This window comes from Heterodontus francisci, chromosome 4, assembly GCF_036365525.1.
Source record: "Heterodontus francisci isolate sHetFra1 chromosome 4, sHetFra1.hap1, whole genome shotgun sequence".
NCBI classification, from domain to species: domain Eukaryota; kingdom Metazoa; phylum Chordata; class Chondrichthyes; order Heterodontiformes; family Heterodontidae; genus Heterodontus; species Heterodontus francisci.
The window spans coordinates 120,389,321-120,966,036 of NC_090374.1; the positions used below are offsets into that span (position 1 = coordinate 120,389,321).

The 576,716-nt window shown below is 45.5% G+C and overlaps 1 protein-coding gene across 1 annotated transcript; it reads right to left on the bottom strand.

Moving 5' to 3' along the window:
* Positions 1 to 202,019: 202,019 nt before the first annotated feature.
* On the bottom strand, positions 202,020 to 205,192 carry LOC137368708 (growth arrest-specific protein 1-like). Its single transcript, XM_068028878.1, has one exon. It carries the CDS (start codon positions 204,848 to 204,850, stop codon positions 204,026 to 204,028), a length of 825 nt encoding a protein of 274 aa, XP_067884979.1. The 5' UTR covers positions 204,851 to 205,192; the 3' UTR covers positions 202,020 to 204,025.
* Between the last annotated feature and the right edge of the window lie 371,524 nt (positions 205,193 to 576,716).

Below are 576,716 nucleotides of genomic sequence, written 5' to 3' on the forward strand. Positions count from 1 at the left end.
TCCATTGGGAGTGAACACAGCACAGAAACTGTTGTTCTTTTCACATCAATTAGTTGTTTTTAGTCAGTAAATTCATTAAAAAAAATAATGATTCCTCCTCCATATTCCTCTACTGCTTCCTATGTTCTCCCTCTGCTGCTGTGAGACAGATGCTACCAAGCACGCATTTTGCACACTATCAATGTGGCTAAAAGATTCTGTTTGCATAAATACCACTTAACTGCACTTCATGTATATCTGTGCTGTATGATTCTATATTGCATTAACTAGGCACTTGACTTATCATAGTCAGGTCTATCCCTTAAAAATTGATTTATTGGTGTTTTATTTTTTGTGCAGCAGTTTTTTGAACCTGCCATTGCCTAACTGAGGAAAATGCAGGCCCTACAGCAATTGATGTCAAAACTTGGATTAAACTAGAATAACTATTCCAGTACACATGATAAATTGGTAGTAATACAATTAAAAATTGTGTTTTTTCATCAACTATTTGTCCATTTCCCTCCCCTCCCCTCAAAACAAAGGTAGACCATGCATTTACACGAAGATTTAATCAAAAGAACCTTTCAAAGCACAATTTTAAATGGCCTTCACCAAATGAATAGAGTTCAATGAACCTTCAGTTCTGTCAAACACTGCCTGCAAATCACACGTTAGAGCACAGATGTTAGCCCACAATACTTGGGTGCTGGAATACTGTATATGTGACTTATTGACATCATTGGCAGTACTTCTGAAGCTTTCAGACCTCAAGCATTCAGCCCACATACTTCCTGAAGTTAAACTAGCACACTGAGAAGTCTTACATGAGTAACCAGTTGTTGTTTGCATTCATGATAGTCCGATACAAATCCTAGATCAGCAGTGAGGTCACACAGAGCAATTCTAAAAAAAAACTACCAGTCAGTGGACAGAGTCAAAAGCAAGGAGGGCAAAATGTCTATAAATGTCATTCTGAGAAAGCAAATATTCCAATGGTGAAAGAAGCACACTGTGCAATTCTGCCCTTCACCAACCCCAATCCATTGGAATCTTTCTGGAATAGCTCTTACTGCATATATTAACATTGGGCTTTAGAGGGTTTCAAGTAGAGACCCATATTTATCTTAAATATGATTGTAGAGCATATGTAGCTGAGCATTTGACTCTATAATAAATACAAATGTGATATGTCACCATTCAGTTTATGAAGTAAGTTAATAAGGACAAAGTTGATGACTGGAAAAACAAAGAAAGAGAGCCTAACAAAAGATATTAATGCAATAGGGCTGTAGGGCAGATGTTGTACTATATTGTAATAATTTATTTTGCCTTTTAGTGTTCAGTTTTTTTAATCCCATTAGGCACCTTAACCTTAGGTATATGAGTGGGAGTTTGCCTCCCACATTTAGACACATATTTTAGCTGTGTGTAACACAGTATTACATAGTGAATATATATAGCAACTTGCATTTCCCAATAACCCAAGTCAGCAGTTTCCAATGGTAACCAGATTTAAGTGGACCTCATTATTTCTGATGCTACCAGTATCCAAATTCTACCCTTTACATATTGCAGGCCTTTCTGTTATTTGGATGCTTCAGTTTTAGAAAAATAGATTATTTCCTGATTGTTACCTTATAATCTATCTTATAAAATAAGACTGGCAAAGAGAGAGCATACGAACATACGAATTAGAATATAAGAATAGAATGATAGTAACATGAAAGGGAACTCAAAAATCTTCTACCTGCATGTAAATAGTAAGCGGGTAGTAAGAGGTGGAGTGGGGCCTATTAGGGACAAAGAGGGTAATATATGCTTAGAGGCACAGGACATGGCTAGAATAATTAATGAGTACTTTGTATCGGTACTAAGGAAGTGGAATCTGACAAAATATTGCTAGAAGCAGAGAGAGTCGAGGCAAATTGAGAGAGAGGAGGTACTGGAAAGGTTGGCTATGCTGAGGATAGATACATCACCTGGTCTGGATGGCTTGCATCCAAGGTTGCTAAAGGAATTGGGGGTGGAGATAATGGAAGGGCTTGCCATGATCTTCTAAACTTCCCTAGCTATGGGAGAGGTGCCAGAGGATTAGAGAGTGGCAAATGTGACACCCTTATTCAAGAAAGGGTGTAAAGGACAGTCCGAGCAACTACGGGCCTATTAGTTTATTATCAGTGGCGGGTAAGGTTTTAGAAACAATAATCAGGGTGCTTGGAGAGGTTTAAGATAATCAAGGATAGTCAGCAAGGATTTGTAAAAGGCAGATCATGTTTCATAGTATCATAGAAAGTTTAAGGCACAGAAAGAAGCCACTTGGCTCATCGTGTCTGTGCCGGCCGAGAAATGATCCACCTATTCTAATCCCACCTTCCAGCATTTGGTCCATAGCCCTGCAGCTTACAGCACTTGAGGTGAATATCCAGACTCCTTTTGAATGAGTTGAGGGTCTCTGCCTCAACTACCCTTTCAGGCAGTGAGTTCCAGACCATCACCACCCTCTGGGTGATAAAGTTTTTCCTCACCTCCCCTCTAATTTTTCTACCAATCACTTTAAACCTATGCCCCCTAGTCACTGACCTCTCTGCTAAGGTGAATAGACCCTTCACCTCCACTCTATCCAGGCCCCTCAAAATTTTGTATATTTCAATCAGATCTCCCCTTAGCCTTCTCTGTTCCGAGGAGAACAACTCCAGCCTATCCAATCTTTCCTCATTGCTGCATTTTTCCAATCCTGGCAACATCCTCGTAAATCTCCTCTGTACCCTCTCTATTGTGCAATTACATCCTTTTTGTAATGAGGTGACCAGAACTGCACACAGTACTCAAGTTGTGGCCGACCCAATGAGTTATACAGTTCCAGCATAACCTCCCTGCTCTTGTAATCTATACCTCGGCTAAAAAAAGAAAGGATTCCATATAATAAAAGCAAAATACTGCGGATGCTGAAAATCTGAACTAAAAACAGAAAGTGCTGGAAAAACTCAGCAGGTCTGGCAGCATCTGTGGAGAGAGAAGCAGAGTTAACATTTCAGGGCAACGTTCGGAAAAAGGGTCATTGACCTGAAACTTAGATCTCGGAATACAGAGTAAAATTTCAAAATTTGTTGAAGATACCAAACTTGGAAGTGCGGCAAACGGTGAGGATAACATGAACTGCCTGCAACAGGACATAGACAGACTAGCAGAATGGGCAGACAAGTGGCAGATGGAATTTAATACAGACAAGTGATGCTTTTTGGCAAAAGGGATAGGGTGAGGCAATATGGACTTAATGGCAGAGTTTTAAAGATTGTGAAGGAACAGAGCGACCTGGGAGTTATCATGTCCAGTACAGGCATGTCCTATTCCTAACTTTAAACATGGACTATCTTCAGCATAGCATCTTCTGGAACTGAATTTTCCTTTTGTTTTAAATGAACCAATGGACATTAAAAGTGGACATGGGTTGCAAAGATGGCCACTGAAGGTCAGATGACCTTGCCTTGTGTATTCAAGAACTGACTCACTATGTGCGAGGACAGAAGAGTACCTTCCAGACTATCAACGCCCATCTTGAAATCATAGCGAGACATTCTGAATTGAATGGTTTTCTCCTCAACAAGGAAAGTGATTGTCTTAACCTACTTCAGGATGAATGCCTTAGAACAATAAACAGGATGAGGCTAATCAATCTAGACCCCCACCATGTTTGGAAAAGGAGCTGTGAGAAGTCATATGGTGGGGCAGCCATGTTGGTCTCCTTTTAAAAATCTTTAAAATACAGACTGCAGAAAAAGCAGAAGGCAGACAACGCAGCACCATCGTGCCTTAAAAGAACTGGAGACTAACATCTTAGAGTCTCCAAACCTGTTCCTTTTCAAGTCCACCAGTACAGGAAACCAGCCTTCTACTCATAAGTCTACACGCAACTAACTTCGTGACCTGCTGAAAACCTACCTCTTTGAGAGAATCCTGCAACGTATTCCATGTACAACTCTGGCTATTGAATCCATCTAACTACATTTCAGGAGAGAAAACACCTTCTTTACCGGGCCACAATGCATGCCTTTTCCCCAAGACGAGCCTTTTACTTGTAATTTGTTAAAGAGCACTATTCTATTTAACAGCTTTCTTTCTCAAGTGTGTGTGTGTGAGTGGTGAGTGAGTGACATAGCATTAGATTTTCAAGGTGAATGTGTGAATAAATATAATCCTCTTTATTTTAACAATGCTGCTGGTTATTCAAATTGGCCATACACTCAGGGGTTAAGAAACATACACATCTTCCTTTTCATACCACAGTGATTATGGACAGAAAAGGGAAAAAGAATTGGGTTTCTGTTCTCTTTCAATTCTGGCCATAACTGAATTGGGGGCTGCATCTGGGATCTGAACAAATTGGACTATAACTTGTTGAATCAGACCTTAAAAGAATTAATTGGAAGAAAGAGGGAAAAGTCTGTGAATTTTTTCTTAACAAAAAGGACTACAGCAGCAAGCTTCAAGTATATTAACAGTAGAAAATAGAATGGCTGATTTAATGTGAAATCATTTGTAGAACAGGATGATTTAACTTGGCATAAGTTAGCTACCTTAAACATTAAACAGCTCAGAGCAGTAGCTGACCAGGTGAAACTTAATGTGAGGAATAGGGCAAAAGGACCCCAGGTTCAAAAAGGCTTCCTCACCCCAGAATTGGAACAGGCAAAAGATATAGAACCTGAAACAGACCAGGTTACCTTAGCCAAGATACAGCTGGAACAGCGGAAACAAGAGCTAGAATTCCAAGATAAAGAAAGGGAAAGGGAGAGACAGGAATGGAAGGAGGAGAGAAATTCCAGGAACGGGAGGGATAGGAATGGAAAGAAGAGAGAGAAAGAATTTCAGGAAAGAGAGAAAGAAAGAGCTTTCCAGAAGGAGAGGCAGGAAAAAGAGTTAAGGTAGCTCGAACTGAATAGGGGAAGACCCAGTGAAGGCACTGCTAGTGAGGGAACTACCCCTCGCTCAGGTCTGAGTGTTGAGCTCTTAAAGTTTTTTTTATTCATTCATGGGATGTGGGCGTCACTGGCTATGCCAGCATTTATTGCCCATCCCTAGTTGCCCTTGAGAAAGTGGTGGTGAGCTGCCTTCTTGAACCGCTGCAGTCCATTTAGGGTAGGTAGACCCACAGTGCTGTTAGGAAGGGAGTTCCAGGATTTTGACCCAGCAACAGTGAAGGAACGGCGATATAGTTCCAAGTCAGGATGGTGTGTGACTTGGAGGGGAACTTGCAGGTGGTGGTGTTCCCATGTATTTGCTGCCCTTGTCCTTCTAGTTGGTAGAGGTTGCGGGTTTGGAAGGTGCTGTCTAAGGAGCCTTGGTGCATTGCTGCAGTGCATCTGTTCTCCCAATTGATATGAAAGTTCGATGAAGGGGATGATTTTTCATTTTATTTGAAAAGCTTACAAAACAGTTGAAGTGGCCAGCTGAGGGCTGGACCCTGCTACTGCAAATCAAATTAACAGGAAAAGCCCATGAGGTTTATTTCCTATTTTCTGATGAGAGGTTGTCAAAGTACGAGATGGCCAAAATGCTAATCTGAGAACATACGAGCTAGTACCAGAAGCATACCGCTGGAAATTTAGGAAGACTTGCACAATACTCCAGTTGAGGCCGAAACAGTGTTCTGTACAAGTTTAACATAACTTCCTTGCCTTTGTACTCTATGCCCGTATTAACGAAGCCTAGGATACTGTATGCTGTATTAACCGCTCTCTCAACCTGTCCTGCCACCTTCAATGATTTATGCACATTTACACCCAGGACCCTCAGTTCCTGCAGCCGCTTTAGAATTGCACCCTTTATTTCATCTTGTCTCTCCACGTTCTTCCTACCAAAATGAAGCACTTCATACTTCGCTGCATTATATTTCATCTGCCACTTGTCCGCCCATTCCACCGCTCTGTCTATGTCTTGTTGAAGTTCTACATTATCCTCACAGTTCACAATGTTTCCAAGTTTTGTATCACCTGCAAATTTTGAAATTATGCCCTGTACACCAAGGTCATTAATATATATCAAGAACAGCAAGGGACCTAACACCGACCCTTGGGGAACTCCACTACAAATCTTCCTCCAGTCCGAAAAACATTGATAAAGCTCTGGTTAGGCTCCAACTATTGCATTCAGTTCTAGTCACCACACTTCAGGAAGGATGTGAGGATCCTTGAGAGGGCGCAGAGAAGATTTACCAGAATGGTTTCAAGGATGTGGGATTTTAGTTACAAGGTTAGGTTGGAAAAGCTGCAATTGTTCTTTCTGGTGCAAAGGAGATTGAGGGGAGATTTGATAGAGGTTTACAAGACTATGACAGGCTTAGGTAAGTTAGACATAGAAAAATGGTTCCCATGTATTAATCTTCCTCAGAAACTAGAAACCCCGATATGCAGCAAGTCTATTTGTGTGTTAAGGATGAATCAGGTTAGAGCACATACCTGAGAAGTTTTATGGTGTGTTTCAGCTGTTCAAGAACAACAGTAATAATAATAATATATTTAAAAAGTGTGTGTTGTAATTTGGGCCTGCAAGTTCCTGCAATATTAAATTCTTATACATTCGCACATGACAGAATCGATGCTAAATGTCATTGTCAACACTCATACATATAAAACGCTAAACTATTTAGTCAAAATAATGCAGTATATTGGAAGAATTTGCGCTACACTTTTTCTGTGCTGTGGCCTCACCAAACCTTGAGCACTTGAGTTCTGATGAAACGTTAACTCTGCTTCTCTCTCCACAGATGCTGCCAGTCCTGCTGAGTATTTCCAGCGTTTTCTGTTTTATTTCAGATTTCAGCATCCACAGTATTTTGCTTTTATTTTACTTGAGAACTGGACCCTGTTTTGGTTACTAAGACAAGGGAGATTTTGAATCCCAGGATTTACTGCATGAGACTGATCCCTGGGGGCATAGTACTGAATCTGGAGAAAAGTTGGCAGAAACCTTGGCTTTTCATTGGAAATGGAAGACTAACATATAAGGGTTAAGTAAGTGAAGGGGTGGGAATGGTCAAAGTAGACTAAGTCAAAGTGGCAAAGGGCAAATTAACTTTAATGTCAGGAATTTCATCACACAAAACACAAAGAGTGATCAACGCTTAGAATGGACTTCCAGGTCAAGCAGTTGGCGCAAAATTTTCTGGAATTGTTTAAGAAGCGTTTGGAGGCTGCGATGAGTGACCTGTAGGATTGTTTTATGGATGGATGAGCTAAGATGGATCATTGGCCTTTGTTTATCTTGCAGGAGACTTCATGACCCAAAAGCAGCCATCTTTTGATCTGCTCCTGTTCTCACAATTAGAAACCCAGTGCTGGGCTGCTCTGGAGGAGGCTGGTCTGCTGGATGCAAAAATTAACAGTCACTTGGACAAATGTGGATTCATTAAGAAAAGCCAGCATGGATTTGTTCAGCGTAAGTTGTCTTTAAGCAACTTGATTGAGCATTTTTGATGAGTTAAGAGAGGGTTGATGAGGGTAATGTGTTAGATGTGGTGTACGTGGACTTTCAAATGACGTTTGATAAAGTTCCACATAACAGGCTTGTCAGTCAAGTTAAAGGTCATGGAATAAAAGGGACAGTGGCAGCATGGATAAAAAGTTGGCTGAGTGACAGGAAACAGAGAGTGGTGAACGGTTATTTTTTAGACTGGAGGAGGGGGTTGTATAGCAGGGTTCCCCAGGAGGTCAGTGTTGGGAGCTCTGCTTTTCTTCATTTATATTAACGACTTAGCCTTGGAAGTGCAGGGCACAGAGTCATAGATATAGCACTGAAACAGGCCCTTCGGCCCACCGAGTCTGTGTCGACCAACAACCACCCATTTACACTAATCTTACATTTAATCCCATATTCCCTACCACATCCCCACCTTCCCTCAATTCTCCTACCACCTACCTACACTAGAGGCAATTTACAATGCATTCAAGCGTTCAAGTCTTCAGAAGAAAGAATTTTCTCCACACAAGATCAGGTGGCAGGTTGTTCAACCTTGCCCGTCTAAGAGCGAAGACCAAATTAGGGAAAGTCCTCATCAGGGAACTCCTCTTTGCTGATGATGCTGCATTAACATCTCACACTGAAGAGTGTCTGCAGAGACTCATTGACAGGATTGCGGCTGCCTGCAACGAATTTGGCCTAACCATCAGCCTCAAGAAAACGAACATCATGGGACAGGACGTCAGAAATGCTCCATCCATCAATATTGGCGACCACACTCTGGAAGTGGTTCAAGAGTTCACCTACCTAGGCTCAACTATCACCAGTAACCTGTCTCTCGATGCAGAAATCAACAAGCTCATGGGAAAGGCTTCCACTGCTATGTCCAGACTGGCCAAGAGAGTGTGGGAAAATGGCGCACTGTCACGGAACACAAAAGTCCGAGTGTATCAAGCCTGTGTCCTCAGTACCTTGCTCTACGACAGCGAGGCCTGGACAACGTATGTCAGCCAAGAGCGACATCTCAATTCATTCCATCTTCGCTGCCTCCGGAGATTCCTTGGCATCAGGTGGCAGGACCGTATCTCCAACACATATCCTCGAGGCGACAGCATCCCCAGCATATACACCCTACTGAGCCAGCGGCGCTTGAGATGGCTTGGCCATGTGAGCCGCATGGAAAATGGCAGGATCCCCAAGGACACGTTGTACAGCGAGCTCGTCACTGGCATCAGACCCACCGGCCGTCCATGTCTCCGCTTTAAAGACATCTGCAAAAGCAACATGAAATCCTGTGACATTGATCACAAGTCGTGGGAGTCAGTTGCCAGCGTTCGCCAGAGCTGGCGGGCAGCCATAAAGACGGGGCTAAAATGTGGCGAGTCGAAGAGACTTAGCAGTTGGCAGGACAAAGACAGAAGCGCAAGGGGAGACCCAACTGTGTAACAGCCCCGACAACCAATTTTATCTGCAGCACCTGTGGAAGAGCCTGTCACTCTAGAATTGGCCTTTATAGCTACTCCAGGCACTGCTTCACAAACTACTGACCACCTCCAGGCACTTATCCATTGTCTCTCGAGACAAGGAGGCCAAAGAAGAAGAAGAAGAAGACATTTAATCCCATATTCCCTACCACATCCCCACCTTCCCTCAATTCTCCTACCACCTACCTATACTAGGGGCAATTTACAATGGCCAATTTACCTATCAACCTGCAAGTCTTTGGCTGTGCGAGGAAACCGGAGCACCTGGCGGAAACCCACGCAGTCACAGGGAGAACTTGCAAACTCCGCACAGGCAGTACCCAGAACTAAACCCGGCTTTCTGGAGCTGTGAGGCTGCGATGCTAACCATTGCGCCACTGTGCTGCCCTAATTTCAAAATCTGTGGATGACATAAAACTTGGAAGTACTGTGAACTGTGAGGACGATAATGATAGACTTCAGGAGGACATGGACTGCTGGAATGACGGACAAGTGGCAGAAGAAATTTAATGCAGAGAAGTGCGATGCCATACACTTTGGTGGGAAGAACAAGGAAAGGCAATATAAAATAAAGGATACAATTCTAAAGAAGGTGTGGGACAGAGGAACCTGGAAGTATATATGCACAAATTGTTGAAGGTGGCAGGGCAGGTTGAGAAAGTGGTTAATAAAGCTTATGAGATCCTGGGCTTTATAAATAAAGGTATAGAATACAAAAGCAAGGAAGTTATGGCAAACCTTTATAAAAATACTGGTCTGGCCTCAACTGAAGTATTGTGTCCAATTCTGGGCACCACACTTCAGGAAGAAAGTGAAGGCATTAGAGAGGGTGCAGAAAAGATTTACAAGAATGGTTCCAGGGATGAGGGACTTCAGTTACGTGGAGAGATGGGAGAAGCTGAGGTTGTTCTCCTTACAGAAAAGAAGGTTGAGAGAAATTTCATAGAGGTGTTCAAAATCATGAGGGGTCCGAACAGAGTAGATAGGAAGAAACTGTTCCCATTGGCGGAAGCGTCGAGAACCAGAAGACACCAACCTAAGGTGAATGGCAAAAGAACCAAAGGCTACATGAGGAAAAACTTTTTTCCGCAGTGAGTGGTTAGGATCTGAATGCGCTGCCTAAGAGTGTGGTGGAGGCAGATTCAATCGTGGCTTTCAAAATGGTATTGGATAATTATCGGAAGAGAAAAAATTTGCAGGTCTACTGGGTAAAGGCGAGGAAGTGGGACCTGGTGCGTTGCTCTTACATACAGCTGGGACAGACATGATAGGACAAATGGCCTCCTTCTGTGCTGTAACTATTCTATGATTTCTCTGTGATTAACTGATCGTACAAAGACTAGGACACACAGATTAAAGGTTTTGGGCAAGAGATGCAGGGAGAATGTCAGGTGAGAGTGACTGCCCTTGACATCAAGGCAGCATTTGACCGAGTATGGCATCAAGGAGTCTTGGCAAAACTGGAGTCAACGGGAATTAGGGGGAAAACTCTCATCTGAATGGAGTCATACCTAGCGCAAAGGAAGATAGTTGTGGTTGTTGGAGGTCAATCATCTCATCTCCAGGGCATCACTACAGGAGTTCCTCAGGGTAGTTTCTTAGGCCCAACCATCTTCAGCTGCTTCATCAATGAACTTCCTTTAGTTATAAGGTCAGAAGTGGGGATGTTCGCTGATGATTGCACAATGTTCAGCACCATTCACGACTCCTCAGATACTGAAGCAGTCCGTGTAGAAATGCAGCGAGACCTGGACAATATCCAGGCTTGGGCTGATAAGTGGCAAGTAACATACGTGCCACACAAGTGCTAGGCAATAACCATATCCAACAAGAGAGAATCTAACCATCTCCCCATGATGTTCAGTGGCATTACGGTTGCTGAATCCCCCACTATCAACATCCTGGGGGTTACCATTGATCAGAAACTGAACTGGAGTAGCCATATAAATACCGTGACTACAAGAGCAGGTCAGAGGCTAGGAATCCTGTGGCGAGTAACTCACCTCCTGACTCCCCAAATCATGTCCACCATCTACAATGCACAAGTCAGGGGTGTGATGGAATACTCTCCACTTGCCTGGATGGGTGCAGCTCCAACAATACTCAAGAAGCTCGACACCATCCAGGACAAAACAACCTGCTTGATTGGCACCTCGTCCACAAACATTCACTCCCTTCACCACCGACGCACAGTGGCAGCAGTGTGTACCATCTACAAGATGCACTGCAGCAATGCACCAAGGCTCCTTAGACAGCACTTTCCAAACCCGCGACCTCTACCACCTAGAAGGACAAGGGCAGCAGATGCATGGCAAAACCACCACCTGCAAGTTCCCCTCCAAGCCACACACTATCCTGAATTGGAGCTATATCGCCGTTCCTTCACTGTTGCTGGGTCAAAATCCTGGAACTCCCTTCCTAACAGCACTGTGGATGTACCTACCTCCCACATGGACTGCAGTGGTTCAGGAAGGCAGCTCACCACCACTTACTCAAGGGCAATTAGGGATGGGCAATAAATGCTGGCATAGCCAGCTATGCCCACATCCCATGAATCAATGAAAAAAGGAAAAACGTTTTAATGCAGTGAGTGGTAATGACCTAGAACTCACTGTCCACGAGAGACAATCAATAATTTCAAAAGGAAATTGGATGAGAACTTGAAGGAAATAAACTTACAGGGCTACAGGGATTGAGTGGGGGAGTGGGACGACTGGATTGCTCCACGGAGAGCTGGCATGAACTTGATGGGCCGAATGACCTCCTTCTATGCCGTAAATGTCTCTCTACAATTACAGCCATCCAGTTTATACATACCCAATTCATACCCAATCTCATCTGGAGGACATCGACCATCCCTTAAGCCACAAATATACTGGTGCTGTTTTAGTTCTTGGTGGGTTTGGCACTTTTGCACTCCTCGTACAGAGCAAAGAGCATGGGGAACATGTAATGTAATGCCAAAGGAGGAGGACAGCAGTCCCATTACGCAGTTCGTCTGATTTTCTGTCCATTAAGCTTAATGAGCATACATGCCTCATAATACAGAAGCAATATACTGCGGATGCTGGAAATCTGAAAGAAAAACAGAAAATGCTAGAAATATTCAGCAGGTCAGACAGCATCTGTTCGAGAGAAAACCAAGTTAATGTTTCAGGTCTGTGTGACCTTTCACCAGAATGCCTCATAATAAATGTGCTGGAAACAGAAAATGCTGGAAGTACACAGTAGGCCAGTTGACATTTGCAAAGGGAAAATGCAGCATGCGACATGTCAGGTGTGTATCCTTTATCAAGCAGATGAAGGGTGAGACACTGGAAACATCATCACCTGTCTTTTCTTTGGTCTAATGCTGACTGACCTGCTGTATATTTCCAACATGTTCTGCTTTTATTTCAGATCGCTAGTGTTTGCCTCTTTTTCTTATGATTTGTGCTTCTGGTACATGCTACCCTACTCTGTTGCTGCGAGTGCAAAGGTGAAAAATTAATTCTTATTTTACTAAATCCAGCTCCCTTGTCCTGACAGCAGACTCATAAACCCATTTTTTTAAACTCAAAGGTGAACTTAAACAATGCCAGTATAAAAGTTAATTAATATTCAACAACTTTTCTTTTATCTTGTGTAAATTAAAGCTGCCTTCTCTCAGTTATAAAATTCAATATCAAACTTTTATAAAGTAACTTAATTCTAATTACAGCATTATATATCACTGCTGCTGAACATAGTGATTCACTTTGCAAGAAGGGTGTAGTGAATGTGGGGCTCTTTCTTTTTGAAGCTGTCAATTTAAAAGTAATTCTCCCAATCAGATGAATTAATAAAATTATCTGTTAATGGAATAGGGTAGGTTCAAAGCCTTTTAACATAGGCAGCAACATTTACATTGGATTTGTCACAATTATTGCTTTGTAAGAGAGCAGAAGCACAAAGGATGGAAAACCTCAGAAGAATTATCTGCATTTCTTCATTACAAATTAGAACCAGCAATTTTGCAATTGTCAGGAAATGAAAATAGGCCATTGAATGAAATAAAACTTGCAAGGCTGGCATGTTGATGAAGCCCATTCTTAAACCTTTTAAACTGTAATTCATTTTTTTTCCTCCACAACGTTTCCACTTCTCAAGTCCCCTATGGTGATGACATGCAGTGAGGTTCAGTCCCTCAAGTATCTTGACTAAGCAACCAATCTTCAGTACGTGCATTTACTAAGAAATGAACATCGTCAGGCTGAATTTGTTATTGCAGGAGAATATTACAGCTACTCCAATTCAAATGTCATGTGACGTCCACACATCTGCCATTACAAATCTGCAAAATAGTCATGAGTGAGGGGAAATAAATTGAATAGCTCCTGATAACAGGCACGGAGATTATAATGTATGGCCAACCCCTGCCCATTGATTGCAATGCAGGCAGTACGCAACTTTGTGCTGCCTGCTTGTTTCAATGATCTCTGCATCCAGCCTGTGCTAACTGTGCTGCTCACTGGCATGTCGCATCAGTAATATCATGGGTGGCTAGCATTACTTAAAGCTAGCCTGCACTGCTTAAAGCTATCCAGCCCCTTGTGGCAGGAGCAGGTGCTGGGAGTCAGGGTAGCGGAGAATCTGACCTGGGAAAGATTGAGGAATGGCACAACAGGCCCTGCACCGGAGGTCTTGGTGGAGGAGGTGGAAAGGAAGAGAGATGTCCTGCATCCGCAGGGAGGAAGGAGGCCTTCCATATACACTGTCAAAAGGCAGGGGAGTAGAAAGCCATGGTGGTCAAGGACAGGAGTCAGGCCCTGAGGACCTGAATGCAGTGCAGCAAGAAGTTCAATGACTTGATATGAGTGGTCAAGGTCAGTGAATGCATCTTCAAATGCCAAATCCTACTAACTGCACTCATAGCCTCAGCCACTACTCAATGCACCACACTGCCATCACTCAGCAACCAACAATCTCTTATCAATCAGGCCTTATACCTAACATTCATCTGCTTCACCTCACCTATATCTCACAACTGGCACATACTGCCAGTGACAACAGCAAAACAGATAGCTCAACACTCACTGATACACTTGCCTTTCTCTTTCAGGACAAGGTGGAGTGCAACTGGAGGCAGCAGGAGCTAACTATCCTAATCTCCATGGAGGAGATGGTGCTGATCATTATTGGACAGCCATTGCTGAAGCTGTAACTTGCGGCAGTGTTCAAACCATCGAAGATGATGGTGTCCTCATACCGAATCTTCTTTCTTCTTTCCCACTTCCTCCTCATCCAATGCTCTCTTTTGATTTACAAGCTGTAGATGGTGTAAGCATGCATCTCTTATCTTTTCCCCACACTCCTCCCCCCCGCACCACCCACCCCCATCAACTCAACCCACCATGACCTTACACTTGTGCCCATTTCTTTTCAGATCCTCAAAAGGTGGTGCAACCTGGCCAGGCAGTGGAAGAACACCAAGAAGAGAGTAATGATAAAGATACAGAACTGTCACTTGATTTCACACTCACAGCCACCAGCTCAGATACTGACACCGCACGTATCTTAGAGGATAAATTAGAAGTCGAATCTGCACGTGGTCAGAGAGTGGGCATGAAAGGGTTGCAGCCAGGACAGGGGGCAAGGATAGGGTAGGTGCCAGTTTGCTGAAAGGTGAGGTCACAAACAAGTTTTACTGCAGAGGACTGAGATGAGGACTTCAATTAGGCAGCTAACAGAAGAATGCTGATGGGTATGCACAATGAAATGCTTGGTACTTTGGGAAGCCTGTCGGAAAGTCTGCAGTCAATTTCAGGAAGCATGGAGGAGTTCAGCAACAACTTAGCTCAGGCCTTTGCACAGAGCTAGGAGCCCATCCTTTCTAGCATAGAAGTTGTGGCCAATTCCATTCACACACTGGTGGACCCATCCACGATGCAGTGTCTGATGACCCAATGTTGCAGCTTCTGTTGCAGCATGAGCAACAGGCACCCAGGGCAGAATCTTCCCAGCCCCGCAGAGGTGGGTTTGGAGCTGAGAGCAGGAGCAAATTCCAAGAGTCGCACGTCGAGTCAGCTCCCCGACTTGTTCCTACCTCCGAGAGATCTTGCCAGAGGCGGTTGCACAGCTGCAGCAGCTACCCACCTGGTAGTGGCAGAAGTCAATTAGGGCAACTTGAGCAATTAATTGGGGGAAAGATGTTGCCACTGCCAGGATCATCCTGACATCGGACGGGCCCCCTTGCTGAGGCCATAGCCCGGCAAGTACCTGGAGGCAGCCTCCTGGCACTAGGCTGGAGTGGCATCAACAGGCTCCTTCTAATCCCCCTCATCCTGGAGCCATGGGGATTAGAGGGCTACAGCCGCAGCCACAGCAATCCTGTGAAGGAGTTTCCATTCCACAATGATGGTCTCCATCTTGAGGTGCCCTCGCTGTCTCCTACATTCTTCAGTAGCGCCCATATCTCCCGGTGGGGCTGCCAGCCATCTGCATCTTCGGGCCCTCTGATTGGGCCTCCTGTCTCAGGAACCCACCCGCTGTCCTTAACTGGACAGCAACATGGAGGTGGCCTCTTAATTGGCCACCTCTGGGAAGATCGTGCAGGTGGGCAGAATGAAGACACCATTGGGTAGGGACCTGGAAATTGTCCTGATGCCTTATAATCTTCTAAAAGCAGAATATTCTGCTCCCAATGTCTACTCCCAATATCAGATTGAGGTCAGCTTGCTGCCATGCAAGCTCAGACGGCTGCTATCATGGCTGTGGGTTACAGTGTTTAGCAGATTACTAGGATTGCTGAGACTCTGCCCCAGACAAGTTGCTTCAAGGATCCAGCTGTCCTCTGTCAGGATCACAGCATTCATCTTCCCGCCCCTACCACTCCACTAGTGCCCTTACTGTTGCCTGTCAACCAGCCAGCCCAGACTGCTGACACCTATCTCTAGATGGTGCAGTACACAGCTGGGCCTTATAAGCCCAAAGTTGCTCAAGATCATCCTCCAAGATGTACTTGTGTACAGTTTTGGTTTCCTCATCTAAGGAAGGATCTACCTGCCTTAGAGGGAGTGCAATGGAGGTTCACCAGACTAATCCCTGGAATTGTAGGATTGTCTATCAGGAGAGATTGAAGAAACTGGGCCTGTATTCTCTAGAGTTTTGAAGAATGAGAGGTGATCACATTGCGCATGTGTTCATGATTTATGCACTGGAGTCATCAGCCATATTGTCAGCGAATAGTCATCCTCTGGTTTGCTGTGGTGGCTAAAATGTAGCTGGGACAGCAGACCGCTACAAAATGAAGGCATCATGACTGCTGTCAGGATACTGACCATTGACCTGCATGATTCGCTGCTGTGGTTACACACCAGCTGGATATTGAGGGAGTGAAATCGCTGTCAGTTTCAGTATAGGGCAAAGCTGACATGTAGTGCCCGCAAAGCGATGTACATGCAGTTAATGGCACCCTGCATAATGGGGAAGCATGCAATCCTGGCAAGAGGGAATGAAATGTAATTAGTTCTCTTTGAATAGAGAGCCTCAGTGACCTCCCTTATGTAACAGTGGAATGCAAACTGCGTGATATTGCAAATATCTCAAGCTCCAGCCTGGAAAGAGCCAGACCTAGAAAAGTTCATCGCCACAGTCACCTTCACAGTCACTGGCAATGGGATTCTTGCCCTGCTCTGAGGTTGCAGTTGTGGCTGCAGCAAGGGACAGATTTCAATGAGGATGTCCTTAATGAAGCGCAAAGGTCTCAAACATTGTTCCTCACTGAGTTTCAGGCAGGAGAATTGTTCCCGGAACACCCTGAGCAGATATAGCCTCTTGCTGAGAGTCCTTCTCCCTTTCCTCCTCCTCCCTCTTCCAGTAACTTGTCCTGCTCTGCATCTCCTCTGTTCATTCTGCGGTTATGATGTAGTCCAAGTCTAATATTGCACCCATAACTGGGAGCAACAGGTTTGTGTAGAAGTCAGCAAAAACTCCATCAGCACCTGCCACACCATTCACTGTACACTATGCAATATGAAACAACTATAGAAAGCAACAAACACTGGTGGAATCATAGGGGCAGCCAAAAGAGATCAACCAGCAACTAATCTGTAAGTAGTTGGTGATCTCTTTAAATTGGGCTGGTGAGGAGTCTTTCCTACTGCATGTTCAGTTGTTCAATGTTAAGAGAGTTCATTGGCTGGAGCAGCGACCTCCAAAATGGCACCACAATGGACAGCCCAGGAATTATGAGGTTAATTGTAGTGACTCACTACTACTGATGCTTGGGCTTTCCTGGTTTGTACATCCGAGCTCCATGTCACCCAGTGTGCTTATTCACTGAGCTATTAAAGAAGTCCTGTCTTTGAAGGTTTCAAATAAAACACCTACAAACCCATATTTTCCTCTAAGTAAAGTATATTTTTAGGCTTATCTTAGGTATAGTTATAAAAATGTGGTTCCAACTTAAGTTTAGGGGTGCATTTTAACCAACTCCTTGGGCAGGAAACCCACGGATTGTTTGGAATGCTGGTTTTACACCCCATCCAGTTTAGTTCAATGCAGCGATAGAGATCAGATGCTGTGTAAAACCACATTCAATTCATGTCAGTTTACTGGTGGGTGGGTTGAGATGAAATTATGTGATCTAAACAAGCAAAGCAGAAGCTAACCCATCACTTTTCATCTGCATTGGTCCTTAAGCAACTAACATGAAAGGCAGTGTGCTCGTAGGAAACACACTGACAGATACTAGGCTGGGGTTTTGCTCCAATGTTCCACCCAAAATGGAGCAGGATAGAATCAGAAAAGGCTGTTAATTGGACTGGTGAGGCCTATCACTGCTTCCCTGTCCTGACCTCAATTTTCCTCCCCCATCCCCCAGCTCTGACACTTGCTGCCTTTTCCCTACTGTCACATAAATCTTGACAGGGAATACAGCCCTCTCATTGAGTTTTCCTGGCATTCACCTCTGTTGCTGCCACTCCCCAGGGCTTCCTGGCGAAATATGGTGATTGGCCAGGGGTAGCTGAGCAAATATGCATAAATGGAGGAAGAAGGCTTCAACTCCCTTCCATCTCGCCTCCAGGAGTTATCCTTATAAGCTTTGGTTTCTGCTGAAGTTTACAAAGTTGCAGTGCTTGTCTCTTGAAGGTCCCCTGCCACGTCTTGAGTTCTGCTATGTTGGTGAAGGAAAATCCATCCAACATCTCTACAGTCTGCATCATGTAGAGTACCGTGTCTCAAAGCTCAATAACAGAATGCTGGAGAAAAAGATGAAAGGGGAAACTGTGGTTAGTGAGACAAAATAGAGTCCCACTCAAAGAGAAAGGTTTTAACAGGTTTTTGAAAGGAGGGAGAAGAGGATGAGGCAGATTGATTTTGCTAAGGAGTATCAGAGATGGGGTGTACTTGACCCTGAACTGAGTTTCCGACCCCATACCGTCTCCATCACCAACACCGCCTTACTCCGCCTCCGTAATATCTGCCTCTGCCTCAGCGCATCTGTTGCTAAAACCCTTATCTATAGCTTTGGTACCTCTAGACTTGGCTATTCCAATTTTGCCCTGGCCGGCCTCTCATCTTGCAACTTCCGTAAACTTTAGCTCATCCAGCTGCCTGTATCCTAACTTGCACCAAATCCCATTCATCCATCAGCCCTGTGCGTGCAGCCCTATGCTGGTTCCCAGTGCAAGAACATCTCTATTTCAAAATTTTCCATGGCGCTGCCCTTTATAATCTCCCCAGTCCTACAACCCTCCAGTTTCTCTGCGCTCCTCCAATTCTGGCTTCTTGTGCATCCATGGTTTTCATTGCTCCACTGTTGGCCGCTGTGCCTTCAGCTGCCTAGTTCCTAAGCTCTGGAATTCTCTCCCTAAACATCTCTGCTTCTCTACCTTTCTCTCTTCTTTAAGACCTCTTTGACCAAGTTATTGGTTACCTGTCCTAATATTTCCTTATGTGTCTTGGTGTCAAATTTTGTTTGTTAACACTCCTGAGAAGCTCCTTGGAATGTTTTACTACATTGAAGGTGCTATATAAATATAAGTTGTTGTTGTTATATAGTGGTCAAAAGGACAGCTGCCAAATATGGAGGAGTGAGAGCAGGAAATGAGAAGTAGACTGGTATCTGATCAGAAATGGGTGTGTGCGGCAACATGAGATTGAAGTGATAATACATTTCAGTTAATTGCCTTGCGTAGTCTTCATCCCATTCTTGCTAACAGTCCTCATTTCTCACCACCTAGGTGTCTTCAGTTTCCTCAGTGCTAGAAGCTTTCAGCTGAGTCCTGCTAGAAGGTTTGAATGCAGTCCCACTGCCATTACACGGATGAATCCCTGCTGTGCCTGCCAGCCGCCTACTCAATTTGCCAAATCAGCTCTGATGACAGGGCACAAAATGAGGTTACAGCTGACAAGTCAGCTCATTCCTTTCTGTGTGTGGCATTTATAAATTCTTGTCATATATTTCTGTAACTAATATTTATAAACCAAACCTCCAGCTATTCATCTTAGGTATGACTGACCTGTCCATGAACTGACAACTGAGGAGTCAGTTATTCTTAGATGGACTGAATGACTGTAAATGGGGAATGAATGTTAGCTTTAGCAATATGTGGATGTCAGATACCTACAAATGACTCGCATAGAAAGGAATTAAATTACAGTTGACCTGAGATTTCATTAATTACATCCAGCCCATTGAGAGGAATTGTGATAAAAGCAAAATACTGCGGATGCTGGAAATCTGAAACAGAAACAAGAAATGCTGGAATCACTCAGCAGGTCTGGCAGCATCTGTGGAAAGAGAAGCAGAGTTAACGTTTCGGGTCAGTGACCCTTCTTCGGAGAGGAATTGTGACTTTGTGTGGGAGTGTGAAACTGGTGACAGTGAAACAGCAGCCAGTTTTCATCAATGGAAATAAAAATCAGGAGAGATGTTAAATGGCTGCCAATTTGCCATCATCTGCTTTATACTGACACAAAAAGTCATAATCTATCCTGTTGTGGCTAAACAACAACAATTTGTATTTATATACAGCCTTTAAACATAGTAAACCATCCCAAGGCACTTAAAATGGGTGGCACAATGGCGCAGTGGTTAGCACCGCAGCCTCATAGCTCCAGTGACCCGGGTTTGGTTCTGGGTACTGCCTGTGTGGAGTTTGCAAGTTCTCCCTGTGACCACGTGGGATCCGCTGGGTGCTCTGGTTTCCTCCCACAGCCAAAGACTTGCACGTTGGTAGGTAAATTGGCCATTGTAAATTGCCCCTAGTGTAGTTAGGTGGTAGGAGAATGGTGGGGACGTGGTAGGGAATATGGGATTAATGTAGGGTTAGTATAAAATGGGTGGTTAATGGTCGGCACAGACTTGGTGGGCCGAAGGGCCTGTTGCAGTGCTGTATCTCTATATATTAAAAAATGTTAAGAAGTGATGCTAGATCTGCCTAAGCACTGATATTTTAATAGTACTTGCATGGCCTGAGTCACTTGCATCCACAGATCCAGTTGCTAAGTCAGCTGAAGATTGGTCCAGCATGGTATCTAGACAAGCCTTCACACATACCCATACCATTTCAACCTATCTTGGTAGTTAGAGGCTGTACCTGCTTTAAACATCTGCCAAAGTGAGTCAGGCCATGTTCTGCAGATGTGGGTATGTGGATCATGACAGGTGGTTACAGAACACATCTTGTGTATCATAAACCAGCTGCCATTCTTTTGGAATATTCCTCTTCTTTACAGGTCCTCTTATCTGTGCCCATTTTATCTTACTATGGTGCCTTCAGAATTGGTGCTGATGAGGCATTGAAATAAGGAAAATCAGCCCCAATTGCATCCTAAGTAAAGCAGCACAACTTGCTCAGAATTTCTCTTGAACAAGACCATGTAAAACATTATAGCTTAGAAATTGGTTTGGATGTTGCCTTTTTTTTGGGCTCTGGTTGAACTACTAAGGCTCCAATATGGTGAGCAGGAAGCATGCACAAATTTCCTTTCGAAAGTGTGGCGCCAGCCAAACTGAGTAAGGAAAAACAAGAAACATCCATTACCTTGACCCCCACAATATCCAACACTGACGACTGTGATCCTTGACCTGACCCCAACACAGGCCTGGACCCCTACACAGGCCTGAAGCCCAACTCCCAATCCAGGCTCCGACCCGCAACCCCCAACCTAGGCTCCGATGCCCAACCTTTGACCCAGGCCCCGGCACCCAAACCAGGTCCCAATTCCTGACCCCCAACTCTGCAACCCAGAACTCAATCGCCAACACCCAACTCCAGTTCAGATCTCGACCCCAACCCTGACCAATGCACCCATTCCAATCCCTTACCCAGGCCCCCTGATAGCACTTACTTGAGGGCTGCTGTGATGCTAGTGGCAGCCCAAACCAGGACGCCGCTTCGCAGGTGGGCTTGTCAAGCTTTGCCAACAACATTGAAATGAAACCTAAACTAAAGATTCTCCCCTCCATCGTGCATCCAAAACTGGCCCTAACCCAATTTCTAGGCCTATTTTTATTTGCTTTCTTTCTATTATTTGCATTGAAGGAATCCAAAGAATAAAGCTGGCAACACGTCTTCTACTCGATTGTCACAAAAGGTTTTTCTTCCATAGCTTTGAAATGTATCAATTCCTCCAATCAGATTTCCTCCCCTGCCACAGTACCGAAACGGCTCTCATCAAAGTCACAAATTAAATCCTATGTGACTGTATCAAAGGTAAACTATCTCTCCTTGTCCTTCTCGACCTGTCTGCAACCTTTGATACAGTTGACCTCACCATTCTCCTCCAATGCCTCTCCACTGTTGTCCAGCTGTGTGGGATACACCACCTGGTTCCATTCTTATCTATCTAACCGTAGCCAGAGAATCACATGCAATGGCTTCTCTGCCCACTCCCTCATTACCTCTGGTGTCCCCCAAGGATCTATCCCTGACTCTGCTACCCTTCAGCAACATCACTGAAAAACACAGGATTCGTTTTCACATGCTTGTCCGACATTCAGTTCTGGATCAGCAGAAATTTCTTCCAATTAAATATTGGGAAGACTGAAGCCATTGTCTTTGGTCTTCGCTACAAACTCCATTCCTCAGCCCCCGGCTCTATCCCTCTCCCTGGCAACTCTGAGGCTGAACCTGACTCTTCGCAACTTTGGTGCAGTGAGGGAGGAGGTGTTGTTCTGGTCTTTTACAGAACTAGTAATGATACGAGAGAGGGAGCCGAAGACAGTGAGACCTGAGATCTGAAGCCCAGAGGCATTAATTAGGGTGCGCAGGTAGGTGATTGGTTGGTGAATTTTGAGGTTTTCTTTCCTTTCTAAACTGGGGTAGTAGATTAAACAGATATGGGGGACAAATAAGAATTGTAGTAAATTTGTAGCTTAAGGAGTTAAGCTACTTAATGTAAATTCAAATTATCATTCAGTGATATTTCTAAACTTGAAACCTCTTCTTTGGCATCCTTGTCTCGAGAGACAATGGGTAAGCGCCTGGAGGTGGTCAGTGGTGTGTGGAGCAGCGCCTGGAGTGGCTATAAAGGCCAATTCTAGAGTGACAGACTCTTCCACAGGTGCTGCAGAAAAATTTGTTTGTCGGGGCTGTTTCACAGTTGGCTCTCTCCTTGCGCCTCTGTCTTTTTTCCTGCCAACTGCTAAGTCTCTTCGACTTGAAACCTAATTAGTTAAATAAAACACAATAAAGATGGTAGGGCAGGTGATGTGTTGCAGCTGTAGCCTGTGGGAGCTGGTGGACACCAGTGTGATCCACAGCAACCACATCGGCAGTAAGTGTCTGCAGCTTGAGGAACTTCGGTTCAGAGTTGATGAGCTGGAGTCTGAGATTCAGACACTGCGATTCATCATGGAGGGGGAAAGTTACCTGGACACTTTGTTCCATGAAGCAGTCATACACCTTAGGCTAGGTACTTCAGATTTGGTCCATTCTCAGGGACTACGAGTGAGGCAGGTATGGGGATCAGAAAGTAGCAATGGAAGAGACTCAGCCCTTGCACTTGTCCAACAGGTTCAAGGTTCTTGCAGCTTGTGTGGATGAGAGCAGGGACTGCAGGGAGAATGAGCAAACTGACCACAGCACAGGGTGCAGGGGGCCATTCAAGTGGGCGGAGTAAAAAGGAATGTTGTAGTAGTAGTCAGATATAAGTATAATAAGGGGGATAGATACTGTTCTTTGCAGCCATGAGTCCCGAACACTGTGTTGCCTGCCTGGTGCCAGGATTAAGGACCTCTCCTTGGGGCTGGAGAGGAACTTGAAGTGGAAAAGGAAGGATCCAGTTGTTGTGGCCATGTGGGTACTAACGACACAGGTAGGACTAAGAAAGAGGTTCTGCTGAGGGAGTATGAGCAGCTAGGGACTGAATTAAAAATCAGAACCACGAAGGTGGTTTACTACCTGAGTCACGAGCACATTGACATGAGGCAAATAAGATCAGAGAGTTGAATGCATGGCTCAAAGATTGGTGTGGGAGAAATGGGTTTTGATTCATGTGGCACTGGCACCAGTACTGGGGAAGGAGGGAGCTATACCGTTGAACCATGCTGGGGCCAGTGTCTGGATAAATTGTATAACTAGGGCTGTAAACAGGGCTTTAAACTAAATAGTTGGGGAAGGGTTCAGGTGAGGGGAAATTTAGAAAGTTAACGAGAAAAAGCAAGGCAATAGTGCAGGGTAGCGATATTGCTAATGATAACCAGAGTGTGATAGGAAGGGACAGAGCTTACAAACATAAGAGTGCATCAGCAAATAAGGTCAGAGTAGGGAAAAATGGTAAAAAGACAGAATTAAAGGCTCTTTATCTGAATGCACACAGCATTCATAACAAGATGGATGACTTGATGGCACAATAGAAATAAATGAGTATGAAATGATAGCCATTAAAAAGACATAGGCTGGAATTTTACAATGGGCAGCAGGCCCCACCCATTAACCAATAGATCAGGGTGAGCCTGCCTCCGCTGGGCCTGGGGAGCCACACCAGGATTTTACCCCAGGCCCTTAACTGGAGTTGAGTGGGACTTTCACCTCTCTGTGGCAGGAAGTCCTGCCTCGAAGAGCTGCCGGTCAATTAGCGGACTGGCAACTCTCAGTCCCAGTAGCGCCACCAGGAACAGTGACCACTGCTGGGACTGCACCCAGCCAACAGCTGGATCGTGGACATTGGCCTTGGAAGAGGGGTAGGTTTTGGGGCGTCGCTGGGGACAATCGGCCGGGACCCGGCGAGGCAAGGGGGGCTGGTTGGGAGGGGGGACGACTTTATTTCAGTGGGGACGGTTGAGGGTTCGGGGAGGATCTCTCCGTGGGGCACAGGGTGCCAGAACAGGAGGGCACCCCTAACCCACAAGGAGGCCGCCAGGTTTATTTTTATTCATTCATGGGATGTAGGCATCACTGGTCAGGCCAGCATTTATTGCCCATCCCTAATTGCCCTTGAGAGGGTTGTGGGGAGCCGTCTTCTTGAACCGCTGAAGTCCATGTGGGGTAGGAGCACCCACAGTGCTGTTAGGAAGGGAGTTCCAACATTTTGACCCAGCGACAGTGAAGGAACGGCAATATAGTTACAAGTCAGGATGGTATGTGGCTTGGAGGAGAACTTGCAGGTGGTGGTTCTGCTGCATCTGCTGCCCTTGTCCTTCTAGGTGGTAGAAGTTGTGGGTTTGGCAGGTGCTGTCTAAGGAGCCTTGGTGCATTGCTGCAATGCATCTTGTAGATGGTACACACTGCTGCCACTGTGCGTCGGTGGTGGAGGGAGTGAATGTTTTGTATGGGATGCCAATCAAGCGGGCTGTTTTGTCCTGGATGGTGTTGAGCTTCTTGAGTGTTTTACTTGGTGGCCTCCTGGGGGACCTCAGCCGCCCACCTACTGCTGGTATTTTACCAGCAGCGGCGGTAAGAGGCTCTTAAATGTAAGTTAATTGGCCACTTAAGGGCCTTGATTTCTCACTGCCACCACCGCTGATAAAATTGCAGTGGAGGCGGGAAGGCATCGGGAATGGCACCCCCCCCCCCCACCTCCTGCTCAATTTTACAACACCCCACTACCACCAACCCGCTCCTGTGGGCTTGTGGGGGGGGAGGTGTAAAAATCTGACCATGGTTACAATTACTTGGTCTCTAAAGCATAGTTGCATTCTCTGTTTAAAAACTTGGAACTCAGATAGGATATCAATGGCCTTCCAGTTCATGCAGGGAAATTTGGTATCCATCTTCCTGCTGTTCTCTTGCTTAAATCTTGCTTTAAGACTTATTCTATGCGTCTGTACTGTTTCCCCTTCAAAGAAACTCTCTTGTCTGTTTTGATTGACAGGAGCAGGTGTTTAGCAGTGCTTGTCTGTTTATCTAGCTTCCAGCACTCTAGTCTGTCTGTTTACACAGTTGTTCAATAGGCAGTTCTTCACAGTTGAGGGATGTTATGTTTTTTTTTAATTTTGGCTGAGTGAATCAAAGATCTTCATGCTCAAGTGGCTTGATGTTTTTTTTCAAGCTTTGGCTGTGAGCTGTGTGAATCGAGGGTTCTCGAGCTTGTTGCTGTCAGACGCCTCCTGTAATGGCACTGATGCGACCAGCCTAGGAGAGGGATCGAGTCTCCCTGTATTTTTTTTATTGAGTCTTTAAAAAAGGATCAACTTTGCAAGCACCTTGAAGCATTTTTTAAACAGGGATTCCTGGACCGTTGGGACAATGACTCACCCGATTGCAGTGATTGCTTTGCAGCCTGTTGTACAGCGTTCTGTCTTCGCCTTGACAAGTCCCCGGGACCTGATATTCTACATCCCAGAGTGTTGAAAGAGGTAGCTATGGAGATAGTGGATACATTGGTGATCATCTACCAAAATTCTATCGATTCTGGAGTGGTTCCTGCAGATTGGAAGGTAGCAAGTGTCACCCCACTATTTAATAAGGGAGTGATAGAGAAAACAGGGAACTACAGACCTGTTAGCCTTACATCAGTAGTAGGGATAATGCTAGAATCTATTCAAAAGGATGTGATAAATGGACAACTGGATAATAATGATCTGATTGGGCATAGTCAACATGAATTTATAAATGGGAAATCATGTTTGACGAACCTGTTGGAGTTTTTTGAGGATGTTACTTACAGAATTGATAAAGGGGAGTCGGTGGACATGGTATACTTGGATTTTCAGAAGGCTTTTGATAAAGTCTCCCACAGGAGGTTGGTTAGCAAAATTAAAGCACATGGAATAGGAGCTAATATACTGGCATGGATTAAGGATTGGTTAACAAGTAGAAAATAGAGGGCAAGAATAAACGGGTCATTCTTGCGTTGGCAGGCTGTGACTAGTGGGGTACTGCATGGATTAGTACTTGGGCCCCAGCTGTTCACAATATATCAATGATTTGGATGTGGGGACCAAATGTAATATTTCCAAGTTCGCAGATGACACAAAACTAGGTGGGAATGTGTTGTGTGTTGTGAGGAAGATGCAAAGCAGCTTCAAGGGGATTTGGACAGACTTAGTGAGTGGGCAACAACATGGCAGATGGAATATAATGTGAAAAAATGTGAGGTTAACCACTTTGGTAGGAGGAATGGATGTGCAGAGTATTTCTTAAATGGTAGGAGATTAGAAAGTGTAGATGTACAAAGGGACCTGGGTGTTCTCATCAATAAGTCACTGAAAGCTAACATGCAGGTGCAGCAAGCAATTAGGAAGGCTAATGGTGTGTTAGCCTTTGTCACAAGAGGATTTGAGTACAGGAGTAGCAAAGACTTGCTTCAATTGTATAGAACCTTGGTTAGACCACACCTGGAGTACTGTGTGCAGTTTTGCTCCCCTTACCCTAGGAAGGATCAGATCATTTCTCGCTGTATATCACGCAAACTTATGAATAGGCCTAAGGCCATCTTTTTTGGCCCTGAAAAGTGCCCAGTCTATCTCAAATTACCCTGGAAGGGTAGTATTACCCAAAAATTTGAGCAACAGGTAAAGCTAGCTGTTTCACGCTGCTACTATGCAGTAGCAACACATGTGGTGTTCGCCACTAACAGGATGCTGCCGTGAAGCCAAAAAGACATCCTGCCCATCACACAAATGAGTAGTGTGATATATGAATTTCAGTGCCAGTGTGATGTCAGGTATATAGGCCGTACGTCCCAAAGACTGGCATACTGTATCAAATAACATGCCCATTCTACTGTTCACAACGGGCAAGGCACGGGCTGTACCCAACCAGCCCATGTTTGCAAAACTCAAAACAGTGTCCAACATTAGATGTGATTCTGCAATTGGAAAACATTTACTAAATAATCCATAGGGTGCTAAGAATTACGCTGACAACCACTTTAAGATTGTCAGTAGAGCTCGCAATGAATTTGCACATACTGGAAACTACATATATTAATACACAGGGCCCTGTTCTTTGCAGACGGAAAGAATATGTACAAACATTGCACCTGTTTCAACTGAACAAAATAAGTGACAGCCATTTGCTGGTTCATTCCTCAGGGCAATGCTTTGACCAATCAGAGTCAAGCTGCTTGGTTTAAATTTCAAACAAAGCTTGGCATTTAACTGTCAGTCACCGTAAACTGGTGCATTCTTCATGGCAATGCCTCAACCAATCAGAGTTCACTTGCCAACCAATCAGCGCTCTCTTCTCATGCAATATAAGTTGTTGTTTTTCCTTACATTGGTTATTCTTGCAGATTGTCCTGATGAGTGCAAGACAAAAAGCTTCGACAACATGTCTTTATTTTCAGCAAGACTCAAATATATAAAAAGGAAGAGAGTGGCTAAAGAAAGAGTTGGCCCCTTAGAGGATGAGACTAGGAAATTAATAATGGGAAACAAGGAAATGGCAGAGATTTTGAACAAGTATTTTGTATGTCTTCACAGTAGAAGACACAAAAAGCATCCCAAGAATAATAGAAAATCAAGAGGCAAAAGGGAGGGAGGAACTTAAAACAATCACTGTCGCTAGAGAAAAAGTACCAGGGAAACTAATGGGACTAAAGGCTGACAAATACCCTGGACCTGATGGCCAGTATCCTAGAGTCTTAAAAGAGGCGATCTTATTGAAACATATAAGATTATGAGGGGGTTTGACAGGGTAGATGCTGAGAGTATGTTTCCCCTCATAGGGGAATCTAGAATTAGGGGGCACAGTTTCAAAATAAGGAGTCTCCCATTTAAGATGGAGATGACAAGGAATTTCTTCTCTTAGAGGGTCATTAATCTTTGGAACTATCTTCCCCAGAGAACAGTGGAGGCTAGGTCATTGAATATTGAAGGCTGAGGTTGAGAGATTTTTGATCTACAAGGGAGTCAAGGGTTATGGGGGACAGGAAGGAAAGTGGAGTTAAGGCCACAATCATATCAGGCATAATCTTATTGAATGGAGAAAGCAGGCTTGAGGGGCTGAATGGTGTACTCCTGCTCCAATTTTTTATGATCTTATTATGATCTTATTTGACCCCATGATAAGCTTCCGACCATATATCTGCGACATCACTAAGCCCACCTACTTCCACCTCTGTAACATTGTCTGAGTCAGCACCTGCCTCAGCTCATCTGCTGCTGGAACGCTTATGCCTTTGTTACCTCTCGACTTGACTATTCCAATGCACTCTGGCTGGCCTCCCTCATTTTACCCTCCGTAAACATGAGGTTATCCAAAACTCTGCTGCTCTCTGCTCACTGACCTGCATGGGCCCCCAGTTAAGTAACAACTCAATTTCAAAATTATCATTCTTGTTTTCAAATCTCTCCTTCACCTCACCCTCCCCTATTTCTGTAATTTCCTCCTGCCCCACAACCCTCCAAGATATCTGCGCTAATCTAATTCTGTTCTCTTGACCATCCCCAATTTCAGTTGCTGTACCATTGGTGGTCGTGCCTTCAGCTGCCTGGGCCCTTAACACTGGGATTCCCTCCCTAAGCCTCTCTGCCTCTCTACCTCTCTTTCCTCCTTTAACACGCTCCTTAAAACCTACGTCTTTGACCAAGCTTCTGGTCATCTGATCTAATATCATCTAATGCGGCTCAGTCTCAAAATTTGCTTTATAACGCTGTGTGATGCTCCTTGGGACATTAAAGTTGCTATATCAATACAAGTTGTTGTTGTAGAAACATTTTCATTAGTCTTAATGACAGAGCTTGATATCAAAGTGTCTTTGAACAAGAGGATTTCTGTTTTAAAACCTTGCTTGAATATTATCATTGTAATTGTAATTTAAAACTTCTGCTTCAGATTGAGTGTTGGGGAGGGGGGATTCAAGAACTTGCCATTGGTGAGCTGAATAAACAGATTTGTGTGTCACCAGCTGTACGCATTGTCACCAAACTATAGGGGTAGGTATTAGTACCTCTGCCACAGAAATCTCAGAAATTCCACAGCATACCACATATGTACAACACTGAGAAAGAGTCCCCTCCCTCACACTTAGTGCACATTCTCTTTCACAGGCAATCTCGCTTGATTTATGGCATTGCAGAGTCACCTTTCATTGCCTGGTCCTGTAACAATGGACAGCCTTTTGTTTTGGAAGTCACCCAATTGTTTAAAATGTCACGCTAACAGGAATACAGGTACAGAAATACAGGTTATTAATCAGGAATAATGGCAGGAAAGAATTCAACAAAGTAGTTCTCACATTCTCATGTAACACATTAAATCCCCTGTGAGAATCTTTGGTTTAATTGGTAGGCAAAAATACTCCACGTAACTTTTTAAAAATTGATACCTCATAATGCAGTATATGAACTGGGTTGGGGACAGCTCAGTGACATTCATCTCTCTTTGGCTCACTGTCTATTTGACTGCTTTACTCTCCTTTCCCTCCAGAATGAGAATCCATTTTTCAATGTAACAAGCTTCCACCTCTCCCTTTGTATTTTTCTCCCCTTTTTGTATTTCCTTTCTATGTGCTATTTTTTTCCCTTGTATAGGGAAACATCTTCAATGTAAAAAGTGGAAAATTTTATTTCTCTATTACTGCTCTAATTTATATATCCACTTCTTTTATCATTACCTTTCATTCTTTAATTTTTCATTATTTTATTTGCTTTTTTGTTTCACTTTGTTTTACTGCTTCGCTTTGACTCACTGCTTTCTTTTCCTATTTTTAGAAAATCTTTATTTCCTTTCCTCATAATGTTGCATTATTTCCTATGGGAAGCTATGGCTTATAGGTTAACTGGTCCGCACAGACTAATACATTAGCCCCCATTTTAACTCGGGTGCAAGTGGGACATGCAGGGGACAAGGTGGGCAACAAACTGCCCAACCCCCTGCAGTGTGAGGCCTGAGAGATTTTAACTCCTGGGCATCATTTAAATGATTTGAAGAGACTACCACCCAGACACAGGTGGAATCTTCTGCTGGCCCACAAGGAAACTTCTAAGTTAAAAAGTGAAATTTACCTGGGCATCTTCTGACCATGGTGTTGCCTGCTGCCAGGTTTTATTGACGGTTCAGGCTCTGAGCATTACTGTCATAATCAGCAGTTAAGATTGTGTTGGGATTTGAATGATATAATCAGACCCCAAAATGTAAATCCTTATGAGGTCCCACATGCGTGAGGCAGACAGCCCTGATGCTGCTGGAAACCTGGCTGTTAAAATGGTGGTAGGAATGAATGAGCCAGGAATGCAATGGAAAGCACCCAATCGCCATTTTAACCACTTGATTAACACTGAAGGAAGAGGTTTGGGAATCGTAGGAACATAGGAAATAGGAGCAGGAGTAGGCCATTCGGCCCATCAAGCCTGCTCCACCATTCAAACAGATCATGGCTGATCATTTACCTCTGTGCCATTTTTCCTCACTATCCCCATATCCCTTGATGTCATTAGTATCTAGAAATCTATCAATTTCTGTCTTGAACATGTTCAATGATTGAGCTTCCACCACCCTCTGGGTAGAGAATTCCACAGATTCACCACCCTCTGAGTAGAGAAATTCTTCCTCATCTGAGTCTTAAATGGCCCGCCCCTTATTCTGAGATTGTGACCCCTTGTTCTAGACTCACCAACCAGAGGAAACATCCTATCTACATCCACCCTGTCACACCCTGTAAGAATTTTGTAAGTTTCAATAAGATCACCTCTCATTCTTTGAAACTCTAGCGAATACAAGCCCAGTTTCTGCAATCTCTCCTCATAAAACAATCCCGTCATTCCAGGGATTAGTCTGGTGAACCTCTGTTGCACTCCCTCTATGGCAAGTATATAAGGAGACCAAAACTATACACAATACTCCAGGTGCAGTCTTGCCAAGGCTTTATATAATTGAAGCAATACATCTTTACTCTTATACTCAAATCCCCTTGCAATGAAGGCCAACATACCATTTGTCTTCTTAATTGCTTGCTGCACCTGCATACCAGCTTTCAGTGACTCATGAACAAAGACACCCAGGTCAACACTTCCCAACCTCTCACCATTTAAGAGATGCTCTGCCTTTCTGTTTTTTCTACCAAAGTGGCTCACTTCACACTTATTCACATTATGTTCCATCTGCCATGTTCTTGCCCATTCACTTAGCCTGTCCAAATCCCCTTGAAACCTCCTTGCCTCCTCCTCACAACTTACATTCTCTCCTAGTTTTGTGTCATCTGCAAATTTGGAATTATTACAAGAACTTTCCTTTGTGTTTTGTCTTTTGTAATAAATTAGTGGGACAGAGATCTGGAGGAAAGATTAAAATGATTTCAAAAATGGGCTGAGGGTACCTTTTTAAAAAATTGTAGGAAGTATTTACATTGATTGTGAGACCTCTGAAAGGATAACCCACCCTGTGGCTGACCTACCACTCATTAAAGACAGGAGTCTCTTTTTAAGACTACAGCATTTGCTAATACTTGAAATTAAATGTTGTTGGTTAATCAATAAAGCATGTGAATTTATTATTAAATTCCACATTAATTTCAGTCAGAAATGCAATATGGCCAATTGGGAAATAGAGACGTAAAACATTGGCTTCTCTCTTTAATTGCTGCGTAAACAACAAAAGTATGAAGGACCCTGAAAAGCATGGAGAATCCTAGGGATCAGAGCTCTCTTTTGAGGTTGGTAAGCTATGTTAAGAGTTTTTATTATGTGTTCATTTAATATTATAGCCTAGAAATGTGTTTACATGACCAAGACATTTGTATGAAATTTCTTTGTCCACTCTTTTAACAGAGATGTTAACCCATTTCAGATTAATGCCTCCGTTAAAACAGCAAAGTCTTTTTGTACAAATGCATTAACCACATGTACATATTTCCCACCTGTAATATAAATCGAACACATCATTAAAAAACTTTTAAACTCGCCAACTATCCTCTAAAACTAACTCTGACTTTAGGTATATCATTAATGTGGGTAAGGCAAGAAAGCTCAGTTGGTTGAGCAGCAGGTTTGGGGCCAGAAGGTCTTGGGTTTGAATTCTTGCACAATTCACCCAACATGTCGTCAAAATGAAGACCATGTCATAGGGTGTGGGGTCAGAGACAGGGCACTGCAGCAGCAAAGTTGTGCCTGCCATATTGTTGCAGTATCTCCTGGCAATAAATCAGTGAAACATTTAGTAGACACTTCACACCTAATGGAGATTGACCTCCCTAGGTAATCTTTCTCTTCATCAGTTTTGTACGTTAAATATATCATTTACATCTATTATTTCCCACAGAAATACAAGACTAAGTTCAAAATTACAGGGCTTTTGTGTTTAACTGCCGATATTATTAAAGGCTACGCAGTTAAAAGCATCTGGTACTAATAAAAGCTGACTCTTCAGGTGACCAGCAGTACAAAGATTATAGCCTACTCTAATTAATCATGATTTATAGCCAATTATGAGCCAATACATTAATAGTTTGTTCTTTGCCCTTTTTTATGGGCATTTGCTTCCTCAGTTCCCAAAAGAAACATGCTGGGTATTGTGTAAAAATCACAAAAATTAAATGTTGTCCCTTAATTTGACTTGAGTTGTGGCGGAAAGGAACAAAAGGTCTCAGTGAAAGTTCAGGTAATGATTTTGACACATGACCACTGTCTCCTGGTAATTTTCAGACTTCAAAGGCTGAGACGGGCAGTTGTTCAAGATTCCAAAAAGTGGTCTTCATTAGACAAAGCAGGGAAAATGTGAAACAGATGATTGATTATTACAGTGCTGCCCTTGAAATGTCTACTACACTGAATGTAAGGAATTCCATATGTTCAGGAGCTTTACAACCAGCAGAGCAGGGGTGCAATCCTCTCTCCTCCCGGCATAAAGTGCACTGCCAACAGATTCATAAAAGCAAAGTTCAAATTATTCATTGCTGTTACACTCAATGTGGAGTGGGTCACCATTTCCTCTTTCTCTTCTCTGTTCAGTTAACCCTTGCAATGGCAAGATCCCAAGAAAACTTTGTTGAAGATTAGCTCTGCACATTCGCAAGCTCTCCAGTGTGAAGGCAATGGGCTAAGAACGCTTCAGAAGGATGGTGCTTTTTCAATAAGCTCACTGCAAACAATAGGCTGAATTTTCTCCTGAGGGTGGGATCATGGCAGCGGCACCAGAAGCAGCTGCCATTTTCGTATGGGCGTTAGACAGCTGGCTGCAAGTGATTTCGCAGCCGCGGCTAGCCAATTAAGGAACGCGAGGCACAGGAGGTGTCCAATGAAGGAATGTGAAGTGCGGGGGCCATCCAATAATGAAGTTCGAGCCGGGTGGGGGCCGTTCAATCCTGGGCCCAAGGTCAGCATCAGTTGATGCCGAGGCAGGCACTGGCGCCATCTTTAAAGGGCTGCCAGCCCTGCATTTGTTGCTGCCTGAATAAAAGACTTCTTCCTGTTCCCACTGCCTTGAGTGGTCCTGTTTCGGCAGCCTTGAGACATCCTGCTATTGCTGCCTTGAATCATCCTGCTGCTGCTGCTCCCCTTACTGAAGACTTAAAAGTATCATGGAGATCAGTGGAAGGTAACACCAACAATGGCAGAAGGAAGACCCTGGGTGGCCCCATGGTTTAGCAATGCCTCCCTGCAGGTTCACCTCCAGGCTACAAGGGAAGGTGGGAGGTCCTCTTCTCCGGGGATGGGAGGGAGGAAAGGGCCCTACCTGACCAAGAAAGCCTGGACAGAGATGGCAGAGGAGGTCAGCAACCATGAGGTCACCCCACCGAACGTGGATCCAGAAACGCAAGTGCATCAATGACCTCTTTCAGTCTGCCAAGGTGAGTACTCCATAGCTATTTTCCCTTTGGGGCTTGTAAGTTGTACTGTGATAGGGTTTTGGTTGGTGCTGAAGGAGTGACCTCCCAGTAGGTAGCAAGGGGGGACAGGCAGCAGCATATTCTGTCACAGGCATGCTGGTGAGAGGTGCCTATCTGTCATTGCTAACTCCTACAACGCCCCTCGAGAGTGAACGTATGCAGGTAGCATTCGCGTGCTCCCATCATAGATCACTATGCCCCCACCAACATAGGCATTGTGCTTGTCTTTATGGGGAAACTAACAGTCTTCCTGTTTGTGCTTGAATGAAAAGATGCGACAACAGAGGAGGGTCCTGCAACTGTACAGCAGCCCATCAACATGTCGGGTCCCTCCAGGCCTCAGGGAGCCAGAGGACAGCTGCCAAAGTCATCCCAAGCCACTGGATAGCTAAATCAGCAGCCTGCTTCCACCTCAGCTGCAGGTGCAGGGGTAGCATCTCAGAGGTGCACTCGTAAGGGAGTTAAGAAGAGCACTTGGGGTTCACAGGTGATTACAATATTGAGATGTTAAATTTCCTTTCTGTTGTGCATCTCAATAAATCTGTCTTCCTGCTTTTCATTCTAATTTTTGCTGCCCTGTGAGATTGCATCTACACCCTTGCTCCGTCAATGTGCAAAATGAAGGCAGGACTGATTAAAGGTAAGGCTTTATTGGAATGTTTCTGAAAGGGCTCAAGGGTCACAGGAAATGACTATGTAACAGAGCTTCCTGATCCTTCCTTGTGCGTATCCCATTGCTCCTTACCTGTGGTCCAAGGGGGCTCCTCAACTTGCATTGCCTGATCAGCTGGCTCTTCCACATCCTCATCATCAGAGGTGCCATTGTGATCACCAATGTCCTCATCATTCAATGCCTCCCCCCTCTGCAGCACTATGTTCTGCAAGGCACAGCAGACCACCATTATACATGAGCCCTTTACTGGGGACACTGAAGGTGTATGCACCTGAATTGTGTCCTTAGAAACCCAATGGCCTGCTCAATGGTCCCTCGAGATGACCCAAGGCAGGTGTTGTACCTCTCCTCTGCATCCGTATGTGAGTTCCTTACAGGCGTGAGCAGCCATGTCTTTAGTGGGTAACCTTTGTCTTCAAGTATTCATCCCTGAAGGCGAGCAAGGGGCCGGAAGAGCTGTGGGACCTGGGACTGCTGAAGTATGTATGCGTCGTGGCTGTTTCCCGGGAACCTTGCACACACCTGAAGGATGCGTTTTTGGTGGTCACAGAGCAGTTGGACATTGATGGAATGGAAGTCCTTCCTGTTGATGAAGGCTGCTGGCTGCTCCATGGAAGCCTTGTTGGCCACATGTGTGCAGTCTATGACTCCCTGCACCTGGGGGAATCCAGCGATGGCCCTGAACCCAATGAACCTCTCCACCTGACCTTCTGGATAGGTGTGTTGTACACATAGTCACCAGTCCTCTTAAATATTGCATTGGCCATCTCTCTGATTCACTGATGGGCTGCAGACTGGGAGATACACAGATGTCACCAGTGGATCCCTGGAAGGTGCCGGAGGCATAGAAGTTGTGAGCCACACTGATGTTCAGGGCCACTGACATTGGTTGTTCACCAAATCCCTTCGGTCTCAGCTTGACCTGCAGCATGGCGCAGAGATCAGTGACGGCCTCCCTGGAGAGCCTCAGTCTTCACTGACAGTGCCGCTCAGACATTTGGAGATAGTTCAGCCTCGGGCAGTAGACTCTCTCCTGGGAATAGGGTCTTATGCGCACAAGTGGCTGTTGGCGTGCCTCTCCGCACCCTTCTGTGCTGTGCCCACCCCAAGTCTGGCCTCTTGCTGGTCATGATGTGCCTGGTGCCTGGACCTCCCTCCCTCTGAGCTGCCTCTCCTCCTCCACAGGGGCTATGAGGCCTGGGTAAATGAGGCCCATGGCAGGTGGCTTCTCTCTGCATCCTAGGCTTTTTACCAGGATGCCCCTCCCCCACCCTGCTCAAAACCAGTCCCTGAGTCCTCTCCTTGAGGAAAGTGCCACCGCCCAGTTGTGACCCTGGCCACATGCCTCCACACTCCTGGCATCTTCTTCCACCTTCTGCCAATGTCTGGCAGTTTCCTTTGCACACCACCCTTCCAGCCACTGCTACTGGCTCTCCCAACGGCTTCATTAGAGAGCCAGCACTTACCCCCACGTCCTTGCCATTCCTTCACTTCCTTCCCATCTCGTCGCACAATGATAAAATACAAATCACCCGTAAAATTTGAGTTAATTAGCCTTTTAAATGCCTCAATTGGTGTCCCGTCACCTCGATGTCAGAAGTCTGCCCTCCATGATTCCTGTTGGCAGTAAAATGCAGAAGTGACGTCAAGACGTCAAACTTCCAGCCAAACGTGGTCTGCTCCCATTTTACAGCGCCCACCCCCCCTCCCCCCACCCCCGCACCACCACCTCCAAAATCTCTCTTAATGGCCTGTTAAAATTCTGGCCAATAACTTGTTGTGAAAGAGTGTATTTATCATGAGCAACAATGCAGAAGATTTGCTGTGTTATATCTTTAAGGCTGTGTTTATTTTTTGACAGTGCACAGAATATACTAGATAAGATGTTTGTAGCTCCTCAGGATAAACAGGAGCAAACACGAACATTCTGGAATCCGTCATGGCTCCTAGTCAATTTGTGAAAGCCAGTATGGCTAGACTGATTTTTGTGTTTGTGAGTAAAGTAAAAAAAATTAAGTAGATGGTAATGAGAAAGATTTTGCTGCCTAAGGATGGCTGAGAATGTGGCATGAGGCAGACATTTCATTCAGCGATTCTGATTGAGATGGCATGGTGAATTAGGGTTGGAAAATCTTCTGTCTTTCGAGGTCACTCCTGTTGCATATCTGGTGGAAATCCGATGGAAGGGCTAAGACCCATGTAGACTAGGTCCTGGCTTTGCATGGGATTTCCCCATGCAAACACCTCTGAAGAAGACTATTGACACAGAAAGGGATGGTGCTGGAAGTGAGGATTTCCAATGTTGGGCACTCTCAGCTCTCAGAGGGACGCATGTCTGGTGAGATCGGGTGTGCCAGGAAGCCATAGAACAGAAGTATGCCATATACAGGGTTAAAGATGTAAATATTTTCAAAACGTATTTATTTAGCTGTGACCCCAAACCAAGGAAGCCCCCGAGGAGTTGCCACAGAAGATGTTTCAGCATCCCCGCACCCGGAACCGGCAAGTTGTGTTGGACATTCTGGCCTGTGGGGCAAAGTGATATGCTCCTGGTGACATGGTTTCCCACGGGGTCCATTCAAATGAGGTGACTTTTCACTGACACCACAAACACGGACAGGATTAGTGCCAGAGGTCACTAATGTGCCCAGTCTCAGCGGAATTGCCAGGACCGTTGGTCCACATAGTTTCTGGGCCACAATATGTTATGTCATAGTGTAATAGAATTTGATTATGCCTGAATTTCTTTAAATGGTAATCTCCAGATCCCAGCTGTGCTGTATGTAAAAAGATCAAGTTGAAGGCAAGCAAATTCCACAGGGGAGGAAGGAAAAATCAAAAGGCAGTCACTGCTGGCTGCTTTCGTGTGCCACCAGTTATAGATTGGCACTGGCAAAGGCGTGAAAGCAGGTTAGCTGGCTGTTCTCTCGACTGGGTAAGTATGTAGAATAGGCAGAACACAGTACTGGAAATGGAGGAAAAAAGAAGCAATACTTTCCCAAGTAAAACAAGATATCCCTGCTTCAATCCATTTCTCAGGCACACCCACACAACAGCATGCTTCCAGTTGTCCTCTCAGCGCAAATTCTTCAGTTGAATTGTGTTAGCAGTGGTTATTTTCGTAACACGCAATCAAGTATTTGAATCCTCTAGTGTGATTATTTTGATGGCAGTTCTTTACTTGTTATTGACAGGTGAGGAGCCGAGAATATTATTCAGTGCTTGCCAACAATAAGTAACCATTCAGTTTGCAGCCAAATGTGTTCAGACTTTGGCTAGGTTTTCATTTTATTTGGCAAACTGGATTGAGCAAAAAAACTTCCCAGAATACTGTGCTGCTTACAGTGAAACCATCACATGTTCCTGTGTGGTGTCATATTATAGCACACTTACCCATTGTCTCTCGAGACAAGGAGGCCAAAGAAGAGAGAGATTAACACTGATTGGAATCTATACACATGGCAATAGTCCAACATTCACAATAATTGCCTCTATTTTTCTGCATTTTACACTAAATATTGAACACACCTCAATAGGAACAGCAAATGTTGAATACCTATTAGAACACCAATTAAAACCAATTATTGGGTGGAGGAAAATCTCATTTGAATGAGCTGGACTGAGATTGTCTGATCTTTCTAAGAGCATTAAAAGATATGCCAGTTAAATCGAATTGGGAGCATTTATTAGTTTCCATTTTGCTCAGAGATTATAATAATCTGGAGCCAGAAAAGAGTCGGGGGGAGGGGTGTTGGTGGTATGGCAATGCATGGGATAAATGGGACATCGCGGGGTTAGATGGGCTATCGTGGAGGGTAAATGGGACTTTGCAGGGGGTGAATGGGTCATCGCAGGAGTTGAATAGGACATCGCGGCATGTGAAACTAATTCAGATTGTTGAATGGAACATCGCGGGGATAAATGGGACATTGCGGGGGTGAACGGGACATCGGGAGGGGGTAAACAGGACATTGAAGGATGTGAATGGGACATGGGGGGGTAAACGGGACTTCGGAAGGGGGTGAAAGGGACTTTGGGAGTGGTGAACCGGATGTTGTGGGGTGTGAATGGGACATTGGGAGGGGGTAAATGGGACTTCGGGAAGAGGTGAAAGGGACTTCGGGAGGGGTGAACGGGATGTATTGGTGTGTGAATGGGACATCACGGGCTGGGTGAATGGATATCGCAGGAGGTGAATGGGACATCATGGGGGGGGCGGTGAATGAGACATCGTGGGGGGTGAATGGGACATCATGGGGGGGGGGGTGGGGGGGTGAATGGGACATTGTAGGGGGTTGTCAAACAAACCGAAGTAGGCAGGTTTAGGGTCGAGTTTCCTCTTTTTTATTTTTAAGCCACCGAGTTTAGGGAGTTAGGTAGTAAGTTAAAAAACAGGACCTCTAGGGTTGTAATCTCTGGATTACTCCCTGTGCCCATGCCAGTGAGGCTAGAAATAGGAAGATAGTGCAGCTAAACACGTGGCTGAGCAACTGCTGTAGAAGGGAGGGTTTCAGATATCTGGACCATTGGGCTCTCTTCAGGGACAGATGGGACCTGTACAAGAAGGATGGGTTGCATCTAAACTGGAAGGGCACTAATATCCTGGCTGCAAGGTTTGCTAGCGTCACTCGGGAGGGTTTAAACTAGTGTGGCAGGGGGCTGGGAACCAGAGCAGTAGGACAGCTAGTGAAGTAAATGAGGAGGACATAGTAAATAAGGCCAGTAGGACTAAGAGGAAGAGCAGGCAGGGAGATGTTGCTGAGCACAGTGGGACTGGTGGTCTGAAGTGCATTTGTTTCAATGCGAGAAGTATAACAGGTAAGGCAGATGAACTTAAAGCTTGGATTAGTACTTGGAAATATGATGTTGTTGCTATTACAGAGACTTGGTTGAGGGAAGTGCAGGATTGGATTCTTAGAGGATACAGCAGGATATAGATCGGTTGGAGACTTGGGCGGAGAAATGGCGAATGGAGTTTAATCCGGACAAATGTGAGGTAATGCATTTTGGAAGGTCTAATGCAGGTGGGAGGTATACAGTAAATGGCAGAACCCTTAGGGGTATTGACAGGCAGAGAGATCTGGGCGTACAGGTCCACAGGTCACTGAAAGTGGCAACGCAGGTGGATAAGGTAGTCAAGAAGGCATTCGGCATGCTTGCCTTCATCGGTCGGGGCATAGAGTATAAAAATTGGCAAGTCATGTTGCAGCTGTACAGAACCTTAGTTAGGCCACACTTAGAATATTGCGTGCAATTCTGGTCGCCACACTACCAGAAGGACGTGGAGGCTTTGGAGAGGGTACAGAGGAGGTTTACCAGGATGTTGCCTGGTCTGGAGGGCATTAGCTATGAGGAGAGGTTGGAAAAACTCGGATTGTTTTCACTGGAACGACGGAGGTGGAGGGGCGACATGATAGAGGTTTACAAAGTTATGAGCGGCATGGACAGAGTGGGTAGTCAGAAGCTTTTTCCCAGGGTGGAAGATTCAGTTACTAGGGGACATAGGTTTAAGGTGCGAGGGGCAAAGTTTAGAGGGGATGTGCGAGGCAAGCTTTTTACACAGAGAGTGGTGAGTGCCTGGAACTTGCTGTCAGGGGAGGTGGTGGAAGCAGATACGATAGCGATGTTTAAGAGACATCTTGACAAATATATGAATAGGAAGGGAATAGAGGGATATGGGCCCCGGAAGTGCAGAAGGTGTTAGTTTCGGCAGGCATCAAGATCGGCACAGGCTTGGAGGGCCGAATGGCCTGTTCCTGTGCTGTACTGTTCTTTGTTCTTTGTTCTTAGTTCTTGACCCACTTCCTTCCCCACCCATCCTGAGGGAGGGTTAAAATGATGCCCGCTTGCCCTTTGTGCTTTTCATAAAATTGAATCAATTAGTCGCACAATAATACAATTTTCTTTCACTTTGATATACTTTAGGTACTTCAACCAAAATGTGATCGTTGAAAAACGACAAATCTGATTATAGTAAATGGTACAATTAGTCATTAATAATCATAATTTAAAAGCCAAGAGGTAGAAGTTGGACCCCCAATTATAAGCACAATGAGGCCCAATTTTAGAGCCCCTTGTCCTATCCCCAAAAGATAACTGAAAAACCCAAAATTTGATCAGACTATTCTTCAGGCATCCCTGGTGGCTGCCTAAAAGAGACGTTCGACCCCTTACATGTGAAAGACTGAGCAGCCTTTCTTAAAAGGCAAGGGCAGTCACACTCACCATGTTTGAGCTGATGCCATGAGACTTCATGGTGTCTGGAGTTGATGTTGGTTGGAGTTGTACCATCACAAAGGAAGGTGGTTGTGGTTGTTGAGGGCAATCACCTCAGCTCCAAGACATCACTCCAGGAGTTCCTCAGGGTAGTGTCCTAGGCCCAACCATCTTCAGCTGCTTCATCAATGACCTTCCTTCAATCATTAGGTCAGAAGTGGGGATATTCACTGATGATTACACAATGTTCAGCACCATTCGCCACTCCTCCGATATTGAAGCAGTCCATGTAAAAATGCTGCAAGACCTGGACAATATCCAGGCTTGGGCTGATAAGTGGCAAGTAACATTCATGCCACACGAGTGCCAGGCAAAGACCAATTCCAATAAGAGAGAATCTAATCATCTTCCCTTGACATTCAATGACATTACGATCGCTGAATCCCCCGCTATCAACATCCAGGGGGTTACCATTGACCAGAAACTGAACTGAAGTAGCCATATAAATACTGTGGCTACAAGAACAGGTCAGAGGCTAGGAATCCTGCAGCGAGTAACTCACCTCCTGACTCCCCAAAGCCTGTCCACCATCTATAAGGCACAAGTCAGTAGTGTGATGGAATACTGTCCACATGCCTGGATGGGTGCAGCTCCAACAACACACAAGAAGCTCGACACTAGTTAGGCCACAACTGGAGTACTGTGTACAGTTCTGGTCACCACACTATAGGAAGTATGTGATTGCACTGGAGAGGGTGCAGAGGAGATTTACCAGGATGTTGCCTGGGCTGGAGCATTTCAGCTATCAAGAGAGACTGGATAGGCTAGGGTTGTTTTCCTTACAGCAGAGAAGGCTGAGGGGTGACCTGATTGAGGTATACAAAATTATGAGGGGCATTGATAGGATAGATAGGAAGAAACTTTTTCCCTTAGCGGAGGAGTCAATAAACAGGGGGCATAGATTTAAGGTAAGGGGCAGGAGGTTTAGAGGGGATTTGAGGTAAAAAAATTTCACCCAGAGGGTGGTTGGAATCTGGAACACGCTGCCTGAATGGGTGGTAGAGGCAGCAACCCTCACAACATTTAAGAAGTATTTAGATGAGCACTTGAAATGCCATAGCATACAAGGCTACGGGCCAAGTGCTGGAAAATGGGATTGGAATAAATAGATGCTTGATGGCTGGCACAGACACGATGGGCCAAAGGGCCTGTTTCTGTGCTGTATAACTCTATGACTCCATCCAGGACCAAAGCAGCCCGGTTGATTAGCACCCCATCCACAAACATTCACTCCCTCCACCACTGACACACAGTGGCAGCAGTGTGTACCATCTACAATATGCGCTGCAGCAACGCACCAAGGCTACTCACGCAGCAACTTCCAAACCCACAACCTCTACTACCTAGAAGGACAAGGGAAGCAGATGCATGGGAACACCACCACCTGCAAGTTCCCCTCCAAGCCACACACCTTGGAACTATATCGCCGTTCCTTCACTGTCACTGGATCAAAATCCTGGAACTCCCTTCCAAACACCACTGTAGGTGTACCTACCCCACACGGACTGCAGCGGTTCAAGAAGGCAGCTCACCACCACCTTCTCAAGGGCAATTAGGAATGAGCAATAAATGCTGGCCTGGCCAGCGACGCCCACATCCCAGGAACAAATAAAAAAAACATGAAATGGTATCTGGATGTCTGCATCAACGAGAAAAGGCCCAGACATCCAGGTATGAGAAACATTTGAATTAAATAAATTTTTAAAAATTAAAATAATGGTTACTGTAACCATTTTTGACTCTTCCCCACTATAAATTATTAAATAGTTAAAGGAAAATGTAAAAAGTAAGAGTTCAGTGTTAAAGGGTTGGGCACGCCTAATGTTGTTGGAGCCAAATCTTGAAGCTCTGGAGCAAAGTAATTTTATTTTCACATTTTGTAAGCATATTCATGCAATGCAACTCATCCGTGACCATAAGTAATTTAAAAAAGCAATCCCTGTCCACGTGTGTATTTGTGGTGCCAAGTATCATTTTGGTTCAGCTGATAGTGCTCTTGCCCCTGACATTGTGGGTTCAAACCCTACTCCAGGACTTGAGCACATAATATAGTTTGACACTTCAGTGCAGTAATGAGGGAGTGCTGCATATGGGGTGCACCTTCAACCAAGTAAAGCAATTGTTCAGACTGTAACATCTACCCCCATTTTGTTTCCTTTTTCTTTGCAGGTTTTGGTTTTACTCTCTCGTTTTTCTCTTTTTTTTTGCTTTCAGACAGCAGCTGCTATTCACACCTCCTCTGGACACATCTTCTGATCCTTTGCTTGTCCAATTACCACACCCTTTGGCCTTGCACTACCAACCCTTTGGTCACTTAATCTGTCCTGCCATCCACCCTATTAGAGACCTTTCTTTTTGTTCTTTTACCCACTCTCCCCCCTTTCACTTGCTTACAACCTATTACATTTCCAGCTTTTCCCAATTCTGATGAAAGGTCATCGACCTAAAATGTTGGGTAGAATTTTATGGGCTGCGCAAGAGTGGATTTTGTAGCGAGTGGAGTGGTTTAATTAGGTGGGAGGTGTTTTCTCGGATTCCCGAAAGCGGGATATTTTAGAGACATTAAGTTGGCGGCATGTTTCCGGCGTTCCAGGGCTCCCCCCACACGACGGCGGATTGCAGCTTTGCATTCATTTACATGCCATGAATACTCATTACCCTACACTTAGTTACAATTCAATCCTAAGTGCCAAGTTAATGGTAAGTTCTATTCCCATGCCACCCAGTTCACGATGGTTTCACTGTGGCATGCAACAGCTGGATTTGTGCAGTTGAGTCTAAGGTCTGTGTTGTTCTATCTTTAACTCATCGGCAAAACAAACACCAGCATTGGAATGAATGTTTAGCTGCAGGCTCTGCACCAGCAAGGGTGAATCATCTTAGGGGATGGTGGCGAAGGCATGGGGAGTCTACATGGAGAAGCAGGGGAGGGTACTTGGGGAGGACAGGGTGGGGTACTCAGGTGCATGGAAGAGCAGGGGAGGGAGGAGCGGAGTATCCAGGGTGTGTAATGGTTGTTATTGCTGCTGAAGCTAGATGTGAGTGGCTGCGGGATGGTGGCTTGATTAGAGCATTACAGTCAGAATATAGTTGGCAATGGCAATGGCAATGGGAGGGATGAGTGCTGTCAACATTGGGGATCTGTGGAGCAAATTGAGGGCACTGGCTAGCAGAGGGAACACAGTCAATAGGGGGAATATCAAGACTAATGGGTGGGTATTCTACAACATCATATGGAGGGAACAGGACTCAGCAACAATGGTCAGGTCAATTTGAGGAGGATCAAGGGTCAGAGTTGGCATGTCAATAGCAACGGGAGTAGGAACGGGGGAAGGGATGGCATGAATACGTTGATGATTACACTGTGCATGGTAATGGGGGGGAGGTTCAATAGTAACGGAGGGAAGGGTAACAGTAACATTGGGTGGATCAAGGGTGATGGGTTCAGGCTGGAAGTTTGCAGGAGGAGGTTGGAAGGTGGGGAGACTTGCCCTGAATTCCACGCGCACCATCTTCTCCAACAATAATGTAAACCACATGACTACTCAAGGATTGCAAGGAGAGTGGGAGGAGACAAATGACAGTGGGTTTGTCTTCTACCTGGTTACAATTTTAAAGCAGATATAAGGGAACCGCTCATTGCCTCAATGTTTTAGCTCACTGGCAAAAGAGGGCTGAATCGCCATGCTCTATTTATTGTTCAGAAAAGCCACAGCGACATGGGTCTCACACACCCAATTTGTCGAGTACCACGGGACAATGAACAAAGAGAGAGACTAAGGAGGGCTTTTTTCACTCAACTCACGATGCCTGAACGTCAGCAACAGGCGGAACAAGAAGGTGAGGATGCTCCGAATGATAACATCCAGGAACGGCATTATTGAAGACTGGCTCGTCATCACATCCTCAGGACAAGGGCAAATTACCTTCAAATATCAGAGAGGCAATGCCAGAGACACCTAAGGATGTCACATAAAATAGTCACAGAAATTTATAGGATCCTGCAGCATGACCTGCAGCCGCTTGGGTTTTGTGGGAATCCCTTCCCAGTTGCCCTCAAGGTGACTGCTGCGCTCAATTATTTTGCTAGCAGGTCCTTCCAGGGATCCATGGGTGACATATGTGGCATCTCGCAGTCTGCAACCCACAGGTGCATCACAGAGGTGACCAATACCCTTTCTCGATATGCCAATGATTTCATCTACTTACCTACAGCTAGGCAGCACGGTCTGTGGTCTTTGGCACCATTACTGGGTTCCCTAGAGTGCAAAGGGTGATCAACTGTACTCATGTGGCCATTAGAGCTCCCTGGGACCAGCCTGCTGTATTTGTGAATCACAAAGGCTTCCTCAGCTTAGTAAAGTTGGCCTTGCCCCCATTGAGAACTCTAACGCCTGTTCTATCCTTGTGTTTTTCCATAATTATGTTAAAACTGACCGAATTATGATCACTACCACCAAAATGCTCTCCCACTGCCACTCCTTCTACCTGCCCAGCTTCATTTCCTAAAACTAAGTCTGAAAATGCGTCCTCTCTTGTTGAGGCAGCAAGCACAGATTGCTTTACAGCCGTGGGCATCATGGTTCTTGGCCCAGTGATGGTGGGTTCCACCAATGAAGGGCCATGCCCACCATATAATCCCATGTATCCCCCATGCCTGTCGCCGCACGTTTAATTTGCATATTAAATCATGTGGGAAATGGGAAAAATGGCAGAAGTGGAAGTCACGCCAACTTCCAGATCTGCTATTGGGAATGCCGTGGGCTTCATAAAATCCCAGCCATTGACTCTGTTTCCTCTCCATTGATGCTACCTGACCTACTGAGTAGTTTCAGCATTTTCTGTTTTTATTTCAGATTTACAGCGTCTGCAGTATTTTGCTTTTGTACATAAACTGGTCATTTATCTCACTGCTGAAAAATTACTGTGTGTCAGTTGGCTGTTTTGTTTGCTGTGACGACATTTCAAAAGCACTTTATTACTATGAAGCACTTTGGGATATTCTGATGACGTGAAAGATTTTTTTAAAAATTTGTTTCATGGGATGTGGGAGTCACTGGCTAGGCCAGCATTTATTGCCCATCCCTAATTACCCTTGAGAAGGTGGTGATGAGCTGCCTTCTTGAACCACTGCAGTCCATGTGGGGTAGTTACACCCACAGTGCTATTAGGAAGGGAGTTCCAGGATTTTGAGCCAGCGACAGTGACAATGGCAATATAATTCCAAGTCAGGGTGGTGTGTGGCTTGGAGGGGAACTTTCAGATGGTGGTGTTCCCACACATCTGTTGCCCTTGACCTTCTAGGAGGTACTCCAAGCTTTTGATAAATATTTTAATCTCCGTACCAATAAAATCTTGGAAAGAGACAAATTTAATAGCAGATGCAGATGATTGGTGTATCTGTAGACTCCTATATTAATGACCTGTACAGATTGGCAGGTTGCAAATACAGCAAATTAAAGGCAGAGCTAATCAGGGACAGGGTAGTCATCGGCATAGCGGATGAATCCTTGTCAGGCCTGTTGCAATCCAAGGAAGACCTTACACTGGAAAAGGTCATTCAAATTGTAAGACAGGTTGAAGTTCGCAAACAGAATATGGACATCCTATGAGCTGAAGCCAAGCTGTGGATGAGAAGGAGTCCAATGCCCGTTCAACTGGTTAAGCCAAAGTCAGGGAAACAGTTTGAGGAACAGATAAAACATACAGGTGAGAAGGCGCATGATGTAGGAAAACCTTGCCAACATTGTGGAGCCAAGAAGACCCACAGACGAGAGCAGTTCCCAGCAAGTAAAATAAAAAGCAAAAGGGTCACTGACCTGAAACGTTAACTCTGCTTCTCTCTCCACAGATGCTGCCAGACCTGCTGAGTATTTCCAGCATTTCTTGTTTTTATCCCAGCAAGTATAGCTGAGTGTTTTAAGTGTGGAACAGCTGGATGCTATGGGAAGATGTGCCACAACACAATTTCTTCACTTAAAGGTACAAAGTAGAAGATTTTACGCAAAGAGCAGTGAATCAAGTACAGCAGTACCCACAAGAGAAAGGATCAGGAGAGTTCTTGGGAGAAATCAGTAATCCAGCCCAAGATTTCTGGACAGCAGACATCGACTTGAATGGACACCGCATGAATTTTAAGCTTGACACAGGGGCTAGAGTCACGGTATTATCTGACCAAGAGCCTTGGATGAAGACACATTACCTGGAGCCAACAGATATACAGTTGCATGGTACAGGCAGGACACAACTGCAAGTAAAAGGCAAATTCCAAGCAACTTTTCAACATAGACACCTTTTACATCTCACACAATCAAGCATTTTCTTTACTGAGCAGGAATGCACGCTCACAACTGCAGCTGATTAAAAAGGTAGCTGAGTTAAGCAAACAAAGGTAAACAATTCCTTTTAAACAGGATTCCTGAAGCTGTTCACAGGGCTCGGAAAACTAAAGACCGAGTACAGGATCACTCTGAAGGAAGGGGCCAGACCAGTGAGTATCTTCACACCAGGAAAAATATCTTATCCCCTATTAGCCAAAGTCCAAGAACAATTGGAGGAGATGACAAGAATGTGCATTATTTCTCTGGTAACACAACCAACGGACTGGTGTTCAGCTACAGTTCCTATCCTGAAGCCAAATGCAACTCTGCGCATATGCGTGGACTTAACGCAGCTCAACAAAGCAGTAGTGTGTGAGATTCACCCAATGTCTACAGTGGATGACAGTTTATCAAAACTCTCTCAGAGCACCATGTTTACAAAGCTCGATGCCACTAGTGGGTTTTGGCAGGTACCCCTGGATGAAACCTCAAGGTTATTGACTGCATTCATAACACCATTTGGGTGGTTTTGTTTTAATAGGTTACCATTTGAAATAACCTCCGCACCAGAGATTTTTCAAGGATCAATGTCCAATATCCTAGAAGGGCTCACAGGAGTGATATGCCACATGGATGATATTCTGATACATGGAAAGTCAGTGGAGAAACCCGACCACAAAGTCAGAGAGGTTCTAGAGACTTCAAGAAGTGGTACTGACTTTAAACAAGAAGAGTGAATTTTCCAAAACTTCAATTTGTTTCTTGGGTCACATTGTGAGCAGAGAAGAAATAATGGCAGATCCTCAGAAAACAAGGGCCACTAAGGAATTTCCTATCCCTACAAAGGTTCAGCAACTCCAGAGATTTATCGGAATGGTAAATCAACTAGCAAAGTTTTTACCTCACTCAGCCTAAATAACTGATCTGCTGAGACAACTTCTAAGAAAACAGTAAGCATGGTGTTGGAATGCCCATCAGGAACAAACGTTACAGAAAATGAAAGAGATGCTAATTTTTCCGGATGTGTTGGTACAGTACAATCCTACATGGCCTACGATGATAGCAGCAGGCACATCTTCAGATGGCTGGGGAACTGTTCTTTTTCAGGAGCACCCTCATGGTTCCCGTAGACCCGTATTCTATGCATCAGGAGCACTGTCAGATTCAAAGACACGCTAGACAGTTATCAGAAAAGGAGCTGTAGTTGTCACACGGGTGTGTGAAGAATTTTCAGATTACATAATTGGAATACGTGTGGTTATCGAGACAGACCACAAGCCATTGATTTCCTTATTAGACGAAAAATAGCAAAAATGCCTCTGCGTATGCAAAGGTTTCAGATTAATGAAGTACACATACGAAACTGTATATGTCCAAGGGAAGTTCCAATTGTTAGCTGAAGCACTGTCAAGGTCAACTGTAGATCATCCATCATAGGAAGATGTGAATTTTGTATGTGACATAGAATCATACTCGCAACACACAGCACAAAGTTGACCAGCAAGTACACAGATGTTGCAAGAAATACAACAAGCACAGAAGAATGAAGACCAGTACATTCACATTAAACAATATTGTACATATGGGTGGCCACAAGAAAGTCCAGGAGGGAGAACAATGAAGACATTCCATGAGTATAGGAAATACTTTATCATAATTCATCAAGTGGGGATGTTCACTGATGATGGCACAATGTTCAGCACCATTTGTGACTCCTCAGATACTGAAGCAGTCCGTGTAGAAATGCAACAAGACTTGGACAATATCCAGGCTTGGGCTGAGAAGTGGCAAGTAACATTCGCACCACACAAGTGCCAGGCAATGACCATCTCCAACAAGAGAGAATTGAACCATCTCCCCTTGACATTCAACGGCATTACCATCGCTGAATCCCCCACTATCAACACCCTAGGGGCTATCATTGACCAGAAACTGACCTGGAGTAGCCATACAAATACCGTGGCTACAAGAACAGGTCAGAGGCTAGGAATCCTGAGGCGAGTAACTCACCTCCTGACTCCCCAAAGCCTGTCCACCATCTACAAGGCACAAGTCAGGAGTGTGATGGGATACTCTCTACTTGCCTGGATGGGTGCAGCTCCAACAACACTCAAGAAGCTTGACACCATCCAAGATAAAGCAGCCCACTTGATTGGCACCCCATCTACTCCCTCCACCACCGAGGCACAGTGGCAGCAGTGTGTACCATCTACAAGATGCACTGCAGAAATGCACCAAGGCTCCTTAGACAGCACCTTCCAAACCCGCGACCTCTACCAACAAGAAGGACAAGGGCAGCAAATACATGGGAACACCACCACCTGCAAGTTCCCCTCAAAGTCACACACCATTCTGATTTGGAACTATATCGCCGTTCCTTCACTGTCTCTGGGTCAAAATCCTGGAATACCCTTCCTAACAGCACTGTGGGTATACCTACCCCAAATGGGCTGCAGCGGTTCAAGAAGGCAGCTCACTACCACCTTCTCAAGGGCAATTACGGATGGGCAATAAATGCTGGCCTGGCCAGTGACGCCCACATCCCATGAATGAATAAAAATAAAATTGATGACTTATTAGTTTATAAAGATAAAATTGTTATTCCTACTTCAATGAGATCCAATATCTCAGATCAATTACACCAAGGCCATTTGGGTATAAGCAAGTGCAGAGCGAGGGCACAATCTTCTGTATGGTGGCCTGGGATATCTAAGGATGTCGGGACCATGGTCAACAACTGTCAGACATGCATGTTACTGAGGCCAGAACAGCGCAAACCGCTGTTGACTACCCAATTTCCAACTAGACATTGGCAAAGGCTAGGCTTGGATTCATTCATGTTTGGTGGGAAGTCATGTATCATCGTTTTCGACTACTTTTCCAGGTGGATAGAAGTCATACGATTACATTCTACGACCGCCGAGGTTGTTATGAGAATCCTTTAGGACATCTTCGTGACACATGGGATTCCGGATGAAATATTATCAGAAACGGACCACAGTTTGCGAACTAATGTTTTACCCAGTTTGCCATGAAGATGGGCTTTCAGCATCTTATGAGCTCACTGAGGTATCCCCAGTCTAATGGCGAGGCCAAGCGAGGTGTGAGAACCATAAAATCTTTACTCAAGAAAAATGAAGATCTTCCTATCTCACTCCTAGTTTATCATTCAATGCCACTGCTGTGTGGACTATCACCAGCAGAATTACTAATGGGAAGGAAGTTAAGAACACAGCTTCCTGGATTGAAGGCGTAAAACTACGAGAAAGCTCGAGAAAGAGAAAACTCCTACAGAAGGAAACAAACCCAGAATTACAATAGGGGATTTTGAGCAAGAAGCTTACCCAAATTAAACAATGATCCAAAGTTTGGATACGTGACCTGGAACGAGAAGGCACAGTAATCTATAAACATGAGGACTATCAGCGATCGTATGTTATACGAACGACTGAAGGGAACATATGAAGGAATCAGAGGAATATCATTCCTATTCCGAAAAAGCAATGGCCAGTAATCCATCTGCAAGATCCAGATGAAGAGGAACAAACAAAAACCAAATGGAATATTACAACCCATAGAAACGAAAAACCAAGTCAGCAATCCAGATTTCCGACGAAGACTACTGATTGTCCCAAACAGATTACAACCAGATCGTGGAGAGTTATCAAACCTTTGAAGTCTCTGAATCTCTACAGTCAGAGAATTGGGGGGAAAGAGAGTAGTAGAGAAGTCATAAATGCATACATGTATGGAAAAATGTTGGATAAAGACTTGGGGGGAGATGTAGTATAAGGATGTAAAGGGTTAATACCGAAGACAGTGAGAGAGACCCTCCCACTGTACAAGCGATGATGTAACAGTCACATGAGATAGACTTGAGAAGAAGAAGGAATAGCAACATGGAGGATGCTAGCTTAGGTGGTTTGCAGAGCGTGTATATAGTAACTGTAAATAATAAGAGTTGTTTGTTAGCTTTTAACCAAGTCTAAGACTTTCTCTAGAATGCCCTGCAATGCTACTAATACAAATACAACTGAACCCAACACATATCTCCTCCCTCATTTTTCTTAGAACTCTGAGATTAATAACATCCATCTTGCACATTTTTATGTTTTGATCCCTCTTAACCAGTCTAGGACTTTCTTTTCATTTACATTGATATTGTTAGTTTTACTTGGTTATTCCTATTTAGGGAGGGCTTGTTGCTTATGTCTCCCCTCGTGAACACTCAGAGAAAGTAATTTAATATATTAACTATCACATGCTTATCATTAGTTTCACTTCATTGACATCTTTGAGTGTGTTCACATGCTACCTGACTGCCCTTTTATTGTTTCAGTCCTGAAAGAATGTTTTACTGTTATTTAACTACAGTTGTGATTTTTTTCCAGGTTCCTCTTTGCTTCTCTGATTATACTTGTCAATTTTGGTATCTGGCATCTAAGAAACCCAAGGTTGCCACTGCACAGCCGATCCACAAGTTTCTCAGTAAAGGGGGAGGGGAGGAGATCCTGGGTGGGGCCATGGGGAGACTGCCAGTGGGTGGGAATATTTATGGCCCGATGAAAAAAAATCAAGTAAAGACTTCTTTGAACCAGCCTGTGGCAACCCCTGTAAAAACCACACGTTCTGAGCATTCTGCATTCAATTTCACTCGTCAATACGTTTGCACCGGATTTAAATCAGATCACAGAAGTAAAAGAGACATGTGTTAACTCATTTTTTCACCCAGTGCTGATTTCATACCAATGCTCGTACATGAGCCAGAAGACGTGAGGATCTTCAAATTTCAACAGCAAGACTGGAATGCACAACAACTACAATTCTCTCCCTCTAGAGAAATAGCTTGTCTTCCTCCTCTCTTTTTAAACTGACACTTGTTCAATACTGTTTCAGGAAGCCTCCTGCAGTATGTTAGATGCAAATATTGATTTATTCATTATTTCTAGGTGCATCAGGAGATGGAGATTGTCCATTGGATCATCCACGTAGATCCTTTCATGTTTCTGCATCAATTCAACAGAATAAGAACGTCGCATAATCCATTCCATCTGGTTTTACACTAACTGAAGGAGCTCAGTAAATAAACACTCTTTGAAATGGGTAATGTGTTAAAGCCTGCTGCTTTAAAGGATTGATTACAAAGAATATGACTTTCAATTTACTGTGGCCAGTAACTCTGTGCACACACATGTAATCTCTCTTAATTACCATGAAAAGAATACCTGACCTAAATCAGATTCTGGCAAAACACCAACAATTCCTCAGGAGAGAGGTTCAATTTTCATCTGTTGTTAAGTACAGACGATGTACATTTTCCATCTGTTCACCAGGTTTGGAATTTTTTTATTTTTCTTATCTGGCCCTGATACTTGTAACTTTTCTTTTTTTGAACATGTAGGGGGGAGAAATTTGTGTAGCATCGGAAATCAGCGCAAAATTGGCATTCCATACCTGGCACAGGCACTTGAAGCTCACTGGAAATTCGGCCTCAGGCCTCAGCTGCATAAAACCGGCAAGCTGCAGACACCATCTGAGTGTCTCGATGCCACTCACTGATTGGGGTCTTAGAAAATTCGGCTATCTCCGACACTGATAGATCCCAGGTAGAGTGGGGGGGTGACAAACAGGAGGGGTGCAAGCCCAGGCTGACAGCACCTACAGTATTTTGTGAAGCCAGGAGAAAAGTATAAAAAACTTCACTTTCTTTTCATGGGCAGCCTGCAGTGGTTCCTGTAAGGTCAGTTGGTTAAATTACTGAAGACATGGAGTAACTGAGTGGAGCATGCAGTTGATGCCAAATTTGGAGTGGGATCCTAAAACAGGTGTTGGGACCATGATTTGCAATTCAAGTTGCCTAAGCCCTGTTTCAGGCGGGCATCCTGCACACTTAGAAGTTGCCAGATTTCAATATGGCAACTGGCGCACTTCTGGAGGAGATAGAGTGCAAGATATCGCGATCTGAGATCGATCCCCACATTGCTAATTTATCATCCAAACATGGATGCGACAAGAATAAATTTCTTCCCCGTAAAATCCAATGTATATGTCACACCTGTGTGTAAGTTGCTCTCTTATTTTATGATCATCTTTTTAGTGAAATCTCTACAAGATGTATGCATTTCTCGATCCATTTAAAATCATGCTTGAAATTGTGAGTTATATATAAAAGTTGGAGCATAGTAGATTAAAAAAGTACATTGTTACCAGTATTGTAGCATCTGCATATGATTCATGCTGCTTCGAAAATGCAGATATCACTGTTATTATACATGGACACTGAACATGTTCAAACACATAGATTAATGTTGAAAAGAAAAACTGAAATCTCCACAACTTTACTGGTGAAATATTGACAAACAGTTGCAGAAAGATATTATGCAACTTGCCAACACTCTTGTTGTCTCCAACTTTAACATCGAAGATGTAAGGAGAAAGTACTCACAGCTACTTTTATACTAAAATGAACGGACACAGGTGTATCAACCTAATGTGTATACATGAAGGCTGAATTTTATTTGGGCGCTGCGCTGGGCGGTGGCGCCTTTTCAGCTCAGCGGGGTGCCCGCATTTAGCGGCCACCGCACAGCCCCCGCGATATTATGCGCGGGGGCTCATTAGAATCACGGCGCCAAGCCCCCCTCCCCATATTACGTGGAGAGAGGCGGGACATTCAGCGCAGCGAGATAGTTTTTGCCAGTTGTGCAGCAAGTGCTGGGGCCCTATTTTAAGCGCCCCAGCATGTGCTTCCTGACAGCTGTCAAAGAAATACTTAGCTGAAGAGTGGGGCTGCTCTCAATCTGGCAGCAAAGCAGAAAGTCTTGCAGAAATCCAGCAGGTCAGGCAGCATCTGTGGAGAGAGAAGCAGAGTTAACTTGTCCAAATTCACAGACCTGAAAGTTAACTCTGCTTCTCTCTCCACAGATGCTGCCAGACCTGCTGAGTGACCCCAGCACTTTCCGCTTTGCTGCCACATACTTACCCTGCTGTGTCCCAGTGTCCTGTGAAGTTGTGATCCTCTTCTCCCACTCAAGTGTAACATTCTTTCTTGTAGGCATGCTGCACCTGGGTGAATAATCTTAAATTTGCACATTCCAGGATGTGAAACTTAAATAGACCATAAAAGGAATTACAGAAGTTTACAGAGAACACACTGACACAATTGGGAACGCATGGGTGTCACGCTAATGTAAATACTTCTTTCACTAAATGTTTCTCACCAACATGTGTGTCCTTTTCTCTGTGTGAATGATGTGTGCCCAGATGTAGTGCCAATGTCACATCCCTTTGTACCGTTGGCCCTTCAGAAGAGCCAATGTAGGCAATAACATCGTTGCCATGCCACCATTACTCATGAGCGTCTCCACGGATGCAGTGACATGGACATTGTCTCAGTCAGCTGCTGCCTCTAATGGTTTACACAGGGATGCTGCAGAAGTGGACTGGTGCACAGCAGGTGAGAGAGGGTGATGTGTGTCTTGCAGAGCTCATGTCAATTCCTATGGAGCAGACTGCCTTTGTCTGTACAGCCCTAGCTCACTGTTAGCCCTGCATGCAGAGCCTGGGTGCCATCTCCCCTCCCATGCGTCTTTCATGTTGAAGGTCCTCAGCGTCCTCATAGTCCGTGGAGGAATCCTGTTGACGTCTCTCCTCATCATGCCAGGCCTGGCCCCTGTTGGGTGCGTAGTTGTGCAGAGCAGCAAAGAAAGGACCTGGCCTTTTCGGCCCATAGTACAGGGCATCACCCTATCCATACAGGCATTAGAAGGGCTCTTTCAGCATGCTGATCTCCTGCTCAATGGTGGTACATGCAGCTCAGTGGCTAGCGTTGTATCTCTCCTCGGCAGCAGTGGTGGAGTGTCTCACTGGTGTTGGGAGCCATGTCTGCAAAGGATAGCCCTTATCTCCAAGAAGCCACCCCTCCATCTGAGCCAGTTCAGCGAACAGCGGTGGGAGCCGGGACTGGTGCAAGACCCAGGTGTCATGGCAGCTGCCTGAGAAGCGGCCACGCATTCGCTGCAAGCATCTGCGGTGTTCACATACCAGCTTCACCTAGATTGAGAGGGCTCCTTTAATGGTGACATCTGCAGGTGGTAACCTGGCAGTAGGCCTGATGGCCACATGAGTACAGTCTATGAACATTACAACCTATGGTCCTCCGGCAATGGTGCCAGAACCAATGGCCCTCTGGGCCTGACTGTGAGAGTCCGTCCTGAAGCGAACAATGATCCTCCGGTGCAGGGCATTGGTGACCTCCCTAATGCAGCGGTGCACTGCTGACTGTGTGACCCCACAAAGGTCTCTGATGGGCCCCTAAAATGGTGCAGAGGCGTCAGGCTTGAGAACCGCTGCCACTAAGAGGAACAAAGGCATGGTATGTCCACTGGAACCCATGGGCTGCAGGCCATCCTTGAGCAGGGCACAGAGACGTGTCACCACCCTCTCTATATGCGCAATCTCCTCTGACAGTGGTGCTCTGACATCCGATGGCATGTCATGTGGGGCTTGTTGATGCACGGCAAACGTAATGGCGAGCTCCCCTTGGGGGCTGCTGCTCACGACCGGAGGCCTCTAAGTGGATTGCACCTGCCTGTTGGTATTGCCTCTGGTGCATACGGATCCTTACATGCAGAGATCACACAATGTAGGATAAGTCATACCTATTTCCACGTGATGAATAAAGTTGAACCCTGCATGTATTCGAAGGTTCCTAACAGGACATGGATTGGTTTTAACGGGTACATCAGCTGCTATGTTGCGTGCCATGGCATTACCCATCTTGGCCAACACTAAGAGTGGCACAACATGACCACATCAAGATCCTACCAGCTGAATCGATTGCCCCCACCATCCATAAAACCTTAATGCTCCTGCCCTTTCTGGAACCCTCCCCACACACAGGGTGCCTACTGTGCCCTTGTCCTCTCACAAACACAGAGCGTACACTGTTAACGGAGGGATGGTACATGATATCTCCCTTCATGCCAGCACAGTTTTCCATCCAGTAATCCCAGATCCCCTCCATTTCAGAATGCAGAGTGAGACCCCTGTGTATCCCACACCTCCTCCCTTTCAGAATGCAGAGTGAGACCCCTGTGTATCCCCCCACCCTCCTCTCTTTAGGAATACAGAGTTAGACCCCTGAATATCCCTTTTCCCTTCCATAATGCAGAGTGAGACCCCTGAATAACAGAACTTACTTTCGCTGGCGACAACTTTGGACTCTTGAGGACCCGCCGGCTTTTCAAATCGTGAATGGGATGGCACGTGACAGCCGCCCGTTCAGCAAAAAATCCGGAAGTGTCAGTGGAGAGGTGGTGGGCTGCATAATCAGCAAAGGTAAGTACTCTTTACCATATGCTAATTGTGGTGCCACCGTCGTGCGGCGGGGGGAGGCCTCACCGAGGTCCCGCCGCCACCGGTAATATGTGGCGCGTCCTTCTCGACGTCGCGGGTCGAGGTGGGCCTCTCCCCGCAGCATTTTACCGGCCCCCGCGCCGCAACCCGCGGTGTTGAGGGGCCGGTAAAATTCAGCCCGAAGAATGATTGTTTAAATGAGGTTCTGGAGGTCTGTTGCCACCTGTGAAACTGCACTCGACATGAGTCAGAACCTTTCAAAGAGAAAATGATGAAAAATTGGTAAGAACATTTTTAAACAGTTATGTAGATTTACTATTGTGTGTATACATGAGTAATAATCATCAGTTTTTCACATTAATCAATTTTAGGTTGGCAGACACAACCAGTTAGTAAAACCAAGAGGAAGCTGTCGGGCCGCAGTGATGCAGGAGCTGCTGGTTAGGGCTGAAGCAGAGACAGAGTAAGAAAGGAAATGTGGTGGAAAGAGGTAGCTTTTGCTTTGGTTCTGCTGGTTCCCAATTTTTTTCAAAATTTAAGGAATCCACCACAGTAAACTACAGAAAATGAAGTTTATACTGAAATTTGCTGAGCCGAAAACAAAAAAACTCTCTTTTTATTCATGTGTTGCTTACACTTCAGCTGATCAATCAAATCCTTGTACCAAACATTCAGAAAATCCAAACCATCCAATTCTTATTTTTAAATTGAGCACAATTGAGTAATTGATGATAAATTGAGTAATCATACACATTTGATTTAATCTCTGTAGTTATGAATCTTGTAAGTGAATGTGGGAAAAGTCAGAGAAAAAAATAAAACAAAGAATTTCTGAAGGTGGGTGGAACTTCTGCCACGATAAAGATACACTGAGATCCAGGCAAGGAAGAAAATCCTGGCCCTCTTCCTGTAGGCTGCAGGTTCTTTAGAACAAACAAGGCTCTGGGACACATGCAATTATATGGGGAGCACAAAATATTCCTGCATATTACAGGTAAATTCATTTACCACATAGATCAAATTCCATTAAGCCAAATTCCATTCTCATTGAGCGGGTTTATTTTTCCATTGCTTGTACTGATTAGTTTGTGATGGAAAAAGGAAGTATTCTTCATTAGGCAGAAGAAAGAACAATGCTCAGAAGTGTATCAGGATAATTATCAACACTATTGGTGTGGAGAGCAGGCAATCCCACGACATTGGAATTTAACTTTTAGGAATTCTTCTAACATTTCTACAGAGAACTTTAATTCAATGAAGGTGGGGCCTGAATTTCCATGGGTCTTCAGTGCACACCTGCCATAATCCAGGTAGGAGTGCAGCAGAAGTCCCAATAATTATATTGGGTTCCAACCTTTGCTGCCAATTTCCAAAGGTTATTGTTTGGGATAGAGCTCCATCTTTCTCAAACAAGATCACACACATCGGAAGACCAATAGCTGAGGAAGAGGGGACTCCCAGAACAGAAGCTTTGCCATCTTCTGGCTGGAATCTTCTGGACAGCCAATATACCCAGTGAGATAAGGCGTACTGGCTACCTGGCTGGTAGATGTGGGCCCATCAAAAGTCCAGGCCTGGGTATTGGCCTAGATCCTCAAAGAGAAAATGAAGATGGCCTTGACTAGAAGTTGTTGGTTCTGGCATTTCCTAATGGTGGGCATCCATTGCTTTTCCTTTTCCACTGCTATGGTAAGTACCCAAGATGCACTGATGGTGGTGCTGGTGCTCCCACCATAATCCAGGTGGGAATGTAATGGAATGCCCAGGAATTAGACTGGGACCTAATAACACTGGGCCTATTTCCGAGGGACCTTGTTTGGTGTGAAACATGCAAAATATATAAAACAGCAAATATTTGCTTGACCCTGCAGCAGTGGACAATCCTGGTGTGCATAGTCCAGTCTTTACACCTGGTTGTTAAGCCCCATGACCCCGTTTCATTGGAAAGCATTTTGCGTGTTGTACCTGCAGTTTCAGGAGTGCAGCAAATGGCTGCTTACCAATCAGTTGCTGAAGGCATGGATGCACTCCTCAAATTTCCAGTCAAAATCCTCAGCTGCCCCCTCTGGATGTAATGATAAGTTCTGTTACAGTGATTATTTGGGGACCTTTAGGCAATAACAGTCCCTACAGCGTTAAAACATTTCACTGTCAAAAATCGAACGTAACTAATAGACACTGACTCAACCTCCAAATATCTCTGCTACATGCTGCAGGCAGCATCACTGCAGCACACTGCCTTCTCTATGAAAGGCTAGCACTAAATTGGCTCCATGGGCAATAGTTCACATACTATAGCTTCACATCTGCAGTAATATTTTCCTGCCACATGCCATTTATTAAACCAAAATACATGTCACAAGTGAAATGAGTTGTGTGTGTCTGGATCCAGTTTGTTTAAATGGATTTGAGCCCTGTCTTTAATCTGGCACCCTGCTTCTAACTGTGTGTCCAGGCAGTCAGGAAGTCTTCGAGCTGTTATGAAGAGAGTAAATTGAATTTATATTTTCAGTTGACTTTTTAAAAAATATTCCTAGCATCTAGCTACATACAACAAATTTCATGGAAAAGAGTAAAATCTAATTATGTTGTATTGTAGATTTGTTATATTACATTTTTATAATGATGCACAGCGATTCCACTTTCACATCACACAAACAGTGCATTGTAGCTTGGTTGTGAATTTGCCCAAATTGTATCAAATAAAATGGAGTAATGGTCTCACACTAATTTGCCTTTATATCAGCCAGTACCCCAGCGATTTAACATCCGCAGCACTTAAAGCAGCCAGAAGTACTGCACAAAGAACAGCTAGGCGTTGCGCAAACGACTACTGGCAACACCTATGCAGTCATATTCAGCTGGCCTCAGACACCGGAAACATCAGAGGAATGTATGATGGCATGAAGAGAGCTCTTGGGCCAACCATCAAGAAGATCACCCCCCTCAAATCTAAATCGGGGGACATAATCACTGACCAACGCAAACAGATGGACCGCTGGGTTGAGCACTACCTAGAACTGTACTCCAGGGAGAATGCTGTCACTGAGACTGCCCTCAATGCAGCCCAGCCTCTACCAGTCATGGATGAGCTGGACATACAGCCAACCAAATCGGAACTCAGTGATGCCATTGATTCTCTCGCCAGCGGCAAAGCCCCTGGGATGGACGGCATTACCCCTGAAATAATCAAGAGTGCCAAGCCTGCTATACTTTCAGCACTACATGAACTGCTATGCCTGTGCTGGGACGAGGGAGCAGTACCCCAGGACATGCGCGATGCCAATATCATCACCCTCTATAAAAACAAAGGTGACTGCGGTGACTGCAACAACTACCGTGGAATCTCCCTGCTCAGCATAGTGGGGAAAGTCTTTGCTCGAGTCGCTCTGAACAGGCTCCAGAGGCTGGCCGAGCGCATCTACCCTGAGGCACAGTGTGGCTTTCGTGCAGAGAGATCGACCATTGACATGCTGTTCTCCCTTCGTCAGATACAGGAGAAATGCCGTGAACAACAGATGCCCCTCTACATTGCTTTCATTGATCTCACCAAAGCCTTTGACCTCGTCAGCAGACGTGGTCTCTTCAGACTACTAGAAAAGATTGGATGTCCACCAAAGCTACTAAGTATCATCACCTCATTCCATGACAATATGAAAGGCACAATTCAACATGGTGGCTCCTCATCAGAGCCCTTTCCTATCTTGAGTGGTGTGAAACAGGGCTGTGTTCTCGCACCCACACTTTTTGGGATTTTCTTCTCCCTGCTACTTTCACATGCGTTCAAATCCTCTGAAGAAGGAATTTTCCTCCACACAAGATCAGGGGGCAGGTTGTTCAACCTTGCCCGTCTAAGAGCGAAGTCCAAAGTACGGAAAGTCCTCATCAGAGAACTCCTCTTTGCTGACGATGCTGCTTTAACATCTCACACTGAAGAGTGCCTGCAGAGTCTCATCGACAGGTTTGCGGCTGCCTGCAATGAATTTGGCCTAACCATCAGCCTCAAGAAAACGAAGATCATGGGGCAGGACATCAGAAATGCTCCATCCATCAATATCGGCGACCACGCTCTGGAAGTGGTTCAAGAGTTCACCTACCTAGGCTCAACTATCACCAGTAACCTGTCTCTAGATGCAGAAACCAACAAGCGCATGGGTAAGGCTTCCACTGCTATGTCCAGACTGGCCAAGAGAGTGTGGGAAAATGGCGCACTGACACGGAACACAAAAGTCCGAGTGTATCAGGCCTGTGTCCTCAGTACCTTGCTCTATGGCAGCGAGGCCTGGACAACGTATGCCAGCCAAGAGCGACGTCTCAATTCATTCCAAGTTCGCTGCCTCCGGAGAATACTTGGCATCAGGTGGCAGGACTATATCTCCAACACAGAAGTCCTTGAAGCGGCCAACACCCCCAGCTTATACACCCTACTGAGTCAGCGGCGCTTGAGATGGCTTGGCCATGTGAGCCGCATGGAAGATGGCAGGATCCCCAAAGACACATTGTACAGCGAGCTCGCCACTGGTATCAGACCCACCGGCCGTCCATGTTTCCGCTTTGAAGACGTCTGCAAACGCGACATGAAATCCTGTGACATTGATCACAAGTCGTGGGAGTCAGTTGCCAGCGTTCGCCAGAGCTGGCGGGCAGCCATAAAGACAGGGCTAAATTGTGGCGAGTCGAAGAGACTTAGTAGTTGGCAGGAAAAAAGACAGAGGCGCAAGGGGAGAGCCAACTGTGCAACAGCCCCGACAAACAAATTTCACTGCAGCACCTGTGGAAGAGTCTGTCACTCCAGAATTGGCCTTTATAGCCACTCCAGGCGCTGCTTCACAAACCACTGACCACCTCCAGGCGCGTATCCATTGTCTCTCGAGATAAGGAGGCCCAAAAGTAAAAAAGAAATAGTTGCAACCATTATAATGCAAAGCTTATAATAATAATGCCCTTTTAATTAATCACAAATGTGTGAATAGACTGTGGACTTTTTCAAGAATTTTGTCAAATTTCTACATGTAAAGATTTCAAGAAATGAAAATCAAGTCCTTATACCAGATCAGCTGGCGTGCACTCTGGGCAGGATTATTGGAGCAGGCAGGGCTCCTGGCATTGGACCAAAAAGACAGTGGAACCCCACGGCCATTCAGAGCAACCCCCCCCTTCCCCCACCCCGCCCCCCCCCCATCACTTCCAACACAGCCCTGGGTCTATTTAACAGCACTTAGGCACTTAAGTGCCTGGTTCCAGGATCCCCGTCCCTTTAAAGATGGGGATATTGCCTCCGAGCTGCTGGCCAATCAGAGGGCTGGCAGCTCAGTAGTATCGGCTGTACCACCAGGAGCGATAGGCACTGCCGATACTACAGGAGGCCGTGGACCCAGGCCCATTGCTGAAGACATGGACCCAAGGTAAGTGAGGTGGGTTTGCTGGGGCCAGTCTGGCAGGCCCTGGTGATAAGGAGAGTTTGGGTGGGTGTTGAGTGCAGGGGGGACGAGGTGTTCAGGAAGGTGGGTGGTTTTTTGCCGGGGGCCCTCTGTGGGCCACAGATTGCCCACAGAGGAGGACTCTCCAATCCCGCAGGGAGGTCACCTCGTTTTACTGGGCAACCTCCCCGCATGACGGAGGACCCCCCCCATTGCTGTTGGTGTAATTCCAGTGACGGCAAAAAGAGCCCTTAAGTGGCTGATAATAGGCCTCTTAAGGGCTCAATTGGTCTCTGGGCAGGAAGGCCATCTTTGGCTTATCCTGCCCCCCCAACTAAATTCCAGTGCAACGGAAAGGTAATGGTCCCTCCACAACCACCCCCACCGCCCCTCCCCTGCCCCCACCTCCTCCGATTGCAATTCTAAGGCCCCCCCCCACCCCCCCACCTCCAATTCTGTTTCCAGGGGCTCCATTAAATCCAGCCCGGTAAATTATATACCAGAAAGTAGGAGATGTAATGTGTTTAGTCTCCAGACTCAGAGAACTTCCCAATTTTCTTTTATTCATTTGCAGGATGTGGGCATGTCTGGCTAGGCCAGCATTTATTGCCCATCCCTAATTGCCCTTGAACTGAGTGGCTTGCTAGGCCATTTCAGAGGGCATTGAAGAGTCAACCACATTGCTGTGGTTCTGGAGCCACATGTAGGCCAGACCAGGTAAGGACAGCAGATTTCTTTCCCTAAAGGACATTAGTGAACCAGCTGGGTTTTTAGAACAATCGTAGCGCATATTACAAATTCGAGCTCATACTCCAATGATTCTTTTGTTTATTATTGCCAAGAGTCCAAACCCATAAAATTACCCCTTTTCTTCACAGGGCCAGTGATCCTGGAACAAATGGTACCGGAATTGGTGTATTCATTCACGTAATTAGAAAGGAGAACTGAATTTGGTAGATTCAACTTGATCAATTGATTATAATAATGTGAACCTGCTTCCTGCACATTTTTCATGAATGCAAAGATCACATTGAATGGAAGAGGTAGGGAATGCTGACAGCAACTGCTCTCAAAGAGCAGCAGCTGCTCCATTTGAACATTTTGGTTTGCTGTGACTGCATTGAAACTTTGAAAAGTAACTGTGACCCCAGATAACCACTATGGTCAGCTGGGTGTGCAGAAACCCAAACTAAAGTAAACAGTATCCAAACCAAGATACTGTGACCACTACACACAGCTTCAAGGGTTTCCAATATGGAGTACATAGTTCCCATAGTGACACATCCCACTTACCTACGTTACTTACCGAGAGAACTTAGATGCAGGTTAAGAACATAAGAAATAGGAGCAGGAGTAGGCCATACGACTCCTCGATCCTGCTCCACTATTCAATAAGATCATGGCTGATCTAATTTTGGCCTTAACTCCACTTTCCTGCCTGTTGCCCATAACCCTTGATTCTCTTTAGTTCAAGAATTTGTCCATCTCAGCCTTGAAAAAATTATGACAGCCTCATAAGCTCTCTGGGACAGAGAATTCCAAAGATTGACGACCCTTTGAGAGCAGAAATTCCTCCTCATTTCTGTCTTAAATGGGAAAACCCTTATTCTGAAACTATGGGCTAAATTTTATTCAACCCTTGGAGGTGGGCATGGAGGCAGGGGGGAAAGGAATGGCAGGGGGCATCGTTTCTGATGTTGCCCGGGCCCCCTGCCATTTTGTCTGGGGCAGACCCCAGGCCAGTTGAGGCCCTTACGTGACCAATTAATGGCGACTTAAGGACCTCCCCTCATCTCCACCTCAATTTTGTAGAAGGCGGAGGAGTCTGCCATCGCAGGGAGAAGTCACCGGGTAAAGCCTGGTGGCCTCCCAGTGGGTGGGGGGGGGGGTCCCTCATTTGCAGCAATCCAGGGCCTCCGGAGGGCCCCATGCGGCGATTGCCACCCTGCCGGGAAGACACCCCCACCCTCACCAACCCCATCCCCACCCCGTCACCAAAGCCTGGCTGAATGGCCCCAGGGTCCCAGTCCCAGTCACTTGTCTCTCCTCGATGCTGCAGGGCCTCCTGCAGTACTGGCAGTCGTCACTGATCCCAGTGGCGATGCCATTACTGCAGAGCTGCTGGCCATCTGATTTGCCGGCAGCTCTGGAGGCAGGTGCTCGTCCCTTAAAGGGATGGCATCCCCGACAGCAGGAAGCTAATAGCCTGCCCACTGTCAAATGTCTTCTGGGGTCTGATGGAGGACTGAGGCAGGGTCTCCCCTATCTTCCACCCCACTGCTGGGACCCCATCACCAGAATAAAATGTAGCCCTAAGTCTCCTATTTCTAGGTTCCCCCATGAGGGAAAACAATCTCTCAGCATCTACCCTTTCAAGTCACCTCAGAATCTTATATGTTTCAATAAGATCACCACTCATTTTTCTAAATTCTATTGATATAGGTCCAACCTGCTCAACCTTTCCTAATAAGACAATTCCTTCATCCCAGGTAAAAATTACTGAGTCTTCTCTGAACTGCCTCCAAAGAAAGTATATCCCTCCTTAAGTAAGGAGAGCAAAACATTATGCAGTATCGAGGGGCTGCATTTTACCAGCTTGCCGCCGATCGGTGGCGAGCTTCAAAGATGGCGGGGCGCACGTGTGGGATTTACTCCACGGAGCCGCTGCGATATTAAATGCAGTGGCTCATTTACATGGCCGGGGTGGACTGCCAGCACCCCCCCCCCCCCACCCCACCCCCTCGATGGCGTGCAGGGGGCAGGCGATCCGTCCCCGGCAACGGCGTCCACGCCACTGCGCAGGCGCTGGTGCCATTTTTAAACAGTTTAGAGCCCTAAATGACTATTTAAATTTTTAAAGGCACAGTTAATTTAAAAATATTAGAAATGATGAAATAAATCTTTCCAGCATCTCTCCCACCCCACCTTAGCCTTACATTTCATTCCTTGCCCTCTACCCCACAAGATACTTACCTTCTGTACCTGACCTTCCCCCCACCTCAAGTCCAGAAACCTTTAACATTACCCCTTCCCATCACCCCCTCGACCAATCAGGTAAGTTTGACCCCACTCCCCAACCCCCACACTGAAATACTTACCTCCTCTCCTCTCCCCACTAGTGTCCCGCATCGGATCTCTGGATGGAAATCCAACGGTGTGGCCACCGATCATAATTTCAGAGCGGGATGGCCGGCGCGACGAGGTTATAATCATTTGTTCATTTACATTTATTAACATATTGGAATTTTGGCCCCGTCGCCGAACATGGGGGAGCCTGTAAAATTCAGCCCTGAGGTGTGGTCCCACCAATATCCTGTACAGTTGTAGCAAGACTTCCCAACTTTTATACTCCATCCCCCTTACAATAAAGGCCAACATTTGCTTTCCTAATTATTTGCTGTACCTGCAGGGTAACTTTTTGTGCTTCGTGTATGAGGAAACCCATGCTGCAGCATTCTGCAGTCTCTCTCCATTTAAATAATATTTTTCTTTTCTATTCTTCCTGCCAAAGTGGATAACCTTACATTTTCCCACATTATACTCCACCTGTCAAATTCTTGCCCACTCACTTAACCTATATATATCCCTTTGCAGACTCTCTGTGTCCTCCTCACAACTACTTTCCCACTTATCTTTGTATCACCAGCAAATTTGGCTACAATACAGCCAGTCCTTTCATCCAAGTTATTAATATAGATTGTAAATAGTTGAAGCCCCAGCGCTGATCCCTGTGGCACTCCACTAGTTACAGTGTGCCAACCTGAAAATGACCCAATTATCCTGGCTCTCTGTTTCCTGTTAGGTAACTAATCGTATATCCATACTCAGTAGACTCAATGTGGACATTGCAGCACTTCAGGAGACACGCCTCCCTGCGAGCGGATCTCTAAGAGAGAAAGACTACACCTTCTACTGGCAGGGTAGGGATCCTGAAGGACCAAGACAACATGGAGTGAGCTTCGCCATCAGAAACTCTTTGCTCAGCATGATAGAGCCACCTTCAAATGGCTTGGAATGCATACTGTCCATCCGACTGTTCACCGCCTCTGGTCCAGTACACCTCCTCAGCATCTATGCTCCAACACTTGCTCCCCACCTGAAGTTAAAGACCAGTTCTACGAGGAACTCCATAATATCATTAGTAGCATTCCTAATACCGAACATTTGTTCCTGCTGGGGGACTTTAACACCAGGGTTGGGGCCGACCATGACTCATGGCCCTCCTGCATTGGGCACTATGGCATTGGAAGGATGAATGAGAATGAACAGAGACTGCTGGAGTTGTGTACCTATCACAACCTCTGCATCACCAACTCGTTCGTTCATACTAAACCCTGTCACCAGGTTTCATGGAGGCACCCAAGATCACGTCGTTGGCGCCAGTTGGACCTCATCGTCACAAGGCGAGCCTCTATAAACAGTGTCCAAATCACACGCAGCTTCCACAGTGCGGACTGTAACACTGACCACTCCCTGGTGTGCAGCAAAGTTAGACTCAAACCAAAGAAGCTACATCACTCCAAGCAGAAGGGCCGCCCGCGCATCAACACTAACAGAATTTCTTATCCACAGCTGTTACATAACTTTCTAAGCCCTTCAAAACACTCCTATAGGGGATGCAGAGACCAAGTGGGCCCACATCAGTGATGCCATCTATGACTCAGCAATGACCACCTATGGCAAACCTGAGAAGCAGAATGCAGACTGGTTTCAATCTCACTTTGAAGAGCTGGAACCTGTCATAGCCGCTAAGCGCACTACACTGTTGAAATACAAGAAAGCCCCCAGCAAGCTAACATCTGTAGCACGTAAAGTAGCCAGAAGCACCGCACCAAGAACAGACAGGCGCTGTGCAAATGACTACTGGCAACACCTGTGCAGTCGTATTCAGCTGGCCTCCGACACCGGAAACATCAGAGGAATGAATGATGGCAATAAGGGAGATTTTGGGCCAACCAACAAGAAGATCGCCCCCCCCCTCTCAAGTCTAAATCAGGGGAAACGATCACTGACCAACGCAAGCAAATGGGCCGCAGCAGTACCTAGAACTGTCCTCCAGGGAAAATGTTGTCACTGATACCGCCCTCAATGCAGCCCAGTCTCTGCCAGTCATGGATGAGCTGGACGAACAGCCAACAAAATCGGAACTCAGTGATGCCATTGATTCTCTAGCCAGTGGAAAACCCCCTGGAAAGAATGGCATTGCCCCTGAAATAATCAAGAGTGCCAAGCCTGCTATAGTCTCAGCACTCAATGAACTGCTTTGCCTGTACTGGGATGAGGGAGCAGTACCACAGGACATGCGCAATGTCAATATCATCACCCTCTAAAAGAACAAGGGTGACCGCAGTGACTGCAACAACTACCGTGGAATCCCCCTGCTCAGCATAGTGGGGAAAGTCTTTGCTCGAGTCATTTTAAAGAGACTCCAGAAGCTGGCTGAGCGTGTCTACCCTGAGGCACAGTGCGGCTTTCGAGCAGAGAGATCCACCATTGACATGCTGTTCTCCCTTCGCCAGCTACAGGAGAAATTCAGCGAACAACAGATGCCCCTCTGCATTGCTTTCATAGATCTCACCAAGCCTTTGACCTCATCAGCAGACGTGGTCTCTTCAGACTACTAGAAAAGATCTGATGTCCACCAAAGCTACTAAGTATCATCACCTCATTCCATGACAATATGAAATGCACAATTCAGCATAGCGGTGCCTAATCAGACCCCTTTCCTATCCTGAGTGGCGTGAAACAGGGCTGTGTTCTCGCACCTGCACTGTTTGGGATCTTCTTCTCACTGCTGCTCTCACATGCGTTCAAGTCTTCAGAAGAAGGAATTTTCCTCCACACAAGATCAGATGGCAGGTTGTTCAACCTTGCCCGTCTTAGAGCGAAGACCAAAGTACGGAAAGTCCTCATCAGGGAACTCCTCTTTGCTGACGATGTTGCATTAACATCCCACACACGAGAGTGTCTGCAGAGACTCATCGACAGGATTGCGGCTGCCTGCAATGAATTTGGCCTAACCATCAGCCTCAAGGAAACGATCATGGGACAGGATGTCAGAAATGCTCCATCCATCAATATCGGCGATCATTGCTCTGGAAGTAGTTCAAGAGTTCACCTGCCTAGGCTCAACTATCACCAGTAACCTCTCTCTCGATGTAGAAATCAACAAGCGCATGGGAAAGGCGTCCGCTGCTAAGTCCAAACTGGCCAAGAAGGTATGGGAAAATGGCGCACTGGCATGGAACACAAAAGATGGCAGGATCCCCAAGGGCACATTGTACAGCGAGCTCGTCACTGGTATCAGACCCACCAGCCGTCCATGTCTCCACTTTAAAGACGTCTGCAAATGCGACATGAAGTCCTGTGACATTGACCACAAGTCATGGGAGTCAGTTGCCAGTGATCGCCAGAGCTGGCAGACAGCCATAAAGGCGGGGCTAAAGAGTGGCGAGTCGAAGAGACTTAGCAGTTGGCAGGAAAAAAGACAGAAGTGCAAGGAGAGAGTCAACTGTGTAACAGCCCCGACAACCAATTTTATCTGCAGCACCTGTTGAAGAGTCTGTCAATCTAGAATTGGCCTTTACAGCCACGCCAGGCACTGCTCCACAAACCATTGACCACCTCTAGGCGCTTACCCATTGTCTCTCGAGACAAGGAGGCCAAAGAAGATACTAATATATGTCCCCCAATAGCATAAGCTCTTATCTTGTGTAGTAACCTTCTATGTGGCACCTTAGGGCGGCACAGTGGCGCAGTGGTTAGCACCGCAGCCTCACAGCTCCAGGGACCCGGGTTCGATTCCAGGTACTGCCTGTGTGGAGTTTGCAAGTTCTCCCTGTGTCTGCGTGGGTTTTCTCCGGGTCCTCCGGTTTCCTCCCACAAGCCAAAAGACTTGCAGGTTGATAGGTAAATTGGCCATTATAAATTGTCACTAGTGTAGGTAGGTGGTAGGGAAATATAGGGACAGGTGGGGATGTTTGGTAGGAATATGGGATTAGTGTAGGATTAGTATAAATGGGTGGTTGATGTTCGGCACAGACTCGGTGGGCCGAAGGGCCTGTTTCAGTGCTGTATCTCTAATCAATCTAATCTTATCAAATGCCTTTTGGAAATCCCGATCACGACATCTACTGATTCCCCTTTATCCACCCTGCTCATTACATCACCAAAGAACTCTAATAAGTTTGTCAAACACGTTTTTCCTTTCATAAAACCATGTTGACTCTGCTCAATTGTATTATGATTTTCTGGATGTCCTGCTACTACTTCCTTAATAATGGATTCTAATATTTTCCCAATGACAGATGTTAGGCTAACAGGCCTTTAGTTTCCTGCTTTCTGTCTCCATCCTTTCTGGAATAGAGATGTTATATTTGCGGTTTTCCAATCCGCTGGGACCATTCCAGAGTCTAGGGAATTTTGAAAGATGACAACCAATGCATCCATGATCTCTGCAACCACTTCTTTTAAGACTATAGGATGCAGGCCATTAGGTCCAGGGGACTTGTCACTCTTTGGGCTGGATTTTAAGGAGCCCTTGACATCAGGATCTATGGTGGGGGGTGGAGGGGGGCCTGAAGATGGCCCCGGATGAGGCCTACCATGGACTTCAACGCCGGCGGGGCCCAACCCAATCCTCCTGGCGGTGGCGAGGTACCGTGGCGGCCTCCCTGCCACTGGGCTACGGAACCATAATTTGAATATTTAAATCAATTAAAATAATTAATTTAAATACACTTACCTCGCCTCCTGATGTCCCGGTGCGATCGTCGGCCTGGCGGATAGCACTCCCACACCTTCTGATCCCCGTCCGGGGAAATGAGGCGCAGCACTATGGAGAAGGATGATGTAGGTATAGAGATCAGGGAGGGGGATTGTGATATACTTGAACAAATTAGCATTGAAAGGGAAGAGGGATTAGTGGTTTTAGTGGGCTTAAAAGTGGATAAATCCCCAGGCCCAGATGATATATATCCCAGGTTGCTATGTACGGCAAGGGAGGAGATTGCAGGGGCTCTGACACAAATTTTCAATTTCTCTCTGGCCACAGGAGAAGTGCCAGAGGACTGGAGGACAGCAAATGTGGTACCATTATTCAAGAAGGTTAGCAGCGATAAACCAGGTAATTACAGACCAGTGAATCTAACATCAGTGGTAGGGAAACTATTGGAAAAAATTCTGAGGGACAGGATTAATCTCCAATTGGAGAGGCAGGGATTAATCAAGAATGGTCAGCATGGCTTTGTCAGGGGGAGATTGTGTCTAACAAATTTGAATTTTTTGAGGAGGTGACTAGGTGTGTAGATGAGGGTAACGTAATTGATGTAGTCTACATGGATTTCAGTAAGGCTTTTGATAAGGTCCCGCATGGGAGATTGGTGAAGAAAGTAAGAGCCCATGGGATCCAGGGCAATTTGGCAAAGTGGACCCAAAATTGGCTTAGTGACAGGAGGCAGATGGTGATTGTCGAGTGTTGTTTTTCGATTGGAAACCTGTGACTAGTGGTGTACCACAGGGATTGGTGCTGGGAGCCTTGCTGTTTGTAGTGTGCATTAGTGATTTAGACACGAATATAGGAGGTATGATCAGTACGCTCTCAGATGACATGAAAATTGGTGGTGTCGTAAATAGTGAGGAGGAAAGCCTTAGATTACAGGACGATATAGATGGGCTGCTAAGATGGGCAGAGCAGTGGCAAATGAAACTTAATCCTGAGAAGTGCGAGGTGATGCATTTTGGAAGGACTAAGAAATCGAGGGAATATACAATGGATGGTAGGACAATAGGAAGTACAGAGTGTCCGAGGGACCTTGGTGTACTTGTCCATAGATCACTGAAGGCAGCAGCACAGGCAGATAAGGTGGTTAGGAAGGCTAATGGGATACTTGCCTTTATTAGCCGAGGCATAGAATATAAGAGCAGGGAGGTTATCATGGAGCTGTACAAAACACTAGTTAGGCCACAGCTGGAGTACTGTGTACATTTCTGGTTGCCACACTATAGGAAGGATGTGATTGCACTGGAGAGGGTGCAAAAGAGATTCACCAGGATGTTGCCTGGGCTGGAGAATTTCAGCTATGAAGAGTGACTGGATAGGCTAGGGTTAATTTCCTTAGAGCAGAGAAGGCTGAAGGGGGACCTGATTGAGGTATACAAAATTATGAAGGACATAAATAGGGTAGATAGGAAAAAACCTTTTCCCTTCGTGGAGGTGTCAATAACCAGTGGGCATAGATTAAAGGCAAGGGGCAGGAGGTTTAGAGGGGATTTGAGGATAATTGTTTTCATCCAGAGGGTGGTTGGAATCTGGAACACACTGCCTGAAGGGGTGGTAGAGGCAGGAACCATCACAACATTTAAGAAGTATTTAGATGAGCACTTGAAATGCCATAGCATACAAGGCTACGGGCCAAGTACTGGAAAATTGGATTAGAACAGATAGGCTTGATGGCTGGCACAGCTACAATGGGCCGAAGGGCCTGTTTCTGTGCTGTGTAACTCTATGACTCTATGACTAACGTCATGGGTGTAGGGTGTAGGGGATGGTGGGCTATAGTTTAAAGTTTGTGCAGCTGGGGGGACTGGTCAGATGGTAAAGCTAAGTGTTTGGCGGGGGAAGGGGAAATAATTAATTTATTTGTTATGGGGGGTTGGGTGGGAGAGGAGCAAAGGAGATGTATTCATTTAATTTCTGCCGGTCGGGCTAACAGCCCTTTAAAAATGGCGTCAGCATCTGCGCACAGGCAGCTGATGCCATTTCCAGGAACGAACAGCCCACCCCCCTCCACGTGATCAGTGGGGGTGGCCTGCCCTAGTATTCAAATGAGTCATCACGCTTGGACAGCTCTTTGGCGTGCGGCCTGCTTAGGCGGACCACCTGAAATCGGCGGCAGGCTTATAAAATTTAGCCCTTTAGTTTCAACAGTTTGCCTTGTCATGCTCGAAAGGAGCCGGGATGAAATAAACAATGAATTGAAGGAATTATGAGAATAAAAGACAACAGTTAACTGAGCAAGGACACTTGTACCACAGACAAAATGGAGTAGTGGTCATGTGACCTTTTCTGTACTGGAAATACACACCTTTGTCTGTTGAGGATGAAACTCATTAACCTCATCTGAAGTAGCTCTGGGGAGAACCCATTGAAATTGAAAGGAGCACCATTGCATATCAATAACTCCTATCTACATGCATGAACTAATAAAAGATTCTGTAGACAGACTGATTTGCAACCCCAAACCAAAATGAATAGGCATCAAGTAGTGCCATCATAACAGAATGGTCCCCATTCAGACATCAATAGGTAGCCATTGTTTCCATAACATGGTCCATTGTGTGATCACATCAGGGGAGAGGGCCCTGTGCCACCTAGCAGAAACTCAAATGTGATGGATTTCTACCTCAAGAAGTTAACCTTCTGGAGAGAGCGAGATCAAGCCAAGACCACAGAAAGCCAGTTTCCAGTCAGAGGCTAAGAAGATGATCCAACTAAACAGAAGAACCCTGCTGAACAAGAACTGAACAACCACTACAGCAGAGAAATTGCAAAGTGATGCATAATGAAGCTAAACCAAATTCACACCACCAACGTTGGGTGAGTTTAACCACTGGAACTCTGCAACACCTCAGCAAGTTCAACACTGCAAACAACCAGGCCTGCACCTTTAAAAAATGACTTTCCTCCTGAGAAGACTCAACAGTATTGTGTAAACCATGAACTGTTACATCACCTTGGACTTTAATTGAATCATACCCTTTTCTCTCGATCTATCTATTCTTGTGAATGCATATGTGTATGAATGTGAGTGGGTGAAGGTTGCAACCATTTTGGAAATTGTTTAAAAATAGTTATCTTCCTCTTTTTTAATGTATGAGAAACCTGTCATTTGTCTGTTTGGCACAAAAAACATAATTTTTAACAAAAGAAACGATGGTGGTCAGCAGGGAGGTGAAATGTGGAAGCCACTCACACTACTATCGCCTGTCCGTAACAACCTAGTACTTTCCCTCATGTGATAATGATTGTTTTAAGCTCCTTCCTCCCTCTTGTCCCCTGATTTTCTACTATTATTGGGATGCTTTCAGTGTCTTCTACCATGAAGATAAAATATTTGTTCAAAGTCTCTGCCATCTCCTTGTTTCCCATTAATAATTCCCAATCTCATCCTCTAAGGGGTCAATGTATACATTCACTACTTTCTTCCTTTTTATATACTTGTAGAAGCTTTTACTGTCTGTTTTTATATTTATTGTTAGTTTACTCTCATAATCTATTCCTCCTTTTTTTGTCATCTTTTGCTGTTTTCTAAAATTTTTCCAATCGTCTGGCCTACTACTAATTTCGTAACATTGTATACCTATTCTTTCAATTTGATACCATCCTTAACTTCCTTAGTTAGCCATGGATGGTGCATCCTTTTGCAGAATTGTTCTTTCTCAATGGAATATATCTTTGTTGAGAATTATGAGATATCTCCTTCAATGTCATCTGCTGCTTATCTACTGTCTTACAATTTAATCTATTTTGCAGTCCACTTTAGCTAACTCTGTCTTCATACCTTTGTAATTGCAATTATTTAAGTTTAAGACACTAGTTTCAGATCCAAGTTTCTCACCCTCAAATTGAGTGTGAAATTTTATCATGTTATGATCACTCTTCCCAAGAGGATCCTTTACTATGAAATTATTAATTAATCCTGTCTCATTACACATTACCAGATCTAAAATAGCTTGGTCATTGGTTGGTCCCACACTGTTCGAGGAAACTATCCCAAATACACTCTATGAACCTCTACTCTCAATTTGATTTGTCCAATCAATATGAAGATTAAATTCACCCATTATTAGTGTAGTAGTTTTCTTCCAAACCCCTATTATTTCTTGATTTATACTCTGTTCTACAATGTAGCTACTGTTAGGGGGCCTATAGACTACTCCCACCAATGACTTCTTTCCCTTGCTATTTCTTATTTCCAGTCATAGAGTCAGTCACAGCACTGAAACAGGCCCTTCAGCCCACCGAGTCTGTGCCGACCAACAACCACCCACTTATACTAATCCTACATTAATCCCATGTTACCTACCACATCCCCACCTTCCCTCATTTCTCCTACCACCTACCTACACTAGGGCCAATTTACCTATCAACCTGCAAGTCTTTGGCTGTGGGAGGAAACCGGAGCACCCAGCAGAAACCCACGTGGTTACAGGGAGAACTTGCAAACTCCGCACAGGCAGTACCCAGAACTGAACCCGAATCGCTGGAGCTGTGAGGCTGTGGTTCTAGCCACTGTGCCGCCCCCAACAAAACAGTTCTGAGCAAAATCATTTCTCATGACTGTACTGAGCACATCCTTTATTAAGAGTGTTACCCCACCTCCTTTTCCTTTCTGCATATCCTTCCAAAATGTCAAGTACTCCTGAATATTCAGTTCCAGTCTTGGACTGAAGCACAATTCTGTAATGGCTATCAGATCATCAGATCATACCCATTTATTTCTATTTGTGCCATCGGTTCATCTAATGTCTTATAAATGCTGCAGTCAGAAAAAGTGCCCTTAATTTTTGTCTTTTTACCATTTTCCCTACTCTGACAATATTTGCTGGTGCACTCTTATGTTTGCACGCTCATTCCCTTCCTGTCACACTGTGGTTACCATTACCCATATCAGTACCCTGCACTATTGCCTGGCCCTTTCTTATTAATTTTCTAAATTTCCCCTCATTTGAACCCTCCCGCACAGCAGTTTAATTTAAAGCCCTTTCTACAGCCTTAGTTATTCAATTTGTCAGGCCACTGGTCCCAGCATGGTTCAGGTGAAGGCTGGCCCAACGGTCAGCTCCCTCTTTCCCCAGTATGGTGCTAGTGCCCCATTAATTGAAACCCATTACTCCCATACCAATCTTTGAGACATACATTCAACTCTGTGATCTATTTACATCATGCTAATTTGCTTGTGGCTCAGGTAGTAATCCAGAGACTATTACCTTTGTGGTTCTGCTTTTTAATTTAGCCCCTAGCTGCTCAACCTCCCTCAGCAGAACCTCTTTCTTAGTCCTACCTATGTCATTAGTACCCACATGGACCACGACAACTGGATCCTTCCTCTTCCACTCCATGTTCCTCTCCAGCGGCAAGGAGATATACTTAACCTTGGCACCAGACAGGCAACACAGCCTTCGGAACTCACATTCTTGGTTGCAGAGAACAGTATCTATCCCCCTAACCATACTGTCCCCTACCACTACTACATTCCTTTTTACTCCACCAATTTTAACAGTGTTACGACTGACTGCTCCAGTCAAAGTCCCCAATCAAAATATATGATTCTGATTGTGGTGGGAGAAATGCACTGTTAATTCAATCCCATGACAACGGCTACCCTGATCAGATCATTTCTCACTGTATATCACACAAACATATGAACGGGCCTAAGGCCATCATTTTCGGCCCTGAAATTGCCCAGTCTACCTCAAATTACCCTGGAAGGGTAATGTGTTCCAAAAATTTGAGCAACAGGAAAAGCTAGCTGTTTCATGCTGCTACTATGCAGTAGCAACACATGTGGTGTTTGCCACTAACAGGATCCTGCCGTCAAGCCAAAAAGACGTTCTGCCTATCATACAAATGAGCAATATGAAATATGAATTTCAATGCCAGTGTGATGCTAGGTTATATAGGCCATGCGTCCCAAAGACTGGCAGATTGTATCAAATAACATGGCCCTTCCGCTGTTCACAACGGGCAAGGTACAGGCCGTATCCAACCAGTCAGTGCTTGCAAAACTCAAAACACCGTGTCCAACATTAGATGTGATTCTGCAGTTGGACAACATTTGATAAATAATCCGCAGTGTGCTAAGAATTATGCTGACAACCAATTTAAGATTGTCAGTAGGGGTCACAGTGTGGTACATTTGCACCTACTGGAAGCTACATATATTAATACACAGGGCCCTGTTCTTTGCAGAGAGAAAGAATATATACACACATTGTGCCTGTTTCAGCTGAACAAAATAAGTGACAGCCATCTGTTGGTTCATTCCTCAGGGCAATGCCTTGACCAATCAGAGTCAAGCTGCCTGGTTTAAATTTCAAATTTGGCAATTAACTGTCAGTCACCGTAAACTAGTGCATTCTCCAAGGCAACGCCTCTACCAATCAGAGTTCACTTGCCAACCAATCAGCAGTCTCTTCTCATGCAGTATAAGTTGCTGTTTTCCCTTACATTGGTTATTCTTGCGTACTGTCCTGATGAGTGCAAGACGAAAAGCTTCGGCAACATGTCTCTATTTTCAGCAATTCCTTACCTATTTGTTTATTTTTTATATATATCAAGCAGCGCCTCTTACCCCACCTCACCAAACTCCCACACCCACAAATTCTCTTGTACTCTGGTGAAATCTGCACTCAGGTGAAGTTGCTCTGTGCTAATTCTCCTTATTAATTCACTTACTGTTTTGCTTATCCCGATTGAATCTTTTAATTTCCTGGCTCTTAGTTTAAACCAATGCCCTAGTTTAGAGAGAAAAAAAGAGGAAAAAAGGGAAATACTCACCAACCAATCCCTTACCTGCTTTCCTATGAAGTCAGACTTTGATTTTCTTTTCCCCTGTTTTTCAAATTCTTGATTCGAAAGTGGTCCGTCAGCTCCAGCTGCTGCCCCAAATGACTCCCAACGGACTGAAAGGGCCAAAGCTAAATGTCCACAAGAGTATAGCTGGAATGTAACCAGCTAAAACCACACAGTTTACTGAAGCTGCTTCCTGTTGCTTGTCCAGCAAGGACCACCCTACCCACTGGGACTTTGGCTTTCAGGGTGTTCTGGAATCAAGTGGAATGAATCCCAGGCCCCAGTGACCCCAGTCTACTCCTCCAGCTTCCATTAGTGAGACAGACCAGTTGAATAATCATTAAGATAAAAAGGGTCTGTCCTGTATTTATAGCATTTACTGTTTTGTATGGCCTATCTTTAGCAGCACCATGAAGTATTCCAGACTAACCTAGTGTACTGCAATGGGTTAACTTGGTTTCAAGCTTCTGAGCCATTTGTTAAGTCTTTTTGTTGGGTAAGGGTATCAAGGGATGTGGAGCAAAGATGGATAAATAAAGTTGAAGTACAGATCAGCCAAAATCTATTTGAATAGGCTAGAGGAACTGAATAGTACACTCCTATTTCTATATTCCTAAGTACCAGATCTGTAATCTTGGAGCCACTTTGACCCCAGAACAATATGGTTTAATTTGAATGAGTAGGCAGCTTATCAAATCTTGGGAGCTGAGACAGTTGAGGGTGTGGAGAAGGGAGGGTACTACAAGATTTGAGTCTGCCTTAGATATCTTCTCGGTTAAATGGGGTAGGTCCTTCCTGTAGCAGTATCAGCATTATACATATAAGGGCATGCCTAGAATGCCCAATATCTAACTATACCTATATAGCCTGGGCTATGTATAACAATAGGAGCCATTTGTGTTCCAAACTGAATATTGTAGTGGAGCTATCTAACCTATGTTTGCCTGTTTTTTGGGTGCAAAACTGATGTTGAGTCTGCAGATTAAGGACAGGTAATAAAGTGCTCCTCACTAGGCTTAACAAAGTCAGCCTTTCTCCATGGAGGCAGCACAGTAAGAAGAAAGAGCTGTTGCCTTTGCCAGAATAGCAGGCTTCTCACAGGCACATCATTGATTCTATCCACAGAGCTCCAAATGAAGACCATGGACTGTTCCGAAACAGGATGGGCTTCCACTCACTCAATGTGCAGTTGGTGTGTGATAATAGGCATAGCATCATGAAGGTCTGTGCCCAGTTTCTTGACAGTTGTCATCATGCCTTTATCCTGTACCAGTGTATAAAATGGGAAGTGTGAAAATCAGGCAGCGTGTAAAACTGGTAGTGTGTAAAACAGGCAGTGTGCAATATTCACCTCCATGACCATGAAGCCCTCTTTCTGCACTGGTGCTCCATTTCCATCCTCTCCATTTGCAACAGTGACAGTCAACAATAGCCTCCTTTGATTCAGTGCAGCTTCCCTTTAACAGGGACAATTTGCCTCTAAGAGCCAGAGACTAGCTGGAATGCTATTAGGCCCCTGATAGTGCATGCAGCCAACCAGAAGTGTGGGTTTCACTGAGCTGCATGGAAATGAGGAGGCAGCACAAAGTTTGCTTGCTGCCTGCATCAACAGAAATGAGCTCGGGCAGATCGCAAATTGTGACCCCTGCACCCGAAAAGGAGCCTTAACAAATTTTTGCCCTGATATCTTTCAGATTAAAAGTTTAACAAAGGCTTCCTCTGCCTGTTCAAGTTCATAGTACAGATCGAGCTACACGAAAACAAAAAGAGAAGTTTAAATCCAATTCAGAGCTGTTAATCACACCTTCAGGAACCAATCTTAAAAAGGCCAGAAAAGGAAAACCCAGCAGTACTAAAAGAGCAAACAAAGAAAAAAGATTGTGATATAGACACAGGCCCAATTTATACAGAAATAGAAACAGAAAATGCTGGAAATACTGAGCAGGTCTGGCAGCATCTGTGGAAAGAGAAGTATAGTTAACATATCAGGTCTGTGACCTTTCATCAGAACTGGCAAGGGTTAGAAATGTGATAGGTTTTAAGCAAGTGAAGTGGGGGTGGGGAAGAGAACAAAAGGGAAGGTGTGTGATAGGGCAGGAGAGATTATATGACAACAATGTCATGGGACAAAGGCAAAGGGAGTGCTAATGGTGTGGTGAAAGACAAAACATTAGTCCAGAGAGAGTGTTAATGGCAAAATAATAGCCCTGTCCAAAAGCACAAACATGAAAAACCAAGTTTAAGGCAGGCATATGGTTAAAAAATAAAATAAAATAATAATAAAAAAGGCCAGTCATGCTCTGAAATTATTGAACTCAATGTTAAGTCCAGAAGGTCATGATTTGTGATGAGGTGATGCATTTTGGGAGGACTAACAAAGCAAGGGAATATACAATGGATGGTAGGACCCTAGAAAGTTACAGAAGGTCAGAGGGATCTTGGTGTACTTGTCCATAGATCACTGAAGGTAGCAGCACAGGTAGATAAGGTGGTTAGAAAGGCATATGGGATACTAGCCTTTATCAGCCGAGGCATAGAATATAAGAGCAGGGAGGTTATAAAATGATGGAGCTGTATAAAATGCTAGTTAGGCCACAGCTGGAGTATGTGCACTTCACAATAGGATGGATGTGATTGCACTGGAGAGGGTGCAGAGGAGTTTCACCAGGATGTTACCTGGGCTGGAGCATTTCAGCTATGAAGAGAGACTGGAAAGGCTAGGGTTGTTTTTCTTAGAACAGAGAAGGTTGAGGGGGAACATGATTGAGGTATACAAAATTATGAGGGGCATAGATAGGTTAGATAGGAAGAAACTTTTTTCCTTCGTGGTGGGGTCAATAACCAGGGGGCATAGATTTATTGTAAGGGCAGGAGGTTTAGACGGGATTTGAGGAAAAATGTTTTTACCCAGAGAGTGGTTGGAAACTGGAACACACTGCCTGAAGAGGTGATAGAGGCAGGAACCCTCACAACATTTAAGAAGTATTTAGATGAGCACTTGAAATGCCACAGCATACAAGGCTACGGGCCAAGTGCTGGAAAATGGGATTAGAATAGTTAGGTGCTTGATGGCCGGCATGGACACAATGGGCCGAAGGGCCTGTTTCTGTGCTGTATAACTCTATAACTCTAAGGCTGTAGAGTGCCTACGGAACATGAAGTGCTGTTCCTTGAGTTTGCGTTGATGTTCACTGGAACACTGCAGCAGACCAAGGACAGAAATGTGTGTGTGAGAGCAGGGTGCTGAATTTAAATGGCAAGTAACCATTGGGAACAGCACCTCATTTTCCTATTAGGCACTCTACAGCCTTCTGGACTCAACATTGAGTTCGATAATTGCAGAGCATGATTGGCCTTTTTTTAAATTATTTTGTTTTATTTTATTTTATTTTTTAACCATGTGCCTGCCTTAAACTTTGTTTTTCATGTTTGTGCTTCTGGACAGAGCTGTCTCTAATTCTGTCATTAACACTCTCTCTTTCACCACACCATTTGCCCTTGTCCCATGACATCTTTGTCATTTAATCTCTCTTGCCCTCTTCCCTGTCACACACCTTCCCTTTTGTTTTCTTCCCCCCCACCCCCACCTCACTTGTTTAAAACCTATCACATTTCTAACCTTTGCCAGTTCTGATGAAAGGTCACAGACCTGAAACATTAACTCTGTTTCTCTCTTCACAGATGCTGCCAGACCTGCTGAGTATTTCCAGTATTTTCTGTTTTTATTTTAGGTTTCCAGCATCTGCAGTATTTCACTTTTATTTACCCAATTTATACAGATTGCCTTTAATGACGAGGATCCCGCCTTCAACAGCTGCCGGCCAACCAAAGAGCCGGCAGCTCAGTAGCATCGGCAGTGCCAATGGGAGCAGTAGCCACTGCCGGTACTGCAGAAGACCATGGAACCAGGCCCAGCACTACAGACTGGGACTCCAGGTAAGTGAGGCCGGGTTGCCAGGACCAGTCCCACAGGCCCTGGCGATGGAGGGAGGGAGGTTGGGTGATCAGTACGGGGGTGTTGTTAAGGGAGGTGACTTGTTTGCTTCCGATTACCCTCCGTGGGCCACAGATTGCCCACAGAGGAGGGCCACCCCCAAGCCCACAGGAAGGTCGCCTCATTTCCGACCTCCCCCTGTGGTGGAGATCGCCCCGACGCTGGCTTAATTCCAGCAGCAGCGGGAAGAGGCCTTCAGTAGCTAATAATAGGCCACTTAAGGGTGTCAATTGGCTTCTGGGTGGGAAGGCTATCTTCGGCCTTTCCTGCCCCAACTTCATCGCGTTGCAATGGAAAGGTGCCCACCCGCCTCCCATCGCATTTCTATTGCCCCCACCGCCCCCCCCCCCCCCCCCCCACCTCCCAGCCCATCTCTAGGGGGCCCACTAAATCCATCCTCTTGTGTGCAATTCTGGGCATCACCCTTTAGGAAGGATGTGAAGGCTTTAGAAAGGGTGCAGAAAAGATTTACAAGAATGGTTCCAGGATGAGGGACTACAGATACCTTTCTTGATTGGAGAAGCTGGGGTTGTTGTCCTGAGAGAAGGTTGAGAGAAGATTGATCGAGGTGTTCAAAATCATGAGGGGTATAACCAGAGCAGACAAAGAAAAATTGTTCCCATTGGCTGAAGATCGAAAACTAAAGGACACAGATTTAGGGTGGTTGACAAAAGAACCAAAATCGGCGTGAGGAGAAGTTTTGTTACGCAGGGAGTGGTTAAGATCTGGAATGCATGGCCTGAGAGGGTAGTGGAGGCAGATTCAATCATGGCTTTCAAAAGGGAAGGATAAGCACCTGAAGAAAATAATTGCAGGGCTACGGGGAAAGGGAAGGAGAGTGGGACTAGCTAAATTGCTCTTGGAGAGAACTGGCATGGACTCGATGGACCGAATGGCCTCCTTCTGTTCTATAACCATTCTATGATTCTATATTAGAATATTGTCTTCAAGAGACATAGCTTACATTACAAATATCTGTGTGTATGTTTGCAAGGGAGTGAGTGAGAAGGGACGCAAGACAGAACAAGAGGAGGTGCTAAGGCTAAGCTTCAGACTGGTTTCTGGTTTCAGTTTCTTCCACTCTCTCAATCTTTCCATAAGTAAGGATGTTTAGGGTGGACTTTGTCAAAAGATTGTAATTTCTCAGTCATCTCCAGTTAGGATATGGTCCCTTTATATGAGATCTCGTCAAGCAAGAAATTTTTTTATTTATTTCCAAAATATACTTTATTCATAAAAATCTGTAGAAATTACATTACCAGTTTCAAACAGCACCAAGTCAAAAAATACAAACAGTGCAAGGGAGGTCCGTTTGCTTCATTACAATCATGAGTTGCCTCACAACCCTTCCATTTCACATTTGTCATGCCAATTACATTTTTACATTTTACAGCAAATGAAAATTTTCCCGATGCAGTTCGAGGGGTTTCCCATGGATCCAGCCCCTCAGTTCAGCTTGGTGGGGGGACCTTACACTGTGGTCTTTCCCCATTGAGCCTTTGCTGCAGCTGCCCCAAGCTTTAGTGCGTCCCTCAGCACGTAGTCCTGGACCTTGGAATGTGCCAGTCTGCAACATTTGGTGGTGGACAACTCTTTGCGCTGGAAGACCAGCAAGTTTCGGGCAGACCAAAGGGCGTCTTTCACCAAGCAAGAAATTATGTAGCTTTGAGCTGCAAGCTGAAGAACCACATACGTTAATAGGTGTGTACCTGCACCCTATCTTGCTTCTCAATAGCTGCATTATGCAGCTAGGTGTTAAATAATTTGCTGTGTGTAGCGCTTTAAAAAATGTCAGTATGCCAAATGTTTCATTTATAAGTTGCAGAAGTGGCGAGAGTAATTCACTGAAGTCAAACTGTTCTTTTCAATGAAGGGGAAATAGAGAATGAACTACTAGGGACTGAATGGTCTTTCGCATCCATAATTATCTTGTGACCTCACATTATGGGAGTTTATTTACATAAATCATGTCGCTGCTCATTTCAATGGATTATCACAATGATTGGTTGGTTGCGGAGCAGTAACTTCAGAGAAGAACCAAGCCACTCAGTAAAACTATAAACATGCTGTGACTTTTTTTCTAGGTAAGTGTCCATTTGGCAGATTTTGAATTTAGCGGACATTATTATTTAAATTATGCTTGGCTCTGGTTTCTGTTTATGAAGGGATTTATCAGCTTGCCTCTTCAAACCAATTAGTCTATCTGAAGCTTTTAAAGATACAAACAGCTGCCTATGATCTTCAAATCTACCTGAAATTTCTGAAAAGTTCCAGTTACCCAGCCAGATACCACTTGGTAGGAAGATAAAAGAATAGCCATGTGTAAAGAAAATAAAATTTAGCTTAGCATAGAAGCTGTAAACCATTTCTTATTTTCTATTACACTCCATTGCCAGTCTCTTTTCCCTTTCCAAGTCCTTGAATGCATTGTCAAATCCCAGATCCATACCCACCTTTACTATACTCCCTTTTGAAGTCCTGAAAACAGGATTCCACCCAATCCAATATTAAAATAGCCTGAACCAAAATCATAAAGGAACTATTCTGTGATTTATGCCCATGTTTCATTATCCCTCCTTGATCTCTCTGCAACCTTTAATACATCTGACCACACCATTCTCCTCCAATGCCTTTCCTCAGTTATCCAATTCTGTTATGACCCAGTGAGAAAAAGGTCTAGGGTTCCCTTTCAGCCTTCACCTGGTCTTACCCTTAACAGGGTTTAATTTTTAACACACCATGTTTGTAACTCCCACCTGGTGAATCCTTGTTCACTGCTTTCCAGTTATAAGGCAAAGAAATGAGCACAAACAGGCTTTCTTAGGTTTAAAGAAGAAAAATTTAAATTTATTAAACTTAAACTTAAACTCTAATTCGGTTGACGCCAATGGATACATGACGCACCCATGCTAGCATCCATATGCGATATGCACATGCAAATAGAGACGGAAAAGAGCAGAAGAAAAATAAAGTGGAAACGTTTGAGGCAATATCTGAAGAGTTTTTGTTATGGATCTTTGAGCTCACTGTAGAGTCCTTGATTGTCGGTAGATCTTGCTTTTCATGGGGGCACAGTATTCTTCTTAAACCTTGTTCGCTGCAGGAGACTTTTCTCTCTTGGGGTTCATGTGTCTTCAGTGGATTCAGAGGCTTGTGAGAAAGAGACAGGAGAGATTTTCTCAGTCCAGGAGCAAACAGACACTCTCAGTTCAAACTGTAAATACAAATTGTTAATACAATTCAGAAAAGCCCAGATTGCCAAGCAGGTTAGTCATGTGACTAACTGGTGTGACCACGTCTTGGATTGTATCACCTTAGCAGTCTCTGGAATGATCCTCTTACACACAATGCCTGGTGATCAAGGTCCATTGTGGGTTGAATGTGTCAGGGAATGGTCCTTTGTCCTTCCAATCACTGTCTGTTAATATGCAAATGTCTTTTCAGCCACTGCTGATCTGTTTAACAAGTCATTTCTTCACTCTAGTAACAGTTTAAAATCAATGTTCATGACAAAATTAATGTGTCTCATTCTTGGCAGGTGGGGGCCCAGCATGAAATATTTGGTAGGACGATATTCACCTTGTTACATTCTTAATTATCTGCTCATGGCCACTGTCTCAAGTTATAGCTAATTTGCTCACCCTCAAACTGCCACCTTGGGATCTTCCTCGTATAAATGATGCCCTTAGCAACATCATCCATAGACATGGGATTAGATTCCACACACATGCTGGTGACACCCAGCTCTACCTCTTCACCACCTCTCTATACCAGTTCACTGCCTCTGAGCTGTCAGATTATTTGTCTGATAAACCATAATTTCCTCTGACTAAACATTGGGAACACAAAAGTCATCGACTTTGACCGTAAGCACAAACTCTGTATCCTATTCATTAACTTCATCCACCTCGTCAGCGATTGCCTCAGACTGAACGAATCACATTGCAATCACATTGTTCTATTGGGCCCTGAGCTGAGCTTCTGAATCCATATTCTCTCCATCACACCTCCTCCTCTGTACCAGTGCCCATCTCTACCTCAGCCCAACTGGTGCTGAAATTCCCACCCATGCCTTTGTCACTTCCAAACTTAATTATTTCAATGCTCATCCAGCTGACAGAAAAGTTAAGTGTAATAGAATGGAGAAATAACACACTGGCAAGGTTAATTATGGCACTGGACTAGCAAACCAAAGGCTATCAGTCTATTCCCATCAGTTGTGAAATTGAATTCAATAAATCTGGTAATTTGTGGAATAGCACCAGACAAAACGATGATAAAAGCTCCCAGATTATTGTAAAAACCTAACTTGCTTACTAATGTCCTTCAGGGAAGGTTCCTTCCACTCCTACCCAGTGTGGCCTACATAGCTGACTCTTAATGCCCTCAGGGCAACTAAGGATAAATACTGGCTTGCCAGAGTCACCCACATCCCACAAAGAGCAAACAAACAATAAAGCTAGGAAGTGAAGACGATGACCATGGAAATATTGTTTGATTTTTAAAGCCATCCTTAGATCATTAAGAAGCCATTAGCCATAATAATAAAAAATGTCAAATGCAACAGCTGTATGTAAAAATGATCTTTTACTTGTTATTGCTAATGGATTCAACATGTGGCTGAACAAATTACTGATCCTGGGAAACTGTGGTTTGAGCCTGGTTAGTGATAGCCTATATGTATATAACCCTTTGAAGCCGGCAATGAGCGTGAACAAAGTCCTTCAGAACTATTCAAAGTTTAAAATGTTCCTTTTTTCAAAAAAAGTATTATTTGCAATAGATTCAACCAAATGCAGAGTGCAGCAATATTGCCTTTCCAATCCAGCATTGTCACCAGTGAATTCCCTGATATTTACCTGCAAGGCAAATTAAAGTGGCACTGCTGCCTCTGGAGGCACTAAGTCATACATTGTTTTCCTTATTCCCCTGGAGACAACAGAACATAACACAAATTTAAATGCTTTGTCCCCAGCGACACTCGCCATCATTTTATTTTTAATGGCACCTGTCCATTTTGACTAGTGATGTGCTTCATTTAAAATAATTGAGTTACTAAATATGTTAAGATAGCACACAGGGGTACTACCAGGAGAAATTAAACGCACTTGCACTCCTGTTGCTCTTGTTATTTTCAAGTCATTAGAAAAGGACAAGAAATGCATGAAAGTTTGTTTCATTTCCCACAGATTAAATAAGTTTTCAGTCCACAGTGGGTCAATCAAGCCAGTTGCTTGGAGCATTTGCCATTTGTGCCAGCTGTGCTATAACACGTGTGTATGGAACAATTGACTACAGTATGTGTCACCCTCTGTACCTCCTAAGCCGAAACAGCTGCATTTCAAAGCAGTCAGAAAAAAAATTTGTGCCACTATTCCCCTCCAACACCCCACCCTCCCCAATCAACCCCTCCCCCCTCCATGTCAACCCAAACTCATTCTTGTTTTTCATTTTTGTACTAATAACAGGACATTATTATTGAAGAACAATATTGTAAATGTCTCACAAACCAGGAAGGTTTCCTTTACCATCCCTGATTAACGTAACTTGGAAGAGCACCCACCTGTATCGGTGTGACTACATTTCTCACACCAGTCATCCTTATGGCTTCTCTGGGTGTCATATTTAGTACCAGTCAGAGCCAAATTGTAGGCACATTTGGGCCATGAATTCACACCTTCATTGCACCGGGTATAACTATAAACTAATTTCCTGTCGGAACTTTTATGCACAACGGAAAGGAAACCTTCAACACATCAGTCTGGTCTGGAGTCGGATCCAAGTTCCAGAGATGAAAAGACAATGTTTTAATTGTATTACAAGTTGTCTGCTTCAGTTAAGTTCTAGTTTTTACAAATTGTTTAAATTGATGTTTCACCCTCTATGAGCTGTTGGAAATACATTTTGCCCCAAGATTTAGAGAAAGAAATGGTGGTTTATTTTTTTTTTCAAGACAAATTACGTCTCATTTCAGAAAACTATGGCAGAACTAAGCTAAGACAACTGATGAGAAGTGGTTGAGTGTGAAATAAACCACTGCATGCCAGCAGGAAGCATAGCCAACTCATTCTCAGGTTGGCAGGCTGTGACTAGTGGGGTACTGTAAGGATCAGTGCTTGGGCCCCAGCTGTTCACAATCTCTATCAATGATTTGGATGTGGGACCAAATGTAATATTTCCAAGTTTGCTGATAACACAAAACTAGGTGGGACTGAGAGTTCGGAGGAGGATGCAAAGAGACTTCAAGTGGATTTCAACAGGCTAATTCAGTGGGCAAGAACATTGCAGATGGAAAAATGTGAAGTTATCCAATTTGGTAGAAAAAACAGAAATGCAGAGTATTTCTTAAATGGTGAAAGATTAGGAAGTGTTGAAGTACAAAGGGACCTGGGTGTCCTTGTTCATAAGTCACTGAAAGCTAACATGCAGGTGCAGCAAGCAATTAGGAAGACAAATGATATGTTGGTCTTTATTGCAAGAGGATTTGAGTACAGGAGTAAAGAAGTCTTACTGCAATTGTATGCAACCTTGGTGAGACCGCACCAGGAGTATTGTGACTCCTTACCTAAGGAAGGAAATACTTGCCAAAGAGGGAGTCCAGGATTGTTTTATGAGGAGAGATTGAGAAGACTGGGCCTGTAGTCTCCAGAATTTAGGACAATGAGAGGTGATATCATTGAAGCAAACAAAATTCCTGCAGGGCTCGACAGCGTAAATGTAGGAAGGATGTTTCCCCTGGCTGGGGGGCGGGGAGTGGGGGGGATGTGGTGGATCAGAATAAGAGGTAGGCTGTTTAGGACTGACATGAGGAGGAATTTCTTCACTCAGAGGCTGGTGAATCTTTGGAATTCTCTACCCCAGAGGGCTGTGGAGGCTCAGTCATTGAACATATTCATGACAAAGATCGATAGATTTCTAGATATTAAAGATATCAAGGGATATGGGGATAATGTGGAAAAATGGCATTGAGGTAGAAGATCAGCCATGATCTAATTGAATGGCAGAGCAGGCTCCAGAGTCCGAATGGCCTACTCCTGCTCCTATTTCCCATGTTCCTATGATCAACTCTGGGATTGTGTTCATAGGGGTTTATTTTGCAGTAAATTGTAATTTGACTCAATGCAGGGCTACAACTCCCTGCATCTAAAAGTAGCACATTCGAAGATTTTAATTTGCTTCATGGCTCAGTAGTATTATCCAATGAGTGGGTGAGTAGCACAGGCCAGAATAGTTCTCAGCCTATATTGAATTGGCTAGTGTCAGCTTGGGAAGTGATAGGTGCACCAACAACTTGTATTTATATACTGCTTTTATCATGGTAAGACATCCCAATGTGCTTCACTTGAGCGTGATCAAACGAAGTTTAACACTGAAAACACATAAAAAGACATTAAGACAGATGACCAAAAGCTTGGTCAAGGAGGTAGGTTTTAAAGAGCATCTTAAAGGATAAGAGACAGATAGAGAGCAAAGAGTTTTCAGGAAATAATTCCAGAGCTTAGGTCTTTGGCAGCTGAAGGCACAGCCACCAATGGTGGAGCAATTAAAATTGGGATGTTCAAAAGGCCAGAATTGGAGGAGCGCAGAGATTTTGGGGGGTTGTAGGGCTAGAGGACATTACAGAAATAGGGAGGAGTGAGGCCATGAAGGAATTTGAAACAAGGAAGAGAATTTTAAAATCGAGCGCTGCCGGACTGGAAATCAACCTACGTCCGTGAGCACAGGAGCGATGGGTGAATGGAACTTGGTGCAAGTTAGGATACAGGCAGTAGAGTTTTAGATGAGTTCAAGTTTATGGAGGGTGCAACATGGGAGGAAGGCCAGGAGAGCTTTGGAATAATTGGATCTAGAGGTTACAAACGCAAGGGTTTCAGCAGCAGTTGAGCTGAGGCAGGTGCAGAGTTGGGTGATGTTATGGATATAGAAATAGGCGACCTTGGTGATGGAGAGGATATGGGGTCATTAGCTCAATTCAGGGTCAGATAGAACGCCAAGTTTGCAAATGGTCTGGTTCAGCCTCAGACTGTGGCCAGGGAGAAGGATGGAGTCAGTGGCTAGGGAATGGAGTTTGTGACGGTGGACAAGACAATGGCTTCGCTATTCCCAATATTTAATTGAAGGAAGTTTCTGGTCAACCAATACTGGTTAGGTTTACTACAGCATTCTTGGGTGAGGGGAGCGAAAATCAGCCAGAGTTCCCACTCCTGATCACTATCTATTGACCTCTGCTGGATATGTAAGTCAGGGTGGATGGGTCCTGTGATTACAGAGGACCCCTGACTAAAGGGCATCCAAATACATAAAGTTCTGATTTATTTTGCTAGATTGGTTCAAGTTGGATTGACATATGTTCACTCAAACAGGTCTCTCCTGATTCCCAGTCCCAGAACAAGACTCCACGTGAATCAATCTACTGCTATTTGCATGGGAGATGCTGTATGTTGACAGGATGTCATTACCATAGTGGAGGCCTATCTGCTTTTTCCGAAAATCATGATTGATGTTTTTTTATACTAATCAGCTGTTCAGTGACTCATAGAGTTGAGGAGTGTCTTATGCAGCATACATGTCCTGATCACCTGTTCAGGGTAATGGAGTTGGAAGGCATCGCAAGAGCAAAAGGTCACAGTTGGGATATCTCATTGCAGTTGGCAGCCTAGATCGTGTGCTCAAATCTCTGGAGTTGGACCTATTGGGAGAGTGGACATGTCTGGCAAAACTCAGTCCATTTATCTGGGAGTGGTGGTGTAGTGGTATTGTCACTAGACTAATAATTCAGAGGCCTAGGTTAATACAAAAGTCCGAGTGTATCAGGCCTGTGTCCTCAGTACCTTGCTCTCTGGCAGCGAGGCCTGGACAACGTATGTCAGCCAAGAGCGACGTCTCAATTCATTCCATCTTTGCTGCCTCCGGAGAATACTTGGCATCAGGTGGAAGGACCGTATCTCCAACACAGAAGTCCTCGAGGCGGCCAACATCCCCAGCTTGTACACACTACTGAGTCAGCGGTGCTTGAGATGGCTTGGCTATGTGAGCCGCGTGGAAGATGGCAGGATCCCCAAAGACACATTGTACAGCGAGCTCGCCACTGGTATCAGACCCACCGGCCGTCCATGTCTCCGCTTTAAAGACGTCTGCAAACGCGACATGAAATCCTGTGACATTGATCACAAGTCGTGGGAGTCAGTTGCCAGCGTTCGCCAGAGCTGGCGGGCAGCCATAAAGACGGGGCTAAAATGTGGCGAGTCGAAGAGACTTAGTAGTTGGCAGGAAAAAAGACAGAGGCGCAAGGGGAGAGCCAACTGTGCAACAGCCCCGACAAACACATTTCTCTGCAGCACCTGTGGAAGAGCCTGTCACTCTAGAATTGGCCTTTATAGCCACTCCAGGCGCTGCTTCACAAACCACTGACCACCTCCAGGCGCGTATCCATTGTCTCTCGAGATAAGGAGGCCAAAGAAGAAGAAGAAGACAAAAGAAGGTTAATATTCTGGGGATATGGGTTCAAATCCCACCATGGCAGCTAGTAAAGTTTGAATCCAATTAATAAAAAAAAATCTGGAATTAAAAAAATGCTAGTCTAACAGTGTCCATGAAACCATTGTTGGTTGTTGTTAAAAAACCATCTGGTTCCCTAATGTCCTTTAGGGAAGGAAATCTGCTGTCCTTACCTGGTCTGGCTTACATGTGACACCTAGCCCACAGCAATGTGGTTGACTCTGAAATAGCCTAGTTAGTCACTCAGTTAATGGCAGTAGGGATGGGCAATGAATGCTGGCCCAGCCAGCAATGCCCACATCTCATGAGCAAATAAAAGAAAATGTCACACCATGTAGCAAATTATAGGTGATGTGAAAACTTTAGAAAGAATTTTGAATTCGTTCTCATATTTTATCAGATCCTCAGAATCCTATTATAGTGATGCAGACATGCGCAGTAACATGCTCCTGAAAAGCTATCATTCATCATATATCACATCACCTGGTAAGGTAACAGCTGCTGCCACTATCTTTGTTAATAACAGGTGCCTGATAATCTGGCTGCAAGATGAAGACCCCCTCCCCCCACCCAACCTAACATATGTAATTCCAGGGTAGTTGTGTTTGAAAGTTTGAGTGTGTGACCAGTTGAACAGTGGAGATGCGTTTGGGCTGAGGGATTGATAGTCAGTATGGAAGATCGAGGAGATTTGGGCATATTGTACTCTCACACATAACTCATGTCCACCTAAAATTCTGAAATTCTTTGGGCTGCATAATTGATTTGCGCCCCAGTTAAACTTCTCCAATTTTGCCCTCATGCGTATTCGCGATTCCTTTGCTCTACCATTGATGGCTATGCCTTCAGCTGCCTAGGTGCTAAGCTCTGGAATTCCTTCCCTAAGCCTCTCTACTTCTCTCTCCTTCTTTAAAATGCTTTGTAAAGTCTGTCCCTTTGGTCAACTGTCCTAATGTCTCCTTCTGTGTCTCGGTGTTGAATTTTGTATGATAATGCTCCTTTGAAGCACCTTGGGATGTTTTACTGCATTAAAGGCACTATATAAGTGCATGTTGTTCAGAGCACAAGAAATAGGAGCAGGAGTAGGCCATTTGGCCCTTTGAGTCTGCACAGCCATTCAATATTATCGTGGCTGATCTTCTACCTCAATTCCACCTTCCCACACTATCCCAATATTCCTTAATTCCCATAATATCCAAAAATCTGTCAATCTCTGTCTTGAATTAACTCAACAACTAAGAATCCACAGCCCTCTGGGATAGAGAATTCTAAAAGTCCACAAACCTTTGAGTAAAGAAATTGCACCTCATCTCAGTCCTAAATCGTTGACCCCTTACTCTGAAATTGTGACGCTTAGTACTAGACTCCCCAGCCAGGGGAAGCATACTTCCAGAATCCACCCTATCAAATCTTTTAGGAATTTTATATGTTTCAATGAGATCACCTCGCATTCTTCGAAATTCCAGAGAATATAGTCCCAGTCTACTCAATCTCTCCTCATGGGACGATCCATTCGTCCAGGAATCAGTCTGTTGAACCTTTGTTGCACTCCCTCCAAGCCTAGTATATCCTTCCTTAAGGCAAGGAGACCAAAACAGTACACAGTACTCCAGGTGTGGTCTCACCAAGGCCCTGTACAATTACAATAAGACTTCTTCATCCTGCTTCTCTATTTTTCCTGCCAAAGTGGATAATGTCACACTTCCCCACATTATATTGCATCTGTCATGTTGTTGCCCACTCACTCAATCTGTCTATATTCCTTTGCAACCTCTTTGCATCCTCCTCATAACTTACTTTCCCACCTAACTTTGTACCATCAGCAAACTTGGATACATTACACTCGGTCCCCTCATCTAAGTCGTTAATAAAGATTGCAAATAGCTGAGGCTCAAGCACTGTTCCTTGATGTACCTTGCTAGTTACAATCTATCAAGCCGAGAATGATTTGTTTATTCCTACTCTGTTTTCTGTCCTTTAGCCAGTCCTCAATTCATGCTAATATATTACCCCCAATCTCATGAGTCCTAATTTTGTGTAATAACCTCGTGTGTGGTACCTTGTCGAATGCTTTGTGAAAATCCAAATACACCACATCCACTGGTTCCCATTTATCTACTTTTCTATTTATAACCTCATAAAACTTTTAACAGATTTGTCAAACATGATTTCTCTTTCATAAAACCATGTTGACTTTGCCTAATCATATTATGATCTTCTAATTGTTTTGTTACCACATCTCTAATAATAGATTCCAGCATTTTCCCTACTATTGATGTCAGTCTAAATGGCCTATAGTTCCCTCCTTTCTTGAATAGCAGCATTCTGTTTGCTACCGTCCAATCTGTGGGGACTGTTCTAAAATCTAGGGAATTCTGGAAAATCAAAACCAATGCATCCATAAATGTGTAAAACCTGTGTAAAACTTTTAAAACCCCAAGATGCAGGCCATCAGGTCCAAGGGATTTATCAACTTTAAGTCCCATTAATTTCAACAAGACTATTTCATTACTAATAATAATAAGTTCCTCATTTCCACTAGACCCTTGATTCCCCACTGTTTCTGGAATGTTTTTTGTGTCTTCTACTGTGAGGACAGATACAAAGAGTGGAATTTTCTGGACGTAGTCCCTGCCTGAATGGCAGGACCATTTGTGGGTCTGAAACCCGTTTTACTAATTGCTGGGCTTTGCTGAGGCTCTTTCCCTGGGCCACGGCATTATTAGCCCATCGCCAGGTTCCCTGACCAATCAGGGAGGGTGGGAGGGATGATACTTTCATTCTGTCAAAGGACAGGTTTCTAATTAAAGGGACCACAACATGGGTTACAAGGGCTCACCAACACTTAAATTTTTGAGGCTGCAGTGACCACAAGAATGGAGAAGACACCTGGGAAAGCTACTCCCTGGGTCCCTCACTCTTACCTGAAGGTCCTGCTGTTAGATCTAAGGGGCAACAGTGAGCTGATCTCACCCAAGGACGGGAGGAAGAGGACAGCCTCTCCAACTAAGCAGGCGTGGATGGAAGTGACTGAGGAAGTGAGCAGCAGAAGCATGGTCCCTCCAACCTGGAGGCAGTGCACCAAGAGGATCCAGGTGAGTGGCGTAACACTTTCAAGTGCCATGACCACACTCTGACTTTCCAGGCATTCTCCTACACAGCACTCCTCAGGACAATGCACCTTTCACTCCACTCATTCCCCTCCTTGCAGGCACCTCACATCCCCATTCCAGCAGCTAACATTCAGACTCACTCTCAACCTATTGCCCTCTTACACTCATGCCTCGTAGTCACCTTCCACAAATGCTGTCCTTCCGTTTTCTCCACACAAGTCATTATGAACACGCACGGCTCTCTGCTTTCTCTCCTTTCTGGAGAAGAGAACTTGATGGGAGGCAGAGACCCAGGAGAGGTGAGAGGGTGCAGGGAGTGTAGCCCTCCAGTGACAGGCATCTTATCTGCCACTGGCAATGTATGCCCACCTGCTTCAGGAGCTGCAGATGTCCACAGCAACCTGCCATGAGAGTCTCCTGATGCTCAAACATATCGGGAGAGCTGATCCTCTGTTTGTAGACACTGCATCAGATTCCAGCTGGATCTCAGTGTCCATTCCCTTTGCCATGTAGAGGAGCATGGGACTGAGGAGAAGGCAGCTGGTGCTGCTGCTGGTATTGCTCCTGCTGCTGCTGGTACCGTTAGTAGTGGTGTTGCTTCTCCTCTTGCCCCTCAGAAGAAGTGGAAGGCGGAGCTGCATAAGCTGCTCCCATACCGTGGTGAAGGCCAGCAGCAGGGAAGTGCAGCTGAAGGTGAGCAAAGTGCTAGACAGGTGAAGTGTCTTCCAAAAAGATGATAATCACCTGTCAAGTAGTGAAAGCACTCTCTGAGAGAAGAAGTGTTTCAAACAGCAGTCACTCACCTGGCCATGGCTGAAGCTCTTCAGTTTCACTGATCAAAGCCTTTCCAACTTGTCCTGTCACTGAAGGAGCTCTTCCCTTGGCAAGTTGCTGACAGGCCAGGAAACTGGTGCCTTAGCTGGGAAATCCAGAATTGAGAGTTAAAACAGTTATTAATTGGCTTTCTAAGTACCTTAATCACTTACACAATGGATCGAAGGGGTTGCCTGCTCACCTTCAATCCCACCCCAGTTAAACTTGGAAAAGGGCAGGATGATGTCGGGATCCCAACCCGATATCACTTTTAGAGGATTTAACTCCCCACTGCATGCAAAACCACCTCCCTTACCTGGGAAAATTCCCCCCAATGTATTAATTTAATGTCTCTGCTGTTTTCTTATTCCCCATTATAATTTCTCCTGTCTGTGCCTGTAAGGGACTCACATTTATTTTGGTTAATCTCTTCCTTCTTATAGACCTATAGAAACTTTTACAATCTAGTATGTCTCTTGCTAGTTTACTTTATTTTCTCTTTCTTTATCAACAGATTTTTGAATTTTAAAATCCTCCTAATCGTCAGGCTTACTACTCTTTTTGGCAACATTATAAGCCTCTTCCTTTAATCTTATACGATTTTAAACTTTTTCTATTAGCCATTGTTGGAATTTATATGTGTTGCAAATTAGGTATTAATTCTTGAAATGTTTGTCATTGATTATCTCTCATAATATCTTTTAATCTATTCCCAATCTATTTTAGCCAACTTTCCCCCTCATTTGCTTTAATTCAGAATTAAGACCCTGGTTTTAGGTTTGACTAATTAACTCTCAAATTCAATGTAAAATCCTATCATATTATTATCACTCTTCATTTTACTATAAGGTTATTCATTTATCTTTTCTCAATGAATAATACGAGATCTATAATAGACTGTTCCCTCGTTGTTTCCTCAACATACTAATCTAGAAAACTATCTTGTTTACACTCCATAAACTCATCCTCCACACCATGACTGCAAATTTGGTTTGTCCAGTCTAAATGAAAATTAAAGTTCCCTAATTTACTGTATTACCCTTGTTAGATTATTGCCCTTGTTGTTATTGCTGGTGTTGCAGTAATCAAGAAAGAGATAGGAGCAATTGGATAGAACAACCAACAAATTACCTCAGAGGTGAAGAGGCAGATTATCAAAAACTAAGGAAGAGAGGAACATTGACACACACAGAAAGAGGGAATTAGAGACCAATAACAGAGGAGATAAAGCACAGAAAGTTGGGAGAAAGTATCAGAGACATGGGACATCTGACATTTTTGTCATTGTTGAATTAAAAACCGCTTCATTAACACATTTTAATTTTTTTCTTAACTAATGTTAGTCAAAACAGAAACTTAATCTCAGAGAATACGAAAAAGAGAAACAGAATGAGAAACAGAGAAAAAAGGAAAGAATAACAGACAGAGAGAATAACAGAGAAAGGGAGATACAGAGGGCTCAAAATTTGTGTGCCCCGGTTTTTGGGTGCAGGGATTGCGATTCGTTACCTGCCCACACCAATTTCAATTGAGGAAGGCAGCATGCAAATTTGGTGCACTCATCTCATCTGCATGGTTGTAGTATGTGGCAAAATGAGCTCCGCGCTGCTTCCTTCATCTTCATGCTGCCAGCTGCCTCTCCATTCAGCAGGGGGCCAAACACATGATATCATGTGGTGCTGCCAGCTTGCTCTTCTTAAAGGCAAGCTGTCCCTCTTCCAGTAACTGCACGGAAGAATATTGGTCGAATTAATATGATGGAAAATTGAATACAAGAGCAACGTGAGGGTGCCGGGTGATGGATATGGCATTGGAAGCATTAGTGGTGGAACTAGTCAGGAGGAAAGATACTGTGGTTATGAAGGGGGGGGGGGAGGCTAGGAGGCCCTGAAGAACCACCCTCAGAAAGGAGTGGGAGCAGATTGCCCAAGTGGTCAATTCCCAGCATCAGGACTTGAGGACCTGACAGCACTGCCACAAGAAGTCTAATGGCCTCATGCAGGTGGTCTAGATCAGTGAATGCATCTTCACATGACATTGCCCACCCAATGCACCACCAATCTTGCATGCTCCTCAATGCACCACACCCCCATCGCTCAACCAACAGCATTCACTGGCACTCAGGACTCATGCCTATCATCCAGATACTCCACCTCACATGCCTACCAAAGCTGCCAGCCTCACACCCACCTCTCACTCTCTGTATATACCTCCAGCTATTCAGTTATGGAAGGAACATTAACCAAATACAGTGCAACACAACCACCAACATTCTGCCCACTCTCTTGCAGGACAGGGTGACACACTATGGGTGGAATTTAATGGGCCCCAGGAGATGGGCCAGGATGTGGGGAGAGCCTATAGAATTGCAACAGAAGGTGGGGACAGAGGGCCCGTCGCCTTCCTGTCACACTACAATTTAGTTGGTGGCAGGGAAGGCGGAAGATGGCAGGGAAGGCGGAAGATGGCCTTCCCACCCAGAGGCCAATTGAGGCCCTTAAGTGGCCAATCAATAGCAACTTAAAGGCCATTTCCTGCCGCCGGTGGAATTAAACCAGCGGCGGGGGGCCGCCGCCACATGGGAGCTCGTCCAGTAAAACAAGGCAGCCTCCCTGTGGGCTTGCGGGGGGGCAGGGCCTCTTCCGTGGTCAATCTGTGATTCACAGAGAGGGCCTGGAGGCAAAGGCCACCCCTCCACTAACGCCCCTCCTGCCCTCAAAGGCCACCTTCCCTTTTTCGCCAGGGCCTGCTGAACTGGCTCTAGCGATCCCTCCAGGGCTCCACTCCTACTCCTGGTGTAATACCAGCAGTGACCACCGTTCCCAGTGGCGCTACCGATACTACTGAGCTCCCTGATTGGCCAGCAGCTCTTGGAGGGAGGATCCTGTCGCCAGGCAGTTAATTGCCCGAATGCCGTTAAATTGCGCTGGGGGGTCCAAAGGGCCGAGGCGGGGCTCACTTCATCTTTTTGGCTCGGCATCAGGACCCCTGCTGACTCCTCTAAATTCAGCCCAGTAGAAGGGACCAGTGCAGAACTGACGGGGACAAGGATGCCTGCATTTTCTGAGCCTTACGGAGTAGATGGCTCTTAGCACCTTGGGGCCGGCAGCATCAGAGATTCAGGGCAAGGTATGAATGTGTGGAAGCGATAGACAGTGTAAGAACTTCAAACCTATGTAGCTGATTTGCAAATTTACAATTGTAAACATTGCATAAATTTCTGTGTCGATCAACATATGAGAAACACTGGACTCATGGGTTCACACATAGGTTCCAAATAGCAGCTGTGCCTTTTAATGGTTTTACCCTTGAAAATTGATGATCCTATGCACAGATACACCAGCATCACAATAACAGGCATTTGAGAGTCAGGCTGACTATTTGCAGTACAGCAAATTTACATGTGTGAAAAAGTTATATTTAAAAATAGTTTATTTTAAATATGCCTGAGAAAGAGCCAGATTTCATCATTTTACATGGAAAATAATTTCCATGGATCCACGTCCCTCTAGAATAACAGCCCAGCCATTCAGTGCTTTATTTTCCTGGGCCAGGAGGATAGGCCAAAGAGCAGTTGCTTGAGAGGCCTCCAATCCTCTTATGATGGCCCTGAGATTCAGGCTCGGGCTCTCACAGCTTTCTGGCACTCTCTGTCATGACTCACAAAATTCATAATAGTCCTGAGTAAAATATTGGCGGACAACCAGCGACGAAGACAGCATACAGCAGCAAGCATCAAACAGAGAAAGTTTGAAGTTCTAGTGACAGGTCACATGTATATTTAGGCTTTCCATATTCCAGATCTAATTACTTTAATGCAAGCACAGGAGGCAAAAGAAATGTGAACTGTGACCATAATCAATGGGTTCTCCTCTCTGAGCTGGTGTCATAGACTCTTATTCAGGGATGTCTAGCACAGTGGCGCAGTGGTTAGCACCGCAGCCTCACAGCTCCAGGGACCCGGGTTCGATTCCGGGTACTGCCTGTGTGGAGTTTGCAAGTTCTCCCTGTGTCTGCGTGGGTTTTCTCCGGGTGCTCCGGTTTCCTCCCACAAGCCAAAAAGACTTGCAGGTTGATAGGTAAATTGGCCATTATAAATTGTCACTAGTATAGGTAGGTGGTAGGGAAATATAGGGACGGTGGGGATGTTTGGTAGGAATATGGGATTAGTGTAGGATTAGTATAAATGGGTGGTTGATGTTCGGCACAGACTCGGTGGGCCGAAGGGCCTGTTTCAGTGCTGTATCTCTAATCTAATCTAATCTAATTGCCCATATGTGGCTGTGACTGTTATATTAACATAGTGTTCAGACAACTGCATTTGAATGATGCTTTTAACCCCATGTACCTTAACAATAAAATCATAAACACGAGTAGTAAATTCAATGTGCAAGTTCTGTGAGGGATTATCTAAATCTTTAGGGTTGAGAGACACTTATTAAGCAGTTTGAAACTGCAGAAAGACCTTGAACAAGTTCATGATGTATTCCACAAAAGTCACCCCATTTATTTCATATCTTTCCAAAATTCTCCCTTTTCTCTAATATCTCTCTTACAGTACACATTCATCCTGTGCATATGCCCACAGGTGATGCTCCGCCCTCTGCCTCAAAGTGAGATTCCCCCTCAACTGGGTTATTTGACCAAGCTGCCAATGGGAAAGCTAAGGAGGAATTACTTTAACTGCTTCCTAGTGATCTACCCAATCAGTACTGATAGGACCCTCTCACCCTTCTAACAGAGGAGACTATGGTGCAAGGGAGTGATAAGGAGAAAATAAGGAAAACAAAACTATTACAAGTAAAACCTTTTAAAATATTATTAATATAATGCAAGAAATTAAAAAGCAAAGAACTTGCATTCATATAAAACATCCTAAACACATCCCAAAGCACTTTCTATCAAATAAATTGGTTTTAAGTATAGTCAATTTTGTTAGGCAAACACAAATAATAATTATGCACAGTAAGTTCCCACAGCAGCAAATGAGATGAATGAGAAGTTAATCTATTCTTTTTGATTGAAGGATGAATGTTGGCCAATATACTTGGAGAATACTTTTCCTCAGGTAGTGCCATGGGATCTATTACATCTACTTCAATAGCCAGACAGGACCTCGGTTTATGGTTACCTGCAACAATGCAGCACTCCCTCAGTACTACATGAAAGTATCATCCTTGATTTCATGAGGTCAGATCTTATACTTACAACAGGATTGTTCCCACTGATGCTGTCCATGCTGGCCCCACCAAATACCTTAGGGTAAGTTGATGCCCATGCCACTGCAGGCTGGATTTTGTTCCTAGCCCGACGCCAGGTTCCATGGCGGGGTGGGGGTGTGGTGTAGCCGAGGAATCGGAATGGCAGCGGCTGCCACAGAATCCAACACCAGGATTGCCTAGCCCGATCTTCCCGGCGGTGGGGAAGCTCCGTGGCAGCCCCTTTGCCACTCTGCAACGAGACCCTGCTTTCCATATGCTAATTAGATCTTTGCATTAATTTAAATGTAACCCGCAGCAATTCTATCTTCAGTTCCCAATTTACAGCACAACGTGCGGCACTCACACCCTTTCACTTTCCTGTCCAGGGAAAGCTGGCGCCACCAAGGTGGGGAAGGTTTCACCTCTGTACTATGTACTGTATGTGGGGGAGGGGAAGGCGTAAACTTTGCACGATGTACTGTATGTGGGGGAGGGGAAGGTGTAAACTTTGCACGATGTACTGTATGTGGGGGAGGGGAAGGTGTAAACTTTGCACTATGTACTGTATGTGGGGGAGGGGAAGGGGTAAAGTCTGCATTATGTAGTGTATGGGGGGGAGGAGAAGGGGTAAACTCTGCACTATGTACTGTATGTGGGGGGAAGGGGAAATGGTAAACTCTGCACTATGTACTGTGCCGGGGGGAGGGGAAGGGGTAAAGTCTACACTATGTACTGTATGTGGGGGAGGGGAAGGGGTTAAACTCTGCACTATGTACTGTATATGGGGGAAAGGGGTAAAGTCTGCACTATGTACTGTATGGGGGTGAGGGAGGGGTGAGGGGAAGGGGTAAACTCTGCACTATGTACTGTATGTGGGGGAGGGGAAGGGGTAAACTCTGCACTATGTACTGTATGTGGGGGAGGGGAAGGGGTAAATTCAGCACTATGTACTGTATGTGGGAGAGGTGAAGGGGTAAACTCTGCACTATGTACTGTGTGGGGGAAGGGGTAGACTCTGCACTATGTACTGTATGTGGGAAAGGGGAAGGGGTAAACTCTGCACTATGTACTGTATGTGGGGGAGGGGAAGGGGTAAACTCTGCACTATGTACTGTATGTGGGAAAGGGGAAGGGGTAAACTCTGCACTATGTACTGTATGTGGGGGAGGGGAAGGGGTAAACTCTGCACTATGTACTGTGTGGGGGGAGGGGAAGGGGTAGACTCTGCATTATGTACTGTGTGGGGGGAGGGAAAGGGGTAAACTCTGCACTATGTACTGTATGTGGAGGGATGGGGAAGGGGTAAACTCTGCACTATGTACTGTATGTGGGGGGATGGGGAAGGGGTAAACTCTGCATTATGTACTATACAGGGTGGAAGGGGTGAACTCAGTCTTATGTTGTATTGTTTACGGGGCTGGCAGTCTTTTGGAAATGGCGCCAGCACCTCCTTCTTGTGAATGGCGTCACCAAGGCCTCCCGCCATGTGATTGGGGGAGGGGTGCGGCCGCTGTGCATATGCAAAGTGCTTGCCAGGTGCAAAATCATGGTGGCGCGGTGGTGTGGGGCCTGTGCACGGCAGCTGCCATTTTCTGAAGCCACTGCCACTCCCAGAAGCGGGAGAACAAGATCCAGCCGTACAGGTGTATCTTAGGCACCTACCTGTTCCAGGTGGCTGCAAAGTATGGCCTTGCTGGCCAGGTCATTTGGAGATATGGAGGGCTTCGGCCATCCCCAGCCCCAGCTTGGAAATATCAAACTGCCTGAAAGGTTGAGACCCCGCCGAATTTTCCACCCTAGCCAACCCAAGTGCTATCATTAAAATGGCATCAAGACAGGAAAAACAAGACAAACATGAATTCTGATGAAAGGTCACAGACCTGAAACATCAACTCTGTTTCTCTCTCCACAGATGCTGCCAGACCTACTGTGTATTTCCAGCACTTTCTGTTTTTATTTCAGATATCCAGCATCTGCAGTATTTTGCTTTTATCATTTTAAAAAGTGTGTTTTCAATGTAGTCATTTTTGTTTAACAGTAAAATAAAATTGATGCTATCCTTAATTATCCTGTCAGACTTCTGCCATGTACACTTACAGGACCCTGCCATTGCAAAGCTCTAGCGCTTTAGATGTAAAGAAGACCCAGCAGCAGCCTTACTCCACAATATTTACTCAGTAAGAATCGCTAGTTGAAAATAAAATGGGTGGTGGAAGTTTCTGTGGTGTTTGTAAAACAGAACACACAAAGTGGAACTTCTCTATTGAAAATCAAATCTTCAGAATGAATAGATGGGATACACTGTATAAATATAGCACGGTATCCATGTCCAGTACTAATGCAGTACTGATAGATTGTCAATGTATCACAACAGTTAACAGCAAAGTTTCCACTGATTTTTTTTGTGAGTCACAGTTTTTGAGACAACTTCAAACTTCAACTGCACTGCAAATACGAACCTCACTCTGGTTTTGTAAGTTGAAATCCTGCATTGTAAATTTTTATGCCCATGCTTTGGAAAGGTATCTATAATATCTAATAAGTATCAAATTTCCCAGTACTCAGTTGCAAATTATTTTTGCGAGTTTCCAATAATGCTATCTTGATGGTTATTTCTTAAATGTGAATGCTGTAATGCGTTGATGACACAGAAAGCACAATAGCAGCTGCGGTGGGGGGAAAATGGACCCAAATTGACTCAAATCACCCCCAACAAATGAACAGCATAGATTTCAGAAACTAGCTATCTTCCAGAGTTAACATCCAGGCAAGTCACAAGATGGTTGCAAACCACTTGAGGTAAATATTTGTGGGTTATGAAGTGTCTGAAACTCATAAGTACTGTCTTGTATTCACTCTGCAGTTATCTATCATCATACAACACAGTTAAAGCTTAGTGAGGGAAATCACTCCAATAGCAGATAAAGAATTATTTCAGCACTGAATATCCTTCAGTGGGGTGAGAAGAAGATCAAGTTTGATTTTGGTCAGAATATTTATTTTTGGAATTTAGCAGCTCTGTTAAAAAATAATCCATATGGATACAATACTTTGGTATCTACACTTAACTCTGGCTGCTATATAGTTTGAGTGAAAATGAATATGACACTTAAGAGCACCTGAAATGCTTGGGAAAAGCAGAATCACAGAATAATACAGTGCAGAAGAGGCCCTTCGGCCCATCGAGTCTGCACTGATGCATTAAAGACACCTGACCTGTCTACCTAATCCCATTTGCCAGCACTTGGCCCATAGCCTTGAATGTTATGATATCAAAACAGGAACCAAAGCAAGCATCTGATAGCAATTATCAATGGATCATTATTATCAACCTGACCACCTGGGTAGGCTGTAAACTGGCAGCCCACTACCAATATAAAACTCTTACATTATCAACTGACATCAATGGAATTGAACAAGAATTAGTTGCAACTTCACGCCAGCTGACATCCTCCTGCAGAACAGTTTTTCCAGACAGTACCTTTTTTAAGATCAAGCTTGAAGAATGAGTTGAAGGAAGGGCTTGGATGCAAACATAAACTTTCTGTGGCACAGTGGCTAGCATCACAGCCTCACAGCTCCAGTGACCTGGGTTTGGTTCTGGGTACTGCCTGTGTGGAGTTTGCAAGTTCTCCCTGTGACCGTGTGGGTTTCTGCCGGGTGCTCCGGTTTCCTCCCACAGCCAACAACTTGCAGGTTGATAGGTAAATTGGCCATTGTAAATTGCCCCGTGTGTAGGTAGGTGGTAGGGGATTGGTGGGGATGTGGTAGGGAATATGGGATTAATGTAGGATTAGTATAAATGGGAGGTTGTTGGTTGGCACAGACTTGGTGGGTTGAAGGGCCTGTTTCAGTGCTGTATCTCTCTATAACAGGACAAAGGCAGCCTGAGAGCTTCAAGCTTGCAGACAATTTTGTTCAGTAAGAACCAATGGAGAGTTTTTTTTTATTTTGAAAGTCCCAGAAATTCTACAACTCTCTGTTGTATTTTCTGGTTTCCAGAGAAATGATATTGCCAGTGTCTAACATCATACTTGGCAAGACAATGAAAGTTGCAGCTTTAAAGTGAAGTTGGCAAAAGTACAAGGTCAAGAGCTTATGTGGAGAGGAAGGACAAAGATTGTGGAATTTTCTTAACTGCTGTAATTGTTTTCAGATTAAATGGGTTACTCCCTCTGTGAAAGTACAGAGATTAACCTCTTCAACAAGTAAAGAGCAAAATACTGTACTTGCCGCAAATTTGAAACAAAAGTGCTGAAATAAGCAATAAGCAATAAGCAATAGTCAGCAGCTGTGGAGCAAACACACAGGATGATAGGATAATGTTTTGGCTGTGGAAAAGGGATGATAGGATAATGTTTTGGCTGTGGAAAAGGGATGATAGGATGATGCTTTGGCTGTAGAAAAGGGTCCATATCTGAATCATTAACTTGTCTGTTCTCTCCACACATGCTGACTGACTCTTTGCGTGTTTCCAGCATTTTCTATTTTATCACCTCTTTAACACTTTCGAGCAACCAGCTGCACAGTTTGGAGAACTTGTGTTGCAGTCACAGCAAACATGTTTTACTGCATGAATTAGAACTAAAGGTACAATTGGACCATCATTTGCCATTTGGCCTAGGGTTGCCAGCTCTGTTTAGATGTATTCCTGGAGGCTTCATCACATCAGGCGGTAGTGTAGTGGTAATGTCACTGGACTGGTAGCCCAGAGGCCCAGTCTAATGCTCTGGGGACGTGGGTTTGAATCCCACCACGGCAGATGATGAAATTTGAATTCAATTAATAAAAATCTGGAATTAAAAAGCTAGTCTAGTGTGACCATGAAGCCATTGTCGATTGTTGTAAAAACCCATCTGGTTCACTCGTGTCCTTTAGGGAAGGAAATCTGCCATCCTTACCTGGTCTGGCCTACATGTGATTCCAGATCCACAGCAATGTGGTTGACTCTTAAAATGCCCTCTGAAATGGCTACTCAGTTCAAGGGCAATTAGGGATGGGCAATAAATGCTGGCCTAGCCAGTGACGCCCACATCCCATGAACGAATAAAAAAAAAATCACCCCCTGTCTTCATCTACTCCACCTGGTCAAACAGCCATTTTTCCCCATCTGCAATATTTTTATCACTAATAAATGAATTGTTCAAAGAAAATAAGAAAAACACACATTTTTAATGCCCCTGTAATATTTTATCATGGGTGCTCACAGTGGTGTCCAGGAGATCAATCTTTAATTCCAGGAGACTTTGGGACAATTCTGAAGGGTGGCAACCCTTTCTTGGCCTCCCATTTCACAAATGAAGTCAGGACAGAGTTTGTTTTGTAATTGTTATTTCATTTCACTCATATGATAGCTGATGATTTGAGTTGTGGTGGTGGCTGATTCATTCTGCCCTAGATTTTCTTCCAGTAACCTTTAGAGCATGTAAATATCTACCCTACGATATTCTGGAAATATTAGACATCTTTTGCAGCCACTGCTGACAAACAGATTGGAATTTATGCTGAAGTTATAAGTGACAAATGTTTTATGGTTTCTTGGAGTGAAATGTCTTTTTTATATCTCCTCAGTATCAACAACCCGGACTTGTATAATGGTGTTAAAATAATAAAACATTCCAAGGCACTTCAAAAGCTCAAAATAACTTGATACTAAGCAGTGGTGGGAGAAGGATTAGCGGTAGTGACTGAAAAGGTTTTGAGAAGATTTTGAAGGAAGGTAGTGTGAAGTATGGTTTATCAAAACTGTTCCAGGCTGTGTGGCAGAGATGGTTGAAGGCTCAGTAAGTGAAGGTAAATGGAGATAGGGTAAGTGGGGGGGGGGGTTGCAAAAGAGGTCAGATTTGGGAGAACGGAGGAACATAGAATTAAAGAAGTTTGCAGAGGTAGGGAGGGATTGAAGTTGTGAAAATACTTATAGTTGAGCACAAAGATTTTGAAAGTAATGCAATAGGGGAGCAGAGACAAAGAAGTTTGGTGACGGCCAGGTTGACAGGATTGGAACATGGTCCAGAGTATTGGACAAGTTGCAGTTTATGAAGGGCAGAACCCATGAGGTTAGCAGGGAGAGCATTGATGTAATAGAGTCTTGAGGTAACAACCAGATGGATAGGTCTTTCAGTGGCAATGCGGGCAAGTGGAGACAAAGGTTATATGTATGTACATATATATGTATATATAGTATGGAAATAGGTGGTACTGATGGTGGCTAGGACGTAAGGTTTGATGCTTAGCTCAAGATCAAACAGAATGCCAAATGATACACTGATGGGTTCAGTTTTGGTGAACTGTCAAAGAGAGGGGTGGAATGGAGGAATAAGGTGTAGTGTTTTAGGTGGGAACCAAACAGGATGGCTTTGGTCTTGCTTGTTTTGAGTTGAAGAAAGGTCTTGCACATGCACAAGCTAAACAGTTAGATGATGATAGTTGAGGAGTCAAGGTAGGTAGCTCTACAAGAAAGGTAGAGCTGGGTATCATCAGCATACATGTGAAAGCTAAATACAAATAACGTTATGAGGACAACATGCAGACAAGAAAAAGAAGGGGGTTAAAGATGGAGCTTTGCAAACTATCCATTATAATGTGTATTGTTACGACCAAGACGGGAGGAGTGCACTGTCTTTTCTAGTTCCACTTCTCCACAGGTCACAACATATATATTTTTTAATGTTTACCCAGCTACCGATGCGGTCAATCATATACTGTTTTCTTTATCCCAGAATAAAATACATCAACCAGGTTTCTTTAATAAACAACAAAATTATCAGTTTATTATAAAACTAGATTTAACCAGTAATGAAACAAAGCATTAACACACAGATTGAAATACAAAAGTTCCCCCTTTTAAATTCCCTACACAGAAACTCACACACACACTGAAAAAATACAGAAATTCTCCCTGCAGAAGTCTATTTAAAAAAAAAGACAAAGAAAAAACTTTGGCCAAACACTTGATAACTCTTGAAGAAAAAAGAGAAGATATGGAAAGATGCCAGTTGTCCGTTTTTGGTCTTGGGTCCTAAATATGCATAGACGGCCGTCACTGTGATCTTTCTAGAGCAGTTCTTTGTAGACGACGTTGAGGATCAGGTGGGCAAGCTTTCTAGGAGAAATGCGGCATCAGGGGTTTCTGGCAGGCTTTTCAGGAGATATGCAGCATCAGTTTCTCTATTTCTTACACTTGATTCTCAGGAAGTTCTCAAAGAGATGAAAGAGGGTGAGCTGATGGTGGCTGCTCTCTTGGCTGCTTTTCTCTAACTCTTAAAAACAGTTCATACCCCAGCACACTGTCCAAAGTTAAACCAAAAACAATATCTCAAGAGCTAAGCCTTCTGACCCCTATAAATCTTGACCTGTCACTTCTCTGTAAACACCTTTCCTAGGTCACTAAGGTTTCTGTTGTTTATTGCTTAAAGCACATGACTTCCAGCTAGGTTGTTTTTAAACATCTCAGTGTCCTTTCAATGAACTGTCAATAACAAAGTAAAGTCCAGCTTCTATAAAATCTTTAGCTTTCCAATGAATCCAGCTCCACAATTTAAATATGAGTCCTCAAAAACATATACTTAAAAAATATAGAAGCACTTTTGTAACAGTATGAGTAGGGGAAGATGCCATTACAGGAGTTGAACAAGTACAAGTAGAAAAATCTAGGCTGCTGCCACAGAGCTGAATCATAAAGGAGACACAGAAGAGCAGATTACAATGGTCAAATGTATGGAATGTTGTGGAGAGCTCAAGAAGGATGAGGATTTGTACAAGTGACTGCAAGCAGAAAAGCTATCTTTGATGACTTTGACCAGGTCATTCTGAGTGTTGTAGCAGGACAAAAACTATATTGAAAGGATTTAAAGAGAAAGCAATGAGAGGATTGTCATGGAGTTGTATTTTTGTTAAGTATATGTTTTGGAGGACTTATATTTAACTTGTTGAGATGGATTCATTGGAAGGCTGAAGATTTCATAGAAGCTGGACTTTGCTTTGTTGTTGACAGTTCATTGAAACGACACTGAGATGTTGTTTAAAAACAACCTTACTGGAAGTCATGTGCTTTAGCATTGCTGTAGTGAGAACAGTGAACATACTCTATAGATGTCTTTAATAAAACATTTGTTAAATCTTTGTTGAAGATAAAGCTGTGATTTCAAGTGTGATTCATTTCAGCCTGAGATGTGGCATTGGCAATGAGGTTATCAAGACAAACAGTACAGAGGTAAATTCGGAGATATTTAGGATTGTGCCATAGCATTTGCTGGAGCTGATATGTCTGCAGTCCGGGGAATTGAGCCATTTGATCCGACGGGTGATGTCAGTTCCATCAGTGTGAACTGGAAAGCATGGCTGGAGGAGTTTGAAGTGTATGCTGACAGTTGCAGTTTGTTTTTGGATGTTCAATGGTGAGGGAGAAGTTCAAGACGTTGCTTGACATGGAAGACAAGGCGGATTTTGAATGTGCAGTGAAAGCTTTGAAGGACCATTATGTGGTCACACCAAATGTCACATTCCAAAGGCATTTTTCCATCAAATGAGACAGAAAGAGGGGGAAACAGTCACCCAATTTGTGACCTGTTTGAGGCAGGCATCAGATGGATGCAATTATGTTGCGACGAATTTGGCCTAACCATCAGCCTCAAGAAAACAAACATGTTGGGACAGGACATCAGAAATGCTCCATCCATCAATATTGGCGACCACGCTCTGGAAGTGGTTCAAGAGTTCACCTACCTAGGCTCAACTATCACCAGTAGCCTGACTCTCGATGCAGAAATCAACAAGCGCATGGGAAAGGCTTCCACTGCTATGTCCAGACTGGCCAGGAGAGTGTGGGAAAATGGCGCACTGACACGGAACACAAAAGTCCGAGTGTATCAAGCCTGTGTCCTCAGTACCTTGCTCTACAGCAGCGAGGCCTGGACAATGTATGTCAGCCAAGAGCGAAGTCTCAATTCATTCCATCTTCGCTGCCTCCGGAGAATCCTTGGCATCAGGTAGCAGGACCGTATCTCCAACACAGAAGTCCTCGAGGCGGCCAACATCCCCAGCTTATACACACTACTGACTCAGCGGCGTTTGAGATGGCTTGGCCATGTGAGCCGCATGGAAGATGGCAGGATCCCCAAGGACGCATTGTACAGCGAGCTCGTCACTGGTATCAGACCCACCGGCCGTCCATGTCTCCGCTTTAAAGACGTCTGCAAACGCGACATGAAGTCCTGTGACATTGATCACAAGTCGTGGGAGTCAGTTGCCAGCAATCGCCAGAGCTGGCGGGCAGCCATAAAGGCGGGGCTAAAGTGTGGCGAGTCGAAGAGACTTAGCAGTTGGCAGGAAAAAAGACAGGAGCGCAAGGGGAGAGCCAACTGTGTAACAGCCCCGACAGCCAATTTTATCTGCAGCACCTATGGAAGAGTCTGTCACTCTAGAATTGGCTTTTATAGCCACTCTAGGCACTGCTTCACAAACCACTGACCACCTGCAGGCACTTACCCATTGTCTCCCGAGACGAGGAGGCCAAAGAAGATCTGAATAACCATATAATGGATCAGGTGGTCCAACATTTCAGGTCGGATAAGCTGAGATGCAGACTGCTGGAAAGAAGAGGTGACTTAACGTTAGACGACACTTTGAAGATAGCGGCTGCATTGGAAGCTGTGGATTGGCACGGTCACAGCATGAAACTTGGCCCCACTTCCGCCATCATCATGACAGATCTGAGGTTAATTGAGTGACACAACGGAATCTAGGTACGCGTAAATGTAAACAGCAGAAGTCTGAGAGAGAGTGTTTCAGATATGGCAACTTGGGGCACTAGAGAAGAGATGACTGCTGCCCTGCCAAGGGAAAGATATGCAGAAAACGTGGGAGCAGAGATCATTTTGCCAAGAAGTGCAGGAGCAAAGTTGAACAGAGTGGGAAGCCTGGCAAACCATGTAAAGGAAAGAGAGATGAAAGTAGTACAACTGTGAGACAAGTTAAAGAAGATGCAGTGAGTGAGGACACGAATAGAAATTGTGGATACATGGTTTCTGTCAATGGAAGCAACAATGAGAAAGTTCCAGTGATTGTTGCGGGGGCATGGTGGTGGGGGGGGGTTGAAGTGAGCATGATTGTAGATTCAGGAAGTGACAGTAATGTCATCAGTAGAGCACTGTGGGAGGAACTGAAGACAAAGAGAATCACGTGCACATCTCAAAAATGTATCAAAGAACTTTATCCTTACACATCTGAAACCCGACCAAACTGTTGGATGCATCACAATGAGTGTAAGAGCTGGAGATCAGAATGTGGAGGTAGAATTCATAGTGATTGAGGAGGATGGTGACCTAAAGGCCTACTCGGGTCTGCAAAAAAAAAACCCGACACGAGCCCAACCCGGCCCGAGTCCTTCCACTCGTTCCCACGCCCGACCCAACCCGACCCGACCCGACCCAACCATCAGTTAACTTACCTTCTGTTTTTCACTTTGTTGCTGATCTGCACAATCTTAAAATAATAAAAAAACAGCTTTATAGTCCAAAAATTAAATTAACATTGGACCTATTTACCTGTGATAGAGCGTGTCCGACCCAGCCCGACCCAAGCCCGAGTGCTGGACCCGGAAGTGCAACCCAACCCGACCCGAACCCGACACATGTCGTCGGGTCCCATCAGGTTCGGGTCGAGTAGCAGGCCTTTATGTGAGCCTCTTCTGAGTAGAAAAACTGACCGAGCCTTGGGGGTGCTTCACATTGGATTGAAAGTGAATTCTGTGAAATCCCACGAGGAGCTTCGAGAGGAGTTTGGATCAGTGTTTCAAGGAATTGGGAAGTTGCACAACCACCAAGTGAGATTAACAATTGATGAGAATGTGCAGCCTGTAGCTCAGCCTGTATATAGAACACCTTTTGGTCTGACAGGGAAAGTTGAAGCAAAGATCAAGGAACTGGTTGATCAACACATCATAGAACCAGTTGAAGGACCAACACACAGATCTTCACTAGAAAAGGAAGCTGAATCATTCGTGTGGTTCGTGGCAGTTCATGCTGAGAGCAATTACAACTAGAGAGATTGGAAGAGAGTCAGACAAAGATTCAGAATTGAATGACATCAGACAGAGAATCCAAGCTGGAAATTGGGAGACTTGCCCATTCAAGACATACATTGTTATCTGAGATGAACTGTGCACGATTGGAAATTGTATTATCAGAGGTAAGAGACTTATAGTGCCACAAAAGCTTAGGCCTAGACTAGTGATGCTAGCTCATGAGGGTCACTTGGGAGTGGTTGATACTAAGCACACCTTACGAACCAAAATATGGTGGCCAGGGATGGAGAAAGATGTGGAACAGTTTGTCAAAACAGTTTTTCAAAGTATGTCGAACATTCCTTGTTCCAGTCCTACTCAGGTCCCCTCCCCCAACTCTTTTTCCCATACATTGATGGCTGTATCGGTGCCGTTTCCTGCTCCCACCCCGAACTGGAAAACTTTCTCAACCTTGCTTCCAATTTCCACGCTTCTCTCACCTTTACATGGTCCATCTCCGACACTTCCCTTCCCTTCCTCGACTTCTCTGTCTCCATCTCTGAGGATAGGCTGTCTACTAATATTCATTATAAGCCCACCAACTCCCACAGCTACCTCGACTACACTTCCTCACAACCTGCCTCCTGTAAGGACTCCATTCCATTCTCCCAGCTTCTCCGTCTCCGATGCATCTGCTCTGATGATGCAACCTTCCACAACAACGCCTCTGACAGGTCTTCCTTTTTCCTCAACTGAGGATTCCCCCCCACTGTGCTTGACAGGGCCCTCAACCGTGTCTGGCCCATTTCCCGCACTTCTGCCCTCATGCCTTCCCCTCCCTCTCAGAAGCATGACAGGGTTCCCCTTGTCCTCACTTTCCACCCCACCAACCTCCACATCCTCCGCCATTTCTTCCACCTCCAGCGTGATGCCACCGCCAAACGCATCTTCCACTCCCCTCCACTGTCATCATTCCGAAGTGATCGTTCCCTCCTCGACACCCTGGTCAACTCCTCCATTACTCCCGACACCTCGTCCCCTTCCCACAGCACCTTCCCATGCAATTGCAGGAGGTGTAATACCTGCCCATTTACCTCCTCTCTCCTCACTATCCAAGGCCCCAAACACTTCTTTAAGGTGAAGCAGCAACTTACTTGTACTTTCAATTTAGTATACTGTATTCGCTGCTCAGTAAACTAAATATAGTATATATTTATTATACTATAATATATATATTTATTATATTATAATATAATGCGGTCTCCTCTACACTGGGGAGATCAAACGCAGATTGGGTGATCACTTTGTTGACACCTCCGCTCAGTCCGAAAGTGTGACCCCGAGCTTCCGGTTGCTTACCATTTCAAAACTCCCCCCTGCTATCTTGCCAACATTTCTGTCTTTGGCCTGCTCCAGTGTTCCAGTGAACATCAACGCAAGCTCGAGGAGCAGCGCCTGATCTTTTGATTAGGCAATCTGCAGCCTTGTGGACTGAACATTGAGTTCAATAACTTCAGAGCATGACTGGCCTTTATAATATTTTATTTTTTAACCATGTGCCTGCTTTTCATGCAGTCAGGGCAGCTCATTATTCCGCTAATAACAGTCTCTCTAGACTAATGCTTTGTCTTTCCCCACAAGCATTAACACACACTTTGCCTTTGTCCCAGGACATCTTTGTTATCTAATCTCCCTCTGCCCTATCAAACACCTTCCCCTTTGTTCTCTCCCCACCCCCTCCCCTTCACTTGCTTAAAACCTAATTCTTTTCTAACAGTCAGGCAAGCCCGCCACCTGCCAAGACTGAGGGACACATTATTTCGCTACATGAACAGTAAAACATAAAATTGCAAGCCTCTGACTGAAAAGACATTTGCATGGTAACAGGCAGTGTTGGAACAAGGGACAAAGGACCATGCCCTGACACATTCAACCAACAATGGACTTTTGATTACCAGACGTTGAAGCATTCCAGGTTAACTACTAAGATGGTCGAATACACAGAAGAAGTGGTCAGACCAGTTTTGGTCACATGATTGACTGTTGCAGTTTTTGAATTTGAACTTCCAACAGAAGATTTGAACTCAGAAAGCCGTGTGCTCCTGGTTGGAACAGAACCTCCTCTCCAGTCTTACCTGCATCTCTTTCCCACAGAACTGAATCTTGTGTAAACACGTGAACCTCAAAGAGAGAAAGAGAGAAAGAACTCCTATGTGAACAAGGTTTAAGAAGAACACTGGGCCCTGACGAACAACAAGACTACCTACAATCAAGTGAGCTCAAAGCACAGTAAACAAGAAACACTTCTGATATTGCCTCAAACCTTTCTCCACTGTATTTTCTTCTCCTCTTTTCTGTCCCTACTTGCATGTGTGTATCGCGTGTGCATGCTAGCGTGGGCGCGTCATTTAGCCGTAGGCATTAACCGTATTAGAGATTAAGTTTAAGGTTTAATAAATTTCACTTACCTTTTTTAAACCTGAGAAAGCCTGTTTATGCTAATTTCTTTGCCTTATAATTGGAAAGCTATGAACAAGGATTCGCAAAGGGGGAGCTCAAAACAAGGTGTATTTAAAAATAAACCCTGTTACAATATGACCAGGTCAGGATAGTAACACCTTTCGTACCTGGTCGTAACAGAAATTTGGGTGCTAGCATCCGGAATTTTATGCACAGATGAACAAGTGAAATTGGAAGTGTGAAGCCAAATTGTTCCCAATCAAAAAGAACAAAGATTAATACAGGTTTTCTTGCGGTTGTGTGTGATTGAATGCTAACATATCTGCAACTGAAGTGAGTAGCTCTCCAAACCGGGTGAAGTAACGTGGGATAAGTTAAAAGCAACCCCACGATCACCCCCACAAATTGGAAAAGGACAAAAGATGGGAAGGTGACAGAAGCCCAGCAAGTCCTGGAAGAGAAAGGAAAACAGGAAACACAGGGGGTCATCCTCCAGCCAAAAAGGAAGGTGCTGTGAGCAAGAGTGAGACCCGGAGACCTGTGTGCTTCCATTGTAATAAGGTAGGGCATTTAAAAGCTGACTGCTGGAAACTAAAGGAGAAACCAATAGGTTAATCAAGGGAAGTGAAGATGAGGGTCTGATGGAAAACGCAGAATAAGCTGTGGATTAACTGCAGTAAGAATGCAACACAGGAAGCATACTAAGGCCAGTGCAGGAAAAGTTAATAGGATTCCTGAAGGTTATCAGGGTTTTGTATTTGAAGGGTAAGTAACCCCATACCCCTCGAGTGGGGCAAGCAACCCATAGTGATTCTCAGGAACACAGTGGCCCCCAGATTCCTTTTACTGGGAAAAGGCCGGACCTTTACCCCAGAGAGTGCAGTGAACACCAGGATGGTAGTGAATGGTATTGGAGGGCAGTGTATGCCCGTACCTGTACAGTGGGTGCACCTGGATAGCAACCTAGTTTCAGGACCGTTGACTGTAGGGATTGTCCCTAGTTTGCCTGTGGATGAGGTGGAACTGCTCCTAGGTAATGATCTGGCAGGGGTGAAGGTGGTAGTCCACCCAGTAGTGAAAGAAAGACCACAGGAGGTCAGAGAGACAGGGCAGTGGCAGGAGACGGTCTCCTGCAGAGTCCCTGAATGTGTAGTGGACCAGGCCATGATCAAACCAGCACACACAGAGGAGATTGAAATGGCACTGCAGGCAGATGACCATGAGGTTTGCCTGTCCGAGACTTTCTTTGAAAAGTTAGGAGACCCAGGGAATGAATTAAATGGATTTTCCCTAGGTGAGTCTCAGCGAGCCGACCCAGTAGTCCAAGAATTAGCACAGGCTGCCCAGTCTGAAAGTGAAGCAGAGGGAGTCCCTGATTGCCACTATATAAAGAATGAAGTACTGATGAGGAAATGGAGTTCTCCTCACAGACCTCAGGCCGAGGAATGGACAGTAGTTCACCAGTTAGTGGTGCCACAGAGGTACCGGGGAGAAATATTAAGAAGGGCCCACAAGACTACAGTAGCTGCACATGCCGGTATATGAAAGACCAAAGCCCGCATAAGACAGCAGTTTGACTGGTCAAAACTCCACAAAGATATAGTGGATTATTGAAGGAGTTGCCACATGTGCCAGGTTGAGGGGAAACCCCAACCTACACCACTAAATCCTGTACCGGTGTGAGGAGGACTGTAAGGGACCCCCACCCCCTGGAACAAAAGGGGACAGGCAGGCACATGGCTGGCAAAAGTTTAGAAGAGAAGGGGAAAAAGTGACCAAGAGGACCGGTTAAAGGAAGTCCGGGAAGATTCGTAGATGAAATCCCCTACTGTCCGGTCAACCAACCCTGAAAAAGGTGAAAAGTTAGACCCCACATCCTCCTATGTGAATGCAGGCTCTAGAAGTATCCCACCAGAGCCTCTAACAGCATTTACAGGAACCTGCAGAGATAAAGAGAGACCTCTAGGGGGCACAGAAACCGTAAGGATGATGCCTCACTGAGTCGAAGTGCCAGAGGAGAGTTTAGCCAAGTCTGCACATATACCGACAGGTAGGAGTACCCCAGAGAACAAAGGGGAGAGTAACAAAGACTCCTCCCCCATAGTGAGAAGAAAAGGGAACCGCCCATCCCCTGAAGTCAAAAGTCTTTGCATGACTCAGAGTTCTGGATAGACCCGCCCATTACTACTCTCCTGAGAAAAAAAGGGAAATTAAAGCAGACCTGGCACTCAGAACAGACTATTTTTAATAAGCTTTAAGATTTGTGAATGAATGGAAATGAACGAGAGAAATGCATGGTTTTTCTTTCTGTATTTTATATTTCTCTCAAACTCTGTAATGAAATGTGCCATTTTTCTTCAAATCGCATTTCATTCCCCTGGGTGTGGAGGTGGCGGGCAAGCTATGAACAAGGATTCACAAGGGGGGAGCTCAAAATGCAGTGTGTTTAAAAATAAACCCTGTTACAATAAGACCAGATGAGGATAGTAACAGACTCCTAGACACCTTTTGCACCTGGTCATAGCACTAACCTTTGCCAGTTCTGATGAAAGGTCACAGACCTGAAACGTTAACTTTGCTTCTCTCTCCAGAGATGCTGCCTGACCTGCTGAGTATTTCCAACATTTTTTGTTTTTGTCAAAACATGGCATGGCTGTCAACTTGTCGGTAGACCCAATCCACCTAAACAAATACACAGTACACTGTTACCGACTGGACCATGGGTAGATGTAGCAGTTGACTTCTTAGGTCCATTTCCATCAGGAGGGTCTATACTAGTGGTGATTGACTAATACAGCTGTTATTATGAATATGTCGTAATGACGTCTACAATTGGAGAGAAAACAGTGTTTGCATTGACTGAAAGATTTGCAAGGCATGGTCTACCAGTCACATTGTATTCAGACAATGGACCACAATTCATTTCACAGACCATTGAAGATTACATGCAAGTCACAGGTATTCGCCATCACAGAGTAACACTTAAATGGCCACAGGCAAATGGGGAAGTGGAAAGACAAAACCAATCCTTAGAGAAATGGATGAGGATTGCTCAAGCTGAGGGTAAAGACTGGAAGGAGATGTTGTTGTCCTATGTGGCCATATATAGAGCAACTACACACACTATGATGGGAAAGAGCCCAGCTGAGTTGTTATTTGGACACAAAATACACACCAAGATATCAGAGCTGAGGGACATTAGAGCTGATCAGGAGGTTCGAGATCATGATGCTGAGAAAAAGGGTGCTGCGAAGTTTTATGCAGACCACAGAAGGAGAGCTAGACAGTTTGATGTGATGCCAGGTAATGAAGTATTGCTGAGACGGGAGAGTCCGAGTAAGATGGATACATCATATTATCCCAAACTGTACACTGTTACTGCCAAGAAGGGAAACAGTGTGACTGTGCAGTCACCAGAAGGAGGACTGTATGACAGAAATTCTTCATACATTAAAAAGTGTCATGGTGACAAAGACACAACAGTGGATGAACCAGATGTAGGAGCTGAGGTGAAGCTGACATTCTGCAATTCAGATGTCCAAACCAGTGATGCTGTTGGCAGGCAGACAGCTTGTTATCCAGAGGGAGAAACGTTGGTTCCAGAGGAACCAATGACATTTCCTAATCCTGACATGGTGACCAGAGTTCCTGAGACAGCAGGAAGACCATGGCATGAGAGGAGACCACCAAAATGATATGAAAATTTGTGTTGTGATTATGTTCAAAAATCATGGACATGTTTTAGTCTGATAAGGGAGGAATGTCATGATTGTATATTGGGCTTGAGTATTAGAGAATATATGGTACTTGAAAAGAAAACTGAAAGTAGCTTTGTGCTTTGGGGAAAACACCTGACCTGGGGGTTGTCGTAAGGTCGGATAAGCTTAGGCTGCTGTAGTGAGAACAGTGAACAGAACTCTACAGAAGTCTTTGATAAAACACTTGTTAAATCTTTGTTAAAGTTAAAGCTGTTATTTCAAGTGTGATTCATGTCGGCCTGAGATGTGACAGGCCTGGGAGCAGATGGGAGAGCAATTGTAGAATAGCATGGGCTCAGGGAAAGATATTGGGTTGGTTGAGTCTGCAACAGGGGATGAAACGGTTGGGACAGCTGAGTGGTTGATCTCAAACTTTTCGAAAAACAAGATCCATGAGCTTCTCACATTTGCTTTGGAGGATCTTCACTGTTCACAGAACTCCATACTGAGGCTAGCAATGGAGCAGCCTCAGCCAGTAAGCATTTCAAGCTAAATGTAGTCCAATCTCCACAGGCAATCTCTTTCTTTAAAAACCCTCCAAAGATGCTGTGCCATCAGGCTTTCTAACTTGCAAGTAAATCCTCTTCAAAGTTGTGTATCTGTTTAACAAACACAGTCTGATGTCCATTGCATTCAAAATGACAGTTTTCACCTTCCCATTGCACATACGCACACACACACACACCCCCACACACACGCGCACACACCAATCCTGGACGTTCTCCTTGTCAGAAAGGAAGAGTTGTTCTAGCGAAGCCTGATGGACACTCAGAACAATGTAACGCATAGCATGAAGAAAAACAAAGTTGTTCAGCCTTTCTCACACATGGATGAAATATTGTTTCTGCACCATACAGTGTCTGCAAAAACGTTACTGCATGCGGTAATGTCTCACTTCTTCAAAAAATCCCTTTTTCCAGTCTCTCAACAGGACATTACAACTTTTATAATAACTGTCAGTATTATGACAGTAAGCTGATCATACTTAAATCAAAGGCAAGATTACTGACAATCCTTTGGCATAAACTGGCACATAGTTGGCTGAAAAGAGAGAAAATCCCTTTTTTTTCCAAGAATAACTGTTCAATAAAATTGGGATAGTGCAGTATTTGCAATGCAACATGGATGAACCAGCATTTTTAAACACCTTCAGCCTATCTCATTATCAAGTTCTTGTATTATCTGGTTGTCATGGGCAAGACATTTTGCAAAGCGCTCTGTATATGTGTCAAAATAATGATAGCTTTACTATGGCACTTCGCCTAGTTTGATTGGAATGAGATTGCATTGAAGCAGCAGCTCTGGTTTATTTGGAAATTAGAATAAAGATGAGAAAGCCTATATGAAAAAAGGAAGCTTGTAGATATATAAACTAGTATTCATTCACAGCATCAACTGGAAGCAAAAACACTTGCCAGCTTATGTGCTGTTTGTCATTTCACACACTGCCTTCCAACGTGCCCTCTCAACATGGGTATCAGCACGAGGATGCAGGAGATATGCAGTGCAGTAGGTGATAGTACTAACAGTGGCTCGGAACAGACAGATAAATTGCTTATGCTGTAAGGTAATAAATACTGGTATCAAATTTCACAGCAATCAACTGTAGGTTATCTGGTGCATAATTACCAACTGTTAAAATCATCTCATGTTAAGGACACAGAGCACATAGATAGTTATGTTTACGTGCATGACTGGTGATAGCACACGATTTAATTTTTAATAAAATTCTGAAAGAGAAACGATTACAATTAGCCTCAGGCTCCTGGATTAGGGAGGAGAAAACCTCAACCAAAGTTCATACTCATAATCACTTTCCAGTGAACGCTCCTGGAACAGTGTGCAAGTATGAATGTCAGGTCAAGAGAGGATTAAGCTCCAGTGGTTGTACTGGCTGCTGAAACATACCATCTAGGCTCACCTATGAAGGCTAGCTGCCAGTGTCAGCTTGGCTTACTTGGTATCAATCCTGGCTCTAAACTAGGAGATTTTGAGTTCAAACCATACTCCAGGATTTGAGTGTTACCTGACATAGTGTGCTCACTGGTAGAGATGCAGCCTTTCAGATTGAGAAGTTACAGTGAGGTCCTATCTGCCTGTTCAGGCAGATATTAGAGATCCCATGGTAATATCTGAAGAGCAGAAAGTTCCCTCAACCTAAAACTGTGTAATTTGTTCTCCATCTCACTGATATTTATGGAATTTTCTAAGCACAAAAAGACTTCCATGCTTTCTTATTAAACAATCCACTGTATTTTGAAAAAAGTAATTAAATGTGAAATAGTTTGAGATGTTACACAGAAATATAATAAGGTGATATATATATATGTATTTCATTTCTTTACCTGGGCAAAGTTAGCCTAAAATTAAGTTGATTGTACTACAAAACTGTATAATCCTTTCTTTCCATAATCCTTTATCATCCTGAGCTGAAAACTCCCCGGTGGCCCAATGGATAAATGTACCATTACCTGATCTCAGTGGAAGCTGTGGTACATGTGATACAATTGGTATCAGTATTCCTGGGCTAGTGAGGGATTGCAAAAACCAGCCATTTCTGATTGCTATCAATTGACCTCCATCCTCCCATTTGGAAAGTGCACGTGTGTACATAGGTAAAGACAGGATCAGGCTTGGCTGTGACTCTCCCAACCCACATGGAAGATTAGCCAGCTGAAATTTACTGCCTAGACATAGAGATGAAAAGGTCCATTTGTAAGATATGGGAGCCCTTTCTGTACTCATTGTAACTGCATTCGAGCAAGAGTCAGCACCTTCAGAGGAGGAAGAAAAGTTGAAAAACCCAAGCAAATGCAAATATAAGTGCTAAAAGTTTGTAGGAGTGAAATGATAAGCTGGTAGTAATAAAGTATTAAAAATTCTGCACGGGTTAGCTACAGTATGCCATGGAGAAATAGGGTGTGTGTGTGATATGATTGGGTGTCGAGTGTCAGAGGGACATACAAAATGGGAGTGAGGTGCTTTTACAGTGACAGGGAGACCAGTTCTAATCAATCCTCATCTATCTCCTCCAACTTCTAGTATTTGATTCAAGCATAACATCATCAAAGGCCTGGGGGCCCTGTGTGTCATGATACATCAAGGAATTTAAAAGAACAGTTGAAAATTGGCATGCAAAATGGAGGGCAACCAGAAAGAAGTGTACAGATAAAATAAGGATGTGCAGCAAACAATAAATCAGCCACTGCAAGTACGTTGACCTTAGTTTTAACTTATATCCACTCTGGCCAATATTCAAATGGATGGTAAAATTAATACAAGAAAATTTAAGTTAGCTTTTATAAATGAAGGAATGGCGTGGGTGCAGTTTTCTCAAATATGATATCATACATCATCTGTGGCAGTCAGATGTCTGATTATGCACTACTATCATTTTAACATCATTTTCCGGCAAGATTCTGGCTTTCGTTTTAGGGAATTAACTCTGGGTTTGAACAAACTCAGCTGCCAAACCAGTCTTTGACGTGCCTAACTCATTGCAAATGTGCACTGTATCTCTAAGCTACTTTTCAGCATTTATGATATAGCACATATTCTGCAGCAGCAGTACATCCTTTCTCATTTATGAGTCTTCCCTTCAATAAATTTTCTTGTCATTGTAAGACTACTTCAAAACAGTCAGTGGGAGGACTATCTTCCTCTCAAGTGTAAAATTGATTTTCCACAAGTTTTGTACTTAGCTGAGGTATTGATTGAGGTTCAGGCAATATACAGTAAAATATAGTTTGAAAACAGACTTGGTTCAAAAAATTCTTTTATGTTTGCAATAGTCAGACGATTTAGGACTCAATTATATTAACTCTGGCTAGAGTCAGATACTAAATTATTAAAAACATTTTGCACATTTATTTTATTTCCTCATGTTTGGTTCCTTTCAATATTCATGAATTAGAGGAGGGACGGGTAACTTACTCACAGGACAGAGCAGAGACCAAACCTGGAAAACTAGGTTGCATGGCTTAGTATTACAATTAACCTTTTCATATTATTTTCTTGACTTTTTGTTCGGTGAATCCTTTGCTGATCAAGATTTGGGATGTTGGTGGCCAACTTCAAAAAGAGCAGCTCCTACTGCACCAGTGCAACATTTTTTCCAGCAGCCATCCTGTGGTCTTTCTGAGTGAGATCAATAACCTGGTAGCAATTAAGCCCCAATTATGGACAGTTCTGATCAGTGGGCCCATGCCCATTGGAAACTTGATTGAAACTGTCTACATTTATCTCACATAGGACCCTTACAGGCAACAGACCACAGTGACTTTTGACCAATAGTCAGGGCCAGATTTGAACCCGCAGTCCCATACTTATCTCCTAATTTTCAAAGTATGCTAAGAATTGAGGCATCTGATGCAGTCAGTGTATGACTATCTGCCAAAGTTCTGTTCATTAACATTTAAAGAAAAAAAGACATGCATTCATATAGCATCTTTCATGTCCCAAAGTACTTTACAGCCAATTAATTACTTTTTAAAGTATAGTCACTGTTGTAATGTAGGAAACGCGGCATCCAATTTGCACACAGCAAGGTCCCACAAACAGCAATGGGGTAATAACTGGATAATCTGCTATAGTGATGTTTATTGAGGGATAAATATTGGTCAGGACACCAGGAGAATTCCCTGGCAATTCATTGAATAGTGCCATGGGATCATTGCTGTTTGAGGGGAGGTGATGGCATAGTGGTAATGTCACTGTTTTAGTAATCCAGAGCCCAGGCTAATGCTCTGGGGACATGGGTTCAAATCCCATCATGACAGATGGTGAAATTTGAATTCAATTAATAAATCTGGAATTAAATCTAGTCTAATGATGACCATGAAACCATCGTTGATTGTTGTTTAGAACCCATCTGGTTCACTAATGTTCTTTAGGGAAGGAAATCTGTTGTCCTCACCTGGCCTACATGTGACTCCAGACCCACAGCAATGTGGTTGACTCTTCAAATGCCCTCTGAAATGGCCTAGCAAGCCACTCAGTTCAAGGGTAATTACGGATGGGCAATAAATGCTAGCCCACATCCCACAAAAGAATAATAAAAACAAATATCCCACTAGGGCAGACAGGGCCTTGGCTCAACTTCTCATTAGAAAGATGGCACTTCCAAGAGTGCAGCGCCCCTTCAGTTGAGGTAAATAACACATATTTGTTCTCTTACCATTCAGTTTTTAAACTTGCAGAAATTTGTTTTCAGTAGAATCTACTCCAGTAAACTGAAGTGCATTAAAAACAGAAAATTGCTGGAAATACTCAGCAGGTCAGGCAGCATCTGTGGAGACAGAAACAAGAGTTAATGTTTCAAGTTGATGACCTTTCATCAAAATTAAAGTGTATTGTTTGCTTTTTAACTGAAAATTCCTATATTCTTTTTGTTAAATCTAAAGTAACAATGTCCTTGTTAAGTTTTTCAGTCCACATTCCTTTGCTTCCTCCAATGTTATACTACCATTGAAAATCCGCTAATTATTCACCTATCTAATATCTGTAAACAATTTGATTAAGCTTAAAGAGTCATGATTTCAAATATGAAGTATTTTTCCAACAAACATATAATTTTATATGATCACATGTACCATTTCACTACACTGAAAATTCTGCAAAAAAAAAGTCATGTGCTTAATGAATGTGATGAATCCTGAAACTTGGTACATGTAAAATTAGTAGCTACAATGCCCTGAGTTTTTCATTGTGATGTATGGTGCAAATATCTACAACACTATGCTGTCTTTGGGCTAGTTTATCCTATCAGTTTGGAATGATGTACAAGCAGATGAAGCAAGTATGCTTTCTTTCAGTTCAAGCCAACAAAATTCAAAGGCCATCTTTCTGGAAAATGATTCCACTCTCTCATGGAAATAAAATATCGGCATTTAATAATGGACATGGATACATTAATCTAATGTCTGCCACATGCGTGCATAGTTGTACTCTTCAAATGTTCCACTTATGTTCATAGCAGACTTTGAAGTTTATCAGAGTTACATAAAGCTTTTGGCAAGTGACCAGTCAGCATTAGCTTCCAGACCATGTAATGTGTTGCAGATCTTCTCTAGCCTCTAGATTTCTGGTCAACCGGGAATATATTCTTACCAGGAGTCTGACTCAGTTCCTTTTTCCAAATGATTATTTAAAAAGGAGGCTTCTTCAAAAAGCATGAACTAAAAAAGAACAGTGAATCCCAGCTATGCAGATTGAAGTATATTCTGATAGACACAGTACAGTCCGAATCTGATCACCAGAGAGCAAGAATATTACATTCTTAGATGTCTCAATTCTGGAAATAAATCTATTTTTGAGAGTTCCCAGTAAGTTCACTTTGAGTCTGAAAGGATCATATCATTGCTATTTACTTCAGAATGCGTATCGTTATCAAATAACATCTTACAGAAAAAAAAACATCACTTGCATGTCGCTCAGGCCAGCTGCATGTTTGAATACCATAAATTAAAACAATCACTGCTTGTTCTTTCTTTCATAGCAGTTCCCAGTCGATATAAGTCAGTGGTAAAACATGATTAGTTCATCTCTGTACATTCAAATAATTACCTGTTTAATATCCTAACCACAAATGGTAATGCTTTATATGAAGAGACATCCAACATATAAAATGAAGAGCATTTTTTTCAGCAATGTTTCATGGTGAACAAAGTCTTGTGGAGCACGGCATTAATCATGTAACAAAATATGCAAGAAACAATGGCAACAATGATTTATTGAAAAGAATAATCATCAATGTGGAGTAACCAACTATTATTATTACAGGATTATTATTGATGATAAATTTTAACACACCCCCACTGCACATTTGCAGCTGACATCAGTTTCTATGAATATCCAGCCAGGCCTCTGGTTTTGTGCACTGCTACTAATAACATTCTATTCACATGGTATTGATAAAGAATAGACAGGTCATCCCGGAGTACCTAACATACCCCCAATTAACCATCCAACTCATCAGGGTTGCATTCCGTAAAATGAGAATTTTTTCAAGATTCCAAATTCAGGCCATGATTTCACATACAAACACACACACACAAGCACATAGGCCCACAAACACATACACAAACACATACAGAAACATGTACACATACAAACACACACACAGAAAGATACACCAACACACATACACACACACATGCAAATACAATCACATGTACAAACACACACACACAAACACATACATACAAACACACACATACACAAATGCATACACACACGCACAAATACACACGCAAACACATGCATACACAAACACACACACAAACACACAAATGATAAATAAGACAACCCTTGGTGTCTTTTTGTTTTTACTGTTGAATGCACCTTCTCTTTCTGTCATAAAGCTCGGTGTTGTGAAAGCCATATCAAGGCAACAGTGGATGCCAGTTAACCAGTCAATCCAGACCACTTCTTCCCCAAATTTGCCCTGTTCCTTTTGTCTTTAGGAACAAATTATCCTCTTAAGGGAGCAATGAAACATATGTGCAACATTTTACTTTTCATTTGACTATCTTCAAACCAGACAAAAGTTTCTAAATAAATGAGAATGCGAGTGAAAATTTAGCCAACCCAAAGAAATCAGAGAATTTCATGTGATGACAGGTTCCATGTGAAGCTCTGGGCTAAATTGACTTTCTGCATTTCATTCCCCTCACACCCGCATGACATACAATAGCAGTCTGAAGTAATTTTAATTCAAATCAGATAGTTTTTTTACAATAATGTTCCCCACATACAGATTGCGGTTGAATTCCTTATTGGGGGGGAGCGATGGTGATGATAGGCAGGGGTCTACTCTGCCCACCTGATGAAGATGGTGGGATGCCCAAGCCATTTTCATTAACATGCAGGTAGTGAGCTGTCAGCACTAATCTCTTGGCAACTCACTGATTAGGTGAACAGGAAATCCTATGAGGTGGCTGAGACTTAAAGGCGGTCTGCATTCTTTTCAAGGGGAAGGGGACGTGCACTTTTAAACAGTGGCTAGTGGAAAGGACTTTTCTGAAGCAGCAGGCAGCATGACTTTGCCTAGGGTGCCCCAGGTTCTCAGATAGGTAGGAAAGTAAGTTGTGAAGAGGAAATAACAAAGCTACAAAAGGATATGGATAGGTTAGCTGAGTGAGCAAAGATCTAGAAAATGAAGTATAATGTGGGAAAATGTGAAATTGTCTATTTTGGCAAGAAGAATAAAAAAGTATATTATCTAAATGGTGATAGATTGCAGAGCTCTGAGATGCAGAGGGATCTGGGTGCCCTAATGCATGAATCGCAAAAGGTTAGTATGCAGGTACAGCAAGTAATTAGGAAGGCTAATTAAATGTTATCGCTTATTGTGCGGGGAATTTAATACAAAAGTAGGGAGGTTATGCTTCAGTTATACAGGGCATTGGTGACACCATATCTGGAGTACTGTGTACAGTACTGGTCTCCTTATTTAAGGAAGGAGGTGAATGCATTGGACGCAGTTCAGAGAAGGTTTACTAGACTGATACCTGGAATGGGTGGGTTGTCTTATGAAGAAAGGTTGGACAGGCTAGGCTTGTATCTGCTGGAGTTCAGACGAGTAAGAGGCGACTTGCTTGAAACATATATGATCCTGAGGGGTCTCGACAGGGTGGATGTGGAAAGGATGTTTTCTCTTGTGGGAGAATCTAGAACTAGGGGTCATTGTTTAAAAATAAGGGGTTGCCCATTTAAGACAGAGATGAGGAGAAATTTTTTCTCTCAGAGGGTTGTGAGTTTTTGGAACTCTCTTCCTCAAAAGGCAGTGGAAGCAGAGTCTTTGAATATTTTTAAAGCAGAGATAAATAGATTCTTGATAAGCAAGGGGGTGAAAGGTTATTGGGGGTAGATAGGAATGTAGAGTTAAGGGCACAATCAGATGAACCATGATCTTGTTGAATGGTAGTGTAGGCTCGAGCGGCCAAGTGGCCTACTTCTGCTCCTAATTTGTATGTTCATATAAAGCTACTGCCCTCATCGCTGCTGTCCTCACAGCTCCTGCCCTCACAGTTACTGGCTTCATAACTACTGCCCTCAGAGGGGAGCCTGTGAGGCTCAAGTCAGGAATGTGATGGAATACTTCCCACTTGCCTGGATGAGTGAATTAGAATTAGAATTAGAACATTACAGCGCAGTACAGGCCCTTCGGCCCTCGATGTTGCGCCGACCTGTGAAACCATCTGACCCACACTATTCCATTTTCATCCATGTGTCTATCCAATGTCCACTTAAATGCCCTTAAAGTTGGCGAATCTACTACTGCTGCAGGCAGGGCGTTCCACGCCCTTACTACTCTCTGAGTAAAGAAACTACCTCTCACATCTGTCCTATATCTATCACCCCTCAACTTGAAGCTATGTCCCCTCGTGTTTGCCATCACCATCCGAGGAAAAAGACGCTCACTATCCACCCTATCTAACCCTCTGATTATCTTATATGTCTCTATTAAGTCACCTCTCCTCCTCCTTCTCTCCAACGAAAACAACCTCAAGTCCCTCAGCCTTTCCTCGTAAGACCTTCCCTCCATACCAGGCAACATCCTAGTAAATCTCCTCTGCACCCTTTCCATAGCTTCCACATCCTTCCTATAATGCGGTGACCAGAACTGCACGCAATACTCCAGGTGCGGTCTCACCAGATTTTTGTACAGCTGCAGCATGACCTCGTGGCTCCGAAACTCGACCCCCCTACTAATAAAAGCTAACACACCATATGCCTTCTTAACAGCCCTATTAACCTGGTTAGCAACCTTCAGGGATTTATGCACCTGGACACCAAGATCTCTCTGTTCATCTACACTACCAAGAATCTTCCCATTAGCCCAGTACTCTGCATTCCTGTTACTCCTTCCAAAGTGAATCACCTCACACTTTTCCGCATTAAACTCCATTTTCCATCTCTCAGCCCAGCTCTGCAGCCTATCTATGTCTCTCTGTACCCTACAACATCCTTCGGCACTATCCACAACTCCACCGACCTTAGTGTCATCTGCAAATTTACTAACCCACCCTTCTACACCCTCTTCCAGGTCATTTATAAAAATGACAAACAGCAGTGGCCCCAAAACAGATCCTTGCGGTACACCACTAGTAACTAAACTCCAGGATGAACATTTGCCATCAACCACCACCCTCTGTCTTCTTTCAGCTAGCCAATTTCTGATCCAAAGCTCTAAATCACCTTCAACCCCATACTTCCGTATTTTCTGCAATAGCCTACCGTGGGGAACCTTATCAAACGCCTTACTGAAATCCATATACACCACATCCACTGCTTTACCCTCATCCACCTGTTTGGTCACCTTCTCGAAAAACTCAATAAGGTTTGTGAGGCACGACCTACCCGTCACAAAACCGTGCTGACTATCTCTAATGTACTTATTCTTTTCAAGATGATTATAAATCCTGTCTCTTATAACCTTTTCCAACATTCTACCCACAACCGAAGTAAGGCTCACAGGTCTATAATTACCAGGGCTGTCTCTACTCCCCTTCTTGAACAAGGGGACAACATTTGCAATCCTCCAGTCTTCCGGCACTATTCCTGTCGACAATGACGACATAAAGATCAAGGACAAAGGCTCTGCAATCTCCTCCCTAGCTTCCCAGAGAATCCTAGGATAAATCCATCTGGCCCAGGGGACTTATCTATTTTCACACTTTCCAAAATTGCTAACACCTCCTCCTTGTGAACCTCAATCCCATCTAGCCTCGTAGCCTGAATCTCAGTATTCTCAACAACATTTTCTTTCTCTACTGTAAATACTGACGCAAAATATTCATTTAACACTTCCCCTATCTCCTCTGATTCCACACACAACTTCCCACTACTATCCTTGATTGTCCCTAATCTAACTCTAGTCATTCTTTTATTCCTGATATACCTATAGAAAGCCTTAGGGTTTTCCCTGATCCGATCCACCAATGACTTCTCGTGTCCTCTCCTTGCTCTTCTTAGCTCTCCCTTTAGATCCTTCCTGGCTAGCTTGTAGCTCTCAAGCGCCCTAACTGAGCCTTCACGTCTCATCCTAACATAAGCCTTCTTCTTCCTCTTGACAAGCGCTTCAACTTCTTTAGTAAACCACAGCTCCCTCGCACGACAACTTCCTCCCTGCCTCACAGGTACATACTTATCAAGGACACGCAGTAGCTGCTCCTTGAATAAGCTCCACATTTCGATTGTGCCCATCCCCTGCAGTTTCCTTCCCCATCCTACGCATCCTAAATCTTGCCTAATCGCATCATAATTTCCTTTCCCCCAGTTATAATTCTTGCCCTGCGGTATATACCTGTCCCTGCCCATCGCTAAGGTAAACCTAACCGAATTGTGATCACTATCACCAAAGTGCTCACCTACATCTAAATCTAACACCTGGCCGGGTTCATTTCCCAGTACCAAATCCAATGTGGCATCGCCCCTGGTTGGCCTGTCTACATACTGTGTCAGAAAACCCTCCTGCACACACTGGACAAAAACTGACCCATCTAAAGTACTCGAACTATAGTATTTCCAGTCGATATTTGGAAAGTTAAAGTCCCCCATAACAACTACCCTGTTACTCTCACACCTGTCGAGAATCATCTTCGCTATCCTTTCCTCTACATCTCTGGAACTATTTGGAGGTCTATAAAAGACTCCCAACAGGGTAACCTCACCTCTCCTGTTTCTAACCTCAGCCCATACTACCTCAGTAGACGAGTCCTCAAACGTCCTTTCTGTCGCAGTAATACTCTCCTTGATTAACAATGCCACACCCCCCCCTCTTTTACCATCTTCTCTGTTCACACAACACTCAGTTCCGACAACACTCAAGAAGCTCGACATCTTGGATAAAGCAGTTGATTGGCACCCCATTCACCACTTTAAACATTCACTCCCTCCACCACCATGCACAGTGGCAGCAGTGTGTACCATCTACAAGTAACTTGCCAAGGCTCCTTCGACAGCACCTTCCAAACCTGTGACCTCTACCACCTAGAAGGTCAAGGGCAGCAGTTGCAGGGAACAACACAACCTGCAAGTTCCCCTCCAAGCCACACACCATCCTGACTTGGAAGTATATCGCCGTTCCTTCACTGTCGCTGAGTCAAATTCCTCGAACTCTGACCCTAAAGTACTGTGGATGTACCTAAACCACACAACTGCAACGGTTCAAGAAGGCAGCTAACCACCACCTTCTCATGGGCTATTAGGTATAGGCAATAAATGCTGGCCTAGCTAGTGACATTGACATCCATGAACAAATTGTAAAAAAGCTACTGCCATTACAGTTACTGCCTAGTCTAGGCAAGAAATACTGATTCTTCTTTCCCTGAAGCACACAATGCTAAGCTGCCTCAGACATATTCAGCAAAGCACAATCTAAAACACCTCCACTCACCTTGCAGGAGGAGGAAGAACACAAGATGGAGTATACAGGAACAGGAGGTGGTTGTTTCTGTATACACATATGACAGCAATGGAAAAGGCATGCAGCATTGGAGATGGGAAAGCCGGAGACAACGCACAGTAAATTATCATTCCTTCATTTTCTCTTTATATTTTGCTGTCACATTCATGTACTCAACATGACAACCTGGTGGTGCAATGCACAGCTGCTGCTTACCCTTGCTACTATGGGCTAAGCTGTGCCCGTCTTCCCTTTTTCTAGGACCATCAGATGTTTCATGCTTTGTAGGGGCACAGATTCACTTATTGGTGCAGGGGGTGGCACAATCTGTGACAACCTCCCTAGAGAAGTGCAGCCTCCTTGTGTTCTACTCCTCAGGGAACTGCAGCTATGTTGTCCTAGACCTATAAACGCTGCTGGGAGGGAAAAGATTCCTTATTAGCTCGACCCCTTCTATTTCGGCCCCTGCAGCTGCAGCTTCATTTTCCTGGGTCACTGGCATTTTGCAGCAGCGAAGCAGCCCCCTGCCGCATGGGGAGGCCGCCAGTTGCATGAGGGTTCCCTTCCAACGGCTCCCCGGGGGGCAGGGAGGCAGAGGCTCTATTTCCCGAAGATGGGGCCATGGCAAGGAAAGGCCACCCCGCGTCCCAAAGGTGCATCCGGAGGATCTCCCCTCCATTCGACAGGGCCTACTGCCCTCGGTTACCTAATTTTTAAAAATCAAATTACCTTCTCAAGAATGCCTCCATGTTGAGATTTTCTCCTGTTCTTCAGCCTGCCTCAACACTGGCCACCCCTCCTGGTGGCGCTGCTGAGGCTCTAGAGTTGCCAACCCTCTGATTGGGCCAGCAGCATCAGCAGTCCACCTGCCATCCTTAATTGAAAGGTGGGCCTGGCGGCAACCAATTAAAAGACCGCCTCAGGAAAATTACTGATGCGGTCCTGATGCTTGCCCATGCAGGCTCGGGACCTGCATATGGTCCTGACTTCGGGACTTACCCCTTCCGATTAAATTTCACACAATGCTTTGGTAAGTAAGCGTTGGAAAATTTTAAAGTAAGCAACTTGGGGGACAGTTTTTTTCTTTTCACAGATGCAGAAGGAAGTCAGGTTGGAAGTGGGTAGGGGGATCTGGTCAGAGATGGCTTTGTTGGCAATTGAGCTCACAAGAATAGGGAGCAGAGAGTTCACCAAAAGAGTCTTTCTTTAGACAACATCTGGTCGACATCTCCTGCACTGCTCATCACTAAATCTCTGTTATTTCCCTCCAGTGCTATATTGCCAGCTTCAAATGGGAGAAATTAGCATCAATTAACACTAAACCCACAACTTATTCCCTCTCAATGCACCGGAACATGTGCATTAACTGTAATGCAAAGAGCAAATTGAACCTCTTCCTCGGGAATCCCACTCACAGAAGATAGAAAGACAATTAATGGAGGAAAATGAAATGGCTATCTGCATAGATGGTGCACATGGTGGGGGTGGGGTGGGGGCGGTGGTAGGGTGGTGGTGTTGATCAAGACAGGTTATTACAGCAGACGAGTAACCGCATGATTGTATATCGGTCTGTGATATACCTGAATTGGAACTTTCTGTTCGCACGGGAGCTGTGATTTCAACTGTGAGTGAATTTCCATTCAATGCTGCCCTCCATCCTGTAGTCAGCATCATTCCTGCTGCTCTCCCTTCTTAGACATTGAGAACTCACCATACAGAGATTTGTAGTAGGGATTCTTCACCTCATCTCTTGTACTGCTTTACCCATAACACCTATGCAGTCATATTCAGCTGGCCTCAGCCACTGGAAACATCAGAGGAATGTATGATGGCATTAAGAGAGCTTTTGGGCCAACCATCAAGAAGATCGCCCCCCTCAAATCTAAATCAGGGGACACAATCACTGACCGACGCAAGCAAATGGACCGCTGGGTTGAGCACTACCTAGAACTGTACTCCAGGGAGAATGTTGTCACTGAGACCGCCCTCAATGCAGCCCAGCCTCTGTCAGTCATGGATGAGCTGGACGTACAGCCAACAAAATCAGAACTCAGTGATGCCATTGACTCTCTAGCCAGCGGAAAAGCCCCTGGGAAGGACGGCAATACCCCTGAAATAATTAAGAGTACTAAGCCTGCTATACTCTCAGCACTCAATGAACTGCTTTGCCTGTGCTGGGACGAGGGAGCAGTACCACAGGACATGCGCGATGCCAATATCATCACCCTCTATAAAAACAAAGGTGACCGCGGTGACTGCAACAGCTACCATGGAATCTCCCTGCTCAGCATAGTGGGGAAAGTCTTCGCTCGAGTTGCTTTAAACAGGCTCCAGAAGCTGGCCGAGTGTGTCTAGCCTGAGGCACAGTGTGGCTTTCGAGCAGAGAGATCAACCATTGACATGCTGTTCTCCCTTCATCAGCTACAGGAGAAATGCCACGAACAACAGATGCCCCTCTACGTTGCTTTCATTGATCTCACCAAAGCCTTTGACCTTGTCAGCAGACGTGGTCTCTTCAGACTACTAGAAAAGATCGGATGTCCACCAAAGCTACTAAGTATCATCACCTCATTCCATGACAATATGAAAGGCACAATTCAGCATAGCGGCGCCTCATCAGACCCCTTTCCTATCCTGAGTGGCGTGAAACAGGGCTGTGTTCTTGCACCCACACTTTTTGGGATTTTCTTCTCCCTGCTGCTCTCACATGCATTCAAGTCTTCAGAAGAAGGAATTTTCCTCCACACAAGATCAGGTGGCAGGTTGTTCAACCTTGCCCATCTAAGAGCGAAGACCAAAGTACGGAAAGTCCTCATCAGGGAACTTCTCTTTGCTGCTAATGCTGCATTAACATCTCACACTGAAGAGTGTCTGCAGAATCTCATCGACAGGTTTGCGGCTGCCTGCAACGAATTTGGCCGAACCATCAGCCTCAAGAAAACAAACATCATGGGACAGGACGTCAGAAATGCTCCATCCATCAATATCGGTGACCATACTCTCGAAGTGGTTCAAGAGTTCACCTACCTAGGCTCAACTATCACCAGTAACCTGTCTCTCGATGCAGAAATCAACAAGCGCACGGGAAAGGCTTCCACTGCTATGTCCAGACTGGCCAAGAGTGTGTGGGAAAATGGCGCACTGACACGGAACACAAAAGTCCGCGTGTATCAAGCCTGTGTCCTCAGTACCTTGCTCTACGGCAGCGAGGCCTGGACAATGTATGTCAGCCAAAAGCGACGTCTCAATTCATTCCATCTTCGCTGCCTCTGGAGAATCCTTGGCATCAGGTGGCAGGACCGTATCTCCAACACAGAAGTCCTTGAGGCAGCCAACATCCCTAGCTTATACACCCTACTGAGTCAGCGGCGCTTGAGATGGCTTGGCCATGTGAGCCGCATGGAAGATGGCAGGATCCCCAAGGACACATTGTACAGCGAGCTCGTCACTGGTATCAGACCCACCGGCCGTCCATGTCTCCGCTTTAAAGACGTCTGCAAACGCGACATGAAATCCTGTGACATTGATCACAAGTCGTGGGAGTCAGTTGCCAGCGTTCACCAGAGCTGGCGGGCAGCCATAAAGGTGGGGCTAAAGTGTGGCGAGTCGAAGAGACTTAGCAGTTGGCTGGAAAAAAGACAGAAGCGCAAGGGGAGAGCCAACTGCGAAACAGCCCTGACAACCAATTTTATCTGCAGCACCTGTGGAAGAGTCTGTCACTCTAGTATTGACCTTTATAGCCACGCCCGGTGCTGCTCCACAAACCACTGACCACCTGCAGGCGCTTACCCATTGTATCCCGAGACAAGGAGGCCAAAGAAGAAGAAGACAGTGCATTTCTTAACTCTGCATGATGCTTAGAATGAATCCCAGTTCTACTTAGAACTGGAGAGTAGAAATTCTCCACACTTTATAAAGTGATATTTTGTGCCTCAAAACCCTTTGGATATTGTTGTTTGTACAGAGTATAGAACAAAGGGTTTCACAGAGGCACTGTATTCCTGCAACCTGACATTCTTTTCCAGTAACGCGATGCTTTGAAATCCAAAGCACAGAGTACCTTGGGCAATGGGCAACAAGACAAATGAATTCCTCTTGTCTTCTGATTGGGAGGCTTCCGGACCTCTAACTTTATCTGTGGCTTCAAGCAAAACAGCAAAACTTTTCTCTTTTCCCCAAGTAATGTTCACATAGGTTTTACTTTCCGTGAACCGAATAGAGCCTGGCACCTGTCCCTGAAGCAGTGGGATCGCATTTCTCTGTGTGTCAATTGATCTGACCATCAGGACGCCAAAGGGGCAGAGCAAATGGTTCCTGAACAGTGATATCAGCAATGAAGATTAAGGCTGCAAATGGGAAAAAAATGACTGAGAACAGCAAGAGGACACACTTGCAGCAAAGATCAGAGCCTATTCTGACAGCTGACCCTCTTGACCTTCAAACTGCCTTGCCACCTTTTTCTAATTTTGTTTCTGTGGGGAAACAATCAGCTGTGAACAGAACAACTGAATTGCCAACGATGTTTTTCAACAATTTGGAAACATTTTTGCAAAGGTTTGCACATTTTGCATGACTCCAGTCAGCAAGAATACTGGTTACCATGTTTCGATTAAGCATGCCAAAGGTTGACAGTGTTAATACAGATTAAAGAATAATTCTTTATTCACAGGAATTTTATGACAGAAAGTCCTTTGAAATTAAATAAAACATGAATTAATAGATAAGAAAAATACTGCACAGGAGCTAATCTGGTTCCTTGTTGTTTATTCATAAACAATGTAGAAAGGAGATATATCTAATCGATTTGCAGATGTAACCAAGCCAGTTGTCTAGTGCAAAGCAGATTGATAGCATTCAAAGGAACCTGGGCAAATCAGGTGACTGTGCTAAGAAATAGATTTTAACATTGATAGATGTAAAGTTATGCACATGAAACAGGAAACGTATGAAACATGTTCACATTCAATGGGTGTTTAGTGGTAAAGGTGGAAAAGGAAATGGATTTGAGTTTGATTATTAAGCATTCACTGCAAAGTATTCAGTTGTGAAGCGGTCAGCAACAAAGGTAATCTAGTAGTGAAGGTATCTCAAGGGCATTTGATGATAAGTAAAAACAGCTTATTTTAACCTTCTGTAATGCTCCTCTTTAGCTGTAACCAGATAGCAAAAATATGTGTATTGTTACCAGGCTCTGAAGCATGTAACCAGCCATTTGCAGTAATTTGTCTGCCACCAACTTAAAATGTTACTGGGCATGGAACAGAATATTTTCTTAAATTATCTTGTGCAGCTGTTTGCAAAGTAAACCTTGCTGAAACAGACCTAATTATGTATATTGTCAAATCTGATTCCATGACATGTTGTCCTGTATTGTTTTATGTAATAGTGTCCAGACTTCATCCTTATCTGTTCCTTCACTCCTTTCTAGTCCCCTTATTCCTATCCTTTTTCCCATGTTGCTGCCAAAAAGGCCCCAATAATCTGCTTGATGTGTCTGTGGATTGACATTTGACTGATGTGACAAATGTCACAGTGGTGACTTGAATGTGGCGTAAAAGTTCAATGCTGTGTGGCTTTTACAGCAATAGGCAGGGCTGTCACTATGGTAGATCTTGGGTAAATTTAACCAAACTTGCCTGTTCATAGACTGATGCGATCAAATCGGCTGTCTAGTTTATATGCTGCCCTATTATATTTCCTACTGACTTCAGTCGGGAATAAAGTCAGGCAGGGTGTAAAACAGTTCCGATGAAGGGTCACTGACCCGAAATGTTAACTCTGCTTCTCTTTTCACAGATGCTGCCAGACCTGCTGAGTGGTTCCAGCATTTCTTGTTTTTATTTCAGATTTCCAGCATCCGCAGTATTTTGCTTTTATTATATTATTGTAAAACATGTGGTTGATCTAACGCCATCAGTGTCCTGCCAGGCAGGTTAGGTTAAAATTACCTTCCTTGTCTGCATGTCAGGATTCAGTAGAACACAGTGACATGATGGTGCAACATGATGAGCTGCCCAAATAGCTGTGCCTAGGTTAGAGAGGTTAAGTTCTAGGCTGACTGTAGGTAGGCACCAATTACCTGGGGTCAAAGTACACCTGGTTTTCCTTACTTTGCTGGAATGCCTCTCCCAGCCTTAAATCCAGAACAGTTCCTGGCAGGCCCAACGGAATGACCATGCTGAGCAGTGTAGTTATTGATGAGATTGATGGCTAGCTTAACCCAGGAAGAGTCCTGTATCGCAGAAAGCCACCAGCAAAAAGTGCAGGCAAAAATTCAGAGCCGCCACTGTAGAAAGAGCAGCATGGCAAGTTAAAACAAGCTGGAAATGAAACGCATCCAGGATTCGTCTGTTCCAGCTTGAAGAAACGCCATATTCTCATATTCATCATGTCCAATTCTTATTTCAAATAGGCACATGATGAATGCTGCAACAAACCAAGGACCAAACCTATTAAATTACCTTAAATTTATAAGATATAATGAGGCCGAGAGGCACTCTCAGCACAGTTTCAATATTTCCTCAAACTTCATGGCCCTGAAAATTCATAACTATTCTCATGTACTCCAACTGCCTTTCTGGCAGGAGTCTGGTGGAACAGCTGGGAACTAGGCCAGGATGTGGGTTCCTGGCCTTGTACAGAAGTATTCACGATGGACTACTAAAGGCAAAGGTTATCCCTGTCCCAAAAATGATCACCTTTGCAAGAGGGGTCAGGGCCTCAAGCGGGACTCCTTACCTTGAAAGTTGTTGGCGGAGGTACAACCAGATGTACAACCCTGACAACTGGCACTTGTGGAGGCCACCTTGTGGCCTGGGCCCTCAAAAAATTGGAAGGCTATATTTTTGGCGGGGGGGGGGAGAATTTTTATAGTGAACCCCCTTAACCAGAGGGTCACAGGGAGAAGACATAACTTACTTCTTGGAGGAGCCTAACACCTGGAATTTCAAAGCTGGTTTTCCTAATCCTGGGACAATCCAGTCATCATGATCAGTTAATGTCTGCATTATAATTGCACTTCTCAGCTGATCATGAGGCTCATTGCTTCTTCTATTTCATTAAGTGGCATACATGTTTTAGTGCACTCGCTGAAAGCAAGAAAAGTCATGTGTGAAGTAGATTTTTTGTCATCTTCAAAAATTCAAAATAACTCTCAGTTAATCCCTCAATATAGCACCAACAACTATTTCTAAACTTTTTGTCTATTAAAATGAACTATTTTGAAATTATCGGCTGTTCAATAAGAAGACTTGCATTGTCAATTGTGTTCCTATGCTAATCTTGGCACAGTGAAATCTTAAGGTCATAGAGTTATTTGAGGGATAAAACACTGGGGTAAGAAATCCTCTGGTTAGTATGTATTTCAACCTTACAACAGTGGCAACACTTTGATAAAAGTGTTCATTGGCTTTAAAGCACTATTGGATGTGTTGACATCGTCAAAGGCGCTATGTAAATGCAAATCTTTTTCAGAGAAATCCTAAATGTCTTCTAACACAATGGGAGTCATTTTCACCTTTGCTGCCACAGGGGCAGTAATATGGTGGAGAGGATCACCCACCCACTGTAGAACCTGTGCAATGTTCATCCCATTGAAATAAATGGGCTGAAAACCAGGCATGTTCTTCGACAGGCAGATGATTCGCTCGAACAGATTATTGTCTCTAAGGCGACAAAAGTGAAAATGACCTCCATTGTGTTAGGATATATTTATGATTTCCCCAGAAAAAGGCTTACATTTATACTGCACTTTCACAGCCTCAGCGCTACCTCATCTTTATGATGTCATTAGACATACCCAACAGAGGAAATCATAGCAAACACAATTTGTCATCACACCAGAGGAAGTCCTGTCCCACTGTTATTACATCATCATGTTCTATGAATAATGGAGTTGAATTTTTCTTTTCTATTATCAGGATAACTAGATTAAACCCCACTTCAACAATTTTACCAAAAGGAATTGGCTCCAGCAGTGTAGTATTCTCCCAGCATGCATTTCAGTAGACGTATGAGCTGAAAGTAAAGTCTACATAAAGTCCTTCTTTGGCCTCCTTGTCTCAAGAGACAATGGGTAAGCGCCTGGAGGTGGTCAGTGGTTTGTGAAGCAGCGCCTGGAGTGGCTATAAAGGCCAATTCTAGAGTGACAGGCTCTTCCACAGGTGCTGCAGAGAAATTTGTTTGTCGGGGCTGTTACACAGTTGGCTCTCCCCTTGCGCCTCTGTCTTTTTTCCTGCCAACTACTAAGTCTCTTCGACTCGCCACACCTTAGCCCCGTCTTTATGGCTGCCCGCCAGCTCTGGTGAACGCTGGCAACTGACTCCCACGACTTGTGATCAATGTCACAGGATTTCATGTCGCGTTTGCAGACGTCTTTAAAGCGGAGACATGGACGGCCGGTGGGTCTGATACCAGTGGCGAGCTCGCTGTACAATGTGTCTTTGGGGATCCTGCCATCTTCCATGCGGCTCACATGGCCAAGCCATCTCAAACGCCGCTGAGTCAGTAGTGTGTATAAGCTGGGGATGTTGGCCGCCTCGAGGACTTCTGTGTTGGAGATATGGTCCTGCCACCTGATGCCAAGTATTCTCCGGAGGCAGCGAAGATGGAATGAATTGAGACGTCGCTCTTGGCTGACATACGTTGTCCAGGCCTCGCTGCCATAGAGCAAGGTACTGAGGACACAGGCCTGATACACTCGGACTTTTGTGTTCCGTGTCAGTGCGCCATTTTCCCACACTCTCCTGGCCAGTCTGGACATAGCAGTGGAAGCCTTTCCCATGCGCTTGTTGATTTCTGCATCTAGAGACAGGTTACTGGTGATAGTTGAGCCTAGGTAGGTGAACTCTTGAACCACTTCCAGAGTGTGGTCGCCAATATTGATGGATGGAGCATTTCTGACGTCTTGCCCCATGATCTTCGTTTTCTTGAGGCTGATGTTTAGGCCAAATTCATTGCAGGCAGCCGCAAACCTGTCGATGAGACTCTGCAGGCACTCTTCAGTGTGAGATGTTAAAGCAGCATCGTCAGCAAAGAGGAGTTCCCTGATGAGGACTTTCCGTACTTTGGACTTCGCTCTTAGACGGGCAAGGTTGAACAACCTGCCCCCTGATCTTGTGTGGAGGAAAATTCCTTCTTCAGAGGACTTGAACGCATGTGAAAGCAGCAGGGAGAAGAAAATCCCAAAAAGTGTGGGTGCGAGAACACAGCCCTGCTTCACACCACTCAGGATAGGAAAGGGGTCTGATGAGGAGCCACCATGTTGAATTGTGCCTTTCATATTGTCATGGAATGAGGTGATGATACTTAGTAGCTTTGGTGGGCATCCAATCTTTTCCAGTAGTCTGAAGAGACCATGTCTGCTGACGAGGTCAAAGGCTTTGGTGAGATCAATGAAAGCAATGTAGAGGGGCATCTGTTGTTCACGGCATTTCTCCTGTATCTGATGAAGGGAGAACAGCATGTCAACGGTCGATCTCTCTGCACGAAAGCCACACTGTGCCTCAGGGTAGACGCGCTCGGCCAGCTTCTGGAGCCTGTTTAGAGCGACTCGAGCAAAGACTTTCCCCACTATGCTGAGCAGGGAGATTCCACGGTAGTAAACCATAAAGTATTGTTCACTGAAAAAGGTAGTTTGATTAGAGCACTGTGGGGTAGATTTTAACTTTGTGCAATAGTATAAAATGGGTAAGAATGAAAATGCAGCCCCTTTTACATCTCTTACATTGAAGTCAATGAAAATAAAAGAGATTTAAAACAAGCTGCCAATTTACAGTTGTGAGTTTCACATTATTAGATAGTTACAATGATTCCCTATGTCTGCTGAAATGATATATACTAAACATTAACAAAATATACAAAAGTCATCCATTACCCAAAGGCTGTATTTGTACCAAACCAGTAAGTCTGTTTTCAAAAGCAAAATACTACAAATGTTGAAAATAGAAATAAAAACAGAAAATGCCGCAAATACTCAGTCGGTCTGACAGCATTTGTAGAGAGAGAAACAAGTTAATGTTTCAGGTCTGTGACCTTTCATCAGACCTGGGAAAAGTTAGAAATGCAACAGGTTTTGAGCAAGTGAAAGGGGGGAGGGTGGGAAGAACAACAAAATGGAAAGTCTGTGATAGGGTGGAGGGCAGGAAAGATTAAATGACAAAAAGTTTCATGGTGCAAGGCCAAAGGGAGTGGTAATAGATCAAGTAAAGAAACAAAAGATTCATGGAGAGGAAGTGTGAATGGCAGAATAGCTGACGTCCAAACGCAAAATAAAGGAAATAAGAGAGAAATGAGAGAAAAAAGTAAAACCAGCAAAGAAAAATGAAACAAATGGGGGCAGAGATTAAGAATTAAAACTGTTGAACTCAATGTTGAGTCCAGAAGACTGTAAAGTGCCCAGCCACAAGATGAGGTGCTGTTCCTCAAGCTTGCATTAAGCTCCATTAGAACACTGTAGCAGGCCAAGGACAGACAGGTCATAGTGGGAGCAAGTTGGAAAATTAAAATGACAGGCAACTGGAAGCTTGCGGACTGAATGGAGGTGTTCTGCAAAGAGGTCACTCAGTCTGCATTTGTTCTCCCCAGTTTAAAGGAGACCGCATTGTGAGCAGCAAACTGGGCACTTAAAACCATAGATCCATAGGAAGATTATGGCACAGAAGGAGGGCATTCAGCCCATCGTGTCTGCGCCGGCCGAAAAAACTAGCCCCCCAATCTAATCCCACCTTCCAGCACCTGATTCGTAGCTTTGCAGGTTACAGCAGTTCAGGTACATGTCCAGGTAACTTTTAATAGAGTTGAGGGTTTCTGCCTCCACCACCATCCCTGGCAGTGAATTCCAGACACCCACCACCCTCTGGGTGAAAAAGGTTTTCCCGTGTCCCCTCTAAGTCTTCCACCAATCATCTTAAATCTGTGTCCTCTGGTAATTAATCTCTCGGCTAGGGGAAACAGGTTCTTCCTGTCTACTCTATCAGGGCCCCTCATAATTTTGTACACTTCAATTAAGTCACCCCTCAGCCTCCTCTGTTCTAGGGGAAACAACCAGAGCCGATCCAATCTTTCCTCATAGCTACAACATTCAAGCCCTGGCAGCATTCTTGTAAATCTCCACTGTACTCTCTCCAGAGCAATTATGTCCTTCCTGTAATGTGGTGACCAGAACTGTACGCAATACTCCAGCTGTGGCCTAACCAGCATTTTATACAGTTCCAGCATTACATCCCTGCTTTTGTATTCTATATCTCAGCCAACAATGGAAAGCATTCCATATGCCTTCTTCACCACTCTATCTACCTGTCCTGCCACCTTCAGGAACCTGTGGACATACACTCCAAGGTCTCTCACTTCTTCTACCCCTCTCAATATCCTCCCATTTATTGTGCATTCCCTTGCTTTGTTTCAAGGAAGGGCATGATTGGCAACTAAATATCCCAGGATATCGATGTTTCAGGCGGGATAGAGAGGGAAGTAAAAGGGGTGGAGGAGTTGCATTACTGGTCAAAGAGGATATCACAGCTGTGCTGAAGGAGGGCACTATGGAGGACTCGAGCAGTGAGGCAATATGGGCAGAACTCAGAAATAGGAAGGGTGCGGTAACAATGTTGGGGCTGTACTACAGGCCTCCCAACAGCGAGCGTGAGATAGAGGTACAAATATGTAAACAGATTATGGAAAGATGTAGGAGCAACAGGGTGGTGGTGATAGGAGATTTAAATTTTCCCAACATTGACTGGGATTCACTTAGTGTTAGAGGTCCAGATGGAGCAGAATTTGTAAGGAGCATCCAGGAGGGTTTTCTAGAGCAGTATGTAAATAGTCCAACTCGGGAAGGGGCCATACTGGACCTGGTGTTGGGGAATGAGCCCGGCCAGGTGGTTGAAGTTTCAGTAGGGGACTACTTTGGGAATAGTGATCACAATTCCGTAAGTTTTAGAATACTCATGGACAAAGACGAGAGTGGTCCTAAAGGAAGAGTGCTAAACAAGGGGAAGGCCAACTATACCAAAATTTGGCAGGAGCTGGGGAATGTAGATTGGGAGCAGCTGTTTGAAGATAAATCCACATTTGATATGTGGGAGGCTTTTAAAGAGAGGCGTGCAGGAGAGACATGTTCCTGTGAAAATGAGGGATAGAAATGGCAAGATTAGGGAACCATGGATGACAGGCGAAATTGTGAGACTAGCTAAGAGGAAAAAGGAAGCATACATAAGGTCTAGGCGGCTGAAGAAAGACGAAGCTTTGGAAGAATATCGGGAATGTAGGACCAATCTGAAACGAGGAATTAAGAGGGCTAAAAGGGGTCATGAAATATCTCTGGCAAACAGGGTTAAGGAAAATCCCAAAGCCTTTTATTCATATATAAGGAGCAAGAGGGTAACTAGAGAAAGGATTGGCCCACTCAAGGACAAAGGAGGAAAATTATGCCTGGAGTCAGAGAAAATGGGTGAGATTCTAAACGAGTACTTTGCATCGGTATTCACCGAGGAGAGGGACATGACGGATGTTGAGGTTAGGGATAGATGTTTGATTACTCTAGGTCAAGTCGGCATAAGGAGGGAGGAAGTGTTGGGTATTCTAAAAGGCATTAAGGTGGACAAGTCCCCAGGTCCGGATGGGATCTATCCCAGGTTACTGAGGGAAGCGAGAGAGGAAATAGCTGGGGCCTTAACAGATATCTTTGCAGCATCCTTAAACACGGGTAAGGTCCCAGAGGACTGGAGAATTGCTAATGTTGTCCCCTTGTTTAAGAAGGGTAGCAGGGATAATCCAGGTAATTATAGACGTCAGTGGTAGGGAAGCTGCTGGAGAAGATACTGAGGGATAGGATCTATTCCCATTTGGAAGAAAATGGGCTTATCAGTGATAGGCAACATGGTTTTGTGCAGGGAAGGTCATGTCTTACCAACTTAATAGAATTCTTTGAGGAAGTGACAAAGTTGATTGATGAGGGAAGGGCTGTAGATGTCATATACATGGACTTCAGTAAGGCGTTTGATAAGGTTCCCCAACGTAGGCTGATGGAGAAGGTGAAGTCGCATGGGGTCCAGGGTGTACTAGCTAGATGTATAAAGAACTGGCTGGGCAACAGGAGACAGAGAGTAGCAGTGGAAGGGAGTTTCTCAAAATGGAGACGTGTGACCAGTGGTGTTCCACAGGGATCCGTACTGGGACCACTGTTGTTTGTGATATACATAAATGATTTGGAGGAAAGTATAGGTGGTCTGATTAGCAAGTTTTCAGACGACACTAAGATTGGTGGAGTAGCAGATAGTGAAGGGGACTGTCAGAGAATACAGCAGAATATAGATAGATTGGAGAGTTGGGCAGAGAAATGGCAGATGGAGTTCAATCCGGGCAAATGCGAGGTGATGCATTTTGGAAGATCCAATTCAAGAGTGAACTATACAATAAATGGAAAAGTCCTGGGGAAAATTGATGTACAGAGAGATTTGGGTGTTCAGGTCCATTGTTCCCTGAAGGTGGCAACGCAGGTCAATACAGTGGTCAAGAAGGCATACGGCATGCTTTCCTTCATCGGACGGGGTATTGAGTACAAGAGTTGGCAGGTCATGTTACAGTTGTATAAGACTTGGGTTCGGCCACATTTGGAATACTGCGTGCAGTTCTGGTCGCCACATTACCAAAAGGATGTGGATGCTTTGGAGAGGGTGCAGAGCAGGTTCACCAGGATGTTGCCTGGTATGGAGGGCGCTAGCTATGAAGAGAGGTTGAGTAGATTAGGATTATTTTCATTAAAAAGATGGAGGTTGAGGGGGGACCTGATTGAGGTGTACAAAATCATGAGAGGTATAGACAGGGTGGATAGCAAGAAGCTTTTTCCCAGAGTGGGGTATTCAATTACTAGGGGTCACAAGTTCAAAGTGAGAGGGGAAAAGTTTAGGGGGGATATGCATGGAAAGTTCTTTACGCAGAGGGTGGTGGGTGCCTGGAACACGTTGCCAGCGGAGGTGGTAGACGCGGGCACGATAGCGTCTTTTAAGATGTATCTAGACAGATACATGAATGGGCAGGAAGCAAAGAGATACAGACCCTTAGAAAATAGGCGACAGGTTTAGATAGAGGATCTGGATCGGCGCAGGCTTGGAGGGCCGAAGGGCCTGTTCCTGTGCTGTAATTTTCTTTGTTCTTTGTTTGCCCTTCCCAAATGCATTACCTCACAATTCTCCGGATTGAATTCCGTTGGCCATTTTTCCGCCCACTCAGCCAAACCATTGAGATCATTCTGGAGTCCACAGCTATCCTCTTCACTATCAAATACACAGCCAATTTTTGTGTCATCAGCAAATTTCCCAATCTTGCTTCCCACATTTAAGTCCAAATCATTAATATATACCACAAACAGCAAGGGACCCAACACTCAGCCCTGTGGAATGCCACTGGAAACCGCTTTCCAGTCACAAAAACATCCGTCGGATACGACCATTTGTTTCCTGTCACTGAGCCAGTTTTGGATCCAACCTGCCACATTCTCCTGTATCCCATGGGCTTTCATTTTTCTAACCAGTCTGCCATGTGGGATCTTGCCACCCAAATTAGTGAAACATGATCTTCCCTTAACAAATCCATGCTGACTATCCATGATTAATCCGTGCCGTTGTAAGTGGCAGTTTATCCTGTCTCTCAGAATTGATTCTAATAATTTACTCACCACCGAAATCAGACCGACCGGCCTATAACTATTTGGACTATCCCTCGCACCCTTTTTAAACAATGATACAACGTTCGCAGACCTCCAATCCTTTGGCACCTCGCCCATATCCAGTAAGGATTTGGAGATGATCCTCAGTGCATCCACTAGTTCCGATGAAGGGTCACTGACCCGAAACGTTAACTCTGCTTCTATTTCCACAGATGCTGCCAGACCTGCTGAGTGATTCCAGCATTTCTTGTTTTTATTCCACTATTTCCTCCCTGGCTTCCTGTAACAACCTGGGATGCAATCCATCTGGCCCTGGTGATTTATCCACTTTCAAGGATGTCAGACCCTCGAGTACTTCCTCTCTCATTATGCTTATCGTATCTAATATTTCACGCTTTACAGCCTTCTGGACTCAACAATGAGTTCAACAATTTTAGATCATAAACTTGCCCCCATTTTGTTTTGTGTTTCTTTGCTTTTGTTTCTCTCATTTCTCTCTTATTTCCTTAACTTTGCTTTGAATGGCAGCTATTCAGGATCCTGCCATTCACACCTCCTCTAGACACATATTTTGTTTCTTTACTTGTCCCATTCCCACTCCCTTTGACCTGGCCCCCTAAAACCTTTCATCATTTAATCTCTCCTGCCCTCCACCAATCACAGACCTTTGTTCTTCTTCTCACCCTCCCCTTTCACTTGCTCAAAACCTATTACATTTGTAACTTTTCCCAGTTCTGCTGAAAGGTCACAGACCTGAAACATTAACTCTATTTCTCTCCGCAAATGTTGCCAGACCTGCTGAGTATTTCCACATTTTTTATTTTTATTAAGTCTCCTTTTTTGTTTAAGTTTAAATAAGATCCACTTTACTGAAAAAGCACAACATGCCAGCAACTGTTTCTGATCTTTCTATGCTGTTAGCAAGAAAATGTACCATTATTTCATTTATTTCAAAATTCATATATCAAGGAAACATTTGCTAATTCAGACACTGAATCATTCTCTGAGTCATTTTGAACCTATCTCTTAGACTGTTTAACCTCACACTTGCAACAGAGAGTCTGCATTATGGCCAAAAAACCAAACTATGAGACAAAAACAACTCAGCAGCTCTCAAGAGGAAAACAAAGTTATTCAGATGTTAAGCAGGTTCTGTCAGTGCAAGCATAGTAATTGCCTGCCAGCAGAACAAACTAGTGAACTTGAAACCAGTGAATATGAGGATGCCAATTCCAATTGCTAGGTTTGAATTACTTTCACAATTCAAGGAAAACATCGAAAAAAAACTTGGTGCAGCAGGTTCTTTCCAACTTTCACTTACACTGTATACCTTTGGGTCTGATTTTTAAAAAATCAAGTTGTAATTCTATCTTAATAGCAACAAGCAAACATTGTTCCCAAGTGGTTCAATTGGTAGATACACTGCCTGGTCTGGAACTCAGCAATACTGATCAAGAAGATCCCAGTTTAATCTTCGCTCTGTCCAGAGATGGCTGCAGAGCAATGGCAGCAGCCTACAACTGGCCTCAGTGCCTCTGGGCTGGGAAGAGTTAAAAACCAGCCAGTGTGCCAGCTCTCAGTAACTGCACCTGGAATCATACTGGAAAATGCATGTGTGAGTGTCAATCACTGTTGTGGTGCACCACACGTCAAATAGCTCAGTCCTCATTATTTAGGATCACAAAAGTAGAATACCCACTTGGGACAGGAAATAAGGATCCAATTTTGTTTATGCGCTGTTTTGTTATTATAAAATCATAGCTGTGAGGTTTCTTATAGACATTCAAATGGCTTTGTTTTGAAATATTTCAGCTTTGAGAACAATGGCAGCATTGAGAAGTGCCATCACTTTTGCCAATTATTTTTCCCAGGACTGAAAAATATTTGGAAGAAAAATTTTCACTGTAGAGACACCACGTGGAAGGCGTCAAAGAAGGCTCACTTTATTTTTGTGTTTAGTGTCACCATTTGTGAGAGGTTAATAAAAAAAGACTTGTATTTATATAGCACCTTTCACGACCTCAGAACATCCTAAAGTGCTTTACAGCAAATGAAGCAATTTTGAAGTGCAGTCACTGTAGTAATGTAAAAAACACAGCAGCCAGTTTGCACCCTGCAAGCTCCAACACACAGCAATGTGGTAATGAGCAGATCATTTGCTTTTTTGGCTATGTTGGTTGAGGGATAAACATTGGCCATGACATTGAGGAGAACTCGCTTGCTCTTTGAATAGTGTCATGGGTTCCTTTACCTGCAACTGAGAGGGCAGACAATGGTCTCGGTGTAACATCTCATAGAGAGATACAGCACTGAAACAGGCCCTTCAGCCCACCAAGTCTGTGCCAACCATCAAACACCCATTTATACTAATCCTACATTAATCCCATATTTCCTACCACATCCTCACCTTCCCTCAATTCTCCTACTACCTACCTACCTACACTAAGGGCAATTTACAATGGCCAATTTACCTATTAACCTGCAAGTCTTTGGCTGTGGGAGGAAACCGGAGCACCCGGCAGAAACCCACACAGTCACAGGGAGAACTTGCAAACTCCGCACAGGCAGCACCCAGAACTGAACCCGGGTCGCTGGAGCTGTGAGGCTGCACTGCTAACCACTGCGCCACTGATGGAAAGAATGGCCTTTCCAACAATGCAGAACTCCCTCAGTACTGCACTGTACTGTCAGCCTAGATTTTGCATCGCAGTGAAATGTCACTTTTCATTTCCTCATGGCATATTTTGCTCTTTTTGAGATTTTGTATTCATCAAGATCAGTGCCAAGGAAAAAACATTTTGTTTTTTCTGCACTCAGTGTCGGCAGCAAACAATGTCAAATCAGTTATGGCATTGGGAGTGTATAAAGTAAAGCAACTCCTTTTTTTTCACAAGAATGAACCTTAATTTCAAACCTCAGAAGAGCTCTCCTACTGGACACCAATCTGAGTGCCAAAACTAGGGGCAGTTTTGTGCTGTGACTTCACATCCAGTAGGAAATAAATAGAGACTGCCTAAATACATTTTAGCAGGCATTGTAAGACTGCAAAGAGAAGAGATATTCATTCTTAGTCTGGTGATGATACTGCAATACCTAGTTACACCTCCTCTAGCCATATATTTTCTTTCTTTACTTGTCCCATTACTAATCTCCTTTTGCCTTGCGCAGTCATCCTTTTGTCATTTAATCTCCTCTGCCTTCCACCTTATCATATATCTGATGTTTTGTTCTTTCCTCCCCTCTCTCTTTCCCTATCTCTGTACTTGGTTAAAAGGTGTTTTTTTTCCAGCTCCAATGATAGGTCATCGTCCTGAAACTTTAACTCTGTTTCTCTCTCTCTACAGATGCTGCCAGACCTGCTGAATATTTCCAGCACTTTCAGTTTAGATTTCCAGCATCTGCAGTATTTTGCTAATGCATTCTTAGTCTAGACTGGATTCAAATCCAGGTCCAAGAGAATGTTACAGCACAAAAGCAGGCCATTTTGTCCACTGCAGCTGTGCTGGATCTCTATTAGGGCTATCCTCTTAGCCTTGTTCTCCTGCCCTGTCAATTGAAAGTCTCCTCCAAAAAACTGCACCTCAGGAAATGCAGCACTCCCTCAGTATTGGACTAAAGTGTCAGCCTAGATGATTTCCTCAGGTCTCGAAGAGTAAGCACACCTGCCGTTTTTTCCCTTCTCTATTTCAGGAGTTCTGAATGCAATTGTATTGCCTAATTGGCAACAGCCCCCACCCCCTCCCCCAATTTCAGCCACTCCCCCCTCCTCCCCCACCACTGAGATTGGTGAACTCAGCATAATCCAAAAGACAAGCCTGGGACCTTCTGGTGTGTCTGGAGCTCAAATATAGCACTTAACCCAACTCCAGAATATCACACTCTATCAGGCCAAACTAAATGTTTTCAAATTCATCTTTTAGGTCTACCAAGGTGAGACTGTTCATTTTATGCCAATTGGGTGTCAAATTATGTGTGGTTTGATGATATGAATTTGTATTTAATTTACACCAAATAATCACTAGATTCAGACTGACCAAACTCATTTACACTGATCTGAGAAGAAGGAGCACATCAATCTGTTATGTGTTCAAATCCAGGCCCCAGAGGCAAGATGCTACTGACACAACAAAAGATGATGGTGTAAATTTTCATTTCACCACCTGGCTGCTAATCTGATGGATTAGATTGCTTTTCTGTCATAGAATCTATCTTATTTCCAATCCATTCAGAATGAAAATTGGGCAGGTTTTACAACAGGGGTGTGACTCCTCCACCTGATTACCAACCAATTGGTGAAGGCAAAAATTTTTTTTTTTTTAGAGATACAGCACTGAAACAGGCCCTTCGGCCCACCGAGTCTGTGCCAACCATTAATCACCCATTTATACTAATCCTGCACTAATCCCTTATTCCTACCACATCCCCACCTGTCCCTATATTTCCCTACCACCTACCTATACTAGGGGCAATTTATAATGGCCAATTTACCTATCAACCTGCAAGTCTTTGGCATGTGGGAGGAAACCAGAGCACCCGGAGGAAACCCACGCAGACACAGGGAGAACTTGCAAACTCCACACAGGCAGTACCCAGAATTGAACCTGGGTCGCTGGAGCTGTGAGGCTACGGTGCTATCCACTGTGCCACTGTGCTGCCCTTGCCTCAATATAATACATGGGAACATTGGAACAGGAGTAGGCCATTCAGACCCTCAAGCCTATTCTGCCAATCAACGAGATAACACCATTCACCTACCTTGGCTCCATATCTTTATAGACCCTTGGCTAGTAAAAATCTATAGATCTCAGATTTAAAATGATTAATTGAGTTAGCATCTACTGTTTTGTGTGTGAGAGTTTTACACTTCTCCCACCCTTTACATGAAGAAGTGTTTCCCAACTTTTCTGCTGGATGGCCTGGTTCTGATTTTAATGTTATGTTCCCTTGTTCTAGACTCTCTTGTCAGCAGAAAACATTTATCTCTGTCTGCTGTACCAATACCTTTCAAAATCCTGAACAATGCAATCAAGTCACCCCTTAACCTTCTTTATTCCAGGATTACAAGCCTAGATTATGTAATGTGTCCTCATAATCTAACACTTGGAGCCCTAGTAACAAGCTGGTGCATCTGCACCGCACTTTCTCCAAGGCTAATATATTCTTTCTAAGTTGTCATGCCCTGTACAATGCATTGGCCTTCTAAAACACTATTTCATGGAGAAATAGAACATGGTTTCAGAACTTTGATTTTCTTCATCTCATGTCAACCATAGCATCTGACTAATCAGATCATGATAACTGTGTGTGAGGAAGTAGATAGCAGAAGCTATTGTTCTGGTAGACTGGAATTCAGCTTGCGGAAATTAGTGGTTCTCTTGTCAATGATGGACACGAGCCTTAACATCCTTTCTAAGATGTGATGCCCAAGGAGCTAGAGGCCTTTGCTATTTCAGAACCTGCATTTGACTGCCAGTGGGATATGCGGGTTATCCCATATAGGCAATGCCACTAATAGCCCTCTAGGGAAATAAAGTATTGCCTTACCTTCTTTCCATAATCACAAAGCACACCAGACAAGAAGTGTGCCCAAATCATGAGAATGGAGGACATTGAGATAGAGACATAAGCAAGCTGGGAGGGAGTTGGCAGTATATCTACTCCTTTTCTATCCAATGTTTGTTTTGGGTCCTTTGCTAAAGGAGCTACTAACAGGTTTTCCCAGAATGGCAGATAGGCCCCAGAGTTTCCAGTAGTGTGAGGCTGATAGATGCCTGAGATGCGCCTGTAGTGGAACTGGCACCTGCTGATCCTTTGTAAAGCAGGTACCATCCCATAGATGCCACATACTCTGCGGGTCTGCTGGAGAGTACTGGTGGACATCATCCTGGTATAACTGGGATCATGGGATCTTAGCCATGGATTTTCAGTCCCTTAACTGCTAAATGTGTAGTTATGCCATGGTGTACCAGTGCACTCTACATTGCTATCATCACAATGTTTAGAAATATAGAGAATAACAAACACTGCTTACACAAGGTGCTGCATGTTCACGCACCCACAAAAAACAGTAGATGCTAAATCAATTAATAATCTTAAGTCTGAAATCCATAGATTTTTGCCAGCTAAGGACATATAAAGATATGGAGCCAAGGTCGGTGAATAGGCATGTGGGTCACGTGTAACTTCTCAATTATTCCTCACTCTAGCATTCTGTTCTTTACCTACCTACTTGCAGGAGAAGACAAATGGCTCCAGTCCATTTTGGAGTGGGGTAATCTAAACCTCCATATGCATAAGAGGAGGGGGTCTGGAGAGTTTGGGTGTGAAAACAATAAAGCATTTGAGGAGGGGGAGGTCTGAAGCCTCGCTAAAGCTCATGGCTAGTATCAACATTTTCTTTCCATTCCTTCACTCAGTTACTTCCTCACACACAGGCAAATACAGGAGCATTGCAATGTAGCACATTACAGTGTCTCACCATTTAAAAGTTTGTCTCAAGCACTATCTTACTGGTAATATTTTGAAATATATTCTTATTTGCTCCTCTAAGTGTCCAAGAGGAGGAGGTGACTAAGACCAATAGCTGGTTTCAACCAACACCTTATTTTACTCACTCACTCCTACAGTGCAAGTGCCAGACTAACAATCTCTATTCCTGGGAATGGGTCAGTTAATCAGGGCGGCACAGTGGCGCAGTGGTTAGCACCGTAGCCTCACAGCTCCAGCGACCCGGGTTCAATTCTGGGTACTGCCTGTGTGGAGTTTGCAAGTTCTCCCTGTGTCTGCGTGGGTTTCCTCCGGGTGCTCCGGTTTCCTCCCACAGCCAAAAGACTTGCAGGTTGATAGGTAAATTGGCCATTATAAATTGCCCCTAGTATAGGTAGGTGGTAGGGGAATATAGGGACAGGTGAGGATGTGGTAGGAATATGGGATTAGTGTAGGATTAGTATAAAATGGGTGGTTAATGGTCGGCACAGACTCGGTGGGCCGAAGAGCCTGTTTCAGTGCTGTATCTCTAAATCTAAATCTAATCAGCTGAAGAAGAGATCACTTAGTGAAGCATGGAACCCAAGTGAGGGGTGGGTACTGCTGGAAGAATTAGAGGAGCCACAACATTTGGCCACAGAACTGGTTTGAGGACTCCTTCAGTTATTGAGCTCATATATTTGGACTTCACAGGGCCTGCCACAAATGCAATTTGATAGGATCAATTTGATAGCATAGGATCAGCAACTGATACAGATATTTGAGAACCTACCAAGCAGTCTGTACAGCTTGGGCTGTCTATTGAAGAGTCAACAGCCAACATCTGCATGACCATTTGACAGAGCTGCAGCCTATTAAGGACAGGCTGATCACTCCATGACACACTGTAGCAGAGCTCCCTTGGCTAAGGACCTAAGCTTAGGGATTGAGTTCAACACAAATGTTTTTGACTGTAGCGCTCAAGACCTTGGGCATCAATATACAACACAGGGGAATCAGATAACACAAAGATTCAACGACATCATTGCTGTCCATTGTTTTCTGGTTGTATCAAAGAAATGTCCAGCAGCCGGATAACAGCAGGGGCTGGCATGGACTATGGATATGACTCTCAGAGCAAACTCATATCTTTAATATTCATTTGTACTCAAACAACTACAGCTATGTCATATAGCATAAATACCTGAACTTTTACTGTATGGTTGAGTTCTCCAAAGTGCTGGTTCCTATTCCCAATGCCACCCTCTTTATGAACACAATGGGATTCCATTCCAGCAACGTGAAACTGATTTGTGATTATCAGTACAGAATAAGACATGTGAATGACTGATACTCTGGTAATTGTCATGTTTCATTCAGCTTGCACTAATTGCTTCAGGATACCAATGGTAGCAGCAAGCAGTTCATTATATCAATTATATAGTTCATTAGGGCATTAGGTCAAACATGGGCAAAGAAACCTCCTGCTGATTACCACCTACCGCCACCATCCCCGACACCCTTCAGCTGATCAGTCAGTACTCCTCCATGTTGAACACCACTTGGAGGAAGCACTGAGGGTGGCAAGGACGCAGAATGTACTCTGGGTGGGGGACTTCAATGTCCATCACCAAGAGTGGCTCAGTAGCACCACGACTGACCGAGCGGGCCGAGTCTTAAAGGACATAGCTGCTAGACTGGGTCTGCGGCAAGTGGTGAGGGAACCAACAAGAGGGAAAAATATACTGACCTCATCCTCACCAATCTGCCTGTTGCAAATGTATCTGTCCAAGACAGTATTGGTAGGAGTGACCATCACACAGTCCTGTGGAGATGAAGTCCTGTCTTCACAGTGAGGATACCCTCCATTATGTTGTCTGGCGGTACCACCGTGGTAAATGGGATAGATTTCGAACAGATTCAGCAATTCAAAACTGGGCATCCATGAGGCGCTGTGATCCATCAGCAGCAGCAGAACTGTACTCAACCACGACCTGTAACTTCATGGCCCGGCATATCCCCCACTCTACCATTACCATCAAGCAGGGGGACCAACCCTGTTTCAATGAAGAGTGCAGGAGGGCATGCCAGGAGCAGCACCAGGCATACCTCAAAATGAGGTGTCAACCTGATGAAGCTACAACACAAGACTATCTGCATGCCAAACTGCATAAGCAGCATGCGATAGACAGAGCTAAGCGATCCCATAACCAACGGATCCGAGCTAAGCTTTGCAGTCCTGCTACATCCAGTCGTGAATATTGGTGGACAATTAAACAACTAACTGGAAGAGGTGGCTCCACAAATATCCCCATCCTCAATGATGGGGGAGCTCAGCACATCAGTGCAAAAGATAAGTCTGAAACATTTGCAAGAATCTTCAGCCAGAAGTGAGCGTTGATGATCCATCTCAGCCTCCTCCTGACATCCCCAGCATCACAGATGCCAGTCTTCAGCCAATTCGATTCACTCCACGTGATATCAAGAAACGACTGAAAGCACTGGATACTGCAAAGGTTTTGGGCCCTGACAACATTCTGGCAATAGTACTGAAGACCTGTGCTCCAGAACTTACCGTGCCCCTAGCCAAGCTGTTCCAGTGCAGCTATAACACTGGCATCTACCCGGCAATGTGGAAAATTGCCCAGGTATGTCCTGTACACAAAAAGCAGGACAAGTCCAACCCGGTCAATTACTGCCCTATCAGTCTACTCTCAATCATCAGCAAAGTGATGGAAGGTGTCGGTCAACAATGCTATCAAGCGGCACTCGCTCAGTGACACTCAGTTTGGGTTCCGCCAAGGCCACACAGCTCCAGACCTCATTACAGCCTTGGTTCAAACATGGACAAAAGAGCTGAACTCAAGAGGTGAGGTGAGAGTGACTGCCCTTGACTTCAAGGCAGCATTTGACTGAGTATGGCATCAAAGAGCCCGAGCAAAACTGGAGTCAATGGGAATCTGGGGGAAAACTCTCTGCTGGTTGGAGTCGTACCTAGTGCAAAGGAAGATGGTTGTGGTTGTTGGAGGTCAATCATCTGAGCTCCAGGACATCACTGCAGGAGTTCCTCAGGGTTGTGTCCTAGGCCCAACCATCTTCAGCTGCTTCATCAATGACCTTCCTTCAATCATAAAGTCAGAAGTGGGGATGTTCGCTGATGATTGCACAATGTTCAGCACCAGCGAGAGGATTTGAGTACAGGAGCAGGGATGTCTTGCTGCAATTATACAGGGCCTTAGATATAGGACAGATGTCAGAGGTAGTTTCTTTACTCAGAGAGTAGTAGGGGCGTGGAATGTCCTGCCTGCAACAGTAGCAGACTCGCCAACTTTAAGGGCATTTAAGTGGTCATTGGATAGACATATAGATGAAAATGGAATAGTGTAGGTCAGATGGTTTCACAGGTCGGCGCAACATCGAGGGCCGAAGGGCCTGTACTGCGCTGTAATGTTCTAATTCTAATGTTCTAATTCTAATTTGCAACTCCTCAGATACTGAAGCAGTCCATGTAGCAATACAGCAAGACCTGGACAATATCCAGGCTTGGGCTGATAAGTGGCAAGCAACATTCATGCCACACAAGTGCCAGGCAATAACCATCTCCAGCAAGAGAGTATCTAACCATCTCCCCTTGACATTCAGTGGCATTATGATCGCTGAATCCCCCACAATCATCATCCTGGGGGTTACCATTGACCAGAAACTGAACTGGAGTAGGCATATAAATTGTGTGGCTACAAGAGCAGGTCAGAGGTTAGGAATCCTACGGCGAGTAACTCACATCTCACTCCCCAAAGCCTGTCCGCCATCTACAAGGCACAAGTCAGGAGTGCGATGGAATACTCTCCACTTGCCTGGATGGTGCAGCTCCAACAACACTCAAAAAGCTCGACACCATCCAAGACAAAGCAGCTTGCTTGGTTAGCACCCCATCCACAAACATTCACTCCTTTCACCAACAACGCACAGTGGCAGCAATATGTACCATCTACAAGATGCACTGCAGCAATGCACCAAGGCTTCTTAAACAGCACCTTCCAAACCCACGACCTCTACCAACTAAAAGGACAATGGCAGCAGTCACATGGGAACATCACCACCTGCAAGTTCCCCTCCAAGCCGCACACCATCCTGACTTGGAACTATATCGCCGTTCCTTCACTGTCGCTGGGTCAAAATCCTGGAACTCCCTCCCTAACAGCTCTGAGGGGTGTACCTACCCCAAATAGACTGCAGAAATTCAACAAGGCAGCTCACCACCACCTTCTCAAGAGCAATTAGGGATGGGCAATAAATGCTGGCCTACTCAGCGACGCCCACATCCCAGGAACGAATAAAAAACAAATCTTTCTTCAGGTCTTATCCCTGGGTATCTCAACAGGGTAATTAGTCACAGACGTCATCCAGCGTTCCTGGTTCTAGAAAAGATGGTGGCACAGAAGATTGGTGCAGACTGAATAAAACCTGACAACTTCCTGTTATGGAAGTGATTTCCAGGTCTGGCTGCAAGAATGTGCACACTTCTATTGGATGAGATGTTAAACCAACACCCTGTCTCCTCTCTCAAGTGGACGTAAAAGATTTCATGACACTATTTCAAAGAAGAGCAGGTGAGTTACCCCTGGAATCCTGGCTAATATTTATCCTTCAACCAATAGCACAAAACAGATTATCTGGTCATTGTCACTTTGCTGTTTGTGAGAGCTTGATGTGTGCACATTGGCAGCCAGGTTCCCTATGTTACAGCAGTGACTACACTTCAAAAGTATTTCATTGGCTGTGAAGAGCTTCGAGACATCCGGTGGTCAGGAAAGGCGCTATATAAATGGAAGTTCTTCTTCTTCTGTGATGACCTCCTTCAGAAACTCACCATGCAGGCATCATCAGACTTGGCCAAGTAAAATTAGTGAACCCTGCACACATAGGGCTGGATTTTATTTTCCCATCGCCGGGAGTGGCGGCAGGTGAAAAAAATGGCTCACAAGCTTGAGCGTGGCAACTCATTTAAATCTGCAGAGCGGCTGCCCCCCCCCCCCCCACCCCCATTCATGTGGTGGGGTTGGCCTCGGCGATGCCTTGAACGCGTCAGCTGTCTCTGCAGAGGCGCTGGCGCTGGAGCCATTTTTAAAGGGCTGCCAGCCCTGCTCAGAGAATGCAGAGTTGCCCCCCACCACTATACTGAAAATAAATGTTTGGCTTGTCTCCCCCTCCCACCAATACACTGAAAATGCAGAGTTGACCCCTTCTCCCCTCAACTGCACAAAATGCAGAGGTCACCCCTTCCCCCCACCAGACTAAAAATGCAGAGTTGACCCCGTCCCCGTCCCCGTCCCCACTACACTAAAAATGCTCTGATCCCTCCTTCCCTACCTCAGTGGCACCAGCTTTCCCTGGAAAGGAATGTGAAGGCGCGTAAATGCCACACGTCACACTGAAGATCTGGATCTGACAGTAAGATCATGTGGAATTGGATTTAAATGTATGCATCAAGTTAATTTCAATATTTAAAGTCAGGTCCCATCGCCGAGCAGTGGGGGTGCCACCACGGAACCTCACCACCACGGGTATCGGGCCCGGCACTGGGCTTCATGGTGGGCGGCTGCTGCTGCAATCTTCTGGCCCCACCTGCTACGGAGCCCGATGTCAGGAGCTCAGTAAAATTCAGCCGTTAGATGGTGTTGCAGGGGTAGGTCCTAACTGAATGTCCAAGGTGCAAACACAACTGTCTGGCTAGCCTCATATGATCTTTCTCCTCCTTCTCCTCTAAAACTTGCACATACTCATGTAAGCAGCACAGAATCAAATATTCCTGGTGGAACAGACAAAGGTAGCAAATGGAGTGCAGCTTTAAGGAGCTGACAGTATGCTGATTTCTGGCACAAAAAATAGTTAAACATAAAAAAAGCACTGAAATAGGCATAAAGATATAAACTAGGTTCTCATAGCAAATCCCTACAAGGCATACCCCTTTAAGAGCTAAGACCCAGTGTGATGGAAGAAACCTGCCTCCCTGGTAGCACCTGTTTTCTATATTGCTGCACTGTCTTGGCTCTCTGCCTGTATTATAGGGGCTGGCCCCAATTTACAACTTTTATGGAGCCTTAATGAGTCTAGTGCACAATAAGCACACAGGTTCTCAGCGTTAGAAACACTTCTTATTGCAACGTGACACGAGCTGTGCAGTGGGCACAGAGCAGTCCTCAGCACGACATAATAGGCACAATAGAGTCCAATGCACCAAACCCAAAATATAATGAGGATTGCAGTATCAGACCCAGAATTTGCACTATAAATACTGGGGAGAGCGGGAAATTATACTGGTGCAAAAGTTTAATATGAACAAAAATAGTGACTCAGTATTTCCAAGGTGTTTCAGTAGAACTGTCTCTTTTCAAGAAACTTACCGAGCTCCCAGATACCACAGAGATTCTTGTGGGCACAACATGAAACTTTCTCTGCACAGAAACAGATAATCCTTTCCACAACTCCAAGCCAATTGTCTCTTAATGGGTATGAAAACTCCATGAATCTCACAGCAATGGACTAGACAGCATGATCTAGACAGGTGATTTCTTTTCAAATGTTAAATATGAATAATCAATAAATATGAAACACATGTCCCCCAACAATTGACTGAAGAGTACAGCTACAGTCTTGTCAGTGTTAAGATGGAGAAAGCTCTAGCTTATCCATGTCCTGATATCTGTTAAGCAGTAGCACAGCACAGTAATAACTGTGCATTGAAGATTGATGACAAAGAGATAAGACTTGAGTATTGGTAGCGTCTATGTAGAAACTGGCACTACCGTTATAGGTGGCTTTGCCAAGGGATAACATGTGGATAAGAAATAGGACCGAGCCAAGGCTTGGGAAATTCCAATATTAACTATGTGGCTGGAAGCAGACAATCTATTGTCGCAAAATGTGCTGGCTATGTTGGGCCAAAACCCACGCTGAAGGGAATTGAACAAGGTGCAGTGATAATGCCTGGAGCTGAATGCTGGTGATTCATTTAAAATCCATTGAGAGGAAACAGGGGTTAGAGTTGGGGAAATAGGTGGAAAGATGTTTAAAACAGAAAAAACAGGAATATTTTGGTAAAAGACCAAACAGGAGCCGAAAGTCCTAACTTAAAAAGTGGCTGGCCAATCGAAAGGAACAACATGTTCATGTAAAACTGCAAACCAAACCAAGCCTTTGGATTAAAAATGCTTTACAGGCACTGAACATTGAAGTATTTGCCATATGATACTGTGCAAAACCCTTTAAAATGTTTTAAAGAAATGTGATACCCTTCAACAAATGACCACAATCATTAGTTTAAATTTAGGAGAAAAAGACACCTGGCATAAAACTGGTTTTCAGTGGAGATAAACAAGGTGGTGAGGTTTCTAATACCTTGATTAAAATAGTTTTTCCTTGTCCTAATTTTCCAGTTCTCTCATCAGATGAATCTTAAGAAGCCAGTCACATACCCGATAATTACCCCAGATTTCTTTCCTATCCTTCATCGGGGCCTGTAATGAAGGGCAGTGAGTTGAGCCCTGATCTTGCAGGCATGATGGAATCTAACTGAGGCTGAAAGCTGACACCATTGCTAAAGCAAAGCTGTGGCAAAGGATGTAACCATGACAACTGTGTTTTTTTCTCTCTATGATGTACTTTAAAGAGCAGGGGTAAAGTGTTGTAACACTGCAGCTGTTGAAGTATTGTATCAATTACATAATCTCATTATTATTAAAGCATCTGTTAATTTGAGCTGATAAGTGTCTTATAAATTACAAATATGTAGCCCGTAGGAAGCCTACTTGAGTAATTCTTACACAAAAGCAAGCCTACACAAAGGGGAAAAGAACAAGGGAAAAGAGTAACTTCAATTCATCTGCAAATACTCATCTCCTTTCAGAAAAATTCTAGATTTCATTTGACACTGCAGTCTTAGTGGATATTCGATCAGCATTTTATGATATAAGCATGATTTGTACATATATTTACTGTTATTCACCTCCTAGTGACTTGTGGGTTTGAATGACGTGATTTACAGTAGGTCTGCTCCATAAGAAATGTAGTTTATAAATATATGGGATACAGTTAATTTATTTAAAATAACACAAAGAAATTTAGCTAAGAATGCACCTTTGCTTATTGTTTTCAAACCTTCCATACCCTTGCTGATATTAACTTTTCAGGTCCACTAAGCAATAGGAACGTGCCAGGAGCTGAGCCAAAAGCTAAGCATAAGTTTAGAAAAAATGTAAATTTAAATGTAATAGTCTTAATTTTTCATTTAGAGTAAAGATATTTGCAGTGCACAAGAAGGTATTGTAGGTGGAGTAGTGTTGAATGTTTCTTTAACAGCCAGGTTGGAGATTTGTCACTTATTACATATCCTGTAGAAAATTACATGATTGCCTATAGCTATGCATATGGTCCATTTCTGGCTTTGTTGTAAAAATCTACTCTTTCTAGGTTGCATGTAAGGAGGATTGCATTCACTGAACATTAGCAGTACTATATGTACTTAATGAACAAGGAAGTCAAAATGCACAGCATTCTCCTTAAAACCCATAAAGAAAATCCTTATTGATTGCTGTGGATTCCAAGCTGCAGACATCTTCTGCCTGCGGGACTTCCCCAGCAGTGGATATTTCGACGTGACATTCAAGAACGTGGCGGGATGCATCAAGTTCCTGAAGGTGTTGAAGGAGAAGGGAAACCGGGCGCCGCTGTCAATCCTCACAGTGGATTCACTCTTCACTCTGCCGTCGCAACGTGACCGGGTGGTGACAATCTACCTCTACAATCCCCATGTTCCTGTCGTGGATGTGCTCACCTTCCTCGCCAGGTATGTCGAGGTGGCCGGCAGCAGCACTGATGTCAAGGACCCATTTGGGATTTGGACCAGCAAGCGGCAGGTCAAGGTGACCTTGAAGGTCGATGCCAATGGAGCCATCATCCATCCTCCCTCCAGCTTCGCTATCGGGGGAAGTCAAGGCTTCTTGGTCTATGCAGGGCAGCCCAGAGTTTGTCGCGCCTGTGGAAAATCTGGTCACGTGGCAGCCAAATGCAGCACAGTCGTCTGCAGGAACTGCAAGAAGGATGGCCATCAGACCAAGGACTGTAAGCAGAGTAAGTGCTGCAATCTGTGCGGTGAGGCAGGCCACCTCTACAAAACCTGCCTCAAACGCTGCCTCAGTAATGCTCAGGCGGCAAGGTCCAAGGAAAAGCCAGGAGAAGGAAAGGTGAATGCGTCTGGTGCGGGGAAGGAGACAGGCAACCCTCTCCACAACAAGGAAAGTCTACCTGAGAAGAAAGGGGAGGCAGCTGCAACCAGTGACCCAACACCTACCCCGTGCCCGGAAACCCCTCCTCTACAGAGAGAGTCAATGGAGGAGGAGCAGCAGATGGACAAACTGGTCAGTGGCAAATGGTACAAAGGAAAACCACAAAGAAAAAACCTCCAAAAAAGGAACAGGCCACCACCCAAACCAATGGCCAGAGGAGGCTACCGTCTGAGACAGACTACAGCAGCTCCTCCGCATTGGACGAGGAAGGGCCGGAATGACGGCACCTGCAAAGGAAGCGGCAGAACTCAAAGGAGCTGGAAGATAAAGCCCCCCAGCTCCGGGGCACTGGAAGCTGTGATGAGCCCAGGGCACCCCAGCTGCGGGACACTGAGAGCAAAGAAGCGTCTGGCACACTCCAGCTCCGGGAAGCCATGAGCAGTGATGTCTTCAAGGAGGAACAGAGGGGAAAGACACCAACAGCAGAGAACAGCCCAAGCCTTGGTGCCTACAACCCCCCCCCCCACCCCCCATGAGAAACCAGGAGGGGTTTCTGAGCCTAACAAATGTGAAACAGCTTGCGTACACTATGGGTATGCAGGAACATACCGAAGGACTGGGACTAGCAAGGACAACTGGTGTGGGAAGCAACAACTAACTTAAAAATGGGTATAAAGATTGCGTCGATTAACGTGCGTAGCATTAAATCCACTATGCGATGTGTTTCAACCTTGGATTACCTCGCCAAGGTCAAAGCGGACCTGCTGTTTCTGCAGGAGTGTAAAATACCACACCTCAGCACCTACAGGCAATGGTTACGATGGTGGTTCCACGGGCCATCAATCTGGTCGGGGGTAATGATTCCTGTTCCTCTGGCCTCGGTATTCTGCTGCGGGGAGGTAACTTCACCATCTCCGATGTTAAGAAGGTGGTGGGCGGTCACCTCCTCGTAGCAGATGTAATGTACAACTATGCTCCGCTCCGGTTGATCAACGTGTACGCCCCGGTTCAATGCGGCGAGCGGCTGACTGTCCTCCAGGAGCTCCCACTGCTGCTGCTGATGTCCAGGTGGTGACTTCAACTGCATCATTGATGCAGCTGGACGATCCAGCAGAGACGACAGCAAACTAGACGCTACGTCCAGATTCCTAATGGAAACAGTAAAAGATGCCAAGCTGCACGACGTCTTCAGCAAACCTGCAGACAAAGCACAGCGTATATACATCTGCTCAAGATCGGACGGATCTGCCCCTTCCAGGATTGACTTCCTGTTTGTGTCCTGTGCTGTCACAGTCAGATCCATTGACGTCAAGCCGGTGTTCTTCGCTGACCACTGCTTCTTACTGGCCGACTGTCACTTACAGGACAACCAGCGGGTTGGCAGGGAGATATGGAAGCTCAATGTTACACTGCTAACCCCAGAGAACGTTGAGGAAGTTAAAAGGGATTACAAAGGTTGGAGAACCGTGAAAACCCTCTTTGAGTCTCCAGTTCACTGGTGGGAGGCGATCAAGGAGAACATCAAGAGGTTCTTTATCTTCAAAGGTGTTCAGAGAGCGAGAAACAACTCCAGAAAAGAATGCAAAATCTGCTCCGGCTGCAATCGATGGGGGTCGAGGTCAAGGAGGATCTCCAAGAGGTGAAGAGCCAGCAGGCCTCGCTCTTTGCCACGGAGGCCTCCAAGATCATCTTCCGGTCCAGAGTCCAATCGTTGAGCAGGATGAGATGTGCTCGCGTTACTTCTTCCAAAAGGTACACAGAGAGAGCTCTGTTATCAGCAGCCTGAAGGAAGAGGATGGCTCGGTAACGTCTTCGCAGTCTGACATACTAAAGATCAGCAAATCATTTTATGCTGGGCCATACAATGTGAAGCCCACGGACAGCACGGCCTCCCAATCCTTGCTGTCATCTATCACGGAGGTCTTAGATGACAGCATGCGGGAGAGTCTGGACAAACCGCTAATTCTGGATGAGCTGACAAACGCCGTCAGGTCCTTCGAGACGAGTAAAACTCCTGGAAGTGACAACTTACCGTTTGAGTTGTATTCGGCTCTGTGGGACTGGGTCAGCCCAGACCTGCTGGAAGTATACGAGAGTATGCTTCTGGCTGACAGCATGTCAGAATCCATGAGGAAAGGCATCATCACCCTCATCACAAGCGGAAGGGGGAGAGGGCAGAAATCAGAAATTGGTGGCACATCTCACAGCTTAATGTTGACTACAAGATTCTGTCCAAAAGACATCACCATTATGGTCAAGTCTGCTCTGAATTTGGTGATTCACCCTGACCAGACCTGCACTCTACCCGGCAGAAAGATCTCTGATAGATCGCCTATGTACGGGACAGGAGGGTGGACACCTGCCTCATCAGCTTGGACCAGGAGAAGGCTTTTGACAGGATATCGCACACCTACATGATGGACGTGCTTCCCAAAATGGGGTTTGGGGAGGGAATCTGCAATTGGATCAAACTACTCTCCACAAACATCAGTAGCGCAGTCTCAATCAATGGGTGGGAATCAGAAAGTTTCCTGATCCAATCTGGAGTCAGACAGGGCTGTCCTCTCTCTCCTGTTTTGTTTGTTTGCTGTAGCGAACCTTTTGCTGATTCCATTAGGAAGGATGCGAGCATAAGAGAGGTGACAATCCCAGGCAGCGGAGGCACTCAGGTCAAAACCTCCCTGTACATGGATGACGTCGCCGTCTTCTGCTTGGATCCGCTGTCTGTTCGCAGACTGATGAGCATCTGCGACCAGTTCGAACTGGCCTCAGCAGCCAAAGTCAACCACAGCAAGAATGAGGCCATGTTCTTTGGGAACTGGGCCGACTGATCCTTTGTCCCCTTTACTGTCAGGTGAGACTACCTGAATGTGCTGGGGATATGGTTCGGAAGGGCTGAGACATGTGCCAAAACCTGGAAGGAGCGAGTAGCCAGGATACACCATAAACTGAGCATGTGGGAGCAGCAATCTCTCTCCATTGTGGGTAAGAACCTGGTCATCAGGTGCAAGGCGCTCACGTTGTTGCTGTATGTGGCGCCTGTCTGGCCCATACCCCACTCCTGCACCGTGGCAGTCACCCGAGCCATTTTCCGCTTTATCTGGAGATCCAAAATGGACCAGGTCCGGAGGAACACGATGTTCAAATAAGGGCGGGAAAAATATACCCAACGTTGCCCTCATCCTGATGGCCACCTTCGTGTACGGCTGCATCAAGCTGTGCGTAGACCCCCAGTACACAAACACCAAGTGTCACTACGTGCTGAGATTCTATCTGTCCCCGGTGTTGCGAAGGATGGGTCTGGTCACATTGCCGTGGAACACTCCATCCAGTTGGACCGTGCTGCACCACCTATTCTTCCTGGGAAAGTTTCAGCGGGAAAACACCTTTGACCACCAATCCATCAGGCAGTGGTCTGCATGGAATGTCCTCAAGGCCATACGAGAAAAGGAGATGGTGGATCCTGTCGGATGGTTCCCCGAGCAGACTGCCAAAGTATTTTGGCAGAATGCTCTATCACCAGAACTTTCAAACAAGCACCAAGACGTAGCTTGGCTGGTGGTGAGAAGGGCCCTCCCTGTCAGATCCTTCCTGCACGCCCGGAGTCTCGCTCCCTCCACACGATGCCCTCGAGGTGACTGCATTGGGGAAGAGACAGTTGCCCACCTCCTTCTGGAATGTGTTTTTGCAAAACAGGTGTGGAAAGAGATGCAGTGGTTTTTGTCGAGGTTCATCCCAAGCAGCTCTGTAACACGGGAGTCTGTGCTCTACAGGCTGTTCCCAGGGACGCACACCGAGATAAACATCAACTGCTGCTGGAGGACCATCAATTTAGTGAAACACACTCTTTGGTCTGCCCGAAACTTGCTGGTCTTCTAGCGCAAAGAGTTGTCCACGACTGAGTGTTGCAGACTGGCACATTCCAAGGTCCAGGACTACGTGCTGAGGGACGCACTAAAGCTTGGGGCAGCTGCTGCAAAAGCTCAATGGGAAAAGACCACTGTGTAAGATCCTCCCACCAAAGTGAACTGAGTGGCTGGACCCATGGGAAACCCCTTGGGCTGTATACACCAAATATGGGTTTGCTGTAAAATGTACATGGCATGTAAAATGGACTGGAAGGATTGTGAGGCAACTCACTCCTGTATTGAAGAAAACTGATTTCCTTTGCACTCTTTGGAATGTCAACTTGGTGCTGTTTTGAACTGCTTTGTCATGCATTATTTACAGATTTTTATGAATAAAGTATATTTTTGGGAAAAAATAAATAAATTGTACTTGCCCTAGTGTCCTTCCCATTCTTACATGCACCTGCTGCCTCCTATCCTTGCCAACTGTGAAGCAGGTTGGGACTTTTTCTACTTGAAAAGGTACATAAATTGTCTTATTGTACAGGCAATGTAAACTAAGAGCTTTAATTAACAATCCAACAACAACAACTTGTATTTATTTGGCACCTTTAATGTAATAAAATATTTAATTAGTGCCTTTAATGTATTAAAATGCTCCCAAGGCACTTCACAGAAGTGTTATCAAACAAAATTTGACACTGAGCCACATAAGGAAATATTAGGGCCGATGGTCAAAAGCTTGGTCAAAGAGGTATGTTTTAAGGAGCTTTTTGAAGCAGGAAACAGATGTAGAGGTGAAAAGGTTTAGGGAGAAAATTCCAGAGTTTAGGGCCTCGGCAGCTAAGGCACGGCCACGAATGATGGAGTGATTAAAATTAGGGATGCTCAAGAGGTCAGAATTGGAGGAATGCAGATATCTCGGAGGGTGGTGGGATTGGAGGAGATTACAGAGATAGGGAGGGGTGAGGCTATGGAGGGTGAGAATTTTAAAATTGAGGTGTTGCTTAACTGGTAAACTAAATTATCACAGATCATCGGTAAATTGGACAGGCTTATATTTTGATATCTATTTACAAAACACTGAATGTTTCTGCTATCTATGCTTAAAAGTTAACAAAGCTTGTTCTTTTATCATTCATATTTTCCTTCTTGAAATTAGGTTTTTCGTTATTTGGATTATCATTGGAAGAACATGAGTTTTCAAATACACTTAGGTTCCAATAAATAAATTTGATGACATCATAATTCTTTTGGACAACATGGGGAAGATTTGTTTTGTGTATGAGTTGTAACAAAATCATAAATGCATTCTTTATAAATTAGTTTAGAATTTCACTACATCTACTATTCAGAACATATTTTGCTCCATGTATTTAGTAAAGTTCTATTCTATATTTCTAGTTTACTATAGTTCATAATACAAAAATGTTGGAAGAAAAAATACAATAGATAAATATTGTGATCAGAATGAAAGTAAAAAAAACTGAAATTTATATAGCACCTTTCACAGCCTCAGTACATCCCAAATTGCTTTACAGCATTTATGCACATTGAAGTGTAGTTTCTGTTGAAATGTTGGATATATGGCAGCCAATTTGTATACAGTGACCCGCACCATGCCCCCCACCAACACCCCCCCCACCCGCCCCCCAAACACACAAACAGAAGTGATTTAAGTGACCAGACCATCTGATTTAGCTGTTGTTTGATAGATATATGTTGGTCAAGACACTGGGAGATCGCCTCTGCACTTCTTCGAATGGTACCATAGAACCTTTTATATGCACCTGAGAGGGCCGATGGGGTATGGGTTTAACGCATCATCTGACAGACGATACCTCTGACAATGCAGCACTCCTTCACCAGCAATAACATCAACAACTTGTATTTATCTAGCACCTTTAACATAATAAAATGTCCCAAGATGCTTCACAGAAGTGTTATAAAGCAAAATTTGAAACCAAGGCGTATAAGGTGATATTAGGGCACATGACCAAATGCTTGGTCACAAAGAGGTAGGTTTTAAGGAGCGTCTTAAAGGAAGAAAGAAAGGTAGGGAGGTGCAAAGGTTACAGAGCCAGGGAGTGGTGAGACCATGGGGGGATTTGATAACAAGGATGAGAATTTTAAAGTTGAGGCATTGCTTAACAGGGAGCCAATGTAGGTCAGCAAGCATGGGGTGATGGTGAATGGGACTTGGTGCAACTAAGGACATGGGCAGCAGAGCTTTGGATGACCTCAAGTTCACACAAGGTAGAATGTGGGAGACCAGCCATGAGTGTATTGGAACAGTCAAGTCTAACAGTAATAATGGCATGAGGGTTTCAGCAGGAGATGAGCTGAGGCAGGGCAGAATCAGGCGATATTAAAGAGGTGGAAATAGACATAAATATGTGTTTGTAAGCTCATTTCAGGGTCAAATATGACACCAAGTTTGTGAACAGTCTGGTTCAGCCACAAACAGTTATCAGGGAGAGAGATGGAGTTTTTAGCTAGGGAACGGAGTTTGTAGTGTGAACTGAAGGCAATGGCTTTAGTCTTCCCAATGTGGATGTCAGACAAGCAGTCTGATAATTTAGAGACAGTGGAGGAGTTGAGAGAGGTGGTGGTGAGGTAGATATAGGTGTCATCAGCATGAATGTTAAAACTGACACTGTTTTCTGATGGTGTCATCAAGGGACAGCATGAAGATGAGAAGTAGGAGGAGGTCAAGGATAGATCCTGAGGGGACACCAGAGGTAATGATGCTGGAGTGTGAAGAGAAGCCTTTGTAGGTGATTCTCTGACTATGACTGGATAGATTAGAAAGGAATGGGTCAAATGCAGTCCCACCCAACTGAAGGTTGGTGGGAAGGTATTGGAGGAGGATGGTGTGGTTAATCATGTCAAAGGCTGCAGACAGGTCCAGAAGGACCAGGAGGGTTAGCTTACCTTTGTCACTGTCAACTAGGATGTCCTTTATGACTTTAAGAATCGGAGAACAGAGTGCTTTGTGAAACAAATGCTAATTCAGAAATTTGGTGCAAGTGGGAATACAGTGCAGAGAAAGGAAGTGTTGCTTTATATTCTTATTATTTTACCTCCAGTAGTTGGTGAGTGTTCTTCTTTTGTCTCCAAGCTAGAAAACCGTAACATGCTATTACTAATTTAGTAAAGTAATTAAATAATAAATAAGGTTATTCAGACATGGCCGGGCAGGTGGTGCGCCATAACTGCAGAATTTGGGAGTTTCGGAACGTATTGTAGTCCCAGACAACCATATCTGTGGTAACTGTCTGCAGCTGGAGCATCTTTGGCTCAGAGTTGCTAAGCTGGAGGCCGAGCTGCAGATATTGTGGGGCATCAGGGACGGGAGAGTTACCTGGACACTTTGTTCCAAGGAGGCAGTCACACCCCTTAGGTTAAGTAGAACTTTAGAGTTGATCATTGGTCAGGGACAGGAGGGTGTGACTGTGAATTAGGCAGGTATGGGTACCCAGGATGTAGCAATGGAGGAGTCTCAGCCCTTGACTTTGACCAACAGGCACTTGCTATCTGTATGGATGAGAACAAGGACTTAGGGGTGGATGAGCAAACAGACCATGGCACCTTGGTGCAGGACACTATTCAAGTAAGGGGAGTGAAAAGGAATGTGGTAGTGATGGGGGACAGTATAGTCAGGGGCATTGATAAAGTTCTCTGTGGCCGTGACCGGGAATTCCGAAGGTTGTGTTGCCTGCCTGGTGTCAGGGGTAAGGACATCTCCTCACAGCTGGAGACGAACTTGGAATGGGAGGGGCAAGATCCAGTTGTCGTGGTCCATGTAGGAGCAAACGACATAGGTGGTACAAGGCACGATATTCTGCTGAGAGAATTTGAGGAGTTAGGGTCCAAATTAAAATACGGAACCTCACCAGGTAATAATCTCTGGATTGTTACCTGAGCCACGCACCAATTGGCACAGGGTCAAGCAATTAGAGAATTAAACACATGGCTCAGTGTTCTGGGAAGAAGCGGTTCTGATTCATGGGGCACTGGCACAAGTACTCGGGAAAGAAGGAGCTGTTCCGTTGGGATGGACTCCACTTAAATTGGGCAGGGATCAGTGTCTTGGTGAATCGTATAACTAGGGCTGTGGATAGGGCTTTAAACTAAAAGAAGTGGGGGAGGGTTCAGGTGAAGGGAGATTTAGAAATCTAAAGGGAAGTGTTGAGACAATAGAACAGTGTACCGATTTGGGTAAAGACAAGCAGAGGGGGACAGTAAGGAACAGAGTGTTTAACAGTAATTGTGCATCAATGAATAAGGTCCATGCAAAGATTTGTAGTTAAAAAAAAATGGTCTTTATCTAAATGGACGAAGCATTTGCAATAAGACAGATGAATTAGTGGCAGAAATAGAGATAAATGGTTTAGATCTAATCGCCATTACAGCACCATGGGGCTGGATTTTATGCAGGCACAGGTGTCCCACCACCAGACAAGAAAGGCAAGGGGAACCCCTCCTTGGCTGTTTTGTGGACCTCCAGCAGCATTTTATGGCACTCAGACAGTTAACTGCTCAGTACCGAGGTCACTGCCCCTTTAAGGACAAGGATTCTGACTCCAGGCACTGCCGGCCAATCAGAGGGCGGCAGCTGAGCAGTTTCAGCAGTGCCACCAGGAGCAGTGGTCACAGTTGGTACTGCTGGTTCTGGGTTCTTGGAGTAGTATTTTGAAGAACCAACTAGGGATTGGGCTATTTTAGAATCACTATTATGTAATGAGAAAGGGTTCATTAATAACCTTGCTGTAAAGGAGCCTTTGGAAAATAGTGACCATAATATGATAGAATTTTACATCAATTTTGAAAGTGACATAATTCATTCTGAAACTAGGGTCTTAAATCTGAACAAAGGAAACTATGAAGGTATGAGGGGCAAGTTGGCTATGGTGGATTGGGAAAATACACAAAAAGATTTGACAGTAGACAGGCAATGGCTAGTATTTAAAGTATTACATGGTCTACAACAAATGTACATTCCTCTAGGACAGACAAACCCAACAGGAAAGATGAATCAACCATAGCTAACAAAAGAAGTTAAAAATTACATTAGATCAAAGGAAGTGGCTTATAAGGTTGCCAGAAAAAGTGGTAAGCCCAGGGATTGGAAGAAATTTAGAATCCAGCAAAGAATGACCAAGAAACTAATAAAGAAAGGGAAATGAGAGTATGAATGCAAGCTAGCTAGAAAAGTAGAGGTGAACTGTAAAATCTTCTTTAGGTACGTGAAAAGGAAAAGATCAGCAAGGACAAATGTGGGCCCATTACAGGCAGAGACAGGATAATTTATAATTATATATTTAGAGATACAGCACTGAAACAGGCCCTTCGGCCCACCGAGTCTGTGCCGACCAACAACCACCCATTTATACTAACCCTGCAGTAATCCCATATCCCCTACCACCTACCTACACTAGGAGCAATTTACAATGGCCAATTTACCTATCAACCTGCAAGTCTTTGGCTGTGGGAGGAAATTGGAGCACCCGGCAAAAACCCACATGGTCACAGGGAGAACTTGCAAACTCCGCACAGGCAGTACCCAGAATCCTGGAGCTGTGAGGCTGCAGTGCTAACCACTGCACCACTGTGCCACCAGTGGAGAACAGGAAAATGACAGAGAAACTAAACAATTACATTGTGTTTGTCTTCACAGAGGAAGATACAGAAAATCTCCCAGAAATATTAGGGAATCAAGGGACTTGTGAAAATGGGGAACAGAAAGAAATTAGTATTAATAAAAGAGGAGGTACTTGAAAAATTAACTGGATTGAAGGTTGATAAACCCCCTGGACCAGATGAGCTATATCCCACAGTGTTGAAGGAGGTGGCCTTAGAGATAGTGGATGCATTGGTGGTTATCTTTCAAAATTCTATAGATTCTGGGAAAGGTTCCTGCAGACTGGAAAGTAACAAATGTAACCCTACTATTGAAGAAAGGAGGGAGAGAGGAAACAGGAACTATAGACCTATTAGTTTGGCGTCAGTGTTCGGAAAAATGTTAGAATATATTATAAAGGATGTGATAACTAGACACTTAGAAAATAATAATATGTTTGGGCGGAGTCAACATATATTTATGAAAGGAAATCATGTTTGACAAACCTGTTAGAGCTTTTGTGGACGTTACTTGTAGCAGAGTTAAAGGAGAACTAATGGATGTGGTGTATTTGGATTTTCAGAAGGCTTTTGATAACGTCCCATACAGGAGGTTAGTAAACAAAACTAGAGCACATGGGATTGGGTTAATATACTGGTATGGAAAGAGAATTGGTGAACAGATCGAAAACAGAGAGTAGGAATAAACAGGTCATTCTCTGTTACTAGTGGGGTACTGCAAGGATCAGTGCTGGGGCCACAGCTGTTCACAATCTATATAAATGATTTGGATATGGGGATCAAATGTAATATTTCCAAATTTGCTGATGACATAAAATTAGGTGGGAATGTAAGTTGTGAGGAGGATGCAAGGAGGCTTCAAGGGGACTTGGACAGGCTAAGTGAACGGGCAAAAACATGGCAGATGGAATATAATGTGAATAAGTGTGAAGTTATCCACTTTGGTAGAAAAAAACAGAAAGGCAGAGTATTTTCTAAATGGTGATAGGTTGGAAAATGCTGATGACAAAAGGGACCTGGGTGTCTTTGTTCATGAGTCACTGAAAAGTAGCATGCAGGTACAGCAAACAATTAGAAAGATAAATGGTATGTTGGCCTTCAACACAAAGTGTTTTGAGTACAGGCATAAAGAAGTCTTGCTGCAATTGTATAGACACTTAGTGAGACTGCACCTGGAGTATTGTGTACTGTTTTGGTCTCCTCATCCAAGGAAGAACATATTTGCCATAGAGGGAGTGCAACGGAGATTCACCAGACTAATCCCTGGAATGGCAGGATTGTCTTATGAGGAGAAATTGAGGAAACTGGGCCTGTATTCTCAAGCGTTTTGAAGATTGAGAGCTGATCTCATTGAGCTTGCAAAATTCTTACAGGGCATGATAGGGTGGATGTAGATATGATGTTTCCCCTGGGTTGGTGAGTCTAGAACCAAGGGACATAGTCTCAAAATAAGTGATGGGCCATTTAAGACTGAGCTAAGGAGGAATTTCTTCACTCAGAGGGTGGTGAAACTTTGGAATTCTCTACCCCCAGAGGGTTGTGGAAGCTCAATCATTGAGCATGTTCAAAACAGAACTCGATAGATATCCAGATACTAATGACATCAAGGAATATGGGGATAATGCAGGAAAGTGGCATTGAGGTAGATGATCAGCCAACATCTAATTAAATGGCGGATCAGGCTCGATAGGCTGAATGGCCTACTCCTGCTTCCATGTTGCTATGTTCCTATGTAGTAGGCCTAGCACCAGAAGCAGTCATGGAAGCCTAGAGTGCAGGTGAATGGGGTGCTTGTCAGGCAGGTCCCAGCGAGGGGTGGTGGTGGGATGGTTGTTGACTGCAGTGGGAGAGTGTTGGCACAGGGGCAGCCTTTGCCGCCAGGGCCCTCCGTGGGCCACAGATTGCCCAAACAGGAGCACCCCCCCCACCACGAGCCCATAGGGAGGCTGCCCGGTGTTACTGACAGCCTCCCCATGTGGTGGTGGGTACCTGCTGTTGGTAAAATGCCAGTGACAGTGGGAACAGGCCCTTAAGTGGCCATTAAAAGGCCACTTAAGGGCTTTAATAGGCCTCAGGGTGGGAAGGCTGTCCTCAGCCTTCTCTGCCCTTGACAAAATTGAATGGCACGGGAAGGTGACGGGCACTCCCACCCTCTGCCTTCCCTCGCTATTTTATGGCCCCCCCTGCCTCCCTGCTTATCCCTAGAGGACTAATAAAATTCAGCCCATGGTTACAAGGTGGCCAAGGTTGGGAAATAAATATTCCAGGAAACACAGCATTTCAAAAAGACAGAGAGCATGGAAAAGGAGGAGAAGTAGCCCTGATAGTAAAGAATGACGTAAGGATAGTAGAGGGAAAGGATCTTGGCTCACAAAATCAGGAAGTAGAATCAGTATGGGTAAAGATTATGAATAAAAAGGGTCAGAAAATGCTGGTGGGAGTAGTTTATAGGCCCTCAACAGTAGTTGCACCATTGGACGGGACCAACATCCTTGCTGGGAGGTTTGCTAGTGCTGTTGGGGGAGGGGGGGGGGTTAAACTAATTTGGCAGAGGGATGGGATACAGAGTGGAGGTACTGTAAGGGGTGATGTACAATCAAATATAGAAAAGAAACTGAGCCTGTCTGGAAGGCAGAGCAAATATAGACCTGTTATGCACAAGTAAACAATACAAGGCTGGATTGCATCTATTTTAACACAAGGAGTCTTACTAGTAAGGCAGATGAATGAGGGCATTGATTAACACACGGGAATATGATATTATTGCTATCACAGAGACATGGTTGAGGGAAGGGCAGGACCAGCAGCTAACTATTCCAGGGTATAGAATCTTCAGGCGAGACAGGGGAGGGGGTAAAAGAGGAGGTGGCATTGCACTGTTGATCAAGGAGTCAATTACTGCAGTAAGGAGGGATGATATCTGAGAAGGTTCCTCAAATGAGGCCATATTGGTAAAACTTACAAACAAAAAGGGGGCAATCACTTTTCTGGGAGTATACTACAGGCCTCCAAACAGTCAGGGAGAGATAGAGGAGCAGTTATGTAGGCAAATCTCAGAGACGTGTAAAAATAATAGGGTAACAATAGCAGGGAATTTCAACTTCCCAATATCAACTGGGATGGTCTTAGTGCAAAAGGCTTAAAGGGGGCGAAATTCTTAGCGTGCATACAGGAGAGCATTTTGAGCCAGCACGTAGAAAATCCTACAAGTGAAGGGATGGCACTGGACCTAATCCTAGGGAATGAAACCGGACAAGTGGTAGAAGTGTCAGTGGGGGAGCATTTTGGGGATAGTGACCATAATTCTGTAAGATTTAAGGTAGTTATGGAAAAGGACAAAGATGGACCGGAAATAAAGGTACTGAATTGGGGGAAGGCCGATTTCAATATGATGAAACAGGATCTGGCCAAAGTGGACTGGGAGCAGCTACTTGTAGGAAAGTCTACATCAGACCAGTGGGAGTCATTCAAAAAGGAAATAGTGAGAGATCAGGGCCAACATATTCTCATAAAGTTGAAGGGTCGGACCATCAAGTCCAGGGAACCCTGGATGTCAAGGGATATAGAGGATTGGATAAGGAAAAAAAAGGAGGCTTATGGCAGATTCAAAGCGCTGAAAACAGCGGAGGCCCTAGAGGAGTATAGAAAGTGTAGGGGGGTACTTAAAAAAGTAATTAGGAGAGCGAAGAGGGGACATGAAAAAACACTGGCGGGCAAGATAAAGGAAAATCCCAAGGCATTTTATAAGTATATTAAGGGCAAGAGGATAACCAGGGAAAGAGTAGGGCCCATTAGGGACCAAAGTGGCAATCTGTGTGTGGAGCCAGAGGACGTAGGTGAGGTTTTAAATGATTACTTTTCATCTGTGTTCATTATGGAGAAGGACAATGTAGGTGTAGAGATCAAGGAGGGGGATTGTGAAATACTTGATCAAATTAGCATTGAAAGGGAGGAAGTATTAGCTGTTTTAATGGCTTAAAAGTGGATAAATCCCCAGGCCCAGAAGAGATGTATCCCAGGCTGTTATGTGAGGCAAGGGAGGAGATAGCAGGGGCTTTGACACAAATTTTAAAATCCTCTCTGGCCACAGGAGAGGTACCAGAGGACTGGAGGACAGCAAATGTGGTACCATTATTCAAGAAGTGTATCAGGAATAAACCAGGTAATTACAGGCCAGTGAGTCTAACATCAATGGTAGGGAAACTATTGGAAAAAATTCTGAGGGACAGGGTTAATCTCCACTTGGAGAGGCAGGGATTAATCAAGGATAGTCAGCATGGCTTTGTCAGGAGGAGATCGTATCGAACAAACTTGATTGAATTTTTCGAGGCGGTGACTAGATGTGTCGAGGAGGGTAAGACAGTTGATGTAGTCTACATGGACTTCAGTAAGGTCCCGCATGGGAGATTGGTTGAGAAGGTAAGAGCCCATGGGATCCAGAGCAATTTGACAAATTGGATCCAAAGTTGGTTTAGTGGCAGGAGGCAGAGGGTGAAGGTCGAGGGTTGTTTTTGCGAGTGGAAGCCTGTGATCAGTGGTGTGCCGCAGGGATTGGTGCTGGGACCCTTGCTGTTTGTAGTGTATATTAATGATTTAGACGTGAATATAGGAGGTATGATCAGTAAGTTCACAGATGACACAAAAATTGATGGTGTGTCGTAAATATTGAGGAGGAAAGCCTTAGATTACAGGACAATATAGGCAGGCTGGTAAGATGGCCGGAGCAGTGGCAAATGGAATTTAATCCTGAGAAGTGTGAGGTGAGGTGATGCATTTTGGGAGGACTAACAAGGCAAGGGAATATACAATGGATGGTAGGATCCTAGGAAGTACAGAAGGTCAGAGGGACCTTGGTGTACTTGTCCAGAGATCACTGAAGACAGCAGCACAGGTAGATAAAGTGGTTAGGAAGGCATATGGGATACTTGCCTTTATTAGCCAAGGCATAGAATATAAGAGCAGGGAGGTTATGATGCAGCTGTGTAAAACGCTAGTTAGGCCACAGCTGGAGTACTGTGTACAGTTCTGGTCACTGCACTATAGGAAGGATGTGATTGCACTGGAGAGGGTGCAGAGGAGATTCACCAGAATGCTGCCTGGGCTGGAGCATTTCAGCTATGAAGAGAGACTGAAAAGGCTAGGGTTGTTTTCCTTAGAACAGAGAAGGCTGAGAGGGGACATGATTGAGGTATATAAAATTATGAGGGGCATTGATAGTTTAGATAGGAAGAAACTTTTTCCCTAAGCGGAGGGGTCAATAGCCAGGGGGCATAGATTTAAGGTAAAGGGTAGGAGGTTTAGAGGGGATTTGAGAAAAAATGTTTTCACCCAGAGGGTGGTTGGAAACTGGAACGCACTACCTGAAGGGGTGGTAGAGGCAGGAACCCTCACAACATTTAAGAAGTATTTAGATGAGCACTTGAAATGCCATAGCATACAAGGCTACGGGCCAAGTGCTGGAAAATTGGATTAGAATAGATAGGTGCTTGATGGCCGGCGCGGACACGATGAGCCGAAGGGCCTGTTTCTCTGCTGTATAACTCTATGACTCTATGGACAGACCATTATGCAAGAAATAATTGGAGCTTGTAACAAAGGGAATGTGATAATAGTGGGGGACTCTAATCTTCATATAGACTGAACCAATCAAATTGGCAAAGGTGGTCTGGAAGATGACTTTGTAGAATGCTTTTGTGACAGTTTCCTGGAACAATACGATGTGGAACCAACTAGCGAAAAAGCTATTTTAGATCCAGTATTGTGCAATGAGGCAGGGTTAATTAGTAATCTCATTGTAAAAGATTACTGATAAAAACTGATCACAATACAATTGAATTCCATATTAAGTTTGAAAGTGACATACTCCAGTCCCAAACAAGAATCTTAAATTTAAACAAAGCCAATTACTTAGGTATGAGGGGAGAGCTGGCTAACAGTGATTGGGTAAATAGACTATAAGGTATAGCAGTAAATAAACTGTGGAAAACATTTAAAGAAACAATGCAAAATGTTCAACAAAAATACATTCCATTAAAAAACAAAATCTCAGCCAGAAAGATCCATCTGTGGCCGACTAAGGAAGTTAAGGATAGTATTAAATTAAAAGAGAAGGCTTAATGTGGCAAAGAATGGTAGTAAGCCTGAGGAATGGAAGTGTTTTTGAAACCAGCAAAGGGGCACCAAAAAGTTGATATAAAGGGAAAAAATAAAATATGAGAGTAAACTAGCCAGGAATATAAAGACAGTTTGTAAGAGCTTTTACAAGTATATAAAAAGGAAGAGAGTAACTAAAGTAAACGTTGACCCCTCAGAGGCAAAGACTGGAGAAATTGCCATGGGGAATGAGGAAATGGCAGAGACATGAACAAATATTTTGTGTCTGCCTTCACAGTCGAAAACACAAATTCTTCTTTGGCCTCCTTATCTCGAGAGACAATGGATACGTGCCTGGAGGTGGTCAGTGGTTTGTGAAGCAGCGCCTGGAGTGGCTATAAAGGCCAATTCTAGAGTGACAGGCTCTTCCACAGGTGCTGCAGAGAAATTTGTTTGTCGGGGCTGTTGCACAGTTGGCTCTCCCCTTGCGCCTCTGTCTTTTTACCTGCCAACTACTAAGTCTCTTCGACTCGCCACATTTTAGCCTCGTCTTTATGGCTGCCCGCCAGCTCTGGCGAACGCTGGCAACTGACTCCCACGACTTGTGATCAATGTCACAGGATTTCATGTCGCGTTTGCAGACGTCTTTAAAGCGGAGACATGGACGGCCGGTGGGTCTGATACCAGTGGCGAGCTCGCTGTACAATGTGTCCTTGGGGATCCTGCCATCTTCCATGCGGCTCACATGGCCAAGCCATCTCAAGCGCCGCTGACTCAGTAGTGTGTACAAGCTGGGGATGTTGGCCGCCTCGAGGACTTCTGTGTTGGAGATACGGTCCTGCCACCTGATGCCAAGTATTCTCCGGAGGCAGCGAAGCTGGAATGAATTGAGTCGTCGCTCTTGGCTGACATACGTTGTCCAGGCCTCGCTGCCATAGAGCAAGGTACTGAGGACACAGGCCTGATACACTCGGACTTTTGTGTTCCGTGTCAGTGCGCCATTTTCCCACACTCTCTTGGCCAGTCTGGACATAGCAGTGGAAGCCTTTCCCATGCCCTTGTTGATTTCTGCATCTAGAGACAGGTTATTGGTGATAGTTGAGCCTAGGTAGGTGAACTGTTGAACCACTTCCAGAGTGTGGTCGCCAATATTGATGGATGGAGCATTTCTGACGTCCTGCCCCATGATCTTCGTTTTCTTGAGGCTGATGGTTAGGCCAAATTCATTGCAGGCAGCCGCAAACCTGTCGATGAGACTCTGCAGGCACTCTTCAGTGTGAGATGTTAAAGCAGCATCGTCAGCAAAGAGCAGTTCCCTGACGAGGACTTTCCGTACTTTGGACTTCGCTCTTAGATGGGCAAGGTTGAACAACCTGCCCCCTGATCTTGTGTGGAGGAAAATTCCTTCTTCAGAGGACTTGAACGCATGTGAAAGCAGCAGGGAGAAGAAAATTCCAAAAAGTGTGGGTGCGAGAACACTGCCCTGTTTCACGCCACTCAGGATAGGAAAGGGCTCTGATGAGGAGCCACCATGTTGAATTGTGCCTTTCATATTGTCATGGAATGAGGTGATGATACTTAGTAGCTTTGGTGGGCATCCAATCTTTTCTAGTAGTCTGAAGAGACCACGTCTGCTGACGAGGTCAAAGGCTTTGGTGAGATCAATGAAAGCAATGTAGAGGGGCATCTGTTGTTCACGGCATTTCTCCTGTATCTGACGAAATGAGAACAGCATGTCAACGGTCGATCTCTCTGCACGAAAGCCACACTGTGCCTCAGGGTAGACGCGCTCGGCCAGCTTCTGGAGCCTGTTCAGAGCGACTCGAGCAAAGACTTTCCCCACTATGCTGAGCAGGGAGATTCCACGGTAGTTGTTGCAGTCACCGCGGTCACCTTTGTTTTTATAGAGGGTGATGATATTGGCATTGCGCATCTCCTGCTCCCTCGTCCCAGCACAGGCATAGCAGTTCATGTAGTGCTGAAAGTATAGCAGGCTTGGCACTCTTGATTATTTCAGGGGTAATGCTGTCCTTCCCGAAAACACAAATTACGTACCAGAAATAGAGGGTAACCTAGGGACTAATAAAAGTGGGGAAATTAAGGTAAATAATATCAGTAGAGAAAAAGTATTGGAGAAACTTAAAGGACTAAAATTTGACAAATCCTCAGGACATGATGGCTTACATCCTAGGGTTCTAAAAGAGGTAGCTGAGAAATTGTGAATCCGCTGGTTATGATTTTCCAAAATTTTCTAGATTCTAGAATGGTCCAAGCAGATTGGATGTTAAGAAATGTAACACCACTATTCAAGAAAGGAGGGACAGAGAAAACAGGGAACTATGGACCACTTAGCCTGATATCAGTCATCAGGAAAATGCTGGAATCTATTTTTACGAAAATCTTAAAAATGCACTTAGAAAAGTATAGCATGATCAGACAAAGTCAACATGGTTTTATTAAAGGGAAATCATGTTTGGCATATTTATTAGAGTTTTTTTGAGGATGTAACTATGTATACTTGAATTTCCAAAAGGTATTTGATAAGGTGCCTCACAAAAGGTTAATACACAAGATAAGGGCTCATGGAATTGGGGATAATATATTAGCATGGATAGAGGATTGGTTAATGGACAGGAAGCAGAGAATAGGGATAAACAGGGCATTTTCAATTTGCTTGGCTGCAACTAGTGGCATGGCACAAGGATCAGTGCTGGGGCCTCAGCTATCTACAGTCAATATTAATGACTTGGACGAAGAGACCGAGAGTAATGTATTTTACTGATGATACAACACTAGGTGGGAATGTAGGCAGTGAGGAGGACACAAAGAGGCTGCAAAAAGATATATACAGGCTAAGTGAGTGGGCAACAAGGTGGCAGATAGAGTATAATTTGGGGAAGTGTGAGAAAACACAAATTACGTACCAGAAATAGAGGTTAACCTAGGGACTAATAAGAGTGGGAAAATTAAGGTAAATATTCACTTTGGTAGTAAGAATAGAAAAACAGAATATTTTTTAAAAGGTGTGAAACTTGTAAATGTTGATGTTCAGAGAGACTTGGGTGTTCACGAACAAGGAACACAGAAAGTTAGCATCCAGGTACAGCAAGCAATTAGGAAAGCAAATGGCATGTTGGCCTTTATTGCAAAGGGATTGGAGTACAAGAATAAGGAAATCTTGCAACAATTGCACAGGGCTTTGGTGAAACCACACCTGGAGAACTGCGCAGTTTTGGTCCCCATATTTAAAGAAGGATATACCTGCATTGGAGGCTGTACTGCAAAGGTTCACTAGATTAGTTCCTGGGATGAGAGGGTTGTCCTATGATGAGAGGCTGAGTAAATCTGGTCTATAATCTCTGACGCTTCGAAGAATCAGAGGTGGTCTCATTGAAACATACCAAATTCTGAAGGGGCTGGATAGGGTAGACACTGAGAGGTTGTTTCCCCTGACTGGGGAATCTAGAATACAGAGGCACAGTCTCAGGATAAGGGGCCGATCATTTAAGACTGTGATGAGGAGAAATTTCTTCACTCAAAGGTTGTGAATCTTTGGAATTCTCTATCCCAGAGGGTTTGGATGCTCCATCATTGAATATATTTAAGGTTTAGATCAACAGATTTTTGGTCTCTCAGGGAATCAAGGGATATGGGGAGTGGGCAGGAAAGTGGAGTTGAGATCGAGGATCAGTCATGATTGTATCTAATGGTGAAGCAGTCTCGAGGGGCTGTATGGTCTACTCCTGCTCCTATTTCTTCTGTTCTTATAAGAGCCATTTCACCTCATGAGGTGGAAACCTGATAGAAGGGATTCAAACATGGAATTCCAGGAAAGATGGGCATGGATTTGGGAGGCAACAACACATTCAAGGACGCTGGAGAGGAAAAGGAGGTTCGAGATGAGGCGGTAGTTTATAAGGTGGCATCAAGGATTTTTTTTGAGGAGAGGGGTGATGATGGCAGATTTAAAGGAGAGAGGGACAACACCTGAAGAGAGAACTATTAACAATATCGGTTAACATGGAGACCAGGAGGGGAAGTTGGGCGGTCAGCAGTTTAGTGGGAATAGGGTTGAGGGAGCAAGAGGTGGGTCTCATGGGCAAGTTGAACTTGGAGCAGGTATGATGGGAGATAGAAGAGAAACTGGAGGATTACCTTTCAGGGTTAGGGCAGGGGGAAACTTTCGGTCCAGTGGGCTAGCGGTAGGAGAAAAATGGCAGGGGCTGCTGATCGGATGGTCTCAATCTTAGAGGCAAAGAAGTCCATGAATTCCTCGCACTTATCATTGGAAGAGGGGGTGGAGGGGACAGAGATGGGTGTTTAAGAAGATGGTTTTCAGTACAGAAAGGAAGCCGGGGGTTATCTTTCCAGAGTGATCCTGGAATACTGACCAGTTTTAACAGATGAGAGCAGGGCCCAAACAGTGCTTTATGTGGTCCAGCCAGATCTGGCAGCAAATGGTTTAACAAGTCATCTGGCATATCCTTTCAAGTCTGTATCCCTTGGAATCAAGGGAGCGGAGATGAGAGCTGTACCAATATTACACTGAAGCACCAAGCTTGATTACGCGCTCAAGTCTCTGGAGTGGGGCTTGAACCAGAACCTTCTGACTCAGAGGTGAGAGTGCTACCACTGATTTAGAAGATGTCTATTATATACATGTTGCTAATTAGTGATATCTTTCAATTATGATTTTTTGTACTTGGATTTGCACCTAATATAACCCCACTGGTCTATCCAACAAATTGTGATGGAAGCTGTTCTATTGATTTGATGTTCATGAAGGTGTCAAGACTAGAAGGCAGCTGATTGGGGTGGCACAGTGGTTAGCACTGCAGCCTCACAGCTCCAGTGACCTAGATTCAGTTCTGGGTACTGCCTGTGTGGAGTTTGCAAGTTCTCCCTGTGACTGTGTGGGTTTCCGCTAGGTGCTCCAGTTTCCTCCCACAGCCAAAGACTTGCAGGTTGATAGGTAAATTGGCCATTATAAACTGCCCCTAGTGTAGGTAGGTGGTAGGAGAATTGAGGGAAGGTGGGGATGTGGTAGGGAATATGGGGTTAATGTAGGATTAGCATAAATGGGTGGTTGTTGGTCGGCACAGACTCGGTGGGCTGAAGGGCTTGTTTCAGTGCTGTATCACTCTGTGATTAGAAAGGAATAAAAGACTGAACTGATGATCCCTGTGGAGCACCATATCCCAAAATAACATTTTTTAAAATTGCTGTCAGAAAATGAGTAATGCTGGTAAGGTTAAATTTGATATTTCCCCATGATACAAAGCTTGATGAGTAGCAATTATTTGTATAATTGAGTGGTTTTTTAGGCCACTTCAAAGGGCAGTGAGAATCAACCATATACAATGGAACTGGAGTCACATGTAAACTAGCCCTGGTAGGAGTGGCAGGCTCCTTCCATGAAGGACATTCATGAACCAGTTGGCATTTACAGCAATCCATCAGCTTTAATAGTTCAGCGTATTCAACTTGCTATGGTGGGACTGGAATTCATGACTTCTGAATTGCTAGTTCCAGTACCACAGCCAATATGTTACCATGTATATCATGTGAAACTTAATAGGCCAAAATTATAAACACAGCTTCAAGATGGGAAAATTAGTAGCTAAGTTTGAATGAATATGATTTGGCATTCACCAATAAATGTTATGCTACAGCAATTCATCACCTTATCCATCAAATACTCAAGTAGACCAACTGATCTCCAGTGCCATTGCACATGGCAAGTCAAGACCAGTATTCAGGTTTAACAGGTTAGAAGGATTACTGGATCCAGGTGAGGCAAGGGATCTGGGAAGGGGGGAAGAGGCCATTTTCAGTGTGGGGAGTGGGGTTTTTGGAAGGGAGAGAGGAGATGGGAGAGAGAAAGAGGGGAGAGAGAGGATGGGAGAAGGAGGTTTATGGATAGGGAATGGTGGGAGGAATAGAGGATGGGGAAGAAGAGAGGAATAAACAAGAGGGGGTGAAAGTGAGGGAGCGTTAGAGTACAGGAAAGGGATATGTGACACTGAGCCTGGTCCCATTTGTTCACAGTGGGGGCAAGGTTGTCATTGGGGGATAGAGCAGAAGACTAGATCTGTCATTACTGGGGATGGGGTGCGGTGTTAAAGGATCTTTTGTCTTTAGTAGAGGATGGGTAAGGTGGGGGGAAAGTGAGGGGGATGGAGGTTAGTAGCTGGATTTCAGTTCAGTCTGGTGGGGAGGTGGGAATGCTGATAATATTTCTGTTTATTGGGGCTTGTGGGATTTCTGTTCAGTGGGAGTGATTATCAGACTTATTCTGAGAGAGAGATGTGTGTGTCCTGATTTCTGCTCAGTGGTGGCAGTGCCGTGATTGCAGATATTTGGGGAAGAGGGAGTGTGGTTGGTCTCGTTGTTACTGCTGAATGGGTGGAGGATGATGGCTGTATTTCTGTTCAGTTGGTGGTGGGAATGGGGGGTTTGATGATCGGATTTCTGTCTGATAGGGTTTGGGGCAGTCTGATTTCTGCTTGTGCATGGACAGTGGGGTGGCCTGAATTCTGCTGAGTGTACATATGGAGCAGCTGTTATTGTTAGTGAATGAGAATTGGTGGAAGGTTCTATAATGATCTATTCCACTAAATTACTACCCAGGCAGTGAGATGAACTTTTGCTCCATCATTTTCAATATCTAATTGATAATACAGCTAGTCAGCCTGCTCAAAGCTTCAAAAACTGTTGCATAAAGAGATCTTTAAAATCAGTTCCTAAACCTTACAGTGTTACAGCCACGTGGTGAAGGGTGTGGGTGGGTCCCACTGTTCAACTCCCACCTGACTGCAGTAAGTGTTTTTTGTTATTAGGGTTTAACTCCTTTGTGTTTTATTTGTCAAATAAACAGACTGAGACAAGTTTTCTTGTAGGCTTAAAACAGAAGATTAATTATTTATTGAGCAATATGCCTTATCCTGAAATTGTTGCAACCACATCCACTCGCTCACACACACATACATACACACACACACACACACACACATACACATACACACACACACACACATACAAGAAGAGACAGATAGAGCGGAAAAGGGGTAAGTGGTTTTAAGTAAGGTAAGTTTCGGGGGTCATAGTAAACCTGTTGAATTCTCTCGGAAGTTAAGTTCATATTGGTTGCAGGCCTGAGGTGTTTGTAGTTCTCTCTCTTGGTTGAAAGTTCAGCTGAAGACAATGGTTCACTTCTAATGCACTGCTCCATAAGCAAAGATGTAAAATTTTACAGCAGGGCACTTCCCTTCTGACTTGTTGGATTTCTCCCAGCCCCTTAGCTGGAAACAAGCTTCTTGGTGATGCTTCTTTCTGGGTGTCTCCCTCTCTGTCTTCAGGGAGCTACCTTTAAGGTCCAAAATGGTTTCACACCTTTGCCTCTGTTGGGAGATGTGGATCTCCCTCCCTGTGGTGACCAACAGTGGCCTAGGATGTGACTACTTCACGCCTTCTTTGTTTCAGAAGTACCCATTCAATTCAGGACTGTTTCAGGATGGGTGTAATTGACACTTCACAGATAAAAGATATTCCTTTGTCCCATCAGAGAGTTTGAATATACAAAGGCCAGGTCATTTACCTTCAGTGGCCATTTTTAGCATCATTGTCCATTTTTAGAAAAAGTAAAGTCAATTTTTATAACTCTCAGTTTTAGTCTGTATTTTCCCATCATTACACTTCTTGTATATTGACAACAGGTAGAGTTGTATTGATTCACAGAACAAGAAGCTTCCAGGTTTGTTCTGAGTAGAGGATGTAGACTTATTACACATGTTAGCCCTGGAGTCTTGCTGAAGAAGCAAAGGAAAGATGACTGGAAGAAACAGCCACTGTTTTCTTTCTTCTAAAACTGGATTGCCATTTTTCCGATTTAGTCCCCTTTTCTTCTGAAGACAGTAACTTGTCCTGGCACATGTTTCCTTCGGTGCCAGCAACTCCCAATCTCTCAGTCAAGCAGATATTCTCTAGGTGTAAGAGTGGACAGTGTTGGCATTTCATCCATAGAGTAATGAGTAAGATACAAACCCAAAATTGTCCTCTCCTGACATCTACACATATATGCTTCCAGTAAGACTCACTGGACAGTGATCAGGGGTAGGAACCCAGGTAGATTCCCCTCCCCCCCCCCCCCCCCCCCCTGCTTATCCAGTGGACATTTCAAACAGCTGTACTGCTTCCACCTGGGACAAACCTGGAAGCTTCCTAGTCCTTATGGATCAGTACAACACTACCTTAAACATCCACTAGCTTAAACATCCACTTCCTTCACCACCAGTGAACTTTGGCTGTGGTGTGTAGAAGCTACAAGGTGAAATGCAGCAACATGTCAAGTCTTCTTTGACAGCACCTCCTAAACCTGTGACCTCCACCACCTAGAAGGACAAGGGCAGCAGACACATGGAACACCATCACCTTCAAGTCTCCCTCCAAGTCGTACATTATCCCGACTTGGAAATATATTGCCATTCCTTCATGTTTGTTGAATCATAATCCTAGAACTCCCTACCCAACAGCAGTGAGAGTACATTCGCCACATGGGCTGAAGAGGTTAGAGAAGACTCACCACCACCTTCTCATGGGCAACCAGAGATGGATAATAAATGCAGGCCTTGGCAGCAATGCCCACATCTCAAGAATGAACATTAAAAAAATTAATATTCAAAAATATGTGATGAATTTTCCTTCAGAGTGGTTGTACTAATTTGATTTGTACTTCCACGTTTATTTCCCAGTGGTTCCTGGATATGTTTGAGTGCCCCGCTGATTTTGAATTGTGACCATTAAGGTTCTGTACCAGAGATTTTTTAAAGAATTCCTTTTATTCTGTTCTGCATGGCTAATCTGTAGATGATTCCTTTGCTGCCATGTGCTCTTTTCATTTCTTCTCTCAAATATTTTGATTTCCTCTTTGGCCTAATTATTTGAGGAGCCCTTTTATAGTACCTTATTACACAATGGGGAACATTCAGTACAACCTGGATGACTAACCGTGACCACTAAATCCTCCTAAGTCTCACAGAAACTGGTGTTCAATGAAAAACGGCATGGGCATGACGGGCTGAATGGCCTCCTTCTGCGCTATAAAACTTACTATGTTTCTCTATCCATATTGTTTCCTTGAACTTGAACCAATATTCTGATTGGTCACCGCTGTTATGTGCAGTTTAAGTCTATGTACTGGGGTGTAAATTAGGCACAGTAATCACTGACCCAATTTTAACGCCAAGGAATAGTAACTTTTTTGCAATTTTTTCTTTGCCTATTTCTTTTCAAATTTTCTCCCCTCTATCCAAAATCAAGATATTCACAGATTAAATTTGCTCACGTTTCCATTATCAAGCTATTTGATCGTTTAACCACCCAGGGAACAGAATATCTTGCTCTTTCTTTCTAATCTGCAATGCAACCCATGAAATGCAACCTGCTAGAACAGAGATATGTTGACACAGAAAAGCAACTGAAATGAATGAGTTCAGTGCAAACCATTTCCAATAAACCCAATCATTAAACTAAATCAATGTGAATCACGAAACATGCACTCTATTACACATACACTCATACACATTCACATACACACACCCGCAGCCTAGGCAATAATTTACCTCTGTGTCATTGACAATTCTGGCCACATTCTAAGTAATTCACTATTAACGTTTTACAAAGATCCAGGATATACTATAAGTTGCGGTTCACATCTCTCTCTGCTTCTTCTTTCACCTGCTCTCCTCTCTCCTGCCCTTCTTTCTCCAGTCCTCTTTTCCCCTCTTTCTGACCCTAATCCCAACCCAGTGACCCTTTCCAAACTTAACACCATGACTTTACACTTGATTTATGGTGTGCCTGTGAAGGGTCAGGCCTGGTTTTAGTGCAGTTATAATCACTACTAATGTCTTTATTGGGCTACTGTGCTTCTAAACACAGGAAGGTGACATTAAAATGTTACTTTTTATAATTGTATTATTTGTTCATAATGTCATAAACTATTGTTAAGATATGCCACAAGACGTCAAAAGGTGTCAGATAGCTTTTGTGTTGCAATGACAAGAAATATTCATTTTAGTTTTAGAGTGTGCTATTTTCCACAATACTATTAGACTGTATCTGGGGCGTGGAGATTTCGTGTGAGGTAATCGCACAATAACGCAACTCCAAGAGGCAGCTATCCCATATATTATAAAGTTAAACTTTCAAAATAACGGTATTGTTATTCTATTGTTCACCCAATACCCCACCCGCACGTCGCCGCACTGTCATTTTAGTTTGAAAACTTTTTGGATTGTGTTTAAAAATTCAGTATTTTCCAGCCCGCGATGATTGTCTAATTCCAATAGTTTCATGTTGCACTCACTTCGAGATGCTAAACGTTTCTTACAAACGAGAGAACTACTTTTCCCCCTTTGCACTCCTTGCCTTGCTCTGTTTCTTATTCATTAATTACTCTAAGGGTCTATTTATGTAGTTTACAAAGCCACTTAAACTGCGCACCAATTTAACATATTTATGACCCGTTTTTCTTTCTTTTCTTGGAGACTGTACGCTGATTGTTCTCCGGACCCGAGGACCTCGGAGCGGCGTAAATGATGAAAGAAGACACATAAAGAAGGAAATGAATGTGTGAATGATGAATACTTTCAAGAAACAACTGGGTGCAATTTGGCCCATGGCCCTGGGGGGTCACTTTAATAGAGTCTCGCCTCAGCCCTTTGAGTGCATGAGAGACTATTAAAAAACAAGAGATCACTAGTGTAGGTTGATCACTCTGGATCTCGTTTATTTGCACCCACGCTCAGGCAAAATTATAATGATCAGATCTGCAAAAGGGACCAGGAGAACGTTGCTTGAGTCTGTATTATTATTTTTTTTTGATGCCGGCTCATAAATCGTAGAGATTGAGTCCCTTTCAAAAGCTCTCCATGGTCTAGTTTCGCTTCTGGGTCACTAAAGGCATTGAAGTTTTAATGGCATGCCACGGCAGATTACACGATACAGCTGTCCCGGCACCGTGAAAATTAAGTTATGCCCCGTGTCAGCAAGTTTTTATTGGCAAAGCGCTGAGAAGTGCGCATCCAGGAGTGGAGTCATTGCTCTGAGTGCTTACTCACTGTCAGCAATGGAGATGATGGGGGAATCTGAGAGAAATGTGCTCTTTGTTCTGCTCTCACACAGAGGTCTCACCCCATAGACTCTTATAGACCCAGCCTCTTTATTAAAACACTTCACTCCATCTTCAAGCCACTATACACTCTAGAGAACAATTGCCCTGATTCTGGCTCTTCTTATCCAGCTGGTTTTTCAGACTTGCCTGCTGGTCATGATTTCTGCCTCAAAGCACTCCCCCTACTTAAAGTCTCCTTATTCATTGCAAGTTCTCCCCCTCTTTTTTTTTTGGAGGCCAACTCTTTTCAATGTATTGCTCGCGTTACGAAAGCTAGCACCAGGGTCATTCTGTTAGGCCGAGGTGTCTGTATCTATGAGTACGTGTGTGTGTAAGATCTTTGTAACATTAACTGCCCAGCCGCAGAGGGGAAAAACAGATTCCAGCAGAGGAACCTAACCAAGATTTTAAAAAATCCAAGTTTTTGAAAGTTGTTTGTGTGTGCTGGATGATTGCAATCCCTGCTCAGTCATCTGATTGCTTCAGTTCAATAAACCTAAACAACACTCCACAATGGAAAATGTCGGACCGCAGAAATGTCAAAATAGTAAGACTCTGAAATCACTGTTTTGTCTATGGTGAAAAGTGTTTTATTAATAAAAAGGTGTCCAGCATAATAGACAGCACCGCGATTCCTGCGGAACGAAGGGCTGTTATTTTCCTTCTTTCTTCTTATGCAATGTAAGAAGGCATTTTCTACACTCTCGTGTTTACAGCCAGTGACTCTGAACATGTAAATTTGTTCGAATGCAAATCTGGTGGCACTTAAAAAGGCTTGTTTACCTTTTCAGCGTGCATGGCGTAATTAATATGTTGTTTCAAGTCTCACCCATTCTGTCAGTTGTTAGCTGTCCCAGTTTGTACAGCTCAGAAACACATCCTCCCTAACGCTGTGCAAATTCGAGCAGGATATTTCAAAACAAAGTTTGCTCTGAAACCTCGCTATTATCGAGAAAATTCATTAGTGCTTCATGCTGTCAAATGACCATCATTTATCATCACTTAAAGATAAACAAACAGAGAGGTACAAGGACAAGGACTCCCAGATAAATCTTTCTCCTCCTTCAACCTTGACGTCTTCTCCTCCCAGGAGAACAACTGGATCAACATATTTGAGAAAGAAACTCAATAAGAGAAAGCCAGGCCCGGAATTTATAGCACATAATACCTGTCTGCTCGCCCCCTGAACCCATTTCACAGGTCACAGAGCAGCAAAATGACCAATTTAAGAAGTGTTGGGGACCGAAATGTGCTCAGTAACTTGATGCACTGGAGACCTCTAACCTCCCAGGTCACAAAATTAAAATGTTTATCAGTGATGTTAGAAACATGAGTGCGTTTGTTAATCTGTTTTCAGTAAAGAAAGAGGAAGAATCAACATATTGAAAACTATACCGCGAGCCGTTGACTGCATTCTGTGACACTTTTGTGTGCATGTGGGGCACATTAATTGCAACAAGAAATGGAAATGGTAGATGAAGCCTTGTGTATGTGTCGAGAGTTTTAGAAAAGAGGATTGTAACGCCATGAAAGGGGATTATGAAACGACCTTACAAAATGAGATTATTGAAATGACATGGCAATTAACCATCCAAACTACCACCTTTGATTACATTTATATAGCTCACTACAGAGCGGTATGCAATTTCAAATTATTATGACTGTGATGTAACGAGACAGCTTACTCAGCTGTCAAAATGGTTGTAAAACACTGACGGAAATATATTACAGAAAACACGATGAACAATAACTCAGACCTGAGCAAGTGAAAGACAGGGCTACAGAAATCCATAAGACTTTCAGGAAATGCCCGTGAGCAATCTGAGGTACTAATGATATTTCACCTCTGTTTGCATATTTCTGTCAATTGATATACCCAAACCAACATGTACTCATATACACATCTGATGGAGGTGATAACGAATAAATGTCTGGTGCAGAGATTCGCCCGGTGCTACTATCGGGTTCCAAATAGTTTTTAAAGTTTGAATGAAGTGGTTCTTTAGCCAGTCTATAAGCCTCTCTCTTCCTTGCTCCAGAAAGTGGAATGCTCCGAGGACACGGATTAAAAACCTTTTCTCATTTCAAAAGTTTGATCTCTACAAGTTTTTGATGTGATGAAATCAAAGTGGCAGCATTGACCTTAAAAAAATCTGGATTTAAGTATTTAGAGGAGGAAACCTTCGTGCCAATAGGGCAAACGTTTGTGTTCTGTGATTTTTGTTTAAAAAACAGAGGCATTGCAGCGTCGAATATAAGTTTACTTATGATTATTTTTAAGTGTAATATGCAGAGAAATCTTCACTAAAAACAGGAACACTTCTCAGCTCTGTGCTCGAAAACAACATACATTGCCCTGAATTTTCAAATACCCCAAGAGTCACCCAATGGGCCAGTGCTTATGCTGTCTTGACTATTCCAGGGAAGTGGCCAGTCCCGGGAAAAATGGCAACTGAACGTTTTCTGAGAACAAGAACACCTTCTTGTTCGTAAATTCAGTTCGCCGGCTGGGGGCGGAGGGGGCGGTGTCTGTTTTGGCCTAATCTTTCAAAATGTGAACCTTAGATTTTTTTTCAGCGTCTTGGTGTTTGTGCACTAATCTCAAGAGGTTGATTTTGTCACGGTATTTTTGGAACATGAACAACGTTTCACTGTGTATTTGTTACAATGTGCATACATTTATCTTGTTCATTAACTACTTACATTTATATAGCGCCTTTAACGTGACAAAACGTTCCAAGGCGCTTAAATAGAGGGGGGTATTAAGTAATAATAAATAATTGACATAAAATATAAATTCGTGTCTGTTCAAGACAGCAACAAAAGAAATTTGGAGATCGAGCAGTACCAAGGATAACTGATCTGTGTAATAACATGCATAGCCGTTGAAATGCCAAAAGTTCGAACATTGTCAGCAGCAAGCGCTTAATCATTCAATGTCTCGGCCAAAACAAACTTTGTAAAGATCTCATCAAATCATTAGTCATTGCAAATCCCCGAGAATCGCTTCAGTCCCGTGATCAATAGAAAGGCTTAAAGGTTGGGTAGAAGTCGCAGAATTATTATGCGTTTATTTTAAATGAAATTCCACTCCTGCTGAGATCTTCCCTGCCAGTTTTCCATATTTCAGCCTGGGAAACGTTTGGGTCTCTCCTGCCGTTGCCAAACCTTAATTGAAAACATTTCAGGGGAAGCCAGATTGGGGGCGCGTATTGAGGTCCAATTGAGAATAGAATCCTGTCCCGTACAAGACTCAGGGTATCACCCACACAAGAGCCTACAAAGTGAGCCTTGATTTCTTAAAGGAGCAATCTTTAACCCTGCGTGTTATTGAAAGAGGTGACAGGGTCATATTCAAATAGGCATTTGGTTTCCCCATGTATAACACAGCACGTAAAATGGGCTAGAAATCTTGGCGGTGGAGTTGGAACTTGGGATTGTCGTTTAGCTATTTAGTATATTTTGCCAGAAATCGCTACAGTCTATTATGGTATTTAATTGTGCCCGGAGAATGGAGATTGGACCACAGCAGATTGCGGGGGGAGGCGGCACCAGTGGTTGCGACTTTAATCCTAGTTATTTCGGTTTTATTCTTAAAAGTTTATTCCCCCAAAAATAATTCTTAACGGTCTAAAATGGCTAGTCAACTGTGTTAGTCCAGAGATAATCTTTAGTAGAGGTATTTGTAAACTATGGGTTTATTCTACGTCAGTTTTGATCGTCGATTCCCAACCTTATGACTGATATGTTATCGTGTCTATAACTATCTATAATGAACAGTACTGACGAATATTACAAATACAAACAGAAAATGCTGGAAACACTCAGTAGGTCAAGCAGTATCTGATGCAAAGTCATCGACCTGAAGCATTAACTCTCTCTCCCAACAGATGTTGCCAAGTGTTTCCAGCATTTTCTGTTTTATTTCAGATTTCCAGCAATATTTTGTTTTTGGATAAATAATATTGTTTGGTATGAGTGTGGTCATTCCCATATCAACCTAATAATTGCAAGGACTCCTAGATGGTTTACATAAAGAGAAGGCTGGTAAAATGGGAAGACACATGGCAGATGACATTTAATGCAAAGAAGTGTGAAGTGATGCATTTGGGAGGAAGAATGAGGAGATGCACTCTGAACTAAATGGTACCATTAGTACCAGAGGGACCTGAGGGTTTACACATACAAATTTTTGAAAATGGTATGACATGTCAATAAATTTGTTAATAAAACATATGGGATCCACAGCTTTATAAAATAGAGGCATCGAGTACAAAATCAAGAAAATTACACTAAACCTTCATAAATCACTAGTAAGGCCTCAGCTGGAGCATTGTGCCCAGTTTTGGGTACCACACTTTAAGAGAAAAGCCTTGGAGGGGGTACTGAGGAGATTTACCAGAATGCTACAAGGGATGAGGGACTTTTGTTATGTGGACAGACTAGAGAAGCTGAGATTCTTCACCTTAGGGCAGAGAAGAACTTAATGGAAGTGTTCAAAATTATAAGGGTTTTTATAGGGTAAATAAGGAAAATCTTCTACTGGCAGGTGGTTTGGTAACCAAAGGACACATTTAAGATAATTGGCAAAAGAATCAGACGGGAGATTAGGATAATTTTCTTTTTACAGAGTTTTTATGGTCTGGAATGTACTGCCTGAAAGGTTGTTGGATGCAGATCCTTTAGCAACTTTTAAATGGCAATTGGATATATCTTGAAAAGGGAAAATTTGCAGGGCTGTGGAGAAAGAACAGGGGAGTAGGACTAATTGGATAGCTGTATCAAAGAACTGGCACAGGTAGGATGTGTTGAATGGCCGTGCTGTATGATTCTATGAAAAGTAGAGTTCTTATAGGGAAGACTAATAGCAATTGTTTCTGTGGAGGAGGCACTTCTGATTAATGTTTGAATATACTTTTGGGTATTTTTAAATATTTTTGTATAGTATTTTATCTTTACAACAATTATTCAATATATTAGTAGGTTACGTGGTTACAAAAATGCAAGGAAGTTTTACTCTGTGTAATCAAATTGTAAAGCTGTTTATGAAGAATAGGTTTAGGATTTGGTTAAACATAATGCACAACCAGGAAATCTTCCCCCATGAGGCATTTCATTGGGAACTAAAGCCACACTTCTTAACATTGTCCTTCCTTCTTTGTCTTCTCCCATTAGGTTGGCTAATAGGTCTACCAATGGGCAGAAGCACAAAACAAAGAACACTTTGCTCTTTGGGACTAACTGTGGGTTAGGAAATACTGCCTATTGCATTCAAAACATAGAGAATTTGGGGATTGGGAACTTGATCAACTTTACAAACATTTCACATTCCTTCCCTCAGAAAGATAATGCCAATACAAAGAAAATGTTAAACAAAAACAAACAAATGCTAGAAATACTCAGCAGGTCAGGCAACATTAGTGGAGAGAAAAACAGAGTTAACATTTCAGGTCGGGAGAACTTGCAAACTCTGCACAGGCTGTACCCAGAACCAAACCCTGGTTGCTGGAGCTGTGAGGCGTTTCATCAGAATTGGCAAAGGTTAGAAATATAATACCAGTGAGAGTGATGGTTCCTCTGAGGAGTGCAGACAGAGGGTGCTCAGCTGCACAGTGGGGGAGGAAGAAGAGTGGAAGAGCAATAGTGATAGGGGATTCAATCGTGATGGGAACAGACAGGCACTTCTGCACTTTTGCAGCCACAGACATGACTCCAGGATAGTATGTTGCCTCCCTGGTGCCAGGGTCAAGGATCTCACTGAGCGGCTACAGGACATACTGAAGTGGAGAATGTGAATAGCCAGAGGATGTGGTCCATACCAGCACCAATGGCATAAATGACACAATGGGTGGCACAGTGGCGCAATGGTTAGCACCGCAGCCTCACAGCTCCAGCAACCAGGGTTTGGTTCTGGGTACAGCCTGTGCAGAGTTTGCAAGTTCTCCCTGTGACCATGTGGGTTTCTGCTGGGTGCTCAGGTTTCCTCCCACAGCCAAAGACTTGCAGGTTGATAGGTAAATTGGCCATTGTAAATTGCCCCTAGTGTAGGTAGGTGGCAGGAGAATGGTAGGGAATATGGGATTAATGTAGGATTAGTATAAATGGGTGGTTGTTGGTCAGCACAGACTCAGTGGGCTGAAGGGCCTGTTTCAGTGCTGTATGACTCTATGACAGAATGAGGGATGAGGTCCTGCAGGCAGTGTTTAGAGAGCTAGGAGAGATTGAAAAGCAGCACCTCAAAGGTAGTAATCTCCAGATTAGACCCAATGCCATGTGCTAGTGAGTACAGAAATAGGAAGATAGAGCTGATGAATTTGTGACTGGAGAGATGGTGCAGGAGGGAGGGCTTTAAGATTCCTGAGGCATTGGGACTGCTTAAAGGGAAGTATAGAGGAACAGAGTGACCTTGGAGTGCATGTCCACAGATCCCTGACTGTGGCTGGGCAGGTAGCTAAGGTGGGCAAGAAGGCATTCTGGATACTTGCCTTTATTAGCCAAGGTATAGAATACAAGCTGGGACATTATGCTGGAACTGTGTAAAACACTGGTTAGGCCTTAACTATAGTACTGCTTGCAGTTCTGTTCACTACACAACAGGAAAGATGTGATTGCATTAGAGAGGATACAGAGGAGATTTACAAGGATGTTGCCTGGACTGGAAATTTTAGTTATGATGGAAGATTGGGTAGGCTAGGGTTGCTTACTTTGGAACAGAGGAGGCTGAGGGGAAACCAAATTGAAGTGTATAAAATTATGAGGGGGGTCTAGATAGGAAGGCTCTGTTCCCTTTGGTTCAGCCATCCATAAGTTGGGGGCATAGATTTAGGGTAAGAGGTAGAAGCTTTAGAGGGGATTTGAGCTGAACTATTTTTGCCCAAAGGGTGGTGGGGATCTGGAACTCACTGCCTGAAAGGGTGGTAGAGACAGTAACCTTCATAACATTTGAAAAGTACTTGGATGTGCACTTGAAGTGCTGAAACCTACAAGGCAATGGACCAAGAGCAGGAAAGGGGGATTAGACTGGATGGCTAGTTGACGGCCAGCGCGGGCACAATAAGCTGAATAGCCTCCTTCTGTGTTGTAAATTTCTTTGATTCTACAACCATAACTCACAGTACACTTCTCCAAAACTGTCACTCAAAACATGCGTAGACACACAATGAAGCTTGAGGAGAGCTCACCAGAGTGTGGGTGAATGAGAAAATCTATTCTGTTGAAGATTGTGAATGCTAAGCACAATGCTCAAGGTTGGAAGAAATCATCAAATTAAAATCTTATATCTTCTGTGCCTCATAATGCACCCCATGGCTTTTTGCTGATCCCATGACAATTTCAAAGTGCAGTCTCTGACCTAACTAGATTGTGAATGCCGCCCTTTAAGATATATTGCAAGACCCTCGCTAAGCAGTTCAAACATCTAAAACATCCTTTGAGCACCCTAAATATCTCCTCAATGAGTCTGTGGATCATGTACCTTGTTGTAGTTATGTTCTACTAGATTACAGAGGTGGCTTACAGGTGTCATGAGCCATGGCTTTAGTGCAACAACAACAGCTTGCATTTACATAGCAGCTTTAATATAGTAAAATGTCCCAAGGCTCATCACAGGAGCATTATCAAAAAAAAATTTAACACCAAAGCATGCAAGAAGATATTAGGGTAGGTGACCAAAAGCTTGGTCAAAGAGTTAGGTTTTAAGGAGTGCCTTGAACGAGGAAAGACAGGTAGAGAGACAGAAAGGTTTAGGGAAGGAATTCCAGAGTTTGGCGCCCAGGCAGCTGAACACCAATGATGGAGTGGTGAATGTCAGGGATGCGCAAGAGACCAGAAAAGGAGGAGATCTCAGAAGGATGTAGAGCTAAATGAGGTTACAGAGATAGGGAGGGGTAGACCCTGGAGGGATTTAAGAACAAGGTTGAAAATCCTTGCTGGATCGGGAATTGAAATAGGTCAGTGAGCACAGGAGTGAGGGTGAAAGGGATTTGGTGCAAGTTCAGATATGAGCAGCAATGTTTTGAATGACCTCAATTTTATGGAGGGTTCAAATTGGGATGCTGGCAAGTTGAATGATAGAATAGTTGAAATAAAAGCAGAAAGTGCTGGAAATATTCAGCAGGTGTGGCAGCATCTGTGGATGGAGAAGCAGAGTTAACATTTCAGGTCTGTGACCTTTCATCCAAACTGGCAAAGGTTAAAAAAGTATTAGGTTTTAAGCAAGTGGTGGGGGTGGGGGGAGGGGGTGGGTGGGTGGTGAGGCAGAGAACAAAAGAGAAGGTGTGTGATAGGGCAGAGGGCAGGAGAGATAAAATAACAAAGATGTCATGGGGCAAAGGCAAAGAGAGTGTTAATGGTTGTAGTGGAAAAGGATAGAATAGTTGAGTTCAGAGGTAACAAAGGCATGAGTAAGGGTTTCAACAACAGATGAGCTGAGGTGTGTGTAAAGACCAGTGATGTTGCAGAGTTGGAAGTGGGTGATCTTGATGGTAGGGAGGATATGTAGAAAGTGTAGAACCATATTCTCCCAGATCAACCCTTTCAAACATCTGTCCCATTCAAAAAGAAAATTGAGGCATGCCATGATTGTTTGAGAATGTATAAATTGCGAGCACCCCCAAAAAGTGCATGATTTTTACATGATGGTTGCATATTTTTTGCCTGCTGATGGAATAATATATAAAGCATGGAACTATATGAAGGTTATCAGATGGCAAATAGTTTACATGGTATAGTGTACCACACCATCCTCCTCCAATGCCTCTCTACTGTTGTCCAGCTGGGTAGGACTGCTTTCACCTGGTTCCATTCTTGTCTATCTAATTATATCCAGAGAATCATATGCCATAATCGTCTCTTCCCATTCCCTCTGGTATCCCCCAAGGATCCATCCTTGGCCCCCTCCTATATCTCATCTACATGCTGCTCCTCGGCGACATCATCAGAAAATTCAGCATTAGTTTTCACAAGCTTGACTCCTCCACTGCTGCTGAATTATCAGACTGTTTATCCGACATCCAGTACTGGATGAGCAGAAATGTCCTCCAATTAAATATTGGGAAGACTGAAGCCATTGTTTTCGGTTCCTGCTCCAAACTCTGTACCCTAGCTACCGACTCCACCTCTCTCCTTGGCAACAGTCTGAATTTAATCCAATCTGTTCACAACCTTGGAGTCACATTTGACTCAGAGATGAGCTTCTGACCTCATATTCGTGCCATCACTAAGACTACCTATTTCCATCCACATAATAGGGGCTTTGCCCCTGTTTCAGCTCATTTGCTGCTGAAACCTTCATTCATGCCTTTGTTACCACTAGACTTGACTCTTCCAATTCACTCCTGGCTGGTCTCCTGCATTCTACTCTCCGTAAATTGAGGTCATCCAAAACTCTGCTGTCCCTGTCTTAACTCACACCAAGCCCCATTCCCCTATCACCCCAGTGCTCACCAATCTACATTGGCGCCCAGTCAAGCAACATCTTGATTTTAAAATTCTCATCTTTGTTTACAAATCTCTCCCCTCTCTACCTCTGTAATCTCCTCCAGGCCCACAACCCTCCAAGATATCTGCACTCCTCTAATTGTGACCTCTTGTGCATCCCTGATTTTAATCGTTCCACCATTGGTAGCCGCACCATCAGTTGCCTAGGCCCTAAGCTCTGGAATACCCTCCCTAAACCTCCCCGCCTCTCCCCCTTGCTTTCCTCCTTTAAGACACTCATTAAAATCTACGTGTGACCAAACCTTTGGTCATCTGACCTAATATGTCCTTTTGTGGCTCGGTGTCATACTTTGTTTTATAATGCTCATGTGAACACCTTGGGATGTTTTATGATGTTAAAGGTGTAATATAAATATAAGTTGTCATTGTTGTTGTTGTATAATACATAGTATAGCAAATAGTATGAAGCTTGTCTCCTTGCGAAGTCATAATTATGAAAAATGCATCTGCATCTTTTGTTACTGCTTAATGTAATAGTGTTTATAGGTCTTTGCATGTAAACTAGGGCCTCTGTCACAATTTTTTGCATTTGTGCACAGCAAGCTAGCTGATGACATAGATTTCTCCTGTGGAAAGAAACTGTGGCATAGAAGCTGAAAACATATTGAAAATAGCAGTCCAGTGTAGACGTTAATTAGGATTGCAAGTCTGGCCCTATCAGATGCCAGATCTTATTCACAAATTCCATGGTGCACTTGGGTTCCCTTGGGCACTGATTTCTTTTTGACCACTAGCTTGAGCTGTATCTAGTACAGACAGTGGAGCATGGGTGGGTCTTGTTGGTGTTCTTACATGTCCTATGGGTAATTTCTGTTTGCCATTGACTTTGACCAATGTGACAATGAAATGTCCAAAAATACTATCGACTGCACAAAAGAAAAGCCTTTTTCCATACGTGTGCAGGTGTTGGTACAGTTCACAAAGTTGTACAACACCTGCACACGTATGGAAAAAGGCTCGAGGGGTTGAGTGGCCTACTGCTGCTCCTAATTTATAAGTTCGTATGTTCACCAAAACAGTATGCCATCACAACCCAAGTATCATACCAAATACCATGTATCTCATATCCCCCACCATATCCTCCCCAACACCATATTCACTTCCATTTAATCAGAACATATTTGCCTGCAGGTACTAGAAATATAGACTCACTCATGCAGTTCCTGGAATCATCAATTGGAATACAGTTGTGTAAACACATTCAAAGAGAATATGAAAGAGAATTGGAATCTGTGTTTAAGAGAGTATCGCTGCAGTAATTGTTATGAAACCATCCTTTCTCTTCATGAATGTAAATTAAACAGAGACTCTTGCAGTGTTTGTATTTTTTGAAGAATATCTTTAAAATCATTATCTTTCCTTTGTAATTTTTCATAAAATATGTAACTGCATTAGAAATAGAGAAGCTTTTGACACTTGTTTCCATTTTTACATAGAATTAGGCTATTCTACAGAAACAGGATCTTCAGCCCAATGTCCCAATTGGTCCATGCTAATGTTTATACTCTAGACAAGTCTTCACCCATTACATTTACCTCATCTCAGTTTTTCAGTATATCTTTCTATTCCCTTTTCTCTCAGGTGCTCATCTAGCTGGCTTTTGAAAACATCCAAGCTATTTGTTTCAACCACTTCCTATGGTAGTGAGTTACACATTCTAACCACTCTCTGAGTAAAGAAATGTCTCCTTTTTTTTCACAGGATTTATTAGTAACTATCTTGCATTTATGGACCCTAGTTTTGGATTCTCCCACAAATGGAAATATTCTCTCCACATTTGGTTAGGCTGCATTTGGAGTACTGTGTGCAGTTCTGGTGGCCGCACTACAGGAAAGATGTGATTAAGCTAGAGAGGGTGCAGAAAAAATTCACAAGGATGTTGCCTGGTTTGGAGGGCTTGAGTTACAAAGAGAGATTGGATAGGCTGGGTCTGTTTTCCCTGGAGCGAAGGAGGCTGAGAGGGGACATGATAGAGGTATATAAAATTTTGAGAGGCATAGATAGGGTAGATAGCCAGAGTCTGTTTCCCATGGTAGGGGTGACTAAAACTAGAGGGTATAGATTTAAGGTGAGAGGGAGGAGGTTTAAAGGGGATCAAAGGGGTAAATTTTTCACACAAAGAATAGTGGGTATCTGAAATGAGCTGCCAGAGGAGGTGGTGGAGGCAGGAACAGTAGCAACATTTAAGACGCATCTGGACAGGTACTTGAATGAGCAAGGTATAGAGGGATATGGAATTAATGCAGGCAGGTGGGTTTAGTATAGATAGGTATTATGATCGGCATGGGCGCGGTGGGCCAAAGGGCCTGTTTCTCTGCTGTACAACTCTATGACTCAATGACTTTACCCTGTCCAACACATTCATAATTTTGGAGACCTCTATTCGGTCTCCTCTGAGTCTGCTCTTTTCTAAAAAAAAAAGCCCCAACCTATTCAATCTTTCTTGATCATTGTAATCTCTCAGTTCTGGTAGCATCCTTGTAAATCTTGCTTCCACTTTCTCCAGTGTTTGTTTTTATAACATGGAGACTAGAACTGTGCGATGCTCTAAGTGCAGCCTGACCAAGGTTCTATAAAAGTTTAATATAACTTTACTACTTTTGAATTCTGTGCCCCTAGAAATAAATCCAAGTACATTCTTAGCATTTTAAATTGCTTTGCCCACTGAGATGCTGCTTTTAATGATTTGTTCACCTGTATACCTAGATCTCTTTGCTCATCTACCTCACTCAAGTTTCTTATTTTCTAAAGTATAGGTGATGTTTTGTTTTTCCTGCCAAAGAGCATCACCTCATACTATCTATGTTAAAGTTAATTTGCCACTTAACTGCCCAGTCTTCAAGTTTACAATCAGTTTCTAGATCCATACAAAAGAATCCAAACTGGGTTTAAAGAAACATTATCAATATTTTTGAAGAGGCTATATCCAATAAGATGGGTGGAAAGGTATGTTGCTTAATATTTTAATGTTGTATGTGTTCAATTACCAGCCTATGAAACATAGATCATAAAGAGTGCAGTTATTACTTTTCACCAAAGCAAAAATGACAGTATTAATGCAGGGTAATTTCCCCACCTGACTGTAGAGTACAATGATGTGAGACCTGTTCAGAAGACTGTCTCACGTGATGTGACTTTACTTGGAGTATAACTTCAGTGTCCTGCAACTCAGATTTTAAAAGTTCTGCATCAATTGGGCACTTTATAAGCTGAAGTAGAGTTTTCTTTGATGGTTTAAAAGTTTGGAGGATCCCATCCATGCTGTCAAAACATTCAATATTTACTGGTGGGTAGCATGCATGCATGCACAGAGCTCTATCCTGGTGCGCAGAATTCCCAGGGGTAACCCGGATGTTGCCAGCTGTGAATTGTACTCTGAGAGTGCATTTAAACTATAACTCCAGAATGATGCAGAGTTTGACTCCTTTCTCCAGTGAGTTTCACTCTGTTTTGCTCTAGAGTCAGATCATTGCAGCACTCATGCACATAAAAGCTACTTACCTCAGAAAGGTGGTACAGAGCAGGTAGAAGATTTTTGAAATCAATTTGAGCTGATTGGAAAAGGGTGCGTGACAGAACTTGTGTCAAGGAATGTTCCTGAAAATCATACATTTCATAGCATTCTGTTTAAATATTAAGTGCTGTATTTCTTTTCAACAGGGTTATGCCATTTATTTCTTGTTTATTTACTCTCAGTATGTGATCTGTTAAACTTGGCCAAATTATACTCATAAATGCCCGTGGGTTGACATTGGAGTAACTAGTCCTAATTCCCATGCAGTTCCCAAGAGTTTCCTCGAGCTAGAAACTAAGTAATTTCTTAATTCTAGCACTGTTGACATTGACTGAAATTATTTAACTGTAAATGGCCACAAAAAATAGATGCTGCTACTCTAACGTAGAAGAGAACTGTTCATTGTAATTCGTTCCGTCAACTTCAGTTATTCATTCCTTTTTGTTTGATGCTCACGTTTTTATTTTTGAGAATTGTTTTAAGACAATTTGTTAAAGATGATTCACGTTCACGATTCCCTGAAGTGCTTTGACCATTGCAATGGGGCTCTCCATTTTTTTCGGGTTTTGTCTCAATATTGAACTGTAACGATACTCTCATTGGCCATAACGGAGAATGGAAGTTCACACAATTTAGGTAAGATATGTAACAACTATCCCCTTCGCACATACAGTGACTGGAATCACCGTGTGGGCTTTGTGATCTATTTCATTTTTTTGTCTATCATAAAATCAGATCTAACCACTATAGATTGATGATTCAGTCATGCCTATGAGCTAACACAACGCAAATGTTGCCCAAATAATTCACCTCAATGTCCCAGACGTGTTTACAATATAGGTTATGCATATTTTCACTTTTATCTGTGAATGTCTTTACCACAATGACACTACCGAATCTCTTTTTGAAGTGGAGGTTGGAGTCACCGTGCGAATATTCGAACAATTCCCAATAACCTCTTAATATCGTATCTTCTTTTTGTGGTACAAAATTTCCTTCCAAAACTGAAATATAAGTTTCCGATAAATCTGACAAGAGTGCAGAGCAAGGCCTGTCAAGGTGTCGATGTTTCCCATGTCATTTCTTGCAGTGTCCTGTCAAGTGCATTATGCTTGCACTTCGTCCTTGAGTCATTTTTCTCTCACACCAGCACCTTTTGTCTCTAAATAAAACATTTCCACAATAAGCAGATCTAATTCCTACACGTTTATGATATAACAAGGGCCGCGGACTGGCACTGTGCGGATAATCCTCAGGCAGTGTCACTGTATTGGTTTTGTAAAGGGTCACCTAAACATTTGGTGGCTGAAAGCATTCCTTCCACAATCACAATATCTGAAGCCCATACATTTATGATGCACCAGAAGCTGGGGGTTGCCAGTGTGTAGATATTTCCCACATAATTCCCTGCAGTTTCCTCGACGTGTAGTATGCTAGAATGAAGTGCCTCCTCATTGTTTGACTGAACTATTATGTGCTTAACATTTACATAACAAAAGTGCCACTCGACTTCCCCGATTAATGCAGCTGAAGGGCTCTTGTGGTCCAGTAATAAACATTGTTGAAATAATTTATTTGGAGCCCTGGTTACTCGTGGGAGAATGGCCATTGCGAGTTAGCTGATTGGACAGTCAATGTTGTTGTCATGATGGTTTCATAAACACCAAGTACTATGTTTTTTCTCTATTGTGTCTTGTATACAAAAGGTCTGCTGTCTGCCAGGGTGATCAGTGGACCAAGAGACCCTCTCTCCATATACTGTATGCTCACTGTCAGTTAAATGAACTGCTCCTTGTTCTCCTGTATTGTTCAGCAGTCCCTTAAACATTCTGTCACAGAGAGCGAGAGGAAAACTCTCAACGTTGTACCTCAGAATTCATTCTGTTCGTTCTGTGTGGCGCCGTCCACCAGTCCATCATTTTACCATAGCTCTCTGCAGCACTCGTTCAATTAATCGATAAATCGGCCTGTTTTATTTTTGCAACCGATATCATTTAAACAAATCGCTGACCCAACAATCTTAAAATGTACTAATTATAACGGAGATTTCTTGGTGCCAAAGTCGGTACAATGATAGGCTAGCTAATCTGGCAGTGTGGCGTTTGAGAAATGTGACTTTTCTTTGCAAGCTAACGGGTTGCAGTTTTTCTGGTGCATGCTTCGAAAATAAAAGTTAGTCAGCCATTCCGCGTTTCTTATTTAAATAAAATGCCTCGGGAGTGTGTATAGCAAGAGACTCCGTCTTAAAATCTATAGGACAATAAAATAATTCATAATATTAAAAACTAACTAGTTATTGAGGTCAAGTGAGACGTGGCACATTTTACTAGTCTGTGGTTTTGTTTAAAGACTGACAGCCTCTGTTATCAAGAAGATAATGGTTTCTCCACTGTACTTCACTGTCCCAGTTTCAGGCTTGCGCTGCCTTTTGCCACTCTCAGGTTGAAGCAATTTTATACAGCGGTAACTTCGTTTGCTATGCTGTTTGGCTGGTGATTTATTTTAGGCAGATGCTATTGACAGCCGCTTGTAAACCAGTCCCCATTTATCCTGTCGGTTAATTATCACTCCAGTTGCTGGACCCAGTGCTAATGCTTTCATTCCTTGCTGGGGAAATGTCGGGTGTGTCTCGCACAACAAAATGTCTTTTTTCAGTGGAAATTGGGAATGTTAAATCTACTTAAACTAACGTAAACAGCCATTACTCCAACTATGTACACAGTAGAAACTAAAAGCGTCTGGACAGTAGTTAGCAAACAACGATTTCACTTCAGGTCAATAGGTCATCTTTTAAAGCATAATATATTTACAAGACCAATAAGTTTGTCAAAATCACAGATAGTTAACGACAGTCATCTGTGGTTCTAATTTATAACCGTATCTTTGCTCGTATTGAGATTTGCATAATGGGAAGACTGTCAAACTCGATATTTACAATTATTCGCGTCTAAGCGGATAAAAAGTTATCAACTTAAATGTGCTCGTAACGTCAAAATGGATGACTACTTGCAAAAGATTAAAAGTAAATTCAATAATATAATAAATTCACCTCGGTCTGTAGGAGAACTAAGAAAAGTTGCTTCCGGGAAGGAAGACTTCAAAGTACAAGTGAAGAGGTGTGCAAACAGCTACTTACAGTGGTTACAAATGTAAGCATACAGGTTTCTCTTTATGTAAAATCTGCATAATAGGGTTGCGGTCGTTAAACAAATCCGTCAACCAAAGTAAGTTTATTTGTGGGCACAGTTAAACTTTTGACTGGGCTTCCAACCGCAACATTGAAGAATAAAATAAACAGCACGAGAAAAGATAAATAAACTTGTTCTGCGAGCCTGATGTGGCGCGACTTACTTGAGAAGGCACGGGCAATCCCCCAGAGGACTGAGCCTGCTTTGTGTTAAATGTTTAAAGATTTCAAACGACGGAGTTTATTCCTACTGCAAACATTTCTATTTACAAGGTCAAGTATACCAGTACTCGACGGGTGCTTAAGAGTGTAATTATTTATCTAAGGGCGTTTGAGTGAAGATCAGGAGCCCTGGCAGGAGCCCAGGCTGAATGCCCTCAGAAAGTCACTCAAAATAGAAGATGTTACAATAGGTTCACCGACTTGTTTTTCTTTTTTGTAGTGGTTTTACATCTTTAGCCTTTCTCCTCGCTGCCGCAGAACTATAATAAAAGTACAAACCTCTAGGATGTATTCGGGTCAAACAACTGGATTGGCTGCATTCCATAACACAAGTTTGTGGTAAAATGTAACTTCTAACAATTCTCCTGTACTGTTAGGCATTACACTAAAGAATACTTGACACTCAGCATCTCATCAGGAAATATGGGAAAAGAACGCTGTTTTTCACAGCAACTTGCTCCTAGTCGCAACATAATTACAAGAAAATAAAGTATGTTTTTTCAAACCTTTTTGTACATTCGGTGTACAATGAGCATGTCAGTCAGTGTGCTGCTTGGTCAGCCAGCAACAACTGTGATGCGTTTCCCCTTGTACCAACATATTAAAAATAAAACTGATTTCTCCAATGAATAGGAATTTAGAGCTTTCACTTGCTAAAAAGTACGAAGGCAAACGGAAACCCGATTAATCGAAAGTCAAAGCTCGACCCTGCTGTCAGCTGTGAAAACAGCAAATGTGATGGCGCTGGAGGTTTGGAAAACTTAGTATCATAGACGCTCACGGACACATTATCAAACATCGCGAAACAGCTTCGTAATATTACCAGTGAATCGCCAGCGTTTTCACTTTCACTCAACTCTGAATAGACACGCACAGTCTTGCGAAGTTGTTTTTAAACTAGATGACTCTTTATGGCTTCTATGAAAATACAATGTTAATGGCAGCATTACAAAGTTATTTTAAAAGAACAATTTTTATCAAGGCCAATTTTTTATATCTCTCCATTTCCAAAAATACATATTTAAAGATAACCTTTTCAAATCTATATGTTTCATCTTAAGACTGTTCAATTGGGATGGTCGTGCATTCATTATAAATCAATTTCCCTTTAGAATAAGTATTGAAATTCTGTATCTTCGCTGGTAAAAGTATCATTGCATTCTTTCACAGCTCGATGCAAAACCAGAGCCATGTGGTTAAGTCTATATTTCAATAAATTATTCCCCAAATGTATACATTTGTAACTTTATACACAAACACACAACGACTGGTTAAAAAACACCAGTCATATAAAATTTATACTAGTTGCACCAGAGATTAATTCCACATCTTTGATACAACCAAAAAACAAACAAATCTTACCAGAATTAAATTTATATAAAGGTCTATTAAATTGTCTTTTTATATTGAAGATGGCAGTGCAGAGCTTCTTTTTTGAAGAAGGATAAAAGTTGTATTGTTCATTTATAACCGGGCGACTCGTACGAGTAGTAAAATGGATGCCATCAAAGTCAAAACATTAGGCACCGGGACACTGGAGGATCCTCTGGCGCTTGAAGCGTACTTTAGTGTGTCTCTATTCTCATCATCATAACTGATAACGTTGTCTCTCGGATCTTCTTCATAGTCCCAGTATTCATCCGGCTCCATGTCCGAGCCGCTGCTGCCAGAGCTATGCTCAGGTCCAAAGAAGCACAATCTGGCCATGTTGTCCTTGATCGCCTCGCAGATGGGTCGGTCGGCTCCGTCGCAGACGCATTCCTTAAGGAGCAAGGCTTTAGGGATGACCAGCATGCTCTCGATCACCTCCCGGCATCGATCCGTGCATTTGATGCCGTTGAAAAGTTTGCCGCAGTTCTGGAGATAGCGGTGCATGGCGTTGTTGCACTGTGGCTCGGTCTCGCACTGCAGGCGGGCTTCGGTGCAGCCCATCACCCCGTCCCGGTTGCGGGTCCTCGGCAAGCAAGGCTCGATGGCACGCTTGGTTCTTTTGCACAGCTCGTCTTCGACACAATCGCAGTTCTCCAGCATGGGCCCGTTCTGCGTGTGGTTGAGGTGGACGAGAGCCGAGAGGCAATGGCTGGGACACCGCCTGGTTTCCAGGTTTAAAACGGACTTGCAAGCCGCCATGTACTGCTCGTACGCAAAGTTGCAATCGGGCTCGACCTGGCATTGCACGATGGCTTGCCAGCAGATCCGCCGAGCCAGCACGCCAGAATTGCTCAAAAGGAACAGTAAACAGACGAGAAGGTGGCCCCCAGCTCGGATCAAGCCAGAGAGACTCGCCATCGTTTTGGTATCTGAAAGTTTCGGAGTTTGCTAATTTTTTGCATAAGGGATGGCTGGTGTCACGCATCCATGCAGAAGTCCTGGGCGATGCAGCGAAGAATTTCTTTCTCACTGCAGAGCGAGGAAGCCTCTGTGCTTCTCGCCTGCCTTTCCGTCAACATTCTGCATGCAATGCTTCCCAGAGTTTGGCCACGGTTCTTTTTACAGGAAAAACTTCCCTCCTCCCAACACACAAAAAAAACTCCAACGTGCTCTAATTACCTCGGCAGCGCCTCATTATCTATTCAACAAACTGCAAACAAATAGCAAGCAGCCCCTCCACATCCTGGTCACTTGGTGCTCCTTTCCCCGCCCACGCGGCTTATATCGCTGGAAATGATTGGCTCACAGCTTCCACCTCCCGCCCTATAATTGGCTCACAGCTCCCACTCCCGCCCTATGATTGGCTCACACTTCCCAGTCTTGCCCTATGATTGGCTCACAGCTCCCACTCCTGCCCTATGATTGGCTCACACTTACCAGTCCTGCCCTATGATTGGCTCACACTTCCCAGTCTTGCCCTATGATTGGCTCACAGCTCCCACTCCCGCCCTATGATTGGCTCACAAATCCCTCTCCTGCACAGGGAAGCAGTTGCAAGGTGGAGAATGTGATTGATGGTCATTCAAACCAACCAGATTTTCGGGGCCCGGGCAGCTTCCTCCAGTGTCCGCATTCTTTTGTAATTTGCCGCCTTGTTGGCTGGATCGGGCTCGAGTGTGAAGTTCTGCTTCATTCACCCCCTCCTGGCCCGGGTTGTGCTTTAACTCTGCTTGAAGTTTACCGGACAGTAGCGAGTGGAAGGATAGCCCACAGCAACTTCCACACGGCGACTATCTGAGCCGCGCATGAAACCACCTTGTCCACCTCTTCAGAGATGTGCCCGTTATCTTGCCGGAATTCCGGCTGAATCTCCTCCATCAAACTAAACAAAGGCACAAATTCAAAAGTATTTTTGTTGTTGCAAATGAGTCCCCCAAAAACCTACATTTGCTTTTTAACCTTTTCAATAACACAAGTTATGCGGATGTTCACTCAATTCGCTTAAAACAAGTTAAGAACTTTTTGTTTTTTATTTGACGTATTTAAACTTTCTAATGTTGACTGTTACGAAAATGAAATCTAATTTGTATTAAAAACCAGTTTTATGAGAAGCTTGAGTAAACTTTATTCGTTTTTGTTTTGTTCATTATTTGCTTGAAAATTGAGAATTCCTTTTCTCATTTCACTTCCCTTCTCTTTCTCTCGTTCTTCCCTTCCTTTTCTATCTCATTCATAAATAACTACAATCTCTCACTTATGGCCAATTCTCAAGTCGGCATTTATTCATTGTTATTATCTTTCTGATTGACAATCCAAGTTGCTCTCCGATTGGTCCCCGAACTTCAGGTAGGTTAACTTCCCTGGAAATTGCCGTCTTTGGTGCCTTTTAAAGGATCTTAATTCACAAATCTGGTACAACTTGTGTAGCTTTGTTTGTACCTTGTGTTTGGGCAAGAAAGGGAATTAAAAACAAAACACGCTTAAGAACTTGAGCGACGCATTTGCGTTCGACCTGAGTTCTTTTCAGAACGAGACTGTAGCTAACAGGTTATTTTCTCAAGGTGAGAACTGGCATCTGCCAATGCATAAAATCAGAAAAAAATCTAAAATAAATTGAAAGTAATGTAAAATATGTCTGCTGCAATTGTAAAATGGACACACGAGGTACGAGGTTTTGCTTTAAAATGAATGCTGTAGCGCCGTACGGTTCCTGACAATGAGACGTGTTTGAAGATGCTAAACAAAATACCGGTACCTGTAATAACTACATCTATTGATAAGCAGAATTGCAGAACATGATGTGGATAATTGGTGCGTCTTTTTCACACTTACTCTATATTTCATAATAAACATTAACGCTCGCAAAGCAAATTAACAACCGTAGAAACATAATCATTCATTATGTTACCATAATACACGACAATCCGTAATTAATAGCAATCATAGTTTTAAGGAATCATAGCAAAACACCTGTATGTGCAAAGTATGTGTCAAAATACTGTAATATATGCTTGCATAATGAATGACTGGAGTTAATATGCTTCCTTAAAAGACAGCAAGACCGAATTTTGAATTTAAGTTTGAATAGTTTTTTGCTTTTGTGAAAATAATAATTACACGATGTTTCTTTATTTAAACACCACAGTTGATTAAGAATGTGAAAGAAACAGAAGCGGATGACTGTAATTTGATGCCATGCATTTACTAACAGGCATAGATCCAAGGTTCTTCTCTTGCTAAGTAGTTTAGAATGTACTTCCTGTGGTGATTTGGCTGAAAGGGTCGTCACATGGGATTTAGAAGTTATAAAGAAATCTGTATTTAAAAGTACATGACATTTTGAAAATTGCATGAAAACAGGAAACGATGTAGTTCTGACATTGACATGACTCCGAAATAGTTGGCCTTTTTAAACTTAATGCAGGCTTCCATTTTGGTGAAAGTAGATAAATAGTGTAGGTTAGGCAGGTATAATGTGATGAAATCTGTGATCAAGGATTCCATTGTCTAATCAGTGGAGGACTGCAACAGTATTTGACTACAAAATCCGGCTCCAACGCCTCCCCACCGGCCCCTGGCAGGCTGGAACTGCGGTGGCCCAGTTCCAATTTTATCAATAATACAAAAGCAAAATACCGCGAATGCTGGAAATCTGAAATAAAAACAGAAAGTGCTGGAAATACTCAGCAGGCTAGGCAGCATCTGTGGAGAGAGAAGCAGAGTTAATGTTTCAGCTTTGTGAACTGAGAACTTCTGATGAAAGGTCACAGACCTGAAACATTAACTCTGCTTTTCTCTCCACACATGCTGCCGGACCCGTTGAGTATGTCCAGCACTTTCTGTTTTTATTCCAAACTTATCAATCCACTGGCAGCCAGAAAATTTCCTGTAATAGCTTTCCATCCCGCTCTATCACTGGTACCTCAGGTGTCTCCTAAGGATCTATCCATGGCCCCCTCCTACTTTTCATCTACATGCTACTCTTCAGACATAGTCTGAAAAATCAGCGCCAGTTAGTATGCTGATGATAGAATCCCTCAATCCTATTCCCACTAAACTGCTGATCACCCAACTTCCTCTCCTAGTCCCCATGTTAGCCGATATTGTAAATGGTTCTCTCTCTTCAGGTGTTCTCTCTCTTTAAATCTACGATCATTACCCCCTTTCCTCAAAAAAAAAACCCTTGACCCCACCAACCTTGCAAACTACCCTCCCATCTCCAACATTCCTTTCCTCTCCAAAATCCTTGAACTTGTTGTTGCCTCCCAAATCCATTTCCATCTTTCCCAGAACTCCATATTTGAATCCCTCCAATCAGGTTTCTGCCCCTGTCACAGTACCAAAAAGACTCTTATCAAAGTTATAAATGACATCCTCTGTGACTGTGACAAAGGTAAACTTTTCCTCCTCGTCCTTCTTGACCTGTCTCCAACCTTTGACCACGCCATCCTCCTCCAACGACACTCTACTGTTGTCCAGCTGGATGGGACTGCTCTCACCTGGTTCCATTCTTATCTATCGAATCGTAGCCAGAGAATCATGTGCCAGAGAATCATGTGCAATGGCTTCTCTTCCTGCTCCCACATCATTACCTCTTATGTCACCCAAAGATCTATCCTTGGCCCCCTCCTATTTCTCAGCCACATGCTGCCTCTTGGCAACATCATCCGAAAGCACAGCGTTAGTTTTCACATGTATATTGGTGACACCCAGTTCTAACTCACCACCACCTCTCTCCACACCTGCACTGTTGCTAAATTATCAGACTGCTTATCTATCATCCAATACTGGATGTGCAGAAAATTCCTCCAATTAAATATTGGGAAGACTGAAGCCATTGTTTTCGGTCCCCGGTCCAAACTCCATTCCCTAGCTATCGACTCCATCCCTCTCTCTGGCAACATTCTAAGATTAAGCTATTCTGTTCACAATCTTGGTGTCACATTTGCCTTCAAGATGAGCTTCTGACCTCAAATTTGTGCCATCACTAAGACCACCTATTTCCACTTTTGTTACATTGCCCAATTCCACCCTAGCCTCAGCTTATAGAACATAGAACATAGAACATAGAAAAATACAGCACAGAACAGGCCCTTCGGCCCACGATGTTGTGCCGATCCTTTGTCCTCTGTCAAGGACAATTTAATCTATACCCCATCATTCTCCTTTATCCATATACCTATCCAAAAGCCGCTTGAAAGTCCCTAAAGTTTCTGACTCAACAACTTCCCCAGGCAAGGCATTCCATGCCCCGACCACTCTCTGGGTAAAGAACCTTCCCCTGACATCCCCCCTATATCTCCCACCCTTCACCTTAAATTTATGACCCCTTGTAACGCTTTGCTCCACCCGGGGAAAAAGTTTCTGACTGTCTACCCTATCTATTCCCCTGATCATCTTATAAACCTCTATCATGTCACCCCTCATCCTTCTCCGTTCTAATGAGAAGAGGCCTAGAATGTTCAGCCTTTCCTCGTAAGACTTATTCTCCATTCCAGGCAACATCCTGGTAAATCTCCTCTGCACCCTCTCCAAGGCTTCCACATCCTTCCTAAAATGAGGCGACCAGAACTGCACACAGTACTCCAAATGAGGCCTCACCAAGGTCCTGTACAGCTGCATCATCACCTCACGGCTCTTAAATTCAATCCCTCTGCTAATGAACGCTAACACCCCATATGCCTTCTTCACAGCCCTATCCACTTGAGTTGCAACTTTCAACGATCTATGCACATAGACCCCAAGGTCTCTCTGCTCCTCCACATGCCCAAGAACCCTACCGTTAACCCAGTATTTTGCATTCGTGTTTGTCCTTCCAAAATGGACGACCTCACACTTTTCAGGGTTAAACTCCATCTGCCACTTTTCAGCCCAGCACTGCAACCTATCCAAGTCCCTTTGCAGACGACAATAGCCCTCCTCGGTATCCACAACTCCACCAACCTTTGTATCATCTGCAAATTTACTGACCCACCCTTCGACTTCCTCATCCAAGTCGTTAATAAAAATCACAAACAGGAGAGGACCCAGAACTGATCCCTGCGGCACGCCACTGGTAACTGGGCTCCAGGCTGAGTATTTACCATCTAAGACCACTCTCTGCCTTCTATCAGTTAGCCAATTCTTAATCCAACTGGCCACATTCCCCACTATCCCATGCCTCCTGACTTTCTCCATAAGTCTACCATGGGGGACCTTATCAAATGCCTTACTAAAATCCATGTACACCACATCCACTGGTTTACCCTCATCCACTTGCTTGGTCACCTGCTCAAAGAATTCAATCAGGCTTGTGAGGCAAGACCTACCCCTCACAAAACCGTGCTGACTGTCCCGAATCAAGCAGTGTCTTTCCAGATGCTCATAAATCCTATCCCTCAGCACCTTTTCCATCAACTTGCCTACCACCGAAGTAAGACTAACTGGCCTGTAATTCCCAGGGTTGTTCCTATTCCCTTTCTTGAACAGGGGCACAACATTTGCCACCCTCCAATCACCTGGTACCACCCCCGTCAACAGAGAAGATGAAAAGATCATTGCCAGCGGCTCTGCAATTTCATCCCTTGCTTCCCATAACATCCTTGGATATACCCCGTCAGGCCCGGGAGACTTGTCTATCTTCAAGTTATTCAAAAACCCCAACACATCTTCCCTCCTAACGAGCACTTCCTCGAGCTTACCAGTCTGTTTCACACCGTCCTCTTCAGTAATACACCCCTTCTCATTCGTAAATACCGAAGAGAAGTACTCATTCAAAACCTCACTTATCTCTTCCGGCTCAACACACAGTCTCCCGCTATTGTCCTTGACCGGACCTATGGTCCCCCTAGTCATCCTCATATTTCTGACATACGCGTAAAAGGCCTTGGGGTTTTCTTTTATCCTACCCGCCAAGCATTTTTCATGCCCTCTCTTAGCTCTCCTAATCCCTTTCTTCAGATCCTTCCTGGCCATCTTGTATCCCTCCAGAGCTATGCCTGTGCCCTTTTTCCTCAACTTTATATACGCATCCTTCTTCTTCCTAACAAGACTCTCAACCTCTCTTGTCAACCACGGTTCCCTCACATGACCATCCCTTCCCTGTCTGACAGGGACATGCTTATCAATGGCCCCTACTATCTGCTCCTTGAAAAAGTTCCACATTTCGACCGTGCCCTTCCCTGCCAGCATATGCTCCCAACTTATGCTCCTCAGTTCCTGCCTGACAGCATCATATCTACCCTTCCCCCAATTGTAAACCTTGCCCTGTTGCACATACCTATCCCTCTCCATTACCACAGTGAATGCTACAGAATTGTGATCACTATCTCCAAAGTGCTCGCCCACCAACAGCTCTATCACTTGCCCTGGTTCATTACCTAGTACCAAATCCAATATTGCCTCCCCTCTGGTCGGGCAGTCTACATACTGAGTCAGAAAAGCTTCCTGGACATACTGCACAAACACTACCCCATCCAAACTATTCGATCTAAAGAGTTGCCAATCAATATTTGGGAAGTTGAAATCCCCCATAATTACTACCCTGTGACTTCTGCTCCTTTCCAAAATCTGTTTCCCAATCTGCTCTTCCACCTCCCTGCTGCTATTGGGGGGCCTATAGAAAACTCCCATCAAGGTGACTGCTCCTTTCCTGTTCCTGACCTCAACCCACAGTGCCTCAGTCGGCAGATCCTCCTCGAAAATTCTTTCAGCAGTTGTTACACTATTTCTAACTAACAATGCCACCCCCCCCACCTCTTTTACCACCATTCCTAATCTTATGAAAACATCTATAACCAGGTACCTCCAAAAACCATTCCTCCCCCTCACCTATCCACGTTTCAGTGATGGCCACAACATCGTAGTCCCAAGTGCCCATCCACGCCTTCAATTCACTCACCTTATTCCTGATGCTTCTTGCGTTGAAGTATACGCACTTTAACCCTTCTCCGTGCCCATCTGTCCTCTGTGACAGTGCTACCTTCCCCAATACCTCACTACACTCTTTGTCTTTCTGAGTGGACCCACTGGTCCCTGGATTACAAGTCCGGTTCCCATCCCCCTCCCAAACTAGTTTAAACCCTCCCGAACAGTACTAGCAAACCTCCCTCCCAGGATATTGGTGCCCCTCTGGTTCAGATGCAGCCCGTCCTGTTTGAACAGGTCCCATCTTCCCCAGAATGCAGTCCAATTATCCAAGAACTGGAAGCCCTCCCTCCTACACCATTCCTGCAGCCACGTGTTCAGCTGTGCTCTCTCCCTATTCCTAGCCTCACTATCTGCTGCTGAAACCCTTATCCATGACTTTGTTACCTCTAGACTTGACTATTCCAATGCATTCCTAGCTTGCCTCCCATGTTCTACCTTCCACAAACTTGAGGTCATTCAAAACATAAGAACATAAGAAATAGGAGCAGGAGTAGGCCATTCAACCCCTCAAGCCTGCCCCGCCATTCAATAAGATCATGGCTGATCTGCCCCAGACCTCAACTCCTCTTTCGTGCCAGTTCCTCATAGCCCTCAACTCCCTGATATTTCAAAAATTTATCTACCTCCTCTTTAAATACATTCAGTGATCTAACCTCCACAACTCTCTGGGGTAGAGAATTCCAGACATTCATACCCTCTGAGAGAAGAAATTCCTTCGCATCTCAGTTTTAAATGAGTGTCCCCTTATTCTGTACCAATGTCCCCTAGTTCGAGATTCCCCCACTAGTGGAAACATCTTCTCAACATCTACCCTGTCAAGCCCCCTCAGAATCTTGTACGTTTCAATAAAATCACCCCTCATTCTTCTAAACTCTAATGAATAAAGGCCTAACCTGTTCAGCCATTCTTGATAGTCAATCTCTTCATCCCAGGAATCAGCCTAGTGAATCTCTTTTGAACTGCCTCCAATGCCAGTATATCCTTTCTTAAATACGGGGACCAAAACTGTACAGAGTACTCCAGGTGCGGCCTCACCAACACCATGTACAATTGTAACAAGACTTACCTATTTTTAAACTCCAACCCCCTAGCAATAAAGGCCAAAATTCCATTTGCCTTCTTAATTACTTGCTGCACCTGCATGCTAACTTTTTGTATTTCATGCACAAGAACATCCAGATTCCTCTGTGCTGCACTTTTTGGGAGTCTCTCTCCATTTAAATAATAGTCTGCTTTTGATTCTTCCTACCAAAGTGCATGACCTCACACTTTACTAGATTAAACTCCATCTGCCAAGTTGTTGCCCACTCACTCAACCTATCTATATCCCCTTGTGGATTCCTTATGTCTTCATCACAACATCCCCTCTCAAGTATCGTCAGCAAATTTGGATATATTACATGCTGCCCCCTCCTCCAAGTCATTAATATAGATAGTTAATAATTGAGGCCCTAGGACTGATCCTTGTAGCACTCCACTAGTTACGTCTTTCCAACCTGAAAAAGACCAATTAATCTCGACTCTCTGTCTTCTGTGAGTTAACCAATCCTCAATCCATGCTAATACATTACCCCCAATACTATGCGCTCCTATCTTGTGCAATAATCTTGTATGTGGCACCTTATCGTATGCCTCTGGAAATCCAAATACACTACATCTACCGGTTCCCCTTTATCAACACTGCTTATATCCTCAAAGAATTCCCTTTCACAAAACCATGTTGACTCTGTTTGATTGCGTTAAGCTTTTCTAAATATCCTGCTATTTCTTCCTTAGTAATAGACTCTAGCATTTTCCCAACGACCGATGTTTGGCTGACTGGCTTACAGTTTCCTGCATTTTGTCTCCCTCCATTCTTGAACAAGGGCATCACATTAAAGGTTTTCCAATCTGCTGGGACCCTCCCAGAATCCAGTGAGTTCTGGAATATTTCAACCAATGCCTCCACTATCTCTGCAGCCACTTCCTTTAAAACCCTTGGATGTAGGCCATCAGGTCCTGGCAACTTCTCTGCCTTTAGTCTCATTAGTTTAAATACTTTGTCCCTCACGATAGAGACTGTTACAAGATCCTTCCTTCCATTAGCTCCTTGCTTGTCTGATATCTATGGGATGTTTATAGTGCCCTCCACCATGAAGACCGATGCAAAATATTGGTTTAAATTACCTGCCATTTCCCTGTTCCTCATTATCAATTCTCCAGTTGCATCCTATAAGGGTCCCATACTCACTTTAGCTACTCTCTTTATTTTTATATACCCGTAGAAGCTCTCCTGCTTGTGTCCTAACTCACACCAAACCCCACTAACCCATCATCCCTGTGCTTTCTGACCTAGCCTTAGACACAGTTGACTACACCATCCTCCTCCAATGCCTCTCAGCTGTCGTCCAGCTGGGTGGGACTGCTCACACCATTCTTAACTATCTAATCACAGTCAGAGAATCACTTGCAATAACTTCTCTTTCTGCTCCTACATCATTACCTCTGGTGTCACCCAAGGATCTATTCTTGGCCCCCTCCTATTTCTCATCTATATGCTGCCCCTTGGCGACATCCTCTGAAAGCTCAGCATCAGTTTTCACATGTATGCTGGTGACACTCAGCTCTACCTCACCACCACTTCTCTCGACTCCTCCACTGTTGCTAAATTATCAGACTGTTTATCAGACATCCACTACTGGATGAGCAGAAATTTCCTCCTTAAAACCTACCTCTTTGACTAATCTTCTGATGACCTGACCTAATATCTCCTTTTGGACCTCAGTGTCATACTTTGTTTTATAATGCTCCTGTGAAGTACCTTGGGACATTTTATTACATTAAAGGTGCTATATAAACATAAGTTGTTGTTGTACTTTGGTTCCTGGTTAAGCAACATGTTGATTTTAAAATTCTCTTCCTTGTTTTCAAATCCCTCCATGGCCTTACCCCTCCCTAAGTCCGTAAGCTCCTCCAGCCTTACAGCCACCTAAACCACCATCCTGAGATAGCGACATAGCTCTAATTCCAGTGTTTTGAGGATCCACTATTCGTGGGGGTGCCTTCAGCTGCTGAGGCCCTAAGATCTGGAATTCCCATCTTAAATCTCTCTGTCTCTCTACCTCTCTTTCCTCCTTTTAGACACTTTTTCAAACATACCTGTTTTGATCATGCGCCCTAATATCTCTTTACACGGCTCCGTGTCATTTTTATTTTTGTTAACAATTATAAAGCTTCTGGGGAGATTTCACTATGTTAAAGGTGCTATGTAAATGTAAGTTGTTGTTGTACTTCGACCAAGGGTTTTAAGAATATAGAGATTTAAGAGGTTCTACGGTGTTATACAGAAAAATCCAAATTTAAAAGTCAACACAATTATTATCACATCTGTCGTCTGACTGAAGAGCTGAATATATGTTTATTGCTCAGACACATGTGCATGATTAATTTTGAAACTGCAGCTCACCTGAGCCAAATACCAACAGCAGACAGTAATTAATCCTGGAAACAGGGGGAGGACAGTTTATGGGGAGAACAGGCAAGTTAATGTTTTAGGTACAATCCTCTTATCAGTTTCTTCCACAGATGCCGACTGACCTGCTGCATGTTTCCAGCAATTAGTAGTTTTTGTTTCAGATTTCCAGAATATTTTTGTTGCATTTTTAAATTACAAATAGTTTGTATTGATTGTCCTGACAGGTTGCAGGAGAATTACCCAGTTACTGTGATGTTTCCACTAAAAGGACCAGTTCTCAATTTGCAAGTCATACTTAGTATATATGCAATATACTAATATAAGGGAGACAAAATAATATCATTAGTTTAACAGGCGTCCTATACATTGCTACATTCATATTAACATCTGAAGTTACTGTGTATTAATAGTGCTCATAATGTAAAGTCCCAAAACACTTAACAAATTGAAATAGGTAGAGGAATGGGCACCAAGCCACAGGGGCAGATAAGGGTCACTGTCTGATCAAGAAGATGGGCTGGCAATTTTAAATAAGATAAGTGTAGTGACATACAGCTTTAGGGATCATGTCCCATAGACAAGAGCTGAGGCTGCTGAAGGCTTTGCTACCAAATGTAAGGTGAATATAGGGGAATATTGGTAAAGGCCAGATTCAGAGAACCAAAGGGTTGGGACGTTGGGGTGGGTGGTGGCCGGGGGCTCAAGGAGGTTTCAGAAAGAGAGGGACACACCATTGAGAACATTTGAAGATGAGGATGATGATTTTAAATTTAATATATTGGACAGCAGGACATGGGCAATTGGGGTTTAAGTATAGTCAGCTGCATTTTGGATAAGAAGGATTTTTTAAAAGATAAGAGGCCAGCAAAGAGCACATTGGAGGTGACACAATCATGGATGAGGATTTTAGTGGCTATGGTAGCCTGGAGACAGGCAATATAACAGAGTTGGAAATGAGCGAATGGTTGTGATGCATAGGAATGGGAGCTTGAAGCTCAGCTCTGTGGAAAACAGGAGCTAGGATTTTACACCTCTGAAATAGACAGCAATTGAGGCGCGTGGGTTGTGTTGAATTGGCCTCGGATGTCATCATGCAGGGACCGCATTTTACGAGCGGCGGACGGGAAGCTGTGTGGGGACGCTGCTCTCATCTTCAAAATGAGCAATTGACAGCTATTTACCATAATGAGGCAATAGACCGTGATTTTACGGGCCCCTCTGGAATTTACAGTAAGTGGACGGGGAAAACGGGGCTCCGGAACCTCGGCAGGTTTTAAAGGCAGCATCTTTTGTCATTGCTGCATTCGGTAGTCCCAGCATTTTCCTTCATAGGTAGAAAGGAAGTCATTGAACTGGGCTCGAGCCCCTGCTTGATGCTCTGGTGGTCCTGGCAGGGGGATAACTTGAGTGGGACCTGAGGGGGCTGTGGGGCGGTCTGTGTTTCGGCAGCTGCTTGCAGGATGGCCCAGTCAGACTGACAGTGCCCAAGTATCATGGGCATCATTCATTTAGGAGGAGTCCTCCAGTGAGGAAGAGAACCAGAGAGGGAGGGCGGTGTGGCTTTCTTTTGAGAATGAAGGAGGGTTCAGTGTCCGGAGGACGATGGAGTGTTCAAAGTTTGAAGGATGAGGGAGGGTTCAGTGTTCAAAGGATGAGGGAGGGTTCAGTGCTTGGAGGATGAGGGAGGGTTCAATGTTTGAAGGATGAGGGAGGGTTCAGTGTTCAAAGGATGAGGGAGGGTTCAGTGCTTGGAGGATGAGGGAGGGTTCAATGTTTGGAGGATGCTTGCAGGCTTAACTGTGCAGATTATGATTGCAGGGGCGAGTGCTGCAGCAAAGCACATCGCACCAGGGCTCAGGTGCTGGCTGCCCTTTAAACATGGCACCAACACTTCCTTCTGCATCCGGTGACGATGCGGCCACCGCCTCAACACCCACGTCCTGCTGCTGAGTGGTCTGCCAATGCCGTCTGCTGGACATTTATTGGACAGCTTGAGATCGCTCTGGGAATGGGAGTCGGAGCAGGAGGGCCTTTGCCACCTGTTTCCAGTTCCGTCTTCATTTTCCTACCGGATCCCGTAAAATCCAGGCCAGGATGCTAAAAGGTCACAGATCCTGGTTTAGGTAGATCAAATGGTTGGGGAGGAGGGTGGATTCAGGATTAAGGGAGAAAATTTATGATGGCACCTAAATCAATGGCTTTAATCTTCCCACTGTTCAGTTAGAGGAAATTGTGATTTATCCATGACTCCATATGGATAGTCAGTCTGACAGTATGGTGGTGGTGGAGGGGTCAATACATGTTAAATAATTGACTAAGGCTGCATTAAGTAATACTGGAAGAAAATCAGAAAATGCTGCAGGCCAGTTAGCATCTGTGGAGAGAAAAGACAAGAATAACTCTTTCTTAGATCTTAACATTGAAAGATAAACATGAATTTCTTCTTCTTTGGCCTCCTTGTCTCGAGAGACAATGGGTAAGCGCCTGGAGGTGGTCAGTGGTTTGTGCAGCAGCGCCTGGAGTGGCTATAAAGGCCAATTCTAGAGCGACAGACTCTTCCATAGGTGCTGCAGATAAAATTGGTTGTCGGGGCTGTTACACAGTTGGTTCTCTCCTTGCGCTTCTGTCTTTTTTCCTGCCAACTGCTAAGTCTCTTCGACTCGCCACGCTTTAGCCCCGCCTTTATGGCTGCCTGCCAGCTCTGGCGATCGCTGGCAACTGACTCCCACGACTTGTGATCAATGTCACATGACTTCATGTCACATTTGCAGACGTCTTTAAAGCGGAGCAATGGACGGCCAGTGGGTCTGATACCAGTGACGAGTTCGCAGTACAATGTGTCCTTGGGGATCCTGCCATCTTCCATGTGGCTCACATGGCCAAGCCATCTCAGGCGCCGCTGGCTTAGTAGGGTGTATATGCTGGGGATGTTGGCCGCCTCGAGGACTTCTGTGTTGGAGATACGGTCCTGCCACCTGATGCCAAGGATTCTCCGGAGGCAGTGAAGATGGAATGAATTGAGACGTCACTCTTGGCTGATGTATGTTGTCCAGGCCTCGCTGCCGTAGAGCAAGGTACTGAGGACCTAGGCTTGATACACTTGGACTTTTGTGTTCTGTGTCAGTGCGCCATTTTCCCACACCAGTCTGGACATAGCAGAGGAAGCCTTTCCATTGCGCTTGTTTAATTCTGCATCGAGAGACAGGTTACTGGTGATAGTTGAGCCTAGGTAGGTGAACTCTTGAACCACTTCGAGAGTATGGTCGCCGATATTGATAGATGGGGCATCTCTGACGTCCTGTCCCATGATGTTCGTTTTCTTGAGGCTGATGGTTAGACCAAATTCATTGCAGGCAGCCGCAAACCTGTCGATGAAACTCTGCAGACACTCTTCAGTGTGAGATGTTAAAGCAGCATCGTCAGCAAAGAGGAGTTCCCTGATGAGGACTTTCCGTACTTTGGTCTTCGCTTTTAGACGGGCAGGGTTGAACAACCTGTCACCTGATCTTGTGTGGAGGAAAATTCCTTCTTCTGAGGACTTAAATGCATGAGAGAGCAGCAAGGAGAAGAAGATCCCAAACAGTGTAGGTGCAGGAACACAGCCCTGTTTCACACCGCTCAGGATTGGAAAGAGGTCTGATGAGGCGCCGTTATGCTGAATTGTGCCTTTCATATTGTCATGGAATGAGGTGATGAGACTTAGTAGCTTTGGTGGGCATCCAATCTTTTCCAGTAGTCTGAAGAGACCACTTCTGCTGACGAGGTCAAAGGCTTTGGTGAGATCAATGAAAGCAACATAGAGGGGCATCTGTTGTTCACAGCATTTCTCCTGTAGCTGGCGAAGGGAGAACAGCATGTCAATGGTCGATCTCTCTGCTCGAAAGCCACACTGTGCCTCAGGGTAGACCCGCTCAGCCAGCTTCAGAAGCCTGTTTAAAGTGACACAAGCGAAGACTTTCCCCACTATGCTGAGCAGGGAGATTCCACGGTAGTTGTTGCAGTCACCGCGGTCACCCTTGTTCTTATAGAGGGTGATGATATTGGCATCGCGCATGTCCTGTGGTACTGCTCCCTCATCCCAGCACAGGCAAAGCAGTTTGTGCAGAGCTGAAAGTATAGCAGGCTTGGCACTCTTGATGATTTCAGGGGTAATGCTGTCCTTCCCAGGGGCTTTTCCGCTGGCTAGAGAATCAATGGCATCACTGAGTTCCGATTTTGTTGGCTGTATGTCCAGCTCATCCATGACTGGCAGAGACTGGGCTGCATTGAGGGCAGTCTCAGTGACAACATTTTCCCTGGAGTACAGTTCTAGGTAGTGCTCCACCCAGCGGTCCATTTGCTTGCGTTGGTCAGTGATTGTGTCCCCTGATTTAGATTTGAGGGGGGTAATCTTCTTGACGGTTGACCCAAAAGCTCTCTTAATGCCATCATACATCCCTCTAATATTTCCTGTGTCAGAGGCCAGCTGAATATGACTGCATTGGTGTTGCCAGCAGTCATTTGCACAGCGCCTGGCTGTTCTTTGTGCCGCGCTTCTGGCTGCTTTAAGTGCTACGGATGTTAACTCGCTGGGGGCTTTCTTGTAGTTCAGCAGTGCAATGCACTTAGCGGCTATGACAGGTTCCAGCTCTTCAATGTGAGATTGAAACCAGTCTGCATTCCACTTCACACAATTTCCATAGATGGTCATTGCTGAATCATAGATGGCGTCTCTAATGTGGGCCCACTTGGTCTCTGCATCCCCTGTGGGAGTGTTTTGGAGGGCTTTTACAAGTGAATTTAGAAACTTGCATGACAGCTGTGGATGAGACATTCTGCTAGTGTTGATGCGCGGGCGGCCCTTCTGCTTGGAGTGATGCAGCTTCTTTGGTTTGAGGCTAACCTTGCTGCACACCAGGGAGTGGTCGGTGTCGCAGTCCGCACTGTGGAAGCTGCGTGTGATTTGAACATTGTTTAAAGAGGCTCGCCTTGTGACGATAAGGTTCAGCTGGTGCCAACGACGTGATCTTGGGTGCCTCCAAGAAACTTGGTGACAGGGTTTAGTGTGAAAGAATGAGTTGTGATGCAGAGGTTATGATAGGTACACAACTCAAGCAGTCTCTGCCCATTCTCATTCATCCTTCCAATGCCATAGCGCCCAAGGCAGGAAGGCCATGAATCATGGTCGGCCCCAACCCTGGCATTAAAGTCCCCCAGCAGGAATAGGTGTTCGGTGTTGGGGATGCTACTAATGATATTATGGAGTTCCTCATAGAACTGGTCTTTAGCTTCAGGTGGGGAGCAGAGTGTTGGAGCATAGATGCTGAGTAGGTGTACTAGACCAGAGGTGGTGAACAGTCGGATGGACAGTATGCATTCCGAGCCATTTGAGGGTGGCTCTATCATGCTGAGCAAAGAGTTTCTGATGGCAAAGCTCACTCCGTGCTGTCTTGGTTCTTCAGGATCCCTACCCTGCCAGAAGAAGGTGTAGTCTTGCTCTCTTAGAGATCCGCTTGCAGGGAGGCGTGGCTCCTGAAGTGCCGCAATGTCCACATTGAGTCTACTGAGCTCGTTGTTAATGATGGCGGTCTTCTGAGAATCGTTGATTTGTGTATAGTCTTCCGACAGGCCAGGACACATGGTTCTGACGTTCCAGCTTGCAAAACGAAGGGCTGGTACCTTCTTTCCTTTTTTTGTCGGGCTATTTGGTGCGGTGTTGCAGTCCACTTTTTGGGCAATGACCCTAAGCTCCAAGCACCCATTGAAGCAGGTGGACTGTGGCGGGACAGAACCTTACTGACCGGGGGCTGCCCGGTTGGAGGCGGGCGGTCGCTGTCGAGTGAGATGCGATGACCTCTCCCACCGACAAAGGCAACCCGTGGTGCCCAATCTCTACGCCAATTGAGCTGGACTTATAACCCGTAACTGCTGCCTTCCGTGTTAATTTGGTCGCTGTGAGGCGACTATGGAGTGACCTCTCCATGGCGCATGCCTGGGTGGATGTATGGAGGTTGTGAGTTGCCCAAGGGTCAAAACCCCCCTCTCGGCCTTCCTGGTGGGGTCCAAAGGAGTGCAGAGCACGATGTTTGGCACCAGTGTGGCTGCAGGAACTGCCGGAATCATGCCAAAGGTGACACATGACCGCCCTCGGGGTTCCGCTCCGGATTTTCTGTTAGGGTTGACTCCCTTAGCCTTGGTCTCTTCCGTGACGCCCACAAGGCAGTGGGGTTGTTGGAGCCCCTACACAGGGGTAGGTGAATGCTGGTGGGAGGAAGTGGAGGGAAGGGGGTAGGGGGGGAAGGGGGTGCGGGGGGGAGGGTGCGAGGAGGAGGAGTGCGGTGGGAAGGGGTGGAGGGAAGGGGGTGCAGGGGGAACTGGGAGGGCGGCTGCAGGGGGTAGGGGAGAGGGGTGCAGGGGTAGGGGGTGCGGGGGAAAGATGGTGCAAGGGGGGGTGAGCTGGGAGCAGGGTGGGGGGAGGGGGTGCAGGTAATAAAACATTGCATCAGCTCCCACCATTGTCCCTTTTACAATGGTGCTCGTCGTAGAAATGCTATATTCAGCAGCTTCCATTCCCCTCTCCAGCCGCCCATGCTTTTAAATAACGAGTGATACAGGCAGAACAGTTAATATTCTCTGCAGTGCAATATAGAGCCCATAGCGTTACTCGTTCTTAAATGTCCAATATAATCGAAATTAATTGACAAGTCGCCGAGTGAGCGGGAGCCGCTGCCAGGACCATGTGGCCGCTCTTCCTCCTGATCGTCGCCGTGGACCGGGCTCCCCGAACACAACCAAGTGGCCTTCCAAGCTTGGCCACAACTGGCAGGGTCTTCATCAGCAGTCCTTACCCGGATTGCCAGCCGTTCACCCTCTCTCTGTGGTGAGTTCCTCTGTGATAAGATGGCGACGTCCAGGATGGTGGTCACGTAAGGCCTGGAGAGGAACTCACCGAATGGTAGTAGAATCAGGAAAAAGGGGAGAAAGGAAAGCAACAAAAAGAAATATACAGCTACTCCAATCAGAGAAAGGAAAGTAATGTGTTCAAGGACCTGTAACCTGCTTAAGGAAAAGCAGTGAATTGTTAAATAATATAAAAAAGTCATGTCATCGAAGGAATATAAGATGGTAACCCAAACACCCAAAGACAAAGCCAAGAAGATGTGGAAATCATAGTGTTTCAGAGGATTCAAATGATTGCAGTATGAAAGCACACCATTAAAACAATGTATTGTGTTATCCAAAGACCATAGACTAAATGAAGCAAGTTTGAAGCCCACATTACAAACAACTGATAGTACTAACAACATCAGTAGATTTTTTAAAATGTGGGTGGCACTGGCAAGGCAATAGTTATTGCCAATCCCTACTTACTCTGAGGGCAATCATGGAGTGTTAAAACAAAGGTGCATTTTCAAATGTATGAAACATATGAACAATAATTCTCTTGGTGTCTGCCTTACAAAAGAGTCTAATGTTTTCTCTGCTATCCTTATTATTATCTGGATTTTTTTTATTTCATTTGAAAGGCATTCTTAAATATTAATAACACAAAAGTTAGTTTTGGAAATCTGCATTAAAATCTTTTGGGGCCTGTTTTCTTTGAGTGAATAACATACACTTAGCCACCTGAAATGCATATATTATCTAATAAATACCATACACCTTTTAACAATACACTGCTTCAATTTAATATCCTATAAAATTTTACATTACAATTCATACAAATAATCATATATTTATAATAGAAGCAAAATACTGCAGATGCTGGAAATCTGAAATAAAAACAGAAAGTGCTGGAAATACTCAGCAGGGCTGGCAGCATCTGTGAAGAGAGAAACAGAGTTAACATTTCAGGTCTGTGACCTTTCATTAGAAAGGCTATTGAAAGGTCACAGACCTGAAACATTAATGCTGTTTTTCTCATATATATTTAGTTTGTTTTAAAACATTACAAAATTTTTCCACAGCAACAGGATTCCAAGAATTTCAACAGCAGTGTGATTAACAGTTTTGTAGCAGCTTCAGAATAAAGTATATGAATACTAAAAGGTACTAAAAATTGAACTAAATTGAACAAAGGTATATAAATACTAAAGTATTTGGTATTAACTGTTGTCATGATTCAGACACTATTAAAAATTCTACCCTGGACTCCATTTTCGAAGGTTTCATTTTTGTCATGAATTTTTCTGCTCATTAATATGAGGAATGCCAGGACTGATACTTTGTGGATGATACAAAACTAGGAAGCATTGTGAACTGTGAGGAGGATAGTGTAGAACTTCAAAAGGACACAGACAAGTTGGAGAATGGGCAGACAGGTGGCAGATGAAGTTCAATGCGGAGAAATGTGAAGTGATTCATTTTGGTAGGAAGAACACGGAGAGACAATATAAAATAAAGGGTACAAGGGGTGCAGGAGCAGAGGGACCTGGGTGTATATGTGCATAAGTTATTGAAGGTGGCAGGACAGGTTGAGAGAGTGGTTAATAATGCATACAGTATCCTAGGCTTTATTAATAGGTGCACGAGTACAAGAGAAAGGAGGTTATGTTGAACTTGTATAAGACACTAGGTCGGCGACATGAAGAAAAACTTTTTCACGCAGCAAGTGGTTAAGGTCTGGAATGCACTGCCTGAGAGTGTGTGGACGCAGGTTCAATTTAAGCATTCAAAAGGGAATTAGACAGTTATATGAAAAGGAAGAATGTGCAGGGTTATGGAGAGAAGGCGGGGGAATGGCAGTAAGTGAAAAGCTCATTAGGAGAACTGGTGCAGACACGACGGCCTGAATGGCCTCCTTTTGCGCTGTAACAATTCTGTGAAATTTCTGTGACTGCAGAGTTAAATTGTTTTCTAGTGTCAACATCTCGCACTCCTAGATAAGGTTTAGCATGGGTTGGATAGAGAGTAAAACTCACTCCTACCTTCTCCTAGAAATGTGCCTTAACTCCAAATTCAGAAAGGACCCACTGGTGCACAGGGATGACAACCTGACAACAGAAAACTGGTGTTTTTATAGTGTCTTTAACATAGAAAAATCTCCCAACGCACTTCACAGAGCACAAGCAAAAAAAATGGACATTCAGCCAAAGAAGGAGATACGGTCAGAGGTGAGTTTTAAAGAGGATCTTAAAAGAGAAGAGGGAGGTGGCGAGCCAGATGGGTTTATGGAGAGAATTGCATAACATAGTGCCTAGTTAGCTGAAGACATGACTGCCAGTGGTGAGTGAAAGTGTGAGGATGCACAAGAGGCCAGTGTTAGAAGAACCGAGCCTTCGGAGCAGTGGGTGGGCAGGTGTGGTGTGGCAGGGTTTGGAGTGCTGGTGGAGGTTACTGGGATAAGGAGGGGCAAGGCCCTGAACAGATTTACACATAAGGATGATAATTTTAACTTTGAGGTCTTGGGATACTGAGGGTCAGTGAGCACAGGAGTAATGGCAAGCAGGACTTGGCATGGAGTGGGATACCAGCAGCAAGGTTATCAATGAACTGAAAATTATGGAGGGTAGAGGTTGGAAGACCAATTAGGAAATCACTGGAATCAAGTCTGGAGTTACAAAGAAATTGCTGAGCATTTCAGCAACAGATGGGCTGAGGTAGGGGTTGAAGCAGGTAATACTACGGAGGTTGAAGTATTGGGTCAGAAGCTAACCTCAGTCAAATAGGATACTGAGGCTGTGAAATGTCTGGTTTAGCCTAAGAGAGTGACTCGGGAGTGGAATGGAGTCGCTGCCAAAAGTATGGAGATTGTGGCAATGGCTGAAGATGATGACCACACAGTTTGAATAGACCCGAAAATGGGTGTGGGGATTGTGATGCATGATTAAGCTGGGCCCATTGCTTCCAATGTAGGTTGTGCCCAAACTTCATTCTGCCTGCTCATTTAAACGATTGTAGCTTGCAGTCAGCATTAACTGTGCTGTTGAGTGACTGCACGCATGAGCAGGAGGCACAAAATCATGAGAGGCTAACATGAATGCAAGCTGACCTGCTCTTCTTAAAGGGGAAGTACATTTTGGCTGCAGCAGGTGCTGCAAATCATTGTAAAAGTGAGTCTGAACTTGGAAAGATAAAAGAATGGCATAACATGGCAGGGAATGGTTGCAAGATTTTCCGATGCTGCGCTGGAGCCCTTGATGCAGGAGATGCATAGGAGAAGACATGTGATCAATCCACATTGGTCCAGGAGGAGCTCCAGACAAAGGCAGTGGAATCAGATATCTGTGACGGTCAATGCCAGGAGTCTAACCCTGAGGACCTGGAAGCAGTATTGCAAGAAGTTCAATGATCTCACAAAAGTGACCTTGCATGGCTGAACATGCGTTCAGCAGCAGGAAGGGCCCCTCACCCGTTCCCCAATCAGCGCTATTTAAAAGGATCATCATCTACTTTCAGGTTAGTTGCTGCTTTATTTCTACTGGCTCTTGCTGCATTTGTAGAAATGTTTGGTGGTTTCCAGAATTGCTTAAAGTTGCTAAAGTCTACAGGCAGTAGTGTAGCCCTTGCTCCTAGACATGGATGCAATCATTTACACCCCCCTTGGACTACAGCATGAGAGGGAAAATGAGCAGAGATGATACAGAGCAGGTCAAGCTGCTGGAAGAAGGAGGAGCTGGAATAGTAGAAGGGCTCTCAGCAGGAGAACTTATACACCCAGAATGCTCGGGGAGTAATTTTCCTACCTGAACTTCAGTGAGGAACAGTGTGTCAGACGTGTTTGCTTAACTACAGTCGCCCTCCACCACCTGCTTTAGCCACAACTGCAACCTCAGAGCAGGGCCATATCCCACCACATGCATCATTAGCCTGAGATACTGCTCAATGCACCACACCACCATCACTCACCTACTAACAGTCTCTATCAATCATGACTCATACCTAACATCATAGTTTCTCTCACCCTCACATATTTAATACTGCTGCAAGCCTCACACCCACAACTTACAGCTTGCATATATTGCCAACTGTTCAACCATGACAGTCACATCACACAAACATATTGCACCACACTCACTGACACATTTCCCTCTCTCTTACAGGACAAGGTAGCACATAACCAGAGGCAGCAGCACCTAACCGGCGGGTGATAGGCATGTCTGCATGTCCTTATCCCCCATGCAAGAGACAGTGCTCGCCATCACTCGAGCAACTATGACTGAGGCTATGGCCAGCAGCGGGTCTGAACCCATTGAAGATGACAGTATGCTCATACCTAATCCTCCTTCTCACATCCCACTACCCCCTCATACCACAATCTGTTTTGATTTACAAGCTGCAGATGGTGTAAGCATGCACCCTCCTCAGTTTCTCCTTCCCCTCATCACAACCCTACCCTTGTGCCATTCTGGCCAGGTAGTGGTGGAAGGGAAAGAGATAGAATAGCAGGAAGACAGTGATGAAATTGACATGTGGTGCCCAAAAAGCAATACGGGTGAAGTCAAGGGTAACCTGCACCATGGGGAAGCATGCAATCCTCATAAAGCCATGTGCTCACTTCGTCTGTTTCTCTCTGACAAGAAGAATGAAATGTATTCAGCTCTGTTGGAATACAGAGCTTCAGTCACCTCCCTAATGTAATAGCAAATGGGCAAACTGGGGGATGGTGGCAATATCACCTGCTCCAACCTGGAAGGAGCCAGATGCATAAAGGTTCATGGTATGTCACTTTTGCAGCATCTGGCAATGCAGTGCTCGCCCTGCTCTGAGATTGCAGTTGCGGCTAAAGCAAACACGTCTGACACACTGTTCCTCACTGAGGTTCGGGTAGGAAAATTACTCCATGAACACCCTGAGTTATCCTGCTGAAAGCCCTTCTACCACTCCTCCTCCTCCTTCTTCCAGCAGCTTGACCTGCTCTGTATCATCTCTGCTGATTCTTCCTCTCATGCTGTAGTCCAAGGGGGTTGCAAATGACTGCACCCATGTCTGGGAGCAAGCGGCCTGCGCCGAATCCATGAAGTCAGGACAAAGTCTTTCAGCGTGTGCTACACTACTGCCTGTAGACTTTAGCAATTTTAAACAATTCTGGAAACCACCAAACACTTCGACAAATGCAGCAAGAGCCAGTAGAAATAAATCAGCAACTAACCTGAAAGTAGTTCATGATCCTTTTAAATAGTGCTGGTTGGGGAACGGGTGAGGGGCCCTTCCTGCTGCTGAATGCATGTTCAGCCATGCAGGTCAAGAGAGGTTGTTAACTGGAGTGTTGAGCTCCAAAATTATAATGCTGGCACCATCAGCATTAGATGCTGATTGGCATCACAATCCGTCTACTCTGCAGATACTTCCTGTGCGCAAGCCCTCACCAAAGCCCTCTGTCCTGCACCAGAAGTGTGCTTGTGCACCACAGTTGCCATTTTGGAGGCAAAATGGCACACATAACCCTTATAAAACAGGCACTGCACATCCGAATTTTGTGGCCAACGGTTTTGATCTTCCCACATACACATTGCAGCTCATCCAAGATTGGATGTTGGACAAGCAGTCTGAGAGCATAGAGACAGCAGAGGGGTTGAGAAAGATTGTGCAAGGGTAAAGCCGGTATCATCATTGTATATGATTTCTTTTCTGCAGGAAATGTTGCCAAGGAACAGCATATAGATGAAGCATGTTAAAATGGGATGTAAAAAGGGTCAATGGCCAATGGAAGTTGTTATATTTCGTAACCCAAGCATGAAGAAAATTGACTCACAATTTCTGCGTATAGGCTTTATTCAAGCTGGCTGCCTAGATCTGTCTTAGTTTCACTTTTGGAACCATTCCCCCTCAGGGCTGACTGACAGCATAGTGAGCAGTCTTACAAAAGCAGCACAAATCAATCACTGAGCAATCAAACACAACATGTTTTCACCCTTGTCGACTAAGGAGCTTCATAAGCATGAAACATATATACATTGAGTAATTTCTTAGAGTCCATTTGTTTCTCTGATTACACAAATAATCCTCAAGATATGGAGGTCTTCTATAATGGTGCCGAGGTCGATGAAGACATGGTTGTGGGTCAGTGCAATCATCTTGATGAGGTATATGATCAACATCACCATCGCTAATCAGAAAAGGAAATGTATCCTTGTAGGCACTATTAGTGAAATATCCCGGTCTGCTTGCAATCAAGCGTCTTGCGTTCCAATTGCTGTCATCCAAGAGATAGGCATTGGTTCCGAGCATCCACTTGATCTACTCAGGTTGCGATAGGGATGACGCGAGCTTGTGGTTGTGATTTGGATGTTTGATGCAAACCCAATCTCTGACTGTGAATCGTGGTTTCCTTGTGTGTGTTCGTTTATTGGAGTATGCTTTTACTTTACCTTGTCGCTTTGCAATTTCTTTTGCTTTCGCTCTGACATTCGCATTGGATGGTGGTGATGGCTGAAGAATCGTCAGCAGTGTGTGAATATTGCAACCAATCATAAGTTCAGCTGGTGTCTTTCCAGTCAGAGAATGTGAGTGGATCTATAGGTGCGAAGTAGGATATGAATGGATTGTTCAAACGTTTTTCCCTCCAACAATGCTAGTTCTCAAACTGTCCTTGATCACCCTGTTGAAATGCTCGATGCCACCATTCGATTGCGGTTTGTAGGATTTTGTGTGTTTGGGCAGGACGTTGACTAGCCCTTTGACCCACAAGATACAGACCCTGGTATTCTGAGATCAAGATCGAGAGTTATGTCTCGAACATATGCTCTGCCAAATGATAACTTTTTAAGCCATCAGCTGGAAACTGAATAAAATTTTTAAAAAGGAAAAGGAACAGAGAAAAGGTGGCTGCTAGCAGCTAAAATGGCCACCAAAATGTGCATCAACATCCCTTGCATTCCACTGCATTGAGAGAGAATCGGGATGTCTGGCCAGTCTCCTCCAGAACAATGACTTGAGAAGTTTGGAATGCCTCATCTGGCCAGTTTCCTCCAGAACAATGACTTGAGAAGTTTGGAATGCCTCATCTGGCCAGTTTCCAATAACAAGACATTAAAGGCAATCTTGGTACATTAAAACTGGTGGAGATGGACCGCTCAGAGGTAATTGCTTGAGCAATGGAACCCTGATTGAGAGAAGGGGAATTCCTAGACATGAACTAATTAAGTTGCAAGAGGGAATACACTGAGCCATCATGTGACAGGCTCACAACCTGTGTGCTTTAAACTGGCTATTCTCTCTCTGCAGCAGAAAAGCAACCGGCACTGATCAGAAGAGACCTAAGTGGGGTCCCTCTCTTTCTCTCTCTCTCCTCAGTCGACCTGTTTCAAACCCTGCCTGCTGGCTGTGACCACTTAAGTCTATCATTGCTGCAGACAGAGAACCCATGAAGGAAACCATTTGCATTGCCGTTCTCCAGCAAAATCCAAATCTGCTGGTCACCTCTACAAGCCAGAAGCCTCAGGACCATTGAGTTCATCCTGAAGACAATCCAGTTACCAAACTCCACAGACTGTATACCCCTTTTTTTGCTTCGGATTCTACCTGACCCATCTATCCTTCCCCACTCTGTAACCTATTTGTGTGTGCGTGAACTTCGTGTGTGTGCGTGTGTGTGTGTGTGTGTGTGAAAGTTGGAGCATAGTTTATTATTTTACCTAGATTGGTTTAACCTCTTTCTTTGTTAAACTTGAGAAAACCTGTCCTATTGGTTCTTTTATGATCATAGCACATAAATAGTGAAGTACTTACTGAATTAGCAAGTACATTCACTTTTAAAGATAAATAAACCCTGTTGTGGTCAAACAAGGAGAAGGAAAAGAGGGGAGCCCTTCGACCCCTTGTCACCTGATCGTCACAGTTTATTAAGCACTGCAAGGATTTACAATGCAATACTTAACCAACGGCAGTAGTTATGCAGCAGAGTGCAGAGCGTCTTCAGTTCTTGCCTCCAGAGCTGCTGTGCACAGTCTTATCTCGAAGTGTTCTGTTGACTGTAGTATGGTCTCTTCTTCAAATCTGTGCACCCCAATGTCCCTCAGCACCTTCCCTTTAACTGCACACCCCCCCACACTGAAGGTTTCTTCATTCCATATTAAGTTACATTCCACCTTAACCCTTTCAATTGGGCAGATATGACCTTACTGTCCATTCATTGTCTCTACAGATCATTTGATGACCTAAGTCATTGTCTTACAATGGGGACTGTTGCTATCCTCATGATCATTCCAGTCATAAATTGCCTCCAAATACCTTCATTTGCCATTCCATCCTCATGAGGCTTGCAAGTCTATCACTTATTGTTACTGAGTCTGTATTAATTGAAATGGAGAAGGGCAGTCATCAAGACATCCTGTCTCATCGCAAAAGCCACGTCTGCTATTGTTGTTATAGTAGACACCACCTTTCACCATCTTCCCAGTACAACATACAAATATCCATTTCACATAACAACATGGTTCCGAACACAAGGTTAAACTTAATTCTAATAGAATACATTGATACGCATACAAAGTATAACTATTCCCGAGCATAACCGCAACATTTCTTAAAAGCATTCTACATTAAAAATATAGGACCTCATGTAATCTGTAGCAGGCCATAACCTGCACAGGTCCATTCAAGTGGTATAGTAACAACAGATTAAACATAGCAGTTGTTAACCCCTCAGTTCCTACAGGGTTGTATCACGATGTCAGATGGTGGTGAATTCTGTAGTTTGCTAGGAACTGCAGTCCGTTTTCTGTAGTGATAGTCTTCAGCAAAAAAACACTTTGTAAACAACTTGACTAGAATGTGAATGACCGAAGTGGTGGTTATGGAACTTGATGCAGCGATTTCCAGCCACTTGTTATGTAGATCATGAACAACAAGCAAAAAACATTGATTGCTAGGGGCTGCGTGTACTTCTCTGAAAATATCTACTTGGAGTTGTTGCCATGGTTTGTTGGTCATGGGGTCGGTTATAGGGGTGCGGAATATGGTTTAGCAGGTTCTTCACTGAGTGTAAATGCTACGCAGTTTCTGATAAACTCTTCTTTGCTGTGATCTATTGCTGGCCACCAGACTGCTTCATGTGATGGTTGTTTCATCTTAACAACACTCGGATGTCTTTCATGGACAAAATGCGACACCAGTTGCTGTAGCGCCTTTGGGATAACTGTTTGAGTTCTGGGTGGGATACAGTTGTCATCAAACAATGCGAGCTCATTCCGTACTCTGTAGTATGGAACCAGTTCTTCCCCTATTTCGCGAGGCCAGTTGGTTTTTAGGTACTGGCTTACTTTCTGCAGTATGCTGTCTTCTGCCAAATTTGCCTTCAACTCCTCTCACATCACATGAATTGCGGTCACGTGCAAAATCACTGTGACTACGTAGTCTTCAATGCCGCAAGTTGCTTCATTATCACTAACGCTGCAATAGTAGTGTAGCTAAGCATGTCAGCTACTTGGTTGCATGAACCTACGAGATACTTGACCTGGAAGTTGTACTGATTAAGGCAATCAGACCATCAGTAGATACGTAGAGGTCGATGACCAGAACTTGATGTGGCTAACAATATAGCCAGTTCTTGCTGATCGGTGCGGAGGATGAACTTCCTACCATAGAAATGCATGTACCAATGTTCACAAGCGTAGATGCAGGCTAGTGCTTCCCACACTCCAGTGAAGCATTTACCTTCAGTTTCCCACAACGGGCATGACGCGTACTCTATCGGTTGTTCGCTTCCTGTAATGTACCATGAGAGTACAGCTCCTATCGCATTTCCTGACGTGTTTGTTGTGACGTGTATTTCTGCATGTGGGTTGAAATGTGCAAGGAATGGCGGAGATGCTATCTTTGCCTTTAACATGTGTTACAAAGTTTTGTTTCTGTATTGAAAACTTAGAATTCTGTGTGTTTTTAAAAACAAAGGAAAGGATTTTTTCTGTGGACATTGATTGCCGAAACTTGGTGGTTTGAACTGAGTGGAAGACACAGACTACAAGGCACCTGTTTCCAAACAACTCAGCAGTGGAATGACAGGTCAAGATTTATGATTGCCATGTGACTTGATTGTTGAAGCTAGTTTCACTTTTGGATTGTGAAAAGACAAGGAGCAGGCAGTTGAAATCTGGCTGCGACCTGCCTGGAGACTGCAGAAAAAGACCTCTCTCTGTAAAGGAAGACTTTCATCTCTTGAAAATAAATCCTGCATTTGAAATGTGGCTGTGATCTACCTGGAGAGAGAAAAAAGACCTAGAGAAAAGATACTTACTTATCACTTTAGAGGAAGGCTGCATTTCGGAGAAGAAACCCCTGTATGTCAGAGGTAGCAGATTCCTATTGTCTCTAGTCTTTGAAGGATCTCTGCCTGAAGAGTGGTTCTTGTTGCCTCCTGTGTTTTGGGAGATCCTGAAATCTCAAGAAAGCTTCTACTTCCTCACGTTAGACAGCGTCGGAAATGCATGAATGGCTTTGATGTTGTCATACGCAGGCTTTACTCCAGCTGCCATCACTTTGTACCCAAGAAAGTCAATCTCGGATGCCGTGAATGTGCATTTATCCTTGTTGAATGTCAAATTGTATTGTACAAGTCGAGTGAGCATTGCAGATAACTGCTGATCGTGTTCTGCTTTGTCCCTTCCATAGATGATGATGTTGTTGAGAACGTTGACAAGACGTCTGACAAGACTGACGAGCCAATATTCTGGAACATGCTAGGTGCTGAACTTAGTCCAGAGGGCATTCTGCTGTACTGAAACTTGCCATCATGTGTAACAGAGGCTGTAAGATGTCGGTTTCACTCTGCCAGTGGTATCTGAAGATAGCTCCATCACATGTTGAGCTTCATGAAGACTGTGGAGTCATGAAATGATGCCAGTGGTTCTTGGATCGTAGGGAGCGGGTACTTGTCTGGAATAATTGCATTGTTGACCAACTTAAGGTCAATGTATAGTCTAACTTCTCCATTTTTGCATTGTGCAATGACTAGGTTCGATATCCATGGGGATGAGTTGATTCGCTCAATGATACCGTCTGCTTCCAGACGTTTAAGCTCCTGTGAGACTTCAGAGTGGACTGCGAACTGCAACCACCTCAAAGTTTGCAAAACAGGCTGAATTGAGGTGGCAACACGAGGAGTTTGACAGTCCCCTTAAGCTCCCCAAATCTGGTGAATAAAGAAGGATACTGTTGTGCACAGACTGTATCATTGATCACATTAAGGGGTACTTCAGTAGGGTCTGCAAGTTTGAAGCCAAGCTTATCGAACAGGTCTATCTCCATAATGCTCCTGCTTTTGGCCACAGAACATGAAATTTTCTTGGTTGATATTTTTGTAGTGCACTGGAACTATGATCGTTCTGAAGACTGGGATAATCGAGTCATTGTAAGCTTGAAGAGTGTCTGTCACAGGAGTGAGAGGAAGTTGTAAAAAATAATGATGGTAGATGTCTTTGCTCAGTATGGATACTTTCGCACCCACATCAATGAGGAGTGACACTGAAGTGCCCACGGTCATGACTGTGCAATCCTTGAAGCGACTCCTGTACATGGGACTGGGCACTTTACTCTCCACAATAGTATGCACATACTGTATTTCACTCTCAGGAATTGGCTCCTCTATATGTCGAACTGACGAAGTCTTCTTCAATGACCTGTATACCTTTGCAAAGTTATTCACCTTTGAGCATGAGTTGCACTTTTTCCCTTGTGCCAGAAATGGTGTTTTGAATCCATGGGACCCCCCACAGTTTTTGAGGGTGCCTGACTGTGGTAAGGCAAGGGTTGATGAACCTGCTGAAGTCTCCTTATCTGTGACTTTTGCACTTAAGTTGATTGGGTAAGCTGTGTCTGTGACCCTGAGGGTGTATTTTTGTGTAACATCTTTGAATGTAACATGGTAAATTCCATTTTGATGGCCAAGGTCGTGGCCTTTTCCAAAATCAAATCATCATCCTCCATGAGTAGGCGTTCCCTAATTCATGGGATTGAAGTTTTTTCAATTAGTTGGTCATGAATTAGTTTATTAGTTATTGTGCCAAATTTTCATGTAGAAGCCAACTAACATAACGCTGCCACATATTGGTTTATGGGCTCACCACTTCCCTGGCATCTCTGGTGGAACATGTATCGTTCAATCATCACACCTTTCTTCGGGCCAAAGTATTTCTCAAGAGCACTTACTGCCTTTTCGGACGTAGATGTATCATCCGTTAGCTGCTTGAATGTATGCTGGGCCTCTGCTCTGAGACAATGCACGAGTATCTCCTTGTTGCAGGTGGCTGCTACATCTGTCCCGCGACTATTGTCCATACCCTTAGCGAGCAAATAGATTTGAAACTCAGAAATCCATCTGTCCCACAGAATGGGAGGATCTCTCAGCGATGACAGGAAAGGTGCTGGGGTGGGTAAATTTAAATTAGTCGCCAGATGTTATGTTTCATACCCCACGCATGAAGAAACTTGGCTCATGACTTCTGTGTGTGTAGGCGTTTTTCAAGCTGGCTGCCGGGATCTGTCTTAGTTTCACTTTTGGAACCATGCCCTCTCAGGGTGGACTGTCAGCATAGTGAGCAGTCTTACAAACACAGCACAGAGCAATCAATCACTGAGCAATCAAACACAACAGAAATGATTACCTGATCATCTAACTACAGCACCTGATGGTTTCAGGCCCAACTGCAGAACCTAGAAGGCAGTGTGAGTCAACTGCAGCAGGTTCACAAAACATTTAGTGCCACTAAGAAGGAAAAAATATAAATCAAAAAATCTTTGCTACTCCATACTGGGAATTAAATTTGAAATCATTTTCAAAGTTGTAGAAGTCAACTGAACTGTTTTGTGTGCCATGACATTGCATCATCATATCACCACCACCAAAGGAAAGGAATACGTGTTGCTGATAGCCTTGTGAGTGGAATGATTCCCTCCATATTCAATGAATGAAGTATCAATGCACCTTTATCTTTATTGCAGCCAGATCCATGCAAAACTGGATTGAAACTAGCCCATTCTTCTGGTTCAGCATGTTAGGTTGCTATGCAGTTAAAATTTGTTATATTACACTTTTGATACCAAGTTTCACATAAATTCAAAGTTATTCTGGTACCATCAATTTTGCCGATCCAGACAGCACTTATTGTACGGACTTCCACTGTGGCAGCTATTACTCATAGAATCGATAGTCAGGGTTATGGGGTCATATTTCTGGGTGTTAAACGTTACAGGGCCAGTGGAGAGAAAAAAAAGGTAGATATTTGTAAGGCACCACAGAGATAGCAAATCAGAATAAAAACACATTACTGGTGTAAGTAGATCACATTATTCATAACGTAAGCAACCAGAGATGACAACATTGTTTTCTGATTCTCATTGCGGATTACACCTTCTATCTGATAAAGTACAATGAACAGTATGACATAGATTTATTGGCAGATACTCCCAGCTTGGCCTCAGTCACTGTAACAGAGGAATCAGTCATGCAGGACAAATTATCAGTGGGCACAGAAATTCTTCAGTTTCCTGCAACCAGCCTCATAATATCAGTTGTTCACAATGTTTATAAAAGAACTTGCATTTATATTGTGCCTTCCATGACCACAGGACATCCCAAAATGCTTTACAGCCAATGAAATACTTTTGAAGTGTAGTCACTGATGTAATTTAGGAAATGCAGCAGCAAATTTGGACAGAGGAAGCTCCCACAAACAGCAATGTGATAATGACAAGATAACCTTTGATGTGATGTTAATTGAGGGGTAAATATTGGCCAGGACACCAGGGATAACTATCCTGCTCTTATTCAAAATAGTGTCCTGGAATCTGTTACATCCACCTGAGGGTGCAGACGGGGCCTTGGTTTAATGTCTTATCTGAAAGATGGATTAGTAAACTAATCAGAAATGAAAGAAAATGACCACAGTAAAGGGCTTTAACAAGCAGGTAATCGGCCTCTTCGTTGCTAAAACAGATGAAATGGCTACCAGTCAAAGTATGTCATTTGGGAATTTCAGAGATATGGTTTAGAAACCATCAAGAAACACTTCTGTAACCATACTGAAGCACCCTTTGTTGCATAAGGAGTACTATCCAAAAGGACAGCAAATTTCAGTTCAGATATGTAATCATCTGAAACACACATAAAAAAAAACAAGCTTGGCAAGACCTCAGTAGTCTGTTTAATAAAAACAGAAAATGCTGAAAAATCTGAGCAGGTCTGGGAGTATCTATGGAGACAGAAACAGAGTTAACGCTTCAGATCTGTGACTTTTCTTCAGAACTGGGAAAAGTTAGAGATGTCATAGGTTTTGAGCCAGTGAAGGCGAGAGGGTGGGGAAAAGATCAAAAGGGAAGGTCTATGGAGGGTAGGAGAGATTAAATGACTAAAGGTTTCATGGTACAAAGTCAAAGATAATGGTAATGGGACAAGTAAAGAAACAAAATATGTGTCTAGATGAGGTGTGAATGGCAGGATAGCAGCCATCTGAATGCAAATTAAAATGATTAAGAAAGAAACAAGAGAAAAAACAAAACCAGCAAAGAAACACAAAGCAAAATGAGGGCAGAGGTTGTGATTAAAATTGTTGAATTCAATGTTGAGTCCAGAAGGTTGTAAAATATCTAGTTGAAAGATGATGTGCTGTTCCTCGAGCTTGTGTTGAGCTTCATTGGAACACTGTAGTTGTCTGATCTATTTCATGAACTTCTGCTCTTACCGCTTCCCCTCCCTCCCAGACCCACGATAGGGTTCACTTTGTCCTCACCTTTCACCCCACCAGCCTCTGTATTCAATGGATCATCCTCCACCATTTCCACCACCTCCAGCGTGGTGCCACCATCAAACACGTGTACACCTTTCCTTTCAGCATTCCAAAGGGACCATTCCTCTCTGACGGCCTGATCCACTCCTCAGTCAACCCAAACAGCCCCTCCCCTTTCCACGGCACCTTTCCATGCAAGCGCAGGAGATACAACTTCTGCCCTTTTACCTCCTCTCTTCTCACCGTCCAAGGCCCCAAACACTTGTTCCAGGTGAAACAACAATTTACTTATACTTCTTTCAATTTACTGCTCATGGTGTGGTCTTCTCTACACTGGGGAGAATAAATGTAGACTGGGTGATTGCTTTACGGAACACCTCTGTTCAGTCCACAAGTGTGACCCCAGCTTCCAGTTACCTGTCATTTTAATTCTCTACCTTGCTCCCATTCTGACCTTTCTGTCCTTGGCCTAGATTCACTTGGGTGTTTATAACAATGTCAATGTTGCAATGTATGTGGAGTTGTAAATGACTCAAACACTTTTATTTGAACTCTCCATTGTCTTGCCATTTCCGGTGTTGCATTCCAAATTAACATTATCCTTCAGGAGAATGGGATGCCCAGAGTGGAGGAAAAGCAAAGGGTGTGAATGTGATGGAAGGATTTTTGACTGTGGGAATGATTTGTGTTATGGAATGGAGGGACTGGTGGGGACAGAGGGTTTAGCATTGAAAAGCTGGATGGCTTTACACACTCAATTTATCTGAGGCATTCCTGTATCACAGGCTTTTCTAGCAGCTAGGTGAGCAGCTGCAGACACCCTCACCACATCCGGTTCCTCCTCCTCCATGTTGTGTTGCGTGCCACTACCACTGTGCTAACTGGGATAGATTCAGAAGAGATCTGCCAGCTCAATGCTGGGCATCCATGAGGCGCTGTGGTCCATCATTGGCAGCTGAATTGTACTCCACCACAATCTGTAACCTCATGGCTCGGCATATCCCTCACTCTACCATTACCATCAAGCCAAGAGACCAACACTGGGTGATCGCTTTACGGAACACCTCCTTTCTTTTTGGGCTGTTGTTCATTTTTAAAATAAAGGTTAATTTTTTAAAGACAAAGTCTGTTTTTCATAATTCTTCAGAGTTATTCCCTGATGGTTGTATCATTGCACTTCCAGGGTGCATGACATATATAATAAGTAATGTTTATATTATTTGGTAGACTCCACACGAAGGAACTAATGGAAATGTTGATTTTGACAGCTAAAGGATTAAAACCGGGGTTTGAAACCATAGAAAAGGTCTGCCAAGAGCTTGTGTTTGATTGGAATGAAGGGATCCAGTTTTCATCCATTGTTGACAGATAAACTCATACTGAAGGTATATTGATAAGATGAAATACACTGAATTTGCTGTACGCAAACCAGTCCTTTGTTCATCAGTTTTTCAGAGATCCTTCTGCACAATCTGAAGTCATTGTTATGAAGGATAATTAGCCCATTAAGGACTTTTCACATTATATATATCATATATATAAAATAGGACATGTCCATAACAGGCCAATATATATGTACATACATATACACACAGAGACACATAGGGATAGCTTTTCTGCTTTGGGCGCAATTGGTGATTCCGGCACAAATTGCACCCAAAACATTATGCCCGTTTTGAAAAGTAATTTTCTAGCCCCCACCCTCACCCCTGGGTTTCCTCAGAGGTAGGTCATTGGTACTCAAGTCAACAGTTTGTCTTTAATATCATAGAGGCATTATCGCATACCTTTGGATGTGATACTTGAAGTGAATATTCCATAGAGACCTATTTAGAACAGAGGGCAGGAGAAACCTTTTCACTGAGAGTTGCAAGGCTGTAGAATTCACTTCCAGGGTCAAGAGTTGAGGCAAAAATATATCTATGTTCAAAATTAGATTGGATAGGCAGATAAAGGGAAAGGGGTTGAAGGTATGGAAACAGAGTGAATATTTAGAATTATTTGCTCATGTAGAGGGTAAACGTCGACACAGACTCGTAGGGGCGAATTGCCTATTTCCATATTGTACCTGTTTTAATACCAATTCCCCTCTGCTTTTGGTACTGAAAGCTCCTCATGGAGTCTGCCACCCAACTTGAATTTGTGTCTCATCTTCAGTGTCTGCATACCTTGAGGTTCTAGGTTTTGTACTTCACTTGTGTATTCCCTTCAAAGAAGCTGTCACGTTGGCCAGCTGGAGCTTCCCTTCCTCCTTTGCACATTCTGATTTAAGAATATACTCTTTGTAAAGAGCTAAGTGGGGCTCAGCCTTCAACTTTCTGACCAAATGAAAATGCTCCCAATTTATCCAAACTGACAAATGAAAAATACTGGATGATATACAAAGGTCATATCAGTTAGGTTGTAAAAAGGCATTAAAAAGATGAAGGGTCAGTATAACACCTCCACAATCAAAGGATTGAAGTGAAACGTGGAGGAAATTAATAGGAAAATCAAATCTGAAGTTGCTAAAGTAAATATTCAGGTCAACATGTTTCAGAATGCTGAGGAGGAAGATGAAATACTGTCTTTAATATTTGGCCTGAGCTTGTTTGGCACAGTGTAGGAAGGGCAGAATGGTCAGTTTGGGAAAGGAAAGGGGATTTAAAGTGACAGTTACAAGCAGGTTAGTCTCACATAGACAGCGTGGAACTGTTTAGCAAAGTAGTCACACAATCTACATTTTATCTCCACAATATGAAACAGAGAGCCAGAAGTTAGGGTGATGAAACAGTGAAAGAGGATGGTAAGGATACAATGACCCCTCTAAAAGGCAGGAGATGAGTGAAAGATATGTTTGGCACTGGAATCACATTTTAATTGCAGAAATAATTCTATGTAAAATGGTGGAAGTTGATCTGGCAGATGCAGAGGCTAGGGGATGGAAGGTGAGGACAAGAGGGCCTTATTATTGTTGAGAGGTGCGAGGGTACAGTCATGGGATGCTGATGAAAGGAAACTCATCAAAGGGAAATAGAGAACATTTAGAGAAGCTTCATTGTTATTTGGTAAATATTTCTGTCACCACTTTATTTTGAACACAAGTGTCACAAGCTCTGAAGGGTATTTTTAAGGGTATTTTTGAAACAAAATTTCAATTTGGAAAAGTTTGTCTGTTGCAATCCTAATGTGGCTGGATCATGTTTTTTCCAGCTCATCTACAGTGACAGATTGGTTATTAAATCTGCTGATTAGGCTGCTGTACAATGTGTTGCCTAGGAAATGGAACAAGACTGCAGCTGGGTGGGAATGCACAGCTGCAATTTACTCACTCTTCCCACATTTAAAATTCCAAATCTGGCATTATACCAGAATATTACTCTGTTCAAAATTAATTTTTAAATATGTGTATTTTTGAAATGCTAGGCTCACCCAATGATCACATACAGTCACTTTCCAGTAATGGTTGTCATTTCCTTGCTCAAAGACAGTGGGACCAAATATAATGCCCTTCCACCAGCAAGGTCAGCTAACATTTTGAATCTGGATCTTACTGTGCTTGTACTGCTCCATGGCACAGAATGCAGTGCTTTTACCATCAGAGGAGCTGAGGTGAGTTTTTTTAAATTGCCAAATTATTGGTGCTAGTGTTGAAGTCTGTAATTTCACTACGAACTAGAGGACACGATGCCTTTCAAGAGTGATATTTCCATTTGTTTAAGCTTCAGTTCTGGCACCTGTCTGCACAGCAGGCAGAGTTTTGCATACTAGGCCATGCTGTACTTTATGCATGTGCAAAACTACATTACCCCAATCATTTGCAATAATAATTTGTGATAATTGGATTTTATCTTCAATGACTTATTTTGCAGAAAAATTAAAATTGTACAAAGTTAACTTTATAAATTTACTTAAAAAGTAAACTTTTCAGAAGTCTTTAAATGAAAATAAATATTTTTCTGCAACTAACATTATTCTATAGTTCAAGTTTCTAGCAGCTATGGATTATGTCAATTCGATAGCGTGAGGTAATCCCCTTTTATAGTAAGAACTGTCGTGTGAGGAAAGTGCATTAAACAACATGGCCTTCAGTTCTCAAAGGATGTGTCATGATCAAGTGAGGATGGGTTGAAGAACTTCCCTCTTTTCCCTCTCCTTGTTTGACTACAACAGGTTTAATTCTTTCTCAAAGTGGATGCACTGGCGAATTCAGTAGGTGTTTGATTACTTACTTGCTACGATCATAACAAGAACCAATCAGACAGGTTTTCTTCAATTAACAAAGACAGAGGTTAATTTTATTGTACCTAAATCACACTAATAAAAATAATAAACTACGTGCCAACTTTCACTCCCGCACACACATTAAAGGTTTACACACGCACACAAATAGGTTACAGAGTGAGGAAAGGTAGATTGGTTGAGTTCGAATCCATAAAAAAGGTATACAGTTTGTGGGGTTAGGAGATTCAGCTGGCTTCTAAATGAATTCAGTGGTCCTGAGGCTTTTAGTTTGAAGAGGTAGATGACTGGTTCGGTGAGTCTCTTGGAGATAGTGATGCGGATGATTTCCTCTAACGGGGTTTCTGATTGTAGTTGGAGTATGCAAAGGTGGTCAGTCAATAAGTAGGATTTGAATGCTTTCAAGCTGGAATGGAGAGAGAGAGAGAGAGAGAGACCGCCACTCAGATCTGCACGTGTCAGAGTCCAGTTGCTTCTTCTTTCTCTGCTGCAGAAAGACACAAGCTTAAAACCACAGATGGGAAGGGGCTTGTCACATGACAGTCACTCAGTCATTGAAGCATAGCAGTTAGCAGTATTTTTCTCTTGCTAAAAAGAACCGGTAGTTTTGTTAAACTTCCTGGGTCTCGGTTCTTGCTGGGGCATGAGCAGACATTTCATCTCTTTCCTCACAAGCATTGCAGTGGAGGATACAGTGTTGCAAATTAGGTAGCCATCTTAAGCTGCCTGCAAAGTCTTCCTTTTAGTTGGTCTTTTAAAAATGTAAGTTTTTGAAATATAAATTCAGATCTGCAGTCAGTGGATTAAAGAAAATTATCATTCAACAAAGCACATTGGTGTAACAATGGTTAGACCAGTTGGGAGTCAATAGTGGTCCAGCTTCCTCTGAAACTTCATTGAATTACAGAATCATAGCATGGTTACAGCACAGTAGGAGGCCAATTGGCCCATCATGTCTGTGCAGACTCTCTGCAAGAGCAACTCAGCTAGTCCCCTCCCCTGCTTTTTCCCCATAGCCCTGCTGTTCTCTTCAGGTAATTATTCAACTCCATTTTGAAAGCTGCCATTGAACCTGCCTCCACCACAATCTAAGGCAGTGCATTCTAGATGCTAACTACTCGCTGCGTTTAAAATGTTTTTCCTTAGGTCGCCTCTGGTTCTTTTGCCAATCACATTAAATCAGTTTCCTCTGATTCTTGACCCTTCCACCAATGGGAACATTTTCTCCCTATCTCATGATTTTGAACACCTCTATCAAATCTCTTCTCAATCTCTTCTCTGAGGAGAACAATCACAGCTTCTCCAATATATCCTGTCATGAAGGTGCTTCCATTATTAATATTTTTTTGAGGACTCGTGTTTAAAAGATTGTGAAAATTGGTTCATTTGAAAGCTTGAGGAGATGCCTGGATTTGTTTTTTTTTAAAAAGGTTACTGGAAGGACACTTTGGATTTTTTTTTACCAAACACTTACTGGAAGAGACAATGAAATGCTAAATAAACATAAGGATCCTTGCTGGCTATTGGAGTTGTTTACAGAGAAGTGTTTAGGTTTATGGTTGTCAGGAGTTTGGCTTTCTGATTTGGTGCTGGACTGTTTGAATGGTCAGTTGGTGTGTATCCTGGTAAGACAGAAGCCAACCAACTCATTCTTTTCCACCTGTTTTGAAAATTTTTCTGAGAATCCAGTGTGATAGCTGAAACCACTGATGCAGTAATTCTCCTGAAAAGCCTGCAAGACTACTCCTCGACATGTCCTGAACAGACCTGCTCCAGAAAGATCTCAGTGACAGTCTATGTGTACCCGGATGCCAGACCAAAGGCCATCTGGAAAATTCCATATCTTATCCTTTTTGTTCGAGAATTGACAATAACTTGGCCAAAGAATTTTTTTAAATTGATCTCTTCATTTTTATTTATTTTTTTCTTTAACATGTGTGTGTGTGCATGTGTGTTAGGTTATTTTAGATGGGTAGGTATCTATACTTTCATATTTCAAACTGTGTGTTAATAAGCTTTGCATCTTTATTGAATAAGCTTTGTTTCATAATAAATCAACAATTTTGTTGTTTATTAAAGAAACCTGGTTGGCGGATTTTTGTTCTGAAACTATTATAGATGAAGTATATAATTGGTAACTGGGTAAAACATTTAAGTACATGTTGTGACCAGTGGAGTAGTGGAACTAGAGAAAGACAGTGCAACCTCAGTCATAGCAATCCACATAACTGAAGTCCCTCATCCCTGGAATCACTGTCATAAATCTTTGCAGCACCCTCTGCAATGCCGTCACATCCTTTCTAAAGTGGGGTGCCCAGAATTGGATACAATACTACAGTTGAGGCCAAACCAGTGTTTTATAAAGGTTCACCATAACTTCCTTGCTTTGTACTCTATGCCTCTATTTATAAAGCCCAGGATCCCATATGCCTTTTTAGGCACTTTCTCAACCTGCCCTGCCAAATCCAGTGATTGTGCGCATATAACCCCCAGGTCCCTCTGTTCCTGCACTCCCTTTAGAATTTTATCCTTTATTTTATATTGCCTTTCCTCATTCTTCCTACCAAAATGTATCACTTCACACTTCTCTGCATTAAATTTCATCTGCCATGTGTCAGCCCATTCCATCAGTCTATGTCTCTTGAGCTCTATCACTATCCTCCTCACAGCTCACAATACTTCCAAGTATTGTGTCATCTGAAAATTTTGAAACTGTGCCCTGCACACCCAGGTTTATGTTATTAATATGGACAAAGCAGACTGCTTGATTGGCACCCCATCCACCACCTTCATCATTCACTCCATTCACCACAGACGCACAGTGGCAGCAGTGTGTACCATCTGCAAGATGCACTGCAGCAATTCACCAAGGTTCCTTCCACAGAACCTTTCAAACCCGCGACCTCTACCACCTAGAAGGACAAGGGCAGCAGATGCATGGGGACACCAAGTTCCCCTCTGAGCCACACACCATCCTGATTTGGAACTATATCGCCGTTCCTTCACTGTTGCTGGGTCAAAATCCTGGTACTCCCTTCCTAACAAGTGCTGTTGGTATCCCTACACACCAAGGACTGTAGCGGTTCAAGAGGCAGCTCACTACCACCTTCTCAAGGGCAATTAAGGATGGGCAATAAATGCTAGCCTACCCGGTGATGCCCACATCCCATGAACGAATAAAAAAAATAGATCAACAAAAGCAGTAGTCCTCATACCGACCCCTGGGAAACCCCATTATATTCTGTGCTCCAGTCCAAAAAACAACCGTTCACCACTACTCTCTGTTTCCTGTCACTTCGGCCAACTTTGTATCCATGCTCCTACTGACCCTTTTATTCCATGGGCTTCAACTTTGCTAGCAAGCCTGTTATGTGGCACTTTATTGAATGCTGTTTGGAAGTCCATGTACACCACATCACCAACATTGCCCTCATCAACCCGCTTTGTGACCTCATCAAAAAACTTAATCAAATTTGTTAAACACGATTTGACCTTAACAAATCCATGCTGACTTTCTTGAATTAATCCATATTTGTCCAAGTGACAGTTAATTTTCTTGAAAATTTTCTTGAACACACTTCAGAAGCTCTTCCCATACTCTGTCCTTTACACTCGTACTATTCCAGTCTATATTTCTAAAAGTTTTCCCACTGCCGAAGATAAACTGACTGCTCTGTAATTGCTGGGCTTATCCTTACACCCTTTTTTGAACAAGGGTGTAATGTTTTCAATTCTCTGGTACAACCCCTGTATCTAAGGAGGATAGGAAGATTATGGCCAGTGCCTTCACAATTTCCACCCTACTTCCCTCAGTATCCTCAGATGCATCCCATCTGGTCTAGGTGACTTATCAACTTTAAGTACAGCCAGCCATTCTAATACCTGCTCTTCATCAATGTTTAGCCCATCCAATATCTCAACTACCTCCTCTTTCACCACAAATTTTGCAGCATCTTCTTGCGTGATAAGTACTCAATTAGTACCTCAGCCATGCTCTCTGCCTCCATGCGTAAATCCCCTTTTTGGTCCCTTATCAGCTCTACTCCTGCTTTTACCACCCTTTTACTATTTCTATGCCTATCGAAAACTTTTGGATTCCCTTTTATGTTTGCTGTCAGTCTCTTCTCATGCTCTCTCTTTGTTGCTCATTTCTTTTTTTTCACTTCCCCTCTGAACTTTCTATATTTAGCCTGCTTCTCACTTGTTTTATCAACCTGACATATGACATACACACCCTTTTTTTACTTCATCTTACTTGCTATCTCTTTTGTTCTCCAGGGAGCTCTAGCTTTGTTTGTCTTAACTTTACCCCTCATGGGAATGTACCAAGACTGTATCCGACCTATCTCCTCTTCAAAGGCAGCCCATTATTCCATTACAGTTTGTCTCCCAATCTTTGATTTCAATTTACCTAGGCCAGATCCGTTCTCACCCCATTGAAATTGGCCTTCCCCCAATTAATTACTTTTACTCTGGATTGCTCCTTGTTCTTTTCCATAGCTAACCTAAACTTTATGATACTATGATCACTGTCCTCTAAGTGTTCCCCTGCTGACACATGATCCATTTGTTGTACCTCATTCCCCAGAACCAGATCCAGCAATTCCTCCTTCCTCATTGGACCGGAAATATTGAAAATTTTCTTGAACACACTTCAGAAGCTCTTCCCACTCTCTGTCCTTTACACTCATACTATTCCAGTCTATATTAGGATAATTAAAGTCCCCATTATAACTACTCTAATTTTTGTACCTCTCTGTAATTTCCTTGCAAAATTGTTCCACTATATCTTTCCCACTAGTTGGTGGCCTATAGAATACACCCAGCAGTGTAATCACCCCTTATTGATTCTTATCTCTAACCAAATTGATTCTGTCCTTGACCTCTCTAGGACATCCCATCTCTCCAGCACTGTAATATTGTCCTTAATCAATACTAACAACCCCTCCTCCTTTCTTGCTGTCCCTGTCTTTCCTGAATGTTTGGTATCGAGGAATATTTAGTCCCCTGTCCTGTCCTTTTTTGAGCCAGGTGTCTGTTATCACCACGGCATCTTATTCCCATGTGGCTACCTGTGCCTGCATCTTACCAACCTTATTTACCACACTTGGAGCACAACTACCCATACAGAAGCATGTAAAAGCTCAATGTTTAATGTAACATGTACATGGCTGCAAAAATGCACAAGTGCTCTGATTTTCAGAAGAAACTGGAGCACTCACCATGTGAGGCTTGCTTCATGCAATTAAATCTACTGCTATGATTTTATTGGCCTAGGGTGGAGATTACACTCACATGCTTAATAGATATGTTTGATTTCCAAAACACATTATGATACTATTTGTTTTTGGAATGCTATGCTGTACCGTTGTTATACTGGAGATGGAACAGCACCGCATCAGCACCAGACCAACTACTCAGCTCATCTTAGTGGACAAATAATGGCCATGATTAGAATGAGATGTGGTTACTCAGTATGAGATTTTCATACTAAATTCATGCCTGCGACAGGTATAAATGCAGCTGAAAAATTCTTTGCCAAGAATTTCCTCAGGTCTTCTCCTGCTCCACTGCCATAACCTCGGTGGATATTTGGTGGAAGTACTTTTTACGTATGGAGTTAGTAGTGGTACTACAATTAGCCTTAGTGCCTCTGGGCTTGGAAAAGGAACAATTACCTGGGTTTCCACTCCTGACAATAGGAACAGGTTCAGTTGTGACAGGAAAATAAAACTTGCATTAATATACCACCTTATCAGATCACTTAGAACAATCACAATGTGTTTCAAAACTTTGAAGTGAATTAGTCTGTTGTCTGGGCAGCCATTTAGTGCATAAAAATTCCCCGCAACAACAATAATGTGACTGACCAAGCCATATTATTGGTAAGGGTGATAGAGGGAAGAATGTTGGCCAGGGAACCTCTCTGCTTTTTCAAACAGTGCCACAGGAACGACTGAATCACTGGAACAGGCAGACAGCCTCAATTTAAGGTTTCATCCAAAGATAGCACCTTTGACAATGCAGCACTCCCTCGGTGCTTCACTGGACTAAAAGCTTAGATGTGTGTAATTCTTGACGTGAAGCTCAAATCCACAATCTTCTGACTCAGAGACAAGAGTGCTGATGACTGAGCCACACCGACACAAGATGCTGTCCTGTGTTGAATGGCCTGTTAAAGTTCACTTTTTCAGCTCATACATGAAGAAAGGTTACTTGAATGAGGTACCAGAAAGCTGCCAGTGCCATGGAACGATATCCTCAAACAAGTTAATTTCTTTTGGAGAAGGGGAGAAAATTGAAGGAAAAAAATTGGACAGCCTCTTGAGTGAGGTACTAGAGGGTGAGTGAAGTCCATGGAAACAATATCCTAGCACGAGTTAGTGCCTTTAGGTGAGGAAGGAGCAAGATCTTCATATAAACAATAAAGAAAAAAAACTTATCAAGGACCCATTGGATACATTATTTAGTGAGAAAGTAGATTTGTTTGATCAGACAGGTACCTGACCCACACTCAAACCCATCATTTGGTTTAAAGGTCTTTAGTTCAAGCTTCTGAGAAATCTTCACCCACCTGAAAGATGTTTGAAGTTTTAACAGATCCGACATTATAACCACATTGTATTTTCATCATTTTTGAGTTAATCAGACCCAAATCTGATGCTGGTGGGATTAATGTCTTATTTAAAAGGATTGTGGCATGTATTCTCTGTCTATTTGCTGATCATATTATTATGGTGCATTTGGTCTGGATGATGAAGAAGATACATTTAAATATAATTGTCTATACTGTAATAACATCTCACCATACAAAGCAGGCATTGTTCAGTTTTGACATTCTAATAGGTATGTGTCATTTTATGGCAACCATCCTTATTTTTCAAGTTGAGTTGAAAATGATAGCAGGCCTGCATAATCAGTAAGTTGATACAGTACATGTTCACACATGAAAATGCTTTCAACATTTACGACTACAGCTGTAATGCAGGAGGAAACCCCAGTGTAGAAAAGAACTGCTGTTTAAAGTAGTTTATTAAAATGCACCTTTAGAGGAAATCATTTGGATTCTAGCAGAAGTAGCACCAAATGTTAATCATTGCTGAGTACACTGGACATTCGCATAATATCCTGGTATTTTAGAACGATGAATGCTGGGAAATCCAATCGCTCTATTGGCAGTCAGATGGCTGTTGGCAATTGAACAAAATGCACAAAGATAGTGGTTTTCGTTTTTAACATGTCAAAAGCTGGTATTTATGACACCTTAGGCCAAAAATGAAAGGATGAGGAAAGTAATAACACATAATCAATTCGCTGCATCTGTAAGTTTAATTTTTGTTTCGAAACAGCAAGCATAGTCATCAAACATTACAACTTGTTTAAACCAAGCCATTGTTAAACTGTTTATTAAAATTGTTTCGAACAGTAATAGCACTTATAGGGTGGAATTTATTAAGGCCATTTGGAATGAGAATAGAGGCGTGGGGTGGGGGCTGGAGAATAGCGATGGACACGTCCACCCGGAAATCTGACATCATGACGTCGGTTGCGGATTTAGTCAGCAGTGGTAAAGCACCAAGGTGGCCTTGCCACCCAGATGCGATGGGAGTACAATTTGAATTGCTGAACAGTTAAATACATTTGAATGCAATCGATCACAATTCAATGGGGGGTTTGCAATTAAGTTGATGATGGGCGACCCTCATGTGCTTTCTGATCCCCAGCCATTGAAAGCAATCAGCAGCGAGCAAGGCCTCATTGCCGTGACAGAAGGCAGCCATGAACAGTATTTGATAGGGGAAGAGTGGGGAGAGGAGTTCATTGTTGGCCTGCAGTGCTGTGCGCTCCTCATGAGTGGACTTGATCTCGGGTGGTCAGCACGGGTGTCTATGCAGCTGGGTGAAAGAGTTGGATGGTCATACAGCGGGGTGAAAGTGCTATTGGGTGAGAGTGTTGGGTGGCCATACTATCAGGTGAGAGGGTTGGCTATCAGTAAGGGTGGGCGCTGAGGACAATCAGCGTGTAAGCCAAGAGGAGTAGCAAAGGTAAAGATGCCATGGCAACTTTGTCTCTGCAAGGACAGCACTCTGGAGATCTACTTATCATCTGGCATAGGTCTCATACACCCTGTCTTTGTGGATCCCATGGCTGCTTACCTCCTCTGTGATCTTCACCCAGGCTTGTTTCTGATGTGGAGGTTCACTTGCTGGAAGGGTATTTGGGAATCTAGGAATGGCAGTCAGAAGACTTTACAGGGCTTGCTAACCTTTTGCACCTGAATCCTGATATGTCCTCGCAGCAGATAATGCTCCGCACTGAGCAAGAACATTTATATTATTTACCCTATAATGCCATTAAACATGACAGAGTTTTTAATTCAGACAGAGAAACTAAACCATGCCCCTGCAGTTTGCTTGTTCAGAGATGGGGTGAAGGGTTGTAGAATGTAACAGTTGGGTACTGCAGCAATTTTAACAGTGAGCATTACGTGAAATGGTGGTGAGAAATTACCAATTTTACCATTATGAAATATCAGAATTAAAGCAAAAAGCATCTCAACAGTTAAGGATCATCAGTGCTATCTACTTCATAGCAGAGTTCTGTCTTAAACAAAATTAATATTACCCCAGTTTTCTTTTTTTTAGAAAACATTAATTTATAGGGCTCCTCTTGTACAATGTCTGATCCACAGAATGGAGATCATTCTTTGCTAGCTTTGTGGTGAATGTTCAGTGCAGAGTTTTTCATTGTTTTTGAAACTGGAACAGAAGAAAGGAAAACTGTTGTGCTGGGGGTGGTCTGCAACATCAACAAAGAGCAATTGCTAGTCAATGGAGCATGCATGCTGAAGGGAATCCCTGGGTGATTTCATCTCAGTGTATCCTCTGAACACAGACTTGCTTAGATACTAGGCTTTGTGACTGGGCTTAATGGAAGGTTAAGATCAAAAAGGAACCAAACCATTCAATTACTAATGTAAGCCCAGTAAGAACTTACCATTTATAATACTTACTCATTATGGTGTTACCTTAACATCACTATTTACATTCAACAACCCAGGATGCTTCAGCAAATTAGGATTACTCCTTCAATTTTCTCTGATAAATTCATCATTTATATTCAACAAAATAGACATTGGCCGAATGGCCTTCTTCTGTGCTATAATGCTTATGTGACTCTATAAAACAACAACTTATATTTTATAAAGCACCTTTAACATAATAAAACATCTCAAGGCACTTTGCAGGAACATCATAAAACAAAGTATAACACTGAGCCACAGAAGGAGATATTTGGATCATAGGAAATAGGAGCAGCAGTCGCCATTCGGCCTGTCAAGACTGCTCCACCATTCAAACAGATCATGGCTGATTATCTACCTCTACTCCATTTTTCCCCACTATTCCCATATCCCTTGATGTTGTTAGTATTCAGAAATCTATCGATTTCTGTCTTGAACATGCTCAATGATTGAGCTTCCACATCCCTCTGGGGTAGAGAATTCCACAGATTCACCACCCTCTGAGAAAATAAATTTCTCCTCATCTCAGTCTTAAATAGCCTGCCTCTTATTCTAAGACTGTGTCCCCTTGTTCTAGACTCACCAGCCAGAGGAAACATCCTATCCACAGCCACCCTATCACGCCCTGTAAGAATTTTGTAAGTTTCAATGAGCTCACCTCTCATTCTTCGAAACTCTACAGAATACAGGCCCAGTTTCCTCAATCTCTCCTCATAAGACAATCCTGCCATCCCAGGGATTAGTCTGGTGAACCTCTGTTGCTCTCCCTCTATGGCAAGTATATTCTTTCTTAGATAAGGAGACCAAAACTGTACACAATACTCCAGGTGTGGTCTCAGCAAGGCTTTATATCATTGAATCAATACATCTTTACTCCTGTACTCAAATCCCTTTGCAATGAAGGCCAACATACAATTTGCCTTCTAAATTGCTTGCTGCACCTGCATACTAGCTTTTAGTAACTCATGAACAAGGACACCCACTTCTCTTTGGAGATCAACACTTCCCAAAGTCTCACCATTTAAGAAATACCCTGCCTTTACTTTTCTACCAAAATGGATTACTTCACACTTATTCACATGATAGTCCATCTGCCATTTTCTTGCCCATTCACTTAGCCTGTCCAAATCCTCTTGCATCCTCCTCACAACTTACATTCCCTCCTAATTTTGTGTCATCTGCAAATTTGGAAGTGTTACGATTGATCCCAATATCCAAATCATTTATATAGATTGTAAACTGCTGTGACCCAAGCACTGATCCTTGCGGTACCCTACTAGTAACACCCTGCCATCCTGAGAAAGACCCATTTATTCCTACTCTCTGCTTTCTGTCTGTTAACAAATTCTCAATCCAAAGCAGTGTATTACCCCCAATCCCATGTGCTCTAATTTTGTTTACTAACCTCCTGTGTGGGAACTTATCAAAAGCCTTCTGAAAATCCAAATACACCACATCCGCTGGTTCTCCTTTATTTATGTTACAAGCAACCTCCTCAAAAAACTGCAACACGTTTGTCAAACGTGTTTTCCCTTTCACAAATCCATGTTGACTCCACCCAATCATATAATTATTTTCCAAGTGTCCAATTATCTCATCCTTTATAATCGATTCTAATATTTTCCCTACTACTGACATAAAACTAACAGGTCTGTAGTTCTCCCTTCTTAAAAGTGGAGTTACATTTGCTACTTTCCAGTCTGCAGGAACCCTTCCAGAATCTATAGAATTTTGAAAGATAACCACCAATGCATCCACTATCTCTGCAGCCACCTCCTTCAATACTCTGGGATGTAGCTTATCTGGTCGAGGGGATTTATCAACTTTCAATCCAATTAATTTTTTGAGTATTACCTCTTTATTGATATTAGTTACTTTCAATTCCTCTGTGGTCCGATTAGGGACCAAAAAGGGATTTACACATGGAAGCAGGGGGCACGGCTGAGGTACGAAATGAGTACTTTGCATCTGTCTTTACCAAGGAAGAAGATGTTGCTCAAATCATAGTGAAAGAGGAGGTAGTTGAGATATTGAATGGGATAAAAATTGATAAAGAGGAGGTATTAGATAGACCTGCTGTACTTAAAGTTGATTTTCTGTGTTTTCCTCCATAAAGACAGACACAAAGTAATTGTTTAGTTTCTCAGCCATTTCCTCATTCTCCACCACAAACGCTCCTATCTCCACCTGCAATGGACCCAAATTGGTCCTTGCTAATCATTTCCTTTTCACATACCTAAAGAAGTTTTTACTGTACGCCTTTACGTTTCTAGATAGCTTAGATTCATAATCTCTTTTCCCTTTCTTTATCAGTTTCTTGGTCCTCCTTTGTTAGACTCTAAATTGTTCCCAATCCTCGGGCTTACCACTTTTTCTGGCGACCTTATAAACCAGTTCCTTTGATCTAATGTAATCGTTAACTTCTTTTGTTAGCCACGGTTGATTCAACTTTCCTATTGAGATTTTGTGTCTGAGAGGAATGTATATTTGTTGTAAACCATGTTGTAAACCATGTAATACTTCTTTAAATACTAGCCATTGCCTATCTACCGTCAAATCTTTTAATGTGTTTTTCCAATCCACCATAGCCAACTTGCCCCTCATACCTTCAGAATTTCCTTTGTTCAGATTTAGGAACCTAGTTTCAGAATAAACTACATCTCTTTCAAGCCTATATGGCAAGCTTATTAATTATCACTTTTCTCAATTGCATAATACTAAATCTAAAATAGCCCAATCCCTAGTTGGTTCGTCAACATACTGCTCCAGAAACCTATCTTGTACACAGTCCAGGAATTCATCCTCCAAAGCATCAGAGCTAGTTAGGTTTACCCAGACTATATGTAAATTGAAGTTCCCCAGTCCAGTAGGGTAGGATAGGCAGTGGTGTAGTGGTGTTGTCACTGGGCTAGTAACCTAAAAACCCAGAATATTTCTCGAGGGACATGGTTTCAAATCCCACCACAGCAGAAGGGTGAATTTCAATTTAATTAATAAATCTGGAATTAAAAGCTAGTCTAATAATGGCAATGAAACAAATATCGATTGTTGCAAAAACCCATCTGATTCACTAATGCTCTTTAGTGAAAGAAATCTGCTGTCCTTACCTGGTATTTGGCCGGGTTGGACTTGTCCTGCTTTTTGTGTAGAGGACATACCTGGGCAATTTTCCACATTGCTGGGTAGATGCCAGTGTTATAGTTGCACTGGAACAGCTTGGCTAGGGGCGCGGGAAGTTCTGGAGCACAGGTCTTCAGTACTATTGCTGGAATATTGTCAGGGCCCTCGCCTTTGCAGTATCCAGTGCCTTCAGCCGTTTCTTGATATCACACGGAGTGAATCGAACTGGCTGAAGTCTGTAAAGCTGGGGGCTTCAGCAGGAGGCCGAGATGGATCATCCACTCGGCACTACTGGCTGAAGATTGTTGCAAATGCTTCAGCCTTATCTTTTGCACTGATGTGCTGGGCTCCTCCATCATTGAGGATGCGGATATTTGTGGAGCCACCTCCTCCAGTTAGTTGTTTAATTGTCCACCACCATTCACAGCTGGATGTGGCAGGACTGCAGAGCTTAGATCTGATCCGTTGGTTATGGGATTGCTTAGTCTGTCTATTGCATGCTGCTTATGCAGTTTGGCATGCAAGTAGTCCTGTGCTGTAGCTTCACCAGGTTGACACCTCATTTTGAGGTATGCCTGGTGCTGCTCCTGGCATGCCCTCCTGCACTCTTCATTGAACCAGGTTTGGTCTCATAGCTTGGTGGCTATGAAATCATTGTTGATTGTTGTAAAACCCCATCTGGTTCAGTAATGTCCTTTCGGGAAGAAAATCTGCTGTCCTTACCTGGTTTGGCCTACATGTGACTCCAGACTCACAGCAATGTGGTTGACTCTTAAATGCCCTCTGAAATGGCCTAGCAAGCCACTCAGTTGTATCTAACCGCTATGTAGTCATTAAAACAGAATGAAACCGGACGGACCACCCAATATCAACCCAGGCACTGGAAAAGACAATGGCAAACCCAGCCCTGCCAACCCTGCAAAGTCCTCCTTACATCTGGGGGCTTATGCCAAAGTTGGGAGAGCTGTCCCACAGACTAGTCAAGCAACAGCCTGACATAGTCATACTCACGGAATCATACCTTACAGACAATGTCCCAGACACTGTCATCACCATCCCCGGGTATGTCATGTCCCACCGGCAGGACAGACCCAGCTGAGGTAGCGGCACAGTGGCATACAGTCGGGAGGGAGTTGCTCTGGGAGTCCTCAACATCGACTCCGGTCCCCATAAAGTCTCATGGCATCAGGTCAAACATGAGCAAGGAAACCTCCTGCTGATTACCACCTACCGCCCTCCCTCAGCTGATGAATCAGTACTCCTCCATGTTGATCACCACTTGGAGGAAGCATTGAGGGTGGCAAGGGTGCAGAATGTACTCTTGTTGGGGGACTTCAATGTCCATCATCAAGAGTGGCTCGGTAGCACCACGACTGACCGAGCTGGCCGAGTCCTAAAGGACATAGCTGCTAGACTGGGTATGCAGCAGGTAGCGAGGGAACCAAGAAGAGGGAAAAACATACTTGACCTGGACCTCATTAGTCTGTCTGCCACAGATGACAGTATTGGTAGGAGTGACCAGCGCACAGTCCTTGTGGAGACGAGGTCCCGCCTTCACATTGAGGATACCCACCATCGTGTTGTGTGGCACTACCACTGTACTAAATGGGATAGATTTCGAACAGATCTAGAAATGCAAAACTGGGCATCCATGAGGCACTGTGGGCCATCAGCAGCAGCAGAATTGTACTCAACCACAATCTGTAACCTCATGGCCTGGCATATTCCCTACTCTACCATTACCATCAAGCCAGGAGTCCAAACCTGGTTCAATGAAGAGTGCAGGAGGGCATGCCAGGAGCAGCACCAGGCATACCTCAAATGAGGTGTCAACCTGGTGAAGCTACAACACAGCACTATCTGCATGCCAAACTGCATAAGCAGCATGCGATAGACAGAGCTAAGCCATCCCATAACCAACGGATCAGATCTAAGCTCTGCAGTCCTGCCACATCCAGCTGTGAATGATCTTGGACAATTAAACAACTAACTGGAGGAGGTGGCTCCACAAATATCCGCATCCTCAAAGATGAGGGAACCCAGCACATCAGTGCGAAAGATAAGGCTGTAACATTTGCAACAATCTTCAGCCAGAAGTGCCGAGTGGATGATCCATCTTGGCCTCCTCCTGAAATCCCCAACATCACAGATGCCAGCCTTCAGCCAATTTGATTCACTCCACGTGATATCAAAAAGGCACTGGATACTGCAAAGGCGAGGGCCCTGACAATATTCAAGCAATAGTACTGAAGACCTGTACTCCAGAACTTCCCGCGCCCCTAGCCAAGCTGTTCCAGTGCAGCTATAATGCTGGCATCTACCCAGCAATGTGGAAAATTGCCCAGGTATGTCCTCTACACAAAAAGCAGGACAAGTCCAACCCGGCCAATTACCACCTCAGTCTACTCTCAATCATCAGTAAAGTGATGGAAGGTGTCATCGACTGTGCTATCAAGTGGCACTTGCTTAGTAAAACCTGCTCAGTGACGCTCAGTTTGGGTGCCGCCAGGGCCACTCAGCTCCAGACCTCATTACAGCCTTGGTTCAAACATGGACAAAAGAGCTGAACTCAAGAGGTGAGGTGACAGTGACTGCCCTTGACATCAAGGTAGCATTTGACTGAGTATGGCATCAAGGAGCCCTAACAAAACTGAAGTCACTGGGAATTAGGGGGAAATCTCTCTGCTGGTTGGAGCCATATCTAGCGCAAAGGCAGATGGTTATGGTTGTTGGAGATCAATCATCTCAGCTCCAGGATATCACTGCAGGAGTTCCTCAGTGTCGTGTCCTAGGCCCAACCATCTTCAGCTGCGTCATCAATGAGCTTCCTTCAGTCATAAGGTCAGAAGTGGGGATATTCACTGATGATTGCACTATGTTCAGCACCATTCGCAACTCCTCAGATACTGAAGCAGTGTAGAAATGCAGCCAGACCTGGACAATATCCAGGCTTGGGTTGATAAGTGGCAAGTAACACACACACCACACATGTGTCAGACAATGACCATCTCCAACAAGAGAGAATCTAACCATCTCCCCTTGACATTCAGTGGCATTACGATCACTGAATCCCCCACTATCAACATCATAGAGGTTACCAGTGACCAGAAACAGAACTGGAGTAGCCATATAAATACCGTGGCTACAAGGGCAGGTAGGAGGCTGGAAATCCTGCGGCGAGTAACACACCTGCCGACTCCCCAAAGCCTGTCCACCATCTACAAGACACAAGTCAGGAGTGTGATGGAATACTCTCCACTTGCCTGGATGTGTGCAGCTCCAGCAACACTCAAGAAGCTCAACACCATCCAGGACAAAGCAGCCCGCTTGATTGGCATCCCATCCACAACATTCACTCCCTCCACCATAGATGCACAGTGGCAGCAGTGTGTACTGTCTACAAGATGCACTGCAACAAAGCACCAAGGCTCTTTAGACAGCCCCTTCCAAACCCGTGATCTCTACCACCTCGAAGGACAAGGGCAGGAAATGCATGGGAACACCACCACCTGCAAGTTTCCCTCCAAGTCACACACCATCCTGACTTGAAACTATATCGCCGTTCCTTCACTGTCGCTGGGTCAAAATCCTGGAACTCCCTTCCTGACAGCACTGTAGGTGTACCTACCCCACATGGACTGCAGCAGTTCAAGAAGGCAGCTCACCACCATCTTCTCAAGGGCAATTAGGGATAGGCAATAAATGCCGTCCTAGCCAGCGACCCCCACATCCCATGAATGGATAAAAAAATTACTGTATTGCCCATGTTACCTGCAGCTCTAATTTCCTGATTTATACCATGCCCATCATTACCACTGTAGTTTGGTGGCATATAAACAACTCCCACCAATGTTTGCTGCCCCTTGCTCTTTCTTAGCTCTGCCCAAACTAATTCTACATCTTGCTCCTTCGATCTAAAATGATCTCTCACTAATGTGCTAATCTCATCCCTTATTAACAGTGCTACCCCACCCCCTTTTCCCCTCCACCTATCCCTCCTAAATGAATATCCCTGAATATTCAGTTCCCAGTCCTGGTCACCCTGTAATCATGTTTCCGTAATGGCAATTAAGTCATATCCATATACCTCTATTTGTGCATTCAAATCATCTACCTTGTTGCGAATGCTGCATGCATTCAGATAGAGTGCCCTTAACCTTGTCTAAACATTATTCCTTATTCCAATTCTATTTGATATTTGACTTTGTCTCGTCTGCCTTCTAATTTTGCTTACTACTTCTCTACTTCCTGTTGCCAGTTTTGCTTCCCTCCAATCTGAGCTCCCTCTTAGGTTCCCAACACCCTGACAATTTAGTTTAAACCCTTCCCAAAAGGTCAGATGACCCAAAGCTTGGCCAAACAGGTAGCGTTTAAGGTATGTCTTAAAGGGGGAAAAGCGAGAGTTGTAGAGAGGGTATTCCAGAGTTTGGGGTCTAGGCAACTGAAGACGCGACCACTCACGGTGAAGCGATTAAAATCAGGGACGCACATGAAGCCAGAATTTAGAGGAGCAGAGATATCTAGGAGGGTTGTGGGGCTGGTGGAGATTATAGAGGTAGGGAGAGGTAAGGCCATGGTGGGATTTGAAAAAAAGGATGATAATTTAAAAATCAAGAGATTTAAAAATCAACAGTATCCTGGGCTTTATTAATCGGGATATAGAGTACAAGAGCAAGGAGGTTATGTTGAACTTGTATAAGACACTAGTTTGTCCTCAGCTGGAGTATTACGTCCAGTTCTGGACACCACACTTTAGGAAAGATGTGAAAGTATTGGAGAGAGTGCAGAAAAGATTCACAAGAATGGTTCCAGGGATGAGGAACTTTCGGTATGAAGCTAGATTGGAGAAGTTAGGACTGTTTTCCTCAGGGAATAGAAGGCTGAGAGGTGATTTGATAGAGGTATTCAAAATCATGGGGTGTTTGGACAGAGTAGATAGGGAGAAATGATTCCCATTCATGAAAGGATTGAGAACGAGAGGGCACAGATTTAAAGTAATTGGCAAAAGAAACAAAAGCAACATGAGGAAAAACTTTTTCATACACAAGTGGTTAAGGTCTGGAATGCACTGCCTGAGTGTAGTGTAGGCAGGTTCAATGGAAGCATTCAAAAGGGAATTTGACTTATCTGAAAAGGAAGAATGTCCAGGGTTACGGGGAGAAGGCGGGAGAGTGGCATTAGGTGAATTGCTCATTAGGAGAGCCAGTGCAGACAAGATGGGCTGAATGGCCTCCTTTTACACTGTAACAATTCTGTGATTCTGTGAAGACTTTCCTTGACCAGGAGCTAATGTAGGCCAGTGAGCACAGGGATGAGAGGGGAATGGGACTTAGTGCAAAGTTAAGACACGGGCAGCAGAGTTTTGGATGACCTCAAGTTTACGGAGAGTAGAATGTGGGAGACCAGCCAAGAGTGCAATGGAATAGTCAAATCTAGAGGTAACAAAGGCATGAATGAGGGTTTCAGCAGCGGATGAGCTGAGACAGAGCGAAGTTGGGCAATGTTATGATGGTGGAAATAGGCAGTCTTAGTGATGGCAGTCACTCCTCGTATTAATCTTTATGGTTTAGGTAACAGCCTGTTCAGAGGGAGAGAGAGAGAGAGAGAGAGAGAGCCCTTCTGGCCTCTGCACAAATTGACTCTCTGGCTTGTCTGCTTGTCCAAAGAAAACTCCCCGCTTTCAGAGATCGACAGACGGTCACATAACTGTCCCAGTGTATTCTCTGGTACCTTCTAATGAGATTCAAGTTTAGGAATTTCCATCTCTCAAGCCTCATGGTGTCAATGTTTTCCCCTGGAGGGGCCGCCCTTTCAATGTTAATGTCTCAGGATGGCTTTGAATGTCTTGCTAATGAAAACAATCTCAGCTAGCTCAATCAATAGGGCAAGACATTATTTTGGATACAGACTAATCAGACATGTCACTCCACTTTTGCCTTGGAATGGGCAAGGTTTTCAAATGCAAATGGTGGTGGCCATTTCTAGCCGTGGCAAAGTCTTCGTAAGGGTTGTCTGCAATATTCCAGTTTTCCTTCTTTTTAAAAATGTAATGTAGGTTTCCAAACGATGAAGTAAAAATCCTCATTTGGCATAGCATGTTTTCTTGACACCTCTGCACCACACAGAATGAAATCTGATGATGGGGACACTTCATTACAAGGTTGTCGAAAAAAAACCACATTCATTCATTCTCAAAAACTCACTTCTCAAATTCACACGTTAATCTTAGAATTGCTGCAGCTGACATTGTCTGCAACAGCTATTCTGGTTTAATTTTTTTGGAGTTTTTTCTGGGATGGTTCTGTGTTGCAATAGACCCTGGACAATGCATCAGTGACTACATTGTACTTTCCTGCAATGTGGGTAATTTTTAAATGGTAGGGTTGTAAGAGCAGTCTCCATTGAAATAGCCTTGCATTTTGATTTTTGAATTTCTCCACAGAAGGTAACGGATTATGGTCTGTATAAACCACTTTATAACCATTTTGAACATAGGTTTCGAATTGCTGGAGAGCTAGCAACATTCCCAGGGTTTCCTTTTCCAGAGTGGAATATCTCTTTTGGTGTTAGTTAAATTTTTTGGAGAAGTACCATACTGGTTTCTCAATGCCTGCCTCATTGTCTTGAAGTAAGACAGCACCTACCCCTCAGTCACAAGCATCAACTGTCACTTTAAAGGGTTTATTAAAGTTGGGAGCTGCCAGAACCGGTTTGTTTGTTAATATGGCTTTTAAGCTCTTGAAAGCTGTTTGGCACCTCCCTGACCACACTATCTTGGCTCTTTTCTGCAGTAAGTCTGTCAGTGTGGTGGCTATAGTGCTGAAGTTTGGAACAAACTTGCAGCAAAACCTGCACATCCCCAGAAAACGCTTTATTTCTCTTTTTGTCATGGGGACGGGAACATCCATCAGTGCTTATATTTTTGCTGCTCTATGCAGCACTCACCCCTTACCGACAATATGCCTGAGGTAGGTCACTTGAGCTTTAACAAACTCGCTTTTTGTAAGGTTTACTACTAGGTTAGCTGACTGTAACCTTTGGAAGAGGGCATATAATTGGTTTAGGTGGTCCCCCAGGTCTCACTGTACACCAGCAAATCATCCAGGTATACTATACAGTTGGGTAGGCCAGCCACTACCTGGTTCATTAGCCTTTGGAAGGTGGCTGAGGCATTCCTTAAACTAAAGTGCATAATTCGGCACTGGAATAGGCCACCCGGGGATCGGGTAGCCACATCCATAATGATACTGGTAGTCCCCTTTTGTTTTTGGCAGGGGTCCCACACAATCCACCAGCAGGCTGCTGAAGGGTTGCCCAAAAGCCAGTATGAGAATTAGGGGTGCTGGTTTTATTACAGGTTGGGGCTTCCTCACAACTTGGCACGTGTAGCAAGTTTTACAGAATTCCACCACATCTTTGTAGAGTTTTGGCCAGTCAAAATGCTGTCTTATGCAGGTTTGGGTTTCTCATACACTGACATGTCCAGCAATTGGAAGTTCATGGGCTATTCTTAGGATTTCCTTACGATACCTTGGCGGCACCACTATCTGGTGAACCACTGTCCACTCTTTGGCCGCAGGTCTGTGAGGAGGTCTCCACTTTCTCATCAGGACCTCATTCTTTAAATAGTAGCACTCTGGAACTCCCTCTGCTTCAGCTTCAGTTTGGACAGTCTGTGCTAACATTTTTAACCCTGGGTCAGCTTGCTGAGCCTCAACTAAGGAAGATCCGTTTAACCCAACCTTTAGGTCCTCTAACTTCCCAAAGAAGGTTTCAGATAACCGGACAGTAGGGTCATCTGTCTGCACTGCCAATTCAGCCTCCTCTGATGGAGCTTGTTTGGCCATGGACCGAGTTGCCATGCAGTCAGGGAAAATGCCAGGGACCTTCACCTGCAACTGCTCTGTCTCCCTGACCTCTTTTGGCCTTTGTAAAACTACTGGGGAAGCTACCACCATTGCTCCCGCCAGATCATTACCCAGGAGCAGGTCGACCCCCATCCACTGGTAGACTAGGGACAATCCCCATGGTTACCGGTCTTGAAACAAGGTCACACTCCAGGTGCACCCAATATAAAGGTATGTACATATACCACCCTCCAATACCATTCACTAATACTCTAGCATTCAATGCATTCTTTGAGGGAAAGATCATGCTGTTTCCGAGCAGAAGGGATTGGGTAGCCCCTGTATCCCTGACTATGACTATGGGCTTTCTGGCCTCACTCGAGGGGCATGGGTCACTTTTCATTGGGACACAAAATTCTGGTACTCTTCAGGGACTTTGTTAAGTTTTCCCACACACACAGCAGTAGGTTTAATGGCTCTTATTGAAACAGTTAAAGCCAAAGCCTGATCTGCTGTGCTTTCCATCAGGGCCCCTTGTCCTGCACTGGTTTGGTGTGCCCTGATTAATCCTACAGGTTTTCCCCATAACTTGCAGCACTCAGCTCGAAGGTGACCTGCCTTGTTACAATGGAAACACACAGGTGTTCGGGCATCAGTCCTGCTCTAAGCACTGTCGTTTTTGGCCTGTGGAGAACAACGTGTGTGTTCAGCTTTCCCTTCTCGCCCATAGCTGTTCGGGCCCCTATCCCCCTCCCACATTTTATCCTCTTCGGGTTTGTGGGGCTGACAAGGGAAGGGTTTCTTTTGGGGTAAGGGCTTATGTACAAGCATATGTTCATCAGCCAGGATTGCGGCCTGCCTGGCTCTTAGAACCTTTTGTTCCTCTATGTGTATTTTAATGGGAAGGGGAAGTGAGTTTTTGAACTCCTCGAGAGGGATCACCTCTCTGAGGTTTTCATATGTGGGCTGTAGCTTGAGTGCCCGTATCCACTGGTTATAAGCAAGCTGCTTAACTCTTTCAAACTCGAGGTAAGTTTGTTCAGGCTGCTTTTGGAGAGTTCGGAAATTTTGGCAGTTCACCTCTGGTACTAACTCATATGCGCCCAGGATAGCATTTTTAGTCATCTCATAGTTTGATGAACTCTCATCTGGCAACAGTGAATAAACCTCATGGGCTTTTCCTGTTAATTTGCTTTGCAATAACAGAGTCCAGCTGTCTGCTGGCCATTTCAACTGTTTTGCAAGCTTTTCAAAAGTGGTGAAAAATGCCTCCACATCACCCTCATTAAACTTTGGTATCAATTGGGAGAACGTTAAGAGTTCAGCACTCGGTCCTTAGCTAGAGGTAGTTCCCTCACTAGCCGTGCCTTCATTGTGTGTATTGGGTCTTCCCCTTGTTTGTTCGAGCTGCCTTACTCCCTTTGGAAAGCTTTCTTTTTCTCTTTCTTCACACTGTCTCTGCTCTTTCTCTCTCTGGAATTCTAATTCTAGCCTCCTCTGTTCTATTTGTATCTTAGCTAACATTACCATGTCTGTTTCTAATTCTAAGCCTGTCTCCTGTTCTTCAGTTTCAAGTGCAAAATGGTTGGCCACAAGTTTTAAGATTTCATGTTTCCTCGCCTTTGGATGGATAGTAATCCCAAACTGCCCAGCCACATTCCTCAACTCTTCAATAGATAGGGCATTTAACCTATCCCAAGTTACTTCACTCTGGCTTAGGAAGATACTGGCCTTGAAAGTGGACGTTAGTACTCTAGCAATGAAAACCATAAGAATACCTGTACTGAAGTTTTTATAATTTTAATGTGGATCAATTTGGTTTCCCACTTCCAATTTCTCGTTTGTTGTTGGGTTATGACCACGGACTCAAGCCCCCAAATTTCTGTTACAATCAGGTGAGGAGGAGTCACAAGGCTCTCCTCTTGTCCTTCCTCTTATTCAACCGCAACAGGATTTATTCTTCTTTAAACTGTGGATGTGCTTACCACTTCAGTGAGTCTTTTACCTTTGTTGTGATTGTAAAAGAAACAATCGGACGAGTTTTCTTGAGTTTAAACAAGAAAGAAGTGAGTTTATTATATTTAAAAATTTAAACCTGATCTAAATAAAAGTAATAAAATTACCCTACACTGTGACACACGTACACACACACACACACACACACACGAATCACACACACACACACACGAATCACACACACACACGAATCACACACACACACAAATAGATTACAGAGTGATGAGGACTGGATTTGTGTTGGACTAGAGTCCAGAACTAATAAAAATAATACATAGTCTGTGGGGACAGGTGACTTTAGTGGTCTTCCGGTTGAATTGGTGGTCTGGGAGTTCTACGTTGGTAGTTATTCTTGGAGACAGTTGAGTGGAGGGCTTCCTTCTCAGTGTCTTTGTCTTGAATCTAGCAGTCAGGGCTTCTCACACCCCACCAGGCCTTCTGGAGAGAGGGAGAGAGAGAGAGACAGCCCTTCTGGCTTTTGCACTGATTGAGTCTCTGGCTTGTCTGCTTGTCCAAGGGAAACTCACCGCTTTCACAGGGATGGACAGCCAGTCACACAACTATATCAATGTATTCTTTGGTACCTTCTAATGAAGTTCAAGTTTAGGAATTTCCAACTCTCAAGCCTCATGGTGTCAATGTTTCCCCTGGAGGAGTTCACCCTTTCAATGTTAAAGTCCCAGGATGGCTTTGAACCTCTTGTTAATGAAAACAATCTCAGGTAGTTCAATCAATAGGGCAAGCCATTGTTTTAGGTACAGGCTAATCAGACATGTGTCTCCACTTTTGCCTTGGAATGGGCAAGGTTTTCAAATGCAAATGGTGGCGGCCATTTTTAGCCGTGGCAAATTCTTTGTAAAAGTTGTCTGTAATATTCCAGTTTTCCTTATTTTTTAAAATGTAATGTAGGTTTCCAAACGATGAATTAAAAATCTTCATTTGGCATAGCATATTTTCTTGACAAGCCAGTTCCATCTAGTTTAGTACTTGATAAAAGCTACAGTAAGTTTACAAAACTTGACTTTAAATGGCCACCAATAAATAAATGGATGCACTTAATCCATCACTGGGGAGCATCTGGCAAACATGTTTCATTAAGTGATCAAATTTGAAGGTGAGGGTTAACAAGGAAGACAGGAATTCAGTTGTTCAGTTATCAACAACTAGTATATCAGAGAAGGAAAAATCTATATTAATATAAGCAACAGTCACAATTGCAGGAAATGTAATTTTATGAACATCCTCTCTTCTCTGATGTACTCAAAATGTAAATTAAAATTCAAAGAGTTTTCTGAATTCATGAACTTTAATAGTTCCAGGCTTAACAGAAATGATTAATTGTGTAGCCTGTTATCAGTATTGAATTTCTTCAGAAAAGCATCTACATTCTTAATGGTTCAGCTTAACTGTGTAATGAGGTTAGATGTCCAGCTTCAATACCAAGTGCACAATGTAGTTTGCAAATTTTGTGAAAAGCAGACCAGTTAATGTTGCAACATATTTGCTTAGCAACATAAGGGTTCAGTACTGTGTCCCCTGCTTTTTGTGGTATAGATTAACGATTTGGATGTAAATGTAGGGGGCATGATAAAGAAGTTTGCAGATGAGACAAAGATTGGCTATGTGGTAGATAGCGAGGTGGATAGTTGTAGGCTGCAGGAAGATATCGAGGGACTGGTCAGGTGGGCAGAAAAGTGGCAAATAGAATTCAACCTGGAGAAGTGTGAGGTGATGCATTTGGGGAGGTCAAACAAGGCAAAGGAATACATGATTAATGGGAGAATACTGAGAGTTTTAGAGGAAGTAAGGGACCTTGGAGTGAATGTCTACAGATCACTGAAGGTAGTAGGACAGGTCGACAAGGTGGTTAAGAAGGCTTATGGAATCCTTTCCTTTATTAGCCGAGGTATAGAATATAAGAGCAGGGAGGTTATGCTGGAACTGTATAAATCATTGGTTAGGTCAGAACTTGTGTACTGTGTGCAGTTCTGGTTACCTCATTACAGAAAGGATGTAATTGCATTACAGAAGAGATTTCTGAGGATGTTGTTGGGACTGGAAAAATGCAGCTATGAGGAAAGATTGGATAGGCTGGGGTTGTTCTCCTTGGAGCAGAGAAGGCTGAGGGGAGATCTGGTTGAAATGTACAAACTTGTGAGGGGCTTGGATAGAGTGGATGTGAAGGGCTTATTTACATCAGCAGAGAGGTCAGTGACTGGGGAGAATAGATTTAAAGTGATTGGTAGAAAGATTAGAGGGGAGATGAGGAAAAATGTTTTCACCCAGACGGTGGTGGGGGTCTGGAACTCACTGCCTGAAAGGATAGTAGAGGCAGAAACCCTCAACTCATGTAAAAGGTGTCTGCATATGCAGCTCAAGTGCTGTAACCTACAGGGCTACAGACCAAATGCTGGAAGGTGGGATTGGACTCTGTGACTCATTATTTTGGCCAGCACAGACACGATGAGCCAAGTGGATTCTTTCTGTGCCAGAAACTTTCTATGATTCTATGAGGAAATGCGTTTCTTACACAGGAAATGATTCACCCTCGGTCCCAGTTCAGATCATCTCAAGTTGGTATCCCTATTTATTGAGAAGTCATTTTGAAAACATTCAGCCAAATGGCTGAATGATGGTTACTCTTTGTCAAGTTGTTTCCATGAATTCTTTGGAAGTGGACAGTATGGCTAGCTTCAAGTGCTTGGAGTTTAATTCCAAGTGTTTTATTCCAAGTAGCATTCCTTGTGCATTTTGCATGTTGCTCCATGGCTACACAGCCATGTAACGTGCAAAGTGTTTTCTCCCACAGTCACATAATGAATTGGTTCTGATCTTCTCTACCTAGGTGCCAGCAACTCCGGCCAACACTGAAAGGATTTTTTAAAACTTTAATCTTAAACTTTTATTGAAACTTTATGTAAACTTTATATGTAGTATTTGTTTCCCTGAGAGCTTCCCTAAATCCTATAAATGTCACTGTGGAAATACACAACTTTTGAGAAAATACAAAAGAGGAACGAGAGACTGACAAGAAAATTATTAGTATGGCTTGCAAAGAGGTGGCGTACTAAACAAACGGGGTGGAGAGTCAATAATTGCAGCATGTCTTCAGAGACTTCTTAATGTGTACTCTTAATTTTAACATTGGAAAACATCTGCAGCTCCATTAAAACAACTGTAAATGGAAAGATTGGCACCAAGTCCAGTATTGGCAAGTTCTGTAATATTAATTTTTATTCACTTTGATGGCTATTCACATATAGAAGGAGAGGTTAATGGACAAAGGGTACTGAAGGGCTGTCACGAAAAGCCATTTGGGACCACTGGTAAAGTTACTGAAAGATAGACAGTATGTATGGGAAACAGCTCAATTCTTAATATGGAAATCCCCAGGTCGCAAAATTGGGCTCCATAGCACCCAAAGTTTCAGTGATATGGGTGTCGTTTTAGGACCAAAATGGTGCCTGCACCACGTGTGCTCTCTTCCAGTGTGGCCACGCTGAATGCCGTCTTGGTGAGTGCATTAGAAGTATGCACTGGAAATATGCACAGTAGGCAGATTGCACCAGGAGTCAGCATGTAACGCTGATTTGACACCAGCGCTGCCAATTTTGAGCTTACAGTTCCAGCTCATGCTCTGGACCACCCCATTAGTGGTATTAGTGGTATACTAAGTGCCAGGCAATGACCATCTCAAACATGAGAGAATTTAACCATGTCCCCTTGATCTTCAATGGCATTACAATTGCTGGATCCCCCATTATCAACATCCTGGGGGTTACCGTTGACCAGAAGCTGAACGGGACCAGCCACATAAATACCGTGGCTACAAGAGCAGGTCAGAGGCTGGGAATTCTGTGGCGAGTGACTCACCTCCTGACTCCCCATTGCCTGTCCAAGGCACAAGTCAGGAGTGTGATGGAATATTCTCCACTGGCCTGGATGGGTGCAGCTCCAACAACATTCAAGAAGCTTGACACCATCCAGGACAAAGCAGTCCACTTGATTGGCACTCCATCCACCACCTTCAACATTCACTCCCTCCACCTCCGACACACAATGGCAGTTGTGTGTACCATCTACAAGATGCACTGCAGCAACTCAGCAAGGCTCCTTCGACAGCACTTTTCAAACCCGCGACCTCTACCACCTGGAAGGACAAGGGCAGCAGATGCATGGGAGCACCATCACCTGCAAGTTTCCCTCCAAGTCACACATCATCCTGACTTGGAACTATATCGCCATTCCTTATTGTTGCTGGGTCAAAATCCTGGAACTCGCTTCCTATTGGCACTTTTGGTGTACTTACCCCACATGGACTGCAGCGGTTCAAGAAGGCAGCCCACCACCACCTTCTCAAGTGCAATTAGGGATGGGCAATAAATGCTGGCCTAGCCAGGGACGCTTATATCCCATGAACGAATAAAAAAAGTTTAAAGGGATCATCAACTTACAGGTTAGTTGCTGATTAATTTCTACTGGCTCTGTTTGAGTTTGTGGAAGTGCTTGGTGGCTTGCAGAGTTGTTTAAAGTTGGTGAAGTCTAGAGGGAGTGGTGCTGCATGTATGGAAGGCCTTGGTTGTGACTGTAAGGGTTCTGGGTCAGACCCCTTGCTCCCAGTCATGGGCGCTATAGTTAACATTCCCCTTGGGCTTCAGCATGAGAGGGAGATGGAGCAGAAGGAGCAAAGAGGACAAGCTGCTCACAGACCAGTGCGGGCAGGGGGTGGTGGCGCAGGGGTTGCAGTGGAAGATAGGCTCTCAGCAGAAGGCGTTATCCATCTAGGGTTTTCTGGGAGCCCCTCGCTTCTCTTCATCTAAGCCGGGAGCAGTATGTGCATTGTCTGTGCTTTACAAAGGAGGTGCTCACAGAAATCTGCCACCTCTTGGAACCATCCGCAGTTCCGAAGAAGGGTCACTGACCTGAAACTCTGCTTCTCTTTCCACAGATGCTGCCAGACCTGCTGAGTGGTTCCAGCATTTCTTGTTTTTATTTAACAAAGTGAATGTCGGTCCTATAGAAAGTGAGTCTGGGGAATTAATAATGGATAACAAGGAGATGGCAGATGAACTGAACAGGTATTTTGCATCGGGCTTCACTATAGAGGATACAAGTAACATCCCAGAATTAGCTGTGAATCAGGAAATGGAAGGGAGGGAGGAGCTCAAGAAAATTACAATCACCAGGGAACTAGTACTGAGCAAATTGTTGGAGCTGTGGGCTGACAAGTCCTCGGGTCCTGATGGACTTCATCCGAGGGTCTTAAAAGAAGTGGCTAGTGAGATAGTTGATGTGTTAATTTTAATTTTCCAAAATCCCTAGATTCAGGGAAGGTTCCGCTAGACTGGAAAATAATGAATGTAACTCCTTTAATTCAAAAAGGGAGGGAGACAGAAAACAGGAATCTACAGGCCTGTTAGCTTAACATTTGTCTGAGGGAAAATGTTAGAAGCTATTGTTTAAGACTTTTTAGGACGGCACTTAGAAAAATTGAAGGTAATCAGGCAGAGTCAACATGGTTTTGTTAAAAGGAAATCATGTTTAACCAATTGATTGGAGTTCTTTGAGGGAGCTACATGTGCTGTGGATAAAGGGGAACCAGTGGATGTATTGTACTTAGATTTCCAGAAGGCATTTGATAAGACACCACATCAAAGGTTATTGCAAAAAATAAAAGCTCATGGTGTAGGGGATAACATATTGGCATGGATAGAAGATTGGCTAGCTAACAGGCAAGAGAGTATGCAGAAATGGGTCATTTTCTGGTTGGCAAGATGTAATGAGTGGTGTGTCACAGGGATCTGTGCTGGGGCCTCAACTTTTTGCAATTTATATAAATGGCCTAGATGAAGGGACCCAAAGTATGGTTGCAAAGTTTGCTGATGACACAAAAATAGGTTGGAAAGTAGGTTGTGAAGAGGATATAAGGGGTCTACAAAGAGACATAGATAGGTTAAGTGAGTGGACAAAACTCTGGCAGATGGAGTATAATGTGGGAAAATGCAAAGTTGTCCATTTTGGCAGGAAGTATAACAAAGAAGCATATTATTTAAATTGTGAGAGATTGCGGAGCTCTGAGATGCAGAGGGATCTGGGTGTCCTAGTGCATGAGTCACAAAAGGTTAGTATGCAGGTACAGCATGTAATTAGGAAAGCTGATAGAATGGTATTGTTTATCGTGAAGGGAATTGAATACAAAAGTAGGGAGGTTATGCTTCAGCTATACAGGGCATTGGTGAGACCACATCTGGAGTACTGTGTGCAGTATTGGTCTCCTTATTTAAGAAAGGATGTAAATGCAGTTCAAAGAAGGTTTACTAGACAGATACCTGAAATGGGCAGGCTATCTTATGAGGAAAGAATGGACAGGCTAGGTTTGTATCCAATGGAAGTTAGAAGAGTAAGAGGCGACTTGATTGAAACATATAAGATCCTGAGGGGGCTTGACAGGGTGGATGTGGAAAGGATGTTTCCCCTTGTGGGAGAATCTAGAATTAGGGGTCACTGTTTAAAAATAAGGGGTCGCCCATTTAAAACAGAGATGAGGAGAAATTTTTTCTCTCAGAGGGTCGTGAGTTTTTGGAACTCTCTTCCTCAAAAAGCGGTGGAAGCAGAGTCTCTGAATATTTTTAAGGCAAAGGTAGACAGATTCTCGATAAGCAAGGGGGTGGAAAGTTACGGGGATAGTTGGTAAAATGGAGAAATCAGTTCAGCTATGAACTTATTGAATGGCGGAGCAGGCTCGAGGGGCCAAGTGGCCGACTCCTGCTCCTAATTCATAAGTTAATATGTTCGTATGTTAAACACAAATACCTGTATTTTTTCATGGATGTACATTTTCTATGTACCGTTTCAAGTGTTACGAGTCTGTAAAGGTTTATCTTACCTAGTTAAAAAAAATCAAAGAATTTAATATTTATAATCTAAATATTTTTCCCTCCTACTACCTAGATGCAGTTCAGTCACAACCCATACAATAGTCTCCTTACATAGCTGAGATATTGGACTGAACTTTCCCGGCACATTGGTGTTGGTCTGGGAGGCGGGACCACTGGCAATATGGTGGGGGAAGGCAACCAGAGGCAAGACCAATGTCTTCCTGCCACCGTGGCATATTGCCATCGGGCGGCCAATTGAGCCACTTAACTGGCCAAATAATGGCCACTTCCCAGTCTGCGAGCATTTTTCCCACGATGGGAGGGCCTGCTGCTATGCGCAGAGACCGCTAAGTAAACCCTGGCAGCCTCCAGTGGGAGCCCTTGGGGGTGGGGCTGCTTTATGGATTCTCCATGGCCCATGGAGGAGCCTCCAGATGGCAATGGCCTCCTTAGTGGCAATGGCATAAATCCCCCCTCCCCTTCTCCCCCCACCTCCCCAACTGTCTTGCCCTGCCTGCTTGGCCATGGTTTCCCTATTGGCCCTCCAGCTTTGAGAGCCTGTACACTGTCCTTAATTGGATGGTGAGCCCGCCTTCTGGTCACGAATTGGCCAATTTGGGGAAAATCATACTCAAAGAACAAAGAACAAAGAAAATTACAGCACAGGAACAGGCCCTTCGGCCCTCCAAGCCTACGCCGATCCAGATCCTCTATCTAAACATGTCGCCTATTTTCTAAGGGTCTGTATCTCTTTGCTTCATGCCCATTCATGTAACTGTCTAGATACATCTTAAAAGACGCTATCGTGCCCGCATCTACCACCTCCGCTGGCAACGCGTTCCAGGCACCCACCACCCTCTGTGTAAAGAACTTTCCACACATATCCCCCCTAAACTTTTCCCCTTTCACTTTGAACTCGTGACCCCTAGTAATTGAATCCCCCACTCTGGGAAAAAGCTTCTTGCTATCCACCCTGTCTATACCTCTCATGATTTTGTACACCTCAATCAGGTCCCCCCTCAACCTCCGTCTTTCTAATGAAAATAATCCTAATCTGCTCAACCTCTCTTCATAGCTAGCGCCCTCCATACCAGGCAACATCCTGGTGAACCTCCTCTGCACCCTCTCCAAAGCATCTACATCCTTTTGGTAATGTGGCGACCAGAACTGCACGCAGTATTCCAAATGTGGCCGAACCAAAGTCTTATACAACTGTAACATGACCTGCCAACCCTTGTACTCAATACCCCGTCCGATGAAGGAAAGCATGCCGTATGCCTTCTTGACCACTCTAATGACCTGCGTTGCCACCTTCAGGGAACAATGGACCTGAACACCCAAATCTCTCTGTACATCAATTTTCCCCAGGACTTTTCCATTTACTGTATAATTCACTCTTGAATTGGATCTTCCAAAATGCATCACCTCGCATTTGCCATGATTGAACTCCATCTGCCATTTCTCTGCCCAACTCTCCAATCTATTTATATTCTGCTGTATTCTCTGACAGTCCCCTTCACTATCTGCTACTCCACCAATCTTAGTGTCGTCTGCAAACTTGCTAATCAGACCACCTATACTTTCCTCCAAATCATTTATGTATATCGCAAACAACAGTGGTCCCAGCACGGATCCCTGTGGAACACCACTGGTCACACGTCTCCATTTTGAGAAACTCCCTTCCACTGCTACTCTCTGTCTCCTGTTGCCCAGCCAGTTCTTTATCCATCTAGCTAGTACACCCTGGACCCCATGCGACTTCACTTTCTCCATCAGCCTACCATGGGGAACCTTATCAAACGCCTTACTGAAGTCCATGTATATGACATCTACAGCCCTTCCCTCATCAATCAACTTTGTCACTTCCTCAAAGAATTCTATTAAGTTGGTAAGACATGACCTTCCCTGCACAAAACCATGTTGCCTATCACTGATAAGCCCATTTTCTTCCAAATGGGAATAGATCCTATCCCTCAGTATCTTCTCCAGCAGCTTCCCTACCACTGACATCAGGCTCACCGGTCTATAATTACCTGGATTTTCCCTGCTACCCTTCTTAAACAAGGGGACAACATTAGCAATTCTCCAGTCCTCCGGGACCTCACCCATGTTTAAGGATGCTGCAAAGATATCTGTTAAGGCCCCAGCTATTTCCTCTCTCGCTTCCCTCAGTAACCTGGGATAGATCCCATCAGGACCTGGGGACTTGTCCACCTTAATGCCTTTTAGAATACCCAACACTTCCTCCCTCCTTATGCTGACTTGACCTAGAGTAATCAAACATCTGTCCCTAACCTCAACATCCATCATGTCCCTCTCCTCGGTGAATACCGATGCAAAGTACTCATTTAGAATCTCACCCATTTTCTCTGACTCCACGCATAACTTTCCTCTTTTATCCTTGAGTGGGCCAATCCTTTCTCTAGTTACCCTCTTGCTCCTTATATATGAATAAAAGGCTTTGGGATTTTCCTTAACCCTGTTTGCTAAAGATATTTCATGACCCCTTTTAGCCCTCTTAATTCCTCGTTTCAGATTGGTCCTACATTCCCGATATTCTTTCAAAGCTTCGTCTTTCTTCAGCCGCCTAGACCTTATGTATGCTTCCTTTTTCCTCTTAGCTAGTCTCACAATTTCACCTGTCATCCATGGTTCCCTAATCTTGCCATTTCTATCCCTCATTTTCACAGGAACATGTCTCTCCTGCACGCTAATCAACCTGTCTTTAAAAGCCTCCCACATATCAAATGTGGATTTACCTTCAAACAGCTGCTCCCAATCTGCATTCCCCAGCTCCTGCCGAATTTTGGTATAGTTGGCCTTCCCCCAGTTTAGCACTCTTCCTTTGGGACCACTCTCATCTTTGTCCATGAGTATTCTAAAACTGACGGAATTGTGATCACTATTCCCAAAGTAGTCCCCTACTGAAACTTCAACCACCTGGCCGGGCTCATTCCCCAACACCAGGTCCAGTATGGCCCCTTCCCGAGTTGGACTATTTACATACTGCTCTAGAAAACCCTCCTGGATGCTCCTTACAAATTCTGCTCCATCTGGACCTCTAACACTAAGTGAATCCCAGTCAATGTTGGGAAAATTAAAATCTCCTATCACACCACCCTGTTGCTGCTACATCTTTCCATAATCTGTTTACATATTTGTACCTCTATCTCACGCTCGCTGTTGGGAGGCCTGTAGTACAGCCCCAACATTGTTACCGCACCCTTCCTATTTCTGAGTTCTGCTCATATTGCCTCACTGCTCGAGTCCTCCATAGTGCCCTCCTTCAGCACAGCTGTGATATCCTCTTTGACCAGTACTGCAACTCCTCCACCCCTTTTACCTCCCTCTCTATCTCGCCGGAAGCATTGATATCCTGGGATATTTAGGTGCCAATCATGCCCTTCCCTCAACCAAGTCTCAGTAATAGCAATAACATCATACTCCCAGGTACTAATCCAGGCCCTAAGTTCATCTGCCTTACCTACTACACTTCTTGCATTAAAACAAATGCACCTCAGACCACCAGTCCCTTTGCGTTCATCATCTGCTCCCTGTCTACTCTTTTCCTTAGTCATGCTGACTTCATTATCTAGTTCCTGACAGGCTTTAGTTACTACCTCCTTACTGTCCACTGACCTCCTCATTTGGTTCCCATCCCCCTGCCACATTAGTTTAAACCCTCCCCAACAGCGTTAGCAAAAGCACCCCTAAGGACATTGGTTCCAGTCCGGCCCAGGTGTAGACCGTCCAATTTGTAATAGTCCCACCTCCCCCAGAACCGGTCCCAATGTCCCAAAAATCTGAACCCCTCCCTCCTGCACCATCTCTCAAGCCACGCATTCATCCTGACTATTCTTTCATTTCTACTCTGACTATCACGTGGCACTGGTAGCAATCCTGAGATTACTACCTCTGAGGTCCTAACTCCCTAAATTCTGCTTGTAGGACCTCATCCCGTGTTTTACCTATATCATTGGTGCCTATGTGCACAACGACAACTGGCTGTTCACCCTCCCCTTTCAGAATGTTCTGCAGCCGATCTGAGACGTCCCTGACCCGTGCACCTGGGAGGCAACATACCATTTGGGAGTCTCGTTTTCGACCACAGAACCGCCTATCTACTCCCCTTACAATCGAATCCCCTATGACTATAGCTCTTCCACTCTTTTTCCCGCCCTTCCGAACAGCAGAGCCAGCCACAGTGCCATGAACCTGGCTACTGCTGCCTTCCCCTGGTGAGCCATCTCCCTGAACAGTATCCAAAACGGTATACCTGTTTGGGAGGGAGATGACCACAGGGGACACCTGCGCTGCCTTCCTGCTCTTTCTCTGCCTTTTGGTCACCCATTCCCTTTCTCCCTCAGCAATCCTAATCTGCGGTGTGACCAATTCGCTAAACGTGCTATCCACGACCTCCTCAGCATCGCGGATGCTCCAAAGTGAGTCCATCCGCAGCTCCAGAGCCGTCATGCGGTCTAACAAAAGCTGCAGCTGGACACACTTCCAGCACGTGAAGGAGTCAGGGACATCAGCCGTGTCCCTGAGCTCCCACATTGAGCAAGAGGAGCATAACACGGGTCTGAAATCTCCTGCCATTTTCAATCTTAAGCTTAAGTTAGTCTTAACTTAGATAAACGAAAAATGAACGAAACGTTTTCACCAATCACACGAAAAAAAATAAATAGAAAAAGCCTTACCTTATCTGCACACCACCGAGTCCTTTTTTTTTGGTTAGAGGAGGAGGGCGGGTGGGAGACACTACAGGTGTCTCGGGTTCAGCCGCTGCCCAAATATATAGGACTTACTTACCCGGCTGCCACCTCGCTCTCCCTGTCGCCGCTGCAAAAAGAAACTGCCGAAACAAAAAGGTAAATTTATATAAGTTGTAAACTCACTTACCCGGCTGCCACCTCGCTCTCCCTGTCGCCGCCGCTGTGTGACTTCCCCACACAGGCCGCGATTTTACGTGCCCCACCCCGAGGCGGGATCAGAGGGGGGGAGGCACAGAGAATCACGGCGGTAGCAGGGGACGTGGTGGAAGAGAGGGCCCATCACCTCCCCGTCGCCCAGTGATCTGCCCGGGGGCAGCATAGGCCGACGATGGCCTTCCCGCCCATAGGCAAATTGAGGCCCTTAAGTGCCAATTAAGGGCCAATTAAGGGTCTCTTTCCACAGCCACTGGGATCTTACCAGTGGCAGGGAGGTCTCCGCCGCACGGTGAGGATGCCTTGCAAAACAAGGCACCCTCCATGCGGGCTTAGAGAGGGAGTCCCTCCTTAATGGGCAATTTGTGGCCCACGGAGGCCCCCCACCAGGAACCAAATCACCTCTTGGGACACCCCTCCCCCTGGACCACAAGACCGCCTCCATCCCCCCTTGCTGAGGCCTTCCGGACTGGCCTCGGTGACCCCGCCTCAACTACCTCTTGTCCGAGGTTCCACCGCTGAGCCTGGGTACGGGGCCTCTGCACACCATTAGGGGCCACTGCTTCCGGCGGCGCTGCTGATACTGCTGATCTGCTGTGATTGGCCGGCAGCTCTTGGAGGCAGGATCCCCATCCCTTTAAAGTTTTTAAAAGGGAACAGGAATCCTGCCTCATAAACTTTGACAGCAAAAGACCAGAGGATCACTCCGGGGGTGGGTGGGCGGGGGGGAAGGGAGGGGTGGGGGGAGGAAGGAGGCAGAGGCGGGTCTCCCCCTGCCTTTTCGGTCCAAAATGGGAGCCTCGCCTCCAGCCCAAATCCAGCCCACAATGCGGGCTTCTGAGCTATTTGAGCCTGACGGCAGGATCCTGAAGCCCATGGTGAAAATGCTGCCCATTGTCTCACAACAAGCACATGAGGATTTTTTTTTTTGTTGAGATTTGTAGACATATGTTGCTTGGTAGCGAAGCCAGATATTGGCACAGTCACTCTTTAGCCCCAGTGTTTATAGGAAGGCAGGGAGGGAGCAGCGGGTGCAATTTAATGGTCTGGAAACCAGGATGTGTGGCTTTCGCTCTGCTCCGGCCAAATTTGCCATTTTAGAGCCAATATTCCTGACACAGCAAACCAGATTCAGAGGCAGGCTGGCTGTCAGCAACATACCCTCTAATGTTTTTTTGTAGTTCACGGGCAATTTATTTAAGTGCACAGGTCCTTTACATTTATTTGTCCGGTGGCACGCACATGGTAACTTAAAGGGGCTGACTTATGTGCAGCCTGTATGGGAACTTACAGTTTGATGCATGGTCATATGGCCGCCCAGCTTATAGGAGACATTGGGTGTCAGGTAGGTTTGCCTGCAGCAGAAGGCTGCAGCCAGGAGTATTAAGGAGGGAGGGAGAGAGGGAGGTAGAGATCAGAGATCTAAATGAACATTGGTTGGGGGGAGGTGCACAGGGTGGTGGGGTGAGCCTGGAGAGATCAGAAGGTTGGGGGGGGGGAGGCAGCAGATCGTAGGGCAGGGGCTGAGGAGGAAATCAGATGAGGGTGGCCCTGGAGGAGACTGAGGGCTGTGTAGGACATCGAGGCCAGGGGTGGGTGGGGGGAGGGGTGCTGCATTGGATCGCATAGTTAACAAAGTAGCTTGGGTAGCTGGGGAAGGACTCCTGCTCCTCCAGGCCCACAGGCAGTCCTGGAAAGGCATCCAGCAGCCTTCCCCTTCCTTCAGCAGCCAGGTTTCCCGAGACCTGGGAAACATGGCTGCAGTGTTAAAACTGAAACACAGATAAATTTTTAGGCATGCAGCCTCATTAAATATTTAATTGAGGCAGCCGCCCCCACCCACCCCGCCCCATATAGTCTCCATTAAAACAGGAAGTGGACGGGTTCAAGGCGGGTTGGGTTTGGGTTTGAAATTTTTCTGCATTTTAACATCTCACCCAACCTAAACCCATCCTTTTTTGGGGGTTAAAATGAATCCCAAGTCCAACCATTCACTTGCCTAACACAAAATAAAGAAACTCTTCTTCCTTAATATGTCACAAAGTAAATGAAAATAATCTACACAGATTTTTCAGGAACTCGGGCATTATTACTTCCGGAGAATCTTTACATAAGAGTATAGCTTCACAATTCTGGTATTATCCTATTGACACCTTTTCTAGTGCCTCCATATCCTTTTCATAATATGGCTACCAGAACTGTACATAGTACTCCAAGTGTGGTCCAACCAAGGTTCAATACAAGTTTGGCATATTTCTCTACTTTTCCGAAATAAACTCTCTTTTATGGCCTTATTAACCTGCGTTACTAATTTTAGTGATTTGTGTATTTGTACCCCAAGTTCCTTTGCTCCTTTATCCCATTTAGATTCTTATATATTCTAAGTAATATGTGACCTCCTCTTTCAAAATATGCAGATACAATCCGTCCGGATAAGGGGCTTTATTGTCTTTGAGTTTGATCATTTTGTTTAATATTTTTCCTCCTTTAATTTTAAGTGTGGTCATATCAATTCTAATTTCATCTTCTGATGTCATGATCTATCATCCTGGTAAATATTGAACCAAAATAATTACCTAATGTTTCTACCATTTCACTATCACTGCGTATGATTTATCCTGCTCGTTCTTGAGTGGTTGTATTCCCATCCTGACTTTCCATTTTTCGTTTAGTGCCTGTAGAATCATTTATTACTTTATTTTTGTTGCTGATAATTTATTTTCATAGTCCCTTAATTTATTTTCATAGTTCCTCTTTGCTTTCCTAATTTTTTGTCTGACTTTTCTCCTAATCTCTTCGTATTCTGCCTTGTCATGCTCTCCCCTGTTGTCCATGTACTTAGTGCAAGTCTCTTTCCTTATCCTCAATTTTTCCCTTATGTCTTTATTCATCCATGGTGTGTTTAGTTTGTTCTTGTTTTTTAGCAGAATATATTTTTCCTGGATTCTGTTGAATCCATTTTAAATGTTTCCCATTTCTGTTCTACATCATTGTTTGCTAGTATTAACCATTTTATTTTCCCAAGTCCCATTATCAGTTCTTCTTCAATCTATTGCCCTGGTTTTTGTCATGCTTATGTCCTTCTCGATTATTATCTTAAGGTATATTACATTATGGTCAAAGACTATTTTGAAGAAACATATTTGTTACGAGATTGCTTTTTTTGTAAAATATGTTTTAAGGAGTTATAGTTGAATTATGGACACGGATTCATCTGGAATCTTGAAGAAATGCTAAACTTTGTGTTTTTTTTTAAAAAGTCACCAGGACGTTCCTGGACTTGGCTTGTAAAAAAGTCTTATTGGAAGGCACCGCTCTGTGGATAATCACCCAGCAAGGATTGTTTTTGACTTGAGGAGATGTTTACAAAGAAATGACAGGTCAAGATTTATAGAGGTCAGGAGGCTTGACTTCTGTAATGTTTTTTACTTTCAGTTTGAACTGTTACAACAGACAATTGGGTTTTGCCTGCCAGAAGAAGACCCAGTTTATCTCTCTCTTCAAAATAAATCCTGCATTTCCAGTGTGTCAGTTTCCTAGTTCCAATTGTATTTGGAGAAACTCTGTGCATCAAATGTGTTGGAACTGAAACTTTGTTGTCACATTTCTGCTCTAAGTCCTATCTGAAACCTCTGTAGCTGCATTTCTTGGAAAGCCTACCCAAACTGATCTTCAACATCGCCTGGAAAGAACTGTTCTAGAAAGATACCAGTGACAGCCAACTATCCGCATTTGGGATGCCAAACCAAAACCAAGGACAACTATTCTGCCTAAGTTTTTTTTTGTAACAGCGCTATACAAAAAAAATCCCTTTTATTTTTCCAGTTAACTGGTGTATGTATGTATGTGCGTGTGTGTGAGGGACTAAGATAAATAAGTGGCTTTGATATTTCAATTTGTGTGTGTATGCTTTACTTCATTATTGGTAAGACTTGTTTTATAATAAACTGATAATTTTGTTGTTTATTAAAGAAACCTGGTTGGTGTGTTTTATTCTGGGAAAAATAGAATATATGACTGACTGTATTGGTAAGTGGGAAAATTTAAATATATGTCGTGACCTGTGGAGAAGTGGGACTAGAATGAACAGTGCACTCCTCCTGACTCGGTTGTAACACATTGAGAAAACGTTATTTATTTTTCATTTATTGTATATGATGGAAGAGAGATGTGATTTTTCATTGTTCTTATTCAGGAATTGATGCCATGTAAGTATAAAACTCAAATGAGAAACAGCTGCTGCCTGTTAGCTTGAACGCTTTTTACAGACCTATTCTTGAATTGCTTATATACCCAACCATTTCCCCATTATTTAAGCCAAAACCAACTGGCAATTTCCCACTGAAAATAATGGAAATTCCTGAAAACCATAGCAGGAAAAGATATAACCATGGGGAGGGGAAAAAAAGACTGCCAACAAACTGGCTGCTTGGCAAAGGAAACATATATCAAGATTTAGGATCATAGAAGCTGCTAGATGAATAAATATCAAGATTCATCCAGCTCTTCTTCCACCATCCTGGTAGTAGCATGATACAACAATAATGAAGTTGTTAATTAATAATGGCAACGAATTGTTATCATTTAGTCAAAAATAGATCCCGACATGAGACAAGGAAAACCCACTGGAGGCGGAAAGCTTTGGGAACCATGACTGCAAAATTGGATTCCATAGCGCCCATAGTTTTGGCTCTACGGATGCTGTCTTAGTACCAAAATGGCATTCATGCTGCGTGTGTAAACTTCCAGTGCAGCCTGCACCACATGCCATCTTGATCAAGACATTAGCACGGGCATTATGAGCATGTGCCAGAAATGTGCAGAGTAAACAGATCATGATATCAGTTAGCATGCAGCTCTGTGTTGATGCCAGCACCCCCATTTTCAACTTCGCCGCTCCAGCTAACTTCCGCTTTTAAACACGCACAGCTGAATATGCACAGTAGCAGGAAGAACCCCAAGCAGAGCTTTTTAAAAGGATCATCAACAACTTGCAGGTCACAGACCTGAAATATTAATTCTGTTTCTCGCTCCAAAGATGCTGCCAGACCTGTTGAGTATTTCTAGCATTTTCTGTTTTTATTTCCAATTTCTAGCATCTGCAGTATTTTCCTTTTGCGGATTAGTTGCTGATTAATCTCTTCTCACTCACTCTGAGTTTGTTGAAGTGTTTGGTGTTTTGAAGAGTTGGTTATAGTTGGTGAAGTCTGCAGGGAATGGAGCTGCACATGAAGAAGGCCTTCGTTGTGACTGCAAGGCTTCTGGTTAGATCACTTGCTCCTAATCATGGGTGCTATTGTTGAAATTTCCCTTCAGCTGCAGCATGAGAGGGAGATTGAACAGAGGCAGCAAAGAAGAAGACAAGCTGCTCACAGAGAGAGGAGGAGGAGGGGGAGAAGGGCTTTCTGCCTTATTAAGATCTTCCAGAAGCACTTCTCTTACCTTCACCTAATCCAGTAACAGTGTGTGTGTTGTCTACCCTTTATGAAGGAAGGTGCTCACTGAATTCTGTCATCTGTTGCAAACGGACCTGGAGACTCAGAGCAGAGTGAGGATGGCACTGCCAGTGGCTGTGAAGATGCCCGTGGCCTTTAATTTCTTCATGTCAGTATCCTTGTAGGCTAGAGCAAGCAGCATATCTAACATCTCGCAGTTTGCTATCCGTTGCTGCATCAGAGAGGTAGCAGATGCATTAGGAGAGGTGAGTTCATTCTGTTCTCTGTGAACAGAGAGAAGCAGGTGGAGCATGCATGTGGCTTTTCCAGGATAGTGTGCTTCCCATGATGCAGGGTTCCATCGACTGCACACACGTGGCTGTGCAGATGCCGCATCCCGATGCTGAGATGTACCGCAACCCTAAAGGTTACCACTCACTGAATGTGGTGTGCAACCATGCTCAGCATTGTCATTTTGGTGAATACCTACTATCCTGGCAGCAGTCCTGATGCATTTATTTTGCGACAGTCTGTTGTTCCCTCAATCTTTCAGCCATCACATCAACCAAGTGTTGGGAAACAAGAGCTATCAGATTTGCACCTGGTCAATAGTCTGCTACGTAACCAAAACACAAATGGCCAACAAGTATACAATGAGAGCCATGCTGCCACATGAAGCATCATAGAGCAGGCCGGAACATGTGTTCACCTCATGGTGGTCTGCTGTATCCTTCATAACCTGGCCATCAAGAGGGCAGAACCCATGCCACCAGGGATATGGCAAGCAGATCAGCAGGAGGAAGAGGAGGAGTAGGAAAACTGGAGGAGCAAGGAGAATGACAGAAGGAGACAACCGGCATGCTCCCATTCCGACCAGGCTGTCTGTGATCGCCTCATTCGACTATGGTTCGCCTGAACACAACTCCAAATCCCCATTGTACAACAGTTCCACACCTTACCATCCCTCTGTATGGACATCATAGTGTCCTTTTGGCCACAATGCTAAAATTAAAGCCACCACAACACAACCATTCCATACCAACTTTATTCAAGTACCCATTCAATATTCCATACAAAAGTCAACTAATCATCCTTGGTATATTCTCTTCGTGCCTGCCTTGTGGGTGCTTTGGCTGGTCCAGTGTTCCTACGCAGTGCTACCCCAATCACAGCAGCATGGCTGGTGGAATACTGCTGATTTTCAGTGGGGGAGACTGCAGATGACCTTGCAGGATGTCCTCGAGCAACTCTGGCTCTAGAAGGCCTGGCTTTGGACTGCACTACCTTGGCGCGGGCAGTAGCAGTCTGGGCTGGCTGGCTGGCTGACAGGCAACAACAGGGGCACGACAGAGTGGCAGCGGTAGGATCAGGGCAACGCCTCAGCAATCCTAGTATGCTGTTCGAGGATAGGTTGCTGGACTCTGTGAAACTCTGAAAGGCCCTTTGAGCACTGGAATCTGCAGCCATGATGGTAGCAATCTGAGCCTGCATGGTAACAAGCTGAGATTGCATGACTTAAGTCTAAGCTTCCACCACAGCACTCAAAGAACAAAGAACAGTACAGCACAGGAACAGGCCATTCGACCCTCCACGCCTGCGCCGATCTTGATGCCTGCCTAAACTAAAACCTTCTGCACTTCCAGGGACCGTATCCCTCTGTTCCCATCCTATTCATGTATTTGTCAAGATGCCTCTTAAATGTCATTATCGTTCCTGCTTCCACCACCTCCCCTGGCAGCAGGTTCCAGGCACTCACCACCCTCTGTGTAAAGAACTTGCCTCGCACATCCCCTCTAAACTTTGCCCCTCTCACCTTAAACCTATGTCCCCTAGTAACTGACTCTTCCACTCTGGGAAAAAGCTTCTGACTATCCACTCTGTCCATGCCACTCATAACTTTATAAACCTCTATCATGTCACCCCTCCACCTCCGTCGTTCCAGTGAAAACAATCCGAGTTTATCCAACCTCTCCTCATAGCTAATGCCCTCCAGACCAGGCAACATCCTGGTAAACCTCTTCTGTACCCTCTCCAAAGCCTCCACGTCCTTCTGGTAGTGTGGCGACCAGAATTGCACGCAATATTCTAAGTGCGGCCTAACTAAAGTTCTGTACAGCTGCAGCATGACTTGCCAATTTTTATACTCTATGCCCCGACCGATGAAGGCAAGATTGCCATATGCCTTCTTGACTACCTTATCCACCTGCGTTGCCACTTTCAGTGACCTGTGGACCTGTACACCCAGATCTCTCTGCCTGTCAATACTCCTAAAGGTTCTGCCATTTACTGTATACTTCCCACCTGCATTAGATCTTCCAAAATGCATTACCTCACATTTATCCAGATTAAACTCCATCTGCCATTTCTCCGCCCAAGTCTCCAACCGATCTATATCCTGCTGTATCCTCTGACAATCCTCATCACTATCCGCAACTCCGCCAACTTTTGTGTCGTCCGCAAACTTACTCATCAGACCAGCTACATTTTCCTCCAAATAATCCAAATTATATATACTACAAACAGCAAAGGTCCCAGCACTGATCCCTGTGGAACACCACTAGTCACATCCCTCCATTCAGAAAAGCACCCTTCCACTGCTACCCTCTGTCTTCTATGACAGAGCCAGTTCTGTATCCATCTTGCCAGCTCACCTCTGATCCCATGTGACTTCACCTTTTGTACCAGTCTGCCATGAAGGACCTTGTCAAAGGCTTTACTGAAGTCCATATAGATAACATCCACTGCCCTTCCTTCATCAATCGTCTTCGTCACTTCCTCAAAAAACTCAATCAAATTAGTGAGACATGACCTCCCCTTTACAAAACCATGCTGCCTCTCGCTAATAAGTTTGTTTGTTTCCAAATGGGAGTAAATCCTGTCCCGAAGAATCCTCTTTAATAATTTCCCTACCACTGACGTAAGGCTCACCGGCCTATAATTTCCTGGATTATCCTTGCTACCCTTCTTAAACAAAGGAACAACATTGGCTATTCTCCAGTCCTCTGGGACCTCACCTGTAGCCAATGAGGATGCAAAGATTTCTGTCAAGGCCCCAGCAATTTCTTCCCTTGCCTCCCTTTGTATTCTGGGGTAGATCCCATCAGGCCCTGGGGACTTATCTACCTTAATGTTTTGCATGACACCCAACACCTCCTCCTTTTTGATAATGAGATGACTGAGACTATCTACACTCCCTTCCATAGGCTCATCATCCACCAAGTCCTTCTCTTTGGTGAATACTGATGCAAAGTACTCATTTAGTACCTTGCCCATTTCCTCTGGCTTCACACATAGATTCCCTTCTCTGTCCTTGAGTGGGCCAACCCTTCCCCTAGTTACCCTCTTGCTCTTTATATATGTATAAAAAGCCTTGGGATTATGCTTAATCCTGTTTGCCAATGACTTTTCATGACCCCTTTTAGCCCTCCTGACTCCTTGCTTAAGTTCCTTAGGGACCAAAGGCTGGGTGCCTTCTGCCTGTGCTACAATGGAAGTTGAGACATCAGCCATCGGATGCTGCATCAAGGTTGGGTTCTGAAGTGCTTTCATGGAGTTGGCCACCACTTTCACACTGGAAAGGATACATCTCAAGCTCTGCATAATGCCCTGTGCCAAATTGGAGCCAGATACCTCCATGCTCCTTGACAGTGACAGCAGCCTTTCTGGTAGACCTACCAATGCACCAAGCTTTTCTGTCTCCATTCCCATCAGCCCTTTTCTGTACCCATCCCATCAAAATCCTCATCTGAGTCCTCTGCAGCAAAATTCGTGTGTGACCTCGCCCTTCGAAGAACTGACACCCATACTATTCTTTTCCCTCTGGTCTTGCTGCAGTCCACTCCGTGCCTGGTGACTCTCTACATGCAGATCCTGCCTCTCTGCTACCCTCTAAAGTTTGCACAGTGCCAGTATCTGAACTGGTGGCTGCGAGTATGAGATTGAGTGATGGTATTTCTCTTTCATCAGTCTCTTGTTTCTCTTGGACATCAGACTCCCACACCAGACCTTGAATAGGCAGTAGTTCCGGAGCATCTGAAAGGAGAAAGGTACAAGAGTAGGGTTGGGTGAGTGGGGACAAGTAGTAAGAGGTGCATGCTTACACCAGCTTGTAAATCAGAACAGATTGTTGAATGAGGGTCAAAGGGATGTGAGAAGGTGGATTAGGTTGGAATATAGCACCATTTTCAATTATTTCAGCCCTGCTGTTTGCTACGGCCTCATCGTGGCTGCACCAAAGATTATATGCACTGTCTCCACTATGGAGATGAGGGCATGCAGCAATGCCTGCCCACCACTGGTTAGGTGCTGCTGTCTCCAATTATGGGCCACCTTAGCCTACAAGAGAGAGGGAAGTATGTCAGTGAATGTGGTGCAATGTGTTTGGTGATGTGTCCGTCACAGTTGAATAACTGGCAGCGTGCACAAGTTGTGAGATGGGGTGTGAGGTTTGCAGCAGTACTAAGGGCTGGGTTTTATGGGCCCCCCGAGGCGGGGTTGGAGGCGGAGGGGTGGAGCCCACAGAATCATGATGGGTGGCAGGGGGCGGAGGGCCCAGTGCTGCCCTGTCATCAAGCGATTTTGCCAGGGGCGGGATAGGCCGATGACGGCCTTCCCGCCCAGAGGCCAAATGAAGCCCTTAGGTAGCCTATTGACGGCCACTTAAGGGCCTCTTCCTGCAGCCACTGGGATTTAACCAGTGGCAGGGGGTGCCTCTGCCACGCAGGGAAGATGTCTTGAAAAATGAGGTGCCCTCCCTGTTGGCTTGGGGGCGGGTCCCTCCTTCATGGGTGATTTATAGCCCACGAATGAACCCCTCTGGCAAAACCTACAGTTCCTTCTCCTTTCCCGGGACTTCATGCCCACACACTCAGCCCCATCACCAGGGCCTTCTGGACTGTTGGATATAAGTCATGCTTGAAAGAGACTGTTGGTAGGCAAGTGAAAAGGTGGGTGGTAAATGAAGCTGTGTGTTAAGCTAGTGGTGCATTTGTAAGGATATTTCAGGTGAAGATGCTTTCACAGACCTTAGCAACTCGTGTGAGGTCATTGGACTTTTTGCAGATCTGCATGCAGGTCCTCGCTCTAAACTGCTGACATTGACAGCTATCTGCTCTCAATGTCTTCGTAATGTCTGCCTGCAAGGCCTCCTGACCCCCTGAGGGAAGAGGACCTCTCTCCTCTGTCCACCCCCTGCATCAAGGCCCCAGTCCTGCATCAGAGAACCTTGGGGCACGTTCTCTGCCTGTTGTGCCATTTAAAATCCTCCTGCTGTTCAGACACTCTTCTTTAATCAGTTCCAGTGCTTGCTCCAGCCAAAATGCACCCCTCTTTTAAGAGGTGTGGACCGGCTTTAAGTAGTGCAGACTAGTTTTAAGTGGTCCTAGATTCACACGAACTTGGGCCTCATGCTGAGGTGTGCAGCCAATCAACAGTGGACTGACCGCTGAGTTGCACATCGCTGTCATTTCAATCGGCAGGCAGCACAAAGTTTGCATGCCTCCTACATCGCTATGAATGGGGCACATCATGATGCTTGTGCCAGATTACTGGCCTAATCCAATTTCTCCCCTGATATGTCCAAAGTCATCTGTTGCTCCCATTATACTCAGAAATACCTGTGGGTTGAAGATTCATTTAATATTTTATGATCTCCAATAGGGCTTACCTAATCTGCCGAAGAATATATGAGATATTCATTTATGATAAAATCACTAATGATTTTAATTTATTAAGAGATTATTCAGAAATTTAATCTTGTTCCGAAGTGTTGGCTTTAATCCCTCTCAAAATAATACTGATAAATTATGAAATTCATAAACAAAATTGCATATTTAGCTCCTGATTCTCTGTGTTCTTCTGCGCATTATAAAGTTTTATAGGAAGGCAGGTGTTAGGTGTGGAATTGGCAATGCTGGGCCTGGACTTACAATAGGCACAAGCCGGCTATCCACATGGTAATGAAGCTGGAAAGACCAGTCCTCCCCTCTCTCATCAATTTCCACTCTAGTCCAGATTTCCAACCTGGTTTTCAGGTGGGATCAAGGTGGTGACATACTCAAAATTGGAATGCAAAACTGACTGTTCCATTCTTGCCATTGTTCGGCCCATTACCATGAAATCTTGGAATTGTCATTCAATTCAGCATTTGAATAAGCTGGAGAAAACACTCTGTGTATGTGCAGTGAGTATGTTACAGTATCACAAACATATGTACATCATGGTCCGTGCAAAGAAGTTGTGAGGTTTGGTAATGTTCTTGCATTATTTAAGGTAAATAGTGACATGCCATTCACCAGGGTTTTTTTTTCATCTTGTGCTTCTCAGTTGTAGCCTGTAGACTAACCATAAAACTTTTGCTGCACCCTTTCATACTTAGGGCAGAGCAAGTATATTACACCTTGGTAACACTAAGCCAACACTGTCCTTACAAAACCAAAAGTTTGCCTAATAATAAAAGGTAACCATAAACCAGAACAATGTCAGTTCTGTCAGAAGTGTGATGAGATAACATCCCTTGTGTTTTCCTTGGACAGAGATGTAAAAGCTGATAACCCTCACCATTGGGAAGTGTGTCTACAGCACCTTTGATTCTATCAAACATGTTGGTCACCTGAAAGGAATGTGCCAATCATCTCAGTTTGCTATTTCACAGGTATATCCTAAACCTGGCACCAGCGGTTGAGCTACTGCGTTCCAATCATACACCTGGGGCATTTTGGAGTTCATCGCAATTGCATGGAGTAATGCTACAGAAATCTGAAACATATTATCCCAAATTCTACGAGCAGTAGAGGAAACTGAACATGATGGATAGATTATAATAACAGTCCAGTAACTGTATTTTTTGGCCTGAACTAGAAAAGCTGGAAAATAAATGATTTACCACATAATATCGCCTACAGTCAAAGTTGCTGAAGTATTTCTTTCCCCATAGGCTGCCAAATAACTAGCTCTTTTACATTCAAACGTTCAGAAGTCTTGCCTGCATAATTTAGAGATTTACAGCTCCTATCATCGGTCTGGAAGACTTGTCTGCCCACAAATTTACACACTGTAGCCTCAAAGTTCAACCAGGTATTAAAAATATTAAAGGCACTTGCAACAAAGTACTGAGGCCACCCTCAAGCTGAATATGTCCTGATAATTGGATTCACGGAGTCTGGCCCTTCTACGTTTTGGTCTACCTACAAAAAAGCTTTAAACAGAAGCATTTGATGGACTCCAACCCTTCCAAGGGGTCTGGTCTGTGTATGCCCACTCAGTTTCTCACACAAACCCCTAACAGTCTATGTGCGCATTCATGTCATTGCAAGTCTCTGCCAGCAAAGTGTACACAAAAGCATTAACAGGAGTAATCAAAATTGGCTTACTGTTGATTTTTTTTTCATCAAATCTAAATGTATACCAATGTACAGAAGTTAAGGAAGGAATTTTAATCATAAAAAATGAGTGGGATTGGGCCAGGTAGTAGTTAAAGGATTACAGATCTGTATACTGACCCTAACCTGCCTCCAATTTATCGACTTCCGGTTTTAAAGGAGGCATGACAGGATGTGGGGGGGCGGGGGGGGGGGGGGGTGGGGAGGAGGGGGGCGTGGGGCAGGCAGTCAACCCATGCCCAGGAGGTGCATTGGCAATTTAAATATATTACGACTGCATGCCTCATTTTTATCCACCATTTTCAATTTAACTCTGGATAGCCGGGTTTAAAGGATCTCGGGAAATCTGGCAGCTACAGGAAGACAAGAACTGCTGGATTGAGGAGGTAAGTGCCTTTCCACTTGCTTTCTTGATCTAGCATACCTGTCTCGCCAACACCCACGATCTGACACTCTGCCCAACGTTTTTGATCTCTCCCCAACCTTCCTGCCCCAAAGCCTCCAACCTTCCTCCCTGCCCTAAAGCCTTCAACCTCCCGCAAACCCCGAAACTCCCAACTTCCCCCACCCTGGCTTCTGAATTCATCAGGCCTCCTAACTAAAAGGTAAGACGGTAGATATTTAGGAGATATTTCATAACTCTCAACAAATATATATTCTATTGAGAACGAAAGCCTCTATGAGAAGGATGAACCATCTTTAGTTAACTAAGGAAGTTAAGGATGGTATCAAATTGAACGGAAAGACATACAATGTTGTGAAGATTACTGGTAGGCCAGAAGATTGGGAGAATTTTAGAAACCAGCAAAGAATGACCAAAAAAAGGGAGAAGATAGATTATGTGAGCAAACAAACAGAAAATATAAAAACAAATGTCAAGAACCTATAAAAAGGAAGAGAGTAGCTAAAGTAAATGTTGGCTCCTTAGAGGACGAGACTGGGGAATTAATAAGAGGGAATAATTAATAATGGGAAACAAGGAAATCGCAGAGACTTTGAACAAATATTTTGTATCTGTCTTCACAGTAGACAACACTATAAATATCCCAATAATAGTAGAAAATCAGGGGGAGAAAGGGTGGGGGAGGAACTTAAAACAAACACTATCACAAGAGCAAAAGTACCAGGAAAACTAATGGGACTGAAGACTGACAAGTCCCCTGGACCTGATGGCCTGCATCCTAGGATCGTAAAAGAACTGGCTGCAGAGATTGAGGTCACATTGGTTCTAATCTTCCAAAATTCCCTAGATTCCAGAAAGGCCTAGCAGATTGGAAAATCACAAGTGTAATGTCCCTATTCAAGACAGGAGGGAGAAAGCAGGAAACTATTGGCGAATTGGTCTAAGATCTGTCATTGGGAAAATACTGGAATCCATTATTAAGGAAGTAGTAGTAGGGCATTTCAAAAATCACAACACAATCAATCAGTCAACGTAGTTTTATGAAAGGCAAATAGTGTTTGACAAATTTATTAGAATTCTTTGAGAAAATAACAAGCAAGGTGGATAAAGGGGAACCAGTAGATGTAGTGTATTTGGATTTCCAAAAGGCATTAATAAGGGGCCACATAAATGGTTACTGTGCAAAATTAGAGCTCATGGTGTTGAGGATAATATATTAGCATGGATAGAGGATTAGCTAATTAACAGAAAACAGAGAGTCAGCATAAATGGGTCATTTTCAGGTTGGCAAACTATAACTAATGGCGTGCCACAGGAATCAGTGCTGGGCCCTCAACTATTTACAATCTATGTTAATAGGAATGTAGGAACATCGGAGCAGGAGTAGGCCATTCAGCCCATCAAGCCTGCCCCACCATTCAATACGATCATGGCTGATCATACACGTCAATGTCTTTTTCCCACACTATCCTCATATCCCCTTATGTCATTTGTATTTAGAAATCTGTCAATCTCTGCTTTAAACATACTCAATGACTGAGCTTCCACAGCCTTCTGGGGTAGAGAATTCCAAAGATTTACAACCCTCTGAAAAAAGAAATTTCTTCTCATCTCTGTCCTAAGTGGCTTCCCCCTTATTTTGAAATTGTGTACCCTGGTTCTAGGCTTCCCAATGAGGGGGGAAACATCTTACCTGCATCTACCCTGTCTATCCTTTTAAGTATTTTGTAGGTTTCAATAAGGTCACCTCTCATTCTTCGAACCTCTAGAGATACAGGCCCAGTTTCCCCAATCTCTCTTCATAGGACTGTCCCGTCACCCCGGGAACAAGTCTGGTGAACCTTCGTTGCACTACCTCTATAACAATAATATCCTTCCTAAGGTAAGGGGACCAAAACTGCACACAGTACTCCAGGAGCGGTCTAACCAAGGTTCTATACAATTGAAGCAAGACTTCACTACACCTGTACTCAAATCCTCTTGCGATAAAAGCTTACATATCATTAGCCTTCTTAATTGCTTGCTGCACCTGCATGTTAGCTTTCAGTGACTTATTGACGAGGACACCCAGGTCCCTTTGTACATCTACACTTTCTAATCTCTTACCATTTAAGAAATACTCTGCACATCGATTCCTCCTACCAAAGTGGATAACCTCACATTTTTCCACATTATATTCCATCTGCCACGTTCTTGTCCACTCACTAAGTCTGTCCAAATTCCTTGAAGCCACTTTGCATCTTCCTCACAACACACATTCCCACCTAGCTTTGCGTCATCTGCGAACTTGGAAATATTACATTTGGTCACCACATCCAAATCATTGATATATACATATTGTGAACAGCTGGGGCCCAAGCACTGATCCCTGCAGTACCCCACTAGTCACAGCCTGCCAACATGAAAATGACCCGTTTTTTCCTACTCTCTGCTTTCTGCCTGTTAACCAATCCTAGGACGAATGGACCGAGTGTATTGAAGCCAATTTTGCCGAAACAAGGATAGGTGACCAAGCAAGTTATGAGGAGGACACTGGGCAGAATTTTGTTGGTACCAGGTGGTGGGCTAGGAGGCGGGGGTGGAGGTGGTGCTGGTAAAATACTGGGGAGTTGTGTCAGGACGGCTCCCTGAGACATTCCCGCTGCTGCTGACATTTCCCAGTGGTGGGAACGGCAATGGCTCAGGTACGTGCCAACAAGAGGCAGGCACCCAATTTAGACAAAGGCCCATTTAAGGGCCATTTACCTGGATCATTGGCATTGTGTCAGTGGCGTTATCTGCCCTCCACCACATGGGAGGCCATTGACTGCAAGGAGGCAGCCTCCTATGATTCCTGGGGAGGGCCATTGGAGCCGAAGGCTGCCCGGCCCGAGCAGGGGGCCACCAGACACAAAGGCTACCCCCGCAGCCCCAACATCGCCGTAGGAGACGTTTCCTCTCCTATTGTCGGAGCCTGCCTACTTGGCACCAGCAAAAAAGGAACTCTCTTTCACCACTGGGTGGGTGTCTCAAAATGGAGGCACCAGCTGGCGAGCTTCCAAGATGGCAGGGTGCACGCGCGGAATTTGACCCGCAGAGCCACCGCAATATTTAGCGCGGTGGCTCATTTACATTTCTGGGATGGATCGCCCTTGCCCGATAACGGAGAGGGGGCGGACGCTCCGTCCCCGGCAACAGCATCCAGTGCCACTGCAAAGGCGCTGGCGTCATTTTTAAAGGACTTCCAGCCCTTCATTTAAATTTAATAGTTTAAAGTAACAGGATCTGAAAGACGAAAAGGAAAAATTTATTCAAAGTTTCAATCCCCTCTCCCAATCCCCCAATGACTAATCAATTTATTAATTGTCCTGTCCCCCTCCAAAGTTTAGAACCTTTAACCTTCAACCCCTTCCCACCATCCCCTCTACCAATCGCAGTGGTTTTCCCCACTCCCCCCACAAAAACTGACTCGCTTCCCCCTCCCAACGAGTGTTCCGCCTCAAATATCCGAGGCACGGGAGTTCCGGCAACCGGCCTGAATATCACAGCGGGACAGCCGTGCGACAGGGTGAGTATTTATTCATTAATTTAAACAGATTAAAATATTTTAATGAAGTTCCTGTCCCGAGCGGTGGTGAGGCTGCCACGAGGCCTCACTGCTGCTGGTAAAATGAGGCCGGGCCTTCCTGGCGTCGAGGCCCGTGGCGGGCGTCTCCCGGAGGTATTTTCCAGGCATCCCCACCACGACCCCTAACATCAGGGGGCTGGTAAAATCTAGCCCAACATTGCATTTCCCTTGCTGCCTCAGCAGCAGCCACCTCGCTCAATGGCGCTGCCAAGGCTGCAGAACTACCGGCCGTCTGATTGGGCTGGCAATATGCAAAGCCCACCCGCCTTCCTGAATCGGCCACCTCCCCCACCTGCTGGCTCTTGATTGCTTCCTCCTGACAATATCACAGGGGAAGTCCCACATCGCGACCTAGCGTGCTGGCTACCCGAAAAACACACCAACATCATGACGTCCCCCATTCTGGGAAGATCCCACCCAAAGAGTGTGAAAAGGGATATAAATAGATTAAGTGAGTTGGCAAAAACTTGACAGATAGAGTATAATGTGGGAAAATGTGAAGTTATCCACTCTGGTAGGAAGAGTAGAAAGGCAAAATAATACTTAAATGTAGAGAGATTGCAGAATGGTGTGGTATAGAGTGATCTGGGTGAACTTGTACATGAGTCACAAAACGTTAGCACGCAGGTACAGCAAGTAATTATAAAGGCAAATGAAATGTTGGGCTTTATTGCAAGGGGGATGGAGTATCAAAGTAAGGAAGTCTTGCTAAATTGTATAGGCTGTTGATGAGACCACACCTAGAGTACTGCATACAGTTTTGGTCTCCTTATTTAAGGAGGGATATGCTTGCATTGGAGGCAGATCAGAGAAGGTTCACTAGGCTGGTTCATAGGATGAAGGGATTGTCTTAAGAGGAAAGGTTGAGCAGATTGGGCCTATACTCATTGGAGTTTAGAAGAATGAGAGGTGATCTTATTGAAACATAGAAGATTCTGAGGGGGCTTAACAGGGTAGATGCTGAGAGGATGTTTCCCCTTATGGAGGATCTAGAACTAAGGGGAATAGTTTCAGAATAAGGGGGTCTCCCATTTAAGACAAAAATGAGGAAGAATTTCTTCTTACAGAAGGTGATGAATCTTTGGAATTCTCTACCCCAGAGAGCTGTAGAGGCTGGGTCATTGAATATATTCAAGGCGAGGTAGACAGGTTTTTGAATTATAGGGGAGTCAAGGGTTATGGGGGAACAGGAAGGAAAGTGGAGCTGAGGCCAAGATCCTATCAGCCAAAATCTTACTGAATGGTGAATCAGGCTCAAGGAGCCATATGGTCTATTCCTGCTCCTATTTCTTATGTTCTTACATTCTTATGTTAACTTCCCACCTTTGGATTAGACACCCCCTCCCCAATTTTGGAATATCCCCACCCACACACCACCGCCCCCCAACACTGTGGTCAGAGCTCAGACCCTCCCCCGGGACCAGACCACCCTCCCAGGGTTGTGGATTGGACCGTCTGGTCCAGCAGCCTCTTCTCCAGCATTCCCCACCCGACTGGAAGCCAAGTCTGTCAATCAGGCTAACGTCCAAGCGGGGAACCTGCCAATGAAGTCACACGCGCACAGTGGAGTTAAAACTCCATAGCATGTTGAAAAGACCAGCCTTCGGGGTTTCCTGCTTGCTACCAGCTCTGCTCAGTCCCACTTCCGACAGGTCAACGATTTAAAATCCCCACTAAATATCGACTAGCCCACAAATGAGAAAAGGATTCCAAATAATTACTTGATTTTTTTTTCGTTGAAGTATATTTGGTTTGAAACATTTACTTTTTCAGTTTTTAATTTTTTTTGCTTATTCCTTCTGCTACCTCTATTTCTTCAGTTCCTTAGAATTAAATTTTCCCTATTTGTTTGTTTTATTTCTGTTTTTACTCTTGTAATTGTTTCAGTTTTGATTATTAGTTTTTGAAAAAAATTCCTGTTTCATTTACTTGTTCCTGTAGTATAAGCACTTGAAAGGGTTAATATTGGAGACAGTGAGAGCAACCCCTCCCACTGTAGTGATGATGGTGTAACAGTCACATGGTAATGAGCTTTGGAAGAAGTCAGTAGCAGCACGAAGGATGCTAGCTGGAGAGGCTTGTGGAGAGTGTAAATAAAGATGTAAATAATAAGAGTTATTAGTTGACCTTATCCAGACTCCGAGACTTTATCAATAACGCCCTAGCTATGCTACAACTACAACAACACACAACAGTTTCCCTGACATTTATGCCTAAAATCTGGATCAGATTATGTTCTTTTTCCAATTTTGTTTATTCAGTCATGAGATGTGGGCATCATTGGCAAGGTGGGCATTTATTGCCCATCCTTCATTGCTCTTGAGAAGGTGGTGGTGAGCATTTCATGGCCAGCATATTCTAGCTCTGTTACTTTTGAGAGCCTGGAGTGAAATCTTCCTTGGATCTACTCCCACTGTACAACCATGACTTCACAAGAAGTGTGGTAATGCCCTGGTTTAGAAATTGGATAGTGTTGCAATCATTTTACAGGTGAAAACGTTTACCTATGGATTGAGTATGTCAGGTGGGGGTTTGTGCTTAATCTGCACCAGAGGTATGTCGTCTGCCATATTGGTAAACACACCTTCATACGTATCCAGGGCTTGTGTTTGAAACAGACATTAGGCCCTTCGCATGTCCAATTATTAAGCCTAACTCCTTCTTGAGACCCTCTTTGCAAACTTCAATTACACATGACTGAAGCTTGCGTCCATGCATGCCATAGTCAGTTCTTCAGGCGTTTGGCAGCCAAACCAGCAGTCCTTTGTCAACAATTACTGAGGGCTAAATAGTATAAGAAATACATGGTCATTAAAGACCAGTTAGTTATGCAGATTGGGTTGTTTACTTATTGCTTAACTACTGAGTCCATCCTATATCTTCTCATGTCAGTTAAAATTTACCTCAGCCTCTTCTGGCCATGACCGTCCGACATTGGGCAGGTTTCACTGGCATGATCAGCAGTTAAAATTGCATCAGGGCCAAAATAATATCTTCAGATCCCAACTTTTAAATATTCATGAGATCCCGGCCTGCCCATGGCAGGTGTCCCCAACGCTGCCAAAATCTCAGCATTTAAATAGTGGCAGAATCAAACGCGGCAGGAGCAAAGCAGGAAGCACCCATCTTTCATTTTTAACAGGCATTATCCTGTTCCCACCAAAAGAGCAGGGTTAAAATCAGCCCTTGATTGTTGAAAGAGCTGAGCCTTACACCAGTGCTCACAGATCGAATGAATGGAAGGGTTGGTAATTAAACATAGTACCATGCACATACTCCAAGATGTGCCAGTAAATCATCATTCATAAAGCGTGAGTTTCAGTTTAAATTTGTGACATATTTATTGGAGTTTGCTTGAGATCCTCATCATTGAGGAAGGCCTGAATGGTCCGTTATCTCCTGCTTTCCTACTAGAAATGTATGCTAATGAAATAAAAAGACCATGCAAGGGATGGGAAATAAATTTAAAACAATAAAACTTGGTGTAAAATGAAGTTTAAAAATAACAGCTGACACAAGTTGAAGTCCACTTTGATTGTGTATTGTGACACTGAGGCATAGAGATCAGGAAGATTTGTGATATAATCTTTGCACTGTTACCTGATCTCAGGTGACTATTTTAAGATTGATATCCAATGTCCAAAGGTCCATCCTCCCACCAGGATAAGAGAAATGGGCAGAAAATTCTTCACATTCATAGCCACACATCATTCACTCAGAAAATTGTTCTGATCAGTCACAGATACACAGCCAAGGATCAGTACATGTGATGTGAATCAGTAATACCAGACAGGGAACAGAAAGAAAGAGGAACAGCACCTTTGTTAAAGGACATAAAAACATAAGAAATAGGAGCAGGAGTCAGCCATACAGCCCCTCGAGCCTGATCCACCATTAATTAATATCAGGGCTGATCTGATCTTGTCCTCACCACTACTTTCCTGCCCAATACCGGGTTATGGATTCACGGTCAAAGATAGCCCTCTGATACCCTGCTCAAGTTGCCACTCCTCACAGAAACCCATCCAGAGAATAACAAAAAACATTTTTTCTTTCTTTCAGGTGTGAAAGATCGCAGGCTTCAACAACTCAGTGGTATCAACGTACCTCCGTATCCTTCTCCTTTATTTCCCTCTGACCCCATTTTTCTTCTAATCTCAACCCTTGTCGTGTATTCACGATACCCTCTGACCCTGAATGATCAGTCCTTAGCAGAGACCTCAGTTTCATTCCCTTATGCCCCACCTCAATGAATTTCAAACTCAGCACAACGATGAGCTCTTTTTCCATCACCTTCACCTCCATGTCCACTTCTTTGGTCAGGAATTCTCACTCCGCATAGTGGACCCTTTTACTCATCTCTAGTATTCACCCTCCATCTGGACCCGTCCCTCTGGCCTCTTACCCTCACCAGATCTTTGCTTTGAGAATTGCCAATGTGACATTGGCCATCTCAATTTCTCTGCTCCCCTCACTCACTCTAACTTGTTGCCCTCTGAACCTGTTGCACTCCATTTTCTTAGGCCTGCCCTAACATCGTCATCAAACCTGCTGATTAGGGTGGTGCTGCCGTTTTCTGGCTTACCACCCTCTGCCTGGCAGAGGCTGATAGCCAACTCTCTAACCTCCTGTCCTCCTACCTCCCCCTGGACCTTTACCCCACCATTGAACATCAAGCCATCATTTCCAGGACTGTCACTGACCTCATCACAGCCTCCAGCCTCATAGTCCCACAGCCCCGAACAGCCCACTTCTACCTCCTTCCCAAAATCCACAAACAGGGTGCATTGAACCATAGAAAAATTATGGCACAAAAGGAGGCCATTCAGCCATCATGTCTGTGCTGGCTGAAAAAACTAGCCGCCCAATATAATCCCACCTTCCAGCACCTGGTCCATAGCCTTGCAGGTTAGAGCACTTCCGCTGCATGTCCAGGTATCTTTTAAATGAGTTGAGTGTTTCTGCCTCCACTACCTGAAACCCATCGTTTCATCCTGTTCCTGCCCCATTAAACTGTTTTAGTCGATTTCAACTCTTTTTTTTCCTCCCCTTTTCCAGTCACCTCACATCTACATCCATAACTCTTCCAATGCCCTCCGTAACTTTTTCCAGTTTCCTGGCCCTAACCGTCTCCTCTTCACCATGAATGGCCAGTCTTTCTGCACCTCCATCCCCCACCAGGATGGTCTGAGAGCTCTCCACATCTTCCTTGAACAGAGGCCCAACTAGTCCCTATCCAACACCACGCTCCTCCTGGCTGAACTTGTTCTCACATTGAACAAGTTCTTCAACTCCACTCAGTTCCTCTAAATAAAAGTTATTGCCATGGGTCCTATCAACCAATATTCACTGTCAGCCCACTGACTCCCACAACTACCTTGACTACACTTCCTCACACCCCGATTCCTGTAAGGACTCTATTCCGCTTTCCCAATTTCTCAGACTCCATCGCATTTGTTCCATGCTAGGGACCTTTCGCAATATCCTGGTTACTCTTCAGTCACCCGAACACCCCTCCCCTTCCCAAGGTAGCTTTCCATGCAAGTGCAGGAGATGCAACACCTGCCCTTTTACCTCCTCCCTTCTCACCGTCCAAGGTGAAACAGCAATTTACTTGTACTACTTTCAATTTACTGCACTGTATTCGCTGCTCACAATGTGGTCTCCTCTACATTGGGGAAACCAAACAAAGGTTAGGTAATTGCCTTGTGGCGCACCTCCAGTCAGTCTGCAAGTGTGACCCTGAGCCTCTTGTCGCTTATCATTTTAATTCTTCACTGTGCTCTTACTCTGACTTTTCTTTCCTCGGCCTCCTGCAGTATTCCAATGATGTTCAATATAAGCTCGAGGAACAGCATCTCAACTTTTGAATGGGCACTTTACAGCCTTCCAGACTCAATGTTGAGTTCAGCAATTTAAGACCATAACCTCTACCCCCATTATTTTCCTTTTCCTTTGCTGATGTTGGCTTTTTCTCTTGTTTCTCTCTTTTTTTCCTTATTTTTGCTTTGCAATGGCGGCTGTTCATCATTCTACCATTCACACCTCCTCTAGACACATCTTTTGTTTTTTTACTTGTCCCATTATCACCCCCTTAGGTCTTCCACCATCCTTCCTTTTTGTTCTTTTCCCCATTCTACCACACAATCCACGCCCCCCCCCCCCTTTACTTGCTTAAAACCTATTCCATCTCTAACTTTTCCCATTTCTGATGAAAGGTCATTGACTTGAAACGTTGGTCAGCATTTTCCAGCGCTGGGGTGGCGGAAGTGGAGGTGGGAGGTCAGGGAAAATAATGGGGAGTTGCATCGGGATTGTTCCCTGATGCATTCCCACTGCCAGGGAAATTTCCTGAGGGTGGGCAAGCATGCAGATCAGCGGCCCATTGCGAACCAGCCAATTTGGATATTTAAGGTCCCAATTAGAGGCCATTTAGATTACCAGCTGGCAAAATACCAGCGGAATGTGGCTCCTGCTGCATGCTGAAGGCCACTAACTTAATGAAGGTGGCCTCCCTGTGACAGTCGGGGAGAACATTAGAGCAAGAGGCTCCATCCCCCAAAGAGGGGGTCACCGACATCAAAAGCTGCACCCGTGGCCCAAACACTGCTGCTGCAAGGATTTCTGCTCTGATCAGTGGGGCCTGCCTATTTGGCCCCTCTAAAAATTGTAATTATTTTGACCCCTCCGGGGGCACCATTTTGAGGCGACCTCGTGTTCTCCTACCTGCCTCAGCAGCGTTTACCTGCCCCCGCTGGGGCTGCTAAAGCTCTAGAGCCCGCGGCTGCCAATTAGGAGGCCACCTCTGGGAAAATACTGGTCCAGCAAGTGCGGGCTCAGGACCCCCATTTGGTCCTGACATTGGGATCCCGAAACCCATGGGAAAATCCTGCCCTCTCTCTCCACAGATGCTGCTGAGTATTTCTTGCATTTTCTGTTTTTGTTAACCCTTCCAAAGATTGCTGCACATGGTGTTAATCTACTGATCAGGTAGCCAACAGGTAGGAGGGGGAGCAGTGGCCTGGTGATTCTGAAAACTGGAAGGTGCAAATATATCTGATCTAAAGCCATCCAACACCCTACCTAAAACTAAATAAGACATTATAATACAGGCAAAGTTGAACCTTTTGACACTCTGCCAAAGTGTGAATTGCTCCATTAGCATGTGAATACTCCAACCATTAATTTAATTCTTTCTGACCTTTTTATATCATTTCCACAATCCTGTCTTTCTTCCTGGTTTATTTTAATCTCTTTACAGTACATCTGTTGCTTCTCATTTTCTTTTGATTTCTCTTTTGTTTCACTCCAAGTTCCCTTTCTTCCTCTGTCAGATGTTTTTCTATAACTTTGCTTAGTAGCTTTTTGGCAAATGTGAAACAGCCATCAATCACATACATTGGCGTTCTTTTACACAAGTGAAAGAATGTCTGGAACACCCCATTAATAGTGTGATGTTCTGTTTATTCCATGGATTCACTCTTAAACATGTTCTGGAATGTATTGCTTGCTATGGAATGTTAATGTCATTTTTCATGAGCACTGGCATTAAATTCTCAACGTTTAAAGGGACAGAGTCTTCGAGAAAAAGTGTTTGGCAAACTTTTATTTGCAAAGTTCCTTTTATGGCAGATGCATGTTTTTTGAACAGTGGCTACAGCACTAAATATAAACAGAGAGCAGTGCACTGAGGTCTGCATGCTCCACTAATGAAACATAAAGAAAGAAAAATCTTGCACTGATACAAAACCTGTGTTTAATCCCTACACAAAGGACCAACCAGAATTTCCCAACGTGCAAAAATCAGTCAATACAGATGATCTCTGCAGATGATCACCATTCAATCAGAAAGATTTGATGATATGCAACGCATCCCAATTGACTTCCTGAGTATGATTGTATGATATTATTGTACCATGATCTCTGAATACTAACCCTTGCAAAACACAAGTGTGTGCCTTCCATTTAAAACACTGTCAGGCCAAGCAGAAACTCCAGATAATGTGAGGTGGAACAATTCTTGAGCACGATGAATATTCAGTATACCTTGGGGTTAAAGTAAACCAAACATTAACATTCAAAGAGCACATCAAGAAAGCAACACTGATCAACACAAGATGGGGACCTGACCCCAAAACACTCTGAACAACTCATCTTGCCCTGTACTACTCAATTGTGGAATACTGTGCCCATTATGCTCACGCTGAAGACATCCACACAAAACTGACACTGAACTCAATCCAATAAGATTTTCACAGTGACTTTGAAACTGGCTGCCACACTCTGGTATACTGTCTCACAGGGATTGCACCACCAGCAGTGAAGCAGAAGCCCTACAGTAAAGTAGGAAAACAAAATAGATGGTTGATTCCAAACAGCCACTGCAAGGACACATTCCACCAAGAGGCAGACATCCCAAAGAGCTTTGCCTCTGAAAACCCCTTACCCCAAAATACCTTTGTGGAAGGCTACAGAACAAAAACATTGTAGAGAAATGCCGATGATTTTGGAGAACTTGGTACCTTACAGGCAGTGAGCCTGAGCAAACAGACTGGCGTAGTCTATGCTGAGCAAGAGCTCGGTTGGCAAAGACTGGTGACAATATGACCAAGTGGAAGCTGAGAGAGACCACAGTTTTGTATGTGGAAGACCTCATCAAACATTTGAAGCAGCGTCCAATGTCAACATCGTACTCTCGAGGAGCTATTTGAGATCAATGACAATACCAGATCCTCCCTTTGGAACGACAACCCATGATGATGATGGTGTCTTATCGTGTCCTCAGGATGCTCCAAACAGCGTCACAACCAGTGAATTGCCTTTAAGTGCAGTTATTGTTGTTATGTGGGAGTAATACTGAAAAAAAACCCAAACAGGTTAAAATTCATGTATTGCAATGCAGAGTGAGGGAAATAAACTGGTGAAACTGGAGAAATTATTTTACAAGATAATCTAGATTCAAAAGCATTAACAGAAACCTAGCTGATAACTGGAGAAGAATAGAAAGTGGACATATTGGGACATAATCAATTTCGGGGGATACAAAATATAAGATAGAAGTCAGAGTGGCAATATTGGTAGAAGCGGGAATACAGACTGTAGACAAGGATGGGGTGCAGACAGCGTCAATATAGCTGGAGCGGAAAGATAAAAAGGTTTGTTATGTTAATAGGGGGTGTGTTATAAACCTTCAGATTGCGGGACGGAAATGGGAGAGGAAATCTGCAGTCAGATTAGACAGCTGGGTCAGAATAACTAAATTATTTTTCCGAGAAGTTTCAATTATCCACTTACTGATTAGGAAAAAGATGAGGTAAATGCAGAAAAGGGAATGGAATTCCAAAAATTTGTACAGGATTCCTTCCTCAAGTACTTGATTAGTCAACAAGGTTGAAGGTGTTGCTGTCAAGAGCAATGAAATAGATCAGGTAGATGAGCTAAATGTGGGTGAACTCTTTGGGAGCAGTGACCACAGTATAAACTTAAAACTATAAAGGGAAAATGTTAGTACAAAAACTAGAACAGAAGATTAGGGCATATTTTAGACAGTTGAGGAAAAAGCTACATGACGTGAGGCAGAAGCAGAAATTGGCACAGAGGATTGTAGTGCAACAGGGGGATTTTTTTTTTAAAAAGGAGACTACGAAGTTACATCAAAACATGGAAACTGCCAGTAGCCTTCCGATGCCAGAGATAAATAAAGAGGTAGAAACCAATTAAAATTGAAGAGAAGGGTCGATGGGTAACAGAAGAAGAAGAAGAATTTAAAAATGAAAATATAAGAAAAGAGGTGGGGGATAATCTTTTCTCTGGGCAATTGACTTTGGGGTTTCCCTTTTGCCCCAGCTCCCACAAACCATCGTTCCACTCCAACTCCCAGACACCATCGTCCCACCCCAACTCCCACACACCATCATCCCACCCTGACTCCCACACACCATTGTTCCACCCTGACTCCCACACACCATTGTCCCACCCTGAATCCCACACACCATCGTCCCACCCTGAATCCCACACACCATTGTTCCACCCCAACTCACACACACCATCGTTCCACCCTGACTCCCACACACCATTGTTCCAACCTGACTCCCACACACCATCATCCCACCCTGACTCCCACACACCATTGTTCCACCCCAACTCCCACACACCATTGTTCCACCCCAACTCACACACACCATCGTTCCACCCTGACTCCCACACACCATTGTTCCAACCTGACTCCCACACACCATCATCCCACCCTGACTCCCACACACCATTGTTCCACCCCAACTCCCACACACCATCGTTCCACTCCAACTGTCACACACCATCATCCCACCCCAACTCCCACACACCATCGTTCCACACCGACTCCCACACACCATCATCCCACCCCAAGTCCCACACAACATTGTTCCACCCCAATTCCCACACACCATCGTTCCACCCCAAATCCCACACACCATTGTTCCACCCTGATTCCCACACACCATCATCCCACCCTGACTTCCACACACCATTGTTCCACCCTGATTCCCACACACCATCATCCCACCCCAACTCCCACACACCATCATCCCACCCTGACTTCCACACACCATTGTTCCACCCTGACTTCCACACACCATTGTTCCACCCTGACTCCCACACACCATCATCCCACCCCAACTCCCACACACCATCATCCCACCCTGACTTCCACACACCAACGTTCCCCCCTGACTCCCGCACACCATCATTCCACCCTGACTCCCACATACCATCATCCCACACCAACTCCCACACACCATCATCCCACCCTGACTTCCACACACCAACGTTCCACCCTGACTCCCACACACCATCGTTCCACCCTGACTCCCACACAACATCATCCCACCCCAACTCCCACACACCATCATCCCACCCTGACTCCCACACACCATCATCCCACCCCAACTCCCACACACCATCGTCCCACCCTGACTCCCACATACCATCATCCCACACCAACTCCCACACACCATCATCCCACCCTGACTTCCACACACCAACGTTCCACCCTGACTCCCACACACCATCGTTCCACCCTGTCTCCCACACACCATCATCCCACCCCAACTCCCACACACCATCGTCCCACCCTGACTCCCACACACCATTGTTCCACCCCAAATCCCACACTCCATCGTTCCACCCTGTCTCCCACACACCATCATCCCACCCCAACTCCCACACACCATCGTCCCACCCTGACTCCCACACTCCATCGTTCCACCCTGACTCGCACACACCATTGTTCCACCCCAACTCCCACACACCATCGTCCCACCCTGACTCCCACACACCATCATTCCACCCTGACTCCCACACACCATCATCCCACCCCAACTCTCACACACCATCGTCCCACCCTGACTCCCACACACCATCGTTCCACCCCAAATCCCACACTCCATCGTTCCACCCTGTCTCCCACACACCATCGTCCCACCCTGACTCCCACACACCATCGTCCCACCCTGCCTCCCACACACCATCATCCGACTCTGAATCCCACACACCATTGTTCCACCCTGACTCCCACACACCATCATCCGTGGCTGAATCCCACACACCATCGTTCCACCCCAACAACAATACACCATCGTCCCACCCCAACTCCCACACACCATCGTCCCACCCTGACTCCCACACACCGTCGTCCCACCCTGACTCCCACACACCATCGTCCCACCCCAACTCCCACACACCATCGTTCAACCCTGACTCCCACACACCGTCGTCCCACCCTGACTCCCACACACCATCGTCCCACCCCAACTCCCACACACCATCGTTCCACCCTGACTCCCACACACCGTTGTTCCAACCTGACTCCCACACACCATCGTCCCACCCCAACTCCCACACACCATCGTTCCACCCTGACTCCCACACACCGTTGTTCCACCCTGGCTCCCACACACCATCGTTCCACCCCAACTCCCACACACCATCATCCCACCCGAACTCCCACACACCATAGTTCCAGCCAGACTCCCACACACCATTGTTCCACCCCAACTCCCACACACCGTCGTTCCACCCTGACTCAAACACACCATCGTCCCACCCTGCCTCCCACACACCATCATCCGACTCTGAATCCCACACACCATTGTTCCACCCTGACTCCCACACACCATCATCCGACTCTGAATCCCACACACCATCGTTCCACCCCAACTGCAACACACCATCGTCCCACCCCAACTCCCACACACCATCGTCCCACCCTGACTCCCACACACCATCGTCCCACCCCAACTCCCACACACCATTGTTTCACCCTGACTCCCACACACCATCATCACACACCAACTCCCACACACCATTGTTTCACCCTGACTCCCACACACCATCATCCCACCCTGACTCCCACACACCATTGTTTCACCCTGACTCCCACACACCATCATCACCCACCAACTCCCACACACCATTGTTTCACCCTGACTCCCACACACCATCATCCCACCCTGACTCCAACACACCGTTGTTCCAACCTGACTCCCACACACCATTGTTCCACCCTGACTCCCACACACCATTGTTTCACCCTGACTCCCACACACCATCATCACACACCAACTCCCACACACCATCATCCCACCCCAACTCCCACACACCATCGTCCCACCCTGACTCCCACACACCATCGTTCCACCCCAACTCCCACACACCATCGTCCCACCCCAACTCCCACACACCATCATCCCACCCGAACACCCACACACCATTGTTCCACCCTGACTCCCACACACCATCATCACACACCAACTACCACACACCATGATCCCACCCCAACTCCCACACACCATCGTCCCACCCTGACTCCCACACACCATTGTTCCACCCCAAATTCCACACTCCATCGTTCCACCCTGTCTCCCACACACCATCATCCCACCCCAACTCCCACACACCATCGTCCCACCCTGACTCCCACACACCATTGTTCCACCCCAATTCCCACACTCCATCGTTCCACCCTGTCTCCCACACACCATCGTTCCACCCCAACTCCCACACACCATCGTCCCACCCTGACTCCCACACACCATCGTTCCACCCTGACTCGCACACACCATTGTTCCACCCCAAATCCCACACTCCATCGTTCCACCCTGTCTCCCACACACCATCATCCAACCCCAACTCCCACACACCATCGTCCCACCCTGACTCCCACACTCCATCGTTCCACCCTGTCTCCCACACACCATCATCCCACCCCAACTCCCACACACGATCGTCCCACCCTGACTCCCACACACCATCATTCCACCCTGACTCCCACACACCATCGTTCCACCCTGTCTCCCAAACACCATCATCCCACCCCAACTCCCACACACCATCATCCCACCCCAACTCTCACACACCATCGTCCCACCCTGACTCCCACACACCATCGTTCCACCCAAAATCCCACACTCCCATCGTTCCACCCTGTCTCCCATACACCATCGTCCCACCCTGCCTCCCACACACCATCATCCGACTCTGAATCCCACACACCATTATTCCACCCTGACTCCCACACACCATCATCCCACCCTGACTCCCACACACCATCTTCCCACTGCAACTCCCACATACCATAATCCCACCCTAACTCCCACACACCATTGTTCAACCCTGACTCCCACACATCGTCATCCCACCCCAACTCCCACACACCATCGTTCCACCCCAACTCCCACACATCATCATCCCACCCCAACTCCCACACACCATCGTTCCACCCCAACTGCAACACACCACCGTCCCACCCCAACTCCCACGCACCATCGTCCCACCCTGACTCCCACACAACATCGTCCCACCCTGCCTCCCACACACCATCATCCGACTCTGAATCCCACACACCATTGTTCCACCCTGACTCCCACACACCATCATCCGACTCTGAATCCCACACACCATCGTTCCACCCCAACTGCAACACACCATCGTCCCACACTGACTCCCACACACCATCGTCCCACCCCAACTCCCACACACCATTGTTTCACCCTGACTCCCACACACCATCATCACACACCAACTCCCACACACCATTGTTTCACCCTGACTCCCACACACCATCATCTCACACCAACTCCCACACACCATTGTTTCACCCTGACTCCCACACACCATCATCCCACCCTGACTCCCACACACCGTTGTTCCAACCTGACTCCCACACACCATTGTTCCACCCTGACTCCCACACACCATCATCCCACCCTGACTCCCACACACCATTGTTCCACCCTGACTCCCACACACCATCATCCCACCCTGACTCCCACACACCATTGTTTCACCCTGACTCCCACACACCATCATCTCACACCAACTCCCACACACCATTGTTTCACCCTGACTCCCACACACCATCATCCCACCCTGACTCCCACACACCGTTGTTCCAACCTGACTCCCACACACCATTGTTCCACCCTGACTCCCACACACCATCATCCCACCCTGACTCCCACACACCATTGTTTCACCCTGACTCCCACACACCATCATCACACACCAACTCCCACACACCATCATCCCACCCCAACTCCCACACACCATCGTCCCACCCTGACTCCCACACACCATCGTTCCACCCCAACTCCCACACACCATCGTCCCACCCCAACTCCCACACACCATCATCCCACCCGAACTCCCACACACCATTGTTCCACCCTGACTCCCACACACCATCATCACACACCAACTACCACACACCATGATCCCACCCCAACTCCCACACACCATCGTCCCACCCTGACTCCCACACACCATTGTTCCACCCCAAATCCCACACTCCATCGTTCCACGCTGTCTCCCACACACCATCATCTCACCCCAACTCCCACACACCATCGTCCCACCCTTACTCCCACACACCATTGTTCCACCCCAAATCCCAAACTCCATCGTTCCACCCTGTCTCCCACACACCATCGTTCCACCCCAACTCCCACACACCATCGTCCCACCCTGACTCCCACACACCATCGTTCCACCCTGACTCGCACACACCATTGTTCCACCCCAAATCCCACACTCCACCGTTCCACCCTGTCTCCCACACACCATCATCCCACCCCAACTCCCACACACCATCGTCCCACCCTGACTCCCACACACCATCATTCCACCCTGACTCCCACACACCATCGTTCCACCCTGTCTCCCAAACACCATCATCCCACCCCAACTCCCACACACCATCATCCCACCCCAACTCAAACACACCATCGTCCCACCCTGACTCCCACACACCATCGTTCCACCCCAAATCCCACACTCCATCGTTCCACCCTGCCTCCCACACACCATCATCCGACTCTGAATCCCACACACCATTGTTCCACCCTGACTCCCACACACCATCATCCGAGTCTGAATCCCACACACCATCGTTCCACCCCAACTGCAACACACCATCGTCCCACCCCAACTCCCACACACCATCGTCCCACCCTGACTCCCACACACCATCGTCCCACCCCAACTCCCACACACCATCGTTCCACCCTGACACCCACACACCGTCGTCCCACCCTGACTTCCACACACCATCGTCCCACCCCAACACCCACACACCATCGTTCCACCCTGACTCCCACACACCGTCGTCCCACCCTGACTCCCACACACCATCGTCCCACCCCAACTCCCACACACCATCGTTCCACCCTGACTCCCACACAACGTTGATCCAACCTGACTCCCACACAACATCGTCCCACCCTGACTCCCACACACCATCGTCTCACCCTGACTCCCACACACCATCGTTCCACCCCAAATCCCACACTCCCTCGTTCCACCCTGTCTCCCACACACCATCGTCCCACCCTGACTCCCACACACCATCATCCGAGTCTGAATCCCACACACCATCGTTCCACCCCAACTGCAACACAACATCGTCCCACACCAACTCCCACACACCATCATCCCACCCTGACTCCCACACACCATCTTCCCACCGCAACTCCCACACACCATAATCCCACCCTGACTCCCACACACCATCTTCCCACCGCAACTCCCACACACCATAATCCCACCCTAACTCCCACACACCATTGTTCAACCCTGACTCCCACACATCGTCATCCCACCCCAACTCCCACACACCATCGTTCCACCCCAACTCCCACACATCATCATCCCACCCCAACTCCCACACACCATCGTTCCACCCCAACTGCAACACACCACCGTCCCACCCCAACTCCCACACACCATCGTCCCACCCTGACTCCCACACAACATCGTCCCACCCTGCCTCCCACACACCATCATCCGACTCTGAATCCCACACACCATTGTTCCACCCTGACTCCCACACACCATCGTTCCACCCCAACTGCAACACACCATCGTCCCACCCTGACTCCCACACACCATCGTCCCACCCCAACTCCCACACACCATTGTTTCACCCTGACTCCCACACACCATCATCACACACCAACTCCCACACACCATTGTTTCACCCTGACTCCCACACACCATCATCCCACCCTGACTCCCACACACCATTGTTTCACCCTGACTCCCACACACCATCATCACACACCAACTCCCACACACCATTGTTTCACCCTGACTCCCACACACCATCATCACACACCAACTCCCACACACCATTGTTTCACCCTGACTCCCACACACCATCATCCCACCCTGACTCCTACACACCGTTGTTCCAACCTGACTCCCACACACCATTGTTTCACCCTGACTCCCACACACCATGATCACACACCAACTCCCACACACCATCATCCCACCCCAACTCCCACACACCATCGTCCCACCCTGACTCGCACACACCATTGTTCCACCCCAAATCCCACACTCCATCGTTCCACCCTGTCTCCCACACACCATCGTTCCACCCCAACTCCCACACACCATCGTCCCACCCTGACTCCCACACACCATCGTTCCACCCTGACTCGCACACACCATTGTTCCACCCCAAATCCCACACTCCATCGTTCCACCCTGTCTCCCACACACCATCATCCAACCCCAACTCCCACACACCATCGTCCCACCCTGACTCCCACACTCCATCGTTCCACCCTGTCTCCCACACACCATCATCCCACCCCAACTCCCAAACACGATCGTCCCACCCTGTCTCCCAAACACCATCATCCCACCCCAACTCCCACACACCATCATCCCACCCCAACTCTCACACACCATCGTCCCACCCTGACTCCCACACACCATCGTTCCACCCAAAATCCCACACTCCCATCGTTCCACCCTGTCTCCCATACACCATCGTCCCACCCTGCCTCCCACACACCATCATCCGACTCTGAATCCCACACACCATTATTCCACCCTGACTCCCACACACCATCATCCCACCCTGACTCCCACACACCATCTTCCCACCGCAACTCCCACACACCATAATCCCACCCTAACTCCCACACACCATTGTTCAACCCTGACTCCCACACATCGTCATCCCACCCCAACTCCCACACACCATCGTTCCACCCCAACTCCCACACATCATCATCCCACCCCAACTCCCACACACCATCGTTCCACCCCAACTGCAACACACCACCGTCCCACCCCAACTCCCACACACCATCGTCCCACCCTGACTCCCACACAACATCGTCCCACCCTGCCTCCCACACACCATCATCCGACTCTGAATCCCACACACCATTGTTCCACCCTGACTCCCACACACCATCGTTCCACCCCAACTGCAACACACCATCGTCCCACCCTGACTCCCACACACCATCGTCCCACCCCAACTCCCACACACCATTGTTTCACCCTGACTCCCACACACCATCATCACACACCAACTCCCACACACCATTGTTTCACCCTGACTCCCACACACCATCATCCCACCCTGACTCCCACACACCATTGTTTCACCCTGACTCCCACACACCATCATCACACACCAACTCCCACACACCATTGTTTCACCCTGACTCCCACACACCATCATCACACACCAACTCCCACACACCATTGTTTCACCCTGACTCCCACACACCATCATCCCACCCTGACTCCTACACACCGTTGTTCCAACCTGACTCCCACACACCATTGTTTCACCCTGACTCCCACACACCATGATCACACACCAACTCCCACACACCATCATCCCACCCCAACTCCCACACACCATCGTCCCACCCTGACTCGCACACACCATTGTTCCACCCCAAATCCCACACTCCATCGTTCCACCCTGTCTCCCACACACCATCGTTCCACCCCAACTCCCACACACCATCGTCCCACCCTGACTCCCACACACCATCGTTCCACCCTGACTCGCACACACCATTGTTCCACCCCAAATCCCACACTCCATCGTTCCACCCTGTCTCCCACACACCATCATCCAACCCCAACTCCCACACACCATCGTCCCACCCTGACTCCCACACTCCATCGTTCCACCCTGTCTCCCACACACCATCATCCCACCCCAACTCCCAAACACGATCGTCCCACCCTGTCTCCCAAACACCATCATCCCACCCCAACTCCCACACACCATCATCCCACCCCAACTCTCACACACCATCGTCCCACCCTGACTCCCACACACCATCGTTCCACCCAAAATCCCACACTCCCATCGTTCCACCCTGTCTCCCATACACCATCGTCCCACCCTGCCTCCCACACACCATCATCCGACTCTGAATCCCACACACCATTATTCCACCCTGACTCCCACACACCATCATCCCACCCTGACTCCCACACACCATCTTCCCACCGCAACTCCCACACACCATAATCCCACCCTAACTCCCACACACCATTGTTCAACCCTGACTCCCACACATCGTCATCCCACCCCAACTCCCACACACCATCGTTCCACCCCAACTCCCACACATCATCATCCCACCCCAACTCCCACACACCATCGTTCCACCCCAACTGCAACACACCACCGTCCCACCCCAACTCCCACGCACCATCGTCCCACCCTGACTCCCACACAACATCGTCCCACCCTGACTCCCACACACCATTGTTCCACCCCAAATCCCACACTCCATCGTTCCACGCTGTCTCCCACACACCATCATCCCACCCCAACTCCCACACACCATCGTCCCACCCTTACTCCCACACACCATTGTTCCACCCCAAATCCCAAACTCCATCGTTCCACCCTGTCTCCCACACACCATCGTTCCACCCCAACTCCCACACACCATCGTCCCACCCTGACTCCCACACACCATCGTTCCACCCTGACTCGCACACACCATTGTTCCACCCCAAATCCCACACTCCACCGTTCCACCCTGTCTCCCACACACCATCATCCCACCCCAACTCCCACACACCATCGTCCCACCCTGACTCCCACACACCATCATTCCACCCTGACTCCCACACACCATCGTTCCACCCTGTCTCCCAAACACCATCATCCCACCCCAACTCCCACACACCATCATCCCACCCCAACTCAAACACACCATCGTCCCACCCTGACTCCCACACACCATCGTTCCACCCCAAATCCCACACTCCATCGTTCCACCCTGCCTCCCACACACCATCATCCGACTCTGAATCCCACACACCATTGTTCCACCCTGACTCCCACACACCATCATCCGAGTCTGAATCCCACACACCATCGTTCCACCCCAACTGCAACACACCATCGTCCCACCCCAACTCCCACACACCATCGTCCCACCCTGACTCCCACACACCATCGTCCCACCCAAACTCCCACACACCATCGTTCCACCCTGACTCCCACACACCGTTGTTCCAACCTGACTCCCACACACCGTCGTCCCACCCTGACTTCCACACACCATCGTCCCACCCCAACTCCCACACACCATCGTTCCACCCTGACTCCCACACACCGTCGTCCCACCCTGACTCCCACACACCATCGTCCCACCCCAACTCCCACACACCATCGTTCCACCCTGACTCCCACACAACGTTGATCCAACCTGACTCCCACACAACATCGTCCCACCCTGACTCCCACACACCATCGTCTCACCCTGACTCCCACACACCATCGTTCCACCCCAAATCCCACACTCCCTCGTTCCACCCTGTCTCCCACACACCATCGTCCCACCCTGACTCCCACACACCATCATCCGAGTCTGAATCCCACACACCATCGTTCCACCCCAACTGCAACACAACATCGTCCCACACCAACTCCCACACACCATCATCCCACCCTGACTCCCACACACCATCTTCCCACCGCAACTCCCACACACCATAATCCCACCCTGACTCCCACACACCATCTTCCCACCGCAACTCCCACACACCATAATCCCACCCTAACTCCCACACACCATTGTTCAACCCTGACTCCCACACATCGTCATCCCACCCCAACTCCCACACACCATCGTTCCACCCCAACTCCCACACATCATCATCCCACCCCAACTCCCACACACCATCGTTCCACCCCAACTGCAACACACCACCGTCCCACCCCAACTCCCACACACCATCGTCCCACCCTGACTCCCACACAACATCGTCCCACCCTGCCTCCCACACACCATCATCCGACTCTGAATCCCACACACCATTGTTCCACCCTGACTCCCACACACCATCGTTCCACCCCAACTGCAACACACCATCGTCCCACCCTGACTCCCACACACCATCGTCCCACCCCAACTCCCACACACCATTGTTTCACCCTGACTCCCACACACCATCATCACACACCAACTCCCACACACCATTGTTTCACCCTGACTCCCACACACCATCATCCCACCCTGACTCCCACACACCATTGTTTCACCCTGACTCCCACACACCATCATCACACACCAACTCCCACACACCATTGTTTCACCCTGACTCCCACACACCATCATCACACACCAACTCCCACACACCATTGTTTCACCCTGACTCCCACACACCATCATCCCACCCTGACTCCCACACACCGTTGTTCCAACCTGACTCCCACACACCATTGTTTCACCCTGACTCCCACACACCATGATCACACACCAACTCCCACACACCATCATCCCACCCCAACTCCCACACATCATCGTCCCACCCTGACTCGCACACACCATTGTTCCACCCCAAATCCCACACTCCATCGTTCCACCCTGTCTCCCACACACCATCGTTCCACCCCAACTCCCACACACCATCGTCCCACCCTGACTCCCACACACCATCGTTCCACCCTGACTCGCACACACCATTGTTCCACCCCAAATCCCACACTCCATCGTTCCACCCTGTCTCCCACACACCATCATCCAACCCCAACTCCCACACACCATCGTCCCACCCTGACTCCCACACTCCATCGTTCCACCCTGTCTCCCACACACCATTATCCCACCCCAACTCCCAAACACGATCGTCCCACCCTGACTCCCACACACCATCATTCCACCCTGACTCCCACACACCATCGTTCCACCCTGTCTCCCAAACACCATCATCCCACCCCAACTCCCACACACCATCATCCCACCCCAACTCTCACACACCATTGTCCCACCCTGACTCCCACACACCATCGTTCCACCCAAAATCCCACACTCCCATCGTTCCACCCTGTCTCCCATACACCATCGTCCCACCCTGCCTCCCACACACCATCATCCGACTCTGAATCCCACACACCATTATTCCACCCTGACTCCCACACACCATCATCCCACCCTGACTCCCACACACCATCTTCCCACCGCAACTCCCACACACCATAATCCCACCCTAACTCCCACACACCATTGTTCAACCCTGACTCCCACACATCGTCATCCCACCCCAACTCCCACACACCATCGTTCCACCCCAACTCCCACACATCATCATCCCACCCCAACTCCCACACACCATCGTTCCACCCCAACTGCAACACACCACCGTCCCACCCCAACTCCCACGCACCATCGTCCCACCCTGACTCCCACACAACATCGTCCCACCCTGCCTCCCACACACCATCATCCGACTCTGAATCCCACACACCATTGTTCCACCCTGACTCCCACACACCATCGTTCCACCCCAACTGCAACACACCATCGTCCCACCCTGACTCCCACACACCATCGTCCCACCCCAACTCCCACACACCATTGTTTCACCCTGACTCCCACACACCATCATCACACACCAACTCCCACACACCATTGTTTCACCCTGACTCCCACACACCATCATCCCACCCTGACTCCCACACACCATTGTTTCACCCTGACTCCCACACACCATCATCACACACCAACTCCCACACACCATTGTTTCACCCTGACTCCCACACACCATCATCACACACCAACTCCCACACACCATTGTTTCACCCTGACTCCCACACACCATCATCCCACCCTGACTCCCACACACCGTTGTTCCAACCTGACTCCCACACACCATTGTTTCACCCTGACTCCCACACACCATGATCACACACCAACTCCCACACACCATCATCCCACCCCAACTCCCACACACCATCGTCCCACCCTGACTCCCACACACCATCGTTCCACCCTGACTCGCACACACCATTGTTCCACCCCAAATCCCACACTCCACCGTTCCACCCTGTCTCCCACACACCATCATCCCACCCCAACTCCCACACACCATCGTCCCACCCTGACTCCCACACACCATCATTCCACCCTGACTCCCACACACCATCGTTCCACCCTGTCTCCCAAACACCATCATCCCACCCCAACTCCCACACACCATCATCCCACCCCAACTCAAACACACCATCGTCCCACCCTGACTCCCACACACCATCGTTCCACCCCAAATCCCACACTCCATCGTTCCACCCTGCCTCCCACACACCATCATCCGACTCTGAATCCCACACACCATTGTTCCACCCTGACTCCCACACACCATCATCCGAGTCTGAATCCCACACACCATCGTTCCACCCCAACTGCAACACACCATCGTCCCACCCCAACTCCCACACACCATCGTCCCACCCTGACTCCCACACACCATCGTCCCACCCAAACTCCCACACACCATCGTTCCACCCTGACTCCCACACACCGTTGTTCCAACCTGACTCCCACACACCGTCGTCCCACCCTGACTTCCACACACCATCGTCCCACCCCAACTCCCACACACCATCGTTCCACCCTGACTCCCACACACCGTCGTCCCACCCTGACTCCCACACACCATCGTCCCACCCCAACTCCCACACACCATCGTTCCACCCTGACTCCCACACAACGTTGATCCAACCTGACTCCCACACAACATCGTCCCACCCTGACTCCCACACACCATCGTCTCACCCTGACTCCCACACACCATCGTTCCACCCCAAATCCCACACTCCCTCGTTCCACCCTGTCTCCCACACACCATCGTCCCACCCTGACTCCCACACACCATCATCCGAGTCTGAATCCCACACACCATCGTTCCACCCCAACTGCAACACAACATCGTCCCACACCAACTCCCACACACCATCATCCCACCCTGACTCCCACACACCATCTTCCCACCGCAACTCCCACACACCATAATCCCACCCTGACTCCCACACACCATCTTCCCACCGCAACTCCCACACACCATAATCCCACCCTAACTCCCACACACCATTGTTCAACCCTGACTCCCACACATCGTCATCCCACCCCAACTCCCACACACCATCGTTCCACCCCAACTCCCACACATCATCATCCCACCCCAACTCCCACACACCATCGTTCCACCCCAACTGCAACACACCACCGTCCCACCCCAACTCCCACACACCATCGTCCCACCCTGACTCCCACACAACATCGTCCCACCCTGCCTCCCACACACCATCATCCGACTCTGAATCCCACACACCATTGTTCCACCCTGACTCCCACACACCATCGTTCCACCCCAACTGCAACACACCATCGTCCCACCCTGACTCCCACACACCATCGTCCCACCCCAACTCCCACACACCATTGTTTCACCCTGACTCCCACACACCATCATCACACACCAACTCCCACACACCATTGTTTCACCCTGACTCCCACACACCATCATCCCACCCTGACTCCCACACACCATTGTTTCACCCTGACTCCCACACACCATCATCACACACCAACTCCCACACACCATTGTTTCACCCTGACTCCCACACACCATCATCACACACCAACTCCCACACACCATTGTTTCACCCTGACTCCCACACACCATCATCCCACCCTGACTCCCACACACCGTTGTTCCAACCTGACTCCCACACACCATTGTTTCACCCTGACTCCCACACACCATGATCACACACCAACTCCCACACACCATCATCCCACCCCAACTCCCACACATCATCGTCCCACCCTGACTCGCACACACCATTGTTCCACCCCAAATCCCACACTCCATCGTTCCACCCTGTCTCCCACACACCATCGTTCCACCCCAACTCCCACACACCATCGTCCCACCCTGACTCCCACACACCATCGTTCCACCCTGACTCGCACACACCATTGTTCCACCCCAAATCCCACACTCCATCGTTCCACCCTGTCTCCCACACACCATCATCCAACCCCAACTCCCACACACCATCGTCCCACCCTGACTCCCACACTCCATCGTTCCACCCTGTCTCCCACACACCATTATCCCACCCCAACTCCCAAACACGATCGTCCCACCCTGACTCCCACACACCATCATTCCACCCTGACTCCCACACACCATCGTTCCACCCTGTCTCCCAAACACCATCATCCCACCCCAACTCCCACACACCATCATCCCACCCCAACTCTCACACACCATTGTCCCACCCTGACTCCCACACACCATCGTTCCACCCAAAATCCCACACTCCCATCGTTCCACCCTGTCTCCCATACACCATCGTCCCACCCTGCCTCCCACACACCATCATCCGACTCTGAATCCCACACACCATTATTCCACCCTGACTCCCACACACCATCATCCCACCCTGACTCCCACACACCATCTTCCCACCGCAACTCCCACACACCATAATCCCACCCTAACTCCCACACACCATTGTTCAACCCTGACTCCCACACATCGTCATCCCACCCCAACTCCCACACACCATCGTTCCACCCCAACTCCCACACATCATCATCCCACCCCAACTCCCACACACCATCGTTCCACCCCAACTGCAACACACCACCGTCCCACCCCAACTCCCACGCACCATCGTCCCACCCTGACTCCCACACAACATCGTCCCACCCTGCCTCCCACACACCATCATCCGACTCTGAATCCCACACACCATTGTTCCACCCTGACTCCCACACACCATCGTTCCACCCCAACTGCAACACACCATCGTCCCACCCTGACTCCCACACACCATCGTCCCACCCCAACTCCCACACACCATTGTTTCACCCTGACTCCCACACACCATCATCACACACCAACTCCCACACACCATTGTTTCACCCTGACTCCCACACACCATCATCCCACCCTGACTCCCACACACCATTGTTTCACCCTGACTCCCACACACCATCATCACACACCAACTCCCACACACCATTGTTTCACCCTGACTCCCACACACCATCATCACACACCAACTCCCACACACCATTGTTTCACCCTGACTCCCACACACCATCATCCCACCCTGACTCCCACACACCGTTGTTCCAACCTGACTCCCACACACCATTGTTTCACCCTGACTCCCACACACCATGATCACACACCAACTCCCACACACCATCATCCCACCCCAACTCCCACACACCATCGTCCCACCCTGACTCGCACACACCATTGTTCCACCCCAAATCCCACACTCCATCGTTCCACCCTGTCTCCCACACACCATCGTTCCACCCCAACTCCCACACACCATCGTCCCACTCTGACTCCCACACACCATCGTTCCACCCTGACTCGCACACACCATTGTTCCACCCCAAATCCCACACTCCATCGTTCCACCCTGTCTCCCACACACCATCATCCAACCCCAACTCCCACACACCATCGTCCCACCCTGACTCCCACACTCCATCGTTCCACCCTGTCTCCCACACACCATCATCCCACCCCAACTCCCAAACACGATCGTCCCACCCTGACTCCCACACACCATCATTCCACCCTGACTCCCACACACCATCGTTCCACCCTGTCTCCCAAACACCATCATCCCACCCCAACTCCCACACACCATCATCCCACCCCAACTCTCACACACCATCGTCCCACCCTGACTCCCACACACCATCGTTCCACCCAAAATCCCACACTCCCATCGTTCCACCCTGTCTCCCATACACCATCGTCCCACCCTGCCTCCCACACACCATCATCCGACTCTGAATCCCACACACCATTATTCCACCCTGACTCCCACACACCATCATCCCACCCTGACTCCCACACACCATCTTCCCACCGCAACTCCCACACACCATAATCCCACCCTAACTCCCACACACCATTGTTCAACCCTGACTCCCACACATCGTCATCCCACCCCAACTCCCACACACCATCGTTCCACCCCAACTCCCACACATCATCATCCCACCCCAACTCCCACACACCATCGTTCCACCCCAACTGCAACACACCACCGTCCCACCCCAACTCCCACGCACCATCGTCCCACCCTGACTCCCACACAACATCGTCCCACCCTGCCTCCCACACACCATCATCCGACTCTGAATCCCACACACCATTGTTCCACCCTGACTCCCACACACCATCATCCGACTCTGAATCCCACACACCATCGTTCCACCCCAACTGCAACACACCATCGTCCCACCCTGACTCCCACACACCATCGTCCCACCCCAACTCCCACACACCATTGTTTCACCCTGACTCCCACACACCATCATCACACACCAACTCCCACACACCATTGTTTCACCCTGACTCTCACACACCATCATCCCACCCTGACTCCCACACACCATTGTTTCACCCTGACTCCCACACACCATCATCTCACACCAACTCCCACACACCATTGTTTCACCCTGACTCCCACACACCATCATCCCACCCTGACTCCCACACACCGTTGTTCCAACCTGACTCCCACACACCATTGTTCCACCCTGACTCCCACACACCATCATCCCACCCTGACTCCCACACACCATTGTCTCACCCTGACTCCCACACACCATCATCACACACCAACTCCCACACACCATCATCCCACCCCAACTCCCACACACCATCGTCCCACCCTGACTCCCACACACCATCGTTCCACCCCAACTCCCACACACCATCGTCCCACCCCAACTCCCACACACCATCATCCCACCCGAACTCCCACACACCATTGTTCCACCCTGACTCCCACACACCATCATCACACACCTACTACCACACACCATGATCCCACCCCAACTCCCACACACCATCGTCCCACCCTGACTCCCACACACCATTGTTCCACCCCAAATCCCACACTCCATCGTTCCACGCTGTCTCCCACACACCATCATCCCACCCCAACTCCCACACACCATCGTCCCACCCTTACTCCCACACACCATTGTTCCACCCCAAATCCCAAACTCCATCGTTCCACCCTGTCTCCCACACACCATCGTTCCACCCCAACTCCCACACACCATCGTCCCACCCTGACTCCCACACACCATCGTTCCACCCTGACTCGCACACACCATTGTTCCACCCCAAATCCCACACTCCACCGTTCCACCCTGTCTCCCACACACCATCATCCCACCCCAACTCCCACACACCATCGTCCCACCCTGACTCCCACACACCATCATTCCACCCTGACTCCCACACACCATCGTTCCACCCTGTCTCCCAAACACCATCATCCCACCCCAACTCCCACACACCATCATCCCACCCCAACTCAAACACACCATCGTCCCACCCTGACTCCCACACACCATCGTTCCACCCCAAATCCCACACTCCATCGTTCCACCCTGTCTCCCACACACCATCGTCCCACCCTGACTCCCACACACCATCGTCCCACCCCAACTCCCACACACCATCGTTCCACCCTGACTCCCACACACCGTTGTTCCAACCTGACTCCCACACACCGTCGTCCCACCCTGACTTCCACACACCATCGTCCCACCCCAACTCCCACACACCATCGTTCCACCCTGACTCCCACACACCGTCGTCCCACCCTGACTCCCACACACCATCGTCCCACCCCAACTCCCACACACCATCGTTCCACCCTGACTCCCACACAACGTTGATCCAACCTGACTCCCACACAACATCGTCCCACCCTGACTCCCACACACCATCGTCCCACCCTGACTCCCACACACCATCGTTCCACCCCAAATCCCACACTCCCTCGTTCCACCCTGTCTCCCACACACCATCGTCCCACCCTGACTCCCACACACCATCATCCGAGTCTGAATCCCACACACCATCGTTCCACCCCAACTGCAACACAACATCGTCCCACCCCAACTCCCACACACCATCATCCCACCCTGACTCCCACACACCATCTTCCCACCGCAACTCCCACACACCATAATCCCACCCTAACTCCCACACACCATTGTTCAACCCTGACTCCCACACATCGTCATCCCACCCCAACTCCCACACACCATCGTTCCACCCCAACTCCCACACATCATCATCCCACCCCAACTCCCACACACCATCGTTCCACCCCAACTGCAACACACCACCGTCCCACCCCAACTCCCACGCACCATCGTCCCACCCTGACTCCCACACAACATCGTCCCACCCTGCCTCCCACACACCATCATCCGACTCTGAATCCCACACACCATTGTTCCACCCTGACTCCCACACACCATCAGCCGACTCTGAATCCCACACACCATCGTTCCACCCCAACTGCAACACACCATCGTCCCACCCTGACTCCCACACACCATCGTCCCACCCCAACTCCCACACACCATTGTTTCACCCTGACTCCCACACACCATCATCACACACCAACTCCCACACACCATTGTTTCACCCTGACTCCCACACACCATCATCCCACCCTGACTCCCACACACCATTGTTTCACCCTGACTCCCACACACCATCATCACACACCAACTCCCACACACCATTGTTTCACGCTGACTCCCACACACCATCATCACACACCAACTCCCACACACCATTGTTTCACCCTGACTCCCACACACCATCATCCCACCCTGACTCCCACACACCGTTGTTCCAACCTGACTCCCACACACCATTGTTTCACCCTGACTCCCACACACCATGATCACACACCAACTCCCACACACCATCATCCCACCCCAACTCCCACACACCATCGTCCCACCCTGACTCCCACACACCATCGTTCCACCCCAACTCCCACACACCATCGTCCCACCCCAACTCCCACACACCATCATCCCACCCGAACTCCCACACACCATTGTTCCACCCTGACTCCCACACACCATCATCACACACCAACTACCACACACCATGATCCCACCCCAACTCCCACACACCATCGTCCCACCCTGACTCCCACACACCATTGTTCCACCCCAAATCCCACACTCCATCGTTCCACGCTGTCTCCCACACACCATCATCCCACCCCAACTCCCACACACCATCGTCCCACCCTTACTCCCACACACCATTGTTCCACCCCAAATCCCAAACTCCATCGTTCCACCCTGTCTCCCACACACCATCGTTCCACCCCAACTCCCACACACCATCGTCCCACCCTGACTCCCACACACCATCGTTCCACCCTGACTCGCACACACCATTGTTCCACCCCAAATCCCACACTCCACCGTTCCACCCTGTCTCCCACACACCATCATCCCACCCCAACTCCCACACACCATCGTCCCACCCTGACTCCCACACACCATCATTCCACCCTGACTCCCACACACCATCGTTCCACCCTGTCTCCCAAACACCATCATCCCACCCCAACTCCCACACACCATCATCCCACCCCAACTCAAACACACCATCGTCCCACCCTGACTCCCACACACCATCGTTCCACCCCAAATCCCACACTCCATCGTTCCACCCTGTCTCCCACACACCATCGTCCCACCCTGACTCCCACACACCATCGTCCCACCCCAACTCCCACACACCATCGTTCCACCCTGACTCCCACACACCGTTGTTCCAACCTGACTCCCACACACCGTCGTCCCACCCTGACTTCCACACACCATTGTTTCACCCTGACTCCCACACACCATCATCACACACCAACTCCCACACACCATTGTTTCACGCTGACTCCCACACACCATCATCACACACCAACTCCCACACACCATTGTTTCACCCTGACTCCCACACACCATCATCCCACCCTGACTCCCACACACCGTTGTTCCAACCTGACTCCCACACACCATTGTTTCACCCTGACTCCCACACACCATGATCACACACCAACTCCCACACACCATCATCCCACCCCAACTCCCACACACCATCGTCCCACCCTGACTCCCACACACCATCGTTCCACCCCAACTCCCACACACCATCGTCCCACCCCAACTCCCACACACCATCATCCCACCCGAACTCCCACACACCATTGTTCCACCCTGACTCCCACACACCATCATCACACACCAACTACCACACACCATGATCCCACCCCAACTCCCACACACCATCGTCCCACCCTGACTCCCACACACCATTGTTCCACCCCAAATCCCACACTCCATCGTTCCACGCTGTCTCCCACACACCATCATCCCACCCCAACTCCCACACACCATCGTCCCACCCTTACTCCCACACACCATTGTTCCACCCCAAATCCCAAACTCCATCGTTCCACCCTGTCTCCCACACACCATCGTTCCACCCCAACTCCCACACACCATCGTCCCACCCTGACTCCCACACACCATCGTTCCACCCTGACTCGCACACACCATTGTTCCACCCCAAATCCCACACTCCATCGTTCCACCCTGTCTCCCACACACCATCATCCCACCCCAACTCCCACACACCATCGTCCCACCCTGACTCCCACACACCATCATTCCACCCTGACTCCCACACACCATCGTTCCACCCTGACTCGCACACACCATCGTTCCACCCCAAATCCCACACTCCATCGTTCCACCCTGTCTCCCACACACCATCATCCCACCCCAACTCCCACACACCATCGTCCCACCCTGACTCCCAAACACCATCATCCCACCCCAACTCCCACACACCATCATCCCACCCCAACTCAAACACACCATCGTCCCACCCTGACTCCCACACACCATCGTTCCACCCCAAATCCCACACTCCATCGTTCCACCCTGTCTCCCACACACCATCGTCCCACCCTGCCTCCCACACACCATCATCCGACTCTGAATCCCACACACCATTGTTCCACCCTGACTCCCACACACCATCATCCGAGTCTGAATCCCACACACCATCGTTCCACCCCAACTGCAACACACCATCGTCCCACCCCAACTCCCACACACCATCGTCCCACCCTGACTCCCACACACCATCGTCCCACCACAACTCCCACACACCATCGTTCCACCCTGACTCCCACACACCGTTGTTCCAACCTGACTCCCACACACCGTCGTCCCACCCTGACTCCCACCCACCATCGTCCCACCCCAACTCCCACACACCATCGTTCCACCCTGACTCCCACACACCGTCGTCCCACCCTGACTCCCACACACCATCGTCCCACCCCAACTCCCACACACCATCGTTCCACCCTGACTCCCACACACCGTTGATCCAACCTGACTCCCACACAACATCGTCCCACCCCAACTCCCACACACCATTGTTCCAACCTGACTCCCACACACCGTCGTCCCACCCTGACTCCCACACACCATCGTCCCACCCTGACTCCCACACACCATCGTTCCACCCCAAATCCCACACTCCCTCGTTCCACCCTGTCTCCCACACACCATCGTCCCACCCTGACTCCCACACACCATCATCCGAGTCTGAATCCCACACACCATCGTTCCACCCCAACTGCAACACAACATCGTCCCACACCAACTCCCACACACCATCATCCCACCCTGACTCCCACACACCATCGTTCCAACCTGACTCCCACACACCATCGTTCCAACCTGACTCCCACACACCATTGTTCCAACCTGACTCCCACACACCATCGTTCCACCCTGACTCCCACACACCATCGTCCCACCCCAACTCCCACAGACCATCATCCCACCCTGACTCCCACACACCGTTGTCCCACCCTGACTCCCACACTCCATCGTCCCACCCCAACTCCCACACACCATCGTTCCACCCTGACTCCCACACACTGTTGTTCCAACCTAACTCCCACACACCATCGTTCCAACCCAAATCCCACACTCCATCGTTCCACCGTCTCCCACACACCGTCGTCCCACCCTGACTCCCACACACCATCGTCCCACCCCAACTCCCACACACCATCGTTCCAACCTGACTCCCACACACCGTCGTCCCACCCTGACTCCCACACACCATCGTCCCACCCTGACTCCCACACACCGTTGTTCCAACCTGACTCCCACACACCATTGTTCCACCCCAAATCCCACACTCCATCGTTCCACCCTGTCTCCCACACACCATCATCCCACACCAACTCCCACACACCATCGTCCCACCCTGACTCCCAAACACCATCATCCCACCCCAACTCCCACACACCATCATCCCACCCCAACTCAAACACACCATCGTCCCACCCTGACTCCCACACACCATCGTTCCACCCCAAATCCCACACTCCATCGTTCCACCCTGTCTCCCACACACCATCGTCCCACCCTGCCTCCCACACACCATCATCCGACTCTGAATCCCACACACCATTGTTCCACCCTGACTCCCACACACCATCATCCGAGTCTGAATCCCACACACCATCGTTCCACCCCAACTGCAACACACCATCGTCCCACCCCAACTCCCACACACCATCGTCCCACCCTGACTCCCACACACCATCGTCCCACCACAACTCCCACACACCATCGTTCCACCCTGACTCCCACACACCGTTGTTCCAACCTGACTCCCACACACCGTCGTCCCACCCTGACTCCCACCCACCATCGTCCCACCCCAACTCCCACACACCATCGTTCCACCCTGACTCCCACACACCGTCGTCCCACCCTGACTCCCACACACCATCGTCCCACCCCAACTCCCACACACCATCGTTCCACCCTGACTCCCACACACCGTTGATCCAACCTGACTCCCACACAACATCGTCCCACCCCAACTCCCACACACCATTGTTCCAACCTGACTCCCACACACCGTCGTCCCACCCTGACTCCCACAAACCATCGTCCCACCCTGACTCCCACACACCATCGTTCCACCCCAAATCCCACACTCCCTCGTTCCACCCTGTCTCCCACACACCATCGTCCCACCCTGACTCCCACACACCATCATCCGAGTCTGAATCCCACACACCATCGTTCCACCCCAACTGCAACACAACATCGTCCCAGACCAACTCCCACACACCATCATCCCACCCTGACTCCCACACACCATCGTTCCAACCTGACTCCCACACACCATCGTTCCAACCTGACTCCCACACACCATTGTTCCAACCTGACTCCCACACACCATCGTTCCACCCTGACTCCCACACACCATCGTCCCACCCCAACTCCCACAGACCATCATCCCACCCTGACTCCCACACACCGTTGTCCCACCCTGACTCCCACACTCCATCGTCCCACCCCAACTCCCACACACCATCGTTCCACCCTGACTCCCACACACTGTTGTTCCAACCTAACTCCCACACACCATCGTTCCAACCCAAATCCCACACTCCATCGTTCCACCGTCTCCCACACACCGTCGTCCCACCCTGACTCCCACACACCATCGTCCCACCCCAACTCCCACACACCATCGTTCCACCCTGACTCCCACACACCGTTGTTCCAACCTGACTCCCACACACCATCGTCCCACCCCAACTCCCACACACCATTGTTCCAACCTGACTCCCACACACCGTCGTCCCACCCTGACTCCCACACACCATCGTCCCACCCTGACTCCCACACACCGTTGTTCCAACCTGACTCCCACACACCATTGTTCCACCCTGACTCCCACACACCATCATCCCACCCTGACTCCCACACACCATTGTTTCACCCTGACTCCCACACACCATCATCACACACCAACTCCCACACACCATCATCCCACCCCAACTCCCACACACCATCGTTCCACCCTGACTCCCACACACCATTGTTCCACCCCAACTCCCACACACCATCGTTCCACCCTGACTCCCACACACCATTGTTCCACCCTGACTCCCACACACCATTGTTCCAACCTGACTCCCACACACCATCGTTCCACCCTGACTCCCACACACCATCGTTCCAACCTGACTCCCACACACCATCGTTCCACCCTGACTCCCACACACCATTGTTCCACCCTGACTCCCACACACCATTGTTCCAACCTGACTCCCACACACCATCGTTCCACCCTGACTCCCACACACCATCGTCCCACCCTGCCTCCCAGACACCATCATCCGACTCTGAATCCCACACACCATTGTTCCACCCTGACTCCCACACACCATCATCCGACTCTGAATCCCGCACACCATCGTTCCACCCCAACTGCAACACACCATCGTCCCACCCCAACTCCCACACACCATCGTCCCACCCCAACTCCCACACACCATTGTTTCACCCTGACTCCCACACACCATCATCACACACCAACTCCCACACACCATTGTTTCACCCTGACTCCCATACACCATCATCCCACCCTGACTCCCACACACCATTGTTTCACCCTGACTCCCACACACCATCATCACACACCAACTCCCACACACCATTGTTTCACCCTGACTCCCACACACCATCATCCCACCCTGACTCCCACACACCGTTGTTCCACCCAGACTCCCACACACCATCATCCCACCCTGACTCCCACACACCATTGTTTCACCCTGACTCCCACACACCATCATCACACACCAACTCCCACACACCATTGTTTCACCCTGACTCCCACACACCATCATCCCACCCTGACTCCCACACACCGTTGTTCCAACCTGACTCCCACACACCATTGTTCCACCCTGACTCCCACACACCATCGTTCCAACCTGACTCCCACACACCATCGTTCCACCCTGACTCCCACACACCATTGTTCCAACCTGACGCCCACACACCATCGTTCCACCCTGACTCCCACGCACCATTGTTCCACCCTGACTCCCACACACCATCGTTCCAACCTGACACCCACACACCATCGTTCCACCCTGACTCCCACACACCATTGTTCCACCCTGACTCCCACACACCATCGTTCCAACCTGACTCCCACACACCATCGTTCCACCCTGACACCCACACACCATTGTTCCAACCTGACTCCCACACACCATCGTTCCACCCTGACTCCCACACACCATTGTTCCACCCTGACTCCCACACACCATCGTTCCAACCTGACTCCCACACACCATCGTTCCACCCTGACTCCCACACACCATTGTTCCACCCTGACTCCCACACACCATTGTTTCACCCTGACTCCCACACACCATCATCCCACCCTGACTCCCACACACCATTGTTTCACCCTGACTCCCACACACCATCATCACACACCAACTCCCACACACCATTGTTTCACCCTGACTCCCACACACCATCATCCCACCCTGACTCCCACACACCGTTGTTCCAACCTGACTCCCACACACCATTGTTCCACCCTGACTCCCACACACCATCATCCCACCCTGACTCCCACACACCATTGTTCCAACCTGACTCCCACACACCATCGTTCCACCCTGACTCCCACACACCATCGTCCCACCCTGCCTCCCAGACACCATCATCCGACTCTGAATCCCACACACCATTGTTCCACCCTGACTCCCACACACCATCATCCGACTCTGAATCCCGCACACCATCGTTCCACCCCAACTGCAACACACCATCGTCCCACCCCAACTCCCACACACCATCGTCCCACCCTGACTCCCACACACCATCGTCCCACCCCAACTCCCACACACCATTGTTTCACCCTGACTCCCACACACCATCATCACACACCAACTCCCACACACCATTGTTTCACCCTGACTCCCATACACCATCATCCCACCCTGACTCCCACACACCATTGTTTCACCCTGACTCCCACACACCATCATCACACACCAACTCCCACACACCATTGTTTCACCCTGACTCCCACACACCATCATCCCACCCTGACTCCCACACACCGTTGTTCCACCCAGACTCCCACACACCATCATCCCACCCTGACTCCCACACACCATTGTTTCACCCTGACTCCCACACACCATCATCACACACCAACTCCCACACACCATTGTTTCACCCTGACTCCCACACACCATCATCCCACCCTGACTCCCACACACCGTTGTTCCAACCTGACTCCCACACACCATTGTTCCACCCTGACTCCCACACACCATCGTTCCAACCTGACTCCCACACACCATCGTTCCACCCTGACTCCCACACACCATTGTTCCAACCTGACTCCCACACACCATCGTTCCACCCTGACTCCCACACACCATTGTTCCAACCTGACTCCCACACACCATTGTTCCACCCTGACTCCCACACACCATCGTTCCAACCTGACTCCCACACACCATCGTTCCACCCTGACTCCCACACACCATTGTTCCACCCTGACTCCCACACACCATCGTTCCAACCTGACTCCCACACACCATCGTTCCACCCTGACACCCACACACCATTGTTCCAACCTGACTCCCACACACCATCGTTCCACCCTGACTCCCACGCACCATTGTTCCACCCTGACTCCCACACACCATCGTTCCAACCTGACTCCCACACACCATCGTTCCACCCTGACTCCCACACACCATTGTTCCACCCTGACTCCCACACACCATTGTTTCACCCTGACTCCCACACACCATCATCCCACCCTGACTCCCACACACCATTGTTTCACCCTGACTCCCACACACCATCATCACACACCAACTCCCACACACCATTGTTTCACCCTGACTCCCACACACCATCATCCCACCCTGACTCCCACACACCGTTGTTCCAACCTGACTCCCACACACCATTGTTCCACCCTGACTCCCACACACCATCATCCCACCCTGACTCCCACACACCATTGTTCCAACCTGACTCCCACACACCATCGTTCCACCCTGACTCCCACACACCATCGTCCGACTCTGAATCCCACACACCATTGTTCCACCCTGACTCCCACACACCATCATCCGACTCTGAATCCCGCACACCATCGTTCCACCCCAACTGCAACACACCATCGTCCCACCCCAACTCCCACACACCATCGTCCCACCCTGACTCCCACACACCATCGTCCCACCCCAACTCCCACACACCATAGTTTCACCCTGACTCCCACACACCATCATCACACACCAACTCCCACACACCATTGTTTCACCCTGACTCCCATACACCATCATCCGACTCCGAATCCCACACACCATTGTTCCACCCTGACTCCCACACACCATCATCCGACTCTGAAGCCCGCACACCATCGTTCCACCCCAACTGCAACACACCATCGTCCCACCCCAACTCCCACACACCATCGTCCCACCCTGACTCCCACACACCATCGTCCCACCCCAACTCCCACACACCATAGTTTCACCCTGACTCCCACACACCATCATCACACACCAACTCCCACACACCATTGTTTCACCCTGACTCCCATACACCATCATCCCACCCTGACTCCCACACACCATTGTTTCACCCTGACTCCCACACACCATCATCACACACCAACTCCCACACACCATTGTTTCACCCTGACTCCCACACACCATCATCCCACCCTGACTCCCACACACCGTTGTTCCACCCAGACTCCCACACACCATCATCCCACCCTGACTCCCACACACCATTGTTTCACCCTGACTCCCACACACCATCATCACACACCAACTCCCACACACCATTGTTTCACCCTGACTCCCACACACCATCATCCCACCCTGACTCCCACACACCGTTGTTCCAACCTGACTCCCACACACCATTGTTCCACCCTGACTCCCACACACCATCGTTCCAACCTGACTCCCACACACCATCGTTCCACCCTGACTCCCACACACCATTGTTCCAACCTGACGCCCACACACCATCGCTCCACCCTGACTCCCACACACCATTGTTCCACCCTGACTCCCACACACCATCGTTCCAACCTGACTCCCACACACCATCGTTCCACCCTGACTCCCACACACCATTGTTCCACCCTGACTCCCACACACCATCGTTCCAACCTGACTCCCACACACCATCGTTCCACCCTGACACCCACACACCATTGTTCCAACCTGACTCCCACACACCATCGTTCCACCCTGACTCCCACACACCATTGTTCCACCCTGACTCCCACACACCATCGTTCCAACCTGACTCCCACACACCATCGTTCCACCCTGACTCCCACACACCATTGTTCCACCCTGACTCCCACACACCATTGTTTCACCCTGACTCCCACACACCATCATCCCACCCTGACTCCCACACACCATTGTTTCACCCTGACTCCCACACACCAACTCCCACACACCATTGTTTCACCCTGACTCCCACACACCATCATCCCACCCTGACTCCCACACACCGTTGTTCCAACCTGACTCCCACACACCATTGTTCCACCCTGACTCCCACACACCATCATCCCACCCTGACTCCCACACACCATTGTTCCAACCTGACTCCCACACACCATCGTTCCACCCTGACTCCCACACACCATCGTCCCACCCTGCCTCCCAGACACCATCATCCGACTCTGAATCCCACACACCATTGTTCCACCCTGACTCCCACACACCATCATCCGACTCTGAATCCCGCACACCATCGTTCCACCCCAACTGCAACACACCATCGTCCCACCCCAACTCCCACACACCATCGTCCCACCCTGACTCCCACACACCATCGTCCCACCCCAACTCCCACACACCATTGTTTCACCCTGACTCCCACACACCATCATCACACACCAACTCCCACACACCATTGTTTCACCCTGACTCCCATACACCATCATCCCACCCTGACTCCCACACACCATTGTTTCACCCTGACTCCCACACACCATCATCACACACCAACTCCCACACACCATTGTTTCACCCTGACTCCCACACACCATCATCCCACCCTGACTCCCACACACCGTTGTTCCACCCAGACTCCCACACACCATCATCCCACCCTGACTCCCACACACCATTGTTTCACCCTGACTCCCACACACCATCATCACACACCAACTCCCACACACCATTGTTTCACCCTGACTCCCACACACCATCATCCCACCCTGACTCCCACACACCGTTGTTCCAACCTGACTCCCACACACCATTGTTCCACCCTGACTCCCACACACCATCGTTCCAACCTGACTCCCACACACCATCGTTCCACCCTGACTCCCACACACCATTGTTCCAACCTGACTCCCACACACCATCGTTCCACCCTGACTCCCACACACCATTGTTCCAACCTGACTCCCACACACCATCGTTCCACCCTGACTCCCACACACCATTGTTCCACCCTGACTCCCACACACCATCGTTCCAACCTGACTCCCACACACCATCGTTCCACCCTGACTCCCACACACCATTGTTCCACCCTGACTCCCACACACCATCGTTCCAACCTGACTCCCACACACCATCGTTCCACCCTGACACCCACACACCATTGTTCCAACCTGACTCCCACACACCATCGTTCCACCCTGACTCCCACACACCATTGTTCCACCCTGACTGCCACACACCATCGTTCCAACCTGACTCCCACACACCATCGTTCCACCCTGACTCCCACACACCATTGTTCCACCCTGACTCCCACACACCATTGTTTCACCCTGACTCCCACACACCATCATCCCACCCTGACTCCCACACACCATTGTTTCACCCTGACTCCCACACACCATCATCACACACCAACTCCCACACACCATTGTTTCACCCTGACTCCCACACACCATCATCCCACCCTGACTCCCACACACCGTTGTTCCAACCTGACTCCCACACACCATTGTTCCACCCTGACTCCCACACACCATCATCCCACCCTGACTCCCACACACCATTGTTCCAACCTGACTCCCACACACCATCGTTCCACCCTGACTCCCACACACCATCGTCCCACCCTGCCTCCCAGACACCATCATCCGACTCTGAATCCCACACACCATTGTTCCACCCTGACTCCCACACACCATCATCCGACTCTGAATCCCGCACACCATCGTTCCACCCCAACTGCAACACACCATCGTCCCACCCCAACTCCCACACACCATCGTCCCACCCTGACTCCCACACACCATCGTCCCACCCCAACTCCCACACACCATTGTTTCACCCTGACTCCCACACACCATCATCAAACACCAACTCCCACACACCATTGTTTCACCCTGACTCCCACACACCATCATCCCACCCTGACTCCCACACACCGTTGTTCCACCCAGACTCCCACACACCATCATCCCACCCTGACTCCCACACACCATTGTTTCACCCTGACTCCCACACACCATCATCACACACCAACTCCCACACACCATTGTTTCACCCTGACTCCCACACACCATCATCCCACCCTGACTCCCACACACCGTTGTTCCAACCTGACTCCCACACACCATTGTTCCACCCTGACTCCCACACACCATCGTTCCAACCTGACTCCCACACACCATCGTTCCACCCTGACTCCCACACACCATTGTTCCAACCTGACGCCCACACACCATCGCTCCACCCTGACTCCCACACACCATTGTTCCACCCTGACTCCCACACACCATCGTTCCAACCTGACTCCCACACACCATCGTTCCACCCTGACTCCCACACACCATTGTTCCACCCTGACTCCCACACACCATCGTTCCAACCTGACTCCCACACACCATCGTTCCACCCTGACACCCACACACCATTGTTCCAACCTGACTCCCACACACCATCGTTCCACCCTGACTCCCACACACCATTGTTCCACCCTGACTCCCATACACCATCGTTCCAACCTGACTCCCACACACCATCGTTCCACCCTGACTCCCACACACCATTGTTCCACCCTGACCCCCACACACCATTGTTTCACCCTGACTCCCACACACCATCATCCCACCCTGACTCCCACACACCATTGTTTCACCCTGACTCCCACACACCAACTCCCACACACCATTGTTTCACCCTGACTCCCACACACCATCATCCCACCCTGACTCCCACACACCGTTGTTCCAACCTGACTCCCACACACCATTGTTCCACCCTGACTCCCACACACCATCATCCCACCCTGACTCCCACACACCATTGTTCCAACCTGACTCCCACACACCATCGTTCCACCCTGACTCCCACACACCATCGTCCCACCCTGCCTCCCAGACACCATCATCCGACTCTGAATCCCACACACCATTGTTCCACCCTGACTCCCACACACCATCATCCGACTCTGAATCCCGCACACCATCGTTCCACCCCAACTGCAACACACCATCGTCCCACCCCAACTCCCACACACCATCGTCCCACCCTGACTCCCACACACCATCGTCCCACCCCAACTCCCACACACCATTGTTTCACCCTGACTCCCACACACCATCATCACACACCAACTCCCACACACCATTGTTTCACCCTGACTCCCATACACCATCATCCCACCCTGACTCCCACACACCATTGTTTCACCCTGACTCCCACACACCATCATCACACACCAACTCCCACACACCATTGTTTCACCCTGACTCCCACACACCATCATCCCACCCTGACTCCCACACACCGTTGTTCCACCCAGACTCCCACACACCATCATCCCACCCTGACTCCCACACACCATTGTTTCACCCTGACTCCCACACACCATCATCACACACCAACTCCCACACACCATTGTTTCACCCTGACTCCCACACACCATCATCCCACCCTGACTCCCACACACCGTTGTTCCAACCTGACTCCCACACACCATTGTTCCACCCTGACTCCCACACACCATCGTTCCAACCTGACTCCCACACACCATCGTTCCACCCTGACTCCCACACACCATTGTTCCAACCTGACTCCCACACACCATCGTTCCACCCTGACTCCCACACACCATTGTTCCAACCTGACTCCCACACACCATCGTTCCACCCTGACTCCCACACACCATTGTTCCACCCTGACTCCCACACACCATCGTTCCAACCTGACTCCCACACACCATCGTTCCACCCTGACTCCCACACACCATTGTTCCACCCTGACTCCCACACACCATCGTTCCAACCTGACTCCCACACACCATCGTTCCACCCTGACACCCACACACCATTGTTCCAACCTGACTCCCACACACCATCGTTCCACCCTGACTCCCACACACCATTGTTCCACCCTGACTGCCACACACCATCGTTCCAACCTGACTCCCACACACCATCGTTCCACCCTGACTCCCACACACCATTGTTCCACCCTGACTCCCACACACCATTGTTTCACCCTGACTCCCACACACCATCATCCCACCCTGACTCCCACACACCATTGTTTCACCCTGACTCCCACACACCATCATCACACACCAACTCCCACACACCATTGTTTCACCCTGACTCCCACACACCATCATCCCACCCTGACTCCCACACACCGTTGTTCCAACCTGACTCCCACACACCATTGTTCCACCCTGACTCCCACACACCATCATCCCACCCTGACTCCCACACACCATTGTTCCAACCTGACTCCCACACACCATCGTTCCACCCTGACTCCCACACACCATCGTCCCACCCTGCCTCCCAGACACCATCATCCGACTCTGAATCCCACACACCATTGTTCCACCCTGACTCCCACACACCATCATCCGACTCTGAATCCCGCACACCATCGTTCCACCCCAACTGCAACACACCATCGTCCCACCCCAACTCCCACACACCATCGTCCCACCCTGACTCCCACACACCATCGTCCCACCCCAACTCCCACACACCATTGTTTCACCCTGACTCCCACACACCATCATCACACACCAACTCCCACACACCATTGTTTCACCCTGACTCCCATACACCATCATCCCACCCTGACTCCCACACACCATTGTTTCACCCTGACTCCCACACACCATCATCACACACCAACTGCCACACACCATTGTTTCACCCTGACTCCCACACACCATCATCCCACCCTGACTCCCACACACCGTTGTTCCACCCAGACTCCCACACACCATCATCCCACCCTGACTCCCACACACCATTGTTTCACCCTGACTCCCACACACCATCATCACACACCAACTCCCACACACCATTGTTTCACCCTGACTCCCACACACCATCATCCCACCCTGACTCCCACACACCGTTGTTCCAACCTGACTCCCACACACCATTGTTCCACCCTGACTCCCACACACCATCGTTCCAACCTGACTCCCACACACCATCGTTCCACCCTGACTCCCACACACCATTGTTCCAACCTGACTCCCACACACCATCGTTCCACCCTGACTCCCACACACCATTGTTCCACCCTGACTCCCACACACCATCGTTCCAACCTGACTCCCACACACCATCGTTCCACCCTGACTCCCACACACCATTGTTCCACCCTGACTCCCACACACCATCGTTCCAACCTGACTCCCACACACCATCGTTCCACCCTGACACCCACACACCATTGTTCCAACCTGACTCCCACACACCATCGTTCCACCCTGACTCCCACACACCATTGTTCCACCCTGACTCCCACACACCATCGTTCCAACCTGACTCCCACACACCATCGTTCCACCCTGACTCCCACACACCATTGTTCCACCCTGACTCCCACACACCATTGTTTCACCCTGACTCCCACACACCATCATCCCACCCTGACTCCCACACACCATTGTTTCACCCTGACTCCCACACACCATCATCACACACCAACTCCCACACACCATTGTTTCACCCTGACTCCCACACACCATCATCCCACCCTGACTCCCACACACCGTTGTTCCAACCTGACTCCCACACACCATTGTTCCACCCTGACTCCCACACACCATCATCCCACCCTGACTCCCACACACCATTGTTTCACCCTGACTCCCACACACCATCGTTCCACCCCAACTCCCACACACCATCGTTCCACCCTGACTCCCACACACCGTTGTTCCAACCTGACTCCCACACACCATCGTTCCACCCCAAATCCCACACTCCATCGTTACACCCTGTCTCCCACACACCATCGTCCCACCCTGACTCCCACACACCATCATCCGAGTCTGAATCCCACACACCATCGTTCCACCCCAACTGCAACACACCATCGTCCCACCCCAACTCCCACACACCATCGTCCCACCCCAACTCCCACACACCATCGTTCCACCCTGACTGCCACACACCATCGTTCCAACCTCACTCCCACACACCATTGTTCCAACCTGACTCCCACACACCATCGTTCCACCCTGACTCCCACACACCATTGTTCCACCCTGACTCCCACACACCATCGTTCCAACCTGACTCCCACACACCATCGTTCCACCCTGACTCCCACACACCATTGTTCCACCCTGACTCCCACACACCATCGTTCCAACCTGACTCCCACACACCATCGTTCCACCCTGACTCCCACACACCATTGTTCCAACCTGACTCCCACACACCATCGTTCCACCCTGACTCCCACACACCATTGTTCCAACCTGACTCCCACACACCATCGTTCCAACCTGACTCCCACACACCATCGTTCCACCCTGACTCCCACACACCATTGTTCCAACCTGACTCCCACACACCATCGTTCCACCCTGACTCCCACACACCATCGTCCCACCCTGCCTTCCACACACCATCATCCGACTCTGAATCCCACACTCCATTGTTCCACCCTGACTCCCACACACCATCATCCGACTCTGAATGCCGCACACCATCGTTCCACCCCAACTGCAACACACCATCGTCCCACCCCAACTCCCACACACCATCGTCCCACCCTGACTCCCACACACCATCGTCCCACCCCAACTCCCACACACCATTGTTTCACCCTGACTCCCACACACCATCATCACACACCAACTCCCACACACCATTGTTTCACCCTGACTCCCACACACCATCATCCCACCCTGACTCCCACACACCATTGTTTCACCCTGACTCCCACACACCATCATCACACACCAACTCCCACACACCATTGTTTCACCCTGACTCCCACACACCATCATCCCACCCTGACTCCCACACACCGTTGTTCCAACCTGACTCCCACACACCATTGTTCCACCCTGACTCCCACACACCATCATCCCACCCTGACTCCCACACACCATTGTTTCACCCTGACTCCCACACACCATCATCACACACCAACTCCCACACACCATCATCCCACTCCAACTCCCACACACCATCGTTCCACCCTGACTCCCACACACCATTGTTCCACCCCAACTCCCACACACCATCGTTCCACCCTGACTCCCAAACACCATCGTTCCAACCTCACTCCCACACACCATTGTTCCAACCTGACTCCCACACACCATTGTTTCACCCTGACTCCCACACACCATCGTTCCAACCTGACTCCCACACACCATCGTTCCACCCTGACTCCCACACACCATTGTTCCAACCTGACTCCCACACACCATCGTTCCACCCTGACTCCCACACACCATTGTTCCACCCTGACTCCCACACACCATCGTTCCAACCTGACTCCCACACACCATCGTTCCACCCTGACTCCCACACACCATTGTTCCACCCTGACTCCCACACACCATCGTTCCAACCTGACTCCCACACACCATCGTTCCACCCTGACTCCCACACACCATTGTTCCACCCTGACTCCCACACACCATCATCCGACTCTGAATCCCGCACACCATCGTTCCACCCCAACTGCAACACACCATCGTCCCACCCCAACTCCCACACACCATCGTCCCACCCTGACTCCCACACACCATCGTCCCACCCCAACTCCCACACACCATTGTTTCACCCTGACTCCCACACACCATCATCACACACCAACTCCCACACACCATTGTTTCACCCTGACTCCCACACACCATCATCCCACCCTGACTCCCACACACCATTGTTTCACCCTGACTCCCACACACCATCATCACACACCAACTCCCATACACCATTGTTTCACCCTGACTCCCACACACCATCATCCCACCCTGACTCCCACACACCGTTGTTCCAACCTGACTCCCACACACCATTGTTCCACCCTGACTCCCACACACCATCATCCCACCCTGACTCCCACACACCATTGTTTCACCCTGACTCCCACACACCATCATCACACCCCAACTCCCACACACCATCGTTCCACCCTGACTCCCACACACCATTGTTCCACCCTGACTCCCACACACCATCGTTCCAACCTGACTCCCACACACCATTGTTCCACCCTGACTCCCACACACCATTGTTCCACCCTGACTCCCACACACCATTGTTCCAACCTGACTCCCACACACCATCGTCCCACCCCAACTGCCACACACCATCGTTCCACCCTGACTCCCACACACCATCATCACACACCAACTCCCACACACCATCGTCCCACCCGAACTCCCACACACCATCATCCCACCCCAACTCCCACACTCCATCGTCCCACCCTGACTCCCACACACCATCGTTCCACCCCAACTCCCACTCACCATCGTTCCACCCTGACTCCCACACACCATCGTTCCACCCTGTCTCCCACACACCATCATCCCACCCCAACTCCCACACACCATCATCCCACCCCAACTCCCACACACCATCATCCCACTCCAACTCCCACACACCATCGTCCCACCCTGACTCCCACACACCATTGTTCCACCCCAACTCCCACACACCATCGTTCCACCCTGTCTCCCACACACCATCGTTCCACCCCAACTGCAACACACCATCGTCCCACCCCAACTCCCACACACCATCGTCCCACCCTGACTCCCACACACCATCGTCCCACCCCAACTCCCACACACCATTGTTTCACCCTGACTCCCACACACCATCATCAAACACCAACTCCCACACACCATTGTTTCACCCTGACTCCCACACACCATCATCCCACCCTGACTCCCACACACCATTGTTTCACCCTGACTCCCACACACCATCAACACACACCAACTCCCACACACCATTGTTTCACCCTGACTCCCACACACCATCATCCCACCCTGACTCCCACACACCGTTGTTCCAACCTGACTCCCACACACCATTGTTCCACCCTGACTCCCACACACCATCATCCCACCCTGACTCCCACACACCATTGTTTCACCCTGACTCCCACACACCATCATGACACACCAACTCCCACACACCATCATCCCACTCCAACTCCCACACACCATCGTTCCACCCTGACTCCCACACACCATTGTTCCACCCTGACTCCCACACACCATCGTTCCAACCTGACTCCCACACACCATCGTTCCACCCTGACTCCCACACACCATTGTTCCACCCTGACTCCCACACACCATTGTTCCAACCTGACTCCCACACACCATCGTTCCACCCTGACTCCCACACACCATCGTCCCACCCTGCCTCCCACACACCATTATCCGACTCTGAATCCCACACACCATTGTTCCACCCTGACTCCCACACACCATCATCCGACTCTGAATCCCGCACACCATCGTTCCACCCCAACTGCAACACACCATCGTCCCACCCCAACTCCCACACACCATTGTCCCACCCTGACTCCCACACACCATCATCCCACCCCAACTCCCACACACCATTGTTTCACCCTGACTCCCACACACCATCATCACACACCAACTCCCACACACCATTGTTTCACCCTGACTCCCACACACCATCATCCCACCCTGACTCCCACACACCATTGTTTCACCCTGACTCCCACACACCATCATCACACACCAACTCCCACACACCATTGTTTCACCCTGACTCCCACACACCATCATCCCACCCTGACTCCCACACACCATTGTTTCACCCTGACTCCCACACACCATCATCACACACCAACTCCCACACACCATCATCCCACTCCAACTCCCACACACCATCGTTCCACCCTGACTCCCACACACCATCATCACACACCAACTCCCACACACCATTGTTTCACCCTGACTCCCACACACCATCATCCCACCCTGACTCCCACACACCGTTGTTCCAACCTGACTCCCACACACCATTGTTCCACCCTGACTCCCACACACCATCATCCCACCCTGACTCCCACACACCATTGTTTCACCCTGACTCCCACACACCATCATCACACACCAACTCCCACACACCATCATCCCACTCCAACTCCCACACACCATCGTTCCACCCTGACTCCCACACACCATTGTTCCACCCTGACTCCCACACACCATCGTTCCAACCTGACTCCCACACACCATCGTTCCACCCTGACTCCCACACACCATTGTTCCACCCTGACTCCCACACACCATTGTTCCAACCTGACTCCCACACACCATCGTTCCACCCTGACTCCCACACACCATCGTCCCACCCTGCCTCCCACACACCATTATCCGACTCTGAATCCCACACACCATTGTTCCACCCTGACTCCCACACACCATCATCCGACTCTGAATCCCGCACACCATCGTTCCACCCCAACTGCAACACACCATCGTCCCACCCCAACTCCCACACACCATCGTCCCACCCTGACTCCCACACACCATCGTCCCACCCCAACTCCCACACACCATTGTTTCACCCTGACTCCCACACACCATCATCACACACCAACTCCCACACACCATTGTTTCACCCTGACTCCCACACACCATCATCCCACCCTGACTCCCACACACCATTGTTTCACCCTGACTCCCACACACCATCATCACACACCAACTCCCACACACCATTGTTTCACCCTGACTCCCACACACCATCATCCCACCCTGACTCCCACACACCATTGTTTCACCCTGACTCCCACACACCATCATCACACACCAACTCCCACACACCATCATCCCACTCCAACTCCCACACACCATCGTTCCACCCTGACTCCCACACACCATTGTTCCACCCCAACTCCCACACACCATCGTTCCACCCTGGCTCCCACACACCATCGTTCCAACCTCACTCCAACACACCATTGTTCCAACCTGACTCCCACACACCATTGTTCCACCCTGACTCCCACACACCATCGTTCCAACCTGACTCCCACACACCATCGTTCCACCCTGACTCCCACACACCATTGTTCCAACCTGACTCCCACACACCATTGTTCCACCCTGACTCCCACACACCATCGTTCCAACCTGACTCCCACACACCATCGTTCCACCCTGACTCCCACACACCATTGTTCCAACCTGACTCCCACACACCATCGTTCCAACCTGACTCCCACACACCATCGTTCCACCCTGACTCCCACACACCATTGTTCCAACCTGACTCCCACACACCATCGTTCCACCCTGACTCCCACACACCATCGTTCCACCCTGACTCCCACACACCATTGTTCCACCCTGACTCCCACACACCATCGTTCCAACCTGACTCCCACACACCATCGTTCCACCCTGACTCCCACACACCATTGTTCCAACCTGACTCCCACACACCATCGTTCCACCCTGACTCCCACACACCATCATCCCACCCTGACTCCCACACACCATTGTTTCACCCTGACTCCCACACACCATCATCACACACCAACTCCCACACACCATCATCCCACTCGAACTCCCACACACCATCGTTCCACCCTGACTCCCACACACCATTGTTCCACCCTGACTCCCACACACCATCGTTCCAACCTGACTCCCACACACCATCGTTCCACCCTGACTCCCACACACCATCGTTCCAACCTGACTCCCACACACCATTGTTTCACCCTGACTCCCACACACCATCATCACACACCAACTCCCACACACCATTGTTTCACCCTGACTCCCACACACCATCATCCCACCCTGATCCCACACACCGTTGTTCCAACCTGACTCCCACACACCATTGTTCCACCCTGACTCCCACACACCATCATCCCACCCTGACTCCCACACACCATTGTTTCACCCTGACTCCCACACACCATCATCACACACCAACTCCCACACACCATCATCCCACTCCAACTCCCAAACACCATCGTTCCACCCTGACTCCCACACACCATTGTTCCACCCCAACTCCCACACACCATCGTTCCACCCTGACTCCCACACACCATCGTTCCAACCTCACTCCCACACACCATTGTTCCAACCTGACTCCCACACACCATCGTTCCACCCTGACTCCCACACACCATTGTTCCACCCTGACTCCCACACACCATCGTTCCAACCTGACTCCCACACACCATCGTTCCACCCTGACTCCCACACACCATTGTTCCAACCTGACTCCCACACACCATCGTTCCACCCTGACTCCCACACACCATTGTTCCACCCTGACTCCCACACACCATCGTTCCAACCTGACTCCCACACACCATCGTTCCACCCTGACTCCCACACACCATTGTTCCACCCTGACTCCCACACACCATCGTTCCAACCTGACTCCCACACACCATCGTTCCACCCTGACTCCCACACACCATTGTTCCAACCTGACTCCCACACACCATCGTTCCACCCTGACTCCCACACACCATCGTCCCACCCTGCCTCCCACACACCATCATCCGACTCTGAATCCCACACACCATTGTTCCACCCAGACTCCCACACACCATCATCCGACTCTGAATCCCGCACACCATCGTTCCACCCCAACTGCAACACACCATTGTCCCACCCCAACGCCCACACACCATCGTCCCACCCTGACTCCCACACACCATCGTCCCACCCCAATTCCCACACACCATTGTTTCACCCTGACTCCCACACACCATCATCACACACCAACTCCCACACACCATTGTTTCACCCTGACTCCCACACACCATCATCCCACCCTGACTCCCACACACCATTGTTTCACCCTGACTCCCACACACCATCATCACACACCAACTCCCATACACCATTGTTTCACCCTGACTCCCACACACCATCATCCCACCCTGACTCCCACACACCGTTGTTCCAACCTGACTCCCACACACCATTGTTCCACCGTGACTCCCACACACCATCATCCCACCCTGACTCCCACACACCATTGTTTCACCCTGACTCCCACACACCATCATCACACACCAACTCCCACACACCATCATCCCACCCCAACTCCCACACACCATCGTTCCACCCTGACTCCCACACACCATCGTTCCACCCTGACTCCCACACACCATCGTTCCAACCTGACTCCCACACACCATTGTTCCAACCTGACTCCCACACACCATCGTTCCAACCTGACTCCCACACACCATTGTTCCAACCTGACTCCCACACACCATTGTTCCACCCTGACTCCCACACACCATTGTTCCAACCTGACTCCCACACACCATTGTTCCACCCTGACTCCCACACACCATTGTTCCAACCTGACTCCCACACACCATTGTTCCACCCTGACTCCCACACACCGTTGTTCCAACCTGACTCCCACACACCATCGTCCCACCCCAACTGCCACACACCATTGTTCCACCCTGACTCCCACACACCATCATCACACACCAACTCCCACACACCATCATCCCACCCCAACTCCCACACACCATCGTCCCACCCCAACTCCCACACACCATCATCCCACCCCAACTCCCACACACCATCGTCCCACCCTGACTCCGACACACCATCGTTCCACCCCAACTCCCACACACCATCGTTCCACCCTGACTCCCACACACCATCGTTCCACCCTGTCTCCCACACACCATCATCCCACCCCAACTCCCACACACCATCATCCCACCCCAACTCCCACACACCATCATCCCACTCCAACTCCCACACACCATCGTCCCACCCTGACTCCCACACACCATTGTTCCACCCCAACTCCCACACACCATCGTTCCACCCTGTCTCCCACACACCAACGTTCCACCCTGACTCCCACACACCATCATCCCACCCCAACTCCCACACACCATCATCCCACCCCAACTCCCACACACCATTGTCCCACCCTGACTCCCACACACCATTGTTCCACCCCAACTCCCACACACCATCGTTCCACCCTGTCTCCCACACACCATCATCCCACCCCAACTCCCACACACCATCATCCCACCCCAACTCCCACACACCATCGTCCCACCCTGACTCCCACACACCATCATCCCACCCCAACCCCCACGCACCATCGTCCCACCCTGACTCCCACACACCATCATCCCACCCCAACTCCCACACACCATCATCACACACCAACTACCACACACCATCATCCCACCCCAACTACCACACACCATCATCCCACCCCAATTCCCACACACCGTTGTTCCACCCTGTCTCCCACACACCATCGTTCCACCCCAACTGCAACACACCATCGTCCAACCCCAACTCCCACACACCATCGTCCCACCCCAACTCCCACACACCATCGTTCCACCCTGACTCCCACACACCATCGTTCCACCCTGACTCCCACACACCATTGTTCCAACCTGACTCCCACACGCCATCGTTCCACCCTGACTCCCACACACCATCGTCCCACCCCAACTCCCACACACCATCATCCCACCCTGACTCCCACACACCATTGTCCCACCCTGACTCCCACACACCATCGTCCCACCCCAACTCCCACACCATCGTTCCACCCTGACTCCGACACACCGTTGTTCCAACCTGACTCCCACACACCATCGTTCCACCCCAAATCCCACACTCCATCGTTGCACCCTGTCTCCCACACACCATCGTCCCACCCTGACTTCCACACACCATCATCCGAGTCTGAATCCCACACACCATCGTTCCACCCCAACTGCAACACACCATCGTCCCACCCCAACTCCCACACACCATCGTCCCACCCCAACTCTCACACACCATCGTTCCACCCTGACACCCACACACCATCGTTCCAACCTCACTCCCACACACCATTGTTCCAACCTGACTCCCACACACCATCGTTCCACCCTGACTCCCACACACCATTCTTCCACCCTGACTCCCACACACCATCGTTCCAACCTGACTCCCACACACCATCGTTCCACCCTGACTCCCACACACCATTGTTCCAACCTGACTCCCACACACCGTTGTTCCAACCTGACTCCCACACACCATCGTCCCACCCCAACTGCCACACACCATCGTTCCACCCTGACTCCCACACACCATCATCACACACCAACTCCCACACACCATCGTCCCACCCCAACTCCCACACACCATCATCCCACCCCAACTCCCACACACCATCGTTCCACCCTGACTCCCACACACCATCGTTCCACCCTGTCTCCCACACACCATCATCCCACCCCAACTCCCACACACCATCATCCCACCCCAACTCCCACACACCATCATCCCACTCCAACTCCCACACACCATCGTCCCACCCTGACTCCCACACACCATTGTTCCACCCCAACTCCCACACACCATCGTTCCACCCTGTCTCCCACACACCAACGTTCCACCCTGACTCCCACACACCATCATCCCACCCCAACTCCCACACACCATCATCCCACCCCAACTCCCACACACCATCGTCCCACCCCAACTCCCACACACCATCATCCCACCCCAACTCCCACACACCATCGTCCCACCCTGACTCCCACACACCATCGTTCCACCCCAACTCCCACACACCATCGTTCCACCCTGACTCCCACACACCATCGTTCCACCCTGTCTCCCACACACCATCATCCCACCCCAACTCCCACACACCATCATCCCACTCCAACTCCCACACACCATCGTCCCACCCTGACTCCCACACACCATTGTTCCACCCTGTCTCCCACACACCATCATCCGACCCCAAGTCCCACACACCATCATCCCACCCCAACTCCCACACACCATCGTCCCACCCTGACTCCCACACACCATCATCCCACCCCAACTCCCACGCACCATCGTCCCACCCGAACTCCCACACACCATCATCCCACCCCAACTCCCACACACCATCATCACACACCAACTACCACACACCATCATCCCACCCCAACTACCACACACCATCGTCCCACCCCAATTCCCACACACCATTGTTCCACCCTGACTCCCACACACCATCGTTCCACCCTGACTCCCACACACCATCGTTCCAACCTGACTCCCACACACCATCGTTCCAACCTGACTCCCACACACCATTGTTCCACTCTGACTCCCACACACCATTGTTCCAACCTGACTCCCACACACCATTGTTCCACCCTGACTCCCACACACCATTGTTCCAACCTGACTCCCACACACCATTGTTCCACCCTGACTCCCACACACCATTGTTCCAACCTGACTCCCACACACCGTTGTTCCAACCTGACTCCCACACACCATCGTCCCACCCCAACTCCCACACACCATCGTTCCACCCTGACTCCCACACACCATCGTTCCACCCTGTCTCCCACACACCATCATCCCACTCCAACTCCCACACACCATCGTCCCACCCTGACTCCCACACACCATTGTTCCACCCCAACTCCCACACACCATCGTTCCACCCTGTCTCCCACACACCAACGTTCCACCCTGACTCCCACACACCATCATCCCACCCCAACTCCCACACACCATCATCCCACCCCAACTCCCACACACCATTGTTCCACCCCAACTCCCACACACCATCGTTCCACCCTGTCTCCCACACACCATCATCCCACCCCAACTCCCACACACCATTATTCCACCCCAACTCCCACACACCATCGTCCCACCCTGACTCCCACACACCATCATCCCACCCCAACCCCCACGCACCATCGTCCCACCCTGACTCCCACACACCATCATCCCACCCCAACTCCCACACACCATCATCACACACCAACTACCACACACCATCATCCCACCCCAATTCCCACACACCGTTGTTCCACCCTGTCTCCCACACACCATCGTTCCACCCCAACTGCAATACACCATCGTCCCACCCCAACTCCCACACACCATCGTCCCACCCCAACTCCCACACACCATCGTTCCACCCTGACTCCCACACACCATCGTTCCAACCTGACTCCCAAACACCATTGTTCCAACCTGACTCCCACACACCATCGTTCCACCCTGACTCCCACACACCATCGTCCCACCCCAACTCCCACACACCATCATCCCACCCTGAGTCCCACACACCATCGTCCCACCCCAACTCCCACACACCATCGTTCCACCCTGACTCCGACACACCATTGTTCCAACCTGACTCCCACACACCATCGTTCCACCCCAAATCCCACACTCCATCGTTGCACCCTGTCTCCCACACACCATCGTCCCACCCTGACTCCCACACACCATCATCCGAGTCTGAATCCCACACACCATCGTTCCACCCCAACTGCAACACACCATCGTTCCACCCCAACTCCCACACACCATCGTCCCACCCCAACTCCCACACACCATCGTTCCACCCTGACTCCCACACACCATCGTTCCAACCTCACTCCCACACACCATTGTTCCAACCTGACTCCCACACACCATCGTTCCACCCTGACTCCCACACACCATTGTTCCACCCTGACTCCCACACACCATCGTTCCAACCTGACTCCCACACACCATCGTTCCACCCTGACTCCCACACACCATTGTTCCACCCTGACTCCCACACACCATCGTTCCAACCTGACTCCCACACACCATCGTTCCACCCTGACTCCCACACACCATTGTTCCAACCTGACTCCCACACACCATCGTTCCACCCTGACTCCCACACACCATTGTTCCACCCTGACTCCCACACACCATCGTTCCAACCTGACTCCCACACACCATCGTTCCACCCTGACTCCCACACACCATTGTTCCAACCTGACTCCCACACACCATCGTTCCACCCTGACTCCCACACACCATCGTCCCACCCTGCCTCCCACACACCATCATCCAACTCTGAATCCCACACACCATTGTTCCACCCTGACTCCCACACACCATCATCCGACTCTGAATCCCGCACACCATCGTTCCACCCCAACTGCAACACACCATCGTCCCACCCCAACTCCCACACACCATCGTCCCACCCTGACTCCCACACACCATCGTCCCACCCCAACTCCCACACACCATTGTTTCACCCTGACTCCCACACACCATCATCACACACCAACTCCCACACACCATTGTTTCACCCTGACTCCCACACACCATCATCCCACCCTGACTCCCACACACCATTGTTTCACCCTGACTCCCACACACCATCATCACACACCAACTCCCACACACCATTGTTTCACCCTGACTCCCACACACCATCATCCCACCCTGACTCCCACACACCGTTGTTCCAACCTGACTCCCACACACCATTGTTCCACCCTGACTCCCACACACCATCATCCCACCCTGACTCCCACACACCATTGTTTCACCCTGACTCCCACACACCATCATCACACACCAACTCCCACACACCATCATCCCACCCCAACTCCCACACACCATCGTCCCACCCTGACTCCCACACACCATCGTTCCACCCTGACTCCCACACACCATTGTTCCAACCTGACTCCCACACACCATTGTTTCACCCTGACTCCCACACACCATTGTTCCAACCTGACTCCCACACACCATTGTTCCAACCTGACTCCCACACACCATTGTTCCACCCTGACTCCCACACACCATTGTTCCAACCTGACTCCCACACACCGTTGTTCCAACCTGACTCCCACACACCATCGTCCCACCCCAACTGCCACACACCATCGTTCCACCCTGACTCCCACACACCATCATCACACACCAACTCCCACACACCATCATCCCACCCCAACTCCCACACACCATCGTCCCACCCCAACTCCCACACACCATCATCCCACCCCAACTCCCACACACCATCGTCCCACCCTGACTCCCACACACCATCGTTCCACCCTGTCTCCCACACACCATCGTCCCACCCTGACTCCCACACACCATTGTTCCACCCCAACTCCCACACACCATCATCCCACCCCAACTCCCACACACCATTGTCCCACCCTGACTCCCACACACCATTGTTCCACCCCAACTCCCACACACCATCGTTCCACCCCAACTCCCACACACCATCGTTCCACCCTGACTCCCACACACCATCGTTCCACCCTGTCTCCCACACACCATCGTCCCACCCTGACTCCCACACACCATTGTTCCACCCCAACTCCCACACACCATCATCCCACCCCAACTCCCACACACCATTGTCCCACCCTGACTCCCACACACCATTGTTCCACCCCAACTCCCACACACCATCGTTCCACCCTGTCTCCCACACACCATCATCCCACCGCAACTCCCACACACCATCATCCCACCCCAACTCCCACACACCATTGTCCCACCCTGACTCCCACACACCATCATCCCACCCCAACTCCCACGCACCATCGTCCCACCCTGACTCCCACACACCATCATCCCACCCCAACTCCCACACACCATCATCACACACCAACTACCACACACCATCATCCCACCCCAACTACCACACACCATCATCCCACCCCAATTCCCACACACCGTTGTTCCACCCTGTCTCCCACACACCATTGTTCCACCCTGACTCCCACACACCATCGTCCCACCCGGACTCCCACACACCATCGTCCCACCCTGACTCCCACACATCATTGTCCCACCCTGAATCCCACACTCCATCGTCCCACCCTGACTCCCACACACCATCATTCCACCCTGTCTCCCACACACCATCATCCCACCCCAGCTCCCACACACCATCGTTCCACCCCAACTCCCACACACCATCGTTCCACCCCGATTTCCACACACCATCGTCCCACCCTGAATCCCACACTCCATCGTCCCACCCTGACTCCCACAAACCATCATCCCACTCTGAATCCCACATACCATTGTTCCACCCTGAATCCCACACACTATTGTTCCACCCCAACACCCAAGCACCAACGTTCCACCCCGACTCCCACACACCATTGTTCCATCCTGACTGCCACACACCATCATCCCACCTCAACTCCCACACACCATCGTTCCACCCCAACTCCCACACACCATCGTTCCACTCTAACTCCCACACACCATCATCCCACCCCAATTCCCACACACCGTTGTTCCACCCTGTCTCCCACACACCATTGTTCCACCCTGACTCCCACACACCATTGTTCCATCCTGACTCCCACACACCATCATCCCACCTCAACTCCCACACACCATCGTTCCACCCCAACTCCCACACACCATCGTTCCACCCCAACTCCCACACACCATCATTCCAGCCCAACTCCCACACAACATTGTTACACCCCAACTCCCACACACCATCATCCCTCCCCAACTCCCACACACCATCATCCCACCCCAACTCCCACACACCATCGTTCCACCCCAACTCCCACACACCTTCGTTTCACCACAATTCCAACACACCATCGTCCCACCGCAACTCCCACACACCATCGTTCCACTCCAACTCCAACACACCATCGTCCCACCCCAACTCCCACACACCATTGTTCCCCCCCAACACCCACACACCATCGTTCCACCCTGACTCCCAGACACCATTGTTCCACCCCGACTCGCAGACACCATCGTTCCACCCTGACTCCCACACACCATTGTTCCCCCCCAACACCCACACACCATCGTTCCACCCTGACTCCCAGACACCATTGTTCCACCCCAACTCCCACACACCATCGTTACACCCCAACTCCCACACACCATCGTTACACCCCAACTCCCACACACCATCATCCCACCCCAAATCCCACACACCATCATCCCACCCCAACGCCCACACACCATAGTTCCACCCAGACTCCCACACACCATCGTTCCACCCCAACTCCCACACACCATCATCCCACCCCAGCTCCCACACACCATCGTTCCACCCCAAATCCCACACACCATCATCCCACCCCAGCTCCCACACACCATCGTTCCACCCCAACTCCCACACACCATCATCCCACCCCAGCTCCCACACACCATCGTTCCACCCCAACTCCCACACACCATCATCCCACCCCAGCTCCCACACACCATCATCCCACCCCAAATCCCACACACCAACGTTCCACCCTGACTCCCACACACCATCATCCCACCCCAACTCCCACACACCATAGTTCCACCCAGACTCCCACACACCATCGTTCCACCCCAACTCCCACACACCATCGTTCCACCCCAACTCCCACACACCATCATCCCACCCTGACTCCCACACACCATCATCCCACCCTGACTCCCACACACCATTGTTCCACCCTGACTCCCACACACCATCATCCCATCCTGACTCCCACACACCATCATCCCACCCTGACTCCCACACACCATTGTTCCACCCTGACTCCCACACACCATCATCACACACCAGCTCCCACACACCATCATCCCACCCTGACTCCCACACACCATCGTTCCACCCCAACTCCCACACACCATTGTTCCACCCCAACTCCCACACACCATCATCCCATCCTGACTCCCACACACCATCGTTCCACCCCTACTCCCACACACCATAATCCCACCCCAACTCCCACACACCATCGTTCCACCCCAACTCCCACACACCATTGTTCCACCCTGACTCCCACTCATCGTCATCCCACCCCAACTCCCACACACCATCGTTTCACCCCAAAACCCACACACCATCGTTCCACCACAATTCCAACACACCATCGTCCCACCCCAACTCCCACACACCATAATCCCACTCCAACTCGCACACACCATTGTTCCCCCCTGACTCCCACACACCATTATCCCACTCTGAATCCCACTACCATTGTTCCACCCTGACTCCCACACACCATCGTCCCACCCCAACTCCCACACACCATTGTTCCACCCCAACTCCCACACACCATCATCCCACCCTGACTCCCACACACCATTGTTCCATCCTGACTCCCACACACCATCATCCCACCCCAACTCCCACACACCATCGTTACAGCCCAACTCCCACACACCATCGCTCCACCCTGACTCCCACACACCATTGTTCCATCCTGACTCCCACACACCATCATCCAACCCCAACTCCCACACACCATCATCCCACCCCAACTCCCACACACCATCATCCCACCCCAACTCCCACACACCATCGTTCCACCCCAACTCCCACACACCATAGTTCCACCCAGACTCCCACACACCATCATTCCACCCCAACTCCCACACACCATCATCCCACTCCAGCTCCCACACACCATCGTTCCACCCCAAATCCCACACACCATCATCCCACCCCAACTCCCACACGCCATCGTTCCACCCCAACTCCCACACACCATAGTTCCACCCAGACTCCCACACACCATCGTTCCACCCCAGCTCCCACACACCATCATCCCACCCCAGCTCCCACACACCATCATCCCACCCTGACTCCCACACACCATCTTCCCACCCCAACTCCCACACACCATAATCCCACCCTGTCTCCCACACACCATCATCCCACCCCAACTCCCACACACCATCGTTCCACCCCAACTCCCACACACCATCATCCCACCCCAACTCCCACACACCATCGTTCCACCCCAACTCCCACACACCATCATCCCACCCCAACTCGCACACACCATCGTTCCACCCCAGCTCCCACACACCATCATCACACACCAACTCCCACACACCATCATCCCACCCCAGCTCCCACACACCATCATCCCACCCCAGCTCCCACACTCCATTGTTACAGCCTGACTCCCACACACCATCGTCCCACCCCAACTGCCACACACCATCATCCCATCCTGACTCCCACACACCATCATCCCACCCCAACTCCCACACACCATCATCCCATCCTGACTCCCACACACCATCGTTCCACCCCAACTCCCACACACCATCGTTCCACCCCAACTCCCACACACCATCGTTCCACCCCAACTCCCACACACCATCATCCCACCCCAACTCCCACACACCATCATCCCACCCTGACTCCCACACACCATCTTCCCGCCCCAACTCCCACACACCATAATCCCACCCTGTCTCCCACACACCATCTTCCCACCCCAACTCCCACACACCATCGTTCCACCCTAACTACCCCACACCATTGTTCCACCCTGACTCCCACACACCATCGTCCCACCCCAACTGCCACACACCATCGTTCCACCCTGACTCCCACACACCATCGTCCCACCCTGACTCCCACACACCATCATCCCACCCTGACTCCCACACACCATCGTCCCACCCTGACTCCCACACAGCATCATTCCACCCTGTCTCCGACATACCATCATCCCACCCCAACTCCCACACACCATCGTCCCACCCCAACTCCCACACACCATCGTCCCACCCTGACTCCCACACACCGTTGTTCCAACCTGACTCCCACACACCATTGTTCCACCCTGACTCCCACACACCATCGTCCCACCCGGACTCCCACACACCATCGTCCCACCCTGACTCCCACACATCATTGTCCCACCCTGAATCCCACACTCCATCGTCCCACCCTGACTCCCACACACCATCATTCCACCCTGTCTCCCACACACCATCATCCCACCCCAGCTCCCACACACCATCGTTCCACCCCAACTCCCACACACCATCGTTCCACCCCGATTTCCACACTCCATCGTCCCACCCTGACTCCCACAAACCATCATCCCACTCTGAATCCCACATACCATTGTTCCACCCTGAATCCCACACACTATTGTTCCACCCCAACACCCACGCACCAACGTTCCACCCCGACTCCCACACACCATTGTTCCACCCTGACTCCCACACACCATTGTTCCATCCTGACTCCCACACACCATCATCCCACCCCAACTCCCACAAACCATCATCCCTCCCCAACTCCCACACACCATCATCCCACCCCAACTCCCACACACCATCGTTCCACCCCAACTCCCACACACCATCATCCCTCCCCAACTCCCACACACCATCATCCCACCTCAACTCCCACACACCATCGTTCCACCCCAACTCCTACACACCATCGTTCCACCCCAACTCCCACACACCATCATTCCAGCCCAACTCCCACACACCATCATCCCACCCAACTCCCACACACCATCGTTCCACCCCAACTCCCACACACCTTCGTTTCACCACAATTCCAACACACCATCGTCCCACCGCAACTCCCACACACCATCGTTCCACTCCAACTCCAACACACCATCGTCCCACCCCAACTCCCACACACCATTGTTCCACCGCAACACCCACACACCATCGTTCCACCCTGACTCCCAGACACCATTGTTCCACCCCGACTCGCACACACCATCGTTCCACCCTGACTCCCAGACACCATTGTTCCACCCCAACTCCCACACACCATCGTTACACCCCAACTCCCACACACCATCGTTACACCCCAACTCCCACACACCATCGTTCCACCCCAACTCCCACACACCATCATCCCACCCCAAATCCCACACACCATCATCCCACCCCAACGCCCACACACCATAGTTCCACCCAGACTCCCACACACCATCGTTCCACCCCAACTCCCACACACCATCATCCCACCCCAGCTCCCACACACCATCGTTCCACCCCAACTCCCACACACCATCATCCCACACCAGCTCCCACACACCATCATCCCACCCCAACTCCCACACACCATAGTTCCACCCAGACTCCCACACACCATCGTTCCACCCCAACTCCCACACACCATCGTTCCACCCCAACTCCCACACACCATCATCCCACCCTGACTCCCACACACCATCATCCCACCCTGACTCCCACACACCATTGTTCCACCCTGACTCCCACACACCATCATCACACACCAGCTCCCACACACCATTGTTCCATCCTGACTCCCACACACCATCATCCCACCCCAACTCCCACAAACCATCATCCCTCCCCAACTCCCACACACCATCATCCCACCCCAACTCCCACACACCATCGTTCCACCCCAACTCCCACACACCATCATCCCTCCCCAACTCCCACACACCATCATCCCACCTCAACTCCCACACACCATCGTTCCACCCCAACTCCTACACACCATCGTTCCACCCCAACTCCCACACACCATCATTCCAGCCCAACTCCCACACACCATCATCCCACCCAACTCCCACACACCATCGTTCCACCCCAACTCCCACACACCTTCGTTTCACCACAATTCCAACACACCATCGTCCCACCGCAACTCCCACACACCATCGTTCCACTCCAACTCCAACACACCATCGTCCCACCCCAACTCCCACACACCATTGTTCCACCGCAACACCCACACACCATCGTTCCACCCTGACTCCCAGACACCATTGTTCCACCCCGACTCGCACACACCATCGTTCCACCCTGACTCCCAGACACCATTGTTCCACCCCAACTCCCACACACCATCGTTACACCCCAACTCCCACACACCATCGTTACACCCCAACTCCCACACACCATCGTTCCACCCCAACTCCCACACACCATCATCCCACCCCAAATCCCACACACCATCATCCCACCCCAACGCCCACACACCATAGTTCCACCCAGACTCCCACACACCATCGTTCCACCCCAACTCCCACACACCATCATCCCACCCCAGCTCCCACACACCATCGTTCCACCCCAACTCCCACACACCATCATCCCACACCAGCTCCCACACACCATCATCCCACCCCAACTCCCACACACCATAGTTCCACCCAGACTCCCACACACCATCGTTCCACCCCAACTCCCACACACCATCGTTCCACCCCAACTCCCACACACCATCATCCCACCCTGACTCCCACACACCATCATCCCACCCTGACTCCCACACACCATTGTTCCACCCTGACTCCCACACACCATCATCACACACCAGCTCCCACACACCATCATCCCACCCTGACTCCCACACACCATTGTTCCACCCCAACTCCCACACACCATCATCCCATCCTGACTCCCACACACCATCGTTCCACCCCTACTCCCACACACCATAATCCCACCCCAACTCCCACACACCATCGTTCCACCCCAACTCCCACACACCATTGTTCCACCCTGACTCCCACTCATCGTCATCCCACCCCAACTCCCACACACCATCGTTCCACCCCAAAACCCACACACCATTGTTCCACCACAATTCCAACACACCATCGTCCCACCCCAACTCCCACACACCATAATCCCACTCCAACTCGCACACACCATTGTTCCCCCCTGACTCCCACACACCATTATCCCACTCTGAATCCCACTACCATTGTTCCACCCTGACTCCCACACACCATCGTCCCACCCCAACTCCCACACACCATTGTTCCACCCCAACTCCCACACACCATCATCCCACCCTGACTCCCACACACCATTGTTCCATCCTGACTCCCACACACCATCATCCCACCCCAACTCCCACACACCATCGTTACAGCCCAACTCCCACACACCATCGCTCCACCCTGACTCCCACACACCATTGTTCCATCCTGACTCCCACACACCATCATCCAACCCCAACTCCCACACACCATCATCCCACCCCAACTCCCACACACCATCATCCCACCCCAACTCCCACACACCATTGTTCCACCCAGACTCCCACACACCATCATTCCACCCCAACTCCCACACACCATCATCCCACTCCAGCTCCCACACACCATCGTTCCACCCCAAATCCCACACACCATCATCCCACCCCAACTCCCACACGCCATCGTTCCACCCCAACTCCCACACACCATAGTTCCACCCAGACTCCCACACACCATCGTTCCACCCCAGCTCCCACACACCATCATCCCACCCCAGCTCCCACACACCATCATCCCACCCTGACTCCCACACACCATCTTCCCACCCCAACTCCCACACACCATAATCCCACCCTGTCTCCCACACACCATCATCCCACCCCAACTCCCACACACCATCGTTCCACCCCAACTCCCACACACCATCATCCCACCCCAACTCCCACACACCATCGTTCCACCCCAACTCCCACACACCATCATCCCACCCCAACTCCCACACACCATCGTTCCACCCCAACTCCCACACACCATCATCCCACCCCAACTCCCACACACCATCATCCCACCCCAGCTCCCACACACCATCATCCCACCCCAGCTCCCACACTCCATTGTTACAGCCTGACTCCCACACACCATCGTCCCACCCCAACTGCCACACACCATCATCCCATCCTGACTCCCACACACCATCATCCCACCCCAACTCCCACACACCATCATCCCATCCTGACTCCCACACACCATCGTTCCACCCCAACTCCCACACACCATCGTTCCACCCCAACTCCCACACACCATCGTTCCACCCCAACTCCCACACACCATCGTTCCACCCCAACTCCCACACACCATCATCCCACCCCAACTCCCACACACCATCATCCCACCCTGACTCCCACACACCATCTTCCCACCCCAACTCCCACACACCATAATCCCACCCTGTCTCCCACACACCATCTTCCCACCCCAACTCCCACACACCATCGTTCCACCCTAACTACCCCACACCATTGTTCCACCCTGACTCCCACACACCATCGTCCCACCCCAACTGCCACACACCATCGTTCCACCCTGACTCCCACACACCATCGTCCCACCCTGACTCCCACACACCATCATCCCACCCTGACTCCCACACACCATCGTCCCACCCTGACTCCCACACAGCATCATTCCACCCTGTCTCCGACACACCATCATCCCACCCCAACTCCCACACACCATCGTCCCACCCCAACTCCCACACACCATCGTCCCACCCTGACTCCCACACACCTGCTCCGACTCCCACACACCTGCTCCGACTCCCACACACCACAGTCCCTCCCAAATTTAAAATCAAGCTATATCTTCTTTCCCAATGGTGTTGATTCTGATTTTTGGGCAAACACCTGGTGGGCTTGCTGAAACTGCCTGTTTTTGTAGGTTTGGGTTCTTCAAAATTGCCGAAGAAAATGGATTGGCTTTTATATATCACCTATCACAATTGTCAGGACATTTGAAAGTGCTTCATGGATATTGAATCACTGGAAATGACCATTTCTTGTGTATGAGCCTGGGCAATGGGTGCTACCAAGCTATTTATCTTTGGAGGGCATCACAGCAGAGGCAGGTACTTTTTAAATCTGATGCCTGCATGCATGTCATTTTCTATTAGTGGGGTGAATGGGAAGCAATCCAAAACAGCAGCTTTGGATATTTTTTAGTCTCTCTGGCCCAGGGGCACTGAGAGCAATTGCAGTGCCCAAGTGGCTGCCCCAGCTGAGGTGAGATAGCTCAGCACAGGGCAGGACCTTTTGATTTATATATCTCAGGCTGTGTACTTACTCATTAGGCCATCAAGAGAGCTCTCACTCACTTGCTTACATGTTAACAGACCCCAATGGAGTCACTTTGATTTGACAGCAGATTCCCATCTCTGTGATCTCTACCACCAAGAAAGACAAGAGCAGCAATATCAAGTTCCCCTCCAAATCACACCCCATCCTGACATTTATTGCAGTTCCTTCATTCTCACAGAGTCAAAATCCTGGAATTCCCTGTTGACAGCACTGTGGGAGTACCTTCACCTTATTGATTAGAGTGGTTCAAAGAGAAGGCTTACCATCATGGTCTTAGGGCAACTAGGTCAACTTCAGGCCATAAATGCCAGACCTTGCCAGTGTCACTCACATCATAGGAACAAATGCAAATAAACTATTAACTTGTACAACTATAGGAAAACATGGTATGAGAAAAGTTTATACAATCTATAAAGAGTACTCCTTTTATGAACCATATACTAATTTAATCACCTGAGATGAAGTTCTGCATCGGCCCCAATTTGATTCAGCAATTAATGGTTGACTCTGCGTTTACACTACTGCACACAAGGGACAGAATTCCAGCGACAACAGCATCTGGGAGAGCTCGGACAGAATTCCCACTAACAACAACATCTGGGAGAACTCAAATAGTGCTCTCAGTGATAACATCAGCTGGGAGAGTTCCACAGAACGAAGAATACTCACATTCATCTGTTTCTACTTACAGACATATTCATATCCGCTTTGGATGTCAATCTCGAGAGAAACTGGAGTTTGTCAACTGATTATAATGCCTAATCCTTAAGTCTATTATTGCCCTGGTATTGTCCTTGCATTTGCGAGGGTTGCAGGTCAATGGTGGGGGGAGGCTTGTTGGGGGTTGCCCTGATCTGGTGCCGAAATTATGTTGGGAGATTGGGATAAACCTGTATGCAAATTAAGGGCCATTAGTTTGCGATTTACTTGGGGCTGTGATGGGAGCGGGGGCAGGTTTTCCAGACGGGAAACTCAGAAGTATAGGTTTCTCGAACGTCCTGCTAAAGTTAACTGCAGGATGTCTTTCAATTTTTCTCAACAGGTTTCCTGTCTGCCAGTCAGCCAGGTTGAAAGGCTGACTGCCTAACAGGCAGGAAAGCAGCCAAGGAATAGAGGCCAGATAAGTAGAAGATCGCAGTTGGTGTTGGGGGAGAGGTAGGGGGAGCTGGAGGTCACGGTGGAGGCTAAGGAGCCGGAGATTGCAGAGGGTGTGGGGGGAGTTAGACACTGTGGTGGAGGAGCTGGAAATCGCAGAGGAGTGGGGTGTCAGAGATTGTGAGAGTAGGAGGAGTTGGTAGTTGAGGCAGGGTGGGGGGAGTCGAAGATCATGAGGGGTGGAGAGAGTGGGCGATCATGGGGGAAGGGGGGAGTTGGAGATTTGGGAGGGAGAGGGGAGTCAGAGGTTGTGGCGGGATTTGGTTCTTAGAGATTAAAGCAGGGATTAGCTGTCAAAAATTGGGGGAAGGGGTTATTGTGGAGTTGGAGATTGTGGGGGAGTGTTGGGAAGTTGGAGATTGCAAGGGGTGTTTGGGAAGTCGGAGATTTCAGGGGCGATTGGCAGTTAGAGATGGTGGGGAGTTAACAGTCGGAGATCATGTGGGGTTAACAGTCGGAGATCATGTGGGGTTAACAGTCGGAGATTCCAGGGAGTTAACAGTTGGAGATCGCGGGCGATTAGCAGTCGGAGAGCGTGGGGGGTTAACAGACAGAAATTGTGGGGGGTTAGCAGTCAGAGACTACAGGGGGTTAACAGTCAGAGATCCTGGCGGAATTAGCAGTTGGAGATCGCGGGGAGATAGCAGTCCGAGATCGTAAGGGTTAACAGTTGGAGGTCGCGGGGAGATAGCAGTCCGAGATCGTAAGGGTTAACAGTTGGAGGTCGCGGGGAGATAGCAGTCCAAGATCATAAGGGTTAACAGTTGGAGATCGCGAGGGTTAAAAGTTGGCAATCACGGGGAGATTAACAGTCAGAGATGGTGGGGGTTAACAGTCGGAGATCGCAGGGTGTTTAGCAGTCGGAGATTGCGGAGGGTTTAAAGTTGGAGATTGCAGGGTGTTAACAGTCAAAGATCGCAGGGAGTTAGCTGTTGGAGATCATGGTGGGTTAACAGTCACAGATCGTGGGGGGTTAACAGTCAGAGATTGCAGGAGGTCAACAGTCGGAGATCGCAGGGGTTAATAGTCGGAGATAGCGGGGCTTAACAGCCGGAGATCGCGGGAGACCAGCAGTTTGATCGCAGAGTGTTAACAGTCGGAGATTGCGGGAGACCAACAGTTGCAGATTGCAGAGGGTTAACAGTCGGAGATCGCGGGAGACCAACAGTTGTAGATTGCAGAGGGTTAACAGTCGGAGATCGCGGGAGACCAACAGTTGTAGATTGCAGAGGGTTAACAGTCGGAGATCGCGGGAGACCAACAGTTGTAGATTGCAGAGGGTTAACAGTCGGAGATCGCGGGGGATTAGAAATTGGAGATTACAGAGGGTTAACAGTCGGAGATCGTGGGGGTTAATAGTCGGAGATTGCGGGGGTTAACAGTTGGAGATCATGGGGGATTAGCAGTGACAGATCACAGGCGTTAACAGTCAGACATTGTGGGGGATTAGCACTCGAAGATTGCAGGGGGTTAACAGTCAGAGATTGCTGAGGTTAACAGTCAGAGATTGCAGGGGATTAACAGTCGGAGATGGCAGGGGGTTAACAGTCAGAGATGGCAGGGGGTTAACAGTTGGAGATGGCAGGGGGTTAACAGTCAGAGATGGCAGGGGGTTAACAGTTGGAGATGGCAGGGGGTTTACAGTTGGAGATGGCAGGGGGTTAACAGTCGGAGATCGTGGGGAGATTAGCAGTCGGAGATTGCGAGGGGTTAATAGTTGGAGATCACAGGGTGTTAACAGTCAGGGATCGCAGTGAGTTAAAGTCGCAAATCGCAGGCATTAACAGTTGGAGATCGCAGGGGATTAGCAGCCAGAGATCGCAGGGAGTTAACATTCGGAGATTGCGGGGGTTAACAGTTGGAGATTGCAGGGATTAACAGTCAGAGATTGGGGGGGGATTAACAGTGAGAGATTGAGGGGGTTAACAGTCGGAGATCGCAGGGAGTTAACAGTTGGTTATCGCGGGGGTTAACAATCGGAGATTGCGGGAGGTTAATGCCAGAGATCGCGGGGGGTCAACAGATTAGGTCGTGCGGGATTATCAGTCGGAGATTGCAGGGGGTTAACAGTCAGAGATCACAGGGGACTAGCAGTTGGAGATTTCTGGAGGTTAACAGTCGAACGGTCGAAGATTGCAGGGTTTAACAGTTGGAAATTATGGGGATTAGCAGTCGGAGATTGCGGGGCGTTAACAGTTGGAGATCACAGGGTTAGGGAGACATTGCAGTGGTATGTAGAGAAAAACATTTTGAGCCTGGGAATACGCTCCTGCTCCTCCTGGTCCACAAGCAGTGCTGTAAATGCACTTACCTAATGGATCTGACCTTTCCTGCCTCCTTTTACCTGCTGGGATTCCCAATCCCCGGGAATCCCGGTGTCCATGGGTAAAAAATAAAAATGCAATTGAAATTGAAGCTCACAACCCCCTTAAAGAATTTTATTGTCCATCCCGCCTACTAAGGGAAAATTGGCCACCCAGTCCCCAACCCACCTTCATTAAAACCGGAAGTGGGTGAGTTGGAGGCGAATTTTAGAATTTTAAATGTTTTACCTCCACCCACCACCAACCCACAAATTTTTAGGCAATTAAAATTTCCCCCATTGTGTCTAGAACAAAAACCAAGCCTTCAGAATTTAGTATAGGCCAAATGTTCATAGCTTTGACTGGTCTGCATTTTTTCCTGGCAGCTCATCTGTCTTCAGATCTGATCAGTCTTGAGGCTGGATTTTCATACTGGAGGTGCAAAATAGGAGTGGGGTCTGGTTTTGGGTCAGAAACCTGCCTCTGTTGAGAAACTGATTCAGGTTCAGATTTTCAAATGCGGAAGCCCTCAATTGGTATGGAGACAGATTTCCTGTTCACTTAGAGCCAGTGGGGCCAGGAATGGAGGTGGGTCAGATGAAGTGTGGGACTGATTTAGACTCCGCATGGCAGCCATTACTGATGCCGCTTGTTGTCCTGAGGGAGAGATCTGTGGTTTGTGCCAAAACCTTCCACTTCACCAGAGGGAAGTGAGATGTTACAGGGGAGCTGGAGGCTCGATCTAATGCTGGAGGCAAGGAGGGAGGTCCTGTTCCCAGAGGGTGGCATAAGGAGACCACCTTGTCGTGCAGCAGGACACCTCTCTGTTCAGTGTTATTCACCTCCACCCCCTCTTCCTGCTCCTCTCTTATCTCCTGCTCCTCCCCCGATGAGCTGTCTCCTTCCAGGGCCTCACTGCGGTCAAGGTCCGCATCTCTCTGCAGGACCATATTATGGAGAGCGCAGCAGACCATCATAATGACTGAGACCCTTGCAGGAGGGTATTGGAGGGTGTTATCTAACCAATCCAGGCACCAGAATCATATCTTTAGAAGCCTGATAGCCTGCTCAATGATTGGCCTGCTGAGCAGGTGGCATTGGTTGTATTGCCTCTGTGCCTCTGTCTCGGGCTCCCGTAGTGGGGTCAGTAGCTGTCTCTTCAAGGCATTTCCCTTATTCCCTTGGATCCATCCACTCACTCTAAGGGATGGAGTGAAGATCCAAAGCAGCTTGGACTGGAGAGGATGAAGGAGAAATGGCAGCTGTCCGGAAAGCGAGAGCACATATGAAGGAATTTCTTGCTGTGGTGGCAGACCAGATGGACATTGAGGGAGTGGAGGCCAGTCGCTGGTGCCTTGATGGCCACCTGGACTCAATCGATGATGCCCTGCACCTGGGGAAATCCAACGATGGAAGCTAAACTCAATGCCCTCTGTGCCCGTGCAGGCCCATCTGAGTCAAAGTGGTTGTATTCCCCCGCTGTCCTGAATTTTGCATCCATAACCTACCAAATGGCCTGATGAGCTGCCAACTTTGAGACGCCACCTAGGTCCGCAGCTGATCCCTGGAACAATCCTGTTACATAGAAATTTAGGGCGAACGGGACTTGACAGCTGCAGGTAAGGGTCTGCCATGGGGGCCATGGGGCTTCAGATCATTGTGGATCAAAGCACAAATATACGAGATCATCTGCCTGAATAGATGCAGCCTCCTACAACACTAGTGCTCTGTCATGTGCAGGTAGTTGAGTCTTGGGTGGTGGACTATGATAGTACATTCCTCCTCTTGCGGCCCCCTGCTGTGCTCCTCTGGCCTCCTGCTATCCATAAAATTGCATCTGCTGAAGCTCACTCCGGCTGCTGTGTCCAGTGTCAGAGTAGCCTGTTCCCATCTGAACTCCCTCAGCTGGGCTTTGTGTGTTCATCAGGCCTTCCCCTGCCAACCCCAGCTGCCCAAGTGATGCCAACAGGCTTACATCCCTCTCCGGATTCCTGCCACTCACCACTGAGAAAAGCAAGTCTTACAGCTCCAGCAATGACTACCCTGTGGCGTTTTTGGAGCAGCTGAGCTTTGTTTTGGACCTCTGCATCATGTTAATTCGCCTTTCCCAGAGCCCTCATGGCCACCCGCAGTGATCACATCTTCTAAACCCTATCATGGTCCAGACATGTTGTTTTCCCCGTTCCCTTCCATTGAAAATCCCAAACTGTTGCTGACAAGCCTGTTAATGAGCTCTACAAACAATTAATTGGAGACGTGCGAGCTTGCCATTCCCTTCTTCTCAGCACACCTTTAAAAATAGCTTCACATTCCAGAGGTGCTTGGATCCAGTGCTGACCTCCGAAAACATGTGCACCCACTCCTGCCCCCAGCTGGTTTTGAAAATCTGGCCCCTGATTCCTGCCGCAGAAACAGTTGTATTCTACTCTCAAGATGTAGATTTTAACCTCACCCACTTTGGTTCTTTGCCCACGTTGATCAGTGGAAGGGAAACTGATCTTTTCTTTCCCTCCCACCTCATTTTTTCTGAAGCCAACAACTTGTTAGCTATGCTTTCTGGTACCATTCTTCAGGTGGGAGTCTGGACAGTGAGTGTTAATCACAGGAGTCATCATAGTCAATCCAGTCATGTACTCACCTGGTGTTCGTACTTTCGAGTAGGAGTCACCGGACAGCAGAATGGGAACACTGGCTGATTTTTCCTTCCTTAATCAACAGCATGAGGCTAATTTCAGTGCCTGTACTGCAGTGTAGTGTAATCAATCTTTATTTGAACCTAATAACAGAAGTCCAAGCTATTTTAACTTCACACTGGAGTTGTCATAACCATAGGTGAAACTTTTGTAAAGCAATAGTTCACTTACATCAAGAACCATGTGCAAGGTCTACCAGGATTATAAAGAAGGATAAGAAACTCCACCAGCCTGTGAAAAATGACAAATTCTGGCCTGCTCCATTGTAAGGCTCCACATGACAGAAAATTGTGCTAACATTTCCTCTGTAATATTAATAGATAGCATTATTCTATTAGACCCAACATGCCTCTATTGCATTAAGAAAATGCATTTTTCATGTCAACTGTATGGAATTGGTCTAATTTGAAGGCAACAAAATGCTTTGAGTGATGGTTTCTCATGGCAATATATTTAAATAGCTTATTTATTGAGTTGTAAATGCTAAGTTACCAGTAATTACCCATGAATTGTACAGTAGAAACAACAATGTTTACTTTCTAGACAGTGGACTACCAGTTGTTATAACATAATTACAGAGGGCTTCACAGAAACACACAACATACAAACGATACTCTGCAGGGAATAGTGGAATAAGTCTGTGTTTTCCTGGTCAACCAGAATGTGCAGAACCCTTTCACCATATTTAAGAGACTCCAAAACAAATTAGAAAGATGTGCACATACATAGAGCTTCTTATATTTGGAGTGCAAAACCTCTCCACTTAACTACATCTGCTCAGTTGTGCAGAGCCCAAACTTAATGCCCCCATGTATATGTGGCTGCAAATTCCAAAGATTGCTGCACTGCCATAAATGCAACAAAGCACGAATCCCACGTGTTACGGTCAAGTGAGGAGGGGTCAAAGGGCTTCCCTCTTTTCCCTCTCCTTGTTTGACCACAACAAATTTAATTATTTCTTAAAATGGATGCACTGGCCAATTCAGTAGGTGTTTGATTACTTACTTGCTATGATCGTAACAAGAACCAATCGGACAGGTTTTCTTGAGTTTAACACAGAAAGAGGTTAACTTTATTGTACCTAAGCAGAACTGATGAAAATAATAAACAATGCACCAACTTTCACTCACACACACATATACACAAATAGGTTACAGAGTGAGGAAAGGTAGATTGGTTGAGTTACAGTCCATAGAAAATAGGGGTATACTGTTTATGACGTTTGGTGATTCGGCTGGCTTCTAACTGAATTTGGTGGTCCTGAGGCTTTTAGTTTGAAGAGGTAGATAACTGGTTTGGTGGGTCTCTTGGGGACATTGATGCAGACGATTTCCTCCAACGAGGTTTCTGATTATAACTGGAGTATGCAAAGGTGGTCAGTCAACAGGCAGGATTTGAAGGCCTTCAAGCTGGAATAGAGAAGGAGAGAGAGAGGGGTCCTAGTCTGCATGTGTCAGAGTCCAGTTGCTCCATTTCTCTCTACTGCAGAAAGACACAAGCTTAAAACCACAGATGGGGAGGGGCTTGTCACATGACAGTCACTCAGTCATGCAAAAGTAGCAGCTAGCAGTATTACTCTCTTGCTAAAAAGAACAGGTAGTACCTTTAAACTTCCTGGACCTTGGTTCTTGCTGGGGCATGAGCAGACAATTTGTCTCCCTCCTCACAGCATTGCAGTGTAGGATACAGTGTTGCAAATTAGGTGCCCATCCTAAGCTGCCAGCAAAGTCATCTTCCTTTTTAACTGCTTTTAAATTTCTTCAAAAAAAAGATATACATTCAGTTCTCCATTCAGTGAATTAAAGAAAATTATCATTCAACAAAGCACATTGTTTTTCTGCACAAATACTTCGAAGAATGGACAATTCTAAAATTTGGGTGATCATTTTCCCTGCACAGTGAAGAACAAAGACTGCAAGGAGATTTTCGTCACTGAATTCCTGCATTTTTAAAAAATTTGCCTGTGGTTCCGTGCATAACTTTCAAAATAGTTCACAATTTCTAAAACAATTTTGATGATGTTTCAAGTTCAGGTGCTGTGACAACAGCTGCTCCTGATGAATGATGAAATGTCCATAATTTGTGAAAGCTGTCTTCACCTCGACGAGGTCCCAAAAATCCACTTCCTGATCCGAACATTGCTGTGCCTCATCTGTAGTGATGGCAGAAAATGTTATGGTAGCTTGACTTTCTGAATAGCAAACATCAAGAATTCCTTGATTTGAAATGCTCCGGGTTTGATTTTTCAGTGTTACAATGTCAAGCAGTTCTTCCTCAACTGTGCCACATTCAGATATTCTACACACAAGCACTGCCATCTGAGGCTTGTCCTCAGCATCACAACATTCATCTAGTGAAACACATACGTCACTCTGGGTGTCTTTATGTAGTGATGAATCAACTTTCATTGTTCTACTGTGTGGTGAGTCTGTTGCAGATTTGAGATTAGCTTTTGCAGTTAATTGTTAGCTGAGCATCGAAAACGTATCTTCATAAAATCACCCACGGAGTAAGGATGTGGACAACACTTCATGCAGCTTGATATTCAGGTAGAGGCACAGAGTCAGATCTTTTTGGAAATTAAAAAAAGCTTTCTGAAATCCTGATGTGCCACTCTGCCACTGAAACTGAGGCCTGGTGCGACTTCCACCCAACATGGCATACCAGCACTGACCCTACCATAAATTGTGGGGTCAGATACATAGGGAGAGGATACATAGGCACATTGTGTCAATGCCTCAGATATACTGGGGAGTAAGGGGAGGGGGTTGTTGTATATTGCTGTCAGCATGTTAGATGCTTGGTTGGTCTGGTTTGCATAGATTTCCAAGGCTTTGGTTAGTTTAAACCAGAATTGTCCAACCTTTTCAGGTAGGGGGGGGCCACATTACAATTTTTGCTGGGCCTGGGAGACCAGTGAGTAAATTTTGAAAGATAAAGGCATTAAAAATTTATCTTACAATTAAAAGCAATAGCAAATGTGCATTTTTGTAAGGAAACTTTAATTGAAAAGACTAATTAACTTACTTCCACGTCATGATGTTGAACACTGATTTAGTGCATACCTGGCATTGTTTTTGCTTGCACAGGTCGTCAATATCTGCCCACACGCTTGATGCAGCAATGCGGAGTATTCCAGATATATGTCCATCTGTCAGGAGTGACCTTGATCTTGTTTTGATGCTTTTCATTCTTGAAAAAAGCTGTTCACAGCAATATGTGCTGCCAAACAGTGCAATGAATCGAAATGCATGTTTGAATACATTTGGGTAAGACAATGCTGGAACATATTGACTATAAAATGTCAGAAGGTCATGATCTGTGAAAGCTCTCTTCATGTCACTGTCATTTTGGAGCTCAATCAGTTCCAGTTGGAACATGCCAGGAGCATCAGTTCCAAACGGATCTGCAAACAACTTCAGTTCATCACAGTGTTTCCTGAAATCCGTGAAGCTTTGTTTGAATTCATCTCTTAAGCTGCCGATCAGTGCAGAATACTTTTCATGGTTGACTGTCTCAGCATGCCTTGTCGATAGTGTTATGAAGTGCATAGCTTTCTTCATAATCAACTGTTCCTGAATCAATTCTAACTTCTGAATGAACGCTTGGACATGCTCATACAACTTGTGGAGAAATTGACCTTTTCTTTGCATTTTCACATTCAAGTCTGCAAGAAACTTGGTGATATCAACTAGGAATGCCAAGTCATTCAAACACTCATCATCGTCCATGAAGTTTACATCTTTTCCTTTGCTTGTCATGAAGGTTCTTATTTCTTCATGCAATGACCAGGATCTGGCCAGTGTGGTCACCCTGCTGAGCCAACAAATATGGCTGAAGTAAATGACATCATGATGGTCTGATCCTACCTCTGCAAGAAAAGCTTGAAACCATCTGTGATTGAACCCCTTGGACCTTATGAAAATCACAGAATCACAGAATCAGAATCACAGAATTGTTACAGCACAGAAGGAGACCATCATGTCCGCACCGGCTCTCTGAAAGAGCAACTCCCTCAGTTCCATTCCCCTGCCTTCTCCCCATAACCCTGCACATTTTTCCTTTTCATATAACAGTCTAATTCCCTTTTGAATGCATCAATTGAACCTGCCTCTACCATGTTCTCAGGCAGTGCATTCCAGACCTTAACCACTCGCTGCGTGATAAAGTTTTTCCTCATGTCACTTTTGCTTCTCTTACCAAATACTTTAAATCTGTGCCCTCTTGTTCTCGATCCTTTCACAAGTGGGAAAAGTTTCTCTCCATCTACTCTGTCCAGACCCCTCATGATTTTGAATACCTTGATCAAATCACCTCTCAGCCTTCTCTTCTCCAAGGAAAACAGTCCTAACTTCTCCAATCTATCTTCATAACTGAAATGCCTCATCCCTGGAATCATTCTCGTGAATCTTTTCTGTACTCTCTCCAATGCCCTCATGTCTTTCAATACTCAATACTCCAGCTGAGGCCGAACTAGTGTCTTATACAAGTTCAACATAACTTCCTTGCTCTTGTACTCTATGCCCCTATTAATAAAGCCCAGGATACTGCATGCTTTATTAACCGCTCTCTCAACCTGTTCTGCCACCTTCAATGACTTATGCACATATACACCTAGGTCTCTCTGTCTTATAACATCTGGGGACTTGTGCCAAAGTTGGGAGAGGTGCACACAGACTCGTCAAGCAACAGCCTGACATAGTCATACTCACGGAATCATATCTTACAGCCAATGTCCCAGACACTGCCATCACCATCCCTGGGTACGTACTGTGCCACCGGCAAGGCAGACCCACCATAGGTGGCGGAACAGTGATATACAGTCGGGAGGGAGTTGCCCTGGGAGTCCTCCAGATCCCATGAAGTCTCATGGCATCAGGTCAAACATGGGCAAGGAAATCTCCTGCTGATTACCACCTACAGCCCCCCTCAGCTGATGAATCAGTACTCCTCCATGTTGAACACCACTTGGATGAAGCACTGAGGGTGGTAAGGGCACAGAAGGTACTCTGGGTGGGGAACTTCAATGTCCATTACCAAGAGTGGCTCAGTAGCACCATTACTGACTGAGCTGGCAGAGTTCTAAAGGACATAGCTGCTAGATTGAGTCTGCGGCAGGTGGTGAGGGAACCAAGAAGAGGGAAAACATTCTTGACCTCGTCCTCACCGATCTGCCTGTCGCAGATGCATCTGTCCATGACAGTATTGGTAGGAGTGACCACTGCACAGTCCTTGCGGAGATGAAGTCCTGTCTTCACATTGAGGATGCCCTCCATCATGTTGTGGCACTATGCTAAATGGGATAGGTTTCGAACAGATCTAGCAACTCAAAACTGGGCATCCTTGAGGCGCTGTAGGCCATCAGCAGCAACAGCAGAATTGTATTCAACCACAATCTGTAACTTCATGGTCTGGCATATTCCCCACTCTACCATTACCATCAAGCTGGGGATCAACCCTGGTTCAATGAAGAGTGCAGGAGGGCATGCCAGGAACAGCACTAGGCAAACCTCAAAATGAGGTGTCAACCAGGTGAAGCTATAACTTGCGTGCCAAACAGCATGAGATAGACTGAGCTAAGCAATCCCACAACCAACGGATCAGATCTAAGCTCTGAAGACCTGCCACATCCAGTCATGAATGGTGATAGACAATTAAACAACTAACTGGAGGAGGTAGCTCCCCATATATAAAGATAAGGCTGAAGCATTTGCAACAATCTTCAGCCAGAAGTGCCGAGTGGATGATCCATATCAGCTTCCTCCTGAAGTCCCCAGCATCACAGATGCCAGTCTTTAGCCAATTTGATTCATTCTGCGTGATATCAAGAAACGACTGCAGGCACTGGATACAGCAAAGGCTATGGGCCCTGACAACATTCCGGCAATAGTACTGAAGACCTGTGCTCCAGAACTTAACGCGCCCCTAGCCAAGCTGTTCCAGTACAGCTACAACATTGGCATTTACCCGGTAATGTGGAAAATTGCCCAGGTATGTCCTGTAAACAAAAAACAAGACAATTCCAACCCGGCCAATTACTGTCCCATCAGTCTACTCTCGGTCATCAGTAAAGTAATGGAAGGTGTCATCGACAGTGCTATCAAGCGGCACTTGCTTAGCAATAACCTGCTCAGTGATGCTCAGTTTGGGTTCCGCCATGGCCACTCAGCTCCTGACCGCATGACAGCCTTGGTTCAAACATAGACCAAAAAGCTGAACTCAAGAGGTGAGATGAGAGTGACTGCCCTTGATATCAAGGCAGCATTTGACCGGGTATGGCATCAAGGAGCCCGAGCAAAACTGCAGTCAATGGGAATCAGGGGGAAAATTCTCCACTGGTTGGAGTCATACCTAGCACAAAGGAAGATAGTTATCATTGTTGGAAGTCAATCATCTCAGCTACAGGACATCACTGCAGGAGTTCCTCAGGGTAGTGTCCTAGGCCCAACCATCTTCAGCTGCTTCATCAATGACTTTCTTTCAATCATAAGGTCAGAAGTGGGGATGTTCGCTGATGATTGCACAATGTTCAGCACCATTCGCGACTCCTCAGATACTGAAGCAGTCTGTGTAGAAATGCAATAAGACCTGGACAATATCCAGGCTTGGGCTGATAAGTGGCAAGTAACATTCGTGCCACACAAGTGCCAGGCAATAACCATCTCAAACAAGAGAGAATCTAACCATCTCCCCTTGACATTCAACAGCATTACCATCGCTGAATCCCCCACTTTCAACATCCTGGGGGTTACCATTGACCAGAAACTGAACTGGAGTAGACATATAAATACAGTGACTGCAAGAGCAGGTCAGAGGCTAGGAATCCTGTGGCGAGTAACTCACCTCCTGACTTCCCAAAGCCTGTCCACCATCTACAAGGCACAAGTCAGGAGTGTGATGAAATACAGTCCACGTGCCTAGATGGGTGCAGCTCCAACAACACTCAAGAAGCTCGACACCATCCAGGACAAAGCAGTCTGCTTGATTGACACCCCATCCACAAACATTCACTCCCTCCACCACCGACGCACTGTGGCAGCAGTGTGTACCATCTACAAGATGCACTGTAGCAACGCACCAAGGCTCCTTCGACAGCACCTTCCAAACCCACAATCTCTACCACCTAAAAGGAGAAAGGCAGCAGTTGCATGGGAACACCACCACCTGCAAGTTCCCCTCCAAGCCACACGCCATCCTGACTTGGAACTATATTGTCGTTCCTTCACTGTTGCTGGGTCAAAATACTGAAACTCCCTTCCTAACTGCACAGTAGGTTTACCTACTCCACATGGACTACAGCGGTTCAAGAAGGCAGCTCATCACCACCTTCTCAAGGGCAATTAGGGATGGGCAATAAATGCTGGTGTAGCCAGTGATGCTGACATCCCACGAATGAATAACAAAAATCTCTTGTTTGCAGTTTTGAAGAAAGATTATTACCCGATCATGTTCTGTTTCAACGAGTTCACTCCATCGATTCTCACCCGACCCATGAGGCTGTCAAATTTGCTACCATGTTTCGAATAATAATGTCACTTGATACTGTATTCCTTGAACACAGCTATCTTCTCTTGACATATCAGACACAATGGGCTGCATTTTAAAAGCCTGCTGCTGAAATAGAAGGCGGGCAGAAAAATATGCGGCCCGCATGCACGGGACCCAGGTCGCTGGGCCGCCGCGATTGTAAATGCGGTGGCTCATTAGAGTGGCCGGGGCAGCCACCCCCCCGATGATGTGGAGAGAGTGGGCGAGCCATCACCGGCAACGGTGTCCGGCACCAGCGCACGGGTGCCTGTTCCATTTCTAAAGGGCTTAGAGCCCCAAATGGTACATTAAATTTTTAAAGGGCCAGTTATGGTACATTTTAAAATATGAATTGAAAAGTCTTCCCATGTCCTCTCCCACCACCACCACCACCCCCCCCCCCCATGGCATTAAACTTCATTTCTGCCCTTCCCCCCCACCCAGAATACCTACTGTCATTAAATGACCTTCCCCCCCCACACAAAGTTCAGACCCTTTGTCCTTTACCCCTTCCCATCACCCCCACCAATCCAAGGAGTTTGACCCCTCTCCCCCTCCTGCACTGAGAAAATTTCCTCCTCCCCCCCACCCCACAGGAGTCGCACCTTGTTTCCCTGAATGAGGATTTGAAGGCGCAGCATTTCCGGCCGCCCGAATGAAGATCGGTGCAGCAAATAAGGCGGCGACAGGACCTTCATTAATTCAGGTAGGCAAATTAATTTAAACATGGAAATCGTGGTCCCGTCGCCGAGTGGCAGAGTGGTCGCCAATGTCGGGGTTGGTGGTGGACCTCCTCCGTTGCAATCTTCATTGCCCACCCCGCCACTGTTTCCGACATCGGAGAGCCTTTAAAATCCAGCCCAATATGTCCACGTTGTGCTTGATAACAAAAAAATCATTGGTCCAAGAGCGTTTGAATACTCGACATTTGGCATCAATCTTCCTTTTCCTGCTGTATCCTTGGGCCGCCATCTATGAGAGGGAAGCAACTCTTAACTTCCAAATGGTTACCAAACGAACAACAAGTCTTATGCTTTCCCTGGTTGATACTTCCCAGCACACAACTAAAACCTTGGCCAATCTGGGTACAAGAAATAGGGCATACTGGGATTAAAACAATTACTACATTTTCTTCAACATTTCTTCCCTTCACCCACCATGCACCAGGAACAAAAACTCACCTCCCCCCACACAGTTCCTGCGAGCTCACCTCCCCCCACACCCCGACTCTTCGAGCTCACCCCTCCGCCACTGCTGCCGCTGACTCCCCTTCTCCGCTGCCATTGACTCCCACTGATGCCCATTCCACTTCTCCGCCCCCGCTAGCTCCCCTTCCCCGGGGGGTCTGACCCCCCCCCACTTCTCCGCTGCCGCCGACTCCTCGATCTCACCTCTCCACTGCTGCTTCAACGAGTTCACCTACTTCCCCAAATGCTTTTTATTGGCCAGTGCCCCTGATTGACAGCACCAGGATTGACAGGCCTGAATGAAGTGCATGCCATGATTGGCGGGCTGGATCAAAACCTTTGGTAGGCCAGAGTGTGGCCCATGGGCCATATGTTGGACAACCTAGTTTAAACAATAACTCATTTATTACATTACCGGAACTATATACACTTTCACTTAAGCATGTCTAACCCAGCATGTCTGACATGATGTTTCTTCTTTCTCTCTTGTTTCTTGCACATGTGATCTCTGACTTTATCACAGTGAGAGGTGCTACTCACACTGTCGTAAACATTAACCCTTTCAAACCCTTATACTACGGATGTGGTGTACAGTCAGCGGAAAACTTTGAAGAGGTGTTATTTAGGCACCACGTGTGTGTTGAATGACTGGCAGAGATGGGAGTTGGTGGTGGTGGTGGGTGAAGAAAATAGCTGTAGGGCTTTTGGGGATCTAGTCCAGTGGCAGAATATGAAACCTGCCACAGTTTAATGAGGAAACTTGTAAAAGAAAGATGGCAGCAAGGGCCAGGAGAACAGCAGAAAACTTCAAGGAGGCTGATGTGGGTTTCTTATTAATGGAGAGGCACAGCAGGAGGACAAACTGTTCGAGATCAAGGGCAGGAATCCCATCAAATACGTGGTTCGCACTTTAGGAAGGGAGGAGATTGTTGCAGTGAATGCCACCTCCTTGAATCCTAGGATTCCTTTGCAGTGCAGGAAGATGTTTAATGACTTCACAAGAGCAGCCAAGATGATCCACCTACTCTCCCTGATTCTTCCTTGCAGTGTCTTATGACACTCCTTCAGCCATTACCCTCATGGTGCTCTAGAGGTGGTCTTCGAACCACTGATGCTTTCTCCTATGCTGCCTCACTTGCCAGGAAGAAATTAACCTATCCACACTGTGTGCCATACATGAGCAAACCTCGTTAACCAACAGCACCTGACCTTTCTTGCTTTCTGCCTAGCCATGACCCAATGTGTCAAATGATTCTTATAGATGACTGAGCCAGTCTTTACTGCTATAATCATGTCTTTTATTTTTCTTCTCTCTCTTGAAAAATGGGCCATAACTTCTGATAATCTCAGGCCCCGACAATAAACCTCTGGCCCTTCATGAAGAAGAAAACCAAGAGAAACTGGAATCTGTGTTATGAAGTTTTTAGGGAAATGTAGGAGGGCCAATGGCAGCTTCAAGTTTGTCTGGACTGTCTGAGGTTTCTCTGTGTAATGGTTTGGGAACACAAATGCAATAAGGACAAACATGATTGAGCACCTGCAAAAGCTGGAGGAATTGTCGTGGTAGTAACATAACATAACATCTCTTTGATTTCTTTTCCTCTGAATAATCAAAGCGAAATGCCTTCCTCCTCTACCGATCGGTCACACTATCAGTCAACCTTTCTCTCATGGACCAGCACAGGGAAACTCACTCAGGGAGATGCAAATATTTCTAATGCGGTTTGTTCATTGAATGAAACACACACGTGAAGGTGTAGGTTAAGTCAGAGGTGATATGGAGTTTGACAATGGAGAGCAGAGGCTCTGTAGAAACCAGTCCCTGGCTCTAAAGCCTGTAGGCTCAGTTCTCTAGGGTCCTACTCAAACAGATGCATCATCTTGGAGGGCTCAAAACAAATGACAGGGGTCATAACAGAGACCAATATCAATAACTGAGAAGGAATCGATACAATGCAGCATTACCTGGAGCAATGGTGGCATCATAAACATCTGCACCTTCCTCCCAACGGAAGTGTCTCCAGAACAGTCAATATATCCAAAGTCAATGTTTAAACCACTGGTACTTAGGCTAAGGGAGATTATTTGGTGAGAACGAGAACTTAGGAGGACCATCTATCAGGATCTACAGGATCTAACTAATGCAACAAGTCTGCCTGTTCGATTTCATATAGCCAGGCGGGGAAGCATAGAATTGAAGCATAATCTTTACACACTTCTATAAGCTTTTATTTACAGAGACACAAATTACAAATATGCACCTCCAAAGCCAAGAACCACAGTTTCAGTCTGCTCCTCTATATAGGAGCACAAGTGAATCCTCAGTTAATGCTCACCACCTGAATACAATAAAACAATTAATCAATATACAATTAAGACTGTCCTCCTGCTGATCAGTAGACACTTGCACCCAGGGCCTAACATAGGTAGTGTAGCTGAAATTCACCTTCATGACACTGTCCTAAGTCCTGGTGACAGCTCACATGACCTATCCAGCTATCCCTGTCAGATGTCTGCTCCTGTAGGTGTCAGGCTGCCCATGCCCAAAAGTTTTTACTTTTAAAGAACAAACTCCAGAACCTTTTGGAAAATGTGTGATTCGAGCTGAAATTATATTGAAGACTTGAGGATTTGAATTTAAATAGTTGTGACAGAGAAAGCATATAGGCTTCCATCACATACCATTAAAAAAAATCTGGTAAGAATGAGTCATGGTCATCCTCATACTTTCTTCTCTGGTTCTATTTTTCTGCCACCTTGAGTTAAATTTTGTACACTCAGTTGTATATTTATAGCATTTATGCTCACAGAAAGGTGAAGTCATTAATTGCACTGACTGGCAAAACAGGTTAGTATCCTAGATGGAAGAATTATTATACTTTCCAACATCCAAAAGAGATGGCAGTACAAGAAAAATACACTTTCAAGCATTTTTTATCTCTGCTCCCTTACATTGATATTAAAATCTGAAATAAATTAATGATTTTTAAGAGAGCAACTAAATCCAGAATGTATTTTAGATTCTGTGACACACCCTGAAGCAGAAATGGCAACAGCTCCACACCTACATTGATAACACTCTATCCAGGATCACCCTTGACTTCAGTCTCCATAAAGGAGAAACTTCAACTCGGCACCAATATTTTAAAAATATTTGGGCTATTAAACCTGACCATGCACTATAAATTCTACTGCATATGGATGGAGAGGTTCAGAAACCAGAAGTAAAATCTTTTTGCAAGGTTTCAGAACAGTAAATCTCTGAGTTTTGAGTGTATCAAAAGCAATTTTGTTCTCAGAGGGCTGACAGCTGGCAGCAGTCACCATTTTGCTGCTCCTCTTTTGACACTGCTGCCTCTTGAGAAAACTTTGGCAACACTCCTGCTCCTGAGATCCTGCATCTGAGCACAAGGTCCCACCTCTGAGGTTGTGATTTTGGTCCTACTCCTGAGCTCCTACTCCCAGTGCTCATCGTATTCCTGTGTTCTACTCTCTTAGAAAGATACTTCCCATTTCCTAAACCACTGCACTTGTGAGTGCAGCCAGTATGAGTGTAACTACCCAAAAAGCAGCACCTAATGAAGTACCACCTAAAGATCAAAGAACCACACTGGAGATACCAAGGAGCTGAAAAGAGCATCCATGCTACCTGCTGGCCATGACTGCCCTCTGTTACATGTGTGGAAGAATGGAGACATAACACTAATGTATGTCTCAGTTTAAGCATTTAATATTTGAATTGTACAGCTATGAAATGTGATAATGTTTTGTTAGTAATCACAGTTAGAATAGTAAGGCTAATAAGGTCTGTTGTCTGGACTTTTGCCAGTTTTAATAATGTACAGTCAACTGATTGACTAGACCAAAAAAGAACCTTATGAAGATAGTGTGTAGAGGAATTACTGTAAAAAAACTTTGCTTGGACATTTTGCTGTTTTAAATTGGGAAATGTTGTCAAAATCGATCTAAGTAAGATGAAACCTTGGCTTATCCTTGATGCTTTACACACATTTGTGCTCACAAACACAATAAGGGTGTTTTGAATGAATATAAACTGTGTGTTTCAAATCCAGCACAGTTTTACTAACTTTGGCTCCAGGAGAAATATTTGAATCACCCAACAACACAATGGCTTCTTTTCAAATAAACAAAATAAAGGAGGGCTTTTGAAACTCTTCAGAAACTGGGGCACGCTCTCAGCAGCTGCCAGTTAGTACAAGCTGCCTACTATATTGGCTGCAGCAAAGAGATGTTATCAGCCAAATAGCTAGGCCCCATAATTGCATCTCGTTCCTGTCCTGAAAAATAACGAACGTATCCTCCCACGGCTTGAGCAGAGCACATGGAGAGGAAATAGTACTGCGTAGCTCTGACTTCACAAAATTTTATCCAGATGATAGCTAGCATTTCCCAGGAAAAAATACTAAAAGCACTTTGTAAATAGGACATGTGTAGAAAAGAAAGGATGTCTTTTGTGCAGCTGAGTACTCTGACAGGTTACTAATGGGCAAAAAGTCTGGGTCAATATATCAGAAGTGTCAGCTTTTACAAACTCATCAGTATCATTTTGAACTCATTCTCCAGCACAAACTCTGGGGGAGTCTGAGTGAAGCTTCCTCTTGAATAGGCTGAATGTGCAGATCTGTTTGCATTCCTGATCTTTAACTTGTGTGTGACAGTCAGCGCTGTTTGGCATCTGGACAATCCATTGGTGATTTAGCTTACCTTATTATAAGACAGTTGCTGTTTTACAAATAGTTTTTTTTTAAAGCATTAAACAGATAAAAATTTAGCCTTAGACTATCATTTAAATACAATCATTTTTCCAAATCTTTTAAAATTTATTTAGTACAAAATGCCTGAAATCATTTCCTCAATGGTTCATATACAATCATTAAAGGCTAAATCCAAATGTACACAAACACTTGTCAAAATTTACAACTGCACAGCTTTCTGAGCCTGAGTGTACATAAAACAGACTCAGTTTGGGGAAAGATAAAAAAAAAATTGTTAACATGTTTTTGCAAATGTCCAGTAAAAGCAAAATGTATATGCAACAAAACCACAGTAATATCTTAGAGTCATTAAAATGGTTTTTATAAAGGACAAGAAGCCATGCAGGTGCCAAAAGATTATTGTATTGCCTGAGTGCAACAGCAATTCAACAAAGTAAGAAAAATGGGACAGCAAATTAATTCCTTAAAAGTATTTACTGAAAACAACAGATGTTAATAAATATATATGGTGTGGACATTTTCACAATTATTATGTTATTCACTTTGGACAGTTTCCAATTGTGCAATATTTCAGAGAAGCTGTATTGTCAAAGAACAAAGAACAAAGAACAAAGATAATTACAGCACAGGAACAGGCCCTTCGGCCCTCCAAGCCTGCGCCGATCCAGATCCTCTCTCTAAACATGTCGCCTATTTTCTAAGGTTCTGTATCTCTTTTCTTCCTGCCCATTCATGTATCTGTCTAGATACATCTTAAAAGACTCCATCGTGCCCGCATCTACCACCTCCGCTGGCAATGCGTTCCAGGTGCCCACCACCCTCTGCGTAAAGAACTTTCCACGCATATCCCCCCTAAACTTTTCCCCTTTCACTTTGAACTCGTGTCCTCTAGTAATTGAAACCCCCACTCTGGGAAAAAGCCTCTTGCTATCCACCCTGTCTATACCTCTCATGATTTTGTACACCTCAATCAGGTCCCCCCTCAACCTCCGTCTTTCTAATGAAAATAATCCTAATCTACTCAACCTCTCTTCATAGCTAGCGCCCTCCATACCAGGCAACATCCTGGTGAACCTCCTCTGCACCCTCTGCAAAGCATCCACATCCTTTTGATAATGTGGCGACCAGAACTGTACGCAGTATTCCAAATGTGGCCGAACCAAAGTCCTATACAACTGTAACATGACCTGCCAACTCTTGTACTCAATGCCCCGTCCGATGAAGGAAAGCATGCCGTATGCCTTCTTGACCACTCTATTTACCTGCGTTGCCACCTTCAGGGAACAGTGGACCTGAACACCCAAATCTCTCTGGACATCAATTTTCCCCAGGACTTTTCCATTTACTGTATAGTTCACTCTTGAATTGGATCTTCCAAAATGCATCACCTCGCATTTGCCCTGATTGAACTCCATCTGCCATTTCTCTGCCCAACTCTCCAATCTATCTATATTCTGCTGCATTCTCTGACAGTCCCCTTCACTATCTGCTACTCCACCAATCTTAGTGTCGTCTGCAAACTTGCTAATCAGTCCACCTATACTTTCCTCCAAATCATTAATGTATATCACAAACAACAGTGGTCCCAGCACGGATCCCTGTGGAACACCACTGGTCACACGTCTCCATTTTGAGAAACTCCCTTCCACTGCTACTCTCTGTCTCCTGTTGCCCAGCCAGTTCTTTATCCATCTAGCTAGTACACCTTGGACCCCAAGCGCCTTCACTTTCTCCATCAGCCTGCCATGGGGAACCTTATCAAACGCCTTACTGAAGTCCATGTATATGACATCGACAGCCCTTCCCTCATCAATCAACTTTGTCACTTCCTCAAAGAATTCTATTAAGTTGGTAAGACATGACCTTCCCTGCACAAAACCATGTTGCCTATCACTGATGAGCCCATTTTCTTCCAAATGGGAATAGATCCTATCCCTCAGTATCTTCTCCAGCAGCTTCCCTACCACTGACGTCAGGCTCACCGGTCTATAATTACCTGGATTATCCCTGCTACCCTTCTTAAACAAGGGGACAACATTAGCAATTCTCCAGTCCTCCGGGACCTCACCCGTGTTTAAGGATGCTGCAAAGATATCTGTTAAGGCCCCAGCTATTTCCTCTCTCGCTTCCCTCAGTAACCTGGGATAGATCCCATCCGGACCTGGGGACTTGTCCACCTTAATGCCCTTTAGAATACCCAACACTTCCTCCCTCCTTATGCTGACTTGACCTAGAGTAATCAAACATCTGTTCCTAACCTCAACATCCGTCATGTCCCTCTCCTCGGTGAATACCGATGCAAAGTACTCGTTTAGAATCTCACCCATTTTCTCTGAGTCCAAGCATAACATTCCTCCTTTGTCCTTGAGTGGGCCAATCCTTTCTCTAGTTACCCTCTTTCTCCTTATATATGAATAAAAGGCTTTGGGATTTTCCTTAACCCTGTTTGCTAAAGATATTTCATGACCCCTTTTAGCCCTCTTAATTCCTCGTTTCAGATTGGTCCTACATTCCCGATATTCTTTCAAAGCTTCGTCTTTCTTCAGCCGCCTAGACCTTATGTATGCTTCCTTTTTCCTCTTAGCTAGTCTCACAATTTCACCTGTCATCCATGGTTCCCTAATCTTGCCATTTCTATCCCTCATTTTCACAGGAACATGTCTCTCCTGCACGCTAATCAACCTCTCTTTAAAAGCCTCCCACATATCACATGTGGATTTACCTTCAAACAGCTGCTCCCAATCTACATTTCCCAGCTCCTGCCGAATTTTGGTATAGTTGGCCTTCCCCCAATTTAGCACTCTTCCTTTAGGACCACTCTCGTCTTTGTCCATGAGTATTTTAAAGCTTACGGAATTGTGATCACTATTCCCAAAGTAGTCCCCTACTGAAACTTCAACCACCTGGCCGGGCTCATTCCCCAACACCAGGTCCAGTATGGCCCCTTCCCGAGTTGGACTATTTACATACTGCTCTAGAAAACCCTCCTGGATGCTCCTTACAAATTCTGCTCCATCTGGACCTCTAACTAAGCGAATCCCAGTCAATGTTGGACCACTTATAAAAAACAATATTCAATTAACATGGTACTGTTAATTTATTTTCATTCTTTGGATGTAGATTCAAGCATTATTAAAAACAATGGTATATGTTTGTACATAAATTAATTCCAATCTTGTATAGGTTTAATCCTTAGAATGCCAGCATGACAACAATCACAAGTCACCCAGAACAAGGTATTTTGAAAGTTAATAGCTTATTCACTGTGGTACTGAAACATGAATATTGAATTAAGAAATCAATTTAAGCTTAGGAGAAACTTCAATACTGTAAAATAAATACATGAAGTACAACTTCAATTTAATATTAAACAAAGCAAATAACTTTAATTTTGCTTGCACCATCTTCTTTTTGCATTCTCTCTTCTTTCTTATTCTCTTTGTGCCATTCCTTTTACTGTACCTGAAGCAGGCTTTGGACCCACTGCTTATGAAAATAAGGGACCTAACAGTTGTTTCAGGTCTCCGCTGCAAATCAGGATGGTGTGTGACTTGGATGGGAGCTTGCAGATGGTGGCGATCCCACATGTCTGCTGCCCTTGTCCTTCTGGGTGGAAGAGGTTGCAGGTTTGGACATTGTTGTTGTCATGCAGACCCCCCCCCCCCTCCCCCAACCTGCCAAGAATGAGGCATATTAATTTTGTCAAATGAACATTGATTTTAAACTGTTGCTGGACGGAGGAAATTACTTGTTAAACAGATCAGCTGTGACTGGAAAAAACATTTGCATACTAACAGACATTGCTTGGAGAGACAAAGGGGCTATTGCCTGTGCCAATTTAACCCACAACGGACTTTGAGCACCAGATAGTGTGTGCAAGAAGAGACATTCCAGGATCGGCAAAGACAAGAGAATCCACAAACAGACGTGGTCAGACCAGCTAGTCACATGACTAACCTGCTTGGCAACCTGGGTTTTTCTGAATTGTACAAAGAGTTTGAACTGAAAAAGACTGTTTGCTCCTAGAATGAGAAGACCTCTCCTGTCTGCTCCCACCTCTTTCTCACAAGCCTCTGGACCCACGGAAGACACATGAACCTCAAGAGAGAAAAGTGTCCGACATCAAACAAGGTTTAAAAAGAATACTGGGCCCCAATGAAAAGCAAGACCTACCTACAATCAAGGACTCTACAGCGAGCTCGAAGAACAGTAACCAAAACCATCTTCAGATATTGCCTCAAACTTTTCTACTTTATTTCTTCTGCTCTTTTCTGTCTCTATCTGCATGTGGGTTTATCACATATGCATGCTAGCGTGGGCGCATCGTGTATCCGTAGGCGTTAACTGAATTAGAGTTTAAGTTTAATAAATATCAACCTTTCTTCTTTAAACCTAAGAAAACCTGTTTGGCTGGTTTCTTTGCTTTATAATTGGAAAGCAGTGGTGTTTAAAAATAAAACACTGTTATGGTAAGACCAGGTGAAGGCTGAGAGGGAACTCTAGACCCCTTTCTTACCTGGTCATAACACTGTCGAAGGAGGCATGATGAGTAGCTGCAGTGCATCTTCTAGATGGCCCACACTGCTGCCGCTGTGTGCAGTAGTGGAGGGAGTGAATATTTAAGGTGGTGGATGGGATGCCAATCAAGCAGGCTGCTTTGTCTGGATGGTGTCCAGCTTCTTGCGTGTTATTGGAGCTGCACTCATCCAGGCAAGTGGAAATTATTCCATCACACTCCTGACTTGTGCCTTGCAGATGGTGGACAGGCTTTCGGGAGTCAGTAGGTGGGTTACTCGCTGCAGAATTCCCAGCCTCTGACCTGCTCTTATAGCTACAATATTTATGTGGCTACTCCAGTTCAGTTTCTGGTCAATGGTAACCTTCAGGATGTTGATGGTGGGGAATGCAGTGATAGTAATGCCATTGAACGTCAAAGGGAGATGGTTAGGTTCTCTCTTGTTGGCGATTGTCATTGCCTGGCACTTGTGTGGCTCGAATCTAACTTGCCACTAATCAGCCCAAGCCTGAATGTTGTCCAGGCCTTGCTGCATGTGGACACGGACTGCTTCAGTATCTGAGGAGTCGAGAATGGCACTGAACATTGTACAATCGTCAGCAAACATCCCCACTTCTGACTTTATGATGGAGGGAAGGTCTTGATGAAGCAGCTGAAGATGGTTGGTCCTTGGACACTAACCTGAGGAACTCCTGCAGCAATGTCCTGAGGCTGAGATGATTGACCTCCAACAACCACAACCATCCTCGTTTGTGTTAGGTATGACCCCAACCACTGAAGAGTTTTCCCCCCTGATTCCTATTGACTTCAATTTGGCTAGGGTGTCACCCTAAGCGGTATTTTAATTTCTCCCTGCCTGCCCCCTTCCTACCTGGTGGCATCAGGGTTACAATCCGGCTTTGATTGTGAGGGTGATCTACATGCAGCACACTTGATAAAGGATGCACGTTATCAGGAAACTGCTGGTTGTGGGTTGCAGCTCCTGGATTTCCTGATGTGAACAACAGGCTAGACTCCTGTTTAGTTGTGCACACTTGTAAAACTTTCCCTAAGAAGTTTGACAACCATGATGGGCCATTATTGTGGATTTATCAAGAAATAGCTTATAACTGACTGCTGGGAAATCCTGTGTTCTGTGTAGGTGACAGCAGTTACATCTTCTAATATCACAGCAAATGACTGAGAATTCTGTTTGCAGCTGGAATTTATCAAACACTTCATTGATTTAGAATTTACTACCTCCAGAAGTTACAGACAACTACTCTGCTGGTAAAAGGATTATGTACAGCACCATAGGGAAAATATGAAACTGTTACTGTGTATTGTAAAGGATACTAGATGGGGGAGAACAGTAATCAAAAAAACATTTCTGTGAGTGGGCCAGCCTGATAGCTCATGAGGGACAATGTCTTGAGTAAGATATGAAATGGTACCAGAAATGGAAATTGCACTCCTCCTCACAGACTATTCCATTTTTCACAATCTTTTTTTTAATTGTGTGAAACTTGATTTAAAATGTAAACATGGTTGCTGCATTGAATAAAACAGAAGATTCAACACGGCATTTTGGAAAGTATCGTCATATTGGATATTGATGGAGAATTATAACGGATGTGAGGTCAACAGTAGCAAGTTGAAGATTAAAGATTGGGCATAGTTGGCAACAAGAGTAGATAGGCAATGCTGGGTAGACAATGTTAGGATAGGTTGAGCTTTCATCTGACAAAAATGAAGCATGTTTTCCATGTGCATTTATTGATTGGTTTATTTACTGTTGGTCACAATATATACTGGACAAGTTTTGGTTTCTGTTAACTGTTTCTGCAGGTACAAACACATGTTTTTCAGTCAGGCAAGCAGGAAGTCAGTTAATATGTTTCTGAATTCTGAAGCCTGTCAGGTTATAGAAAGGTTAAAATACTGCCAAAATGGCAAAGCTTTTCATTCCAAAACTTTTGAACCACAAAGGGTGCATGTTTTTAACTAGCTAAAATTGGTATTAATGTGGCAATTATGGCCTCAAAATGGGTCTGTCGACTTACCAGACATTAATGCTGATTCACTAGTTGCTGCCATTTTTAAAAGGGTCTTCCCCTGGGCAGCCTAAATGCTTGCCTGTTTTGGGTGGTAGGTCTCATGACATAGTCAGGATTCCTTTTTTAAGGGACACATGGCAGACTGTGTGCCTCATATTGTCCATCCATAGAGTCATAGAGAGACACAGCACTGAAACAGGCCCTTTGGTCCACTGAGTCCATGCCAACCATCAACCACCTATTTATACTAATCCTACATTAATCCCATTTCCTGCTCCCATCCCCACCTTCCCACACTAGGGGCAATTTACAATGGCCAATTTACCTATCAACTCATAAGTCTTTGGCATGTGGGAAGAAACCCACACGGTCACAGGGAGAACTTGCAAACTCCACACAGGCAGTGCCCCGAACTGAACCCGGGTCACTGGAGCTGTGAGGCTGCGGTGCGAATCACTGTGCCATTGTGCCACCCCATGTTGTGATATATTTGGGTGGCACTAACAGGCAAGCTGGACATCAAGCATGGCCAGTTCAAGGAAGTGTTTATTTAGGTCATGACATCCTTACATCGTTATGTCATCACATCATTAGCATATTATACAAACGCATTACACACGTGTCCGAGTATTGAACAGGCTAACCGTGGTCCTTAAAGTGATCGCAGCTGTCCACCCAAAAACGGCCCCATAGCCTTTCCTGTTATATTTTTGTACAGACATGATGAATTGGCTCCATAAAAATACTATGGACCAGTGCCAGTTTGAGGTCAATCCCTTCACTTTCCGCTCCCAGAACCTAGCTGTGGCTTATGGGATGTTTGAACCAGCTGATATTTCACCAGTCCAGAGCTGGTGAGCTGCAGAGGGATGAATGTTCGGGGCATGCTACTCACTGGCAGAATGGAAATGGGCTCAGGCCTCCCAGCAGCAGAAACAGACAGATGACTGGTATTCTCTGACAGTCAGCCATCTGAAAGTTAAAATATACCCCATACTGGTTTACACTGATTACTCTTCATTTATCTGTTCTAGGTTGAATAAATCGTTTGTTGATTTATAGCCGGAGTCACTGTCTACTAGAGACACTTGCTGCAAAATTTGCTTGCATAGCATCTGTATTGTCGGTGCCACGGGAGCGTTTCAGGTCCAAAATGGCATCCACACCTTGCACTCACAATTCTTGTATGGGCCATCCCAGACATCATTTTGGGTAGGTCATTAGCGTGGGTACTGGGAGCATGCTCCAGAAGTATGCAGCATAGGCGGATCAGGAAGTCAGTCAGAGTTTAACACTGATATGACTCTAGTGCTGCCATTTTCAACCTTAGTACACCAGGTAACACCCTCACTTAACCTTACACTTAACCTGAACATGCGTTCAGCAGCAGCACTATTTAAAGGGATCATCATTCACTTTCTGATTAGTTGCTGATTGATTTCTGCTGGCTGTTGCTGAGTTAGTAGAAGTGTTTGGAGGTTTGCACAGTTGATGAAGTTTGCAGGGAGTGGTGTGATACTTGGGAAAGGCATTGCCAGTGTCTGTGAAGGTGACCATGGCCATGAACCTCTTCACATCAAGCTCCTTCCAGACTGAAGCAAGCGACATCTCCAACATCTTGCAGTTTGCCATCCACTGTTATATAAGGGAAGTCACTGACACTCTGTATGCAAAGACGGAAAAATAGAATGCATTTTCTCTTTCCAGAGAGAAGCAGGCAAAGTATGCATGTGGCTTCGCCAAGCTAGCAGGCTTCCCTATAGAGCAGGCTGCAATTAATAGTACACATGTCGCTTTGTAGGCACCATATTTAAATTCAAAGATGAACTGCAACCACACTCACTCAATGTTCAGTGGATGTGAACACACATTATACAGCTCAATGCTTGGTATCCTGGCAGCAGCCATGATTCCTTTATTCTGTGCCAGTCCACTGTGCCATATATATTTGAGCCAACACAAGAAACCAGAGGGTGGCTACTGGGCAACAAGCCTATCCACTGGCCAACTGGCTCATGACACTGATTTGCAACACACACACATGTGGGCAGCATGTATATGACGAGAGCAATGCTGCCACAATGAATGCCATTGAGCAGGCCACTGAGGTGCTTAAGCAACACTTCTGCCGCCTAGACAGCTCTGGAGGAGCCCTGCAGTACTCAGCAGAACACATGGCAAGATTTATCGGTCTGCTGCATTCTGCACGGCCTGGCCATCAGGAGGGCACAGCCCTTGCCACCGGGTATACAGTGAGCAGCTGAGGAAGAGGAGGAAGAGGAAAAGGAGGAAGAGGAAGAGGAGGAAGAGGAAGAGGAGGAAGGGAGGAGGCAACCAAAACATTCTCTTTCCGGCCTGGCTGTTCGTGATCTGCTTATTTAACTGCAGTACCAATAAACGCGATCCCAATTCCCAGTCCCACACTTCACCTTCCCTCTGTTACTGGCTATCACAGCATCCTCTTGGACACTATGCAAAAATAAAAGCCACCATAAAACAACCATTCGAAACCAATTTTATCCAACAAACCATCTAATATTCCATGGAGAAGTCAACTAATCACCCCTATACATTCCTTTAGAGCCTGTCTTGCAGGTGCCTTTGCCTGTCCTACGGCTCCAACATAGTCTTACCTCACTGGCTGCAAGATGGCTGGTGGAAGGCTACTGACTTTCAGTGGGGGTGACTCCAGATGGCCTTGCAGGATGACCTTGAGCAACTCTAGTGCTAGAAGGCCCAGTTTTGAACTGCACCATCTCAGCATGGGCAGCAGCAGTCTGGACTTGGTTGGCTGACAGGCAACAGCAAAGGGCACTGACAGAGTGGCAGTATGAGAGGATGAATGCTGTCATCCTGCGAGATGACAGCAAGCTTTTGCAGCAAGGAGCTGCGACTACTCCCCGAGGGTGGTGCTTTAGCAACCCTAGAAATCTGCTGGAGCAGAGATTGCTGGGCTGCTGTGAGACCCTGCAAGCCCCTTTGAACACTGGTATCCACAGCTGTAACAGCAGTGGTATGAACCTGTGTGTCAGCAAGCTGCACTTGCATGACTTCAGTCCGAGCTTCACATTGCGGCACCCAGACGTTGGGCGAGTTCTGCGCTGAGGCATCGGCCATCAGATGCTGCATCGTGGTTAGTTTCACTAGTTTGAGAATGGAGCAGGCCACCACTTTCACGTTGGAAAAGATGTGCTCTAAGCTTTGAGCAAAACTGCGTGCAAGGTTGGTGCTGGTTTCTTCCATGCTCCTTGTCATTAACTGCAGCCTTTCTGGCAGGCCTGCCAATGCACTCAGCATTTCTGTGTATTCTCCATTGGGGTGATGTGGCTGACATTGTTGAATAGCTGGCATGTGTGCAAGTTGTGAGGCTTGCAGCAATGCTAAGTCTCTGAAGGTGAGATGAAACAATGAATGTGAGACATGAGTCATATTTGATTGACACTGTTGGCAGGTGAATGAGGGGTTAGTGGTGAATTGAGCAGTGTATGAGGCTATTGGTTCATTTGTTAAGATATATAGCATTTATAAATCCATTCACTGACCTTGACCACTCGTGTATGGTCATTGAACTTTTTACAGCACTGCATCCAGGTCCTCAAGGCTATACTGCTGGCATTGGCTGTGATAGTTATCTGTCGTACTGGCTTTGTAGTTGAAGTCTGGAGGGTCTTCTGGTCCCAAGTAGATCGAGCATCTCTCCCCATGTTCACTTCGTGCACCAAGACCTCCAGTGCTGTTTTGGAGAATCTTGGAGCACGCAGCATCCCCTGATGCACCATTTTTCAGTGTTCTTCTTGCTCAGCACTCTTGCCCAGTTACTTTCAGCAACTGATGCAACCAGAATGCACCTCTCCTTTAAGAGATGCAGACTAGTTTTAAATAGTTCAGGCTAGCTTTAAGTGGTGCGAGCCTCTCATGCATCTGTTACTTAGATGGTGCAGTCACTCAGCAGCATGTTTAGTGCTGGCTGCATATGGCAATCATGGTAATGAGCAGATAGCACAAAGATTTTGTGCTGCCTGCATCAAAAACAACAGATGGGGGTTAATCACATGTCGCAGTCCGTGCGATTGTTTTCAGGTCTTATTGAATTTTGCAACCTTAGTCTTCAAGCCAAGATACCTATCAAAGATGAGGAGAACCACATGGTTGCATGTGATACATTCCAGTAAGCCAGTGTATAGTGGCTAACATTTTCTGATTAATCTTTGGGTCTTGTTACAATTTACCTAGATATTGGTTGTGTAAAAGTGCACCATAGGAGTGGTCAGTAACACAATTGAATAGAATATTTGTAAGAAGTTTAATTTAAACCTTCTTATCAAGTTTTCAGGCAGAACTGGAGCATCAGGTGAAGGGTGAGGTACAGAAAAAATGATGAGCTTGACTTAGGTTTTATGATATATAAAAAAACTCCCTAGAAAAGTCTACCTAATGCTGGCAAGATAAGATAAAGCATGATGTCTTCAACATTTTCTGCAGAGACGTTAATAGCAAGCATTACTTTCTTGCCTCTGCCCCTCTGCCTTGGTTATTTCCAGATTTGACAATTCCAACACTCCTCTTATTGGTTTACCATCTTCCAACTCCATAAACTTGAAAATTCTGCTGCATATATCCTGTCCCACCTTACGATCTGCTTGCTCAGCAGCACCAATCCTGTTGAAATAATCTGGCTCTACATCCCTCGCACATTAGATTTAAAATCTTCATCACCTTTTATAAAATCCTTCTTCAACCCTATTTCAGTGATCTCCTCCAACCCTCTATTCCCTTCTGAATGCTCTATTCCTCTGGCTCTGGCCTCTTTTGAACCCCCACCCACCACCGTGCCCTTTATCGGTCATTGGTTGCAGAACCTGATCACTTATCAGTGTTTCTTGCTGGATGTTGGATAAAGACAGGTTTGTCTTGGTCGTGATGGTCCGTACAGCTGAATAGCCTGGACATACTCATCGTTTAGGCTCACACATGAATCATGGTCATTTGAGCAATGAATATGAGGGCTTCTGTCAAGAGAGAGAAAAAGAAATATTCAAAAGGATATGAGAGGTGAGCATGCAGTGACGATTTTATGGATAGAATTAAGAAATAGAAAAGATTTAAGCCTAGTGGGAGTTCTCTTGTGACTATAATGGCCCCTGGTAGCAGCTGTGAAATGGTAGAATGTAGAAATGCAGAGATTACACAAGAATTTAGCAAAGGGAGAGTTGTTTAAATGGAGGATTTTATCTTTCATATAGATTAGGATAAGCAGACTAGCTCCTGTCAGAAATATAGTAAACTTCTGCAGCAATATGTCCTAGAACTGACAAGGGGGAAGGTCACATTAGATTTAGTAATAAGGAATGAACCAGATTTAGTTAACAGCCTAACAGTGCATGAACATTTATCTAATAGTGATCAGAATATGATTGAGTCCAACGTAGCTGGAATTTTATGCTCTCCACTGCGACGGGTTTGGAGGTGGGAAGAATACGTAACTGGGTCAGATGGTGGTGGGAACCCCCCGCCACCTTCCTACCTCGGCTGAAATTAAGCCCGGGGCAGGAAGGCCTGGTGAACGGCCCTCCTACGCGTTGCCACCGCAATTAGCGCAACGACAGGCAGGCCTGTTGCCGCACAGGGAGCATGGCAAGAAAAACTATGCGGGTTGCTTGCTGGCTATGGGGGTGTGGGGGGGTGGTGTCACTCATTAAAAGGCACTTGATGCCTGAATGTGGGGCCTGGCATTGGTAAGAGGGTGCCCGCTGACAGCCACCCCCCTGCCCTTGCTGCCGACCCCCTACATCCAACTCCTCTGTGACCCCCACCTCACAAGACCCCTCCTTCCCCGACCTACCTGTGGCCTGGGTCCAGCACTGCTCTTCGGCCTCGGGTGGGTGCTCCACCGACAGCAGCCACCGCCTCCACGGTGACGCTGCTCAGTTAAAGACCCCCGTCACCTGCATAAAATCCCAGCCGTAGTGTTTGAAAGGGAGAGATGCAAAATAACTAGTGAGATTCTAGATTTAGGTAAGGCTGACTACAATGTCATGAGAAAGAAACTGTCCACTGTAAACTAGGCAAATATGTTAATGAATTTAATGTGATACAGAAGCAGTTTTATTCCCTAATAGGAACAAGAGCTCTACCTGCCAACAATAAACAGCCATGGCATGGACGTCTAAAGAGGTAAGGGACAACTTAAAACTGAATGAAAAAGCACACAAAAATGCAAAAACTAGCACTGATCCTGGCAACTGGGAAAGATGAATAGCAAAGGGCGACAAAATAGATAGCAGGAGTTACAAAAATGGAGTATGAGAAAAACTTGCCAGGCATATCAAAATCAAAACAAACAATTTTTACAATTATATTAGGAAAAGTCAGGTAGTCAGGAGCAAAGTGGGCCCCTTGAAAATTGAAAATGATGATATTGCAAATGAAAATAAAGAAATGGCGGACATGTTGAATGATTATCTTGTGTTAGTATTTATAATAAACAAAGAGGGTAGCATGTCAGATATCCCAAGGAAACTGATATTGAATCAGGGACTCACCAAAATGAAAGTCAGCAAAATAGTAGTAATGTAGAACATAATGTCACGAAAGAGTGACAAATCCCCAGGATAGCCTAACATCTATTGAGAGGAAATTGTTAGAGTCTGTAATTAAGGATAGAGTGACTGAACACCTTGAAAATTTTCAGCTGATCGGAGATAGCCAGCATGGGTAGGTCATGCTTGACGAATTTGATTGGATTTATTGGTGACTAAAATAGCAGACAGGAAAATGTCTTTGGATATTATTTATCTGGGCTTCCAAAAGGTATTTGATAAAGACCCTTATAAGAGACTGTTAGTGAAAGTTGAAGGTTATCGAATTGAAGGCAAATTATTAACCCGGTTAGGGAATTGGCTGAGCGGCAAGAGATGAAGGTCAGAACACTGTCAGCACAATGGAGATGGCTGGGAGGCGCGAGAGATGGCAAAATGGCAATGGATGATTTTGGGAGTGAAACCTGATGTGTTTACGGCACTAGTGGATATTCCCAGAGGTAGCCGGGCTGGCAGTTGGAGGCAACAGGAAGGTAATGAAGCCTGTTGAACAGGTGATTAACAGCGATTTTACCAGCATTTTACAATTTTGCAAGGGGTACATGAAAACAATGGAGCTTCTGAGCCTCATCAGCCTGCCGGTAGTTAATTCGACAGCCCCGAGAATATTGCTCTCCCACTTCCGCAGCCCGCCCACGTGGCCACGCCACCTGCTTTACATCCTGACATTGGGACTTCATTGAAGCCAGTAAAATCCTAGCCAGAGAATAGGGATAATGGGAAGGTACTCTAATTGGTGGGACGTGACTAATGGTGTCCCACAAGGATCTGTGTTGGGGCCCCACACTTCCAAGTTTGCCAATCATACACAGATTGGTGGCATTGGAAGCAGTGTAAATTAAAGCATAAAATTACAATGAGATATTAATAGATTCAGCGAATGGCAAAACTGTAGCAAACAGATTTCAATGTAATGTTACCACCAAGTGAGAAGGAGTCGAAGGTTCCCTCTCAGCCTTTGCCTGGTTTAACCGTAACAGGGTTTAATTTTAGAAACACCGTGTTTTTAGCTCCCCCTCAGTGAACCCTTGTTCACTGCTCCAATTCTTAGACAAAGAAATCAGACAGGTTTCCTTAGATTTAAACAAGAAAGGTGCAAGTTTATTAATCTTAAACACCAATCCGTTTGATGACCACGAATATGAGCCGCAACCACGCTAGCATGCAGATGTGATAAACACACACAGATAGAGACAGAAAGAGTAGAAAAGAATAAAGGGGAAAAGTTTGAGGCAAGAACTGGGCTATAATTACAGTCCTTTAGGTTCAATGTGGAGTCTTTGGTTGCGAGTAAGTACTGCAATTCATGGGGGCCCAGTTCACGCTTCAACTGGTTTCGATGTCGGAGTCTTTTCTCTCTTGAGGTTTACGTGTCTTCCATGGGTCCAGTGGCTTGGGAGAAAGCGAGAGAAAGACAGCCAGGAGAAAGGCCTGCTCTTTTCAGCTTCAGTTGCAAAACTGCCTTCTCAATTCAAACTGTCCTGTGTCTCATTCAAACACCTGGATCAGCTGGTTAGTCATGTGACCAGCTGGTTGAACCAGTCCTGTCTTTTGTGGATTGTATCATTTTAGCAATCCCTGGAATGAGCTTCCTTACACCTTCAATGTCTGGTGATTAAAATCTATTAGGGCTATTTGGCCCAGGGAGTAGTTCTTTGTTTCCACAAGCACTGTCTCTTAGTATGCAAATATTCTTTTCAGCCCAAAGGTCTGGTGAACTCTTTAACACGTCATTTCTTGACTCCAGCAACAGTTTAAAATAAATGTTTATATGACAAAATTAATATGTCCCATTCTTGGCAGGTGGGGGTCTGCATGACACCTCCACACCCAGTGGAATGAAATGCGATTTTTTAAAAGAACATTTCATTAAAAGGGACTAGAGAGAAGATAAGGACAGGACATACATCTCTCTCATTCATTCAGAACTCTAACAATTGTTACAGCCTGTCTTTTCTTGGTAGCAGTGCTGCTTTAGACAGCCTTTTGTGGCATCCCAATAACCCAATAGACATGTGGTGTTTGGGGAAGTTTTTTCAGTTTCATTTCCATGACTGCCTAGGGTCTCTTTGTTCTTGTTGAGGTCTGCAGGGGGAGGGTTAGATTTAATTAGCCCTAGGTTGAAGTTCTGCTCAGGGGCGGCGACAATGGGTGGTTCCACTCTGAACTCTCTTTCAGTGCTTTGATGGGCCTTGCAAGGGCTTTTCACCTTTCCTTTTTTTCTGACTGTGGGGGAGGATTCTTTGCTCATCTTTCCTTTGTCCTCTGGGACACTCCTGCTTGCAGGTGTTTGCCCAGATTCTACTGCACTCCCCGGCAGCACTTTGTCCAAGTGAGTCATCACCCTCACAGTTTCTCTGCCCTCTAGAGGACTTTCTTTGTCTCTGTTGGTTCCTGTAAATTCTGTTGCACCTGAACATGCGAATTAGGAGCAGGATTAGGCCTCTCGGCCCTTCGAGCCTGCTCTGCCATTCAATAAATTCATGGTTGAACTGATTATTCCACATTACCACCTACCCCCAATAACCTTCCATCCCCTTGCTTATCAAGAATCTATCTACCCAAGTTAGCAACTCTGTGGGGTGTTTCTTGTGTCTGCATTTACATAGGAGGATGTGGGGTCTAACTTTTCAAATATTTTGGGGTTGGCTAACCAGACAGTCGGGGTTCCCATTTGAGATTTCTTCCGGACTTCCTTTAACCTGCCCTCTTCGTCACTTTTTCCCTGTTTCTTTCTAACCTGTTGCCAGCCTTGTGCTTGCCTGTCCCCTTTTGTTCTCGACAGGGATCCCTTACAGTTCACCAGCCTTCTGCTTGAGGGTCCTCTAAACACTGATACAGGACTTAGGAGTGCAGATTTCACTGTAGGTTGGGGTTTCCCCTGCAGTATACCTCCACATCTTTGTGCAGTTTTGGCCAGTCAAACTGCTGTCTTATGCGGGCTTTGATTTTCGTATGCCGACATGTACAGCCACTGCAATCTCGTGGGCCATTCTTACTATTCCTCTCCGGTACCACTGCGGCACCACTGACTGGTGAACCACTGTCTACTCCTTGCTCTCAGGTCTGTGAGAAGAACCTCATTTCTTCATCAGTACCTCATTCTTTAAATAATAGCAATCAGGGACTCCCTCTGCTTCAATTTCAGACTGGGCAGCCAATGCTAACTCTCTCAATACTGGGTCAGCTCGCTGAGCCTCAGCTAGGGAAGATTCATTTAATTAATTCCCTGGGTTTTCTAACTTTCCAAAGAAAGTCTCAGTTAGGCAGACATCATGGTCATCTGCCTGCAGTGCCAATTCAGTTTCCTCTGGGGGAGCTGGTTTGATCATGGCCTCACTCATTACACATTCAGGGAAACTGCAGGGGACCGTCTCCTGCCACTGCCCTGTCTCTCCGACCTCTTGCGGTCTCTCTTTCACTACTCGGGAAGCTATCACCTTCACCCCACCAGATCATTACCTAGGAGCAGGCCAACTCTGCTAGGTAAACTAGGGACAATCCCTACAGTCACCGATCCTGAAACTAGGTCACACTTCAAGTGCACCTGATGTAAAGGTACAGGTATACGCTGCCCTCCAATACCATTCACCACCATTCTGGTGTTCACTGCACTCTCTGGGGGAAAGGTCAGGCCTTTTCCCAGTAAAAGGGATCTGGTGGCCCCAGTGTCCCAAAGGGTTACTATGGGCTTGTTTGCCCCACTCAAGAGCTATGGGGTTACTCTCCCTTCAGACACAAAACCCTGATAACCTTCAGGAATCCTATTAAATTTTCCTGCACTTGCAGCTGTAAGTTTCCTGGGTTGCACTCTTACTGCAATTAAAGTCACAGCTTCTTCTGCTGGGCTTTCCATCAGGGTTACTTCTTCATTAAGCGGGTGTGCCCTGATTAACCCTACAGGTTTTCCCTTTAGTTACCAGCAGTCAGCTCTTAGATAACCTGCTTTATTACAATGGAAGCACACAGGTGCCTGGGTCTCCTGCTCAGAGCACCTTCCTTTTTAGCTGGAGGAAGGCCCCCTGTGTCTCCTGCTTTTCTTTCGCTTCCAGGACTGCTTGGGCTTCTATCACCTTTCCACCCTTTGTCCTTTTCGGAATTATGGGGGTGATTAGGAAAGGTTTTCCCCTGGGAAACCGACTTATAAATGAGAGCAAACTCATCGGCCAGGACTGTTGCCTGTCGGGCTCTCTGAACCTTCTTTTCCTCTACATGTGTCCTTATGGAGAGTGGGAGAGAGTTTGTAAATTCCTCTAACAGAATTAATTCCCTGAGATTTTCATAGCTGAGCTGTGTTTTAAGAGCCCTCAGCCACTGGTCAAAAGCTAGCTACTTACTTCTCTCAAACTCCAGGTAAGTTTGATCAGCTTGCTTCTTGACGGTTCTAAACGTTTGGTGATAGGCTTCCGGTATGAACTCATATGCCCCGAGGATAGCATTTTTGGTCAGTTCATTATTTGATGAACTCTCATCTGGCAACATGCAATAAACCTCATGGATTTTTCCTACTAATTTGCTCTGTATCAGCAGAGTCCAAGCCTCAGCTGGCCACTTTAACTGCCTTGCTAGTTTTTCAAAAGACACAAAAAATGTTTCCACATCTCCCTCATTGAATTTTGAGATCAGTTGGGAAAGTTTTAACTCAGCCTTTGCCTGGTTTAATATAGGATTTAATTTTAGAAACACCATGTTTTTAGCTCCCCCTCAGTGAATCCTTGTTCACTGCTCCAATTGTAAGGCAAAGAAATCAGACAGGTTTCCTTAGATTTAAACAAGAAAGGTGGGAATTTATTAATCTTAAACTCTAATCCCGTTAGTGACTACGAATATGCACCGCGACCATGCTAGCATGCATATGCGATAAACACACACAGATAGAGACAGAAAGAGTAGAAAAGAATAAAGGGGAAACGTTTGAGGCAAGAGCTGGGTTATAATTACAGTCCTTTAGGCTCAATGTGGAGTCTTTGGTTGCGAGTAAGTCCTGCAATTCGTGGGGGCCCAGTTCACGCTTCAACTGGTTTCGATGTCGGAGTCTTTTCTCTCTTGAGGTTTACGTGTCTTCCATGGGTCCAGTGGCTTGGGAGAAAGTGAGAGAGAGATAGCCAGGAGAGAGGCTTGCTTTTTCCAGCTTCAGTTGCAAAACTGCCTTCTCAATTCAAACTGTCCTGTGTCTCATTCAAAAACTTGTATCAGCTGGTTAGTCATGTGACCAGCTGGTTGAATCAGTCCTGTCTTTTGTGGATTGTATCATTTTAGCAATCCCTGGAATGAGCTTCCTTACATCTTCAATGTCTGATGATCAAAATCCATTAGGGTTAATTGGCCCAGGGAGTAGTTCTTTGTTTCCACAAGCACTGTCTCTTAGTATGCAAATGTTCTTCCAGCCCAAAGGTCTGGTGATCTCTTTAACATGTCATTTCTTGACTCCAGCAACAATTTGAAATCAATGTTCATATGACGAAATTAATATGTCTCATTCTTGGCAGGTGGTGGTCTGCATGACAGTAGGCAAATATCAGGTCATCTGCTTTGGGCCTAAAAGGGATAAAACAAGTTACTTTCTAAATAGTGAAAAACTAGAAGCAGTGGAAGTCCACAAAGACATCGACATATGCACATGGATCATTAAAGTATCATGGATAGGTACAGAAAATAATCAAAAAGGCTAATGGAATGATGGCCTTTATATCTAGAGGACTAGAATACAAGAGAGTAGAAGTTATTGTACAACTATACAAAGCCCTGGTTAGGCCACAACTGGAGTACTGTGAGCAGTTCTGGACACGAGACCTTAGGAAGGATATATTGGCTCTGGAGGGAATGCAGCCTAGATTTGCCAGAATGATACCTGGACTCCAAAGGTTAAATTACTAAGAGAGATTACAGAAACGAGGATTGTATTCCCTGGAATTTAGAAGTTTAAGAAGTGATTTGATCCAATTTTTCAAGATATCAATCAGAACAGAAAGGGTAGATAGAGAGAAATTATTTCTTCCTTTTGGGGAGTTTAAGATTAGGAGGCATAGTCTAAAATTTAGAGCCAGCTCTTTCAAGGGTGAAGTTAGGAAACACTTCTACATACAAAAGGTGGTAGAGGTTTGGCAAACAGCATTTGATGCCAAATCAATTGTTGATTGTAAATCTGAGATTAATAGATTTTTGTTATCCAAAGCTATTAAGGGATATATGACAAAAGCAGGTTTATGGAGTTAGGTTGCAGATCAAGCATGATCTCATTGAATGGTGAAGCAGGCCCGTGAGGCTAAATGGCATCCTCTTGTTCCTATGTTCCTATATAAGCTAAAAAAAAGAGCAGAATCGCTACTATTAAGTACAGGACCAGCAGTTCCTGTAATTTAAAGTTGACTTACTTCTGTAGTGAAAGCTTGAGTAATAAATTCTGGAAAAAAATCCCATTTAACTGTTTTAACTTAGTTTGTTACTTTTGTGGTAAAAATTGGTTTAGAGGGCCAACAAAAATGTAGTGATGTTTCCTCTTTTAAGGTGAAGCAGTTGTTTGACCCTGTGAGGCTAACCTAACATAACCTGCTTAAAATAGCTATCCTGTGGGGTTAGGCCCATCTGACCCTGCATTTCAACTGACCTCCAGTGCTGCCAATGCCCTTTAAGCAGCAGCAGTTATATATCCTATGGATTTGCCATTCACCCTCTCATGGCTTCCTGGTCTTTGCTACTTCCAGTACCATTTACTCCTCTGCTGATCCATTGGATGTGCTGCTGTACACGACTAACACATGAAGCCATTACTTATCTGTTAGAGTTAAGAACTATTGGAAATGCATTTCACTTCATGTAGAGTTAATTTGTTCTGAAGCAGATTTCTACAGCAGAAGATGAATGTATGGGCTTGCATGGTAGCTGAGGTCAAGTAATGGATAATGGTGGGCGTGATGTTTGGTGCACCAGTTCTTTGAAAACACGAGCTGAATTTGTCTGGGTGGGTCGCGATCTTGACATCGGCTTCAATTCCGGGTTGGGAACCTGAAAGTGACCATCCGGGACGTCGAATACAATCTTTCCAGAGGCAACCAATTAGGGACAGCGTCTGGGTTTCAGCGTTGGAAGGTCTGTTCAGCATGGCCTGTGGTTAGGGCTAACAGCCACCTTTGCAGTGGGGCCAGCTACAGGATCAGAAGCATTACCATGGAGGCGTCTTCTGTAAGAATGTAGTGGCTGCCATTAATGAAGACAACAGTCTCCATGAAGTGGCTGCAATGGCATGCCTGCTGCTTGGGGAGACCGGAACACTGGGATTTAATGCCAGCAACTTAATAAAAGGCCTCACATGGTTAGCACCTCGGTCCTCTCGCTGTGAAGCTGCCTCCACTTAATTTATGGGCTCCTGACACTGCGGGGAGCCCATGCGCTGTTGGAAAAATTTCAATCCATTTCTACAATAAGGAGCTAATTGCCCTATTATGTGCCCTAATTGGCTACCCACTGCTGCTGGGCAGGTAGCTAACATTGCTGGGAGCCTGCCTCTGGGACAAGCGGACGGAGGCAGGAATGTGTGGCAGATCTGTCCCGATGCAAGTCGATTGAATATTCCTCGCACTCCCGCCTCCAAAGTCGCCACTGGGAAAATTCAGTCCCATGCCTTCAATACTGCTGATGTTAGGGTGAATTTGATTTTTAAATGAAATTGTTGTCCATTAGATGTTGCCAAATTTGTCTTTCTTTCTGTATTCCTAGAACAGGTGGTGACTCTTCCACTTCAGAATCATTATCTGAGTCCTTTTGACCCGAATTATTCATATATGGTGACTCTATTATGCAGCCTAAAGCACACCACTATAATTTTGACTGCAGCTGCCTGCAGCACAGTCTATTTGTAACTTGCTGAGGCATGTGCCTAAATGTATTTAGTTGGGGTTTATGGATTGCAGACGGTCATCATGAGTGCTCCCCTGGTCTCTAATGATCCATCTGTCGAGAATTGATATGCTATTGAATAATGGTGCTACTGCCAGCTGCCATAGGATAAATATATTGCAGCAGCTTCCAGGGTACTTGGTATCCACCTGAATGATATGGTGCTGATGGTCTTGTACAAGCTCCATGTATATCGAATGAACCCAGTGGAAATGGTGTCTCCCTCTATAATGCTGTGGCAGTGGAAGAAGCTCAAAAACTGGCAGAGTTTATGATCAATTCTATGAAGGAACATCATGTGTAAATATTTTTATATACCAGGCTTAAGTTTTGGTTTCACCACTGCATAATCTTATTTCTACAATGCAAATCTTTAGCTTTTTGAAATAAAAGCAGAAAAAGCTGGAAATGTTCAACAGGTCTGGCAGCATCTGTGGAGAGAGAGAAAGAGAGTTAATATTTCAGGTGAACCACAGTTCTGATGAAAGGTTATCGACCTTAAGCATGTTCGCGTGCCAGACCTGCTGAGCATTTCCAGCATCCTCAGTATTTTGCTTTTGGTCTAGCTTTTTGTGTCCTGTTGGTGAGTTATGCGGATGGTTCTTTAGTGTAGTCCTATACTATCAGAAATTTTCAAAGTCCAAATCCTTTTATGATCACCACACATTATTATGTTCAGTTTATATACCTCCCAGGTATAAATTGTAACTTAGTGAAGGAACTACCAAAGCATTACCCAAGAATCAGAATCTTAAACTAAAGCTAGTCTTTTTTTTGTGTCTCTCTCAAATTTAGCCTTTCCTTTGAAAGTGAGCCTTCTAATTGGCTGAATTGTGGCCAGGGATTGGCACCAACAAGTTGCACCATGGACATGTGACCAAATTATTGACTCAGCCATGGACACGAGGGCAATTAATCTGTATATGAAGTGTATAACCAACCTAATACCATCAAAGCACATTGCGATTTAAAATTCATTTCTCCCTATTTAGTGAGATACCTGGCATTGTTTTTGCTTGCACAAGCGGTCGATGCCTGCCCGCACACTTGATGTAGTGCTGCTGAGAATCCGGATAGATGTCCATCTGTCAGGAGTGAGCTTGATCTCTTTCTTTCCCCTCTCACTCTCTCTCTCGCCCTCTCTGTCAATCCCTATCCCCCTTCTGTGTCCATCTCTCACTCCTCTCTTTCCCCTCTGTGTCCATCAGTCTCTCCCTCTGTGTCCATCCCTCTCCCCCTCTCTCCCCTCTCTCTGCCCCACTCTCTCACCCCCTCTCTCTCCCCCTCTCTCTCCCTTATATCTCTCACCCCTCCTCCCTCTCTCTCCTCCATCTGTGTCCATCCCTCTCGCCCCCTCTCTCTCCCCCTCTCTCTCCCTTATATCTCTCTCCCCCCCCCTCTCTCTCCCCTCTCTCTCTCTTGCCCCCTCTCTCTCCCCCTCTCTCTCCCCTCTCTCTCTCTCTCTCCCCTCTCTCCCTCCTCTCTCTCTCTCCCCTCTCTCTCTCTGACTGTTACTGAGAGCAGAAACAGCAGTTTCTGAATTTTGGACAGATTCAGATTTGCCAGTGGGTTCCAATTTTTTTTAAAAAGCCCACTGGAAAACCTGAATCAGTCCGAAGTACAGAAGTGCTGATCTTGCTCTCAGCACCTGTCAGCTATGAAACTGACACTTGCCAATGGGAAATTTCTTGTCCCTGAAATTACCAGTCATGGACTCTAAATCTTTTACTATGGACACTGGTGTCCATGTATGGATATGTTGCCGACCCCTGATTGTGGCTATTTAACTCTTGTGGGAAAATTGCAATGTAATGTTGAGTTGTGGTTGCACAACCTGTAAATAAAATAAAACCTGAATATTGAACATAATGTCATCTATTTTATATGGTAGAACTGATCAGATCAGCTGATCAGCAAATCACCGAGGCTCCTTCAACAGCACCTTTAAAACTGTGACCTCGACCGTCTACAACAACCTCGCTGACTTTTTCTGACTTTAACTTTTTATGCATCCTTTCCTTCCCTTGCCCCACCATTGCGACCATAGCTTCAACTGCTAGACTCTATGCTATGGAATTCATTCCCTAATCTCCTCCATTTCTCCAATTCCCTCAGTTCCTTTAGGACCCACCTGTTTGATCAAGTTTTTTTGTCACCTCTTCTAATATCTCCTTACGCTCGGTATGCATTTTTCTCTTTACTGCTGTGAAGTACTTTGAGATGTTTTACCACATTAAAGGCACTATATAAATGCAAGCCATTGTTTTTCATTGGATCAGACAGCAAAAGTACCTGTATTCCCATGGAACTTCTCCTAATCTCTAACTCCTCTGGGAGAAAAGGGAATTCCCATTCTAACTGTATGGTGCTGAAATTGTGGTTGACACTCCCTTCAATGATAAAAGGTGGAGAAAAAAAATAAACCATTGTAAAAATGCAAAACTTAGAATTGAGGCATTTAGAAGAGTTGTCATATGGAGTTTTAAGTGTCATATGCTTCTTGCATATCAATTGCTTCTTGCACCTGAGGAAGCCCGGCAAGTGTAGAACTGAATAGCTCTCTCTCTCTCTTTGTCTGCTTCTGGAAGGTGCGATATGAATTGGACTGCTCTCTTAAATGGAGTATCAGTTAGTCAGTTACTGATAATACATAGGAGGGTTGATGCTAAAGTTGAATGTGCCAAAGTAGAAGTGGCTGGAATAGAGATCTCAAAACAGATTGGTCAACTGACCCCGACGGCATTTACTCAAATTACTGAAAGAAACGGGGTCTGTGTTTGTGAGCCCCATACTTATGTATCTAACAGTTTAGGATCGTTCCTCTGGGCTGTAGGGAGGCCCGTGTGAGGCCAATATTTAAGAAGGACAATAAGTGAGAACCAGGAAATTTTGGGTCCATTAGTTCATCTTCAGTTAGGCAAGCTTCTACAATGGATCAGTAGAGGTACAAAGGCTGAACCAGGGGTACCCATGATTATTTGCTGTAAATTTAGAGAAAGATCCACAGAAACCCTGGAGAAATGGCTTAAACAGAGTTCCCACCATTGTGAATTTCAGAAGATTTTGTACTGGAGTTACAGCAGACAATTGGGATGCAAATTCAACCTGATAAAACCACCTTGAGAGAGAAGGTATTATTGGAAAATATGCCTCGAGAAGTAACTAGGTTGGTGAATCTCAGTAGCCCAGTCAACATTGCATATCTTGATTTCCACAAAAACGTTTGTTAAGGTGCCACACAAAAGGTTGAGTCCTGTGGGATTAGCATCAGATTTTAAGTTAGATAAGGAACTGATATTGGTATTGGTATTGTTGTAGATAGAATGTAATTATTAATGATAGTACTTTTGCATGGAGACCAGTTACCAGAAGAGTCTCATGGGGATTGATATTAATACCATTGCTATTCACCATCTTTTCAATGACCCAGATGATTTGCCAAGCTTGTGGATGATAAAAAAATTTGTGCAGGTGAGATACATGAGATTACAGGCAGTTTGGATGTGACAGAGGAATGGGCCCATATCTGACAAATGTATTTTATGATAGATAAATATAATGTTGTGGACAAGGTAAGGGCAATGGCAAGAATGTACATCATGCAGAGTTGCATGCTCGATGCTGCTAGATAGAAAGACGTGGGTGTTACAGTGTGTAAAATTGTGCAGGCCCTGAAGTAGTATTGTGAGCCTATTTCAAAAGCAAATTGTTAGGAAATATTGCCAGGATGATTATATATAAAACAAGAAATATAACCATCTCCATTTAAGACACAGGTTAGGCCTCATCTAGGATACTGAGTCGATTTTAACTTGGGACGTAAATCGGTTTGATGCATGGGGGAAGTGAGCAGTTTGCCCAGAAATTAGGAACAAAGTGAGGCTGGACCAAATTTAACTGCCGGACCTCATCATTATGTTGCAATGCCGACTTCGGGCTGACAGTGGGAACGATGAGGTGGGTGGCAGGTGGGAGAACAATTTCTTGTGGCTGCAGGCTACCATCAGGAATGGAAATAAATCATTCCTGGCAAGGTCAGTGGGGTGAGGTCTCTCATGATTCCATTCTGAATCTGCATCTGTAATTACAGGATGAATTTTTCCTTCTTGAGCTCTGCCGCCATTGTTTTGATGGAGATTTGGCGAACTCGCCTCTAATTTGGATTAGTTTGGTTTCTGACAAACTTCTGCTGAAGTTATGGCAGCAGAGCAGGAGAAGCCCTGAGGAAATTCAGCCATGTGTTAATAAGCTGGCCGCAGAAATTTGAGCAGCAAACTTCTATTTTGGTCCCTCTAAAACCTATCCATAGCCGTTCTGGCACAAAGAACACCAATATTGGAAAATCTAGGCTTGCGTTTCGACATTCTAAAGGGGTATCACAGCTGAGCCCGATCCTGTTATCAATTAATGTTCATACACCCACATTCGCCTGGGATCAATGGACAACAGGTACAATGGGAAGGCTGATTTTGTCCTGCTTAGCTCAGGTACATCGAGGGCAATTACCTTGCACCAATCACCAGATAAAATAACCCAGCAAAAAAAAAAATGAAAACAAATCAAGGAAATGAAAGACAATGCTGAATCTTCTTGGAAATATTACAGCATGTTAACAACATATGCCACCACTAAATGTGCAAATCAGTCAGCACATTCTGGTGGATTAAAACATATGCCATATGTTGCAAATTTCCAGAAATTGCTCGTCGATATATGCCACTCTGTTGTGTGCAACAGCATCCCACCCTTAACCTCCCCATTATTTTTAGGAATTTGCTGGATTTTCACTTTAATTGGCCATTAAACTTGCCACAGAAAGTTTGGGTTGCAACTTACCAAATAAGTTCCTTTTTAACAATGTGATGATTGTTAATGCAATGCCAATTAACCTCTCTGGTCCAGAATGAGAACAACCTAAAAGGCTCAATCTCATTCCTGCATGAAGTCAATTCTGGTTAGATATTTTAAAAATTACAAATATCTATTTTCAATTTTTTTCTTACTTTTCCTTTCTGTCTCTTTTCTCTCTCTTAATCCAATCTTTCTTTCCCCTCTCTTTATTTCCCTTGCTGTGTTTCTTTCTCAATCCTTAAATCTCATTGGTTGAGGAGATAGATTGTTGGTCCCACTGTTCACTAAGGTCCCAGATGCTCTGTTGCTCGCACTATCATTATCGACTGTCTGTTCCAACAAGTTTCGGCACAAAAAGAGGTGAAGAGTGCAGGCAAAAGTCCAACTAATCGTGTATGCCATGAAATGCTCTGCTCCAGCAAGATACAGCCCAATAACATTCAAGAAAAAATATTGAAATTAAACAACTTTTTCAGGTTAATGTTGTTCTATTGTTTGAGTGCAAAAATTCTACAGCAATCCTTGGTGGTGGGGTGGTGAGGAGGTTGAGGGAGGGGAGTAAAATGCTCAGAGCTCACCACAACTATTTGGTTAAAGACAGTCTGCACCACACTGTCATTACACAGCACCATATTATTTTCTTGTGTTTCGACGAAAACAAATGGATTCAGCCAAGTAATTCGGTCACTGTGGTGTAGCTAAATCTTTCTTTTGTATAATCCATCACGTCTTTCTCATTGCTTTCATTGGACTTGGCTAGAGTAACTATTATGCATTGTATTTTTTCTCTTACACCATTTTTCTAGCAAATTTATCTCCTTCCATTCGGCCTCTCCTGAAGGTATTGAGTTGTTGCTGAGATATGATTCCATTGGCACCACTCACCAATATAGAGTGCAGGAGAGCATGACTGGAACAGCACCAAGCATACCAAAAAATAAGGTGTCAACCCAGTGAAGCTACAACACAGGACTACTCGCATGCCAAACAGCAGAAGCAGCATGCAATGGACAGAGCTAAGCAATCCCACAACCAACGGATCAGATCAAAGCTCTGCAGTCCTGCCATATCCAGTTGCGTATGTGGTGGATAATAAATAACTAACAGGTGGAGCAGGAGGCTCCACAAATATCCCCATCCTCAATGATGGGGGAGCTCAGCAAACAGTTCAAAAGAAAAGCTGAAGCATTCACAACCATCTTCAGCCAGAAGTGCTGAGTGGGTGATCCATCTTGGCCTCCTCCTGAGCTAGTCAGCATCACAGATGCCAGTCTTCGACCAATTTGATTCACTCCACATGATATCAAGAAAGGGCTGAAGGTACAGGATACTTCAAAGACTATGGGTCCTGACAACGTCCCAGCTGTAGTACTGAAGACTTGTGTTGCAGAACTAGCTGTGCTCCTAGCCAAGCTGTTCAAATACAGCTACAACACTGGCATCTACCCGATAATGTGGGAAATTACCCAGGTATGTCCTATTCACAAAAAGCAGGACAAATCTAATCTGGCCAATTACCACCCCATCAGACTACTTTCGATAATCAGCAAAGTGATAGACGATGTCGTTGACAGCGCTATCAAGAGCCACTTAAAAAGCAATAACCTACTCACCGACGCTCGGTTTGGGTTCCACCAGAGGCACTTGGCTCCCGACCTCATTATAGCCTTGGTCCAAACATGGACAACAGAGCTGAACTCAAGAAGTGTGGTGAGTGTGAATGCTCTGGATATAAAGGCAGCATTTGACTGAATGTGGTATCAAGGAGCCTTAGCCAAACTGAAGTCAATGGGAATCAAGGAAAAAATTCTCTGCTGGTTAGAGTCATACCTAGCACAAACAAAAATGGTTGTGGTTGTTGGAGGCCAATCATCTCAGCCCCAGGATGTTGCAGCAGGAGTTCTTCAGGTAAATATCCTAGGCCCGACCATCTTCAGCTGCTTCACCAGTGACCTTCCCTCCAATATAAGGTCAGAAGTTGGGATGTTCACTGATGATTGCACAATGTTCAGCACCATTCACAACTACTCAGATACTAAAGCAGTCCGTGCCCATATGCAGCAAGACCTAGACAATATTCAGGCTTGGGCTGGTAAGTGGCAAGTAACATTCACGCCACACATGTGCACAGCAATGACGATCTCCAATAAGGGAGAATCTAACCATCTCCCCTTTACACTCAATGGCATTACCATCGTTGAATCCCACACTACCAACACCCTGGGAATTGCCATTGACCAGAAACTGAACTGCAGCAGCTGCATAAATACTGTGGCTACAAGAGCAGGTCAGAGGCTGGGAATCCTGTGGCGAGTAACTCACCTCCTGACTCCCCAAAGCCTGTCCACCATCTACAAGGCACAAGTCAGGAGTATGATGGAATACATTCCATTTGCCTGGATGAGTACGGCTCCAACATCACTCAAGAAGCTCAACACTATCCGGGACAAAGCAGCCCACTTGATTGGCACCCCATTCACTAACTTAAACGTTCACTCCCTCCACCAATGACACACAGTGGCAGCAATGTGTACCATCTACAAGATGCACTGTAGCAATGCACCAAGCCCCCTTCGACACCACCTTCCAAATCTGTGACCTCTTCCACCTAGAAGAACAAGGGCAGCAGATGCATGGGAACACCACCACCTGCAAGTTCCCCTCCAAGCCACACACCATCCTGTCATGGAACTATATCGCCATTCCTTCACTGTCCCTGGATCAAAATCTTGGAACTCCCTTCCTAACAGCACTGTTGGTGTAGCTACACCCCAAATGGACTGCAGCAGTTCAAGAATGCAGCTCACCACCACCTTCTCAAGGGCAATTAGGGATGGGCAACAAATGCTGGTTTTGCCAGCAATGCCCACATCCCATGAAAGAAATTTTTAAAAATCCTCCAATATCTTGCCTAGCTGCCTATTCCTTATACCTTATAGCTTGAGAAGTGACATGCTATACAACCTTATAGGAGGAGGGGGCATCACTTGCAAGCTTGATTCTGATATCCAAAACCCAGATGTGCACACTTCCAGCAGAGTTTGGTGGATTCCAATCAGGATTGATTCTTTCCATTTCCCAAGCCCAGGGGCATTGGGACCAACTGTGGTACTCTGCCACAAGATCAGCTCATTCTCCACAGACCAGGGGTCAAGTCTGGTATCGGTCTGTCTGGCTTTATTTGCTGATCCATTAACAGGATATCTGTTAATTTTTAACCATGAGCTATGCACCATGAATTCTGGAAGCCATCAGTGGAGGTTTAGTGGAGCAGAACCCCCACCCCCCCTCACCCCCAGCCAGACATATCCAAAGATGCAGTCCCCATGCCAAATTGGGAGGACATTATCATTTGCATAGTTGTGGTGGGTTTCCAGCATCTGCAAGGGCACTTCAGCAGCATGTACTCTGATGTGACCTTGTAAGGCGGGTGACTGACAGTTGCTTCACCTGCGGTCCCTCAATACGACACCACTTCCTCCTGAAGTAACCAAAAATTATTCTTCTCCTAGAGTCATGGAGATAAATCAAACAAGAAGAACAGTATCTTTTCTGGTATTATTTCTCAACTGTCTTGGATGCGAAATATTGTGGCTAATCAGATAAATAACTTCATCATCAAGTGCAGGACCTTTGCAAGGTCCAAAACTCAAATCATCCAAAATCAAATTCAGAGTTTGCATTTGGTCTTTAATAGAGTCATAGAGAGATCCAGCACCAAAACAGGCCCTTCAGCCCACACCAACCATCAACCACCCATTTATACTAATCCTACATTAATCCCATTTTCCCTCTCACATCCCCACCTTCCCTCAATTCTCCTACTACCTACACTAGGGGCAATTTTTACAATGTCCAATTTACCTATCAACCTGCAAATCTTTGGCATATGGGAGGAAACCAGAGCATCCAGAGGAAACCCACACAGTCACAGGGAGAACTTGCAAACTCCACACAGACAGTACCCAGAACCAAACCCGGGTTGCTGGAGCTACGAGGCTGCAGTGCTAACCACTGCACCACTGTGCCATAATGTCAGATTTCAAAATAATATCAGGCTTCAGGCTGGGAAAGTGGGAACAGGATGAAGAAGTAGCAGTATAATAGGAATTACAAGAGCAGGGAGGAAAAATAGAAGCATGCAAGTAGAGAATGAAATTTTGACCACTTATACATCCCTCCCCAAGTCCTCCACCTGCATCTTTTAAAAGAGACAAGGTAATCCAAAACCAATCAACCCAGGTTGGGTTAAATTGCACAATTTGGTGATTTGGTAACAAATGAGGTTTGGAATTCATTTTCGATGTTGATCCCTGAGAACATGCTCATAACTACCTGGTGTTTACATGCCAATTGTAACATTATATTGAAGTATTTTTTAAATTGCATGCAAATAAAATCTGTTGAAGAAGCTTTCCTGTTCACATAATTTCATTGTCTGCCAATATTTAACAAAATGTTCTCTTAAAAGACTTGGATGAGTGCTGTAATATTGAAACATAGCCAGTCTCCAGACCTAGATATTTTAGGACACACAGATGTTTTTCATCTCCATCTTAAATTTGTTTCTGGGATATTTAGTCAGGTAAAAGGCACAAAAAGAGCACTCTTGAATTTCAGCTGCTCAATCAGTTCAATGTGTGACTAGCAAGATGTGGAAGTGAATTTTGCCTCAGTAGCACCCACTTTTTGGGTGCTTCAAGGCCCCTTAGAGTTCCAAAATGGCATCTGCAGTGCGCACACACACTTCTGATCCAAAGCTTCCTGAATGCCATATTGGTAAAGGAATTAGCACACACACTTAATGCCCACCAAAAGTATGCAGAGCAGGCAGTATCAGTGTCCGCCCCTCATTTCCTACTAGGATATCCTATATAGCTCATGCTGTCGCCTGCTGTCAGGGGAGTTAATGGGGTGAGCTGTGAAACAAGGTGACCTGTGGCCGAGATACAGCCATGCATCTGTCAGGATGAGGTGAAACCTGACCCCCCCTACCAGCCCAGCTGTAGTGCCTCCATCCCCATGTCCCGCATCCTCCTGTGTAGTCACTTGCTATCGCTAAAAAGGAGAGAGTTAAGGAGCAGTCACCTTGGCAAAACAAAGGAGGTCATTGACACACTTATGGCATTGGACCCAGATGCATTTGGGACCCCACGGCTGCTAACCTCCTCAGCTATCTCCATCCAGGCTTGTTGGTCAGGCCGGATGACGTCTTTTTGGGGAAGAGGACCTCCTGCCTTTCCCTTGCAGCCTGGAGGAGAACCTACAGGGGGGCATCGTTGAATCATGGGGCCACCCAGTGTCTTGTGCCTGACATGGCCCATCTTCGCTTCTGGAGCGCTCCTGGACTTCTGAGTCCTTGGTCAGCAGCACAACAGTTCAGCAGCAGGGGGTCAGCAGTTCAGCAGTGGAGGGACTGCAGGCAGGGATTCAGCAGCACAGCAGCAACAACAGCAAAACTTCATCAAAGACAAAGCAGCAGCAAAGCCAATAACTGAAGCAGCAGTTTTAAGCAGGGCTGCACTGCTTTAAGAATGGCACAAGCGCCTGCTTTGTCTCCACTATCGACGCCATTAGAACCTCGCCATCTGCCCCCGGCACTTGATTGGCTGTGCCCCACGTCTCCATTATGATAATTGGCTGCCCGTTGCATTATTGCAGTGGGCCGACTGCACACGTGACAAGCAGTGATGCTGCCCACTTCATGTCCACTGCTCGGGCCTGCGACAGGTTCACTAAATTCTGTCCCATCTTTCTACAACACCTCTCCTCCATTGTTCATCTGGTTGGGACTGCCCTCACCTGGTACCACTCTTAACCAGTTAGTCATAGCCAGAAAATCTCCTGCAATGGCTTCTCTTCCTGTTCCTGCACCATTAGTTCTGGAGTCCCCCAAGGATCTATCCTTGGCCCCATCCTATTTCTTAACTAAATGCTCCCCTCAGGAAAGTCATCCAAAAACACAATGTCCGGTTCCAGGTGCATCCTGATGACACCAGACTACACCTCAACATCACTTCTGTCAGCCACAGCCCTACCTCTATATTGTCACACTGCTTGTTGACATCTAGTCCTGGATGAGCCACAATTTTCTCCAGTTAAACATTGGGAAGGCCAAAGCCATTGTCTTTGTTCCCACCTACAAACTCCCTTCCCTTGCAACTGATTCCATTCCTCTCTGTGGCCATTGTCTGATGCTGAACCAGATTGTTTGAAACCTTGGCATCCTATTTGACCCTGAGCTGAGTTTCCCATCGTGCATCCTTTCCATCACAAAGACCACCTACTTTCATCTTCATAACCATGTCTATCTCCGCTTATCTGCTGCTGAAATCCTCATCCATGCTTTTGTTACCTCTAGACTTGACTATTCCAATGATCTCCAGGCCAACCTTCCATTTTCCACCCTCCATAAACTTGAGCTCATGCAAGATTCTACTACCCATATCGTCACCCACACCATTGACCCATAACCCCTGTGTTCGCTAACCTACATTGCCTCCCAGTCTACCAATGTCTATGTTTTAAAATTCTCACTCTAATGTTCAAATCCCTCTTTGACCTCACCCCTACCTATCTGTCAACTCTGTCAGCCCTACAACCCTGACAGAGCTCTGCCTTCTTCCAACTCTGACTTCTTGTGTAAGCCCCCACTCCCTTCATCACACCATTGGTGCCTGTGCCTTCTAATGTCTAGACTAAACTCTGGAATTTCCTCACTGAACCTCTCTGTCTCTCCAACTGTCCTCCTTTAAGAAAATCCTTTAAATCTACCTCTTGGCATTTAGTTATCAATCCTAATATCACCTTCTTTGGGTTGGTATCAATTTTTGTCTGTTTACATCCATGTGAATGGTCTTAGAACATTTTACTACGTTAAAGGCATGAAATAAATGAAAATTGTTGTTGTTTAGTAGAAGTGCAGTTGTAAGTTATCCATCAATTATATTGTCATGTATCTGAATTGACACCAACATAAAATCTACTTCTGAGATGGATTTTTATGCAAATAGCAACTGTTCAGTGCATGTAAATTAGCTCAGATATATTGTATTTCTGAGATCAGGTTTTTGAAAATTTGGTTTTTATTTGATTTCAGAAATTGAGTATTTCCATGATGCTAATTCCCCAAAATAACCTGCAGCAAAAAGAAAAGATTCTGTACCCATTGTACTTTGTAATTTTGTCACCCTTACTTTGGTGTCAACCTTACTTTGGCCTTAATTGTGTTGCTTGCCAATCTTGAGTTTCTTCCACTTACAAATAAGAGTGCTGGAAATTCTATATTTAGAATTCTACTAATGATATTGTTACAGTCAAGCGAGGAGGGGTCAAAGGGCTTCGCTGTTTTCCCTCTCCTTGTTTGACCACAGCAGGTTTAATTCTTTCTTAAAGTGGATGTACTGGCCAATTCAGTAGGTGTTTCATTACTTACTTGCTATGATCATAACAAGAACCAATCGGACAGGTTTCCTTGAGTTTAACAAAGAAAGAGGTTAACTTTATTGCACCTAAACTGAACTAATGAAAATAATAAACAATGCGCCAACTTTCACTCATACACACATTAGATGTTTATGCACACACAAATAGGTTACAGAGTGGGGAAAGGTAGACTGGTTGACTTAGAGTCCATAGGAAAAGGGGAATACAGTCTGTCGCGTTTGGTGATTCAGCTGGCCTCTAACTGAATTTGGTGGTCCTAAGGCTTTTAGTTTGAAGAGGTAAATGGCTGGTTTGGTGGGTCTCTTGGAGACAGTGATGCGGATGATTTCTTCCAATGGGGTTTCTGATTGTAGCTGAAGTATGCAAAGGCGGTCAGTCAACAGGCAGAGTTCGAAGCTTGTAAGCTGAAATGGAGAGACAGAGAGGGACCCTCACTTAGGTCTGCACATGTCAGAGTCCAGAGCTTCTCTTTTGCTGCAGAGAAACAGAAGTTTAAAACCACAGATGGGGAGGGGCTTGTCACATGACAGTCACTCGGTGATTCAAACATAGCAGTTAGCAGTATGTCTCTCTTGCAAAAAAGAACAGGCAGTTCCCTTAAACTTTCTGGGTCTTGGTTCTTGCTGAGGCATGAGCAGCCATTTTGTCTGTATCTCACAAGCCTTGTAAGGTCAGATACAGTGTTGCAAATTAGGTAGTCATCTTAAGCCATCTGTCTTTTTTTAAACGTCTTTAAAAATATATATAAATTCAGATCTCCAGTCAGTGGATTAAAGAAAATTATCATTCAACAAAGCACATTGGCATGACACCTCCCAACCATACGAAATGAAACGTGACAACAAGAACATTTCATTATAAGGTCACAAAGTAAAACTAAACTATATGCGCACACTCATCAGTCTCACTGTCATAGCCATGCTCTGGTTTATTTTTTTTCATCCAGGATTGTGCACGGGCACAACTGGGGAACTCCAACTGCTCTGACTGGGCTCAATCAGCTTGTGCTCCAGCATATACTGAATTTCCTCGTGTATTTCTACAATACCTTCCTTTTCCAGTCTTTTTATATCAGTGAACCCTGCATTCAGATCTCCATTCAGTGGATTAAAGAAAATTATCATTCAACAAAGCACATTGGCATGACAACATCAGTAACAGAATATTACTTTCTCTAGAGTGAACAACATATTTCTGGGACACAGTAACTATACATTGTAACACTTCAGCTGGTAGTGCACAAAACAAAATCGTAGCCCTGATATTCATGGGGAGGATGTAAGAGAGGCTGGAAACCACCCAGGAATCCTGAACTTGACAGCAGGGCATCATTGTCATTTAATTTTTCCATTTCCCATCTGGCAGCCAGCCAAATTGACAGGCTGGCTGGCTCCTGGGCAGAAAATCAGCGGAAAGAGTGCGCAACCAGGGACCGCCCCCAGCAATTGGGGAGGAGGGGGAGTTGGATGGGATTGGCCATCATCGGCACAATGAAGAGAGAGGCGTTGTAACTTGGGGAGAGCAATGCTGGCAATTGTGGCAGGTGGGAGAGAAAGGCTGCAAATCGGTGGGAGCCTGTTTTAACTATGTTAATGAAGTTTCCCATCCTCCACGGCGGAACACTCTGATGCCACAAGACCCATGGGCATAAAAATGGCAATGGGGCATGTTCCCCATTTCTTCAATTTAAACCCTCAACCCTCTCCCGCTCATGTTGGGTGGGAGTTAATATCAAGGCCCATGACTCAGATGTCACACTTCCCATGCTTCAGATGCACTGGCTCATTGGCTAAAATAAAACGTTTTTCTCTCCAAACTATCAACTACAGATGACTCTGAGTGTACAAAATTGCTCAGTGGGATCCAATGTCCCGTCATGCAAAACCTTGTTATTTTTTCTCCCTAAATGCACAGAATGCATTTTTTCTAACTGCATTCAGTTCTCCAGTAGTGGCACCATCACCAAATAAGAGAATGATTTTGATAAGTCTCAGCACAAAGTAATCTCACGTTTCCTCTTTGATATTTGTCTGGGATTTGCAAATGGAATGTTTTATTTTAAGTTTACATAACTTAAAAAATAAATAATCCTGGTTTTGGCATTTGAATCAAAATTATGTGTGAACGTTTGACCATAATATGTTACTATATTGGTGAATTACTTCACAATTTTGAACATTGAAAACTGCAATGTTGAACATTGGTGGTTCTCCAAGAACTTCTCCAAGTTGTTGTGAGACATTTGGCACCAATATCCTGTTAAGAGTCCAGCTGCATTATGTTATACGCAAATATAAGACAACCCAATATGACAGTCCCCTAGAGCTCTACCCTAAAAAAACCCATCACCCTTCTATAAGATGAGCTTCCCGTCAGGGTCATATTCTCCCTCATGTAGTTGGCATCCAGAAATACGCTTTGTTTCTGCCCTTTCTCATTTCAAGAATCTCACTTTTCTCAGTCGCAGCTTGCTGTTCTGGCCCTGAGATATTTAATTGTCCATTCTGAATCCGAACTTCAGTCTTGGCTGCTGATTTTAAATCTTCTCTTCTTGTTTCCATTGTGCTGGACAATCTCTAATTTTAAGATCACCAGGATCAAAATGACAAAGCTATTATCCACCCAAATATTCACTTTCATGTGGCTGATATCCAGAAATGCACTTTCTCTGTTCTTTGTTTGGATCCGTTAAGAATCCTGGACAAAGTCGGGAGGGAAAATAACTATTTAAATATTACACTTCTGTAGGAGCGAAGCAGAGTAACAGCTGATTGGAATGCACTGGTTTGGTCCTCCATCTCTAGAAAAAATGCTCCATCAGGAATTGAACTACCCACTTTGTATATGGCAACAAACTTGCATGTCATTTATAGGTCTGCTCCACTGAGATATGAAGTGGAGTTGTGCAGTGTTAGAATCAGTAGGGGTGGATGTTGAAAAGTTTAAAAGGGACTATAATAGATAGATTCACAATGTGCAGTGCACTCTGGCTATCCTATTACTGCAGCAGAAAAAGTAATGGAAACTCAAATATGAACTGCACTGTGATTAACATTTTGTAAATTCAAAAAATGCTCCATGCAACAAAGGGGAGGGGGCAAGTTTAAAAGAAAATCCTGGATCATGCAATCCGAAATATGAAATCTAGTCTAATGGCTTGTAGGAAAGTCTGTGTCCTACAGCTTGATTCACGTATGCCCAGCCAGGTTCCTTCTGATCATACATAGAATTACGAGCTCTGGTCATAAAACCATTGGAACCAGACTCAGGTTTCAATGTCAAAAGAAAATGAAGTAAAGCTGAGGTTAATGTGCTGCTGGTAATGAGTGCTAAACACTTTACCCGGTTTACAAGCAGATTCAAGCTGCACATCAGAATCAGAATTGGGAAATTCAAATATACTTGAGTTGTCTACATTCAGATTTCAAAATTCAACTCCTGCCGCTGGCTGCTGATTCAGACAAAGGAAAAGAGGGAATCAGAGATTTTATTCTAGAGTTTAAGTTTTTTGTTGTTGCATGATTTGATCCAGTTTGGAAGAAAAATGTGAGTGATTCAGATTGGCAGAACAGGATGAAACCTGTGACATCAGTGGGGGTTAGTTAGGTTTAATCCTTTTCTTTGCTGATGCAAGATATAAAAAAACATGATTTTGACAGCTTGTTGTGATTTTACAGTATCACGCAGGTAATTAAGGTAGGAATTAATTGCAAACATTGTTTCCAGAATCAATCTCTCCCCACATTAGAATAAATCTTATTTTTCATGAAATACAAGACCTCATCTACCACATTTGCAATTCATTACTGAATTAATTGATCCCCCCCCCCCCATCCCGCCCCCCCATTATTAAGACAAGATGTTGTTCCCTGAATGCATGCTGGATTAATCTTTCGAAAAGGAGGGGGAAAGAAAACTTCAAATGAGTCATTTTTTCCAGTCCTGCCTAATTTAAAACTTGCTTAGAATCCTAAACAAAAGCCTCCATGCTGGTATTTTGCAGCTTAGCTCCACGGTGTCTGGTTTCAGGCAACAATGCCAAGGTCATAATTTTCGGCCGCTGCCGGGGCCCCCAGATGTCTTTGGTAAAATTAATCGCAGTTTGCCTGAAGGTCACCAGCAGGTAATCCATCAGGAAGTAATTTTAAATCACACTGCATGGCAAAAAACAAAAAGTAGCCATTTTGGCCCAGTTCATGCAGAGGTAACATGAAAGCGAGCTCGGCTCTCCCTTTTCCCTGCTGCTGGTGAGGGTGCAGCCTGTCTCTATAATAACATTTCAGCTTCAAAGATTTTGAGTAATGTTAAACTTTTATTCCCTTTGGTGATCATATTTGCAATTCAATATTTTTCTTTTAGAGAAGAAAATTTCCTACCATTTTTAATTCTAGCAAGTTGTGATTAAAATATAATACTGCAGTTCTAAGAATTAGAATCACATATATGAATGTCAAGATAGTACTGCTTTTCTCTGACTTAAGACAAACTTTACGTGCCAGTATTTTAAACACAGTCTGTTCCTGGCAATTGTCATAACATGAACCTGGCTCTGAAATTCAGCTTTAAGCTGCCTGACTCATGACTCTCCTGTGAGAATTTATGTACTTTCATACTTCCTTTACTCATCGAGGAATAGAAATCTATTATCTATTAGAAATATACACCAAGGATACTAAAGCTAAATTCAACCAGAGCGCTGTGCACTCTTCAGAAAACAACTTTGTAACATCAAAACTGCAGTCAATAGCTTCCTCCCCCTTTCTGCACCACTTCCTAGATCTTGGTCAAAGTCTGGCAGAATCATGTAGACCTGATGGTGGTTTTGAGAAATGCATTTTATTTATGCAGGTTTAACCGCACAGATTAAGGGTTTACCTTCTCCTTATTTAATTGCATTCAGGAGAATAAAAGTGACCTAGAAATTCAATTGCTACCTTTCTGCATTAGTAACAATCCAATTTTAATACTGGTCTGATGTGCTCAAAGTCACTTAATTAATCCTAGTTGGGATTAAGATTAAAGCTGTTTTCAGTGGTAACTAATACATTAGGTAGCAAAACAATAACACATAGATGAAGATAAATGATCAAAAAATATTAGCTATCCCCCTGATGACTCTTTTGGTAAGTGCCTGATATGAAACAAACTCACCACAATTAGGAAAGTGCCAGGTTCAGATTTGGTTAGTTCACCTTAAAATGGGCTTATGATAAAGGTGCCACAATTGACTGCAGCCTTCCTGGGCTAGGGAAAGAAAAAAAGATCAGCCTGGGTTTTCACTCCCGATTTATTGTTCAATAATTCTGCTGAAATGCACCACACGGGTATAAGGATCAGGTTAGTTGAGTTTCAGTGTTTGGTGGAGGACCAGGCTGTTAGCACCAATTGGTTTACCACTCAAGCAGTGAAGGTAAAAATTACCTCTATAGTCTAGGCTCTCATGTAAAGAATGACTATTTGAATGAGATACTAGACACCTTCACGAGAGTAGGGAAGAGAATTTCCAATGGGAAGAAAAACTACCTAATTTACAATGGAAGCACAATATAAACAAGAGCTGAATTGCTCCCCAACTGTTTCCCATTTCTTAAAACATTTCTCTCATTGCTAGTATGAAATTTTAAGAAAGATTGCCCCAGATCTGCAGTGCACTTTGCACGATAGTGTAAAATGGGCAATATCAAATCAGCCTCCTGTTGAGGTCAATGGGCATGAAAATCAGGAGAGATGTATGATGGGGGGCTGATCCGGTATCACCTGTTTTACATTTCAGTCCCAAGTTAAAATCACCCCTGTTAGTTTTTATAGACATTGGGGGGCAATTGGATACAATCTTGTTTCAGACACTGAGGGAAAGATTTACGAGGCCCGGTGGGGACGGGTCCAGAGGCAGGTGGGCCTGGAATTTCTCACCGCCAGGCAGTGTACTGTCCCATCCTGAGCCATTTTCGAGATGGTGGATGGCCAACTGAGGTAATTAAGAGGCCTATTAAGGCTCCCCTCCACCTCTGACTGGAATTTTCCAGTCGGCAGGTAGACTCCACACTGTGGCTGAAACACAGCCAGTTCAACCAGGCGGCCTCCCAGTGGAGGTGGGGGGAACCACGTTTCATCCTCGGGATCCTCCCACTCCTGCCATGACCGTTAGGCCACATCCGTGGCCACTGGCCAACCAGTGGAGGGGTTTTCCTTCACGATCATGCTCAGGCAACTGTGGGCTTTTTAAATTTAAATTATATCAGAGGACACCTTCATCCTGAAGCACCCTTTCTGTCTATGTAGGAATCGGTAGCACCTACCTTGGCCGGTGGGGTTGCTGATCTGTCTTTACTGGACAGCCTCCTATTAGCCTTCCAGCCTCGGGAGCTCGCCTGCCATCCTTAATTGGATGGCGAGCTCCCCCTCTGGCTATTAATTAGCTAATCCTGCAAAAATCGTTGTTGGATGACTATCCCTGACACAGTGGGCTGAATTTTACAAGCTCACCACCGAAATCAGGTGGGCCGCATGTCGAAGATTCCTAGCATGGCGGCTCATTTAAATAGCCAGAGCAGACCGCCCCCGGCAATCAGGTGGAGGGGGCACGCTGTCCATCCCCGGCAATGGCATCAGCTGCCTGTGCGCAGTTGCTGATGCCATTTTTAAAGGACTGTCAGCCCTACTGCAAGATTTAAACATTTCAAGGGGAATTGAATTTTTAAAAATAAATACATCTCTTTTTCCCCTCTCCCACCCCCCAATAATAATTAAATTAATTATTTGCCCTTTCCCCCCAAAACACTATTCTTTGCCATCTGACCTCCTCCCCATCCCCCCAAATGCACAAACTTCAAAATTCAACCCTTCCCACCATCCCCCACACCCATGACGTTGCTTTGACTCCATCTCCCCCACCCCCTCAACGACACTTATAAACTTACCTCCTCCCCCCTCCCCACCAGTGTTGCAACTCATTTCCCCAGATGGGGATCCGAAGGCGTGGGAGTGCGAGCCGCCGGGGTGAAGATTGCGGTGGGACATCATGAAGCGACGGGAGAGTAATTAATTCAGGTATTTTAATTTATTTAAATATTTAAATTGCGGTCCCGTTGCCGAGCGTCAGGGAGGCTGCAAGAGACCTCGCATCACTGATAATATCAGGCTGAGCCCTGTCAGCGTCGAGGTCCATGGTGGGCTTCATACAGGGCCATCTTCAGCCACCCCCCCACAACCCCCACCACGGATTCTGATGTCGAGGACTCCTTATAATTCAGCCCACTGTGGGGTCAGGACCCGCATTTGATCCCAAAATCGAGGTTCTGACCCCAAAAGGAAAATCCGGCCCTGGAAGTTTATATTTTTGACCTATTTGGTTGCTCAATGGATCAAATAGGTTTATGCGTCAAGTTGATCATGAGAAAATTAGTCCAAGAATATGTGTTTATATGAGTGGGAATATATGTAAATATGCCAGTTTAGTGGAAATTTAACACAAAATATAGAGCTTTTGTCGATGAAGAATTAACACCAGCAGTTTTTAACACTAAAGGCAAAAGTCAAGCGTAAGTAAAAGTACCAGTATAGCATACAAAATAATGTTTTGTTATTTCTTATCAGGAATTTCACCAGAACCAAAAAAGCAAAAGCAATGCAGGTGAGAGGATTCAATTTGTGTTTTGTTTTGGAAGTTAAAACAAAAAGGCTTCTTACCTGGTTGCCTTATCTGAATGACAGATCTAACTGCCATGATGTGATTAGCTGAAAGCACACTTAAAAAATAAAATAGCATTCGCAGACAAGCTTAGAACTGCAGGCAGACAAGAAACAGAAATGTGTTTTCTGATGACTTAATCTCCTGTACAGATTATAAAATCACCAAACAGATGCAAATAATTGTCTTGGAAGTATTTTCCGGTTAGAAGAATTGAAATTAAATTTGAGATATTATCCACTTACATGCTGATTATAACTTGGAACTGCAGGAGAGAAACAAAACAAAAAGCTACTGTAATGATCATTATACATACTTACTCCAAAGTGATTTACAATTATTAGGCTCTGCTTTGGAACATCCAGTACATTGGGTCCATCAGAATAAAGGAATTTAAAAGAAGACTCCAAGTTTGCTTCAGAAACTGAACTTTTTCACTTTTCCTCCCAACAACAACAACTTATATTTAGATAGCGCTTTTAATATCTCTAGGCAGTTTACAGGAGATTTATAAAACAAAGTATGACACCGAGCTACATAAGGAGATATTCGGTCTGATGCCCAAAAACTTCATTAAAGATGTAGGTTTTAAGGAACGTCTTAAAGGAGGAAAGTGAGGAAGAGTAGCAGAGAGTGTAGGGAGGATATTCCAGAGCTTATGGCCCAGGCAATGAAGGCATGGCCACCAATGGTTGGAGCGATTAAAATTAGGGTTTCACAAGAGGCCAGAATTAGAGGAGTGCAGATACCTCAGAGAGTTGTGGGGCTGGAGGAGATTACAGAGATTGGGAAGAGGCAGGCCATGAAGAGATTTGAAAACAAGGACAAGAATTTTAAAATCAAGATGTTGCTTGACTAGCAGCCAATGTAGTTCAGTGAGAACAGGGGTGATAGGGAATGGGACTTGGTGTGGGTTGTTACGATCAAGTGAGAAAGGTGTCTAGGGGTCCCTCTCAGCCCTCACCTGGTCTTATCGTAACAGGGTTTTATTTTTAAACACACTGTGTTTTTAGCTCCCCACTTGGTGAATCCATGTTCACAGCTTTTCAATTATGAGGCAAAGAAACCAGCACAAACAGGTTTTCTTAGGTTTAAAGAAGAAAAGTTTAAATTTATTAATCTTGAACTTAAACTCTAATTTGGTTGAGGCCTACGGAAACATGACGTGCCCATGCTAGCATGCATACGCGACACACACATGCAAATAGAGACAGAAAGAGTAGAAGAAAAATAAACTGGAAATGTTTGAGACAATATCTGAAGAGTTTTTGTTACGGTTCTTCGAGCTCACTGTAGAGTCCTTGATTGTAGGTAGATCTTGCTTTTCGTTGGGGCCCAATATTCTTCTTAAACCTTGTTCATTGTAGGAGACTTTTCTCTCTTGGGGTTCATGTGTCTTCAGTGGATTCAGAGGCTTGTGAGAAAGAGATGGGAGCAGACAGGAGAGAGATCTTCTCAGTCCAGGAGCAAACAAACTTCCTGCCTTTAAACTCTCAGCGGCTAGTTCAAAAAACCCTGGAACAGCCAGTTAAACATGTCACCTGCTGGTCTAACCAGTCCTGGATTGTATCACCTTAGCAGTCTCTGGAATGTTCCTCATACACACAATACCTGGTGATCAAGGTCTATTGTGGGTAGAATGTTTATGTTTATGTTTATGTTTAGAGATACAGCACTGAAACAGGCCCTTCGGCCCACCGAGTCTGTGCCGACCATCAACCACCCATTTATACTAATCCTACACTAATTCCATATTCCTACCACATCCCCACCTGTCCCTATATTTCCCTACCACCTACCTATACTAGGGGCAATTGCTAATGGCCAATTTACCTATCAACCTGCAAGTCTTTGGCATGCGGGAGGAAACCGGAGCACCCGGAGGAAACCCACGCAGACACAGGGAGAACTTGCAAACTCCACACAGGCAGTACCCAGAATTGAACCCGGGTCGCTGGAGCTGTGAGGCTGCGGGGCTAACCACTGCGCCGCCCCATGCTATATAGGTGCTATATAAATGGAAGTCTTTCCTTCTTTCTTCTATGTAGGGCTCAAAAAGATTACAGAGATAGGGAAGGTGACGTCATGGAGGAATTTGAAAACAAAAATGGGAATTTTAAAATCAAGGTATTGGCAAACCGGGGGCCGATATAGACCAGTGAGAACAGGGATAATAGGTGAATGGGAATTGGTGTGAGTTATAATTACAGGTTTAAGCGAGTTTTTTTAGGATCTTTTCACTGGTGCCATGAATTCCATGTTAAATGTCTTATTTTCAAGTATTTTCTTTATACTTAAGAATAGAAATGCTTAAACACTATCAGAAATTAGTTAATCTCCCAAGGAGTTGCTTATGGACAAAGCTATAACTGTCTATAACTTTTTAGCTCAATATGTAGAGGATCCAACAAGGCAGGGTGCAGTGCTGGACCTAATTCTGGGGAATGAAGCCGGACAGGTTGTTGATGTGTTGGTGGGGGATCATTTTGGTGATAGCGACCACAACATGGTACAATTTAAGCTTGTTATGGAGAAAGAAATAGACAAGTTGCAAAAAAAGATTTTGGATTGGGGAGAGTGAATTTTAGTAAAATAAGGCAGGATCTGGCCAAGGTAGACTGGAAAGAGTTACTTGTCGGGAAATCTACAGAAGAGCAGTGGGGGGCATTCAAAAAGGAAATGGGGAGGTACAGGCCCAACATGTTCCCTCAAGGGTAATAGGTAGGAGCAACAAGCCCAGAGAACCATGGATGACCAGAAACATTCAGGATACATTAGTCATTGGGGACTCCATAGTTAGGGGAACAGATAGGAGGTTCTGTGGGAACGAGAGAGACTCACGGTTGGTATGTTGCCTCCCAGGTGCCAGGGTTTGTGATGTCTCGGATCAATGTGTCAGGGAATGGTCCTTTCTCCTTCCAAGCACTGTTTGTTAATATGCAAATGTCTTTTCCAGCCACGGCTGATCTGTTTAACAAGTCATTTCCTCGCTCCAGCAACAGTTTAAAATCAATGTTCATGACAAAATTAATGTGCCTCATTCTTGGCAGGTAGGGGCCTAGCATGACAGGGTTAAGACACAGGCAGCAGAGTTCTGGATCACCTCAAGTTTATGGAGGGTAGAATGTAGGAGACCAGCCAGGGGTGCATTGGAATAATCAAGTCTAGAGGTAACAAAGGCATGAATGAGGGTTTCAACAGCAGATGATCTGACCCAGGGGCAAAGTCAGGCAATGTTATGGAGATGGAAATAGGCGGTCTTAGTGATGACACAAATATGAGGTCAAAAGTTCATCTCAGGGTCAAATGTGGCACCAAGATTGCGAACAGACTGGCTTAATCTCAGTATGTTGCCAGGGAGAGGGGTGGAGCCGGTAGCTAGGGAATGGAGTTTTGAGCAGGGACTGGCTTTAGTTTTCCCAATATTTAATTGGAGGAAATTTCTGCTCATCCAGTACTGGATGGTCGGATAAGCAGTCTGACAATTTAACAACTTGGGAGGAGTCGAGAGAGAGGTGGTGGCGATGTAGAACTGAGTGTCACCAGCATATATGTGAAAACTAAAGCCGTGCTTTCAAATGATGTTGCCAAGGGACTGCATATAGATGAGAAATAGGAGAGGCCAAGGATAGAACCTTGGGGGACACCAGAGGTCATGGTGCGGGAGGAGGAAGAGAAGCCATTGCAAGTGATTCAATAGATAAGAATGGAGCCAGGTGACAGAAGTCCCACACAAATGGACAACAGTGGAGAGGTATTGGAGGAGGGTGGTGTGGTCAACCATGTCAAAGGCTGCTGACAGCTCGAGAAGGATAAAGAGGGAAAGTTTACCTTTGTCACAATCACGCAGGAGGTCATTTGTGACTTTAATAATAGCTGTTTGGGTACTGTGGCAGGGGCAGAAACCTGGGGTTCAGGGAAAGATTGGTACTGATTTAATACAGCTCATAAAGCGCAAAATCAAACAAACCTAGTGTAACTTAATTCAAGTTAACTAAGGATTGCAGTTGAACTTTTGTACCCGTATTTAAAAACATAACAACATTATAGACTCTACTCTGTAGTTTAATGCTGTGAAGATCAGGTTTAGATTTGCTTTCCATCTGAAGACTCAGATTGTGCTGGATTTTTGTGTTTTGAGTTGGTTGGTAATAAAGATTATTTTCAAAGCACATCACTGCTTGGCTCAGATACTGGTTTCTCATGTCACCATCCCAAGAGCAGCCACACATGCAGGAAGATGTTTAATGACTTCACAAAGATGGCCAAGATAAATTAAGGCACTGTTGCCAACACATAACCTGTACGACCCATATACCTTCAGTCAGCTCCTTACCTATCATACTTTCTTTCTCAAAGCAACTGGATGCCAGAGCAACTCTTTAATACAGAGGGCAAGCTCCGAAAATCCTCAAACACATTCTTTACTCAAAATCACACTCTAACCTCACATTGCCCACCCTGCTGCGAGTCTTCAAGGACACTTGATTTAAATGGACAGTGCACTTCTACATCTCTTCATCATGACATGCATGCACTCTTGGGGGGGAAATTCTCTATGCCAGTTACATGCTCTTAATGTCGCCTTGTCTCCTTCCAAAGGAAAAAACTGGCCATCTAATGCCACAGAAGTACAACTGGGGAAGCAACAGCATGCTGAAAACCTGGAGTGTAGATGAAGAGAAGGCACTGAAAACTGTGTATGGGACAGATAGCAAAGCTTGTGGAAGAGAATGAGATTGGAATGAGGTAGCAACAGAAGGTTGGTAAAAGCTGAGAAATGTTTATTATAGGTAGTCTCTCCAGAAAGTGGCATTGTGCCTGCTACCTATGGCCTATGACAATGCCATCACATCAGGGAGCTTCAGGGATGGGCCGGAAAACCTTTGTGATTGCATAAGAAATGGTCTTCAGAGGACCTGAAAATTTTAACTGCTGAGTCTTATCTAAATCCCACCAACCAGCTGCTTGACCATTTCCTGGCGGAAAGGAGCAGCGGGCTGGCAGGGAAGAAGAAAGATTAGTCAGTCCTAACAAAAGTGAATGGTGCAGATCCTCATTTGAAGATATTAATTAGGCCCATTCCAGTTTCATGCAGGACCTTTGACGATCTAAATTGCGACCTGCCAGAAAATCACTATGGATGGGCCTTCGACAGTAAGTTGGTGATTCCTTTTTTTATGATTTTCATCCTGCTACCACCCCATTCATGTCTAAAAATAGGACAGGAGTGACAAAAATAGGCCCCAATATCTTGTATGGCCTTATAAGTATCCTTCTCATTTGTCTATTTTCAAGGCTGAAGTTTTTCTAATCTTTCCTCTTAATTCTTCTGACATTTGGGGCCAGCTTTATGACCCTTCTGTGCACCACTGTCAGAGCTTGAATGTTTTCCTCATGCCTTAGTTCATGGAAACTGTATAAAATGGGATTGTTTTGCTGGCAGCCTGGCAGCCTGGCAATCCAATTATACAGTCCTTGTTTATGCTGACACCCTAAAACTACATAAAGAGTTCCTTTCAACCATCATAAATATAAAAGCATATGTTGTGCAATTTGCTTTCTATTTTTACAAGATGCAGCTGATGACAAAAAAAATCTAAAATTGTACACATTGTGCTTAGAAAAATATTAGATAAATTTAAGTTTGATTCCCACCAAACTGTTGTTAATGATTGGTCTTTATTTTACTATATTATAGCCTATATTTACAGGCCAATAAGGTGGTGCTTAGCACCCATAGCTCCCACGTGCACCAGGAACAGAAGACATATGAGGTGCTGAGGTCTGCTGTGCATACACTGCACATGACATAGGATAATGCATTGGGCAAGTGAGTATAGCACCGCTGGCCTATACTCTAGACTCATTTAGGCCTCGGTATATGTTAATGAGAGCCATGTTTCATTATGAAGTCTGAGGAGCTGAACAACACTACTGGAGTTCAGTTGATATGTGAACCAGGTGCTGGATGTTTGGTCCATTGAGCCATCTTGGCTTCTGTCTCCTATAGGCAAGTCTGCTTGTTAGTTGCACCAGGTAACCGTATGTTCACTCAACAATTTCTTGTTTATTTCATGGAATTTTTTATATCACTGCGTCGATCCAATTCTTTGTGTTGAAGGTTAAAGGAGTTGGCATAGGTCAGAAGAGAAAAGCATTGATTGTTTATTATCAAGAGATTTATTTTGGTTAAAACCAGAAAATTGAAAGCACGGAAAATGAAATAGCTGATTTAATGATATTATCAAAATGGTTAATGATCAGTGAGGCTTTTCATCTTCTGTTTTTGCTCATTTTGAAGCCTGCTATTGCTGATTTTCATCTGAAAATTGTCAAGCTTGCCATTCTATGTAATTCTCAGAACCTTCACAATCTTTGTGACTCCCATGAGATTTTGTTCTGTGTGCTTTTCCAGATTACAGAGCTATACAGCATAGACAGAGCATCCGGTGCATTTAGCTTGTAATGTTTCCTCCTGCCTCTTCTCTATTTCACCAACAAAAATACCAGAGAAAAGACAATAATGAGCAAATATGGAAAGAGTCAAAGTCTTTCTTGTTTTGCAGTCTTTGAAAAATCATGAGCTCAAATACAAAGGTAAAATGTCCCACTGCACTTCACATCCAAGGAATTATTTATGAAGTGTATTCACTGATGTTATATCATCAAACACAACAGCAAGTTTCCACATACCGAGGTCCCATAAATAGCAAATGAGATTAATGATCAAATAGCTAAGTTTTTCTGGGGTGTTGTTGGTTGAGGAAGAAATGTTGACCAAGGTACCAGGAGAATTCCCTGCTATTTTTTGAATAGTACTTTGGAAGTTTTTTGTTCACTTTAGTCATTCATGAAGCCTTATCGGAATTACTGCACTGTTGATGATGCAGTTCTCCTTCACAATAATTTAGTCAAGAATTGGGCAGCACTGCTCCCTTTAAATGCTGAAGATCTAGGGACAAAGCAAAGGAGAATGGTTGAAGACCATCCTGCTGTAAAAGCACAGGTGGAAACTACATGGATGGAGATTGCTCACTGAGTCAGTGCAGTTATCCAAGTTTGTCATGGCTGCAGACAAAGAAGAAGATTTCTGGTATCAGGATGAAGGCAAAGGTAAGTGCATTGTTATGACCAGGTGAGAAAGGTGTCTAGGGTTCCCTTTCAGCCTTCACCTGGTCTTACTGTAACAGGGTTCAATTTTAAACATATTGTGTTTTTAGCTCCCCCTTGGTGAATTCTTGATCACCGCTTTCCAATTATAAGGCAAAGAAGCCAGCACAAACAGGCTTTCTCAGGTTTAAAGAAGAAAAGTTGAAATTTATTAAACTTAAACTCTAATTTGGTTAATGCCTACGGATACATGACGTGTCTACACAAGCATGCATACGCGATACACACATGCAAATAGAGACAGAAAAGAGCAGAAGAAAAATAAAGGGGAAAAGTTTGAGGCAAAATCTGAAGAGTTGTTGTTGCGGTTCTTCGAGCTCACTGTAGAGTCCTTGATTGTAGGTAGATCTTGCTTTTCATTGAGGTCCAGTATTCTTCTTAAACCTAGTTCACTGTAGGAGGCTTTTCTCTCTTGGGGTTCAGAGGGTTGTGAGAAAGAGATGGGAGCAGACAGGAGAGAGATCTTCTCAGTCCAGGAGCAAACACACTTTCTGAGTTCAAACTCTCTGTGCCCAGTTCAAAAGAAAACCTTGGAACAGCCAGGTAGTTATGTAACCAGCTGGTCGAACCAGTCTTGGCCCTTGTGGATTGTATCCCCCTTAGCAGGCCCTGGAATGCGCTTCCTCACCTTCGATGTCTGTTAGTATGTAAATGTTTTCTTCCAGCCATGGCTGATCTGTTTAACAAGTCATTTCCTCGCTCCAACAACAGTTAAAAATCAATGTTCATGACAAAATTGATCTGCCTCATTCTTGGCAGGTGGGCGCCTAGCATGACACCTCCACACCCAACGGAATGAAATGCAATTTGAGAAAAGCATATTTCATTAAAAGGGTCATGAAAAAATATCAGATACAGAGAAAATCCATGTATTTCTCTCATTCATTCACAAATCCTAAAACCGATTAAAATTGCCCCTTTTTTGGCATCCCAATAAACATGTTGTTCTTTTTTGGGGAAGTTTCTCTTCCATTTTCCCATTTCCATGTCTGCCTAGGGTCTTTGTTCCTGCTGAGGTCATTTTTTTTCCCGAGGAGAGTCAGAAGTGGGTCGGTCTGTTCTGAACTCTCCTTCAGTGATTTGCTGAGTCATGCAAAGGCTTTTGACTTTAGGGGGATGGGTGGTTTTCTTCTTTCTGACTGGGGGAGGATTCTTTGCTAATCTCCCCTTTATCCCAGAGGACACTCCTGCTGTAGGTATTTGTGCAGACTCTACTGCAGTCTCTGTGACACTTCGACTAGGTGAGGCATCGCCCTCATGGTTTCTCTTCTCCCTAGAGGTATTTCTTTGTCTCTGCAGGTTCCTGTAAATACTGTTAGCAACTCCCTTCCTAACAGCACTGTGGGTGTACTTACCCCACATGGACTGCAGCAATTCAAGAAGGCAGCTCACCACCACCTTCTCAAGGGCAATTAGGGATGTGGCAAATCCTGCAGTACTGCAAATCCTCCATCATTATGGAGTTTTGGCCAGTGAAGCTGCTGTCTTATGCGAGCTTTGGTCTTTTGTATACCAGCATGTACAGCCACTGTAGTCTCGTGGGCCCTTTTTAATATTTCTCTCCGGTACCTTTGTGGCACAACTATCTGGTGAACTACTGTCCACTCCTTGCCCGCAGGTCTGTGCGGAAAACTCCATTTCCTCATTAGTACCTCATTCTTTAACTAGTAGCAGTCTGGGACTCCCTCTACTTCAGTTTCAGACTGGGCAGCCTGTGCTAACTCTTGCAATACTGGGTCAGCTCGCTGAGCCTCAGCTCGGGAAAATCCATTTAACTTATTCCCTGGGTTCTCTAACTTTCCAAACAAAATCTTGGACAGGCAGACGTCATGGTCATCTGCCTGCAGTGCCAATGCAGTCTCCTCTGGGGGAGCTGGTTTGATCATGGCCTGATCCACTACACATTCAGGGAAACTGCAGGGGTCCATCTCCCAACACTGCCCTGTCTCTCTGACCTCCTGCAGTCTTTCTTTCACTATTGTGGGGGCTACCACATTCACCCCCACCAGATTGTTACCTAGGAGCAGGTCAACCCTGTCCACAGGCAAACTAGGGACAATCCCTACGGTCAACGGTCCCGAAACTAGGTTGCACTCCAGGTGCACCCAGTGTACAGGTACAGATACTGCCCTCTAATACCATTCACCACCATTTTGGTGTTCACTGCACTCTCTGGGGGAAAGGTCAGGCCTTTTCCCAGTCAAAGGGATCTGGTGGTCCTTGTATCCCTGAGAATTACTATGGGCTTGCTTGCCTCACTTGAGGAATATGGGGTCACTCTCCCTTTAGACACAAAACCCTGATAACCCTCAGGAACCCTATTAAATTTTTCTTCACTTGCAGTGGTTGGCTTCCTGGGTCTCACTCTTACTGCAGTTAAAGCCACAGCTTGTTCTGCTTTGCTTTCTCCAGGATTCCTTCTTCACTGAGCGGATGTGCCCTGATTAACCCTACAGGTTTTCCCTTTAGTTTCCAGCAGTCAGCTCTTAAATGCCCTGCTTTGTTACAATGGAAGCACACAGGTCTCCGGGTCTCACTCTTGCTCACAGCACCTTCCTTTTTGGCTGGAGGACCCCCTGTGTCTCCTGCTTTCCTTTCTCTCCCAGGACCTTCCCACCCTTTGTCCCTTTCAGATTTGTGGGGGTGACCAGGAAAGGTTCTCCCCTGGGAAACCGACTTATAAATTAAAGCAAACTCATCGTCCAGAACGGCTGCTAGCCGGGCTATCTGGACCCACTGCTCCTCTACATGAGTCTTTATAGAGGGTGGAAGAAAGTGTTTAAATTCCTCTAACAGAATTACCTCTCTGAGATTCTCATAGCTGAACTGTACTTTAAGAGCCCTCAGCCACTAGTCAAAAGCCAGCTGTTAACTTCCTTCAAACTCCAGATAAGTTTGATTAGCTTGCTTCTTGAGGGTTCTAAACTTTTGGCAATAGGCTTCAGGTACTAATTCATATGCCTTGAGGATAGCATTTTTGGTCTGTTCATAATTTGATGAACTCTCATCTGGCAACAGGGAATAGAGGCTTTTCCATTTGGCTTGCTTTGCAGTAAAAGAGGCCAGGTCTCAGCTGGCCATTTAGCTGCCTTGCCAGTTTCTCAAAGGACACAAAAAATCCTTCTACATCCTCCTCATTGAATCTTGGAATTAGTTGAGATAGTTTTGACAATTTTGTACCCAGCCCTGAATTACGCTCCTCTATATTGGCCATGCTTTCACTGGGGTTACTTTGTCACCTCCAAGTTAGCTCAAGCTGCTTCAGCTCTCTTTCTTCTCATTCTTTCTAGAATATTCTTTCTCTCTCTCCTCTCTCTCTCTCTTTCATTCCTTCTCCTGTCTTTCTCTCTCTCTCTCCTCTCTCTTCACATTCCTTCTGGATGGCTCTCTCTTTCTCCCTCTCTCTTTCTTCAAATTCAAGTTTCCTTTGGTCCAATTGTAATTTTGCTAGCAGTACCATGTCTGGATCTGCTTCTAACCCCATTTCTGCTTCTTCAGATTCCAGGGAAAAATGGTCAGCCACTAGCATTAGGAGTTCAGACTTCCTATCCTTGCCATGTACAGTGATCCCACACTGCTCAGCCATTTTCCTCAACTCCTCCATAGACAGTGCTTTTAACTTATCCCAAGTTATTTCACTCTGGCTTGGAGAGCTACTCGCTTCAGTTGCAGGCATGTTAGTATTCAAGCAGGAAACCAGCACAAACAGGCTTTCTCAGTTTTAAAGAAGAAAAGTTGAAATTTATTAAACTTAAACTCTAATTTGGTTAACGCCTAAGGATACATGATGCGCCCACGCTAGCGTACATACGTGATATGCAAATAGAGACAGAAAAGAGCAGAAGAAAAATAAAGTGGTAATGTTTACGGCAATATCTGAAGAGTTGTTGTTACAGTTCTTTGATCTCACTGTAGAGTCCTTGATTGTAGGTAGATCTTGCTTTTTGTTGGGTTCCAGTATTCTTCTTAAACCTTGTTCACTGAAGGAGACTTTTCTCTCTTGGGGTTCATGTGTCTTCAGTGCTTGTGAGAACAAGATGGGAGCAGATAGGAGAGAGATCTTCTCAGTCCAGGAGCAAACACACTTTCTGAGTTCAAACTCTCTGTGGCCAGTTCAAAAGAAAACCTTGGAACATGCAGTTAGTCATGTGATCAGCGGGTCTAACCAGTCCTGGCCCTTGTGGATTGTATCCTCCTTAGCAGGCTCTCGAGTGCGCTTCCTCACCTTTGATGTCTGTTAGTATGTAAATTTTTTTTTCAGCCACAGCTAATCTGTTTAACAAGACATTTCCTCGCTCCAACAACAGTTAAAAGTCAATGTTCATGACAAAATTGATGTGCCTCATTCTTGGCAGGCGGGGGCCCAGTATGACAGCGTCCATTTCTTGTTGGGTCTACCGAGCATGGCACAAACCTAAGTTGGACAATCCCACATCCTTTGGTACAACCATTGACTTTTTCGAAGAGCCTTTATTGTGCCTAAGCTGCACAGAGCACCTTTTTTGAAGATGTAAATGGCAAAAGAGAAAAAGCAAACTGATGCTTAGGTGTCTAGCCCAAGGTGCTTTTCTGCTGTTTAGTGGGCTTCACTTTCTGTGAGTTGTGGAGGAGGCATCAGAAAATTCTCAGTAAGGTCAGCAGGAATGTTTCTCTGCATGAAAAGGGACAGGGGCAGTATTCACAAATGCGTGTGAAAATTTCCTGTGGGAGAGATATCCTCTGTTTTGGAATAGTTACAGTTATATCCTGAGAATTGGCAAACCTTAGAATTTTCAACAGATAAAGGAACAATTTCATTCACAATGGAGTCCTCTTAAAATCAATTCTATTTTGTCAAACAAATGGAAATCTCATCAGGGTGATGAACTAGCATTATAAATAATAGAGGTCAAAAAGGAGCACTTAAAAGGAGTTACCAGAGCTGGTTTGAAATTTACTTATATACATAGTATAAATATGAATGTCAATTAATGTGTTTATACAGGTTTAGGAATGAGAAACCTGTGAGAGTTTTTATTTCCAGTGTGTAAGCAAAGCTTTAGTAAGAATAGTTGCTTACAATAACCGACAGCATCGAATGTAGCCAAAAAAGGCATTCTAGTCACTTCACTAATTGACTCAGAAAGCCTCCTCGGTTGTTTATACAAAGTTGTTCCTTTCACGATGCTCTATCTTTTATTAGTCAGTTTTACTTTTTCATGAAACTATAAATTCAGTGAAGTGGTGACAGTACTTGAAAACTGGGTAAATCCAATATGTGAAGAGAAATTCAAACAACAGTTTCTATCTGTCGGTATTTGCAGTGATAAATTCCATATTTGACCAGTTGTCCAGCCTGAGTTATTCTTGTTCCACATGATTGCTTACAGTCATTGGTACTTATCTGATATTCCAATACATAGCAAGCTATTGGCAAGTGCACTTTCTAATGTGAAACTGAGCTATGCAAATCGAAATGTGACAGGCTCAGTTCCTGGTTTGTGCTGACTGAGCTGATCTCAGCTGTGAAGGTGGTAAGTATGCTAAAATTTGCCTCAATTTTCCCTGGGTTAAGAAGGGATTAACAGCCAAGATTCAGCCAGATACTTCCATTGCTTCTAGCTTCTCTGTGATGACTATGTGTGATGCTAAGTTGAAAGCCTTAAGATGGTAAATGAAAGCCAGGTACATAGAGTCATAGAGAGATACAGCACCAAAACAGGCCCTTTGGCCCAACGAGTCTGCACTGACCAACAACCACCCATCTATGCTAATCCTACATTAATCCCATTTTCCCTCCCACATCCCCACCTTCCCTCAATTCTCCTACCACCTACCTACACTAGGGGCAATTTTTCACAATGGCCAATTTACCGATCAACCTGAAAGTCTTTGGCATGTGGGAGGAAACCGGAGCACCCGAAGGAAACCCACGCAGACACAGGGAGAACTTGCAAACTCTGCACAGGCAGTACCCAGAACTGAACTCGAGTTGCTCGAGCTGTGAGGCTGCAGTGCTAGCCACTGCACCACTGTGCTGCCCCATGTGTTTTCCTTTCTGCAATCTTGTATAAAAGTCACAACCTCCTCCATTCTTTCATCACCAAAGCAAAAAATTATCCTACTCACTTTTAATTGCAGCATATCCATGATGACCTGAAGATTCAGCTCAGCAACCACTGAAATAAATAAGTTTCCTCAGTAGTTTTCCACCTGACCCTTTTGTGTATAGAATGCATAATTGGACACTGGAACAATAAACGTATGCATACTTCAAATAGAATGCTATTTGTCAGCCTCAGAAAGGCATCTGGAAGATGCTTTTGTGACGCTGATCTCTAAAAACATAAATATTACGCTCACAGAGTAGCTGTTATTAATTTGGACAGTAACATGCCCAAGGGAACTGGGAAGTTGTGCGCTGGACGCATTAAGCAGCGGTCCCTAATGCCTGAGCAGCACTCTGGGTACACAATTTCCATTCCAACTGTGTTTTGCCTCCTTGTGCCTCCTGTTCTCCTTACCCAGTGCCCCTCCTCCATGGCAGCAATGTACCTGATGCACAATAGAGAGCAACTGGCCCTTAAAAGATAACTGAATGTGGCACATATAGAGACTAACAGGTCATGTACGAATTTATGAATTAAAAAAGTAGAAGTCGTGTTACTGGAATCAGTAATGAAGTTAGCAGCAGGATTTTACAAAATAACTATTCCATCTGTCTGTCCCCAATGCTGTATCACATTGACATTTTAAACTCTTTCCCAGGGTTTATTGTTGGCCTAGTCAAGTTGTGTTCATTGTTTATTTTGATAACTGTGCAGGTGCTCATAAGAAAGCCAACCTCCCTTATGGCTTTCTCCCGTCTTACTCCATTCTGAGACAGAGTAGGAGGGGAAGTGCAGCTTCGCTGGATCGAATTTCCCTCTTCTTAAAACATTGTTCAGTGGCAGTGATTCAGATCCACTTCATTTTATCTGGCCTTTCTGCTGCTGGTCCTTTAGAAAAGCTGAATTATCACATATAACTGAATAAGCTTTGTACAATAAAAAAGGAAACAAGTTTGAAAGGATTATTGACAACAAGTGCATACTTCTTTAAATTGTATGAGATGGGATTAAAGATAAAGAGCACTCCATATCTAAGCAAGGATAGATTAAATTCTTGGAGGTAATAGCTCAATGTTATTTTGCTGTTGAGGTAAAGCAAGCTTGAACTTATGACTTAAAAGAGGCATTTTCTCCTTTAATTAATTTACTTTCTTTAAAATAAAATAATTGGAAAGACTAACTGTCTTAAAATTCCTAATTTTTCCTGCAATGCTGATATCCAGACCCATAGATCTTTATGCAACTCACATTGATTTACCCAATTGGTCATTTCTTGTATCTGTGTTTTGATGATGAGTGTTGGCGAGCTATTGGACTTTGGAGGGAGCCAAGCTAGGTCCTATCCTCACCATAACACCTACACAAGTGCACTTTCTAGCACAGGCCAGCAATCAAGAGTTTTGTGATGAAAAAGCATCTCGATATGTTTCAAGCAAATTTTACCATCGTCCCAATGTTTAGTATAAAAACAAACAAAAGATCTAATACTTTTCAGCAAAAGTTCCTAAAGTTTCATTCTACTCAATCTCTCCTCATATGACAGCCCCATCATCCCAGGAAGCAATTTACCATACCTTTTTTGCACCACCTCTAAGGCAAATATATCCATCCTTTCATATGGAGACCAAAATTGTACACAGTGCTCCACATGTAGTCTCACCAAAGCCTTGTATTCTTCCTACCAAAGTGAATACTTCTCCACATTATACTCCATCGGCTACCTTGTTGCCCACTCACTTTAACCTGTCTATATCTCTTTGCAGCCTCTTTGTGTCCTCCTCACAGTTTACAATCCTACCTAGCTTTGTATCATCAGCAAACTTTGATACATTACACTCAGTCCCTTCATCTAAATTATTGATATAGATTATAAATAGTTGAGTCCATCACTGATTCCTGTGGCACCCCACTAGTTACTCTCTGTTTTCTGTCCTTTAACCAATCCTCAGTCAAAGTAAGCAGACACGAAGGTAGCAGTTCGTGACTGAGTGCAGCTCAAGACAGAGGGCTGGATTTTGTGGCGCCAGAAGGGCTCCCAACGCTGGGTTGAAAGGTGGGGAGTCCCCGCCTTGGCCTTTCTAAGCATGCCCCACCCCTGGGAATTTGGTAAGTGTGGGAACTCGGTGCAATGAGGGAGGAGGTGCTGCTCTGAGAAAGCTGAAGCCCAGAAATTTTAGTGAGGTGGGCAGGCAGGTGAGAGCATACCAGAAACAGAGGGTAACCGAGAGACAGTGGTGAGAGTTTGAAGACATAGGGGGGTGGTGGGCGGGTGAGTCTGTGGGTTCAGTGCATTCTAAAGAAAATCAAAGTGCAACAGGAAAGCATGTAGGTGATTGGTTGGTGAGTATTTTCTCTTTTTCTCTTATCTAAACTAGGGAATTTTAATTGGGGTAAATGTAACATTAATCGAAATAATAAGAATATAACCACAAGCAGAACTAGAAGCATTAATTAAAATTTAATTAAGAAAATAAGTAATTAATTTGTTAATTAAAATGCAATCAGGATGGCAGGGTAGGTGGTGATGTGTTGCAGCTATAGTATGTGGGAGCTGGTGGACGCCAGTGTGATCCACGGCAACCACATCTGCAGTAAGTGTCTGTGGCTCGAGAAGCTTCAGCCCAGAATGGATGAGCTGGAGGCCATGCTACAGACACTGCGATGCATCAGGGAGGAGAAAGGTTAACCTGGATACTTTGTTCCAGAAGGCAGTCTCACTCCTTAGGCTAGGATCTTCTAAATTTGGTTCATGGTCAGGGACAGGAGGGTGTGACTACGAATGAGGCAGGTATGGGGAACAATTGTAGAAGTGGAGGATGCTCAGCCCTTGCAATTGTCCAACAGGTTCAAGGTTCTTGAAGCTTGTATGGACGAGAGCAGGGGTTACAGGGGGGATGAGCGAACTGACCATGGCATCATGGTGCAGGGAGCCATTCAAATGGGAGGAATAAATAGAAATATAGTGGTAGTAGGAGATAGTATAGTCAGGGGAAAAAACACTTCTTTGCAGCCGAGAGCGTGAGTCTAGAAGGCTGTGTTGCCTAGCTGGTGCCAGGGTTTGGAAAATCTGCTCGGGGCTGGAGAGGAACTTGCAGTGGGAGGGGGAGGATCCAGTTGTTGTGGTCCATGTGGGTACTAAAGACATAGATAGGACTAGGAAGAAGTTCTGCTTAGGGATTATGAGCAGCTAGGAGCTAAATTAAAAAGCAGAACCACAAAGATAATAATCTCTGGATTGCAACCTGAGCCACAAGTGAATTGGCATAGGGTAAATAAGATTAGACAGTTGAATGCATGACTCAAAGATTAGTGTGAGAGAGATGGGTTTTGATTCATGGGGCCCTTCTTTGTTATGGGGAAAGAGAGAGCTGTATTGTTGGGACGGTCTTCACCTGAATGTGCTGGGGCCAGTGTTCTGGCGAGTCGTATAACTAGGGTGGGAGAGAGGGCTTTAATCTAAATAGTGGGGGGGAGGGTTCATGTGAGGGGAGATGTGGTAAATTAAAGAAATAGAACAAGGCTTAGATAGGGTAGAGATATGGGTGATGATAACCAGAGTGTGGCACGAAGGGACAGAGCGTGTAAACTGAAGAGTGCTCAAGCACTTAAGGCCAGAGTTTGCAAGAATGGTAAAAAGACAGAATTAAAGGCTCTGTATCTGAATGCACACAGCATTAGTAACAAAACAGATGAATTGATAGCACAAATAGAAATAAATATGTATGACCTGATAGCCATTTCAGAGATGTGGTTGCAAGATGACCAAGGCTGGGACCTAAACATTCAAGGGTATTTGACATTTTGGAAGGACAGGAAGCTGGGAAAAGGGTAGCTCTGTTAATTAAAGATGGCATTAGTACAATAGTGAGAGATGACCTTAGTTCAGAAGATCAAGATATAGGATCAGTTTGAGTAGAGATAAGAAATAGCAAAAGTAAGAAGACAGTTGTGGGAATAGTTTACAGGCCCCCTAACAGTAGCTACACTGTAGGACAGAGTATACAGGAAGAAATAACGGTGGCTTGTAAGAAAGGTACTGCAATATCATGGGCAGTTTTAATCTTTATATAGATTGGACGAATCAGATTGGCAAAGGTAGCCTGGAAGATGAATTCTTAGAGTGTATTCAGGACAATTTCTTAGAGCAGTACATTCTAGCGCCAACCAGGAAGCAGGCTATTTTAGACCTGGTAATGTGCATTGAGACAAGATTAATTAATAACCTCATAGTAAAGGAGCATCTAGGTAGCAGTGATCATAACATGATTGAATTTCTCATTCTGTTTGAGGGTGAGAAGTGAAGATCTAAGACTGGTGTTTTAAAATTAAATAAAGGTGATTACAAGGGTATGAAGGCAGAGTGAAGTGGGAAATTAGGTTAAAGGGAGGACAGTAGAGATGCAGGCCTGTATTCTTTTTCCTTATTCACTGAAGAAATACTTGGGAGGATTAGAAAGACAGATGCACTGCTGCAGACTGCTTTTATTATATTCCAGCCACAGGTCACTGGCAAAGTCCTGGTATGATTTCTCAGGTAGGGAGTTCAAGGTCAAATTCCAGTTGCTGCCTTTTTTTTCATTCATTCATGGGATGTGGGCGTCACTGGCCAGGCCAGCATTTATTGCCCATCCCTAATTGCCCTTGAGAAGGTAGTGGTGAGCTGCCTTCTTGAACCGCTGCAGGCCATGTGGGGTAGGTACACCCACAGTGCTGTTAGGAAGGGAGTTCCAGGATTTTGACCCAGCGACAGTGAACAAACGGTGATATAGTTCCAAGTCAGGATGGTGTGTGACTTGGAGTGGAACTTGCAGGTGGTGGTGTTCCTATGCATTTGCTGCCCTTGTCCTTTTAGTTGGCAGCGGTCCCGGGTTTGGAAGGTGCTGTCGAAGGAGCCTTGGTGCGTTGCTGCAGTGCATCTTGTAGATGGTACACACTGCTGCCACTGTGCGTCGGTGGTGGGGGGAGTGAATGTTTGTAGATGGGGTGCCAATCAAGCGGGCTGCTTTGTCCTGGATGGTGTTGAGCTTCTTGAGTGTTGTTGGAGCTGCACCCATCCAGGCAAGTGGCGAGTATTCCATCACACTCCTGACATGTGCCTTGTAGATGGGAACAGGCTTTGGGGAGTCAGGAGGTGAGTTATGCGCCGCAGGATTCCTAACCTCTGACCTGCTCCTGCAGCCACAGTATTTATATGGCTACTCAGGTTCAGTTTCTGGTCCATGGTAGCCCCTAGGATGCTGGTAGTGGGGGATTCAGCAATGGTAATGCCATTAAATATCAAGGGGCGATGGTTCGATTCTCTCTTGTTGGAGCTTGTTATTGCCTGGCACTCGTGTGGCGCGAATGTTACTTGCCACTTATCAGCCCAAGCCTGGATATTGTCCAAGTCTTGCTGCATTTCTACACGGACTGCTTCAGTATCTGAGGAGTCACGAATGATGCTGAACATTGTGCAATCATCAGCGAACATCCCCACTTCTGACCTTATGATTGAACGAAAGTCATTGATGAAGCAGCTGAAGATGGTTGGACCTAGGACTCTACCCTGAGGAACTCCTGCAGTGATGTCCTGGAGCTGAGATGATTGACCTCCAACAACTACAACCATCTTCCTTTGCGCCAGGTATGTCTCCAACCAGCGGAGGATTTTTCCCCTGATTCCCATTGACCTCAGTTTTGCTAGGGCTCCTTGATGCCATACTCAGTTAAATGTTGCCTTGATGTCGAGGGCAGTCACTCTCACCTCACCTCTTGAGTTCAGCTCTTTTGTCCATGTTTGAACCAAGGCTGTAATGAGGTCAGGAGCTGAGTGGTTCTGGTGGAACCCAAACTGAGTGTCACTGAGCAGGTTATTGCTAAGCAAGTGCCACTTGATGGCACTGTTGATGACACCTTCCATCACATTACTGATGATTGAGAGTAGACTGATGGGGTGGTAATTGGCTGGGTTGGACTTGTCCTTTTTTTTGTGTACATGACATACCTCAGCAATTTTCCACAGTGCAGGATAGATGCCAGTGTTGTAGCTGTACTGAAACAGCTTGGCTAGAGGCGTGGCACGTTCTGGAGCACAGGTCTTCAGTACTATTGCCGGAATATTGTCAGGGCTCATAGCCTTTGCTATGAGTATCCAGTGCCTTCAGTCGTTTCTTGATATCATGTGGGGTGAATCGAATTGTCTGAAGCCTGGGATCTGTGATGCTGGGGACTTCATGTAGTTCAAAGCTGTTAATCTTTGGCAGGGTCCTGTCTCTTCGATGGCATAGATGGATCTGTCTCTCATCTTTTCTGTTTTTTTTCTGCACAGAACGTCTCTTATTAAAACCCTTTATTGGAAACCTAGTTTCTTGTCATGTGACCAGAGTTTCTTTCTCATTGTTCTCATAAATAGTGTCTGATGGTGAGGCCATTGTTAGACAATGGGATCTGGGTGTCACTATCTTCATTCCATCTTGATAAAGTGGAATTTTTTCACACCCATTCTCTTGCGTTTGAATTTGGAGTCACCAAGTCTGCAATGCCATTGTTAGTTCAATTCATTGGAGAGAAGTAGCCATTAACACAGGATGGGTCGTTTACATTTTAATGCCTTCTCCAAGGCTTGTGCAGGCATGAAGATTGTCTCAGGGTTCTTGCAGTTTCCATGTGTATTAGCAGTACAGGGTAAGGACACCTGACCTCTCGACTCCAATTTATTTTGTAGGGAAAGCCTATTTTGGGTTTGTTTCATATGTTCATTACATAGTTCATATTTTCTCCTTGAGTGAGCATGACATGTGACATAAACATGAAGCCCTTATGAGTGCTGCCCAAGATTTGGGCCAGTCAGGATTAGCAGCTATAGTTCACCTCTCCAACGCTGGAGAGGGCAAAGGCTATTCGCATTCAGTTCATTTTTCTGCATGATGTTGGACTCCATTGCAGCTAAAAAATTAATACCGCATGTGTATGAGCAAAGTTTAGAGCACTGATGTTGCTGATGGTGACAAGAAGGACCAAGATTTCTTGAGGATCCCTCGTCTTCCAGCCATCTTTCCCATTTATTTTCTTTCCATGTTTTGGATCTGATTATTTGTAGTTGAAAAATGTTTGATACACTTAACTAGTAGGGATGGGCAACCAGTCAGTCTTTCTAAACAGCATTTGCTTTGTGTTCTCTGGGTTTAAAGCACCATAAAGCACGGAGCCACAGTGCCCGGACTGGGGCGACGATGAGCGCATGGCCTTCCTGTTCTCAGACCGGGGACGGTCCACATGTGGATGTGTCCCCTATGTCCCCTAGTAACTGACTCTTCCACCCTGGGAAAAAGCTTCAGACTATCCACTCTGTCCACACCAGTTATAACTTTGTAAACCTCTATCATGTCACCCCTCCACCTCCGTCGTTCCAGTGAAAACAATCCCAGTTTATCCAACCTCTCCTCATAGCTAATGCCCTCCAGACCAGGCAACATCCTGGTAAACCTCTTCTGTATCCTCTCCAAAGCCTCCACGTGCTTCTGGTTGTGTGGCGACCAGAATTGCACACAATATTCTAAGTGTGGCCTAACTAAAGTTCTGTACAGCTGCAGCATGACTTGCCAATTTTTATACTCTATGCCCCGACCGATGAAGGCAAGCATGCCGTATGCCTTCTTGCCTACCTTATCCACCTGCATTGCCACTTTCAGTGACCTGCGGACCTGTACGCCCAGATCTCTCTGCCTGTCAATACTCTTAAGGGTTCTGCCAGTGCGCCATGTATCCGTAGGCATTAACCGAATTAGAGATGTTTAATAAATTTCAACTTTTCTTCTTTAAACCTAAGAAAACTGGTTTCTTTGTCTTATAATTGGAAAGCAGTGAACAAGGATTCACCAAGCGGGAGCTACAAACATGGTATGTTTAAAATTAAACCCTGTTATGGTAAGACCAGGTGAAGGCTGAGAGGAAACCCTAGACCCCTTTCTCACCTAGTCGTAACAACATAAATACTGTGGCTATAAGTGCAGGACAGAGGCTGGGAATTCTGCTGCAAGTAACCTATCTCCTGACTCCCCAAAGCCTGTCCACTATCGACAAGGTACAAGTCAGGAGTGTGATGGAATATTCTTCACTTGCCTGGATGAATGCAGCTCCAAAAATAGTCAAGAAGCTCAACACCATCCAGGACAAAGCAGCCCGCTTGATTGGCATCCCTTCCACCACCTTCAACATTCACTCCCTCCACTACCAATGCACAGTGGCAGCAGTGTGTACCATCCACATGATGCACTGCAGCAACTCACCACGCTTCTTTCAACAGCACCTTCCAAAACCGCGACCTCTTCCACCTAGAAGGACAAGGGGAACACCACCATCTGCAAGTGCCCCTCCAAGCCACACACCATCCTGACTTGAAAATATATTGCTGTTCCTTCATTGTCGCTGGATCAAAATCCTGGAACTCCCTCATTAACAGCACTGTGGATGCGCCCGCACCAGATGGACTGCAGCAGTTCAAGAAGGCAGCTCACCACCACTTTCTCAAGGGCAATTAGGGATGGGCATCAAGTACTGGACTTGCCAGCAACGTCCACATCCCATGAAACAAATGATAAAAAGTGTATTTGGATTTCCAAAAGACATTCGATAAGGCGTCTCACAAAAGGTTACTACAGAAGATAAGAGCTCATGTTGTTGGGGGTGATATATTCGTATGAATATAGGATTGGCTAACTAGCAGGAAACAGAGAGTCAGGATAAATGGGACATTTTCAGGTTGGCAAACTGTAACTAGTGGAGTGCCACAGGAATCAGTGCTGGGGCCTCGACTACTTACGATCTATATTAATGACTTCGATAAAGGAACTGAGTGTTTTGTAGCCAAATTTGCGGATGATGCAAAGATAGGTAGGAAAGCAAATTGTGAGGTGGACACAAAGTGTCTACAAAGAGATCCAGAGATGGGTGAAATGAGTGGGTAAAAATTTGACAGATGGAGTATAACATGGGAAAATGTGAGGTTGTCCATTTTGGCAGGAAGAATAAAAAAACAGAATATTATTTACATGGAGAGAGACTGCAGAGTGCTGCAGTACATAGGGATCTAGATGTCCTTGTACATGAATCGCAAAAAGTTAGCATGCAAGTACAGCAAGTGATTATGAAGGCAAATGGAATGTTGACCTTTATTGCAAGGGGGTGGAGTATAAAAGTAGGAAAGTCTTGCTACAACTGTTCAGAGCATTGGCGAAGACGCACCTAGAGTATTGCGTACAGTTTTAGTCTGCTTACTTTCGGAGGATATACTTGCAAAGGAAGCACTACTGAGGAGATTCACTAGGTAGATTCCTGTGATGAAGGGATTGTCTTATGAGGAAAGGTTGAGCAGGTTGGGCCTATACTTATTGGAGTTTAGAAGAATGAGAGGTGATCTTATCGAAACATATAAGCTTTTGACGGGGCTTGGCAGGGTAGATGCTGAGAGGATGTTTCGCCTCATGGGGGAATCTAGAACTAGGGGACAAAGTTTCAAAATAAGACAGAGATGAGGAGGAATTTCACTCAGAGTGTTGTTAATCTTTGAAATTCTCTTCCCCAGAGAGCAGTGGAGGCTGAGTCATTGAATATATTCAAGGCTGAGCTAGACAGATTTTTGATCTGCAAGAAAGTCAAGGGTTGTGGGGGGGGCTGGTGGGGGCAGGCAGGAAAGTGAAGTTAAGGCCACAATCAGATCAGCCATGATCTTATTGAATGGTGGAGCAGGCTCGAGGGGCCAAATGGCCTACTCCTGCTCCTATTTCTTATGCTCTTATACAGTCCAGATGGGTTGCACCTCAACAGAGCTGGGACCAATGTCCTTGCGGGGCAGTTTGCTAGTGTTATTGGGGATGGTTTAAACTAAGTTGGCAGGGGATGGAAACCAAGATGTAACATTAAAGAGGAAAAACAAGATGCACAAAGCAGTGGGATAGACAGATAGCACTAGAGTAAGAAATTGTAAGGTATTATGTGGGGTAAGAGTAAGAGGGAATGCAATAAGTCTAAATTAAATTTGCAATGCACAGGCAGAATTTAATGAGGATGTATAAGACCGGGTATGGTGGTGTGGGGGGACGGAAAATCATGTAGGAACCATCCGCCCAGATATCCAGTGTCATGACGTCGGTTCTGGATTTTGTTAGTGGGGGGAAAAGCACCATTGCAGCATTGACGCCCCGACGCGAAGGGGAGCTATTTTAAATTGCTGAAGTGTATTTTTAAATCCATTTAAATATAATGATTTCCAATTTAATGATAGGGCCTCGATTTTGTGAACGGCGAGTGGCACTCACATGCCTTCAGGTTCACAACCATTAAAACCTGGCGGTACCAAGACTAGAGGCCACTTTGCTGTGACGGGAAGGCAACCTGAGCATTGCTGCATAGGGGAAGAGGGGTTATAGAGGTCATTGATGGATTGTGTTGCTGTGTGCGCTGCAAGGGGTTTCGTGGTTTTGGGGGCTCTGTAAGAAGGTTCAGGGCCTTGGGGGTTCTGCAAGGGTTTAGTGTGGGCTTGTGGGGGGCTTTATTGGTTTACCAAACTGCAGTGTAATGTCTTTTGTCTCTCACACTGCTGGAACAGAGGGTGGGCCATCAGCAAGGTTGGGCTCTGAGATCCATCATGGACTCACCAAGAGAATTGACAAAACCTCAAGTTGCCAAGGCAGGGTCGCCTCTGCATCGACAGCCATCTGCAGGTCCACAGGTTACCTGGCATGGGTTTCGTACACCCTGTATTTTTGGACCCCTGTGGCATGATGCAGTGCCTCAGACAGAGGGAGGGACAACAGACTGCCCGTGAAGCTCCACAAAGAGCCAGCCATGCCAAGAAGGGCCCACCTGCGCCAGAGAGCGTACTGGACTCGGATCAACTACCTCCAAATGTCGAAGTGCCATTGTCAGCGAAGACTGCGGCTCTCCAGGGAGGTCGTTACCAACTTATGCACCCTGCTGCAGAACAAATTGTGACCTCTGAGATTTGGGGATCACCCAATGTCAGTGGCCCTGAAGATCACCATGGCACTAAACGTCTATGTGTCCTCATCTTTCCAGGGATCCACTGGGGACATGTATGGGGTCGCCCAGGCAGCAGCCCACTGCTGCATCAAGGAGGCGACCAATGCCCTGTTTAAGAGGGCTGGTGACTATGTGGGAAGCAGCCATGATGCCTACATACTTTGACAGTACCAGGTGTCACAGCTTTTATGGCGCCTCGCTTGCCTTCAGGTATGGATTCTTAGCGTAAGGGCTACCCATTAAATACTTGGCTTCGTATGCTTGTGAGGAACTTTTGCAATGCAGCAGAGGAGAGGTACAACAATTGCCACAGCTCCACTCAAGCTACCATCAAGCAGGCCATTTAGCTACGGAAGATGAGATTCTGCTGCCTCGATCGATCCGGAGGAGCCCTGAAGTATGCCTCAGCGAGGGTTTCGCGTATCGTGGTGGTTTGCTGTGCCCTGCACAATCTAGCACTGCAGAGGGGGGAGGCCTTAAGTGATGAGGACATGCCTGAGTGACACTCATCCACCAATGAGAATCCAATAAAGACTGACCTTCATGCATGTAGTCTGTCACCTCCTTTCTATTTGTGTTCCCTGACTGGTGACCAGCTGCAATGCATGCTAGTGCCCATGGGAAAACATATATTAATGAGGCCTGTTGTCACACTGGCATTGCACTAAAGGGAAGGGGGAATCAGCAGCGCACAATTAAGGCATTAATGAACATGGCTTTCAGACAATGATGGCTAATGATTTGCACAAAAGAACTTTTAACTAATCACTACATTACATATTTCTACACTGGTGAGTCCCAAAGTGTGGCTAGGTGGTGCAGGACTCTCCTCAGGTGTCGCAGCTGCTAGAGCTGGGATCACTGGCGGAGGGGCTGAGGTGCCAGTGTCCACACTCATAACACCCAGAGGGAAGCCCCCAGATGTGGAGGGCAACCTCACTTTGAAGACTCGCTTGAACCTCCCTGCTCACTAGAGAAGGACATGGAATGGGACAAGTCTGCAGACTCCTGTTCCTTCTTGTGCCCTGCCACTGCTGCCTTGAGCTCATGGCCAAGACGATGGTGTGTCGGTTTGTACGCATCTGTGGGATCTGGCTCTCCATGAGGTTCACCAATCTCTTGATGGAGGAAGCCAAGCGTTCACATGACTGAGATATGGCAGCACTCATGGCATGGATGGACTCCTCTATCATCTGCTCATGGCTGTGCATGGCCTCTCCACCATATGTTGCCTTACTCTCTCTGCAATTCCAGTATGCCCTGTGCTGTTGACACCAGAGGCTCTTCATCAACCTGGGGCTCAGCATATGGGCCTGACCGCGCACAGTCCTCCGACTGTCAAAGGCTTCGGCTGTCACAGCCTCAGCCAGTTGCTCGGGCACGTGTGCGGTGCTCTCACCAGCTTGTGACCTTGATTCTAATGCTGAGCGATTACCCATCGAGGTGAAAGTATCGGCCCTGGTGGAAGGTGCAGGAGAGTCATGGGACGGTGCATCCTCTGAGTGGTCCTCCTCTTCAAAGGTGGACAGCTAGCCCCCTGTGGCTGCAGTCTCCTGCATATGCTGACCTGCATAAGAGAATACAAACATGTGTGGGTTAGGCTGTGCAGATCTCTTCATGTCGAATATGCGTTTTGTGGGTCTCCAAAATTAATGATTATGTCGATGGAAGCCAATCCTCACTCTCTAGCACAGAGACTCCAGTATTTCTGTCTGTGATTGCGCAGCCGCCCTGGGTCCCCACCAGTTCCAAGGCCTCTTCGTTGGTGGTGGTGAGAGGTTCCAGATCAGGAACTTCTCTGCCAGTCTGGGCTGTCTCCCTCCTGTTGTGGGCCCTCTTGCCCTGCAAGAGGAAGGATGGGGATAGTTGAGATTGGTAGAGAGATCAACATTACAATTCTACTAGTGTCAGCCCCTTGTCCCCTATTGGGGAATCTGATATAGCTCAGGCTGTCAGGGGTGTTAATTGGGGTGAGCTATGAAGGAAGGTGACCTGTGGCCGAGATGCAGTCATGCATCTGTCAGGGTAAGGTAATACCTTAGTCCCTCTGCCATCACGTTGGTAGTGCTACCTCACCATTCACGCACTCTCCTGCATAGTCACATGATATTCCCAAAAAGGAGAGACTTATGGAGAACTTACCTTGGTCGAATGTAGGAGGTCGTTGACCCTCTTCCTGCATTGGACCTAGTTGAATTTGGTGACCCCACTGCTGCTGACCTCCTCTGCGATCTCAACCCAGGCTTCCTTGGTTAGGAGAGAGGACCTCTTCTTGTCACAATTGGGGAAGAGAACCTCCAACTTTCCCTGGAAGTCTGGAGGAGAATTTGCAGGGAGGCATCACTGAACCATGAGGCCACTCTGTGTCTTGCCTCGGCCATCCTGTGCTGTCTTCCTCAGGGGATTGGGGGTTCCAGGAATCAGTTCAACAACGTTTTCACCAGTCAAATGAAAGCTGCCAGTGACTCTAAGGCATAAATGAATGTAGGGCTGGCAGGTCTTTAAATATGGTGCCAGTACCTGTTCTGGAGTCATCTGATTCCATAATTGCCGACTCACTTCCCGCCCCCGCCACCTGATTGTGGGGACTCACGCCTCCACAATGCAAAATGGCCATCCGCTACGTGATTGTGGTGAGGCGGCCACCCACATGATGGATGGGAACAACACCCATTTCCAGGGCAACGCCAGGACCAGCAGCGAGGTCATTAACTTCAGCCCCATGTATCTGAATGCACACTGCATAGTAAATAATATTGGTGAGCTGCAGGCACAGATACCCAATTGGGAATATGATGCTGTGGTGGTAATGGAGACCTAGCTGAAAACATTGCAGGACTGGGTACTAAATATTCCTGGAAAGATAGGGAAGGATAGAAAGGAGGAGAAATGGCAGTATTGATGAAGGAGAAAATTAGAGTGCTAGAGAGAGAGGATGTTCTAGAGGGGTCAAGGACATAATCTATTTAGTTAGAGCTAAGAAATAATAGAGGTACCATTACACTATTGCGCATATACTACAGGTCACCAACTAGCGGGAAAGACATAGAGGAACAAATTTGAAGGGAAATTACAAAAAGGTCCAAAACCTATAGAATTGATATAATGGGGGACTTTAATTATCTTAAGATAGACTGGGATAGCAATAGTGTAAAAGGCAAAGAGGGGAAGAGTTTATTAAGTATGTTCAGGAGAATTTTCTAGATCAGTATTTTACTAGCTCAGTGAGGAAGGAGGCATTGCTGGATCTGGTTCTAGAGAATGAAGTGGGTCAAGTGGATCAAACGTCAGTAAGGGAACATTTTGGGGACAGTGATCAAAGTATCATAAGATTTAGGCTAGCTATGGAAAAGGACAAGGAGCAATCCAGAGTAAAAAATAATTAATTGGAGGAGGGACAATTTCAGCAGGGTCAGAACAGATCTGGCCCAGGTAAATTGGAATCAAAGATTGTCAGGCAAAACTGAGGAGATGATTCAGGTACAGTTGAAGTACATCCCCACGAGGGGAAAGGTAGGACAAATAAAGCCAGAGCTCCCTGGAAGACAAAAGAGTTAGATAATAAGATGAAGCAGAAAAAGGGTGCGTATGACAGGTATCAGGTTGATAATACAAGTGAGAACCAAGCTGACTATAGAAAGCTCAGAGGGGAAGTGAAAAAGAAAAGAGAAGCAAAGAAGGAATATGAGAAGAGACTGGCAGCTAACATAAAAGGAAATTCAAAAGTCTTCTATAGGCATATAAATAATAAAAAGGTGGCCAATAGAAGAGTGGGGCCAATTAGGGACCAAAAAAGGGATTTGCCCATTGAGGCAGATGGCATGGCTGAGGAACTAAATGAATACTTTGCATCTGTCTTTACCAAGGAAGAAGATACTGCCCAAGTCATAGTGAAGAGGAGGTGGTTGAAACATTGGATGTGCTAAAAATTGATAAAGAGGAGGTATTAGAAAGGCTGGCTGTACTTAAAGTTGACAAGGGTTTAAACTAGTAAGATGGGGGAGGGCTCTACAAGAAACGTAAGCAGCCTTAATCTAAACAAAACAAGGAGAGAAAGCACAGGAAAGAATAAAGTAAATGAGGACATTGATGGCAAGGGAATAAGTAGAGTGACAGAACAGGAGTCTACAAAGATGGTTAAACATAAAGTGAGAAGAAATCCGATTAAAAATGAGTTAAAATCTCCGTACAGCAATGCACACAGTGTCTGTAATAAAACAGGAGAGCTGGAGGCAGTTATGTGTTGGGAGGAACCAGACCTAGTAGTAGAGATTACTGAGACATGGCTATCAGGACTGGGAATTAAGCATTATAGGGTATAACATATTTAGAAAAGATAGAGAGGGGAAAAGAGGAGGTGGAGCAGCTGTACTTATTAGAGATAACATAATGGCAGTAGAAAAAAGGGGCACAGCCATCAGCAAGACAAAATTAGAATCCATATAGATAGAGATAAAAGATGATAAAGGATCAACCACACTAATAGGTGTAGTCTATAGACCACCTAATAGTGGAAGGGAGTTGAAGGAAGAAATATGCAGAAAGACCGCCACCCCCCCCAGCCGTCACCAGTCATGCCTTCATCCCCTCACCGAGGCCTGCCTGACTGGCCCCAGTGTCCCTGACCCCATTTACCTTTGTCCCAGGGCCTCCTCCATCTTCGCTGCTCCAGGCTTCCTGCAGTCCCAGTATTGATACCGCTCCCAATGGTGCTGCTGGGACTGCTGAGCTGCCTGCCCTCTGATTGGCTGGCAGCTCTTGGGGCAGGATTTTGTCCCTTAAAGGGGAGGGCATCCCTGACGGCAGGGAGTTAAATACCTATCTGCCTTCAAATTCATCTGGAGTCTGATTAAAGGTCCAAGGCTGGGTTGCTCCGCGCCTTCTGGCCTGTCACCATAAAATCCAGCTCCTATATTGGGGTTCCACAGGGGTCGGTATTAGGACCTCTGTATTTCTTGATCTATATTAAGGACCTAGACTTGGGTGTGCAGGGCACAATTTCAAAATTAGCAGATGACATAAAACTGGGAAGTATTGTGAATTGTGAGGAGAGAATGATAGACTGCAAGAGAACATAGACAGGATGGTAGAATGGGCTGACAAGTGGCAGATGCAATTTAATGCAGAGAAGTGTGAAGTGTGACATTTTTGTTAGAAGAATGAGGACAGGCAATATAAAATAAAGGATACAATTCTAAAGTGTGTGCAGGAGCAGAGGTACCCCGGGGTACATGTGTACAAATTGTTGAAGTTTACAGGGTAGTTTGAGAAAGTGGTTAATAAGGCATACAGGACCCTGGGTTTTATAAATAGAGGCATAAAGTATGAAAACCAGACGTTTTGGTGAATCTTTATAAAACACTGGTTCGGCCTCAACTGGAGGATTGTGTCTAGTTCTGGGCACCATGTTTTAGGAAGGATGTGAAGTCATTAGAGAGGGTGTAGAAAAGATTTAGAACAGGGGTGTCCAAACTTTCCACGTGAAGGTCCATACTACAATTTTTGTCTTGCATAGGGGGCTGGTGAGCAAATTTTGTAAAGATAAAGGCATTAAAAATTTATCTTACTATTAATCAAAACAACAACAGATGTGCATTTTTGTGAAGAAGCTTTAAGTGAGAAGACTAATTTATTAAATTACTTTCTCATCAGTATATTGAAAATTGATTTAGTGACATACCTGGCATTGTTTTTGCTTGCATAAGTAGTCAATCTCTGCCCGCACACTTGATATAACGATATGGAGTATTCCCAATAGATGTCCATCTGTCAGGAGAGATCTTGATCTCTCTCCCCCCCTCTCTCCGTGCTCTCTCCCTCTGTCTCTCTGTCTCTCTCTCCCCCCATGCTCTTCTCTCTTCCTCTCCCCCCACTCCCCGCCCCCTCTCTGCCCTCTTTTTCTCTCCCTGTCCCCTCCCTCCCTCCTCTCTCTTCCTCTCCCTTCCCTCTTTCTCTCTCTATTTCCCCCTCCCTTTCTCTCTCCCCCCTCACCCTTTCTCTCTGTTTCCGTGTCTCCCTCCTCTGTGCTCCCCGATCCCTGCTCCCCACTCCCTGATCCCTGTTCTCCGCTCCCTGCTCCCTGCTCTCTGCTCCCTGCTCCCTGCTCCATGTTCCACGCTCCTTGCTCCCCACTTTCCATAGCAGCCATTTCCACAATCAGATAATTACCATGCCTGTTTTATTTAAGTGGGGCGAGTGGAAGCAGTAACCTGCCCGGTGTGCCGGATGCAGGACATTTACTGAACCGTGCGAAAGTAGCGGCCAATTCTAGGACGCATGCGCTGCATTCCACCAATCATTGCTTACCCTGCCCAAGCAGCCTCTGTCAGTCACAGAGAGAGACCAATCACAAACCGAGGTCCCCCTCCTGTCCGACGCAGGTCAAGCATACCCCCTTCCCCTAACGTACAGGGGAACTGTCAATCAGAGCCAAGTTACAGGCAGATTGGTGGGGTGAAACATAGAAAATAGGAGCAGGAATAGGCCATTCAGCCCTTCGAGTCTGCTCCGCCATTCATTATGATCATGGCTGATCATCCAACTCAGTAACCTGTTCCCGATTTCGCCCCATATCCTTTGATCCCTTTAAACCCAAGAGCTATATCTAACTCCTTTTTGAAAACATACAATGTTTTGGCCTCAACTGCTTTCTGTGGTAGAGAATTCCACAGGTTCACCACTTTATGGGTGAAGAAATTTCTCCTCATCTCAGTCCTGAATGGTTTACCCTGTATCCTTAGACTATGATCCCTGGTTCTAGACTCCTCCACCATCAGGACCATCCTTCCTGCATCTACCCTGTCAAGTCCTGTTCAAATTTTATAGGTTTCTATGAGATCCCCCCTCACTCTTCTGAACTCCAGCGAATATAATCCTAACCGACTCAATCTCTCCTCATACGTCAGTCCCGCCATCCCAGGAATCAGTCTGGTAAACCTTCGCTGCACTTGCTCTATAGCAAGAACATCCTTCCTCAGATAAGGAGACCAAAACTGCACACAATATTCCAGGTGTGGCCTCACCAAGCCCCTGTATAATTGCAGCAAGATATCCCTGCTCCTGTACTCGAATCCTCTCGCTATGAAGGAAAACATAACATTTGCCTTTTTTACCGCCTGTTGGACCTGCATGCTTACCTTCAACAACTGGTGTACGAGAACACCCAAGTCTCATTGCACATTCCCCTCTCTCAGTTTACAGCTGTTCAGATAATAATCTGCCTTCCTGTTTTTGCTACCAAGGTGATAACCTCACATTTATCCACATTATACTGCATCTGCCATGCATTTGCCCACTCACTCAACTTGTCCAAATCACCCTGAAGCCTCTTTGCATCCTCCTCGCAACTCACCCTCCCACCCAGTTTTGTGTCATCTGCAAATTTGGAGATTTTACATTTAGTTCCCTCATCTAAATCACCGATTCATGCGGTACCCTACTAGTCACTGCCTGCCATTTGGAAAAAGACCCATTTATCCCTACTTTTTGTTTCCTGTCTGCCAACCAATTTTCTATCCATCGCAATACACTACCCCCAATCCCATGCGCTTTAATTTTACATGCTAATCTCTTATGTGGGACTTTTTCGAAAGCTTTCTGAAAGTCCAAATAAACCACATCCACTAGCTCCCCCTCAACAACTCTACTAGTTACATCCTCGAAGAATTCTAGTAGATTTGTCAAGCATGATTTCCCTTTCGTAAATCCATGCTGACTCTGTCCGATTCTACAACTGTCCTCCAAGTGCTCTGCTATAAAATCTTTGATAATGGACTCTAGAATTTTCCCCACTACCGATGTCAGGCCGACTGGTCTATAATTCCCTGCTTTCTCTCTACCTCCCTTTTTAAATAGTGGGGTTACATTAGCTACCCTCCAATCTGTAGGAACTGTTGCAGAGTCTATAGAATCTTGGAAGATGACCACCAATGCATCCACTATTTCTAGGGCCACTTCCTTAAGTATTCTAGGATGCAGACCATCAGGCCCTGGGGATTTATTGGCCTTCAATCCCATAAATTTCCCCAACACCATTTCTCTACTCATACTGATTTCCTTTAGTTCTTCTCTCTCGCTAAACATTTCCCCAACATTTCTGGTATGATATTTGTGTCCTCCTTTGTGAAGACAGAAGCAAAGTATGCATTTAGTTGGTCAGCCATTTCTTTGTTCCCCATAATAAATTCCCCTGTTTCTGCCTGTAAGGGACCTACATTTGTCTTCACTAATCTTTTTCTCTTCACCTACCGATAGAAACTTTTACAGTCAGTTTTTATATTCCCCACAAGCTTGCTCTCATACTCTATTTTCCCCTTCTTAATCAGTCCCTTGGTCCTCCTTTGCTGAATTCTAAACTGCTCCTAATCCTCAGGTCTGTTGTTTCTTCTGGAAAATTTATATGCTTCTTCCTTGGATCTAATGCTATCTCTAATTTCCCTTGTAAGCCATAGTTTGGCTACCTTTTGCGTTTTACTTTTGCTCCAGACAGGAATAAACAATTGTTGCAGTTCATCCATACACTCTTTGAATGTTTGTCATTGCCTTTCCACCGACATTGCTTGAAGTAATGTTTCCCAATCCATCATAGCCAACTCGCACCTCATACCTTCCTAGTTTCCTTTACTAAGATTTCGGACCCTAGTCTCAGAATCAACCACGTCACTCTCCATCTTGATGAAGAATTCTATCATATTATGGTCGCTCATCCCCAAGGGTTCTCGCACCACTAGATTGCCAATTAATCCTCTCTCATTACACAATGCCCAGTCTAGGATGGCCTGTTCTCTCATTGGTTCCTCAACGTATTGGTCCAGAAAACCATCCTGTATACACTCCAAGAATTCCTCCTCTACGGTATTGTGACTAATTTGATTTGCCCAATCTATATGCAAATTAAAGTCACCCATAATTACAGATGTTCCTTTATCACATGCATCTCTAATTTCCTGTTTAATGCCAATCCCAACATCACCACAACAGTTTGGGGGTCTATATACAACCCCCACTAACGTTTTTTTCCCCTTAGTGTTTCTCAGCTCTACCCATACAGATTCCACATCGTCAGAGCTAATATCTTTCCGCACTATTACGTTAATTTCCTTTTTAACCAGCAATGCAACTCCACCGCCTTTTGCTTTTTTTCTGTCTTTCCTAAATACTGAATAACCCTGGATGTTCATTTCCCATCCCTGGTCACCTTGCAGCCATGACTCCGTAATCCTGACTATATCATACCCATTTACATCTATATGCGCGATTAATTCATCCACTTTATTGCGAATGCTCCACGCGTTAAGGAACAAAGCCTTAAGGCTTGTCTTTTTAACATTACTTGGCCCCTTCCCACTACTTTTCACTGTGGTCCTGTTTGATTCTGGCCCTTGATTTCTCTGCCTATCACTTTTCTTATTCCCCTTACTGTCTTTTGTTCTTGTCTTTGATACCCCCCTCCTTTGACTCCTTGCAAAGGTTCCCATCCCCCTGCCATTTTAGTTTAAACCCTCCCCATCCACTCTAGAAAATACTCCTCCTAGGACATCAGTGCCGGTCCTGCCCAGGTGTAACCCATCCAGTTTGTACTGGTCCCACCTCCCCCAGAGCTGGTTCCAATGTCCCAGGAATCTAAAACCCTCCCCCTCACACCATCTCTTCAGCCACGTATTCATCCGATATATCCCGCTATTTCTACTCTGACTAGCACGTGGCACTGGTAGTAATCTTGAGATCACTACCTTTGAGGTCCTACTTTTCAACTTACTTCCTAACTCCCTACATTCTGCTTTTAGGACCTCATCCTTTTTTTACCTACATCGGTTGTACCAATGTGTACCACGACCATTGGCTGTTCACCATCCCCCTTCAAAATGTCCTGTAACTGCTCTGAGACATCCTGGACCCGAGCACCAGGGAGGCAACATACCATCCGGGAGTCTCTTTCGCGGCCACAGAAACGACTATCTATTCCCCTTGCAATTGACTCCCCTATAACTATTGCATTCCCACACTTTTTACTCCTCCCCTGTGCAGCAGAGCCAACGAATTGGGCTGTTGCTGTTTTCCCCTGAGAGGCAATTCCCCCCAACATTATCCAAAGCAGTATATTTGTTTTGCAGGGGAATAGCCACAGGAGATTCCTGCACTGCCTGCTTAGTCCTCTTGTTCTGCCTGGTGGTCAACCATTCCCTTCCTGCCTGTGGGGTCTGAGGCTGCGGTGTGACCACCTCTCTATACGTGCTACCCACGATACTCTCCACTTCGTGGATGCTCCACAGTGTCCCCAGCTGCCGCTCCAGCTCCGAAACCTGGGCTTCCAGGAGCTGCAGCTGGAGACACTTCCTGCACATGTGCTGATCCTGGGCACTGAAATTGTTCCCAGTTTCCCACATAAAGCACAAGGAGCACACCACGGCTTTGAACTCTCCTGCCATGACTTAACACTTTAAACCTATTTGAAGAACGTAATATCAAATAATATCAATTACTCTATGGCCCTTCTTCCCTGGTCCTCGTTACTACAGAACTCCCTAAAAAACACTACTTACTAAATATGAAAAAACCCACAGACCTTTCTTACCTCAGCTACTAAGTAGGCTATTTTGAGCGATTCCCTAACAGCAGTGACTGACCAACCAATCATCTTGCAGCTTTCCTGTGATGTCATTGTCCGCTTCTGAAGGTAAGTGAAGGCCCCGAGCCTAGCGCTGGATTTATCCGCTCCCAGTTCTGGTTGTTTCCACACAGGTCCGACTGCTCTCCGCTCCTGAAGGTAAGTTAAGGCCCCAAGCCTTGCGCTGGATTTATCCACTCCTGGTTCTGGTTGTTTCCACACAGGTCCGACTGCTCTCCGCTCCTGAAGGTAAGTTAAGGCCCCGAGCCTTGCGCTGGATTTATCTGCTCCGGGTTCTGGTTCTTTCCACACAGGTCCGACTGCTCTCCGCTCCTGAAGGTAAGGGTGGATGGAAACCTTCAGTAGGCCGTATGTTGGACAATCCTGGTGTAAAGAGGAGCTTTTTATGTTGTCTTATTTTTTATTTGTTCATGGGATCTGGGCGTCGCTGGCTAGGCCAGCATTTATGCCCATCCCTAATTGCCCTTGAGAAGGTGGTGGTGAGCTGCCTTCTTGAAACGCTGCAGACCATGTGGGATAGGTACACCCACAGTGCTGTTAGGAAGGGAGTTCCAGGATTTTGTCCCAGCGACAATGAAGAAACGGCAAAATAGTTCCAAGTCAGGATGGTGTGTGACTTGGAGGGGAACTTGCAGATGGTGATGTTCCCATGCATCTGCTGCCCTTGTCCGTCTAGGTGGTAGAAGTCATGGGCTTAGAAGGTGCTGTCCAAGGAGCCTTGGTGCATTGCTGCAGTGCATCTTGTAGATGGTTCACACTGCTGCCACTGTGTATCGGTGGTGGAGGGAGTGAATGTTTGTAGATGGGGTGCCAATCAAGCGGGCTGCTTTGTCCTGGATAGTGTAGAGCTTCTTGAGTGTTGTTGGAGCTGCACACATCCAGGCAAGTGGAGAGTATTCCATCACACTCCTGACTTGTGCCTTGTTGATGGTGGACAGGCTTTGGGGAGTCAGGAGGTGAGTTACTCGCTTCAGGATTCCTAGCCTCTGACCTGCTCTTGCTGCCACAGCATTTATATGGCTACTCCAGTTCAGTTTCTGGTCAACGGTAGCCCCTAGGATGTTGATAGTGGGGGATTCAGCGATCTTAATGCCATTGAATGTCAAGGGGAGATGGTTAGATTCTCTCTTGTTGGATATGGTCATTGCCTGGCACTTGTGTGGCATGAATGTTACTTGCCACTTATCAGCCCAAGCCTGGATATTGTCCAGGTCTTGCTGCATTTCTACACGGACTGCTTCAGTATCTGAGGAGTCGCGAGTGGTGCTGAACATTGTGCAATCATCAGCGAACATCCCCACTTCTGACCTTATAATTGATGGAAGGTCATTGATGAAGCAGCTGAAGATGGTTGGGCCCAGGACACTATCCTGAGGAACTCCTGCAGTAATATCCTGGAGCTCAGATGATTGACCTCCAACAACCACAACCATCTCCCTTTGCACTAGGTATCGCTCCAACCAGCGGAGGTTTTGCCCCTGATCCCCAATGACTCCAGTTTTGCTCGGGCTCCTTGATGCCATACTCGGTCAAACGTTGCCTTGCTGTCAAGGGCAGTCACTGTCACCTCACCTCTTGAGTTCAGCTCTTTTGTACATGTTTGAACCAAGGCTGTAATGAGGTCTGGAGCTGAGTGGCTCTGGCGGAACCCAAATGCATCACTTTACTGATAATCGAGAGTAGACTGAAGGGGCGGTAATTGGACGGGTTGGACTTGTCCTACCTTTTGTGTCCAGGACATACCTGGGCAATTTTCCACATTGTCGGGTAGATGCCAGTGTTGTAGCTGTACTGGAACAACTTGGCTAGGGGCGCGGCAAGTTCTGGAGCACAAGTCATCAGTACTTTTGCCGGAATATTGCCAGCCTTTGCAGAATCCAGTGCCTTCAGTAGTTTCTTGCTATCACACGGAGTGAATCGAATTGGCTGAAGACTGGCATCTGTGATTCTGGGGACTTAAGGAGGAGACCGAGATGGATCATCAACTCGGCACTTCTGGCTGAAGATTGTTGCAAATGCTTCAGCCTTATCTTTTGCACTGATGTGCTGGGCTCCCCCATCATTGAGGATGGGGATATTTGTGGAGCCACCTCCTCCAGTTAGTTGTTTAATTGTCCGCCATCATTCGCGACTGGATGTGGCAAGACTGCTGAGCTCAGATCTGATCCATTGGTTATGGGATGGCTTAGCTCAGTCTATCGCATGCTGCTTATGCTGTTTGGCACGCACGTAGTCCTGGACTGTATCTTCACCAGGTTGACACCTCATTTTGCATTGCTAAATCTGTACCACCATTTACCACAGTGGTAGAGCCACACAACACGATGCAGGGTATTGTCAATGTGAAGTCGGGACTTTGTCTCCACAAGGACTGTGCGGTGATCTCTCCTACCAATACTGTCATGGACAGATGCATCTGCGGCATGTAGATTGCTGAGGACGAGGTCAAGTACATTTTTCCCTCTTGTTAGTTCCCTCACCACCTGCCGCAGAGCCGGTCTAGCAGCTATGTCCTTTAGGACTCGGCCAGCTCGGTCAGTAGTGGTGCTACCGAGCCACTCTTGGTAATGGACATTAAAGTTCCCCATCCAGAGTACATTCTGCACACTTGCCACCTTCAGTGCTTCCTCCAAGTGGTGTTCAACATTGAGGAGTACTGATTCATCAGCTGAGAGGGACGGTAGGTGGTAATGAGCAGCAGTTATCCTTGCCCATGTTTGACCTGATGCCATGAGACCTCATGGGATCTGGAGTCAATGTTGAGGACTCCCAAAGCAACTCCTTCCCGAGTGTATACCACTGTGCTGCCACCTCTGCTAGGTCTGTCCTGCCGGTGGGACGGGACATACCGGGGGATGGTGATGTCGGGACATTTTAAGGTATGATCCTGTGAGCATGACTGTGTTCGGGTGTTGCTTGACTAGTCTGTGGGACAACTCTCCTAGCTTTGGCACAAGCCCCTAGATGTTAGTAAGGAGGACTTTGCAGGGTCGACAGGGCTGGGTTTGCCATTGTCGTTTCCGGTGCCTAGGTTGATGGCGGGTGGTCCGTCTGGTTTCATTCTTATTGACTTCGTAGCAGTTAGATACAACCAAGTGGCTTGCTAGGCCATTTCAGAGGGCATATAAGAGTCAACCACATTGCAGTGGGTCTGGAGTCACATGTAGGCCAGACCAGGTAAGGACAGCAGTTTTCCTTCCCTAAAGGTCATTAGTGAACCAGATGGGTTTTTACAACAATCAACAATGGTTTCATGATCATCATTATATTTGCTTTTTTTTAAATTCCAGATTTTTATTAATTGAATTCAAATTCCACCATCTACTGTGGTGGTATTCAAACCCATGTCCCCTGAGCAAGACCCTGGGTCTCTGGGTTACTTGTCCAGTGATGATACCACTACACCACCACCCCAATGATGCAACATAAATGAGATGTGTGGAGTTCAATTGGTTGAAGATCTTAAAACATGTTTATTTACAGCTAACAAATATATTCAGTGCAGGGCTAAATATTTACAGGACCTACCTCTAGGTGTTACGGTTACAGAGTGACCCAGGCTTGTAGTTACATGACTGCATCCTGTCATGTAGCTCATTAGCATACCAAGACCTTAAAGGGACATTACTCTTCAAGGCAATCACTAACATCCCCTTTCTTTCCAAAGATATGTCTCGTATGCTGAAAGTAAAAATACACAAAATTACATAACATAAAAATTATTTATACATGGATAGAGATTATGAACTTTACAAATATGGAGGCTTAAGAGTCCATCTGTCGTTTCAGTGGTTTGACAACTCTTCCAGATCTGGTTTTGGTATAACCTTCTGGGCATGTGATTTTCACCCTTGGCTGTCCTCGGTTTTCAGGCATGTTGTTGATACGTTGGCTGCCGTCCTGTTGATCATTCCTCCCCCCACTGTCGGAGCAAGCTGCCTCAGTCCCTCATGCGCAATTGGAGTACTGCACGCCCCTCTCAGTTGGCTTCGGTTCCTTCTCAGCACTGCTCCGCTAGATGTTGTAATCTCGTAGGACCTAGGCTCACCACACACTCCGGACACCTATGCAGCCAACCATGTTTTCATTATGGGATGTATGACCCTGAGCTTTTGTCCTCCATGTAACTGAGGTAGTTCCGCCCCTGTATGTCGGTCATGCACCATCTTCATTCTCCCCTGTTTTTCGAGCAGTGTCTCCTGCATCTCTGAGAATTTGAATAGATGATGGCTTGGCAGAGTCATCCATACTTGTCTGCCAAACATGATCTCTGCTGGTGACGGTAAGCCCACATCCATAGGTGTAGCTGTGAGGTGGAGCATGGCAACATGAAAATCTTGATTCGTTGTACTACACTTTAAGATAAGTGCTTTGACTGTGCGAACCATTCACTCGGCGAAACCATTAGACCTAGGGTAATGTGATGAGGACTTCATATGGTTTACGCCCCATCTGGTGCACATATCCCTGAAAGGTTTGCCCATATATTGTGGACCAATGTCAGAAATGATTTCTTCAGGTGCACTGAATAGACTGAATGTAGCACTCAATGTATATGCGACGATCACGCTTGAACTAAGTGTCTTTTACATGTCCAACAATTGGAAATTTGAAGAAATAGTCAGTGACTAAGATAAAGTTGTCTCCATTAATGGAAAATAGATCAGTGGTGATTTTGGACCAAGGGACTGATGGAATATCGAAAGGGTGTAGAGGTTCTTTGTGTTGTTGTTGCTGGTGGCTCTGGCATGCCTCACACATCCTCACTAACCTTTCAATGTCATTATTGATCACTGGCCAATAAACAGTGTCTTGTGCCAGTCTGCATTATGCCCATATGGCCCTGGTGACGTTGTGAAGATTTCCTCTCGGAGAGTTTTGGGCACAATCACTTGTTTTCCCTTAAAGGTGACGCCTCTAGAGATACCGAGTTCATCTCTCTAAGGCCAGAAACATCTGAGGGTTTCTGGCACCTGTTTTACCATGTCAGGCCAGCCTTCCATGATGACTCTCCGCAGTGCCTTCAGTTGTGGGTCATTTGCTGTTTCTGATTGTAGTTGGTCACATTTGTGCTGACCAAAATGCAATAAATCGATTTTGAGCACATCTTCCACCTTGATGTCCATGCTGTCTACTTGTAGATGCAGTGCAACTTCTTCATTCTTGTTCGGGTCTGGAAATCTTCTCAGCGTATCTGAAGTGACCATTTTAGTGCCCAGTTTGTAGCAGACGTTGAAGTCGTACCCCTATACCTTCACTAAGAGGCGCTGTAGTCGGGATGGTGTGCTTGTCAATGGTTTGCATCAGATGGTTTGTGGTCAGTTTCCACTGTGAACTGCTTGCTGAACAGGTAGGTGTGGAATCTTGTGATCCCAGACACCAGAGCAAGTGTTTCACGCTCTATGTTGAGTAATTGGACTGTGCTGAGGATAAACATTTGAACCCGAATGTAATTGGTTTGCCGTCCTGTAGGCTGCACATTCCTAGCCCTTTCTGTGAGGCGTTGACTTCCAGGATTGTCTTCTTCCTTGGGTCATAGTACAGCAGGGTACAGGTTTCTGTTGACAATGCTTGCTTGAGAGACTCAAACATATGCTGATGGTCCTCCTGCCATACAAATGGTACATCTTTTTTAAGAGCTCTCTCAGCGATGATGCTTTGTCAGATGGAATGTATGGAGTCAAAAAGTTGAAAAATCCAAGACATCTCTGTAGATCTTCCTTGTCTTGTGGGGTAGGCACATGCCTTACATCTTCAATTTTGCCAGGGTCAGGATGGATTCCGCAACCGGAATGGATGGAGCCAAAGAAATTGATCTGACTTACATTCATTTGGCACGTCTCACTGTTAAAAACGAGCCCTTCGCAACGAGCTACTGCCATCAGTGAATGGAGATTTCAATCATGTTCTTTAGTTTTGTCCTCTACAGCAATGTCATCGGGAATGCATATGCAGCCAGGCACATTTTCTATAATTCTGTCCAAATGCTGCTGAAACAGATCTTGACTGACAGATAAGCCTCTGTCAGGTAGTCTCTGGAAGCAGTATCTTCCAAATGGTGTCCCGAAGGTGGTGACTTCTTGAGATTCCATAGCTAGGTGTCTTGACCAATATCCATGTTTAGTAACTTCTCCAACCTGGAGAAGAATTTGGCTCCTGTGAACATGGGATTCAATTCCTCTAATGTTGGATTCTTGTGGGGCATTACTTTAGGGAGAGGTTAAGACACCTTGGATCTAGACGTACCCTGATTGCTCCATCCATCTTCATAACGCATGTGATTGAGCTGCACCAGTCTGTGTGATGATGCACACAACGGATGATGCCGTTGCGTTCTATGTCATCTAACTCACGCTTAAGCTTTTCTGGTATGTACACACTGCATTTTCTGGGAGGGGCGATTGACAGAATTGCATCCCCTCTGAGGTGAAAGACGGTATCGCCTTTGAAATTTCCTATGGCGCATACCTGTTGTTAGGTCGTGGACTGACTCAATGTGTGTACCCTTGGTCTATTCTGCTGTAATGGGTATCTTGGTGACCTCCTGGATGGTTATGACATTGAGGACCTTACACACTGGTAGTCCTGTCACTGCTGGTTCGCTCATGTCTTCTAGATAGAATATTTGTGGTTTCCATGCCGACTTGCCGTATCTTCATTGCATTGTTGATGTGCCACTGCAATGGATGGGTGACCCGTTGATTGCAGATAACTTGGTAGTTGTCGGTTGAATCGTTGATTTCCAATGACTCTAGTGCATATCTTTCAGGAATCGAACTGATAAGATGTTTGCACTAGTGCCAGTGTCAATCTTGACCCTGAATGTATGTTTGCCAGCTTTCTTTGAGCACATGATGTTAATTGTGGTGAAAGCTTCCAGTTGTTTGACTTCATCAACGTGATGTGTAAGGTTCACAATGTGGAATGCCTGTTCGTTTTCTGGCTAAAAATGACCTCTCTCTGGGTCTTGTCTCAGGTCTGTTTTGCTGTGGATCTCATGTATCGGCTTGCATTTATACAGGTCTCTGGTGCTTTCCTTGCTGCGGTTGCCCTGTTTTCTGTTTACTTGTGTTCTACCATGACTGCATCTTTGGAGCCAGATTTCTTACATAGCTGGGTCCAGTGACCTTTTGCGTGCATGCCTTCCACAGGTGATGAAATGCAGGGCAATTTCACCATGAGTGGGACAGACTGCACTTACCACACTGCTTACTTGCTCTTTTTGACCTGGTTATGGTACCAATACTGTGGGCTGCACCTAGTGCTTGCAGATGCTGTTGTCCAGTTACAATGGCTTCATATTTCCTGCCATCTTCTAGCAGTACATCAATGCTGTGACCTTTCTTTTTCCCTAAGAGGTCTTTCTGAAAGGCTTCAATAGTTGTCGATACAATCACCAGCTCCATGAGTTGCTCTGACATCTCAGATTTTGAGAAATCGCATTTGGTGCCCTTACTACAGCATCTACCGATGAACTGGTCAATTGATTCCTGTAGCTGTTGCCTGCAGGACATCAATTCTAGATGGTGAATTTGAAAATTCACTTGCAACCAGAGCTGATCTTCTAACATTTTCCATTTCATTGTGGGATCTTTCTGATCCTCATCAGATAATTCAGAGTTATTGATTCTATGTAATCCCTCATTTCCAATTACTATTAGTATTTTTACAGCCTGTTTTTCTGGTTCTACAATTATTTAGCCTGTAAAACATAATTGCATTCTTTGTTTGAACAGCTGGAACTAGGATAGGATATCCATGGCCTTCCAATTCATGCTCGGAAATTTGGTATCCATTTGGTATGCTTTTCTTTTGCTTAAAATTTGCTTGAAGACTTATTCTTTGGCCGGATTTTACGCCGCCTCCCCCCCCACAAAAGAGTGGGCTGGTGGCAGTGGTGGCGTGGGGTCATAAAATGGAGTGGGAGGCCCTTCCTGAACCCTTCAGAACCCTTTTCTGGGGCCGTCCGTCATCTTCCTCTTGCAGCTGGGTGTAATCCTAGCAGTGGCCACCACTCCCAGTGGCACTGTTGGGACTAAGAGCTGCTGGCCCTCTGATTAGCGGGCAACTCCATTAGGTGGGAATTCCTGCCTCAATGAGGTGGAAGTCCCGCCCAAGACCAATTAAGGGCCTGGGGATCGTAAAATCCGGTCTGGATCCCCAGACCAGGCAGAGGTCCGCAGCCTCACAGCTCCAGGGACCCGGGTTCGATTCCGGGTACTGCCCTGTGTGGAGTTTGCAAGTTCTCCCTGTGTCTGCGTGGGTTTTCTCCGGGTGCTCCGGTTTCCTCCCACAAGCCAAAAGACTTGCAGGTTGATAGGTAAATTGGCCATTATAAATTGTCACTAGTATAGGTAGGTGGTAGGGAAATATAGGGACAGGTGGGGATGTTTGGTAGGAATATGGGATTAGTGTAGGATTAGTATAAATGGGTGGTTGATGTTCGGCACAGACTCGGTGGGCCGAAGGGCCTGTTTCAGTGCTGTATCTCTAATCTAATCTAATCTAATCTAAATCTAATCTATTTAAGGTGGGCTTGGCACCAACCTTTCGGCTGGTGGGTGAGTCCCCACCCCCCGCCCACCATAAAATTCTGGCCTATTTCCCCTTTAAAAAAGCTCTTTTGTCTGCTTTGATTGACAGGAGCAGGTGTTTAGCAGTGCTTGTCTGTTTATCTAGCTTCCAGCATTCTGTCTGTTTACACAGTTGTGCAAGAGGCATTTCAAGTGATTTTTTCTCTGCTAGAGTTTGTTTAAACAGCCGTTCAATAGGCAATTCTCCATGCCTGAGTGGTTTTATGGGTTTTTTAAAGCTTTGGCTGAGTGAGTGAAGCCTCTGCAGCGTTGGAATGATATAATGATTTCTTTTTATAGCTTTAGCTGTGAGCTGCGTGAATGGAGGATTCCCGTGCCTTTTGCTGTCGCACGCCTCCTGTAATGGCACCGTCTCGATCAGCCTCAGGGAGCCTTTGAAAACAATTGATCAGCCTGGTATAGGGATTGGGTTTTCCCTTTTCTTTACTTTTACTGAACCTTTAAAAAGAAATCAACTTTGCAAGCCCCTCAAAGCTTTTATTCAATGGGGATTCCTGGGCCATTGGGACAATGACTCACCCAATCACAGTGATTGATTTGCAGCCTGTCGTTCAGCTCTGCCTTCCACAGCTGGAGGTAAGTTTTTTCTTCTTTTTACTGTTTAGGCCAGTATTTCTCTTGGACTTTCTCCCTTTTGGCTATAGTAAGGTAGTTTTTAAAGCTGTTTTCCCTGTTGTCTTCAAGCTTAGACTTCATTTTCTCACTACAGCTGCCACCATGAAATGAGTTCTTTTTACATTGTCTGATGCAACATACGAACTTCCAAATTAGGAGCAGAAGTAGACCATTCGGCCCCTCGAGCCTGCTCAGCCATTCAATAATATCAATGCTGATCTGTTTGTGTCTCAAATTCCACACTCCCATCTACCCCTGATAACCTTTGATTCCCTTGTCTAACAAGAATCTATCTACCTCCGCCTTAAAAATATTCATTGACCCGGCCTCCACCACCTTCTGAGGCAGAGAGTTCCAAAGTCACACACACCTCTGAGAGAAAATGTTTCTTCTCATCTCTGTCCTAAAAGGGCTACCCCTAATTTTAAAACAGTGCCCCCTATTTCTGGACTCACCCACAAGAGGAAACATTCTTTCCACATCCACCTTACCAAGACCATTCAGAATCATGTATACTTCAATCAAGTCTCCCCTCACTCTTCTAAACTCCAGTGGAAACAAACCAGTTTGTCCAACCTTTCCTCATAAGACAAACCACTCATTCCAGGTATCAATCTAGTCAATCTCCTCTGAACTGCTCCAATGCATTTACATCCTTCCTTAAATAAGGAGACCAAAACTGCACACAGTATTCGAGATATGGTCTCACCAATGCCCTGTATAACTGAAGCAAAACATCCTTATTTCTATTTTCAATTCCTCTCGTAATAAAGGATAGCATTCCATTAGCCTTCTTTATTACTTGCTGTACCTGTATACTAACGTTTTGTGACACTAGAACACCTAGATCCCTCTGCACCTCGGAATTCTGCAGTAGTTCTCCGTTTAATTAATAATCTGCTTTTTTTATTCTTCCTGCCAAAGTGAACAACTTCACGTTTTCCCACATTATACGCCATCTGCCAGATTTTTGCCCACTCACTCAACCTATCTACATCAGTCATAAATGATGATGCACGGAGTTCAGTTGGCTGAAGATCTCAAAATAGATTTATTAACAGCTAACAAGTATATACTGTGCAGAGCTAACTATTTACAGGACCTGCCTCTAGGTGTTACAGTTACAGAGTGACCCAGGCTTGTAGTCACATGACTGCATCCAGGCACATAGCTCATTAGTAAACTAAGATCTGAAAGGGACATCACTCTTAAAGGCAACCACACAACACCTGGGTTAGAAGAATGGTTCCAGGTATCAGGGACTTCAGTTACGTGGATAGATTGGAGAAGCTGGGTCTGTTCTCCTTTGAGAAGAAAAGGTTGAGAGGAGGTTTGATAGAGGTGTTCAAAAGAGTCTGGACAGATTAGACAGGGAGAAACTGTTTCCATTGGCAAAAAGATTGAGAACCAGAGGACACAGATTTAAGGCAATTGGCAAAAGAACCAAAAGGTGACATGAAGAAAAACATTTTATGCAGAGAGTGGTTAGGATCTGGAATGCACTGCCTGAGAGTGTGCTGGAGGCAGATTCAATATTAAAAGTTTGTAGGGTTCGGGAAAAAGACGGGTAACTGGACTAACTGAGTTGCTCTTGCAGAGACCCCGCATGAACACAATGGGCCAAATGGCTGTATCCATTCTATGATTCCATGATTCTATGATTTGGAGCAGTTTACCTGCCAGTTGGTTTCCTTAGTGTGTGCAGGCTATGTCATATATAAGAGTCATTGAAATCTGAGGAATATTTGTTGAACATATTGTCACTGAAGAATAATAAAAGCGGCAAAGTCCGGACTAAATACTGTTAATATACACCATTATAACACAGATTAATCATAATGTTAGAAAGAATGGTGTTCATCTACAGCTCTGTAATTAATGAACAGTGTATAGAAACCATCCTTTAGCATGGCCGTATTGGAACCACCATTTGATTCCCAAGGGACAATATGTAAGAGTTGGCAAATGCTTTTGTTTCTGGTAGAAGAGATGTTTGGTTTTGTTTACGTGATATTTTTGACCCATTAATTAAATCATGTGTGGTTTTGAAATGTGTGATTCTTGAAATGAAAATTATGTTGATCTTATGCTTCTCAAGCACCCAACAAGCCACTTAACCAGTATGATAAATTTTTAAATGTGTTAATCCAGGTGTAGAAAATATTTGGAGAATGATGAAATTAAATGGAAGCAAAGCCCAGTTTTCACAACATTGGTAACCTTTGTAATGGGTTGTTGGTGGGGGCTGGGTGAGCATGGGAAGAGACATCCAAACATATAAAGGTGGAAACTATAGCAACAATTTGTCACAGAGTCATTTCCATTTCACTGACTTGGAGGACCTGAGAAAATTTCAGAGGATTAAATAAGAGCACAAAGCATTAATATTACTGTCTTCTTCTTAGGCAATCCCTTAAAAATAAAGATGACTTTCTTCCACTCCAGTGTTGTGGCTCTTTAGGTGACTGAATAGTCCAATTTGGATCCGCACATTCTGCCACAGGCATTGCTGGTGGTGTTTGATGAGGCGAGTAGATGGGATGCTCGAATTTCCGAAAGCTCCTTCTGCTGTTTGCGCTTGGTCACTGCCTGGGCGTGTCGATGTTGTTCGAACTGGCTGGCATCTTCCCGAATGCATGTGTGAAGACAGAATTTCAATGCAAACCATCTCATCTGCTCTTTTCATGGAGGTAGGAGAGCCCAGTAATTTGCAATGTACTGGAAGCTAAGCAGCAGCCATCACCAGCTGCTTTTGAAGCAGGCTATAAGCATAGAGGTACATACACAGTGGGATAATTTCATAGTAAAGTTGAGGAGGAAGTACAGATGAGCATTGATGATGAAGGAATAGCACTGGTGGCGTTTGGTAACAAATCTGTTAGTCTTAAGTGGAGGCCGACTTGGTTCTAATAGAGGATGATATAGTATTAGGAACACAATGGGAACTTACATGTCTCTGTACACATGCATGTTGGAAGTATGATTGACTGCACAATAGTCTGCCACTGATCATGTGGCAACTCAATTGCATCTGCAAAGCCAACTTCAGTTACATATGGTAGAAGCACAGGGTGGGCATCTCTGTGCGATTACAGGGAACTGTACAAGTGACAGTAGACATTAGCTCTGATTTTAAAAAAAGGGAAGAAATTCAACTCAAGGCTGCTCTGTAAAACAAGCTGCCAACTGTTGGAAATCAGGGGAGTGCCTGGGTGCCCCATTGATGCTTAAGACTGGTCTATTGCAATATTCAGGCAGACCTATAAATGGACAAGCAGCCTGAAATGGGTGTAATGCTATTTAAATGTACAAATCAGGATCATATACCAATTGTAGAACCCCAATTTCAAAATTCAGGTACAATTGGGCAGACTGTGCGCCCCTACACAGTTATACATAGTCTGTCTAGTTGTACCATGTGGTGGAGAGGAAAAAATGCTAAGTGTAAAATTATTTCTGTGGGGCCTGGAGAAGCAGGAAATGCTTTCTCCAATGTAATATATTCACGAACAACCACTATGGACAGAAATCTTCTGTATGCTATTAACTTATTTCAATGCTACGGCAATACTTTGAAATCTAAACACACTAACATTGTTCTGACCTGGAGTAAAATACTCAACTTTTGATTTGATTGAAAAAGGAGAGAAAAAGATTTAATTGCAGATATAAAGCATTGCACTCATTCATGTTAATGATCATATTGAGCAAAAATCTGACTTTTTGATTCAAGTTTCACTTCGGTTTCTTAATTAATTTTTACAGGGTTACAAATCCTCAAGGCACCACTAAACATGGATGAATTGTCTGTTCGTGCTTTTTACTAATGTTGCACAACATTCATTTAAATCTAGGGAGAAAGTGAAGACAGATTATGTTAGCAAATTTAGGAGAGGTATATACAAACTTTACAAGCAATGTTGACTAACGCTTTCCATTCTGGCAACAGCTTTCACAACCCATAGCCACATCAGTTGAGTTGTAGTACATTCCCAATCTGATGCAGGTTAAAAGTGCTAAGAGCTGTCTAAAAATGTGTTTTCTGACCCTCCCTTGGGAATTGGCAGTGGAAAGCAATTTGCTTTGCACCTTTACAAAATGTCGGTATTAATTTAATTAGGAGAAAAAGCAAAAGAAAGAAAAGGAAAATAAGTTGTGCATTGCCTTTTTAGGTAATTTGTTTTCATCAGCTTTAATGGCGGCTACCTATCATGTATTATGTGGTTACAATATGATTCAGAAGAGCTGTTTAGTGACTGGGTAATTTGTGAATTGATTGCACAGAGATCTCCCCTGGATACTCCTTCACGCTCACTAGTGATAAAACACTGACATAACAAAAGCATATTGTTCATATCAGTTAAAACTAGCCAGTTTTGTGTGGCAGCTCCCAAACAAGAATGAATGCAACAGAAATTCTTAATTCAGTTTCCATCTGATGGCTTTAGTAGTATATTCAAATTGTTGGTTGCTACAGCTGAAGCTAACAGGTTTTTAAACTAATAGATGTAGCAAATAGTATTATATAACAATCTTATTAATTTCTCCCCATTATGAAATCAAATAAACAGAATACCTCTATTCAATCCATAAGCTTAACATTTTAATTCTCTGCCCCAATCCTATTCTGATCTTTCTGTCCTTATCCTCCTACACTGTTCCAATGAAGCTAACATAAGCTCAAGAAAAAGCACCTAATCTTTCAATTAGGCATTTACCGCCTTCCAGACTCAACATCGAGTTCAACAATTTCAGATCATAACAACTGCCCTCATTTTTTTTTTGAACAGCAGCTGTTGGTGATTATTCTGCTATTCCCATTTACACCTCCTCTAGACCCAACTTTTATTTCTTTAGACATTTAGTAGTACAGAACTTGAGTATTGCTGAAAATTGAGACATTTTGTTGAAGCTTTTCGTCTTGTACTCATCAAGACAATTCGCAAGAATACTAGTGTAAGAGAAGCAACAAATTTATACTGGATGAGAAGAGAGTACTGATTGGTTGGCAAGTGGACTCTGATTGATAGAGGCGTTGCCATGGAGAATGACTGACAGTTAACTGCCAAGATTTGTTTGAAATTTAAACCAGGCAGCTTGACTCTGATTGGTCAAGGCATTGCCCTGAGGAATGAACCAGCAAATGGCTGTCACTTATTATGTTTAACTGAAACAGGCACAATGTGTGTACATGTTCTTTCTGTCTGTAAAGAACAGGGCCCTGTGTATTAATATATGTAGCTTCCAGTACGCGCAAATGCGCCACACTATGAGCCCGACTGACAATCTTAAATTGGTTGTCAGCGTAATTCTTAGCACACTGAGGATTATTTAGCAAATGTTGTTCAATCACAGAATCACATCTAATGTTGGGCACTGTGTTTTGAGTTTTGCAAGCATGGGCTGGTTGGGTACGGCCTGTACCTTGCCCATTGCGAACAGCGGAAGGGAGATGCTGTTTGATATGATCCGCCAGTCTTTGGGACATACGGTCTATATACCTAGCATCACACTGGCATTGAAATTCATATATCACATTACTCATTTGTGTAATGGGCAGAACGTCTTTTTGGCTCGATGGCAGCAGCCTGTTAGGGGCGAACATCACACATGCTGCTACTGCAAAGTCGCAGTGTGAAACAGATAGCTTTACCTGTTGCTCATATTTTTGGGATACATTACCCTCCCAGGGTAGACTGGGCACTTGTCAGGGCCGAAAATGACAGCCTTAGTCTCGTTCACAGGTTTGCGCGATATACAGCAGTATATGAATTTCAATGCCAGTCTGAGGCAAGGTCATTGGCCAGAAAGGTTAACTTGGTTTCACTCTCCACAGATGCTGCCTGACCTGTTGTGTATTTCCAATACTTTTTGTCTTTATTTCACATTTCCAGCATCTACAGTATTTTGCTTTTGTAAGAACAAAATACACCTTGACATGACACAAAAGATTACAATGCAGCCAGAAGGCCCATTGGGGACCAGTAGGCCTATGATGCCAGATCAACATGCAAATTGATACATATAATTTTGAAGCAGATGCAGATTTTATTCAAATATTTTTATTTCACCAATTCCCAAACTCATCCTTTTCCAATACTGTCACTCATCACATGGAACCAATGAAAGCTTTCATTTTAAGAACCTGAGAATATAAGAAATAGGAGCAAGAGTAGGCCATGGCTGACCTTCAACTTCAACTTCATTTTTCTGCCAATTCCCTTAGGTTTCAAAAATCTATTGATCTCAGCCTTGAATATAATCAACAACTGAGAATCCATAGCTCTCTGGGGTAAAGAATTCCTAAAATTCAGAACTCCCTGATGAAAATAATTCTCCTCATCTCTGTCCTAATGGATTCACCCCTTATCCTGAGACTGCCCCTTAGACTCTCCAGTCAGGGGAAACAGCGTCTCAGAGTCTACACTGTCAAAGCCTCTCAGAAGTGTTTCAATGAGATCACCTCTCATTCTGCTAAACTCTAACAAGTATAGGCCCGTTCTACTTAATCACTCCTCATAGGACAACCCTTTCATCCCAGGCAGCAATCTAGTGAATCTTTGTTGTATTGCCTCTGAGTATAGAGTTTATACTTCCTTAGGTACAGGGACTAAAACTGTACACAGTATTCCAGGTGTGGTCTCACCAAAGCCCTGGACAATTGCAGCAAGACTTCCTCACTCTTGTACTCCAACCACTTTACAATAAAGGCCTACATACCATTTGCCTTACTAATTATTTGCTGTACCTGCATGTTAGCTTTCTGTGTTATGTGTACAAGGACACCCAAATCATTATGAACGCCAACATTAATAGTTTCTTATTGTTAAAAAATAATTCTAATTTTCAATTCCTCCTACCGAAGTGAATAACATTTCAAAACATTATATTCCATCTCCTACCTTTTTGCCCACTCACTTAACTTGTCTATATCCCTTTGCAGATTCTTTAGGAGGAATCTTATTAGCCAGGCAGAGGTGGCTTTGGAGACAGGAGGGCAGGGAATTTTGGAAAGTTGTGCTTCAGGTCGTTCACTCAACGTGTTCCCACCTCCGAGCACTTTTGCCAGAGGAGACATCTGACAAATACCGGCTACTTGTCTGGCAGTAGCTGTTAGTTAATTAAGATCAATAAGTGCCCACTTGGGGAAAGTTGGTGATGCTGTCAGGAAGATCCTGGAGACATCTGGGTCCCCCACTGAGGCCAAAGCCTGGCAGGAGCCTAGAAGCAACCTCCTGGCGGCAGGTCAGGGGGCCAGTGAGGCCTCCACTAATTCCATGCCATGACCATCCCCAGCCCCCAAGCCACAGGTGCCAGAGGGCCACACCTGCAGCCACAGGCCAATCTGTGGAGCAGCACCCCTCCACACTGATGGCCTAGCAGCTATGGGCACACTTATTTTTTGAAATCTTCAGAGGACGCCTCATCTTGAGGCATCCTTGCGGTCTCCCACCTACATCAGCAGTGCCCACCTCTCCCAGTGGGGCTGCCAACTGCTCACAGTCTCAGGCACTCCAATTGGTCTTCCTGCCTGCAGAGACTGCCTGCTGCTCCTAATTGGATGGTGCTCCCGAATGTGGCCTGTTAATTGGCCACCTCTGAGAAGGTCGGGCAGGGTGGACAGGACTCAGACACTATCAGGGTTGGAACTTGGAAATGGTCCCAACACCCAAGAATCATCTAAGTTAAGAAAATTCCACCCCTTGTATCCTAACAGCTTACTTCCCCAAGTATCATCAGCAAACTTGGATAAATTACTCTCAGCTCCTTTATCTAAATCATTAATATAAATCGTAAATAGCTGAGCCCCCAGCACTGATCCTTATGGCACCCGTCTAGTAACAGCCTGCCAACCTGAAAGTGACCCATTTATCCCTACTCTCTGCTTGCTGTCCCTTAACTAATCCATTATCCTTGCTAGTATATTACCCCCAAACCCCAAGAGCCCTTAACTTTGTAACAAGACTGATGGTGTAAAAGATTGATTGATGAATAACATCTAGCTTCCTATATATAATCCAAAGTTTGTGGTTTTTGCTTTTACATTTTAACATCTCACCATAAATGGAGCATAGTTTTTAAAATATTCTTTCTTGCATGAGTGTGGTATTTGCTTTATGTCAACAAACTGTCTTCTGTCTGTGTTTATAATAACTATCCATTGCAATCTTTTTCCATTATTGCTCATTGGATCCTTAGACTGCAATGAATCATGGGACAGCTGTTGCTCTCAGGGATGCATACTCCCATGATGCACCTTACCAATCGTATATTCACAGAGCAGTAATGTGGGTTTCATGATTGAAATAAAAGATTTTAATCAGCCTGCAGTTTACCTTTATCTCCTTCGGGTAGATTTTGACTTTGTGCAATTGTGTAAAATGGGTGATAGCTAGATGGCAGCTTGATTTACAGCTCTGCAGATCTGTGTTTACAGTGAAGTCACTCGTTTTATACTATTGCACAAAGTTAAGCAATGAAGTGCTGAGTCTCCAGGCAATAGAATCTGAGCTAATAATTTGCTATATCATCTGCTGTGATAGATTGCTGTTGGTTGTAAATATCATTTCAAGAAATTATTGCTACTTTACAATATCCATACAATATTAAACTTCCATTGAAAATAGCTAGTTGATTATATAATTAATTAGGACAATTATTAGAGCGGGTCTTTAAACAAAATAGAATTGTATTGTCATTTTTGGTTCTAAATACCTGAACAGCAGATGGATCCTTGATTTCGCCAATTACGTGGGGATCCCGCACATCAAGAATTTTTGCCACTGACTCCAGTGGACTTGCAGGGGTCAGGGGAGGTTCCCTGTTTTTATACCCATGGCAATTGCTCACTCCACTAAGGATACTGAAGGCCCAAATGTCTAGTTTTGGAATGCTGCCCATACTCACCACCATCTGGAAGGGACTTGTAAGGCTTCCTCACAAAGAGAGCCACATTAGAAATAAGAATATATATTGTAGTGTGCATCCCGGTGTGGAACCCCAGCTAGTTGCCGTATGCACTGGCAGTTAGATGCATGGCTGGTCTGATCAGGTATACCCCTGCCAACCATACGCCAGGTCTCTCTGTGGCCCAGAGCACAGGAATTCCTAATGCAAGGTGTCCGTGCCACCAGCCGCAGGCTCACTGCCTCACGATGACAGTCTTCTATGGGGCAGACAGGGGATTTACTCCCAAGGCCATCCTGGAATTATAGAATCATAGAATGATACAGCACAGAAGGAAGCCATTTGGCCTACCATGCTTGTTCTGCCTCTTTGGAAGAGCTATTCATTTAGTCCCACACCCCTGCACTTTCCCCATATCCCTGTAACTTCTTCCCCTTCAACTATTTATCCAATTCTCTTTTGAAGGCTGCTATTGAATCTGCTTCCACCATCCTTTGATGTGGTGCATTCCAGGTCATAATGACTCACTGCATAAAAAATTTGCAAGTCTGTGGCCTTTCCTCCCTCAGCAAACTGAGATGGAGCCCATTCAGACCGATGACTCCTTTATTTTAAGTACTGCCAACTTTTTAAGTACGTCTTCTTTTTCGATCTTTATCCAAACCAGTTTCTCTACTACTTCTTTCTTTACTGTGCCATTGGCAGCATCTTCTTTCATGATTTGGTGCAAGACCGGGACCTGGTGTATCCAGATTTCCAATTATTCCAGTGGCCTGCTGCCAAAGCCATCATAATGCAATATGTAATGGCATGTTTTATTGCACCTACTAAGCTGCACAGCAAATTCAGAAATCATTATTTAACCATTTTCCCCCCTTATCGGCATCTAGGCTCTCATTAACCTTTGTGCTCATAGTTTTATTCATTTATTTGTCCCCAGTACAATTACTGGCCTCAGTGGGTTTCCTATTGGGTGCTTGTAGATGTTAGGTAGGTCAGACTGCATGGGAGGTGCTACCAGTAACTACATATACTCATCTGCAGACAACTGTGTCCAGACCTCACTTTCACAGACAACTGATGTATGCATAGGCTTCAATTCTGAGGAGAAATAATGACAATATCCACAGATTTTTATTCTGATTAACCACTATGCTGGATGGTTCTTCAAAAGTGCCTCAATTTCACTGTATTGTGCCTTATAAAGACATGCCTAAGTGATAAGAACCAGCAAAGTCTGATTGGTTGCAGCCACCAGTGTGCCATTGATCATACTTTCAAGCATTATTACACCTTTTGGCAATGACTGTAGGGAAATGAGCAGCAGAAAGCTGAGGCAGAGCTTTGTCATCTGCTGTTAACACACACCATAAGGCTGGCAAAGCCACTGACAGTACCAGTCATTTGTAGCCTCAAACTTTCCTCCACCTTTCGTCAAACATTTTGTAATGTGCTTGTGAGTGTGGATCATGGGCTGGAATTTTATGCCCCCCACCCTCCTCCCCCCAGGCTGGTGGCGGCGGGGTCATAAAATCGAGTGGGAGGTGAGGGCGCAATTCTCATTGCCTACCCGCTCCTGTTGTCATTTTACCAGCAACGGGGGAGGTGGAAAACGGCCAACCCACTCCAGGCCAATTGAGGTACTTAAATAGCCAATTAATTGCCACTTAAAGGCCTCCTCCCGCCGCCGTTGATATTTTACCAGCAGCGGCCAGGCACCAACAGCTGAGGAGGCCGCCCAATAGTACCCGGTGGCCTTCTTGCGGGCTCAGGGGACCTCCTGATCGGGTACCCTGCACCCCAAGGAGGGCCCCCCGAGCGGCACAAGTCACCTCCACTGAACCACCTCCTCCCGTCCTCTTGATCGACCCCTACCTCCCCGCCTTGCCACAGCCCAGCCGATTGTCCCCAGCAAAGCCCCACACACCTACCTCCATTCTGGGGCCTTACTGGTCCTGGCTGGGGTACAGTCCCAGCAGTGGCCACCGTTCCTGGTGATGCTGCTGGTACTGAGGAGCTGCCAGCCAGCCGATTGGCCAGCAGAACTTGGAGGGAGGATTTTCTGCTTCAGAGGGGTAGAAGTCCCAACTGAGGCCTGGGCCACGCAAAATCGCTGCATGGCTTCCGAGTCCAGCGGAGGTGGGCTTGCCCCCAACTTTTCAGCCAGTGGGCAGAGTCTCTGCTACAACATAAAATTCTGGCCATGGTGTGGCACAGATGGCAATCTTCTTTGCAGCTCATGCAGCACCCCTTCCACTTTAGCTGCCATCAAGCAGGATCAGATGCTGGGCTGCTCCATCACTTGCTTACAGACTTATGGCCATCCATGGAGCTCCATTTCTGTCACTTCTTAATCTCCTGCCTTGTCAGCATTGGCAGTGGCAGTGGCATCTAATGAATTAAGATACTTCTTGAGGCTTTCAAGATTTTTGACCCACTATTGTCATTGATCCCTTTAAACTTTTATGGCCAGGAATTTCCTTGAAGCTACTCCTGCTCCACTGTCATAACTTTCCAACATTTCCATCAGCGTGGGAGCAACTCTGAAGAAATTCGCGCCTACAGCTCTTTAAATCAACTTTCAAACAATCTTTTGCTCCCACCACCATGGTGAATCCCACGCCTGCCCAAACCTGCTCTTGGATCTGTGAATCATTATCCACACAGTCGAACATGAGAAAGTTGAAAACCATTAGCAACATGCCATTCTGGTTTGATTAACACCAGTTCTTAACCATTTAGGACTGGCATGACACCCAGTAGATCTCTAATCTTTTGTTTATGCCAAAAAGCGGAAGTCAGTGGCTTCAAAGTGTACAAGATGAGTTAATGGCTCATCAGGCTGAAGATTATATGGGGGATTCATTCAAGTGGAAAAGTCTGGAACAGCTCAGGCGGTTTCCATATTCTGGGTAGTATTTTGTTATCCAGCATCCATTTAGCGTCATTGTAAATATCCTCAGTTAGAGATAAAAAATGGAAGGCAGAAAGCTGCTGGGATACATTCAGTACCAAATTGAAATTAATGACATGAGCTTTTTTTGGGTGTATTGGCCGATTATTTCATCTAACCTGGTCTGTTACTGCTCTTTTCTAAGTGGACTTTCATCCTTTCTTCAACACACAAAAGTAATTTTCCAACTTTCTCTCTCACCTGTTGGCAATATATGTCAGAGCTTTTGGTTTACACCAGAGCTTCCAATATTTGCTGCAGGAATGGCAACCATCGAGGATTGTCCTGGAGTTTTCAGGAATTGAAGGTAAATGTCCAGGACACTCATGGAAGCAACCTATGAGAAAAATCATAGGAGCATTAAAGAAATTGTGATTTTTTTTCTTTTTCTTTAAACACTTACATTTATTAATTATAAAAATATTAGGGTTGGGAAGAAAAAGGCTGTTTGACTAACAGTCAATATTAATCCAATTGGTTAACAAAAAGTCTGTTCACTTTCCAATTGGCATGGGAAGGCGTGCACTCAGATGATGGACCAATGGTGGGAGAGTGGGGGTGCGGCAGTTTGAGTTGAGGGGGTTCCTGTGATGAAATCTCTTGGAATACAGCCAACCAGAGTTGGCAAACCTAATGTATTGCTGCCAGGTGAGAGTGTCCACAAGCAACACAAGTGTCCCTGTAATCTGAATTTTCTTTTACCAGTTACGTTGAAACACATCCCCAGAATCCCATAATTATGGCTTACACATCACACCCTTGCCTGAACTCTCATAAAAAAAACATGAGGATCAAAAACTGTGGGAATGTCAAAGGCATCAGAAAGAAATGAGAAAGGAAACGACTTATTAAGAGAAGGTGCTGTGTTTGCTGACCTACAGAGATTTGGTTTGAAGACTATTAACAGCAGAACAATAAACAGTTTCAGCTGTATTTTTGCAAGTGTGTAAAGGGTTTTTGTAGAATTCAAATTAAGGTTTGTAGAAATATTGTAGTGTGGATGTCAGGAATGATTAACCGACTCAATCCACTACTTTAAAATTGGCTTGTCCAAAGTAAACATGCAAATTTCATTTACTGCTGTGAGCATGTCGGTGAGCTTTTTATAACGATAGTGATGTGTCTGGTATTCTACAGTTCTATGGCCATGTTAGAACTCTTCCATATGAAAACTCGAGAAAACTGGTAGGGTGATGGAGACTTGGTGATGTCTGCTGGACCTGCCCAGGCAGCTTGCTGGGGAAGAGGATTTCAATTTCGGGCTGCAGTGTATTTAATTTAGGGACTTAATGTCTGTTTGATGCCCCCTTCACAAAATTGGGCTGCCCTGAACGCAGCTGGCATCAGGCCAGCTGTGTTCATGAAAACGTGGTTCACATGTGGACTAACCAGTGATCCTTAAAGGGGCTGCCACCAAAAAGATACTTTTTTATTTGCATATGCAAAGAGCCCACTGTCTGTTTCAGGGATGAGCCCTGGATGCTTCTTTTTCTGCCGTTTCCAGTATGGCAGGCGTTGTATGTGTGTGCCCATCTGCTATATTTGATGCTTGGGCACCCATTTTGTATATGAAAAACAGACATAATGCAGTGATCAGTAGACCTTCACTCCCATTTCCTTGTTTTTCATTCCATTCAAAAATTATAGAGGATACCTCTTGTAATATTATAACATTGCCTGGTGACACCAAGCCATGTGGCCAGGTAAAACAAAGGTCAACAGCACTGAATGAACTTCATCAACTTAGCAGGTGGGGTAAAAAAATGACTGCTGGTTTTTAAATGTGGTTTAGTGTAAGGTTACATGCACTTTAAAAAAGGAAACACACAATACATGATGAAAAGTTCTAGTTATAAAAGGTGAAAGGGAAAAGATTATAGAGTGATTATTGACTATTAATGTAGCTGATATCAACAAGGCTAATCATGTACTCGGATGCATTGTAAAGGTATTTAATTGTTCTAACCTTCCACAGACCATTGGTTGTAGTATAAGGATGTAAAGGGTTAATACAGAAGACAGTGAGAGAGACCCCTCCCACTGTAAGACGGATGATGCAACAGTCACATGAGATAAACTGGAGAAGAAGAAAGAGCAGCACAGAGGATGCTAGCTTAAGTGGCTTGAGGAGTGTGTAAATAGTATAATGTAAATAATAAACAGTTCTGAGTTAACCTTTACCTGAGCCTGAGACTTTCTCCAGTTCATCCCTAAAACACAACTGAAGATGCTACCAATAACAATACAACAACATGTAATATTGGTGAATCCACATTTAGATTATTGTGTGCAATTTTAGGCACCTGGGTTCCAAATGACTTCATTATAGTAAAAAGAATTCAGTGCAGATCAGCACCAAAAGTATCGTCTTCAGCCCCTGCCACAAGCTCCAGTCCTTCCCATTATATCTAACCCTCCAAACATGTTCAAGACGATACCAGACAATATACAGCCTCGATGTCCTATTTTACCCCAAAACTGAGCTTCCAACCCCATTTCCTCCTTGTCCAAAGACCACCTATATCGTCGCACTGCAAAACTGACTGCCTCCATCCCCACCCTCATCCGTTTTTTTTGTCAGCTGCAGATTCGATTTTCCAATGCTTTTCTGACTAATCTCCATTGTTTACCCTCTGTACATTGGAACAGGAGTAGACCAGATGGCTCCTAAATTCTGGTCTGGCATTCAATTAGATCATGAGTGTGCAGGAGGAGATGGTGGTGTAGTGGTAATATCACTGTGGTTGTAATTTAGTAGTTTAAGCTAATGTTCTGGGGGCATGGGTTCAAACACCACCATGGCAGCTTGCGAAATTTAAAATTAAGTAAAATAATTAATTAATTGGGCGGCACAGTGGCGCAGTGGTTAGCACTGCAGCCTCATAGCTGCAGGGACCCGGGTTCGATTCTGGGTACTGCCTGTGTGGAGTTTGCAAGTTCTCCCTGTGTCTGCGTGGGTTTTCTCCGGGTGCTCCGGTTTCCTCCCACAAGCCAAAAGACTTGCAGGTTGGTAGGTAAATTGGCCATTATAAATTGTCACTAGGATAGGTAGGTGGTAGGGAAATATAGGGACAGGTGGGGATGTTTGGTAGGAATATGGGATTAGTGTAGGATTAGTATAAATGGGTGGTTGATGGTCGGCACAGACTCGGTGGGCCGAAGGGCCTGTTTCAGTGCTGTATCTCTAATCTAATCTAATTAAAAAAATATCTGGCATTAAAGCCTAATCTCAGTAATAGTGCTATGAAACTATCATCAATTTTCATAAAAACCCATCTGATTCACTAATGTCCTTTAGGGAAGGAAATCTGCCATCCTTACCCGATCTGGCCTACATGTGACTCCAGACCCAGAGCAATGTGGTTGACTCTTAACTGCCCTCTGAAATGGCCTAGCAAGCCACTCAGTTGTCAGGGGCAGTTATAGATGGGCCTTTCCAGTGATGGCCACATTCCATGAAAGAATAAAAATAATTTCTACCTAAACTTCATTTAACCATCTTTGATCCATATCCCTTGACAAAAAATTGTCAATCTCAGTCTTGATTGCTCCAATTGACCTAGACCTTTTGTTCCCGAGTTCTACTATCCTTTATGTGTTAAAGGGCTTTCTGATTTCACTCCTGAATGGCCTAGCTGTAATTTTAACACTATGTAATTTTAACACTATGCCCCCATTCTTGATTCCACAAGAGGAAATTGGCACCCTATCAACTCATTTTAACATTTTAAACAGCTCAATTAGATCACCCCTTATACTCAAGGGATTGCAAGCCAAGTTTATGCAAATTTGTGCCCCATTATCATTCTCATGAATCTGCACTGTACCCTCTCTAAGGCCTTCCTGAGGTGTGGTGCCCAAAACTGAATGCAGTACTTCATATGGAGTCTGACCAGCTGAAGCATAACTTCCTCCCCTTTATATTCCAGTCGCCTTGAGATGAAGACCAATATTCCATTTGCCTTTTAGATTGCTTTTTTTTTAACCTATCTACAAGCTTTCAATGACTTGCACTCCCAAATCTCTTTGCTCTCCTACAATTTCTATTTTTATTGGGTCCAAAGTGGATGACCTTGCACTTGCCCCCATTGATTTCCATTTGCCATAGTTTTGCCCACTCACTTAATCTGCCTATGTCTCTTTGCAACTTCTGCTCCCATCTGCCATATTACTATCTCTCCTAACTAAGTGTCATTTGCAAACTTGGATTTACAAATTTTTGCAGCTTATACATTGGCAGTTCTCACACTCATGCCAATTATAAAGCTACTGTTAAATAGAAAGGTGTTTTTCTATTGTTATCGGTTGATGACTGTGATACGTTTTCATCAGATGTTTAAATGATGAATAAAAAATAGTTTTAACTAAAAGGACTTTTCAACTTTTTTCTAAACTTTTATTTTCTTTTGTTGAAATGTAGTTTTGCAACAACATGCCTGATGTGCATTTTCATTAAGGAACATTAGAACTGAAAGCTTTTTCTACCTTGTTTCTGTCAGATTGGAAAGACAGACAGTCTGTCAAAGCAGATTTGTATCAATATACATATATAGTGACTCTATTCTTCTCCAGATCTCTGGTGAGCTGAATGATGTTCCCAGACTTCATGTATTATCTGACTTCAAGATGCACCATAATTACACAAGGCATAATTCTATGGCCCCCTTTGTCTACCCACAATAGAGCTGTTCTTCTGACGTTTTTAACTTGCATTAGGAAGGTCAAAAATTAGCCAATGTGATGAAAGTCCTAAATATAGAGAAATAATGGTCCTACTATTTTTGAATGCAACTAGTACTGTTGTCAAAGCTAAGGTATCTATGTTTAATCAAATGGGCGTGTGCTAGTTTCCTGACAGGTAAATGGTAGAGATGTTTCATTCAGATGTGAGGTAAAAATCTGTCCTTCAGTCACAGAAAATTGCAGAAATGTTGGGAAAAAGATTGTATTTTACTCATGAAGTTAGTGAAACATCAAGTGACCTAATAATGTTACAGCTTCACCATATGAAATAATTGTACCATGTATATGATTGTAAGAGTTGTGGGACCTCATCCAGAAACTACAGCTGTATATTGAGATCTCTCTGATCTCCATGAATACTAAAAATATCCACCACCTTTCTTTTAAAGGAATAGGCCTTCACAAGTGGGCTCCGACAAATTGAAATTGCTACATTAGCAATTCATAAGCAAATCCAATGCATAAGTCAATAATATTATTTTTATCATGGAAATTGCTATATTTATTCCAGGTCTTGCATTGACACAGCCTGCACTTTTCATATAGCAGCATTAGAACTACAGCTGAAACACATTTTCATGTTGGTGCAGTGCTAATGTAGCACTGACTGAAGGTTGTACTTTTTCCCTTGACTTTTGCATGGCTCCCGAAGATGTTGACAATTGGTCGGATACAATTCCACAGCCATCAGAAGGCTTCGGACATCTTACCCAAGTAGTAACTCTTCATGCATGAGCCAAGACAATGAAAAGAAAAAAAGACTTGCCGTTATATATTGAGGAGTGGTCATTAGAGTGGGAGAAGGCTTGGGTGGAGTATATGGCCAAATGGCCTATGCTGCGTAGTAGATTCTCTGTAATTCTCTATAATGCTAAAAGTGCTATATAAATGCAAGTTGTAGTTGCAACTGCAAAACTTATTGTGCATCTTTTTTAGATTAAAAGATTGAAGAAGACGCAGATCATTATGCAGAGTCTTTTACAGAGCCTCATAAGTTATGAATATCACAAAGTATTTATTAAATTTTGTCCACTTCAAAGGGAGCCAGAAAGAACTCACTCTTCAGGGTGGTTTATATACATTCGGTAACTCCTGGCTTGCAATCTAGAAATTCCATGATGTAAACAAAATCCACTCAGTGCTACCAAAAATGGTGGCAGGCAGTGAGTTCAATTATTATTAATTTCTAAAAGCTTAGTCTTCACTTAGAATATCTATTAGTGAATTACAATTACAACAATTAAAGGATCATTGTCTTTGTGAAACAATGTTTTCAAGAAATTATTAACTTGACCTTTTCCCTCTTTCTTCCACTCTTGGCTTATAGCAGTTCCATTGAGGTAAACATCTCTCCTGTAGATCATCTAAGTGGCTATTGTTACAATCAGGTGAGGAGGGGTCGAAAGCTCCCCTCTTGTCCCTCTCCTTGTTGGACTGCAACAGGGTTTATTCCTTTTAAAACAGTGAATGTGCTTACCAATTCAGTGAGTGTTTAGCCCTTTATGTACTATGATCATAAAAGAACCAATCAAACAGGTTTTCTTGAGTTTAAACAAGAAAGAGGTTGGTTTATCGAACTTAAAATCAAATCCCAATCTAAGTGAAAATAATAAACTATGCACCAACTTTCATTCACACACACACACACACACACACACACACACACACACACACACACACACACACACACACACACACACACACACACACGAGAATCATGCACACACACGAATAGGTTACAGAGTGATCAAGAACAATTCGGTTAGATTAGAGTCCAGAACAAATAAAAATAATGTACAGTCCGTGTGGTCTGATAATTCAATTACTTCTGGCTGAATTTATGGTTCTGACATCTCTGGCTGGTAGAAGTGCACTTGCAGCTGGTTCACCTGGTTCAGGATTTTCTTGGAGACAGTGATGTAGGTGACTTTCTCTCTGGGGTCTCTGTCTGTAGTAATGATAGGCTTGGACAGGGTTCAAAACATACAATGTTATCTGGAGAGGAACAGAGAGAGCCAGCCCCACTGGGGTCCTGCACCGATTAGCTCCCAAAGCTTGTCTGCTATGTGTAACAAGAAGTCCAAGTTCACACAGTCTGGGAAAAATGTCACATGGTTCTCTCTGTATTTTTTTTTTACTTTAATGAGGTCCAAAGTCCAGCAGTCCCAAATCACTCTCAGATCTTTTGTTTCAATATTTACCCCCTGGAGGTACATCTCCACTAGTGAATGCTCCAAGATAGCTTTGAATGTCTTTATAACAAGGGTGATACTAGATCATTTACTCAACCGTTCAAGCCATTATCCTGGATGGGAGCTTTTTAGACATGCATCTCCACTTCGTTGCCTTGGAACGTGAGGTATTTCAGTGCAAATTGTGGTGGCTATCTTAGATGCCAGTTTTTTAAAAGGTTGCATGTAGGATTTCAGTTTTCCTTTTAAAAAGTTTAATGTAGGTTTCCAACCAATGAATTAAAAATCCTCATTCAGCAGAGCATGTTTTCCTGACACCATTTTCTTATGAATCAAAGCAATGATTATCAGATTATTCAGCTGTGGAAACCATCACAGCCAAGTTCAAACTTACCGTCATGCAACATCCACATGCACTTTTCAACAGGAATTACTGAGTAGTGATCACCAGCAGAGACCCCAGCTGTTTTTCTTCTGTCTTGCCTTGGGATTCTGAGATCAATTGTGGTGTCTCCAATGCTGCCCCAGCTGAAATGAGCTAGCTCTGCACAGGTCACCTTGATGAAATTTTATTCATTTCTTTACAAATGTGCGATTCAATACATATATCACATTGGCAGAGCTCATCACATCACTTCCTCGCGATGTCACACACTTCTTCTGCTGCTTCCCTCACTCTGACAAAAGTAGTTGGCTAACCTTTTTACCATCCAGATAGTACCTCTTCAAAGTGGTAGTACTGTCCTGTTGAATAATCCTGTGTGGTTCGGTACAACAGAGAAGGATAAAACCTGCAATTGGCAGTTTTATTGCACTATCGTGTCACTGACCAATGTGTATTTGATGAGTACTTTTGTCATTTCATTTTAATAAAAACAGAAAGTAAAAATGTAAACTACATTGTAACATTTTGTGCTGCTGCTTATACAGCCCAACGTGGAGGTAAGTGGCTTCTAGTTGCCATCATTTTGAATTACTGCAAAGATGCCAATTCAAGATGTTGCTGTCACTTGGTGTTCAGCTCTGATAACATAAGGTGCAAAATCTTCCAACATTTCAAAGATTGTAATAACCATGGGCAAAAGTGTAAAGCTCCAGTCCTAAACCTTTTACAAAATAATTCGCAAGTACTTTCTCAAAGTAAATCAGCCTCTAATTAACTTTAATTGCTGCACTGTAATAATGTAAACTTTGCTGTACTTTATTCAACTTTGGAAATGTCACTTAACTATATGGGTGGGACTACATCTATAGGATCCAATCAGCTAACACACGTATGTCCTGTTCACACTCACATAGCTGATTAACAGTTCTAAAGTTCAAACAGAAAACAAGTTTTGCAATAGTACCGCTCAACAATTAAAAATTAACCAGCATCTTTTTCATCCCAATTAAGTTTAGCCTGGTAAGTGTCTTACAATTAAATGCGTAAAAGAGTAGAATTTTACAGCACAGAAAGAAGCCATTCAGCCAATCATGGCACTAACAGCTCTCTAAAATATGTACCTCTGTTCTTTCTTTTAACTCTTTTTAGAAATATTTATCCACTTCCTTTTTAAAAGCTATTACAGATTTTACTTTCACCCCTGCTTTGCATTGCAAGTCCTAACAACCCTCTGCTTGAAACAATATCTCCCTACCTCTCCCTTCCTAATGATCTTAAATTTATGCCCTCAAGTTAGAGATTCGCAGAACCCAGTGGAAATAGTTTTTCTTTATCAAAATCCTTCTTCAACATGAACCCCCACATTTTGAAGTCCCACAGTTTTAAAATACTAACCGATGTCAAAATAACAATCTAGCAAGATAACGAAGGACTTTTCTACAAAGAACAGTGTAAATTGATTGTTGCTTCCTGCCTAAAGCCATCTGGCCTACATTACATAACAAAATATGGCCTCAAGCTCTCAGGCACCTGAATTCTATTAGTATAATTTTCAATAATGGCAGCATTGAAACAAATGACAATGTCATCATAGAGCACAACCTCCAGACTCCATGCACCTGTGTTCAGCAGCAACAGTATTTATGAAAATTGGGTTCTGTCTGTAAATCAGTCATTTAGAAAGCTTTTTGTAACCCCTCTCTAATTTTATCCCATTCTCTCCTGCCAGAGCTGATTCATTGTGGGGTTGACCCCCATTAATGCCAGCCATCATCTGGCACCTCTTCAACTGTGAGTCTAGGCAGTAAGTGCAAGTAGGCTATTCAGCTATATGTGCCACCATAGCTGAGATGGAAGCTATACTCACTCAACATTTAGATAAGTATACTTCTGGCAGGAGTCACTGGATAGCAATCAGAAGGAAGCACCCTCACCTATGTTTCCCCTCCCTAGCCTGCGATGCAGAGGTAAATCGTACACACCCGCTACCCTCTCCAATTATTGCTCTGGCTAAGATCAACTAACTCGACACAATTGCAGGGATTCAATCTGGGACTTTGTTGATCGGTGTGACTCAGTTTCAAACCGAACCGTTTATTTACCAGCTGAGCCATTAAGATCACTCAACAACTTTTTGTTTTGTCTGAAATTGTAGCTGAAATCTGGCAACTTGTGAATGCAAATGCTGTGAAAGTGTTGGTGCGAATTGCATTCACAAAGAAAAAAAAGACTGTGACGTTCCTGTGCAAAGTTCAAACCTACATAAAAGGAATATTTCATTCAATATTAGAAAAGGTGTGTTGTTTAACATGAAGTGCAATTAGTCCATTGTTTTCTGGATACCATAAAGTGATGTAAAGTCAGAAGCTATTTATCAGTTCAATGATCCAGAGTATTCTGCCATAAAACTGACATCCCTTCAAGATGCAACAGCAAAGCGATTTTCTTTGTTTGCTTCTTTTCTTATGAAGAAAGCGGGTGAATGAGACGAGCAGCTGTCACTCTTAATACCTTCAGAAAACCTCCATTGGGAAACCTGTAACATCATCCGACCAGCAGCTGTTAACCCGCATTGCAGGCATTCAGCATTCTTCGGAGACTGCCTCTTGTAGGAATCTTTGCAGCCAGCCCGCAACCGGCATGAATCTCATGATTGTGCAACAGCAGCCTCACTTTGTATGACTGCCACCAAACAGGAGAATTTCTATATAGTCGCTTAATTCATTATCCTGTATGAATTTCAGTGAAGCAACACTGAGAGAGGGGAGCAGAGGAAACTTGATCCTCCTCAGCTGCCATCAAGCCCGTCCCTCAGGAAATACCTGTCTGGAGAAGGTTGGGGGGCTGCAGGGTGTTGCAGGGGTTAGAGTAGGAAGCGAAACAGACAAAATGAGCATTGTCAGCAGAGGCCAGTGTGTAAGGGTTGTATGACAGACTGCTATTTCCTACAGGCTATTCTGCAAATTCTTTGGCAATCAGGCTTTCAGTCCCTGCACGTCAAGCTGGCAGCAAGAGTCATCTCCGCCATTCTTCAGTGAAATCAGTCCAGTTCCCCTCCAGGTACAGGTGCGGCTGAGGCTGCGGGTAGAGCCAAGCTTCCTAAAATAAATAAAAACAAACACAGAATGTTTACATTTTCTACATTTAGTTACTGTATTCCTTGGTGATGTGGTCGATGCTATCAGATGAGCTATTTAGTCTTCTTCTGGTACAGAGTTTGTATGCTTGCGTCTAAATGGTGTCATGTCATCATTTTTTAACACATTCATGGTTAAAACAAAGGCAAAAGTCTCCAGTCAGCCACAAACAGTGGCTTTCATTTCTTTTGCCTTCTTTGTGCCTCTCCTCTTCTGCACAAAGAACAAAGAGCAGTACAGCACAGGAACAGGCCATTCGGCCCTCCAAGCCTGCGCGGATCTTGATGCTTGTCTAAACTAAAACCTTCTGCACTTCCGGGGTCCGTATCCCTCTATTCCCATCCTATTCATGTATTTGTCAAGATGCCTCTTAAACATCGCTATCGTACCTGCTTCCACAACCTCCCCCAGCAGCAAGTTCCAGACACTCACCACCCTCTGTGTAAAACACTTGCCTCGCACGTCCCCTCTAAACTTTGCCCCTTGCACCTTAAACCTATGTCCTCTAGTATCCTCTATGACTCTTCCACCCTGGGAAAAAGCTTCTGACTATCCACTCTGTCCATGCCACTCATAACTTTGTAAACCTCTATCATGTAGCCCCTCCACCTCCGTCGTTCCAGTGAAAACAATCCCAGTTTATCCAACCTCTCCTCATAGCTAATACCCTCCAGACCAGGCAACATCCTGGTAAACCTCTTCTGTACTCTCTTCAAAGCCTCCACATCCTTCTGGTAGTGTGGCGACCAGAATAGTACGCAATATTCTAAGTGTGGCCTAACTATGGTTCTGTACAGCTGCAGCATGACTTGCCAATTTTTATACTCTATGCCCCGACCGATGATGGCAAGCATGCCGTATGCCTTCTTGACTACCTTATCCACTTGTGTTGCCACTTTCAGTGATCTGTGGACCTGTACGCCCAGATCTCCCTGCCTGTCAATACTCCTAAGGGTTCTGCCATTTACTGTATACCTCCCACCTGTATTAGACCTTCCAAAATGCATTACCTCACATTTGTCCGGATTAAACTCCATCTGCCATTTCTCCGCCCAAGTCTCCTGCTGTATCCTCTGACAATCCTCATCACTATCCGCAACTCCACCAACCTTTGTGTCGTCCATAAACTTACTAATCAGACCAGCTACATTTTCCTCCAAATCATTTATATATACGACAAACAGCAAAGGACCCAGCACTGATCCCTGCAGAACACCACTAGTCACATCCCTCCATTCAGAAAAACACCCATCCACTGTTAGCCTCTGTCTTCTGTGACTGAGCCAGTTCTGTATCCATCTTGCCAGCTCACCTCTGATCCCGTGTGACTTCACCTTTTGTACCAGTCTGCCATGAGGGACCTTGTCAAAGGCTTTATTGAAGTCCATGTAGACAACATCCACTGCCCTTCCTTCATCAATCATCTTCGTCACTTCCTCAAAAAACTCGATCAAGTTAGTGAGACACGACCTCCCCTTCACAAAACCATGCTGTCTCTCGCTAATAATTGTTTCCAAATGGGAGTAAATCCTGTCCCAAAGAATCCTCTCCAATAATTTCCCTACCACTGACGTAAGGTTCACTGGACTGTCATTTCCTGGATTATCCTTGTTATCCTTCTTAAACAAATGAACAAGATTGGCTATTCTCCAGTCCTCTGGGACCTCACCTGTAGCCAATGAGGATGCAAAGATTTCTGTCAAGGCCCCAGCAATTTCTTCCCTTGCCTCCCTCAGTATTCTGGGGTAGATCCCATCAGGCCCTGGGGACTTATCTACCTTAATGCTTTGCAAGACACCCAACACCTCCTCCTTTTTGATAATGAGATGACTGAGACGATCTACACTCCCTTCCCGAGGCTCATCATCCACCAAGTCCTTCTCTTGGGTGAATACTGATGCAAAGTATTCATTTAGTCCCTCACCCATTTCCTCTGGCTCCACACATAGATTCCCTCCTCTGTCCTTCAGTGGGCCAACACTTTCCCTGGCTACCCTCTTGCTCTTTATATACGTATAAAAAGCCTTGGGATTCTCTTTAATCCTGTTTTCCAATGACTTTTCATGACCCCTTTTAGCCCTCCTGTCTCCTTGCTTAAGTTTCTTCCTACTTTCTTTATATTCCTCAAGGGCTTCTTCTGTTCCCAGCCTTCTAGCCCTTACGAATGCTTCCTTTTTCTTTTTGACTAGGCTCACAATATCCCTCGTTACCCAAGCTTCCCGAAACTTGCCAAACTTATCCTTCATCCTCACAGGAACATGCCGGTCCTGGATTCTAATCAACTGACGTTTGAAAGACTCCCACATGTCAAATGTTGATTTACCCTCAAACAGCCGCCCCCAATCTAAATTCTTCAGTTCCTGCCTAATATTGTTATAATTAGGGCGGCACAGTGGCGCAGTGGTTAGCACCGCAGCCTCACAGCTCCAACGACCCGGGTTCACTTCTGGGTACTGCCTGTGTGGAGTTTGCAAGTTCTCCCTGTGTCTGCGTGGGTTTCCTCCGGGTGCTCCGGTTTCCTCCCACATGCCAAAGACTTGCAGGTTGATAGGTAAATTGGCCATTATAAATTGCTCCTAGTATAGGTAGGTGGTAGGGAAATATAGGGACAGGTGGGGATGTGGTAGGAATATGGAATTAGTGTAGGATTAGTATAAATGGGTGGTTGATGGTCAGCACAGACTCGGTGGGCCAAAAGGCCTGTTTCAGTGCTGTATCTCTATATCTATCTCTCAACTAAATTAGCCTTCCCCCAATTTAGCACCTTCACCCGAGGACTACTCTTATCCTTATCCACAAGTACCTTAAAACTAACGGAATTATGGTCACTGTTCCCGAAATGCTCCCCTACTGAAACTTCGACCACCTGGCCGGGCTCATTCCCCAATACCAGGTCCAGTACGGCCCCTTCCCTAGTTGGACTATCTACATATTGTTTCAAGAAGCAGCAGCTAATCTGGGATGCACTTTCACAGGCAGTGCTCTAATATCTTTATCAAGTAACCACATGCAAGTCTGATCAGTAAATACCAATAGGCTATTCAATAGTGGGTGAATCACAATTTAGCCCAATCTTGCCCTTACCAATGTCCACTGACAATTATATTGTAGCAGGGGTGCCTGAATATTAACCAAGAGCAGAAACTGTGGCTAATCTCCGTCCCCTTTCCCCTGAGACACCAAAACCAACTGCTGCCCTGGTTGAGATCAACTTATTCAGCAATGAGAAGAAATTAAACTTGGGACCTGTTTAATTTGAATGACCCAGTACCATACATCTAGCCTTTGGTGGGGTTAGACCCTTCAAAAGAAAAGAAAAACCTTGCATTGTACGAGTACCTTTCACGACCTCAGGATGTTCTAAAGTACCCCATAGCCAATTCAGTAATTTGGAATTTGAGTATTGATGAAAATAGAGACACGTTGTCGAAGCTTTTCATCTTGCACTTGACAACATGTCTCTATTTTCAGCAATGCTCAAGTTCTGTACTACCAAACCACTATTACTTTTGAATTGCCATCACAACATGTAGAAAACACACTAGCCAAAATGCACACAGGCAGGTCCCACTAACAGCGATGAGATAAATGACATCTGTTTTGTTATAGTGGTGTTGCTTGAGAGATAATGGATGATTGAGATTTGAAAATACAGCATCTTGATTGGTTGAATGCTGTATGTTCAATCTTGATTGACAACAATCAGGCCCCATTAAGAATTTCTCTACGGCTAGGGTAAGTGATCTTTTGGCAACACAACGTTCTGTGATAAATCCCGCAAAAGGTCTTCATGCCTTGCAATTTGCTGTCTGAGTGGTGCAATGTTTCTGAAAGGTGCTGAAAGCAGACAGTAATCACTGAATTAGAGAGAGCAACACTTAGCAGCATCTGGAGCTGTGTGGGTGAAACAAACAGAAGCAAGAGAGAAAGGCAGCAATGTTCAGTGCAGAGGGGGACAGAGTGATGTGAGAAGGAGACACCAAAACAGCAAGACCTGGCCTGAGAGATACTGCAACTGTTATCATAAATTCCAGCATACTTTACCACAATAAATCACCACTCATGAAACCTCCTATTGTGGTGAACAATTCCCCTCCCCCCAAACTCCAAGTCAAAGCTCAGAGCTGATGTGGGAAACTGGGTAGCGACTTTTGAAAATTAAAATAAAGTGTCACAGTCAGTGCAAGAAATCGTGTAAAAAGGAAGGTCTTGCATTTATATCGTGTCTTTCACAAACTCAAGAAATCCCAAAGCGTTTTACAGCCAATGGAGTACCTTTGAATTATAGGCTGAAATTTTGCCAAATGCCGCCGGGACTGAAAGTGGGTCCCAAGCCCAAGCAGAAGGATAGTGGGACCCTGGGCAGGATATTACCGATGACAGCCAATTAAGAGGCCACTGATAGGACCACTATCCAATTGAAGATGGCAGCCCACCTGTCAGAGCTGCCGGCCCAATCAGAGGGCCAGTAGCTAGGCAGCACCACAGATACAGGTGGCTGCTGCTGAGGCTGCAGGAAGAAGAAGAGGGCGCCTCCATGTTGAGGTGCCCTCAAAGACCAGGTAAGGACTTTTTATTTAATGTCCCAGGGGCCAGGCAGGCAGGCCACGGCAATCGGAGGGATGAACCCTCCAATCGGAGGGGTGAACCCTCCAGCAACAGCATGGAGCTGCGGGGGCAGCCATTGCTGCTAGGGGGCCCTTCTGTGGGCCATGGAGCAGCCATAAATGAAGGCCCCACCACCACTGGGAATCCACTGGGAGGCCACCATGGTTTACCTGGCAGTCTCCCCACATGGCGAGGGCTTGTCCCAACACCAGTAAAGTGCTGGCGGGGGCAGGATGTGGTCGTTAATTGGCCAATTAATTGGTTTAATTGGCTGCCCACCTCTGTTGGCGGGTGGCCTCACCATGGCCGTTCCTGCAATTGAGAATATCTTGTGATGGTCGGAAGATATTGGGCTCCCCTCCTGACGCCATTTTATGAGGCCTCCCGCCTCACAGCCCATCTCCAGAGAGCTGGTAAAATCCAGCCTATAGTCACTGCTGTAATGTAGGAAACACAGCAGCCAATTTGCACGCGGCAAGTTCCCAGAAACGGCGGCCAGAATTTTATGTGGCGACGGAGGCCCTGCACACACGGTGAAAGTCAGGGTCGAGCCCGCCTCCGCTGGGCCTGGAAGGCACGCAGTGATTTTGTGTGACTCAGGCCCTTAATTGGCCTTGGTTGGGGCTTCCACCCCTCTTCGGCAGGAAGACCCGCCTCCAGGAGCTACCAGCCAACCAGAGGGCCGGCAGCTCCTCAGTCCCAGCAGCGCCTCTAGCAGTGGTGGCCACTGCTGGGACTGCATCTAGCCAGAAGTGCAAAAGGGATGCCGGCACCAAAAGGTGAGTGGTGATTTGGGCCTCGTTAGGGAAAATCAGCTGGGCCCTGGCGAGGGGGGTGGGGGTCGATTAGGAGGGCGGAGGGGAGGTGTTCCAGCAGGGGTGACTTGTGCTGCGGGGAAGCCCTCCGTGGGCACAATGTGCCCAATCAGGAGGGCCTCCCAAACCCACAAGCTGGCCAAGTGCCCAGCTGCTGCTGGTAATATACCAGCTGTGGGGGGAAGAGGTCCTTAAGTGGCAATTAATTGACCACTTAAGGACCTCAATTAGCCCGGGGCAGGCAGGCCATTTTCAACTCACCCGCTGCTGGTAAAATGGCAGTGGGGGCGGTTAGGTGACAGAAACGAACCCCCCCACGCCGCCCACTCGATTTTACACCCCACCCCTGCCTCCGGTCCACTCCCAGTGGGGTGCATAACATTCATGTCGGCAACATGCTAACAACCAGGTTAATCTGTTTTTGTGAGGGCAAATGTTTAATGCTTTATCTGAAAGACAGCACTCCCTCAGTACCGCACTAAAGTGTCAGCCTTGATTTTTGTGCTCAAATCCCAAACCTTCTGACTCAGAGGGGGCAGTGCTACTAACTGAACCATGTTGACCCTGAAATAGTAATGATGTGCAGTGCCAGAAGGTTAGGGTTCAAGTTATGATCCAACACTTGCCTGTCTTCAATTTTCAGGAATTATTACAGGCAATCATCCATTATTATCTGGCAGTAGTGCAGTGGTGAAAGTACTGGACTACTAATGCAGAAGCTTAGCCTCATCATCCAGAGAACCTAAGTTTAAATCCTACCATGGCAAATTGGAGAATTTCTGGAAACAAAAAAACTGGTATCAGTAAAAGTGAACATGGATTGTCAAATAAGAGCCACCTGGTTCATTAATATCCTTTATGGAATTAAACCTACCATTCTTACCAGGTCTGGTTTATGTGTGACTCCAGTTCCACACTAACGTGATTGACTTTTAATTTCCCTCTGGAGTGGTCTAGCAAGCCATCCAGTTGCATGAAACTGCTATAGCCATTCAATAAGAAGGTCCACCACCAGCTTCTCAGGGCAAGTAGGAGTGGGCAATAAATGTCAGCCTTGTTAGCAACACCCACATCTGGAGAATGTATTAAAAAAAGCAGTTCGGAATTCTTCAGTCATATCTTCCACAAAAATGACTTAGACATTGGCAATTTTAATATGTGTGTTGGGCAGAAGCTTTCAGAAATGGAATAGTTTTCCTAGACAGTTCATTATGGGTTGACTTATGCGAAGGCAGACAAGAGGTGATTTAAATGAGGCATAGGCAATTGTTTTGCACAGATTCCAATGGCCAGTTCTTTAGCAATGGATGTAGACATCTAAATCCTGTCATGGACAATCTCTTTTGATTTCTGTAGATGCAAAGAGAAAAGCAGCAGAAAGGCTGTGATGGGAAAGAAGTCTTCAGAGAGTCTGCAAGAAAGAAATAACTTGGGCACTGTTGGTATGACAGCAGAGTGAATCTATCTTTCTATGTTAAGTAAGATCCCCTCCCCCAAAGGGGGGGGGGGGGTGGGTGAGTGCACACGTGTTCTTTATTTTTGTAATGGTGTGTGAACAGAAGTTAAACCAATTGCACCAACTGATCTTCATCATATCCAGGATTCTATATGTGGAATAAAGCATCTTACATTGTGAACAATGATGTCTCACCTATTGTTAAGTCAGCCTGCCTTCAGAGAGATTAAAGGAACACACACGCTTAGAATACAGTGGTCTGGTCCAGAACACAGGAGAGTTTCCACATTACACTTCTGGGTCCTGCTACCATGCTCGCACATATGGCGCAATGGAAGTCAACTTCTGTTAAAAAGCAAACAACCGGACAGCTTAAGGGAGTGACAGACACCACTGAACACAAATAGATACTTACGACAGAACCGAACCATAAATATTCTGTATGCTGGGCAACTTTGACTTCCACTTTCACATGACCCAATTTGTTAACTGCTGAAAGTTAAAAAAGAGCAGGAATTAACTCACTTCTGAATACTGTGCATGTAAGTTAATACCCCTTCCCCAGCACTTAAGGAGAATATTTGAATTATGAATTGGAACATTCACCATACATGGAACACTGCTCATTACCAACAACTGCATGAAAGTGTTTTGCTCACCACTCGGGCACTCCTGTCAAAAGACTTGTTATCATTGGTCGTGTACACAAAAGGATTATTTTTATAGGATTTCTGTTAGTTCTAGACAAGGGTTCAGGTTCCCAGAGTTAGGAAAACGTTTACACAGTGTAATCTGTAAATTTGATAGTTTTTGAAGAAACCACATCACAGTATGAGTCCTATTTATTAGCCATATACTAATGATCAAGCAATTAAGTTGTAGGCAGCAGTGCTCCTTCCCATTCACTGGACCCTCTCAGGAAGTATCATTAAAATAGAGAGGTTAAAGCATGACTGTGCTCAGCTGGGGTAGATGTTTTTCATGATAATCTTTGAATAACAAGAAGTTTTGCAGTCATTTTAATCTCATCCTTAACGCTTTCACCACCAATGCCCTAGAAAAAGCCTTTATTTTTAGCTGTGCAGACATGTTCTTCAATGTTTGGAAAGTTCTGTCAAGTGAACAAACTCCAAAAATGGACAGGTAGAGAAATAAATGCAGTCTGAGAGCCGTGTTTTTTTTTAAATTTCCATGTAATTTCTAAAGTTCTTTCCAGCTTCACTTTTCATAAAGCCCAGCCTGAGTTTTTGACATAAATTTGGGTATAATTGTTACAGATCCAGTTGCAAGAATTAAACAAAAATTTATGTTTTTTTAAATTCATACATAGGATGTGGGCATCACTGGCTCGGACAGCATTTATTGCCCATCCCTAATTGCCCTTGAGAAGGTGGTGGTGAGCTGCCTTCTTGAACTGCTGCAGTCCATGTGGGGTATGTACACCCACAGTGCTGTTAGGAAGGGAGTTGTCAAAGTGTTAAACACTTAACAGATTAATTCACAAAAGGAAAATGTACAGATAGTCACAGCTGTTCCTAACAACCCACTTCAAGATTTAGATACTAAGCAAAGGCACTAAAATCACTACTTTACTCATTTGAAGACAATATTGTCCTCTGGTACCTAAGGATATCTAAGCCTTCTGCTACTTTTGCAAATGCATTGGTATTTAATGATAAAAGATTAATTTTTAAAAAGCTGGCCACTTTTTGACAAAAATAGGCTTCACATGTGTGCCTGCAGCAACAGTTCACTGTGTCCTTCAGCACCCATCATATTTTGTCAGAGTATGTCTAGAAGTGCTTTTACATTGATGCATGTCTTGTTCTAGAACATAAGAAATACACTGTCAAGTCCCTTAACAATTTTATATATTTCAAAGAGATCCCCTCTTATTTTACTAAACTCTAGGGAATATACACTAGTCTACTCAATCTCTCCTCATAGGACAATCCCCTCATCTCCGGAATCAGTCTAGTGAACCTTTGCTGCATCTCTCTCAGGTATATCCTTCCTTAGGTAAGGAGACCTGTAGTCTCACCAAGGCACTATAAAATTTCAGTAAGATCTCTTTACTCATATATTCTAAACCTTTGCAATAAAGACCAACATGCCATTTGCCTTCCTAATAGTTTGCTGTACCTGTACGTTAACTTTCTGTGACTCATGTACAATGTCATCCATGTCTCTCTGAATACCAGCATTTCCAAGTCTCTCACTATTTAAAAAAATATCCTTCTTTTTTATTTTTTTTTACCAAACTGGCTAGTGTCACTTTTCACATTATATTCCATCTGCCATGTCCTGTCCACTCACTTAACCTATATAAATCCTTTTACAGCCTCTTTGCATCCTCCTCACAGTGTACTTTCTCACCTAACATTATATCGTCAGTAAACGCAGATACATTACACTCAGTCCCCTAAGTCATTGATATAGATTGTAAATAGCTGAAGCCCAAGGACTAACCCTTGCAGTACCCCACTAGTTACAACACGCCAACCCAAAAATGGTCCATTTATTCCTACTCTCTGTTTTCTGTCTCTTAACCAATCCTCAGTCCATGCTAGTATATTACACCCAATTCCATGAGCCTTAAAATTTTTCTAATAACCTCGTGCATCTTACCAGATGCTTTTTGGTAATCCAGATACTCTACATTCACTGGTTCCCCCTTATCCACCCTACTAGATACACCCTCAAAAAACTCTAACAGATTTGTCAAGCATGATTTCCCTTTCATAAATCCATGTTAATTCTGTCTAATCATACTATGATTTTCTACATTCCCTGTTATCCTGCCCCCAATAATAGATTTTAGCATTTTCCCTACTACTGATGTCAGAGTAACTGGCATATAGTTCCCTGATTTTGCTCTCCCTCCTTTCTTGAATAATGGGATTGCATTTGCTATCTTCCAATCCATGGGGACTGTTCTACCATCTAGGGAATTCCGGTCGATCACAGATTTTTGGAGTTCTATGAGACTGCCACTGAGGAGGAATTTTCCACAGTTTTTCCCCTAATTGTCTTGGGTTTTAATCTTTTTTTTGATTCTCCCCAGGAGATTACATGGTGGGTATCAATATTGTGATGCATAGAGTATCATGACTGTATGCAACAGTCTAGATGGACCAAGTGGCACTTTCCAGTATAAAATTTTCATATGCTCATAAGATTTAAACTTGGAACCTCCTGGTACCTATGGCTTAGTACCACCCATGGTCCAAGGTGATGAAAGCTAATCTAGCATAAAGGCCTGCTTGGGTATAAAATTGAAACCTGACCCAGGCATGATCCGACCACAGCCAACCCGAACTTGACCTGGGCCCGAGTCCTTTAATATTTTTTCGTGCCCGACCCGACCCGAATATTGCAATAAGTTTAATGATATCAAACATTTTGTTGTGCTCTACCTTGTCCAAATGGTAATACTTGTGATCCTGTTCATCTGTTCTGGCAGCAGGCCACTCGTGCAGATGGAGTTGTGGGGAATCTTGGGTGAGCCTGATCCCGTGAGTTCCCGGAAGCAGCACTGTCCAGCCCAACCCGAGCCTGAACGCTGGACTCAGAATATTGACCGACCTGACCTGAACCCGACACATGTAGTCAGGTCTAGTTGGGTTCGGGTTGGGTAGCCAGGCTTTAATCTAGCAGACCACATTGATTTATAATACAGGTTGGTTGAGTTGATTTCAAATACAGCATCAGTAAGGGTGCTACAATCGCAACCACAATGCATCAACAATTGGTAAGAGAAACATCAGCCGGGGTTCTCTTTCTGAATTGTTATCCGTGATCGTTGCTGAAAGTTGCGTGGATGTTGCAGTATAATCAGATTGGGTTTGACTGTGATGTCCCCCTACAGTTAAACAATCAGCTGAGTCTCACTACCAAAGTTTACATATGGAAATTGGCCACTTAAGTGACGTGCTGGTAACCTGCCGTTGCCTGTGGAAACATGCCCAGTAAGAGCCATGTTTATATTGTGCCAGTCCCACTCATTCCCAGTGCACAGGCATCAGGTAGCCAACGGTAACACCAAAATATGTTTGCCAAGACGCTAACATTGACAGCTGGGAAGAGCCACTGATAGCACTAACATAGCATTATGACCAGTACTGATGGTGGTGATACTGCTAGGAATAAACAGACAAAATGGAAACCAAACTGTGATCATAGGAAGGCGGGACTGCTTCTTCTTCTCAAGCTATCAAATTTAAAGATTTTTTTTTATCTCTGGCACAAAATCTGCCCATGCAATCCCAGAAGGGCACAAGTAGGCTTAGATCATATTTGCATATAAAGTCAACAAAGTTTTGAAAGCACCAAAAAAAGTGCACAAGATTACTGTAAACACATCAATAGCCTCAAAAGATTGTCTATAATGAAAGTCAAATATAATAAACAACAAATAAAACTGTAAAGATCAAAGGGAATTTAGTTAGTCTCGGCAGATAGTTGCTATTCCCAGTTATTTCCCTTCTCCTAACCTAGTGCTTTGAAGTCAATTATTGCATCTCTTTCCCACCACGAATGAAATCACCTAACTCAGGTAACAGGATCAAACCTGAGGTCTTTCTGGTGTGTGTGGCTGAGTTATTCACTGGTAAGCATACTTAACTGTTGGTGGAATCCTGAGCAAATGATTGATAAATAAACTAATATTCATATCAAGGGAAACAGCAACTCTACACTGTTCAAACAGTCTCTTATATACATTAAAAAAAACTGTTTCTCCAGTCTGTCAAAGTCATGTGAAATAGTTTTTCCAGTAAAGTTCTTCAATCTGTTTGCAAAGTCATGTAATCACATAGGAGATAGCTCTAGGTTCATATTACTCTGCTGCAATGCAAAGATCTCTCTACCCTACCACAAAAAGTGCTTCAACTCCACCCTTGGAAGAGCATTTCCTACTGCACCACTGGAGACATGCCAGGATTTGGTGGGCCAAGAACCACTACACAAAGCTGCCAATAAAGTAGCTCAAATTGGCAATGACTTTCAGAAAAGCAAATAGGATGGGTGATGTGGGAATTGGCACATTCATATGGTTTTAATAGAAGGTTCTCTCCTGCATTTGGATATAACATTGAACCTGAAAGTCTGTGGCCGTTCTGGCATATTCCAGCTTTAACTTTGGCAGGATTACACCAGTTGGCTAGTAACAAACATGGACAAAAGAGCTGAACTCAAGAGGTGAGGTGAGAGTGACTGCCCTTGACATCAAGGCAGCATTTGACTGAGTACGGCACCAAGGAGCCCTAGCAAAACCGAGGTCAATGGGAATCAGGGGGAAACCCTCCGCTGGCTGGAGTCATACCTAGCGCAAAGGAAGATGGTTGTAGTTGTTGGAGGTCAATCATCTGAGCTCCAGGACATCACTGCAGGAGTTCCTCAGGAAAGTGTCCTAGGCCCAACCATCTTCAGCTGCTTCATCAATGACCTTCCTTCAATCATAAAGTCAGAAGTGGGGAGGTTCGCTGATGATTGCACAATGTTCAGCACCATTCGGGACTCCTCAGATACTGAAGCAGTCCGTGTAGAAATGCAGGAAGACCTGGACAATATCCAGGCTTGGGCTGATATGTGGCAAGTAACATTCGCGCCACACGAGTGCCAGGCAATGACCATCTACAACAAGAGAGAATCGAACCATCTCCCCTTGACATTCAATGGCATTACCATCGCTGAATCCCCCACTATCAACATCCTAGGGGCTACCATTGACCAGAAACTGAACTGGAGTAGCCATATAAATACCGTGGCTACAAGAGCAGGTCAGAGGCTAGGAATCCTGAGGCGAGTAACTCACCTCCTGACTCCACAAGCCTGTCCACTATCTACAAGGCACAAGTCACGAGTGTGATGGAATACTCTCCACTTGCCTGGACGGGTGCAGCTCCAACAACACTCAAGAAGCTCCACACCATCCAGGACAAAGCAGCCCGCTTGATTGGATCCCATCTACAAACATTCACTCCCTCCACCCCCGATGCACAGTGGCAGCAGTGTGTACCATCTACAAGATGCACTGCAGCAATGCACCAAGGCTCCTTAGACAGCACCTTCGAAACCCGCAAGCTCTACCAACAAGAAGGACAAGGGCAGCAAATACATGGGAACACCACCACCTCCAAGTCACACACCATCCTGATTTGGAACTCTATCGCCGTTCCTTCACTGTCACTGGGGCAAAATCCTGGAACTCCCTTCCTAACAGCACTGTGGGTGTACCTACCCCACATGGACTGCTGCGATTCAAGAAGGCAGCTCACCACCACCTTCTCAAGGGCAATTAGGGATGGGCAGTAAATGCTGGGAATGAATTCAAAAAAAGTGGGCCAGGACCAGATACAGCAGGTCCCAGTGTAGCGTCAAAGTTTCTTTCTTTAGTAGCGTCCCACCATACAAAAGATGCCAATTAACATAGAAGTGAGCACAGCCGCAGCAGTGACCCTGAACATCAGGCCTTCATTGAGACATGGCATGTGGTTGGCGGGGATGTGTCTATCTGGGCCAAACATATCTGCTCAATAGGGGCAGAAGTGCCACCAACCTGGAGCTCCGGACTCTAATGAAGACCAGGGCCCCCAAAGAAAGTATCCTTTCTGCAATTAAAAAAGGGGCTTTCTTGCATAATTCTGTGTTGTTTCATGCTAGTAAGGAGGGGTAGGGGAACAAATACCACCCCCACCCACCCAGGAACCTACAGCACTTTCCAGCTTCTTTTATATGGTGGGCACCCTAGATGTACCTCCAGAGTTGCGAACTCCCTCCACTTACAGGTGACTTAGGCAATCGCCCCTAACCCCAAAAAATTTGCTGTGGTCAACCATAGAGGTTCCTTGCAGGCACAGTCCCAGCAACAGATTTTCGGGGACATAGATTTTTAACTGCGATCCCTGGACCTTAGAGCTTTGTCAGGGAATCCCAAAGGATCATGCTTTTTCTATATTTCTCTTTATTTCTTGACTGCATACTACCTCTGCTGCTTATACAAATAAAAAAAAGTTTCCTGTGATGATAGTGTTGTTTTTCTTTCTATATCTGAGGCTGTCATTTGGAAGTTAGGGTCAGGTGCCCAAAACGTGTTCCACAATCACTGACATTTCTCACATAAAGGTCACAAAGATAAAGTCCTCACATTGATCAGGCTGAAGATTTAACCAAAATATTTTTTTAAATGAAATAAAATGATGATTCAAAGGCCACTGTCAGACAAACACTTCCCGTACATTGCTAATTCTTAGAATTAATTTGGTTCAAATTAATGCAATTGTCCCAGCTTCATTTAATTTAACATCTAGATTTATTCCCAATTTAAACAGATGGCACTTAAACTACTTTTTCTCATTAATCAAAATGTGTTTTGTTGGACAAGACCTATTATGCAGAGGAACCCAGACACGTACAGCAATAAAATACACAAATTTCCTTAACAGAATGATCTGTTTGGCTGATTTACAGAGTCAAACAATGACTTAAATCTGTGCCACCCATTTATATAACTCAGCTTTTCATCATTACAACCCCTGTTATTATGCACCCTTTTAAAAACATTTCTCCAGAGCTAATTTGTTCAAGGATTTACTCCCATATCCAAATGACTATCCTGTACACATGTTTAACACTTGTTTGTTTTACTTTTATAAAACACTAACAGTTATGTGAAAGGTAAATGCAGCAGAATTACCCTCTTTACAAAAACAGCATCTGGCCATCTGTAGATGTCTAATTTTGACCTGTGAATAAATTAATCTTGAAAAGTGGCATTGTACTTGATAAATGTTCCAGCTTTCTCCCAAGCAATTTAGCAAATTTTGCTTATTTAAGGATTGTCCCTTGTGGTAGCAGGTCATAAAATTTCATCTAACAGTCAGTGGGTATTCAATCTGAAGCCAATCTGTTGCCATTTAAGGGGCCTATTCAGCTCGCTGTGCAAACACCAGCAGTAGTTCAGCTTTATTATATAGTCACACAGTATTCAAAATGCAGTGGGGGAGGAAGGAGGAAAGAAGATCACACTAGTACATTCTAAACTTTGTTTTTACACCAATAAAGGAGCACAATAGGTCTTTGTTCCTCTGGTATTATGAGCTGTGTGTTATATATAACAGTGTTACTAACGTTTTGCTGAGAACTACAATCACGACTAAAATCTTGCTCGTAGGCCACTGAGAGTGATGGCATGCAGGTCTGTGTCTGCAATTCTCCACACAATTTCAATCATGTCACTGTGGACTGTTGCCAAGTGGAGGCCAGGCACTTACTCACAGGAAGAGAAATAATAAATTAAACTATGACCATCATTCTTTTAAATAGCTCACTCATTTTTTTATGGGTGGAGTGCACTATTACCCTCTTTATTTTGCCTCCTTCCTTGAAGGTGTGACTCCTGCTGGTGGGTTTGGTCTAACGGGGTCAGCCATCCTAGAGTAGTTTATGCAGTTGGCCACTCTTCATTCATGATACACAACGAGTATCAGTAATAAAAACAGAAAATTCTGGAAATACTCAGTATGTCGGGCAGCATCTGTGAAGGGAAAAACAGAATTAACGGTTCAGGTCTGTGACCTTTCAGTATCAGTAGGCCATTTAATCAGGGAGGTACGTATTGGGCTGAATTTTCCAAGGCCCATGGAGGCAATTTAGGAGGCTTGACCAGGAGCAAAGTTGGAAAATAGTGTGTCGGGTCAGCTACCCAACATGCTACCGACGTCGAACGATCTTGTCGGAGGTGGAGTCAACGCAGTAGAGGCTACCTGCCCAGCAGTGCTGGTAGCCAATTAGGCCCATTAACGGGCCACTTAGTAGAAAGTTGATGGCACTGCTGGGATCTTTCCAATGGTACATGGGCACCCCACTGAGGCTGGAGCCTGGTAGGTAACTGGACGTGACTCTTTTTTTATTCGTTCATGGGATGTGGGCATCGCTGGCTAGGCCAGCATTTATTGCCCATCCCTAATTGCCCTTGAACTGAGTGGCTTGCTAGGCCATTTCAGAGGGCATTTAAAAGTCAATCACATTGTTTTAGGTCTGGAATCACATGTAGGCCAGATCAGGTAAGGACGGCAGATTTCTTTCCCTAAAGGATGTTAGTGAACCTGATGGGTTTTTACAATAACCGACGATGGTTTCATGGTCACCACTGGGCTAGTTTTTGACTCCAGATTTATTACTTGTATTCAAATTTCACCAACTGCCGTGGTGGGATTCGAACCCATGTCCCCAGAGCATTAGCCTGTGCCTCTAGATTACTAGTCCAGTGACATTACCACTATGCCACCACCTTCCCAGCAGCAATGCCACTTCTCAATCACTCCAGCATGGACTTTCTAGCGTGCGACGGCTACAGCTGTGACTGCAAGTCATCCTGTGGAGGGGCTATCCCTTTACAATGATGGCATGACAGCTGTGGTCATGCGTGATTTATAATTTTTCACAATTCTCCATCTTGAGGTTCCCTAGAGTTTTCCTTATCTACATTGGCAGAGTGCACTTCTCCTGGTGGGGTTGCTGGCTGAACATGGCTGTAGGCTCCCCTATTGGGTCTCCCACTTCCCTGGTCTGCTCACTGTCCTAAATTGGACGGGGTTCTTGAAGGCGACTTCTTAATTGGCCACCTGCGGAAGATCGCAATCAACATCCAACACAGCCACTTCTGGGTTCCCAACCCAGAATTGAGGTCGATGTCGGGATTGAAACCCAACTGGCAAAATTCAGCCCATTAAATTCTAACATTTTACACCTGAATATCCCCAGAGTTATTGTTGCAATAGGGGAGTTATTGGGATGGGGGCTGTCAGAGATGGAAATTGGAACAGGATCCTTTTACACTGGGTCTGAAATCTTTGCTAAATTACCAGCTGTTTTGGGATAGGTAACTAAGTAAAATGTGTTCTTAAAGGCTGTCACCTAAATCCACTGCAAAATACTAAACCTGTGTCTGCCTTCCTCTCCCAAGAAGCTGCCAGTTCTCTTCAAGGTCTACTCCACCACATTTAAATGGAGTCAAAGGGATGCAGCTAACCCTTCCACTCCATTAGGCTCAATTTCCACCCAAAATTTGTCTCAAATAATTATCATTGCTATATCAATGGCAATAGGAGCTACTGTGAGGCAAATATTGAACTGAGTAGACAAAAGCAAAATAAAAGCAAAATACTGCGGATGCTGGAAATCTGAAATAAAAACAAGAAATGCTGGAAATACTCAGCAGGTCTGGCAGCGTCTGTGGAGAGAGAAGCAGAGTTAACGTTTCAGGTCAGTGATCCTTCTTCAGAACAGTTCTGATCAAGTCATTGACCCGCTTCTCTCTCCGTAGATGTTGCCTGACCTGCTGAGTTCTTCCAGCTGTTTCTCTTTTTATTTACTGCACTGAGGAGGGCTGCTCCTGAAATTTAACGGTTCTTTGCCTGCATGATGATTTTTTAGTAGTTCAGGTGCTATATTTACTCAGCTTAGCTCAAAGTGTTGCTTTTCATTCCAGATTTCTATATCTCATTGGGAATAACTTTATTTTTAATTTCGTGAACAGGAAGAAGATGAAGTCATGGAACAGACTAGATTGGAGGCTATTTCTTCCCTACATGTAAACATTCATTCAACAGGTTTATAGATCAAGAATTCTCCCTTTCTACAACTACTTCCCAGTACCATGACTACATTTTTGCTAGCTACCTTATTTTAGTTCTCATCTGCTTCTCCGATAAAATGCTCCCTCATATGTAGACATTAGAAGGGGTGTACATGAATTGAGTTCACATCCATTTTCCAAATAGACAATGACATCTGCATTCACTCTTTGCAGCCCACTTTTGTTGGAAATGGGCTACAGTTTGGTGTCATCATAGACCATAATATTCAATGGGGTCTTGGAAGCTGTGCAAGCATGGCTTCAGGCTGACCTTCAAGATATTTATTGAAGCAGTGGTAGTTGCCAGTTTGAAAGCAATGTATGTCCTTAGAAGCTATTCCTGGCATCTGATGGCTGTCAGAGGCTCTCAGGTATTCTGAAGGTTGTGCGAACATCCTGCAACAGATGCAGATGTGGATGTTGGACTCCTCCCATATATCCATTATCTGAACCATATGCATGAAACCATCTCCACCACATCAACAAGAGATTAATGCGACCAAAATCATTGTCCCTTTACCAACTTGGTCCCTGATGCCTAGGTTATCAGATTTCTCAATCCAGGGTGGTTATTTCTCTCCTCTCAGTAGAGGTACAGCATTCTTCTTCACTTTCACTCCCAAGTCCTCATAATCACTCATGCTCAGTAGCTCAACCCTTCTGAGTGTCTAACTAATTCATTCTGAGTGGGGTTTCTCTGTGCTGTGCTTGCACAGATAAGACGCCAGATGACAATTGATGAGGGCATGGCAGCAGCTGTAGATCTGGAAGTGCTTGGGAGATCATTGGAGTGGTTGGCCTCTTCCTCCAAGAGACTCCTATTGTGTTACAGGCAGAAGAGCTTTGTTTAGCTGCGCAAACAGTGGAGTTGATTGTCAGTTCTGTGCAGCCAACTGGCATTGGCTGCCTGCCATCAAATTGAGGTTGAGGCCCCGAGCCATTTTGAGTTTGCCAGCAAGGATTCGTGGCAGATTGAGAACATGCCTTCCACCTAAGCTCTTGCTGGAAGGCATCAAGCCAGGCCTATTAAAAATGGGGCTTGAAATACAAATAATAGACAAATATCCAAGTAAAAAAATTCTTTGCAATTTGAAATTTGAAAAAATGTTCACTTTCTAAAAGAGTGGTCAGTTCCAACAGAAACAGCTCTAACTTTAATTTGCATCTTTTGCATATTTGTAAATAATTAAAGTGGCACATTCCTGCTCTCAACTGGAAATTTTAATAGATAAATCACATTTAGTCTAATACCATTTATTCTAATACAGCTATGAATATCATAGATTTGTTTAAGTGCATATTGTGCAATTTTTATGCTAGAACACCAACATTATTAAACTAATATTGTGTGTCTTTCAGCACACCGTGAACATACCATTTGCCTTTGTTCCATGACCTTCTGGTCAGGTATTAACAAAGAACAAAGAACAAAGATAATTACAGCACAGGAACAGGCCCTTCGGCCCTCCAAGCCTGCGCCGATCCAGATCCTCTCTCTAAACATGTCGCCTATTTTCTAAGCTTCTGTATCTCTTTTCTTCCTGCCCATTCATGTATGTCTAGATACATCTTAAAAGACTCCATCGTGCCCGCATCTACCACCTCCGCTGGCAATGCGTTCCAGGTGCCCACCACCCTCTGCGTAAAGAACTTTCCACGCATATCCCCCCTAAACTTTTCCCCTTTCACTTTGAACTCGTGTCCTCTAGTAATTGAAACCCCCACTCTGGGAAAAAGCTTCTTGCTATCCACCCTGTCTATACCTCTCATGACTGTGACTTTGTCCTATCAACACCTTCTCTTTTGTAATCTCTTGCCCCACCCCCGCTTTACTTGCTTAAAACCTTTTACATTTCTAATATTTGTCAGTTCTGAAGAAGGGTCACTGACCCGAAACGTTAACTCTGCTTCTCTCTCCACAGATGCTGCCAGACCTGCTGAGTATTTCCAGCATTTCTTGTTTTTATTAAATTAAGATAGCCTTGACATATTTTTAACGCAGAGTGATAACAACAGCCAAATCTTCAGACAAATGTTAAACTAGAAGCATGGCGAGGTTTGAGTTCTGTGAAGTTCTGACTTTGCTGTCTTGAAGGAGAATTTCCCTTTTTATGTCCAACATTAAGTGATATATTTTGATGTCTTTTTCCTTTCCGAAACTGTGGATGCAGAAAGGTTTGAAAATGAGTGACAGGAGGTTGGACACATTGAGATGGAATGAGAAAATGGCGGCCCGCACATGTGGGACATGCGTCACCATACTGCCGCGGCAACCCAGGATAATGAGCCGGTCGGGCCGCCCCAACCCCCCTCCCCACAATCATGTGCAGGGAGCGGCCTCTCCGATGCCAGCAATGGCGTCAGCTGCCTATGCGCAGGCATGGTGCCATTTTTAAAGGGCAGCCAGCCCTGCCGGGTCATTTAAATTTTTAAAGGGCTACCCCCCCCAACAATGTACCATTGATAAATATATCGCCCCCTTCCTCCCCAATAACAATTAAATTCAACATTTTCCCTCTCCCCCTGCAAAACACTTACCTTCACACTTGACCTTCCCCTCCCCTCCCCAAAACTGATCAAAGTGCAGAGCTCTCCCCTTCCCACTCTCCCCTACACTAGTAATTTGTATTAGATTCCGTTTCCCCCCACCGGCCCCCAACCCACTGCACTAGAAATTATAAGTTCCCCCCTTCTCCACCACGGTGGCACCTGCTTTCTGTGGACAGGAAAGTGAAGGCGTGAGTGCTGGCCGCCACTTGGAAGATCGCGGCCTGCAGGTAAGATCACTGTTGATTTTATTTAAATGCATTCGTTCATTATTTAAATATGTTAATCATGTCCCATGCCCAGCAGTGGTGGGGCCACCACGGAGACTCCCCATTGCTGGGAAGATCGGGCCTGACACTCCTGGCGTCGGGCTCCATGCCAGACCGCTGCCAGAATGATCTTCCAGCACCTCCCTGGCATGAAGCTTGAGATTGGAAGCTCAGTAAAATCCCAGCCATTGTAATTGGAGCAGTATTTCACATCTTCTATGAAAATGTGCTATTCCCCTGGGTCGTGCATATGTAGACGAGACCTACTTAAAGATAGTCTTAATTATATGAACTGGATGCTCTTTTGTCCCCGAGGCAGTAAAAACTAGGCTAAGAAATTGGTTTGTACCAGGCTGCCTGTGTTAACTTGTGCAGGGAACAATCCCTGTGGCGTAGGGCTGAGGCCCATCTTTGGGTGGGCGTCCCCAGGCAGCTCGGCAGCAAAGAATGTTTGAATTTGGAGCCACTGTGTCACTGGTAGGTCAGTTACATCTTGGAAGAAGAGGAGGCAACCAAGAGAGGAAGGCAAATGAGGGGGGGGGGGTGACGAAGAGAGAGACAATTGAGAGAGGGAGGTGGTCAAGAAATAGAGACGTTCTGGGGACCAGAGGTGGGGGGAGGGTGACCGGGAGAGGGAGGTGATCAAGAAGGGAAGTGACTGGGAGAGGGAATTTATTGAGAGAGGACGGCAATTAAGAGGGGGTCAACGGAGAGATGGACGCGACTGGACTAGAGAGGTAATCAAGAGATGGAGGCAAACAAGAACAGGGTAACTGGCAGTGGGAGTTGATTGAATGGGGGTTGATCAAGAGGTAGGTATCAAAGCATGATCAGGGGGACGGAATCAAGAGGGGATCTATTGGAAGGAAAGCGATCTAGAATGGGGTTTGAGGAGTACAGTAGCATATTGGTTATGTTACTGGACTAGTATTCCAGAGGCCTGGACAAATATTTCAAAGACAGGAGTTCAAATCCCACCATGGCAGTTAGGAAATTTGAAGTTAGTTTTAAAAAACCCAACTGGTTTACTAATGTCCTTTAGGGAGGAAACCTGCTTTCTTTACCAGGACTGGTCTAAATGTGTGTCTCCATTCCTACTCCAGTCAATATGGCTGGCTCTTAACTGCCCTCTGAAATGGCCTAGCAAGCCACCTTGTTGCATCAAACTGCTACAAAAAAGTGTAAGAAGAATAAAACAGGATGAAACACTCTGCTTTGACCAAGGCATCAAACATCCATCCTGGTCAACCCTGCAAAGTCCTCCTTACTAAAATCTGGGCACTGGTGTCAATTTTGGGAGAGCTGTCCCACAGGTTAAACAAGCAACAGCCTGACATCGTCATACGCAGAATGATGTCTGTCAGTGAATGTCCATCACCATCACTGGCACAGTTACATACAGTCCTGTGGGAGTGGCCCTGGGAGTCCTCAACATTGAATCTGGACCTGATGAAACAAGGAAACCTTCTGCTGAGTATCACCTACCACCCTCCCTCAGCTGATGAATCAGTACTCCTCCATGTCAAGCACCACTTGGAAGAAGCACTAAGGGTAGCAAAAATGTACTCTGGGTGGGAGACTTCAATGTCCATCACCAAGAGCGGCTCGCTAACACCACAACTGACCAAGCTGGTCAAGTCCTGAAGGACATATCTGCCGGACTGGGCTTGCAGCAGCTGCTGAGACAATCAGCATGAGGGAATAACCTATTTGATCTCGTCCTCACCAATCTTCCCATTACAAATGCATCTGTCCACGACAGCCTTGATAGGACTGACCACCGCCTAATCCTTGTGGAGACCAAGTTTCATCTTCACATTGATGACACCCTCCTTTGTGTCGTGTGTCACCACTACCATGCTCAATGGTATATTTGTAAGTTAAGAAAAGATCTAGCAACACAAAACTGGGCATCCACAAGGCACTTCAGGCCATCAGCAGCAGCAGAATTGTATTCCACTGTAATCTGTAATTTCATGGCACAGCATATCCCTCACTCCTCCGTTACTATCAAGCTGTACAACCAAACTTGATTCAGTGAAGCTTGTTGAAGAGCGTACCAGGAGCAGTACCATGCATACCTGAAAATGCGGCACCAATCTGGTGAAGCTACAACGCAGGACTATATGCTTTCTAAACAGCAGAAGCAGCATACTATAGACAGAGCTATGTGATCCCAAAACCAACTGAGCCGAATGCCTGTTTCAGATGAGAGTCCTTGACATCTCTTTTAATGCCTAATGCTAAATGAAAGGCAGAAAACTTCCAGTGTGGAATGTGGCACTCACCCATCACATTGGATGTTTTTGGCACCCATTGTACACCTGCAAAACAGCTGCAGCATTGCCGAATTTCTAGGCCCTTCTTTTCAAAATTGGTATATCGGCTTATTCCACCTTTACCTATTGGCACAAGAATTCAGCCACAGCACAGGTCACTTTATTTTATTTTCAATATTATTTTTAGTCGGTAATTTTGTGAGGAAGAACGAAATGCACAGAAAGCCAGTTTCATAAACCTACCCACATTTGATATGAAAACAGAAAGTGCTGTAAATACTTAGCAGATCAGACAGCATCTGTAGAGAGAGAATCAGAGTTAACATTTCAGGTCGATAACCTCCCAATAAAATAGAGAAAATAGAAAGATAGGTTAACCTTTTAGGTGAATACCTTTTCGCACATTCATTTGAATCTGTTTAATCTGTTCTTGGGGTGGGGACTAGAGGGAGACGGTATTTACATATATGCAGTTAGAGTTATGCATAGTCTTGCACAGTGCAAGGCAAGTACACGATTAAATATACACATTTAAAATGATTTGTTTCAAGAACCTTTTTGACTGTAGCTTTGTGGTGGAATCTATGCAATGTTGCTTGACTTTTCTCAGAAATTAAGAGAATTTTAAATCAATGTTATGCTGAACTTGTGCCAGGGTTCATGTTATTGGAAACAAAACAGAATTACTTGCTGTATAAAGACTGGGATAATTGTAATACAAGTCGTTCATTGCATGTTTGGCACTTGATGAATGTTCTGACTGAATTTTTATTTTCATTAAATAAATGCCATTATTAAACAAAACATCATAATGGCATTTTACTAAATTATGTTCTATTAATTGTTTCTAACTACTACCATATTGACGAGTTATACATCAGCAGCATTCTCTTGGGATAGAGATGAAATGACATGAAAAATATTCTACCAAAACCAATTTAGTCAAAAATATACAGGAGATTGTTCTATGTTCTATGTTTAACTGTTAAGTACATGCAAGCCAATAATAATTGCATAGATTCTATTGCAGACACAACTTCAAGTAATTGGACTCAGTAACTCTGGGCTAGGAACAGGAAATTAACCTGGGTTCTTGATTACTATCCAATGAACTGTGTTGGGAAGTGCAGGTGCATAGATGACAAGTGAGGACAGGATTCAACTTTTCTAGGATGCCCCCCAAACTGAAATAACCTAGCATACTCACTGTCTAAACTTACACACAAATTAGCTCCTACTCGGAGCTAGAAGGCGGTGGCGTAATGATATTGTCACTGGACTAATAACCCAGAGACCCAGGGTAATGCTCTGGGGACATGGGCTCAAATCCCACCACAGCAGAAGGTGGAATTTGAGTTCAATTAATAAATCTGGAATTAAAAAGCTAGTCTAACGATGGACATGAAACCATTGTCGATTGTTGCTTAAAAAGAAACCCATCTGGTTCACTAATGTCCTTCAGGGAAGGAAATCTGCTGTCCTTACCTGGTCTGGATTACATGTGACTCCAGACCCACAGCAATGTGGTTGACTCTTACATGCCCTCTGAAATGGCCTAGCAAGCCACTCAGTTGTATCTAACTGCTACAAAGTCAACAAAAAAGAATGAAACCAGACAGTATCAACCTAGGCACCGGAAACGACAACGGCAAACCCAGCCCTGTCGACCCTGCAAAGTCCACCTTACTAACATCTGGGAGCTTGTGCCAAAGTTGGGAGAGCTGTCCCACGGACTAGTCAAGCAACAGCCTGACATGGTCATTCTCACGGAATCATACCTGACAATGTCCCAGACTCTGCCATCACTATCCCGGGTATGTCCTGTCCCACTGGCAAGACAAACCCAGCAGAGGTGGCGGCATAGTGGTAAACAGTCGAGAGGGAGTTGCCCTGGGAGTCCTCAACATCAACTCCGACCCCATGAAGTCTCAGAGCATCAGATCAAACATGGACAAGGAAACCTACTGCTGATTACCACCTACTGCCCTCCCTCAACTGATGAGTCAGTACTCCTCCATGTTGAACAGCACTTGGAGGAAGCACTGAAGGTGGAAAGTGCACAAAATGTACTCTGGGTGGGGGACTTCCATGTCCATCACCAAGAATGGTTCGGTAGCACCACTACTGACCGAGCTGGCCGAGTCCTAAAGGACATAGCTGCTAGACTGGGTGTGCGGCAGGTGGTGAGAGAACCAACACGAGGGAAAAACATACTTGACCTCGTCCTCACCAATCTGCCTGCTGCAGATGCATCTGTCCATGACAGTATTGGTAGGAGTGACCACCGCACAGTCCTTGTGGAGACGAAGTCCCGCCTTCACATTGAGGAGACCCTCCTCCGTGTTGTGTTACACTACAATCGTGCTAAACCAGATAGATTTCGAACAGATCTAGCAATGCAAAATTAGGCATCCATGAGGCGCTGTGGGCCATCAGCAGCAGCAGAATTGTACTCAACCACAATCTGTAACCTCATGGCCTGGCATATCCCCCACTCTACCATTACCATCAAGCCAGGAGCCCAACCCTGGTTCAATGAAGAGTGCAGGAGGGCATACCAGGAGCAGCAGGAGGCATACCTAAAAATGAGGTGTCAACCTGGTGAAGCTACAACACAGGACTATCTGCGTGCCAAACTGCGTAAGCAGCATGCGATAGACAGAGCTAAGTGATCCCATAACCAACGGATCAGATCTAAGCTCTGGGATCCTCCCACATCCAGCCATGAATGGTGGTGGACAATTAAACAAATAACTAGTGGAGATGGCTCCATAAATATCCCCATTCTCAATGATGGGGGAGCCCAGCACATCAGTGCGAAAGATAAGGCTGAAACATTTGCAACAATCTTCAGCCAGAAGTGCCGAGTTGATGATCCATCTCAGCCTCCTCCTGAAGTCCTCAGCAACACAGATGCCAGACTTCAGTGGCACAGTGGTTAGCACTGCAGCCTCACAGCTCGAGCGACCCGGGTTCAATTCTGGGTACTGCCTGTGTGGAGTTTGCAAGTTCTCCCTGTGTCTGCGTGGGTTTCCTCCGGGTGCTCCGGTTTCCTCCCACATGCCAAAGACTTGCTGGTTGATAGGTTAATTGGCTATTATAAATTGCCCCGAGTATAGGTAGGTGGTAGGGAAATATATAGGGACAGGTGGGGATGTGGTAGGAATATGGAATTAGTGTAGGATTAGTATGAATGGGTGGTTGATGGTCGGCACAGACTCGGTGGGCCGAAGGGCCTGTTTCAGTGCTGTATCTCTAAAAGTAAAACTAAAACTCTAAAACTAAAACTAAATTTGATTCACTCCATGTGATATCAAGAAACGACTGAAGGCGTTGGATACTGCAAAGGCTTTGGGCCCTGACAATATTCCGGCAATAGTACTGAAGACCTGTGCTCCAGAACTTGCCACGCCCCTAGCCAAGCTGTTCCAGTACAGCTACAACACTGGCATCTACCCAGCAATGTGGAAAATTGCCCAGGTATGTCCTGTACGCAAAAGGCAGGACAAGTCGAACCCGGCCAATTACCGCCCCACCAGCCCACTCTCAATCATCAGTAAAGTGATGGAAGGTGTCAACAACAGTGCCATCAAGCGGCACTTGCTAAGCAACAACCTTCTCACTGACGCTCAGTTTGGGTTCCACCAGGGTCATTCAGCTCCTGACCTCATTACAGCCTTGGTTCAAACATGGACAAAGGAGCTGAACTCAAGAGGTGAGGTGAGAGTGACTGCCCTTGACATCAAGGCAGCATTTGACCGAGTATGGCATCAAGGAGCGGCACAGTGGCGCAGTGGTTAGCACCGCAGCCTCACAGCTCCAGGGACCCGGGTTCAATTCTGGGTACTGCCTGTGCGGAGTTTGCAAATTCTCCCTGTGCCCGTGTGGGTTTTCGCCGGGTGCTCCGGTTTCCTCCCACGGCCAAAGACTTGCCGGTTGATAGGTAAATTGGCCATTATAAATTGCCCCTAGTATAGGTAGGGGAATTGAGGGAAGGTGGGGATGTGAGAGGGTAATAGGATTAGTATAAATGGGTGGTTGATGGCCAGCACAGACTCGGTGGGCCGAAGGGCCTGTTTCAGTGCTGTATCTCTAAATTAAATAAAAAATAAAGGAGCCCTATCAAAACTGAGGTCAATGGGAATCAGGGGGAAAACTCTCCGCTGGTTGGGGTCATATCGAGCGCAAAGGAAGATGATTGTGGTTGTTGGAGGTCAGTCATCTCAGCTCCAGGACATCACTGCAGGAGTTCCTCAGGGTAGTGTCCTAGGCCCAACCATCTTCAGCTGCTTCATCAATTACCTTCCTTCAATCATAAGGTCAGAAGTGGGGATGTTCACTGATGATTGCACAACGTTGAGCACCATTCGCAACTCCTCAGATACTGAAGCAGTCTGTGTAGAAATGCAGCAAGACCTGCACAATACCCAGGCTTGGGCAGATAAGTGGCAAGTAACATTCACGCCACACAAGTGCCAGGCAATGACCATCTCCAACAAGAGAGAATCTAGCCATCTCCCCTTGACATTCAATGGCATTACCATCGCTGAATCCCACTATCAACATCCTGGGGGGTAACCATTGACCAGAAACTGAACTGGAGTAGCCATATAAATACCGTGGCTACAAGAGCAAGTCAGAGGCTAGTAATCCTGAGGTGAGTAACTCACCTCCTAACTCCCCAAAGCATGTCCACCATCTACAAGGCACAAGTTAGGAGTGTGATGGAATACTCTCCACTTGCCTGGATGGGTGCAGCTCCAACAGCACTCAAGAAGCTCGACAACATCCAGGACAAAGCAACCCGCTTGATTGGCACCCCATCCTCAAACTTCCCTCCTCCACCAATGACAAACAGTGGCAGCAGCGTGTACCATCTACAAGATGCACTGCAGCAGTGAACCAAGGCTTCTTCGACAACACCTTCCAAACCTGTGACCTTTACCACCTAGAAGGACAAGGGCAGCAAATACATGGGAACACCACCACCTGCAAGTTCCCCTCCAAGTCACACACCATCCTGACTTGGAACTATATCGCCGTTCCTTCACTGTCACTGGGTCAAAATCCTGTAACTCCATTCCTAACAACACTGTGGGTGTACCTACCCCACATGGACCGCAGCGATTCAAGAAGGCAGCACACTACTACCTCTTCAAGGGCAATTAGGGATGGGCAATAAGTGCTGAACTAGTCAGCGATGCCCACATCCCAGGAACGAAGAAAGTTTCTTTTTTTTTGGAACAGATTGTGAGGTACTGGAATAGACTGTCCTAACAGAAATTGAATCCAAAAACGTCCGCTTTCTGGGGGAACTAAAATGATTTTTTTTTATTCGTTAGGGAGATGTGGGCATCGCTGGCTAGGCCAACATTTATTGTCCATCCCTAATTACCCTTGAGAAGTTGGTGGTGTGCTGCCTTCTTGAATTTTTGCAGTCCTTAGGGTGTAGGTACACCAACAGTGCTGTTAGGAAGGGAGTTCCAGGATTTTGACCCAACGACAGTGAAGGAACGGCGATATAGTTCCATGTCAGGATGGCATGTCGCTTGGAGGGGAACTTGTAGGTGGTGGTGTTCCCATTCATCTGCTGCCCTTGTCCTTCTAGGTGGTAGAGGTCGCAGGTTTGGAAGGTGGTGTTGAAGGATCCTTGGTGCATTGCTGCAGTGCATCTTGTAGATGGTACACACTGCTGCCACTGTGCGTCGGTGGTGGAGGGAGTGAATGTTGAAGGTGGTGGATGGGATGCCAATCAAGTGGACTGCTTTGTCCTGGATGTGTCAAGCTTCTTGAGTGTTGTTGGAGCTGTACCCATCCAGGCAAGTGGAGAGTATTCCATCACACTTCTGACTTGTGCCTTGTAGATGTTGGACAGGCTTTGGGGAGTCAGGAGATGAGTTACTCGCCACAGAATTCCCAGCCTCTGACCTAGCTCTTACCACAGCATTTATGTGGCTGGTCCTGTTCAGTTTCTGATCAATGGTGACCCCCAGGATGTTGATAGTGGGTATTTAGCAATGGTAATGCCATTGAATGTCAAGGGGAGATCGTTAGATTGTCTCTTGTTTGAGATGGTCATTGCCTGGCACTTATGTGGCACGAATGTTACTTGCCACTAATCAGCCCAAGCCTGGATATTGTCCAGGCATTCCTGCATATGGACATGGGCTGCTTCAGTATCTGAGGAGTTGTGAATGGTGCTGAACATTGTGCAATCATCAGCGAACATCCCACATCTGACCTTATGCTGGAGAGAAGGTCATTGATGAAGCAGCTGAAGATGGTTGGGCCTAGGACACTACCCTGAGGAACTCCTGCAGTGATGTCCTGGAGCTGAGATGATTGCCCTCCAACAACCACAACCATCTTCCTTTGTGCCAACTAGCAGACAGTTTTCCCCCTGATTCCCATTGACTCCAGTTTTGCTAGGGCTTCTTGATGCCATACTCTATCAAATGCTGCCTTGTGTCAAGGGCAGTCACTCTCACCTCACCTCTGGAGTTCAGCTCCTTTGTCCATGTTTGAAACAAGGCTGTAATGAGGTCAGGAGCTGAATGGCCCTGGCATAACCCAAAATGAATGTCAGTGAGAAATTTATTGCTGAGCAAGTGCCACTTGACAGCAATGTCAACGACCCCTTCTGGAACTGGATAAAAAGGAGACAGAGCCACCCAAGCTCAGATGGCAGGATGGTACATTTTGCACGTATGTTGAAGAAATGAAGACTGGATCTAGGAGCAGTTTCTGTTATTTAGAGGAACTGATTAACCAGACCCAGCCATACAGTGCACAGGATTGTCATTGAAGGGTACAGATAAAGGTGGATCCATGCCATCATGCCTGTTGTGTTCAGAACTGAGAAGGTTCTGGAGAACTATGCTTTTTTTTGGTGAAGACTGTATCTGTGGAGTTCGGGGTTAAAGGGGAACTGTTGTCAGTTGGGAATTGGTGGCTGCATCTTGGAGATTTGGAGCTCTACCTGTGGAATTTCAGAGTTTTGAAGAATTGTTTGACTCATTTGGTGCCATACATGCCCAGTGAACTGCCCAGTAAATCCAATAGATCCATCTTAGTTGCATCTGATAATGACAGTCTAATTTGCAATATCTTGACCATGATTTGCCTGGTAATTCATGTTTAATTTCTGTTGATTTTGGTTTGATTGTTTAAGTAAAAGTTATCAAAATGAAATCTTGTCCATTTGGTGTTTTTATTGGGGTCGTTTGGTAAATTTGGTTCTTTTGGTTTGTTGGTCTCCACATGGATCATAACTCATTGATGCTGGGACCAATTGTGGCACCCCTATTAGAGCCCTGGTGTCATGCCCAAACAATCCAAACTTATGAACTATAAAATGAACTTATGAAGTAAACCCGAAACGGACACTTTTCTTGTAAACAAAATGGAATAAGAGGACAAGTGACCTTTCCTTTCCTGTCAAAACACATAGAACTACAAGAACCTTGAGCTAATTTTTAGGCCTGGACAAGTCTTGGAGAAGTCATTAAAATACAAATGACCTTTCTGGATACATACCTGAGAAATCATTAAAATGCAAGCATCCCTTTCTGTGGTAATGGCTGATTCTCTGCAACTGACTGGGTTGACAATACTGTCACAGACCTTTTGACTCCAAACTCAAATTCCAAAGAATGCATGTGAAAAAGCTCTACTTTATCAAAGTGAGATGAGGATGAATGACACCCAGACTCCATTGTCTAACACTGGCCTTACCATCAGCACCCATGTAAGAGGACCATGGAAAGAGAAACTATGGTCACATAACTGAAACTAGGGGATGAATTTTGAGTCCACCGCCAATCTTGGTGGCAAGCTCACAAAATGGCAGCCTGCCCATGCGGGCTGCATGCCAAAAAGTCTCTGCAATCTTCCACACGGCGTGGCTTATTTAAATAGCTGGAGGGACCCACTCCCCTTCCATCAATCACGTGGAGGGGGCGAGCTGTCCGACCCCAGCAACGGCATCAGCTGCCTGTGCGCAGGCACTGGCCCCATTTTAAAGGGCAGCCAGCCCTGCCGGCTCACTTAACTGTTTAAAGAGATATCCCCCCAAAATTTATTCATTAAGTTTCTAACACCCTTTCCCACACCCAATAACAATGACATTAACTATTTGCCCTCCCCCCCACCCCCCTCACCAAAACACCTACCTTTTAAATGTGACCTTTCCCTCTCCCAGACGGCACAAAGTTTGACGTTCACCCCTTCCCACCATCCCCTACACCCATTACGTTTATTCGACCCTCATCCCCCCTCCCGCACTGAAAATATTAACCCCTTCCTCACCAACCCCCCCCCACTCCCCATCCCCCCATCAATGTCATGCCGCCTTTCCCCGGACAGGGAATGAAGGCACAGGAGTGCCGGCTGCCATGCCAATGATCGTGTCAGGCCCACAAGATTGCAGGTACGTTCATTTAAGTGTATTCATTTTATTAATTTAAATATTTAAATTCAGCTCCCATCGCCCAGCGGCCGGGGGGCCAACACGGAGCATCGCCGCCACCAGGAGGATCAGGCCGGGCTCTCCTAGTGTCGACGTCGGTGCCAGGTCTCTTCCGGACCCATCTTCAGGCCCTCCCGCCACGGATCTTGATGTCGGAGGCTTGGTAAAATTCAGCCCAAGGTTTCAAATAAGGAGCTTTAATAAAGGCATCGGGGCGAATTTTACTGACGTCGGGGGTCGTGGCGGGGGGCCCAGAAAATGCCTCTGGGAGAGGCCCACTATGGGCCTCAACACCAGGAAGGCCCGGCCCCATATTGCTGGTGGCGGCGAGACCTCATGGCAACAACCACCACCCCCCACCCCCACCCCCTGGGCTGCTTGGCGGTGGGATCAAAATTTGATTATGTTCATTTATGTAAAGTAATGTATTAAATACTTACCTGCTCCCACGGTCGGTCCCAGTGCGATATTCGTGCTGGCGACCGACACTGGTGTGGAGGGGGGGAGCAGGTAAGTATTTCAGTGTGGGAGTTGGGGGGGCAGCGGGGTGAATTAATCCAGGTGGAGGGGATTGTGGGAAGGGGTTGAAGTGAAAAGTTCATCAAATTTGGGGGTGAAAGTTTAGGGACACAAAGTAAGTATTTTGCAGGGGGAGAGGGCAAGGAATTAACTGTATGGTCATGGGGGGGGGAGGGTGGTGGGGGTGGGGGGGGGTGAGAAACATTACATTAAATTGTTAAATAAAATTAAAAAGGGATATATCTTTAAATATGTCAAAGAAACCTGAAGGGCTTGAAGCCCTTTAAAAATGGCATCGGCACCTGCACTGTGGCGCCTGACGCCGTTGCCAGGAACAGAACACCCGCCCCCTCCATGTCATTGGGGGCGGGGGGAGCGGTCCACCCTGGCCATGTAAATGAGCCACCGTGTTCAATATCGCGTCGGCTCCACGTAGTAAAGCCCGTGTGTGCAGGCTGCCATTTTTTACGGCCTCCACTGATTACGGCAGCGGCAACATAAAATTCAGCCCATAATCTGTGCAGACATAGGAGATTCCTCTATGCCATCAAAGAGAAAGGACCCTGCCTAAGATTACCAGTTTTGAACTACTTGTAGACAGAGACTGGAGTTTGGCCTTGAATTCCCTACCTGAGAGATCGTACCATGACTTTGCCATTGACCTTTGGCTGGAATATAACAAGACCAGTCTGCAACAGCACACCCATCTTCCTGAACCTCACAAGTCTTTCTTCAGTGAACAAGAGAAAATATTACAGGCCTGCACTAATTCAAGTCTTTACCCCAGGGAAAACCAAGCTTCACAGACAACTCTTTAAAATCATCAAACCTAATGCATGTTATTGGTATAATCTCTATCTTTTCTTGAGTGTGTGTGTATCTGCATGAGTGTGAGAGTGGGTGTTGTATATATTTTGGGTATTGTATCATAAACATTTACCTTTTTTTAAACTTATAAGAAAACCTGCTATTTGTCTGTTCTTGATAATTAAAGCTCTCAGGGGTTAAAAACGCCTTTTAAAAAAAATGCTGTCTTCAGTCAGTCAAGAGTTGGAAAAGGGGGAACCTTCTATCATCTCTCACCTGTCCATAACTTGGCTAAGATGAAATAACTCCGCACAAATCAGAGCTCAAATCTTGAACCAGTCTGTCTGAATTCATTAATGTAGAAGTAAATCAATTATTGCCATTTTCTGGAGTACAATAGTCTTCTGTTGGCATCCTTCCATCCATGAAAGATGATGGACACGCAGCAAATAATCCATTTAGTGGTGCACCTTTGCCAATAGCTGTGAAGGTCAATCCTTGAGAGACAGATTCTGCCACAGGTGCCCCACATAAAGCTGCCAAGTGATGCAGGGAGTTGTTGTTTTTGGCATTGACACCTGTTGCCAAGCTGCAAGCATCTTTGAAGCGGAAGCTTTGGGTGCCAGACTGGTTGTCTTCTCCCAACTACCTCACCATCCAGAAGGTCCTGGGGAACGTGATCGTCTTCCATCCTGTGGACGTGTCCAATCCACAGAAGCCGCCTCTGTTTTATTACTGCCGACATACTTGGGAGCTCTGCCTTTGAGAGGACTGCCGCAATTGTGATTTTGTCCTGCCAGGATATATCCATGGGGCTGAATTTAATAAGTTTGCCACCGTTGTGCGCCGCTGAGACCCCACGATATTCAGCACGGGGGCTCATTTAAATGGAGAGGATGGAACTTGATGCCCTTGACGACATAGAGAAGGCGGCTGCTCCGTCATCGGTAACAGCGTCCGGCGCCACTGCGCCAGCGCCATTTTTAAAGGGCTTCAATCATTTCAACCAAATTTAAATGTTTAAAGATACATTGCTTTCGCAGTGATTGTGAAAAAATTCAATAAAGGCTGAAAGCCCCTCTTCCCCCACCCTCCCAATGACAACATATTTTATTTTTGGGCCTTTCGCACCAAAAAAAACTTTAGGTCCAAGCTGAACTTTCCCCACCGAACTTAGTCACCTTTGCCCTTCAACCCCTTCCCACCATCCCCTCAGCCAGTGGAAACAGTTTTCTCTGCTCCCCCTCCCCCCCACCCCGCCCTGATAATTTCACTCCTCCCCCCTCCCCACCAGTGTCACGCCTCAGATCTCCGAACTGCGATCCGATGGCGCGGGAGTTCCAGCCACTGGCCGAATATTGCCGTGGGATGGCTCTCGGGTCAAGGTGAGTTACTTTGCATTTATTTTAGTTCATTTTATTATTTAAATGAAGGCCCCACCGCTGAGCCGCTGGTAAAATGCGGTGGAGCCTTCCCGGGTTCGGGGGGTCTTGGCAGGCGCCCTCCCACCACCCCACAACGACCCCGAGGTCAGAAGGCTGGTAAAATTCAGCCCACAATGCGCCACAGACAGCGAAGATGGAAATTGTTGAGCTTCTTTCCCTGGTAGCTGTAAGTCGCTTATGTTTCACAGTCCTAAAGCAAGGTGCTGAGAACCTTACAAACCATCAGCTTGGTGTTAGTCCATGTGTGTTTCGCGAGTCAGCCAAAGGTGTTAGCTGCTTTCCTTATGCATGTATCAAGCTCGGCATCAAAGGACAGATTTTCTGTCACCGTGGACTCAAGGTAGCAGAATCTGCTAACCACTTCCAGTGGGGTGTTATTTAGTGTGATCTCTGCTTGAAAGTAGGCTCTGTTCCACAGGAGATGCGTGACGCCAAAATCTTCTCAATATATAAAAACAAAGGCAGCAAAGATTATAACAACTACAGGGGCAACTCAATCATTAGCGTCACAGGGAAGGCCTTTGCTAGAGTCATACTTAAAAGACTTCATTTACTTGCAGGCCAAGTGTACCCGGAAGCACAGTGTGGAGTATAATAATGTCACTGAAAATCTTTATGCTAATGAATCTTTAAATATTTGTTTCCTCTGGGCTTCTTCAGATTATTTGACTTTGTACCAGTGATGATGATTATTTCTAGAGTAGTAATTAAAGAAAAAATTGGGAAAACTAATGGTTTAGGAAAAAATGTGATGTTATTCCTGTGGAATCCTGGGAAGCTGGAAGCATTTAACTGCAAGAACTTGTGCAGAAAGAACCAATAATTTGCTCAAGGAGCCTGCATCTGGTTAGTCTGCTTTCAAATGAGGTTTATGGTCTGACAGAACGCAGCCTCTGGACTGAGTCAGCGGCAGAAGTAGGTTTACGTACACCAGAAATCTCAAATACAGGAAATGCATTTGTTATGATAGCATAACCATTTGGACTGGCTAACAACCAGAAAAAACAGACTTAAAAGGAATTGTTTAATATTTTTAATGAAATATAAATTAAAGTTCAAATATATACATACATGGCCATTTGAACTGTATTTGTAATCACTTTATGCTGCATTATTTAACATGATTAAAAATAACAAACTTGAGGATAATTTTTACACAGCTCAACAATGGAACTACAAACTGTTTCTAATATGAAGGTGTAAGGTAATTTACTTCAGGATTATCAGAGAATTTGGGCCTACATAGGGCCAAGCATTAAATCTCTATTGACTATGCTATTCCCTTCCATGCATTCCCTCTAGCTCTGTTTCTTTTAGACCCTTCTAGTTAATCTTGCACTTACCTGCACCAAAACTTCTCAAGGTTGCTTTATATTAATGAGGGAGATTATACATAGCTGCTGGGCAGCGGATGCAATTACTGAAGCACATCCTTGTGGAAATGATGCTGGATATACAGTCAGAACTCTCTATTCAGAACTCTCGACTCTGCCTGCTATGAAAATGCATTTTCAAAGTATGGCTTCCTCCTCCCTTATGTGAGCTTTTATCTGACTGGAATATTGTGGGATATCCCAGGAAACTAACAACAGAAAGAGAAACTAGTATGCAAGTTCTGTATGCTGATAACGCGATTGGTGATCATTTATTGACTCAAACATGATCCAGTAAGAAAAATGTGAAGATTGAGATATATATTTATCATGGATTACTTTTCACAGACCATGGACAGTTTGGGCACAGGGCAAGTTGTGTGCTGAAATCTAGATAAACGCATGGGAGGGAAGGGTGGATTTTACCTGCCAGCGGGTTTCTGACAGCGTTGGTTTCAGTTGCAGCAGAATGAGACCATAGCAATTTTAACTGTCAGGCTCATTGACATAGCATCAGGTAGGAAGTGAGTGGGAAGGCACTGTCAGCCTTTGGAAATTCTGGTGGCCTTTGACTGCTCCCAGACACTCAGGTAGGTATGGGAATTGAGGCCACATCTCTGCTCCTCCTGGCCCCACAAAGAGAAATACAGGTTAAAATTGAAGATGGCGGGATCTGGGTGGGACATCAGCAATAAGTCACCTGATTGATCTTGACTGCCCACCTGTTCAATACTTCATTAAATTGGGGTAAGTGTATGTTACTGTTGGCCATGTTTTACTCTCAAAATAACAATAGGCAAATGGTGCTCAACGTTATTTAATACATAAATGGAACAGCAACTTCAGGTGAGCGGCAGATCTGCGGTTAAAAGTCATTATCCAAAAGTTTCTGTCTGAGTTGTGTTGCTCCACTGTTAGCTTCGTGTAAACAGCAGCTTGTTTCTGATTCACCATTGAAACAGTGAGGAAAGAGAAGAAAAAAATTGCATAAAACAATTGGAATACAATAACAGAAATATGACTGAGTCCTGTTGCACTTAAAATTTAGGTTTAAATTTACAACATGTTTAGAATTGTGTAAATTCAGGAAATTTGTACGAACTATACCCTTTCATGGGGGATGAACTATGTTAATGAGTAGCAAAGGGCTTCAGTGGCAGGTTTGCAAATTAGCATAAAAGATCAAGAATTTCAAACATAGTGCAAAAATGGCCGTAGGTCATGTACTCACAAATGTCCTTGATCTTTTGCACTGAAAGTCAACATTTTTCCATTCTTACGCCACTGATTCAGTGCAAGTTTCCAGGTTCCTGCAGTATTGGCATACGTACTGTCTGAGGGCTCCAGGTCTGACAGGAAAGGGCAACAGAGTCATTACAGAGCACAAATCAGTGTAAACAGGATTGGCCTAATTTTTCAGGCCTCAGTGAGTATAAAAGCCATGCCTGTGCCTAGAAATGCTGCAACAATCTTAGCAAATGCAGGGCCATTGATTCTGGAAGTGGCAAAGGTACATATGACAGCTTCAGAGGCGGTGGTCTGGAGTGGCGGAAGAGCTGGATGATAACACTGCTTAGTATCATTAGCAGGAGATTCAGCCACCCCACGAGCTTCATGAACATTAATTGTCCATGAAACTCACCACAGAAAGTTAAACATTGACCCAGATATTATTGAAAATATAACAGCATCTGAATGACACACATTGGACTGGATTTTCTTCTCTTGTTGCCAGAAGCGACGGTGGGCGAAAGGCGCTGGCATGCCGCTGTGATCTGCCTCAAGGTGGCCCAGAATAATGAGCCGATCAGGCCACGCCCCGCACCACCCACCCCCCCCCCCCACACCCCTCCCTCCAATCACATGGAGGGGGCAGACCCTTCGACGCTCGGCAATGGCGTCAGCTGCCTGTGCGCGATTTTTAAAGGGGAGCCAGCCGTGTCGGGTCATTTAAATTTTTAAGGACTACTCCCCCACAATATACCGCCGATAAATCTATCACCCCCTTCCTCCTCCAATAACAATTAAATTCAACATTTTCCCTCTCCCCCCACCAAAACACTTACCTTCAACACTTGATCTTCCCCTCCCCAAACTGATCCAAGTGCAGCAGTCTCCCCTTCACACCATCCCCATTCCTCCTCCCACAGCATTAAACACCATAAGCTCCCCCCCTTCCCCACCATGGTGGCGCCTGCTTTTCCTGGACGGGAAAGTGAAGGGGCGAGTGCTGGCCACCGCTTGGATGATCGCTGCCCAAAGGTAAGATTGCTGTTGATTCTATTGAAATATATTCATTTCATTAATTTAAATATGTTAATCCGGATGCCCGAGCGGTGTGGGGGGGTGGGGGCTGCCATGATGCCTTGCTGCTGCCGGAAGGATTAGGCCCGGCACGCCTGGTGTCAGGCTCCGTGGCGGGCCACTGCTGGAACAATCTTCCCACACCTCCCCCACCCCCACCATGGAGCCCAACATTGGGAGCTCAGCAAAATCCTGCCCAATGTGCAAATTGACCAGAAATTTGTAACAAGGAAGAGATACCCAGTGAATTGTGAATTGCCACAAGTTGCTGGCTGATATGAGCAACTCTGCCATCAGCTTTGCGAAAACAGTATCACGTACTTACCCTCCCCCATGATCTTCAGGAACATTAATTGTCCATTAAACCCACCACAGAAAGTTAAATCTAGTAATTTTCAGATTGAGTACACCTTTAACAACATGGTAAGTGTTATTGACAGACAACCAACCTCCCAGACCCAGAAAGTGAACAATTATAAGTGTGGAGTCTCATTCTTTCAGGTTGTGAATTGTTTTAGGAGATTTTAAAAATGTCAGATTTTAAATTTTCCATTTTTTCTTACTTTTCCTTTCTGTCTCTGTCATGTCCTGTAAAGGCATGTCCGATTCATAACTTTAAATATGGACAGTATACAGCATAGAATCTTCAGAAACTGAATTTTCTTTTTCAATATACCACAATGGACATTAAAATTGATATTAAAATGCTGTATACGATGGTTGACGAGGCTCAGGTGACTTTTGCAATTTTGGCCCAGACTCGGAAGTATCTCAAGCCTGCAGAATGTTCTCAATTGAACGACCGGGATGGAATGCCTCCCTTGAATGGACATACGAAGACTAAACCATTTGTGGAATTGGCTGCGTTTGCTGACAACGCAACCACTAAGTGGTTGCGCTGTGGTGGCACATGCGCAAATGCAGGCTATGCCACTCAAACATCACAGTCTTCGACATTCAGGCAGCTGGACTAAAGGTCCAGGACTAAAGATGGCGCTGCCCAAATAATCACACAAAGGCAACATAAACACATGGCAGCACACAATTGCCGGAGGGAGAGAGTGAGCGAGCAAGTGAGCGAGTGGGTGGGTTGGGAGGAAAGCGCCCCCACCGCCACCAAGGTCTTCGCCCGCTCTCTCCCCGCTTCCTCCCACTGCTCTCTCCCCGTTTTCCCCCCTCTGCTCTCCCCCCATCGCTCTCCCCCCCCACTCTCTGCGCCACCTGCTTTTTCCCCGCTTCCTCCCGCTGCTCTCTCCCCGTTTTCCCCAACCCACTCTCTCCCCGCTTCCCACCTGTCTCTCCCCGCTCTCCCCCCCGCGCTCTCCCCCCAGTTCTCCCCCCAGTTCTCCCCCCCACTTTCTCCCCGCTTCCCCCCCATCTGCTCTCTCCCCCGATCTCCTCCCTCCACTCTCTCCCCCCACCTGCTCTCTTCCCCCCCGCCCTCTCCCCCTCGCTCTCGCCCCCCCCGCCCTCTCCCCCCCTACTCACCCCCCCCCGCTCTCACCCCCCAACCTCTCCCCCCCAACTCTCACCCCCGCTCTCACCCCCTGCTCTCGCCCCCCCACTTCGCTCCCCCCAGCTCTCACCCCTCCCCCCCCCCCATTCTCTGCCTGCTTCACCCCTCCCCCTGCCAACGTTACGGGATGATGTCATCTGCGCATGTGCTAACCAGTCCCGGCACATACGCAGAGAGCAGAAGCCTGTTTGCGCATGTGCATAGCGAGTCAGCGGCCGGCTGCGTTGTCAAGAATCACTTTGAAAAGTAATTGCAGATATCGAATTTTATTATTCCAAGCACCTGGGAGAGACTGGGGCAATCTGCAAACCACAGCTGCAGAGACAGCAGCAAAGGTAAAGCACCTAAGCCTTAAAACTGGAGACTACCACATCTTAAGGCCTCCAAGCCTATTCCTTTCTCAGTCCACCAAGCCAGAACACTGACCTTCTATTAATAAGACTACAAGCAACTAATTTCACGACCTGCTGAAAAACCACACCTTCGAGGAAATCCTGCAACGACTTTGAGATATGACCCTGGTTATCAAATCCATCTAACTACACTTCAAGGGTGAAAATGCCTTCTTCGCCAGGCCCACAACACAAGCCTTTTCCCCAAGACAAGCCAAGTCAAGTGACTTACAAACTACTCCTTCATTTGTCATTTATAAAGTGTACTATCCACTTTAATGGCTTTCTTTCTCGTGTGTGTGTGTGTGTGTGTGCGTGTGCGTGTGTGTGCGTGCGTGTGCGGACTGTATTTTATCTGGGTGCTGCGCAACGCTGCGGCACCTTTTAACCTCAGCAGGGTGCCCACATTTAGCGGTCGCCACCAAGCCCCCTCGATATTACATGCGGGAGTTAATTAGCATCACTGTGCCGTGCCACCCACCCCCCCGCCCCCCACCCCACCACTGCTCCCCGCATGTTACGTGGGGAGAAGCGGGACATTCAGCGTAGTGAGAGACCTTTTGACAGTTGTGCAGCAGGTGCTGGGGCCCTATTTTAAGTCCCCCAGCACCTGTTTCCTGACAGCTGTCAAAGAAATACTTACCTGTCTGCTGAAGAGTGGGACTGCTGTCAATCAGGCAGCAAAGCAGAAAGTGCTAGGGAAACTTAGCAGGTCAGGCAGCATCCGTGGAGAGAGAAGCAGAGTTAACTTGACCAAGTTCGCAGACCTGAACGTTAAAAGTGCAGAGGTCACCCCTTCGCCCCTCCCCTCTGGGGCCGGAGGATTCTACTGACAGCGGCCCACCACAGAGCCCAATGCTGGGAGTGTCAGGCCCGATCTTCCCAGTGGAGGCAAGACTCTGTGGCAGCCCCCCCTCCTCAGCCGCTGGGCAACAGGACCTGACTTTGAATATATAAATTAAGAAAATAAATACATTTAAATAAAATTGCCAGTGATCTTATCTGTTATCTTCTGAGCGGCAGCCGGTACTCACGCGCTTTCGCTTTTCTGTCCAGAGAAAGCTGCTGCCACTGAGGTGGGGAAGGGGGTTACTTAGGATTTTTACTGTAGTGGGGGGTGGGGGGGAGTTATGGGGTCAAATGTGCATTAATAGGGTAGGGGAGGAGGCGAAGGGGAAACCTCTGCACTTTGAACAGTTTTGTTGGAGAGGGGGGGTGAAGGTCAGGTCTTGCATGGATAGGGCAACTATTATCTGTAAATGCTATTGGGGGGAAGGGTTAATATTTTTTATTGTGGTGTACTGGGGGGGTGGGGGGGGGGTACTGTTTTATATATTTAAATTTAGCGGCTGGTCTGGCTGCCCTTTAAAAATAGCGCCAACGCCTGCGCAAAGGCAGCTGACGCGGCTGCCGGCATCACAGAGCCCACTCCCACCATGTGATTGGGAGGGCAGCTCGACCAGTGTATTACCTTGCGCCGCCGTGCGGTAGATAGCAGCGGCATCGCAGCGTGCGGCCCGCCATTTTTTTCACCCACTGCCGCTCCCGGAAGTGGGAGAATAAAATTCAGCTAAATATTTCAGGTCAATGGCCTTCATTAGAACTATATCAGAAATGCCACCTCGATCACTAAGTAGTGAGGATCAACACAAGGGTAAGGAATATATAAATACTACTTGCTGTAAGTTTAATGATGACAACACATTGAGGTCACTAAAGAGAGTTGTACTTCCATGTAAAATAGCTGGAGTAAGCCATTTTATAAGTACTGATGTAGGCTGGAATTTTACAGCCCCCCATCGAGCGGGCTGGTGGCGGCGAGGGGGGTGGAATTGAGTGGGAGACAGGAGGGGGCTATTCCCAACCCCCTCCTGCCCTGCTGCAATTTTTCGCAGGGCGACGGCAGCAAGAAATGGCCCACCCACCCGAGGCCAATCAAGACCCTTAAGCGGCCAATTAACTGCCACTTAAGGGCCTCTCCCACTGTATTTTACCCTCAGCGGCCGGATGGCAAAGGCCCCAAGAACCCCACCTGGTAAAACCAGGTGGCCTTCTTGCAGGTTGGGTGGGGTCCCCTCCTGATCAGGCATCCTGTGCCCTACAGAGGGCCGCCCCGCAACCCTAACCGCCTCCAACGCACAACAATCGCTCCCCCACCCCTAACTGATCCCCCTTTCCTCATCGGAGCCTGGCCGATTGTCCCCAGAGAGGCTCTAAAAACTTACCTGAGTTCTTGTGTCATCCCTCCTGTTGCCTCTGAGGGCTCGGTGTAGTCCCAGCAGTTCCCACTACTCCCGGTGACACTGCTGGGACTAAGAGCTGCTGGCCCGCTGATTGGCCGGCAGCTCCATTAGGTGGGACTTCCTGCCTCAAGGAGATGGAAGTCCCGCCCAAGACCAATTAAGGGCCTGGGGAGCAAAAAATCCCGGCCTGGCTCCCCAGGCCCGCAGAGATGGACTCGCCACTGACCTTTGGGCCGGTGGGTGGGGCCGGTGGGTGGGGCCTCTCGCCCACTGTAAAATTCCAGCCATAGTCTCTAGTGAGATATCTGTGCTGTTAAATAAATCTGCTATGAAAAAGGCACAAATGAAATTCGACATGTAGCACGATAAAGCAATTATTTTTGAAAAGTCAGTGGATCTGCAGTTCACCCAGTCAGGACATTATTATATCCCCTTCAGAAAACCTGATGTTTCTTATCAGAGTGTTAGGCATCAGGTGGTAAGACTCTGAGAAAAAAAAGCAAATTTTCTTGAAGTTACGTCGACAGTTAGCTCAACCTACTTGTCAAAGGTTAAAACTCCTGCTAAAAGATGCAGGCATGGTTGATGATGAGTATAATGAGGCTAATAGAAGAAATTAGTGAGAAGTGTGAAATCTGTAAAATGTATCAGAGGACACCGCCATGTCCTATTGTAAGCCTTCCGTACAAGATAGTTGCCATGGATCGAAAGATATGGGACAAAGACAGAAATATTTCTATTCTAGATTTTGTAGGCCTGGCAACCAGATTTAGTCTTTCTACAATAATATGTAGTAAGAACAAAAGGATAATTATCGACAAAATAATGGAGAAATGGATAGGGATCGGACTTCGGACACCAAGAAGTTTCTGACTGATAATAGAGGAAAACTTGCCAATGAAGAGTTCAGAGACATATGAAAACATGAGCATCATGATTACCGCAGCTGACAGTCCTCTCAGGAATGGACTCTGTGAAAGGAAACATGCAGTGGTTGATGAAATGCTGCATAAAATTTCAACTGACAACCACCCTGGCATGCGTGGTTCATGCAAAGCATTCACTCCAGATGGCTGGAGGATATGGTCCCTATCAATTAGTCTATGGGCAAAATCCCAAATTGCCTTCTGTGTTCTTCTGCTGTAGAAGGTACTACAAGTGGTTCCATTTTTTCTGCACATTTGAATGCTTTACATGCAAGAAGATGGGCTTTCATCAAGGCAGAGATCCTGGAGAAAATTCAGAGAACAATGAGACATCGCATAAGACAATCTGAGACACAATATAATTCAGGAGATTTTATGCATTATAAAAGAGAGGGCCACAGGGAATGGAAAAGTCCTGGTAAGCTAATAGGTCCTGATAGTAAGACAGTACTTATCAAATATGGCAATCAAACTGTTAAGGTTCATTCCTCATGATTAATTGGAATTAATTACAAAATCTCAGACTCTGAGCAGCTTATAGAAGTAAACGAGGCACCTTGTACCTCAAATACTCATGTTTTGTGATGAAGGTTGTGAGGAACAGAATATGGTGGATCAAGGACTGGACAGTGGTAATATAATCATGACACACATGACTGAGCTATCACATCCAAAGTCCAATTGCCCAGAGTGGGTACTCAGGTGACATATATTCCAGAGGGGTCTGGTGAATGGCAGGATATGCCATTTGTGGTATAAAAACAGAAAGTGCTGGAAAAACTCAGCAGGTTTCTGAAGAAGGGTCACTGACCTGAAAAGTTAACTCTGCTTCTCTCTCCACAGATGCTGCCAGAGCTGCTGAGTTTTTCCAGCACTTTCTGTTTTTATTTCAGATTTCCAGCATCCGCAGTATTTTGCTTTTATTTTAGTGCCATTTGTGGGATGTGCAGGAAATCCTCCTGGTAAGTTTAAATATTGATTGAATGGCCAAGAAGCAAGGGCTATGGACTGGCAGAATGGGGTGAAAGAGTGAAGAGTAAGAAAGCACAATAGAAGAACCGCTTATGGATCCAGAAGTGACTCTTGGGCCAGAAAATGATCATAAACTGGCAAAAGAGCCTCTGATCATGCAAGAGGAAGGTCTTGCAGCAGTAGTCACAACAGACATAAAAGTGCAAGTAGAGGCCATAGCTTGAATAGATGAGACAATGAAACAAAGGCTACAGAACAGTCTCAGAACAGAACTAGAAGCAGAAGTCCTCATGATCATGCAGTTTTGGTGGCTGCCGAGAAACCTGAGGATAAACTAATAAGAGAGGCAAAATAAAGGGAATTAGATAGTTGGAGTTTATTCTGAGGTACCAGATAAAGAGCAACCAGCTTTGTCACAAATGTGGATTTGTACTGAAAATTTCCTTGCAAGTAGGACTTACAAGGCTAAAGCGAGGCAAGTTGCTAGGGGTTTTAGAAGATACAGATGTTAGAGTGAACTCTCCCACAGCTGGAAAAGTAATCTTGAAAATCTTTTTAGCTCTTTTGGACACATATTCATGAGAGCATAGATCAATTGACATGAAAGCCACATTTCTACAGGATAATATTTTTCAGAGAGAAGTGTTTCTGAAACTACCCAAAGAGGCAACAGATGCAGAAGGAAAACCATGGAAAGTAAACGAGTGCATCTACAGCCTGAATGATGCTTCCAGTATTTTTCAGTAAGATCTATTTTGCTGAAAATAGATTGTGTTCAACTATAAGCAGATCCCACAATCTTTTATTTGTATCATAAAGGTAAAATTTCAGACATCTTCATGATGTACGCTGATGACTTTTGAACATAGAACAGTACAGCACAATACAGGCCCTTCGGCCCACGATGTTGTGCCGAACCTTTAACCTACTCCAGGATCAAACTACCTACATATCCTTCATACTACTATCGTCCATGTACCTATCCAAGAGTCGCTTAAATGTCCCTAATGTATCTGCTTCTACTACCACCGCTGGCAGTGTATTCCACGCACCCACCACTCTCTGTGTAAAGAACCTACCTCTGACATCTCCCCGAAACCTTCCTCCAATCACCTTAAAATTATGCCCCCTGGTGATAGCCCTTTCCACCCTGGGAAAAGGTCTCTGGCTATCCACTCTATCTATGCCTCTCATCATCTTGTACCCCTCTATCAAATCACCTCTCATCCTTCTTCGCTCCAATGAGAAAAGACCTAGCTCCCTCAACCTTTCTTCGTAAGACATGCCCTCCAGTCCAGGCAGCATCCTGGTGAATCTCCTCTGCACCCTCTCTAAAGCTTCCACATCCTTCCTATAATGAGGCGACCAGAACTGAACACAATATTCCAAGTGTGGTCGAACCAGGACCGTATAGAGCTGCAGCATAACCTCGCGGCTCTTAAACTCAATCCCCCTGTTAATGAAAGCCAACACACCATATGCCTTCTTAACAACCCTATCAACTTGGGTGGCAACTTTGTGCGATCAATGGACGTGGACCCCAAGATCCCTCTGTTCCTCCACACTACCAAGAATCCTGTCTTTAAGCCTGTATTCTGCATTCAAATTCGACCTTCCAAAATGAATCACTTCACACTTTTCCAGGTTGAACTCCATCTGCCATTTCTCAGCCCAGCTCTGCATCCTGGCAATGTCCCGTTGCAACCTACAACAGCCTCCACACTATCCACAACTCCAGCAACCTTCGTGTCATCGGCAAACTCGCTAACCCAGCATTCCACTTCCTCATCCAAGTCATTTATAAAAATCACAAAGAGCAGAGGTCCCAGAACAGATCCCTGCGGAACACCACTGGTCACCGAGCTCCAGGCTGAATACTTTCCATCTACTACCACCCTCTGTCTTCTATGGGCCAGCCAATTCTGTATCCAGACAGCCAACTTTCCCTGTATCCCATGCCTCCTTACTTTCTGAATGAGCCTACCATGGGGAACCTTATCAAACGCCTTGCTAAAATCCATATACACCACATCCACTGCTCTTCCTTCATCAACGTGTTTTGTCACATCTTCAAAGAATTCAATAAGGCTTGTGAGGCATGACCTGCCCCTCACAAAGCCATGCTGACTGTCTCTAATCAAACTATGTTTTTCCAAATAATCATAAATCCTGTCTCTCAGAATCCTCTCCAATAATTTGCCCACTACCGACGTAAGACTGACTGGTCTATAATTCCCAGGGTTATCCCTATTCCCTTTCTTGAACAAGGGAATAACATTTGCCACCCTCCAATCATCTGGTACTACTCCAGTGGACAGTGAGGACGCAAAGATCATCGCCAAAGGCGCGGCAATCTCTTCCCTCGCTTCCCGTAATATCCTTGGGTATATCCCGTCTGGCCCCGGGGACTTATCTGTCCTCATATCATTCAAAATTTCCAGCACATCCTCCCTCTTAACATCAACCTGTTCGAGCATATCAGCCTGTTTCACGCTGTCCTCACAAACGACTAGGTCCCTCTCACTAGTGAATACTGAAGCAAAGTATTCATTTAGGACCTCCCCTACCTCCTCCGACTCCAGGCACAAGTTCCCTCCACTATCCCTGATCGGCCCTACCCTCACTCTGGCCATCCTCTTGTTCCTCACATAAGTGTAGAACGCCTTGGGATTTTCCTTAATCCTACCCGCCAAGACTTTTTCATGTCCCCTTCTAGCTCTCCTAAGTCCATTCTTCAGTTCCTTCCTGGCTACCTTGTAACCCTCTAGAGCCCTGTCTGATCCTTGCTTCCTCAACCTTAAGTAAGCTTCCTTCTTCCTCTTGACTAGCTGTTACACATCTCTTGTCATCCAAGGTTCCTTCACCCTACCATCCCTTCCTTGCCTCATCGGGACAAACCTATCCAGCAGTCGCAGCAAGTGCTCCCTAAACAACCTCCACATTTCTGTCGTGCATTTCCCTGAGAACATCTGTTCCCAATTTATGCTCCACAGTTCCTGCCTAATAGCATTGTAATTTCCCTTCCCCCAATTAAATATTTTCCCATCCCATCTGCTCCTGTCCCTCTCCATGACTATAGTAAAGGTCAGGGAGTTGTGATCACTATCACCGAAATGCTCTCCCACCGAGAGATCTGCCACCTGGCCTGGTTCGTTGCCAAGCACCAAATCCAACATAGCCTCCCCTCCAGTCGGCCTATCTACATATTGAGTCAGGAAACCTTCCTGGACACACCTGACAAAAATTGCTCCATCCAAACTATTTGCACTGAGGAGGTTCCAATCAATATTAGGGAAGTTGAAGTCACCCATGACAACAACCCTGTTACTTCTGCACCTTTCCAAAATCTGCCTCCCAATCTGTTCCTCCGTGTCTCTGTTGCTATTGGGGGGTCTATAGAAAACTCCCAATAAAGTGACTGCTCCTTTCCTGTTTCTGACTTCCACCTATAATGACTCAGTAGACAAACCCTCTTCGAAGACCTCCCTTTCTGCAGCTGTGATACTATCCCTGATTAACAATGCCACTCCCCCACCTCTTTTACCTCCCTCCCTATTCCTTTTGAAACATCTAAACCCCGGAACATCCAACATCCATTCCTGCCCCTGTGATATCCAAGTCTCCGTAATGGCCACAACATCGTAGCTCCAAGTACTGATGCATGCTCTAAGTTCATCACCCTTATTCCTGACACTTCTTGCATTAAAATAGACACACTTCAACCCATCATACTGGCTGCAACTTTGCCCTGTCAACTGTCTAACCTTCCTCACAGACTCTCTGCACTCTGTATCTGCCTGTTCAACAGCTACCCCATCCACTGATCCGTAGCTCCGGTTCCCATCCCCCTGCCAAACTAGTTTAAACCCTCCCGAAGAGCGCTTGCACACCTCCCGCCCAGGATATTGGTGCCCCTCCAGTTCAGATGCAACCCGTCCTTCTTGCACAGGTCCCACCTTCCCCAGAAGGTATCCCAATGATCCACATATCTGAAGCCCTCCCTCCTACACCAGCTCTGTAGCCACGTGTTCAGCTGCACTCACTCTCTGTTTCTAGCCTCACTAGCACGTGGCACTGGTATCAATCCTGAGATTACTATCCTGCTCGTCCTGCCTTTTAGCTTCCAACCTAACTACCTATATTCGCTTTTCAGGTCCTCATCCCTTTTCCTAGCTATGTCATTGGTACCGATGTGTACCATGACTTCTGGCTGCTCCCCCTCCCCCTTAAGAATCCCGTAGACTCGATCCGAGACATCCCTGACCCTGGCACCTGGGAGGCAACATACCATCCGGGAGTCTCGTTCGCGACCACAGAATCTCCTGTCTGTTCCTCTAACCATTGAATCTCCTATCACTATCGCTCTCCTATTCTCCCCCCTTCCCTTCTGAGCCACAGAGCCAGGCTCAGTGCCAGAGACCTGGCCACTGTGGCTTTCCACTGGTAGGTCGTTCCCCCCCAACCGTATCCAAAACGGTATGCTTATTATTGAGGGGAACGGCCACAGGGGATCCCTGCACTGTGCGCCTATTCCCTTTCCCTCCCCTGACGGTCACCCAGCTACCTTTATCCTGTAACTTAGGTGTCGCTACTTCCCTATAACTGCTCTCTATCACCCCCTCAGCCGCCTGAATGATCCAAAGTTCATCCAACTCCAGCTCCAGTTCCCTAATACGGTCTGTGAGGAGCTGGAGTTGGGTGCACTTCTCACAGGTGAAGTCAGCAGGGACACAAGTGGTGACCCTTACCTCCCACATCCTGCAAGAGGAGCATGCAACTGTCCTAGCTTCCATCCCCTCTGCTCTAAATTGACACAGAGATTAAGTAAAAATAAAGGAAAACCTTACCTTACCAAACCCTTCACACAAGAGTCCTTTTTTTTTGGTTAGAGGAGGAGGATGGGTGGGAGACACTACAGGTGTAGTGTTTCGGGTTTAGCCACTGCCCGAATATATCAGTTCACTTACCGAGCAGTCCCCGTGTCCGCGTCCGCCGAATCACTTTATAGTGAAACTTACCTTCCCAGCTGCCCCCTGGCTCGCACTCTCACTGCTACCGCTGTTCAAAAAGAAGCTGCCGAATCGCTAGGTAAGTACTTTATAGTGAAACTTACCTTCCCAGCTGCCCCCTGGCTCGCACTCTCACTGCTACCGGAGTGGTACTGCAGAATTTGAGAAATGTGTTATTAATAAGTTTAGAGTAGCATTTAAAATTGGGAGTCAAGCTTTTAAATATATTGGTTTAGATATTAAGCAGAGTCGATCTGGAATAAATTTAAATCAACAATCCCTATTAGAAAGTGTTACTCCCATCCCGATTAATCATACTCGGCCCTCAGAAAAGATGATGCTATATCTAAAGAAGAAACAGAGCAATTGTGAAGTTTCGTTGATCATTTGAACTGGTTGGGCACTCAGACTAGTCCAGATGCAAGTTTTGATGTGTTGGAGTTAAGTACTACAATGAAACACTCTAAAGTTGACAATGTTTTAAGGGCAAATAAAACATTAAAAAATTAAATGTAGAAAAACGCGTACCTAAGTTCTCATCCTTAGGTGACCAAAACATGACACTGATCATTTTTACTGATGTTTCACATGCTAATCTTCCTGATGGGTATTCTGGTGCAGCTGGTTGCATAATATTTATGCTGGGTGAAAATGGGAAATGTTGTTCTTTAGCTTTGGAAGCTAAAAAAATAAAAAGGGTGGTTCAGCGTACTTTGGCTGCTGAAACACTGGCTCTTGTGGAGGCAGTGGATACAGGATTCTATTTGTCATAAATTTTAAGTGAGATTCTGAACAATGGGCATGCTGAAGATAGTACATCCATTGAATGTTATGTAAATAATTGTTCATTGTGGGGTAACGTACACTCTATGAAAAGGGTAAGTGTGAAAAGGTTGCAGATTGACCTTGCAGGCGTGACACAAATGCTAGAAAGAACGGAAATCTCTAAAATTAAATGGGTGAATGCAAATCATCAACTGTCTTATTGTTTTACAGAAAGAAATGCCTGTATGCAGAAATTGTTAGGGGTCACAGAGTAGGGGCATATTGCAATGTAATGCTTTGCACAGAATATGGTGGTTTTTGATTTAACTTGTTTTGAAATTTTATTTGTACATATAAATGCTAACCTTTATTTAAAGAGAAAAGAGAATCTGTTCATTGTATATTAATTGTTTTTAATTGCTGGCAGGTAATGGGCATTAACTGGGGATTCACTTGTGACCCTTGTATATAGACACAGACTGAAACTATAGTGGTTGGGTTAGGAGCTGTATGCTTGTAATATGTAACTCTGTAAATATATGCTTAGGAAAATGTGCAAGATTGGCTGCAGTTCTATCCTTCACTAACTGGCTTTCTGGAATATAACAAAAGGGATCACGCACTGAAAAAAATGGGCCACACACAACTAAATTTTAAAGAGAATATTGGTCACATGTCTATATGGTAGAGACTACATAAAAATGCTTCTTCCATCCCTGCAGCCGGTTTTCCACAATTCCAGAAATCTCTAAGAGGATTCTTCTCATTTTTTCATTGCTGATCATTGCTTTTTAAACTAAGAAAAATTCTTGAGAGAGTGGGTAAATCATCGAATTGATGTAATTCCCCTGAATCTTCTGAGAGATTGTTGGATATGTTTATAAATGGATATCAGATTCATGACACATTTTGGTTATATTGATGTACCAGTCTCCTAACTTTGCAAATATTGTAAAGCAAGCAGAGAGTTGGGTGATAAATGAAACACACGTTCAGGCTTGTTATTTACCAGTTCTGCTGTGACATCACTTTAACCTGAGGATATTTTCTTCTAACTCTTTTTCCCACGATAATTTATAACTACTTAATGCAGGCAATAATTATCATTTTAGATGTTTATAAGTAGACAGGTAAAGAAACTGTAATTGAATTTTTAAATGTTTTAACTGTTTTTGAGCTCTGCAGTAGCAGTGCAAAACCAAAATCAAAAATACAAATTAGAATTTGTTTTAATTGCCAGTATATTGTGAACAAAACATAATTTTTGTATGTTTGCGTTATTATTTTTTGTGCCTAACTAGGTGTCAGTTCTGAGGAATACAACTAATTTTTCCTGAATGGTATATAATATCAGCATCAAGCAAAATACAGGTCAACTATCATGACCAAACTTAACTTTAACTTTTCTTACTCTACTCCAAAATGCTGTAAACTGTTCTCAGATCAACATTCTCTACTCTACCAGAGAAATATTTCTATTTCCCAACCAGCTACCATTATGACCCTTTGGGGTCTAAATTTAACATTTTTGTGCCTGTCTTATGAACCCATGCTCGATCTGCACAGATATTCAACCCACTACTAAATTGATCAGGGCATTTAATAGGCAGCCACGAGCGCAGGTTTTATTTCAATATTGAAATGAGTTTCCTGTGTTCATTTCAGACCCAGACGTCTAAATTTGTTTGCTCTAGTTGGAGTCTGTGATTGACATTTCTGAGTCTTGAACCGCCTAACCAGCATTCCTTCAAGGGATCTTTGGAGGCCGTTCAGAAAATGCCCACAAACTTGGAAACATTTTAATATTTTGTCAAGTGGGAAGGAGCAGGAGGACCTGTCCTCATCCCTCATGATTATTCCTCCCCCATTCACACCACCTCCACTCCCACTACCAGACTTATTTCTGGTCCTCAGAGCAGGCTGAAATTTGTAAGAATCCAATGGGCAACTGGCGTCAAGGTGGATCATTGGCTCCCGCGTAGCTTATTCTGATGAGGTCTCTTTTGGCAACTTGTAGCTGTGTGCTATCAGAATTCTTTCCAGTTTGGGAAGGGGCTAAGGAATTTAGGCCCCTCTGAAGTTAATTACTAATTTAATGTCACTTAATGTTGAATTAGGAGCAATTTCATTCCTTAAGCTCATCTCCACTCAAAAATAGGCTGAGGTTGGTCAAACCTATTTCACACTGGAATAAAGTTTTGTTTTGAGAATCCCAAACAGAGTATTTTGGAAAATGGTGACCTCACTGCCCACGAGTCTCCATCAATTTTCAATGGATGGAAATCATGGGCCGAAGTTCCGGGTTTTTCTAATTTGTGCTCCTGCTGAGTGAAGCTCTGCTCTGGCAGCATGGAGGACAAAAAAAAACTCTATAGTTTATAGAGGAAAGAGAAGGAGCTGTCATCCTTTTGGTCCTGTTGGATTCAAACTCATGTCCCAGGTTTCCGCAGATGTTTCTAATTTCTTATTTTCTATCTCCTCCTCCCATCCTCTCTTGTTGGTATCCAAGGATTACAGAGGCCCTCTGGAATCTTTTAAAGTATTGACTGTGAGTGTCAGAAGGCTGCTCAGCCATGGAAGAATCACCCTTCACCCCAATTCTGTTCTTATCTAATATCCACATGTGAATCCTTCACAAGCATTTGCATTCGCAGGGTTATCATGATTAAGAGATGGCAGTCTGTTGCATACTCTTAATCTTATTCGATTGTTCACTGTTTCGAATCTCTTTCTGCCTAAAGAGATTCAGCACAAAAACAATTGGCTTTATTTAAACTTACACATCTCATTTCCATAATAGGGCCTATTATGGAAGATGACTGTAAGGGTTTCCACGACTCTGTGTAATGCAAACAATTCAGATTCCTGGCACTGAACTCCCCTCATACATAATGTCTAATGTGCAATATTAACCGAGTTTACCTGCTGCCTTGGAGTCTAGACTTCAGTCTACATTCTGTGGTTTATATTGTCTGGCATGTTATTTTGCGTTTGGAATGCATTTGATTCATGTAACTTGTCTCTACAAAATAATATTCATTCGGACATTTCATGAAAATGTACTTACAAACTCTGAAATGGATAAAAACAAAGTTACAAATTCTGGGATTATAAGGTACTGAAGTGCACTTTTTGAAGAAACATTTAAAATGTCTTCTCATATCTTTTGTGACTTCTAATCTAGTAAAGGATTATGGCTATATGCCCCTGTGGCATTAAATCTTGAAAGGATACTAAAGTTACTTGGTATGTGTCTGTATGTGCCTTTCAAATATTGGACCCAATTAACTATTGTATGCAATACCGTAATACTTTCAAAATCCAATAAATGACATTTCAGGTATAGGGATTCAACTGTAGTCACATAAATGCAGAAATACTTCCACTTGCTCACTAATATTCTCATTATCTTGCCATCTCCATTAACATAGTACTGGGGTGGGAGGGGGTATTATTGAATTCTGTCTGCAGGCCATAGTTCAAAATGGTTCACATTTCATTATAGTGTGGATGAATTCCAGATGTGGTACTATGAGTAATCAGTACCGAGTCTGGGGGCAGTGAATGTGTTTTACGCAGCTGGGAAATGGCTGTCACTAAAACATGACTAATGGCTAAGTAGTACACTTATATTACAGACTAATTCGCATTACTCTCAGCCAAGAAATAGCAAAAACCATGGGAAATTAATTTATTTCAATCTGTTGGTGCCAATAATAATAATGGTCAAAAATACTAATAATATTCTATGATGTCTATTTTATACATATATTTTAAATCTCCATTTCATCTCTGTATCATCAAGGCTTGGGACATAATGCATTCAAATATACTTTTTTGACAATTTTATGTAATGGAATTGAAGGAGAAGTGATTTGATATGTTACAGTTCTACTGGGAATATTGTACAGGCAGTCTGTGTGGAAAGCTAAGTATGTTTCCCTTTGACTGGAATGTACTGTTGTCGAGCAGAGAAATGGTTGCAGTAAAGATTTGAGCTGGGGTGGGGGAGGGAAAGAACCATGCTCACAATAAAGATTTCAGCTGTCAGAGGAGAGTGGGGCGACATTGCTGCAGAGAGAGCAAAACCTCCTGGAAAAGTCACTGACGCTGGAATTACTGGCAAATAGGACAAGGGAGAAAGGGATTTAGTCATCCGTCATTATGCAAAGGAGTAGGTTGAAAATATCAGAGACATTAGAGCTACCCAAAGAGGAAAAGAGAAGGGGCATCGATGTCTGGAATTGTTGGAGAGGTAGAGCACAGTTGGAAAAGGGTCTGAAAGGGTAACGCTGCAGACCTTTTGGACAAGTGGCAGGAGAGATTGAGCATGGAGATAAAAGCTATCAGACAAAGTGCAGGACAAGGTCCACTGCTGGTGGAGCTACTGGAGAAAGGAGAGGAAATATAGGGCAAGAAACATGGTGGCACAGAGGTCAAAGCTATTCGAAAAAAGGGGCTAGGAAGGTGGGGACATTGAGAGCAGTACTGTGGGTGTAGACAGTAGAAGAGATACACACACAGATATCAGAGCTGTTGGTTAAAAGGGCAGGAGAAAACAACAGGTATTGGATTGTATGCTGTGCACAACACTATTCTACAAATCTTTGCAAATTACATCTTCATGAAGATGAGATTAGGTTAATTACAGTGAAAGCCAACAGGGCTGTTTACAATAATAGGTAAGAGAAAGGACAACTCCCATTCAATAACTAATGTATTTGTTTCACTTAATTTATTAAAGACGAAGAAATGTTACCTTAATTCTTAAACCTTAAAGAGCTTAAAGATAAAAGTTTAAATTAACTTAAGTTGTGCATTATTGGAACTTGTTCTGTATGAGCTAGTCCCTTCATGAATTATGCAACTAGCAATTGTTAACTAGCATAAATAGTGTCACATTTTAACACTGATACATAATCAATGGATATATTTTCTACCATTAGCTAATTTTGGTAAAAAGGGCATGTATAGCAATAAAATTTGCCCGTTTTGTACATGTGTAGGAAGAACGAAGTGTTATGGGCGGCACAGTGGCGCAGTGGTTAGCACCGCAGCCTCACAGCTCCAGCGATCCGGGTTTGATTCTGGGTACCGCCTTTGCGGAGTTTGCAAGTTCTCCCTGTGACCATGTGGGTTTTCGCTGGGTGCTCTGGTTTCCTTCTACAGCCAAAGACTTGCAGGTTGATAGGTAAATTGGCCATTATAAATTGCCCCTAGTATAGGTAGGTGGTAGGGGAATTGTGGGGATGTGAGAGGGTAATGGGATTAATATAGGATTAGTATAAATGGGTGGTTGATGGTCAGCACAGACTTGGTGGGCTGAAGGGCCTGTTTCAGTGCTGTGTCTCTAAATAAATAAATAAAAATTTGGCAGCTTTTCCGGTGAGTGCTGATTCACTGATCATTGATCTGTTTGTTCACAACTCCCAGGAAACTACATAGAACTTAGGGGGTAATTAGTCTCTTGATGTGATGCATAAAGCATCACAACTACATGGAACAGACGAAATGGACCAACTGGTCTTTTCCAGTCTGATGCTTTTGTGTGTTCAGATGTACATAACCTATTGGAACACTTTTTGCACAAAAATAATTTTTCACTTGATTAACATTTAATATGCTAACCCTTGAGCTCTCGGAAAACTCTGTACTGCCCAGTATCCCAGCATTTGGGATGAATTTTGTGATACTGCCACCAGGAGCGGCAACAGGTGCACAAAATGACCGCAGTCCCGCTTGTGACATTAGCAGCCGCGTTGCTGCGATTACATGGCGGACGGCCATTTTGCATAATGGCGGCTGCCATTCCCCCCATCACCTGATGTTGGAGCAGGTGCTGGTGCCATCGTTAAAAGCCTGCTAGCTTTGCATTTACTTTCTCTGTGCACATAAGCCCCTTGCAGATCCCCCTCTTTCACACATAAGCCCCTTGGACTCGCAGCATAGTGGCAATGGCCGCTGTAAATCCCACTTCTCCTGTGCTACTCTGGTTAGGTTACCTTCCCTTTCGCAGCACCGAGAACGCTTGCCTCAGTGGCGCCAGCTTTTCAAAGTCGCGAAACTGAAGGCACTTGAGTGCCGCACGTCAAGCAGAAAATTGAAAACCTGTGTTGGATCGCAGTGAATTAGATTCAAATTTATTTAAAGCAGCATTTACAACATTTAAATGACGATGCTTTCACATCGTGGCGTCAGTACAGCTACAGTGCTTCCCCACCTTTGACATAATTGGCACACTGCGGTACGGTGCCGAGTTCATGGCAGACTGCTCTGCGGAGATTCTCCGCCCCTCCACACCACCGAACTACCCCCTCCGACAAGAGAACAAAATTCAGTCCGGAGAATGGCCACTTGAGATACCACAGCATTACTGAAACTTATGGAAAATGAAACCCTAGCACAGTCAGCAAGAGAGGGGCGAAAAGTGGAGAGGAAGAAAGAAAATGAGACGCTAATCCTAATGTGATGGGTATCCGAGCCAGTATAAATGCAGGGCTAGAGCACACTTGCTGCAAACAGTCTTCTTTAAATATTTAACGATAGGCAATGCCTCAGGCAAACTAACACTTTCCTCATGTCTCTGCTTCTTTGTAACTGTCTACATTTACTTCCTACATGTGGCAGTTGGTTTTGTGTTGACCATTGGTGCTGAGCTGATTATAGGTTGGTAAAGCAGTGTTGGGTTTTAGCAGAGCATTTTAAGGTAGCTTTGACCACAAATGATCCATTAGCTCTTTTCACAAAGTATGTTTTTAAAACTGGACAACTTAAGCATTACAAATGATAGTCACTCCCAATAGTATCCAGCCCATGTTTATTCAGTGGGGTTAAGATTAATTAACCTAAAACTCAGACATATAATTTGTGATGATTTTTTTTAACAACAGAACAATTTCTGTCATTTAAAATAGTCATTATATGGAGTTTAATCACCTAGCTCTAAGCTAAATGCAACCACAGGTTTGTTTCCCTTGCAGTTTTTCATATCTTGGCTGTTAACCTTTTTTTTTCTAACAGTGAAGCTCTCAACATTAGAATACCATGTTGCTCAAGTAAAGAAACCTTAAAACTCAAGAATTTAGAAGTTGAGTGAATTGCCTAAGGTTTCCCTCACAAGAGATCCCAGTTCTGTATTGTTCATTGGGTTTAGAAATTAAAAAAAAAACTTTAAATGTAAACTTACAAGATTTAAAAGCGTGTAAGGCACTTTAATCTTTCCAAACTACAAAAAACATTGAAAGCAAACCAGACAATCAGAATCTGTTTGGCTAGGACCCTTTTTCAGAACATATTTGAAGAGCCCCATTAAAATGGTAACTTGCTTTCTCTTTAAGATGCCGATCGACCTGTTGGAAATGTTATTTATTTCAGATTTCTAATGTGCAATTTTAACCCAACCAGCTTTGCAGGAATGGGGTGGACTGGGGGTTAAAACCATGGGCCGAATTTTGTGTGGCCATTTGAAGCAGGAATGGTAGCTTCGGGGGACAAAGAATCGCATCAGAAATGTCCGCCCAGAAATCTGGCATTGTGACGTTGGTTCCGGATTTAGTCAGCAGTGAGAAAGCACCAATGTGAAATCAATGCCCCGTCATGATGGGAACGTATTTTAAATTGTAGAACACTTACTTTTGATGCATAAGCATCTAATTCATCATGATTTAACGGGGAGCTTGGGATTAAATGGATGGTGGGCGGCACTCACGTGCTTTCGGGTTCACGACTTTTGAAAGTTGATAACAATGAGGTGAGGCTTCAGTGCCATGATGGGGAGGCAGCCATGACCAGCTCTGCATAGTGGGAGAGGGGGTTGTGGGGACCATTTTCGAACAGCAGTGCTGTGCACTCTGCAAGGAGTGGGGGTCAGGGTCTCGGGAGCTGTGCAGGTGGTGGGGGCTTGAGTTTGGGTGGCTGTATTGGTGAACAAACTGTTGGGTGAGATGTGCCATTACCAATACTGCTGGGTGAGAGGGTTGGCTATCAGCAAGGATAGGCATTGAGGGCCATCAGGGATTCTGCCGGGAGAAGTAGCAAAAGCTCAGTTGCAGGACAGGGTGGTCTCTGCATCCTGGTCAGGCCTTATTTCAATAACATTGTTGAGCCTCTCACAATGGGGAGATTTTATGCTCTCCCCCGTGGCAAGTTTGGAGGTGGGGAGAGCAACCAACAAGAGGGAAATACATCTAAGCCCATGGACATCACTTCAGGAGTTCCTCAGGGTAGTGTCCTCGGCCCAACCATCTTCAGGTGCTTCATCAATGACCTTCTCTCCATCATAAGGTCAGACTGGGGATGCTCGCTAATGATTGCACAATGTTCTATACCATTCAAGATTCCTCAGATACTGAAGCAGTCCATATCCACATGCAGCAAGGCATGGACAACATTCAACCTTGGGCTGATAAATGGTAAGGAACATTCACATCACACAAGTGCCAGGTAATGACCATCTCCAACAAAAGAGAATCTAACCATCTCCCCTTTACACTCAACGTCATTATCATCGCTAAAACCATCACCGTCAACATCCTGGGGGTTACCATTGACTAGAAACTTAACTAGACCAGCCATATAAATACTATAGCTACAAGAGTAAGTCAGAGGCCGGGAATTCTACAGCTAGTAACTCACCTCCTGAGTCCCCAAAACCTGTCCCCCCTATCTACAAGAGTAAGTCAGGAGTGTGATGGAATACTCTCCACTTGGATGGTTGCAGCTCCAACAACACTCAAGAAGCTCAACACCATCCAGGACAAAGCAGCCCTCTTGATCGGCACCCCATTAACTACCTTAAACATTCACTCCTTTCACCACCAGCGCACAGTGGCAGCAGTGTGTACCATATACAAGATGCACTGTGGCAACTCACCAAGCCTCCTTCGACAGTACCTTTCAAACCCATGATTTGTACCAGCTAGAATAGCAAGGGCAGCAGATGCATGGGAACACCATGACCTGCAAGTTCCCCTCCAATCTACACATCCTCCTGACTTGGAACTATACGTTCCTTCACTGTCACTGTAATGAGACACTTTTTATGTTGTCTAATGCAACATAAATGAGATGTGTGGAGTCCAGGTTGCTGAAGATCTCAAACAGCTTCATTAAACAGCTAACAAGTATATACAGCGCAAAGCGACCTATTTACAGGACTTGCCTCTTGGTGTTACAGTTACAAAGCGACTCTGGCTTGTAGTCACATGATGGCATCCTGGCACATAGCTCATTAGCATACCAAGATCTTAAAGGGATATCACTTTTAAAGGCAATCAAACAACAGTCACTGGGTCAAAAACCTGGAACTCCCTCCCAAATAGCACTGTGGGTGTACCTACACCAGATGGACTGCAGCGGTTCAAGAAGGCAGTTCACCACCACCTTGACTGGCACCCCATCCACAAACATTCACTCCGTCCACCACCAATGCATAGTGGTAGCAGTGTGTAGCATCTACAAGGCTCCTTAGACAGCACCTTCCAAACCCGTGACTTCTACCACCTGGAAGTACAAGGGCAGCAGATGCATGGCAACATCAACAACTGCAAGCTCCCCTCCAAGCCACACACCATCATCACGGGAAATATCTTGTTGCTGGCCCTGTAGCCACTTTTATAAGGCACCAGAGAAAAGGAAGTTCCAACTTTTTGGGATCCAAGCCATCGTGGACCCTCACGATAACCTTACTTCCAGCCTTGATGAGCTGACATGCCTGGTCACATCACCAACCATACATTGGGTCCCAAAGAAGGTTCAGCACAGGAAGTTCAGTGTTTGGAGTTCCCACACTCTGGTCCACCCTACCTAGTGTCTAAGGCCTTGTTATGGATAGGCAAAGGGTCTTCCTCCACAAGGTCATGCCAGATGGTGGTGGCTATGCCAAAGTTGCCCTTAGCGCCCCTGAGTTAAAAAGGGGAAATACTATCCAGCAACCCCTGAAGTGATGTCTTGCCCTGTCAAAAGCCGACAACACATTGGGCTGGATTTTGTTTCCAACTTGATGTCGGGTTCCGTGGCAGGGGTGACTAGAAAATTGGAGCAGCAGCTGCTGCCACCGAACCCAACACCGGGATTGTCAGGCCCAATCCTCCCAGTGGTGGGGAAGCTCCATGGCTGCCCCTCCGCCAGTCTGTGACAGGACTCAACTTAGCATATTTAAACTACACATTTGCATGAATTTGAATCTAAACCGCAGTGATCTTACCTTCAGTTCCCAATCCTCAGTGCGACGAGCAGCACTTGCGCATCTTCACTTTCCCGTCCAGGGAAATCTGGCACCACCAAGGTGGAGAACGGGTGAACTCTGCACTCTGATGGGTGGGGGAGGTGGGAAGGGGTGGACTCTGCACTTTGTGTATAGGGAAGGGGGGAAGGAGTGAACTCTGTACTTTATTGAACTGTCTGCAGGGCTGGCAGCCTTTTAAAAATGGCACCAGCACCTGCTTCCACATCAGTGACGCCGTGAATGGCATCGCCAATACCGCACCTGCCACGTGATTGGGGGGGGCAGCCGCCATGTATATGTAAAGTGGCTGCTCTCCACACAATTGAGGCGTCATGGGTCCCATGACGGGAACGGGGCAACTGCCATTTTCTGTGCCATGAACTTGTATAAGACGTTAGTTCGGCCTCAGCTGGAGTACTACATCCAGTTCTCTGCACCTCACTGGAGAGAGTACAGAAAAGATTCACAAGAATTGTTTTTGGGATGAGGAATTTCAGTTATGAAGATAGATTGGAGAAGTTAGGACTATTTTCCTTGGAGAAGAGAAGGCTGAGAGGTGATTTGATAGAGGTATTCAAAATCATGATGGGTCTGGACAGAGTAGATAGAGAGAAACTGTTCCCACTCGTGAAAGGATCGAGAAGAGAGGGCACAGATTTAAAGTATTTGGTAAGAGAAGCAAAAGTGACATGAGGAAAAACTTTTCGATACAGAGAGTGGTTAAGGTGTGGAATGCGCTGCCTGCGAATGTGGTGGAGGCAGATTCAACTGGAGCATTCAAAAAGGAATTAGACTGTTATATGAAAAGGAAGAATGTGCAGGGTTACGGGGAGAAGGCAGGGGAATGGAACTGAGTGAATTGCTCTATCAGAGAGCCAGTGCGGAAACAATGGGCCAAATGGTCTCCTTCTGCACTGTAACAATTCTGTGATTCTGTGACTACAAAATCCAGCCCATACTGTCAAGGACCACATGTTAAAGGGTTAAATTATGAGGACAGATCGCATAGACTTGGCTTTCATTTCCTTGAATATAGATGACTAAGGGGTGATCTAACTGAGGTGCTTAAGATGATCAGAGGAGTTGATAGGGTAGATAAAAAGAAATCATTTCCATTGGTGGGGAAGGCCTGAACAAGGGGGCATAGGCTTATAATTAAAGTTAGAGCACTCAGGGATAATACAAGTATTACCTCACACAAAGGAAAGTGGAAATTTGGCACACTCTCCCTCAAAAAGCTGTTATGGGTAGGTCAATTGAAAATTTCAAACTGAATTTGATAAATTCTTGTTAGGCAAGTGTACTAAGGGTTGCAGAAACTAAGGGTTTTTTCAGGTTGTTTTTCTTCAGGTTTGCACTTGCTGATGTTCAATATTCAGTATATTCACACCTAATCTGTACTAATGCTTTGTCTTTCAACACACCATTAACATATTGTTTGCCTTTGCTCCGTGACCTTTTGGTCAGCTATGTGGCCTGGTCCAATCTGCACCTTCTCCTTTGTTATCTCTTGCCCAACCCCCACCTCACTTGTTTATAATCTGTGACTTTTCTAATATTTGTCAGTTCCGAAGAAGGGTCACTGACCCGAAACGTTAACTCTGCTTCTCTTTCCACAGATGCTGCCAGACCTGCTGAGTGAATCCAGCATTTCTTGTTTTAGTTGCAGAAACAAGGCTGGAAGATAGGCCTAAGATGCAGATCATCAATGATCTAATTAAATGGCGGAACAAGCTTGAGGAGTTGAATGGCCTGCATTAGTTCCTATGTTCCTATGAGCAACAGCCAATTGAGGGAGCTGTCACTGAGTACTGGTAAATCTGTACTCCAGCGAGCAGTCAGTGCCTTCGGGAAAGAAGAGTAGAAAGTTAATGAGGAAGATCTCTTTTTCAAATTTGGGACTGATAGAAGGTCCAGACAAATTACTGTCATTATTTCATGTGCAGAACAAACCTTAATTCATAATTACAGTTCAGAACTTGTCAAAATCAGTTTTAAAATGTTACAAATATAATTCAAAAAATACAAATTGAATGAAAGCATAAAAAATACAATAAATATATGTCAGAGTTGACAAGGTAATTTAGGAAATATGTTTATTTGGCATAAGGGGTAACCATTTCACACCAAGTAAAGCTGGCAATTTTGGTGCAGTTTGCTTAATTTTGTACTATTCCAGAATTGGACAATTCTAATCACACATTTTATCTTCCAAGAGATATATGTTGTGCTTGATATTCACAGAGCTTTGGCTGGGCTTGTGTCCTAGTTTGCAGCTGACCACACACATACACATTGAAGCTATCCTTGCATCAGGAAATTTTTTTGTAAACTCTCATTCATGTATATAAACATATGCTGTTCATTATACTGTGTTTACTTATGTCATATATAGTTTGCTTACCCTTAATCTACTGAACACTCCAAAAGTTCTCCCTCAGAATTACTGCAGTCCTCATTCAGGCCATCTTTATCCAAACATTAAAAAAATCATTTATCTAATAATGATGGTAAGATAATAATAATCAGTTTCTCTGCAGTAAATTCATAACATTACTTAAAAGAATATTGTGGCCATTCACTATAATCTATGCAATTTATTATTCCTTTTGATTGCATTTGACAAAATTTATTTATTCACACAAAATGCCCTCTTGGACAATTTAAACAAAAATAAGTTTGTAGAGAATAGTTTGACGTGATGAAGAAAGCTACTGGGCCGGAATTCAAACATAAGTGTGTTGTGCCCAAAATGACTTACTTTTGTGTATCCCTGTGAACTTTTATGCTGGTTCAAGATACAATTTGCCCCAATTAGATCTTGTCCAAAAAACTGGTCACACCCTCAGGTCAAAATTCTGAGATTCTGTTACTGTGCTGGCCCTTCAAATTGTACTTACTTTATAAAACACGCAGGCCCTCTGAGGCACATTTTAAAAGTGCTTTCACATGAAAAAATATTTATTGAGAAACTGACTAGTGTTACCAATGAAACTAGTAAATGGTTCAGTATAGTTTTTTTTAAGTGATTTTAAATCATGTTATTCACAGGTGGAGGACTGGGCACATTAAAAATGCTTATTTTTGTGATAAACTCATTTTTAGCTGCATTAATAAAACTTCACCACGATACCACTCTTAAATATATTAAGGAATACTGATTAATTGTAAGATAAACAAGAAACCTTTATGTTCTATTACGCTGCCTGATTGGCAAATTTATTAGAGTTCTTTAAGGATGGAACAAGTAGGGTGGTTAAAGGGGAATCTGTAGATGTAGTGTATTTGCATTTCCAAAAGTCATTCGATAAAGTGCCGCATAAAAGGTTACTACACAAGATAAGAGTTCATGGTGTTGGGAGTAATATATTAGCATGGATAGAGGATTGACTAACAGGAAGCAGAGAGTTGGGATAAATGGGTCATTTCAGGTTGGAAAACTGTAACTAGTGGGGTGTCACACGGATCAGTGCTGGGGCCTCAACTATTTATAACCTATATTAATGACTTGGATGAAGGGACAGACTGTATTTTAGCCAAATTTGCTGACGATACAAAGATAGGTGGGAAAGCAAGTTGTGAGGACAAAGAGTCTGCAAGGGGAAATAGATAGGTTAAGTGAGTGGGCAAAAATTTGGCAGATGGAGTATAATGTGGGAAAATGTGAGGTTATCCACTTTGAGAGGAAGAATAGAAAAACAAGATATTATTTAAATGAAAGAGACTGCAGAATGCTGCAGTACAGAGGTGTCTGGGTGTCCTCGTACATGAATCACAAAATGTTAGCATGCAGTTACAGAAAGTAATTAGGAAGGAAAATGGAATGTTGACCTTTATTGCAAAGGGGATAGAATATAAAGGTAGGGAAGTATTGTCACAACTGAACAGGGTATTGGTGAGACCATACTTAGAGTACTGCATACAGTTTTGGTCTCCTTACTTAGGGAGGGATATGCTTGCATTGGAGGCAGTTCAGAGAATGTTCACTCAGCTGATTCCTGGGATGAAGGGGCTGTGTTGGGAGAAAAGGTTGAGTACGTTGGGCTTATACTTATTGGAATTTAGAAGAATGAGAGGTAGACTTATGGAAACATACAAGATTCTGAGGAGGCTTGACAGGGTAGGTGTTGAGAGGATGTTTCCGTCGAACTAGGGGGCACAGTTTCAGAATTAGGTGTCTCCCATTTACATGGAAATGAGGAGGAATTTCTTCTCTCATTAATCTTTGAATTCTCTACCCCATTGAGTCGTGGAGGCTGAATCATTGAATATATTCAAGGCTGGAATCGACAGGTTTTTGATGTAAAAGGAAGTCAAAGGTTCTGGGGGGCAGGCAGGAAAGTGGAGTTGCCAGAATCAGATCAGCCATGATTTTATTGAATGGCAGAGCAGGCTCAAGGGGCCAAATGGCCTACTCCTGCTCTTATTTCTTATGTTCTTATGTTCATTGGTTCATGGAAACTTTTGGGCTGAATTTAGTGTTCCCATTGTAGGTCCCGGCAGCAAACACAGAAGTAGGTGCCATCACGGCCCATGAGATGTGCGGCCAGCTGACCGCGGTTATGCAGCGGGAGCCACTTATCATCATGGGGGTGCAGGACCCATTCAATTACACGACTGGGGAAGGCTCCAAGGCACTGATTGAGGCGTGGGATGACTCTGGAGCAGATGCTGGCGCCACATTTAAAGGCCTGCCAGCTCTGATTGCCTTTGAGAGATTTATTGATTCTAGATTGCTGCTGGACTCGGTGTTGTAACTCCTGGACCCCCCAACCCCTGGAGTAGGACAGCGCACAATGGCAGAGGCAAGACACCAGGTGGCCCCATGGTTTAGTGATGCCTCCCTAGAGAATCTCCTCCAACCAGCAAGAGAAAGGTGGGATGTCCTTCTCCCCAGGGATGGCAAGAGAGGTCCTCCCACCTGACCAAGCAAGCCTGGATGGAGATTGCAGAAGAGGTCAGCAACTTTGAGGTCACCTCCTGAACATGGGTGCAATGCAGAAAGGAGTCAATGACCTCCTTTGTTCTGCCAAGATGAGTGCTCCATGCATCTCTCCTCTTTGTGGCTTGCATGTTGCTACGCGGAAGGCTGCGGGACATGGGGAGAGAATCACCACAAAGGCGATGGCAAGTGAGGTAGGCATCACCACATCCTGCCAGATGCATGGCTGCATCACGGCCATAGGCAACCTTTTTTTACACATCACCCACTTTATGTCCCCTGAAAGTAGACATGGGGAAAAGTCGCGTAGGAGACCCCAGCAGGGTACGAGGAGCTGCCACTAGCAGAACTTATCTCATGCTCTTCCTCTTTCCAATTCCAGGACAAGCGGGACCATAACAACAGGGAGACCTCGTGGACTGGAGGAGGAATTTTAGATATACAGCCTCGATGGCTGAGGAGGAGGCACTGGATTTAATAGGGACACAGGGTGGCCGCTCAATCTCGGATGGTGAGACTGGAGTCTCCATGCAAGACAGTGAGGATCATCTTCATTTGACATCCAACACACTTCTGGAGATTCACATTACATATGGTTAGCAGGACAAGATCGGCACATCCTAACCCAAAAGTTTGTGTTCTCTCATGCAGGTCGGCGACCACAGGAGACTCCAACTGAAGGGGTTGGAGCCTTCAACATCTGAGGAGGAGGACCACTCAGAGAATACACCCATCACATGACTCTGCTGCACCTTCCACCAGCACAGACACGTTCACCTCGGTGAGTTTCTGCTCAGTCTTAGAATCAGGGTCACAAGCTGGTGAGAGCACCACACACAAAGGAACTGATAAAAGGTGACTTTTCCAGCAGCTTAAGATGGCCACCTAATTTGCAACACTGTATCCTACATTCTAAGACTGTGAGGTGAAGGCAAAGTGTCTGCCCTGTTCCAGTAAGAACCAAGACCTGGAAAATTTAAGGGAACTGCCTGTTCCCATTAGCAAGGCATCAAGACTATCACTTGAATAATGAGACCCTGGTTGTGAGAAAGCAATCTCCAGACATGGGCTGTTAAGTTGTAAGATGAAATACACACTGCTAACTACCATGTTTGAATCACTGGGTGACTGTTATGTGACAAAGCCCCCCCCTCCAACCCTTCCCCCCACATCTGTGTGTTTTAAGCTGGTATTTCTCTGCAGCAGGCTAAAAACATTTGTACTCTGACAAGAGCAGACCCAAGTGGGGGTCCATCCTTTCTCTCTCTCTCCATTCCGGCTTGCAAGCTTTGAACCCTGCCTGCTGACAGTGACCACCTCTGCAAACCCCAGCTGTAACCAGAGACCCCTTGAAGGAAATCATCTGCATCGCTGTCTCCAGGAAACCCACCAAATCAGCCATCTATCTCTTCAAACCGGAAGCCTCAGGAACACTGAATTCAGCTAGAAGCCAGCCAAGTTACCAAACTTCACAGACTGTATACCTTTTTTTGTGCTATGGACTCTAACTCGACCAATCTACCCTTCTCCACTCTGTAATGCATTTGGGTGTGTGTGTGAACCTTGAGTGTGTGTATGTGTGTGTGTATGCGTGCGTGAAAATTGGAGCATAGTTTATTATTTTTGCTTTGGTTAGTTTAAGTACAATAAAGCTAACCTCTTTCTTTGTTAAACTCAAGAAAACCTGTCCAATTGGTACTTTATATGATCATAGCATGTAAATAATCAAACACTCACTGAATTGGCAAGTACATCCACTTTAAAAAAGAATTCAACCTGTTGTGGTCAAACAAGGACGAGGGAAAATAAGGAAGCCCTTCAACCCCTACTCATCTGATTGTAACAAAAGTAATTGGCAAAAGTACCAATGGCGACATGAGGAAAACTTTTTTGCACAGCAAGTGGTTAGGATTTGGAATGCACTGCCTGAGAGTGTGGTGGAGGTAGATACAATGAGGGCTTTCAAAAGGGAATTGGCTAAGCACCTGAAGAGAAAAAAATTGCAGGGAAAGGGCAGGGGAGTGGGAGTAGCTGAGTTGCTCTTGCTGAAAGCCAGCACAGACAAGATGGGCCGTAAGACCTCCTTCTGTGCTGTAATCATTCAATGATTCTATGATAGTAGTCCTGATGATCTAAAATCCGCCAGTGTCAACAGACTGATTGATGTAGTGAAAGGATGACTTTATGCAGTCTTTGCTACTATTGTGTTTATGTCCCATGTACCTTGTCAGTATAAAATATCCATATTCCATATCACATTAGAAAATTGAATCTGAGTTTCCTGACATCCTTGTCACTCTGGGAGGGGGAGAGAGTTCCGGTGCTGCTCTGTAAATTTGGTATGAAGGCTTTGTCTTGACAGATATCTGAAGCTGACCAGCTGAAGTCAAATCTTCATCCTTATCCAGTAGTGTGTGAATTCTTCCTCTGGATTCAGGAACTAGAGCACAATGGGGTAATTTTGTCTTTGTGCAAAAGGATTAGAATGAATTGGCAGCCCCATTTACATCTCTTGCATTGATATCACTGGAGGTAAAAATCAGGAGAGATGTAAAACAGGCTGCCAATTCATTGTTACCCGTTTTATACTATGCCCACAAAGTAAATATTTGCCCCAATCAGTGAAGTGATTCTAAAAAGATTTACATTTATATTGCACTTTTCATGACCACAAGATGTCTCAAAGTGCTTTACAGTCAATGAAGTACTTCTGAAATCTAGTCACTGTTGTAATGTAGAAAACATGGCAGCCAATTTGTGCACAGCAAGCTTCCACAATCAGCAATGTGATGTGGCCAGATAATGTTTTTTGTGTTGGTGATTGAGGGATAAATATCGGTCAGGACACCAAGAATAACTCCCCTCCTCTTCTTCAAAGTAGTGCCATGGGATCTTTTACATCCACCTAACAGGGCAGATGGGGGCTCAGTTTAAAGTCTCAACTAAAAGAAGCACCTCCGACAGTGCAGCACTCTCTGACTGGAGTGCCAGCCTTGATTTTTGTGCTCAAGTCCTGGATTGAGACTTCGATTCTGTTGAAGTGATATCTGCATATTCCTCTGCAAGTCACCACCACAGTGAAAATGCAAGAAGTCACTAACCATTAGTTGAGGGAAGTGAAGTGAGACAGAGATCATATGGCATGATTCTAATTTAGTTGTCTAAGTATAGCTTACATCAGTGCTCCAGAGAAAAACATGACAGTGCATGAACTTTACTGGAAATAGTTAAAGAGAGACAATAGCCCAACTGTTTGTCCAAGTACCGCAGTTATAAAAAACTGATCTGTTTCTTTCTTTTCACACTTATGAACCACACATGTTAACACAGTACACCCATAATCTCATCACTCAGACGCAGTTAAGTCTAAACTAAACTGAAGAGAAGTTAAAATAAACTCAGAATGGGTAAGATTGTCCAACCATTTCACTCTTTTTATGTTAGTGACACTGCATCTAAAATCTTTGTCGTTGTTTTTGTGCCCCTGACCAGAACATTTGCAAGTGGCACAGCCTGAGATGGAACAAGAGAAGGAATCAAAATAGTTGGGGGTCTGGGTTACTGGATCTTGGGTGCATGCCAGAATCCTGGATCCAGTTACTGTTCTATTTCACACAGCCACAGTCATTTTTCACACATCCATAAAATAACACATGGTTAATGTTCAATGTTGATTTTTTTTCTCTGAAAGACCCAGGCCAAATTGAGCTTGTGTTCATAAAGCTGAAGTATTTGTTTGGGAACATTTGGGGGGAAGAGTTTGAAAGTGGATGAGCGTGTGGGTTTGGTTTCTGGTGGGGGAAGAAATCCTGGAAAAATGTGAGTGTGTCTGGAAAAATGTGAGTGTGTCTGGAAATCGGCTCCAATCCGTTGACTTCCATATTTCACTCCAGTGTGTTAGGCTGAGGATGCACAACCCCATCGGGTTGTCAATGTCAATATGTTAATCACTCAATTACAGTGAAATTGACATGGGTTTTGCAATTTCACTTTGGGCCCACGGGTTTCCTGGGCTTTCTGGAACTTGACATTGAAAGCAAGGCAAGAACGCAATGGGGGTTGAAGACATGACAGTGAAATATGCCAATAATACCCTGCACTCACAGCTGCTTTCCTACCTGCTTGTGTGAAAGCAGTACTTGTGCTGAGAGCTTACTCTACAAACTTTGGAGATGTCAGGCCGGTTTTTATCGGGAAGACACCAGTCCCGCTATTGGGACTGGAAATGGGTTTGAGGCACATTGGGGGCAGGTGTGGCTGGCCGCACACGATCCAGCAACGGCTGACTAATTAAGGTCAATGAGGCCTAAGACCCGACAAATTGCGTGGTCGGAGTAGGGCCGGGAGGTGGAGTGTGCGGCATCAGCTGACGCCTCGGCAAGTGCTGCTGCCATTTTTAAAGGGCTACCAGCCCTGCAGTTAACTCTGCATTGTGAAAGCCTGGGAGAGGAGGAGATCATTGAAGATATTGAGAGATGGCTGAAAGTAGATCCCAGGCAGCCTGCTTCCCTGATGCCTCCCTCCAGATGCTGCTAAAGGCTGCCAGGGAGGGGAGACACATTCTGTTCCCAAGGACAGGAGGAGGAGACCTGGCAGCCTAACCAAACAGGCCTGGCTCCAGATAGCAAAGTAGGTCAGCAGCCATGTCGTGATGCCAAGGACATGGATCCAGTGCCACAAGCGGCTTAATGACCTCAGCTGGGCTGCGAAAGTGAATACCTCTTAATGCCTTCATCTTCTTGAGCCTTGCATCTGGAGAAGCAGGTGGGTGCATTGGATGGAGAGGGAATACCCACCCAGACATGGGCAAAGGGTCAGGGGAAGCATGCAAATTGACTGCGCCATGGCGGTGGCCCTGAAAGGAGGCCCTTGCCATAGCAGACCTTTGCGAGATCCCTGGAAAGGGGCTGCATGCAGAAGGCATCTGTGTGCCCCCATCAGTGGCAGATGGACTACTACCAGCCTATGTCTTGGGATTGTTCTTGCTGGGTGACCCACAGCTTCCATCCCTCTGTCTGCAGGAGAAGATAGCACACAATCACATAGAGCGGGCCAAGACCACCGGTGGGCTGCCCATTCTCCATGTACTAACCTCAATGGAGGAGCAGGCTATGGAGCAGGCTGGACCTCAGGACGGCCAGAGTATTGCGGATGAAGGGACAGGGGCACCTTCCCAAGGCAGTGAGTATACATTCCAATAAGGGGATGACCCACCATCCGTGGTTAACTAAAAAACTTATAGATAGTATCAAACTTAAAGAAAAAGCATATAATTGCGCAAAGATGGGTGGCAGGTTAGAAGATAGGACAGAATGTAAAAAGCAGCAAAGAATGACTAAAAGATTAATAAGGAGGGAAAAAATTACAGTACGAGAGAAAGCTGGCTAGAAATATAAAAATCAGATATTAAGAGTTTCCATAGATATTTTAAAAAGAAAAGAGTTAACAAAGTGAGTGTTGGTCCTATAGAAAGTGAGTCTGGGGAATTAATAAGGGAAAATAAGGAGATGGCAAATGAATTGAACAGATATTTTGCATCAGTCTTCAATATTGAGCATACAAGTAACATCCCAGAAATTGCTGTAAATCAGGAAACAGAAGGGAGGGAGGAACTCAAGAAAATTACAATCACCAGGGAAGTGATACTGAGCAAATTGTTGGAGCTGCGGGCTGACAAATCCTCGGGTCCTGAAGGACTTCATCCTAGGGTCTGAAAAGAAGTGGCTACTGAAATATTTGATGCATTGGTTTTAATTTTCCAAAATTCCCTAGATTCAAGAAGGTTCCATTAGATTGGAAAATAACCAATGTAGCCCCTTTATTCAAAAAGTGAGGGAAACAGAAAGCAGGAAACTACAGGCCAGTTAGCTTAACATCTGTCTTAGGGAAAATGTTAGAAGCCATTATTAAAGACATTATAGCAGGGCACTTGGTAAAATTCAAGATAATCAGGCTGAGTCAACATGGTATTATGAAACGGAAATCATGCTTAACCAATTTATTGGAATACTTTGAAGAAGTAACATATACTGTGGATAAAGGGGACCGGTGGATGTATTATACTTAAATTTCCAGAAAGCATTTGATAAGGTGCCACATCAAAGGTTTTTACGGAAAATAAAAGCTCATGGTGTAGGGGTATCATTTTGGCATGGATAGAAGATTGGCAAGCTAACAGGAAACAGACATTAGGCATAAATGGGTCATTTTCTGGGTTGGCAAGATGTAACAAGTGGTGTGTCACAGGGATCATTGCTGGGGCCTCAACATTTTACAATTTATATAAATGACTTGGATGAACACTAGCAACACTGGCATCTACCTGCAATGTGAAAATTGCCCAGGTATGTCCTGTTCACAAAAAGCAGGACAAATCCAACCCAGCCAATTACTGCCACATGAGTCCACTCACGATCATCAGTAAAGTGATAGAAGGTGTTGTCAACAGTGCTATCAAGCCGCACTTGTTTACCAATAACCTGCTCCTGACCTCATTACAGCCTTGGTTCAAACATGGACAAAAGAGCTAAACTCGAGAGGTGAGGTGAGAGTGACTGCCCTTGATATCAAGGCAGCATTTGACCAGGTATGGCATCAAGGAGCGCAAGCAAAACTGCAGTCAATGGGAATTGGGGGAAAACTCTCTGCTGTTTGGAGTCGTACTTAGCACAAAAGAAGACGGTTGTGGTTGATGGATGTCAATCATCTGAATTCCAGGACATCACTGCAGGAGTTCCTCAGGGTAATGTCTAGGCCCAACCATCTTCAGCTGCTTCATCAATGATCTTCCTTCAATCATAAGGTCAGAAGTGGAAATGTTTGCTGATGATTGCACAATGTTCAGCACCATTCATGACTCCTCAGATACGTAAGCAGTCCATCAGATATGCAGCAAGACCTGGACAATATCCAGGCTTGGCTGATAAATGGCAAGTAATATTTGCACCACACAAATACCAGGCAATGACCATCTACAACAAGAGAGAATCTGACCATCTCTCCTTGACATTCAATGGCATTACCATCGCTGAATCCCCCACTATCAACATCCTATGGGTTACCATTGACTAGAAACTGAACATGAGTAGCCATATAAATACCATGACTACAAGAGCAGGTCAGAGGCTAGGAATCGTGCGGCGAGTAACTCACCTCCTGACTCCCCAAAGCCTGTCCACCATCTACAAGACACAAGTCAGGAGTGTGGTGGAATACTCTCCACTTACCTATATGGGTGCAGCTCCAACAACATTCAAGAAGCTCAACACCATGCAGGACAAAGCAGCCCGCTTGATTGTTTGTGAATGGGGTGACATTCATTCCCTCCACCACCGATGCACAGGGCAGCAGTGTGTACCATCTACAAGATTCACTGCAGCAATGCACCAAGGCTCCTTCGACAGCACCTTCCAAACACATGACCTCTACCACCTAGAAGGACAAGGGCAGCAGATGCACGGGAACACCACCACCTCCAAATTCTACTCCAAGCCACACACCATCCTGACTTGAAACCACAGTTCCTTCACTGTCACTGGGTCAAAATCCAGGAACACCCTTCGTAACAGTACTGTTGGTATACCCAACCCACATGGACTGCAGCAATTCAAGAAGGCAGCTCACCACCACTTTCTCAAGGGCAATGAGGGATGGACAATAAATGTGGCCTAGCCAGCGACACCCACATCCCATGAATGAATAAAACAAATGAAGGGAACAAAGGTGTGGTTGCTAAATTTGCTGATAACACAAAGATAGGTAGGAAAGTAAGTTGTGAAGAGGACATAAGGAGGCTACAAATGGATATAGATGGGTTAAGTGAGTGGGCAAAGATCTAGCAAATGGAGTATAATGTCGGAAAATGTGAAACTATCCATTTTTTCAGGAAGAATAAAAAAGAACCATATTATCTAAATGGTGAGAGATTGCAGAGCTCTGAGATGCAGAGGGATCTGGGTATCTAGTGCATGAATCGCAAAAGGTTAGTATGCAAATACAGCAAGTAATTAGGAAAGCTAATAGAATGTTATCATTTATTGTGAGAGGAATTGAATACAAAAATAGGGAGGTTATACTTTAGTTATACAGAGCATTGGTGAGACCACATCTGGAGTACTGTGTACACTCTTAGTCTCCTTATTTAAGGAAGAATGTTAATGCATTGGAGCCAGTTCAGAGAAGGTTTACTAGACTAATACCTTGAATGGGCAGGTCGTCTTATGAGGAAAGGTTGGACAGGCTAGGTTTGTATCCGCTGGAGTTTAGAAGAGTAAGAGGTGATTTGATTGAAACATATAAGATCCTGAGGGGTCTCGACAGGGTGGATGCGGAAAGGATGTTACCTCTTGTGGAGTATCTAGAACTAGGGGTCAAAAATAAGGGGTCACCCATTTAAGACAGAGATGAGGAGAAATTATTTCTCTCAGAGGGTTATGAGTCTTTGGAACTCTCTTCCCAAAAGGTGGTGGAAGCAGAGTCTTTGAATATTTTTAAGGCAGAGGTAGATAGATTCTTGATAAGCAAAGGGGTGAAAGGTTATTGGGGTTAGGCGGGAATGTTAATTTGAAGTTACAATCAGATCAGCCCTGCTGTTATTGAATGGCGGAGCAGACTTGATGGGCCGAGTGGCCTATTCCTTCTCCTAGTTTGTATGTTCATATGTTTGTATGTAAGGTTGCCATGGGGCACAATGCTGCAGTCATCCAGTGGCCACAGGGGTCTGCATCATAGGGGTGTGTGTTATGCTGGGAGAGGAGGCCCTTGACCCTTACATATCTCTATTTTCTCATGCTGGTCAAGCGGTGTCTACTCAAACAGTCTCCGAGACCATGGGGGAGACTGCCTGCCACCTCTGAGGGGGAGAAAGAAGCCTTAGAGGGTCCATTGTTACCTCATACTCCTGCGCTGTCCACCAGCGCAAATATTTGCACCTCAGTGGGTTTACATTCACAATTAAGTCTGGACACACTAGCTGGTGAGAACAGCACTGACACACCCGAGTAGCTGATAGAGGCTGACAGCAAAGGCCTCTGATAGTCGGAGGACTGTGGGAGGCCAGGCCCATGCTGAGCCTCTGGTATTGGCAGCATCATGGGAAATGCAGCAGCTGCAGCAGGAGGACTGGCAACATCTGGCCGAGATGCCAGAGGTTATGCGTGCCCAAGCGCGAGCAATGGAGGAGCCCATCCAAGCCTTGAGCTGGGTATTGTCTCTGTTGCAGGAGTGGCATTCTCCATTGAGAGATTGCCAACTCTGATGGAGAGCCACAAGCAGCAGAGCACTCAGTGTCTGCAGGACATTCGTGCACACCTCCAAATCCTCATCATCATCATGGGTGCAAGACAGCAGTGACAAGGTGAGTGGGGGCAGGGGATCAGGAGTCACCATCAAGTCCTTTGTCATCTCAGGTTAGCAGAGAGGCAGGTCTGCCTTGCTAGGGATGAGGAGCAGCTGCCTCCTGCAGCTGGGGGCTCCTCTCAGGGTGCTCCTGGTGCGGGCAGCTGCTCCTCTGCCCCTCTGCCAGTGTCGCCACTTCCTCCAACATCTCTGCCAACAGAGGGTGGTACTGCTTCTGTGCTGGAGGCCCTCAGCACGCTGGGGCTCTCTAGGACTAAGGCATCTAGAGAACGACTGCCAAGGTCATCCCTAGCCAAGGGGCAGTAAGGTCAGCAGCCAGCCTCCACTTTAGCTAACAGCACAGGAGAAGCACCTCATAGGAGTACATGCAAGGGAATAAAAAAAAGAGCACATAGATTCATGGGGTTATCACAGGTGATTGTGTCCTTTTAAATGCAAAAGGTTGGGTGTGTTGTAACTGTGAATAAGTCATTTCTTTAAACCATAGACAACCTTCCTCCTCTTCCATCAGGCCTTGGCCCTTCACTGCAACCTAGCCTCTGTGAAGAATGTAGAGGCGAGACATCATGCTGCCAGGGGTCAACTCTGGAGCCTGGCCAGCTCAGCACTGCGCTTATGTTCAATGAGGGAGGAAGGAGGGAGGAAGGGAGGGAGGGAGGAAGACAGGAAGGAAGGAACATAAAGTTGTCTTTTTTGGTCAAGCTAGAACTGGCAGTAAGAATCAAAGGATTCGGGAATGTATAAAGACATCGCGAGCCTCCCTTGCATGTTTCTCATGGCCAACTTCCTGTGTCCATGGAATCCTTTATCGGGGGTGGCTTGCCCATCTTTCCCCTCTGCATTCTCATCATGCGAGAAGGCAGCACGCTCCGCACTTTCTTCATTGATCATGGCTTCCCCCTCTGCAGAGCCAGTTTGTGCAGTCCACAGTCGACCACCACAATATGTGAGACCCTCACCAGGGCATACTGAAGGGCTCCACCGGAGTGTTCCAGGCACCTGAATCTCATCAGCAAACCAATGTCCTGTTCTATGGTCGCTCGTGTTGTCCCATGGCAGGCATTGTACTTCTCCTCTGCATCGGTGTGTGGATTCCTCACAAGCGTCGGTAGCCCTGTCCTCAGTGGGTAGCCTTTGTCTCCAAGGATCCATCCCTGAAGGTGTGCAGGAGGCCAGAAAAGTTCTGGAACCTGGGACTGCCTCAAAATGTGAGCCTCTGGCACTTCCCAGAAAGTGTGCACAGACCTGCAGGATCTGTTTACAGTGGTTACAGATCAGTTGTACATTGAGGAAGTCGCAGCCCTTCCTGTTGATGGAGGCCGCTGGCTGGTGTTCCAGAGCCTTGATGGCCATGTGTACAGTCAATGGCACCCTGGACCTGAGAAATCCAGCAATGGCCCCGGACCCGATGGCCCTCTCGGCTGAGTTGAGATCACCTCTCATTGTTCAAAACTCTAGAGAATACAGGCCCAGTTTCCCCAGTCTCTCTTCATAGGATAGTCCCGCCATCCTGGGAACAAGTCTGGTGAACCTTCGTTGCACTCCCTCTGTGGAAATAATATCCTTCCTAAGGTAAGGGGACCTAAACTGCACACAGTTCTCCAGGTGCAGTCTAACCAAGGTTCCATACAATTGAAGCAAGACTTCACTACTCCTGTACTCAAATCCTCATGCAATAAAGGCTAACATACCATTCGCCTTCTTACTTGCTTGCTGCAGCTGCATGTTAGCTTTCAGGAACTTATTAACAAGGACACCCAGGTTCCTTTGTACATCTACACCTGCTAATCTCTTACCATTTAAGAAATAGTCTACACATCTATTCCTCCTACCAAAGTGAATAACCTCACATTTTTCCACATTATATTCCATCTGCCATGTTCTTGCCGACTCATTAAGTCTTTCCAAATCCCTTTGAAGCCGCTTTGTATCTTCCTCACAACAGACATTCTTACCTAGTTTTGTTGAGATCCATGAGGAAACGCACATACTCTCTAGCCCTTCTGAAAAGGGCTTTGGTGACCACCTTGATGCACCAATGGGTCACTGACTATGAGATCCCACACATGTCCCCAAGTGACCCCTGGAATGATCCAGAGGCATAGAAGTTCGGTGCCACAGTGACCGTCAATGCCACAGGCATTGGATTTCCACCAAGTCCCCTGGGGCACAGTTCGTCCTGCATCATAGCGCAGAGTTCAGTGACGGCCTCCTTAGAGATGCAGAGTCGTCATTGGCATTTCCTCTCAGACATTTGTAGGCAGTTCAGCCTCGACCTGTAGTTTATTGCGGTACCACTGCAAGTGCCTGTCCCTCCACCTCCTCTTCAACAGGGTCCCCGAAGCCTGGATGAATGAAGCCCATAATAGATGGCTTCTCCCTAAATGCCCGTCCTTCACTGACAGTGGACACCCCACCCCCCGCTTCTTGCCCCCAGTTGTGAGCTTTGCCAAGGTGGCACTTGCCCAATGCCCCACTTGCAGTGGCCACCCCCCATCCCCGAAGCTCAGATACCCTTGACCTCACTGCTCACACAATGCGCGATGCCCTCCATTTGCCACCCGGCCTGCCAGTTGATGGTTCCCCTCCCGATGGCCTCCCATAGCAGGCAGCTATACGCTCCCGCCTCCATGTCGCCTCCTTGAAAGAGATGAGCATCTGAAGCTCTGTGAAACCAATGCACCATTTATAAAACTTAATCCCGACCATAAAATCTAATTCAATTGGCTTCTTAACGATCTTAATTACCCGCCTGCTGCGTCACCATTGGAACTCTACCCTCCATCTTTGCTGCCATCAATAAAATCAACATGGGATGTCACAGAGAGGTTGGAGGAATGCATGCAGGCCTTCACCAATGGTTGGATTTTAAGAGCCCGTCGCTGATCTCAACGGCGAGCTCAAAAAATGGCGGCCCGCCCATGCGCGCTGCGCGCCAAAGAGCCACCGCAATCTCAAGCGTAATCTCAATCTCAACCTCATCCGGACCCATCTTCTGGCACTCCGCCCGCCAACCCAGTCACAGATCACGACATCGAGGGCTTGGCAAAATCCAGCCATATGAATACCACTTTAAATAGAATGAACGATACCCTAGCCTTGGTCATTTATTGCCCCACTGATCCTCCAATCTCTCTGCGTGTGTCTTCTCTGAGGGAGAAAATAGCTATATTACAATGTCATCCAAGGGCACGTTCCCTGTTGCTGCTCCAGAAATATCCTGTTCACCAATGGCCCTGAGGTTCACAATCCAAATGAACAGAGCTTGGAGCATCCTGTGCCCTCGAACACAGACTCTCCAATGCTATCCCTGTCCCCACTACCAGCGCTTGCTCATTTATGATGTGTGAGCCACCAGGTGAAAACCCAACTATCTGCCTTACTGGGCCACCAAATTGTGAGTATCTGAGCTAGTTCATGGTATGCATGAATCCTGAGATGGTGCACAGGAGTCAGAGGCAACAACCTGGACCACCTTCTGTGGGACCCATGGGAGATGAATGACATGAATTAGATCTGTCAAGGTAAGAACATTTGAATTTATCATTCTGCAAATGATCATATTTCACTCGCTGATGACATCAGTCAACATGAGTGAATGTTGTATGCCATCTGGCTGTCTGGGGTGCAGCCATCTTCCCACATCCGATGGCTGAGTATGCCGACGCTCCACTAATTTCCATCACCCGCTGCTCTGTTAGCTGTGAGATGGCCGGAGGATCACCTCTGGTTCTCAGCCTTTCCCTCGTGTTCTGTGCTCTCTTCTCCTGTAAGGAGGGAAAGAAAGACCTATGAGTGAGAGTAATAGCATGTGTTGAATGAATCACTGGACTGCATTTGCTGAGGGAGAGGGATGACATTACTTTATCGATCCTTCCCCTATGGCATCATGGATAAATTCCCCACCAGGTGTGGGTCCTGATTCAAATAGATCATAAGCTTCCTGGCTTGATTCAAGATCTATGCTGACATAGCTGGTGTCAACCAGAGCAGCAGTGGGAATGTTACAATAGGCCTCAGTTCGCCTGTTCTATGAAGAGGAAAACAAACCATCCAAGATTCCTGCTTTTGATCACTATTTAGTGCTCTCTGATGGAAGGTGTTGTTACAACCAAATGCACTGTTAATTCAGTCCCACTACTCCACAGGTCATAGTATATTAATAAGGGTTCCCACCTACTGGGAAGTAGCCAAATTAAACACTCTATTTGTCCCCCAGAATAAAGCATACCTAACCAGGTTTCTTTAAACAACAACAAAATTAACTATTTATTAATAAATTAAGTCTTAAACAATAATGGGATAACTCTGTATGTGAAAAATATTCTTTTAAAACTTCATATTCTTCCTAACCCTCATGCACACACACATACATTTTAAAAAAACAGTTAACTGGGGAAAAAGGCTTTTTTAGTTTATAATTGTTTCTTAGGCATAATAAAATAATTGGGTTGTCATGGTCTGGTAGGATATTTCTGGGTCAGTGAGGCGTTTCAGAGTCGAATAGTTGGATTCCACTTGAAGTCTCCAGGCAAGGTTGATGAACAGTCTGTGATGGGTAGGCTTTCAAGGCAATTTGTCTGCAGAAGGCATCACACAGGTCTTTCAGCAAAGGATCTAACAACAGGTCTACTTGGGTTTTGAAGTAGCAGTCTAGCAATAGAAGCTTTCTTGATTTTTCAGGATCTCCCAAAACACAAGAGACAACAGGAATCATTCTTAAGGCAGAGATTTTCCAGAGACTGGAGGCAATAGGAATTTGTTACCTTTCAAATTGCAGGGGCTTTCTCTCTGCAAAGCAGTTTTCCTCCACAGAGTAGCAACTCTACTCTTCCTGGGTCTTTTCTCTCTCCAGGGGTCTTTTCCTCTCTCCAGGCAGACCACAGCCACCACTACAGAGAGTAGGTCTTTTCTCTGGTCTGCAAACGGGTCTCAGCCAGCTCACTGCATGCTGCTGGTCCAGCCCAGACTTATTTCACAATGCAAAGTGAAACTAAAACCCACAATCTAGTCATGTGACAGTCATAAATCTTCCTATCATTTCCCTGTTCAGCTGCTTGGAAACAGGTGTCTTGCAGTTTGTGAACACTTCACTCAGTCCACAATTCAAATATCAGCACCTAAAGCACTTTTTGCAAAGAAAAATAGAAACAGTCACAGAACAGTGTGTATACCATGTGAACACTGGTGAAGTTTCAACACATCGGTAATGTCATCACGCTCAAATAGTCTGCCAATTCATGAAGATCTGCCATTTAGAATCATAGAATCTTACAGCACAGGAAGAGGCCATTCAGCCCATTGTACTTACGCCAACTCTTTTAAAGAGCTTTACAATTAGTCCCACTCCCTGCTCTTTCTCATTGTAATTTCTTCCCCTTTAAGTATTTATCTAATTCCCTTTTGAAAGTTACAACTGAATCTGCTTCCATCACTCTTTCAGGCAGCGAATTCCAGATCTCAACACTTGCTGCATAAAAAACTTCTCCTCATCCTCCATGGACAAGGTACCAGAAGGCAGCAGCAGGAGTCAACAGAGGATGGCAGAAAAGTTGGGAATGCAGCACTTGCCTCCCAACCTTGAAGTAATTGATTTGAGTCATGCCGTAAATGTCTCTTTCACTGGAATCAGTCCTTAGTCAGGCAGTGAGATTTATTTGCTCATGTAAGTGAGGCATTTTATCACTCAGTAATAAAAACCTGATATCAGTCTTATCCAATTTGGATAATAACTTGTGAGAGATGCTCACAATGTAGCATTGACATTAATTATTAAGAAGCTCATGACCCAAAATGTCCTCTGTCCACAGGAGAAGAATTAAAAGAGCAGAGCAGGGCTTAGTTCAGACTATTCTTTGAAGAGCAGGGAGATATATAGGCTGGAATTTTACGCTGGGCGGGAGGCCCCATCTACCGGCCGACAGGTTGGTGGCTTGCCCACCTCCGCTGAGCCTGGGGAGCCAGACCGGGATTTTTCGCTCCCCAGGCTGTTAATTGGTCTTGGGCGGGACATCCACCTCTTTGAGGCAGGAAGTCCCGCCTAATGGAGCTGACGGCCAATCAGCGGGACAGCAACTCTTAGCCCCAGCAGCCCCACCGGGAGCAGTGTCCACTGCTGGACTACAGCCAGCCACCACAGCAAGAGGAAGGATGGCCCAAGAACTACAGTAAATTTTTGGGGCCTCACCGGGGACAAGGGGCTGGGCCCCGGCAAGGCAAGGGGGGTGTCGGTTGGGGTGGGGGGGGGGTGAAGTGTTGTACGTTGGGGCGGTTGGGGCTACGTGTGCGGCCCCCCTTGGGGCACAGGGTGCCTGATCAGGGGGCCCCCCCAGCCCGCAAGATGGCCACCTGGTTTTACCAGGCGAGGTCCTTAAGGCTTTTGCCGTCCAGTCGTTGAGGGTAAAATATGCACGGCGGCAGGAGGAGGCCCTTAAGTGGCAGTTAATCGGCCAGTTACGGGTCTTGATTGACCTGGGGCTGGCGGGCCGTTTTCCGCCCGCCGCCACCTGACGTAAAATTGCAGCGGGTGCGGGAGGGGATCGGGAATGGCCCCTGCCTCCCACTCAGTTTTACCCCCCCCCCCACCCCCCCTCCACCCTCACCACCAGCCTGCTCATTTTGGGGGGACATAAAATTCCGGCCATAGATTCTAATCACACAGTGCAGACAATTAATAGAAAATCCTTGGATCAGAATCTTTCCTAGCCACAAAAAAAATCTTTAATGAAATCTCAAGAGAATCCAGTGTAGCATGTAACACTAGCTGACCATTAATTGTGTATTATGTAGAGAATATATAATAGAGAATAGAGAACCTGGAGGCATTTCAAGATAGTAAGCTGGATTCAAATTACAAACTATAAAAACAAAGCTCAAAGGGTTTACAACTGTCTTCTAAATCTAAAGCAAAAACAAGAAATGCTGGATTCACTCAGCAGGTCTGGCAGCATCTGTGGAAAGAGAAGCAGAGTTAACGTTTCGGGTCAGTTCCGAAGAAGTGTCGGCACAGTGGCGCAGTGGTTAGCACCGCAGCCTCACAGCTCCAGGGACCCGGGTTCAATTCCGGGTACTGCCTGTGTGGAGTTTGCAAGTTCTCCCTGTGTCTGCGTGGGTTTCCTCCGGGTGCTCCGGTTTCCTCCCACAAGCCAAAAGACTTGCAGGTTGATAGGTAAATTGGCCATTATAAATTGTCACTAGTATAGGTAGGTGGTAGGGAAATATAGGGACAGGTGGGGATGTTTGGTAGGAATATGGGATTAGTGTAGGATTAGTATAAATGGGTGGTTGATGTTTGGCACAGACTCGGTGGGCTGAAGGGCACTGTTTCAGTGCTGTATCTCTAATCTAATAATCTAGACCCGAAACGTTAACTCTGCTTCTCTTTCCACAGATGCTGCCAGACCTGCTGAGTGAATCCAGCATTTCTTGTTTTTGTTTCAGATTTCCAGCATCCGCAGTATTTTGCTTTTATTTTAGTGTTTAATTCACTGCCACTTCTCTTCCAGGAATGCCTACCTTGAAGAAGTTCTGCTCTTCTCTCCGACGGGATTTTCGTTTGTCTCTTTTACCTTGTTCACCTTCATTGCTTTCTATTTCCCTCCTGGTGTTTGATAAGGTATCTACCAAAACTCGTTTTCACAGCCACATCTCCTTCCTCAGTGACTGTCTCCGGCTCCGACTGATTCCACGTGGATTCCAACTGCAGTTTCACCCATCATGCTTTGAAACCACCCAGGATCACAGGTATCTCCGAGAAATACAACGTTCCTCGGACTGCTACTCTCGCCGCTTCCTGAGATCCACACTCAGTGCTATGCGCTGCCATATGCACACACTGGACCTCTCTCTCCAGCAGCACCGTCTTACCTTATCTCAAATCTGTTCTACTCCGCAGTTTCATCTCATCTTATGTCTCATCCGACGCATTAACAAAAAACTTTTTTTCTTCCTTTCAGGTGTTAAGGAACGCAAGCTCCAGCAGCTGATGGGGACTAATGCCCCTCCAGATCCTCCTTCCGCTTCACTTCCCTCTGACCCCACCCCTTCTGATCTGACCCCCTGCCGTGTATTCACTATACCCTCTGACCTCCCCCTTTCTGATGCTGAGCGTTCTGTACTCAGCAAAGGTCTCAGTTTTATCCCCTTACGCCCCCACCTCAATGAATTTCGCGCTCGGCATGACGTTGAGCTCTTCTTCCGTCGCCTCCGCCTCCGGGCTCACTTCTTCGACCAGGAGTCCTCCCCCCGACCAGCAGACCCATTCACCCGCCTCCAGCATTCTCCCTCTACCTGGACCCCTCCCCCTGGCCTCTTACCCGCTCTTGATCTCTTCATTGAAAACTGTCGGCGAGACATTGGTCGTCTCAATTTCTCTGCCCCCCTCACTCACTCTAACCTGTCCCCCTCTGAACTTGAGGCACTCCGTTCTCTCAGGTCTAACCCTGACATGGTCATCAAACCTGCAGACAAGGGTGGTGCTGTTGTTGTATGGCGTACCGACCTCTACCTTGCAGAAGCTCAACGCCAACTCACAGACACCTCTTCCTACCTCCCTCTGGACCATGACCCCACCACCGAACATCAAGCCACCATCCAAAGGACTGTCACTGACCTCATCTCCTCTGGAGATCTTCCCTCTACAGCTTCCAACCTCATAGTCCCGCAACCCCAGACAGCACGCTTCTACCTCCTTCCCAAAATCCACAAACGGGACTGTCCCGACAGACCCATTGTGTCAGCCTGCTCCTGCCCCACTGAACTTATTTCTTCCTATCTAGACTCTATCTTTTCTCCGCTGAGTTCCGAAGAAGGGTCACTGACCCGAAACGTTAACTCTGCTTCTCTTTCCACAGATGCTGCCAGACCTGCTGAGTGAATCCAGCATTTCTTGTTTTTGTTCTAAATCTAAAGATTTGATTATGCCTGTAAATCACACCCGATGCCTTATTTTTCATAATATATTGTACTTACATTTTATAGGATGAGGGGTCTCAACATTGCAGCAGGTTAGTTCCAACCACGAGAAATCAGTTCAAATTCAGCCCAGGATATTTGACAGTTTCTTCTTTCTACTGATGATATAAGTGAAAGGAATTTGGGCAGTTTCAGAAGTGGTGCTTGAAAGATATTGGGTGGATTTCTCTTCCGTGATCGCAATGGAGAATGTCAGAAAATTCTGACAAGGAGATCTCCCGCTACCTGCCCATGATTTCCCACCCCTCACCAGCACTGCTGCTATGCACTCCTCCCTGTAAATAGCAGCAGGAGGGGAGGTGGCCAGGGCCTGGAGTCTTGCCAGATTTCACGGCTCTCTACCACACTTTCCTCTGTTTCCCAGGGCCATCATGTGGAAAGTGGAAATAGGCCCCAGTGATCAGTGTTATCAACTCAAAGGGAAGGATAGGGCAGCATCCAGATGGCTCCAGAGGCTTTTTTAATTTGTTCTTGGAATATGAGTGTCACTGGCAAGGCCAGCATTCATTTCATACGAACATGCGAACATACGAATTAGGAGCAGGAGTAGGCCACTCAGCCCTTCGCGCCTGCTTCGCCATTCAATAAGTTCATGGCTGAACTGATTTCCACCTACTCCCAATAACTTTCCACCCCCTTGCTTATCAAGAATCTATCTACCTTTGCCTTACAAATATTCAAAGACTCTGCTTCCATTGCCTTTTGAGGAAGAGAATTCCAAAGACTCATGACCCTCTGAGAGAAAAAAGTTCTCATCTCTGTCTAAAATGGGCAACCCATTATTTTTAAACAGTGACCCCTAGTTCTAGATTCTCCCACAAGGGGAAACATACTTTCCACATCCACCCTGTCAAGGCCCCTCAGGATCTTATATGTTTCAATCAAGTCGCCTCTTACTCTTCTAAATTCCAGTGGATACAAGCCTAGCCTGTCCAATCTTTCCTCATAAGACAGCCTGCCCATTCCAGGTATTAGTCTAGTAAACCTTCTCTGTACTGCCTCCAATGCATTTACATCCTTCCTTAAATAAGGAGACCTCTACTGTACACAGTATTCCAGATGTGGTCTCACCAATGCCCTGTATAACTGAAGCATAACCTCCCTACTTTTGTATTCAATTCCCCTCACGATAAATGATAACATTCTATGAGCTTTCCTAATTACGTGCTGTATCTGCATACTAACCTTTTGTGATTCATGCACCAGGACGCCCAGATCCCTCTGCATCTCAGAGCTCTGCAATCTCTCACCATTTAGATAATATGTTTCTTTTTTATTCTTCCTGCCAAAGTGGACAATTTCACACTTTTCCACATTATATTCCATTTGCCAGGTCTTTGCCCACTCACTAAACCTATCTATATCCCTTTGTAGCCCCCTTATGTACTCTTCACAAGTTACTTTTCCACTAATCTTTGTGTCATTAGCAAATTTTGCAACCATACCTTCGGTCCCTTCATCCAAGTCATTTATATAAATTGTAAAAAGTAGAGGCCCCAGCACAGATCCCTGTGGCACACCACTCGTTACATCTTGCCAACCAGAAAATGATCCATTTATGCCTATTCTCTGTTTCCTGTTAGCTAACCAATCTTCTATCCATGCCAATATGTTACCCCCTACACCATGAGCTTTTATTTTCTGCAATAACCTTTGATGTGGCACCTTATCAAATGCCTTCTGGAAATCTAAGTACAATACATCCACCGGTTCCCCATCCAAAATTACCCTTGAGAAGGTGGTGGTGAGCTGCCTTCTTGAACCGCTGCAGTCTATATGGTGTTTGTACACCAACAGTGCTGTTAGGAAGGGAGTTCCAGGATTTTGACCCAGTGACAGTGGAGGAACGGCGATATAATTCCAAGTCAGGATGGTGTGTGACTTGGAGGGGAACTTGCAGGTGGTGGTGTTCCCATGCATCTGCTGCCCTTGTCCTTCTAGATGGTAGAGGTCGTGAATTTGAAAGGTGTTGTTGAAGGAACCTTGGCAAGTCGCTGCAGTGCATTTTGTCGATGGTGCACACTGCAGCTACTGTGCACCAGCGGTGGAGGGAGTGAATGATTAAGGTGGTGGATTGGGTGCCAATCAAGAGGGCTGTTTTGCCCTGGTTGGGGTCGAGCTACTTGACTGCTGTTGGAGTTGCACCCATCCAGGCAAGTGAACAGCATTCCATCACACTCCTAACTTGTGTCTTATAGATGGTGGACAGGAATTTGGGAGTTGGGAGGTGAGTTACTTGCTCCAAATTCCCAACCTCTGACCTGCTCTTGTAGCATCAATATTTATATGGCTGGTCCAGTGAAGTTTTTCGTCAACTGTCACCCCCAGGATGTCACTGGTAGGGGATTTAGTGATGGTAATTGAATGTCAAGGGGAGATGATTAGATTCACTCTTGTTGGAGATGGTCATTGCCTAACATTTGTACAGCACGAATGTTACTTGCCACTTATGAGCCCTAGTCTGCTGCAGGCCACAGTCTCAGTTGAGACCATGGGCTGAATTTTATTAGTGTGCCACACTTCATGGTGGTGTGCTTTGAAGCTGGCAGCCTTCTGACATGGAAATGCTGCCGCTGAGCCCCCGTGATATAGGGGGCGGCTGCTCCATCCCCAGCAATGGTGTACAGCACCACCATGCAGGCGCCGGTGCCATTTTTAAAGGGCTTCAAGCCCTTAACAAAAATTTGAATATTTAAAGAGAAAGTACTTTGTTAATTTTTTTAAAATAAAAATCAAAAGCTGGAGACCTTTTCCCAACCCCCCCTCCAATGGTTGTTTTATATGCCAATATGACAAGCATTTTATTCCCACCCTGAACTTTCCCCCCCCCAACCTCGTCACTTTTGCCCTTCAACCCTTCCCACCATTCCCACAGCCAATAAAAAATGTTTTCCCTGCTCCCCCTCCACTCCTGCCCTGACAATTTCAGTCCTCCCCCTCCCCACTAGTGTCTCGCCTCGGAACCCCAGAGTTCTGAAGGCGCACGAGTTGCGATGGGCGGCGGTAATATTGGCATGGGAAGGCGACTGGGACCAGGTAAATGGATTTGTACTTGTTTTACATAATTTTAAGATTTAAATGAAGGCCCCGCCGCCGAGCAGTGGGGCGGGGGGGGGGGGAAGCACACCGAGGCCTCACCACCTCCGGTAAAATGCGGCGGGGTCTTCTCAGCGTCAAGTGTCATGGTGGGCTGCTCCTGCTAGTATTTTACAGGCCCCCCTCCCGCCACAACCCCCAACGTCGAGGGGCTGGTAAAATTCAGCCCCATCAGCTGGAAGCCTCACTCCAATCATCAGGGTGCTTCTGCCCTTTAAATCCCTCACCCGGTTTTCTGGCAGCATCACCGCTCAGCAACATCATTCTTCTCCCCTCTGGCAGGTTCACTCTTGACGGAGGGAATCTTTGAGGAGCCAGCCTTGCATCTCTAATGAGCCCTAAGCCAGGAAAGTGTGTCAGAGCTGGGGCAGACATGGAGGGCCCACACACCCCCATCCCTCGTCAAAACTCCAAGTACTCCCTCTCTCCATCAAAACTCCACCCCAGAAGGAGGATTCAGATCATTAGCTGCATCGTTGAGCATGAAAAAAACATTTTTGACAAAGATGAAAGAGTTAACATTGAAATTAGATAAATTGCGGCCAGAAAGCAATGTGATCTGCATTTGCTCTTAACTTCATGGAGGACCAATGAAAGAAATCAAACAGCATTCCCATTCTTGACTGATTTCCAGTGAACCCTGTGGGTGGTTTCTATGTGTGGATGTCAGGTGAGGACAACATTCAGAGCCTTACATATACATACAAGTTGTCTGCTTGAGCCACGCTGCATAAAGCCTCATCATTAAAGTTTGTACTGTAGCCGTCAGCACATTTCTGCAGTGCAGACTTTTCGCAGCAGTTTGTTGTCATCTGCTCCAAGAACTGATGAGGTTCTGAAAATTCTCAGCAAAAGTGGCAAATCCCCAATGAGCTCTCTTCTGTGATGCTGATAATCATTAGGCCTGGGTGCTTTAGCTGTGTGTTAACCTCAACTGTGTGCCATTATATTTGTTCATACTATTAGGCACAGTTAACAACAGGTTCTTTCATTGCATCATCAGCATGTATTGATTAAAGAATCTTTTTTTACACATCAGCAGAAATGGAGAAAAATATTAAACAGTCTTCATAAAAAGTTTTGACAAACTTTGTTTTATTAGAAGGAGCTAGACATTTCAACCACAGTGACAACCCAACAATGCATGAATATAATTAATGTAATTGCATCAAAAATGTTCTAAATATTTCAATGTTAATGAAGTGCATGCCCCTTTAAACATCTTTCAAATTCTTTAAAAGGACTTGTTAGTTTCTCGGTACCTACCCTATTTCCTCTGGTGGGGAATCAAGAGTATAATCTTAAAATTAGAGCTGGTCCATTTAGGAGGGAAATCAGAAAGCACTTTTTCACACAAAAAGTAGTGGAAATCTGGAATTTTCTCCCCCAATAGGCTGTGGATGAAGTGTTAATTGGAGTTTTAAAGAAAGAGATTGATAGATTTTTGTTAAGTAAGTGTATCAAGGGATATGTAGCTAAGGTGAGTAAATAAAGTTGAGCTATATGATCTAACTGAATGATGGAACAGGCTTAGGGAGTTGAATGGTTTACTCCTGTATTCCTAAACTTCTTTATAATAAGTCTTTATAACTTTTTATTTTAGAAATGAGTCCTAACGGTAAAATCTGTTTTAAAATTCTGTTTTGCCCAGGGTGTCAAAGTTTAAGGGATAAGCCTGCTTGTTTCTTTTAGTCATGACATTAGAAAACAAAAAGCGGTCCAAGAGCCATTCACTTACTCAGATTCAGTTTGTGTTTATTTATTGAAATGCACAATCTGGCACAAAGTAAATTATGCTGAAAAAGCAAGCTGAGCAGCCATTGTCTTAACACAACACAATTGTAAATTCTTAGCTGAATGTTTTTTCTTCCCTCAGATAGACAGACCATACATTTATGGTTGATTAATTTTCCACCCATGCTAACATATTTTTGGATGCACTACATAGAAGTTGAGATGTGGCGCCACTAAAGCCAACAATAATCAGCAGCTTCTCGCAAACAATTGCTGGCAGCAGTAACATGATGCTCTTGAAGAAGAAATTGCCAACATTACTGTGTCCTTTGGTTAGACAAAGCTGGCGCAATGAGTTGCATCATCTACAGCTCCATGAATTCATTTTCTAGTGTTGAGTGACATGGTGCATTTGTATAGCTGATATAAAGCAATAAGGAGTAGATTCTCACTCTGGGTGATTCTGGGAGGCCGATAATGCTTGCAGGATGCCCGGTCCATTTTAAGGCCGGATCTCATTAACTTATGGCTGGCAGACTGAGGCCCAGAAATCAAGCACCTGAGGCAGCTCAACAGCTCTAGGCCGCTGCAATATTGGTTGGCCCAACTGCCGCCCAGGCCCAGACAAAGGTAGGCCCGGGGGAGGGATCCATTCTTGGCAGAGGTTGGGGAGAGCCAGTATGGTAGAAGCCCAGGCTGTATTTGTCGGACCTGGATGAATGCTAACTCCACCCAGTCCCACAAAAGTAAATAAAAACTTACCTGCTGGACTCCTCTTTGGCTGGACCGCCAGCTGAAATAGTGCAGAATGAGCACACCGCTTGCTCTGTCCAGTCGAATCTTAAAACAACAATCGGCATCCTATTTCATAGTACACTGATTTGCATATTAAAAGGAGCTACTGCCTGACTCAGGCGAGCGTTCTGTGCATCCAGCGGAAGGCCATAGGGGAGATAACGTCATTGACTCAATCAGCGGGAATGGGGCAGTAAGTCAGACGCCACCATTATTGGGACACTATCTCCCCCTTCTCATTGGGTACTAGGCCTCCCAATCTCCCCTAATGTTACTGTTGATAATAATAGTGGACAAATGCTTAATGTATTTGTATAACATTCCTATGTCTTCTGTTTTAACAGAGGCTTTAGCCCGTTATTTTATTCAGAAGTTGTTGATATGAAGCTAGAATTTACTGATGGTGATAATGGAGGTTGAAAATATAATACAATCGAATGATATTTCTTTGTTCAAAGTAGGTGCTCACCCCTTTATTTAAAATGTGTTAAAGCCTCTGCTAAAATAACAGTCAGATGAATGTCACATTAATATTTTCTCCACTGATGTCCTCAGCACTAATTTCCACACTATCTATATCAGTAATTTCACAGTCTGAATAATCAAACAAATGTTTACATTTTTGTGCAGTGTTCTACTTGGAGGGTCTTTGCCATCAGTTAGGTGTCACTATGATGAGTGGCAGTAAAGCCAGGAGGAATAACAGAAGAGGCTAGAGAAGGTAAGTGCAAAAATTATTTTTGTGGAACTAGGACGGGCGGGAGTACTACACTGGGTATTAGCACAATAAAGAGGGAAGACCTAAGTTGAGGATGTAGAAGCGGTTTGGGTAGAGATGAGAAATGATAAAGGCAAGAAGTCATTTGTGGGAGTGGTGTACAAGTCCCCTAATAGTAACCGCACTGTAGGACAGGGTATAAAGGAAGAGCTTGTCAGAAAGATACAGCGATAATCATGGGGGACAATAAGCTACATATAGACTGGAAAAATCAGATGGGCAAGGGTAGTCAAGATGAGGAGTGCATAGAATGTTATTGGGATAGTTTCTTAGAACAGTATGTTCTGGAGCCAACCAGAGAGCAGGCTATACTGTGCAATAAGATAGGATTAATTAATGATCACATATGAAGGTGCCCCTAGGCAGCAGCAATCATAATATGATGGAATTTTACATTCAGTTTGAGGGAGAGAGGAGAGGGTCTAAGACAGTACTTTAAACTTAATTAAAGGTAATTATGAGGGTATGAAAGCAGAGCTAGGTAAAGTGAACAGGCAAATTAGGTTAAGGGATAGGTCAATAGAGTTGCAGTGACAGACATTTAAGGAGATATTTCAGAATATACAGAATACATACATTCCAACGAGAAAGAAAAATTCCAAGGGGAGGACCCACCATCCGTGGATAACTAAAAAACTTAAAGATAGTATCAAACTTAAACAAAAAGCATATAATTACATAAAGATGGGTGGCAGGTTAGAAGATTAGACAGAATATAAAAAACAGCAAAGAATGACTAAAAGATTAACCAGGAGGGAAAAAATTAGAGTAAGAGAGAAAGATAGCTAGAAATATAAAACCAGATAGTAAGAGTTCCTATAAATATTTAAAAAAGAAAAGGGTTGACAAAGTGAGTGCTGGTCCTATAGGAAGTGAGTTAGGGGAATTAAAAATGGAAAATAAGGAGATGGCAGATGAATTGAACAGGTATTTTGCATCGGTCTTCACTATAGAGGATACAAATAACATCCCAGAAATAGCTGTAAATCAGGAAATGGATGGGAAGGAGGAACTCAAGAAAATTACAATCACCAGGGAAGTGGTACTGAGCACATTGTTGGAGCTGCAGGCTGAAAAGTCCCCGGGTTCTGATGGACTTCATCCTAGGATCTTAAAAGAAGTGATAGTTGATACATTGAATTTAATTTTCCAAAATTCCCTAGATTCTGGGAAGGTTCCATTAGATTGAAAAATAGCGAATGTAACTCCTTTATTCAAAAAGGGAGACAGAAAGTAGGAAACTACAGGCCAGTTAGCTTAACATCTGTCCCAGGGAAAATGTTAGAAGCCATTATTAAAGACATTATAACAGCACACGTAGAAAAATTCAAAGTAATCAGGCAGAGTCAACATGGTTTTGTGAAAGGGAAATCATGTTTAACAAATTTATTGGAGTTCTTTGAAGAAGTAGCATGTGCTGTGGATAAAGGGGAACCGGTGGATATACTGACCTTTCTGTAGTTGATGTACTTAGGTTTCCAGAAAGCATTTGATAAGGTGCCATATCAAAGGTTATTGTGTAAAATAACACATTGCCATGGATAGAAGATTGGCTAGCTAACAAAAA

Coding starts and splice junctions, on each gene's coding strand:
- LOC137368708 (XM_068028878.1), bottom strand. CDS start 204,850: ATGGCGAGTCTCTCTGGCTTGATCCGAGCTGGGGGCCACCTTCTCGTC.